At 39.5% G+C, this 574,155-nt stretch overlaps 6 protein-coding genes, 1 non-coding gene and 2 pseudogenes across 18 annotated transcripts; 5 read left to right on the top strand and 4 right to left on the bottom strand.

Moving 5' to 3' along the window:
• Positions 1-1,962: 1,962 nt before the first annotated feature.
• PYGL (glycogen phosphorylase L) lies at positions 1,963-46,224 on the top strand. Its single transcript, XM_064365865.1, has 20 exons — positions 1,963-2,220; positions 8,561-8,662; positions 10,977-11,055; positions 14,105-14,208; positions 22,112-22,243; positions 26,843-26,954; positions 27,309-27,391; positions 33,492-33,635; positions 33,867-33,959; positions 34,620-34,766; positions 35,097-35,260; positions 35,769-35,883; positions 37,436-37,537; positions 37,965-38,112; positions 38,232-38,290; positions 38,395-38,536; positions 40,709-40,916; positions 42,266-42,400; positions 42,838-42,904; positions 45,886-46,224. The coding sequence occupies exons 1-20, from the start codon at positions 1,978-1,980 to the stop codon at positions 46,048-46,050; spliced, it is 2,544 nt and encodes an 847-aa protein (XP_064221935.1). The 5' UTR covers positions 1,963-1,977; the 3' UTR covers positions 46,051-46,224.
• Positions 46,225-46,468: 244 nt separating this feature from the next.
• On the bottom strand, positions 46,469-72,617 carry ABHD12B (abhydrolase domain containing 12B). The gene is made up of 13 exons (XM_012451071.3): positions 72,514-72,617; positions 65,537-65,664; positions 64,578-64,680; positions 63,433-63,552; positions 60,834-60,864; positions 56,472-56,517; positions 56,236-56,365; positions 55,446-55,483; positions 53,870-53,949; positions 49,443-49,525; positions 47,929-48,007; positions 47,231-47,349; positions 46,469-47,084 (listed from the first exon to the last, which is right to left on the bottom strand). Exons 1-13 carry the CDS (start codon positions 72,615-72,617, stop codon positions 47,057-47,059), a joined length of 1,089 nt encoding a protein of 362 aa, XP_012306494.2. The 3' UTR covers positions 46,469-47,056.
• A 28,701-nt stretch (positions 72,618-101,318) lies between these two features.
• LOC135270473 (small nucleolar RNA U83B) lies at positions 101,319-101,390 on the bottom strand. The gene has a single exon (XR_010338647.1). It is a non-coding gene; the product is annotated as a small nucleolar RNA U83B (small nucleolar RNA).
• Positions 101,391-115,292: 13,902 nt separating this feature from the next.
• Positions 115,293-231,884, top strand: NIN (ninein). 5 transcript variants are annotated; one of them, XM_064365854.1, is made up of 30 exons: positions 115,293-115,347; positions 123,771-123,974; positions 137,722-137,803; positions 151,845-152,014; positions 165,567-165,606; positions 167,546-167,736; positions 181,382-181,528; positions 181,978-182,145; positions 183,287-183,423; positions 183,787-183,927; positions 184,201-184,375; positions 188,578-188,688; positions 189,068-189,157; positions 191,422-191,560; positions 193,405-193,526; positions 194,775-195,277; positions 196,191-198,335; positions 199,940-200,065; positions 200,168-200,237; positions 202,079-202,294; positions 205,608-205,721; positions 209,451-209,573; positions 210,561-210,674; positions 212,047-212,193; positions 213,991-214,170; positions 215,174-215,320; positions 217,352-217,453; positions 221,642-221,842; positions 225,313-225,426; positions 228,004-231,884. In XM_064365854.1, exons 2-30 carry the CDS (start codon positions 123,792-123,794, stop codon positions 228,211-228,213), a joined length of 6,408 nt encoding a protein of 2,135 aa, XP_064221924.1. In that variant the 5' UTR covers positions 115,293-115,347; positions 123,771-123,791; the 3' UTR covers positions 228,214-231,884. The 5 variants fall into 5 exon arrangements, with proteins under 5 accessions (XP_064221924.1, XP_064221927.1, XP_064221925.1 ...); XM_064365857.1 differs by lacking the exon at positions 196,191-198,335; XM_064365855.1 differs by lacking the exons at positions 225,313-225,426; positions 228,004-231,884 and adding an exon at positions 223,629-224,133.
• A 1,999-nt stretch (positions 231,885-233,883) lies between these two features.
• LOC105719905 (Y-box-binding protein 1-like) lies at positions 233,884-256,857 on the top strand (annotated as a pseudogene).
• A 55,743-nt stretch (positions 256,858-312,600) lies between these two features.
• SAV1 (salvador family WW domain containing protein 1) lies at positions 312,601-359,676 on the top strand. 4 transcript variants are annotated; one of them, XM_064365864.1, is made up of 7 exons: positions 312,602-312,744; positions 315,414-315,857; positions 335,929-336,199; positions 339,908-340,051; positions 345,122-345,292; positions 353,057-353,105; positions 357,165-359,676. In XM_064365864.1, the coding sequence occupies exons 1-7, from the start codon at positions 312,651-312,653 to the stop codon at positions 357,168-357,170; spliced, it is 1,179 nt and encodes a 392-aa protein (XP_064221934.1). In that variant the 5' UTR covers positions 312,602-312,650; the 3' UTR covers positions 357,171-359,676. The 4 variants fall into 4 exon arrangements, with proteins under 4 accessions (XP_064221933.1, XP_064221934.1, XP_064221932.1 ...); XM_064365863.1 differs by lacking the exon at positions 357,165-359,676 and having other exon boundaries at positions 312,601-312,744; positions 353,057-353,150; XM_064365862.1 differs by lacking the exons at positions 353,057-353,105; positions 357,165-359,676 and adding an exon at positions 345,853-348,771.
• Positions 347,816-452,068, bottom strand: ATL1 (atlastin GTPase 1). Of its 3 annotated transcripts, XM_064365860.1 has the most exons (15): positions 452,002-452,068; positions 422,291-422,463; positions 394,453-394,700; positions 389,870-390,004; positions 388,984-389,088; positions 387,098-387,148; positions 383,306-383,362; positions 365,630-365,722; positions 364,490-364,628; positions 358,753-358,880; positions 357,618-357,674; positions 356,611-356,682; positions 351,998-352,429; positions 350,447-350,461; positions 347,816-348,258 (listed from the first exon to the last, which is right to left on the bottom strand). In XM_064365860.1, exons 2-15 carry the CDS (start codon positions 422,322-422,324, stop codon positions 348,148-348,150), a joined length of 1,677 nt encoding a protein of 558 aa, XP_064221930.1. In that variant the 5' UTR covers positions 422,325-422,463; positions 452,002-452,068; the 3' UTR covers positions 347,816-348,147. The 3 variants fall into 3 exon arrangements, with proteins under 3 accessions (XP_064221930.1, XP_064221929.1, XP_064221931.1); XM_064365859.1 differs by lacking the exon at positions 452,002-452,068 and having other exon boundaries at positions 422,291-422,563; XM_064365861.1 differs by lacking the exons at positions 350,447-350,461; positions 452,002-452,068 and having other exon boundaries at positions 422,291-422,565.
• LOC105719926 (eukaryotic translation initiation factor 3 subunit E-like) lies at positions 435,940-440,054 on the bottom strand (annotated as a pseudogene).
• A 309-nt stretch (positions 452,069-452,377) lies between the features above and the next one.
• On the top strand, positions 452,378-570,324 carry MAP4K5 (mitogen-activated protein kinase kinase kinase kinase 5). 3 transcript variants are annotated; one of them, XM_064365848.1, is made up of 32 exons: positions 452,378-452,469; positions 452,710-452,926; positions 477,777-477,834; positions 496,354-496,444; positions 496,887-496,951; positions 499,805-499,860; positions 506,515-506,562; positions 506,643-506,685; positions 507,635-507,707; positions 513,831-513,962; positions 516,225-516,287; positions 518,927-519,008; positions 520,585-520,701; positions 527,022-527,100; positions 535,704-535,762; positions 537,188-537,255; positions 538,864-538,906; positions 539,792-539,945; positions 540,947-541,044; positions 541,212-541,253; positions 542,117-542,201; positions 545,602-545,681; positions 546,274-546,334; positions 548,331-548,445; positions 548,803-548,861; positions 551,091-551,194; positions 551,581-551,758; positions 554,120-554,188; positions 554,648-554,740; positions 557,593-557,663; positions 560,707-560,762; positions 565,432-570,324. In XM_064365848.1, the coding sequence occupies exons 2-32, from the start codon at positions 452,819-452,821 to the stop codon at positions 565,496-565,498; spliced, it is 2,517 nt and encodes an 838-aa protein (XP_064221918.1). In that variant the 5' UTR covers positions 452,378-452,469; positions 452,710-452,818; the 3' UTR covers positions 565,499-570,324. The 3 variants fall into 3 exon arrangements, with proteins under 3 accessions (XP_064221918.1, XP_064221917.1, XP_064221919.1); XM_064365847.1 differs by lacking the exon at positions 565,432-570,324 and adding an exon at positions 563,675-564,240; XM_064365849.1 differs by lacking the exons at positions 452,378-452,469; positions 452,710-452,926; positions 477,777-477,834; ... (1 more) ...; positions 506,643-506,685; positions 565,432-570,324 and adding an exon at positions 563,675-564,240.
• Positions 570,325-574,155: the final 3,831 nt, after the last annotated feature.

The raw sequence follows: 574,155 nt of genomic DNA, 5'->3' as shown, positions 1-574,155 counted from the left end.
TTCATGTGTGCCACCTAATTATTCACTCCCCACTCAAGTGCCCAGAAATTATTGTGTTCTGTTGCTCAGAGAACTTTTTGGGAGGAAGATCTACTCGGACCTAGCATTCCCTCATCCCAGGCTCTACCCTATTTTTCATCCAGTTGTTAAAGCTGAGTAACTAATTTCACACCTATGTGTGAATTACTCATAACTGGCTTAATGCTGTGACCATCTTGGGGGCATTCAAAGCTGATAAACACTTTGAAAAATCATGTAATTATCAAAGGACCTTATCTTTCTGCTTTACTTCAAATTTTACCACACAGGCTTACTTATTTATTTATTTATTTAGAGACAGAGTTTCACTCTTGTTGTCCAGGCTGGAGTGCAATGGTGTGATCTCAGCTCACTGCAACCTCCACCTTCCGGATTCAAGCGATTCTCCTGACTCAGCCTTCTGAGTAGCTGTGATTACAGGTGCCTGCCACCATGCCTGGCTAATTTTGTAACTTATTTTTAAGATCAATCATTTTGATGGACCCCACTTTCCACTCTTAATTCAGGGTATTTCAGGCCCCATCCAGATCCAAATCCTCATGCTCATCTCTCCTATAAATACTTTCCTTTGCAGGTCGTTGTTGGTATTGCAGGGGTTGCATAAGGCTAAATGCAGTCTCTGCCCCAAAGGCTCAAGTTCAAACTTCAGAATGTGGGAGGACAAAGAGTCAGGAAATTTTGTCAGACCTATGAGATTTGAACTTTCACTTTTATGGTGAGGGTCACATTTGGTCCTAGCCAATTAATCCATTACGCCTCCCACAGTGTATGAATTCAAAATAATCAACTTTGGTTTATTATAAAAAGCAAAATGTATTAATATCAGTATACTAAGATTTGTCTAGAAAACTTAATTCTGGCAATGGATTGTTTCTAAAATATTAACACTACTTAAGAAGAAAAAACCTTTGACATCCTAAAATACCAAGTGTTTGCCTTTGCCAAGGTTTAAACACACATACACACGCATATTCAAACAAATACCACCCAAACTGGAAGTGCAAAGATCAGCCTGTACCGCACAGTAACACAGACTGGGTTGTTTTTTGTAAACGAGGCAACTGGTGCAATGAGTAATCCCTTCATTTTCCACACACATACCCTTCTCTTTTCTCCCCCAGCCCCAACACGCCCTCCACTTCGGTTAAAAGAAGAAGCCTAAGGTAAAAGCCCCTGCTGCATGATCAGCCCAGAGCTTGACCTCACCTACTCTGATTCTTACTAACCTTCATCTAAGGATGAGCGACAGGGTGTTATGGGCAGGGCGAATTTGGGTCCAGGAGTCAAGAAACCTGAACCCTGGAGTCCTCAAAAAAAAAAAAATGAATGAAAACGACGGAGCCGCCCTGAGGATCCAAGCTGGGGAGGTGCCAAAGCAAGGGAGGTGCCAAAGCAAGGGAGGTTGGGACAACCGAAGTCAAACGTGCTGTCCTTCCAAATCCCGTCGCTTACGGCGGAAGCCACTCCAGGTGAGAAATCCTAACAGTCATAATGGCATAATAAATACATCTGCAAAACCACAGTCTGCCAACGACGTGCTTCCCTACACAGACGTCCTCCTGTGTCTCCAGACTCTAGAGGGCAGAGGCGGGACAAATGCTGCCTCCGCAGATTTTGGAAATCCGGAAGGGAGCCTCCGAGCCCGGATCCTGGGCTGGCAGGGCTCCCCCCGGCGCTCGGACATCGGCTCCCACCCTCGACCCCACCGCGGCGCAAGAGCCCAGGGAGGGGCCAGGCACCTCCTCGGCCCTCGGGCCTGAGGCGGGAGCAAGGACGCTGGGGGAGCGCGGAGGGGGCGGCACCGCGCCGAGGGGGCGGGCCCCAAACTTTCGTGCGCCTTGAAAGCTGCAGGCGCGGCGGAGCCGACTCCACCCTTGCCCGGCAGTCTCGCGCCTCCGGCCGTACGTCCCGCTCTCTACGCAGTCCGCCGCCCCCGCCATGGCGAAGCCCCTGACAGACCAGGAGAAGCGGCGGCAGATCAGCATCCGCGGCATCGTGGGCGTGGAGAACGTGGCCGAGCTGAAGAAGGGCTTCAACCGGCACCTGCACTTCACGCTGGTCAAGGACCGCAACGTGGCCACCCCCCGCGACTACTTCTTCGCGCTGGCACACACGGTGCGCGACCACCTGGTGGGGCGCTGGATCCGCACGCAGCAGCACTACTACGACAAGTGCCCCAAGGTACCCGGGGGCGGGCGGCCGGGCCGGGCGGGGGCGAGGTGGGGAACCCCTCAGAGTTGTCCCTTGCACCCCGTCCTTGCCCCGGAGTCCAGAGGAGACGTGTCTAGGCTGTGGGCGGGCAGCCCGGGGAACAGATTCGGCCCCACCGATGTCGCACTCTCGTCTGCGAGGTGCCACCTGCCAGCGCCCTAACCAAACCACGGTGCCGTCCGCCCCTGGAAACCCCCAGGTGGGCGGAAGCCTGGGCCCCGCTCGCTTGTCCACTTCACAAACTTTTGTGGAGCTTTGACCCTCAGCGTTTAATCTAGAGGTGACGGGCGTCTCGTCCTGTGTGCCGGACACCGTTCTCTGCCCTGGACACTCAGCCCTAAGCAAAAGGGACAAACATCCCGCCTTGCTGGAGCTTGGTGTTTAGGGAGGGGAGACAAATACAGAACTGGGAAAAGGTCGTAAGTCTCAGGCCTCTCGGAGTGGCCGCCTAAGTGCGGTGCAGAGGCGGGGCGGCGTCCTGCCCCAAGCGTGGAGCTCCGCCCGCCCGTTCTCCTGAGACGGGTCGGAGCTCCTGGACTTCGTGAGTCCTGCGCAATGAAGGCCGAGAGCCAGGCAATGCCCTGGACTCCTGCTCTCCAGAAGACACACGCTCCCCTCACCCTCAGCCCCTCCACCCCTCCACCCCGGAGGCCTGCCCCGGAGCTGCTGAGGAAGGCTGGTCCGAGACCGCCTCCATCCACGGCGTGGGGGCGGGAGCAGACAGCTTCGTAGAGTGATTTTGAACCCACAGAGGGCTAGTATCTCAGCCTGACAATTTGAGAAGAGGGCGAGAGGAGGTTGGGAAGGACTGGGCAGGACGTGGCAGGAAGAGGGATTGTGTGCAGGCTGGAGGGAGGGTGGGTGTGAGTCTGTATTGGGAGAGGAACTGGAGAAGCCAGGTGGAGACATAAAAGGATAACAGATCGGGATACTTCCCGAGGGCAGTGGGAAAGATGTATAAACATTTATTAGAATTTTTTAAACATGTAAAAGTGTGAAGAAAAAAAAATGGCCTATAACCCCAGTGCCCAAGAAACCCTGAAGGAATTTTTAAGAAGGAAAATACATGTAAATTCTCACAGTAAGAAATTGCAGCTGTAACAGCTTTCCAATGAAAAGTGACTCTTCTTCACCCCAAAGACTTAGGCCTCTACCAAGGTAGCAACTGCTAAAATGTATCCTAACAATTTAAATGTACCCTTAGAAAACTCTATGTATACGTATATTTACTGTGCTTGTTGCTTTATTTGCGACAGTCTCACTCACTTGCCCAGGCTGGAGTGCAGTGGCCTGATCTTGGCTCACTGCATCCTTTGCCTCCAGGGTTCAAGCGACTCTCCTGCTTCAGCCTCCTGAGTAGCTGGTATTACAGGCCCCCACCACTACACCTGGCTAATTTTGTAGTTTTAGTAGAGAGGAGGTTTCACCATGTTGGCCGGGCTGCTCTCAAACTCCAGGCCTCAAGTGATCCTCCTGCCTTGGCCTCCCAAAGTGCTGGAATTACAGGTGTGAGCCACCACATCTGGCCAGTATCTTTTAAAAATTTATTTACACAAAGGGAATGCTCCTAAGTACACCATACTGCACGTCTCATTAAAAATTATTTTTGATAACTTTAAGCGGAAGGGTGGGACACTGAGCATATATTAGAAACACACACTTCTATAGCATTTAGCGTCATAGAGCACCAGAGTCTTGTATGTTTTTCCTTCAGTGGCTTATCCTGTACTTTATGGTTTTCCTGGTTCTCTGGCTAGTTTCCTCACTGGGCTCTCCTTCTCTACGTGAGAGCAGGTACGAGCCAGGAATTGTGACAGTGTAGAGACCAGGTATTCTGATAGCAATACACGGGAGATACAACAATGAACATGTTTCATTCCACATGTGTTCATCAAACATCTCCTCCATCACAGTTGTCTGTCTAAACGGATGGTTCCTGCCCTCGTAAAGTAGAACTGGTAGGTGTGTCCAAGCTCCTTGCCCACCTCCCTTCCTCTCTAATAACTGTGCAGGCGAATCCCAAATATGGATCCCTCGTCTGAATTCCTTTTTAAACTCCATGTCTACATTTCTAAGTGTTTAGTGAATATACCTAGATACCTTCCCATTTCCTCAAACTCAGCATATTAAAAACTCAAACCATTATTTCTCCCAATCCTGCCCCATCTTCTGCATTTTTTGTTGTTTGTGTGTATGTGTATGTGTGTGTGTGTGTGTGTGTGTGTGTGTTTTGAGATGGAGTCTTGCTCTATCGCCCAGGCTGGAGTGCAGTGGCATGATCTGGCTCACTATAACCTCTGCCTCCTGGGTTCAAGCCATTCTCCTGCCTCAGACTCTCAAGTAACTGGGATTACAGGCGCACACCACCATGCCTAGCTAATTTTTCTATTTTTAGTAGAGACGGGATGTCACCATGTTGGCCAGGCTGGTCTCGAACTCCTGACCTCATGATTCACCCGCCTTGGCCTCCCAAAATGCTGGAATTACAGGCGTGAGCCACCGCGTCTGGCCTCTGTGTTTTTTTTATTTTAATACAATTGCCATCTTGACAATCAAGACACAAACTTTAGTGTCACTCTTTGCCATTCAACTGGTTGCCAATTTCTGTGGATTTCTATAGGTTCCCCTGAATGACCTGCTCTCCTCCATTGTACTTCCTGCCTTGGTGAGGCTCTAGCCACTCATTTGTTGCAGCAGACTCCGAGTGATTATTTTGCTATCCAGAAGTGGTAAAACTGGTGGCCTAACGCTGAATAAGGATAGCAGACATATTTTGTTGGCCAAGATATTTTTCAGGAGTTTAGTTTTTAGCACCTATGGGCAGTACTTGCACACTCCATTTCTTAGCCCAGTACTCTTCTTTGTGACCTCAATTACACATTTATTTTCTCTGCGTAGATCCTGAAGGCGTTTGAGTATACAATCCCATCTTATTCTGTGCATTGTAGTCTGCTTACGCTTCCTAAAGCAACACATCTTGCCCCCTACTCAGTTATCATTGGCTCCTCTTGCTTACCGTAGTCCTTAAGCAAGCATGTAAAAGCCCTTCTCAGTCCAGATGGGGCCTGTTCTTCCCTTGTTATTTTCCATTACCTTCTGTACCCACCTCGCTCTCCCAACAAACCAATCCCCACCTGGGCCCTTGCTTCACTTGCAGTGTCCCTCCTACCACATTTCTATGCTCACCTCTCCCCTGTCCTGCAAGTTGATTGACAGGTGTTCCAGAGAGGTCTTCCCAGAAGTACCCAGGCCCTCTGACTAATGCTGGGAATAAAAATAAAACACACATTTAAAAATTATTTGTTATATCTTCTTTATTTTATTTTAAAAACCTTTTGAAAATATCCACTTTTTGCATAATACACATAAAATACTAGTAATCATAATACATGCATGTAATTTATAAGGTATATTGGAGATGCTCATATATTTTACTATTAGGTACATGTAACAAATGTTTAGAGATCATTAACTAAGAGGATGGCAAAGATCTATTTTTTGAGGTCTTATATATTCCCAAATATAAGGAGAGATTACCTCCAAAAAATTATTTATGAGAAAATAGGGAATCACCTTAAACTCCTGTCCTTATAAAGTCTGTCATGCAAGGAAGTATTTTCTCATTTACTTTATTTTGAGCAACCACATATTTCTTAAGAAAGACTTTGAAATGCTTTTAAGAAGACTTAAGTCCATGCTAATGTGGAATCATTAAAAGGGAGGCAAAGAAATTTAATACAGATGTAGTCTATTCCTGGGGGTATGCCCTCACAATTGCAAGTGTTGAATATATACTATATAAACCAACTTTTTATAGATTACTTAAAAGAAAAAGGCAAAACATCATGGTTACAGAGATAATGAAAATACAGGTAAGAAAATATTATGCAAATGGGTATTTGTGGCTTAAGATACTATTTCCTGTGACAGCAGTCATCACCCACTAGAGCACCAGCCATTCCCTATGTCTGCCCCAGAAAAGGTACTTTTATTCAATTATACGAAGGCATCTAATAGCTGGTGAGGGTTCTAGTAACAGCATTATAGACATTCAAACAACTTGAATGAAAGCGAAGATGACGCGTTCTGGAAAGCAGTGTTAGGTGGCCTGTTAGGACATGGATGTTGACTATTTCTTGTGAAATTTAGAATTCAATTGTTAATAAAAGGAGAATGGGAAAAAATGAAACTTCTAAGTTGGCATTTTCAAATCATGTTTTGTTTTAAATATTTATGTGTGACTAATATGTTAAATAGGATAATAGGCCTTTATTGTACTGAATTTTATTCACTATTTTTTTCTTATTGGCCAAATACTATTTGTTTTCTTTTTTTAATTCTTTTCTTATGGAAATGGGCAATCCCTAAAACTTCAGGTAACTATATTGGTGCATTTACAGGTTTTTGCTGTTTTGTTTTGTGTCTGTTAGGAAAGCAGAGGATAAGTGATATGAAGAGCAAGATACTGTAATAGGGGATGATGAAGTTACTCACTGGTTCTATTTTATTTTTTTAATTAGTAAACTGTGCTTGTATATAAAAAAGGTTTGTGGCAAGTCTGACCTTTATACCTCTTACCTTCAACTCTGATGATATTTACTTGACTTTTACCATGTCAAAGGCAAATAATGTCTAAGTCAATAGAGAAATTTCCAATTTCAGTAAGAACAAGTACCAATAAACCTTAGGTAATCTTCTTGTTCAGAAGGAACTTGCCAGGAAACAGACCTTATAGAAAAATTTTATTCTAAAATTTATTATAAGCCAGGCACTTGGCTCACACCTGTAATCCCAGCACTTTGGGAGGCTGAGGCGGGCAGATCACCTGAGGTCAGGAGTTCAAGACCAGCCTGGCCAACATGGAGAAACCCCATCTCTACTAAAAATACAAAAATTAGCTGGGCATAGTGGTGAGCGCCTATAGTCCCAGCTACTCAGGAGGCTGAGGCTGGGAGAATTGCTTGAGCCCAGGAGGCAGAGGTTGCAGTGAGCCGAAATCGTGTCACTGCACTCCATCCTGGGCAACAGAGGGAGGCTCCGTCTCAAAAAATAAGTAATCAATAAAATAAAATAAATTACAAATTTTCTTACAATAATCAGTCAAGGAGGAATATTTTCTAACCCCTGGGGTATGTGTGAGTTAATCTTTGTATTTCTCGAATGACTTGAGAAAGTCATAGCCAACCCACCTTACCAGCACCCACAGAGGTGCCCTATATAAATACTTTATTAATGAATGGTAAGCTATGGCAGTCTGACTTCTGTCTGTCCAAAACCTATGGTTTGTTCATGAGGTTCATGAACAGGAGGTGGAAAAACACAAAACACTGAATCTAGTTAGTTAGATTAGTTCCTTTTTTTCTCCCTGGGGGTAAAAGATACTGAATTACTTTGCCAAAAACAGTGCTTTGCCAAAGCCTGTTGTCAGTAACACTTGTATTTAGTCCTTCATACATCTCTATAGGAGTGTTACCAGAAAGGGGTCCCCATCCCAGACACCAAGAGAGGGTTCTTGAATCTTGCACAAGAATTGAGGCAAATCCATAAAGTGAAAGCAAGTTGATTAAGTAAAGGAATCAAGAATGGCTATTCCATAGGTAGGATAACCCTGAGGGCTGCTGGATGGCTATTTTTATGGTTATTTATTGATTATATGCAAAACAAGGGGTGGATTATTCATGGGTTTTTTGGGAAAGGAGTGGGCAATTCCTGGAACTGAGGGTTTCTCCCCCTTTTAGACCCACATGGGGTAACTTCTTGACATTGCCTTGGCATTTGTAAACTGTCATGGTGCTGGTAGGAGTGTTTTCTAGCATACTGATGCGTTATAATTAGTGCATAATGAGTAGTGAGGATAATCAGAGGTCACTTTCGTTGCCATCTTGGTTTCAGTGGGTTTTGGCTGGCTTCTTTGCCAAGAGAGAAGTATTTAAGACATATTTTGTAATATTTTAAAATACCTTATACCGTACTAATTTGGCATCATTAAAAAGGAGGCAAATAAAGTCTTTTATCAGCAAGGCTTTTGTGCCTGTATCTTGTGCCAACCTCCTGTTTCTTCCTGTGACTTAGAATGCCAAACCTCCTGAGAATGCAGCCCAGTAGGTCTCTGCCTTTATTTTACCCAACTCCTATTCCAGATGAAGTTGCTCTGGTTCAAACCCCTCTGACAGGAGTCTCATTTGAAGCTGTGGTAACATAGTCCTGCTTATTTGTTTCTTATTGGTGGTCTAACACATGACCTTGTATTTTTATGTTAGGTAAGGTTGACCTCTTAAAGGAAACATTATCTCCCTTTTCTTTATTTCAGAGAGTTTATTACCTCTCTTTGGAATTTTACATGGGTCGAACATTACAGAACACTATGATCAACCTCGGTCTGCAAAATGCCTGTGATGAGGCCATTTACCAGGTACATTGTTCCTAGATTTCTCTCATCCTGTCTCTTTAAATTTCATATGCACTTCAGGAAACTTGGGGACATTGTACACACACAAAAAAGTAAAATGAGAGTGAAAAATCACCTCTATAGATGTAGCTATTACAAACTTTTAGAAATATGCATTACTGGTAATCTCTTGTTTAAGAGAAACAACCAGAAAAAGAAGTTAGCGAACTCGTTATGACTCATGAGAATTTTCTTTTGCAATCAAAGTCTTTGACAGTATTCCCCACAAATTACATTTCAGAAATTAATGTCTGAACAAGTCTTTTAAAAGTACTTGAGTATTCTGCTGTCAGAATCACAAGCTTTACTTTGGGCTTCTATCACACTTTTAAGAAATGATCAAATTTTGACTGTTATTCATGTATCAAGGCAATTTGTGAAAATGATCAGCTTTAAAAATTCTGTGGTCATACTTTCTCTGTTGCTTAATGAGATGTAAGATACACTTCCTTCTTAAAGGAGGAGCTTGAAGGCTTAACCCTAATCTACTAAGTTGTTTTCATGAATATATTTAACTTTATTTTCATGAGCTTCAGGTACCTTCATACCCAAAACAAGTAGTCCTTAACTTTTTTGATGTGGTTGAAAGAAGAAATGTGTATTTGCAAAGACAAATTCTAAATGAGAGACTGTTCAGACTGTCCCTTTCCTTTACCATGGGATTGTCCCCTCATGTGTCCTTCATGTAGGTTAGGTGGAGCATTTCCCGTGAAAGAACCCCTGCAGGTCCTCACCATGTCCCTTCCCTCTCCTTCTGCTAATAGCAGCTGAAAATAACATCCCTCTCTTGGAGTAGGCTTTAGCCAGGCAGGATGGCATGATCCCGCCTGGCTATAGGCTATTCCAAGGGAGGGATGTTATGTCTACTTGCTCAAAATTTATATTATACTTTAGACTTACATTTTTAGAATTTAAAAATTCTGAGTGTTAGCACCAGCAGTTGGCTTACACAAGGACCCTAGTAAGCTCTAATCTGCGGAGAGCAAATTCGAAAGCCCCTTTAACACTGAACAGAAGCATAACCATGGTTGAACATAACATAACCATGGTTAAAGATATATAGTTGTCAAGACCTGTGTGAGAAAGCAACTTTTGGTATAAAGGTAGGGATCCTGGTTCCACGGAAACTGGGGCACACCTTCAAGCATTGGTACATCTTCCACATATGTTTTCAAATGTGTAAATTATTTTTCTATTTTAAAAAATACCCAGTTTCATGGGTTGCCTAACTTTCAGTTAAGAAGCCAGTTGTTTCACAACAGGCCGCCTTTAGCCATGCCTGGGCTAGATTAGCATCTAGTCAACATGGAACAAGTCATTTGTCTGACCAGTAATTCTCTCATTGTAAAATGAGCAATCCAGTGTGATCTCCAGGGCTGTAGAGCTCTGTCATGAGTGTACAGTGGTGCTGGTGGACTCTGCTGTGTGATCCCAAACATTTCGGGGCAGGGAGCTGGCTATCAATCAGTCCCATCCAGGCCCAAGTTCACAGATGCTGCTTGGCTTCTCACAGCCTCTTATCCACCCCACAGAAAAGCAAAGGATTTTACCCCACCCAGCTGGATTGCAGGACTGCAATTTCCCTGCCTGCTGTCAGCCCCCAGGTCTCCGGGGCAGTGACTTACTAACTGGTTTTGGCTTAGCAACTTTTGACCCTACTGAGTAAATATGCTGTGGTCATGAAAAGATGAACTTTAGTCCATTCTAGAACATCTGACCTCAGACCTTTTGGTCATTTTCAAAATCCCTCAGTCCAAGTAATATCAGCTTGGTACTGGACTGTTTCTGAGATTTTAACCCTACAGTTATACACACACAAAAAAAATTTTTTAATGACAATAGCTAACATTTATTGAGGGATATCTGCCCAAGAATAGTTCTAAATGCTTTGTTTATATAATCTCATTTAATTCATGGCAATCATCAGTGAGGTAGGTACTGTTAGCCTCCACATTTTTTAAATAGGAAAATTGTGGGATAGAATTAGTAGCTTACCCAGGGTCATATAGGAAGTAACAGAGTCAATAATGGACTTTTAGAGCCCACACTCTTCTCCATGCTGCAGCTGCACCATCTCATACAGTTTGCCTCTGCAGTTGGTATCTGTTGCTGGAACAAGCTTTAAGGGAGCTGACGCTAGATTAAGAGTAAAAGGTACAGCTCTGGGTAAAGGTACCTGGTAAATGAGTATCTTTACCCAGAGCTGTAGGGAATGGCTTCCACTCTGAATGGCCTGTGTTTGTATCTGCTTCCAATATTGTTTTCCCTTCATTACCAGCTTGGATTGGACATAGAAGAGTTAGAAGAAATTGAAGAAGATGCTGGACTTGGCAATGGTGGTCTTGGGAGGCTTGCTGGTAAGTGACATTGTGAGTGTGTTATATTGTCTGGCCGATTGAAGACATCTCAGATGCCATGCATGACCATGCTTGGAAGAATCAGGCAGTCTTCCTAGAAGAACTGCAAGATATGATCCGGTTGTAGATGTATTTGTACTTGAGTTTGCACTTCGGTTTGGTCAATTCTAGACAAATAGTAGAGAAGAGAACTTGAACAAAAGAGACAGTGCTTAAACAAACCCCAGTTAACCAGATCCTTCCTATGCACTTAAGGGTTTCCAAAGTAGCCTCTTTACTTCACTGTTATTTGTTCAGAGCTTCTCAGTTCACATCCTTGTGTGGCATGACCTAAGTTAAGTTGCTGTTGTGTTGTTTTATTTTATTTTTTCAGTGATAGACTCCAGGTCAGAGGTATGACCACAGTTGGTCAACCATTGTCTTGCCCTGTGCACTTGACTGCTTGATTTTTGATTGACTAGTGGGCAATGATACTAGTGGGCATATGATTGGTATGGTTTTGTTAATTAATATCCTTTTTGTATATGGATACAATTTGAGTTCTTTGCTTTTTTCAGGGAATGATTTTTCAGCAAATATATAGGAAAGCACTAAAAATACAACACCAGCTCTATTAATGTGTGTGTATATATATGTGTGTAAGTACATATGTATATAATGTGAATATGTAGAAAAAAGGGTCTGGAATTCTAAATACTAAACTGTTCCCTATGACCCCCTGTAGGGAGGAGTACAGAATTGGGGTTGCAATCAACAGGGATACTAGCATAATAATTTTTTTTGTCTGTAACAGTTTAATGTTTTTGAGGAAGATACATTATTATCTGTGAAATTTAAATTTAATAATAAAAGTGTACTACCACACATGTATCAGATTGTATTCTATGAAAAATAATTATCTCTTCTCTTTTAGAAATTGTTCAAAAATCTTCTGGTTTTGCATACACTCGAGTTACTAGAAAGCCATTTGCATCTGTTTCATTTTTTTCATCCTTAGTACATTAGTCACAGTGTGCTTTAACATCGCCATTAATAATGAACAAAACAAAATAAAACACGGCCTGTGGGATACTTGCCACCTTCCTGTGAAGTTAATTATCAGACAATTTAGTAGGCTTTCTGTGGGGCTGCAGGAAGGCCAGCAGCACTGATGGAGTGCACATCTAACAATAAGAATCAGCCTGCCTTCCTTTTATGTGAAGCCCCAGACCTCAATCATTGATGACTGGATTAACTCCACGCCTGACATTCATGACATGGCTCCTTGATTTGACTAATGAAGTCGGAGTGAAGTGGCTGATGAAGCTGAGAATTCTCATTAGATGATCTCATCTAAGTTGGGACCCCCTCTAAGGATAATCTGATCAGGACTCAGGAAAAGCCGAAGAGCCACAGCTCAGAGACAACAGGAATGGGAGTGAATCAGGCCCTGTGAGCACAGGGATTGGCGATGTTAGGAAAACTCAAAAGCCTAGGCCATTTGTGTTTGTGGATCTCTGTTTTAAAGGCTGTACTGCCAATCTAATTCAGTCCCTTTCTGTTTTGAGCTACAGCTTTCAATATTCTTCTCAGTTTTAATTCCTCCTGTGCACTTCCTCATTCTCTGTATATTTCTCAGCTTAAATTCCTGGGAGGGAGAATCTGATTAGTGTAACCCCTTAGTTTGCACCCAGCCACAAGGCAGATCCTTACCCAGCCTGTGGGTTGGCTGTTCTGGATCAGAGGCCCTGTCATCAAGTAACGGAAAAAGCTAGCAAAAATGGTTCAGCCAAGGATATGTGTTACCACAGAACAAGAACTCCACAGTTTAGGGCATTCCAAGACTGGTTTATTCAGCAGCAGGATTACAGCAGGACTCCAGGTCTCTGGTCCTTTGTCTTTCCCCTCATGGAAAAAAGATAGTGGCAGCAAGGAAAATCTTTCCCAGAAGTCTACTACATCCAACAGACTTTCTAGCACTTCTCATCTGATTGAATGTCATTGTATGAGCATGCCAAAACCAATCACTGGAAAAGGAAATACAATTGCTATGACTGGCTTAGCAGATCAGACCAATCAAGCAAGATTCACTTCCTGGTTCAGCCTCCCTGAAGCATATGATCACCTAATATCTGAACAACAGTGGCATTCCACTAGCCAGGAAGAAACAGAGCTGACCACAGAATATCTTGTCAGTCAGGTGCTAGAAGGAAACGAAACACATATAAGTTTTACTCTCCTGGGCCTGTCTTTTCCAGTGGGGTGAGTCTGTGGGGAAGATGGAGACAGTTTCCCTTAGAAAAGGTACTGTGGAGGCCGGGCACTGTAATCCCAGCACTTTTGGAGGCTGAGGTGGGCGGATCATGAGGTCCAGAGATCGAGACCATCCTGGCCAGCATAGTGAATCCCCATCTCTCCTAAATATACAAAAATTAGCTGGGCATGGTGGTGCACGCCTGTAGTCCAAGCTACTTGGGAGGTTGAGGCAGAAGAATCGCTTGAACCTGGGAGGCGGAGGTTACAGTGAGCCAAGATCATGCCACTGCACTCTGGCCTGGCGACAGAGCAAGACTCTGTAGAAGAAAGAAGAAAGAAGAAAGAAGAGGAGGAGGAGGAGGAGAGAAGAGGAAAAAGAATAAGAAGAAGAAGAAGGAGAAGAAGAAGAAGGAGGAGGAGGAGGAGAAGGAGAGGAAGAAGGGGAGGAATTAGAAGAAGAAGAAGAAAAAAAATGTACTGGGATAATAATTGACATATCTCATGCAGATTGGCTTCCTTATCTGTTCTCAAACAAAATGTACACAGTGGTTATTTCTAGATGGTGAGGTCATAGATGACATTTTCTTCTTTATACATTTTTGCATTTTCTAACTTTTCTGTAGTATTAATTTCATAATTAGAAATAAGTTATTTTAAAAAATCAATATCCATTGTGCAGTAGTATCTGTGCTTTAGAATACAAATTTGGTTCTTCATATAGCAATGTTTTGTGGCTGCCATGTGTTTTAGGGAAAGAGTGGAAATTTTAGCTTGGCTTAATGACTCTCTTTTGCCTGTGCTCTGTTGAATATAGCCTGCTTCTTGGATTCCATGGCAACCCTGGGACTAGCAGCCTATGGATATGGCATCCGGTATGAATATGGAATCTTCAATCAGAAAATCCGAGATGGATGGCAGGTGTGTGAGCCATCTTTTTAAATTTTGTCATTAGGGTACTTCTTTTTCATGGTTCTCTGGATGATTTATGTACTATATGGACTTTTAACATAGAGCTGTACTAATTTCTCTGGCATCTGGTTGGTATCAGTGAGTTCTGTCTATCCATCTTCCCCCTTCAGAATGTAAGTTCCCCAAGAGCAGAGAGCCTTCCAGTATCACTCATCACCAGATCCATTGCACCAAGTACAGTGCCTGACTCACAGGGAGCTCTGAAAATGTTCATCCCAGACTGCCTGAATGGGACCACTTACAATGTGTGATGTTCCATTCTCTGCAGCAGTCATAATGGAGGAACACATCTTTGACTCATGATCTCAGCCAAGAACCCTTGATGCTAGAATCACATTGCCATTTTGTAGGTGAGAACACTAAGTCTCTTAGGAAAGAAAGTTACCTCAGATCACATTGCTGGCAAATACATGTCTGTATCCCCAGATTCCCAGGACCACATTCAGTATACTGTTTTATACTCATGAGCATTGCCCTCTTTAATATGCCAAGGTTACAAGATGCAAGCCAAGTGTCCTGATTTTTTTATAAGATGAAATCAGACAGTGTTGTTAACTGTTAGAGCAAATAAATCTGGCACGTATTTAATATGTACAATTACACTGCTCCATAGAAATTTATATAAATCTATCCAAGTGACACTACTTTTACTTTATATAACCAAGCCAGATTGTTAGGTACTTATTTCTTTTCTCTCTGAAAACTGCTCAAGTCTACAATCACCCTAGTGTGGACAGTTTTTGCTGATACTAAGTGTGATTTAGGCTTTCTCTCTCCCTATTTTTGTCTCATACATGCACAATTGACAGAAATATATATCCTCAGTTTCCAAAAACCCTGGGTTCTCTGAGCCTTTCCCACACTTATGAGATGAGTCCAACAAGAGAACACTCAGGGACTGGACGCAGAGACCTGAGCTGATGCCAGGAGAAAGGAAGATGACCCGGCCAGGCACAGTGGCTCATGCCTGTAATCCCAGCACTTTGGGAGGCGGATCACGAGGTCAGGAGTTCGAGACCAGCCTGATTAACATGGTGAAACCTCGTCTCTACTAAAAATACAAAAAAAAAATTAGCCGGGCATGGTGGCAAGCGCCTGTAATCCCAGCTACTCAGGAGGCTGAGTGAGGAGAATCACTTGAACCTGGAAAGCTGTGGAGGTTGCAGTAAGCTGAGATCACGCCATTGCACTCTAGCCTGGGCAATAGAGCAAGACTCTGTTCTCAAAAAAAAAAAAAAAAGGAAGGAAGGAAGGAAGATGACCTGATGAGAATGAGTTTAGTGTTACCACTGGCCTCTTTCCCCTCCCTCAGTATTTGGATTATTTGTGAGCCAAGGAAGGGAGGAAGTAAAAAATGTAGTTTGATGAGAGAATGTGCCAAGGAAAATGGCTTAGGAGAATATTGGGTATAGTAGAAGACAAACTTCGAGATTTTGCTAAGAACCAGTGCTGTGTATCCTTAGCTACCCCCAAATAAATAAAAGCTGAAAGGCAGCATCTGGTAGAAGAGAAGCCTGGGTCCTAATTTCTAATTTGAGACCTAATGTCAACTTAGGAGACCTGATTACTTTTATGAGGTATGTTGCCTCAATTAGGTTACCAAACTTCTCTGAGCCTCAGTTTTCTCAGTGGCAAAATGGAGATACAAACTTCACAGAATTATTATAAAAACATGTAAAATATCTGGCACACAATAAAATGCTAATTTTGCCTAAGAAAGGAGGACACTTTAATAAATTGTGCTTTTCTATAATAAAATATTAGTCAAGCCATTAATATTACATTTTTGATTAATTTTAACAAGATAGGAAATCATTTAGGTTACCTATAAATAGAGGATATAGAGTTAAATGGGTGGTATAACCTCAGCTATCCAGAGGAGGCCAGAAAGATAAAGAAAAAGTGCCAGAAAAAAATATGTCAAAGCTTCAACAGAAGTTGTCTCTGGAAGACGGGCAACTTTTATTATCTTCTGTGTACTCTTCTATGTATCTCATTTTCTGCAAGAAATATGCATACTACATATTAATATGCCAGTTAATCTCCTATCTTCTATTTACTCTTCTACATGTTTTATATTCCATAAGTAATATGTATTGTTTGATTATGAAAAGTTATAAAAATGAAATAATTGGTTCCTCTCCCCAATCAAGGAACCTAGAGTTCCATGCTGAGAGCCTAGCTTAGCAGGCATTTCCAATACCCCCAACACTTGGACACAACCTAACCAAACAACACGTAGTATCTAATTGTAGCCTTTGAAAAGGATACTGCGTGCTACTCACTATACTACAGAATCTGCAAGGATTTCATTTCTTATCTCTTAACTACTGTCAGATGAAAGATTTAAAAGAAACTCAGGAGCAATTTTTTTTTTTGTCTCAGGTATATTTTCCCCTTAAATTTTATGAAGGGCCACTGTTATCACACCTACCTTTGCTCTTTTTAAATGGTCTTTATTCCAGGAAACTATCTCTTCCTCTCCTATTAGACCAAGAAAGTATGTATTTCTAGTGCTCCTTAAAAAGAAAAATAAGGAAGACCAAATAGGTTTTGCTCATTCAAAATATTGCAGAGCTGGCCAGGTGTGGTGGCTTATGCCTGTAATCCCAGCACTTCGGGAGGCTGAGGTGGGTGGATTATTTGAGGTCAGGAGTTCAAGACCAGCCTGACCAACATGGTGAAACCCCTGTCTCTTCAAAAAATACAGAAATTAGCCAGGAGGTAGTGGCATGAGCCTGTAATCCCAGCTCCTTGGGAGATCTGAGGCAGGAGAATCACTTGCGTGTGGGAGGCTGAGGTTGCAGTGAACTGAGATAGCACCACTGCATTCCAGTCTGGGTGAGTGACTGAGACCTTGTCTCAAAAAAAAAAAAAAGAAAGAAAAAAGAAAAAATTTCAAAGCTAACCTTATCAACTATCATCACTTCTTTCATTATGATTTGAAATTGAATCAAAAGGGTATATAATTTTACTTACGACCTCCATTGTTTACTGGGATGGGATTTTAACTGTCAAACATAAAATATTTTCATATTGTAAACAATAAATTATTTCCATAAAAAGCAAAAAGCATCTGTCAAGAAAGCAGCAGGCCTCTTCAGAGTATAGTGATGCCATACTCCCATGTAACACTGTTCTTACAAAGGCAGATTTGGAGAAGGCGGATAAAAATTCCACATGCTGGGAGGATTTTTAAAGGTCAATGGGCTTTTAATTTTTGAGTCTCTTTAAGGAAGATTTGCAGTCCTGGAGTGTTCATTGTGAACCCCCTGAGAAAAATAATTGTGTTGCTAAAATTCTAGATTTACCATACACTCTAACGGGGAGTACGGTAATAGTCCTCTGTGAAAATATCTGGCCCCTAGGAGGAAGTAGGGAGAAAGACAGTTGCAACAATCTCACAAAACGTTTCACAATCACACCAAAGCCCTGGGTAGAAAGGCACTCACAGTATATCTCAGAGCTGGATCCAAGTGGCTTCTGCAACACTCTGTCACTTCTTAGAACCCACACCAAGTTCATGATAGCCGGTCATGCATGGATCACCTCACCCAGCAAGCTTCTAATTATCATCATGGAATTCTCGGTGTGCCACAGAAACATTTATCAGTTATTTATAATATCAGAAAACAAAGTTCATGGACTCTCCTGTTTGTTCACTGGTTCTTTGTGGGCTCTGTATCCCATCGGTGAAGAGAAGAGCATTTCTTAGAATTCAATCGACAGAGCCCCCTGGGCTGACTTCTCCATCCCTACTGGCTGGGACAGATTCCATTGAGTCATTCCTCTAAAAAAATGCCTCGTCCAGCTGCCGCCTGCACCCAGGTTGGCTCTTTCACACCACAGATCTGCACTTGCTTTATTCAGCCCTGTGCAGCCTCTGGGATGAAACAGCTCTGACAGCTCACTTGGATGTAGATGAAAGTTCTTCTCCCATCTTGACACCCCTCCACCCCCACCTCTTCATATGATTCAGCATGTGCATTCAGGAATTGCTCTACATGGAAACCCAAATTTACAGACCAATTTGTCAATTCATTGGAAGATAGCAAGGTAGAGAGAAGATTAATCACCACCTTGCAGCTTCTGAGGATTTAGTGGAGGCAGGAAGGGATAGTTCGCTCCTTCTCCTCAGGTCTACTCAGATCAACTCATTGTTATGAAACACTTGTTTCTCAATATTCCTTAAAAACAAGCCTTATAAAATTCGTAGAATTATTCACTGGTTCTTTACTGAATCTGACAGACTCACAATAAAGAATACAAGCAAATAAAGTCTCCTACAAGTTGTTAGCCCCATGAAACTAAAACCAATCATTATTTGGCAGGAAAAAAAATTAAACAACATTTGATGGCATTAAAACTAGTCAGCTGAGTAGTCTTGTTATGTAAGTATGTTCCTTCAAAAGAGCAAATGTGGTCTAGTGTGGTGGCTCACACATGTAAGCCCAGCACTTTGGGGGGCCAAGGCAGGCTGATCACTTGAGGTCAGGAGTTCAAGATCAGCCTGGCCAACATGGTGAAACTCCATCTCTACTAAAAATACAAAAATTAGCTGTGTGTGGTACTGGCACCTGTAATCCCAGCTACTTGGGAGGCTAAGGCAGGAGAATCACTTGAACCTGGGAGGTGGAGGTTGCAGTGAGCCAAGATTGCACCACTGCACTCCAGCCTGGCTGACAGAGCAAAACTGTGTCTCAAAATAAATAAAAATTTTAAAAAGCAATTGTAACCTCTGACTTCCACAGGAGACAGGGAGTGAGCCACAGCAGGAAGTTTAGAGCCCGACCTCTCTTATCTGAGCATTTCAGGCTTCTTGGGAGCGGGACAGTATATGATCCTGCTGCATTTCTCAGCAAAAGAAAAAAAAAAGTGTCATCAGCTCTTTGATGGACATGAGTTTTCAGGGGAAAAGTGTTTCTGCCTCATCGTCCTCCTATTTCATACAATACCTCCAGATGGTTTTACAACAGCCCTGTGTGCTGAAATGAGGCAAACATGGCCTGTGGTTCTTTCCTGTTACAGGAAGCAGTGTTCACATTGCCCAGTATTTTAAAACCCAAAATTGACCCTTGCCTAAGTGCAGCATAAAGTATTTTGTAAGTCAAGATGTTTTGATCTTTTGTTGATGTCATCATTTTATTATAGAGTTTCTAATTATGAACACAAGTTAATGGACTTTTTTATTTTATTTTTGAGATGGAGTCTTGCTCTATTGCCAAGGCTGTAGTGCAATGGCACAATCTTGGTTCACTGCAACCTCTACCTCCCAGGTTCAAGTGGTTCTCCTGCTTCAGCCTCCCAAGTAGCTGAGATTACAGGTGCTTGCTACCACGCCTGACTAACTTTCGTATTTTTAGTAGAGACAGGGTTTCACCATGTTGGCCAGGCTGGTCTCGAACTCCTGACTTCAAGTGATCTATCTGCCTTGGCCTCCCAAAGTGCTGGGATTACAGATGTGAGCCACCGTGCCCAGTCAAGTTAATGGACTCTTAATAAGCTTCTTATCAACTGGCAAACTTCAACCATTTCTTTATTTTATTTTATTTTATTTTATTTCATGTATTTGTTTATTTTGAGACAGGGTCTTGCTCTGTCGCCCAGGCTGAAGTGCAGTGACGTGATCACAGCTCACTGTAGCCTTGACCTTCCGGGCTCAAGCAATCCTCCCACCTCAGCTTCCTGAGTGCCTGGGACTACAGGTGCATACCACCATACTTGGCTAATTTTTAAATTTTTTTAAGAGATAGATTCTCACTATGTTGCCCAGGCTGGTCTGAAACTCCTGGGATCAAGCAATCTTCCTGCCTCAAAAAAATTTTATCTTTTTTCTCTTATGACTGGGATAGTGGAAGTTTAGTTTTTAATTCTGAATTACAGAATTACAGTTTTGACCTTGTATTGCCTTGTAGCTCCTGGCTGCTCTTTGTGGGGTTTAGGGACCAGCAGAATCAGGAGCTCCTGGGAGCTTGTTAGAAATGCAGAATTTCAGGCCCCTCCACAGACCTACTGAGAATCTGCATTTTAAGAAGATGTGATTTTCTGACGAGCTCAAGTCTCTCTCCAGCCTCCCCTAGGCTTCATCTTATATCTGATACCTCCTCCAGCAGCTCTCTAACTCCTAGCTCTCCTAATTAAAGATGTTGTTGCTATGAGTCCCGTTTCCATTCATCATTACACTGGTAGTTAATATTACTGGGAAGCTTACTGGCTTTCTTGATAAAAAGTCACTATCAATGTCTGAATAAATGAACATGTATTCATTTATCTGGCTGTTGACAATGTTTAGTCTAAATACTCAAAAGACAGTGGCTGTGTTTATTTCTGTCTCTTCACACTGTTCCTGAGACGGGCCTTACACTCATATTTAGGTGATCATGAGATGTCCAGCATTGTGTTATAATTCTTAAGCAATATCATCTAAGACTAAAGTTGAGTTTCCTAAGAGGTGAACATGAGGAATCAAATAGGTAAAATAACCGTATTGGCGATGATCTCATTGACAAAGCTGTTTTATTTACCCACTTTTGGCCAGAGCACAATTCCATTTTTTAATGTATCGTCATGTACCACATAATGACATTTCGGTCCACAAGAGAGCACATATGCAATGGTGGTCCCTTAAGATTGTAATAGAGCTGCCCCCTACAGGTGTACCATTTCTTATGTTTCACACTATATTTTCACTGTACCATTTCTATGTTTGGATATGTTTAGATACACAAACACCTATCATCGTGTTACCACTGCCTACAGTATTCAGTCTAGTAAAGTGCTGTACAGGTTTGTAGCCTAGGAGCAGGAGACATATCATGTAGCTCAGGTGTGTAGTAGGCAACACCATCTGGGTTTGTGTAAGTGCACTCTATGATGTTGGCACAATGACAAAATTGCCTAACAACACATTTTTCAGAATGTGTCTCTGTCGTTAAGCAATGCCCAGCTGTATGTGTAATATTTTAAAGGTTTCAATAATGTACTTTAAAAATACATCCCCCTCCAATGTGTTTGGTGGTGGTAGTGTTCTTATTTTGGTATGTTTGTTTGTTGCAAACGAAAAATGTATTTGATGTCTAAGATACTCTAAATAGAAGCCACAGTTTAACATTTTATATGAGAAATATTTTGTTATAAATTGACATAAATACCTAGGAAAATACTGAAATTGTCAATAAAATAAGTTCATTACCTCTTAGTGTATGTTATTTTCAAAATAAACTATAATCTATAGTTCATTATCAAATCAAAATTATACGAGGATTAAGAAAAGCAAAGACTACATAATGCAATAATGTTCTGTACCTATAGTGTTCTGTACCTATACCAGTAAGCTTGATTAGAAGAATGTTCTGTAAGTAGCATTTTCCAACTGATTCTGTGTATTCTAGCCATGAGAATCTTGACTGAACCCATTGTGTAGAACCCAACAGGCCCAGGTATCCAATCATAAACATCCGTGGAAGGCCTCTGTCTTTAGCTGAAGCTGGACAATTGGATTCACAGATGTTAAGACATGGGCTCTGGAACACAGAGACCTAATGGCAGACCTTATCTCTACCGGTTACTGTTTGACCTTGAGCAATTACAGTTCCTCATCTTTAAAAGGGGAATCAGTTCCCTCCTATATTATTGCTATAATGTGAGGATTAAATGCAGTAATACCATATAAAATATTTAGAGCTGTATTAGCGAGTATTATAATTGTTGATTTAGGCTGTAACAATTACAAAACAGTAGTCAATATTCGTAAGTTGTTTCATTTAAAGATGTTTTAAATTTAATGCAATTGAAGGGCTAGGTTCCCATCCCCTGACGAATAAATTCTAAGTAACACTGTATCCTTTTGCAGGTAGAAGAAGCAGATGATTGGCTCAGACATGGAAACCCGTGGGAGAAGTCCCGCCCAGAATTCATGCTGCCTGTACACTTCTATGGAAAAGTAGAACACACCAAGACCGGGACCAAGTGGATTGACACTCAGGTATTCAGAGTGCTCGTATAGCCAGCATTTTGTATGGTATTTAGCACAGTAGACAATACATTGAATATGTAGCATACAGCGTGATACTGAGTATAGAGCATGTTGTGTATTGAATAATAGAATACATTTTTGTAAATAAATCTGTTACTTCTCTTACTGCAACCCACTGGTTTTGGAGACAAGGGAGCTGAGGCCAAGAGAGAAGTGACTCCCTGAAGGTTGGGTGACTTACAAGGGTCATTTTGCAAACAGCTTTATCAGAAAATTCTTAGTTTTTTTTGTTTTGTTTTGCTTTGCTTTGTTTTGTTTTGTTTTTGAGACGGAGTCTCCCACTGTCTCCTGGGCTGGAATGCAATGGCATGATCTCAGCTCACTGCACTCTCCGCCACCACACCTGGCCAGAAAGCTGTCAGTTCTATAGTAACCAGCACACTTAGCTCTTCGTTTTTATGTTAAGTTGTTGATACAAAATTGAATAATTTTAAATGTTGTTCCTGGCTGGGTGCAGTGGCTCATGCCTATAATCCCAGCATTTTGGAAGGCCGAGGCAGGCAGATTACCCAAGATCAGGAGTTCAAGACCAGCCTGGCCAACATGGTGAAACCCTATCTCTACTAAAAATAGAAAAATTAGCCAGGCGTGGTGGTGGGCACCTGTAATCCTGGCTACTCGTGGGGTTGGGGGGGCGGGGCTGATTCAGGAGAATCGCTTGAACCTGAGAGGCAGAGGTTGCAGTGAGCCGAGATCATGCCATTGCACTCCAGCCTGGGTAACAAGAGTGAAAATGTCTCAAAAAAAAAAGTCATTTCTCACCCCAGCACCAAATATTTACATTTATTTGCAACTTCAAAGGGATAAATATTTAATACTGAAGAATTTATTCAAAAGATTACCAAAGTCCTTATTTATTATGAAGTCAGAAAAATAATGCAAAATATTGCAAACAGTTATTTTGTGCCATATCACTCCTAGAGAAATAATGCTGGTGTCTATTCAAGTGTACTTATTTCATGGGCATGTATTTATCCTGCCACTAAATTTGAGTTTTGCGCTGTCACTGAAAGAAGGCACCACCAGTGGTGGTTTGAGCTTTGCTGTCTTCATGCCCACTGATAAATAATCCCTACTAACTGCTGGCCAAACAAGATGCAGCACTGGCCATTCTTTTAAAACTTGAAGAAAATGATAAAATCAAGTAAATGAGATTCTTATATGTGAAAATTGGGAGAAAAATTTAGTATTATAGTGTTAAACTTGGTTGGTTTGGTATTATTCTTCCAAAATAAATGTTTCATTTTACTTCAGAAGAGCCAAGAGCTGTGTTATAGCTGCTTTAAAAGACAAAAACAAAAAACTGATGGTTTATTTTGCTAATCCGTGTAGAGCTATTCACAGTTCAGAAAAATAACGACATTTAAAAAACTGTTTCCTCTCTGAACATACATTTATTTAGCACATTAAAAAACAGAAGTTGAAATAAGTAATTAAAGCATAATGGTATATGAAGAGTAAACTAATACTATGACTTACAGATAAGTTCCTGTTTTGGTTTTGGTGTTTGTTTGTTTTCATTTTGGTTAAACAGTAGACCACAATCTAAGTTTACAAAATCATCAGGAAAGCTGTACACAAGTCAGTCGTTAATACACCCAAAAAAATTCACATGTGTTTGATATTAAAGTAGGAAGTATTTTCTATTAGACTTTGGCACCTAAACTTAATCAGCAGCTTTTGATCTGTCTAAAAATATGCAGTTTACTGGCCAGGCATGGTGGCTCACACCTGTAATCCCAGCACTTCGGGAAGCCAAAGCAGGCAGATCATTTGAAGTCTGGAGTTCGAGAGTTCGAGACCAGCCTGACCAACATAGTGAAACCCGTCTCTACTAAAAATACACACACACACAAAAATTAGCCAGGCATGGTGGCCCATTGCCTGTAGTCCCAGCTCCTCGGGAGGCTGAGGCAGGAGAATTGCTTGAACCCAGGAGGTGGAGGTTGAAGTGAGCCGAGATTGTGCCACTGCACTCCAGTCTGGGTGACAGAGTGAGACTCCATCTCAAAAAAATAAAATTAAAATTAAAATATGCAGTTTACACAATCAATCCTGGAAGCATGTTATTTACACTGTGGGTCCCACTGCTGAGCTAACTTGTATTTACAAACATCTCTAGATATTTTCATATTGTATCCAGAAATTCAATTAGAGAGAGTGTGTGTTTCTGGGCCCACAGAGGCAAGGTTATGGGGCAACGGTAATGTAAGTGAGCTGGCCCAAGCCACGCAACTTAGCTTCATAGATTGAAGTCATCACATGAATTAACCCCAAGCTGATACCCAGTGAGGTCAGAGCATGAAGCCAGATGTGCTCTGTGTGTGCATGGGGTGGCTTCCAATAAAGTGAAATGACACAGTCATGTGTCAGTCTAGGTCCTCTAGGAAGCAGACACCAGAGAGAATGAGAAGTGTAAGTGACATATCGGGGGATGCCTATGAAAGATCAAGGGGAGAGGGAGCAGAACAAGGTAGAAAGTCTTCAAACTGTGACACAGCTGTGCCACCTGTGAAAGGAGACCACAGTGCCACTCTGAGCAAGTGGCCAGTCTGATGGAGCCTGAGACTAATGATTACCCATTTGAGAAGTCCTGGCCCTAGTGTCCCAACAACATGGAGCATCCCAGAGGGCACAGCCTTGGTGTGAGCTCTGAGGGAGCAAGTTCTCTTTGAAGTTCTCTGGAAGATCTAAGGTGTGCACTTTCTGGGTTACCTTAATTATGCTTCAAGGGTCAGAAGGCTCAAACTCTTGTTTGAACCCAGACTCAATTCCAGCCTGTAAATGACTTTCCCTGACTGATCACTTTTGTCTCTTAATGAAAGATATAAATGAGGGTGATTTATTACTTTGAGGTCACGATGATCATGAAAGCATGACTGAATATATGTGATTGATATGGACTATAATGCTTCATTCATTCATAATTCAGCAGACCGAATTAAAGAGATATGTGTTTAGGTTTCAGTCCTGCCATGACTGTGACCTTGGGCAAGTCACTTCTCTCTCAGCTTCAGCTCCCTCATGTCCAAAATGAGTGGGTTGCACTAAATGAGATCCAGCATCCTCCAGTTCAATTATTCTGTCATTCTCCTTCCTTTGAGCTTGACTCTGATACAGCAGGGAATAAACATGAATCATTTCTCACATAAATTTTTGAAACACTGTGAAACATTGTTCATCTTCCTGTTCTCCATTTCAGTTACTGTCACAAAGATCGAGCTAGATTTTCCAAAGCTTACCACTTAGACTCAACTCAGCTAATTATCAGCTGATTTGGCAGATCACTATAGGAATCACTAAAATAACTCCTTATGCAACTTTTAGAAATCTAGCACAGCATTTTAAATATCATATGTGATGTTATATCTTCATAAGTTTCCTATTCCATTGATTTTCATATTTGAAATCAGATCACTGAAAAACTTATGCAAAACGTATTCTAAGTGCTATTTTTTGGTGAGTACAGATTCACATTGTCACTTTGTTCGTATATCACATTTTATCATTATTAGAGCAATGGCTTGATCTGAAACATGAAAGATAAACTTTTTTGTTTTTTTTTTGTTTTTTTTTTTGAGACGGAGTTTCGCTTTTGTTACCCAGGCTGGAGTGCAATGGCACGATCTCGGCTCACCGCAACCTCTGCCTCCTGGGTTCAAGCAATTCTCCCATCTCAGCCTCCCGAGTAGCTGGGACTACAGGCGTGCGCCACCATGCCCAGCTAATTTTTGTATTTTTAGTAGAGATGGGGTTTCACCATGTTGACCAGGATGGTCTCGATCTCTTGACCTCATGATCCACCCGCCTCGGCCTCCCAAAGTGCTGGGATTATAGGCATGAGCCACCGCGCCCGGCCAAGATAAACTTTTTTGAATACTAATACCACATCATTGCATTCCACTGCATTTATATCAGGGAAAGGGCACATGGAGAGTCAACATAGAAATACTATAAAGGGGCTGGGCGCGGTGGCTCACGCCTGTAATCCCAGCACTTTGGGAGGCTGAGGAGGGTGGATCATGAGGTCAAGAGATCAAGACCATCCTGGCCAACATGGTGAAACCCTGTCTCTACCAAAAATCCAAAAATTATCTGGGCATGGTGGCACGGGCCTGTAGTCTCAGTTACTTAGGAGGCTGAAGCAGGAGAATCCCTGGAACCCAGGAGGTGGAGGTTGCAGAGAACCGAGATCATGCCATTACACTCCAACCTGGCAACAGAGCAAGACTCCATTAAAAAAAAAAAAAAAAAAAAATCAGAAAGAAAGAAAGAAAAAGAAATACTGTAAAAGATTTCTTTACATCATCAGTGTGGACGGTTCCAGTCACCAGATTGTACCAGGTGGGGGAGGAACCCCCTCCCTCTAATTATACGTTTCTCTAATACCCTCGTAGCCTGGGACCCTCTTCTCAGTTTAGGCTTCACACAATTTGAGTTGGTGATGGAGCCAGGAATAGAATTCCATTGCAGTCTCCTAACCCCTTGTTCAACCTATGTCATCACACTTGGGAAACAATGAGCAGCTACTTCTGTTTAATCCCACAGGTGGTCCTGGCTCTGCCATATGACACCCCAGTGCCCGGATACATGAATAACACTGTCAACACCATGCGCCTCTGGTCTGCTCGGGCACCCAATGACTTTAACCTCAGAGACTGTGAGTACAGCACAGGCCTTGGTTTCTTTATCCATGTGCTTAATCTTTTTGATTGGTAGTTAGAACCAAATTGAGCTTGAAACAAACAAAAAAGCCTTGAGTTTCTGATCTGAACGTCAGTGACTAAGCAGGCATTGTATGGAGGAAATAGGGAGGGCATTTTTGAAACAATCTTCAGTTTGACCCTCTCAGACTCTCATGTAAAGTCCAGCATGAAGATATGTTGAAATCCTTTGGGATTTTTAGGAATTTTAGGAATCCCACATGACACGCAGCAAACAGCCAGTGAGATCAAGAGGTTTCCAAAAACAATGGCTGGTTTCACTATTTATTGTTTCTCTGACTTTCCCCTAGTTAATGTTGGAGACTACATTCAGGCTGTGCTGGACCGAAACCTGGCTGAGAACATCTCCCGGGTCCTCTATCCCAATGACAATGTGAGTGATCAGGATTGCTTTCTCAGTGGCAACAGCAGCAGCTTATTCCACCAGAGCCTGTTCAGTAACCCATAAAACACATTTAATATAATGTTTTTCCATGTGCAGAACAAGCTCCACATTTCTTCCTGAATTGTCTAGATTTCCCCTCCTAACCAAGTAAGGAAAACAAATCCATATATTTCATGAAATCAGAATTGGTATTTTGCCCTTGATTCGTGACCCCATCACTAACTGGGAGTTTCTGGAGATGTATTTTAAAACAAAACCTGGATATAAGAGATGAAGTAAATCACTGGTGAAGCACTACTTCTTTTCCAGATAGAAATTTCATCTGCAAAGTCAGAATCACTGCAGATTTCCTGCCTCACCCCTTCCCTCACTGACTAGGCACTTTGTGGTTCTCTACCCTAATGTTAGGTGGAGTCAGAGACCTTGAGACAGACCCATAAACAAACATCTGTTTCTTCTGCCACTTACTTGTGTCTTTAAACTTTTTCTTATCGTTGATTATTCTGATTTTATTGTAAATATAGCTTAGTTAAAAAAGCACACACACACTTTGGACTGGATGCGATGGCTCACGCCTGTAATCCCAGCACTTTGGGAGGCTGACTGAGGTGGGCAGATCATTTCAGGTCAGGAGTTCGAGACCAGCCTGGCCAACATGGCAAAACCCTGTCTCTACTAAAAATACAAAAAATTAGCCAGGTGTGGTGGTGGGCACCTATAATCACATAAACTCGAGAGGCTGAGGCAGAACAAGTGCTTGAGCCTGGGAGACAGGTTGCAGTGAGCCGAGATTGTACCACTGCACTCCAGCCTGGATGACAGAACAGGACTCCATCTCACAACAAAACAAAACAATAACAAAAACAAAACACACTTGGAATGGATCTCAGATAACTGCTATAGATTCTTGGTTGTTTTAAATATATGTAACTCTACACTTCTCTGTGAGTAAAATCATTTTCTTGAAGCTGTAATGATTTTCTTTAAGTCATCTCAGAAGCAATAAAATTAACACTCTGCTTTATAAAGATGGCAGAAAACAAGGATCTTAGGGGCACTAGGACATAAATAGTCCTTAATACCAGATGTCCACTTGGTGTTAAAATCATAATCTCTCAGAAGGCAGTTTTGCTGCAGCATTTTTAGGAACTTAATGATATATGTTATTATTCTTTTGAGGAAAGCATTGTGACTTCAGTACATTTCAGAGAAATCTCTAACCCAAAAGCAAAAAGTTATTCTACGTCAGGGTCAAAGTAAGAATTCTCCCAAGTCTGGGACCATACTACCAACCCAGACTCAGCTTCCAGGGGCTTGAAATTCATCCTCCTGTCTTCCGTAAGGACCAAAGCTAATTTTATTAGGAAATAATCATCTGCAGTAACTGACAATACATACTAAATTAGCATGGGTAAAAAGTTGGCTAGGTTTGTTGGCTGAAAGGTAGCTCTCAGGATCATGTTTTTGCTTGTTTGTTTGTAAGAGTGAGCTGATAAACCCTTTTGGTACTGTAATTACAATAAATTCATTCTTCTCCTCAACTTAGCCATAGCCCTAGTTCAAACATTAGTCTCTCTTCCAAAAAGCCTGCACCTTTCTTCGCTTTGCAGCTTTGAGATATTTGTTCCCTGCTTAAAACTCTTGAAAGACTTTGGATTGCCTAGAAGCGAAGGACAGAATCTTAGTTATGTTACCTAAGTTCTTTATTGGCATGGTCACCAGTCCCCTGATACATCTTCCATGATTTTGCCCCAACCATAGCCCCCAGCTGTGCAGGACTGTTGACCCTGTTCCTTCCCACCTCCTTGCCTTACACAGCATCCTTTCCTTGCAGGGAATATTCTGGCCCTCTGTGTCAATTCTGACATAATCCTACTCATCTTTCAGGGCTTAGATGAAGAATTACCTGATCACCCAGGTTCTCAAAATACTGTATATTTAGCTTAACTTAATTATTTTTTTAAAAAATCATCACATTGTATTTATATCCTTCTTTACACTCCTCCTCTCCCTACTAATTTAAACTTCTTGAGGTCAAAGATTGTGTTTAACTAATCATTTTATTTCTTAAAACTTTCCTGGCTCAATAAATGTTACAGTTTATTAGAGATGAATTAAATAGTGCTATTTATTATTTTTGAGAATAATGACTTCATTATAATTTTTATAATGATATATGTCATTAGAAAAAATATTTAAGTAACATAAAATGTACCAAGAATAAAATAAAATCTCATTCCTAATTCTACCACCTATAAATTCCCAGTGGTACAGTTTGAGTATACCTTATCCAAAATGCTTGGGACCAGTAGTGTTTCAGAATTCAGATGTTTTCAGATTTTGGAATATTTGCATAAACGTAATGAGGTATCTTGAGGATAGGACCCAAGTTTAAAGACAAAATCCATTTATCTTACATATACACATTATACACACAGCCTGAAGCAATTTTATACAGTATTTTTAGTAGTTCTGTGCATGAAACAAAGTTTTGACTGTATGTTGATTATGACCTGTGACGTGAGGTCGGGGTAAAATTTTCCACTTGGCAGTGTCACATGAGTACTCAAAAAGTTTCGGATTTTGGATTTCCAAATTAGAGATGCTCAACCTGTACTATGAATCCAGACGGTTTTCTATTAATGACTTTTAATTTTTAATCCAGACTTTCAATTATCAAAGTTGTACATACACATAATTGATTTTCTGTGTACTTGCCTCCATATTTCTTTTTGTTTTTGTTTTGTGTTTTGAGATGGATTCTTGCTCTTTTGCCCAGGCTGGAATGCAATGATGGAATCTCTGCTCTCTACAACCTTCACCTCCCAGGTTCAAGTGATTCTCCTGCCTCAGCCTCCTTAGTAGCTGAGATTACAGGCGCGTGCCACCACACCTGGCTAATTTTTTGTATTTTTAGTAGAGTCAGGGTTTCACCATGTTGGTCAGGCTGGTCTCAAACTCCTGACCTTGTGATCCAGCCACCTCAGCCTCGTAAAGTGCTGGGATTATAGGCATGAGCCACCACGCCTGGCCTTACCTCCATATTTCTGAATAACATGCAGTTACTGCTATTTCTTGATTTTTTTTCATTTTTACAATTGTTTGTTGACTCCCCACCATTGAAGATGAAAATCTAGCTCACATCCTCACATATACTTCCATCCTCACCACATGAACACATATTTCCCATCCCCAATTCTCTCAACATACTTACATCATAATTTCCACTAGCTCCTTAATCAGCATTTACATTATTGTGACTATATAAATGCTACAGACAGCTGATCTGTGCATATGTGTGTCCTTATATAATGATTGCTTTTCTTTTTCTTAAAATGTTTAACGTATCCTGGAATTAATAATTGTTAATTGCTTTACTTGCTTGGTTTTCTGAGTAATTTTCCCTAATTTAGCCCATACTCTACCCAGTTATATACATTTCATCTCAGTATGTTCACATTAGGTATCCATTAACTTAATCTTTTTTTCTGATAATTACTTTTTAGTTCATTTAAATATCCACTCTCAGTAGTTAAATCCCAGAGGAAAATGCTAATTATAGGAGTGTGTTTAACTATATTTACATTTAAGTTTAGGCAATTATTCTTGACGAAGGTACACAAACTGATGTCACAATAAAGCCTCCATCAAGTATCTCATACTTAAGCAAAGACCCCCAAATCATAATTTGTAGCTTATTGCAGCTTTCATTAAAAATATGTTTTATGGCCTGGTGAGGTGGCTCATGCCTGTAATCCCAGCACTTTGGGAGGCCAAGATGGGCAGATTGCTGGAGTTCAGGACCAGCCTGGGCAATGTGGCGAAACCCTGTCTCTACAAAAAATGCAAAACTTAGCCAGGCACGGTGGTGCATGCCTGTAGTCCCAGCTACTCAGGAAGCTGAGGTGAGAGGATTGCTGGAGACTGAGAGGCAGAGGTTGCAGTGAGCCAAGATCACATCACTGCACTCCAGCTTGGGTGACAGAGCCAGACCCTGTCTCAAAAATGTAAATGTAAATAAATAAATAATATGTTATATAAATATATAATATATCATTTTAAATATAATATATATTTTATTATATATATGCATATATGTATTTGTTTGATATTATCTGTGATCCAGGAAATAACCAATATATTCCTATCAGGCTATAAAACAGGAAACCCTGACATAGGTCAGTGACATAGGATCACTGGCATAGGTCAGTGATAATACTTTTAATAATTAGGGAGTTTAGAGCCCCAGATATTCTATATGCAGACCCCTATGCTCATGTTTGTTACTTTTAATAATATTCTGGTCCAAGGCTCACATTTGGGGGCCAGGGTTCTCATCATTTAAAAAATTTTAATGCTAATACTTTTAGGAGTACAGATAGTTTTTGGTTACATAGCTAAGTTTTTTCATGGTGATTTCTGAAATTTTACGCATCTGTCAGCTAAGCAGTGTACACCCAGTAAGTCATCTTTTATCCCTCAAGTCCTCAAAGTCCACTATATCATTCTTATGCTTTTGCATCCTTATAGCTTAGCTCCCACTTACAAGTGAGAACATATGATATTCGGTTTTCTATTCCTGAATTACTTCACTTAGTAGAATAATAGCTTCCAGCTCCATCCAAGTTGCTGCAAAAGACATTATTTTGTTCCTTTCTGTGGCTGAGTAGTATTCCAGGGTGTATATATCTCACATATTTTTTATTCACTCGTTGGTTGATGGGCACCTAGATTGGTTCCATATCTTTGCAATTGCAAATTGTGCTGCTATACACGTGTGTGTGTGCATGTGTCTTTTTCATATAATAACTTCTTTTCCTTTGACTAGATACCCAGTAGTGAGATTGTTGGATCAAATGGTAGATCTACTTTTAGTTCTTTAAGGAATCACCATACCATTTTCCACAGTGGCTGTACTAATTTACATTCCTACCAGCAGTGTAAAAGTGTTCCCTTTTCACCACATCCACGCCAACACATATTGTTTTTTGACTTTTTAATTATGGCCATTCTTGCAGGAGTAAGGTGGTATCTCATTGTGATTTTAATTTACATCTCCCTGATAATTAGTAATATTGAGCATTTTTTCATGTTTGTGGGCTGTTTGTATATCTTCTTTTGAGAAGAATTTTCTATTCATGTCCTTTGCCACTTTTTGATGGGATTATTTGGGGTTTTTTCTTGCTAATTTGATGAGTTACTTATAGATTCTGGATATTAGTCAAGGCTCACATTTTTAATAGAAGTTACAGTTTTTAATTCTACAACCAGGTAAAGATAGGGCAGCTCCATGATCTATAAAATCGAAGTGTGATGGCTCAGGGTTAGGACCATTCCTTGGTGACATTTATACAGTCGAGCTGACCGACAGCAAATTTACGTGGGACGAAGTTGGAAGCTGGCCACCATCATGGCCTCTAAAGCCTCCACCCTACACAACATGGCCTGGCTGCAATCCTGTCTCACAGTCATGTAGGGCATTCTCAGCTAGTCGTGGTTCTCCACATGGTCCACGGCTGCCATTGCTTCCCAACATGTTGCCTGCCAGGCATGTGACTGCAGGGAGGAGGGCAGTCATGGACATGGTGCTGGTTGTGCTCAACTGCAGGAACTGGGGATAAGGTCTGAGGCCAAGCGTCCTTGGGCTGTCAATTAACCTTTCTCTCATCTTCTTCCCTATTTTCGAAAGCACTTGGTACTACCAATTCCTGAGCCTTGAGGGGTTCTAATGTACACACTGAGTTGCTTTTTGGCTCTTCTCTACTACCAGGTCAGGATTTGGCTGTCTTGGGTCTTCTGACTCACTCACCACTCATGCATCTGGTTTTCAGCCTCTAAAAGGTTGTTGCTATTGTCTTTCTTCCAACCTCTTTATCCTTTATCTGTATGCTTTTGGAGAATCCTTTTACTACCATTTTAATGGAATCTCAGAAAAGAGCAAAGGTTCACAGTTTGGCTTTCAAACCGCCATCCCTCAGCAGATGTCCAATAGGACTTAGCCTTAAAGTTCCCAGGGTAGGAGACACCAGTCACATTTTGGCCACACCTACAATATGAAACACTTTCATCCCATCTCTCTGGCTTGAAGTTTTTTGAAGGGAAGGAGCTCAGATTGAAGCAGGAATACTTCGTGGTGGCTGCAACCTTGCAAGATATCATCCGCCGATTCAAAGCCTCCAAGTTTGGCTCCACTAGTGGTGCAGGAACTGTGTTTGATGCCTTCCCGGATCAGGCAAGTATTCAGTCTGTGGATGTAGGTGGGGTCCACTGAGGGGCTGACTGGGATTTCCTGTCAGATTAATTCCTCTCTCTCAATGCTAAAAGAGTAGAGCAGGAATAGTGTGCATCAAGCATTTCATAGAAGGCGGGCATATCATCAGGTGCTTTCTCCAGATGTGTTAGGACAAGAAAGCCAGACCCTGGGCTATCTGTCACCTCCACGCTGATGTCTTTCCCCACCCAGGTGGCCATCCAGCTGAATGACACTCACCCTGCACTCGCCATCCCTGAGCTGATGAGGATTTTTGTGGATATTGAAAAATTGTCCTGGTCCAAGGTCTGGATAGTTTGGCTTCTTTTTCCTTTAATTAATCAGAATGCCTGCAGTTGAAAGACTTTGTCAAAAACTCCCTTTTTAGTTTTTCAAAGTAAGTTATTGTTCCTATCTTCCAACAGTTATTCCCTAATGCTGACCTTTCTCCATCCTTAGAGTTTTACAGGGAAGTAAGACTATAAATAAGTGAATACATTCCTAATGGGACACAAATCAGTAGCTGTATTAAAGCTTATATGATGTTTACCATTTTTGTGTTGAAAAGATTCAAAATTAAATTCTCTAGCCTCAGAAGACAGCTAATTGAGTGTCCCCATAGCTGTAGAAGTCAGCATTTTACATACTTTATACTTGCTGACAGCACTACTTTTTATTTCTCAGTCTTTGTATATTTGATAAATAAAAGGCATGTAAGGATAGTAGATAGATTGATCAGAATGCTGTCTTAATTTCACCAGACAGCTTTACAAATGGCTTCCCCTCACACCCAGAACATGTTTTCATTATCTGGACTATTCAAGAACTTAGTGGAATCGAGTGTGTCTGACTATGCACACTCAGAATTGTCCTGTTGCAGGAAGGGCAGGGTTGAAGAAGGGTATGTTCTGTGCAGTGGGGTGCCCCCGCTGCAGGGGAAGCAGCTGACACCTCCCCTTCCCCCAGGCATGGGAGCTCACCCAGAAGACCTTCGCTTACACCAACCACACGGTGCTCCCGGAAGCCCTGGAGCGCTGGCCCGTGGACCTGGTGGAGAAGCTGCTCCCTCGACATTTGGAAATCATTTATGAGATAAATCAGAAGCATTTAGATGTAAGTCATTTTGAGAGACTTTTTTTCCTTCATGAGAGCAAAGTCTTAAGGTGTTACATATGGCTACAGTGTTCCCTCTTACCAAACATCTTTCGATCATTAATACATCAAAAGTACTCAAGTCCGAGTGGGGTTCCAGCAAAGGCAGCTTTTTGAAAGTGCTGAAATGGAGGGATGGCACCTCCCTAGAGCTAACTCAGCCCCTCACCATGAAAGTGAAGTTTATTATATTGAGTACACCAAAGATTTTGCTTAAAACGTGAACAACATTATCCCAATGTTGCTTTAAACCTGAGTGACCAAACAAGGTCTTTCTCTTCCTTTGGCTAGAAAATTGTGGCCTTATTTCCTAAAGATGTTGACCGTCTGAGAAGGATGTCTCTGATAGAAGAGGAAGGAAGCAAAAGGATCAACATGGCCCATCTCTGCATTGTGGGCTCCCATGCTGTGAATGGCGTGGCTAAAATCCACTCAAACATCGTGAAGACTAAAGTGTGAGCCTCCATGACTCTGGCAGTGGGTCTGACACCGATCCATTAATGGAATGGTGCTACTAAATGCAGGGCACTTAAGATTGCACTTAGGGATGAGGAAAGGCCTTGTTAAAATGTTTAAAAGTATTTTCTTCTATACAAAAAACTCTTCTCTTAGAAAAAAAAAAAAGGAAAGAAAAAAATGCTTTCCTCTCTGAACTATCTTAATTTTAGATATAGGAGCCAAAACAAACAAACAAATACCAGAAAACTATTCTACCAAAAGTGGTATATATGTCAGTGTGAAAAAGTCAGATGGAGGTGATTAGATTTGGAATTTTTCTGGTAATTCTTTTGAGTGGCAAATGAATTTCTATTTAAATGATAGCCATAGCTGCTGTCAGACTGACCCTCTACTTTTATTTTCTAAGCCTGCACTTGGCTTCTTGCATATAACTCTGAACTTTATCCAGTATGCAGGACCCTGCTGTTTCAGCCAGATTCAATGATGTGTCTTCTCCATCTCCAGATTCAAGGACTTCAGTGAGCTAGAACCTGACAAGTTTCAGAATAAAACCAATGGGATCACTCCAAGGCGCTGGCTTTTACTCTGCAACCCAGGACTTGCAGAGCTCATAGCAGAGGTAACTGGGAAGTGCTGAGAGGAAAGGAGGCCTGACTAGAATGCAAGAGGCATATGGGTAGACTTAAAAGTGGTAAATCCCATCTGCAGCAGGCTGGCTTCCCCAGCATGTGACTTGTGCAGTCACACAGGGCTCTATGCTGGGTTTAAATCTCTGCTGTAGTCATCTTAAAATTATTATTATTATTATTATTATTATTATTATTGAGACAGAGTTTCACTCTGTCACCCAGGCTGGAGTGCAGTGGTGCAATATCTGCTCACTGCAGCCTCCACCTCCCAGGTTTCAAGCGATTTTCCTGCCTTAGCCTCCCGAGTAGATGGAATTATAGGCGCACATCACCATGCCCAGCTAATTTTTGTATTTTTACTAGAGATGGGGTTTTGCCATATTGGCCAGGCTGGTCTCAAACTTCCAACCCCAGGTGACCCACCGCCTCCTGCCTTGGCCTCTCAAACTGCTGGGAATACAGGCATGAGCCATCACACGCAGCTGTCATCTTGAAATTCTTAATTTTAAAACAAAAGGTCCCGCAAATTATGTAGCTGGTTGCAGCTAACATTATTCATAGGACACCCACATAGAAGACAGTTTTCTCTAGTAAAAGAGGATAACAAAGCTCATATAAATAAGTAATAGAACCTTGGTTCCTGGGACTCTTATAAGTAGATTTCCTGTTTTTAACACTTCAATACCAGTGCAGCTTGCTGAGTGCAATGGCTCATGCATATAATCCCAGTGCTTTGGGAGGCCTAGGCAGGAGTCTCACTTGAGGCCAGGAGTTGGAAACCAGCCTGGGCAACATAATGAACGCTCCACCCCTTGTCTCTGCAAAAATAAAATTTTAAAAAGTAGCCAGGTGTGGTGGCATGCACCTGTAATCCTGGCTACTGGAAGGCCAAGGCAAGTGGATTGCTTGAGCCCACGAGGTCAAGGCTGCAGTGAGCTATGATCACGACACTGCATTCCAGCCTGAGTGACAGGGTGAGATCCTGTCTCTAAAAAAATTAAATAAAAATAAAAATAGACCAGGGGGAGTGGCTCACACCTGTAATTCCAGCACTTTGGGAAGCCGAGAAAGGCAGATCATGAGGTCAGGAGTTCAAGACTAGCCTGATTAATATGGTAAAATCTCATCCCTGCTAAAAATATAAAAATTAGCCTGGCATGGTGGCACTGCCTGTAGTCCCAGTTACTCAGGAGGCTGAGGCAGGAGAATCACTTGAAGCCAGGAGGCAGAGGTTGCAGTGAGCCGAGATCCTGCCACTGCACTCCAGCCTGGGCGACAGAGCGAGACTCTGTCTCAAAAATAAATTAATTAATTAATTAAAATAATTTTTAAAATACCACTGAACCTACATTTAAGATACTAGCAAAAGTGATCTTCCCACATAAAATTTATAGCCTCTTCTTTGAGTCAAACTATCCTGTGTTCTGTGTGATATGTGAACTGTACTGTGGTAGGTGATGGAGAGAAATACTGACAGAAACTGCCCATTTGGGCTTGATTACCATTCCTAAATTGAAGTCACCTTTTCCTTTGAATTGAAAGAAAATTGGGGAAGACTATGTGAAAGACCTGAGCCAGCTGACGAAGCTCCACAGCTTCCTGGGTGATGATGTCTTCCTCCGGGAACTCTCCAATGTGAAGCAGGTGAGCCTTCCAGGTGTGGGTCTTCTCCCAGTCACTCACTTTGAGGGTTTATCCTCTAGTTTTTAAAAACAGACAACCCAGCCGGGCACAGTGGCTCACGCCTGTAATTCTAGCACTTTGGGAGGCCGAGGAGGGTGAATCACCTGAGGTCAGGAGTTCAAGACCACCCTGGCAAACACGGTGAAACTCCGTCTCTACTAAAATTACAAAAATTAGCCAGGCAGTAGTGACGTATGCCTGTGATCCATGACAGGAGAATCACTTGAACGTGGGAGGTGGAGGTTGCAGTGATCCAAGATCGTGCCACTGCACTCCAGCCTAGGCGAAAGAGTGAGACTTGGTCTCAAAAAAATAAAAATAAAAAAAAAAACGACCACCCAATGCTTCTGAGCCAAAAGAGCTCTGGCAGCATGCACTGTCTCAACAGGAGAATAAGCTGAAGTTTTCTCAGTTCCTGGAGAAGGAGTACAAAATGAAGATCAACCCATCCTCCATGTTTGACGTCCACGTGAAGAGGATACACGAGTACAAGCGACAGCTCTTGAACTGTCTGCACGTGATCACGATGTACAACCGTGAGTCAGCCCTGTAGCCAACAAGCCCGCTTCCACGTGGAAGCAGCAGCTTCAATGTAGGTCTCACCACCCTGACCTTCATCTGTCTTTCATTCCATCTGCTTCTCTATCTTTTTCAGGCATTAAGAAAGACCCTAAGAAGTTATTCGTGCCAAGGACAGTTATCATTGGTGGTAAAGTAAGTTGATTCTATTCAATGGGAACTTGGGGGCTCTAAACTCTTGCCGTTCTTCTACTTCATTATGGCTGCCTTCTGTCATGCGTTTGAACTTCTTCCCCAAGGCTGCCCCAGGATATCACATGGCCAAAATGATCATAAAGCTGATCACTTCAGTGGCAGATGTGGTGAACAATGACCCCATGGTTGGAAGCAAGTTAAAAGTCATCTTCTTGGAGAACTACAGAGTATCTCTTGCTGAAAAAGGTACTATCCTCGTTGCAAAACATGCAGGGGCCAGGGCGAACTAGAGATTACAAGGTATGAAAGATGGTGCAGCCAACCTCCAGGAGCTAGTAACTTAGGATAGAAGGTATCATTCTTGTGCAGAATAAGGGCCTAAGGTAAGAGTTTTTTTTTTTTTTTTTGAGACGGAGTTTGGCTCTTGATACCCAGGCTGGAGTGCAATGGCGCGATCTCGGCTCACCGCAACCTCCGCCTCCTGGGTTCAGGCAATTCTCCTGCCTCAGCCTCCTGAGTAGCTGGGATTACAGGCACGCGCCACCGTGCCCAGCTAATTTTTTGTATTAGTAGAGACGGGGTTTCACCATGTTGACCAGGATGGTCTCGATCTCTTGACCTCGTGATCCACCCGCCTCGGCCTCCCAAAGTGCTGGGATTACAGGCTTGAGCCACCGCGCCCGGCCCCAAGGTAAGAGTTTTTAAAGTGACCCAAGTCACAAAGAAACTGATGTCCTGGAGTCAGTAACACAGGAATATATTTGCAAGCACATTTTCTTCCAAGCCAGTGAGAGCTAGGTGCTGCGGGAGGCAGCCTTGAGGTTTGGCATCATTTGGAGCCAGCTCTACAAAAGAGAGTAAAGGTCTTCAGTTCCCAGCCCCAGTTTTGCAAGACAACACCAATTCCCCAGTCCTCAGATATTCCTTTGGTCACCCTGTGAGAGGAAGGGCTGTCATTTGCTCATGTAGCAATAATAAATGAGGGCAGACATCAGGCTGCCAAAGCACGAGGCTTAGATGTGCCTCACATGGGCACTCCAGCATCAAGCATGATGCTCCCACATGGGGACAGCCAGATGGGCAAGAAGCCAGTGTCTCTTTCTCTTCCACTGGGTTATTTGGTTATTTGGGTCACAAGCTCACAGAGCACCATCCACATGCAAATGCCCAACTGTGTATTCACCCACTTCCCAAACTGAAAAGATAGAAAGGGAGCTTTTTTTGTGTGTGTGGTGTTTTTAGGTCCTCTGATGTTACTGTTTAAGAACTGTCTGCATAAAGAGAAAAGAGCCAGGTTCCTAGGGATGCAAAAGAAGATACGTTTAAACCACAAATAAGCTCTCAGAGTAAAGCAGAGAAGTGGTCCTGATCTTTGTAGTCAAAGGAAGTGCTTCAGGCAGCTCTAATTTGTGTGCAAATCAGCCTGAACAGTCAGAGGCTTGATGTCTAGCCCCAGGCACACCTCAATTGTGTGTGGCTTATTTCCCTGCAGTGAAAGTGAAAGGATGGAGGTGAGAAGTGGAAGGAATGCAGACAATCCAATCTCCTCAGGTTGCCAAAGAGGAGTCCTGGAGAGACACTCTGAATGTTATGGATCAAGAAAGAGAAGTTCAGCATGGGCCACATAGGGAGACCCCATACCTACAAAAAACTTTAAAACTTAGCTGGACATGGCTGGGCATGGTGGCTCATGTCTGTGATCCCAGCACTTTGGGAAGCTGACGCGGGCAGAGATTGAGACCATACTGGCTAACACGGTGAAACCCCGTCTCTACTAAAAATACAAAAAATTAGCCGGGTGTGGTGGCATGTGCCTGTAGTCCCAGCTACTTGGGAGGCTGAGGCAGGAGAATCACTTGAACCGGGGAGGCAGAGATTGCAGTAAAAAAAGCTGGGCATGGTGGTGCTCGCCTGTAGTTGCAGCTACTTGGGAGGCTAGGGCAGGAAGATTGCTTGAGCCTAGGAGGTCAAGGCTGCAGTGAGCTGTAATCACGCCACTGCTCTCCAGCCTGGGTGACAGAGTGAAACCCTGTACCAAAAAGGAAAGAAAAGAAAGAAAAAAGAAAGAAAAATTACAATATATTTTATAAAGTAGAAGAAATAAAAATAAAACCATAACAAACATTGGAGGGAATAAAAGGAAGAAGAGAAATATAGTATCAATGTTTGTAGCAGTCAATAGATACTCTGCAAAGTTTAGAGCTCAAGAAAGAGAAATATAAACATATTAAATGGACAAAGTGGTTGCCTGAGTGAAGGGGAAAGAGTGTGATCTGCCTTCTAGACTATTTGAATGTTTATCTTGATGTGCATGTGTTACTTGAATGATTAAAACAGCCCAACTAAATAAATGCTCTGATTCAATACAAGCAGATCTACAGAGACAAAATTACTGATTTTAACTTGCCTGTCTTGCAGTCATTCCAGCCACAGATCTGTCAGAGCAGATTTCCACTGCAGGCACCGAAGCCTCGGGGACAGGCAATATGAAGTTCATGCTAAATGGGGCCCTAACCATCGGGACCATGGATGGGGCCAACGTGGAAATGGCAGAGGAAGCCGGGGAAGAGAACCTGTTCATCTTTGGCATGAGGGTAGATGATGTGGCTGCTTTGGACAAGAAAGGGTGAGAGAATAGCTTCTCTTTGCTAGGCAAGTCACCCCCTCCAGAAAGTATGTGACCTCAGAGGGCTTCCTGCCCACACAGATACCCCACTGGGGGTGGATCACATAAGAGGTTACAGCAGAACATCTCCCACAATGAGGCAGGAGAGCCTCCTGGCCACAGATTAATATTATTAAATCCAGCAAGTAAAAGTACATTCACATAGAGGATTTGCTCTTTGTTATCACCCATTGCAGAGCTGGCCTCAAAGAGCTATTCTTTCCTCTATATGTATGATTTTTACTTTGATCAAAAGATGAACCAGTTTCTAGTTGGAAGGGTTGCCTGTAATTTAAACCATCATCTAGTGCTCCTTTAAGATCTCAAAGAGATGGACTAAAATGTGATAGAAAATAGACATGGGTGTTCAGAAGCATTTGGGAACATTTATTTTCACTTAATATCTGGATTGATTTATTAACCTGAGTTCAAGCACAAAATAAAGAATACTGCCCAAAGAAGCAACATTTGGAGGATGTTGAATATGCTTCCTGATCCCTGGAAGTCAGTTTCACTCAGTAGCAACAACTTTTGAGAGTCAGTGGATCCGAAAAGCAACTGATAACACTTAATACAATGTTCATTTAGAGCTATAAAGTCTGCTTTGAAATGGACCTTGCTGTGTTCTACCACATTCGACTCTTGCTCTTTGACTAGAGTTTTTGTTAAGCATGCTCTGAATGAATAGACCACCTAAAAAGGCTTTGTGGGGGCAACGAGGCTGTTTATTCACTCGAGTTCGAGTGGGCTGAGTACGAAAAGAGAGTCAGCAGAAGGTGGTGGGATAGGAGCTGGTTTTATCGGTTGGGGGTAGGTAATGGAAAGTTACAGTTTAGGGCGGTTTTTTGCAAGCCAAGATGGCGGGGGGAGGGTGTCACAGGGTCCTATGTCACAAGTTGACCTAACAGTTGAGGCAGGAACAATGTTAGAATGTTGCAAGGTCAGTTAATTAGGCACTGCAAGAGCTAGCTATTCTTCTTCTTTTGCGGTTTTTCTGTTATCTTAGACTTTCTGGCTCCTGGAGGTATACCTGTGGGTCACAGGGGTCACCATGGCTTGACTATGGCGTAGTCCATGGTGCAGTCAGTTCAAAAAGCCTTGCAGTTTTCATTATCTATTGTTGTAAGGAACCAAATTTACAGGGAGAAAAACTTCTAGATCTAGTTAAAAGTTATATATACTCATGGTGAAATCTGTAATGACTTCTGTGAATGCTAGTATTTCTGAATGCATTTTTTCACAGTGAATGCAGTTAATCACACACGATAACAGAGCTTTTTTCTTATCACCCACCTACCCCTACCCTACAGGTACAAGGCAAAAGAATACTATGAGGCACTTCCAGAGCTGAAGCTGGTCATCGATCAAATTGACAATGGTTTTTTTTCTCCTAAGCAGCCCGACCTCTTCAAAGACATCGTCAACATGCTATTTTATCATGACAGGTGAGTTCTCACAAGAAGATGGTGCTATTTGGATCATGAAAGGGGGACAAGAAAATTTTAAACCAACTTAAACCCACTCATGTAGATTAGCGTGGATGTGTGATCTGCTCAGGTAATCTAGGGTTGGGAAAAAAGTTAGATATTCTCCACCAACGATGCCGATAAGGTTTAAGAATAATACACACAAATCTGGTTCTCTTTTTCTGCTTCCACTGGTATTTCCAACTTCCAAATGTATCCAAGTGATGACATTCTCCATGTGAGAAGAACCATAAGAAGGTTGAGGGCTGGTTAAAATTCTTACAAACAGAAACATGAATTTAGTAAACTAGCCATGCCTAATATTAAGCAAAAGATTATTTTACATGGAATCTTAGCATGTATCTGTTAATGAAGTTTTTGACTGTTTTTTTTCCCTTCCAATCACAAAATAAAAGATTTAAAGTCTTCGCAGACTATGAAGCCTATGTCAAGTGTCAGGATAAAGTCAGCCAGCTGTACATGGTGAGTAAATGACCAAGATTGTTAAAGAAAGCCAGTTTGCTATGATTAATTAAAATGTGGGGTTTTTTAAATTAAATCTAAATAGCAGGTCCCCATTAAGCAATCAAGAAAAAAAACCAAAAAACTTGACTTTTCCCAAGTTCAGGCCAAGGCTGAGATTTGACATTTCAGCAGCGGTTGTAATTATTATTATTATTATTTTTTTTTTTTGAGGCAGATCTTGCTGTGTCACCCAGGCAGGAATGCAGTGGTGCCATCTCCGCTTATTGCAACCTCCACCTCCTGGGTTCAAATGATTCTCCTGTCTCAGCCTCCCAAGTAGCTGGAATCACAGGCACGTGCCACCACACCCAGCTAATTTTTGTATTTTTAGTAGAGATGGGGTTTCACCGTGTTGCCTAGGCAGATCTCGAACTCCTGACTTCAGGTGATCATCCCGCCTCTGCTTCCCAAAGTGCTGGGATTACAGGCCTGAGACAACATACCCAGCCACTTGTAAATTTTTTAATATCCAAAGTTTTTAAAAGTCACAAGTAATTCAATACTTATTGAGCATCCACTCTGTAATAGGCATGCCCTAGAAGCTAAGGAAATAAAGCCTCAGAGGGGTATTGGGCATCCTTTTTATGCCAGGCACTGTGCTGGCACTGAGAACACACCATGAGCAAAGTTAAGGTCTCTCCCTCCCTGTCCTCCCGCAAGGAGCCTGTTTAAACACTGAGGTTCTTAACCAGAGGTACACATTAGAATCACCATGGTAGCTTCCTCATAGTACAGATGCTAGCCCTGCACTGAGAGATCCTTTCCTGGTAGAGGGTAGGGTAACCAACAGTATTTGAAAAACCTGACATGATGACTCTAAGGCTAGACCATGGTTTGTTAAGATAAGGACTGACCCCTATTCTTTGAAAATTGCAAAATAATACCTCTCCTGGACTTCTCATGGAGGGGGCTATATCAATAGGATATAAATGTATAGAAAGAGTAAGGGGTTCATATTTGAATTTTTTAAAAAAGAAAGAAAGGAGAAGAATATGGAAGACAATACTATACTGAGGGAAAAAAAGGGGTAGAGAGAGCCATATGAATAAGCCTCCACATGCAAATTTATATGCTTTATCAAACACCTCTCTAGCTATGTTTTGTAAATATGTAAAAAGGTTGATCATCTATGATAGGAGAGACTTTCAGTGAATTTCAGATACCCCAGAGGAATGGGTACAGGAGGAGGCTAGCTCTCTGCCAAGATTCCAGGGTGGGTTTCACTAACATTTCTTTCTATTTCTTTCCCAAGGCAGATAACAGGGTAGTTCCTACAGTCAGCCTAAATGTCCCATTGGGATTTTAAAAAGGACCATTCAAGGCCTGTGCTGCTTTACAGCCGTTATCTTCTAATAGAATAATAGCCAGTCCCCCAATGGCTACCAGAAAAAGTGCAAGTTAATGGCTACAAACAGGCAGGGTAGTGCTAAAGCTAAGCTCAGGGGCTCACTACCTGCTTCCTGTACATTAGACAGAAAAACCATATACTGGTCCTAAAAACACAAAGACACAGGGAAGAGCATGGCCACCTCAAGATATATCAATAAAACAACGCAGGAAAGAAAAATATGAACAAGGGCAAGGACAAATGTGAATGTCTCCTCTGTTGAAATTATGGCCCAAATCCAAAGGATGCTCATCTAGAAGCCCAGCATTTGCTTCAGTCTTTCTTGTTCATTAGTGCAAATTGCAGCATTTTACTCTTAACAATAATTGTATTGTTGAGACTTAGTAAACATGACCCATATGGCTGGGAAGTCTGTTCATTATCCATTTAAATAGTTAAAGAAAATGAAGAGAGGAAGCTTTTATCCTCCTTTTTTATTTGAGACAGAGTCTCGCTCTTTTACCCAGGCTGGAGTGCAGTGGTGCCATCTCAGCTCACTGCAACCTCCACCTCCTGGGCTCAAGCAATTCTCCTCCCTCAGCCTCCAAGTAGCTGGGACTACAGATGCATGCCACCACACCTGGCTCATTTTTTGTATTTTTAGTAGAGATGGGGTTTCAACATATTAGCCAGAATGGTCGATCTCCTGACCTCGTGATCTGCATGCCATGGCCTCCCAAGATGTGGGATTACAGGTGTGAGCCACTGCGCCCGACCTGTCCTCCTCTTATTACAGGAAGTTTCCAAAGTCTGAATAAACAAATCTCAGACACTGTTTTGCTGTACCTTAAGGAATGATGGTAGTTTCAGTCTTTCTTGTAAGCATTTATAATGCATCGATAACACTTTTGAATAATGTTCTGTTCATTCCAATACACTTTTAGAGTTCTTTACAAAATTAAGAGGCTATAAAACAAATTGCTTCTTATCACATTCTTTTATATAAAAATTATGAGATTTTGATTTATTTTTATTAAGGATAAAGCCTTAATTGACTCTGTTTTAAAGCCCCAGTGGAGTGTTTGGGAGTCAGTGTAAACCCAGTAGGGTGTGTACCTTGAGAAAGAACAAGAAAAGCTAAGAAGGTTAATAAAGCCCCTCATTGAATTGTTTGCCTGCATTATAGCTAACATTTTAGAGTAGTGTTTTTCAAACTCCATAAGCCACAGGTTAAGTCTTTTGACTTGGCATTTAGCAGACAATAAATTCCTTCCCTATAGTTTAAGGGGAAGTATCTTCATTCATAAGAAAGCATGGGAAATATGGCTTACGTGTCAAGACGTAACCATAGCAGGAATTACCAACTAGGCAATGTACATCCAGGGTTTCTCTTAGAGTGAAAAGTACTTTTTTTCATTCCTAAGAGAAATACACTCTATGAGAAATGTGTGTTCTATTCTACCTCTCAACAAACAAGAATATTTATAATTCGCTATAATTTATTCCTGTCATTTTCCCTCCTGAAGTGTGTTTGGATGTGCTTGGCTGATGTTTGTTATAAAGCTTACTGGGCACTGGGACGCTGGCTTGTATATGCATATGTTGTTTACAGAATCCAAAGGCCTGGAACACAATGGTACTCAAAAACATAGCTGCCTCGGGGAAATTCTCCAGTGACCGAACAATTAAAGAATATGCCCGGGACATCTGGAACGTGGAACCTTCAGATCTGAAGATTTCTCTATCCAATGAATCTAACAAAGTCAATGGAAATTGAATTCTAAAATGTCTCTCAGAAACATAGCTTCTTACTGAACTTGAACATTTTTATAACATCCAATGGTTTTTGTTTTGTTAGCTAAAAATCTATAATAGTTGAGTATCTCTGGGAATGGGAAGGGAAAGTATATATAATAGAGCTTAAAAATAAAGTATCGATTTCCAAGGGCTACATGAGTGCCAAAACTTATTTTATAGCAAATCTAGTGATGCTACTGCTACTGCTAGGATTTACCCCCAAAACGAATCATAAAATTAGAAAACTGCTTAGAACTTTTAAATATCATTTAAATGAACTAAAATACAAAAAAATTTAACTACCTGGGAGCAACTTTCTTACACTGCCATCTGAGTCCAAACCAAAGACCAATGTCTTAGTCCCTGTGGGCCGCTAAAACAAAATGGCATAAACTGGGTAGCTTATAAACAACAGAAATTTATTTCTCACAGTTGTGGGGGCTGGGAAGTCCAAGAGCAAGGCACTGGCTGGATTCAGTGTCTGATGAAGGCTTCTTTGTGGTTCATAGATGAAGCCTTCTCACTGTATCTTCAAATGGTAGGAGGGGTGAAGAGCTCTTTTGGTCATAATTTATTAGGGCACTAATCTCATTCATGAGAGCTCAGCCGCACCTCCTATAACCATCACATTGGTGGTTAGGTTTCAACATAATCTGGGGAGCAGGCCCAGATATTCGGACCATAGCAACTACCTTATTCACAAATATCCCTAGGATGTTTGATAACTACATATTTTTAGATAGGATCTAAATTTTACCAAATTGTGAGGTTTCGGCATGTTTTACAAAGTAGATTATAAGCTAAACAAGAACATTCCATACTGCCTAACATGTATGTTTTCTGTTGTTAAAATGGCAAGTGATTTGCAGGGACGTCAATGGCTTCAGCTCATCTGACCAGCCCAGTACAATTTTATATTAAAAAATGCACATCACAGGTGGTGTTTGGACCGAGTCTTCATTGAAGATTTCCACTTCTCCAAGACTTCATGACCACTGCTTGCTCAGGAAATCTCTGTAGAAAAAGGACCTGGATCAGCTCACACACTTTCCCTACCTGAGTAAGCAAAATATTATATATTTTCGTGTTGCAGCCTAAGTAAGCCAGAGCAGCCCTAATTGCCTTGAAGGGCAAGATACATTTAGCAAAGCAGCTCTTACCTTACGGCTATTAATAGTGTGGGGCTTTTACAAAGCAGGTTGTGTTGGAAGCCAGGAGGAAAGATAACCATCTTGACCCTCTCTTTGTTCCTGTATGCTTTGTGTGCAATTTCATAGAGCTGCAAGGGACAGAAAGACAGAGACTCAAAGGCTGGCCATTCAAAGCTGTGGATTTTCTAGTCCAATTACCCTAAAAGCTAACATGGGGAGTTTGTTCCATTAAGTTAGAGACATGAGAACTCTCCATGTCCACAACTGGCTGTCTCTACAGCTAAAGATCTGAATGCTGCTCAGCTAATAAAGAATACTGATAAAACCTCACCCTTCCTGCTTGAACCTCGCTGCAAAATGACAAGGAACTGCTATGGACCCACTCTAGTAGAAGTTTGTTTAAAAGGAAAAAGTCTGCATCTTCTATTTTAGACACAGAGGTTCCCACAGCAGCCTGGGATACCCCACACTTGCAGCGCCATGCAACCCAGATGAGGAGCGAGGCTCTGCCACAAACACTCCTTTGAGCTAAGTAGCCAAGACACTGATGCTCATTGTATAAACCTGTAGAGCCTATTTAGGGGTGTAGCAAATCTCCTGTAAGGTCAGAGACCCTCCTTTAGGCTCTAATCAAAGTTTGGCTGAATGAAAAAAAAATGGTGAAATAAGTAAAGTACGTTTCAGTCAGCATTGAGCTCTTAGTTTACCTTTTTTCCATACTCCAAAGGCACTGTCCTGTCGTCCTCTCCATGTAAGATGAGAAGGGGAGAAGAAAGGAATTTAACACTAGGGACAAGTAGAAGAAAAACATTCAGTTAAAGAATTATACATTGCGATTTCTCCTCTTCTAAGTTAAAGCTTTAGCAAAACATGAGGTCTGTCTAAATTACAAGAAATTTCTTTCCTTCCTTCCAAGACATAACAATGCCATACATTTAAAAAGTTCACTTAGTAGCTTTTTTTCTCCATGTAAGTTTCCCTCTCTCCCATTTACTCGTGCAATTTAATGGACTGTTTAATTTACTTCTGTGTGATTTTTGGAAATACTAAAAGAAAAAAACACCGAAACACTGATTTTGTACAATGTTAGAAGAACCTTATATTCTTCTTTATTCCACCTTATTTTGTACATCTGAAATATTTTATTAAGACTAGAAAAGAAAACAAAACTCAAAATCTCAGTAAAACAAAAACTACGACAGAATCGGAGACCTCTTTATAGAAATTTGTTTACTTTTCCCCTTAAATGTAGAAGATGGACACTCAGTGAACAGGTCTGATTAGCTTCCTGGTCAATCCTCTAGTTTGTTAATTCAAAAGGGCTATGACATGAAGAATGTCATGTCTCCCACTCCAATTACTTTCTCAAACAATGTTTCCCTGTCCCCCCAAAATTCTGATACCCATCCATCAGTAGGTATCAGTGACTCACTGACACCTCTGAGAATGTTAGATTTTCTCAAGTGTGTTGCTATAGAAGAAAGTATTCACAACAACTGCTTATTTGGAAGCATTCTTAAATTCTCTAACTGTGTGACAGGCTAACTTGATAAATTCTAGTCATTGGATTTGCTGTCATGTTAGTAAGCTGGATGGTAGCTAGACCCTAGAGGACCTTTAAAAGGTTTTTTTTTTTTTAACAGGATGTCACTCTGTCACCCAGGCTGGACTGCAATGGCACAATCACAACTGACTGCAACCCTGCAACCGCAACCTCAACCTCCCAGGCTCAAGTGATCCTCCCACTTCAGCCCTACATGTAGTTGGGATGACAGGCAAGTGCCCCCATGCCTAGCTAACTTTTAAATTTTTTGGTAGAGATGGTGTCTCCCTGTGTTGCTCAGGCTGGTTCCAAACTTCTGAGCTCAAGCTATCCTCTCACCTCAGCCTCCCAAAATGCTGGATTATAGGTACACACTGTCGCTCCCGGCCCTTTAAAACGTCTTGATAGGCCATAAATATACTACTTCCTTTATGAATTCAGAGAGAGAGTACTGAGTTGGTGAAGTCATTGAATTAGACATGAAGAAAATAGCAAATACTAAAAATTCATAAGTACTTTACCTGAATCTTAGTGCCCATCTAAGAACCACAGAACAATATTCTAAGAATAAGAATGATACTCAGATGTCTAATGTTACCATCCAGTAAGTCACATGATAGTTTCCCCTAAAATCCTTTAGATACAGTAATAATGCACATCTTTTCATCATTTACTTACTTTTCATCATTAGGAAAGACTATTTTGTCTTTTCTCAGGGCATCCATAAGTGTACGTAAAAATCCTGGAATATTCCGGTAAATCTATTTAAAAAAAAAAAATTAATATTTGCCCCATAGCTATGTCATTTGTTATATAGTCTTTCATTATGAACCAGGATAACAAAGAGAGTAGTAACTCTCTAAATATGATAAACTTATAGAAAGTTATGCACGTCAGGAATTTGGTAAAAAAGGAAGGAATGTAGAAGAAACAAGGCACTCATAATCCTGCCATCATAGATGATCACTGTTAACATTTTGCTTTTACTTCCTTTAAAAAAAAAATACAAATGGCACCACTAACTCTTATTTCTCCATATAGAAGCAGTGATATGCAAAACCTAAAAATTGCTTCTACTGTGAACATAACTGGTTTAGTTGGCAGACAGAATATTCTGATTAGTCAAAAATTCTGATGAAAATATGCAAAACATAGAAAATTAATCTTAGAGAATTTGGACATTACACACTTTTGAATATGATTTAATATGCCAATGCCTTAAAAGACATTTTAGGTTTTAACAATGACCTCAGGACTCCAGATACAACAACGCTCATTCAAGACATACTAAATTTGTTGCTTAATAGCAAATCCTAAGAAATAGAATGCTAGCTAAATCTACTTTTACAATATTTTGACTCACATAGTCAACATGTAAGTTAGTGTATAGGCTCTAGAAACATCCATTCAACTGAAAATAAGGAGTCAAGGATGGAAACCCCAAGCAATATTGCACCTTTCTCACGAACTTTGAACCCTACCTCCAAAATGTATCCCAAATCCATTCATTTCTCCCCATCCCCACTATCACTTAGCCTACGCCACCTTTCATCTCTTGCTTATACCAAGCTGCAGTCCCAAGTGGCTCCCTCTTTCCTCCTCACGCTTCCATAATCCAGTTCCCACAGGAAAGCCAGAATGATTGCTTTAATGTGCAAATCAGATCATAGCACTCTTGTTCAACACCCTCCAAAGGCAATTGGATTAAACCCAAACATGTCACCTGGGCCTCCGAGGCCCTGTGGAATCTGGCAGCTGCCTGCCTCCCTCTCCAGCCTCATCTCCTATCACTGAGCCCCTTCTCTGCCTCTGGAACATGTCAGGCCGATCCCACCTCAAGGCCCTTGTCTTTGCTTTTATCCCAGCCTGAGATTTTTAGATTTTCCCATCAGTTGGCTTTATCTCAGGCAGGTCTCAGCTCAGATGCTATTTCTTCAGAGCTGTTTTCCATAACCAGCTATCAAACCTTGCCCACACCGCCCGGTCATTCTCCATCACATTATTTTAGTGCTTTCGCAGCACTTCTCACTACTGGATTTTTTTTTATTATTATGTATTTATCTTCTATATGTTTCTCCATCAACAATATGAACTTCACAGGCAAATGGACTGCAACTTTCTTCTTATTATTCCCCGTGGTATCCTCAGAAACTAGAAAAGTTCTTGGTATTTAATAGACACTCGATAAATATTTGCTAAAGACAAAATGAGTTGATTATGCAAATATTCGTGGTGTACACTTTGTTATGATCTGTCATTTTCATCTTAGCATGACTGAATTTCAGATATTATTTGTTTGTTTATTTTGAGACGGAGTCTCACTCTGTTGCCTACACTGGAATGAGTGCCGTGGCTTAATCCTGACTCACTGCAGCCCTCGAACTCCTGGGCTCAAGCGATCCTCCCACCTCAGCCTCCATAGTAGCTGGGACTATAGGCATTACCACCACACCTTGCTAATTTTTTTTATTTTTCTCTAGTTTCACTGTTTGTCTAAGACTGGTCTTGAATGCCGTGGTGGGTGGATCACGAGGTCAGGAGATTGAGACCATCCTGGCCATCATGGTGAAACCCCGTCTCTACTAAAATACAAAAAATTAGCTGGGTGTGGTGGTGCATGCCTGTAGTCCCAGCTACTCGGGAGGCTGAGGCAGGGGAATCACTTGAACCCAGGTGGTGGAGGATGCAGTGAGCCGAGATCATGCCACTACACTCCAGACTGGCGACAGAGCAAGACTCTGTCTCAAAAAAAAAAAAAGTGAAAAGTCAAAACAAAATCATAGAATATATTTGCAATACAAATAATTTTCTAATGACTCATATCCAGCATCAACAAATAAAAAGTCATACAGGCTGGGCGTGGTGGCTCATGCTTGTAATCCCAGTGCTTTGGGAGGCTGAGGCGGGTGAATCTCAAAGTCAAGAGACTGCAACCATCCTGGCCAACATGGTGAAACCCTGTCTCTACTAAAGATACAAAAATTAGCTGGGCATGGTAGTGCACATCTGTAGTCCCAGCTACTCAGGAAGCTGAGGCAGGATAATCACTTGAACCTGGGAGATGGAGGTTGCAGTAAGTCAAGATTGCACCACTGCATTCCAGCCTGGTGACAGAGCAAGATTCTGTCTCAAAAAAAAAAAAAAAAAAAAGTAATACAATCTACCTGAAAAATGGGCAAAAGACATGAACAAGAAGTATCTCACAAGAGATGATATCCAAATGGCTAATAAACATGTTAAAAGTTACCCAACCTCGCTGGTTATCAGGGAAATGCAAATTAAAACCATATTGATATATCAATATGAGGGCAAAGATTTTAAGCAACTGGAGCTCTCATACACAATTGGTGAGAGAGTAAAGTGGTAGAGTCATTTAGGAAAACTTGCATTGTAATTATTAAAGCTGGCCATATGGATACCTTATTACTCCACAATTCCATTCCAAGGGTATACATACCCAGTGAAATTCTTGTACATGTTTACAGAATACGGGTTCAAGAACATTCATAACAACAATATTATTAATTTCCCTAAACTGAAAGTAATACAAATGTAATAACACAAAATAGATCAATAAATTATGGTATGTACATAAAATGGAATAGTATATAGCAATGAAAATAACTAACCTACAGCTATACTCTATACAACATGAATAAAATCCCAGAAATATAATGTTGGGTGAAAAAATATCGCATATAATTTTGCTTTTATATAAAGTTCACAGACAAAACAATATTGCTTAGAGATGCATATACAGGTGGTAACACTATAAAGAAATGCATAGATATGATTACCATAAAATTAATCTAAGAATTACATCTAAGGGCCAAGGATTATATCTAAAATAAGGCTTACTGGATTGGGAAGTAACATACAGACTTCTGGAGTGTGGGTGATGCTAATTTCTTGACATAGGTGATAGTTACATGGGTGTTCAGTTTATAATTGCTCATTAAATCATGTATTTTTCTTATTTTGCTAAATTTCAACATTAACACATTTTTTTAAAAACAAACTAAATAAAAAGATTGCATTTGACTTACGTTACATTCCTACAATTGAATGAATTTATTAGTAATGACTTAGAGTAATATGATAGATATGCAATTAATGGTTATATTATATTAAAATGAATATTCAATTTCTAGAACCAATTGAAAATGTCTGATTTATCATATCTTAAATTACCAGCATTCAGTATTTTACATTGTAGAGGGGATTTCTATATTTAGTTGAAGCTTAGATAGTAAAGCCATTTTCAGGAGTATGTGATTATATGAACTGGCTGTCCTAGGAAGTGGTGAGCTACTTTTTCCTGAAAATAGAAGTTCCAGAAATTCCATCTATGATGGAATTCTATCTATAATGGTTTATGGAACAAAAGATTCCTGAAATGGATAGATTACTCCAAGATATCTTACAGTATGAAACAACAATTTAGAATAATTTTAAAATTGAGGCCATGTATCCCTCTAAGGTGCTCACTCTCTCTCTATATATATCTCTCTCTCCCTCCCCACCTCTCATTTGCTAACATTTATATGAATGTACAACTATAAATAATTGAACATTAGGCGTAGAATAAGATTATAAAGTTAGGATAGTCTACACAATAGATATTTTTAAACTGCATCTTGTGACACAATTCTTTGTACTTAATTTTCTTAGAAAGTTTGTCTTCTTTATTTGGGATACTGTGTAAAAGTATTTGGCAGCTTCCTTAAATTCTCTAGAAACTTTCTTATGATAAAGGTACAAAAGATATATGGCTGACATTCATAGGGCTCAAAAATGATGTATAAAATGTTTGTTTTCATTTTTAAAAAGAAAATAAAAATAATAAACTTAAGGCAACTCTATCTACCATAAAATTATAAAAGAGGTATCATTAGAAGAAAATAAACAGAATATCAAATCCAAAAGCCATAGGTTCCCTTTTATGGTAACTGGTTAATAAACTGTCTCAGATTAGAATAACTGCAAAACATATAAAACTACTTAAGAAAAGGAAGACAGTTAATAAACATACATGTGTAGAAATAGCCTACACTGTATCAAAATAGCCTACTTTGGTACCTTGTGAAGATGAACCAGAGTCTCACCTTTAACAAGGGATAATTGATACTTGCAACCCACATGTTGGTAAATGGAGCTTCCAAGACAATAGCATCAACTGGGCATCCTTGAAAATTAAAGAAGGAAAGAAAGAAATCAGTAACCCCCCTATTCAATACCATCTTTCCTAGATAAGGGGTCTTCAAGATCTTGTACTTGAACTACCTGCATCAAAATTAATTGTGAAGGTTATTAATAATGCAAATTCCTGGACCCCACCTCATGTTTATGAGTCAGATTCCCCAGGGTGGGGGCCGAGAATGTTCATTTTAACATGCTTCTACCTTTCCAAGAGATTTCTGTGTACATGATGATAGTTGAAAACCACTACCTTCTTCTAAGAACACAACCAGCTCTTCATGGCTTGGATAACTTAAGAAAGCGAAGTACTACAGGAAGACCGTGTTCTGCAGCACATTGCTAAGAATGTGTCAGAGATTGACTAGGTTGTTTAGCTCAACACTCCCTCTGAGAACAATTGGAAAAGGTGTGGTGGGTCACAGTACATATACATATATGTTTGAATGGATATGAGGGTTACTGGTCAGTGAGAAATTACAGAAGCGATACCAAAAGAAAGAAGTCCAGAGAGTTTGAGCTGCCTTTTCCCTCAACGCTGTTGAAAGCAATAGTGGTGGCTGAGAGGATCAGAAATGAGACAAAACTTTCAGCATCCCACAAAATCCAAACGACCGAAATTAGAGTTCAGGATCTCACAAGAAAGAGGACCCTACTACATTTCTCAGGCTTTCGCTTGTGCCCTCAAAGAACTACACTCTAGGAGTAATAGGAACCGGGAATACGCCAGCCACCATAACGACTGAAGGCCAGCTTCAGATCAGCTCAATCTCTATTGAAGTAAAGTAATCAGTCCCTACCATAATTGCCTTTCAGGAGAAGAGTAAATTATAGCTGGAAGAAGATAATATCACTTCAAGTCTCAAATAATGTTTATGGTTTTCCATAAACTATGTGTAGCCCGTAATCAAAAATAACTCACAATACAAAGATGAGCAAAACACACGCACACACATAAGCAGATAATTGACTTTGGAATTTTTTAATTGTATGGCATTAGGGTAATGAATATTTGCATTTATATAGCATCTCTATACATGGAGTAAATTCTAATTTTGTTTTTTGAAAAATGAACTTGTTCACAGAAGTTCTAATTCTTCAAATCAGCTAGGATCGAAGATTCTGATACAAACAGTTCTCAGATCACTTTGAGAAACACTGACATAAATATTACTAAGAAGGGCTGCAGAAAGCCAGTTCTGCATATCATTTAATAATGCAGCATTTTTTATCCTGTAATTTAAATTAGTATTGTATTACAAAGAAGATTATTTCAAAGGTATTTATTTTTAACTGCCGAACCTAAAAAACAGCTATTATTTTATATTAAATGGAGATAAAAAAGAAAGCCTGTTGCACTGCCGGAAACCATCCAAAGTGGGGATGCTTTAGGTGTCTGGTATGTTCATAGTTTCTTGACTGTTTTTACTTTCCCATCTCAAGCCAAGAGATGGGAAATTATACCACCTAAGCATAATATATTACCTTTTTCTTCTAACACTTTTGCAGCATTCGTTGCAACCCTGTAAAGCAATGAAAATTAGTACATATGTTAAGCAATAACTTAACAGTATAAAACACAACTTCTAGTATGAGCATCTGATAAAAGCTCTGGGCTCTCTGGTTAGAAAAATGCATAAAGACACAACATTTGCACACTGTTTCAGAGGATTCCACAGGCCCTAAATTAAAGCTCCTTTTCTCTCTTTCTTTTGTTCTTTTGTTGTTGTTTTGTTGTTTGAGACAGAGTCTCTCTCTGTTACCCAGGCTGGAGTGCAGTGGCACAATCTCAGCTCAATGCAACCTCTGCCTCCCTGAGCTCAAGTGATTCTCCTGCCTCAGCTTCCTGAGTAGCTGGGGTTACAGGCATGCGCCACCAAGCCCAGCTAATTTTTGGTATTTTTAGTAGAGACGGGGTTTTGCCATGTTGGCCAGGCTGGTCTTGAACTCCTGGCCTCAAGTGATCAACCCACCTCAGCCTCCCAAAGGGCTAGAATTACAAGTGGGAGCCACCCCGCTGGGCCAAGGATCCTTTTCTTTAAAACCCTCAGAAAGACTTGGACTTCAATGTAAAAGATAACCATAGAGCTGAAGGGACCCTCTGTTGTTTTACAGACAGCATACTAAGATGACAAAGTCTTCTGGAGTGTGAAAGCGATCAGCAAAGAGTCCCTGTCTCCTGGGTCAGTGCTCCTTCCGCTACTGGCTGCTGCCTTTGATAGGGCACTAAAGCTTCAAAGACCTGCCTACAGACACATCTGCAGATCTCACTTACCCTGTACCCAGGGAGTGGCCCCAGAGACACACGGGAGTGATGCCACTTCTTGCCTTGGTCCACTCATAGACACAAATAGCATCCACAGTCAGACCCTCCTCTGTGGGCTTACCCGTCGAGTCCCCGAATCCTGGTAGCAAGAAAAGGCAAACACAGTGTCACTGCCTTCAAAATAAGGGGTCATCAGAGGTCCTCTGCTTGTTGAAAAATCTTTGTACGCCGTCCTTAACACATACCTCTGTAGTCAACAGACAAGACATGAAAGCCACCATCACTCAGCACCTAGGTAACAAAGGAGCTGTTATCACTTTAATTAGAAGAGGTAAACAGAAAAGACTTCTCCTCCCTATAGCCATTCATATCACATCGCAAGGAGGGCTATTTCAAAGTTAATTTAAACTTGTTCATTAGTATTTATTTTTAACTGTAGAACCTAGAAAAATAGCTATTATTTTATATTAAATGAATATTAAAAAGAAAGTTTGTTGCTCTGTCAGAAACTCTCTAAAGTTAGGATGCTCTAGGTATCTGTATGTTCAAAGCATACACACTCGTTTAATAGCTGGGGAAAGATGTACTTTTGAACTCTGGTGTTTGACTTCCAACTTGCGAAGTCAAGGCTCAATGGGAGAGATGGAAAGCAGGAGGCTAGGCAGGGTCACATAGCCGGGGTGTCACGCTGGCTCTGGCACTTGCCTGCTATGTGACCTTGGCCAAGTTATTTAACATTTACATATGTAAATATTATTCTGAAAAATGAGAAACAATAATAGTCACCTTTAGGTCTATGAATGTCTTTTTAAAAAAATTTCTTGAGAATAAGAACTCTGAGCACGTTGTAGAGGCAATCAAAAAGGGGGAGCTATTTATATTAAATATGAATAAAGAGTTAATTTCAATCAATAATAGGGAGATCACTCTAATATATGAGACCCCTGCCAAGCTTCTAGTAGGTAAAGAAAGACTATGAAAACATAATTTTACATGAAATGAAATACAATGATTGTTGTATTTCATGTAGGATTACAAGTGCCTGTAATCCTAGCTACTCAGGAGGCTGAGGCAGGAGAATCACTTGAACCTAGGAGGCCAAGATTGCAGTAAGAAACCAAGATCACACCACTGCAGTCCAGCCTGGGCGACAGAGACTCTGTCTCAGAAAAAAATACAATGATAGATAAAGAAAATGAGAGATTAAAAAGGACAGAATTTTACTGTACAGACACTTCTCAAACTTTATTTAATCCTCACAACTGTACTGTACAGTAGATATTAGCCCCATTCTACAGATAAACTGAGCCTTGCAGAGTTTAAGTAACTTATTTAAGATTGCCCAACTAGCTAGAACTAGAACTAAGATTCACTCCTGGGTCTGTCTCTGTCCAAATACTGTGCTTCTCCCACTGCATTTTAGACCCAGGTGGCAAAACCTCATTAGGAACTTGTAAATACAAATGGGACTAATAATGAGGAACTAAATATAACTTTTAAATATCTGTTACATTGCCTGGACAACATGCCCCAGCAAAAAAAAAAAAAAAAAAAAAAAAAAAAAATCTGTTACATTCCCCCAAAAAAATTTAGCCAAGACACATGGCGGCTAAGCATCCAGGAAAATGGGAGTATCCATGTGAGTTGCAGCATGTGTTGAAGGACTGCCTAGCAATACAACCCAAGAACAACAGCAACGGCCGAGCACAGTGGCTCACACCTGTAATCCCAGCACTTTGGGAGGCCAAGGCGGGCGGATCACAAAGTCAAGAGATTGAGACTATCCTGGCCAACATGGTAAAACCCCGTCTCTACTAAAAAATACAAAAATTAGCTGGGCGTGGTGGCGCATGCCTGTAGTCCCAGCTACTCGGGAGGCTAAGTCAGGAGAATTGCTTGAACCCGGGAGGGGAGGTTGCAGTGAGCCGAGATACCACCACTGCACTCCAGCCTGCTGCCTGGTGACAGAGCAAGACTCTGTCTCAAAAAAAAAAAAAAAAAAAAAAAAAATCCTATTCCTATAAATTCATCTCTAGGAAAAAAAAGACGTGAAAGAAGAAAAATCTAGATGCTTATAGTTTTCTGAAACAATACTATTTAAAACAAATGCAGGGAGAAAAAAAAATCTTATATCCTACAGCAGTGGAACAGTTAAGTAGACAATTGCTTATAAATACAATGAAGAATGATACAGCTTTAAACTGGTTAATTATGATGACTGAGAATATGGAAGAATGTCTGTAAAATAGTGTTAAGTAAAAAAGCACAACATAAAATTACATAGAGATACAATCATAGTAACAAAAGCTTTTTATAAGGAGAAATTAAAACTAGGTGGGAATGCAAATCAATGAAAATAGCTGTACTAGTCTGTTGCAGTGATGAATACATGAATGAATGAAAATTTAATAATGAAAATTTATTTTTTAAAAGAAATCACCTATACAGAGGAGGAAATGAAGGGCTAAGGAAGTTTGGTCCTGTTGGGTGATTATGACAGCAGCACTTGACACTTGACGCCCACAGTCTGCCTGGGGGCAAAGCCCTGCCATACCAGATGCTCTCCTTCCCCACCCATCCTAACTACCACAAGGATCACCTGGCTGCACTTCACACCTACAGCTCTTCTTTCTGGGAACATTGAGACAGCTCTGAGTGGGAGGGGAAAAGCACGCACAGTCTCATGGACATCAGCTTCCCTGTTTCACATGGGGAATGCAAAGGGCAGGGTGCAGAGGGAAAAGCAAACCTAAAAATGAATAAACATGGTCCTCCCGGGCAACACTACACACAGCTACCCCACTCCCCAACCCCACTCGCCCGGCCACCACTCCACAGGCATTGGCTCTGAGAAGGCAGTGATGAAGGGACGAGGGGAGGGGACAGTAGAGGAGCTTCCTGTCTGCACAGGGGAGGGAGGATGAAGAAAGCACTGGAGATACTGGTACTGCAAGGATTCTAGAGCAGTAATATTGTTTGATCAGGAAAGAACTATGAGGTGGGAGCCAGCAGGTGGGGGAGAGACCAAGTCCCCGTGGTCAACAGCCAGCCAGCTGCAGCAGAGATTACCTAAGCAGAGGGTGGAAGAGGACAAAAAGGCAGCTTGCTCAACCATTTCTGAGGCAGACAGGGCTAAGTGGAAACCCTGCCATCTTCTGCACACCTGGAAATACAGGGGCTGTCCCAGCAAACCAGAGTCATGCAGCAGGGAGTGACGAGAGCAAGTGTGGCCACATGCTACTCCACAAAGCCTTACATGGGGCTGAAGCCAGGGTTTCAAAGACTTTTTTTTTCTTTTCAAGTCAGGGTCTTCCCTGTCGTTCAGGTTGCAGTGTGGTGGCACAATCCGAGCTCATTGCTGCCTCAAACTCCCAGGCTCAAACAATCCTCTTGCCTCAGTCCTGAGTAGCTGGAACTGCAGGCATGTACCACCATATCCAGCTAATTTTTAAATTTTTTTGTAGAGACAGGGTCTCATTACATTGAGACCCTGGTCTCAGCCTCCCAAAGCATTCACATTACAGGCATGAGCCACTGCACTCAGACTTTTACAAGCAGATATTCTGTGTCTTTAACCTATAACCACTAGAAACAAAAAAGGTGGCTTCTTTTAAAAGAAGTGATCATTTTGCACCTTAATAATACTCTCTCGGCCAGGTGCAGTGGCTCACGCCTGTAATCCCAGCAATTTGGGAGGCTGAGGTGGGTGGGTCACGAGTTCAGGCATTCGAGACCAGCCTGGCCAACATGGTGAAAACCCAAGTGTATTAAAGATACAAAAAATTAGCCTGGCATGGTGGCAGATGCCTGTAGTCCCAGTTACTTGGGAGGCTGAGGCAGGAGAATCACTTGAACCTGGGAGGTGGAGGTTGCAGTGAGCCGAGATCACGCCATTGCACTCCAGCTGGGCAACAGGGCGCGACTCTGTCTCAGATAATAATAATAATAATAATACTGTCTCAAACCCATACCCCAGCCCTCAGAGAAAGCAAATAAAAATGTCAGCCAGGTGAGGTGGCTCTTGCCTGTAATCCCAGCACTTTGAGAGGCCGAGGCCGGTGGAATACCTGAGGTCACAAGTTCGAGATCAGCCTGGCCAACATGGTAAAACCCTGTCTCTACTAAAAAATACAAAATTAGTCGGGCGAAGTGGCGGGCTCCTGTAATCCCAGCTACTTGGGAGGCTGAGGCAGGAGAATCACTTGAGCCTTTGGAGGTTGCAGTGAGCAAAGATTGCACCACTGCACTCCAGCCTGGGGACCAAGTCTAAAAAAAAAAAAAAAAAAAAGAAGCCCTCTCAACCCATTCCCTAGTCCTCAGAGAAAGCAAATAAAAACATCTTTACCTCCATTTGGCAATGCAGTTGGTAAGTTCATGAAGGTATCTGGGGACAGAGAAACTCACTTCGCTTTTGATTCTCTAAGGTCAGTGCAGCAGCAGCAGTCCACTGGTGGGAGTTTGAGCCCCAGACACCACAACCCACCCTGACCACTACCCTGGACACCTCTCAAAAGACAACCACACTGAGGGCCTGAGGAAAATATGACTCTCAAACAGGATGGATGAGGACTTATGAAACAGGTGCTTTGCAGTGTCTTCAGACATACCTTTACCAGCCTGAGTCTGTGAGAAGCTGCCCTGTGAAGGTTTAAAAAAAACCAAGAATTAGGAATGATGATGACAGATTCAATAAAAATCACTCTTGTGCTCCTAGTGTCTGACCTCATGCCTTTCTCTTTCAGGTTGGAGGAATAAATAACTAGAAGAAGGAAATGCTTTTCGGTGTCAGAGCCCGCTCAGATGTGTCAGGGTGAGTGATCGATGGCTCCCCACTGGGCCGGTGTTCCTCTCAGTGAGGGCTGGATGCCCAGATCTTTGTATAGCTTCTCAATATAAGCATTTGATGAACTGCTGATAATCCACCTTTTTTTGCTTCTACACGATGAAACTTATTTCTAATAATACTCTTAGAAGCTAAAGGAAAAGAGGCTCCAGAAAGTGACTTTCAGAACCAGGGATGATGTCATCAAGCTGTATTAAACTAAGACTTGCCTAAATCCTGTCCACTCTGCTGTTAAGTGCAAGACAAAGTGAAGGAGAGAGGCTCACAGTCCCAGAGGCACCAAAACCATTTCTTCCCCAAAATAGTCTACTTCCTATTAACCACACTAATACAAGAGCATCAGAGATAATTCACAAGACAGAGAATTTTTTTATTATGTCACAATGCTAATGCAGCCACAAATTCAATTTTATTATGATGAAAGACAAGGTCCTTTCCAGAATTTTCAAATTTAATTTTTTTGTAGATGTTATTTTAAGTTTGTGATTAAGAAGTTAGTAGTTGTAGTCTTTATTGTGACGGAGACTTCTGCTGTAATATTTGTCAGAATAAGATTGGACCTGTATTTTCAGGAAGAAGCATGATGGTCTATTTAATGTTTCCTTTTTTTAGAAATTAATAAAATTTATTTTTTAAAAGACTTTTAGGTTCACAGCAAAACTGAGCACAAAATACAGAGTTCCCACATAGCCCCTGTCCTCACAGACAACCTTCTCTCTCTATCAACATCCCAAGCACCACAATGGTACATTTGTTACAATCATTAACCCACATGGATACATTATTACCATCCAAGTTGCCTAGTTTACATTAGGGTTTACTCTTGGTGGCGTATATTCTATGGGTTTTGACAGATGTAGAACAACATGTATTCACCATTGTCGTAGCGTCCAGAAGATTTCCACCACCCTGGAAGTCCTCTGTGCTCTGCCTATTCTTTTCTCCCTCACCCCTCAAGCCCTGGAAACTACTCATCAAAAGGCAGAGAACTCTTAAAAGCCATTTATTTGAATTTTGTCTCAGAGTCAAGTTTCTTAAACTTAAATATCATGGAGCCTTTTGACATATAGCCAACTGAACAATCTAGTTAAGGCTATGGACTCATTTCCAAAGAAAAAAAATGTATCCATACTTCAAATTTTATGTACAGTTGTGGAGAGGAGTTCATGGGCCCTCTGAGGCTTCCATGGATCTCAAGTCTAGAGCCACTGTTTTTGATGCCTCCACAGGTTCCCTGTAATCTCCTATTTGAGGAGAGTACTGTCTGGTACTCATTACTTGAAGCTCAGGACTGCGGATAGAAAGCTGACCCTTCTGGACAGACAGCAAAAGTAAGCTATATCTAACCCCAGAGCCAGGAAATCTGGGATCATTGAGCCACTTGCAGATTTACACAGAAAGACAGACACACTGTGTGGTCCACATGGTCCTTTAAATAAGTATATTGTAACATCATGCCCAAGTTTACACAATCAATACAAAGTTAAACTGTGTTGAAAATGCTGGGTTTCACAGGAAATTGCAGTAAATGTGGCTCTAAAATGGACACATCAAGAAAGCCCCTTGAGCAAAGGCAAGTCTTGAGAAAGCCATCACCTGCCAGAAAAAGACAGGGAGGAAGGGAGTCACAGGCAGGTGCTCCTCCTAAGATGGAGGAGATCTGTGGGTTTCCCAGGCACATCGCCCCTGCCCCAAGCTGAAGGGGCACAGTCACAGCTGATGATCATCACCCAATATAATTATACAGGCCCAGAAAGGCTCTGACAGCACATCAAAGGAGAGCCAGGCTCCTGGGAGATGTTCTTTGTTACAAAGCGAGTTTGGGACTACAGAGAATGGGCTGATGCCTAAATATTCTAGATTAGAATTAGTCAGAAGGTCCCCAGTACCTGTGGTCAGAATTCCATGTGACCTCTGTAAGGAGTCATATTTTCGGTTAGTAACATTAAAGCTGAACAAGGGACTCTTCTGCAGTGTTCTGAAAAGTCACTGATGTGGAAATGGCTCTTCCTTCCCCATGATGCATGCCTATTCCCTTTCCTGTCATTCATGGGTTCAACCCATCATTCCAGACACTCTTACGGAGCAAAGGAATCATCCCTTTCTTTGAAATCAACATCCAAGTTTTGGAAGATTTATTCTTTTCTCCTTCTCAGTTAGGGATCCACATTATTCTACATATAGAATAATCTTTTTAAGTGAAGCTTATTGCCAGAACACCCTCAGATTTCAACAAAGGAAAAGAAATATGTGAAGGCATGCCTACAGAGTTAAAAACAGAGCTCTGTCCTTCTTCATTCCCCCATGGGGCTGAAATGCTCTCAATCTCTTAAAAGAAAAAAAATGTAAGCAGAGCCACTGACCTGTGTTCTGCACTGCCATGAAGATAAACAATAATTGGGTTCCCATCGCGAAGGGCTGCTTCATACCAGCCACGGTCCTTACCCTTGGCATCTTCCCCCCGGCAGCTGGGGACTGTGTGCCTGAAGAGCAAGGGAGTTTTAAACAAATGTAGAGAGAGGAATTCTCCATCCTTGCCAAAGGCTGAAACTCTCCTTATGATATATATACACATATATTTTAATTCTTTATCTGAGTAATATATGCACATGGTAAAAATAAAAATCTAATACCACAAAGTGTCCTATAATGAGAACTACTACCGTCCTACCCCATGTCCCCATGCACAGAGGCAATCCCCCCGACCTTTTTTTTTCTTTTTTTGAGACAGAGTCTCACTCTATTGCCCAGACTGAAGTGCAATGGCACGATCTTAGCTCACTGCAACCTCCGCCTCCCAGGTTCAAGTGATTATCCTGCCTCAGCCTCCTGAGTAGCTGGGACTACAGGCACGGACCACTGTATCCAGCTAGTTTTTATATTTTTAGTAGTGACAGTTTCACCATGTTGGTTAGGCTGGTCTCGAACTCCTGACCTCATGATCTGCCTGCCTGGGCCTCCCAAAGTGTTGGAATTACAGGCGTGAGCCACCGTGCCTAGCCCACAGTAACATTTATTTCATAACAGTGGTAATTGTCAAAAGGAACAAGCCCAGGTGGCCACGACAGCACATAACTAAAATGGGCAGTGAGGAAAGGCGTTCCTGAAAACTACCAACTCAAGTGAGATTCAGTAGATGAGTAGGCAGTTAGAAGAGAGAAAGCAGAGAGCTGAAAAATAGAAGGAAGCCTGAGGACAGAGCATGTCCTGGGAGGGCAGTGTGTCTGGAGTTGAGGGCATGAAGGCAAGGGTGGTGTGGAATACGGCAGAAGGGGTAGGTGAGGTCAGAAGCTAAGGGCAACATCTAAGCGTCTGTATTCCAAAGCAAAATTCTTAGAAAGCAAAATCCAGCAAATCAACAGAAGAGGATACTGTGTGAATCAGCCTCCAGGTACCTCCAGGAGCACCCACCTCTCCATGGGCAGGTAACAAAGCACTGCTCCTCTGTACCCTTCTAACAGGAAAACCTGCCCCATCAAGCAACCCAGTGTCCCATCCATGCACTCACCAGATCCCTAGCATCACCCCAGGTTCAACTGTCAGGTAGAAGTTCACTGTGTGAGGAATCTTTAACTCTGGTTTCTTTAAATCCACAAGAAATGGGGCTTTGACTGGAAAGTAAAAATCATTATCAACTCCAAAAATCAAACCCCATGCCTTTTAATCACAATCAAAGAAAAGAATTAGCCCACATGGGTTAACAGGCTTCTAAGTTGCAAGCTACTGCACTAAACTCCTAGCAGAGTATTTTATTTTATCAACTAGGACTAGCCTCCAGAAGAGGGGCAGAAAACCAAAACCTAAAAGCTGGATTTTAAAATAGCATCAGTGTGGTAGCTCATAATAGAGAAACAGAGTTACCCCATCCCTATCCTCGTCTCCAGCTAAAAGCAGAGGAGATCATTCCCCTAAGAAGGTAAAAAAGCCTAAAAGAAAAGTATTCTGCTAATTCAGTGAAACCTAATCATCAGCCAAAAGGCAAGAAACCCAGATTTCACACACACCAGGAGGCAAGCAGGTAAGAACTAGAAGGACTGTGTTACATTGATGAACACATAGTTGAGTAGAGGGAAAAAAAAAAAACAGGATAAAAAGATTCCTTACATCAGTACCATTCTCTCTCTCTGTTTTTCTCTCTCTCTCTCTCCCATCTTTAAGGGATGCAGATAAGAAGAAAGGCAGAGAATACAGTAAGGAGTTAGGTCTCCATATTAACAACTAATTAATTTGCAGTCAGCTCTGGAATTGAAACCCCACCCACAAGCCCATGCATCTCTCTTTACTCCCAGCAGTTTGCAAGGATTCCTGCTAGACTTCAAAGTCAATATTAAATAAGTTTCAGACCATTTCAGTCTAGCCACAATTTTACAGCAGACATGTCTGTTCATTACATCCCAACCTTAAGGGCAGTGAGGTCTTTATTTAGGAAAAGTCATGTAGGCAAATTTATGGAAGGTCCATACTTACAAAAATTAAAATAAATTAGCATGTCTATCAGAGGAGGGAAAATGTGTTCTTTTAAGGATTTACTAGTAAAGCTGTCATACAGAGCAGCAATTTTTCTTCCAAGCGTTGAACAGGAGTGAGGAAAAGATCTGCAAGATATTAGGAAACACACGAGGTTTTCAAAATTAATCCTTTTGTCTTGGTTTGTATTTTTCTTTTTTTCTTTCTCTTCTTTTTTTTTTTTTTTTTTGAAAAGGAGTTTTGTTCTCGTTGACCAGGCTGGAGTGCTATGGCGCAATCTCAGCTCATTGCAACCTCTGCCTCCCAGGTTCAAGCAATTCTCCTGCCTCCCAAGTAGCTGGGACTACAGGCACACACCACCACGCCCAGCTAATTTTTGTATTTTTAGTAGAGACAGGGTTTCACCATATTGACCAGGTTGGTCTCGAACTCCTGATCTCAGGTGACCTGCTCCCAAATTTCAGAGACTAACACTGGGAATTCCAGGTGACTTGGCATTTAAGCAAAATCTTTTGCACAATGACGTGGAATTATCTACAGGGCAGGTCAAGACTGGCACTAAGGGGAAACCAGGTAAGGAGAGCAATAAGGCAGGGCCCCAACCAGTAGCTTAAAAAGTCAGGGCATGACAGGGACAGGAGAAGGGACAATGTTTGCACCACAGCCAGGTTTGGTCCCTTACTATAGCCCCATAGAAGGCTGAGGATGGACCCCAATGTCACCAGTAAACAGAATTAAGACAGTTTAACAGTCACCGCAGTTTTTGATTATATCACAATTCTGCATTATATGTGTTAGCTTTATTATCGTTAGTCTCAGTCAGGGAGAGAATAATCCTTAGATCCTCTCTATTGTGGAAGAAATAAGCCAGTGTGAGAAGACCCCACTTCTGAGATGAGATCCCTGAAGAGAGGGACCCATGAGGCACAGGGCTACAGCCTACTCAAGGAGTGGGATGGGCACACACACATCTTGCGTACGTTACTGTTCCCTGTGACACAAACCACCCTATCAGGAGCTGTCAGCACACAAGTGACAGTTTGTCCATAAGGGGTCACTAGGACACCTCTGTCTCAAGCTGCCTTTCTTGTTAGGGTCTTAGAGAGATCAGGATGCGGGAGGTCAAGGTCATCATCTCCTGCTTCCAGTGTGGGTAACACCCCCTCATGGGCACTGAGGAAGAACTGTCCAGACCCCGGGCATAATTAGTGCCTGAAGAATATCTTATAGTGTTATTACTCAGCTATTTCCTTTATATAATCCTTTATATATAATCATATATTAGTTTATAGAATTAGTGCCTAAAGTATAACTTACTGCTTACGTATATCTAGCCTATATAATCATACTTAATACTTATATCTAGCATACTTAGTTCTATATAGTCTTTCTATCTAATCATATAGGTATTGTAGTCAGAGTTGTACTGACACATTTAGTGCTGATTTATAGAATCCTTCCATATAACCATACAGTAGTTCGTAGTAGGAGGAATGCCTAGAGCAGTCACAGAACAGAAGCAGTACATGGGAAAATAGCCAGACTAGGACAAAAACCAAAGACCCAGGCGGTGGCGACCCTGCCTGAAAGGGCATACGCTGTATGGCAGGCTTGAAGCAAGGACCTCTCCTCCTGATAAAGGAGTTGGAGTACCTTGCATCCAGTTCCTGTGGAAATTAGGCCTCAGGCCTGAGATCCTGGAAATAATCGAGGGAGAAGAACCCCTCTGGTGTGACCAGTCATGGCGGCTGTACACCCTGTCAGTCTTTTCTCACTTCTGTGCTAGCTCAAATCATCCTCCTATAAATACCTTAAGAGAAGTGCACGAGTCTGTCAGCTCCCACTGCATTGGCTTACAGTATCCTTCTATTAGAAATCCTTTGAAGTCTCCAGCCCCAAGATAAGAAGTGCTGCACATGACACCTGTTGCACACAGCCCACCTCCTTGCCTTGGTGATCTAATGGGGGTGGACCCCTTTTCTGTACACGATCCTCTACTGCGCACAGCACAGACCCCTACTGCGCACAGCCCACCTCTCTGCCCAGGTGACATAATGGGGTGGCCCCTTCGCTTGTGACTCACATGATTATGTATGCCCTATTACTAAGCCTATAGATAATGACCTCACTCACGACCCTGCTCCCTGCTTGTACCTAATAAATACAGATGCTTCCGGGCATTTGGGACTCTCGCTGATCTCCGCTTATAGGTTGCATGGCCCCCCGAGTCCAGCTGCTCTTCACCAGTTCTTCAGGGCCCTGTCTCTTTACTTCTCAGATCCTGCACCTCAGCACAACATAAGGGACACCCCATGACCCTGTGGGGCCCAACAGCACAACATTCCAGTTTTTGCCCACATTATCCATTAAATAAGTCCCTTTCCATGTTTGAGAGGTCATTGTTAAGACAGTTTAATGTAGCCAAATGATAAGGTTGAGAGGCTAGAAAGCATTTTTGATAAATTGTTTCCCCCTGCCCTGATTCCTCTGCTAGACTGGAGGCATTTTTGGAAGATAATCATTACCTTTGCTTGGCAAATGAGTCTGGAAAGTTAACTACTCTTTCCAAGGTCACAAGCCAATGAATGGCAGAGCCACACATAACCTGCTCTGTCTGATCCCATAGTCCTGGTGACATCCAGGTGAGCAGAAATGAACCCCAGGAACCAGGCTGGCCTCTGGCAAAATTCTGCTCTTAGACAGTCTTGCTTTAAGATCCCTTTCCGCCTCTCAGCTCTCAGGGATTCATCTCAGCCCTCTCAGGGTCTTGCCCTTTCTCCTTTCCTCCTTGCTGCTCCTGTGTTCTCAGGAGCCCTCTGATAACAAAGTCATCAAAGAAAGGCCTCTTAAAAAAAAGAAACCCTAAAGTGTTAATGACTTTAAAAATCAGAGCACTTATATGTGTTTGGAAGAGGCATGAAGGGAGAAGATAATGAATTTCTGATGAATTTCCAGCAGTTCTGCAAGAAGTGGAAAAGATATGTGGGCTAAGACTAATGGCTAGCTCTTCAAATACATCATACACGGGCAATTGCCTACTCATAAAATCAGCAAGAAAGAAACGAAAATGTTTCATAATACTTTAAAATAGCACCCCACCACCCCCGCCATGAAGGCAGCAGGAAGGAGAGAACACTGTTGTTCTGATTTTAGAGATAAAAAATCAAAACCAGAGAAGCCACTTTGAGCCACAGATGAAGCCTAAATGGACAGAACTAAACACAAGGCTGAACTATGCTTCGTTCCAGCCTCTGGCTCCTGCTGGCTTCCCCCTAAGCTCCTGGCACTCACTGCCACCCTGCGGGTTAGTCTCCAGCTAAGCTGTCTTTTGAAGGTAGGCAGGGTAGTCTCCCGCTAAGTTGTGTTTTGAAGGTCTGCTTGGGAAGCAGAGGCAGTAGAGCGAAATGTGTGTCTGTTTTTAAGTAATAATTTATACAGAACCCTTCTCTCAAATAGCTCGAGGCACTTCTCTGAGATACGCTGCGGGCAGAGAACAGAGTGACCAGATCCTCAGAGCATCAATAATGCAAAGCAGCTTCTTTTAACTTGGGGGTTGTCAATTTGACTTCCCCTAGATCAGTAGGGGATCAAAAGTCACCAGTGGCTAACAGATCTTATTTGAGCGGAGGATGCAGTTTCAACCCAATCCGAGCTAACGGACAGCCACATCAAACGGCCACCTTGGTGCTTTGGTGTTCTTTCATTTGCCCTTTGATCAGCTGCAGCTGTAACCACACAGCATCCCACGGGGGCCTCAAAACCTAAGTGGATGATTCTTACTAGTGAAAGCTGGTGGAGTCTGAGCTGCTACAGGGTGAATCACTCAGGCTCAGCAGTTTCTGCAAACCAACTTCGGGAAGCCCAAATCTAACTACATTTATTATTCCAAATTGTAAGGCATGTACTTTCAACCTATGTGCCAATTCATTCAGCTGACACGTGTGGTCACCAAGCACCAGGAGGCACCCTCTCAACCTTTCACACCCATAGAAGTAGCTCTTTTTTGTCAAAGTCTCTGGAGAGATTGTTCCATGATGACCTTTCATCTCTTGCCTCCTCTCCCACAAATAATAACGGGGCCTGGGCTGGCCTTGAATTGTTCGCTGATGGCTTTCACATTATAAGCCCTGTCTTCCCAACTCTGTCAGGCCACAGAAGACAAGAACAACATGGCATAGAACACTTCCTTTACATTTCATTCTGTCTAGCCCAGGGCTGAGCTCAGTACATATGTATCGATGCATAGTTTGAAAATGGAAAGAAAGTGCATTTCTTTTGAAAGCGGGAAGGAAGCAACATTTATTGGTAGCTTTGGGGAAAAGAGGAAGGGCTTTCTTTCTTTTTTTACTTACTATTCCAAATGAATCCCTGTGAGCTCCACAGAGCAAGGGCTTGTGTCCGTTTTATTTACTGCTGTATGGCCAAGACTAGAATAGTGCCCAATAGATAATAAAGAACCAACGCTGTGGGAAGAATGAATGCATTTACCAGCCTACTCATGGACATTTTCTGAGCACTATCTAGGACCGTAATGACTTGGGAGGAAATAGAGGGAAATGAGGAGGAAAATAAAGCTTTGGTTTCCCCCAGCTTCCTTCTGGAGTATGCTTTTCATTTTTCTAATTTAAAGAAAACCAGTTGTAAGGTGGAGACTTACTCTCCTGGGCCCATACACCTTAAGCAGCAACTGGATTTGATTTTTTAAAATTGCAAAATAAATAACTAGATCCCTAAGGCATTAAAAAATAGCCACTGAAAAAAAATCATATGACGAAATGTTCTTCTTGGGTCTCACAACACATCCCATCAGTTCGAGAGCCATAATCAGGGCCAGGGGCATGGCAAGCCCTCCATGAAGGTTTGCTCATCTGAATGAGCCCGGCTCCAAGAATCAAAGAGGACTTGGGATGGTGGAAGTGGGTCTAGGCCTCAGCCTCAGCACATCTTACATTAGACCAATAATCTTCTGCTCAGATGAAGACATGCACTAGTATTTTATTATTTCAGGAAGTGTCTCTTGAGACTTTTTTCACTAATTAGTAATGCAAGTAATAGATGGTCCCCAACTCCCCATCTCCCACTCCATTATCAACAAAGTGGGTTGTTCTCTGCAAGTGAAGTGAAACTTCAATTCTCTGCCTAATAAATGCCCTTTACTGTCAAATAAATGTTAAATAATCAGCCGTCAATTCCACGGAGATCATGAAAGTGAGAGGCATTAGATGGCAACGTTCCCAGAATCACCATATCTGGGAGAGAAGTCCTGTTGATGTGCAGCTTGACAAGTGCCATCAGGACATTCTGCCGGGTGTTCAGATCCAACACAGAGCTGGAAGGCAATGACTGAGCCCCTACAGAGCTGCCAAGAATAAAAATAAGTCGAAGAGAAAAGAGGCCAGGTGCAGTGGCTCACACCTGTAATCCCAACACTTTGGGGTGCCAAGGCAGGTGGAACCTGTGAGTTCCAGGAGTTTGAGACCAGCCTGGGCAATATAGTGAAAACCCATATCTATGCAAAATTTAAAAATTAGCCCAGTGTGTTGGCAGGTGTCTGTAGTCCCAGCTTTTGAGACTGAGGTGGGAGGATCGCTTGAGCCCTGGGAATGAACCGAGATTGTACCACTGCACTCCAGCCTGGGCAACAGAGTGAGATCCTGTCAAAAGAAAAAGAAAGAAAGAAAGGCGAGAGGGAGGGAGGGAGGGAGGAAGGAAGGAAGGAAGGAAGGAAGGAAGATCCCTGTTTGTCATATCACTCTGGGCACTCCAGAGTGAGGTCTCCTGTGTCTAGATGTGATTTTTTAATTTTTTTTTTAAATGGAGTCTTTCTCCATCACCCAAGTTTGAGTGCAGTGGCGCCATCTTGGCTCACTGCAACCTCTGCCTCCCAGGTTTGAGTGATTCTCCTGCCTTAGCCTCCCGAGTAGCTGGGACTACAGGCACTTGCCACCATGGCCGGCTAGCATTTTGTATTTTTAGTAGAGATGGGGTTTCACCTTGTTAGCCAGGACAGTCTCCATCTCCTTACTTCGTGATTCGTCTGCCTCGGCCTCCCAAAGTGCTGGGATTTTTCAGGCATGAGCCCCTGCACCCGGCCCCAATTTTTGGATGTTTTATAATCAGCACAAATTAAACAAAAGGACTAGAAAGAGAGAAACAAAAACGCCAATATCTTTCCACACCAACAAAACTAAATGAAATACCCATTTGTCCTGGGTCCAGGATCTCCAACCAATACCTGGCTTCAGGGCAAACAAGACTGCCAACATGTTGCTGGTGGATTCGGGTAATTTAAGGTTACTGTTTACAACGAGGATCCATGTGAGGAAGAAAACAAACCAAAACCAAAAACACCCACTGATATACAGACTTTTCAGATTTAAACAATGTAAGAACTTGGCACAGGGAATGCCAAGTTATGGTTTCAACATACTATACACATCTTTAGCATAGTGGAGGTGTGTTCTTTAAATGCATGCCAGGGAGTTCACACTCAGGGAGCTAGGCAGGGATTTTCTGATTCTTTTCCACCTACACAGATAGATAGGCTCTTGACCTAAGAGGACATCATCGAAGATTACAACATATATTACTATTGTCACTATTACTAGTGTCATTCAGATCCATCCCGTATGTGAGCAAAATGGTCAGATAATAGAGATTGGTATAGAAATCCAACCGTCTCTCTGGCAGCTGTATTTCGGACGCCCCCCAAAGTTATAACTTCCTGAAATACCAAATCCGAGAGTCTCGAGGGTCTCGCTGGTCCAGGTTGGGATTGAGGCTGAGGATACCAAAGGCAACCAGAGTCCTAGAGTTCGCAGCGGGCCGCCAAAGTCCCCCCGGAGTCACCGGGTGTGTCCTCCGGCTCGGGTCGGCACAGCGGGTTACCGCCTCGTCCCCGTTCTCGCCCGCTGCCCCATCCCGTAGCAGCCCGAGCCGTCGGGGCCCTGCCACGGGTGGACCTGGCGCGAACTCACCGCAGGTTGCGCTCGACCATGTCCCACCAGGCGGCCACGCAGTCGCAGACAGGGGGCCCGGGCGGCGCGGGCGGCGCGGCCGCCTGACAGTCCTGCGCGTGCATCCCGCGCCGTGTCCCTAGCCGCCGCCACCGCCGCCGGAGCTGCAGCCCGGAGCCCTCGCCAGCGACCTTCCCGCCCCGGTGGCACCGCGCCCGCCCTCCTCCTCCGCGCGGTCAGGCAGGCTGGTGCGGCCGGGGCGACGCGGCCTGAGGGTGCGCTCCGCCCGGATCCGGCTGCTCGCGGCCACACACACATACACACACACGTCCTGCGCTTATAGCTAGCTATGCAACATTTTATTTTTAGTTGATTTCCTTTATACATCTGTGTGCACGCGGGCGTGAGGCACGCACAACGCAGTAAAATATGTTTTCACAATGGTACTACTAACACAAAAATTTGACAGCCACAGCTTTTGATTTTCATGAGGAATATAAGCTTTCCTCTACTTAGACCCCATTTTTTTTCTCTTTTTCTGAAGCTTCCCTATCTCCACTTCCCCACCCACCCTCAACACTCCCCCCACACTCCCCACCCTGTCACCCTTACTATAGAAAGAATTTCTTTGTCTCCCTTTGATTAATAATTACTCCATGTAGCAAAAAAATAAGACCTCTTTGGTATTTTGTTTACTTAGCGTGTAACAGAACCTCATCATTGTACCAAGGAGCTCACACCGTGAAACCTTTGACCTTTGACCTTGGTAAAGGTTTTCACGTCTGTGCAGGTTTACATTGTGTAGCTGTCTCCTAGGAGCAGGAACTATGGGTCTACCAGAGCTGCTCTAGGGAAGCCACGGCGTGCATGTGTGGGGACAAAGGAGGAAAAAAGGGAATGAGGTTTTTGTTTTGTTTTGTTTTTGAGACGGAGTTTTGCTCTTGTCGCCCAGGCTGGAGTGCAATGGCGCCATTCCGGCTCACCGCACCCTCCACCTCCCGGGTTCAAGCGATTCTCCTGCCTCAGCCTCCCTAATAGCTGGGATTTCAGACATGCACCACCATGACCAGCTAATTTTGTATTTTTAGTAGAGACGGGGTTTCTCCATGTTGTTCATGCTGGTTTCTAACTCCCGACCTCAGGTGATCCTCCCGCCTCTGCCTCCCAAAGTACAGGCGTAAGTCCCGCGCCTGGTGGGAATGAGGTTTTATTTGGATGCCTTAGGATGCCAGCATCAAGGTTCATCTTAGAGGCAAGGTGCAACATCTTAAAGGTGAAATGGGTTTTTAGTAGTATCTGTGTTCAAAGGGTACAGCGGGGGGCTGTCACTGCCAGAAAGTGCGTGAGGAGCCATCTGCTTAAATATAGTAGGACGGTCTGGGGAAACGTACCCACACTTTTCAAGAAAGGGCAGTTTTCTTTGAGGACTAGTCCATTTCATAGAACTGTCAGGGCAAAGGGGAGTTTTGTTCACTACCTATTATACTTGCTCTGGAATGTTCATTTTCTTCCTTCCTTCCTTTCTTCCTTCCTTCCCTCCTTCCCTCCTTCCTTCTTTTCTTTTCCTTTCTTTCTTTCTTTTTTCTTTCTTTCTTTCCTTCCTTCCTTCTTTCTTTCCTTCTTTCTTTCTTTTTTTGGAGTCGGGGTCTTACGCTGTCACTGAGACTGGAGTGCAGTGGTGCAATCATAGCTCACTGCACTTGAACTCACTTGAATCCTCGGCTCAAGCGATCCTTCCACCCCAGCCTCCCAAGTAGGTGGGATGACAAGTATGTATCACCATGCCTGGCTTGCGTGTGTGTGTGTGTGTATGTGTGTAGAGATGGGATCTCACTATGTTGCCCAGGATGCTATCAAACTCCTGGCCTCAAGCAATTCTCCCACTTAGACTCCCAAAGTGCTGGGATTACAGGTGCATGTCACCACACCTGGCTGGAATGTTTAGTTTCTGATGCACATACATCAAGATAGAAGAGGAATTAGCTCAAGAAGGAACAATGGGATCCAAGCCTGACTGATGAGCCAGCTGCAAGTAGGTTTTCACAGAGCCACACCCTGCATGATGAGAAAGCTTCAAGCAGATGTTGATTCTGCCCCTAGAGTTCTTCATAAACTTGGTCTGGAATCTCACAGAACCTGTTCAGAGAAGCCCTGGATGTGACTCTGGGGCCATGCCATGTGGAGATGGAGGGATCAAAGAAGAGGGCAGAGGCAGGAGGAGAGAACAGCTCCATGTGGTCCCAGAGTCTATTTCCATCTACTTGCTCAAGTTGAGAGAGGATATTTCCATCTACTTGCTAGTCAGATAAAGTTGTAAGCCCCAAGTCTGAGGATACGTTTGAAATGCTCGGCAAAATCTCTGAAGTTGGAAACCACTGTGACCCATTTTTTGAAAGGTTGTGTAAGACTCTACAAGAAGGCCTTTCCCAATATAAATAGCCCCTTTCAAAGGGTTCGTCCTGGAAATCAGAAAACAAAGTCTCCAATATGATTTGATAGAATCTGAAAAACAAAATATTCATTCATTTATTCAGCACCCATTTACTGAGCACCTTTTAGATGCGAGGTACCACACTGGGCACCGTAGGGATACAAGTCAGGATCCCAGCTGGTAGAGATTCATCTCAGGATGAACCACGAGAACACAGAACAGGAAATGAAAAGTGCCCTAAGGGCAGAGATTAGATCAGTGGATGCCAAGGGCTGGAGGTGGGGAGGGGAAGTTGACTACAAAGGTGTGAAGAGACATTTTAGAGTGATGGAAACAGTCTACATCTCAAGTGTGGTGGTGGTTACTATAAATATCCACAAAAACTCATGTAACTCACAGATGAATTTGACTGAATATGATTTGTACCTCAATAAACCTGACTTTCAGAAAAGTGACCTAAAAAATGTACTGATAAACTGTATAAATGAATATGCCCTATGTCATGTTATACAAATGTTAAAGCTGATGGTACCAATACATTAGAAACCAACAGTTGAATGTTATTTGCACTAGCAGAAAAATGCATTTTGATTGGAGATAGCTTCATCTGACCATCTAAAATTATTCTTAAAAAAACAGGGAATGGGGAATAAGACTGTCCACCTCTCAGCTGCTGCATAGCTGTGAACATAAAACTGCTGATAATAAGGCAGTTGGGTGTTGAAGAACTAGATATCTTGAAAAGAAAGAATTAATCTCCCTTATGTTTTCTTTTATTTTTAAATAAAGCTTTATTGAGACATATAATTCACACACTATAAATTCACCCTTTCAAAGTATACAACTTGTACAACTCAGGAATTTTAGTATACCCACAGAATGATGCATCTATCACTACTATTTACCATAATTTTAGAACGTTTTTGTCACCCCCCAAAGAAATCCTATATCCATTAGCATTCACCATTCTGCCCTTCACCTGCCCTAAGCAATCACTAATCTACTTTCTGGCTCTATGCATTTGCCTATTCTGGACATTTCATATAAATGAATCAAACAATATGTTGCATTTTGTGTCTGGCTTCTTTAACTCAGTATAGTGTTTTCAAGGTTCATCCATATGCTATCTCAATGAATACTTCATTCGTTTTTGTGGCTGAATAATATTCCTTTGTATGGATATACCACATTGTGTTTATCCACTCATCAGTTGATGGACATTTGGGTTGTTTCTACCTTTTATCTATTGCAAATAATGCTGCTGCAAATATTTGCATACAAGTTTTTGTGTGGACATGTTTTCCTTTCTCTTGCTTGTATAGCTAGGAGTGAAATTGCTCAGTCATATAGGTAACTCTATGTTTAATTTTTTGAGGAACTGCCAAATTGTTTTCCAGAGTGACTACACCATTATACAATCCCACCAGCATAAGCACTATGTATGTTTTTCACCCTTTCTCAGCTTTCCATGCACAGTAGAATTTTTTTTTTTTTTTTTGATATGGAGTCTTGCTCTGTCACCAGGCTGGAGTGCAGTGGCAGGATCTCGGCTTCCTACAACTCTGCCTCCCAGGTTCAAGTGATTCTCTTGCCTCAGCCTCCCTAGTAGCTGGGACTACAAGTGCGCACCACCACACCCAGCTAATTTTTGTATTTTTGGTAGAGACGTGGTTTCACCATGCTGGCCAGGATGGTCTTGAGCTCTTGACCTCATGATCTGCCTGCCTTGGCCTCCCAAAGTGCTGGGATTACAGGCACGTGCCCAGCCAGAATTTTTTTCTTAATCTAATATTGTTGAGATTGAAATAAACCATTAAAGGGAAGTTTAAGTCTAGTCCCAGATGATAGGGGAAGAATGATGTAACTAACGCAACTCAGAATATCTCTTTTTGTATGTTGTTAAAGTTTTGTATTATCTTCTACATTAGATCTAATTTAAGATGATTCATTATCGTTTCAGGAGTAGCTGTTGGATTAGTCTCATGCGCTTGGAATTGAGAGTGTTAATATGGGTTTCCTTTTAGCTAAATGGGTGATTTCTTTGAGAAGAAAAAATAATAATGTCATGGGCCCCTTTCAGTTGAAACTGGAAGTGCTTGAATACATTGAGTACAATGTTTCTTCCGAAGAGCTCTCCACATTCCCATACATGGCCCATAGAGTCTTTGCTGTTCCACAGTAAGACATGAGATTTAGTTTTCCTAATGTCTGTGGAAGAAGTGAGCTGAGATTAAACCCCAGCAGTTACAACTCCCTCCTACCTCTCTGGGTGTTCCTTTCCAAATTTCTCCAGCCATTCCTTAAAAGTTAACTGTCCTCACGGTTCCGTCCTAGCTCTGCTTCTCTTCTTACGTTGTATACACCAGGATTTCCAGAACCTTTTAGAAAAGAGACCAGGCTCAGTGGCTCAGGCCTGTAATCCCAGCACTTCAGAAAGCCGAGGCAGGCAGGTCACTTGAGGTCACAAGTTTGAGACCAGCCTGGCCAATGTGGCAAAATTCTGTCTCTACTAAAAATAAAAAAAATTAGCCGGGCACTGTGGCACATGCCTGTAATCCCAGCTACTTGAGAGGTTGAGGTGGGAGAATTACTTGAACCCAGGAAGTGGAGGTTGCAGTGAGCTGAGATTGCACCACTGCCCTCCAGCCTGGGCAACAGAGCAAGACTCTGTCTCAATAATAATAATAAAAAAAGATAAAAATGATAAAAATAAAACTATTGGGAAAGAAAGGAAACGTTTTTATCTGAGAAGTGTGAGCCCCTTTAAATTATCAGCCCCAGTGAGACATTGAAATGTGACAGTAGTCACCTCTCACTCCTCCCTTGACCTAAGTAATCTCCTCTTGTTATGTGGGCTCTACACTGAGTGACGCCAAGTATCCATAGCTTAACCTAACGTCGCTACATGCTGGAGACATAACTCATACCCTAGAGTCCAACAATGTATATGGCCAATCAATGTTACTACTGTGAACCAATGAGATTTCCCAACAAACAACTTTTGTAACTGCCCCCTCTCCTTATTTGTCCTTTGCACTCCCTAGTGTTTCCCAGGCTGCACTCCTCAACGCTGGCCCAAATAAACTTTTTACCTATATTAATTTTGCCTGAGTTTCTTTCTTTAGATCAACACTATCTTTATTCGGGAAGCTCTGGGCTAAACACAGTAATATGTTCATTTGGTCAAGATTTCATATCTCAAAATCTTTTCTTTTCTAATAATCTTTGAGAGTCTCCCAGAAAAATGTACAGAATGTGGCACTTCACTAAAGTCATCTGTTCTGCTTCCTCCTCCAAACCTGTTCCCCTTGCAGAATTCCCTATCTTGAAGAACAGAGTCATCATACACCAAGTTTCCCTAACACAAACTTGATATTTATCTTGATTCTTCTATTTCCCTGAAGCCCAGTATTCTCTCTAGAAAACATTAAGATTAAGCCTTCAGGTGACATGTCTTTATTTATATATTTTATATAGTATCTGGTTTTGGAAGCCTCCACTCTAATTGCAAGGGCAGGACCTACATATATAAAAAGCTAAATAGGCCGGGCGCGGTGGCTCAAGCCTGTAATCCCAGCACTTTGGGAGGCCGAGGTGGGTGGATCACGAGGTCGAGAGATCGAGACCATCCTGGTCAACATTGTGAAACCCCGTCTCTATTAATACAAAAAAATTAGCTGGGCACGGTGGCGCGTGCCTGTAATCCCAGCTACTCAGGAGGCTGAGGCAGGAGAATTGCCTGAACCCAGGAGGCGGAGGTTGCGGTGAGCCGAGATCGCGCCATTGCACTCCAGCCTGGGTAACAAGAGCGAGACTCCGTCTCAAAAAAAAAAAAAATAAAATAAAAAATAAAAAATAAAAAATAAAAAGCTAAATAACAACCTGAGGGGAACCACCGGATAATAACGAGGCCCAGTGAGAAACACCTGTGTGGGCTGAGGAGGTCAGGCAAGGATTCCAGGGAATTACTCTTGTGTTGCTTAGAAACAGCCTTGGAGATAGGACGTAATTTAAAATGGCTATCCAGAGAGCCCCATCGAATGTTAAAGCTGGAAGATACATAAGCACTCATTTGCTAATAATCTCATTTTACATAGAGGAAACTGAGACCCAAACAGACCAAATGATGGATGATAAGCTGCATTCATTCAGTATTTATTGAATGCCCACTGCATGCAAGCACAGCATGGGCTACATTCATACAAAAGAGCAGGCAAGGTGAGACTATCAAATAGCACCAGTACCTGGCAAGAAACTAAACCTGTCACAGCACCCCAAGGGGCAACTGGTAGTTATAAACTGGGTTACTAGTTCTTCCACTTCCCCTTGAAAATAGCAGAATTCAAATAGTTACTCACTGTTTAGGTAAGCACTAATTATTTCTGCTTCATGAGTAATCAGGATGGAAAAATTTACCACCACCTACAGTGTCCGGTCATATCATATCTGGATATACAGATATCCAGGTAGAAAATTCTGAAGCAATCTTTACAGTGGACACAAGCCTGAATGTTTGTGGTGCGGAGACACTGAGACTGCTTTTACGATCACAGAGACAGAGAGGCGGGGAGAGCCTCCCAATCAGGGGTTTATTTTATTTCCTTGATTTCTCCTTTTTTTCTTAATGCCCTCAAATAAATTCTGAGTAAGGCCATTTCCAAGGTCTTACAGTTCTTCAGCCTTAGGATAAATAATGACACTAAATTTTTAGCCCATTGAAGTTCAACAGGAAAGCTATTATAAAGATAACCAAGAATATGTAAAAAAATACTTCCTGTTAATGAAAACACACATGAAGAAATTGGGAAGACAGGAAAAAGGTCATAGCTACAGATAAAGTAAACAGGAACTGGCTTTTCATCCTGAAAGAGGACGGGTCTGTAATTCTGGGCTTTCTGAATCCCGGCCATCAGTTTGAATTAATCTGTTTCTCATTGTTTCGAGAATCTTTGAAGATGGTCCTGAAAGCAGCTTCATTTCCTCGGTTCCCCTGCCCATGCCCGAGTATGTGTGCTCCCAGCACAGCTTGAAATTAGTGTACTTTTTCATCTTGGCCTTTAGTTTTTAAACAAGCAGGCAAATACCCCAGGAGACTTGGGCAGGCTGGCCTGATGGTAGGAATGGTGTCCGGTAGCCCGAGGCGGGACTTCATTATCTTCACATGGCCTGGCTTAGCATGCAAGGAACAACCTGTCCCTAGAGAGGAGTTTAAAATAATCATATGTCATGTGAGATGAGATCATAGATATGAAAGCTCTTCTTTGAAGTTGAAAAAAATTTCAGCCTACAAATGCACAGTATTGGTATTATTTATTAATGAATATATTTGATACTCTCTTTGTCAGGCTCCTGGGCATATTTGCATGCATTCATTTGCAAAGACAATCATCAACATTATGGCTTATAGACCAACATAGAAGTTTAATTGCCAATAAACACTAATAGATACACAAATGTACCTAGGAGTCCATGCAGTTACCCTGTTCTACTTCGCCGCCTACCAAAAGCAATTAAAAATTGATACCAGCAGGAGACTCACACCCTTCCTTGCAGAGCAAAAGACAAAGGGATGTGTGAGAGTAGGGATGGATAGTGCTCTTCTTTCTCCTGCCTGCTAAGTGACAAAGAAGATAGGAACTCCCAAAGGAGTCCTCCCAACCCAGCAATCACAAATTACTTACCAAATACCAGCTCATTAATCCAGAGGTGAGTGTTGGGTAGCTTTGTGCGGTGACAAATTAAACAATTTTTCTGCAGAAGGGCTACAGTGTTTCATATGCAATTCTATAGTCTTGCACTATCTAAATCAGGAATCCTTTTTGTGTTTGGTGTTACTTGCTAAGCTTGGAACAAAATTTCACACATACAGGCTGTGTGTATCTCCAGCACCTAGCATAATGTCTGGCACTCAGCAGGTGCTCAATACGTATTTTGTAAATAATTGACAAACTTGAATCTGTACCATAGCCAGTCTACACAACTTCAATCTCCTCGTCACATACATTCTCCATAGGCCTCTCTGGAATTCTTCAGTTTGCACCTATACAACTGTGAACTGCGGGAAGATGGGAAAGAAACCAGGGCAAGTGAAAGGGCTGAAAGGTGCACTGAGCCAGCCTGATCTGGGGTCTGCTGCCCTGTTCTCACCTCCCTCACCCAGAGGCCAGTTCTATGCTTAGCATAGTCGTCACGTCATGTGTAAAGGTGCGATTCCACCCCACCCCACCTGTGTCCCATCTAGAGATTAGACAGGCAATCCTTCTCTTGTGCAATCCCACTCGACAAGCACTCATCAAATGCCAGCTGTACATACTCCGTCGTATAAAGCCTTGTAGAGGAAAGGGAAAAGATAGGTCATGCCTCCAACCTCAGGAACCAATAGTATCATTAGGAAGACTGTTCATTATTGCCCCTTTATTCTACAAACATATTGAGCACATGTGCTAAGTACTCTTCTAAGTGTTGGGGCTTCAAAGTTGACCAAGACAAATAATTTTCCTGTTCTCATTATACTGACATTTTAGAGGGGGAAGACAAAAGGCAATCATGCAAATAAATAAATAATATAAATTCAGATTAGTGCTATCAAAACCAAATCAGATAATAAACTACTTTAACTGAGGTTTTTTGTTTGTTTGTTTTTTGTTCATTTTTTTGTTTGTTTGAGATGGAGTCTCACTCTGTTGCCAGGCTGGAGTGTAGTGGCACAATTTCAGCTCACTGCAACCTCCGCCTCCCAGGTTCAAGCGATTCTTCTGCTTCAGCCTCCTGAGTAGCTGGGACTATAGGTGCACGCCACCATGCCCAACTAACTTTTGTATTTTTAGTACAGACAGGATTTCTCCATGTTGGCCAGGATGGTCTCGATCTCTTGACTTCATGATGTGCCCCCCTCGGCTTCCCAAGGTGCTGCGATTGCAGGGGTGAGCCACCACACTCAGCCTTTATCTGAGATCTTAATGACAAGACTTCAAAGTGGGGTTCCAGCCAGAAGTAATAGCAAGTTTAAGGACTCCTTGGTTGGGTACAAGCTGGAAGTAACCAAGACCCAGCAAGAAAGCTGGTATGACTGAAGCATTGGGACTGACAAGGGGAGAGGAGACGAGACTGGAGAAACACAGGCAGAAGCCAGGCCAGGGTAGATTGTGTCCCTTTCTACTCAAAGTACGGGCCATGAATCAGCTGCCTCAGCCTCACCTGACACTTTGTTTAAATGACCCCAACATTTAGTTCCCTTCTTTTACAGCCATAGGACTATCAAATTTCAGGTGGCAAACACCTGCCTCCAATAAAGAGACAGAGGCTTCTCCAACTCTCCCTTGTAAATAGTTGTAGCCATGTGACAGAAAGGAAGTGACATATATGACTTCTCAGAAGTCTTTCTAAAGGTACATCCTTTCCTCCTTCCTTCTCTCTGGAATGCACATTTAAAGGCTCCTTCTCTGGCAGCTGTCTTGTGCCAGGAGATATCTTTGAGCATGGAAGCTACTCAAGTCAAAACAATGAGACAGAGGAGCTGCATCTTGGCCCCTGTGGATGGCCATACCAGCCCTCTCAAACTTGTCAGTATGAAAAAAAGAAAAATGTCCATTTTCTTAAGCCACTGTTACTTTGGATTTTTCTGTTACTTACAGCCGAATTTAATCCCAACAAATTCACACTCTATGATATATTGTCATTTCTTTTAATAAAAGGGTACATGTTACTAAGTTTTGAGTAAAATCAAGAATCCAAGAAGATGTGCTATATTTATTCTATAGCTTCCGTAACTCCCACTAACTCCTCACTCACCTCCACTCCTCTACAGACACGCAGACAGCAATATAGTAGCATGGCCCCAACTGGATGGTGGTCAGGAGAACGATCAGTGGCAAAGGTAAAGACACAAGGTTAAGGCAGGCGTGGGCTCCAGGACTTCTGCTTCCTCCCTCCTGACAGCACTTAGAGAAGTGGACCGCTCCAGGCTGAACTGACAAGCCTGAAGACTTGCAGGCATTGCAGGCAGCTCCTCACTCTGAGATTTCCAAAACTGTCATACAACCATAGATTCCCTGGTCTGTTGAACAGACTTCCACCTAGGATGAATAAACTCTTCACACCGTGTTTCTATACTTAAAATGAGCCTATCATTTGAAAAAATGAAGGCATGACCAACTGAATTCTCTTCAATGACAGTTCCAATGGGCAGCTGCAACAGTGACCCTCAGAGCCACCTGTAATAGATACACAATTGAAAACAGTGGCTTGACGCTGGGTGCAGTGGCTCACACCTGTAGTCCCAGTACTTTGGGAGGCCAAGGCGGGTGGATCATGAGGTCAAGAGATTGAGACCATCCTGGCCAATATGATGAAACCCTGTTTCTACTAAAAATACAAAAATCAGCTGGGTGTGGTGGTGTGTGCCTGTAATCCCAGCTACTCGGGAGGCTGAGGCAGGAGAATTGAACCCAGGAGACAGAGATTGCAGTGAGCCGAGATCGTGCCACTGCAGTACAGCCTGGCAACAGAGCAAGACTCCATCTCAAAAACAAATAACAAAAAGAAAGCAGTGTGCTTGAATGCAAATGCCACCGCAAGGCATTCTCTCCAGCCCTGTTATCCAATCAGTCACCTTAGAGCTCCACCTGTGTCGAAACTCTGAAGTCCTTGCTGCCAAGGTTGTCAGCTGCCTTTCCAGACATTGATAGGGCTAAATGTCTGTAGATGTGCTGAACCTGGAATGTTACTAGAAACATAGGAAACACTTGGTCAGAGCAATTTCAATAGCCAAGAAATACTGGACTTGTATCCCATTTTGTGTTCCATAATCTCTGCCTTATGTTCCAGAGTGATAAAGCTGGTCTTAACCTAGTTCACAGGAACCTCACACAGCTGACTGAAAGAATTCCAAGTCATGATGAACATTCTACCACGTGCTCTTCTTATGTTAATATTGGCTGCCATTCAGACCATGCCCCTCACAGCTTTCCTTTGGGAGTAGACTTGGGGTTGAATCTAAGAGAATCTGCCCCCATGGGTCCAATGTGGGCACGAACTTTAACCAGTCTTGTTTGATTGCTTTGGTAAGAGTTAAAGCCTCATCCCTCTCTTCCAGAGCTATTTCTGGACTGAACAGCGAAAGATCACTAAGATCCACAAATGGCACTCAGACTTTAGTGGATGACTTCAGGAAGTGTCACTAAAGTATAGGAAGATTCTGGTGTGAGTACTGAGAACAAGTGGCCATTTCTTTCATACGGGCAATGTTGAAGAGGAGAGTGCATCCTTTCTGCATAAAGAAGCAGACCCTTTGATCTATTCAGGATGGAAGGCACTTTTCAAATTCCATCTAGAGCAGCATGATATTCTGTGTGGTCCCAGTTTTTACAAAGCAAAAAGTGACTCAGATAAATTACATAGATGAACAAGAAGTAGGAAAAATTGGTGCTCAGTAGAACTCACACAGGCAGCCTAGTTTTATAACAAAACAGGGACTCAGTCTGCTCACTACAGACAAAGGTGCCAGGTGAACAGAGGCTGCCCTTTGGTGAATGTTTGAGCCATGTGTCAGAAATTCTCTCACATCACAGACTCTTTGTGATTGAAAGCAAACTTTCAATCATCCTAAATATAGGGTTTTTATTGAAAGTTATCAAATAAAATCTAATGCAGGTCAATAAGTAACTCGTGGTTTCTCAAGAAGAGGATATCATTAGTAAGACTTATATCACTAATATAATCATAACCACTCCCCTTAAGAATTAAATTTATCCCTTCAGCAAAGGCTCAATGAACTGCCAAAAAAAAAAAATTAAGTAATCTAATGATGATCTAACGATATCTTATCTTATCTAATGATATCTTCTGGAATGAAAGACTTGTTGAAAATTCACCTGGGTTATGCAGCTGTCTCTAACAAGCTAAAACATTGCTTTTATTCTGTACCATTTTTTGTCATGGGAGCTAATAGGTTGGGGGCGGAGAGAGGGGTGGTGGTGGTGGGACTTTATTTATTTGCAAAACATAAAATTGAAAACAAGCCCTGTGTTGTGATTTTTAGATCAGACACGCGGGGGCAGCAGTGAGCTGATGAGGAGCACAAACAACGGTGACGCCTTGGAGCCCAAAGTTTCAATCTAGAGATTGAGATGCCGGCTAGTTCTGCTTTAAAATCATTTACACCAAAAAGATATACATTTTAAAAAGCTTTAAAATTAAATACTAGAGAAAATCCTTCTAGCAGATGATTTCTGCTCCCCATTAGTGCTTAATTTTCTAATTTCCCTGATTTTTTTTTTTTTTTTTTTTTTTGAGACGGAGTCTCGTTCTGTCGCCCAGGCTGGAGTGCAGTGGCGCCATCTCGCAACCTCCTCCTCCCGGGTTCAAGCGATTCTCCTGCCTCAGCCTCCCTAGTAGCTGGGATTACAGGCACACACGACCATGCCCAGCTAATTTTTTGTATTTTTAGTAGAGACGGGCGGGGGTCTCACTACGTTGGCCAGGATGGTCTCGATCTCTTGACCTAGTGATCTGCCCGCCTCGGCCTCCCAAAGTGCTGGGATTACAGGCGTGAGTCACCACGCCGGGCCTGCTTTTTTATTGACAATTTTCATTTTCAATCCGTTGAGGAATATGATCATTTTAAAGCTGAGAAACTTCCTCCTGACCGGCCTGAGTTGAAGCCCCGGGAGCACAGGCGGGATATTCCCACCCCGCAGGCACAGAAAAACCAGCTCTGTTGCGGCGCAGAGAGTAAAAGGACTGCCTTTGTGGGGAGCCCACTTTGGCCTGCAGCTGACAACATCGTGAGAGCAAATCGGTTCCAAGGGCTTCTTTTTTGTAAAATGGGGAAACACAGCGGCACTCCTCCTTCCTTCCCAAAGACGGATGTGTTTCATCGCTGCCTATCTGGAGCTGCTGTTCTAGTATGGCGCAGGCAGACCGCCCATCTCTGAAGAGCAAGCTGGGCTGGACCCGGTTTCACTTTCACTGCAGACAGTGGAGTCTGCACACAAAGGTACCACAGCTGATCATCTTTAAACATCCAACTGAGGCGGCTTGTTTACTGAGGTTAGGCGGGTCCACCTGAAGATTAGGCTTTTGGAAAATGACGCGCCAGAGGCAGAAAGGGAGGGACTCCCCACGTGGCCCCAGAACAGCCTCGCAAGGGCGGCCAGGACAGCCCCTCTTGCTGCGCCTGACAAGAGGCCCTTTGTCAGGCTGTCAGGCCGGGTTTTATTTTTAGACTCAGCCGGGGCTGCCCCCCTGCCCAGAGCTTTCCCCTCACACAGCTGTTGCCTCTGCTTTCCAAAGCCCTAGCCTACAGGTGCTGTTTCCTTTGGCCTTGATGTGCCTTGACAACTTGGAAGAGTGAGGGTGGCTTGGAAGAGAAGGGCTGGGGAGGGGTGCTGCTCCCAGGCAGGCTCCTGGGCACTTCCTGCTCAGCCCCGGGGCAGCTTGCTCCCCCATCCCAGCATGGACTTCCAGCCCAGGAATTTTATTTGTTTATTTATTTAGAGACAGAGTCTCGCTCTGTAGCTCAGGCTGGAGTGCAGTGGCGCAATCTCAGCTCACTACAACCTCCAACTCCCAGGTCCTGGTTCAAGCAACTTTGCCTCAGCTTCTCCAGTAGCAGGGACTACAGGCACACACCACCATGCCCAGCTAATTTTTGTATTTTTAGAAGAAACAGGATTTCACCATGTTGGTCAGGCTGGTCTTGAACTCCTGACCTTGTGATCTGCCTGCCATACCCTCCCTTAAACTCAGGTCAGGAGTTTAAGACCAGCCTGGCCAATATAGCGAAAAACTCTGTCTCTACTAAAAATATAAAAATTAGCTGGACATGGTGGTGCACGCCTGTAATCCCAGCTACTTGGGAGGCAGAGGTTGCAGTGAGCTGAGATCACACCACTGCACTCCAGCCTGGGTGATAGAGTGAGATGCTGTCTCTCTCTGTATATAGAGTGAGACAGAATTTACATATATATGTTTAAGTTCTTGCTCCCACCGCTGTAACACCTTTAGCTAAAAGAGTTTGAAATGGCTACGGTCTCCCTGTAGACCTCTTTTTGAGGAGCAAGCTGAGAGCTTCCTTCCTCTGCCCAGCAAAGCTCCCCCATGACTTTTGTTCCTTTTTCAGAAGCCTGATGCTATCGGGCCCAGGAATTGGCTAGGAAAGGACTCAGTACAGACAGGACCACTCAGAGAAACAGAAAGATAAGTGCACGCATTTACAATACTCTGAAAAGCAAATTGTCCAGAGTGGGGAAGAAAACTGGCTGTTCTTTATTTTCATTAGCCTTTTGTCCTTTGATTTGTATTCTCTCTTTCCATTCAGCCTCTGCTATGGTCTGAGTGTCTGTGTCTCCCCAAAATTCATATGCTGAAAGCCTATGAATAGGGTTAATGCCCTTATAAAAGAGGCAGGAGGAAGTTTGTTTGCCCCTTCCACCACGTGAGGACACAGAGAGAAGGCTCCATCTATGAGAAAGTGGGCCCTCAGGCCGGGCGCAGTGGCTCATGCCTGTAATCCCAGCACTTTGGGAGGCAGAGGCGGGCCAATCACGAGGCCAGGAGTTTGAGACCAGCCTGGCCAACATGGTGAAACCTCATCTCTACTAAAAAGCAAAAATTAGCTGGGTGTGGTGGCAGGCACCTATAATTCCAGCTACTCAGGAGGCTGAGGCAGGAGAATGGCTTGAACCAGGGAGGTGGAGGTTGCAGTGAAACAAGATCCTGCCACTGCACTACAGCCAGTGCTAAAAAAAAAAAAAAAAAAAAGCAGGCCCTCACCAGATGCCACATCTGCCAATATCTTGATCTTAGACTTCCCAGTCTCCAAAAACGTGAGAAGTAAATTTCTGGCTCTAGGTGGCTCCTGTGTTATGAATGAGGGTGCCACATTCTCTGCCTGGAGGACTGCCCATTCAATGCAGGACACAGGTAAGTGACAAGCTTGTGGTGAATTGGGCAGTGGGCAATGAAGTCCAGAGCAGCCAGCCCAGCTCAGCCCAACCCAGGACAGAGAAGGGTCTAAGGATGGGGAGTTGCCTGCATTTTAAAGGAATGATTAGGTTAGCAGAGACCAGGAGAAAGGCTATTTCTCCAGGGAAACAGGAAATCGTAGCAAAGCCCCTGTGCTCAGTTTTTCTGTACATCACAGCCTTACTCTGTGTGGTTCTCATGTGGTATATCACTGAATCCCCACAGCCCTGTGTGCCCAGTGCCCTCATCATTTCCATTCCGAATCTGAGGTCCCTGAGGCACAGAGGAGCCGAGGAATGTTACCAAGGCCATCTGGTCAGTGACTGGTGGAGCCGGGATTTGAACTGAGGCATGCTGGCTCTTGAGCCCCGCTTTTAACCCCTCGATCATCCGCAGTTTGGACAACTCAAAAAAGGAGGGGTGGCTGGAACACGGACTTGCAGGAGCTGGGTTGGAAAGGTGAACAGAAAGCCACGCCATGCTGAGGAGGCTGAATTTCATCCTGAAGACAGCCAGGAGGATGAAAACAGCTGTGCACCCTGATCCAATCTGGGTTCTAGATAGGTCTGTGCCTTTGCAAGAACGATTGCTGAGTCCGGACGAGGATAGCAGTGTGGAGGCTGTTGTAGTCATCTAACGAAGAGAGCAGGCACTGGAGGTAGGTGGAGAGGGTGGCGAATCTGAGCTCCGTGGAGGAGTCGGGGCTCTGTCCAAAGGGGATATGGAGAGGGAGGCCTGATGCTCAGCTTCTGGTGTAGGTGAGTGGGTGGGGGCAACTCCTCTCAGATATGCAGGAAACACTGGAGTAACAGCAGGCTTAGAAGAAAGGGGAGGACTTAGTTCAGGCGTCTGTGGGGAGTCCACGTGGAGATGGGACTCTAAGTAGGTCAGTGGCAGGAGGAATGGAAAAGAGGAGGTGAGTGCCAGCAATCACTTTAAAACAGGTGTTTGGGCCACGCACAGTAGCTAACGCCCGTAATCCCAACACTTTCGGAGGCCGAGGTGGGCAGATCATGAGGTTGGGAGTTTGAGACCAGTCTGACCAACATGGTGAACCCCGTCTTTACTAAAAATACAAATATTAGCCAGGCATGCACCTGTAATCCCAGCTACTCAGGAGGCTGAGGCAGGAGAATCGCTTGAACCCAGGAGGCAGAGGTTGCAGTGAGCCTAGATCACACCATTGTACTGCACTCTAGCCAGGGCAACAGAGTGAGACTTCGTCTTAAAAAAAAAAAAGAAAAGAAAAAAAGAAAAAAGAAAAGAAAAATAAAACAGGTGTTCTTCACCTGGCCAGAGCTGTCTGTACACTTATGTAGGAAAAGCATTGCATCTTTATTTTCACTTTCCTCCTACTAAAGTTTATCATCATCTTCAATTACTCATGTTAAGAAAGTGACTACAGTAAAGTCAGCAATATGTATGACTTTGACTTAGTAGAAATCACACATTTTTCACACCATGTTTTCACCTCACATTTCAGTTGATGCAGATATTTTCAAATATAATTTATGTTCATCACTACTTAAAAATGATGTTAGGCTGGTGTGGCAGCTCACACCTGTAATCCCAGCACTTTGGGAGACCAAGGCGGGATCTTGAGCCCAAGAGCTCAAGACCGACCTGGGCAACACAGCAAGATGCTGTCTCTACAAAAAAAAAAAAAAATTAAAAATTTAGCCACACATAGTAGCACACGCCTGTAGTCACAGCTTGCAACTTCACACACAGACCTTCTTGCTGCTTATAGAAATGCTATAATTCTATCTCACGTGATTCCCATTAAGAAAGAAAAAAAACTGTATGTGTGTCTCAGCTCAGGCTGCTATAGCAAAATACCATACACTAGGTGGCTTAAACAACAGATGTTTATTTCTCACAGTTCTAAAGGTGGAAAGTTCAAGTTCAGGGTGGCGTTCCGGTGAGGGCGCCCTTTCTGGCTTGTAGACAGGTACCTTCTTGCTTATATCTTTATATGGAGGGGAGAGAGAGCAGGTTCTTTGATTTCATTTCATATGAGGGTCCAACTCTCATGGAGTCACCTCCCAAAGGCCTTGTCTCCAAATACCATCACACTGGGGATTAGGGCTTCAGTGTGTGAAGTGGGGGTGGAGGAGCAGCACATTTAGCCCATAACCATGCATTTATTTATTTATGAAACAGAGTCTCGCTCTGTTGCCCAGACTGGAGTGCAGTGGCACGATTTCAACTCACTGCAACCTCCGCCTCCCAGGTTTAAGTGATTCTCCTGCCTCAGCCTCCCAAGTAGCTGGGACTACAGGCACCTGCCACCAAGCCCGGCTAATTTTTGAGTTTTTAGTAGAGACGGGGTTTCACCATATTGGCCAGGATGGCCTCGATCTCTTGACCTTGTGACCTACCCACCTCGGCCTCCCAAAATGCTGGGGTTACAGGTGTGAGCCACTATGCCCAGCTTCCCATAACCATGTACTTACAATCATAAATGCTGCATTCTCTAATATATTCCTGAGAGGGAAAGACTTCTGTTTTGACTGTGCCCTGATAACCAAATCCTCCTATTACAATTTTATTTTTGTTTTTATTTATTTATTTATTTTGGCTATAGCGTCTCACTATGTCACCTAGCCTGTAGTGCAGTGGCACAATAATGGCTCACTACATCCTCAAACTCTCAGGCTCAAGCAGTCCTCCCACATCAGCCTCCTGAATAGCTAAAGCTGTAGGTGCATGCTTGGCTAGTTTTTTAATGTTTTTGCAGAGACAGAATCTTGCTATGTTGCTCAGGCTGGTCTTGAATTCCTGGCCTCAAGCAGTCCACCTGCCTTGGCCTCCCAAAGCACTGGGATTACAGAATTGAGCCACCATACCTGGCCCACTTACAATTTTATATGCCAGAGAATTGGAGGAATTTTCCAAAGACTAAGTTCTTGCTCTGCATATTTCGAGCCTGGTTTTCCTCTCTACCCACATGCCTCTGCTGCCAGGCTCTGTGGGACACATCACCATCAGCATATCCTGCCCTGCAGCACAGTGGACACTGGAGTCCTGGGGGCTGCTTCGACACCAGCATGACCAGTAGTAACCAAAATCAACAGGGAAGTGAACAAACCACATAGACATTCCCTACGAAATCCAAGCTAAGTGCGTCCCCAACTCAACTTCCTCTTAGCTGGATCCCCAAATGCCCGTGGCCACCTCAGGGCCACTAACATAAGGAAACAGACGGCACCTTAATCAGTTGTGGTTAAAATATCTTACTTTTGCAAACTTGACCAAAGCACCGCATGAACACAGTGTGAGGGCCCCTCTCTGAGACCTGGCAGGAGCCTGGCATGCGAGGGGTGCCACCTTCACAGTGAATCCACCTGGTGAAACTGCTGCTTAAAATAAGGTAGCCGGCAGTTATATGGCACCTACCCGGGGAAATGCTTTGTATGTTATTCAGTTATTTAATCCTTATAACAACCCTAAGATGTTGGTGTTACGATAGCATCATTTCATAGATAGGGAAGGCTAGGTAACCTGCCCAGAGTCACACATGTAGTAAGTGTTGGACCTGGAATTTGAACCCAGGCAGCCTGGCTCAAGCTAGCACCTCATACACTTTCCACAGCAGCTCCACAGTCCCCTCCATCATTCCAGGGCTCCACAGACTTACCTATCACCTTCTAACATAGCACATATTTTACTGATTTGCCTATTATCTGTCTCTTGTTACTAAAATATAGACTACGAGGACAGCACTGTGTGTTTTGTTCACTGCTGAATCACCAGCACAATGACTACAACTGTGCTTGGCATATCTTAGGTATGCAGTAAATCTTTTGTGAGTCTCTCCTCCTCCCTCCTCCTCTGTCTTCTTCTCCCTCTCCTCTTCCTCCTCTACCTTCCTCCTCTGCTACCCTCTTCCTTCTCCTCCTTTTTCTTCATCTTTTTTGAGACAGGGTCTCATTCTGTCACCTAGGCTGAAATTCAGTGGTACCATCAGGGCTCACTGCAGCCTCTACCTCCCCAGGCTCTGGTGATCCTCCCACCTCAGCCTCCCAGAGAGCTAGGACTACCAAAGCAGGCCACCATGTCTGGCTATTTTAATTTTCTGTAGAGACAGGTTTTCACTGGTCTCAAACTCCTGGGCTCAATCCATCCGCCCGCCTCAGCCTCACAAAGTGCTGGGGTTAGAGGTGTGAGCCACCGCGCCCAGTTGTAATTCTTTTAAACTCTTAACTTCTTCTCCCAGAAAGGAACCTATTTACTTCCTGAAAACTGCAAGAGGAGGAAAACACACACCAAAAACTGTGAACAGTCTGGTTCACATGAAATCCAGGGAAAAAATACTTTTTTTTTTTTTTTTTCAGATGGAGTCTCTCTCTGTTACCAGGCTGGAGTGCAGTGGCGCAATCTTGGCTCACTGCAATGTCTGCCTCCGGTTCAAGCAATTCTCCTGCCTCAGCCTCCTGAATAGCTGGGATCACAGGTGCCCACCACCACACCCAGCTAATTTTTACATTTTTAGTAGAGACAGGGTTTCACCATGTTGGCCAGGATGATATGGATCTCCTGACCTTGTGATCCACCAGCCTCAGCCTCCCAAAGTGCTGAAATTACAGGCATGAGCCATGGCGCCCAGCCGAGAAAATACTTTTCAGGAAGCTAGTTACCTCTGTCCTAAGTGTTAGTGATTCATAATCCCACATATTTCAGATCAGGCAAATTGTACAGAAAGCCAACTAAAAATGATCAAAACTTTTCTGATCTTGACTGTTCAGTTCAGGTTATTAAAAATCTATATTAGCACCTGACTGAATGATTATTTAATTTTTTTTCAGTTATATAAAGAGCCAAATAAAACAGGTGGGTAGGTGGATCCAAGATTCAGGATTTGTTGATGGGTTGTGCCAGCAAATCAAAGTGTCCTTCAAGTCAAGAGCTCTGGAGGTCATTCAATGGGAGTGTTGAAGGTCAGATGCTTTGTTAAGACTGAAGCTTGGCCAGGTGCAGTGGCTCACACCTGTAATCCCAGCACTTTGGGATGCCAAGTTCAGGAGTTCGAGACTAGCCTGACCAATATGGAAAAAACCCAGTCTCTACTAAAAATACAAAAATTAGCTGAGCATGGTGGCATGCACCTGTAATCCTAGCTATTCAGGAGGCTGAGGCATGAGAATTGCTTTAACCCAGTAGGCGGAGGTTGCAGTGAGCCGAGATTACACCACTGTACTCCAGCCTGGGTGACAGAGAGAGGTTCTGTCTCAAAAAAAAAACAAAAAAAAAAAAACAGACTGAAGTTGGTAGGATGAAGCTCTAGGGGAGGGAAAGGGTATGGGGTTGAGGACAGAGTGGAATTTCCAAGTTCAGGATTTCAGAGGAGAAGCAATTATAGGTGATGACCAGGTCTTGTAACAGGATAGGTGATATTGATGACAAATGAGTAGAGCTCTAAGATGAGTCACAGGACATGAGAAAATTTGATATTATGTGGAATAGACACTAATGTGTATACTTATGAGCTGGAGCCATGATTTGTAAAACCTACAAACTGTAATGCCATCTTTAAATATCAACCTTCTCCAACAATCTGCTTTTGATTGAAAATACTCTATTTATAATAATTCTAGGCCAGGCATGTTGCTCACATCTGTAATCCCAGTACTTTGGGAGGCCAAGGCAGGTGGATCACTTGAGGTCAGGAGTTTGAGACCAGCCTGGCCAACATGATGAAACCCTGTCTCTACTAAAAAATATAAAAATTAGCTAGGCGTGGTGGTGGGTACCTGTAATCCCAGCTACTTGGGAGGCTGAGGCAGGAGAATTGCTTGAACCTGGGAGGTGGAGGTTGTAGTGAGCTGAGATTGTGCCACTGCACTCCAGCCTGGGCAACAGAGTGAAACTCAGTCTCAAAAAAAAAAAAAAAAAAAAAAAATTTCGGTGATAACAGTCCTCTAAAATTAACAAACCAGGATAGTAACATCACCTCAATGTGGTAGGTTCATAAAATTGGGGGCTGTGAGTTAGGCTTATTGAAGGTTAATTCTGTTCAAAGAATCATTTTCAATTCAACAGACACCAAAGAAGTGTCACTTTTATAGCTCCAGATTAAAGTCCCTTTTGAGATAATACCGAAGAATTCATATCTTATTCAGTGCTACATACATCATAGGTGATCTTTAGTCTCCAGAAGTTCATATTTCATGGCTACAAGACACTCAATAAATACATAAATATAATGGTAAACAATGTTAGGGTGGAAAAAAGCACTTAGATTTCCCAGACACCCGATCCATGAAATGCTGCAATTAGATGTAACCAGCTGTTTTTCAGAGGAACAAAAAACATTAGTAGTTTTTGTTCTCCAGTCACTTATAAAAAACAAAAGAAGATAATAGGAGGTTGAAATTACATGCAATGTCTAGTGAGGAAAAAATTTCCATTTTTTTCACTGTGAAGTATAGCTGGGATAGGGAGATATTCTTTTTTTTTCAGATTTTTAAAAATCCAGTACTTAGCTTGAAACATTGAAGAAAGAGATCATAAATCCCAGCTGAACTGTAGCCTGCAAGTAAATTGATTATATTCTCCTTTGAGGAAATTCATAATAAAAGAAGCAATATGTACATTTCATTAAATTCACCTGAAGTGATAAGAACCCTTACTGAAATCTTTCAAAGTAGTGGCTCAGTAAAAGGCTGTCCATCTTGTGAACTTTCCAACCAGAAAACAGCTAAGCAATATACTCTTTCCCTGCTTTGAACGGCACAAGCGCCTGGAGCCAGTGCACCTCATTTGGCAGATTGACAGGCACCTGGGTTGTGTTGTGGACCTTAGAAGTGAAGGAATAGGAATCCGTGCACTAGAGCTTACATATAAAATAATTTTCAGACATTTTATAACACAAGGGAAACAATTTTGCCCTTTCCATGTTTCCCTTACTGAGTTTTCCATCTCTCCAAGACAGATGGAGCACATGTAACAAAACCAACCCAATGCAGAGGATGCAATCTGGGATATTAAAAATAAAATCTTTTCCAAATCTTCATAAGCTCCTTTAAAAACACTTCCACCAAGTGTTAAAGCCTCCAACAGAGGTATCTAAAAATGGAAGGAAAAAGAAGAGGTGCCCCAAGGCTTCTTATTTCAAAACCAGTCAGAATTAATATTTACTTCTTTACACAATCAGCAAATATGACCATATTTAGTCATATGCGAACTAGAAAATGAGTATATCCCAGAGAACCCTCTATTAAGAATTCTAAAATATAAAAGTGCTGAATTAAATACAGAAATAAGACAAATCAGCAAAAGCAACTAATGTTCACATATAATGTTAATATATTGTTGGACTCCAAATAAATACTTCATACCTTTAAATGTTTCAAAAAATCCATATGTATGTATACAATTATATATTTATAATATATATACTTGATATATATTATATATATATAATATACCAAGTAAATATATATTTAGAATACATGATATACATCAAGTATGTATATATACCATGGCATATATACTAAATATGTGTATACATATATATATATAAAATTCTATATACATATATTGCTAGATTTTGACATTGTATTCTCTACCTTTACTATAAGTTCTTTATTATAGAAATATTGTAGCTTACATTTTCCATTTTTGTAATATTTAAATTTTATATTTTCATAATATTTTAACATAGGAACCTATCAATAGTGGCTCCTGGGTTTTAAATTTTCTATGAAAAACTAATTTATTCTGAACCATATGTAATTTCAGGTTTTCCAAGGGTAGATTAACCTCACAAAATTATGTTCAAATATCACGATTCTGTTGGCATCATCCAAAGAATGCATCAATATTCAATTAAATGTAAATAAAATTATTTTTTCTCCTTTATCGCTTTTCCACTGGGACATATAAGTAACCTGTTGAAATGTATTACTGATGGAAATTAAATGTAAATTACTTTTTTTGTGTGTGACAGAGTCTCACTCTGTTGCCCAGGCTGGAGTGCAGTCGTGGCTCACAGCAACCTCTGCCTTGAGGGTTCAAGCGATTCCCCTGCCTCAGCCTCCTGAGTAGCTGGGACTACAGGCACATGCCACCAAACACAGCTAATTTTTTGTATTTTTAGAAGAGACAGGTTTCACTGTGTTACCCAGGAAGGAGGGTCTCGATGCCCTGACCTCATGATCCGCCCACCTCAGCCTCCCAAAGTGCTGGGATTACAGATGTCAGCCACCGAGCCCAGCCTTTTTGTTTTTTTTCCAGAGTCTTGCTCTGTCACCCAGGCTGGAGCGCAGTGGTATGATTGCAGCTCCCTGCAACCTCCACCTCCTGGGTTCAAGTGATTCTCGTGCTGTAGCTTCCTGAGTAGCTAGGATTACAAGCACGTGCCACCACACCTGGTTAATTTTTATATTTTTTTAGTGGAAGCAGCATTTCACCATGTTGGCCAGGTTGGTCTTGAACTCCTGACCTCAGGTGATCCACCCACCTCGGCCTCCCAAAGTTTTGGAATTACAGGCATGAACCACCACCAGCCTAAATTACTTACTTCCTTTAAAAAAATTTTTTTTACTTTAAATTCTAGGGTACATGTGCAGAACATGCAGGTTTGTTACATAGGTATTCACATGCCATGGCGGTTTGCTGCATCCATCACCCTGTCACCTGCATTAGGTATTTCTCCTAATGCTATCCCTCCCCTAGCACCCCACTGAATTACTTATTTCTTAATTTATGGAGCCTGTATGCATTTGGGAACTGATCTAGGTGTTGGGTACAGCCATGAATCAGGCAAACAAAAGCCATCTAGTCTAATAGGGAAAACTGAAACCAAACTCATAAACAAGCAAATGAACAAACAAGACAATTTGGATAGTGATGAGTGCCATGAAGAAAACAAAATCTGCCAGTGGGATGGATGGTGGCCGAGAGAGAGTTGGGGGAGGAAGGGGACAAGGTGGTAAGGAAGCTGGAAAGGTGATATCTGGATCAAGATCAGAGGAGGGGAAGGAGCTAGCCTTGCAAAAAGCCAAGGGTGGTAGTGGGGGGTGCACAGGGGGAGTATTCCAGGCAAAGGACCAGCGAATGCAGAGCCCCCAGGCAGGAAGGAGCTTGGGACTACAGTGCAGGGAAAAGGCAGGAGTGGGGCTAGTGAGATGAGATCCAGGAGTTAGGCAGGGCCAGATTATGTAGCAAAGAATTGGGGGTTTATTCTAAGGAGAAGAAGCTGCAGGAACTGACTGTATTTTTGAAAGATCACTCTGTCTACCATGAGGCAAATGGAAGAGGCAGTGTATGTAATAAAAATGTATATTTGATCCAGGCATGGTGGCACATGCTTGTAGTGCCAGCTATTCATGAGTCTGAGAGAGAGGATCACTTGAGCCCAGAAGTCCAGCCTGAGCTGTGTAGCAAGACCTCAGCTTTACAAAAAAGAATAAATAATAATATATGTTCACATACACACACATTTTCTTCTTTCAGTTCCTGGCACAGAGCTTCTAAAACTCTTGTAATTTCCTGAAACAGAGTTCCTAATCCCTTGGAATTTCCTGGGTGACCGGACAGTCTTTTGTTCTAGTGAAGTGACTCTTGGTGGGCCCCTGCATGGGGGCTGGTCACTAGAAAGACTAAGTCATGATTAGATGCTTGCAACTTTCAGCCCTACCCTTCAGATTCTAGGAAAGGGAGAAGGGATGGAGATGGAGTTAATCATCCATCATGCCTTCGTGATGAAGTCTCCATAAAAATCCCTGAACTAGGAAGTTAGGCAAGTTTCCAGGTGGGTGAACCCATCCACTTGCTGAGAAAGTAACTCACCTCAGCTCCACAGGGACAGAAGCTCCCGCACTCAGGATGCTTCTGAACTTCGCCTATGTAAGTCTCCATCCGGCTGCTCATTTTATCCTTTAGAATGTCCTTTGTAATAAATAGGCAATAGTAAGTAAGCTGTTTTCCTGGGTTCTGTCAGCTGCTCTTGCAAATTATTGAACCCAAGAAGGGGATTGTGGGAGCCTCTGGTTTGCAGCCAAGTTGGGCAGAAGTTATGGGGAAGCTGGCAACCTATGACTTGCAATTGGCATCTGAAGTGGGGGGGGGGGCAGTCTTGTGGATTTGTGCCATTAATGTGGGGGTCTGCTCTAACTCCAGTTAATAGCAGAGTTGTATTGAATTGTAGGACACCTAGCTGGTGTTGGAGAATTGGTTGTTGGTGGGGAAAAGAATCAAATATTTTTGTGACCAGAAGTGTTCTGTGTTGAATGTAAGTAGAGAAAAAGCAGTTTGGCTTTTTGCTATAGTGGAAGGGACAAGAATGGAAGCAGGAAGACCAGTTAGGAAATTAATGAAGGAGTCTAGGGGAGACACTATGTGACCCTAAGTAAGGTGCTGACAATGCCCACAGTGGGGATGGTGAGATGTGTTCAGATTTAGAATATATTTAAGAGATACAACCTATAGGACTTGCTGGGATCGTTTCATTTTCCCTAAATATTATCTCTCTTGAGCTACATTTCCAAAGCTTTTCTGAAACAATTTTAGAAACAAGCTTCTTGCCCTCACCTCGCTACTCATATGTACACCACATACCCATCTTGTGCCTCAGAAAAATGCCCCCTACTTTTCTTTCCTTCTTTTCTTTCTTTCTTTCTTTCTTTCTTTTTTTTGAGACAGAGTCTCACTCTGTTGCCAGGCTGGAGTACAGTGGTGCCATTTTGACTTGCTGCAACCTCCACCTCCTGGGTTCAAGTGATTCTCCTGCCTCGGCCTCCCAAGTAGCTGGGACTGTAGGCACATGCCTCCACGTCAAACCAATTTCTGTATTTTCAGTAGAGACGGGGTTTCACTATGTTGGCCAGGATGGTCTCTATCTCTTCACCTCGTGATCCACCCACCTCAGCCTCCTAAAGTGCTGGGATTACAGGTATGAACCACTGTGCCCAGCCTACCCTTCTTAAATCACATTTGGTCCTATTGGCTTACCCTGCCATTTATTCCAGGGCACCAAATGCATCTCAGTCACTGCTGTATCTGCGGAGCCCAGAAGTAACTCTAAGCTAACTGTTCCCAGGCCTTACAATTCATACCCTCCTACAGACGCCTAGAGAAATTCATTTCATACTTGTGCATGACTCTTTGCATGCCCAAGACTTCTGCACCTTGGAGAGTCTACTCCATAAGCCTCCAGCAGTCCCAGTAACAGTCTGCTTGGTTATCAGGGCCCAGCTCAACTTTTGCATGATTCATTTACTCAACTCTTTGCCACTCTCAAAGAACAGAACTATTAGTAGCATCAGCCTATTGCTGAAGAAAACAGTTCATAGAAGTGTTTTGCAAATTGTGAGACAACACTCAGCTAGGATTTAAGACAGGTGGAGCTCAATGGGACTGTAACTTCTGGCCCCATGGAGAACAGCTTCTCCAAGAACTGCTGCCCCAAGAACAACCCTCTCCCCCTGCTAGTTAATCATCAGAGTTAGAACACAACTCTGGAGCCAAATTGCCTGGAATGGAATCCAAGTGTCACTACATTTTAGTTGCATTACCTGGGGCAAAGTATTTAATATCTCTGTGCCTCTGTTTCCTCATCCATAAAAGAGAACTACAGACTCCTAGAGAAATTCATTTCATACTTGTGTATGGCTCTTTGCATGCCCAAGACTTCTGCACCTCGGAGAGTCTATTCCATATCCTCCAGCAGCCCAGTAACATTCAGTTGATGGTTATGTGGGCCCAGCTAATTACAAAGACTTTTACAGGATTCATTTACTTAACTCTTTGCCACTCTCAGAGAACAGAACTATTAGTAGCACCAGCCTAAGGCTTGGGTCTAAAATTGTTTCAGAAAAGCTTTGGAAATATAGCTCAAGAGAGATAATATTTAGGGAAAATGAAACGATCTACCAGCAAGTCCTATTGATTGTATCTCTAAAATATGTTTTAAATCGGATCATCATAATGCTAGCCTCATTATATGTAAGGATTAAGTGAATTACTACATACAAGGTGTTTAGAATAAAACCTGCTATAGAACAAGTGCTATATAAGTATTAGCCATCATATCTCATCTTCATTATTCTCCTGACCCAACCACCGACACATCACCCTCATTTTATATTTGTGTGACAGAATTTCAGCTATGTGATTACTAAGCCATTACCAAAAGCCCCTGGGTAGACGTCTGTTGAGTGGGTTGTTAAGGTAATGCATAGCAAGCTCATTACAAAAAAAAAAAAGTTGGTGGGGCAAAGTGATGAGGTGATTGTCAGAGATACTAAAGAGACATTTAATAAGCTGTGATTAATTTACTCTGAATAATGCATTGAAGTGTGAAGACATTTTCAAAGCATTATTTGGATTAAATTACTTACTGTTCCAATGCTCATTTCACTAACTAGGCAGCGTATGGGGTGGGTAGAGATGAGTCTGTCCTTTCCAATATCTGTTTGGTTGTTGACATATACTGCTCCCAATCAGTTCCCTGGCAACTCAGGGTTAAGGTCCTGCACCTCAAGCTCTAGTCTTTGCTTAACTGTTTTTAGTACTACAGCTTTTAGGATATCTACTAGTCAATATGGACTGCATCTATCTGTGATAACAAGAGCAACACATTTCAGTAGCAACAATGATCAAGTTTATTTCCTGTCCATTCCACATGTTCATTGTGGGAGGAACAAGAAGGTCCTGCTTAGCATAGTCACTGAGAAACAAGGCTGATGGAGGATCCACCTCAGCATGCTTCCTTGATCACAGGGACAGGGGAAAGGAAGCGTGCATGCCAAACCACATGTTGACTCTTACAGCTTTTGCCCGGAAATGTCCCATCACAGTGCTCATGTTTAATTGGTCAGAACAAGTCACATGGCCAGAACTGGGCTTAAAAGGGAGAGTATGTGCAATCTTCCTGCAGGCAAGTGCCCCAAATATTTGAAGACAATAATATAGGCTACTGTAGGAAAGATTTGACTGAAAACAGAAAACCCATCTAAAAGTGGCTTAAATAATTGAGGGGCTATTTTCTCACATAACAAAGAGTCTGGAGGTGGATCAAGGCCCAAGGTGGTAAATGTGGCAACTCAAAGATGCCTTCAGGAATGCACTTTACTTCCATCTTCCTACTTTACCATCCATAAGATGCCGCCCATATCTCCCTTCATGGTTACAAGACGGCTGCAGCAGTGCCGGACATCATGGGTAAAGCAGAAACATCCAGAGAAGAATAGTAATGCTTCCTCCATTAGTCTCACGTTGTTTTGTTTTTAATTTAAAAATTAGGCCGGGAGTGGTGGCTCATGCCCATAATCCCAGCACTTTGGGAGGCCGAGGTGGGAGGATGGCTGGAGCCCCGGAGTTCAAGGCTGCAGTGAGTTGTGATAGTGCCACTGCACTCCAGCCTGGGCAACAGAGTAAGACCCTGTCTCTAAAGTAAATAAATAAATAAAAAGTAAAAATAAAATAAATTCGTATTTCCACAGTCTGATTCAGGCACTGTGCCCAGCACGCATTTCAGGCCTCATCCCAAAATTCATCACAGTTCATCACATGACTCATCACAAAACTACTCTTGCATTTTTGAGAAAATCCTTCTCAGACCCCCAGCTTACTTCCTCTTGGGTCCCATCAGCCACAATGAAATCATATGTCCATGACTTAGCTAGTCATTGGCAAAAGGAATAAGACTACCTCGGCTAACTTCTGGGGTAAGAAGAGGCCTATACTCCCTTTGTACGAGCAACTCTGTTTTCTATAAGAAATATGGCACTAAACTTAAGAATCAGGTCAATGTAACCTTATTTCACCATTTATGGGAAGGTCCTTTTTTTCAGAGTGTAAATAAAGAGGGACCACAACGTTCGTTAATGAAAGCCTTCATTTGTGCTTACGTAATTAATTTACAGTGGAACAACTATGGGCAAATAAAGCAGTCAAAACAGGCATTTAATAGGGAAGGATCATTTACTGAAGCGTCAGGGAAATAAGAAACTACTTTGGGTTGATATTACATCCGTCTCAAAAGAATTCACCACTCCCTTCTCTGTGCCCCCCCAACACTGTAGTCTCCATTCTTCATCATTTCACCCACCACACTTACCACGCTTTATTGCCTTTATCTGTACCTGTCTGTCGCCACCTGCAAGACTGTAAGCTCCTTGAAAATAGAATCTGTTTCATCTTTTTATTCCTGTGCATAATATAAAACAGCAGTGGCTGAAATCAACTAACTCACTGTGTTGGAGAATCCATTCTAAGTTCTAAATGATTTGACTCTTTAATATTCACAACATCCTATGAGGCATGTGTTATTATGATCTATGTTTTATAAATGAAGAGATGGCAAGTCAGCAAGTTAAGTCCTTGACCAAATGTACACAAGTATTAAATGGGAGAGTTGGGTTTCAAATGAAGGCAGCCTAATTGGGTTATGATTTGGGTGAACCCAATATGCTTTAATATATAATAGGATGGAGAAAGAGAGAACAAGGGTGAAGAAAAAGTGATATATTTTATTTACACATAGAATATAAAATCAAGTATGATAGACTTATATTCCATGAGGGTAGAGATCGTGTATGTTTCACTTGTTTAGTGTGGTAGCCCTAGCTTCTCGTCCCTGGCACACAGTACGTGTTCAGTAATTCCTGGAAGTGGGAGAGGAAAGGAGAGACGGAGGGAAGGCTGAAAGAAAGAAGGGCAGTAGGAAGGAAGAGATCAAACAAACACAACCAATGACCTCTTTCTCTTGCTTTCTATTTTTCCTCCCTTCTCTTCCTCCATTATTTACACGCATAACTTTACTTCCTAAATCTACCTCTTGTCTAGGATAGGAGGAAGTGGTAGAGGCTCTAAGTATAAAGGGTTCTCAAAGAGAATTTAAATGCAACATTGTTACAGAGTAACAAGTCCTCTCTGCTTCCCTTATTCATTTGGCTTTTGAAACAATGTGTCTTGTATAAAGTAGACTTTTCCTCAAACTAAAACATTTTTTAACAATTTGGACTTGTGCTTTTTCTTCTAATACTATGCTGCTTAAAATGTCAAGGCAATGCAGGGATGCCAATTCCCACATGGGCATATTGATTTTTTGTAAAAATTAATGCAGGCTGGTTGCGGTGGCTCATGCCTGTAATTTCAGCACTTTGGGAGTTCAAGGCACCAGATCACTTGAGGTCAGAAGTTCGAGACCAGCCTGGCCAACATGGTTAAACCCTGTCTCTACTAAAAATACAAAAATTAGCCAGGCATAGTGGTGCATGCCTATAATCCCAGCTACTCAGGAGGCTGAGGTAAGAGAATCACTTGAACCCAGGAGGCAGAGGTTGCAGTGAGCCGAGATTGTGCCACTGTACTCCAGCCTGGGTGACAGACTGTCTGAAAAAACAAACAAACAAACAAACAACTCTGTCTCAAAAAGAAAAAAAAAAAATCAATGCAGGGCTATAGCCATAGGCAAACGAACAGCAATAATTAAAGGCTAGGAAATGACCACTGTCTATTGATGGGACTCTTACTCCAAAGCTCCGCTACAAAAACTGGTTATATTACACAGATAATAGTCTGTGAACACTAAAAGCACTATTTTTTTCTTCTTGCTTTCAGCACTATTGTCATAGAACTCTGCTTTCAGAGATTGCTTCAAACAGCCGTACTGACTTAACATTTCAGATTCAATCTTTAGACCATGCAGACTCCTCGCTCTAGTTTCAATAAGCAGAGTACAATCGTGATGAAACTGAATCACTGCATTCAGAATTTTAGGTGTTCCTATTCATAATGGATGTCCAAGTTTCTGTTGTTAATTTTGTCATTTTGATTCCTGTCTAGAAAGCTAATTTTTATTTTATTTATTTATTTATTTATTTATTTATTTATTTATTTATTTTATTTATTTATTTTTGAGACGAGTTTCGCTGTTGTTACCCAGGCTGGAGTGCAATGGCGCGATCTCGGCTCACCGCAACCTCGGCTCACCGCAACCTCCACCTCCTGGGTTCAGGCAATTCTCCTGCCTCAGCCTCCTGAGTAGCTGGGATTACAGGCACGCGCCACCATGCCCAGCTAATTTTTTGTATTTTTAGTAGAGACGGGGTTTCACCATGTTGACCAGGATGGTCTCGATCTCTTGACCTCGTGATCCACCCGCCTCAGCCTCCCAAAGTGCTGGGATTACAGGCGTGAGCCACCGTGCCCGGCCTCATTGACTTTTCTTCACCCTGATTTTCTCCTCCTGGCTTCTCTTTCTTGGTCAATGGCACCATTATCCACTGTGATCCAGCCCAACACCTCAGCCACTTTTGACCTCTCATGTTATTGCCATATATATCCAGTTAGCCACCAAGTCCAATTGTTCAGTCTCTAGGTCTGTCATTTTCTTTTCATCCTCATGTCGAGAACTCTAAGTCAGTCCTTCATCATCCTCTCTTAGAATATTGCAATGACCCTCAAACTGGCTTCCACTATTTGACTCTTATTCTCCAACCCATCTTTTATATTTTTGTTCAATTGTTTTCCCAAAAGAGGTTTATCATATTTCTCCCCTGCTCAGAAACCTACAATGGCTCACTATTACCAATTTTTTTAGTCTTTAAAGGGCAAACTCTTTAATGGCATTGGAGACTCTTCTTTGGTTTATCCCAACCAACTCTAGCAACCTCATCTCCTATCACTCCCCATCATTACCTTGATATTCCTTCATAGGGTGTGTTTTCCCCAGATTTATCATGACATTTCTTAATTCTATCTGTCTGGCAAATTCCAAATTACCTTTCAATGCCTTTCTCAAATGCTCTGTCCTTTTATGGAAACTTCCTTGTTCTCCAGGCAGAATTAATCCCTCTTTTCTGTGAGCCCATAGCATTTTGTTCAGATTCTTATTATGCCCCTTATTGGGTTCCCAGAAGCAGTTCATGAGCGGAGGATTTGTCGGGAAGGGTTTTGTTAAGGAAATGCTCCCCAAAGAGTCTGGCAAGTGAATGAGGGAAGTAAAACAGGGAAGAGAAAGAGACCAAGCAAGGGTGAGAAATTTGGTGAACGTCCCAAGGCGAGTAGCCCAGCTCAATTCCGTAGGGAAACTCTGGCCATTAATTGATGTCCTTCTCTAAGACGAGGGAGCTGGGCTTGCTTTCTCCCACACTGAGCAACCACTGGCTAGGGAGTCAGTTCCCAAGCACTTCCTGCTCTCTGGACATGCATTTGTACACAGCAGCCCAAGGGCAGCCACCAAAAGAGTCACAGGTGCAGGTCAATGGCCATGAAAGCACATCAGAGCAGATGGGGGAACACACAGAAATGGGGTAGAAGAAATCCCAGAGTACCTGGGAGGAGGCTGACAATGTCAGCTATGCTTCTTAGTATAGTTTGCCTTGTATCCACCTAATCAGGCACAGTCATCCCCTGCCTCCAGCCAGTGGATGCTGAAGCACTTAAAAGCAAAGACCGCTTCTTAGCCATCCTGGTGTCCCTACAGCAGGTAGGATATCACTTTGCACCTGGAAAGTGATTAAATAACATTTATTGATTCAAATGGAATATTCCTCCTGCAACATTTTGCTTCTACTAATCATTCTGCAGAAATTTTTTTTCCTTAGCTGGTTTCAGGTCAACAAGAATAAAATGTGAATTCTGGAGTTTCAAAACCTCAAATGTTCAACTTTTCACCTCGCACTTTTATTCCTGGGGCAAAAACTTGCTCAGCACATCTCCCTAAATTCCAAGACAGGCTGCTTGTTCTGTTCAGTCAAGAATGCCAACCCAAGAAACATTTTTGAAAGATCACAGTCAATGTCATTGCCAAAAGAAGAAGCTCTTGGCACACAAAGAACCTGGTTCAATATGAGACACCAGATGGTGATTTTAACTTCAGCTAAATTCCTGCTGAAAAGTGTTTGAACTGCAGATGAGAAAAGCTTCTATGACAAATTTCCAAGTGTTAGAAGCTTCGGAGGAAAATGGCAAGTGTTGATACCCTCCCTCCCTGCAACCACCACCACCAACCACATGCACACACACCACGGAACATACTTGCATCTGGTAGCTAAGATTCCAAACAAGATGCCTTTGCCTTTTAAGAAGCCTATGGACCCTGATTTGATTTTTACTAAAAGTATATTAACTGAGTCCATTGGAAGCAAATACCATTTGATTTCAAAGGGTGTTTTCTCTTAGCATCGGAGATGACTCTTTCCTGTCTACCAATAATTCCGTTGTTAATTGGTAATTAATCAATAGTCAACTGATACTCAGTGTATCTCCCCTCCCTAAATACTTTCAAATTCCAGGAGATATCTGTGAAGTATAAACTGATGGTGCTCTGTCCAGATGCCCTTGAATACCTTTTGCTGGTTCTGTGTGCTCACGCCCCAGCTTCAGTGTGTTTGCTTTCTAATGATTAGCTTTTGCAACTGTCTTCAGAGGGCTGCCCTTGAACTACTGGAGTTTCACCTGTTTGCACAGAGAACTGGAAGTGCCTGGGCACTTACTGTGGCCCTGAGGTGCCCACAGCCAAGGACATACTGGTACAGGAGATTGAAAACCCAGTTCCCCCGACTGAAGTCTGGGAAAACTCTGAGGTGTAATATATGCTCCAGAGCTCCAGTCAGCAATAGGCTGAGACTGAGACTGCCTGAATAACACCTGCACTGACTTTTTCCCTCCTTCTTTTCCTGTGTTGTTCTTGCCTGCCCACATACTCCCTTGCAGGTCTCTCCTGTAACACATCTTTCATATAACTCACGTGCAAATCCTCATCCTAGGACCTGCTTCTGGGAAACCGACCTACGATGATTCTGGGCAATGGAAAAGTTCAAGGAGTATCTTGCTAATAAAGAAAACAGAAATTCTTTCTACAGCAAGGAACATATGCATACCTACTTTATCAATCAAAGTCTCAGAAGGAAATAGTGGATAAACTCAAAGTAGATATTTGAAGAAAGGTTAGTAATAAAGGGACTACTTACAAAGGTGTGGACTGGGTTCAGAGAAACAAAGATAAGTGCCCATCTGGAAGCTAGGATCAGAAGATGCCATTGCCAACTCTAAGCCTCACTGGCAAATGGAGAGTGTGGCTTTGCAAGCCAGTGACAGAAATGTGTGTATGTGGAGAGGCTGTGAGACAGAAGCTGTGACCTTATGGGTTGCAGCCAGCCTGCAGAGACCCTACAGGGAGTAAGCAGGGTGAATAAACATCCCAACCTCATGCTCCATCTTCCCTCCGATCTTTTGTCAGCACTTCCCCATCAGCTGAACATAATGGGAACTGGGGCTTGAGGGAGCCTGTTAATGTAGTACATCTAGGTTAGCGTTTTAGGGCATACAGCAGGTGGAGAAGGGAAAGGAGAGGATCTGAGGGGACAAACAGAAGCTTTCCAGCACACTTGCCTACCTATCTTACATACACACACACACACGCATGCACACACGCACACACAAAGTTTAGCTCGTTCTTGATCTTGACCTGTGACCAGATACACATAAATAAACACAATACACATATACAAAACACATAAATAAAGTAGTTTTCTCTCTGCTGACCTTGTTTCCTTCTGTCTTATTTGTTCGCACATTGAGGGACCCAGAGATAGGCTGCATGATGTGTGAGAAGGGAACATCAAAAATCAGGTGACAAAATACATTTTTATTAAAGTCTGAGTATGGCTTTTGGGTATCAGCATAGCCCCAGCACTTCAGCCTCTAAGATACTTAATGTAGAGTGAAATACGACTCACAGAGCCCACTGCCGTAAGATTTATCATCGCTTTCACCTCAGTATTTTAGTACAAAAAGATCCAAACTACGTCTTTACAGAATTATACCCATTTTCTCACAATTGACGACAAAATGCAAATCAAAGATCTTTATGTTGCTTTTTGTAATGCCCTATCTGATTGCTTTCTCATCGGTCCAGGTGCAAAGATGCCGTCATTATTCTGTTTACTCCCAAATGTTCTAATTATTGAAAGCAACGCTCACTTCCTAGTGGGCTCATTTTCTGTTTTGAAATGGTCACTTTTCTTGGATTTTGGCTTTGGCTTGATTCAGAATATAAGGCACTACAAAGTGTGTAGAGTGGGGAATAAAAGGTCACTCTGTTATTTTAAGGCCTTTGAGATTAATCATGGCAGACAGCGTGGGTCCTTGGGATGCTGGCAGGAACTGATGTGGGTGGGATGGAGGATGAAAGGTGGAGAGGCACCCCTCCTATGCATCCCTGGAGGACAGGCGAGGCCCAGCAGCTACTATCTTTCTGGCCTACAACCCTCTCTCTGCTGGGTACTCTGCAGATGCCAGTACAACTAAGTCAAATACAGGTGGGGTGCGCTTTAACAAATGGCCTACTGGGTTGTCATTTCTAAGTATTAAAATAGTATATATTGGGGCCCAGCACAGTAGCTCACGCCTATAATCCCAGCACTTTGGGAGGCCAAGGTGGGCAGATCACCTGAGGTCAGGAGTTCGAGACCAGCCTGGCCAACATGGTGAAACCCTGTCTCTACTAAAAATACAAAAATTAGCTGTGTGTGCTGGCCAGAACCTGTAGTCCCAGCTGCTCCGGAGGCTGAGGCAGGAGAATCAGTTGAACCTGGCAGGCTGAGGTTGCAGTGAGCTGAGATCACACCACTGCATTCCAGCTTGGACAACAGAATGAGACTCCATCTCTAAAATTGGGTTATTTTCATCAGAAATTTTATGTTTAACCATACTTTTGAGGGGCAAGTGGACTTAGAGGATGGTGATTGTTTAAAAATGTTTGTAAACACTGGGCTTCGTTCCATGGCAGCTGTCTGAGTCAGCCATAAGCCTTCTCAGGAGGCGAGTGCTGAGGTGGAGGGTCAGGCCTAGAGGTGTCACGCATCCACTGTGTGATCCTGAGCAAAGCACCCAACCTTCCTGAACACAGCTTTCATTTAACAGTAATGGAATTGGGTTGGACAGATTCCGAATCCTCTTCTTGGTCTGACACTGCATTTATGGCAGCCATTAGCCCCGTGTGGCTGGTCTGAACTGAGATGTGCTGCAAGTGCCAAGCACACACCAGGTTTCAAAGGCTTAGAACAAAAACAAATGCAAAATATCCCATTACTACTTTTTATGTTGATTACATGTTGAAATTATCATTTTTGGGGTACATTGGGTTAAATAAAATCTAAAAATTAATTTTACATGTTTTTACTCTTTTAAATGTGGCTACTAGAAAATTTGGAACTACATGTGTGCTCATATTTCTACTGGACAGAAATGTTTTAAAATGTATGTTTCTGGGTTGCCATTTCTTTTGTGCGCACATCAAATTCTAGAGAATTCAAAGTAGTCTTGCTTGGGGGAAAAATGTTTCATTTTCCATTCAAAACTCTTTTACCAAAAAAGCAAAGATTTCATGTCATATTGGTTAAGTGTTTTAGAGTGTATGAGGGAGGGGGCCAGGCATGGTGGCTCACTCCTGTAATCCCAGCACTTTGGGAGGCTGAAGCAGGCAGATCACCTGAGGTTAGGAGTTTGAGGCCAGTCTAGCCAACATGGTGAAATCCTATCTCTAGCAAAAATACAAAAATTAGCTGGGCATGGTGGCACATGCTTGTCATCCCAGCTACTCGGTAGGCTGAGGCAGGAGAATTGCTTGAACATGAGAGGCAGAGGTTGCAGTGGAGGAGCTGAGATTATGCCACCACTGTCCTCCAGCCTGGGCAACAGAGTGACACTCTGTCTCAAAAAAAAAAAAGTGTATGTGGAAGGGAACACCAATGTTTCTTAAACTAAAATTTCATTTCCCTCCTCCTTCAAATGAAGCAACAGTGGCAGTCTTTTGGCACTTACAGTCTTGAGAACAGTAGAACATTGCCAACATGCAGCCACATGAAAAGGGATAGTTTCAAAAGTAAAGCTCAATCCCCAGTCCACCCATCCCATGTAGACATATGCAACATCTCTTCTCCACATGAATGCCAAGTATATGGAAAGTACCTAAGTGCTCAGCCCATGGGATCCAAAAGACACATGTGCAATAACCACTTCCTACTATGCTTCAATTGCTGGGCTAAATAATGAACAGTGGACAGAGACAAGGCATCCAATACACATGAGGACTGATGATCTGGGCAGAAAGAGCAGCAGAGGGAAGATCTGAAGGTTCACATGAGCAGAGCGGAGGGAGGGTAGGTTCCCTGCAGACACTGATACGTACATTTGCATTGATCAGGAAGGACCTTGGATGTCAGGAAAAAGATCTAGGACCTGATGCGAAAAGCAATGGTCAGAATGATCGAATAGAAGCCAAGTTTTAGGGAAATCATTGTTCTCTTCTCTTCCATGCTATAGCGTGTGAATGTCCCCCAACTGGAGAATGTCATTAGATTCCAATGCCACCTAACATCATTCCTTTACTTTCTCATGAGTGCATATCTTTGCCTTCCCAAGGGAAAATTATACATTCCTCAAGGGCAAGAACCGGGTTGATTTTTGCTTCATTTTGTTTTGTTTGAAACAGGCTCTCACTCTGTCACCAGGCTAAAGTACAGTGGCATAATCGTCGCTCACTGCAGCCTTGACCTCCTGGGCTCAATTGATCCTCCTATGTCAGTCTCCTGCGAAGTTGGGACCAGAGGCACGTGCTACCCAGCCTGGCTCATAACAAAAGGGAAGTGGAGTAGGGGGTCTCACAGGCTGGTCTTGAACTGGGCTCAAGCCATCCACCTACCTTAGCCTCCAGAAGTGTTGGGATTACAAGTATGAGCCACCATGCCCAACCTGATGTTAATTCTGAACATCTTATGACTTTCAGAACAGTATTAGGCATAAGGTAGACACTCAATGCTTACTTAGAAAAAATAAATTGTGTAGAATCCTGGTTTCCTCTTCTTTCATTTTCTTCATAAGGAAAATGAAGAGAGAATCCAAGCTTCTAATAGGTGTCCATCAGGGGCAAAAGTGTAAATCAGTTTGTCTTCTGTCACCTTCCCTTCTCTTTTCTATACTTCTGTTTTTTCTTCCTGGGTTCTTAAGCACCAACATTTTGCTGCTGGAACTCTTAGCCCTTGACTTGCATATCTGGAACCCAAATTTCTCCCTTTTTCTTTTCCTCATTCATCTTCCTTAGAGCCTTGGGGAGATCACTGATGTCCCTTTCTTTCACCCAGTGAGTTCCTGAACCAGACTATAACTGATCATCTACTTTAACAATTTGGCTGTCCTTGACACAGCTCTGCAACTTGCCTGAAAACTCTCCTGCTGAGTTCAAATGGTCACATAAATAAGAAAGATATCAATTAAAGAAGTTTATAAGGAGCCAGGAATTGCTACATGAGTAACAGGCTGTTTGACTATGACTATTCTGTGGATGAAAAATAGTTTATACCCAACTGTGACTTGGGAGAGGGCAGATCATGTTTGTTTAGAGCGTTTTTTTGACAAAGAAAAACAAAATAACTTTTCAGGTCCCAGGAAGTTTACAAAGCCTGACTCTCTCTCTCTCTCTCTCTCTGAAATTTACAAAGCCACTCTCTCACTCTCTCTCTCGTTTGTTGTCCTGACTTTAAACTGATAATTTCAAAATTACTTCAAGAAGAAACAAAGAGTAGGCCAGGCGTGGTGGCTTACCTGTAATCCCAGCACTTTGGGAGGCTGAGGCAGTATCACTTGAAATTGGGAGTTCAAGACCAGCCTGACCAACATGGTGAAACCTTGTCTCTACTAAAAATTCAAAAATAAGCCAGGTGTAGTGGTGCACACCTGTAATCCCAGCTACTTGGGAGGATGAGTCAAGAGAATCACTTGAACCCAGAAGGTGGAGGTTGCAGTGAACCAAGATTGCACCACTGCACTCCAGCCTGGGCAACAGAGTGAGACTCTGTCAGAAAGAAGAAAGGAAGGAAGAAGGAAGGAAGGAAGGAAGGAAGGAAGGAAGGAAGGAAAACAGAGTATGTTTCTCTTCCCTGGAGTATTCTTATTTTTTTATTTTTTATTTTTTTGAGATAGTCTTGCACTGTTGCCCAGGCTGTAGTGCAGTGGTGCGATCTCAGCTCACTGCAATCCCCACCTGCTGGGTTCAAGAAATTCTCCTGCCTCAGCCTCCCAAGTAGCTGGGACTACAGGTGTGCGCCAGCATGTCCAGCTAATTTTTTGTGTGTTATTAGTAGAGATGGGGTTTCACTATGTTGGTCAGGATGGTCTCTATCTCCTGCCTTGGCCTCCCAAAGTGCTGGGATTACAGGCGTGAGCCACTGTGCCCTGCCCCCCGGATTATTCTTTAGTTAACTTTTTAGAGCTTTACCAATCTGAGATAGCCAGTTCAGTATTGTAAAATATGGCAGAAAATCATTCAAACACTTCATGTACAAATACTTCAAGGATCCTGAGTCCTTGAACAAGGCTCTTTGTAAAGTGATAGTTAAAACCAGAGGCAGATAAACTGCAACAGGTAAGAGTGAAATTTTGTTTGTAAAGAGTAATATAACTCTGAATAAACATTTACAGTTTTTTTCTCTTATATTGCTTATAATGTAGAATTGCAGCCTGGCTGCTACTTCTGCTGTTATTTTTTGTTTAATAGAAAAAAGATCAAGTGATGAGTTCTAAAGGAAGTCTCTGCTTTTTTCCCTGTGACTCCAGAGTGGACTTAATCTAACCATTTGCTCAGCGCAAGCTAAATTGCAGGCACATTATGTTAAAGAAATGATCTTTCTTGGTAGGCTTGCTTTTGCCAACCCACACCACGCAGTAACCACGCTCAATGCTTTCCCTCCTTTATAGCAAGGCTGGAGGTGATCCCAGTTCCCAGCCCCAGTGCTAACTCCACCCCATTTACTCCTGTCAAGAACGCCCATCTTGTGTTTTTAAAATTACACAACCCCCAGTAATTCTGATCTTCCTGCACAGGGAGTGAGAAGGAAGATCAATATCCCCTGACCCCCACCTTCCAATATCCCCTGACCCCCAAGAATCACTGCCTTAAACTAATGAGCAATCTCATCCTTAAGGATTCTTGCAGGTTAAAAAGCGATGCTTGGAGAGGTAACCAGTAGGATGAGGCTTCCATGGCAGAAATTAGATGAAACAAAAAAGACGCTTCTTCATTCTTACCTTCCAAGACTGTTGGCTGTTTCAGTGCCCAGTGAGCATTCTTGTCTTTCTTACAAGATGACCCCTATGTAAGTATTCTGGTAACAGGTTAGCTATCCTCTTAATGAACTGTGTGTGTGTGTGTGTGTGTGTGTGGGGGGGGGGGGGTATAATTTTTACTGGACTGACTGAACGACCATGCGTACAGTATATGTGTGTGTGTGCTTATTCAAGAGTGTTTGAAAAGGAGAGAGGAGCATGAATCTCTCTTATTCTGCAGGCACACTCATACTGTGTTGAAGCAAGAGAGCCTCGGCTTTTGAATAAGACAGATCTGTTTAACTTTTTAAATAATTTTTGAGATAACTGTAAACTCACATGAAGTTTTAAGAAATAATAGAGAGATCCCCTAGACGCTTCACTCAATTTTTCTCAATGGTAACATTTTGCATAACTGTAGAACAATATTACAATCAGGAAAAGGACATCAGTGTAGTCCAAATGCCTTATTCAAATTTGATGAGAGTTTCAAATGCTGTCATTTGCATGAGTGTATATTCAGTTATATGTAATTTTGCCACATATGTGATCTGCTTTTGAATCTCAGTTCTGTGGAGTTCTTGCTGTGTGATCCTGAGGAAGCTCTTTGACTTCTGGAAGATCCATTTTCCTCATCTGCAAAATAATGTCTGCCTCCTAAGGGTGATGTGAGAATTAGGTAAGATAATTTCTGTCGAGTTTCTAGCACATTGAACTCTCAAGGAATGCTGGTTTCCTCTTGTCTATTGCTTGTTCGTTTCTTCTCTCGGTAGTAAGGGAGCTATCACCAGTTTCTTGCTAAAAGAACCAGACCTGTGGGTTGTAATCCATCAGGCGGATCCTTCAAGGGCAACACATTTAACCCTACAGCTCAAAGAGAACCATGGCCTGGACTTGGGATCCCATTCGACTGCAAATCTCGGAAGGCCCCCGAGATCAGAAGTGTAGGGATGGGGAGTAAGAACTGGAGACTCTGGGGTAGGGGTAGGAGGTGGTAAATATCGAGCAACTGTTGGCCTGAGAACCACCATCTCCAAGGACTTCCCTTCCTGTGTGGCTTGTGGTCGAGGGTTGGCTTCACCCGGAGAAGGCTGCACAGGGGAGGGAGTCACTGAGGACGTGGTGGGCAGGTGCGGAAGCCAGTGTAGACCCGGCAGGAGGGTCGCACTTGCTCTACAGGGTCTGGAGTCATTTCTAGAGCCCTTCCGCCTCCTGAACACCCTTTCCAATGACGGCCAATGGACACTCGAGGGCTGGGAAATCAGGGCCGCCTGGGAGCAAAAGAGGCACCGGGATTTCCCCCTTAAAGTCCCGCTGGCTGAAGGCGGAGGCCCTTCCTCTGCGCGGAGACGTTGAGGCCCGAGTGTCCGCGATGCTGGTGAGTGCAGGCGTGTTGGGAAGGAGAGGGAGGCTGACAGGCAGGGTCGAGGGTGGTAGCGCCAGCCCCAGCTCGGCGGCGACCGTGGGGCGCCAGCCTCCTCCACCCGCACCCGGAGCCCCGGCGCTTCAAACTTCAGATCTCGGAGGCGGGCGCTCGGAGGGGGAGGGCGCGTCAGCGAGGGCTCGGGCTGCGCCGCCCGCTCCTCCCTCGGCAGCCGGAGCCGCGCGGGCCGCAGAGGAGGAGCCGCGCCCGGGCCGGCGTCGCCCTGACTCCTCCTCCCCGCGAGGGCCCGGCCCTTCCTCCCCGGCGACCAGAGCTCCGGGTGGCCGCGGCCGAGCCGGGAGCTGAGCGCGCTGGGCGCGGCCGTCCCGCCGCTGCCGCCGCCGCTGCCGCCAAGCCCAGAGTGCGCTAGCGGCCATGGTTCCTGCGGCGGCCCCGGGCGCCTGAGCCCCGGGACGCGGTAAGTGGCGCAACCCCGGGACCCGGACCCACGGCCTGGGGTGTGCGGAGGCCTCGCGCTGCCCCCGCGCCGTCGGCGAGGTCCTGCGCGCCCGGGGCGAAGTGGGCACCGGATCACGCGGGGGCTTCCCATTCGGGGGCCGGGGCCGGGGCCGGGGCCGGGGCCCGGGCGGGCGCAATCCCTGCGGGCTGGGAGGAAGCGGCGGCCGGGCAGAGGACGAGGCGGGGAGGGGGCGGCTTCGGAGGCGGGAGGAGGGGCCGGTCCGAAGGCTCGGGCTGCGCTGGCGGGGGGCGGGCCGGCGGGGGCGGGGAGGATGCGCGCTGCTGCCGGAGGCCCCCGAGAGCCGCGCTTTTGTAAGAGCTGGCCTCTTACATATGGAAATGACGCTCGCGCGGGTCCCCATTCGCGTCCTTTTGAAGGACGCCCTCCCGGAACCGCGGCGCCGGCTGCGAAGTATTGTCCGGCGTCTCCAGCCCTAACAAAGCGTTCTCCTTCGCTTTGCAGAGCGCCGGAGGCGGGCAGCCGGCTGTGCGGGCGCTCCGGAGAGGCCGACAGAAGGTAGGCGAGGGCGGCGGGGCCGGGGAGCGCTGTCTGCCCACACAATGGGGTGTCTGAGGTGTCTGGTGGTGGCGATGGGCAGGAGGGTTGGGGACGCATCGCAGGTGGCCAGGGACTTGGGAGGCGCCCCGGTTCTGCGGCCGCACCTCCGCTTCCCCGCCCGGCAGCACCGCCGGGTTAGGGCACCCCCAGTGCCCCCGGCGCCTGTCTGGAGCTGAAAGCCGCTACTGTGCGCAGTCCGAGACCGGACTTGAGTCCCAGAGGGAGCAGAAAGGGTGGTGGTTCCGTTGGCATGTGCTGCCCGCACAGCCTTGTGATTGAGACGCTGAAGAGGAAGCTGCGTGGGGAAACCCAAGGTGTTAGCCTGGGCTGTCTGAGTAGCGGAGAGCTGCCTGGAGCCCGGAAAGTGGAGATTTTGGAAGGTGTGTGGGGTCGATGCGCGTGGACAGTTTTCCCAGTGTTATGTCCAGGAAAGGGGAAAGAACAGAATGACATTTGGTTATTGCCTAAAAGGTGTGGCATGGAGGTGTGGAGTGTCGGGGAAGGAAGCTTCCAGCAGCTACGCTTCTGCAGCTACCGAAGCGGCCCCTGACAGAAGGACACTAGGTGATGGGAACAGTCACTGCTTACAGCTCTTGCTGCGAAGTTAAAAGAGGTAGAGTCGAAGGAGGTATTTTCGCTAACCCTAGCCCTGTCTACCTGGGGTGAAGGCATCAACAGAATGGGAGCTGGAGACTGTCCTACCACATATCATGTTTCCAGGCAACTTGGATATGATGAGATCTGCTTTCTGCACCTAACTAGGGCAGATCCTCTCCTAGTGTTGAGGATTTCGTAAGAGGGGTTTGCCATACTGCTCAACTCCTGAATTTATTACTCCAGATAGATTGCGCAGTTGTCTTCTGTGACTGACATGGTAGCTTTGTAGGATGAGAATCCTGTTAAAGTCCATCCTGACACAGGAGGGAAGCTCCTGAGACCACGAACGGTTCTCAGTTGGTTCCCCTTAAACACAGGAGGCTTGATGATCTAACAAGGAAAATTGCTTTTTTCTGTCAATTTAATTTTACTTTGAGTCTTCTCTTGTGGTGACGATATTCTATAGGTGGCTGACCTGGAATATTGGTAGCTCTTGGTCTGGAGGTGGAGGAGCTGTGAGGATTTCCGGAGTGTGTATAAGAGAAACATTACAGGCTGGCTGAAAAACGAGTTTGTGTGTGGTGGTCTCTTCGGCTGTTGTCAGTGTCCTTTGGGAGGTGATGTGAACTGCCCGGGAATTTGTTTGCAGATTTGTTTATTTTCCCTGTTCTCTGGTGATTCTTTAGAGGGAGGCATTCTGCAGAGTGAGTAAAAGGTAGGATGAATGTTCCACAGCGTTGGACATCAGCAAAGTCATTGCTTCACAGGGGACAACTGAGAGGAAGCCATCATACTCACAGTCTTTGCATTAAAATGTCAAGGAACAGTCATTTTAATAGGCACTTGCTCAGAATGGCATGGGGTTCTTCATATTTCTTTTGCATTTTAGATATGTAATGACCCTTAATACCAAAAGATGTTAACTGTCACAGAGGGAGAGAATAGGGCTCCAGTGAATTCTGAGCAGCCAATCTTGATTTAATAGGCAGTATTCTTATCATGAGTCAAGTGTTCAAATAAATTGTTTTAAATGTCACTGCAAATGACTTTCTAAACTAACGTTTTACCAATCTTGATGCTTCCATTTTGTGTTGATAATGAAAATACATTTTATCAGTCTTACATTGATGAACAGTTGGCAAGTTTAGCCAGAGCATTTTAAAAGGATTTAAAAAGCATAAAGACTTTTTAGAAGGTTTATTTTTATAGAAGCCAATTCATTTGTAAACCAATAAATTATCTAGTTTGAATTCTGGCTATTGAACTGGCATCTGTTAGGCCGGGGCTTATGGAGAGACGTAGTGAAGCTTGCAAAAAGATATTTTTTATCCTATTTATGAATAAAATAGAATTTTGAAAAGATTATGAGATTCTGAAAGTGAGCATCCTTGTTTGAAATTAGGACACTTCCTTACTGCAGTTTAAGTCAGCAATTAACCATTTATTCAAGCTTTTGGATGGAAAAGTTACAAATCATCTATCTGTATCCTAATACTTTAAAAACAAAGTTGGGAAAATATTGTTCATAGGTGTGAGAAGAGAAGGTCATCTTCACTTATACCTCAAGGTACCGTAATCATAGCCTCAGGCATCCTAAATTAATGGCTCAAGAAGTGAAAGTTGTTATAAGCTTTCTCCCCGCCGCTTTTTTTTTAAAGTAACAAACATGAAACCCTGTTTTCTCTTTCTGTAATCTACTTAGTAGTTGATTACAGGTTATTGAATGCACATTGTGCCAGGCTAATGGTTTTTTTCCTGCAGCTAACCTGAGTTAACTACTTGATTGGGTAATCTACGAGTTATTAGAACAAAAGCATGTGTTATTACATCCTTCAGGATAGTAAATAATAAAACATTTTCGAATAAACGCTAATAGGACTCCCTTAGTTAAATACTATAGTGCAGTTGGCAAAGGTTGTTATTTTTTCAAATTTATTTAATGTGACTTTTTTTCTGTGGATTTAAGCTTTTGTGTTTTATACCATGATTTCATTCACAGTGATGTTGGTGTGCTTTTGGTATCCAGTTATAAGTGAGACACTGAGCAGAGAGGAGGCATTCTGACAGTGATCAGTTTGCTGCTAAGTAGCACTAGTTTTTGGTAGAAGTGTTCTATATAAACTCATAAATGGCTGCAACTGCTTTTTCTATTCAGCTTTTACTAAACTTGAATTTATTCTTGTCACTCTTTCCTTTTTTACCGAAATTAGTCCAATATGGTGAACCTGGAAGTCTTTACAGCAGATTAAAGTATTTGCAGAAAAGAGAGAAGAAAAAGAACCTATTTAATTTGATCGTTGGCATTATTAAGCTCCAACTGCCAAAGGGTGAAAGCTAAAGGCATACATGAAGAGCTTTGCCCAAGTGGGGTTTGTCAGTGTTCATCATGTCAGCTGTACAGTAAGTAAATGAGTCGCTGGTGGTCACTGCCTGGTCTGTGGACCCCCAACAGCTATGTCTGCACACAGGTCCAAAAGCATCTATTATGATGCCCTCTCAGGGAAAGCAGCTGAGCAGAGAGGGGCATGCAGGCATTCCGCAGAGCTCTTCAGCTGCTGGACCATCTGGAGGGGAAATAAAAGGCCTGAGCTAGGGGCTCTGGCATCGTGCATATTTATTATTTGGTTTTCACTTGCCAGACTTTGTCCCCTTTTCACTCCCTCTGGCTCAGAACAGACATCCCCTTTGGCTGGGGTGTCATTCTTACCACCTCCTTTCTGAACCATGGTTGAACACTGAAAAGTTGATAAATTCACATGTCTACTCATGATTCTAGCCACACGTCTCTACCTGTTTCGCTTGCAGTCCTATTTGGCACTGTGATTTCATCAGCTGGGGTAATGAACACCACTGTCAGAGTCGGCAGTATTTTGGCAGGCTTGTTTTGAGTTATTTGGAAGGAAAATGCTCAGAATAATTCTCATTATGGGTGGTTATTGAGTGGTAAATGTTTTGATTAATGGTTCTGTGCATCTGCTTCTTATTTCACCATCCCCAGTTAGAACTCCAAAATATAACCCATACTGGTTCTTTTATTCCAAAAGAATCATAAACCCTTCTAACAATTTGATTGGAAAGGTAGCTGGTGAGGAGAGACCCAGGTTGTTATGGCAGGCTTCATAACACTGGAGCTCTTCTCTGCAATTTGAAGGAGAATTTCTCACTCAAAACACCACTTTGTTAATCTCTGAGTAAGATTCCTGCCTCTGCTGGGTACCAGTTAGGGTTTGACTCTGAAAAGCATCGGATTGCACAGATTATACACACTTAAGTATTTATTCAGGGGAAATAATTTAAGAATTATCAATTCCTGGACAATGCCCATTATTGAAGACATGGGATGCTTCATGATCATATTTATGTAAGAATTTATTTCTTTCATGCCCTAAATCTCAAAGCTGCTTTAGAAAAAAAGGGAATATGTATTCTATTTGTATATCCCTAGTGCCTTTTGGCTATAATTATTCAATAAATGGATCAAGGAAGGTAGGGAAGAAGGAACTCTGCCTCTCAATTCCAATTTGGAAAAGTTTGTGGGCATGGAGTGTTCTGTGGTGATTTCTGCTGGTTAGTACTGTTCAACTGGCTAACACATAAAGGTAGAGATAAGTGGTTTGCCAGTGGCGTCATTTCAGAGGTCTCATTCTTGTGTTCTCTGTGCATGTGTAGGATTGAGGGATAACATATTGAGTGTCTCACTAGAGTTCAAATCTTGGCTCCACCCCCATTTTGTCCAAGGATATTAGTGCTATATTTTTGGACAGTGGCTTAATTTTGCCAAGCCCCAATTTCTACATCTTGCATGGGAAAATTCGAACATCTACTTCTAAGAATTGGGAGGATTAAATGAGATAATATACATAAGGTACTTAGTTTAGGCCAGACTCAGTAAATGTTCAGAAGTAATTCCCAATTACATTTCAGCTTTCTGCTTTTATTTGACATTAAATTTATCAATAGTCTGCTTTTAAAGATAGAGGAAGCTTTGAACATGACCTGCTGCCTTTCCATGTAGTAATATAATGATGCTTATATACATAGTACATTCCCTGCCTATTCTCACTGTCTGTTCTATAGCATTTCACATCTGCTTTGCTTCTTTGGAGGTAGATCTGTAGATGATTCACTTGTTACCTCCTCTCCGGTTTACCACTCCTTTGTAGCTGCAAATGTTCTCTTGGTTATTTTAAATTCTCTCTTGTATCAGCTTTCTCTGGGATTAGCGACTCTCCCTTGCTTGCCGCCTTTAACCCTCAGAACAACCTTCCGGATGGATATTGTTATTCTCATGCTGTAATCGAGGGGACTTGAGAAAGGTTTTAGTATGGATTCTCCTCCAAAGTTTCATCCCAAAGCAAGACAATGCAGCTGAAGTTTGTGAACCATTTACCTAATTACTAGCCTATTGAATTAAACTTCAGACAGCTGTACACAGTACAGATTGGCAGGTGGTGTTGGCTTTCTACTTCTTGCTTATGTCTAAGGCTGAAAATGCCTTTGAAAAAGGGTGGGATGGGGGAAGTGGAGGTGTGTATGTAGAAGAAATAGGCATTCCAAAATCTTCATATGCCCATTTCTGGAGACTTCATTTAGGGTATGTTTCCTCTCAAGGAATGATCTATACAGGAAGTCAATGCATGATATTTACCGAATCCCTGGTGTGAAGAACAGACTGACTATACTCTGCATTTGGGGGAAGATATAAAAGAAATAGGAGCGTGGATCTTACCGTTGAAGAAATTTCTGCCAAGTGGGGAGAAAAAGGAATTCTAGTATATGAAATGACTGATGAACATTTGGGAAATAATATCAACCAGTAAAAATGCCTTCTGTGCCAGATGAGCACTGACAACTTGTCACCATGTGTAACATCTCCTGGATGTTTCAGTGTGAGCATTTGTTCCCCAGGGGTGGTACTTTTCTCCTCTTCAGTCAAGCACAGCGTTTTAAGAAGGAAGGAGATGAAATAAAGAGATAAAGAAAAGAAAGCTGCCATAAAATGAGAGGTTTGATTTAGTGAAAATCCAATGACCTCCCGAAGAGTGGGGCCTGATAGTGTATCAAATTTGACACCGTGTGTGAGATCAGGGCTTCTCAGTACATCAGTGTTTTATTCCTCTCTTTCATTGGTTTAAGATGGACAAATCCCCGCCCCTTAAAAAGAATTTTTAAAAAGGGAAGTGTTAAAATTCTTTCGCTTTTGAGTTTTTAAACATATATGCAAAATCAAGCAAAAGAAGAGTCTTGCTTTTATGAAGTCGGTCAGATTACAGCCCAGGGGACTGTAAAACTCAAGAGTGAGTCTGAGAGCTACTGCAGCACTGAAAATCCCGTAGCATCTTGGGGATTCCCAGCAGATCTTAGTTGACAATTAACTGGTGGACTCTAAGTGAATCTCGTTAGCCAAGTGTTGGCCTCCTCTACATTCTTAACTCCTGTGGCTCTGCATAACAACTTGGTGTTTCTTTTCTGAGGCTTTGATGTTTATATAGCACTCTCAACTTATTTTGAAAACATTTACATAGTGATTAGTTAACCCAACAGACCAATCCTGGGAAGACAGCCAGAGCTTGCAGCACCTTAGTAACAGAAAAACTGATAATTAGGAAAAGAGACCTGTCCAAAACCAGGAACCTGGACCAACATGTTGCTTTAATGAGTGGCCCCAGTAAAAACTGAGCTGTCCGGCAGAGCTGTGCACATTTATCCTCTGTGTCCACTCAGTTCTGCTAAAACCCCTGGCAGGATCATGACTCTGTTCTAGCTTGTCATCTTTGGAACAGCTGTCTATGGAAAGAAAGCAAACGCAACCTAGAGCACCACTGATTTGTTTTCGAAAGCTGTTTTATTGGCCGGGCGAGGTGGCTCATGCCTGTAATCCCAGCACTTCGGGAGGCCAAGGCGGGCGGATCACAAGGTCAGGAAGGAGATTGAAGACCATCCTGGCCAACATGGTGAAACCCTGTCTCTACTAAAAATACCAAAAAATTAGCTGGGCGTGGGTGGTGCACGCCTGTAGTCCTAGCTACTCAGGAAGACGAGGCAGGAGAATTGCTTGAACCCAGGAGGCGAAGATTGCGCCACTGCACTACAGCCTGGGTGACAGTGCGAGACTCCGTCTCAAAAAAAAAAAAAAAGAAAGAAAGTTCTTTTATTTTCAGTTCTGGCTGTGTTCAACAGCTTAGCTTACATTTTTCATGTTGTAATGATCTGCTGTATGGACGATCACTTCTCAGAGAGTTTTCTCTGATTTGGCTTGCATTAAAGATGCCTGGTTAGTGAAAGGTGCTGCTTTTTTATAGTCAAGGGACTGGTTCTGAGAGCCTTGTTGCAGATGGCTGAGGTCACCGCCCCAAGGGTGTATGTGGTGTTTGGCATCCATTGCGTCATGGTGAAGGCACCTTCAGATGATGTGCAGATTTCAGGCTTTCATCAGAAAATCCAGCACATTAAAAATAAATTACCATGCAAGGAAAAAAAAAACAGATTTCATTTGTAAAATACAAGCTACCTGGAATTTTGTGATGTATATTTTTAACAAAAATGACTCAGTTGTTGATGTCTCCAAGTTTTTACTGATCCTAAGAAAGGTGGTAAAATGGAAAGCCTAGAGTACAGGTAAGGTGAGAGAGATGGAAGACAGGTTAACCAGGCATAAAGAGGTGAGAGAGATGGAGGACAGGTTAACCAGGCATAAAGAGGTGAGAGAGATGGAGGACAGGTTAACCAGGCATAAAGAGGTGAGAGAGATGGAGGACAGGTTAACCAGGCATAAAGAGGTGAGAGAGATGGAGGACAGGTTAACCAGGCATAAAGAGGTGAGAGAGATGGAGGACAGGTTAACCAGGCATAAAGAGGTGAGAGAGATGGAGGACAGGTTAACCAGGCATAAAGAGGTGAGATGCTCTATTGAGTGGAGGTTCCCTGAGATGCTGTGTGACTCATAGAAATCAGTCTATGGCTCCTTTAAAACCCACTGTCTGAAAGGTTGAAATAGCATCTTCCCTTTTCTCTAGGCAACTAAGCGTTACCTAAAACTCTCTGGGACTAAAGCAAGCCTCAGGGAATATTCTTTCTGTCACACCTTATGTAATTGCACCAGTGACGTTAATTGAGCTGCTTTTTGAGGAGCTCCTGTAAAAGGCATTTGGTTTTATGTAAACAGGGAGGTGGTTTTGTAGCAGACGTTCTATTTGTCTAGTGCCTCCTGCTGTAGCCCTCCCGTCTAGCTTTGATGGGGGCCATTTAAGCTGAATGAACTAGAACGAATGCACTTGGCCACGTGGACCGATTGCAACATCTGGACAGGTTGTCTAAAGCTCGCCTACCAGCATGGAAGCTCAGACCGTATAGTCTGTTGGTGCTAACAATTAGTTCACTTGAATAGTCTTGCTGTCAAAGTGGCTTTTCACCTTCTTAAAGTCCTGGGCTAGAAGACCTGATAGAGAACTACCTTCAGCCTTGAGTTTGGCAGTCTGGCTGTCCCCTTCAGGACCAGGCAAGAGAGGAGGGTGTCTTCTACCCTACGTGACCCCCTCATTCTGGTAATGTTGCTCCCAGCATGATCCGAGCTTATGTATGCGCTCCTGGTGTGATTGCATTCGGGAGCATCATCGGCCAGGGCTGGTCCTGCAGAGACCGGGAAGTCTCGCTGTGGGGTGCACCAGAAACTGGGTGGTCCAGAGCATTCACTGGTGGGGTGCAGAGAAGGGGAATGTGCCAAGGGCGACCACAGTAGGACTGGAGAGGCTGCCACAACCTGTCCTTGTCTCTGTCCTACACAGGTGAGCGCTGTGGGCTATGGGATGGATGAGGTGGAGCAGGACCAGCATGAGGCCCGACTCAAGGAGCTGTTTGACAGTTTTGACACGACGGGCACAGGGTCCCTGGGGCAGGAGGAGCTCACCGACCTTTGCCACATGTTGAGCTTGGAGGAGGTGGCCCCAGTGCTGCAGCAGACGTTACTTCAGGACAACCTCTTGGGCAGGGTAAGGTCTGGGGAAGAACATGGGCTGTGGGAAGTGGGGTGCGGTTCCTGTTGGGGTGCCGGGGGCAGGGCAGACCACACATGTTGCAACTTGTTTCTAGCATTCTAGCTGTTATGGTAAAAAGAAGAATGTGATGGGTGTGACATTACAGTCCAGTTTGCTCTGGTGACGAGGGCCTGCTTTAATTTGTGCTCTTGAATTACAGGGCACGGTGAGCATCTTAGATAAGGAAAAAGAGGTAATGAAAGGATGTTTTCCAGCTTTTGTCTTGTTCTTTGTGGTTTATTTTATTGACTCTACATTTATCACTGGGCCAGAAAGGAGGAGGGTGAGATTTCCATTGAAGAGAAAGAAAATGCAATAAGAAAACTACTGTTATGACTTTTACCCCCAATGAAGCTATTTCTTGTGTGGATTATTTCTGGGTGAAGTATTAATTAAACCTTCTACTCAGGAAATAAGACAGAAGGGTAAGTAAATACAGTGCAGGTTCATTTAAAACCCAGCACGATTTGCTTCCAGCAGGGATGTGAATGCGCACGCCAATGTTAACTTCTGTGTTTGACAGCAAATAGTCATGTTATTACCATAGATAAGTCACAGATGTGAGTAAGGAGTGAGAGAGGGTCTTATTTTCTTTTTGCCAGTGGTGAATATTTGATCTGCCATTACCTAAGATTGCCTTCAATTCTCATAACTAATAGCTTTTATTATTTGCCTTATTTATAATGAATAGCTATTTATAATCAATAGCTTCATTTATATGGCTGAGTCAAGTTTCTTGCTGTTGGTTTTTGGAATGATGGGAGAAAAAGATGGACAACACCTTTTGCACTCTGTTGCTTCATTCTGGTTTTTATTACGTATAAATTGAAGAACCAGTCATGAGGCTTAACTTTACTCCAGTGACTGAACTTCCTTTTCTTCATTTCATTTTCGCTGTCTTTTAGCTGACAGGATAGGTAAGTTACTTCAGATATAGTACTATGTATTGGCTTTCTGTAACCTGAGACAGACAGGAGTACCAATCATCCTGAAATTAATGTGCAAAAGATGATATTCTCAGGCACTTGGCACATAAGTGTGATGTTAAATGGGGCTCACACTTGAAAAAAAATGTGAATTCTTTGCAAAAACCGGAGCCATTCTTGGCCTCTTGTGGGGACAGGATTAGCTGTCTATAAATGCATGTGGTCTCCATAAAATGCTGAAAATCTTGCTTTAATAATCTTAAAATGAAGCTTTGAAGATTGAACCGTTTGCTCCTTATCATGTCATGCACTCACATATTTTCCAGTTCTGCCTCAGTCTTAGACACTGTGGGGAGCAAAAAACCCGGCATCTCCCTGTGTGGTCCTTAGGGATCTCAAGACCTTTGGTGTCTAAAGGATAGTATCAAAGGGCTGATGTGTTTTAATGCTCATTAAAGCCTGAAAAGGCTGGATAGAACTAAGGTTTCCTTGAGCGGTGTTCTTAGAGTCTGCTGCGCCATAAACTGATGGCGCCTTGGCGGCAGGTCCACAGTTTGCTCTCCAGGTGTTGCATTTGCCCTCATTTGGTAGACTCGAACAGGGAACAGTTATAGATTGATTTGTTAACGACTTGACACTACCCTCCTGCTTTTGACACTTGCTATTTGCCTGCATGATGAATACGTAAGTGGTCTATAGCGTGATATTTGCTTTGTGAGCCAGTGATAAAAGTTAAATAGATGGATGCGTATTGATTTCATATGGGAGGTCCCTGGTGATGGTCTTGAGAGTGGGGGTTGGCATGAATTAATGCACTACTGTTAAATTTGCATTTTTTCATGAAACTGACTTATTCTCCTCAGATGATCACACAAACTTGGCCATATGTTGTTAAGATACTCTAAGTGGTCTGTAATTTTAAATTACAAGGAAAAAATTCCATAGGATTCACTGGAGTCATCCAAGTGTTACCATTTTCATGATGCATACAGTAGGGATTATAGTTGTAAAATTATAAGTGGTTTCTACTGCCAGTCATCTTTCTTCTCTTTAGAAGATATTTATAGAAAAATTTGTAAGGGTTAGCAGCTTGGCTTAATAATTAAAAAAAAAGGGTAGCTTAACGAATCTAAATATATTCACCTATTCGTTAATTCAGCAGATATGCATCGTGTGTCCTGTGTACCAGACATTCCTGCCGTCTTATGGTATAGGTCTGTATTAGTCTGTTTTCATGCTCTCATAAAGACATACCCGAGACTGGGTAATTTATAAAGAAAAAGAGGTTTAAGGGACTCCCAGTTCCATGTGGCTGGAGAGGCCTCAAAATCATGGTGGAAGGTGAGAGAGAGTGAGAAGATGAGCTACACACCTTACTCAGTGGCAGGCAAGAGAGAATGAGAGCCGAGCCAAAGGGAAACCTCTTATAAAACCATCAGATCTCATGAGACTTACTACCACAAGAACAGTATGGGGGATCCCCCCCACCAGCCCCATTCAGTTATCTCCCACCGAGTCCCTCCCATAACACGTGGGAATTATGGGAGCTACAATTTGAAACATTTGGGTGGTGACACGCCCAAACTGTATCGGGGTCCAAGTTATTTATATTTAAATTTACTATAAACTATACTTTTCCATTAAATTGGGTTTTGGATGCATTAGTTTCCATCAACTTCCTGGATGCTTCTGGCTTTAATTTTGTCTTTTAAATCTTAATGTAATTTTTAAATCAAATACAACTTCCATGTTACCTCTGTTGGACTTGGGCTGAATTAATCCTTTTTTTCTTGAAAAGGAAGTAAGATGAAACACATTGTCTCTCTCAACCAGGAATACGAACATTGTGTATTTATTTTTAAATTTTACAACCATCTTCAATAACTTGGCTAATGTTTCTTTTAGCAGGTGTTAATGACAGTAACTTAACTCAACTTGCCATTTCTATGCGTTTTACCAATAGGTCATTTCCCCCCAAATTATGTTTCCATTCATGTGTCTTGCTTTATAGCTGGAAACCATATTCACTTGAGCAAGGTGGTTACTGTGCAGGTGTTTGAAATGCCCAAGGCTTGTGGATCCCTATTTGAAGGAAAAGGGATATTGTTGATATGTGTTTACCACTAGGTTGTGAAAAGATTTCTGTCATATCTTTGTCATCAATTAAGCACCTGTCAGCTAGGTGAGGCCTCATTACAAGGGGCTCCTCAAGACACTGAAAAACTTACAATCTAGTCGGGTAATATACATGGCAAATGAGTAGCACAGGGAGCAAATACTACAAAAATCTAAGGGAACCATGAACCAAGTTTTATCCAAGCAATTATACTAATTGTAGATGCTTAAATGAAGTGTTTCTGCATACCTCTCTATCTCTTTTATTAGAAATCAGGACATGAAGATAATTTGCCTTGGTTTTGTTGAAACATTTAATTATATTCAGTTTTGAAAATGTGTTCTTGGCCAGGCACAGTGGCTCACCTCTGTAATCCCAGCACTTTGAAGGCGAGGTGGGTGGATTGCCTGAGCTCAGGAGGTAGAGACCAGCCTGGGCAACACAGTGAAATCCCATCTGTACTAAAAATACACAGAATTGCGGCGGGTGCTTGTAATCCCAGCTACTCAGGAGGCTGAGACAGGAGAATTGCTTGAACCTGGGAGGTGGAGGTTGCAGTGAGCCAAGATCACGCCACTACATTCCAGTCTGGGCAACAGAGCGAGACTCCGTCTCAAAAAAAACCATTCTTTCCTTACGCAGTATACTAACTTTGAGACAAAACAGCCCCCTGAAGTTCTGACGAGTTTCATTGTTATGTTCTTTAATATGAATTTGGATACTGAAATACCCTGTGTCACTGGGTAATAAGCCACCAGGCAGCAGAAATCACCATTGATTTCTAAAGTCCCATAGGTACATGGACTTTGGTAATCAAAGGTGTGTTGAAATTTTTAGTATTAAAATTTGATAGCTGTACAAATAATTATATAATTTAGCTCAATTTTCTGACATTTCTGAAAGGGTTTGAGGTTCTCTAAACTTCTTTATTTGATGTGGTGGGTTTGCTTCCAACTCAAAAGCTTTTTATGATTTCTTTCTCTTCTACACATTTTAATCATTTGAAGTGTAAGTTGAAAATGGAGAAGTGCTTTCCTGTAATGCTGATTTGGACTTGTTCTCTGTATGCAAAATTACATTCAATGTTAACTGCCTTTGGTTTGTAATAGTGGTGCTGCTGATGGGGTTGTCATAATATAACTAATGGAAAAGTCAGACTGGTTGTCTCTGCTTGTGGAAGGGAGCCTGGGAGACTTAAACCCACTGAGGACAATGGTCTGTGGTGTGGGAGAGAAAAGATAGCTGGGAGGAGGTTTTTTGCATATGGGGACTTGGATCTAGTCTTCAGATTTGAACTCCTCAGGGTCTGTGGTTTCCCATTTATAGAAAAGAAGACCTTATTAGGAGACCGCTAAAGTTGCCTTTACTCTGTATTAATGTTTTCTCATCAAACTCATTGCAGAATTAAGTGTGTTTTTGTGTACAGTAAATTGTTGAGTCTCTCAATGGGATTTTTAGTGTGACAGGGATCAAGAGGGGAGAGCTGTAGGGAAGGGCTGGACTCAGAACAGCAGGGAGGAACAATCACTAAATGGCCATTCTCTTCTACCGACCTGATTTCATATTGCCTTCTTTCTTTCTTTCTTTTTTTTCTTTTCTTTTTTTTTTTTTTGAGATAGAGTCTCACTCTGTAGCTCAGGCTGGAGTGCAGTAGTGTGATCTTGGCTCACTGCAACCTCTGCCTCCCAGGTTCCAGTTCAAACAATTCTCCTACATCAGCTTCCCAAGTAGCTGGGATTACAGGCATTAGCTCCATGCCCAGGTAATTTTTGTATTTTTTAGTAGAGACGGGGTTTCACCATGTTGGCCAGGATGGTCTTGAACTCCTGACCTCATGATCTGCCTGCCTTGGCCTCCCAAAGTGCTGGGATTACAGGCATGAGCCACTGCACCCAGCCGATAATGCCTTATTTCTATGGTTAGGGATACCCATTAGATTTCATCATTATTTCATGGATACTTTTATGAGTAGCTTCCTGTCTGGACAGAGGAGACGTAAAGTTCTTCAGTGTCTTTCTCAGATTTTAGACTTCAGAGTTCATCTGTCTGACAGAGAAACCTTGGCTTTTGCAAGATCAGATGAGTCATTTGAGTCAGTGCCAGGATGGTATACTGGATTTCCCAGCCCCTGCATTTGAATGTATATTTCCACAGTTTCCTCTAACTCCAAATATGCAAAAGTGACTCTCCATTCCCACACCCTGCCCCACAAACACTACCACCACTACATCGAGATAGTATACAATTAGAGCCCAGGCTTTGAAATCAGTCCTGGATTCAAGTTCCCCTTCTTGCCATTTTTTTCCCCCTTCAACTTTTATTTTAAGCTCTGGGGTACATATGCAGGATGTGCAGGTTTGTTGCATAGGTAAATGTGTGTCATGGTGGTTTGCTGCACAGATCAACCCATTCCCTAAGTGTTAAGCCCAGCATCCATGAGATATTCTTCCTGATGCTCTCCCTCCCCCAACCTCACAGGTCCAGTGTGTGTGCTGTTCCCCGCCCATCCCCTGCCTCCCTGCCAATGAGTCCACGTGTTTTCACTGTTCACCTTCCACTTTGCGAACATGTGGTGTTTGGTTTTCTGTTCTGCTTTAGTTTCCTGAGGATAACAGCTTCCAGCTCCATCCGTGTCCTGCAAAGGCCATGATTTCATTCCTTTTTTTTTTTTTTTTTTGACATGGAGTCTCCTTGTCACCCAGGCTGGAGTGCAGTGATACAATCTCAGCTCACTCACTGCAACCTCTGCATCTCAGGTTCAAGCAATTCTCCTGCCTCAGCCTCCTGAGAAGCTGGGATTAGAGGCATGCACCACCACGCCCTGCTAATTTTTTGTATCTTTAGTAGAGACAGGGTTTCACAGTGTTGGCCAGGCTGGTCTCGAACTCCTGACCTTGTGATCTGCCCACCTTGGCCTCCCAAAGTGCTGGAATTACAGGTGTGAGCCACTGCACCCGGCTGATTCCATTCCTTTTTATGACTGCATGGTATTCCATGGTATACATGTACCACATTTTCTTTATCCATTCTATCATTGATGGGCATTTGGGTTGACTCTATGTCTTTGCTATTGTGAATAATGCTGCAGTGAACATATGCGTGCATGTATCTTTATAATAGAATGATTTATTTTCTTATGGTTATATACCCAGTAGAGGGATTGCTGGATCAAATGGTATTTCTGCCTCTAGGTCTTTGAGGAATCACCACACTGTCTTCCACAATCGTTGGACTAATTTACACTCCCACCAGCAGCGTAAAAGTGTTCCTTTTTCTCCACAACCTCACCAGCATCTGTTGTTTCTGGACTATGTATTAATTGCCATTCTGACTGGCATGGCATCTCATTGTGATTTTGATTTGCTTTTCTCTAATGATCAGTGATATTGAGCTTTTTTTCATATTTGTTGGCTGCATGAATGTCCTCTTTTGAGAAATGCCTGTTCATGTCCTTTGCCCACTTTTTATGGGATTGTTTATTTTCTTGTAAATGTGTTTAAGTTCCTTGTAAACTCTGGATATTAGACCTTTGTCAGATTGATAGATTGCAAAAATTTTCTCCCATTCTGTAGGTTGTCTGTTCACTCTGACAATAGTTTCTTTTACTGTGCAGAAACTCTTTAGTTTAATTAGATCTCACTTGTCAATTTTTGCTTTAGTTGCTATTGCTTTTGGCATTTTTGTCATGAAATTTTTTGCCCATGCCTATGTCCTGAATGGTGTTGCATAGATTTTCTTCTAGGGTTTTTATAGTTTGGGGTTTTACATTTAAATCTTTAATCTATCTTGAGTTAATTTTTGTATAACATGTAAGGAAGGGATTCAGTTTCAATTTTCTGCATATAACTAGCCAGTTCTCCCAGCACCATTTATTAAATAGGGACTCGTTTCCCCACTGCTTGTTTTTGTCAGGTTTGTTGAAGATCAGATGGTTGTAGGTGTGCAGTCTTATTTCTGAGTTTTCTATTCTGTTCCATTGGTCTATGTGTCTGTTTTTCTACCAGGACCATGCTGTTTTAATTACTATAACTTTGTAGTACAGTTTGAAGTGGGTAGCATGATGCCTCCAGCTTTGTACTTTTTGCTTAGGATTGTCTCGGCTATTCAGTTCTTGCCACTTTTTAACCATATGAACATATTATCTTAAATACTCTCAGCCTCAGTTTTTTCATCAGTGTAATGGGCAGAATACTTGCCTTACAAGACTGTGATGAAGGTGGCCTGAGATTTGTGTGTATCAAAGGCTTATCACAGAGCCAAGGACACAGCTAACTTGCAGTGTCTGGCTGTATGCTCCTTTCCGCTACCCTCTACGTACCCAGAATGACTTTTGGATAAATAGTGTCTTCCTAGGAATGATTTACCAAGAAACATGGTTAGAGTGGAAAGTAAATTTGCTAGAAGTTCTCTTGTGTGGTTGTGGTTTGAATTAATTTCCATCTGTAAACAGGATTCCCTGGATCAGTCTGGAGTACAGCTTCATATAGTTGCTTTAGGTTTTATAAACCTACCTTTTAAAATAGCCTTTGCCTCTCTCTGCATTGTCTGCAGTAAATGAATATTAAGTTACAATAACCTGAATACCTTACTTAAAATAAAATATAAGTGTATCTTTCATCACAAAACTGCCTCTTTTTTAGTCTGTGTCATTTCTCTGCATAATGCCGTAAGCATTTTCCTGTGCATTGACCTTCTGATAAGTCCATATTTTTACAGCCATTTCAATTAACACAATGTTTTGAATGTTCTTTCATTAATTTCTCTTTATATTAGTAAACACCAACCTACTAAGTTTGTATTAGTTACATAGACCTTTGTCTTGTTTCATAAACTCACCTTGTTTAGCACTCGCTTGAGTTCTCCCACCTTGGGTCTATTTCAAGTAGTGCCTGTACACATATGGAAACTGCATGCGATCTCCACAATTGCACAAGATGAGTTTATGCAACATTAGCTTCCTTATTCTGCTTCCTGTTACCGGGCTTTTGTGTGTGTGTGGTTTGAATTTGTTTCTTGTGTGGTACTTAAGTTCTTTTTTTAAAAAAAGCAAATTGTGTTTCTAAAAAAGCATTCATATGAAACGTGGAGAGGAAGAGTGATGAGATAAATTTCTCCTAAGAGGTGGTGACACATGACAAAAATATCAGACTTGACTGGTCTTCCACTTAATCTAGTTTAAATGTCATGTGTGTTTTTCGTCAGTCATGTAATTTTCTCATCGCTGCAAACTGCCCTTTGAGGCATACCAGGTACAGGAATGCTTGTAAAATGAATGGCAGCAATTGTTATTCAGATGAGGAGGTACCAACCAGTGTAAGTACAACTCAGAACCTTGTTACCTTGTGGGACTTAATTGTATTGTATATTTGGGAGATTTCTAATTTTTAACAAAATGCAATAGTAAAGCTCCCTTGGAAAGGAGAAAAATGGTACTTAAACATTCCAGTCACTGAACATAGCCCACCGGTGGAGGCGCTCATCAGCATTTTGGTTTTGAGTTGTGCCCTAAGGGGCTTTTCCACCACATCACTATTCATGAGCATTGATGGAAAATAGCAGTCTCGTCCTCCACAAGAGAATTATCTCTTTAAGATGAGGCATTTACTGCTATTTAAATCCAAGGGCTCAGTGTCTACACTTGCAAGAAGGAAAATAAAGATCAATGTAAGACTTAAAGCTGCTCTAATGGTTTGAACCAGCTGCTGAGTGGTGTGTGAATTTTCGGACTTTTTGCTGGGAAAAGAGGAATTCAACCAAGTGGATGTTATTGGGCTGTGAAGAGCCTCTGAGTTAATAGTCATGTTTAATCTTTTATAGAGCCCCTTTTCATATAAAATGAGGCTGATTTACTGCATCACAAGTACATTTTGGAAACCTTTCATCTCTGTCTGTGAAGATCTTAGAGAATTCAAGCGTTTCAAAACTGTCCCTCTTTTCCTACCTATTGGCCAAGTAGGACATGCTTGTTTATCAGAGGCCCCTACCAGCTTTTGTCTCTCTGAGGCACATACCGGCTTCTATTTTGTAGTTACTAATAAACCTTCCTCTCTTTTTCCTCATTCCACCCTTCCACTTTCTGGAGGCTATGGTATAGCTGATAAACTCCTTGAGGGCAGAGGTTATGTATTTCCTGATCCTGCCTTATACCTGATGTGTGCTTTACACCTGGTGGCTTCATGTGAAGTTGAGAATTTGACTTGTAGCAGCAGCAAGGGATTTCACTGAGCGGTCAGACCAAGAGGGAAGAGGGCCAGAGCCAGGCAGGCTTGCTGGGCTCTGATGAGTCTGGTCAGAAGGCCTGGTGTATGCCTTCTTTACCTCTCTTCTTTCAGTGTTGAGGTAGGTTTTCTGCCATGACTCACATGAATATTGTGAGATTCAAATGACAAAATGGTCTAGGAAAGAATGAACCTACAATAATACCCTCGAGGATTCAGAATTTTACTTTTATCCTGTACAAGAGTGTATTAAACACAATTAGATTGTTCTTGACCATTTAAAATCTAACCCATCAGTTTTTCTTCTGTTCTTAAGAGTAATACCCTCAGAGCTGGGCGTGGTGGCTCACACCTGTAATCCTTACACTTTGGGAGACCAGGCACACGGATCACCTGAGGTCAGGAGTTTGAGACCAGCCTGCATAACATGGTAAAACCCTGTCTCTACTAAAAATACAAAAATTAGCCAGGTGTGGTGGTGGGCACCTGTAATCCCAGCTATTCAGGAGGATGAGGCAGGAGAATTGCTTGAACCCAGGAGGTAAAGGTTGCAGTGAGCTGAAATTGCACCATTGCACTCCAGCCTGGGTGACAAGAGCGAGACTCCATCTCAACAAAAAGCAACAACAAAGAAAAAGAGTAATTCCCTCAGGATTCACTGAATGAATCCTTGCCCCAACACTAAATAACCCCAGTCTATTCAGTTTTTGAATGCACCTGTTGTCTTCTTTATAGTTTATGTAGTTTTTAATAGATTTTTAAAAATATCTTTGTAAAGTATAAAAAGCATTATACTTTATTTTTGTTTGAAGGAGGATGGTTAATGTCTTTCCTCAATCTCAATAGGTCAATAATTGCTTCTTTTATTTTTTTATTTTCGAGATGGAGTCTTGCTGTGTTATCAGGCTGGTCTCAAACTCCTGTCGTCAAGCAGTTCTCCTGTTTCAGCCTCCCAAGTATCTGGGATGACAGGCGCACGTCACCACACCTGGCAAATATGTCAGTAATTACTCCTTGTACTTTTAGCTTGGAGTGCCGCTGTCTTTACTTGCTGCTTCCAATCTGTAGAGAGTTGGGAAGCAGGATCATGAGGTTTGTAATAATCAGGTAGAGTAGAAATGTAGAAATCCTGAGTTGGTCCTGTGGCATTTTCTATGGGAAGAGGGCCTGGGCTTTATGACACCTCCCGAAGCTTTTGACCCTGTGTGTTTCTTTCCTGGTTGTCTGCTGTACTCCAGATAGGTGAGGCTGTGAAATAAACAAACTCCATATAAATGAAGCTTACACTGTCTCAAAAGCTTGTGTGTTTGTCATACCATATTCAAAGGATACTTAGGCCTCACGTAAAGCCTTGGAAGTTTATTAGAATTAATTCCAGATTATAGATGTCTTTGTCTTTTGTCAGAGAAAGTAAAATTGAGGTAGATGGACTACTGAGTGACCTTTGGACTATGAATAGAACTATGTCAGGACCAAATTCAGGGAGGTTATTTCCAGTGGTCTCCATCAAAACTTACAGCTTCAGAAGACCCAGGGGAGACCCACAGAGTCAACTGTGGGTAAAGGATCTGAAATCCTCCAGACAAACACCTTACTTTTGAAAGAGAACCTTCTTTACATTCAAATTGTAACTCTTGCAATGAGAGACTTAGGTTTCATTCAGTCCCCTCCATTAATATCCTTAGGAGAGAGAAGAAACCTAGAGTTACAGGTCACTAAATACAGCAAACTGGATCAGTTTCTCTGATACCGGGCAACTCCACAGATCCTGGGGGAGAAGGCAGGCCCTTGGACCTCCCTGCTGCCACCCCCACCACTCACACTTGGCTGTCTTGGTCACTTTCATGGCAATTAGCTTTGCTTGAAAATACGACCCTGATTCTTTTTTTTTTTTTCTTTTGAGATGGAGTTTCTCTCTTGTCACCCAGGCTGGAGTGCAGTGGCTCGATCTTGGCTCACTGCAACCTTCAGCTCCTGAGTTCAAGCAATTGTCCTGCCTTAGCCTCCCAAGTAGTTGAGATTACAGGTGCACGCCAGCATGCTCAGCTTATTTTTGTATTTTTAGTAGAGGTGGGGTTTCACTATGTTGGCCAGGTTGGTCTCAAACTCCTGGCCTCAGGTAATTCACCTGCCCTGGCCTCTCAAAGTGTTGGGATCACAGGCATGAGCCACCGTGCCCAGCCGTGGCCCTGATTCTTTATAAAAGTGGTGGGAACAATCAGTCACCCCTTTACTATTCCTTGGTAGTATTAACTACCACTTGCTGGTTATCTAAGAGTCCCAGGACATTCCTCATACTTGACCTAATTCTCATTTTATCTTCCTAACACAGGGAGGTGGTATTAATAAATACCATAAAATACATGCAGTGCTCTTAGCAGCTGCCTGGACTCTCTGTGACATTTCCTGAGACTGTGAGCATCATGGCACAGAGGCTTGTCACTCTCATTCACTACTGTGTCATCAGGGCCATGTATAGTGCCTGGCAAAGAGCAACTGCTTAATAATTATTTATTGAATGAGTAATAAATATCTGTTATTAGATATCCCCAGTTTTCCAGATGAACAAACTAGAGCTTGCAGAGGCTTTGTAATGTCGCCAGTTCACATCAGGAAGTAAAGGAAGAGCTTGGGTTAGAGCCTGGACTCACCTGGCTGTAGTCCTGTGTGTGTCCTCCTAACCCTGCTCTGGCTGCCCTGAGAAGAATGAATGATTCTATGGAAATTCATAGATGCCTGTCAAGTGGCTCTGAGTGGCAGAGTTCTTGAGTGTGTGGTGCTTGTGAACTGGCTGTTGGGAAGATAGCCTTGGCCATGTCAACTGGAGACTATCTCTGACTCTGGGACAGTAGTGGGACCTGGCTGTCCTCCCTCCCCCAGGCTGTTTGACTGTGAAACCTAATTAACATAGCCTACCTTTCTACGATCTTTTACCCTTTCATGGATTGTACCACCCTGGATCTTTCACAGATGCCTGGTTTTCCTTGACAGACTTCTGCTCTGGCTCCTTAGATTATGTAGATTTTTAAAATCTGTAAAAAGGTAGCTCACTGAGGTGATATATATTTTAATTAGCTTGAATGTGGTAATTATTTCACATTGTATACATATATCAAATCATCAAGTTATACACCTTAAATATATGAAATATAATCTAATGATTTCAGTAAGAAATTCCAATCAATCAAAACTAACACGGTAGAGAAATCACACATACTTTGGGAGAGTGTGGTATATCGCAAGGAGATACAATTTTATGACATATAAATCTCAATGGATTCCTCGATTTTGTTTTGATTTTCACGGATAAGACATGATGTGATTTTTTTGTTCACTGTTTCAATAACTAATCAAATATGCTACTTTTGTAAATTTGATTTGGAAGTTTGTCTGTCACTTATATTAAACCTCTAGGCAGTGTTTTGTAATGACATCCAAAGAGACTTATCCCATAGCAGTCCAGATTACAAATTTACCAATTTTGTGTTTATATGGGGGTTCTATGTCAATAGGTGCCACATTATCAAACTAGAATTGTGATGAGAAGAAACCCATGACATACATTTAAGTTAGAGAATATCCATGGCCATAAAGAAAATGCTTTTACCTTTTCAACAAAGTAATATCCTAGTTCTGACTATTTACGTAAATGAAACTCAGGTACTTTCCAACTTCAGTCAAGATAACTCTATTTTTTAAGAATTCTGAAAAATACTTCTTAAGATTCTTTTATCCTTTGTAAATTTGCTATTGATTTTTGCTTATTTATGGAATCATAGGGGCCTTGGGAAATAAATATTATATACCTGCCCCCAAGCAAGACTATATTCAAGTCATCCTAAAAAGACAGATCACTCCCTTCTAGAATATCTCAAGGTATGAAAGGATCTGTGGGGCACCGTTCTGTTGGCTCATTTGCTTGGCAAGTCTCTTCCTTTTTTTTTTTTTTTTTTTTTTTTGAGACGGAGTTTCGCTCTTGTTACCCAGGCTGGAGTGCAATGGCGCGATCTCGGCTCACCGCAACCTCCACCTCCTGGGTTCAGGCAATTCTCCTGCCTCAGCCTCCCGAGTAGCTAGGATTACAGGCAAGTCTCTTCCAATGTGTAGCCTAACATCTTCCTCTTCTGGTCTTGTTCAGAAAAATAAAAAGAACTGAGAGCTTAAAATGTATCTTTTTCTGAGTTTATAAAGATGAATTTGCTATATAGCTTTTTTCCTAGGGGGTGAGTATTGATATGAATGTTTATGACACTGGGGATCAAAATGATGAGCCTGTTTTCCCTTCTGTCTTTAGAGAAATGAAGAAAAAAAGCAACAAATTGGATTATGACTCACTTCAAGGCTGTCAGGATGGAAAGAAAACAGTTCTGGTACTTTGTAGAAAGGTTTGCATTCTTAGAGCTGTGGAAATTACTTTAAATCTATTTTTTAATTTTTTCTAGGTACATTTTGACCAATTTAAAGAAGCATTAATACTCATTTTGTCCAGGACTCTATCAAATGAAGAACACTTTCAAGAACCAGGTAAGCACACTAACTTTTCTTCTCTGCATTCTCCTTTAAAAGTTGTCCAAGTAAGAGTCTGGGGACCTCGAAGCATGTATATGAAAGACTGGGGACATCTGTCTTTCACAGATTGAGCAGTTATTTTCAGTGACTTCTCTTCAATATTATCATAAAAGCTTTGCAGCTGTTGAACACTAAAATGAGACTGCCCTACTACAGCAACATAGTATTATGGAGAAAATAATTGGATTGTTTCTAGGCAGTATGTCAGATAGTGTGGCAATAACTCATTCTTGGGATGAGTAGAATGAAGCTGAATGGTAGCTGCATTCATTCTTATTTCCTTGTACATGGAAGGACATAATTTGGGGAAGTTTTTTTCCCAAAGGCAGAAGAGTGGCCAGTGTAGAGATAATTTTACTTAGTCGTAATGAGCAGATAATGCTTTACTGTGGACGTGATCACATTGCATTATAATTATATCTCCTCCTCTCAAGTGATAATTCCTTGAGGACCATGCTGTTCATTTTTGTATTTGCAGTGATTAAAAGAATGCTTAGCATGTCGTAAGTATTCAACGAATGTTTCGAAATAAAAGACTTAATATTGTACTTCATTGATTCTTTTAAAGCACCATAGATTGTAAGACACGTTATTTCATGTATCTCTAAAAACAAAAATTGTTGCCAATTATAATATAAAATGACATTAATTGTGAAATACATTCTCATTTCAGAGTGTTCATTTCTGGTGTGTGTTGGGTGGGTGTCTTCAAATCAGTGAAATAGGGTAGATGTGTAGAGTGGAGTCTAAACACAGTCTGGTTTTATCAAATCAGTGGTTGTTGGGCTAGGGGTAGGAGTTGACTACAAAGGGGCATGAAGGAATTGCAGGGATGATGAAACCTTTGTATCTCGATGGTGCTAGTTAGTTACGGGATTGTGTGAGTTTTTCCAACCCAGAGACTAGTGCACTAAAAGGATTAAATTTACTCTATGTAAATTATACCTCAGTAAACCCTACTTTAAAAAAGAGCACATCAAAAATATAGTCCAGCTTTGAAACTGAGGATAAATCATTAACATTTTGCCACTACAAGGAGTCATTCAGTGTGACCTATTTAGGTGAGGCACAGATGGGAGCTCATTTCCCACCCTTGCCGGGTGATCTAGTTCTTCATCCTGCCCTCTGAAGTGTTCCAGATTTGTGTTGTGTGTACGGACACTGCCTTTAGCAGTGTTTTAGATTCTGGATTGAGTCTCCCCCTTTTTCACTCATGGTAACACCCCTAGCAATGTTATTCTTAACTCTGACACCGGATAGAGGTTTTTGGAAGCCCCCTGTGAGCCTGAGAGGGAGGTCATTGCGTTCTTGAAATTTTCCAGACAAACATTAGAGTTTCCACAGGTGACCACTGTTAGAACATGGACTTTTTATGCGGTCTCATTTTATTGGTGTTTTCACTTTTTAAAGGTTGTCTGTCATCTTGATAACAATTTTGCAAGATCTGGGGACCCCAAATAGAGCTATGGTGACATCGCTGCCATGGTGGATATTAGTTAACGTGAGCATAGATAACATAAGCATACATTCAGGGTTTTGTGTGCTGATAATGTGCTTTTATGTAGATTTGGAACAGGCCATCCTGGCACTAATCCGCATGATCCTCCTGCTGCCATTTCTTCAAAACCTGTACTGTCACTGTCACCTGCCAGAAAATTATCATAATATACAGATTTGTAGTGACTACAGATGTGAAGGGTCTCTGCCCAGAGTTGTACGTTGTTGGGATCCAAGCAGTAGGCTGAGCTAGATCAAGCTTGTCCAACCCATGGCCCATGGGCCTCATGCAGCCCAGGATAGTTTTGAATGCGGCCCAACACAAATTTGTAAACTTTCTTAAAACATTATTACATTTATGCATGGACCTTTTTTTTTTTCTAGCTCATCAGCTATCATTAGTGTTAGTGTATTTTATGTGTGGTCCAAGACAATTCTTCTTCGAGTGTGGCCCAGGGAAACCAAAAGATTGAACACCCCTGAGCTAGACAATGGCTGGTTGAGCTTAGCCACAGCCAGGAAGTGAAGTTTATACATCTAGCTCCAGATAGTGGTTTCATAGTTACGTGTCTGCCTCACTGCTATGCAAGCAAAGATCGTAATTTGGATAAGTCTTTTGGGCCAACACATGGAAGGGATTTTTATAGTTTTGCTGTGTGCTCTATCCTTTGGGTAGACAGTAAGTCTTTGTCACAAAACTGCCCCCCATCAGTGTAATGCAGTAGGAAAGTACTTATTGATAGCATTTTTTGTAGCATTTATGACTTCCCTAACATTTGTCCTGGCAGAATGAAATCTAGGATTGAGCCTGTGCTTTGAGACATGAGTCAGCCTTTCCTCCCACAGCCCGTGCTTTCTTCCTGAGCATCTCTGCTTTTTCTGTCTTGCCAGTCTCTCCTAGGCCCCTCCAGTTGTTCATGGGGATTATGCAATTCTTTCCACTCAAACATTCTTCCACCCACTCAAGAATGTGACTCAGCCGGGCGCAGTGGCTCACGCCTCTAATCCCAGCACCTTGGGAGGCCAAGGTGGGCAGATCATTTGAGGTCAGGAGTTCAAGACCAGCCTGACCAACATGACGAAACCCCATCTCTACTAAAAATACAAAAAATTAGCCAGGTGTGGTGGCGGACACCTGTAGTACCAGCTACTCGGAAGGCTGAGGCAGGAGAATCACTTGAACCCAGGAGGCAGAGGTTGCAGTGAGCCAAGATTGCACCTCCACACTCCATCCTGGGCAACAGAGTGAGACTCCCATCTCAAAAATAAAAGTGACTCAACCCCCCTGCAGGCAAACTGATTTGGCTGGGCAGAGACAGAGGAAGTAGAGTCGGGATTCAAATGCAGTACATCAAGAGGCCACCTTCATTTACCTCTCCCTCTCCCTTTATGGGAGTAGTTACCCCTTAAATCATAGATCATAGCATTTTACGGCTGGAGAGAACCCTGCCATTTCATCCATGAGCAAATAGAGACCCAAAGATGGACGTAGCTTAATTGAAGTCTTACAGCTAGTGGGAGAGGAGGGTGCTTGCACTGTCTCACCAAGGGATGTGATTCAAGGAGGCTTTAGGTTTAGGATTTTAACTTTCAGATGGATGAGCCAGTCCTCAGTCAGTGCAGCCTGGCTAAAAGGGTCTGACAAGTGGCCAGAGGCAGCAAGGAGAAATGAACAAAAGCATGTTTCACCTGATCGTGAGGGACAGGGATGCCCGTGTCCTCTCCATTATTTGGCTGCTCGTGTTAGTTCATCTTATACCAGAAGGGACCAGGTCTGGGTTATTTCTGCCTTGCTTTTTTGAAATCAGTGGATGTGGTAGTCCTTGAGAGAAAAGGTTACCTTTATGCTATAGAAAGAGACTGAAAATAATAACGGAGCCATAGTGCACAGCCTTAGAAACCAAGAGGGTCATGAACTGATATTGTATAACACCAAGTATTTTTACAAATTAAAATACCAGATACTGTACCAGACCGTAATATAGAAAAGTCAGCATGATGTAATAGAACCACCCTTGAGTGAGGAGTTAGGAAACGCTGGCTCTGTCCCTCTAATCGAGTGATCTTATATATCACGACCTTAGTGGTCTTTGGTTACCTTGTATGTAAAAGTGGTTGTGCTGGAAAATACATAAAATCCTTTCCAGCTCCAAGATTTGATTGTATTGCTTCCCATTATCTAAATGACACTATCCGTATCTGTGAAAAATGCTTGCCTCGTGTTTCTGTAAGATTTTACTTAACATTCATTGAAACTATAAAGTTCTTCCTAAGGACAAATGCATAGTATATTTCATGTTTTCATAGTCTCCTAATAAAAGGCAGTTATATATAAATTCTATAAAAACAAAGCTCTAAGGGGATTTGAGAGGAGATGAAATTAAATTATTATTTCCATAGTCTTGAGCTCTGCCATTTATAACTCCTCTGAGGTACAGTTTCTTTATTTTTAGAATCAGAAGATATGGACTATTTTCAGCATCTTTTAAACTCAGATATTTATAATTGTAAGACTCTTAGAGTTTTTCCCCTAAAAAGCAATTTCTATAATAACAACAACACAATGAAAGATACTGCAATTCAGATAAAGGCAGAAAAATGGATTGGGAGGTGGGGAGTCTTTTATAAATTCTAAACTCATTAGCATTGCCAGTGGCATAATTCTCCCATATCTATGTATACAATTTAATTTTTAAATTATTTTTCTGGAATAGGAGAGGGGCAACAACTTAATTATTAGCTATTTATTCAATTTGCTGTGGCTTTGGATTATAGGATTTTTGTAATGGAAATGCTGGCACAGGCTCCAAGCTACATGGCATCAACATGCCAGCTGGATCCTCTCTCCAGAGATTCTGTCCTCGTTTGATGCATCTTGCATTAGATTTCTCTCCTTTAGCTAGATGTTAGCATAATGCAGGAAGCCCTTTCTTCCTTGATGTGATTCATTGAAAATGTCTCTTCTTTGTTTATTCGTGGGGAAAATTCAGGTTTGGAAAAGCCAACTCATTAGAAAAATAGGACCAGGCATTGTTTTGGTAAAGACATTTTATTGTAACAGACCTCCCTAATTTCAAAGACTGCCATAATTGTGCTTATTTTCTTTATATTTTGAAGAAGTGATACATACACTTAATAGATATTGTTTCATTTACTCAGCAATTGTGCCTTGAGTCAGGTTTTATGGCCTGTCACTGGGCTAGATATTGATTTCAGTGATTGAAGATTTATATTTATAAATATGTTCAGAGGCCTTGGGTTAGGCACTGAAGTCTGGCTGAAGTCCCTGTTTTAGGAGATATTACACACAGATGGCCCAAGATGCTTGTTCTGTTGTCCTCTCTTGGTTAAGATAAGTAAGAACTTAGTCTCTGTTCTGTTGGTGTCAATGAAATGCTAACAGTAAGTACCAGAAGTTTTCTCCAAGAGTTAAAAGCAAAACAGGCTGGGCACTGTAGCTCACACCTATAATCCCAGCATTTTGAGAAGCTGAGACTGTGGATCACCTATGGTTAGGAGTTTGAGACCAGCCTGACCAACACGGTGAAACCCTGTCTGTACTAAAAATACAAAATATAAAAATTACCTGGGCATTGTGGTGGGTGCCTATAATTCTAGCTACTCAGGAGGCTGAGGCAGGAGAATCACTTGAACCCGGGAGGCAGAGGTTGCAGTGAGGTGAGATTGCGTCATTGCACTCCACCCTGGGTGACAGAGCATTTTTGAGCTTTCCGTTTGTTTTTGAGACAGTCTCAAAAGCAAAGCAAACCACTACCATCAGCAGTGCCAACAACAACAACAACAAAAGAGGGTATTAGGATTGTGTTTATAATCCTGAAATTGGAAATACCCATGCCCACTGATGTTGTGTAAAATCCTTTCTAGGGTTACCTAATAGTCATCAAGAACTATAATAATGCTTTTGGCTAATTGGTGCCACTCTCAGATTTTACACTATGTAAATAATTATAGATGTGCATAAAAATGTGTGTATAAGGTTAGTCATTTAAAAAATAGTGAAAAAATATATATGTTGGGCATCCCTAATCCAAAAATATGAAATGCTCCAAAATCCAATTTTTTTTTTTTTTTGAGACAGAGTCTCGCTCTGTCGCCAGGCTGGAGTGCAGTGGCATGATCCTGGTCACTGCAACTTCCTTTTTCCACTTTTTCAAGCAATTCGCCTGCCTCAGCCTCCCAAGTAGCTGGGACTACAGGCACGCACCACCACACCTGGCTAATTTTTTTTTGTATTTTTAGTAGAGATGGGGTTTTACCATGTTGGACAGAATGGTCTTGATCTCTTGACCTCGTGATCCATCCGCCTCAGCCTCCCAAAGTGCTGGGATTACAGGCGTGAGCCAGTGTGCCCAGCCTAATCCAAAATTTTTTAAGCACCAACATGATACTCAAAAGAAATGCTCACTGGACATTTCGGAGTTTGAGATTTGAGATGTTCAACTGGCATACTCCAGATTTTCTAAAATCTTAGAAAGTCTGAAATCTGAAACACTTCTTTCTGATTTCAGGCCTTTCAGATAACGGATACTTAGCTTGTATAAAGCAAATGAAGAAATTGGACAGTATATTTGTAAGCAAATCATGCTATATCTATGTAATCAATGACTAAGCAGCTATTAAATTGTGCTATAAAAGAATACTTATTTATGGCCGGGCGCGGTGGCTCAAGCCTGTAATCCCAGCACTTTGGGAGGCCGAGGCGGGTGGATTAGGAGGTCAAGAGATCGAGACCATCCTGGTCAACATGGTGAAACCCCGTCTCTGCTAATACAAAAAATTAGCTGGGCATGGTGGTGCGTGCCTGTAATCCCAGCTACTCAGGAGGCTGAGGCAGGAGAATTGCCTGAACCTGGGAGGCGGAGGTTGCGGTGAGCCGAGATCGTGCCATTGCACTCCAGCCTGGGTAACAAGAGCAAAACTCCATCTTAAAAAAAAAAAAAAAAAAAAAAAAAGAATACTTATTTATATGGTAAATTTACTAAGGGTAAAAGGTGACAAAAATATGTATATGTACAAGAAATACCCATATCATTTAAAATTAAATAAATAAGGTTGGTGGGAATTTTGATAATGAAACAGTTTACTTGGGAGTTGTGTCCATTTTATTTATTTTATTTTATTTTTTAAGATAGAGTTCGCTCTTGTTGCCCAAGCTGAAGTGCAGTGGTGCGATCTCACTCACTTCAGCCTCTGCCTCCCAAGTTCAAGTGATTCTCCTGCCTCAGCCTCCCAAGTAGCTGAGATTACAGGTGCACACCACTATGTCCATCTAATATTTTGTATTTTTAGTAGAAACAGGGTTTCACCATGTTAACCAGGCTGGTCTCAAACTCCTGACCTCTGGTGATCCACCTGCCTCAGCCTCCCAAAGTGCTGGGATTATAGGCATGAGCCACTGTTCCTGGCCATCTCTATATTTTATGTCAACTTCAGTGGATGTATAAGAAGGTTTCCAAACAGAGGACATGAAGATGACAGTTTTCCACAGGGAGTCCTAGAGTATCAGTGTGTGCCTCTCACATCAGCTCACTGACGCAGGGAAAGGAGACTAATGAGAAAATTGGGGCAAGAACAAGATCAGAGCAGCTCCAGTTTCTGAGGTGACGAACTGGATGACGTCATTACACATTTGCCACTAATCTTACCTGTTACCAAAAACTGAGGCTGAGGGACTCTTCAGGATTGAGGGCTAAGAGACCTTGCTAACTTTGCTCCCATGGTTGCTTGATGCTGGACACCTCTCCCTGGCCCAATAGCTTTGGCCACCACTGGCTTCACAGGAGTCCCGGTAGATGGACCAGAGTGTGACTGGAGCTCCCTGGGCAGGAGCTGCTAGACTGATGTTGACCTTACTCTATGAAGCTCATATTATTTTCCCTCCCTCCAGATGGGAGGAAACTAAGTCTTCATGAGGTTCAGTGCTCCCAACCTTGATATGGACTGGGTGTCCAGGACTGTTTGATTCTAAAGCACAGCCCTTTCCCATGGAGAGTGTTACGGTCTATCTGGGTAGGAAATCCTGCCATGTAAAATGCTTTTAGAAAAATATGACCATAGTTATGATTAAATTGGGAGCTGTAGACAGTGTGCATCGCACTAAATGCAGAGGAGAAAGGGTTCCATGACAGTGGTGCCAAGGAATTACTTGAAAGAAATGGGTTTTGAGTTCCCCTTGAACAATGGGGAGGGTTCAGATAGGTAAAAAGTGAATCTCATCCTTCTTCCCAAAAATGGCTGTAGATGCAGGCATCCTAACAGGGATCCGCTGGTTGATCCTCCTGTGAAAAGGTTGGGGAAACAATTATATCATTATCAATTCAAAGATTTTTTTTCCTATTGACTGATCTTCAATTGCATTAGGACTTAGACCATCCAGTCAGACCAGTCAGCCCTGGGGCTTGCCATGCCAACTCATCCAGCAGCTTCGACACCTTATGGGGGCAGTGGGAGGGGGGTCACTTTCCCCTCGAAGCCTTCCTCCTGGGCAAGGCTAATCGAAGTTACCCCATTACCCTTTGTGTTCAGAAGCCCCTGTGTTCCAGCCAGAAGCATCATTTAGGTGGGTAGGAACTGGGGTGGAGACTGCACCTAAGATTCTGTCACTGCATACAGGGAAGAACTGAAAGACCTAATTAAACATCTGCATCTTGTGTGGAGGTTCCACGAGAGAGGAGTAGTTGGGGAGGGGGGTGCTGATGCCCTCCCAAGCAGCTGCCTTGGAAAGAGCTTAGTGCACACAGAAGTGTGATGAGGCAGCTTACCAGTGATGGCCCTGGAGGCAGGGAGTGCACTGGGAAGCAAAAGGAATGGCAGATCATGTCAGAAAGCTTTTGCTGATGGCTTTCTGTTGTTTATTCTTTCTTGGCCTCCCCTTCTCGCTTCCCATCCTTGAAACGTTCCCCTCCCCACTCCCTTCTTTCCTCCACCCCAGCTCACCTCTCCCTCCTCCTCTCAGTCTTGAACTCCCTACCTGGTAGTCCTCCCACATCTACTTCTCTCGCTCCCTTTCCCCACCCACCCTAGGCTTCTAGGCCCCTATTGTCTCTCTTTCCCCACCCACTTCCTTCCCTTTCTTGGTCTCAGTCTCTGTCTCATTCTCTCTCCGCATCTGTCTCTCTGTGTCAGTCTCCTTTGGTCTCTGTGTTTTTCTTGTTCTTAGTCTTCCCTTTGATTCTCTTCCCTTCTCTTATTTAGAGTCAGGTGTGGGTGTGCATTTTCACTGTGTAATCCCCGTGTAATGGTGCATTCAGCATAGGCGAGGAGGAGGTGGGATGTAGAATGGGGCTAGGTGGGGCTCATTTGCTGCATGACTGCCTTTTCCCAAGAAAGCTTCTTGAGGGTGCTTGCCTTGAGATTTGTGCATGCTTCATTTTTTACCTTTCCTTGTGGAAAGTTCGCATGGATTTTGGCACCCCTGTGAGCTCAGCAGCCATGTGACATGAAGGTTCTCCTGCTGGCATTACTTCTGTGCTGAGGTGCTTTGGATGTGGGTGGTGTCTCTGGGAATGATTTCCCAGGCTCACTAAATGGGTCAAGAAGGGACTTAGAAAGCAAAGTCCTAGAAAGCAAAGTCCTATACCAGGAATTCCAAAATGAGAATACCAGCATCCTAAGGGCAGGGCTTTTTCCTTAATCCTTGGAAATAGCCTCAGGTCATCTTTGGGAACAGGGAATTTTGATTTAAAAAATGCTAAAATATTCATCATATCCCTCAATAGGGCCAGCATAACATTTTGCCCATGGCAGGTGTTTGGTACATACGCTTATGCGTTAAATGAATGTGCCTAACACTGGGGAGCATCTTTGAAAAATCTCCTTTAACTTCCATAAAGCAATTATGGCTGCCACTTCATTCCAGATCCTGAGCTTGTGTTTTTGCAAAGAAAGTATTCAGTTGACTATATATTGTTTAGGCTTCCTAAGGGAAGCTGATGTTGCTTTGCCTTTGGCCATTCATGCGGTGGTTTTAGGAGAGCTGAGCATTTTAAGCGGTGACCTGTATCACATCTGTTGCAGATGCAGTAATCTGATGCAGTGGTCAGTTTTAGGGGAGAGCAAAAAGTATACTCTGTATTGCTTGAAATCTGGAGTTGGAGACTGGGTTTCTTCCCTCTACACTGCAGCTGGGAAAGGAATCGGGAGAGGAATGAGGTGGATGTTGGTTATTTCCCCTGCCTGCAACCAGCTTATTTACTTAGAGTGGTCATTTTCCCTGACAACATATTTTAATTTTCTTTTTATTTTATTCTATTTTATTTATTTATTTTTTTGAGACAGAGTTTCGCTCTTGTTACCCAGGCTGGAGTGCAATAGCGTGATCTCGGCTCACCGCAACCTCCACCTCCTGGGTTCAGGCAATTCTCCTGCCTCAGCCTCCTGAGTAGCTGGGATTACAGGCATACGCCACCATGCCCAGCTAATTTTTTTTTTTTTTTTTTTTTTTTTTTGAGACAGAGTTTCGCTCTTGTTACCCAGGCTGGAGTGCAATGGCGCGATCTCGGCTCACCGCAACCTCCGCCTCCTGGGTTCAGGCAATTCTCCTGCCTCAGCCTCCTGAGTAGCTGGGATTACAGGCACGCGCCACCGTGCCCAGCTAATTTTTTGTATTTTAGTAGAGACGGGGTTTCACCATGTTGACCAGGATGGTCTCGATCTCTCGACCTCGTGATCCACCCGCCTCGGCCTCCCAAAGTGCTGGGATTACAGGCTTGAGCCACCGCGCCCGGCCTAATTTTCTTTTTATTATGAGTGCATGACTTCTAGTCAAACATCGTACTTGTGCATGGTGGTTTATCCTGCTTTGGAAGGGGAACATTATTACAGCTCTGGAGTTTCTCTTCTTGGGACAGATGCAATGTAGAGTAACAAATGTAGTGTGTGAGCATCCAGACTGCAATTTCTAAGGCCAAAAGGAATAGTATTCATGTTTTTAACTCCTGGATCAGATGTTTTTTTCCCACTTGCTCTGTAGAGACTGTCACTCACTTCCACATTACTCCAGCAGAGGATTGAAGCAAGGTTTCTCTATTGTCCCCTGCTCATAACCAAGCATTTGGTTTATGGAATAAAACCTAGACAATTATACTAGGTCATGTTGGACTGCCTCAAAGCCACCTTCCTCTGATTGGTGTGTCTCGTAATAAGTTCTCCAGGGATGGGGTCTGAGATACCTCTGGGCAGGCCGGGCTTGTCTGCTTTCCTTTGAAGCCCATTTTAATTTTTGTAGTGATGCCAAATAGGAGAAATGGAAAATGGGAAAGAAGGAAAAATGACTCAGAAGCTTGATAATCCAGGGAGAATCATAAATACACTTCCGAGGAAATCACTGAAAGCATGGCAGTCCTTGATACTTTGATAGCATTTCTTTTTGTTTTGTTTTGTTTCTGTTTTTGAGACAGAGTCTCACCCTGTCGCCCAGGCTGGAGTTCAGTGGTGCAGTCTTGGCTCAGTGCAACCTCCACCTCCCAGGTTCAGCCGGTTCTCCTGCCTCAGCCTCCCAACTAGCTGGGACCACAGGCGCGAGCCTCCATGCCCGGCTAATTTTTGTATTTGTAGTAGAGTCGGGGTTTTGCCATATTGGCCAGGCATTTCATGTCCCTTCTTGGAGCTGGTGATTGGAACAGTTACTCTCACCTGTGTTAAAGGAAGCTCCGCGATGTCAATAATTTCGTTTCTTAATAAACCAAAACCGCCCATGTTTTCTGACATAGATAAGATGATTCCAAAATGACATCCTGAAAAAAAATAAAGGTTCCATCTGGATGTGCTCATGAAGCAAATAAACTTAGCCCCTGAGTTGCAGATTTGGATCTCTTCCATTAGGCATGGTCAGAAAGGTTCAAGGCATTCTTTAACTTGAGTGGGGAAGAGTGTCTTAAAATTCCCATGGTTCTGTGGACTGCTGCTGTTCAGTTCTAAATCTCTGGTTGAGATTGAGAAGGAGAATCATAAGAGTTTTCAGTGCTTAACCCAGCAAGGGCTGTTGACTTTGAATGTTCTCTCTGGGCGTCCTTACCTTTGCCGTCTCTGTTCCTGTCGTATCATGGTAAGTGCAGTGAGGCGGATGCTCTAAATGGGAGAGGGATGTGTGAGTGTGTCATTCTAAGAGGTGACTAGTTTTAAAAGGTGTGATTAGTTTACGTCATTATTGGTCACATGCATGGTTTGGAAAATAAAGTGATGAGAAAACTTTAAGCCATTTTTCTTTGCGTGTGCTCATGTCTTTATTCCAAAAAGGTTACACAATTTAGTAGATGTCTCTAGAAATTGACTTTATCATGTTTATACATTCTATGAAGAATATTAAAGTTTGCTCAAATTATAATAAAATAGATAATGAAATAAACGTTTTAATGCCTGGCAATGCAAAAATATATAGCTAAATAAACCATGACTCCACAAGGTCCCTGCTGGCTCACAATCTATTACCTTTTATTGCTTAGAAAAAGAGCTGTTTTGAATCCAGCACTGAGTCTACACTATGTGGGGTAGTTAGTAGTAAACAACTAGGGAACCATTTCATCCACTGGTAGGTTTGGGATTAGATCACAATAGATTTTTAAAAAATGGTTGCTTTCTCCCACTGCTTTTTTACCTCTGAAAAAGCGCAGCATGCGATAAGAGCTCCTTTGCCCTTCCATCCCCAGAGGTGACTTTGTTCTTACACTGGGAAGGTACTGTGGTCCATTATCCAAGGTTCTAAGTGTTCCTTTTAATCTTTTCCAAACACCGATAGTCACTAATGGTGTATCTTGTTGTCTGCCACCAAAATTTAATAATATGTAATAAATTAAGGATGGTTCTGCATTGCCTCTTATCTGACTAGCATCTGTGGGTGTCAGCTGCCAACACGTAGCTCGGGTGTCTGGGACGCTCCTGAATGCTCACAAGCTGACACACTGTCTTCTGATAAAAGGTACCTTCAAATATGCATGCAGTTTTCAGTATAAATTTTGTATGCTTAAACACTTCCTGTAAGAGAATCACTCGACCTAATAAAATGACTTGGCTGGGACTTTTTAAAAGCTGGATATAAATATCACTAGAAATTATATAGCTAACATAAATACTTCACTCTGAGCTTTGCTGAGCATTTTCAGCATGTGTCTGGCCACACTTGTGAATATAGCGAAACCTGAGCTTGTCCCAAAGGAAGGACACGGTGGGGAGGTGGTTAGTCACAGAGGGTCGTCAGTCCTCCCTGGGAAACTGCAAAGTAATGGCTAAACCCCAACATGGTTTCAATGGTGATAAAGGAAAAGTCGTTCTTTTAGTTCTTATCTAATCAACTGTTGTCATTTTTATTATATGTGTACATAATCTCATTTAAACGTCTACATGTCTGAGTTCAGACATCCTTGCGACAGAATACATATTTGTTCTCGAGAGAGTATGTCTGTGTGTGGACAATAAGGCAACAGAAATCAAAGCATTGCCATCTTTTGTGCTTTCATGAAACATCTTATTCTAATGCTGCACCAGGTGTTAGAAAATCTATATCTGAGATAACATTTGAAAGAGTGAAGTATTTATTTTATCGCTTTAAAGCTACCAATTGTAGAAAAAGCTTAGCCTGTGGTTGTGGCGGTGGAGGTGGAGGTAGTGGAGGTGGTGGTGGTGGTGGTGGTGGTGATGGCAGTGGTGATGGCAGCAGTGGTGGTGATGGTGATGGGGAAGGTGGTGAATGTTGAACCTGAGACATGTGATGTCAGAATGCTGAAGTCCTTCTTTAAGGTCAAGAGATGACTCTCTCCTCGTGCACATTCCTTTTTATTTTGTATATTACACTGATGCTTCCAAAGAGATAATACACTTTTTTTTTTTAACTGCGGTTTCACATTTGCTATTTTATTTTACTGCTTTTAATTTTACAATGAGATCTTGATTTCGGGTTTCATATAAATAACTAACTGTCATTAATCACTTAGAATCTGTTATGTCAGTTTCAATGTTCTGTCATCCTGCTTGTCTGATAGATCAGAGAGTGGAATGGTTAGCAAAGGAATCATTGAGGTAAGGGAGGGTGTTTCAGACTAATTGGTGTGGATACTAAGTTTACAGTAATGATTTGGTGTCTATTGTGTTACCATTTTCTAAGACTTCCTCCAAGGTGTCTCTTGGTTAATATGATGTCTCCCCACCCTGCTGGAAAACCCAGCTTAATAAACAGAAGAACAAATATGACCCCTTCCTTTTCCTGACTTTAATCCTGTATATTAAGTCAAATCCCTTGCTGCCATCATTGGATTGCTCCCGTCATGTGCAGATATATACTCAGGGTGGCATAAATCATTCAGAATTAGAAGCTGTGCTCTCCATCTGACCTGATGGCTCACATACACCCACAGCCACCACAACTGGCAAACAGTGGTGGTTTATTTTGAGGCTGGTATAAGAGGCTGGGTCGGATGGCTGTGAGTGGCAGCTCAGAACTGAGATTCTCATGTCATGTGGCCTCAACTCTTGTCTCTTCGCTCAGACTGCTCACTAGAAGCTCAGCCCAAATATGTTAGAGGTGGGAAGCGTTATGGTCGGAGGTCCTTGCCTGAGTTCCAAGAGTCCGTGGAGGAGTTTGCCGAAGTGACGGTGATTGAGCCACTGGACGAAGAAGCGCAGCCTTCACACATCCCAGCCAGTGACTGCAGTGAGGTAAGGAGTTGGGCACATTCGTCTGGATCACGAGTGTGGAGCCCCACGTCAGTGCAGCACAGAGACAGGAAAGCTGAGGGGGTTGATGGCACGATGTGGGCTTTTCTCAGTTACTAACTCCTTGCTAATCTTATCACTTGTCTTTTGGACGTATACAGTTAATGTTTCTATCTTTTTTTTTTTTTTTTTTACCTCTGTTTTTACCTCTGTTTCAGCTTTTGGAGAGTTGACAGTTCTTGTGCATGCGTCATGTGTGCATTTAGAATTCAGGTATTTCCACATCATCTGAGGTCTCCCACTTCTAGTTCTTCTTTAGGAATATCTCTCTCCTCTATAGCATGACTATTTTTAGCTATTTAAAAAGCTAACCAGCTCCTCCCTCTCCCCTGCCCCAAACTATAAGACAGCATCTATGGCAGGAAATGAAAGCCACATATTCAGGCATTTTGAGAGCCTGCCTCTTATCTTTCGTAGTGTGGTAAAGCAGCTCGAACACTTGGTTTTTGCCTCAAGATACTGAGCCAGGGGCGCTTTCCAGTGCCCGGCAGTTGCCGTGGTTCTTCCTGCTGGTTTCCTTGCACCTGAGCCTGTCTCTTTCTCCAGCATGCAGAGTTGCCAGCCTCCCTCATCTCCCATCTTTTCATTTTGCAGATTGCCATAATCTACCAATAAAGGAGGTTCAGTAACATTTTCTTTATTCTTTCTTTATGGCTCATTTACCAGCATCCCATTTATAGAACATGATTGAAAATGCCATGCTGAGCAAGCTGTAAATATTTCTTGCAAATCCTAGCTCAGTCTGGGGCTGCAGATATTTCAGATGCTAATATAAGCTGGAAAAGAGACAAAGCGCCTCAACTTTCTGAAAGTGCGTGTGCATGTGTATGTGTACCTGTGTGTTCATGGCGGTCTAACCTCCATGTTCAGCTTACTGAAATCTACAGGAAGCTTGCTCCCAATAATGGCCCCAGCAATCAGACGTCAGTGTCCTCCTCAACTTTGCAGAATCCCCCAAAACCCAAAAGTAACTAAAAAGATTCCAAGTGTTAAGCCCAAGTGTTGGCAACAAGTATGGAAATTTACAAGGGTACATGACCAGTCTGCTGATCAGAAGTGTGCCTCAGTTTTTTTAAAAAGCAAATGACTCCTGTCCTCACCACAAGTGAAGCAGCAGTGGCAGAAATGTTGTTGAGAAGAGAGGGAGAAAAGCAACTAGAAGAGAGAAGAAAGAAAAACACCCCACAAAAGTGGTATAAGAGTAGCGTGGAAGAAAAGTGACAGCTGAAAATGGAAAAAGCCAAAACCAGAAAAAGCTGAGAACAGTTTCAGGGGTCCTTCGCCTTTCTTGGGTCCCTTTGCAAATTTAGATACGGGTCTTTCCCCAGTAAAACACATATACTCCAGACACACACAAATTTTACATATATAATCTCAGGGATGCAGGTTATTTACATATTTCAGTTAGTACAGTGTTCATAATAGTTTTCTTATTGTCAGGAAGGGTATCTTAAAGTCTGTTCTATAACCCTGAGTGGTGTAGAATGTACTTGAGACACTTCTTTATGAAAAAAATGGTTCAAATGTCTCTGTACTTTAGGGGGTAAATTTTTATTATTTGGAAAACACTTTTAAGTTTAATATCTCATTTCCCCAACTATTTCAGTCCCCAAGGTATTATTATTTGGTACTAAGAAAGTAAATGGTTACTTCTTTTTTGACATGAGTTTCTAGTCCTCACCTAGAAATACCCAGAAAGCTGTTGGGCAGAGTTGACTTTGTTGCTGGCAACTTATTTCTTATATCCTTGTTATATGTTATCTAACGGTGCCCAGGGAGATTTACTATTTATAAAGTGAGACTTGTTTCATGTATAAATAAAGATAAGAGTTGAGGCTTGAGCCTGGGCAAAATCTTGTGGCTTATGTCCCAGTAAAAGGATATTTTGGGAGAATCATTTCACCCTTGATGTACTTAAAACTTTTCTGAACTCCTCCAGAAACCTCTCAGATATGACCTCTTGATGCATACACAGAAGCTGCAGCGTTCACCACCCTTCATCAATAGAACTGCAAATAGAGGCTTTCAAACCAAAGCTCATCCAACTGCTTTCTTGTCTAAAAATAAAATGTTTTGTAAGCTGAATTGAGCCTGTCAGTTTTCGAATCACTTCATCTCTTTAAAAAAATAAGTTTTAGTGCCAGGCATGGTGGCTCACACCTATAACCCCAGCACTTTGGGAGGCCAAGGCAGGAGGATCACTTGAGCCCAGGAGTTTGAGACCAGCCTGGGCAACATAATGAGACCTTGTCTCTACGAAACTTAAAAAAAATTAGGGCCAGGCAGAGTGGCTCACGCCTGTAATCCCAGCACTTTGGAAGGCCTAGGCAGGCGGTTCACGAAGTCAAGAGATCGAGATCATCCTGGCCAACATGGTGAAACCCTGTCTACTAAAAATATATAAATATGCTGGATATGGTGGTGTGCACCTGTAATCCCAGCTACTCAGGAGGCTGAGACAGGAGAATTGCTCGAACCCAGGAGGCAGGGGTTGCAGTGAACTGAGATCATGCCACTGCACTCCAGCCTGGCGACAGAACGAGACTCCATCTCAAAAAAAAAAATTAGCTGAGCATGGTGGTATGTGCCCTTTGTTCCCAGCTACTGGGGAGGCTGAGGCAGGAGAATTGCTAGAACCTGGGAAACAAAGGTTGCAGTGAGCCGAGATCAAGCCAATGCACTCTGGCCTGGGTTACAGAGTGAGACTCTGTCTCAAAATAATAATAACAATAATGGCAGCTTCACATGAAACATTTTTTATGTTCCTGTTGGCAGTTAAAAGGGCAAAGCCCTGCTTTCCACAGCAGCTGTGGTTATGGGTCACACCCACTGCCTTTGCTTCTGTGTATGCAGGAATCTTGTGGCTTAGCCTTGTCAATGCATCAGTCTTGTTACTTACTATTGTGTCAAGACAGCATTCCTGTTTCTGGCCAGTTTCCATATTAGCCTCAGCAGTTGAGGGCCAATCTGTTGGCCTACAGAAATTCATGCAATGGGCAGCATAAGCTTGCTCTAGAAACTCCCCTCCCTTCTACAGAAGCTGTGCAGGTCTCTTAGGAGACCCAAGTGATCTTCCCTGTTCTAGAGTGACCTCCAGCTATGGAGTGTAGGGAGGAAAAAATTCTCAACAACGTGTGGAATTGGTTTCTTCTTCTTATAATGAGTTTTGAATCTGACAGTTCTTTATTATACTGCTGGCTGCTTTTTTCTCCCTTTTGGTTTCCAGAAACTCTTCTGTCTCCTCTCTTTGGGGATGTTGGAAATTTATTCCTTGGGCTCATACTTAATCTTGGGGCCACCGGGCAATGTGGAAGGAGGGACTGGGCCCGAGTCTCCTCTGACATGACTGTTTCCTAAGGAGTAGTAACATGAGGAGCTGGATCCAGGCCGTCTTTGTTTTGATTGCAGTTTTCCTTTGACTTCTGGATCGGGGCTTGGGGAAGCAGGGAATCTCAGCTCACCTTTGGACTGCAGTTTCCCCTGCTCTCAGACATGCCTGATTTTTCCTGAAATGACTTTTGCTTTTTATGATGAAGACAATAAAAGGGCCCAAACTCATCATCCGAAGTTAAAGAGAGGGAAAATCTGACTGTTGCTACTCAACAGAAGACTAATTTCAGCTCTGGGTTGCATCAGAGAATAATTTTATTTTTCTGAGGATTGTGGAGGGGTGGGCAGTGGAATGGAATAGTGTCATAACTCCTATAAAAACTGTCCCCAAGGGGGTTAGCTTCTTTTTAGGAACTCATCCTATAGGGGTCAGTGAGCAGACAGTCATCTGAAAAGATAAAATAATAATTTCTCTATGTAAGCGTCTTCATCTGAATTAAAGAAACCTTTAAAAAAGAATAATAATTTCTCCTCTTTTTCCTCTGAGGTGATTTCATAGTAGGGGAGGTTTCCACAGGTCAGCCAGAATTCATTCCTAGGCTCTTGGGTTAGTGGTTCACAGTGTTTTCTCAGCATCCTTATTTGGAAGGCCTTTTCCTATTTGCCCATAAGCAAAACCCAAGTTATGGGCCATCCTCAGTGACTACTGAAAATCATTCACTGCAGTCTACTTACAACTCCACCCTTCATTTCCCATTCAAGAAAACATCTAGAAATACAGGCATGTGAGAGGGAAGCTGTTCTAGAGATTGCTTTGAAGCAACTAAATTTATATTTAATGTAAGTCCACTGTGGAGCTTCAGGCTTCCTTACTTACAAGTGACTTGGAGCTCCTGTGGTTCCTATTCAGAGTGCACATTGTGGTGTGGTGGCATGGTGGGAGAGCCCGTGTCGTTACTAGAGGGTAGCAAATATTCCGCCACCTTGGCCTCATCCCCTGAGTAGAGGGTATGAAAATAAATCTTATTACGAGTTGCTTTTGATCATGTTTTACTTTTGTTTCAGTTCATATATGTTAAAGCCGCAGCATAAATTGTGAACATCTTAGTAGTCTCCATCCCTTCCCCCACCCCATGCTTTTATCAGGCACGTTGATTTTTTCCTGCTGAACAGCAAATATATAACCAAGCTATTAAGCATGTCTCTCCTACCAAGTTTAGTTTATAAGGCAATAAAACTACTCTGTAGGGAAAGGCTACTGTAACCTAGCTAAATTTTCAGCACTAAAAGATGCACTTCAGAATTTCATTTGGAAATCCTGAAGCAGAATGTGCTAATTCACAAGTGACAGGTCTAACACGACTTCCAATTTCACGTGTTTATCTGGCAAATGGATCCCTTGGGAGTCTGACCTCTCATCTTGGGTGATATTGAAAAGAAAGTGGTGATTTCTTTTCTTTTTTTATGGGATCGTTGTCACTCAAGTCAATTCAGTTGGCCATTTCTATTCTGAATTAATCCAGACTAACAAAGAACATCTTCTTGATTCCAACTGAAGATGTGATTAATGAAAAGGTTTGGTTGTCGCTGTTTCTGCTTTACTTCCTTAAGAAACAAGTGAGATTCAGAAGAGGACATATTTTCCCTTGTATATTAATAGCTACTGAGCTGACCTTGAATTTTATGCTCATGTTTCTTCTGAGGGTAGGTGGAAGGGAAAACAAACAGAACTAAACTGAGTCTCGCTTCTGTTCTCGATGCTCAGAGCCGGGAGAAAAGCTTGTGCAATTAATACAATTGGGGCAGGGCCACTTTGCTTTCTGCCCTGGTTGAAAACAGGGTACACCTTGTTAACTGTTTTCCTCCACAGGGAATAAATCGGGTCTAGTAAGATTCTTATCAACAGCAAGGGGTGTTTAAACAATCATTTCTCCAGCTGTAGACAATAGTAGTGTAAGCCAAAACCATTGGCTTGCACAGTGTGGTTTAAGTGAGGACCTGAGAGAAAAGTTAAAGCCGATGACTACACTACAAGCAAATCCAGTCTTTGTGTTGGGACTCTGAGGGCAGGAGGATGGGAAGGTGGTTGTTAAAAAGCTTTAAAAAAGACAAACTGATTTTACTACCCTACATAAGATCAGACTTCTTCAAGAAGTGTGAAAATGACTTATCTTTTCCCTTATGTTCATTTTCATGTATGCATAACTTTGCAGTTTATGAATTATTCATTTACATCGTACAGAGTCAATATTTAATTCTGGAATAAACTTAATAACCGAGAAAAGTTCTGCTAAGATCTTTTGTAGCTGAAATGCACCTACTTTCCTATTACTCCCTTGTTAAATTTTCTATTCCAGTCTTTGACAAAGCAAGAAGTTTTATTGCTGATGCCATTTATTCCACCAAAGGCTATGATGTCTTCAGAATAGACTTCTTTTTTTTTTTTTTAATGGAATTCCAGTCTTTTCCTTTATATGCATTAAGTCTTGTCAGATCATCTGGCTATTCCCAGATATGAAACATTCATTCAAGATGCAATTGTAGATCACTTGAAAGGGATAGAAAGAAGCCCCTTCAAAGCTTATAAAATGTCTCTTTTTCTGAGACATACTTTCAGGCTTTGGTGTCCTGGTAAGCCTTCCTGACTTGATCCCAGCAGGAATTCTGTTGGAGACCAGACCCCACCCCCACCTCCTTCCATATCAGTAATTTCTGATATTTATTTTCTAACTAGAAACTGAGACAAGAAATCAAGAATTAATTTTCATTGTGACAGTAACATTTTCTGTCCTACATATCTTTAAATACCTTCCAACAGAAAAGTAGTATTTGGTATTTACTGAGCAACTCTGAGAAACAGGAGAGGTATTTTTTTAAATCTCTTTCCTTTAAGGACTTTAAAATCCAGTGGACAAAACTAGTCCCCAACCTTGGTAGGAGAGGAGGCTTGAGGCCCAAACTCATAAATTCAGCATTTTCTCCCACCAGCAATACCAAAGGCTTTTTCGCCTTCAGTGTAGTAGGACTTATCTAAATGTGCGTGCATTTAAAAATCGTATTAATTCCTGTTATTTGCATGCACTTGTAGCACTTAATTGCCTTTAACGATAAAGGCACTGATTTGCATTCTGGTCGTGACAACCCTGGACTCAGGAGCTTGTCCCAGAGTTCAGAATGGAGAGATTGGGAGCTGGGCTGTCAGGCTCTCCACTGCCTTTGCCTTCAAAGGTGGCATAGTGGAAAATGAACCGTAGTCCCAGGAAGTGTGTCCCTGCAGAAACAATAGCCAGCCCTGCTGGGTGCACTCAGATTCCACTACCCAGTTCAGAGCACAGGCTTTATAAATACTGAGGACTATTAGTGAAATATGCCATGGATGCTGTATTTTTTTTTTAAAGTCTTAAAGTTTCTTTCATGAGCACTCTCCTTAAACTGATTTCCATTTTTTTTCAGAGACTTCGTGTGCTTAGCTGAGTGTGCTGCTCTTCTAAATGCATACTACAGCTCAGTTTGTTTGGGGAGCTATGTTATTCTACTGCATTTCCTTCCTCCTCTCTCAGAGTTTACAGGGCTTTCTCCTTTCCAAAAAAAAAAAAAAAAAAATTCTACTTCAGGCTCTGAAGCTGCTGAGATCAGCTCAGCAACCTCTGCTGGGAAAGAATGGCCCGAGTCTGCCCCTGTAATGATTTTAATTAGCTGTACATTCTGTAGGGCGCAAAGGTCTTCTCTGGAGCAGATGGCTGGTGGGGGTAGCGACTGGGCTATTGTGGGCAGGGGCCACACCAGGACCGGAGGCTGCAGATGCTGGCCCGGCCTCAGGGCTGGAAGCTGGAGATCCAGGAGGCTAGGGCCATCTGCTCTGCAGTCCAACAAAGCAGGTGTTCCTCCAAAGAAAGCATTCCAGAAATTGGTGCCGCCTGTGCAGCCGACATGTGCGGTGCACCCTTGTCCAGCTGTAGGACAACCCAAGAGCTGGCTACAATGGCCAGCATGACATTGAGATGCATGGCCCACAGAGTGGATTCTAGGGGGACTCCCTTTGTCTGCCTGAGGGGGGTGGGGACGATCTTCTGAGCAATCATTTTGGGGCTGGACAACCTCATCTGACCTTCTCCTCTCTGCCTACTCTCAATGGGGCTGTTGCCAGTACACTGGCATGGTAATAAGGACAAGGTAGCCCCTGCCATTCTGTAGCTGCCTACTGGGCACTGTCTGCAGGGGACACTGTCTGCAGGGAGGGACCCAGGGGAAGCCCTGATCTTAAGTTGAATTGGAAGTTCATTGCTTCATCACAATCATCATGCTCAAAGCTGTGGTTCCTGGGGATTTCCTTAGACTTATTAAGGTATAATTATAAAAGTCATGTATGTTTACAGTGTGCAACATGATGTTTTGATATATGGATGCATTGTGAAATGATTAAATCAAGCCAGTTAACGTATCAAGGCTGTAGCTTTTAAAGAGAATCTCTTCTGGGCTTGTTCTTTAAAGCTGGCACTGGTCTGTCTGCTGTTTCTTTCTTCTCCCCTTGTCCTAGTCTTTCTTATACATCCAAGTTGTAAGAATATTAATTGTCATATTTATTTACTTAACAAATGCTTAGCACTTACCGGCACTGTCGTAAGTACTTTCCAAATATGAAGCATGCCGTCAGAGCTAGGTGTTGTCATTCATGTACTCATGAGGAAACTGAGGCACACAGAGGTTAAGTAACTTGCCCAAGGTCACACCACACGTAAGAGGTAGAGCTGAAATTGAACTTGAGTATGGCTCTGCAATTCAAACCTCTAACCACATCATTTTTCAGACTGAAATAAGAACAACAGCTAAGGTTTCCCTTTTGGGTACACTGGAGTGTCCTCCCTACTTTGTAACATACTGAGAGGTCACAGAAACTGGCAGAGCCAAACGACCCAGACAGCCTCTCTGCCAAACCCTTGTACTTACCTGTCTACAACTGTGCCTCCGGATTAGGGAGAAACTGAAGTCCCACAGAATGCTTTTTTGTGTGTGTTAATATCCATTCTTTCTCTAATGAGAGGCTACATACATTTCATGGGAAGAAATAAAAAATCTTTTCTCATGAATTCAGTCTTGTGAACACATCTCAGCAATTGTCTCTCCCTTTCCCCACTACTTTTCCAAAGATTTTGTGATAATATTCCTCCTAGTGCTCAGGGCAGATCTGTGTCTACAGGCCACCTGCCAGTCTTCCACTGTGCTGGCTAAGCCATCAGCAATTAAAGGTCTCTCTTCCAGAATGATGCCTCCCTGGACCACCACCAGCAACCGAGTGATTTAATCCCCCCAACCTTCTAACCTGCCTTCCCCTCCTTCTCTCCCTGCTTTTTAATTGGAACTACTGGCTCCAGGCAGTGAGAATGAAAATAAATGAGCTGTGAATGAATTGAATCTTCCCCCACCCACCCCCCTGAAATAGCAATTTAATACAAATGCTCAGCCACCCTGTGCTTTTCTCTCTCTTACTGAGGGAACAGACCCTTGATGGAGGCTAGGTAGGAAAAAGCACAGAATACCTCACATGAGTGTGGTAAGCCCCATCTCCAACTGAGGTGGTCTTGGAATGAAGATGTAGCCAATAGCATGAGCCCGCTTCTCCTTTTAGCAGGGTGGTCCTGGCTGGATCTGTGTTTCTTAAATAGGATCTTAGGAGGAATGCTTGGGATACCACTATTCCCAGAAGACTTCAAAGCATGTTTAAACTGGCTGGGTGTAGTGGCTCACACTTATAATACCAGCACTTTGGGAGGCTGAGGTGGGTGGATCACTTGAGCCCAGGAATTCAAGACCAGCCTAGGCAACGTGGCAAAACTCCATCTCTATTAAAAAAAAAAAAATACAAAAATTAGCTAGGTGTGGTAACAGGCACCTGTGAGTAGGTTGGTAGGGAGGGCTGGAGGATCACCTGAGCCTGGGAGGTCGAGGATGCAGAACAGAGTGAGACTGTCTTAAAAACAAACAAAAACCATGTTTAAACTGTCCTTTTCCCCCAACCCCCACTCCCACTTGCCTTAAGATTTTGTGTGAAATCATTAAAGATGAGGATGCTGCCTGGGCTTTCGAAGGCCGTGCTGTATCTGACACTGTTGGGTTGGACTGTCCCAGGAATGCCTCTTTGGGATGGTCTCAGTTCACATGGCAAGTCTCAGTTGAGTGTCTCTGATCTTGTCACAGTCTGCTAAATTCAGGAGGCTTTGGCATCCAACATCCACCTGCCTGAGCAGCACCTGGGCTTCCCACCAAACCTTCTCATCTGTCATAATACGGGGAGATGTTGCAGATGCTACAGAGCAATCTTTACCAAAAGGAGGGAACTTCCCTTTCTCCCACCCCTAAGTCACAGGAAATAAATTTAGTGAGACTTTAGTGGGCAAATAAATAGTGAAAGTTGTACCTATTTCTGTCTCATAAACAACATTTATGACAGTAAAAGAAATAAAAGGAAATTGTTTCCCGTGGTCTTTCAACCAAGATGCATCTATTTTTATCATCTCTCTTTCCTTCCGGTCTTTGTCTAATTGTATAAATATTTCTGCTGATGGTAATCATAGTATATAGATAGCGTTTTTATAATGGTCTTTCATTTAACAGCTCGTAAGATGTTTTTCCATGTTCCTGCGTGGTTTTTTAATTATCCTTTTAATGACCACATTATAATGTATCATTATACTTTGTGCTCTATTGTTGAATATTTGAATTGTTTTCAGTACTTTCTTGTTACAAAAAGTGCTATGATGTACATGTTTACACATAGAGCTTTTCTTTCTCCTTGATTTTATTGTCTTTGAATACCAAGTGAAATTATTGCATCAAAAAGTATGAACATTTTTATTGCTTTTGATACATAAAGCCATTTACGTTACTAAAAGAATAATGATCATTTACAGTGCTACCCATAACATATAAACAGGCCTATTTTAAATCATAAACTTGATGGTAGTAGGAGTCATATCTTAAATACTTTGCTGATTTAATAGAACAAAATGACTTTTTTTTTTTTTTAACAAAATGACTTCTTGGTTTTAATCTTTCTCTGATTGCTGTTGAGATGAAACTTCCCCCATGTCTTTAAAAAAAATTATGTTGCCTCAGCTGGGTGTGATGGCGTGCGTCTGTAATCCCAGCTACTTGGGAGGCTGAGACAGGAGAATCACTTGAACCCGGGAGGCAGAGGTTTTAGTGAACCAAGACCGCGCCACTGCACTCCAGCCTGGGTGACAGAGCGAGACCCCATCTCAAAAAAAAAAAAATTACGTTGCTTCTTATGTGAATTGTCTGTGTTCCTTGCTTCTCTGCTGGGGAGACTTGGCATTTTTCTTACAAATGTGTATGAATAATGGATACCTACCCAGGCCTACCCAATTGAATGCTTTAAGTTTAAACCTGGGAATTAAAAGAAAATTCTACATGAATCATATAAACATATGTCTAATAAAAATAACAAAATTGTGTAGAACTTATTATTTGCCAAGCACAATTCTAAGCACTTTACCACAACTCCATGAAATATGTACTACTCTGTTCCCATTTGATAGTCAGAGAACCTGGGGCAGAAGTCGTCAAGAAACTTGCCTAAGGCCAACGTGGTAGGGAGCCAGGATTCAGCACCAGGCACTCTGGCTCCTGAGTCCATGCAGTGGTGGACTCCATATTCAATCCCTTATTTGTTAGGAATATAAGAATCTAGGGAAGAAGGGAGCAGGAAAGTACTGTCCCAGAGAGTGAATCGGACATAGGCATCCAGTCCCAGGGACTCATAAGACGTTGGAAACAGTATATTCGAGCATCTTGCTTCTCTGAATTCTGTGCTCACTATTTTCAAATGAACTGAAAAGCAAATGAGCCAATGGTTTAGTAATGAGAAGGATTTTTTGAAGGTGCGTGTGTTGCATTTTTACAGCTGTATATTCCAACTGGGACTATCTTTATGGTTTGGGGCCAGTGATAACATATTCTGCCATTTCTCCCATTCGTTTCTGCTGTTAGAAATCATCCCCTGCTTGTGATTTGGTAGGTTTTGACCAATGGCTCTGAGACTATAAAACTGTTTTATTTGTCATAATTGGAATTAGTGGATTTAGTTCTGGGGTATTTCCAACTGGTATGCTAAATAGTGAATTTTCATAATTTTGGATGTCAAAGTAGTATGAGCATTTAAATTGTATGCTCTGTTGAATAGGGAAATAAATGTGGAGGGGCAGACAGGCAGGATGATTTTGTTGATTTAAAATTTGTGAAAACAGTTTAATTCTGACCTGAAATGAGAATGTAAGACAATTTATGAAGGACTGTTGACTTTACCACTCACTCCCTGTCCCCACCATGCCTCCTACATCCACTAGATTGGAGAGACATCTTTATGTAAAATGTAGGCTGGGTGAGCTGATGAAAGTGTTATCACAAGCAAAAATCACACCGTGTCCTAATTCAGTTTTCATTGATACCATGTTTATTAGTGACTTTCCATTGTAATCTGAATGAATTGTAGTGAACTTAAACATTTTGAGTTATGGCCTTTTGGTGTCTTCTGTTTGTTAACAATAACCCATCTCAGCATTGTCAGCTTGGTATGGCCAAATTAGATGAACTCTCTGAATTGGTACTGCCTTAAATATCTTTCTAAGTAAAATATGGACCTGTGAAACCGTGATCGGTGGTTGGCCTTCATTTAAGGGGAGATAACTACCACTGGTGAGTGTGGAGAATGAAGTAGATGAGTGTAGGCTGCCTGAAAGAAGAACTTTAACTCATATTAACTTGAACCAACTACTGAAAAACAACATTTCACCTAAACATTTTACCTGTCACACCATCTGCCATGAGGAATCCAAGTTCTAGAGACAGGTATTAATTAGGGTGACTTTCCTGTTGAATTTATTTTTGGATTCTAAGAAATCAGCTAGCTTTGTACAGTTCAGCTACCCAGAAAATGTGCTGGTTGTTTGTTACCAAAGGCACCTTCATTCATAAAGTTGGATCATTGCCATGACAACAGCCCAATTTTAAAAGGGGGATTCACCTTTTCTAGCAGGGTTTTCTTGAATGGTTGTAGTAACCCCTGATAACAGTGATTAGTTTTAGGCAGCTTGCTGGAGAGGCTAAAGCCATTTTCTGGAAGCCACAGCCATGGTGGACCTGCTTGTTGCAGCTGCTCAAAAGATGACCCGTATCTGCCTGGCCAATGGAGCGAGGGCTGGATTTTGGTCCTGACTTGTGCCCTTAGCAGGGCACTTTTGTGCAGTACACACATGTGTCAGTGCAACTGTATGCTGTGACTTTGGAGAAGAGGCAGGAATAATGAAGCATGAGAAGGGCAAAAGTAGTCCAATTCAGGTAAATTGAACTGCCTTTAATGTAATTTACTGGTAATGTACATTTTACTTAACTCATACTTTCTCTAGCCTACTTTAAGTTGCATCTGTCTCCTCACTATGCCACAGCTACACCAAGCTCATTCTTGCTTCCTTGCTTCAGCAAATAACAGCTGTCCCCTTCTTTCATTTGGCTCTCTGCAGTTTATCCTTCAGTTCTCAGTTTAGACATTGCTTCTTCCCGATCTACCAAGTCTCAAGTATCCCATTTGGGAAGCCACATGGCATCCTGAACTTTCTTGTCATAGCACTTAAAATACTACCCTGTTGTACTTCCTGTTTTCTTGTCTGCATGTCTTCATTAGCATATAAACTTCTTAAGGCAGGAAATTTGTTTGTCCTGTTTATGGTTATATTACCAAGACCTAGCACAGTACCTAGCACAAAAAGAAGCACTCAGTACACATTTATTGAAGAATAAATGCATAAATGCATATGTACAAATATTTGTTGGTTGATGGATACTGGATACTTGCTTTGGCTGGGTTTAATTGGTTGTAATAGGTTTTGCTGTTGAATAAGTGACCTAGCAAATGAGGACAAATCCTTGGTGAAATGCTGCAGAAAGCTGTGTGGTGTTTCTTAGGAGTATCGTCCTGATTGGCTGGTTAACTGAAGAGAACTGATCTAGATAGATAAACTAGAGTCCTGAAATTATGTGATTCACTTAGATGATGATTTCAGAGCCAGAGAGTGATCTCCTCTAGGAAAAGCTAGGATAGTTCTTTCTGAATACGTTCTAAAGCACACTAATCTTCTCTTGCCTTCTCTAGCCCTGGAAGACACAACGGAGTGAGGAGTATGAAGCGGAAGGTAAGAGCCGAGTGTGTCAGGAGGTGCCTGGAAGGGAAGGGCTGCCGGATTCTCTCCACAGCCCGTCTTTCTGATCTCCTATGCTGGAGGCCAGCTGGGAATTAACGTTAAGAACAACAGCAACAAAAAATTTATTCCCAATTGATAGCTCTTAGTTTTAAAATCTTAGCATTTAATATTATGCAAGAGATGGCAATTAAGATGTATAATTTCACTTCTGGGCTAATTTCTCTTTTAAATAGACTTTGAAATTAATTTGCTAACAGTCCTAAATAGTGACTTACTAAAATGCATCCCTTGGCAAGACACAGTGGCTCACACCTGTAATCCCAGCACTTTGGGAGGCCAAGACAGAGGATCGTGTGAGCCCAGGAGTTCAAGACCAGCCTGGGCAACATGGCGAAACCCCATCTCTACTAAAAATAGCCAGGTGTGGTAGCATGTGCCTGTTGTCCCAGCTACTCAGGAGGCTGAGGTGGGAGAATTCATTAAGCCTGAGAGTTGGAGGCTGCAGTGAGCCATGATTGTGCCACTGCACTCCTGCTTAGATAACAGAGACTGTGTCTCAAAAAATAAGAATAAATAATGAATTTTAAAAACACATCCCTTGACAAGTTTCACATGTATTTAAGAAGCATCGGGGCCAGGCCTGGTAGCTCACGCCTGTAATTCCACCACTTTGGGAGGCTGAGGAGGGTGGATCACGAGGTCGGGAGTTCAAGACCAGCCTGGCCAAGATGGTGACACCCTGTCTCTACTAAAAATAGAAAAATTAGCTGGGCATGGTGGTGGGCGCCTGTAATCCCAGCAACTCGGGACGCTGAGGCAGAGAATTACTTGAACCTGGGAGGTGGAAGTTGCAGTGAGCCAAGATCGTGCCATTGCACTCCAGCCTAGGTGACAGAGCAAGACTCCATCTCAAAAAGAAAAAAAAAAACACAAAAAAACAGCAGCATCAGAACACGTTGATCCTCTGGCCACCAGATGGCACTGTGGTTCAGCTAACAGATCCTCAGCCCACTTCACAGCCCTCTGTGGATTAACTTGTACTTAAGGTATAATTATAACCTGTTCTCTAGGTCGCCAGCGTGGAGCAACACAGCAGTAATGGGCTTAATTCCTGTTAGTAAAGAGTGGGAGTAGCATTAAATGTGCCTTTCAATCCTCTGAGGTTTTTCCAGGCACACAAAATTGTGCCAGTAATTAGCTCATGTTTAAGTAATGACTTTACAGAATCTCTAATGTGTAAGTGCAAAATTTAGAAGTGAGGACTTTTAATAGAGAATAAATAAGCACTTTCAATTTTTAAATAAGTAGTTTAATCCTTAAGTCTTCAAATGGAATTTACCTTAATGTAGAGATAACTGGGAACTTACAGCTTGCAACCATTGATTTTTTTTTTTTTTTTCACTTGGACTGTTGGTTTCTGTATGTCAGAATATTCATGTGTAAAGATTTGGGAACAGTCTAGTCTTGAGAATTTTATCATGAAATTATTTTCTTCTCAGCAAAAGATGCTGTAGTACTTAGACTGGAAGGAAAGTGGAGGTAATAGGTTCTGGTAGCGATAGTTAAGTTAGGGCATATAGAGTTCTCGATAATGGCCCTCAACCAGCCTTCTCCTATGATCACTGCAGCCTAAGCTTGTGATGTGCTCAGCTGACATAAAGCAAGACTAGAACTTCACGGTATTGCACAGGAAATTATTACACAGGTATGACTTGTCAGGGACCAAAACAGTGCCCATTTGCTCTACTTGCTGCCTTAGGACCAATGATTCTGTTTCATGTAAGCTTCAGGACCAAATCAAAATGGAATTGACATGTATTGTCTTTTTCTTATAATATTTATTTTCAAAAAGCACAGTTTTCTTTGAGAATAGGTACCCTCTCTTTTTGCAATTCCTTTGGAAACCGTGCCACATATGCTTCTGTCTCAGGCCAGTTAAGGTTTTGGAACCCAGATGACTTGAATGCTTCACAGAGCGGATCTTCGCCTCCCCAAGACTGGATAGAAGAGAAACTGCAAGAAGTGTGTGAAGATCTGGGGATCACCCGTGATGGTCACCTGAACCGGAAGAAGCTGGTCTCTATCTGTGAGCAGTACGGTTTACAGAATGTGGACGGAGAGGTAAATAAACCTCATAGTATAATTTACTCAGGAATAATAATGAAGGTAAAAGCGTAGCTGGCCACAGGCTAGGAACAGCTGTAGCGTGGCTCTCTGCAGTTTGTTAGACTCCATTTTCTTATTTTTCTAAGGAGTCATTCATGAAGATTCTGTCATTGAGGAGCTCTTGTTGTGCTGTTGAAAAGAAAAACTTGGCTGAGCACGGTGGCTCAAGCCTGTATCTCAGCACTTTGGGAGGCCGAGGCGGGCGGATCACGAGGTTAAGAGATCGAGACCATCCTGGCCAACATGGTGAAACCCTGTCTCTACTAAAAATACAAAAATTAGCTGGGCATGGTGGTGTGTGCCTGTAGTCCCAGCTACTCGGGAGGCTGAGGCAAGAAAATCGCTTGAACCTGGGAGGCGGAGGTTGCAGTGAGCCAAGATCATGCCACTGTACTCCAGCCTGGGCGACAGAGTGAGACTCTGTGTCAGAAAAAAGAAAAGAAAAGAAAAGAAAAAACTGACAAGAGCTGACACAAGCTTTTGTAAGCTCACTGTGCTACTCATTATCCCATGTGAAACTGTCAGGCACTAGCTCTGTGTAGTATGATGTCAGATGTACTTGTAGAGGTGCCATTCACAGAATAAAATGTGGGAAACGTGTGGAGGAAGAATTAAGCATGGATTTCAGTAGATTTGAGTTGGGGGAGTGTTTTGAAGGCCGGAATGATAAATTTAAGTTTTTGGAAAGAACATTGAGTATCATCCCTGAGTTCTTAAGCAGATTGAGCAATATATAGAAAAATCTTGCTTGCTGACGAGGAGCTAAACTGCTTTTACATATTGGCATGAAGAGCGCCTTGGGTGAGAGCAGCCAGCAGCCATTACAATATTCTGGTCGTGGGGAAATGGAAAAGGGTAGATTCGTTGTTTTGAAAATACTAAGAAGAGCGTTGAAGGGGCCCCTGAAAGACTCTTCTTTGGTGAAACTCTGAGCTTTATGTTTTCTAAAAAATAAAAGAGGACTGGTAGAACTGGGTGCATGAATAGCCATGAAAGAGAAGAATAGAAATAATTCTAAGGTATTCCCTTCAGTGAGCTGCAAATAAGGATTGGAGAGAGTTAGATTAGGGCTACAGTGGTAGCTTTGGGAATCTTTGATTATAATGATATTTTAAACCATGCTTTCTGCTTGCTCAGGGGATAAGTGGTATTATTTTTCTAAACAAATAATAGCTTTTGATTTCTCATCAAAGGCTTCCAAGTAGTCTAGCTTACAGAATTTTTTTTTTGTTTTCCCCTTCTTCCTTGTGTAGATCATTATATTCTCTCTGTTTACCTTTTTAATGGCTCAGGGGTAATTTATTTTTCATTGGTGACTATGAGTCATAAAATTAAATTTATTCTCCCGAATATAAATCAGTGCAGTATGCGGAAACTTGAGTTGTTTTTGCCAAAAAATATGGCACAAACTTGGATTATTTATCTAAAACCAGTTCTTGGAATAAACTGTACCCATTTGCAGAGAGCTGCATTTTCTTCTGTGGTGGAGTTTCCAAAGCTCAGGAAAAGAAGTAGCACATTTAGTTACTTTCCTCTGGCCTGAGGACAAGTAGAGGATTGCTTATTGAATATAGCTTTTACTTAGTGTTTTTCCTGCTAAAGAAAAATAGTAAATACTATAGTACTTAATATTACAAGCTCTAAACCACAGAGGAGCTGGAGTTCAAGATGATCTCATTAACTTGGAATCCTAAAATTTTACAACTGAAAGCCATTTTGGATTTAGACACCTCTCATTTGACAGATAGAGAGAATGAAATCATGGCTGTTCTCTGTGTTCACGAAGGGGAACTAGAGTCACTATCTTATGCCTGTAACTAGCACACCCCTTTCCAAAATCAAGAACAGTGACAGGGCAGAGATGCAAACTAGCATGCTCAATGCCAAAGCTGGCCCCAAGCCTATTTTATTTGTCAGGCCCAGTGTTGTTAAAATTGAACGTTTTGCTACATTAAGGAAAAAATCAGGAGATTTTTCTAAAAATTGAAAGATTTGGCTGCATTTTGTGGGCAGTAAGATGCAGCCTTTACAGAGGACATGTGCTCCTTTAGAGAGAAATGCACTCCTTTAGAGAGACATGCGCTCCTTTAGAAAGGACATGCGCTCCTTAAGAGAGACATGCCCTCCTTTAGAAAGACATGAGCTCCTTTAGAGAGGACATGTGCTCCTTTAGAGAGGACATGTGCTCCTTTAGAGAGATTTGTGCTCCTTTAGAGAGACATGCACTCCTTTAGAAAGGATATGCGCTCCTTTAGAGAGACATACGCTCCTTTAGAGAGGGCATGCACTCCTTTAGAGAGGCCATGCACTCCTTTAGAGAGACATGCACTCCTTTAGAAAGGCCATGCACTCCTTTAGAGAGGACATGCACTCCTTTAGAGAGACATGTGCTCCTTTAGAAAGGACATGCACTCCTTTAGAGAGACATGCACTCCTTTAGAAAGGACATGCGCTCCTTTATGCGCTCCTTTAGAGGACATGTGCTCCTTTAGAGAGACATGCGCTCCTTTAGAGAGACATGCACTCCTTTAGAAAGGACATGCACTCCTTTAGAGAGACATGCGCTCCTTTAGAAAGGACATGCGCTCCTTTAGAGAGGACATGCGCTCCTTTAGAGAGACATGCACTCCTTTAGAAAGGCCATGCACTCCTTTAGAGAGACATGTGCTCCTTTAGAAAGACATGCACTCCTTTAGAGAGACATGTGTTCCTTTAGAGAGGACATGTGCTCCTTTAGAGAGACATGCGCTCCTTGAAAAAGGACATGTGCTCCTTTAGAGAGACATGCACTCCTTTAGAAAGGCCATGTACTCCTTTAGAAAGGCCATGCGCTCCTTTAGAGAGGACATGTGCTCCTTTAGAGAGGACATGTGCTCCTTTAGAGAGACATGCGCTCCTTTAGAGAGGACATGTGCTCCTTTAGAGAGACATGCGCTCCTTTAGAAAGGACATGCGCTCCTTTAGAGAGACATGCGCTCCTTCAGAAAGGACATCCACTCCTTTAGAGATACATGCACCCCTTTAGAGAGACATGCGCTCCTTTAGAAAGGACATGCGCTCCTTAAGAGAGACATGAACTCCTTTAGAGAGACATGCGCTCCTTTAGAAAGGACATGCGCTCCTTAAGAGAGACATGAACTCCTTTAGAAAGACATGTGCTCCTTTAGAAAGGATATGCGCTCCTTTAGAGAGACGTACGCTCCTTTAGAGAGGGCATGCACTCCTTTAGAGAGGCCATGCACTCCTTTAGAGAGACATGCACTCCTTTAGAGAGACATGTGCTCCTTTAGAAAGGACATGCGCTCCTTTAGAGAGACATGCACTCCTTTAGAAAGGACATGCGCTCCTTTAGAGAGACATGCGCTCCTTTAGAAAGGATATGCGCTCCTTTAGAGAGGACATGCGCTCCTTTAGAGAGACATGCACTCCTTTAGAAAGACATGCACTCCTTTAGAAAGGCCATGCACTCCTTTAGAGAGACATGTGCTCCTTTAGAGAGACATGCACTCCTTTAGAGAGACATGTGTTCCTTTAGAGAGGACATGTGCTCCTTTAGAGAGACATGCGCTCCTTGAAAACGGACATGTGCTCCTTTAGAGAGACATGTGCTCCTTTAGAGAGGACATGTGCTCCTTTAGAGAGACATGCGCTCCTTTAGAAAGGACATGCACTCCTTTAGAGAGACATGTGTTCCTTTAGAAAGGACATGTACTCCTTTAGAGAGACATGTGTTCCTTTAGAGAGGAGATGTGCTCCTTTAGAGAGACATGCGCTCCTTGAAAAAGGACACGTGCTCCTTTAGAGAGACATGCGCTCCTTTAGAGACATTCGCTCCTTTAGAAAGGACATGCGCTCCTTTAGAGAGACATGTGTTCCTTTAGAAAGGACATGCGCTCCTTTAGAGAGACATGCACTCCTTTAGAAAGGACATGCGCTCCTTTAGAGAGACATGTGTTCCTTTAGAAAGGCCATGCACTCCTTTAGAGAGACATGTGCTCCTTTAGAGAGACATGCACTCCTTTAGAGAGACATGTGTTCCTTTAGAGAGGACATGTGCTCCTTTAGAGAGACATGCGCTCCTTGAAAAAGGACATGTGCTCCTTTAGAGAGACATGCGCTCCTTTAGAGACATTTGCTCCTTTAGAGATACATGCACTCCTTTAGAGAGATATGCACTCCTTTAGAGACATTTGCTCCTTTAGAGAGACATGCACTCCTTTAGAAAGGCCATGCACTCCTTTAGAGAGACATGTGCTCCTTTAGAGAGGACATGTGCTCCTTTAGAGAGACATGCGCTCCTTTAGAGAGGACATGTGCGCCTTTAGAGAGACATGCGCTCCTTTAGAAAGGACATCCACTCCTTTAGAGATACATGCACCCCTTTAGAGAGACATGCGCTCCTTTAGAAAGGACATGCACTCCTTAAGAGAGACATGAACTCCTTTAGAAAGACATGCGCTCCTTTAGAGAGGACATGTGCTCCTTTAGAGAGGACATGTGCTCCTTTAGAGAGATATGCGCTCCTTTAGAAAGGACATGTGCTCCTTTAGAAAGGATATACGCTCCTTTAGAGAGACATACGCTCCTTTAGAGAGGGCATGCACTCCTTTAGAGAGGCGATGCACTCCTTTAGAGAGACATGCACTCCTTTAGAGAGACATGTGCTCCTTTAGAAAGGACATGCGCTCCTTTAGAGAGGACATGCGCTCCCTTAGAGAGACATGTGCTCCTTTAGAAAGGCCATGCGCTCCTTTAGAGAGACATGCGCTCCTTTAGAAAGGACATGCGCTCCTTTAGAGAGGACATGCGCTCCTTTAGAGAGACATGCGCTCCTTTAGAAAGGACATGCGCTCCTTTAGAGAGACATGCGCTCCTTTAGAAAGGACATGCGCTCCTTTAGAGAGGACATGTGCTCCTTTAGAGAGACATGTGCTCCTTTAGAGAGACATGCGCTCCTTTAGAGAGACATGTGTTCCTTTAGAGAGGACATGTGCTCCTTTAGAGAGACATGCGCTCCTTTAGAAAGGACATGTGCTCCTTTAGAGAGACATGCGCTCCTTTAGAGACATTCGCTCCTTTAGAGATACATCCACTCCTTTAGAAAGGACATGCGCTCCTTTAGAGAGACATGCACTCCTTTGGAGACATTCGCTCCTTTAGAGAGACATGCACTCCTTTAGAAAGGCCATGCACTCCTTTAGAGAGGACATGCACTCCTTTAGAGAGACATGCGCTCCTTTAGAGAGATATGCACTCCTTTAGAGAGATATGCACACCTTTAGAGACATTCGCTCCTTTAGAGAGACATGCACTCCTTTAGAAAGGCCATGCACTCCTTTAGAGAGGACATGCACTCCTTTAGAGAGACATGCACTGCTTTAGAGAGACATGCGCTCCTTTAGAAAGGACATGCACTCCTTTAGAAAGGACATGCACTCCTTTAGAGAGACATGCACTCCTTTGGAGAGACATGCACTCCTTTAGAGAGATATGCACTCCTTTAGAGACATGCACTCCTTTAGAGACAGTCTCTCCTTTAGAGAGACATGCACTCCTTTAGAAAGGCCATGCACTCCTTTAGAGAGACATGCATTCCTTTAGAAAAGCCATGCACTCCTTTAGAGAGATATGCACTCCTTTAGAGACATGCACTCCTTTGGAGACAGTCTCTCCTTTAGAGAGACATGCACTCCTTTAGAAAGGCCATGCACTCCTTTAGAGAGACATACACTCCTTTAGAGAGACATGTGTTCCTTTAGAGAGGACATGTGCTCCTTTAGAGACATGCGCTCCTTTAGAAAGGACATGCACTCCTTTACAGAGGACATGCGCTCCTTTAGAGAGACATGCGCTCCTTTAGAGAGACATGCGCTCCTTTAGAGAGACATGCACTCCTTTAGAAAGGACATGCACTCCTTTAGAGAGACATGCGCTCCTTTAGAAAGGACATGCGCTCCTTTAGAGAGACATGCGCTCCTTTAGAGAGACATGCACTCCTTTAGAAAGGACATGCGCTCCTTTAAAGAGGACATGCGCTCCTTTAGAGAGGACATGCGCTCCTTTAGAGAGACATGCGCTCCTTTAGAGAGGACATGTGCTCCTTTAGAGAGACATGCGCTCCTTTAGAGAGAACATGCACTCCTTTAGAGAGACATGCGCTCCTTTAGAAAGGACATGCGCTCCTTTAGAGAGACATGCGCTCCTTCAGAAAGGACATCCACTCCTTTAGAGATACATGCACCCCTTTAGAGAGACATGCGCTCCTTTAGAAAGGACATGCGCTCCTTAAGAGAGACATGAACTCCTTTAGAAAGACATGCGCTCGTTTAGAAAGGACATGTGCTCCTTTAGAAAGGATATGCGCTCCTTTAGAGAGACATACGCTCCTTTAGAGAGGGCATGCACTCCTTTAGAGAGGCCATGCACTCCTTTAGAGAGACATGCACTCCTTTAGAGAGACATGTGCTCCTTTAGAAAGGACATGCGCTCCTTTAGAGAGACATGCACTCCTTTAGAAAGGACATGCGCTCCTTTAGAGAGACATGCGCTCCTTTAGAAAGGTCATGCGCTCCTTTAGAGAGGACATGCGCTCCTTTAGAGAGACATGCACTTCTTTAGAAAGACATGCACTCCTTTAGAAAGGCCATGCACTCCTTTAGAGAGACATGTGCTCCTTTAGAGAGACATGCACTCCTTTAGAGAGACATGTGTTCCTTTAGAGAGGACATGTGCTCCTTTAGAGAGACATGCACTCCTTGAAAAAGGACATGTGCTCCTTTAGAGAGGACATGTGCTCCTTTAGAGAGACATGCGCTCCTTTAGAAAGGACATGCACTCCTTTAGAGAGACATGTGTTCCTTTAGAAAGGACATGTACTCCTTTAGAGAGACATGTGTTCCTTTAGAGAGGACATGTGCTCCTTTAGAGAGACATGCGCTCCTTGAAAAAGGACATGTGCTCCTTTAGAGAGACATGCGCTCCTTTAGAGACATTCGCTCCTTTAGAGATACATGCACTCCTTTAGAAAGGCCATGCACTCCTTTAGAGAGACATGTGCTCCTTTAGAGAGGACATGTGCTCCTTTAGAGAGACATGCGCTCCTTTAGAGAGGACATGTGCGCCTTTAGAGAGACATGCGCTCCTTTAGAAAGGACATGCGCTCCTTTAGAGAGACATGCGCTCCTTTAGAGAGGACATCCACTCCTTTAGAGATACATGCACCCCTTTAGAGAGACATGCGCTCCTTTAGAAAGGACATGCACTCCTTAAGAGAGACATGAACTCCTTTAGAAAGACATGCGCTCCTTTAGAGAGGACATGTGCTCCTTTAGAGAGGACATGTGCTCCTTTAGAGAGATATGCGCTCCTTTAGAAAGGACATGTGCTCCTTTAGAAAGGATATAAGCTCCTTTAGAGAGACATACGCTCCTTTAGAGAGGGCATGCACTCCTTTAGAGAGGCCATGCACTCCTTTAGAAAGACATGCGCTCCTTTAGAGAGACATGTGCTCCTTTAGAAAGGACATGCGCTCCTTTAGAGAGGACATGCGCTCCTTTAGAGAGACATGCGCTCCTTTAGAAAGGCCATGCGCTCCTTTAGAGAGACATGCGCTCCTTTAGAAAGGACATGCACTCCTTTAGAGAGGACATGCGCTCCTTCAGAAAGGACATCCACTCCTTTAGAGATACATGCACCCCTTTAGAGAGACATGCGCTCCTTTAGGAAGGACATGCGCTCCTTAAGAGAGACATGATCTCCTTTAGAAAGACATGCACTCCTTTAGAAAGGACATGTGCTCCTTTAGAAAGGATATGCGCTCCTTTAGGGAGACATACGCTCCTTTAGAGAGGGCATGCACTCCTTTAGAGAGGCCATGCACTCCTTTAGAGAGACATGCACTCCTTTAGAGAGACATGCGCTCCTTTAGAAAGGACATGCGCTCCTTTAGAGAGACATGCACTCCTTTAGAAAGGACATGCGCTCCTTTAGAGAGACATGCGCTCCTTTAGAAAGGACATGCGCTCCTTTAGAGAGGACATGCGCTCCTTTAGAGAGACATGCACTCCTTTAGAAAGACATGCACTCCTTTAGAAAGGCCATGCACTCCTTTAGAGAGACATGTGCTGCTTTAGAGAGACATGCACTCCTTTAGAGAGACATGTGTTCCTTTAGAGAGGACATGTGCTCCTTTAGAGAGACATGCGCTCCTTGAAAAAGGACATGTGCTCCTTTAGAGAGACATGTGCTCCTTTAGAGAGGACATGTGCTCCTTTAGAGAGACATGCGCTCCTTTAGAAAGGACATGCACTCCTTTAGAGAGACATGTGTTCCTTTAGAAAGGACATGTACTCCTTTAGAGAGACATGTGTTCCTTTAGAGAGGACATGTGCTCCTTTAGAGAGACATGCGCTCCTTGAAAAAGGACATGTGCTCCTTTAGAGAGACATGCGCTCCTTTAGAGACATTCGCTCCTTTAGAGATACATGCACTCCTTTAGAAAGGCCATGCACTCCTTTAGAGAGACATGTGCTCCTTTAGAGAGGACATGTGCTCCTTTAGAGAGACATGCGCTCCTTTAGAGAGGACATGTGCGCCTTTAGAGAGACATGCGCTCCTTTAGAAAGGACATGCGCTCCTTTAGAGAGACATGCGCTCCTTTAGAAAGGACATCCACTCCTTTAGAGATACATGCACCCCTTTAGAGAGACATGCGCTCCTTTAGAAAGGACATGCACTCCTTAAGAGAGACATGAACTCCTTTAGAAAGACATGTGCTCCTTTAGAGAGGACATGTGCTCCTTTAGAAAGGACATGTGCTCCTTTAGAAAGGATATACGCTCCTTTAGAGAGACATACGCTCCTTTAGAGAGGGCATGCACTCCTTTAGAGAGGCCATGCACTCCTTTAGAGAGACATGCACTCCTTTAGAGAGACATGTGCTCCTTTAAAAAGGACATGCGCTCCTTTAGAGAGGACATGCGCTCCTTTAGAAAGGCCATGCGCTCCTTTAGAGAGACATGCGCTCCTTTAGAAAGGACATGCGCTCCTTTAGAGAGGACATGCGCTCCTTTAGAGAGACATGCGCTCCTTTAGAGAGACATGCGCTCCTTTAGAAAGGACATGCGCTCCTTTAGAGAGACATGTGCTCCTTTAGAGAGGACATGTGCTCCTTTAGAGAGGACATGTGCTCCTTTAGAGAGACATGCGCTCCTTTAGAGAGACATGCGCTCCTTTAGAGAGACATGCGCTCCTTTAGAGAGACATGCGCTCCTTTAGAGAGACATGCGCTCCTTTAGAAAGGACATGCGCTCCTTTAGAGAGACATGCGCTCCTTTAGAGAGGACATGCGCTCCTTTAGAGAGACATGTGCTCCTTTAGAGAGACATGCGCTCCTTTAGAGAGACATGCGCTCCTTTAGAAAGGCCATGCACTCCTTTAGAGAGACATGCACTCCTTTAGAAAGGACATGCGCTCCTTTACAGAGGACATGCGCTCCTTTAGAGAGACATGCGGTCCTTTAGAGAGGACATGCGCTCCTTTAGAGAGGACATGCGCTCCTTTAGAGAGACATGCGCTCCTTTAGAAAGGACATGCGCTCCTTTAGAGAGACATGCGCTCCTTTAGAGAGACTTGCCCTCCTTTAGAAAGGCCATGCACTCCTTTAGAGAGACATGAGCTCCTTTAGAAAGGACATGCGCTCCTTTAGAGAGGTCATGCGTTCCTTTAGAGAGACATGCGCTCCTCCAGAGAGACTTGCCCTCCTTTAGAAAGGCCATGCACTCCTTTAGAGAGACATGCACTCCTTTAGAAAAGCCATGCACTCCTTTAGAGAGACATGCGCTCCTTTAGAGAGGACATGCACTCCTTTAGAGAGACATGCGCTCCTTTAGAAAGGTCATGCACTCCTTTAAAGAGGACATGCACTGCTTTAGAGAGACATGCGCTCCTTTAGAAAGGCCATGCACTCCTTTAGAGAGACATGCACTCCTTTAGAAAAGCCATGCACTCCTTTAGAGAGATATGCACTCCTTTAGAGACATGCACTCCTTTAGAGACAGTCTCTCCTTTAGAGAGACATGCACTCCTTTAGAAAGGCCATGCACTCCTTTAGAAAGGCCATGCACTCCTTTAAAGAGACATACACTCCTTTAGAGAGACATGTGTTCCTTTAGAGAGGACATGTGCTCCTTTAGATAGACATGCGCTCCTTTCGAAAGGACATGTGCTCCTTTAGAGAGACATGCGCTCCTTTAGAGACATTCGCTCCTTTAGAGTTACATGCACTCCTTTAGAAAGGACATGCACTCCTTTAGAGAGACATGCACTCCTTTAGAGAGACATGCACTCCTTTAGAGAGACATGCACTCCTTCAGAGAGACATGCACTCCTTTAGAGACATTCGCTCCTTTAGAGAGACATGCGCTCCTTTAGAAAGGACATGCGCTCCTTTACAGAGGACATGCGCTCCTTTAGAGAGACATGCGCTCCTTTAGAGAGACATGCGCTCCTTTAGAGAGACATGCACTCCTTTAGAAAGGACATGCACTCCTTTAGAGAGACATGCGCTCCTTTAGAAAGGACATGCGCTCCTTTAGAAAGGACATGCGCTCCTTTAGAGAGACATGCGCTCCTTTAGAGAGACATGCGCTCCTTTAGAAAGGACATGCGCTCCTTTAAAGAGGACATGCACTCCTTTAGAGAGGACATGCGCTCCTTTAGAGAGACATGCGCTCCTTTAGAGAGGACATGCACTCCTTTAGAGAGACATGCACTCCTTTAGAGAGGACATGCACTCCTTTAGAGAGACATGCGCTCCTTTAGAGAGGACATGCGCTCCTTTAGAGAGGACATGCGCTCCTTTAGAGAGACATGCGCTCCTTTAGAAAGGCCATGCACTCCTTTAGAGAGACATGCGCTCCTTTAGAGTGACATGCGCTCCTTTAGAGAGGACATGCACTCCTGTGTCCAGTTTCCCAGAACTCAATACTTTTTTTTTTTTTTGAGACGGAGTTTCACTCTTGTTGCCCAGACTGGAGTGTAATGGCATGATCTTGGCTCACCACAACTTCCTTCTCCTGGATTCAAGTAATTCTCCTGCCTCAGCCTCCAGAGTAGCTGGGATTACAGGCATCCACCACCACGCCTGGCGAATTTTGTATTTTTAGTAGAGATGTATTTTTCCATGTTGGTCAGGCTGGTCTTGAACTCTCAACCTCAGGTGATCCCTCTGCCTCGGCCTCCCAGAGTGCAAGGATTACAGGCATGAGTCACCACGCCCTACCAGCTACTTTCTAAAGTCTTAAACTCATCTTGCGTCATTCATTGACATCACCTTCCGGGCCTCTTTGAGTGCTTGGGTTTATGATTATTTTCCAACTTACACTTCAGTAAACCAACCATCCAAAGACCTGGTCCATGTATCCTGGGGAATAAGAATGTCTTCACAGTTCCAGAGACGGCTCCTGCTTGAAGTGTAGGGTGTGCCCCAGTTGCTCATTTAACAGGCATTGTTTTCTGCCTAGCCCCCACCACATCTACTGAATCCACACTCTTTATTCATCACTTGCCCACTCCACCATCTAAAATAACTGGAAGGACTCTGCAGGTACAAGGTCTTTAGGCAGTCTGGAAGCTATGCACTGATTTGGCTGATGTCACAAGGTCAAGCAGTGTGGACCTAAGGTTAGAGACAAACTCTTAACCTTAACTTCAGTCAACACACCTGGACTGTAGTTTCTGGCATGGTGGTCCTGAAAGCCTTGTCCTCTAGGAAAGTATTATTTTGGTTGATAAGAATGGGACCAGAAAAGTTTAGGGATCTTGGCAACCCCAAATATCTTTTCATTGATTTGATCAGAGGATTGTCTTTTAGGAACTGTTGCTTTTTACCAACGTTTCCACTCTTTAGAATGGTTTTCTTGTTTCAGAGTTCCCTCCAGGGGAAGTAATATGAAAGCAAGAATGGAAACTGATGTTTCCTAGTGGATATGAATTAGGAGGGAAAAAAAAGCATTTGAGATGAAAGAATTACCTCAAGCGCTTACATGAAGAATGAAATCAACAGTAATGAGATTGTATAAATCCTAGCAGGAGTCCAGATTTATGAAATGAATTCTAAAACTTTGAGAATGTTTTGAAGAGAATTTAGGCCTGTTACAAGTGCTCCAGTTGTAGGCTCAAATGCAACAAGAGCAATTTGTTGCTTATTCTGTCTCCTTGCTGCTCAGTGGCATGGGTCTCAACTGGGAGCTTGTTAGAAATGCTGAATCTGAGTCCCCACCATTGGACTTACTATACTGGAGTCTGCATTTTAACAAGCTCCCCAAGAGATTTCCGTTTTGTATGTTGGAGGCATGTTTCTACAAAAACATTTTAGTCCCCAGAATAAAGAGGAGTCTGACTGCTAGTAGGAGGGCTTTGCCTTTCCCAGGGCCTCGCCTTTCCTCTTCGTTCTGTGGCTTCAGTCTTTCACGCTGCTCTATTCACCTTCCCATTCCTCTGTGGAACTAGGGAACAACCCATTCCCAGACAAGCCTCTAGCTGGGGCTGTAGCCCAATCTCCCCTTCCCTGTTACAGGATAAGGGCTATTTGATTACCATCAGAGGGTGTGGAATAGCCAGTCAGAACTCCCTTGGCTTTGCATCTCTTGGAACTCTTCTGTTGCACACACATAAAATCCTTCTCACCCAATCTTTGTTTCTCCTGTGCTAAAACATTAAAACAGAAAGCCAACACACGGAGTATTGTTGGAAGTATGTTCTATACCCCAGGTTATGGATTTCAGACCCCAAATCTGAGTTGTAATCGTATCATTGTAATCCATCCCAAACCAAATTCTGCTGTGCTAGCATACCAATTTCAAAAATTCAACATAAAGAAAATATCACTTAGGGTCACCACAGTATAAAGGTGTAACGGAGCTGGGCATGGTGGCTTATACCTATAATCCCAGCACTTCGGGAGGCCAAGGCAGGCAGATCACAAGGTCAAGAGATCGAGACTATCCTGGCCAACATGGTGAAACCTCATCTCTACTAAATTAGCAGGGTGTGGTGGTGCGCGCCTATAGTCCCAGCTACTCAGGAGGCTGAGGCAGGAGAATCACTTGAACCCAGGAGGCAGAGGCTGCAGTGAGCTAAGATCATGTCACTGTACTCCAGCCTGGGCGACAGAACAAGACTCTGTCCCAAAAAAAAAAAAAAAAAAGGTATAACAGATGTCCAGCCACTTTCTACTGTTATGACACTGGGAAGCTGTATCTTTATATTATTTAGGTAACTGTTTTTTAATTTGTAAAAATAATGTGTAACAACATTAAAGAGATTGCCTATTGTAGGAGTGTGAGTAAAAGAGACAAAGCGTCTTATGCTAAATTGCATAAGATGATGAAGATGTTGGAAATGGACTTTAGTTTGTGCAAAGGAGGAGGGTGTATCATTACTGGAAAGGGAAGTCAGTAAAATGAGAATAAAGGGGCATCATTATATTTCTGTAGTCCTGGAACCAACAGTGGTGCTGATTCCTATTGGCCAGAAGTATACTTTGGGCATTGTGTTGTTTTGAGTGAAGTATTTAAAATACGTGGTGACTCTCTTCTAGATGCTCGAGGAAGTATTCCATAATCTTGATCCTGATGGTACAATGAGTGTAGAAGATTTTTTCTATGGTTTGTTTAAAAATGGAAAATCCCTTACACCATCAGCATCTACTCCATACAGACAACTAAAAAGGCACCTTTCCATGCAGGTAAAAAAAATAAGCAAAAGTGCTTTCTTTGTGAATAAAAGTTAGAACCCATTTGAGTAATGTCTAATAAATTAATCTGTTGTCTGAAGCAAAATACTAAGGAGAGAGGGAAGCAAAGAAAAATTAGAAAGACTTAACCATTAGGAAGGAAAGGTTGGATTTGAGAAATGACCATAAATTACAGTGGGAAGACCACTAAGTATGCCTCATAATGTCAGCTCTGGGCCAGAAGAAATCTGGTGTTAATTAGGGACATAGCTCATCTTATGTCAGAGAACGCTCTACCAAAACAGTTGGTTTTGATAATCTCTGTAGGCTTGACTCACTTGGGAACAGAGATCAGAGAGGCTGCATGACTTTTTTCCTAGCATTGTGGTCAGGACTGACCGATATCTTGTTGAAGTGCCCGGAATCAAGCTAGGCTTACTCAAGTCTCTTCCTTCTTCCAGTCTTTCGATGAGAGTGGACGACGTACCACAACCCCATCGGCAATGACGAGTTCCATTGGCTTTCGGGTCTTCTCCTGCCTGGATGATGGGATGGGCCATGCATCTGTGGAGAGAATACTTGACACCTGGCAGGAAGAGGGCATTGAGAACAGCCAGGAGATCCTGAAGGTGTGGCAGCTAAGATGGGAGAAAAATGACAAACCGGAGAAGGGTTGAAAATTTTCAAAATTTTTTTTTTAAACTGTGATTTGATTTGATTTCTCCTTAATGGTTCTTCTGTTCACCAGGTCTCAAAAATAAGAGGTAACTTTTTTTAGCCCTTTTAACCAGGAGCCTGTTAAGTACTTTCTGTGTATTTAACCCCTAAATTATTGATATGAGAAATACTCTTACTATTGTCTTTATTTCCAGCGCCATTAGATTTGGTTGGTTGGTTGGTTGTTTTTGTTTGTTTGTTTTTGTTTTTGAGACGGAGTCTCGCTTTGTCACTCAGGCTGGAGTGTAATGGCATGTTCTCAGCTCACTGCAACCTCTACCTCCCAGGATCATGCAATTCTCTTGCCTCAGCCTCCCGAGTAGCTGGGACTGTAGGTGCTCACCACCATGTCCAGCTAATTTTTGTATTTTTTTTTTTTTTTTTTTTTTTTTTTTTTTTTTTTGAGACGGAGTTTCGCTCTTGTTACCCAGGCTGGAGTGCAATGGCGCGATCTCGGCTCACCGCAACCTCCGCCTCCTGGGTTCAGGCAATTCTCCTGCCTCAGCCTCCTGAGTAGCTGGGATTACAGGCACGCGCCACCGTGCCCAGCTAATTTTTTGTATTAGTAGAGACGGGGTTTCACCATGTTGACCAGGATGGTCTCGATCTCTTGACCTCGTGATCCACCCGCCTCGGCCTCCCAAAGTGCTGGGATTACAGGCGTGAGCCACTGCGCCCGGCCAATTTTTGTATTTTTAGTAGAGACGGGGTTTTACCATGTTGGCCAGGCTGGTCTTGAACTCCTGACCTCAAATGATACGCCCACCTCAGCCTCCCAAAATGCTGGGATTATGAGCATTAGCCACTGCACCCGGCCAAGATGGTTTTTTTTAGTTTTAATGCAAATAACCATGTTATACTTTTCTTAGAGAAAACTTAACTGTGTTCTAGATTGATGGCTGTTTCTAGGCAATCACTAAAGAAATGGAATTGTCTACTTTCTAGATCATTGTCAACTCTCAGAGTTTGTATAATCTTCATGTTTTCTGCTTTCAGAGGGTGGAATGAGTGATTTGTTTTTGAACTTATGCTTTGTTTTGTTCTGATTTGTAGGCCCTGGATTTCAGCCTTGATGGAAATATCAACTTGACAGAATTAACACTGGCTCTTGAAAATGAACTTTTGGTCACTAAGAACAGCATTCACCAGGCAGCTCTGGCCAGCTTTAAGGTTGAAATCCGGCATTTGTTGTGAGTTGAGCCGAAGGTTCGCCTGCCCCATTCCCTTTCTGACTTGTCCAGCAGGTCATTCAGATGCCTTGGATAGACGTCCTTCTATTCTGTATACAAACATTGCTCATCTTCTGTCATTCAGATGCAGGAATCACTTTGTTTCCTACAGTTTATCATTTCCTTAAACTGTAGGAAAATTACAGAGAACTTAGATGGACATGTAGGCTTTTGAAGGGAAGGGTGAAGTGCCTTTTTGTTTCGGGAGGGTTTTGGTTGTCTTGGTTTTGCTTCTGTATTGATGCAAGCCAGATGAGAGCTTTTCTGGGTCTACTTGTTGCTTAGAAACAGTTTCCCATTAACTCAGTGTATTTCTGATCCTAGGGAACGAGTTGATCAAGTGGTCAGAGAAAAAGAGAAGCTACGATCTGATCTGGACAAGGCCGAGAAGCTCAAGTCTTTAATGGCCTCAGAGGTAGATGATCACCATGCGGCCATAGAGCGGCGGAATGAGTACAACCTCAGGTGAGGCCCCTCCTCACCCACCACCCTGGCCCAGAGCAGTGGTGTCTGCAGCTGCGGGGGCAGAACAGAGCGTAGGGAACTCTGCTGGCCAGCCTGTTGACCACACCTGCTGGAGTGATTTAGGTGTGGCCAAGCCCTAAGGGGAAGCAGGACACACTAGATATTTTATTCAGGTGCTTTTCATCTCTGTGTTTCTGTGTTTCCATTTTTGGTGGATCGATACTGGGACCTCTGAAAGATGTGAAGGCAGCTTGTCGTTTTTCTTCCTTACAGGAAACTGGATGCAGAGTACAAGGAGCGAATAGGAGCCTTAAAAAATGAACTCCGAAAAGAGAGAGAGCAGATCCTGCAGCAGGCGGGCAAGCAGCGTTTAGAACTTGAACAGGAAATCGAAAAGGCAAAAACAGAAGAGAACTATATCCGGGACCGCCTTGCCCTCTCTTTAAAGGTAATCATCGTATTAGTTCTGTGGTCTGCGTCCCTGCTGGGAATACCATGTGGAAAACTACAGCTTTGGAAGGGGGCATGTTTGCACAGAGTTCAGTCCAAAAATCCTCTAAGTTTGCCCAGCTTGGTCTTCACCCAGACTTGGCAGAGCCCTGCTAGAATCTGGTTTTCAGCAGGGCTACCCAGTCTCCTGGTTTGCTCACAATATTGGTTAGCGTATCTTGTTCTTCTCTCCCGCTGTGGGTGCACTGGGTCTTCAGGACTGTTTGGCACCTACCTGACCCCTTGGTTCTTCCAGCTACTCCTCCAAACCTGCTCTCACCCTCAGAGCCCTCTCTCCTTGCCTGCCCGCTCCCCACATTCTTAGCAGATGGCCTTGCCTCCTGCTACATGGATGCGTTTCTCTCGGCCTCCAAATGTGCCCTTTCTTCTCTTTTGAGATGGGGTCTCACTCTGTCACCCAGACTGGAGTATAGTGGCGCAATCACAGCTTATTGCAGCCTCAAACTCCTAGGCCCAAGTGATCCAGCAGCCTCAGCCTGCCAAGTAGCTGGGACTATAGGCTTATGTTATTATGCTCAGCTAATTAAAAAAAATTTTTTTTTTTTTTGCAATCCCAGCGCTTTTGGAGGCCGAGGAGGGCAGATCATTTGAGGTCAGAAGTTAAAGATCAGCCTGGCCAACATGGTAAAGCCCTGTCTCTACTAAAAATACAAAAAATTAGCTGGGTGTAGTGGTGAGTGCCTGTAATCCCAGCTACTCGGGAGGCTGAGGCAGAAGAATTGCTTGGACCTGGGAGATGGAGGTTATAGTGAGTGGAGATCGTGTCACTGCACTCCAGCCTGGGTGACAGAGCAAGATTCTGTGTCTAAAAAAAAAATTGTGGAGAAACGAGGTCTTGTTATGATACCTAGGCTGGTAGCAAACCCTGGCCTCAAACGATCCTCCCATCTCGGCCTCCAAATGTACCTTGCCTCTCAAACATCCTCCCGTCTTTCCTGTGCCTCAGTGAAGGAAGTGGTCCTTCTCTTTCCTGGACTCTTACACCAGGTAATAAGGTACAAAGGCTCTGGAGTCAGGCTGCCTGGTTCACATCTGGGTACCACCACTTACTGAAAGACTTTGATCAGGTTCTTCAGTCTGTTTCCTAATGTTAAAAATGGGCACCATCATAATATAGATGTGGAACTATAGAACTGATGCGGAGACTGAATGAGATGATGCACATCCAGTGTCTGGAAAGTAATAAGTGTGTAGGAAATGTTTGCTGTTATTGCTAACTCTTCACATCAAAACCTGAGCTAGTTATCACTCCCTAGCCATCTGTTTCCTCTCGTGAATTTCTCCCTAATCAATATCAACACCATGAGGTGTAAGTCTCAGAAGCTAAAATCCTCGTCATCTTCCCTCATTGTTACTTATCAGTCTGTAAGTTATGTTGATGCTTTGAAGTGACTCTCAGATTTATCTCCTTCCTCTGCATTTCTCCAGCCTCGAATTAGGTTCAGAATTGATTATGATGTCTCAGTTAATTAATGTGTATCCTGATCAGTTCTTTCTTCCATCTCTTCCACCTCCATATGGCTACCAGTTACCTAACTAAAGATCAGTTGCAGTTGTGCAGTTACCACCCTTTGCAGAAAACAACAACAAAAACAATGTGTTAGCAGTCCAGGCTCCTGAAAGGGAGCTCATCCACATACCTTTCTTTTTTTTTTCTTTTTTTAAATTGTACTTTAGGTTCTGGGGTACATGTGCAGATCATGCAGGACTGTTGCATAGGTATACACATGGCAATGTGGTTTGCTGCCTCCATCCCCCCGTCGCCTGCATCTGTCATTTCTCCCATGTTATCCCTCCCCAACCTCCTTACCCCACACTGTCCCTCCCCTATTCCCCCCCAACAGACCCCAGTGTGTGATGCTCCCCTCCCTGTGTCCATGTGTTCTCATTGTTCAACACCCGCCTATCAGTGAGAACATGCAGTGTTTGATTTTCTGTTCTTGTGTCAGTTTGCTGAGAATGATGGTTTCCAGATTCATCCACGTTCCTACAAAGGATACAAACACATCATTTTTTATGGCTGCATAGTGTTCCATGGTGTATATATACCACATTTTCCTTGTCCAGTCTATCATTGATGGGCATTTGGGTTGGTTCCAGGTCTTTGCTATTGTAAACAGTGCTGCTATGAACATACTTGGGCATGTGTCTTTATAATAGAATGATTTATAATCCTTTGGGTATATACCCAGTAATGGGATTGCTGGGTCAAATGGAATTTCTATTTCTGGGTCCTTGAGGAATCACCACACTGTCTTCCACAATGGTTGAACTAGTGTACACTCCCACCAACAGTGTAAAAGTGTTCCTATTTCTCCTCATCCTCTCCAGCATCTGTTGTCTCCAGATTTTTTAATGATTGCCATTCTAACTGGTGTGAGATGGTATCTCAATGTTGTTTTGATTTGGATTTCTCTAATGACCAGTGACGATGAGCAATTTTTCATGTTTGTTGGCCTCATATATGTCTTCTTTTGAAAAGTGTCTGTTCATATCCTTCTCCCACTTTTGGATGGTTTTTTTTTGTTTTTTTTCTTGTAAATCTGTTTTAGTTCTTTATAGATTCTGGATATTAGCTCTTTGTCAGACAGGTAGATTGCAAAAATTTTTTCCCATTCCGTTGGTTGCCGGTTCACTCTAATGATTGTTTCTTTTGCTGTGCAGAAGCTGTGGAGTTTAATTAGGTCCTCATACCTTTCAAACTTGAGCTCCTGCCAGCAAGTCCCAATGCCATGCCCTCCCCGACCCCACTGCACCTACCTCAGCTCTCTCCATGCCCCAGAGGGCAGAGCACATTTATGCTCCTTCACTGCTTTCCCCAACACTGCAGTCCAAATTACTTTTTCATTCCCATTACATTTACTTTTTTCTTGCCAAGAGATAGCATATTTCCCATTTGGTCATATAGAGTTGTATCCACATCCACCTCCCTCCCCAAGATAATCACAGTATCTGATTTGTCAATCTCCGGAGCAGCAAGTAAACTACACTGCCTGATACAAGGAGATTACTCCATGTTGTTCTAGCCTCTACATTTAGATGTACTTTGAAAGATTAATGGTATAGAATTGGCATTTTAGGGGAAGGTAGTGTTTTTTAAATGCTCCAGGTACATTATTTTTTACTTACGTTGGTGTATGAGGGTGTGAACTAGAATATACTAAAAATATACTGGCTCTGTATTCTTTTGGCGAAATGTACTTTGAAAATGGTGTTCTTCCAATCAGCCTTTAACATTGGAAAAGAAAAATGTCAAATGGCGTGTGCGTGTGTGTGTGTGTGTGTGTGTGTGTGTGTATTTTAGCAAATGTTGTTGGAAATCTTTCTTGAGAATACTATATATACAGATCCTTTTAAATCAAGAAAACTTTTGTGGGTTTTAGTTGCTGTGTTACTTTATTATAACAAACATATACAAATCATGAGCAATTTATATGTGCAGTTTTGCCATCTTTAAACCAAAATAAATTTGTAAGTTAAATAAAAACCAAATCATATCAATAAATTTATTTTAGAGTTACTCTACTTTTTATACTTTTTCTGAGTCTTCTTTTGCTGGCAGCTGAACAAGGTATTTTGTAATAATTTTCTTTCATTTGTCAATACCGTCTATTAAGAATATTTTTATATTTTACGGCAGTGCTGTCCAATAGATATATAATGCAAGCCACACATGTAATTTCAGTTTGCAAGTAGCCACATTGAAAGGTGAAAAGAAACAGGTGAAACTAATTTCAAACCATCTTGTTTAATCCAGTATCTCAAAAAGATTATCACATTGACACATCAGTATACAAAAATTATTACTGAGCTGTTTTACATTTTGGGGCTATTCAGTCTGGTATGTATTTTACTCTTACAGTTTGTACTAGACACACTTCGGGGGCTTAGTACCCTGTGTGGCTACTGGCAGCTACCTCTTTTGGACAGTACAGTCCTATGTGATCAGAAACAAAAAGGCAAACTTTTTTTGTTACAAAATAGATATCAACCTTTTATATTTACTTTTGCCTCCTGTAGTTTACAACTTTTAAGATGGTAAACATCTTTACAGTACTGATTTATGCTATATATAACATGGTACCACAGTTTGCTAATTTCTTAATCTGTGCCGCATTAAATTTCCCCATGCTTGTTCAGGAAAACAGTCGTCTGGAAAATGAGCTTCTGGAAAATGCAGAGAAGTTGGCAGAATATGAGAATCTGACGAACAAACTTCAGCGAAATTTGGAAAATGTATTAGCAGAAAAGGTAAATCTGCTCAAATCTAATTTCCTGCTAGGCAGCCTACTTTATGTAGTTTACTCAAAAGAACAGAAACAATGCCACCAGAACACTTTTATTAGGGAATTACTGGAGTAGCTAAAGGGAGCTCTAACTTTTGCAGGGATATAATTTACTAAGTTAGTTATGAAGGAGAACATTGCCTGGCACCGAGAAATGATCCCTGCCTTCATTGAACACATCACTCAGTGTGTTCTCCCCATCACTCAGTTGGTGTCTGTGCTTAGATGTCACATGCCTATCATACTCAAGAGACTGGGTGAATACCAGAAACTGGGCCTGTGCTGTGCTGGGTCAAAGAAGGGCACTCGGGAAAAATGACGGCTTTGCCCTTTTCTCCTTCTAGTTTGGTGACCTCGATCCCAGCAGTGCTGAGTTCTTCCTGCAAGAGGAGAGATTGACACAGATGAGAAATGAGTATGAGCAGCAGTGCAGGGTAGGTAGACAGAGAACACTGAGTAAGTGCGGGAGTGCCTGGGTTCAGATCCTAGCTTCGCTGTTCCCTAGCTCTGTGACCCTAAGCAAGTCACTTAATCTGTGGGCGCTTCAATTCCTTATGCATAAAATGGTAAAAAATAAAAGCACCCACCACAAAAGGTTGTAGTGAAAATTCCGTTGAGTGAGTATATGTAAAGTGCTTAGAACAGAACCAAGGATAGAGTAAGCATTTACATAAATGTTAGCTATTAACATTATTATTCAGTATCCTGAACTATAAGAAATTATGCAAACTGCATTTAAGTCTGCTTCATCTATGTCAGAAATTGCTGGTGCTGAGAGGAAAATGTGGTTTTACTCCAAATGGAGGAATATGTGGGCATGGTGATGTGCTTATTCAAAAATTAGCCTTTTCTGATTGATTGTTGCAGACCTAATCTGATGTGATTTGGGTTTGTCCTGTGGGTTTTTTTTTTTTCTCGGAATACATTCCTTACTCCATTTATTTATAAAATGCAAATGAAGCAGAAACCACTCAAGTCTTCACTAGTAAACCATTCCCAATTTCTGCCAGGAGAGACACAAACATTTTTACAAATAACAAGAATCTTTGACTTAAAAAACATTGCCCTAAAGTTAGGAATTTGAATTTTTTTCTTAAACTAGAAACATGTGTTCATTTTAATAAGACAAATATAACTGAGTTCCAACTGCTACAATAAAAGTTTTAATTGTGCAGGGATGAGGAAAACAATCATAATATGAAGTTACTTGTAGCCCTCCTTTTCAGGAAATACACGTGCATGTTTAAGAAAAGAAACATTTCTACTGCTTTCATAATTAAGTTTTAGCTGACGGTTCCAATCAAACAAAGGTATTTTCTAAATGTCTTTAAATTTAATGAATTCATCAGTAAAATTTGTCAGCTCTACCTTCAGAAATTCCCCCAGTTCATCTACTTATTTTCTTTCTTTCTTTTGAGACAGAGTCTTGCTCTGTCACCCAGGCTGAAGTGCAGTGGCTTGATGTTGGCTCACTGCAGCCTCCCCTTCCTGGATTCAAGCGATTCTCTTGCCTCAGTCTCCTGAGTAGCTAGGATTACAGGTGCTCACCATAACACCTGGCTAATTTTTGTTGTGTTTTTTTTTTAGTAGAGACAGGGTTTCACTATGTTGGCCCGGCTGGTCTTGAACTCCTGACCTCAAGTGATTTGCCTCCCAAAGGGCTGGGAATCAGGTGTGAGCCACCGTGCCCAGCCTCATCCACTTGTTTTCTTAACAGCTTTATACACTTTATGTTTTACCCATTGAAGGTATAAATTCAATCTTTTATTGTATTGACAGAATTGTGTAAACATCACCGCATTCAATTTTAGAACATTTTCATCACCCCAGGAAGAAACCCCTACTCCACTTAGCCATAATCTCTCCCATGTCCCCAGCCCTAGGCAACTACTAATCTACTCTTTACAGATTTGCCTATTCTATGTGTTTCATATATATGGAATCTTATAATAGCCCTTTGTGACCGACTTCCTTCATTTAGCATAATGTTTTTAAAGTTCATCCATGTTGTAGCATGTATCAGTTCTTCATTTCTTGAATAACATTCCATTGTGTCGAGAGACCACATTTTGTTTTTCCATTCACCAGTTAATGGACATTTGGGGGGTTTTGGCTGTTATGAATAATGCAGCTACGAAAATTTGTGTGCAAGTTTTTGTGTGGGCATACACCTAGGTTGTATGGTAACCCTACGTTTAACCTTTTGAGGAACTGCCAAACTTCTTCCAAAGTGGTTGCACTATTTTATATTCTCACTAGTATGATAGTTCCAATTTCTCCACTTCTTCACCAACAGTCATTATTGTAAGTCTTTTTGATTCTTGCCACCCTAGTGGGTGTGAAATGCTATCTCATTGTGGCTTTGATTTGTATTTCCCTGATAGGTACTGATATTGAGTATCTTTTACATGTATTTATTAGTCATCTGTATATTTTCATTAGAGAAATATTCAAATAATTTGCCCATTTTAAAAATTGTCTTATTATTGAGTTTTAATAGCCTTTATATATTCTAGTGACAAGTCCCTTATCAGATACATAATTTGCAAAACATTTTTACTTTCCCAATGATGGTGTCCTTTTAAGCACAAAAGAGTTTGTTTTGATGATGTCCGGTTTATCCTTTTTGTTGTTGTTATTGTTGTTGCTTGTGCTTTTGGTGTCATGTCTAAGACCTGTGTTGGTTTTTAAACCCCAGGTATTACAAGACCAGGTAGATGAACTCCAGTCTGAGCTGGAAGAATATCGTGCGCAAGGCAGAGTGCCCAGGCTTCCCTTGAAGAACTCACTGTCAGAAGAACTTGATGCTAACAGCGGTGGCATTGAGCCCAACCAGGGTAAACACATTCAGACAGGTTTTAGATAAAGCCTTTACCTTTGCTTTTAGAACCATGGTTCAGTATAAAATTGCAACACTTTGGCAACCTGAAAAAAAAAAAAAAAAAGACTTTGGCCATACTCTTAAATAACTCATGGTCTGGTTTTTCATTTGTCCTTGAAGTTTTTATGAGAACATTTCCATCTGATTTTGTTATGCGTCAACAAAGGAATGGAAGAATCAAACCACAAGGGTATTTGCTTTGTTTAACAAAACAAACAAAAAACTGGCTGAAAATCTGGGAATCTAGGCCTTGGGAGTATTAGAATCCAGACACTGAGCTCTTGCTGTCCCCTTCAAAGAGCGCGCCTAACTGGCAGGAAGGTGGCTTTAGAGAGCAGGCCAGCCAGAAAGAAACTACAGAATCCATAGCTGGTTTTCTTATGTTGGCTGTGCTCAATGTTCGTATTGCCTTAGCAGAACAAAGAAGGTAAATAAGGGCTGGCCTCCTGTGCCTTGGAGGAAGATTTTGAGTGGCAAGTTTGGAAGGCAGAGTTTGGGAGCTTTCCGCATTAACTATGAGCGCCTTTCCTCTCTCCTGATAGCCTGCCTTTTTTCTTGGTGTGTTGAATTTAGATTTCAGAGAGCACTCATAATCAGTTATTCTGTTATAAATAACTTTCTTCAGTGCTACTTGGGATAGGAGTGTTGTTCTTACACAGGTGGTTTATTCCTCCTCTTACTGTAGAATAATTAACAGACTGGGGAGGGAGGAGACAAAGAGGCCTTAAGACCTCCTGATTCTTAGCTCATTCTAGTCTGAGGATCTCACAATATGATATATCTCAGCAGCTGTTAGGGACTTTTCCATAGATGGCCAAGCGTTGGGGTTGTTCCTCATAGGGACAAGAAGCTGTATGATCGTGATGTGGCTCACACCCTGGGTGTTACTTCTCAGTTGGGAATATGCCATCAAATATGAAGAGAAGGCCCAAAGCAAGACTGCCAATCTCAGCTGCTAGACCTGTACCCAAGAAAAGTCCCTTTCTCCCATCTGCCTGTGTAGCCCCACATACAAAGCTATTTTGGGTCCCCTTGCCTTAAGAGATTAGACATAATCTTTGCATCTATATATAAGCTCAGCCCCCAACTTATACTTTATATTTTCAGTGTTACTCTCAGTCATTATCATGGGCAGTTGCAGAGATGAGTTCATGCATGAGTTGAGAATTTCTGCCCACAACTAACTGCCTCTATCCTGGTTCCTAACCTATGCCCTATTTTTTTTTTTAATTTAGCTGATAATTTAAAATGGGGATCTACCCACACTCCAGGAAATTCATAGGAAATAGCCAGTCTTCTGTAATGTGGAGCGATGGGTTGTAGATAGCGTGACCCATGAAGGTAACTCCTCAAGGCACAGCAACAAGTATGCTGGCCATTTATTTTCCTGCCACATCGTCATTCAGTATTTGCTAGAGAGGTAGGAGTCTGGTTGGTTTGACCAAACTACCTCATGCTGTTACCTCAATTTGCAGCATTTTCCTTAGGAGGTAGTCACCTTTAAGCAAGAATTTCCACCACCACCGCCACCTACTGTTCAAAGGGATGGATTCTATTAAGGTTTCATCCACTGCCTGTACATGAAATAATCCGTTCACCTTCATTTCTTCTTGTTTGCCCTAATGCCTGAAAAGAGAAAAGACTTCTCTTGGTTTCTGTTATTTCCTATTAGTTCACATCTGTGGCAATTCAGGCTGGAAATTATTCCTTAGTTAAATTGGATGTCCCTCGTCAGATGCCACATTGTGTTACTGAAAGAACCTGCCACAGGATCAATGGGTCTCATGTGTTGAATTTCAGGGCTCGGTTCTGAAGAATGCAACCCATTGAATATGAGCATTGAGGCAGAGCTGGTCATTGAACAGATGAAAGAACAACATCACAGGGACATATGTTGCCTCAAACTGGAGCTCGAAGACAAAGTAAGTCCTTCCCACCAATCCACTTCTCTAATTTCTTTTGGCTCTCACAACCTTATGTGTGGAGAGCATTTCCAATTCTTTTTTCTCACAGAGCAGCATATTCTATGCTGGGAACCCACATCCTCAGGATAGTTTTGTAGGTTGATTTTTTCTGGAGAGAGAGTTTCTCCAAAATGCAGTATCTTTAGCCCTGGCAATCATGGAATGTGAAGCTTGAAAGCCATTATATTAGCTCCAGTTTATTTCTAAAAAAATCTCAGTGAAACTAACAAAAGCCCTTTCGTGTTGCATTACCTACTAAATTTGGTACAAGTTCTGAACCTTGGCCTCTAAACTCTTCACCAGAAGGCTTCAACTTATGTTTCCAGTCTTCTCCGACACCATTCTTTTGAGTGACCTTCTCCTCCAGCTACAGTTCCCAGTTGTCCATCCAACTGTGTCCTCTTTTGCTTGTGCTGTTACAAACTATGCTAATATTAGTTTCTTTCTGCCTCTTGAAAGTCTACTTACCCTTGGGGGTTTATAGCTAATGCCTTTTGCATGAAGCCATTCTTGAATTTCTCCAACAAAAATGTGATTTTTTCCCTCCTTCAAATCCCTGGGTTATATTGTAGCTCTTTTTTCTATACCTTTTATTTTCTGCCTCCTACTGTACTGATAGTTGTCATATCCATGTCTAGACTGGTTTCTCCTGGATAGCAGGGACCACGTCTTACCCAACGTTGTATTCTGAGGCCTTCAAGTACCTGATAGGTGTTCAATAAATATTTGAATTTAATTAAATATTTTAAGACCCAGCAGGGCACAGAGGCTCATGCCTGTAATCCCAACACTTTGGGAGGCTGAGGCGGGCAGATCACTTGAGCCTAGGAGTTCAGGACCAGTCTGGGCAACATGGCGAGACCCCATCTCTACCAAAAAAAAAAAAAAAAAAAAATAGCAGGGCATGGTGGTGTGTGCCTGTAGTTCTAGCTACTCAGGAGGTGGAGGTGGGAGGATTGCTCAAGCCTGGGAGATGGAGGTTGCAGTGAGCAGAGACTAATAAAATTCAATCAGTTAAAAGAGATATGTAAACCATGCTTGACTTAAATATCTTGTTTAAAGTGTTAAATTCAGTTACTTTAAAACAAGATGGGGAAACTGAGAAATGTCTTGTACGAAAAAAAAAAAGTACTTGCTGCTTCATTACTTCCCTTTCAGTTGCCCTGAGCTGAGTAATCTGGTGGTGGTGTCACTCTCTGCTTTCAGGTGCGCCATTATGAAAAGCAGCTGGATGAAACCATGGTCAGCTGCGAGAAGGCGCAGGAAAACATGAAGCAAAGGCATGAGAACGAAATGCACACCTTGGAAAAACAAATAAGTGACCTTAAAAATGAAATTGCTGAACTTCAGGGGCAGGCTGAGGTGCTCAAGGAGGCACATCATGAGGCCACCTGCAGACATGAGGAGGAGAAAAAAGAGCTGCAAGTGAAGCTTGAGGAGGAAAAGGCTCACCTGCAGGAGACTCTGAGGCTGGAACATGAGATGGAGCTCAAGGCTAGACTGGCGCAGGCTCAGGCCAGCTTTGAGCGGGAGAGGGAAGCCCTTCAGAGTAGCGCCTGGACGGAAGAGAAGGTGAGAGGCTTGACTCAGGAACTAGAGCGGTTTCACCAGGAGCAGCTAACAAGCCTGGGGGAGAGGTACACTCTTGAGAAAGAGGAGTTGAGAAAAGAGCTCTTGGAAAAGCACCAAAGGGAGCTTCAGGAGGGAAGGTAAGAAAGTGAGGGGAAATGGAGCTGCCTGGGGTGCCATCTCTTGGGGCATTAGAAGTGCCAGTTGCTTAAGAGACTTGGAGAAATTAGAAGGCATAGTAATAGCCCATTGATTGATGAGATTCTTTGAAATATTTTTGACTGCTTTTGCTACTGTTTTGATGTGAGCCTACCTTGGGTTGATTGGAACTGTTTTCGTTTCGTTATGTTTGTAAAAGAGGAAGGTATTCCTTGTATTAAGATTTATTATACCTTACAAGGCTCAAGAGGAGGATAAGATTATTCCAAAAGTGGTTCCTTCCTAGCTCAATCCTATTGCTTTCTGAGAAAAGCTATTAATAAACTGGATTCCAGGCAAGATTACATTTCCTCCTAGAGTTAAGAAACAGCACTTTGTGCCTACCTTCCTCATGTGAAATCCCAGGGCTTCGTTTCATCACACCCTGATTTACTTGGTGCTACTTGGTTAAATAAGAAGCAAAGGCAGAATGAATTTGTTAATATGTGTGGTTTATGTGATCGATATCCTATAATGCATGCTTAATTAAAATGAAGGAATGGTATATATTTCCCAAGTTAGGGATTAGATTAATGTGCATTTGGTCATTTAAGTCTTTGGTTTAAAAATCCATAAACAAATACATCCAGGAGTATGCCAGAGAAATTAGTTTCTAAGATTTTCCCCTAACTCCAGAGAGAGGTAAGTCTTTTAAGTGAATTATGGCTGCCAGTCTTAGCTTTCAGAAATGAGATCCCTTTCCAGTATAAATAAATCATATAGGAGTAAGTTAAGACCATTTTTAGGGAGTATTTCAGTTGTCTGCTTAGCAGCTTTCTCAGTGCATGGGAAAATGATTTTTGTTTGCTTCTGGAGTTGGCAGTTTCAATAATGCTGTATGTTGACTACATTTAGGGAAAAAATGGAAACAGAGTGTAATAGAAGAACCTCTCAGATAGAAGCCCAGTTTCAGTCTGATTGTCAGAAAGTTACTGAGAGGTGTGAAAGCGCTCTGCAAAGCCTGGAGGGGCGCTACCGCCAAGAGCTGAAGGACCTCCAGGAACAGCAGCGCGAGGAGAAATCCCAGTGGGAGTTTGAGAAGGACGAGCTCACCCAGGAGTGTGCAGAGGCCCGGGAGCTGCTGAAAGAGACTCTTAAGAGAGAGAAAGCAAATTCTCTGGTCCTGACCCAGGAGAGGGAGATGCTGGAGAAAACTTACAAAGAACATTTGAACAGCATGGTCATCGAGAGAGAGCAGCTACTCCAAGACCTGGAAGACCTAAGAAATGTATCTGAAACCCAGCAAAGCCTGCTGTCTGACAAGATAGTCGAGCTGAAGAGCAGTCACGAAAGAGAACCAAGGGAGCATGAGGAGGTCCTTTGCCAGGCAGGGGCCTCGGAGCAGCTGGCTAGCCAGCGGCTGGAAAGACTAGAAATGGAACATGACCAGGAAAGGCAGGAAATGATGTCCAAGCTTCTGGCCATGGAGAACATTCACAAAGCAACCTGTGAGAAAGCAGATCGAGAAAGAGCTGAGATGACCACAGAAATCTCCAGACTTCAGAGTAAAATAAAGGAAATGCAGCAGGCAGCATCTCCTCTCTCCACACTTCAGAGTGGTTGCCAGGTGATAGGAGAGGAGGAGGTAGAAGGAGATGGAGCCCTGTCCCTGCTTCAGCAAGGGGAGCAGCTGTTGGAAGAAAATGGAGATGTCCTCTTAAGCCTGCAGAGAGCTCATGAACGAGCAGTGAAGGAAAATGTGAAAATGGCTACTGAAATTTCTAGATTGCAGCAGAGGCTGCAAAAGCTGGAGCCAGGGATAGTGATGTCTTCCTGTTTAGGTGAGCCAACTACTGAGTTTTTTGGAAATACTGTGGAACAAACAGAGCCGTTTTTACAGCAAAACCAAATGAAGCAAGTAGAAGGTGTGACCAGGCGGTGTGTCCTAAGTGACCTGGGAGATGATGAGGTCCCGGACCTGGGAAGTACAGGGACAAGCTCTGCTCAGAGACAGGGAGTCAAACTAGAGGAGTCTGAAGCTTCAGTAGAAGGTTTTTCCGAGCTTGAAAACAGTGAAGAGACCAGGACCGAATCCTGGGAGCTGAAGAATCAGATTAGTCAGCTTCAGGAACAGCTGATTATGTTATGCGCGGACTGTGATCGAGCTTCTGAAAAGAAACAGGACCTACTTTTTGATGTTTCTCTGCTAAAAAAGAAACTAAAGATGCTTGAGAGAATCCCTGAGGCTTCTCCCAAGTATAAGCTGTTGTATGAAGATGCGAGCCGAGAAAATGACTGCCTTCAGGAAGAGCTGAGAGTGATAGAGACACGCTATGATGAAGCACTGGAAAATAATAAAGAACTCACTGCAGAGGTTTTCAGGTTGCAGGATGAGCTGAAGAAAATGGAGGAAGTGACTGAAACATTCCTTAGCCTGGAAAAGAGTTATGATGAGGTCAGAATAGAAAATGAGGAGCTGAATGTTCTGGTTTTGAGACTTCAAGGAAAAATTGAGAAGCTGCAGGAAAGCATGGTCCAGCAGTGTGACAGCTGCTTATGGGAAGCCAGTTTAGAGAACCTGGAAGTCGAACCTGTTGGAAATACACTTGAGCTTGATCAGACACTGGAAGAGTGTGTGCCCAGGGTTAGGAGGGTACATCATGTCATAGAAGAAAGTAAACAAGAAAACCAGTACCTTGAGCAGGGGAATAAACAGCTCTTAGAAAAAGTAGTAAAAGCACATGAAATTGACTGGTTACACAGAACAATTCAGACACATCAAGAAAGGCCAAGAGCACAGAATCGAGTTATACTGGAGGAAGATACTACTTTCCTAAGTTTTCAAGACAGACATTTTCAGCATCAGGCCACAATAGCAGAATTAGAACTGGAGAAAACAAAGCTACAGGAGCTGACTAGGAAGTTGAAGGAGAGAGTCACTACTTTAGTTAAGCGAAAAGATGTACTTTCTCAAGGAGAAAAGGAGGAAGAGCTGAAGGCAATGATGCATGACTTGCAGATCACGTGCAGTGAGATGCAGCAGAAAGTTGAACTTCTGAGGTAATGTATGTACCTTCTAGGCGTCATGAATCCCACAGCGCACCTCACCAAATCTAACTTCCGCTGCTTGCTGTGCCTAGAGAAACTAACCTATTAGTCTTCAAGAAGAGAGCAGTACTCTCTAGACGTCCTTTTGCTTCTGTGCCGTATTAACAAATAAAATAACCTTGTTTAGGAGGCATTCCCTTCCTCTGTAGCAAATAAATGTTCGTATGGGGTATGAAAGTTCACAATGGCGAGTGTTTGCTGTTTAACCACGTGCATCCTCAATGTACCTCTTTAACTTTTTTCTAGCACTTATTTCATTTGGATGAATAGGGATTTTTTTTTTCCTAAGTGTTACTTTCCTCGTTTTGAGGAAACATGTTGTATGAGAATGATTGCCTTTTCGTGTATTAGTAACTCAGTAGATAAGAACTCACTTCTTATGCTAACATAGAAAAAATGTTCTGTGTCTTATAGTTTTGTACTCATATCACTTGAAGTACATGCTCATAACCCATAACCAGTGCAGTGGCCAGGCGCCATGGCTTACGCCTGCAATCTTAACTCCTCGGGAGAGCAAGGCAAGAGGATTTCTTGAGATCAGGAGTTTCCAGATCAGCCTAGGGAATATAGCGAGACTGCCTCTACAAAGAAATTTTAAAAATGTTATCTGGACATGGTGGTGCACACCTGTGGTCCCAGCTACTAGGGAGGCTGAGGTGAGAGGGTTGCTTGAGTTTGAGTGGTTGAAGCTACAGTGAGCTGTGATCATGCCATTGCACTCCAGCCTGGGTGACAGAGTGAGACCCTGTCTTCATAAAAAAAAAAAAAAAAAAAGACAAAACAGTGGAAATGTATCTTAGAACATATAATTTAATCGAGGAACTACCAAATTCTAATAAATATGCTTGAAGAGCAAAGATAAAAGTAGAACTAATTTGAACAACTGCCCACTTGACATTATAAACTATAATTACATAGTCTTCTAGCAAATTTGGTTTTACCAAAAAAAAAAACAAAACCTTATAAACTATTACAGCATGTCTGAAATTTCTCTGAAATAATTTAATTCTGAATGTAGTCTTTCTTCTTCTTCAGACCATTTTTAGTCCTAAAAATCAGAATATAATGAGATGAATAAAATCACAAAATAAACAGTGTACATATTTCATTTTGGCCCTTTGATTTATATAGAGAATTTTCCTTCTCTAGGTACCCAGGGGCCTAAAACTAAGCTAATACAGCTTTGTAATGTGGCTTATGTGTATTCAGAACCGGTAGAACTCGAGACTGAGATAAATGAAGTCATTTGCTCAAAGCAGTATGCTTGCCATTGAGAAAAAATCAGCAACCAGAATGAGCACTGAGTCCCGATTCATTTCTCCAGGCTTAAGGTTTTTTTTAGCTACACTTCTCTAACATCTTTTAGTGAAATTCTTCCCCAAAGAAATGTGTCAATATGTCATAAACTTGATTTCCAAGTACTAAGAGACTACTAATTTAGACTTTTCTTTTTAATTGGCATGGTTTACTCATCCTTTTGGAAGTTACTAGAAACTATTTTCCAAAGATGCCAGATGACTGCCTTGTAACTATTTTTTTAAATCTCTGTGCTTCAGATATGAATCTGAAAAGCTTCAAGAGGAAAATTCTATTTTGAGAAATGAAATTACTACTTTAAGTGAAGAAGATAGCGTTTCTAACCTGAAATTAGAGAAATTAAATGGATCTCAGGAAGAAATGTGGTAAGACATATATTTTCCTAAGACATTTTTGCAAAGACTGAAATTCTTTTACATCAACTTTTAAAGCCTTGCCATTGAATTTTATTTTCATCATTCCTTTAGGCAAAAAACAGAAACTGTAAAACAAGAAAATGCTGCAGCTCAGATGATGGTTGAAAATTTAAAGAAACAGGTAAGGAAATACTTAATATTTCTCAATGTTTTTTGATTCCAAAAGTTTCCCTTTTTTTGAAATTTGTAAATTGACAGTGCACGCTAATGAATAGCATATAGCTAATGACAGTAAGGTTGTAAATTCTGAATTTGAAAATGGAAACTTACCTCATACTGACTCTAAACTAGCTTCCTATTTTATATTAAATAATGTATATATTATTCTAGACCCTAAGTACTTAATAAATCTTTATAATCAGCAGGGTTAAGGAGGTGATACCTCTAAAACCATACCTATGAAATACTAGCTCTAGCCCTTGTGCAGTTTCAGTTAATGTTAGCCCTTTTTCCTCACCATGATTGAAAGCAGAAATTTAAGGACAGAATTTCACATATACAGAATGCCAGCTAATCAGCATATCATTTCACAGAATTACAATTTATTCAGATAGCTGGTGCCATTCAGTGCTCAATTTGTATAATCTTACAACATGTAGTTGTAAAAAAGGGAAGACCGTTTAAGAATCTGTCTGAAGCAGTCAAAAGACAAGGACATATTGGGAAAGAGTATTTTCAGCACTTCAAATAGACAATGTGTTAACATCCAAAATGTATTTTGGACTCTTACAAATAAGTGGGAAAACCCAGTTGAAATATAGGCAATCTATATGAATGCTCAAGTCACAGAACAAAAGAATACAAAAAATGGTTAGCCATATTAGTGATTAGAGAAGTACAAATAAATAAGTTTCTTTTTTTAACGTATTGAATTTGCAAAAAGTAAAGACTGATATCATCTAGTATTTAAAAGGATGTGAGGAAATGAGTGTGCCCATACATTGTTATTAGGATTATAAGGTGGTAGCACTGTGAGGAAGACATATTGGAAATATCTGTTGAAACAGTAATGTGCGCGCGCGCACACACACACACACCCCTTCTAACCCGGCAATCCTACTTCTAAAACGTTCTAAATACAAAATGCTACTCTGTATAAATAGATTTTCTAAAAGATCTATTTACAAGAAATAGTGGTTTAAAAAAAAACCTTTATGTCTATCTATGTGGGAATGGATAAATGCATTACGGAATATCTTACATGGAATATCCTATAGCCAATAAAAAATAGAGCTGTGGTGTTGGCTGAACACACTGACTTGGAAAGAGTCTTTTTTTTTTTTTTAAGGCAGTTTTGCTCTTGTTGCCCAGGCTGGAGTGCAATGGCACGATACTGACTTACTGCAACCTCTGCCTCCTGGGTTCAAGTGTTTCTTTTGTCTCAGCCTCCTGAGTAGCTGGGATTACAAGTGCATGTCACCACACCTGGCTAATTTTTGTATTTTTAGTAGAGACGGGGTTTCATCATATTGGTCAGGTTGGTCTCAAACTCCTGACCTCAGGTGATCTGCTTACCTTGGCCTCCCAAAGTGCTGGGATTACAGGTGTGAGCCACCATGCCCGGCCTGGAAAGAGTCTTTAAGATACTACAAGAAGAAAAAGCAAGCCATCCAAACATAAAATTTCCAAATTTTTGCTAAAGAGAAGAAAAGAATCTGTATGTGTATGTGAGTTCTGTATATGCACAGAAAATGATCTGGAGGGATACGTATCCAGCTGTGGGCAACTGGGCTCCCCTGTGGAGTAGACTGAGTGTCTCACTTCTTCATATACTTCTGAATTGATTGGATTTGTAATAATGAGTGTGTATTATTTCTGTTATGAAATATGTATATTTTAAACTTTGCATAGAGAGGGAAAAGACAATTATGTCTCCAAATTTGTTTTTTGGTTTTTTTTTTTTTTTTTTTTTTAGCACAAGTAGGGTAATAAGTTTTAAAAACTTACTTCAATTTTAATTAGATTTCAGAATTAAAAATGAAAAACCAGCAGTTGGATTTGGAAAATACAGAACTTAGCCAAAAGAACTCTCAAAATCAGGAAAAATTGCAAGAACTTAATCAACGTCTAACAGAAATGCAATGCCAGAAGGAAAAAGAGCCAGAAAGCAGTACATTGGAGGAATGGGAACAAGAGAAGTTTAATCTGAAAGAAGAACTGGAGCGTTGTAAAGTGCAGGTATGGTCTGTAGCCGCCTGACTGCTTTTTTTGAGGAAATCCCAAGAAATAGAAGAAATCCTTGTATTAAACTTCCTTAAACATAAAATCTTAGAAATTAAAACAGTATGGTCCTGGCACATGAAAAGTAGGTAAGTGGAATAGAAAGGCTAGAATTAGACCCAAATACAAATGGAAACGTAGTATACAGCAAAGGTCCTTTTCAAACCACTGGGGTAGGGGTAGACTTTTTAATTAATGATGCCTGAACAACTGGGTAGACATTTGGAAATGGATAAAATTAGACCCATATTTCATTCCACGCACAAGAATAAACTTCAGTTGGATTAGGAGGTGAAATATAAAAAATAGAACTATACAAATACTTGAAGAAAATATGGGTGAATTTTTCTTTAACCCTGGTGTAAAGAAAGGGTATTTAACTAAAAAATCAGAGGCAATAAAAAAAATTGATTATATTTTTAAAAAATTTTACATGGCAAAAAAAATCATAAAGTCAGAAGGCAGCTGACAAACTAGGAGAAAATACTCACGACACATACCACAGTGAGAAGGCCTAATCCCTAACAGTAAAAAATTCTTAAAAATGGAGGAACATGGGACCAAAAATCTGATAGCAAAATGGGAAAAACATACCAACAAATAAATCACAGAAAAAAGATAAAAATGAAAAATGGGCCAGGCATGGAGGCTCACACCTGTAATCCCAGCACTTTGGGAGGCCAAGGCGGGAGAAAAGCTTGAGCCTAGGAGTTCAAGATCAGCCTGGACAACATAGCAATACTCCATCTCTACAAAGAGTTTAAAAATTGGCTGGGCATAGTGGCACACACCTGTGGTCCTAGCTACTCAGGAAGCTGAGGCAGGAGGATCCTTTGCGCCCAGGAGCTTGAGGTTGCACCACTATACTCCAGCCTGGGTGAGATCCTATCTCTAAATAATAAAATTATTAAAATGACCCTCAAACCTATGGAAAAATGTTCATAATCACTCAATTAGAGAAATGCAAATTAAAACAGCACTTACATGATTTCTCACCTATAAGACTCACAATTTTAAAATATGACAGCATACTCTGTTGGCAAGGCTGCGGGGAAGCAGACACTTTCATACTTTGCTGGGAGAATGCAAACTGATACTGCCTTTTTGCAGGTATATTTGACAATACCTAAAATTACGTATGTACCTAGGTTTTGCTCTGGAAATTTCACTTTTAGGAATCTGCCCAAAAGATACCACCCCAACAATATGAAAACTCATACGCAGAGGGTTACTCACTGCAGCACTGTTTATATTTGCAAAGCTGTGGAAACAACCTAGATGCTGATATGTGGGAGAGTAGGTGAATAAATGTGGTGGTATGTCCATGCCATGAAGTAGTACTGTGCAGCTGTTAAAGAAAAAGGAGAAAAAGAAATCCATAGTTATATGAAATGATTTCCAAGACAGACTGTTAAGTGAAAAAGTGCAAAAAACTATAGAATGCCTTTGTGCATGTAAGAAAGGGATATTTAAAAATACATGTCTGCTCATTTGTGCAAAAGAAACACAAGAATGATAAACCAGAAGCTAAAGAGGGAGGGTGGGAAAGGGATGGAACAGAGAAATGAGAATGTGCTAGAAGGGACAAGGAAGGCAGTGACACTTCTGAGTTTATCTTTTCATATCGCTGTGACTCTTAGAACCATAGTAATGTTTCACATACTCTTCACTTACCCCCAAAATAAATGCACAAGTAAAACCAATCAATATGGTAGTGGTGGGGGAAGAAACCCAAAGGGAACACATGTGTGAACAGATGAGCCTAACTGTATTATAAATGGATAATATAACTACACTGGGGAAGAAAACAATTAAGTAATTCAGAAATTATCATCTTGACTGGATACTATCCGGGCTAAAGACAAGATGAACTGTACCTACATGCTGTGATAATCTAGTCAGTAAACAGGATTCTCATGAGAGGTATGGGTTAGTAATTCTGAAACTACTGTATGTATTACTAAAATTGAACAAATAAGTAAATATGTTGTAAGCACTAAGAACTAGATTTCTCACTGTTGGAGAAGAAGTGGCCAGTGGGGCAATGAGAAATGCTAAGATGAACCCTCTGATGCTAGGTTGAGATCTGAGATATTTATATAAACTCATGTTTTCTAATATACATGCAAAGCTAGATAGATACAGAAACATAGATGTGTGTCCATGCATGGAGTGCCCAGATCTTGGTTACTAAGCACCATTCTCCTATAAAAGGAACCAGGATTCCTTGGAAAAATGATTGATTCTAGGGCTGGGGCAGAGAAAATATAGGATAAGCCTGGAACATCTCATGGGGCCAGAAGAAAAAATGTTGTAAAAAAAAGATAAGGCATGTCAAAATGGCGCACGCCCCTAGTCAAAGGGGCTCCTAATGGCCAAAGCTGGAACAATTTGGTCGACAAAATAAATGATAGTATAGAATAAAATAAGTATAATTATCAATTTATACTTATTATGTAGTAAATATAGACTACAATAAGTATCAGCCAGGTATAGTGGCTCATGCCTGTAGTCGTAGCACTTTGGGAGGCCAAGGCAGGCGGATCACTTGAGCCCACAAGTGCAAGACCAGCCTGGCCAACATGGTGAAACCCCATCTTTACAAAAAAATACAAAAATAAAAAATAAAAATTAGTAGGGTATGGTGGCATGCCTCTATAGTTCCAGCTATTCAGGAAGCTGAGATGGGAGAATCGCTTGAGCCCAGGAGGTCAAGGCTGCAGTGAGCCAAGATTACACCACTGCACTTCAGCCTTGGCAATAGAGTGAGACCTCGTCTCTCTCCCAAAATAACTGAATAAATAAACATGAGTCCATATTGATGTAAAAAAATTAAATAAGTGTGTGTGGGGGGAACAGTTCCTTTCTTATAGTGGAATTCCAATTAATAAATGAAGAAAAAAAGAAAATAGAAAATCATCATTAAGCAAACACCCCAGTAATAATAGTTGTAGACAACATGCATTGATAGATGTTAAAATTAATAAGCAGAAGTTTGAGGAGAAACAGGATTTGTATAGTCTCAAAGTATCTCCCCCAAGAAAAAGACAGTAATTTTACAGAGGAGAAACATGCAAAACCTACCTTAGAAATCATATTCATGCCATTTAAGTGGAAAATCTTTTACATATAAGGATAAAAAAATGGTCATAAAACAGTGTGTCACTGAGTTCATATTATTGCTTCTTTAATATGGCTTTTTGTGAACCTAGTAAGTTCCCCCAGGCTAAACGTATATGTCTATTATTTGACTTTTTGATTTTTCTCTTAGTCCTCCACTTTAGTGTCTTCTCTGGAGGCAGAACTCTCTGAAGTCAAAATACAGACACATATTGTGGAACAGGAAAACCTCCTTCTCAAAGATGAACTGGAGAAAATGAAACAGGTGAGGCTGTGTGTAGCTTACGGGGGTTCACAGAACAGTATGTACCTGGAGGGCTCCTGGTGGCGTGGCATTTCTAGCCACCAGTTGTCCTTTGTATCGAGTCCTGTCAACTAGCTTGGTAGCGGAGGACTTACTGCTTGGCAAAGTTGAGGACCTGAAGTGCAAAAACCTATTCATAAAGGCTATTGCTAATTATCCATGTGTCGTTCTAGTTAGGTAACTTATATATGTTGTACGTACTGAAGTCTTTTTTGTTTTTTTTTTTTTTTTGAGACAGTATCCTTCTTCTCTCTGTTGCCCAGGCCGGAGTCCAGTGGCGTGATCTTGGCTCACTACGACCTCCACCTCCCGGGCTCAAGCAATTCTCATGCGTCAGCCTCCTGAGCTCGAGCAGTTCTCATGCCTCAGCCTCTCACGTAGCTGGGATTACATGCGCCCACCACCACGCCCAGCTAACTTTTGTATTTTTAGTAGAGGCGGGGTTTCGCCATATTGGCCAGGCTGGTCTCAAACTTCTGGGCTCAAACAGTCCACCCACCTCAGCCCCCCAAGATGTTGGGATTTCAGGCGTGAGCCACTGCACCTGGCCCACTCTAAAACTCTGTTATCGTAAATGAATCCCAACCACTTCAGTTTAAGAAATTGTTGTTCTACTTTCACCCAGCCAGGTTATAAAGTAACATGTGTGTCTAAAAGGAGGCGGACTGTTTTGCTTATAGCTTTTCTAATTCTGTTCACATTGATTTGTGAGACATTGATGAAGCTGGTCCTTCTCCCTTTTTCTGTAGCAAGTATGAGGCATCAGTTCTAGAGCATGTGGCATGCAGTCTCACTTACGAATTTGGCCTTCAGAAGCCTATTTCAAAGTTTCAAACAAAGGCTTAAAACTTTAGGCCAGACACAGTGGCTCATGCCTTTAATCCCCCAGTACTTTGGAAGGCCAAGGTAGACAGATTACCTGTGGCCAGGAATTCGAGACCAGCCTGGGCAACAGGACAAAAGCCTAGCTCTACAAAAAAAAAATTAGCTGGCCGTGATGGCGTGCACCTGTAGTCCCACCTAGTCAGGAGGCTGAGGTGGAAGGATCACCTGAGCTCAGGAAGTCGAGCCTTCAGTGAGCTGAGATCGCACTACTGCGCCACTGCACTCCAGCCTGGGCCAGAGAACCTCTGTCTCAAAAAAAGAAAGAAACAAAAAAGGCTTAGTTTTAAATATGAAAATAGGAAAGAGGTCTCACCTTAAAAATTATGTCCTCTCATGGAGAAATGCATTGTTGGATAAAAAAATTGTGTCCTAAACATTGTCCTGTTTTAATTTTCATTATTAACAGGAATCTTTCCATTGGAACAATCCTGATTTATAGTAGGAAAATTTAGTTGTTCCATTTTATTTGTTTGCTTCAGCATCAGATTATTATGGCACTCATATCTTATAAAATTGTCTTTCTTACATCTGTCTCTTCAGCCTGTAAGCACAAAGTTGTCCCTCCCTGAATGCAGAAACATTCAGTCTGTACCACCTGGTATTACTGTTGATCTGACCCCTATTGAGTCTTGCTTTCTTAATAGCAAGACTATTAAGTCTTTCATAATGCCTAGTACAGTACTGGTACTCAACAGGTGCTTTCTAAGAACCTTTTCAAGTCAACTACTGCTATGCAGAATACATTTGTTCTGCTGTGACTTGAGAAGTTGTCTGTCCCATATAAACATAACAGAAGTTAAGACTCATAGGGCCTTTCTGTGGTGTGGTTAAGTATTCCAAGGCTATTACTACCAACTTTATCCTAATTAAGAATCCTTTTTTCCTTGACTTTTTGAAAGCCTTTAGGATGATGATGATTGGTTTCAAATTCATAGTATTGGAATGTGTGCTTTGTGGCCTTGCTAAGCTAAAGAACAGAAAGAAAAGAGCAGAGCTAGGAGAAAAATAACATGATGAGGACATCATTCAACACCTTTTTATTGCTCTAAAAAGAAAAAAAAAAACAGAGGCGGTATAAATAGTGCGATGGAGAAATAGCCTGGTCTGCCTTGGGTAGAAAGTTGTTTCATCAGGTACCTGGACCCTTTTGATCCCAAGAAGAGGGCAGTGTCAGCCCATCATTGCTGTTACACAACATGGACCCAGGATGCATGTGCCACTCTGTATGACAGCATGATTCACAGTTCACAAGCACTTTTACATGTTATTTATTGCACTCAAAGGAAACAGTCTACAGACATCCCAAGTGGTATCAAGCTTTCTGGGTGTCTGGAGGGTGGGAAGGCAAGGCAGTGGATAAAGTAGAAAGTCCTTTCTTAAACCAGTGCCCAGGTACTTGAAAATACATTTTCCTATATTCTTGACTTGTTCAGATTTGTAAGGTATGCTGGATTTGTTGCCAGTTGAAGACAAGATTCAACCCTGAAAGTCTGTTTTGTCTTACTATTCCTACAGCTAAATGTAAAAGAACTTCAGGTTCACGAAGCAGAAAAGATGGTTGTGAAATCATAATGATAATAAAGAATTGAAAAGCCGAGTGAAAACAGAAGAAAGTTACAAACTTATAAACTATGGGAAAGGGTTAAGAAGTGTAAGAAACAGCCTCTTTAAAGCATAGGTTCTCAACAGGGTGAGGGGGTGAGGAATGCTCTCCCGCCCCAGAATATTTATCAGTTTCTGGGCACATTATTTATTTTCACAACTGGGAGCTGGGGGAGTGGTTACTGGCATCTTGTGAGTAAAGCCAGAGATGCTGTGAAACATCCTACAATGTCCAGAATGCCCCCCAACCCCAACCCCCAACAAAGAATTATCCAGCCCAAAATGAGACTAGTACCAGCATTGATGTTGAAGAGGAGTAAGAACACTTTTCGGTTTCTCTTGATTTGATAAAATGGAGAGGAAAAGCCAGTGTGTCCATGCCAACAACATTTTACTGGCCAGCCAGCATAGGCATCTTCTGAAAGGAAGAGCACAGGGAACAAGCTGAAAAATACAATTTTATCTTTAAATTTGCCTTTGGGTGTTACCTTGTTTGTGGTTCAGTTCATGCCAATTACAGAGTCTTTTTTTTTTTTTTCTGAGACAGAGTTTCTGTCACCAGGCTGGAGTGCAGTCATCTCAGCTCACTGTAGCCCCAGCCTCCCAGGCTTGAGTGATTCTCCTGCCTCAGCCTCCCAAGTAGCTGGGATTACAGGCGCACATCACCACACCTGGCTAATTTTTGTATTTTTAATAGAAACAAGGTTTCACCATGTTCACCAGGCTGATCTCAAACTCCTGATGTCAAGTGATCCACCCGCCTCAGCCTCCCAAAGTGCTGGGATTATGAGTGTGAGCCACCCCAACTAGCCCAATTCTATAATCTTGACTGAGATTTTTTGAAAAATATTTTTCTAGTTAAAAATCATGAGGAAAATATAATATGCTACATGTATTAAATTGATGACAGAATGGCAGTATGTTATTTTGCCCTAAAGGTAAAATGGAGAGCTGGGATCATTATTTAACAATGTCTGTCTGGTCGAGTTTACCTAAACAGACATTTCAGCAGTCAACTGGGGAACAGAGAAGCCAGAAGGGAATATTTGAAGTTTATTATAGTCTGCTAGAGTTTATGTTTTCTGAAATATCTACAGATAGGCAAATAGCAGCAGCTGTAAAAATGCCTTATTTAGAAATACCCCTTTGTACTTACCCAGCCAGGAGATGTGATGGAAGGGCTCATTTGTTTATCTCTTACAGCTGCACAGATGTCCTGATCTCTCTGACTTCCAGCAAAAAATCTCGAGTGTTCTAAGCTACAACGAAAAACTGCTGAAAGAAAAGGAAGCTCTAAGTGAGGAATTAAATAGCTGTGTTGATAAGGTAGTAAAAATAATAGAACTTTGCCATCATCATACAGAATATGCACCGTAATGAGCCATTCTCTGTGCACAGTGGCACAGGGGCCTCCTGTGTTAGTCTGTTGTTCCAGGAGTCTCCTGGAGCAGCATTTCTGTGGCATTCCCTGACCCTAGAACTCCTGCAGCCAAGACTGTGATAAAGTCTTAATTAGTTGTTTACTAATTATATGAAACTCAATAATATAAAATTTGTCTTTTTTTTTTTTTTTTGGTGAGGCGTAGTCTCGCTCTGTAGCTCAGGCTGGAGTATGGTGGTGAGATCTTGGCTCACTGCAACCTCTGCCTCTCAGGTCCTGGTTCAAGCAATTCTCCTGCCTCAGCCTCCCGAGTAGCTGGGATTACAGATGCGCACCACCATGCCCAGCTAATTTTTGTATTTTTAGGGCAGACAGGGTTTCACCATGTTGGCCAGGATGATCTCAAGCTCTTGACCTTGTGATCCACCCATCTCAGCCTCCCAAAGTGCTGGGATTACAGGTGTGAGCCACCACACCTGGCCTGTCTCATCATCGTATCACAGTGCAACTTCATACTGCTATTTTGTTATAAATTATGGGTTTAATAATCTGAGATCAATTTCATAGTTTCTATTTTATCTTTAGCAGATCCAAAAACACTGCCTTTTTTCCCCACCTGCCTCAATAGGTATTCTGTATTTTCTTCCTATGGTATGCTCTTGAGATTTTTAATTGCCTTCCAGCTTACCATCTTCCACCCTCAAAACATGAGGCAGTAGGAAAGAAAAAAAGAAAATTTCCAAAAAGAAGCAACTCCTCAAAATTAGAAGTATAACAGAGAGCCAGGAAGACCATCTCCTTCTTTGACCTTGCCCTGGTCCCCCAGATAAATAGATGGTACTTGTTCTTGACAATGTAAGTGCAGGCATATAAATTAAGGCTAGATAATATTGCAAAAATTCCCTTTTACCTCTTTTCCCTTCCTGAAACAGTTGGCAAAATCAAGTCTTTTAGAGCAGAGAATCGCAACGATGAAGCAGGAACAGAAATCCTGGGAACATCAAAGTGCGAGCTTAAAGTCACAGCTGGTGGCTTCTCAGGAAAAGGTACGTTGACAATTCTTGTTTCACCTTCACAATTAGTATTCTCCTAGATCTTCCAACAGAAATCCCAGTAAAAAGAATGTTCCAGGTGGAAGTAGCATAAGAGGGTTCCAAATGATTCAATTTGACCAATGTTCGATGTGTATTTATAGCATGGCAAGGTGTGGTGCCTCACACCTGTAATCCCAGCACTTTGGGAGGCCAAGGTGGGCAGATGCTTGAGGTCAGGAATTCAAGACCATACCAGCCAACATGGTGAAACCCCATCTCTACTAAAAATTAAAAAAAAAAAAAAAAAAAAAAAAAAAAAAAAAACCTGGGTGTGGTAGCACATGCCTGTAGTCCCAGCTACTCAGAAGGCTGAGGAAGGAGAATAGCTTGAACCCAGGAGGCAGAGGCTGTGGTGAGCTGAGATCACACTAGTACATTCCAGCCTGGACGACAGAGCAAGACTCCATCTCAAGAAAAAAAGTAAATATAGTGTGACAAAATTATTTAAATAATATTTCCCTCGAAGTTTATTAATTATGAAGGCTCAAGAATAGTGCATAAAAATGACTGTTTCTTCCTAATTTATAAACAGGACTTCTAAGGCAGGTTTGTGCCCTGTTTTAAAGATCTATATCAACATTCCGTTTATAAATTTAAATTTTTTAAATTGGAATTTATATGAGATATTAGCATAGAATAGGATTCTTCTTTAAGAGGTGAGGTCTCCCTGTGTAGCCCAGGCTGGATCACCACTCACTGCTGCCTCAAACTCTTGGGCACAAGGGATTCTCCCACCTCAGCCTTCTAGGTAGCTGGGACTATAGGTGCACACCACCACACTTGGCTAATTTTTTATTTTTTGTAGAGATGGGGTCTTGCCATCTTGCCCAGGCTAGTTTCAAACTCCTTGGCTCAAGTGATCCTCCTGTCTTGGACTCCCAAAGTGCTGGGATTCTAGGTGTGAGCCACCATGCCTAGCCTAGAATAGGATTCTACAAATATTTATTTTATTTTCAACTAAGAGGGTCCTTTACAATCCAACACCACAGGCTAAAACATAATTTCTACAAAAGTTAGTGAAACCATCTTTTGTGATGCCAGTTGGTACCCACTGGTTCTGTAAGATACCATTTAGTAATCTACCAGATGACTCTCAGTAGTACCTTGCTCCAGGCATAGCTCAACATTGTCCTATATATAATTTCACATCCTGTAAATATACGTACTATCCTGAGTTTCCACTAAGCTACCAACAAGAAAGCTGGATTTAGTAAAGAGAAACAAAGGGACCTGAAAGTTCTCTTGTCCTTACTCATTCCTGAACATGCTAGAGGTGAGACCACAGGAGTTTGTGTAGTGGTAAAAGATCATTCTCATGATACAGGTTCAGAATTTAGAAGACACCCTGCAGAATGTAAACCTGCAAATGTCCTGGGTTAAATCTGACCTACGAGTGACTCAGCAGGAAAAGGAGGCTTTAAAACAAGAAGTGATGTCTTTGCATAAGCAACTTCAGAATGCTGGTGGCAAGGTGATTTGTTCTTTTTTTATTTAGGTATAAGTTGTTTACGGTAAAGTACATAAATCTTAAGTCTATAACTTGATTATTTTTATGTGTATATGCATGTATATATAAATATGCATATTTTATATATCTTTATGTATGTTTGTGTTTGTATAACCATCACTTAGATAAAAATACAGAACATTTCCAGCAGCCAACAGGCTCTCTTGTGTTCCCTCCAGTTGGTAACCCCAAGAAAACCACTTTTGTACCCTCTGCCACTGTAGGTTAGGGATGCTTATTTCTAAACTTCACATAAATGAACCACAGTGATATAAAACAGGTCTTTTTTTCTTTTTGTATTGAGCAAGTCAGAAGACCATGGCTGAATTGAGTTTTGTAAAGTAACAAAACTAAAATATTTTCTAAAATGGTAGATAAAAGTATTTGTGTGACCCTACAAAAATCAAGTGAAGAAAAACAGTGTAAGAAATTCATCTGGGAACATATACATAAGCTTGCAAAAAAGTACAACTTCTGCTAAAAAGGCATAAAACAATAGCACTCAATTTCAGGAGATAATTCATTGCTACAAATACGTTGTTGCTGTGGCACCAGAAAGTCCAGGCAGAGCTGGTTAAAGTGTTAGCTGGCTGACACATGATAGTGGTGTGGTGGAAAGTGTGTCTCATTTTAATAAGTCACAGTGCTGCCTAATCTGTGTGCAGATAAATTAAGAACAATGTGATAGATGTCAGTCTTGGGGTAGATGTTAAGATTTTGTCCTACAGTAAAAGTAGACACTAATTCACTTACGTCTTGGTGGAACTTTTTGTAAAAAAATATTAGATAGTTGTTTCTGGCTGGGCGTGGTGGCTCACGCCTGTAATCCCAGCACTTTGGGAGGCCAAGAGTTAAGCCTGGCCAACATGGCTAAACCCTGTCTCTACCAAAAATACAAAAATTAGCCAGGTGTGGTGGTGCACACTCCCGTAATCAAAGCTACTCGAAAGGCTGAGGCGCAAGAATTGCTTGAGTCCGGGAGGTAGAGGTTGCAGTGAGTTGGGATCGTGCCACTGCACTCCAGCCTGGGTGACAGAGCAAGACTCTGTCTCAAAAAAAAAAAAAAAAAGTTTACATTTTTAAAATTACTTCTGTTGACTTTTTCTCAAAATGAGATTGTATCTTTTTTTCATGTTTGGTTTTAAAAGGCAGGAGGCTTATATATTTGTGTTATCTTTTTCATTTTTAAAATCATTTTCAAGATCCAAAAAATCACTTTGGTAGCTGAAAGCACATTTCTGAATTCCGACGTTAATTACATGGACAGTATGTGCTTTGGATTCTAAAAAAAAGGATATGATTGCATATGTGAAAATGAAAGCAGAGTTTAGCTTGTGAAAGCTTTCAAGTTGGCAGTGCGTTTCAGCTTTCTCTTTATGTCCTTTGTGAATCAAAAGAATATCTTCTGGACTCAAAAATAACTTCATAAGAATGAGAAAACTTTTAAGCCACCAATCTCTATGCACTTGAGTCCTTTATAGAACTGGGCCTTGCCCTACAGACATATTCACTTTCGGACTTGACATGGCTGTTTTGTCAAAGACCATTTTAAACAGAGACTCTCCAAACCTTTTTTAAAAATCAAACTTCTAGAATATTGTTCATATTTATATATACAAACACATATTTTCATTTAGAAGACCAAGGGGACAATTGAAAAGTACTTACTAGGAGTCATTGGGTAACTACGATACCTGTCTCAAAACAGAAATTACCCAACAGCTTGTTTTTAAGGCTTACACTCTACAATTCTCTCTTAAGAGCTGGGCCCCAGAAATAGCTACTCATTCATCAGGGCTCCATAACCAGCAGAAAAGGCTGTCCTGGGACAAGTTGGATCATCTGATGAATGAGGAACAACAGCTGCTTTGGCAAGAGAATGAGAGGCTCCAGGCCGTGGTACAGAACACCAAAGCCGAACTCACGCACTCCCGGGAGAAGGTAACTTGAGAAGCTGCACGTTGTGGCGTATGTCTGCAAATGACGAGTTTGATATGAAAATGAATGTTGGATGTGACTGGAATGGTTCTAAGGTAGGAATTTGAGTATCCTGCTATAGCAGACTTATTTTAAGAATGTGTGGTTTATCATTTGCTCACATATAATTTTATCCTGATGTTTATAAAATAGTTTTATATTAAAATATATTTGTGATTTTAATCTTCATATCCAAAGTATAGACTCATGGAAATTATGTGAACCATATATTCTTCATTCAAACTGGCTGGCCACCAAGACTAGTAGTACAAAAGTGGCAAAACTAGACTCAGATCTTGCAGGTCTGAGTAACTCATTATGAGAGAAAAAGGCGCCTCCTTTAAAACACAACATTTCAAGGTTAGAATGATCTTCAAAGGTCTTTTCCAGCCACCACCCTGGTGCTTGAATTCCTTACCTCTGCTACATAGTCCCCCAATGATATTTAACCTATGTTTAACACCTCTTTTGAGGAGGAACTCTGAAGAGTTGCAGATACTCAGAACACCTACTCCATGCCAGAAACTCTGCTATTGCTGACAGTGGTGAGCAAGACAGACATGGTTCATGTCCTCATAGAACTGCTTTACATGTGAAAAGTCCAATACAGGGCAGATGGGACTGTTAGCCCATTCTCTCCTAAAAGTAGTGTTCATGTCAGATAAAAAGGGGCCTGGGACTGCTGTGCCCGTTTTCCTGACAGCCACATCACATACACTGTTGACTCCTGGCGCACAAGTCCCCTCTTCCCTGTCTTGTTCCTACAGTGTTGGGTTTGTAGACTCAACCAGACTTACCTAGAGGGTCTTTTGAGATCCGGAAGAGTATGCTTCAAGTATTTATAGGCTGGACTGAAAAGGAAGTTACAACAGGACCCAAGTGCTGAATTAAAACTTTCTCTGTTTGTTGTTTTTACTGGCTGGGTGATTGTATTAGCATTTCTTCCTCTTACATTTGTTCTTGTTAGGTCCGTCAGCTGGAATCCAACCTCCTTCCCAAGCACCAAAAACATCTAAATCCATCAGGTGCTGTGAAACCCACAGAGCAGGAAAAATTGAGCTTAAAGAGAGAGTGTGATCAGTTTCAGAAAGAAAGATCTCCTACTAACAGGAAGGTGAGTTTTTGAGAGTATATGGCATGCATCTATGTTTTCATTATAATGTGTTCCTAAGGGTGTTTCTTCTCAGGTGTACTTCTAAGGAAATGATTACAGTGGCATATTTTGGCTCTATCTCTTTATGCTGTTGTTATCTTGTCAAAACAGCATCATGGTTCTTTTTAATTGAATAATGGTTGAATGAAGAACAATTTAAGCTTTCTTAAAGACAGTTAATCATCTCTATTCATATTATAAACCTTTATAAGTTGGCAAAATATTTATCACCCTAATATTAGAAACATTTTAATATGGGCTGTATTTTTTATTGTTATATAACAAAACAACAAACATTTGTTGTCTTATCTACAAGTCAGAAAGTCAGAAGCAGCTTAGCTGGGTGGTCTGACTCAGGGCTCTCTTGAGGATGCAGTCTAGATGTTGACCAGGCCTGCAATTATCTGAAGGCTTCGCTGGGGCTAGCGGATTTACTTTCCAAGCTCATTCATACAACTGTTAGCAAGAGGCTTCTGTTCCTTGCCAGCTGCTTGCCTGAGACCTCAGTTCTTCACTACCTGGGCCTTTTCTCAGGGTATAGCATCTGGCTTCCGCAAGGAGTGATGAAACAGACACTGACACCAAGAGACCAAGACTGAAGCTGTGGTCCCTTGTATGATCTAATCCTGCAATTGACATACCAACATTTCTGCTGCATTCTGTTTGTCACACAGACTAACCCTAGGTTAGTGTGGGAGGGGACTGTGTGAGGGTGTGAATACCAGAGGTGGGGCTCTTTGGGGCCTCTTGGAGGCTGGCTACCCATGGTCACACCTCTGCAGTGCCACTCAGTTTGCTTTCTGTACTTTGTCCCATAAAGTTAGAGTTCAAGACCACACTTCTCAGAGTTGTTACTTTTTTCTACACTGAAACTCAGTTTTCACTATTACCTCTTTATATGAAACATGGTTTGCTTAGAAATTTGAGAAAAAATATTTCATTAGAAAATATTCATAAAATTCTTGTTTTTTGTGAAAGTTATGACCATTTGCAGTAAGAAGGTCGGTTGTGCTCTAAAGCCGAAATTTCAGGAACATTCAAGTAAACTTTGCAGAAAGAAAATGGGTTTTATCTAGCTGCTCACAAGGGGGGAAAAAAGTCTGTGATAGGCTTTTAAATAACATTGAATTTTAAAATGAACCTGGAAGACTACACTTCTGTTTCACAATTCTTGCTGTTCTCAGCTCTTAGAGCCGAAATTTCAGGAACATTCAAGTAAACTTTGCAGAAAGAAAATGGGTTTTATCTAGCTGCTCACGATGGGGGAGAAAAGTCTGTGATAGGCTTTTAAATAACACTGAATTTTAAAATGGACCTGGAATACTACACTTCTGTTTCACAATTCTTGCTGTTCTCAGCTCTTTTTGATAAAAGCAATCAGCTTTCTAAGATAATGTTGTATGTTTTTAACTGAGCAATAATGTGTCCTCTAGTTGACTAGGTTCTTCCTGTAGTAAAGAGATATAAAAATGAGTACTCAAAATCTTTAAAATGGAGAAGTTATATAAATGAGGTTTTATGTACCCTCAATTTTAAGCCTTTAACTTTGCCTTAAGACAGTATTTTTCCTACTGCAGATCCATAGTAGAGGATTATGAAATCAATTTAATGGAAACCAGCATTTTTTGTTAATAGACTACAAAATATCAGAGTACATGGCCCATGGTAAGGGTATTTCAGTGACATGTACTTACTGTACACATGTGTGGGTGTGTGTACTGTTGTAAGATAAAATGCATTTCTTACAGTGGGTGGCATCCAAGTCTAAAAGCCAGCTACCTTAAGGAATCTATTCTGTGTGAAGACAGGTGATTAAAACTAGATTACTTCAATGTAAGCAATACACTGATTGTATTATTTGTTTTCTGTCACTGAATTAACTTGGCTTTCTTCCAAGAGTTGAGATTTCTGACAAGCACAGATTTGTCAAAATAAAATAGAACAACTCAAGTGTTTTTTTGTTTAAAGGGAATATTTTGTTTTTGGAAACAGGTCAGTCAGATGAATTCCCTTGAGCAAGAATTAGAAACAATTCATTTGGAGAACGAAGGCCTGAAAAAGAAACAAGTAAAACTGGATGAGCAGCTCATGGAGGTAAGTTTCTCAGCAGATGGCCTTAGCTATGAAGAATATTTTAATCCGTGAATGAGCCATTTGTTGGTAGAGACTAGACATGGCATTGAATTCCTGTTGTGAAACTGTAAGTACACTGCCAAGTTGAATTCTTTGGTCTGTCTTACCAAGTTTAATAGACAACTTTGCTTAATTACACTGTCATAGGAAGCCATACTGCTTTTCAGAGGAAGTAATGATGGTGACCGACCTAAAATGCAAAGACCTGTACCTCTACAAAACCAGTTGGCAGGGACTCCCTGATACTAGCCAAAGTGCCCTGAGCACTCTTGCCATCACCGTGTTTATACCAGTTCCCTGATCCCTCCTATATTGCAGGATTTTATAGATATGATTGGTGTCTAGCACCTTCTTCAGTTGGGAAATCCATGCAGGAAATTTGAGAGCATTGACATTTAGGAGTTTTAATTTCAAGTGTTTCTATTCTTCATTACTACATTTAAAACTCAGCACTGCCTTGTGAGAGATATATCTGATAACTATGAAAATGTATTTGTGGTGGCATAGTGGTTCATACCGGTAATCCCAGCACTTTGGGAGGCTGAGGGAGGCAATCACCTGAGGTCAGAAGTTTGAGACCAGCCTGGCCAAAATAGTGAATCCCCGTCTCTAGTAAAAATATTAAAAAAATAGCTGGGCATGGTGGTGGGTGCCTGTAATCCCAGCTACTCAGAAGGCTGAGAATCGCTTGAACCTGGGAGTCAGAGGTTGCAGTGAGACAAGATCGTGCCATTGCACTCCAGCGTGGGCAATAAAGTGAGACTCCATCTCAAAAAAAAAAAAGAAGAAGAAATTGAAATATTTAAGTATTTTCTTTTATGAATCTGGCCACATGCAAAGGTAGCTTTAAAAACCAAGCATCGATTTTTAATGTGAAATCTTATACCTATTTATTCTAATGTAACTTTCATTAGGAAATAGAACTGAATTATTAGCCGGATACAGTGACTCATGCCTGTAATCCCAGCACTTTGGGAGGCCAAGGTGGATGGATTATGAGGTCACAAGTTCGAGACCAGCCTGACTAACATGGTAAAACACCGTCTCTACTCAATACAAAAATTAGCCAGGCATGATGGTGCACACCTGTAATCCCAGCCACTCAGTGAGCCCGGGAGGCGGAGGTTGCAGTGAGCCGAGATTGTGCCACTGCACTCCAGCCTGGGTGACAGAGCGAGACTATTTTTTAAAAAAAATGAATTATTAACGCTATATTTAGACACACTGGTTATTTTTTTGAGATTCTGTCACTCAAGCTAGAGGACAGTGGCATGATCACAGCTCACTGCAGCCTTGAATTACTGGGTTCAAGCAATCCTTCCACCTCAGACTCCCAAAGTATTGGGAGTTCCCTAATCCCTCCTACATTACTCCAGATTGGAGTTTTTAAAAACAGTGTTATTGAGGTATCATTTACATAGTATGTAGTTCACATATTTCAGATGTACAATTCAATGATTTTTTTGTATAATTTTTAACCTGTGATAAATACATACCTAACATATCATTTGCCATTTTAGCCATTTAAAAATGTACAATTCAGTGGCATTCATTAAATTCACAACATCCTACAACCATTACCACTACTTCCAAAACCTTTTCATCACTCCGAACAGAAGCTGTAACCATTAAGCATTAACCATTCCCCCTCTCCAGCCCTACAAACTGGCTTTTTATTTATATTATGATACGTATAGAGTAGGTTAATTTGGGGGATGCACAGTGGTTTTCATACCTTCTTTTGTGCCCTAGCTCACCTGAGGGATAGGTACATTGCTTCTCACTCTGGCAGGGATTCTTACCTCATTGGGGCAGCGGGTGGTAGGCTGGGCGGGGACAAGTTTCTGCATCAGAACTGGAATCAGGGAATTTAAGCAAAGCTCTCTTCATTATTCTGATTTGACATACGCACTCCCTTGTGGGAAGCAGGCTCTCCTCATCTGTATATACTAGTTTAGCAGTCATAGTTCTAATGTAATATAGCCCCTACTATAATTAAAGATTACAAATTACTCGACTAGGAAAAGGAAAAATTAGGGTTAGTATTTGACTCCTACTTCAGGGCTTTTTCCACTGTGAGCAATTCAATAAACAATTCGTTCTAAACATTCAACAAAAGGGTTACAGGCTATATCAGCAGTTCCTAGGTCTGCTCTATACCTCTGTGATAGCCAACAGTTCAGACACTTAAACAAGAAAAATGATTTATAGTTTATACTGTATTCTGCATCTCCAAGTGGCAAGAGATTTAACATCAGATCCATTCCATACTGGACCTGGAATAATCTTTATTTATTTATTTCTGAGACAGAGTCTCACTCTATCACCCAGGGTGGAGTGCAGTGGTGCAGATCTTGGCTCACTGCAACCTCTGCCTCATGGGTTCAAGCGATTCTCCTGCTCAGCTCCCAAGTAGCCAGAACTGAAGGCCCACATGCCACCGTGCCTGGATAATTTTTGTATTTTTGGTAGAGACAGGGTTTTACTACGTTGGCCGGGCCGGTCTTGAACTCCTAACCTCAAGCGATCTGCCCACCTTGGCCTCCCAAAGTGCTAGGATTACAGCTGTGAATCACCGCGCCCGGCCTGGATCTGGAATCTTCTAATTCATTACATTGAGAGGGGTACAAAAAGGATGCAGTAAGTGCAGATGCACTTGCAGAATTAGAGCTGTAGGACATTTTAGTGTCTAAAATTTATACACAAAAAAATGTAAATGTTGGTTTTTCATATGCTCTTACTCATGTATATACCTAATAATTGGTACTGTTCTTTCCTTTTAGAACTCATACTTTTCTCTTTTTATAACTCCTATAATTTTCTTTTCTTTTTGTTTTGTCTGTGGCTAACCTGTACCTAGAACTCAGTGGTTGGAAGTAGCAGAGAAGGGTGCAGTTCTCTGCCTGAGATAGTGTGTGAAGGTAGAACTTTCTCTTTCAATGAACTTTCATAGCATGGAGCCATCTCATTCAACCCCTTGCTCATGTTATCCTTTCTGTTGCTCATAACAGTTATTAAGAATTTAAGAGCCAGTATTCATTTTGTTTTAATGGTATAATATGCCTGTTTGCATCAGACTTTTCCTCAGTATTTAAAGCATTATGTATGAAGAAAATTATCCCGCTGCTATAAAATTATGGGATAATTCTCCATAATTTTTATCATGAAAATAAAGTGGTTTTCTGAATCTACAACTGGAAGTATTTTCAAAGTGGGCCATGCCCCTACCCCCACCTAGAAATTTCGCTCTAAGGAAATGGATAGTGGCTCTGCAGTTTCACGGTAACATTTCATTATAGCCAAGTCTTAGAGGTCCTTTTCCAGCTTCTCACAAGCCTGGAGGTGCCGCTCCTTGAGCTTAGTCCTTGGTCATGTTTGTTGCATGCTCCGCGAGTCTACAGGCGTGAGGTGGCCTGCCTCACCGGCCCAAATGCTGCGTATCCTCCTCCCTTTCCTCTCCCTGACTTGGACTGGCATGTTGATGCACATTTCCTCATGGTCTTGAATACTCCCATTCCATGTTCTCCAGTTCCCAGATGCTCTAGGATATTATTGCTTTATGCTCCAGAATTGTCTGTCTTGTGCTGTTTCACCTAAGGGTATAACTGCATATTGATAAACTAAATGTAGATTAAAATAATTTTAGATCCAAGATGAAGTTCTTCAAAAAACTTGCTAACTCGGGGTTGGAAAAAATGTAGTCATTGAACATTTATCTTTACGAATCTTTATGAATGGTAAGTAAAGTGGTAAAACTCTAAAGCATAACCACTTTCTCCCCCGATTTCCTTATTCCAACCCCAGTTTTAAAAAGGCGGGAGGTAATTTTTCCAGTGTAAAAAAATGAGATGGAATTCAGATGTATTATGTACATCATGCCCTTAATATAACTACAGAGTTGGGAAGTGCTTTTTTTTTTTAAGTCTAAAACTTTTAAGAAAGTCTATTTATTAAACATATTCTCTACTAAGCAGAATAGCTCCTCATTTCCATCTTCCTCAGGCCCAAGTGCTGTCCTGTTGCTAAGTTTCAGTGGGTCTGAGGTTATGAATGAATTTGTAGCCTTCATTCCTCACTGCCACACAGCATCAAGGGCAGCTGTGGGATTGAAGGCACTCAGCTGACCAGAGCTTTGCCCTTGTCCTTCAGATGCAGCACCTGAGGTCCACTGCGATGCCTAGCCCTTCCCCTCATGCTTGGGATTTGCAGCTGCTCCAGCAGCAAGCCTGTCCGATGGTGCCCAGGGAGCAGTTTCTGCAGCTTCAACACCAGCTGCTGCAGGCAGAAAGGATAAACCAGCACCTGCAGGAGGAACTTGAAAACAGGATCTCCGAAACCAACACACCACAGGTATGAAGCTCTCTCTTCTCTAGTAGTGAACTCAGATCACCTGTTAATTTTACCTGATTATTTGAAAGTTATACCAGTTCAAAGGTGGAAAGAAAGAACCTAAATCTGGTGGGACACACCTGTAGTCCCAGCTACTGGGAGACTGAGACAGGAGGATCACTTGAGGCCAGAGGTTCAAGGCTGCGGTGAGCTACGATCATGCCTGTGAATAGCCGCTGCGCTCCAGCCTGGGCATCATAGCAAAACTCCATTCTTAAATTTAAAAAAAACAAAATCATGACCCTAAATCTTCTTTCAGAGAGTTATATTTTACCTGTATGACAAATCCATAGAACTGCAGTGCGGTTTTTTGGGTTGTGCAGTGCTACTTTTGAGCTCTCAGCGTCTAAGCTGAGTCATTTAGTGTTTTGAGACTTCTTTGCCCATTTGTAATAGATGAGGAAGTATCAGGATCACTTAAACATAGTGCACAATTGGCCTAATGTTCCCATCCCATGCCGAAAATAAATATTACAAAGTTTAAATGTGGCTAGGATACGCGCTACTAACAAAGTACACTAAGCTTTCCTGTGCCAGAGCCTTGCAGCCTGCTGCATTCCGTGAAAATCGCAACTGAGGACTTTTCACAACAAATAGTGTAGTCAGTGACATCGTTCTAGTTGACATACTTCATTTAAGTTACCCAGTTCAAAAAACTAAGCAGATCAAGAGCTTCTCATTGTTTCCATCAGCATGATCCCAGCTTACCACCACATCCAATCTTGTATTAGGTTTATTTCTCTTTAGTACATTTATCATCCTTTCTCAGACGTTTAACTCTTGGGGCTTGCCCATTTTGTTAATTCAGAATTAGGAATAAAGAAATAGAAACTCCTTCTTTGTGGGATTCTACATTAATTTTTTCTGGTTTGCATGCACTTGTGTTTTCAGATACCTTTCCTCTCATTAATACTTGATAAGGAATTTCCCATCTCCTTTTAAATCCCCTCAGAGTGGCTTTGCAAAGTCATGTTAACCCTGGAAATATACATAGGAGCAGTTCTATTTCTTCTAGTTTCTATGCTTTATTATGAAGTACTCCTATCACCTGTCAGTTCTAATCAACTTTTCCCTCTACATGCATACCTATATTTCTAATCAGCTTTAGAAGGTTTTTGTCTCATGAGCTTTAAAATCCGTTTTTGAAAGCTTTATACATACCTCTTCAACTTCCCAATATTAAAGGTCTTAAATTGTGATCGTAGAGTGTTAGAGAGATGCTTTAACTCTTCATTATGTAATTGAACTACAAAACTTCGACCTCAGTTTTTAGTGGACCTTCTAACCGAATGATCCTGCCAAGATTCTACTCATTACTCTCTTACACACTATTTTCAAAGCATGCTCTTTCCAACCCACCCACCACTGTTAAAAAGGATCCTTTTATCTAATCCTGAAGGAATTGGAGGAAAAACAGTTAAGATTTTTGGAAAAAAAAAAAAAAAATCCTCCAATCAGCTGACAAGGGTAGACTGCTTGTTACTCTCACCAGAATGCTATTGTAGGCTCTCCCATTTCCTGCTGCTGAGCTGACGCTAATTTTAAGAATATAGAATATTAGAATCTGCACGTTTCTGTGTGTGGAGTGATGTGATCTCTTCTGCATTTGTGTTGCTTTGCTTGCCTATGTAGTGTTGATGTGTGTGCTTTTAAAAAGTGTTTGCATTATAAATGTGTGAATTTAGACTCCCCCTAAAAACTCATCCTGACATGAGGGTGAAGTGTACCACTTGCCTTCTTTCTCTAGGCCTTGCTACCGGAGCAGCGAGCAGTGCATGCAGATTCCTACAGAAGGATTGGGCACCTGTGAAAACTGGGCTGCTTATGGATGGCATTTCTTACCATGGCAGACAGACGCACACACCCACCCATGCACACACACCACACACAGAGACATAAGCTAAGCTATGTTGGAATCAAGTGCTCTTTTAAATTATTTATTTTTACTGTTAAACCTTTGCAGTATTATGTCTCTTATTTATGTAGAAATGACAGATCTTGTGAATCAAATTCACAATCAGCTTGTCACAAATCATTTTATTTATACCCTTTAAAGAGTGTGGATTTAAGATTCTTGAAAGGATGTAGTCTCTATATTTTCTCATTCCATATGTTGTAACTATTTTTAACAAAAGGTACTACTTTTATATATGGAATTTGAAGAAAATCGGGGGTATTTATACTGTTTTGTATAAGATGTATAAAACTTTTTGACAGGAAAATTTTGATGAAATAAAATTTTAAGTATATGACTGCCTTTGTTTTTCCTGTTTTTCCACTCTTTTGCCAACTCTCTGTTCTTGGAATTATCATCTCTTATTTTTTTTGTTTTGCTTTGTTGGGCAAGTAGTTATCAGACTTATAGCATTTATGTTTGAACTTTAAAAAGCTATTTTTTTTTTTAATGTCAGCCTTTTCAAAAGCTAGATGTTCTCCAGGCCCAATTTCTTATAATTTACTTCCTGCATTAGACCTTTGCTTACAGTTTCTATCCTCAGGATAGCTACTACACGATTTAGGGTTTGATGAAGTGTGATTAATATCCAAACAGATGGTTGTCTTTGACTTACATTTGGTCATTCTGCATGTCTTTTAAAGTATGTCTTAACTACCATCACCCATTAACACCTTTTTGAAATCTGAAATTCCTCATGGGGACATTTTGGTGGACTGCAGAGGGATGGGGGGTGGGAGGCGGTTGGCTGCATTCTGATCTCTCTAGGTCTTGCTGCTCCCCAAAACCCGCTTAACTCCTTAACCTATCACCATTGTGTGAGAAGAGGAGAAGAGGAGATTTTTAATTTTCATTCTGCTTTGGTAATAAACCCATCCTCCAATCCAGATGTGTGCTTCACATTTACAAGTGGGAAACAGATGACTAGAAAAATTGGCAGGAAGAGGCTGCTTATTATGAAGAAAGAAACACTAACACCCTCACAGTCATCAGCTGCTTCAGAGGAAAAACAGACATGCCTATTGCAAACTGATTGGAAATGTTAGAAAACCCTGAATACAGTCAGTGCTTGTTTTGTTGTTGAGAGGCCCACAACATTGTAAAGACCCAAATCACAGATGGGAGGTGATAACTATGTATCTTTCAACTTACCTTGGATGTCCATTTTACTAGAAGTACACACAGGTATTAAATTATGGGTTTTAAAGAATTTTGGTTTATATCAGGGGGACGATGGTAACAGGTAAGATTCTTTTATTTTAAATCTGATTTAAAAAAATCTGATAGGGTTACTTTTCTTATATGTGCAATCCATGCAGGGCTCAAAACTCCCATTTCATCAGAAATCCATCCTTCCTGTTACAAAGGCAAAACATTTGCTGTCCTTTCTCTAGGCATCTTGTGGGGAAAATAAACCAGTGTTTTCTTTTCAGTGTGACATGATTTTCAAATGATAATGCACTTTTCTTCCCTCCAGGGAAACCAGGAACAACTGGTAACCGTCATGGAGGAACGCATGATAGAAGTTGAACAGAAACTGAAACTAGTGAAAAGGCTTCTTCAAGAGAAAGTGAATCAGCTCAAAGAACAAGTGAGCCTCCCCGGTCATCTCTGTCCACCCACCTCACATTCCAGCTTTAACTCCAGTTTTACATCCCTCTATTGCTATTAACTCGTTAACTTATGTTGTCTAATAAAGGCAAATTCTATTCTAAGTGTCTACAAGAACTTAGGATTTGCTCTCCCTCATACCACCCCAAAAATATGAACTCTCTTTTTTCCAAAGCTCTGTTTAAGGCATGTTTTAAAAGTGTAAATATTTGCTAACAGTCACATGGACCAGATTTTAAAGAATAAAAAAAAAACCTGTTGATTCATTTGGACCTAAAGCATGTGAATGGATGTGTTTTAGGTCCATGTGAATCAATAGATATTCTTCTGCCCAAGACAGGAAATATTCTTATTTAAATTGAAAAAATGACATAGGTTTGAGGGGCTGAAGCCTGGGGAAAAAAAAAGAAAAGAAAAGAAAAATGACATAGGTTTAAAAGAAAAGCGGGGAGGGATAAATAGAACTTTAGCTTTCCTGTTCCCAAAAGCTTCTGAAAAACCTCAAAAAAGTATCTTATGCTACAGCCAGACTCCAAAAAGATGTACTTTGAATTAGAGGACCACTAATCAGTCTGTTCCTTTTATCTGCTGGTGGCAGATGTGGCCTTGGTGTTTAGAAATTAGTTGCACATCCCCTGAAGAGACATACAGAAAGTACTACCCTCTGGGAGGGTGTTACAGCCTCTCTGGAAACTGAGACTGAGACAAACAGGTGGGGGGCAGAAATTGCCCAACCTAGTTCTTTAGATACTTAAGACCTAAGAATAATCCTCCCAAGAGAGGGTGTGAATTCATTTTTAGACAGGAACTTTCTGTTGGCCTGTATCTTAATACACAGAGAAGAAAAAGTCCTGCTGAGTGAGCATTTATCCATTCAGTTCTTTACGTATTCAAGCATTCAACACATAGTTACTGTGCGCCAGGTCCTGCTGTACACACATGGGTACAGCAGTGAACAAAGTCCCTGCCCAGCTTGGCCAAATGGTAGGTTCAGAAATAAAGAGGATCCATCTGTTTTCAGTAGATGGGAACACAAGAGAAGAGATATTTGATCCTACCCAGAAGTTTAAAGAAAGCTTCCTGAAGGCCTCTTAAGCTGCGTCTTGACGGTTGAGTAAGATTTTACTGGTTAAGAAATTGTGGGAAGGGCATCCTAGGCTGTGGGAACATCATGGAGTTATGGCAACATGTGAGGTGTGGACACGTATAATCACGTCCGCATTGACAGTTCACGTTGTCCTGGGAGAGGCAGGAGGGGAGACTAGAGGGGAAGGAGGAACAGGACAGTTGGCCTCCAGTGCTGAGCCAAGGAGCTTCAGTTTTATTCGGTCAGTGATGAAGAGCCATCAAAGTGGTTTTTGTTTTATTTTTGGAAAGGAAAAGGGAGGGAGAGAGGAAGTATTCAGGAAGTTTACCAGAGAATAGGTTCTGAAATATTAGTGGTAGCTGCCAGTCATCTAGGTTCTGAGTGCTGTCATCCTTATCCTTGCCCTTTAGAAATGCTAATAAGTTGTTAAGCCACTCTTTTAGTTGCTTTTTATTCTCATAAACCTTTATAGTTTTAGATGCCCTACTTGAAATTGGGTATAAAATGAACAGTTAAAAGGTGTAACATGGGAAGGGAGACTGGAAAATATTAACCAGAATGACAATGAAAGTATCCCAAGGCGCTGCTAACAAGTTTTCCCACCTCAACCTAGACTATATATATATATATATATTTTTAAACGGAGATCTTGTTGCCCAGGCTGGAGTTCAGTGGGGCAATCTCGGCTCACCACAATCTCATCCTCCCAGGTTCATGCCATCTCCTGCCTCAGCCTCCCCAGTAGCTGGGATTACAGGCACATGCCACCACACCCAGATAATTTTTTGTATTTTTAGTAGAGATGGAGTTTCTGCACATTGGTCAGGCTGGTGTCAAACTGCCGACCTGAGGTGATCTGCCCGCCTTAGCCTCCCAAAGTGCTGGGATTACAGGTGTGAGCCACTGTGCCTGGTCTAGACTATTTATTCTAACTATAAAGATTAGACTAGACAAGGTCCCATGCAAAAAAAAAAAAAAAAAAAAAAAAAAGTTCAGGAAAAGTAACTGCCCAAATATTATCTCTGTTATAATATATGAGCTAAATTTTAAAATAATCAGTGGGTTTTAGTTATGAATGGGGGAGGTTCAAGCACCTTTGGTTACAAGTAGAGTTAAACAGTCCACACCTGACACCTCAGGAATTTAAGTTATAAAAGTATTTCATATTTTTAAAGAATGAATAAAGGAATAATGCCTATTTAGGTAGAAGAAAACTTTTGGAGCTCTCTGATATCAATCTGTTCTTTTAATTGGTAACTTACATAAACATGCAAAGAAATAGCTTGGAAAAAGTGGATTTACTCCAGTGGCATCCCTGATGCCAAGTCTGATGATAAAGCTATATTGTAAAATAAAAGAATATAATTAGAAGAAGTGATTTGCCTTTATAAAATAACTGTCCTTATGTCAGACCTTCAACTAAGAAGAGATACAGAAATGGAGTCAAGATGTTTCTGGTTCTGTTTCTAGCTCTGCAAGAACACTAAGGCAGATGCAATGGTGAAGGATTTGTATGTTGAAAATGCCCAGTTGTTGAAAGCTCTGGAAATGACTGAACAGCGACAGAAAACAGCGGAGAAGAAAAACTACCTCCTGGAAGAGAAGATTGCCAGCCTCAGTAATATAGTTAGGAATCTGACACCAGCGCCATTGACTTCTACACCTCCTTTGAGGTCATAGCCAAACCAAAGGGTACACTCATGTTTGTGCACTTTACTGAAACAGATGGGACATTTCAGTAGATTCTCAACTTTTGTAACCTTTATTGGCTTAAAGTTAAAATTAAGCCTAACCTAAACTGCCAGCAACAGAACTGGAGTTTCCATTTATCATAGTTTTTCTAAATAGACCCTTATGGGAGTTTGAAAATAAACACTCACATATTTCACTACTTAAATTATTCCCAAGATTTGAATTTATTTTAGAATTCTAATAGCCACCAAGAATGTGGACATAATTCAATCACCTTACAATCCCAGTTTTGAATGAGTTTTTGTTTTTTGGGTTTTTTTTAAATCATTATTACAAATCTATGTGTAAAGTCTAGATACTTAAAGTTTGAGATCTGTTGAGAATGGTTGTTATGGACTTTATTTTAAAACCAAATTTAGGTGTTCTTACACATTTAAATACTGGAAAGTCATTGTAATAGTTTTGGTTCTTTGAATTAATTGGTAGACTGAATTGATTGGTAAAATATAATTGTTTGCTTAGGAGGCAGGGCTTATTAAGTGATTATTAACCACTGAAGTCAGACAAGCCCAAATCTGTAGAATTCTAACCTTCTAACACCTGTGACAGTATTGCCACTCTTTGTATTATAAACTTAGAACTAATTTACTCAATTGCACTCTTAACTGATGTTAAAGCTTTACTTGCTTTAAACAGCCTTTTCTTCTTTCTCTCAGAAGTTTCATTTGGGAGCTGGTCTTCTAAGAAATGGATAAAGCCACATAATTAAAGCGTTTCAACTGTAGGGAAAGCACTGAACAAACCACTCTGGAGTAAATAGCTACTCTGAGAAAAGAGGGATAAGCAGACCGTGTAGGTTTTCTGTCTCTCAAATCTTGGAGTTCATGAACTTACTTGAGGTTGCCTCAAGAACTCAGGGAACAATATTTTAAACTGTCTTCCTGAACTACTGTAGGGCCTCTCTAAGAATTTGAAATGTATAAACCATGTGACCTCATTTATTTGTCTTATATATTCACAGCCATAGTAGAATTTTTATTTCTACATTTTTAGTAAATTTAATATTCTGGGGAAAAAAGGCCTTGATTTTAGGGTTAAAAAAACCTGATTTATGGAAGAGTTTGTTTATTTAATATAGGTCAAAATTTTCCATGTTTCTTATTCCTTCTATACCTCAAATCTGATTCTAAGAATTTCTTACTTTGATAAGCATTGGCATGCCACCTTAGGTGAAGGAGTGCCAAATAGGACTTTCCACTCATGCTCAAGATCAAAACTTTATAGAAGAGTAAACACTTTAGATTCGGTAACCTTCTTTTTCTTGCAGTTACAGTCTCTGCTTCTGTCCACTTCCGCCAGCAGTTGGTGGAAGGCTCACTAGGTGCAGGGGCACTATTCAGGCTCATCACAACCTGCTTGTTTTCATGAGACAATAATCAGAAAATTTCTCTTTCATATGTTCCTGGAGGGACAAGCCCATCTGTTTACAAAAGGTGTAACAGCAAAATCAAGCACTGCTTTTAAACGGGCAGGACACAACAGAAAGCAGACTGCCCAAGAAGTCATAATGTCAGAAACTCAATCTCAACAAAGTCATTTCCATCAGGGAACTTCAGGGTTTCTTGGGGCTTCTGAGTCTCACCAGTCAACCCAGGAGACCAAACAGTATAAGAGCCTTGACAAGGCACTGTTTTTTGGGGACCAGGAGTTCACACTGATGAAGCAGACCTTTGAATCTTTGCGCAGCTCTTGTCAGAAAGCCCTGACTTTCCTCTGGATAAAGAGGTCATTTTCATCCTTCCCTATAATTATACTTCAAAATCTTTGACATCTGCTCTCATGCCTTCTTTAGATCTTTCTTCTGCGATGCAAACATTCCTAGTAGGTGTTTAACTACTTGTATGGCATAAGCTTTCACTTAAAACTATGAATTGGCCTAGGCTAAGGACAAAAATTAACTAAGTACCTGTAGTGTATTTATGTGATAATGTGTCAAGTTACTCAAGGTTATTGCTGTTGGAACTGAACAATATTTCCCAGATAGCTGGCCTTAGCATGTGATCACGTTTGTTGTATTTTTAATTTTTGTCTTTTATACTATGAGAGGTGTAGGTTAATTTGTTTATTTCCTATAAATTTGTATTTATGTGTATATAAAATGTACAATGAATGTAAATATGACTTTCTGGAAAGTTTAGACTACATTTAGAGTCTATATTCAAAATCAAAATGCTGCTCAAATGAAAGTGAATTTAACCAACATATAGGTGCTTAATTTCTCATTTTACCTGACTTATGAGGTTGGGAAAAAGGTCAATATGAGAAATATACAGATACCTTAAATGTATACATTTATGCAACAATTTTTGAGAAGTTGAGTGGCAATTTATAATTTAGTTGGCAATTTATAATAGAACTTACAGCTTTTAAAAGACCTTTTAAAGACATTAAATGTAAACTGAAAATTATGTTTAGATGTTGTTTCAAACTACAATAGCACTCTTCAAAATACTAAGTTATATATTTTATAGGTATTTAGTTGCTTGTTTATTAAAAGCACTGATTTTTAAGCTTCTTGATTTAAGAACAGTTATTTAAGATAGTCTTAGAAGAGGAGATCTTCGTTTCAAGAAAAGGGAATCAAGTTTGCCTTTGTGATAATACATTACACGAAGAAAAAAGAAGTGTGGATAGCAAAATCCACCTCTCATCCTATTTTGCTCTCTTCTGCTTTTTAGAAGCCTGCACTTTAGCTCAGATTTGTGGAGGGAAGAGTAGAACCGACCACAGTGTTTAATTTATTTTTCTAAAATTCTTATTAAATCCAGATTTTTAAAACTGTTTTAAATGTAAATTCTTCCCACAAACTTCAATCCATTGCCTATTTAGCCTGACAGCATATTTTACATAAGTAGATCACGAAGTCATAGGCTTTCAAGGCATAGGAAGGGATCTTACGGGTCTAATATTTTAATAATGCACTAATACCCAGGGCAGATGTGACAAACTATTTCTTCTCTCAAAAATAAGGGTTTATGGCAGACTTTGTTTTTTTAACATGTGAGAAATGAATTTTTTATTTTGTGATTTATATGATTTTCTTTTTTGTTGAGTGAAGGAAGAGAGAAATTGTTGCTATTGCCAGCATCTTAAAGGTATTTACAATCAAGGCAAGGCTAAGTGCTTTGTGATAGTATTAAGCAAGTCATGTTTTGAATGGATTACCTGTAATGACTCATTGGAATGATATAATTATACAAGTAATGCCAAAACCCAAGTCAAAGCCTAATTAACCAAAGCACTCATTTAAAAATCATCATGTTTGGACCTATCTGGACCTCTCAGCATTGTAAAGTCGTTTTGGTTTTGTGGCATATGAATAGTTGTTTAACAAATCAAAGTTAGCTTTTTGCTTTTCAGCTTTTTTGGACAATACAAGTTAAGTTCTTAATGGGGAGACATTATCATGGCATGACTTAAGGGAACATTGGTTGTGTGAAGGAAAAACGGAGATTATCTAAAGCCATCTCTATATTTCTGTTCAGATAAATACTAATGAGTATGTGTTTATATCAGCTTTGTATATTTCATCTTAGCCATTCTATCCTAGAAAGATTTTAATGTGAGCTTAAAATGTAAATAAATAATTTTGCAAACAAGCCTTTTGTTTTCTATATACCTACCCTGACATTTTAATAAAGTTTCAGAGTATTTATCATTGGTCTTTAGAATGATAGCATCAAAATATTTCACTAAACACATTCTGCAAATGCAGAATCTCAGTCCACACGCCAGACCTACTAAATCAGAGTTTTCATTTTGGAGAGATTCCTCAAGCGATTTGTATAGGTTTTAGAGCACTGGAACTCCATTTCTGTTAGAGAAGGATGGCTTTCACACCAGCCAGTCTGGGGTCCCTGTACACTGGGGCAATGCATAATTAACCTGCAGAATCATCACTTAACCTTAGGCAAGGCCCTGCTTGTGATTCGGGGTTCTTGAAAGGTGGCTTTATTTCATGTTGCCGTCTTTATGGGTGGCTCAGACTTTCTTAATTGAGCAGCTCATGACAAATGAGATACATACAGTTAGAAACACAAAAAACCTAAAAGCATGTTAATATGCTGAATACTGAGATGTAGAATTGGAAATGTTGCCCAAACTAGACCCATCTCATGAGCCCTGTTTTACAATTTCAAAGCCTTTATACCAACCTCACACTGCCTTACGAGGCATGAAGTACCATTATCCCCATTTTATGGATGAGAAAAGTGAAGCTTAGCAAAGCTGTGACTTACTCGAGGCCACACTGCCAGCTAAGTAGGGGACTGGGGACTAGAGGCTCAGATTTCCCTGTGCTGCAACACTTGTATCAATTCCTACTTCTGGCAGAGCATTTTATCAGGGTTGGTTCAATGGCAACTATGTACACTGTACTCTGAAGAAAAGTACTGTTTAAAACATTCCTGCCATCTGTTTGCATTAGAGTGACAAGATTTACACAGAAAAAAAGATTCAAAAATCTACATCCATACAGAAGATAATCAAGTGTTGATGGACTCCATGCTATGAGAACCGAAATAAGTAAAATTAGTGTCAAATGGGTAAAGTCCTTAACCTAGCATTAAATATAATTCTGTACTTCATTGAGATTTGTGTAGCCTATGTGTTTTATAGTCTTACTGTGCATGCAAAAAGTAATTTTCTAATATATACTTGATGTCCATTTTCCCCATAATAATGGTGGTTATGAGACTGGAATTTTCACCTAAATGATGTGAAATGTCCCTTATATCATCTCCTGATCAAAAAGTTCAATTTCAGTGGACCCAGCACTTCGAGAGGCCAAGCCGGCTGGATCACCTGAGGTCAGGAGTTCAAGACTAGCCTGACCAGTATGATGAAACCCCATCTCTACTAAAAATACAAAAATTAGCCAGGTATAGCGGCATATGCCTGGAATCCCAGCTACTGAGGAGGCTGAGGCAGAAGAACTGCTTGAACCTGGGAGGCGGAGGTTACCGTGAGCCAAGATCATGCCATTGCACTCCAGCCTGGACAACAAACGAAACTGTCTCAAAAAAAAAAAAAAAAAAAATTCACCCAGAAGTACTTTCTATTTTTTTGTTTGGTTGCTTCATTTGTAAATCAGGAGACATGGCTAGTTTTGACAAATAGACCTTTTTTTAAATTCCAAAAAAAGTTAAAATTCCAAAGCAGAGAACTATAAAAGTAAAATAGTGAAATACTGTAATGAGTAGGCAACAATGTAAAATAGAGCTGGATACCCTTATGTTAAAATAATATTTAATTCTGAAAAATGATTACATGGGATATGCTTCACTAGCTAAGGCAAAGTAGACAGCTCTTAACAGTGATTACAGCTCAGATGAGCATTTTCCAATTATTTTTCTTTCCTGTTTGGAGGCACATCTTTCCTCGAGATCAAGCAATAAATAAGTACTAACCCTGTGCCAAGTACTAAGAGGTTATCCAGTATTAAAATACAATAAAAGGGACTCTTTAAAAAGTGTCAGTGTTTAAAAAAAAAAAAAAAAAATGTGACAATGTTCCAAATTAAAGGAGCGTAAGTTGACATGACAGGTAATGCAGTACCTAATCTTAGGCTAGATTCTATACCAGAAAGGAAAATACTCCATGAAGCAGGAGGTCCCCCACCTCCCAGGCACTAGGAACCAGGCCATACAGCAGGTGAGCAGCAAGTGAGCAAATGAAGCTTCATCTGCATTTACAGCCATTCCCTGTATCTCCCGTCACTGCCTAAGCTCTGCCTCCTATCAGATCAGCCGTGGCGTTAGGTTTTCATAGGAGTGCAAACCTTATTTCGAACTGCACATCCAAGGGATTAGGCTGCACACTCCTTAAAAGAATCAAATGCGTAATGATCTGTCACTGTCTCTTCATCATCCCTAGATGGGACTGTCTAGTTGTGGGAAGCTCAGGGCTCCCCCGGAGTCTACATTATGGTGAGTTGTATCATTATTTCATTATATATTACAACATAGAAATAAAGTGCACAGCCAGGCACGGTGGCTCACGCCTGTAATCCCAGTACTTTGGGAGGCCGAGGTGGGTGGATCACAAGGTCAAGAGATCGAGACTATCCTGGCCAACAAGGTGAAACCCAGTCTCTACTAAAAATACAAAAAAGTTAGCCAGGTGCAGTGGCGTGTGCCTGTAGTCACGGCTACTCAGGAGGCTGAGGCAGGGGAATAGCTTGAACCCAGGCGTCAGAGGATGCTGTGAGCTGAGATTGTGCCACTGTACTACAGTCTGGGCGTCAGAGCAAGACTTTGTCTCAAAAAAAAAAAAATAAAGTGTACAATAAACGTAATGCATTTGAATTACCCCAAACCATTCCCCTCCTTTCAACCCTGGCCCATGGGAAACTGTCTTCCACAAAACCAGTCCCTGATGCCAGAGAGGTTGGGGACCACTACCACAAAGAACACTGAATTAACTGACAAATTGGAATATGGATGGTAGCATAGAAAAATCAATATTAAATATACTGAAGTTAGTTACCGCATTTATGTAAAAGTATCTTCAATGGACGTGTACACTGATGTGTTTGAGAATAGAGAATACCATATACGCAACTTATTAAATGATTCAGAGACAAAATTACCCAGGCATGCACACACACCTGTAAGGGAGAGTGAAAGAGCTAGAGAAATCAGGCAATGAAGCAAAATATTTTTTTAAAAAATATTAATCCAAGTAAAAGTATGCAAGCATTATTTGTATTATCATTGTAACCTATTTGTAAGTTTGAAATGATTTCCAGTTAAAATGTTTGAAGTGTTATGGATTTAAAAATGTACTAAGTGTGGTGTCAAGCACTTTAACCTTCCTTGCCCTGGCAGCTACCCTGAAGAATTGATGGTATTCCCAGAGCCGGGAAAACTCACTAGAAACCACTTATGCCCGCCTAACCGTACACCTATAGTTTATTATGAAAAGTTCAGTACTGACATTTTTCATATTCCCTGGAAATGTAGATAATAGGAAAACATGGGGAGACTAAGGCAGTGAGCATAAGGGGTAAAAACCAAAACAAGAATCAATGGACCCCATAAGGTAAGGGTGCTATTAAGGAAATGAGTCACACATGACGGTGATAAAGCAACATAAAAGTCCATCAGGGCTCAGGACATTTCTAGTAAGCAATGCACCTCCTCTATGTCTGCCTTTCATAACACACAAGTACAATCTTTCCTGAGGTGAAAGACACATTATCCATGTCTACAGTTTCTCTCCTGCTACCTTTTGAAGAATTTGACTCAAATCTTCTCTGGCTAGTTTAAGTAAAAGAGAATTTAAGATATCATATAATATTTCATGGAAGCAAAATGCAGGAAATACAGACTTCATGAGAAATGAAAACAAGGACCTTTGGTGCTCTCTCCCCACCCCCACTCTCACCCCTCAAACTCCCCATTCCTACCTCTCTCATCACGTGATCTCTCATTTCTGCTCATCTCCCTGCACCTGCTTCTTTATGTTTGTTTGCTTTTTCTTGCTTCATATCACTTTCATGTTCAAGTACTGAAAAGGGTCCAACAATTACTTCCAAATTCCAATTCCAAATCTTTTTTTTTTTTTTTTTTTTTGAGACCAAGTCTCACTCTGTCACTCAGGCTGGAGCAACAGATCTCAGCTCACTGCAACTTCTGCTTCCCAGGTTCAAGGGATTCTCCTGCCTCAGCCTCCCAAGTTGCTGGGACTACAGGCATGGGCCACTATGCCAGGCTATATTTTGTGATTTAGTAGTGACAGGGTTTTGCCACATTGGCCAGGCTGGTCTCAAACTCCAGACCTCAGGCAATCTGCCTACCTGGACCTCCCAAAGTGTTGGAATTACAAGTGTGAGCCACCGCCTCGGGATCCAACTGCAAATTCTTAAAGAATTGGATTGACCAGGTGGGGTCTTTCTATAATCCAACCGACTCTGACCAGCAAGATTCAGGGTCTTGGAGTACAGACTGCGGAAGACCAACCAATTAAGAGAATACTATCACAGGCAAGGGGTTAGACCCCTAAAGATGTGTAGGCAATGGATTAAAATGGCTTTAAAGATCAGATTTCAAAGATGGATTTTCCTCACCAATTCACATAAGAGTGCTGCCTATTTGAGAATAAGCACTGTATTCAGTGCTGTCTAGTGACAAGTGTGGTCACTCATCTTAGCACTATTTGTCATATGATTCTTTCTTTTATCCTTGTTCTCTCCCCACCCCTTTGTCCTGATTCCTACATATTCTCCAGATAACACATGTAAAGGTTCAACCATGTCCATGCAAGTCACAGTGGGTGTAACAAATGCCACCCACCATATCTTACTTAAATGACACGACCTGGTAGCAACTTATTTAAAATATTGCCAATAAAGGCCAAAGTAAGGATATCATTTTGTACTAAGGTCATGCATACACTAAAGAAGTTCTACTGAACTTTTCCAAGTTGTCTTCCTTACCCTCAATACTGGTGTAGAAGCCCCTCTGTGCTCATGGAAGCACCCTGTGAATTCCCAGTTGAAGCAGGTACTACTCTATAAGTAACTGCCTACTCACCAATCTGACCTCCACTAGACTCTAAGATTTCTCAAGACGAGAACTGATGTCTTATTCAGCATGCTATTATTCCCAGTTCCCAACTTGATGCCTGAAACAAAATTGTTGATCAAATATTCATTATGTGGATGGAAGACTGTACATTTTTTTTTTTTTTTTTTGAGAAGCTCACTCCAGCCTCCACCTCCTGGGTTCAAGTGATTCTCCTGCCTCAGCCTCCCGAGTAGCTGGGATTACAGGCGCCTGCCACCATGCCTGGCTCATTTTGTATTTTTAGTAGAGATGGGTTTTCACCATGTTGGCCAGGCTAGTCTCAAACTCCTGACCTCGTGAGATGCCCGCCTCAGCCTCCCAAAGTGCTGGGATTACAGGTGTGAGCCACCCCGCCCAGCCAGAAGACTGTACATTTCTATTTTGAGTTTGTCTTCCTGAAGTGGCATCCATAGGAGAAAATGTATGCTAATTGTTTTCTGTATATGATTTAATAGTGTTATTCTCAGACTTTATTTATTTTGAGACAGGTCCTCAGTCTCTCACCTAGGCTGGGGTACAGTGATGCAATCGCAGCTCACTGCAGACTCAAACTCCCACTAAGCCCCACTGCAGACTCAAGCAATTCTCCCACTAAGCCCCCAGAGTAGCTGAGACTACAGGCATGCACCACTATGCCCAGCCAAGTTTTTAAATTTTTGTAATGATGAATTCTCACTGTTACCCAGGCTGGTCTTAAACTCCTGGCCTCAAGCAACCCTCCTGCCTTGGCTTCCCAAAGCACCAGGATTACAGGTACAAGACACTGTGCCTGACCTCTTTTCTTTATTCTTTATTAAAGGATCAAAGTCTTAAGAATATTTTAGCAAAGGCCTCAGGAAATTTTCTACATAAGGAAAAAAATCTTGTTTCAGCATGAGAAAAGTGCTAGATTCCAGAAGTTGAAAGAATACATTTCTATTTCAAGCCCATAATTCACAATCTAACTACTGTGACCATAACTGACACAAGTTCATGACAAAACTCTAATGAATGGTTTGTGAAGACAATGTAACAAATTAGACGTTGCTTTTCTTTCCTAAAGGACAAAATTCTAGATTTTTCTTTTTTGCTGGAGAAGTTTAGTTTATCTGACATATCACTACAATTGTTTAATTTTTGCTATTCAACAAATTGCAATATTCTTATTTTTCCAGGGGAAGCAAAAAACTTCAAACCAAGTTCATGTTCTGCCTACATGCAGTGGGAGGGGCCTCTGCACGCAGTGGGAGGGGCCTCTGCACGCAGTGGGAGGGGCCTCAGCCCTTGAGTTTGTACCTAGGTGTGGCGTGTCTTCCTACAATAGATTTTCACCTACCTGCCTGAACCTGAGAATCCCACGATACAAGAAGATTAAGTCACTTCCCAACATCCTTCTTTATTTCTATCCTTTTTAATAGACATGCAGTTTAAAGTGGAGGCAAGGTAAGAACCAGGGTTACTTGAGAACAATCCATTAAAAGTTTCCCCCAAAATGTAAAATTATTTTACATCTTCCTGAATTAAAGGATGATACCCATTTTTAAAGAATATTCAAGCTTTTTTCTAAAAAGAAAGTAAAGATTACTCAAATCCTAGGCCCTAGTGGTAATCACTGTTAACACCTGTGAACTCTTCCAGACAATTTAATGCTTACAACATATACACATTCACGCAATGTTATAGAAGTGACAGTATGCACATATATGCACACATACAAATGGTTTGCTCCACAGCTCTCATAGAAGAAACATCACATTAGTTTTTTTTATTTTGTTTTGTTTTTAGGCAGAGTCTCGCTCTGTCACCAGGCTGGGGTCCAGTGGAGTGATCTTGGTTCATTGCAACCTCCACCTTCTGGGTTCAAGGGATTCTCCAGCCTCAGCCTCCTACCACAGGCATGCGCCACTACACCCAGCTAATTTTTGTATTGTTAGTAGAGACAGGGTTTCACCATGTTGGCCATGCTAGTCTCTACCTCCCCTCCTGACCTCATGATCCACCCACCTCAGCCTCCCAAAGTGCTGGAATTACAGGCATGAGCTGCCGCACCTGGCCCACATTAGTTTTCTTAAGCAATATAAATCTGGCTTTGAGCTCCTCACTCTGGTGTCAGTGAGCTGTCCAATACTGATCCCTCCTCTTTAAGACTGTGAGGGTTTCATCTACTGATCTTTTGGCTACTACCCCATTTTACCCCTATTTATTGAAGAGTTTAGCATCTAAATCAACATCTTCAACAACTATTTTTCATTATTCTCAGTGACTTCAATTTCTACATAAATGACAAGAGTCCAGCGGAGGTAAAGACGCAGCAAAGGTTGACAATTCTTTTGAGAAGCAGGGCCGTGAAAGGGAAGAGAAAGAGTGGGAAATAGAAGGAATATGGCCTGAAGGGAAGACAGGGGTTATGTATTGGTTTGGTTTGGTTTTAGAGGTGGGGTCTCACTCTGTCACCCAGGCTGGAGTGCAGTGGCATTATCACGGCTCACTGCAGCCTCAAACTCCCAGGCTCAAGTGAGCCTCCCACCTCAGCCTCCCAAGTAGCTGGAACTACAGGCACACACCACAACATCCAAATAAGTTTTTCAGCTGGGCACAGTGGCTCACACCTGTAATTCCAGCATGTTGGGAGGTCGAGGCAGGCAGATCATTTGAGGTTAAGAGTTCAAGACCAACCTGACCATCACAGTAAAACCCTATCTCTTCTAAAATACAAAAATAAATTATCCAGACAAAGTGGTGTATGCCTGTAGTCCCAGCTACTCAGGAGGCTGAGGCAGGAGCATCACTTGAACCTAGGAGGAAGAGGCTGCAATGAGCAGAGATTGCGCTACTGCACTCCAGCCTGGGTGACAGAGTAAGACTGTCTCAAAAATACATATATAAGTTAAGTGTTTTTGTAGAAACAGGGTCTTGCTATGTTGCCCAGCCTGGTCTCAAACTCCTGGCCTCAAGTAATCCTCCCGCCCCAGCCTCCCAAAGCACTGGGATTACAGTCATGAGCTACCACACCTGGCTGACTATTGTTTAAGATAGGAGAGACGTTGGTTTAAATGCTGTGAGAAGGTGCCAGTGCAAAGGGGGAATGACACACACAATGTTCACAATAAAAGGAGAAAACGGCAGGAGGGTTGGGGGTATACTGGGTAGAAGTTTAGGGGAGGAGTACAGACTAAGCTCAGTAAAGAAGACAGCAAGAACCCGAGTTGGATGTGGGCAGGTGGTTGATGTCTATGAAAAGTGGTAGGATCAGTGTTTGGGAGTAAAGAGTTTTTGAAGTGGAGATGCTAAAGCAGGTTTGTTGGAAATATTTTTTCTTAAATGATGGTCAAAAAGCAGGATATTTTAAATAAGCATTTCTGAGGTAGTCCACATAATGGTAAAGTGGATAAAGGAAAAAATCACAAGACATTAGAAAAATCAATGATCTGAAAGTCCAAGATGTGGGACTGCCTTTCCCTGACCCCTGTCCCCATCATTTCACCAAATCTCCACTTGCCAAGGTCACCATGAGCCTCTTCAAGTTGCCCCATTCCAACCTGCTCTCCACACAGCCTCCAAATAGGATTCTTCTAAAACAAGACTGCATGTCACACTCCTGTTGACGAACACCCTATGTCCTCAAAGTCTCCATTCCTTTTTAAATTGACAGATAAAAATTGTATGCATGTATCATGTACAATATGATGTTTTGAAATACATATACATTGTGAGATGGCTAAATTGAGCTACTTAGCATAATATAATCTCACATTCTTATCACTTCTGTGGTAAGAATACTTAAGATTTTAAATTCTTAAGAATACCTTCTGATTATTCCACAAAGTAATAATTGGTGAATTTAACCATACTAAACTTTGTTTGGCTTCTCAAAGGGCAAGAATATCTCTTCTATGTTTTCTGTGTATTGAGTAGGAGGAAAAGGCAGGACAAATAGTTCCCTCCAGTTAACCATCCTCCCATTCTTCCTTAAAAAAAGAAGGCTGAAATTTGGCCATTCATGTTATTACCCAGCCACAAGACTATATTCCCTAGCCTCTTTTGCAGCTAGATGTGACATGTGACTAGGTTTTGGCCACTGATATGTAGGAGGTCTGGGAAGACTTCTTAAAAGAGGGGATAAGCTGGTGTGGTGACACAAGCCTATAGTCACAGCTACTAGGGAGACTGAGGCAGGAGTGTCACTTGATCCCAGGAGTGTGAGACCAGCCTGGGCAGTCTACTGAGACCTTGTCTCTAAAATTTTTTTTTTTCCAATTTAGCCAGGTACAGTGCCTGCAGTCCTAGCTACTCAGCAAGCTAAGATGGGAGGATCCCTTAATCTCAGGAGTTTGAGGTTGCAGTAGCTATGATCACTACACTACACTCCTGCCCAGGCAACAGAGCAAGACCCCATCTCTAAAAACAAAGGGAGGGGGATGCACCTTTTTTTGTTCCTACTGCCTAGAGTGAAGATGATTGAAGAACTAGCAACTATGCTGGACCATAAAGATGAGGGCCTCATCCTATGGATGGCAGTGTAGAGAGCTAGAAACAGCCTGTATCCCTGACAAATTCATGTAGCTACCACGTGAGGCCTGAATTAATTCCTTCTGGACTTTACAAAAAAGGAATAAACTTTAAATTGTTTAATTGTTATTTTGGATTTTCTTGTTATGTGCAGCCAAATTTTATCCCAATTGAGACACAGAATTGGTTGGATATTGGGGAAGAATAAAGCGGTCTTGATTTTCCAATCTGACGCTGGAGAAGATACAAGGTGCATGCAATTCTAGAAAGGATGAGGAAGTCCAAGAAAGGTAGCATTTAGTTCTAGTTGGTTTCCTGGAGAGAACAGGGCAACTTTTATGTTTAAAGATGATATATCTACCTGGGGAAAGAAATAGTGGTAGAATCTTGTGGGGGAGAGAAAGTAGCCTGCAGTAGTGGACGCTAATTAAACGCAACAATTTTGTTTTTATATTGATGTCCAGGGTGAAAGCCCTTGGATCCTACTTTTTGAGTAGTACTAAATTAGCTATATTTTGACCCTGAAATAAGACTGCTCTTGTTTTCACTGACTAGAGATAATTGGAGAAGCAAATGTGGTATTGGGGAAATGAAATTGACATTACTGCTCCTAAGATTTGCAGTATGTATCTGAAAATGGGGGCTTTAGAAAAGAAGCCATGAGGTTTTCGCCCACAGAACAGTATAATCTGGACAGAGGCACAAAGCGTTTTCCACAGATTTTCTCATCTACTTAGGAATAGCCATTCATAATGGAACCGATAAGTAAGAGGAGCCCGAAACAAGTGGTAGACTACAAACAAGTACACCTTTGAAGATTTCCTTTGAAAAGATTACTTAGGCTTCTTTACACTTTCTAAGAGTAAAAAGTACAAAATTAACTACAATGTTTTCATTCTGCTTCCTTCCCCTAGTTAGACATCTCTTCTCCACCCTACCCCACAGGGGTGATCACTTCATTGGCTGATAAATTGTCCATTGCAATCTATAAATGAGCCAACATTGGTGTGTGTTCTTTGCTAAGGCCATTCTTCTCCTGGCTATGATACCACAGACAGGGAGGTATTTTATATATATATATATACACACACACACACACACACACACACATTTATATATTATATTTGGTATAACTATATACATACACATTTGTGTATTATATATATTTGTATGTAATATTGAAATTCAAGTCTCATTACTACTAATTGTCCAAGAGATCAATCCCAAGCAGTAGGCTGTAATTAGAAACAGACTAGACACTCCTTGTTGCAGTCATCTACCTACTTCCTGGCCATCTCCCTCATTGATGATTTTAGAACTTGTGTCACTGTCTTTTTCTCACTACTGCCTCTATCACTATTCTTAGCACTTTCAATAGCTCACATTTGATATATTCGAATTGTGTGGCCTCATCTTTCCCTCTATTCTACCTTGTCAATAATTTCACCATCTCTGGTCTTTGTTTCAATCTCCAAGCCTTTGAACATCCCTCTTTCTTCTTCTTCACTTCTAAAATTCATTTTCTCCATCCATTGATCCCACCACTTTTCCACCATACATCACTAAGAATTACACCTACCTCATGTCCTCATGATCTCACTACTCAGCTTATGTACCATGATCCATTGCTATAGCCGCTCCCCTGAAACACAATCAATTTGCTTGCCCCTATCTACCCTCATTACATTTACTCATGACAATCCCAACCATGATTAAATTCAATTCTTTCCCAATTCTGCAATTACACAAGAGCAACTGAAAATGGCCAGAGAGAAACAGTCAGCTGCTCCGACTGGCCTCATTTTAAATTCATAAACACCGACATTAAGTGGGCTTCCAACATTGCTTAATAATTCCTTTACACTTTTTTTTTTTTTTTTACGAGACAGGATCTCATTGTCATCCATGCTGGAGAGCAGTGGAACAATTTTAGCTCACTACAGCCTCAAACTCCTGGGCTCAAGGGATTTTCTTGCCTTGGCCTCCTGAGTAGCTGGGATTACATGAGCCCAGCTTTTAGAAAGTCTCTCACTATCCAAGATAATAGTTTTATATGTTCTCTCCATTCAAATCTCCACTACCACCATTCATCATCATCAGCAACTTGATTCTCCTAAGAGAACTGCCTCATTTAACCACCACCCACTTTACCCACTTCCTGCATCTCTTAATAATTTATAATGAATAAACCTCCCTTGCTCCCTAGGCCAAATGCCTTTGTGAACTAGATCCTGTCCCTTCTCACCTTCTCAGGATGTTTTCTTGCAATTAGCATCTTACATTATTAGCTTTCCTTTCTCCATTGCTCCCAATAGTAATTCTCATTTTCTTCAAAGGTCCCTAGAAATTGCTCAGAAGTTGAGCAATTTCACTCATGACTTCTATTGTCTTGAAATTTCTCTTGGACAGGCCAGGACCAGCTATCGATTAGAATGTCTTCATTAAGTTTATTTTAGGATCCTACACAATTCTACTTTTTCCCCAGTACTAAAAAAATCATTTCTTGACAAATATGATACAAGCAAAATAGGAATAGAAGTTCTTCAGCTGTAAATATGACATCATTTACAGTATATCTATTTCTTCTCTTCAGGTGGCTATTTCTCAGAATTTTCTTTTTCCACCTGGGGTCTCGCTCTGTCGCCTAGGCTGGAATGCAGTGGCACAATCCTAGCTCACTGCATCCTCAAACTCCTGGGCTCAAGCAATCCTCCCACCTCAGCCTCCTAAGTAGTTGGAACTACAGGCATGTGCCACCATATTTGGCTAATTTTTTAATTTTTTTGTAGAGATGCAGCCTCACCATGTTGTCCAGGCTGGTCTCAAACTCCTGGCCTCAAGCATCAGATCATAAATTTAAGAAGTTTTCAACCAGCCTGACCAATACAATGAAACCCCATCTCTACTAAAAATACAAACATTAGTTGAGCATGGTGGCATGCTCATGCCTGTAATCCCAGCTACCCAGGAGGCTGAGACAGGAAAATCCCTTGAACCCCAGAGGTGGAAGTTGCAGTGAGCCAAGATCATGCTATTGCACTCCAGCCTAGGCAACAAGAGCAAAACTCCGTCTCAAAAAACAAAACAAAACAAAACAAAACAAAACAAAAAACAGAAAAAAGAAAGTTCTCTAGTTGTCTGTGGCATTTTTGCAAGTCTCAGCTTCTGTTCACCATTTCTATGTGAGAGAGTGATGAACAGACAAACCCCAGTTATTCAGACTTTGATAGTTGGATCGCATTTTCTTGAAAAGGAAAGAAATGGGTCCTTGAGCAAGATGGCCAAATAGCAACAGCTCCAGTGCACAGCTCCCAGTGAGATCAACACAGAAAGTGGGTGATTTCCACATTTCCAATCGAGGTACCTGGATCTTCTCATTGAGATTGGTTGGACAGTGGATGCAGCCCAAGGAGGGCGAGCTGAAGCAGGATGGGGCATTGCCTCACCTGGAAAGTGCAAGGGGTTGGGGAACTCCCTCTCCTAGCCAAGGGAAGCCATTGGGGACTGTTTCTTGCACTTCAGCCCAGATACTGTGCTTTTCCCACAGTCTTCACAACCTGTAGACCAGGAGATTCCCTCCGGTACCTACGCAACCACCAGGGCCCTGGGTTTCCAGTACAAAACTGGGCAGCCATTTGGGCAGACCCCGAGTTAGCTCAAGCAGTTTTTTTTTCATACCCCAGTGGCACCTGGGATGCGAGCAAGAGTTCATACCACTGGGAAGGGGGCGGAAGTCAGGGAGCCAGATGGTCTGGCTCAGCAGGTCCCACCCCCACAGAGACCAGCAAGCTAAGGTCCACTGGCTTGAAATTCTTGCAGACAGCACAGTGGTTTGAGCTCGATCTGGGTCTTTCAAGCTCGGTGGGGGAGGGGCATCCACCATTGCTGGGGCTCCAGTAGGTGGTTTTAACCCTAGAGTGTAAGCAAAGCTGCTGGGAAATCTGAACTGGGCAGAGCCCAGCACAGCTCAGCAGCTGCAGGCACTGTCTCACTACATGTCCTTGCTGGGCAGAGCACTTCTAAAAAAAGGCAGCAGCCCCAAGACTTTATAAATAAAGCCCCCACCTTCCTGGGACAGAACACCTGGGAAAAGGGACAGTTGAGAGTACAGCTTCAGCAGACCTAAATATCCCTGCCCGGCAGCTCTGAAGAGGACAATGGATTTCCCAAAACAGCATTTGAGCTCTGATAAGGGACAGAATGCTTCCTCAAGTGGCTCCCTGACTCCCATGTATCCTGACTGGGAGATACCTCTCAGTAGAGGCTGACAGACATCTCATATAGTAGAGATCTGGCTGGCACCTGGCAGGTGCCTGTCTGGGACGAAGGTACCAGAAGAAGGAACAGGCAGCAATCTTTGTTGTTCTGCAGCCTCCGCTGGTGATTCCCAGGAAAGCAGGGTCTGCAGTGGACCTTTAGCAAACTCCAGCAGACCTGTAGCAGAGACGCCAGACTGTTAGAAGGAAAACTAACAAACAGAAAGAAATAGTTTCAACATCAACAAAAAGGACATCTGCTCAGAGACCCCATCCTAAGGTCATTGACCTCAAAGACCAAAGGAGATAAACCCACAAAGATGGGAAGAAACCAGTGCAAAAGGGAAGAAAATTCCCCAAGCCAGAATGCCTCTTCTCCTTTAAGGGATCACAGCTCCTCACCAGCAAGGAAACAAAATTGGATGAATTGACAGAAGCAGGCTTCAGAAGGTGAGTATTAACAAACTCTTCTGAGCTAAAGGAGCATGTTTTAACCCAATGCAAGGAAGTTAAGAACCTTGAAAAAAGTCACATAAAATGCTAACTAGAATAACCAGCATAGAGAAGAGCATAAATGACCTGATGGAGCTAAAAAAAACACTGCACGAGAATTTTGTGAAGCATACACAAGTTTCAATAGCTGAATCAATCAAACAGAAGAAAGGATATCAGAGACTGAAAGTCAACTCAATGAAAATGAGAAGTTTAGAGAAAAAAAGAGTGTAAAGCAATGAACAAAGCCTCCAATAAATATGGGATTATATGAAAAGACCAAGTCAACATTTGATTGGTGTACCTGAATGTAATGGGGAGAATAAAACCTAGTAGGAAAATGCTCTTCAGGATACTATCCAAGAGAACTTTCCCAACCTAACAAGGCAAGCCAACATTCAAATTCAGGAAATACAGAGTACACCACAAAGATACTCCTCAAGAAGAGCAACCTCAAGACACAATCATCAGATTCACCAAGGTTGAAATGAAGAAAAAAATGCTAAGGGTAGCCAGAGTAAAAGGTTGAGTTACCCACAAAGGGAAGCCCATCAGACTAATATGGATCTCTCAGCAGAAACCCTACAAGCCAGAAGAGAGTGGGGGCCAATATGTAACATTCTTAAAGAAAATTATTTTCTATCTAGAATTTCATATCCACCCAAACTAACCTTCGTAAGTGAAAAAGAAATAAAATCCTTTGCAGACAAGCAATGCTGAGAGATTTTGTCACCACCAAGCCTGCCCTACAAGAGCTCCTAAAGGAAGCACTAAACATGGAAAGGAACAATCAGTACCACCCACTACAAAAACACCAAGTTGTAAAGACCATTGACACTATGAAGAAACTGCATCAACTAATGGGCAAAATAACCAGCTAGCATTATAATGGCAGGATCATATTCACATGTAACAATATTAACCTTAAATGTAAATGGGCTAAGTGCCCCAATTAAAAGACACAAACTGACAAAGATAAAGAATCGAGACCTGGAGGGATCGAAGATGGCCAGATAGGAAAAGCTCTGAATTGCAGCTCCTAGTGAAAATGCAGAGGTTAAGTGGTCACTGCATTTCCAAACAAATTTTTATTGCCCAAAAACCAGGAGATTCCCAGGCAGAAAAGTGCCACAAGTCTCCAGCACAGCTGTTTCAGCCAGTGCAGTGGGTTTCTGCACAAAAACTCACACAAATCCAGGCACCATTTCAACTGGTGACTGGAACGCCTGTGAGACAGTGTTGCCCGTTCAACTGATAAAAAGGGGACTGAAACAGGGAGTCAGGCCAGGAGGTTCCCAGGCAGAAAAGCATCACAAGTCTCTAGTGTGGTTGTTTTAGCTGGCGCAGTGGGTCTCCACACAAAAATTCACACAAATCTGGGCAACTTTTCAACAGGTGACTGGAAAGCCTGGGAGACAGAGTCACCCATTGAACTGATAAAAAGGAGACTGAAACAGGGAGCCAGGCCATGAGATTCCCAGGAAGGGGGAAAGCACCACAAGTCTCCAGTGTAGCTGTTTCAGCCAGTACAGCAGGTCTCAGCACAAAAACTCACATAAATCCAGGCACCTTTTCAACTGGCGACTGTAATGCCTGGGAGAAAGAGTTTCCCATTCAACTGAAAAAAACAGGACAGAAACAGGGAGCCAGGCCAGGAGATTCCCAGGTGAAAAAGTGCCATGAGTCTCCAGTGTGGCTGTTTCAGCCAGCACAGCGGGTCTCCACACAAAAACTCACACAAATCTGGGCACCATTTCAACTGGTGACTGGAACACCTGGGAGACAGAGTCACCCATTCAACTGAAAAAAATGGGGACTGAAACAGGGAGCCAGATGATCTGGCTTGACCAGTCCCACTCCCACAAAGACCAGCAATCAGAAACACCCTGGATTGAGAGTTTCACAGCAAGCACAGCTGAACGTGGGAAGGTTCAGCTCTGCGGGGAAGGGTATCTGCCACTACTGAGGCAGCCCGCCACTACAGAGATGGACTGCCATTACAGAGACGGACCGCCATTACAGAGACAGACCGCCATTACAGAGACAGACCACCATTACAGAGACAGACCGCCATTACAGAGACAGACCGCCATTACAGAGACAGACTGCCATTACAGAGACAGACTGCCATTCCCGAGGCAGTTCTAACTACACCCCTATAAACAAAACTGCAAGGAAGTTCACATAGCTGCTGGGCAGAACACACAGCAGCTAAGCAATGCCTCTGCTTGCAGACTGTGACTAGGCTACCTCCTCACAGGGCAGGGCATCCCTGAAAAAAGGCAACAGCACAATAGAAACTTATAAATAAAGCCCTACCTTCTCAGGACAAAGCACCTGGGGAAAAAAAAGGTGGTTATGAGTTGTGCTGCAGCAAACTTAAATATACTTGCCCAGCAGCTCTGAAGGGAACATTGGAGCTCACAGCCCAGCATGTGAGGTCCTATAAAGGACAGACTGTCTCCTCAAGCAGATCTCCAACCCCCATATATCCAAAGAGTCACCTAATAAAGGAGAGCTCAGACTGACATCTGGCGGGTATCCTCCTGGGACAAAGATAGCAGATGAAGAAATCAGCAGCAACCCTTACTCTTCTGCAGCTGCTGCAGGTGATCCCCAGGCAAGCAGGGTCTGGAGTGGACCTCTAGCAGTCCTACAGCAGAGAGGCCTGACTGTTAGAAGGAAAACTAAGAAACAGAAAGAAATAACTTCATCATCAACAAACTGGACATCCACTCAGACACGCCATCTGAAAGTCAACAACTACAAAAACCACAGGTAAATAAGTCCACAAAGATGGGAAGAAACCAGCAGAAAAAGGATGAAAACACCTAAAACCAGAACACTTCTCCTCCTCCAAGGGATCACAACTTCTCACCAGCAAGGGAACAAGGCTGGATGGAGAATGAGTCTGATGAATTAATAGAAACAGGCTTCAAATGGTGGGTAATAAGAAATTTCTCTGAGCTAAAATAACATGTTCTAACCCAGTGCAAAGAAACTAAGAACCTTGAAAAAAGGTTTGACAAAATGCTAATGAGAATAAACAGCTTAGAGAGGAACATAAATGAATTGATGGAGCTGAAAAACACAACACAAAACTTTGCAAAGCATACACAAGTTTCAATAGCTCAATTACCCAAGCAGAAGAAAGGATATGAGAGGTCAAAAATCAACTCAATGAAATATAATGAGAAGGCAAGATTAGAGAAAAAAAGAGTAAAAAGAAATGAACAAAGCCACCAAGAAATATGGGATTATGTGAAATGACCTAATCTACATTTGATACGTGTACCTGAATGTGACGGAGAGAATGAATCCAAACTGGGAAATACTCTTCAGGATATTATCCAGGAAAACTTCCCCAACCTAGCAAGGCAGGCTAATATTCAAGTCCAGGAAATACAGAGAACACCACATAGTCCTCAAGAAGAGCAACCTCAAGGCACATAATCATCAGATTCACCAGGGTTGAAATGAAGGAGAAAATGCTAAGGGCAGCCAGAGAGAAAGGTCAAGTTACCCACAAAGGGAAGCCCATCAGGTTCACAGTGGCTCTCAGCAGAAACCCTACAAGCCAGAAGAGAGTGGGGGCCAATAGTCAACATCCTTAAAGAAAAGAACTTTCAACCTAGAGTCACATATCCAGCCAAACTAAGCTTCATAAGTGAAGGAAAAATAAAATCCTTTGTGAACAAGCAAGTACTCAGAGATTTCATCACCACCAGGCCTGCTTTACAAGAGCTCCTGAAAGAAGCACTACACATAGAAAGGAACAACCAGTACCTGCCACTCCAAAAACATACCAAATGGTAAAGAGCATCAACACAATGAAGAAATTGCATCAACCAACATGCAAAACAACCAGCTAGCATCAAAATGGCAGTATCAAATTCACACATAACAATATTAACCCTAAATGTAAATGGGCTAAATGCCCCAAGCAAAAGACACAGACTGGCAAATTGGATAAAAAGCCAAAACCCATCAGTGTGTTGTATCCAGGAAACCCATCTCACATGCAAGCATACGCAAAGGCTCAAAATAAAGGGATGGAGGAAGATTTACCAAGCAAATGGAGAGCAAAAAAAAAGCAGGAGTTGCAATTCTCATCTCTGATAAAATAGACTTTGAAGCAACAAAGATCAAAAGAGACAAAGAAGGACATTACATAATGGTAAAAGGATCAATGCAACAAGAAGAGCTAACGATCATAAATACATATGCACCTAATACAGGAGCACCCAGATACATAAGGCAAGTTCTTAATGACTTACAAAGAGACTTAGACTCCCACACAATAATAGTAGGAGACTTTAACACACCATTCTCAATATTAGACAGATCAACGAGACAGAAAATTAACAAGGATATCCAGGACTTGAACTCAGACCTGGACCAAGCAAACCTAATAGACATTTACAGAATTCTCCACCCCAAATCCACAGAATATACATTCTTCTCAGCACCACATCACACTTACTCTAAAATTGACCACATAATTGGAAGTAAATCACTCCTCAGCAAATGCAAAAGAACGGAAACCATAACAAACAGTCTCTCAGACCACAGTGCAATCAAGTTAGAACTCAGAATTCAGAAACCAACCCAGAACCGCACAGCTTCATGGAAACTGAACAACTTTCTCTTGAATGTTGACTGGATAAACAATGAAATGAAGGCAGAAATAAAGATGTTCTTCGAAACCAATGAAAACGAAGATGCCACATACCAGAATCTCTGGGACACGTTTAAAGCAGTCTCTAGAGGAAAATATATAGCAATAAGTGTCCGCATGAGAAGCAAAGAGAGATCTAAAATTGACACCCTACATCAAAATTGAAAGAGCTAGAGGAGCAAGATCAAAAAAAACTCAAAACCTAGCAGAAGACAAGAAATAACTAAGATAAGAGCAGAACTGAAGGATATAGAGACACGAAAAACCTTCCAAAAAATCAATAAATCGAGGAGCTGGTTTTTTGAAAAGATCAACAAAATAGACAGACTGCTAGGCAGATTAATAAAAAATAAAAGAGAGAATAACAAAATAGATGCAATAAGAAATGATAAAGGGGATATCACCACATATTCCACAGAAATTCAAACCATCACCAGAGATTATTACAAACAACTTTATGCACATAAACTAGAAAACCTGGAAGAAATGGATAAATTCCTGGACACTTGCCTCCTCCCAAGCCTAAACCAGGAAGAAATCGAAACCCTGAATAGACCAATAACAAGGTCTGAAGTCGAGGCAGCAATTAAAAGCCTACCAACCAAAAAAACCCCAGGTCCAGATGGGTTCACAGCAGAACTCTACCAGACATACAAAGAGGAACTGGTACCATTCCTTCTGAAATTATTCCAAATAATTCAAAAAGAGGGAATCCTTCCCAAATTATTTTGAGACCAACATCATCCTGATACCAAAACCTGGCAGAGACTCAACAAGAAAAGAAAACTACAGGCCAATATTCATGATGAACATAGATGCAAAAATCTTCAATAAAATACTGGCAAGCCAATTGCAACAGCACATCAAAAAGTTTATCCACCATGATCAAGTAGGATTCATCCCGGGGATGCAAGGCCGGTTCAACATACACAAGTCTATAAACGTAATTCACCACATAAACAGAACCAAAGAAAAAAACCACATGATTATCTCAATTGATGCAGAGAAGGCCTTTGACAAAATTCAACAGCCCTTTATGCTAAAAACCCTCAATAAACTAGGTATTGATGGAACGTATCTCAAAATAATAAAAGCTATTTATGACAAATGAACAGCCAATATCATACTGAATGAGCAAAAACTGGAAGCACTCCCTTTGAAATCTGGCACTAGACAAGGATGCCCTCTCTCACCACTCCTATTCAATATAGTATTGGAAGTTCTAGCCAGAGCAATCAGGCAAGAAAAAGAAATAAAGGGTATTCAAATAGGAAAGGAGGAAGTCAAATTGTCTCTATTTGCAGACAACATGATTGTATATCTAGAAGACCCCATCGTCTCAGCCCAAAATCTCCTGAAACTGATAAGCAACTTCAGCAAAGTCTCAGGATACAAAATCAACATGCAAAAATCACAAGCATTCCTATACACCAATAACAGACTTAAAGAGAGCCAAATCAAGAATGAACTGCCATTCACAATTGCTACAAAGAGAATAAAATACCTAGGAATACAACTAACAAGGAACATAAAGGACCTCTTCGAGGAGAACTACAGACCACTGCTCAACGAAATAAGAGGACACAAACAGATGGAGAAACATTCCATGTTCATGGTTAGGAAGAATCAATATCGTGAAAATGGCCATACTGCCCAAAGCAATTTACAGATTCAACGCTATCTCCATCAAGCTACCAATGACCTTCTTCACAGAAGTGGAAAAAAACACCTTAAACTTCATATGGAACCAAAAGAGAGCCCGCATAGCCAAGTCAATTCTAAGCAAAAAGAACAAAGCGGGAGGCATCACACTACTGGACATCAAACTATACTACAAGGCTACAGTAATCAAAACAGCATGGTACTGGTACCAAAACAGAGATATAGACCAATGGAACGGAATAGAGGCCTCAGAGGCAACACGACATATCTACAACCATCCGATCTTTGACAAACCTGACAAAAACAAGCAATAGGGAAAGGACTCCCTGTTTAATAAGTGATGTTGGGAAAACTGGCTAGCCATGTGCAGAAAGCAGAAACTGGACCCCTTCCTGACACCTTACACTAAAATTAACTCCAGATGGATTAAAGACTTAAACATAAGACCTAACACCATACAAACCATAGAAGAAAACCTAGGCAAAACCATTCAGGACATAGGCGTAGGCAAGGACTTCATGACCAAAACACCAAAAGCATTGGCAACAAAAGCAAAAATAGACAAATGGGACCTAATCAAACTCCACAGCTTCTGCACGGCAAAAGAAACAGTCATTAGAGTGAATCGACAACCAACAGAATGGGAAAAAATTTTTGCAGCCTACCCATCTGACAAAGGGCTGATATCCAGAATTTACAATGAACTAAAACAGATATACAAGAAAAAAACAAACAAGCCCATTCAAAAGTGGGCGAAGGATATGAACAGATACTTTACAAAAGAAGACATACATGAGGCCAACAAACATATGAAAAAATGCTCATCATCACTGGTCATTAGAGAAATGTAAATCAAAACTACATTGAGATACCATCTCACGCCAGTTAGAATGGCGATCATTAAAAAATCTGGAGACAACAGATGTTGGAGAGGATGTGGAGAAATAGGAACACTTTTACACTGTTGGTGGGAGTGTAAATTAGTTCAGCCATTGTGGAAGACAGTGTGGCAATTCAGCAAGGACCTAGAAATAGAAATTCCATTTGACCCAGCAATCCCATTACTGGGTATATATCCAAAGGATTATAAACCGTTCTACTATAAGGACACACGCACACAAATGTTCATTGCAGCACGGTTTACAATAGCAAAGACCTGGAACCAACCCAAATGCCCATCGATGATAGAGTGGACAGGGAAAATGTGGCACATATACACCATGGAATATTATGCAGCCATCAAAAACGATGAGTTCATGTCCTTTGTAGGGACATGGATGAACCTGGAAACCATCATTCTCAGCAAACTGACACAAGAACACAAAATCAAACACCACATGTTCTCACTCATAGGCGGGTGTTGAACAATGAGAACACATGGACACAGGGAGGGGAGCATCAGACACTGGGGTCTGTTGGGGGTAAATAGGGGAGGGACAGCGGTGAGTGGGGAGTTGGGGAGAGATAGCATGGGAAGAAATGCCACATATAGGTGAAGGGGAGGAAGGCAGCAAATCACACTGCCACGTATGCACCTATGCAACAATCTTGCATGTTCTTCACATGTACCCCAAAACCTAAAATGTAATTAAAAAAAACTGCATTGAGATACCATCTCACACCAGTTAGAATGGATATCATTAAAAAGTCAGGAGACAACAGATACTGAAAAGGATGTGGAGAAATAGGAATGCTTTTACACTGTTAGTGGGAGAGTAAAGTAGTTCAACCATTGTGGAAGACAGTATGGTGATTTCTCAAGGATCTAGAACTAGAAATACCATTTGACCCAGCTATCCCATCACTGGATATATACCCAAGAATTATAAATAATTCTATTATAAAGATACATGCACATGTATGTTTATTGTGGCACTATTTACAATAGCAAAGACTTGGAACTAACACAAATGCCTATCAATGATAGACTGGATAAAGAAAACGTGGCACATATACACCATAGAATACTATGTGGCCCTAAAAAAAGATGCGTTCATGTCCTTTTCAGGGACATGGATGAAGCTGGAAACCATCATTCTCAGCAAACTGACACAAGAGCAGAAAACCCAACACCGCATATTCTGACTCATAAGTGGGAGTTGAAAAATGAGGACACATGGACAGAGGGAGGGGAACATCACACACCAGGGCCTGTGGGGGGTTGGGGAGCTAAGGGAAGGATAGTATTAGAGAAATAACTAATGTAGATGGCAGGGTGATGGATGTAACCAACCACCATGGCATGTGTATACCTATGTAACAAACCTGCAAGTTCTGCACATGTACCCCAGAACTTAAAGTAAAATTTAAAAAGAAACAAAATGAATGAAATGAGTCTGTAATTTTGAAGATGACTCACTACATGTTGAAATCTTTTAAGAAAAAATTAGAATTTTGAAATCATGCATCCGCTACTGTGGCCTTGACAGTTTTCTAATATTTAAAGACTTTTCAGGTTAAATCAGTGGTGATATTTATGAATACAATTTTAAAATATTGCATAATTGTAGGAAGTAATGAGAGGATCTATATAACCCAGTAAACATTTTCCGTATGACCAATGCTTGAAGTTACAAGATCATGCACGGATGAAAGATCCATTCAAAGTCCAAGATGGACTAATGGATACTAATACTAAGAGTACAAAAAGTTCCTTGATATGATTTCAGATTCTACATTTCACCTTACCTGTAAAAAAGTACTACTTGGCTGGACACAGTGGCTTACGCCTGTAATCCCAGCACTTTGGGAGGCTGAGGCGGGGATCACGAGCTCAGTAGATCAAGACCATCTGGGCCAACATGGTGAAACCCTGTCTCTACTAAAAATACAAAAGAAATAGCTGGGTGCGGCAGCGCACGCTTGTAGTCCCAGCTACTCATAAAGCTGAGGCAGAATTTTGAACCCAGGAGGCAGAGATTGCAAAGATCGCATCACTGCACTACACCCTGGGACAGTGCGAGACTCCCTCTCCAAAAAAAAAAAAAAAAAAAAAAAGAAAGGACCATTTGTGGCCCAGTGCAGTGGCTCACGCCTGTAATCCCAGCACTTTGGGTAGCCAAAGCTGTGGATCACTTCAGGTTAGGAGTTTGAAACCAGCCTGGCCAACATGGTGAAACTACATCTCTATTAAAAAGAAAAAAATACAAAAAAATTAGCTGGGCGTGGTGGTGCATACCTATAATCCCAGCTACTCTGGAGGCTGAGGCAGGAGAATCACTTGAACCCAGGAGACAGAGGTTGCAGTGAGCCAAGATCAAGCCTTTGCACTCCAGCCTGGGCAATAAGAGCAAAACTGTCTCCAAAAGAAAAAAAAGTGTTCCATTGGTAGCAGGAGGAAGAGCGGACCCCAGAGAGCCCTAAGCAGCCCCACCATCACTGCCGGCCTAGTTACCATCACACCCTGGGAGGAGCTGCGCCTGCTGCAGCCTGCCCCAGTCACCATCACCGAAACCGTGAGCAGCAAGACCGAGACCCAGCAGCCACCGCTGATCCCCCTCCACCCCCACACTCAGCGGGGCCAACACCAACTCCAGCACTATGGGGCAGCAGGCACAGGGAGAGGTGGCCCGGGCAGTCTCACGTTGGCAGTGCCTGCTGGCTGGGACAAAAAAAATCACCACAATGAAGGTTTTGGGAGCAGTAAAATGGTTCAATGTAAGGAACGGATATAATTTCAACAGGAATGACATCAAGGAAGATGTATTTGTACACCAGACTGCTATAAAGAATAACCCCAGGAAGTACCTTCGCAGTATAGGAGATGGAGAGACTGTGGAGAATGATGCTGTTGAAGGAGAAAAGGGCACAGAGGCAGCAAATGTTACAGGTCCTGGTGGCATTCCAGTTCAAGGCAGTAAAGATGCAGCAGACAGTAACCATTATAGACAATATCCACCTCATAGCGTAGGGGTCCTCCATGCAATTACCAGCAAAATTACCAGAATAGTGAGAGTGGGGACAAGAACGAGGGATCAGAGAGTGCTCCCAAAGGCCAGGCCCAACATCGCGGCCCTACCACAGGCGAAGACTCCTACCTTACTACATGCAGAGACCCTATGGGCGTCGGCCACAGTATTCAAACCCTCCCGTGCAGAGAGAAGTGATGGAGGGTGCTGACAACCACAGTGCAGGAGAACGAGATAGAGCAGTGAGGCAGAATATGTATTGGGGATACAGACCACGATTCCGCAGGGACCCTTCTTGCCAAAGACGGCCTAGAGGGGATGGCAATGAAGAGGATAAAGAAAATCAAGGGCATGAAACCCAAGGTCAGCAGCCACCTCAACATCAGTACCACAGCATCTTCAATTACCAATGCAGATGCCCAGAAAACCCTAAACCACAGGATGGCAAAGAGACAAAAGCGGCCAATCCACCAGCTGAGAATTTGTCCGCTCCTGAGACTAAGCAGGGCAGGGCTGAGTAACAGCGGGCTTACCATCTCTACCATCATCCGGTTTAGTCATCCAACAAGAAGAAATAGGAAATTCCAGCAATAAGAAATGAACAAAAGATTGCAGCTGATGGCCGGTTAGGAGCACCTCAGGATTGCAGCTCCCAGTGAAAGTGCAGAGGGTGAGTGGATGCCTTATTTCCAGATGGATTTTTATTGCCCACAGACCAGGAGATTCCCAGGCAGAGGAGCCCCACGGGTCACCAGTGAGGCTGTTTTGGCCGGCGCGGCTGTTTTGCTGGCGCCCTGGCACAGCGGTACCTGGTGCAGAGTAAATAGGACTGGGTCCCATGTTAGCCAGCAAAGGGAGCTCTGGGAAGCTCCAGGAAGGCAGAGTCACTCATTCATCTGATTAAAAAAAAAAAAGAGAGGGGGGACTGAAACAGGGAGCCAGGCTAGGAGATTCCTGGGCAAAAAAGCGCCACGAATCTCAGCGCCACTGTTTCAGCTGGCACAGTGGGTCGCTGCATGGGAAATCACACCGATCCCGGCGCCTTTTCAACAGGCGACCAGAACCCCTGGGAGAGAGCTGACCATTCAACTAAAAAAAAAAAAAGGCTCTGAGGCAGAGAGCCAGGTGATCAGGCCTGGCTGGTCCCATCCCCCCACCAAAAAAAAACAAAAAAAACCCCAGCAATTGGAAATGTTCTGGGTTGAGAGTTTCACAGCAAGCACAGCTGAACCCTGGACGGTCCAGCTCTGTGGGGGAGGGGCATTCGCCATTACCAAGGCACTCCACCACTATGGAGGCAGTCTGCCATTGCTGAGGCAGCCTGCCATTGCCGAGGCAGCCTGTCATTACAGAGAGAGTCTGTCATTATAGAAGCGGGCCACCATTGCTGAGGCAGTTCTAACTACATCCATATAAACAGGACTGCAGGGAAGTTCACACAGCAGCTGGGCGGAGCCCACAGCAGCTCAGTGAAGCCTCTGCATGCAGACAGTGACTAGGCTGCCTCCTTGCTGGGCAGGGCAGCCCTGAAAAAGAAAAGGCAGCAGCACAGTGGAAACTCATAAATAAAGCCCTAACTCCCCAGGACAGAACACCTGGGGAAAAAAAAGGGATTTATGAGTTCTGCTGCAGCAGACTTAAATGTACCTGCCCAGCAGCTCTGAATGAACAACAGAGCTCACAGCTCAGCACCTGAGCTCCTATAAAAGACAGACTGTCTCCTCAAGCAGCTCCCTGACCCCCGTATATCCAAAGAGTCAACTCATAAAGGAGAGCTCAGATTGACATTTGGTGGGTATCCTTCTGGGACAAAGCAGAAGAAACTGGTAGCAACCCTTACTGTTCTGTAGCTGCTGCAGGTGATCACCAGGCCAGCAGGGCCTGGAGTGGACCTCAGCAGTCCTACAGCAGAGAGGCCAGACTGGTAGAAGGAAAACTAAGAGACAGAAATAACATCATCATCAACAAACAGGATGTCCACTCAGAGACCCAATCAGAAAGTCAGCAATTACAAAGTTGACAGGTGGATAAATCCACAAAGATGGAAAGAAACCAGCACAAAAAGGATGAAAACACCTGAAACCAGAACACCTCTCCTCCTACAAGGGATCACAACTCCTCACCAGCAAGGGAACAAGACTGGATGGAGAATGAGTGTGATGAAATGACAGAATCAGGCTTCAGAAGGTGGGTAATAAGAAACTTCCGTGAGCTAGGAGAACATGTTCTAACCCAATGCAAAGAAACTAAGAACCTTGAAAAAAGATTTGATGAAATGCTAACGAGAATGGACAACTTAGAGAGGAATATAAGTGAATTGATGGAGCTGAAAAACACAACACGAGAACTTCGCGAAGCATGCACAAGTTTCAACAGCCGAATCAACCAAGCAGAAGAAAGGATATCAGAGGTCAAAGATCAACTCAATGAAATAAAATGAGAAGGAAAGATTAGAGAAAACAGGGTAAAAAGGAATGAACAAAGTCAACAAGAAATATGGGACTATGTGAAAAGACCTAATCTATATTTGATAGGTGTACCTGAATGTGATGAAGAGAATGAATCCAAACTGGAAAATACTCTTCAGGATATTTTCCAGGAAAACTTCCCCAACCTAGCAAGGCAGGCCAATATTCAAGTCCAGGAAATACAGAGAACACCACAAAGATATTCCTCAAGAAGAGCAACTCCAAGGCACATAATCGTCAGATTCACCAGGGTTGAAAGGAAGGAGAAAATGCTAAGGGCAGCCAGAGAGAAAGGTCAAGTTACCCACAAAGGGAAGCCCATCAGACTCACAGCAGATCTCTCAGCAGAAACCCTACAAGCCAGAAGAGAGTGGGGGCCAATAGTCAACATCCTTAAAGAAAAGAACTTTCAACCCAGAATTTCATATCCAGCCAAACTAAGCTTCATAAGTGAAGGAAAAATAAAATGCTTTGCGAACATGCAAGTACTCAGAGATTTCATCACCACCAGGCCTGCTTTACAAGAGATTCTGAAAGAGGCACTACACATAGAAAAGAATAACCAGTACCAGCCACTCCAAAAACATACCAAATGGTAAAGAGCATCAACACAATGAAGAATCTGCATCAACTAACAGGCAAAATAGCCGGCTAGCATCAAAATGACAGGATCAAATTCACACATAACAATATTAACCCTAAATGTAAATGGACTAAATGCCCCAATCAAAAGACACAGACTGGCAAATTGGATAAAAAGCCAAAACCCATCAGTGTGCTGTATCCAGGAAACCCATCTCACATGCAAGGATACACAAAGGCTCAAAATAAAGGGATAGAGGAAGATTTTACCAAGCAAATGGAGAGCAAAAAAGAGCAGGAATTGCAATTCTCATCTCTGATAAAATAGACTTTAAAGCAACAAAGATCAAAAGAGACAAAGAAGGACATTACATAATGGTAAAAGGATCAACACAACAAGAAGAGCTAACGATCATAAATATATATGCACCTAATACAGGAGCACCCAGATACATAAGGCAAGTTCTTAATGACTTATAAAGAGACTTAGACTCCCACACAATAATAGTGGGAGAATTTAACACCCCACAGTCAATATTAGACAGATCAACGGGACAGAAAATTAACAAGAATATCCAGGACTTGAACTCAGACCTGGACCAAGCAAACCTAATAGACATTTACAGAACTCTCCACCCCAAATCCACAGAATATACATTCTTCTCAGCACCACATCACACCTACTCTAAAATTGACCACATAATTGGAAGTAAATCACTCCTCAACAAATGCAAAATAACCGAAATCATAACAAACAGTCTCTCAGACCACAGTGCAATCAAGTTAGAACTCAGAATTCAGAAACCAATACAGAACTGCACAGCTTCATGGAAACTGAACAACTTTCTCTTGAATGTTGACTGGATAAACAATGAAATGAAGGCAGAAATAAAGATGTTCTTTGAAACCAACGAGAATGAAGACACAACATGCCAGAATCTCTGGGACACATTTAAAGCAGTCTCTAGAGGAAAATACATAGCAATAAGTGCCCACATGAGAAGCAAGGAGAGATCTAAAATTGACACCCTATCATCAAAATTGAAAGAGCTAGAGAAGCAAGATTAAAAAAAGTCAAAACCTAGCAGAAGACAAGAAATAACTAAGATCAGAACAGAACTGAAGGAGATAGAGACACAAAAAACCCTTCAAAAAATAATCAATAAATCCAGGAGCTGGTTTTTTGAAAAGATCAACAAAATAGACAGACCACTAGGCAGATTAATAAAAAATAAAAGAGAGAATAACCAAATAGATGCAATAAAAAATGATGAAGAGGATATCACCACAGATTCCACAGAAATTCAAACCATCATCAGAGATTATTACAAACAACTCTATGCACATAAACTAGGAAACCTGGAAGAAATGGATAAATTCCTGGACACTTGCCTCCTCCCAAGCCTAAACCAGGAAGAAGTCGAAACCCTGAATAGACCAATAACAAGGTCTGAAGTCGAGGCAGCAATTAAAAGCCTACCACCCAAAAAAACCCCAGGTCCAGATGGGTTCACAGCCGAATTCTACCAGACATACAAAGAGGAACTGGTACCATTCCTTCTGAAATTATTCCAAATAATCCAAAAAGAGGGAATCTTTCCTAAATCATTTTATGAGACCAACATCATCCTGATACCAAAACCTGGCAGAGACTCAACAAGAAAAGAAAACTACAGGCCAATATCCATGAGGAACATAGATGCAAAAATCTTCAATACTGGCAAGCCAATTGCAAGAGCACATCAAAAAGCTTATCCACCATGATCAAGTAGGATTCATCCTGGGGATGCAAGGCTGGTTCAACATACACAAGTCTATAAACGTAATTCATCACATAAACAGAACCAAAGACAAAAACCACATGATTATCTCAATTGACGCAGAGAAGGCCTTTGACAAAATTCAACAGTGCTTTATGCTAAAAATCCTCAATAATCTAGGTATTGACAGAATGTATCTCAAAATAATAAAACCTATTTATGACAAACCAACAGCCAATATCATACTGAATGAGCAAAAACTGGAAGCATTCCGTTTGAAATCTGGCACTAGACAAGGATGCCCTCTCTCACCACTCCTATTCAATATAGTATTGGAAGTTCTAGCCAGAGCAATCAGGCAAGAAAAAGAAATAAAGGGTATTCAAATGGAAAGGAGGAAGTCAAATTGTCTCTATTTGCAGACGACATGACTGTATATCTAGAAGACCCCATCGTCTCAGCCCAAAATCTCCTGAAACTGATAAGCAACTTCAGCAAAGTCTCAGGATACAAAATCAACGTGCAAAAATCACAAGCATTCCTATACACCAATAACAGACTTAAAGAGAGCCAAATCAAGAATGAACTGCCATTCACAATTGCTACAAAGAGAATAAAATACCTAGGAATACAACTAACAAGGAACATAAAGGACCTCTTCAAGGAGAACTACAAACCACTGCTCAAAGTAAGAGAGGACACAAACAGATGGAGAAACATTCCATGTTCATGGTTAGGAAGAATCAATATCGTGAAAATGGCCATACTGCCCAAAGCAATTTACAGATTCAACACTATCCCCATCAAGCTACCAAAGACCTTCTTCACAGAAGTGTGAAAAAACCACCTTAAACTTCATATGGAACCAAAAGAGAGCCCACATAGCCAAGTCAATTCTAAGCAAAAAGAACAAAGTGGGAGGCATCACACTACCGGACATCAAACTATACTACAAGGCTACAGTAATCAAAACAGCATGGTACTGGTACCAAAACAGAGATATAGACCAATGGAACAGAACAGAGGCCTCGGAGGCAACACAACATATCTACGACCATCCAATCTTTGACAAACCTGACAAAAACAAGCAATGGAGAAAGGATTCCCTGTTCAATAAATGGTGTTGGGAAAACTGGCTAGCCATGTGCAGAAAACAGAAACTGGACCCCTTCCTGACACCTTACACTAAAATTAACTCCAGATGGATTAAAGACTTAAACATAAAACCTAACACCATAAAAGCCATAGAAGAAAATCTAAGCAAAACCATTCAGGACATAGGCGTAGGCAAGGACTTCATGACCAAAACACCAAAAGCATTGGCAACAAAAGCAAAAATAGACAAATGGGACCTAATCAAACTCCACAGCTTCTGCACAGCAAAAGAAACAGTCTTTAGAGTGAATCAGCAACCAACAGAATGGGAAAAAATTTTTGCAGCTTACCCATCTGACAAAGAGCTGATATCCAGAATTTACGAAGAACTAAAACAGATTTACCAGAAAAAAACAAACAAGCCCATTCAAAAGTGGGCAAAGGATATGAACAGATACTTTAAGAAAGAAGACATACATGAGGCCAACAAACATATGAAAAAATGCTCATCATCACTGGTCATTAGAGAAATGCAAATCAAAACTACATTGAGATACCATCTCACGCCAGTTAGAATGGCGATCATTAAAAAATCTGGAGACAACAGATGCTGGAGAGGATGTGGAGAAATAGGAACACTTTTACACTGTTGGTAGGAGTGTAAATTAGTTCAACCATTGTGGAAGACAGTGTGGTAATTCCTCAAGGACCCTGAAATAGAAATTCCATTTGACCCAGCAATCCCATCACTGGATATATATCCAAAGGATTACAAATCGTTCTACTATAAGGACGCATGCACACGAATGTTCATTGCAGCACAGTTTACAATAGCAAAGACCTGGAACCAACCCAAATGCCCATCAATGATAGACTGGACAAGGAAATTGTGGCACATATACACCATGGAATATTATGCAGCCATCAAAAACGATGAGTTTGTGTCCTTTGTAGGGACATGGATGAACCTGGAAACCGTCATTCTCAGCAAACTGACACAAGAACACAAAATCAAACACTGCATGTTCTCACTCATAGTTGGGTGTTGAACAGTGAGAACACATGGACACAGGAAGGGGAGCACTACACACTGGGGTCTGTTGGGGGTAAATAGGGGAGGGACAGTGGTGGGTGGGGAGTTGGGGAGAGATAGCATGGGGAGGAAGGCAGCAAATCACACTGCCACATATGCACCTTTGCAACAATCTTGCATGTTCTTCACATGTACCCCAAAATCTAAAATGCAATAAAAGAAATTGCAGCTGAAGATCTTAAGTGTTTGCTTTTTGCCTATTGACCGGATGAATAGAACTATCTGCATTAACTATGCAAAATGGGGTTTTATTTTTACCTAAAGATGTCTCTTTTTGGTAATAACAAACATGCTTTTTAAAAAGCCTGGTTATTCTCAATACACCTTTAAAGGTTTTTTAATTTTTTCATATTTGGTCAAGTTGAGATTTTTAAGAACTTCATTTTTATTTGTTACAAAAGTTTACAACTTGATTTTTTCAAAAAAGTCAACAAACTGCAAGCATCTGTTAATAAAGGTCTTAAATAATAAAAATAAAAAATAACAAAGACAAAAGAAACTACCACTGGTTTGATTTGGTTTAGTATCATTGAAGAATATCTATATTGAAAAATATTACGATACTCTTCCCTTTTCTAACTACAGTACTTACCTCTGTGAGGCCAGGTTTTTTTCATATACTTCAACCAAAATAATAGATGACAACAGAATAAACACAAAAACAAATGGGGTAATTCAGCTATTCTCTATTAAGCTAGAGGTTAAAGAGATTTCTTCGCATCTCCTCTCAAATACTTTGTTTTGAAATATATGGTTATTTCTCACAAAAGTATGTTATGATGTTAACATGCAAGAGATTTATAAGTATTTTAAAATATGTGAATAAGCTTTTCTAACATGGTAAATATTACTAGATATAATTCACATAAGCAAAATCTCTGAGGTCCTCAAAAGTTCATAAGAGTGCAAAGTAAGCTTAAGACCAAAAATTTTGAGAACCATTATTAAATATCATATATTATATATGTTATTATATGTGATATATAGTCTATATATAGACACATCCAATTATTGGTCAACCTAGTATTAGTTGATTTATTTTTCACCAAAAATTACCTTTTGTAGTATTTTAAACCATTGTTTAAATTATAAATCTCACTCATCTTTCAGCAGCCAGAGAAACAGATCCATTATGTACAGAGAAACAAAAATAAAGATGACAAATTTTTCATAAGAATGCAAGCAGAGAGATCCAAGATGGCTGATTACTAGCAGCTCAGGATTGTAGCTCCCAGTTAAAGTGCAGAGAATGAGAGGATGCCACACTTTTAGACGAATTTTTCTTGCTCATGGACCAGGAGATTTCCAGCGGAGGAGCCCCACGGGTCGCCAGTGTCTCTTGTGGCTGGTGTGGTGGTTTTGCCAGCACCCTGGCGCAGCAGTTCTCAGTGCAGAATAAACAGGACTGAGTCCCCTTTTGGTAGATGTTTCAAGCTCCGGAAAGGCAGAGTCGCCCATTCAGCTGATTGAAAAAGGGACTCAAGAGGGAAGCCAGACCAGAGATTCCTGGGCAGAAAAGCACCAAGAATCTTAACGCCACTGTTTTAGCCAGCACAGTGGGTTGCTCAGATACCAGCGCTGGGAATTAACAAGTTGGACATCCACTCAGAGACCTAATTTGAAAGTCAGTAATTACAAAGATGACAGGTGGATAAATTTACAATGAGTGGAAGAAACCAGTATAAAAAGGCTGAGAATACCCAAAATCAGAATGCCTCTCCCTCTACAGGGGATCACAGTTCCTTATCAACAAGGGAACAAGGCCTGATGGAGAACGAGTACATTCCATTAACAGAATTAAGCTTCAAAAAGTGGATAATAAGAAACTTCTGTGAGTTAAAAGAATGTGTTCTAGCCCAATGTAAAGAAACTAAGAACCTTAAAAAAGGTTTGAAGAAATCCTAATGAGAATAGACAATTTAGAGAGGAATATAAGTGAATTAGTGGAACTGAAGAATACAATAGGAGAACTCCATGAAGAAGGCATAGGTTTTAACAGCCGAATTGATCAAGCAGAAAAAAGAATATCACAGGTCGAAGACCAACTTAATGAAATGAAACGAGAAGACAAGATTAGAGAAGAAAGAGTAAAAAGGAATGAGCAAAGTCTCCAAGAAATGTGGGACTATGTGAAAAGACCTAATTTACGTTTGATAGGTGTACCTGAATGTCATGAAGAGAATGACTCCAAGCTGGAAAATATTCTTCAGGATATTATTCAGGAAAACTTTCCTAACCTAGTAAGGCAGGACAATACTCAACTACAGGTAATACAGAGAACACCATAAAGATACTCCTCAAGTAGAGCAACCCCAAGACACATAATTGTTAGATTCACCAGAGTTGAAATAAAGGAGAAAATTCTAAGAGCAGCTAGAGAGAAAGGTCAGGTTACCCATAAAAGGAAGACTATCAGACTCACAGCAGATCTCTCAGCAGAAACCCTACAAACTAGAAGAGAGTGGGGGTCAATATTCAATATCCTCAAAGAAAAGAATTTTCAACCCAGAATCTCATATCCATCCAAACTAACCTTTTAAATGAAGGAAAAATAAAATTTTTCATGAACAAGCAAGCACTCAGAGATTTTATCACCACCAGGTCTGCTTTACAAGAGCTTCTGAAAGAAGCACTACACACAGAAAGGAATAACCAGTATCAGTCATCCCAAAAACTTACCAAAAGGTAAAGAGTATTTCCATAATGAAGAATCTACATCAATTAATGGGCAAAATAGCCAGCTAGCATTAAATGACAATATTAAACTCACAAATATCAACATTGATCCTAAATTTAAATGGATTAAATGCCTCAATCAAAGACACAGACAGGCAAATTGAATAAAAAGTCAAAACCCGTCGGTACCCTGTATCCAGCTCCATCTCACAAGCAAGGACACACAAAGACTCAAAACAAAGGGTTCAAGGAAGATTCACCAATCAAATGGAGAGCAAAAAAAAAAAACCCAACAACAACAGGAGTTGTAACTTTCATCTCTGACAAAATAGACTTTAATAGTAACAAAGATTAAAAGAAACAAAGAAGGACATTACATAATGGTAAAAGGATCAATGCAACAACAGGAGTCAATGATTATAAATATATATGCACCCAATATAGGAGCACCCAGATACATAAGACAAGTTCTTAATGACTTATAAAGAGACCTAGACTCCCGCACAATAATAATGGGAGACTTTGACACCACATTGTTAATATTCGATGGATCGACGAGATAGACAATTAACAGGGACATCTATGATCTGAACTCAGACCTGGAACAAGTAAACTCAGTGAATATTTATAGAATTCTTCACCCCAGGTCCACAGAACATACATTTTTTTCAGTATCGCATTACACCTATTTTGAAAGTGACCACATAATTGGAAGTAAATCACCTTTCAGCATATGCATAGCATTTCACAGACTTAAATGAAATATTGGTTGGCTGTTTGTTATTTTCTTCCCTTATTCATTCCTGTCTCTGCTGTTAAGCACAATTATCAGCATAAAAGAGGTTTTTAATACCTATTTTTAGTTTGCATTCCAGCCTGGGCAATAGAGCAAGACTCCTGTTCTCTCTCCCCCTTTCTCTTTCTTTCAAAAAAAAAAGAATGCAAGCAAGAAAATATCTATAGAGTACTGAAATAAATGAAACTGCTAGCCTAAAATTCTTTACCCAGGAAGGTATTTTCAAAAAATGAAGGTGAAATAGGAACTGAAATATTACATTGCTAGGAGACCTGCACTGCATTTAAAAAAATTACAGACTAATACTAATTGGAAATGTGAATCTAAAGAAACACACATGCACACACACACATACACACACACACACAAAATGCTAACTACATTGGCAAATGTATTAGTTCTCTTAGTGCTGCAACCAATTACCACAAACTTAGGCATTTAAAAATACAAATTTATTATTTTACAGTACTGTAGGTTCTAAGTTTAACATTTCACTGGGAAACACACACACACACATATACATACCCAGACATTCCAAGATGTCAGCAAGGTACATTCCTTTCTACTTCTTTGTCTTTTTCCAGCTTCTAGAGGCCACTTACACTCTTTGGCTCATTGTCCCCTTTTTCCTTCTTCAAAAGCCAACATTGTATTTCTGACCCTTTTTCCATAGTTACCTTTCCCTCTAATCACAGCTGGGAAAGGTTCCCTGCTGTTAAAAACTCATGTAATTAGACTAGATTCACCTGAACAACTTAGGCTGCATCTAAATATCCATCTAAATTTCCTTAACCTGAATCATGTCTGCAAAATCTCTTTTGCCAATTGTAATAACATACTCATAAGTTCTAAAGATTCGGACATGGAAGTCTTTGGGTGATACTTAATTTGCCTACCACAAATGTAGAATTGAACACTAACGAACTTGAATCGACACTTATAAAACATTCCACTCAACAACAGAATACACTTTTTATTATTGTACTTTAAGCTCTGGGGTGCATGTGCACATCCTGCAGGGTTGTTGCATAGGTACTCACATTCCATGGTGGTTTACAGTCTGACTTCCCACTGTTGCCTCCATCAGGCGTTTCTCCCAGTGTTTTCCCTCCCCAGCCTCCCTGCCCCTTGCTGTCCCTCCCCTAGGTCCCCACCCACCAAACTACCCCAGTGTGTGATGTTCCCCTCCCTATGCCCATGTGTTCTCATTGTTCATCACCCACCTATGAGTGAGAACATGCGGTATTTGGTTTTCTGTTCTTGTGTCAGTTTGCTGAGAATGATGGTTTCCAGATTCATCCATGTCCCGACAAAGGACATGAACTCATCGTTTATGGCTGCATAGTAGTCCATGGTGTATATGTGCCATATTTTCTTTGTCTAGTCTATCATTGATGGGCATTTGGGTTGGTTCCAGTTCTTTGCTATTGTAAATGGTGCTATAATGAACATACGTGTGCATGTGTCTTTATAGAACATTTTTTAATCCTTTGGGTGTATACCCAGTAATGAGATTGCTGGGTCAAATGGAATTTCTAGTTCTAGATCCTTGAGGAATCACCACACTGTCTTCCACAATGGTTGAACTAATTTACACTCCCACCAACAGTGTCAAAGTGTTCCTTTTCCTCCACATCTTCTCCGGCATCTGTTGTCTCCAGATTTTTTAATGATCGCCATTCTAACTGGCATGAGATTGTATCTCATTGTGGTTTTGATTTGCATTTCTCTAATGACCAGCGATGATGAGCATTTTTTCATATGTTTGTTGGCCACATAAATGTTTTCTTTTGAAAAATATCTGTTCATATCCTTTGCCCACTTTTTGATGGGGTTGTGTGTATTTTTCTTGTAAATCTGCTTTAGTTCTTTGTAGATTCTGGATAGTAGCCCTTTGTCAGATGGGTAGATTGCAAAAATTTTTTCTCATTCTGTTGGTTGCTGGTTCACTCTAATGATTGTTTCTTTTGCTGTGCAGAAGCTCTGGAGTTTAATTAGACCCCATTTGTCTATTTTGGCTTTGGTTGCCATGGCTTTTGGTGTTTTAGTCATGAAATCCTTGCCTATGCTTACGTCCTGAATGGTATTGCCTAGGTATTTGTCTAGGGTTTTTATGGTGTTAGGTCTTATGTTTAAATCTTTAATCCATTTGGAGTTAATTTTAGTGTAAGGTGTAAGTAGGAGGTCCAGTTTCAGCTTTCTGCATATGGCTAGCCAGTTTCCCCAACACCATTTATTGAACAGGGAATCCTTTCCCCATTGCTTGTTTTTGTCAGGTGTGTCAATGATCAGATGGTTGTAGATGTGTGGCATTGCTTCTGGGACCTCTGTTCTGTTCCATTGGTCTGTATCTCTGTTTTGGTACAAGTACCATGCTGTTTTGATTACTGTAGCCTTGTAATGTAATTTGAAGTCTGGTAGCATGATGCCTCCAGCTTTGTTCTTTTTGTTTAGGATTGTCTTGGCTATGCGGGCTCTCTTTTGGTTCCATATGAAGTTTAAAGTGTTCTTTTCCAGTTCTGTGAAGAAGGTCAATGGTAGCTTGATGGGGATAGCATTCAATTTGTAAATTACTTTGGGTAGTATGGCTATTTTCACCATATTGATTCTTCTTAACCATGAGCATGGGATGTTTTTTAATCTGTCTGTGTCCTCTCTTATTTCCTTGAGCAGTGGTTTGCAATTCTCCTTGAAGAGGTCCTTTGAATCCCTTGTTAGTTGTATTCCTAGGTATTTTATTCTCTTGGTAGCGATTGTGAATGGGATTTCACTCACAATTTGGCTGTTTGTTATTGGTGTATAGGAATGCTTGTGATTTCTGCACATTGATTTTTTATCCTGAGACTTTGCTGAAGTTGCTTATTAGCTTAAGGAGGTTTTGTTGCTGAGACAATGGGGTCTTCTAAATATACAATCATGTCATCTGCAAATAGAGACAATTTGACTTCTTCTTTTCCTGACTGAATACCCCTTATTTCTTTTTCTTGCCTGATTGCTCTGGCTAGAACTTCCAATACTATAATGAATAGGAGTGGTGAGAGAGGGCATCCTTGTCTAGTGCCAGTTTTCAAAAGGAATGCTTCCAGTTTTTGCCCAGTCAATAAGATATTGGCTGTGGGTTTGTCATAAGTAGCTTTTATTATTTTAAGATACATTTCATTGATACCTAGTTTACTGTGGGTTTTTAGCATAAAGGGCTGTTGAATTTTGTCAAAGACCTTCTCTGCATCTATTGAGATAATCATGTGGTTTTTGTCTTTTGTTCTGCTTATGTGATGGATTACATTTATAGATTTGTGTATGTTGAACCAGCCTTGGATCCCTGGTATGAAGCCTACTTGATCAGGATGGATAAGCTTTTTGATGTGCTGTTCCATTCGGTTTGCCAGTATTTTATTGAAGATTTTTTTCATATACGTTCATCATGGATATTGGCCTGAAGTTTTCTTTTTTAGTTGTGTCTCTGCCAGGTTTTGGTATCAGGATGATGTTGGTCTCATAAAATGAGTTAGGGAGGATTTCATCTTTTTGTATTGCTTGGAAAAATTTCAGAAGGAATAGTACCAGCTCCTCTTTGTATGTCTGGTAGAATTCAGCTCTGAACCTGTCTGGATCTAGACTTTTTTTGGTTGGTAGGCTATTAATTACTGACTCAACTTCAGACCTTGTTATTGGTCTATTCAGGTTTTCAACTTCTTCCTGGTTTAGTCTTGGGAGGGTGCAAGTGTCCAGGAATTTATCCATTTCTTCCAGATTTACTGGTTTATGTGCATAGAGCTGTTTGTAGTATTCTCTGATGGTAGTTTGCATGTCTGTGGAATCAGTGGTGATCTCTCCTTTATCATTTTTTATTGCATCTATTCCATTCTTCTCTCTTTTCTTTTTTATTAGTCTGGCTATTTTGTTGATCTAAAAATCCAGCTCCTGGATTAATTTTTTTGAAGGTTTTTTTGTGTCTCTATCTCCTTCAGTTCTGCTCTGATCATAGGTGTTTCTTGTCTTCTGCTCACTTTTGAGTTTTTTTTTGATCTTGTTCCTCTAGCTCTTTCAATTTTTATGATAGGGTGTCAATTTTAGATCTTTCCTCGCTTCTCATGTGGGCATTTATTGCTATAAATTTCCCTCTAGACACTGTTTTAAATGTGTCCCAGAGATTCTGGTATGCTGTGTCTTCATTCTCATTGGTTTCAAAGAACATTTTTATTTCTGCCTTCATTTCATTGTTTATCCATTTGTCATTCAGGAGCAAGTTTTTCAGTTTTCATGTAGTTCTATGGTTTTGAGTGTGTTTCTTAATCTTGAGTTCTAATTTGACTATGCTGGCAGAATACACATTCTTTTTAAGAACACATGGAAAATTAGCAAATATCAGCTGTGTCTGGGGCTATAAAACAAGTCTCAATATATTTTAAAAGATTATAGGTGCTGGAGGTGGCCAAGATGGTCAACTAGAAGCAGATAATGTATGTGGCTCTCATGGAGAAGAACAGAAAGGGCGAGTAAACACAGCACCTTCAACTGAAACATCCAAGTACTCACATTAGGACTAATCAAGGAAACAACTTGACCCACGAAGAATGGAGAAAAAGGGAGGCAGGATGATGGCCCACCCAGGAGCAACATGGAGCCAAGGGAACCTCCCTCACCCAGGGAAGTGGTGTGTGAATGTGCAACCCCAAAAACCCATACTTCTCCCATGGATCTTTGCAACCCTTGGGTCAGGAGATTTCCTCATGAACCCATTTCACCAGGGCCTTCAGTCTGACACACAGAGCTACATGGTCTCGACAGAAGAGCCACTCAGGCACGTGTGGAGACCTAGGAGAGCCTAGATACTCAGGCTCTCCAGAATTCTCAGCAAAAGTAGTTGCAACTCCAGCAAAGCGGGAGGTTAGATCCCTGTACATACCCCCGGGAAAGAGGCTGAATCCAGGGGGCTGAGCAGTGACAGTCTGCAGGCCCCACTTCCACAACACCTCACAAGATAAAGACCCCTGGCTTAGAACTCCAGACAGCCACTGGTAGCAGCATTCCACTTCCCTGGGATAAAACTCCTGGTGGAGAGGAGCAGGCTGCCATCTTTGCTGTTTGGACAACTTGGCTGTTCCAGCCTTTAAGCTTTAGAGTCCAAGCTGACCAGGGGTGGAAGGGATGCCCCAGCACAGCTCAGCTGCTAGATAAAATGTGGTCAGACTCCTTTTTTAAGCAGGTCCCTAATCCCTCGTCACTGGGGAGGATCACCAGAGCCTTCAGCCACCTGTGCCGGTGTTCTCCAGCTAACAGAGATTTGAAGCCTCCCTGGAATGGAGCTCCCAGCAGGAGGGGTGGGCTGCTATCTGCTGTTTGGGTGACAGCATTTCCAGTCTTCAGGCTTTGGAGAGTCCAAGCCAACCTCTGACCAGGCAGAAGTGGTACCCGGCACAGTACAGCTACCCTGTGAAACATGGCCCAACTGCTTTTTTAAGCAGGTCCCAGTACTGTTCCTCCTCACTGGGCAGGAATTCCCACCTGGGGCCTCCAGCCACCCCCACCAGTGCTCTCTGGCCAACAGAGATTTCAAAACTTCTTGGGACAGAGATCCCAGAGAGAGGCACAGGCCACCATCTTTGCTGCTTGGGTAACTCAGCTATTCTATTCTTTGGACTTTGGGGAGTCCAATATGACCAGGGGCTGAAGTAGATCCCAGCACAGCATAGCTATGCTACTGAAACACAGGCAAACTGCTTTTTCAAGGGGGTCTCTGAAACCATTTCTCATCACTAGGTGGGGTCTCCAGCTATCCTCACCAGTGTTCTTTAGCTGAGAGAAGTTTCACGCCACCCTGGGATGGATGTCCCAGAGGGAGGGGTGAGTCGCCATCTTTGCTGTTTGGGTCTCTTAGCTATTTTGGTCTCTGAGCTTTGAAGTGTCCAGGGCTGAAGCAGACCCCCAGCATAGCACAACTGCTCTACCAAAATGTAGCCAGACTGCCTCTGAAACAGGGTTTCACTCCCATTGCCCAAACTGGGGTGCAATGGTTCTATCTCAGCTCACTGCAACTTCTGCCTCTCGGGCTCCAGTGATTTCCTGTCATAGCCTCCCAAGCAGCTGAACTATAGATACAACACCATGCCTAATTTTTCTATTTTTTGTTGTAGAGGCAGAGTTTCACCATGTTGCCTAGGCTGGTCTCAAACTCCTAGGCTCAAGTGATCTGCCTGCCTCAGCCTCCCAAAGTGCTGGGATTACACGCATAAGCCGCATGGGCCGCTCAGACTGCTTTAACTGAGTTTCCAATCCGATTCCTCCTCATTGGGAGGAATGTCCCAACTGGAGTCTCCAGCCAACTCCTACAGGTCTGCTTGGGCTGGCAACAGGTCCATACCTCCCTGCAACAGAACTTTCAGAGTGAGGGGCAGGCTGCCATCTTTGCTGTATTGCAGCCTTCACTGGTGATACCCCCAGGTACTGGAAAATCCAGGACAACTAGGGATTGAGTAGGCCCCCAGCATACTACAGCAGCCCAACAGAAAAGTGGCCAGACTGTTACGTGGGTGCCCATTCAAGTACCTCTTCACTGGGCAGTACCTCCAGGCCTGGGCCTCCAACCACCCCCAACTCCCACCCACCCCACTACAGCTATCAAGCCAGTGGCAACTTGGCAACTCCCTGGACAGAGCCTCCATAGACAACTGAAAGCCTCTCTGCCACCATCTCTGTAGTGGAACTACCCTTGCTATCCTCAGACTAATGTAGGCACAAAGGCCCTAAGTGCTTCATTCACACCTCGAACAAGCTGCAGTTGACCCAAGGAGAAGAGGCCAGTCTGTCTCCCACAGGTTCCACACACACTCCCACTGCTCACTGAATAGGAAACCTCTGGCTTGGGCCCACAGCACAGACCCTACATCCTGAGCTGACTGTACTAAGTGATTGCTGACCTGCATCTCTGAGACAAGCAAAAGACCTTTGGCCATAACTACTACTAAGGTCCTTTCCTCTGCTGCCTCCATGTTGGGGAGGGAACATGAACACTGAGATTGCCCCAGAGCCACAGTAGGCAGACCAGGAGTGCCAAGCCACAATCTACACCCAGCACTCAAGGGGGAGAGGAACCCATAATTTTTTTTTTTTTTTTTGAAATGGTGTCTCACTCTGTCACCCAGGCTGGAGTGCAATAGTGTGATCTTGGCTCATTGCAACCTTTGCCCCCCAGGTTCAAGCAATTCTCCTGCCTTAGCCTCCCAAGTAGCTGGGATTACAGGCATGTGCCACCATGCCCAGCTAATTTTTTTTTTTTTTTTTTTTTTTTTTGTATTTTTAGTAGAGACTGGGTTTCACTGTGTTAGACAGGATGGTCTCAGTCTCCCGACCTCGTGATCCGCCCACCTTGGCTTCCCAAAGTGCTGGGATTACAGGTATGAGCCACTACACTCAGCCTGGAACCCACACTTTCAGAGCATTGAGAGGTGACACAGCTGCGACTATAAAGAAACATAGGGGAGCCATACAACTGAGCAAGAGTCTACCAAATGACCAGTAAGCCTAAGTGCCACCTTCTGGATCACGACCGAAAGCTTCAACACCAAAAATACCTCACTAACATACCCCCATCTCCAGAGACAAAAGGTCAGTTTCAAACAAAGACCCTGCGCAAAGCCTTGGCCCAATGAAAACATCCAGAAAAGAAGTCTACTGGCTATATTTAATCTACACTGCAGTTAAAGGAACACCCACATGAAGAGATGAGAAAGAACCAAGATAAGAACTCTGATAACTCAAATGGCCAGAGTGTTGTATGTCCTCCAAATAACCACAACAGTTCTCCAATAAGAGTTCTTAACCAGACTAAACTGGCTTTAATGACAGAAATAGAATTCAAAATATGGACAGAAACAAAAATCAAGATTCAGGAGAATGGCAAAACCTAATCCAAGGAAAATAAGAATTACAAAGTGATACAGGAGCTAAAGGACAAAATAGCCAGTATAAAAAGGAACCTAAAACAGATCTGACAGAGCTGAATAACCCAACACAAAAATTTCACAGTGCAATCACAAGTATTAACAGCAGAATAAACCAAGCTGAGGAAAGAATTTCAGAACTTGAAGACTGGTTCTCTGAACTAAGACCCACAAAAATAAAAGAATAAAAAGGAATGAACAAAACCTCCAAGAAGTATGAGATTATGTAGAGAAGTCAAATCTATGAATCACTGGCATCCCTGAAAGGGAGGAGAAAACAACTTGGAAAACATATTTCAGGTTATCATCTGTGAAAACTCCCCCAACCTTGCTAGAAAGGTCAACAAATTCAGGAAAAGCAGAGAACTGTAAGATTCTGCATAAGAAGATCATCCCCAATAAATGTATTTGTCAGATTTTACAAGGCAAAAAGGAAAGAATGTTAAAGGCAGCTAGAAAGAAATGGCAGATCACCTACAAAGGGATCCCCATCAGGCTAGTGGTGGACCTCTCAGCTGAAATCCTACAAGCCAGAAGAGACTGGGGACCTATATTCAACCTTCTTTAAAAATCTTCAACTAAGAATTTTGCATCCAGCCAAACTAAGCTTCCTAAGCAAAGGAGAAATACGATCCCTTTCAGATAAGCAAATGTTTAGGGAACTCATTACCACCAGACATGTCTTATGAGAGATCTTGAAAAGAGCACAAAATACAGAAAGAAAAGACTGCGACCGGCTAATACAAAAACACACTTTAACACACGTCAGTGTCACTATAAAGCAACTGCACAAACAAGCCAACATAATAACCAGCTAACAACACAATGACAGGATCAAATTCACACATATCAATACTAACCTTGAATGTAAATGGGCTAAATGCCCCACTTAAAAGGCACAGATGGCAAGCTAGATTTAAAAAAACAAACAAACAAACAAACAAACACCAAAACCCGGTAGTATTCTGTCTTTAAGAGACCTGTCTCACATGTAATGGCACCCATAGGCTCAAAATAAAGGGTTGGAGGAAAGTCTACCAAGAAATGCAAAACAGACAAATAAACAGGGATTGCAATCCTAATTTCAGAAAAAACAAACTTAAAACAGATCAAAAAAGACAAAGAATGGCATTACATAATGAAAAAGGCTTCAATTCAACAAGCCCCAACTATTCCAAATATACAACACAGGAGCACCCAGATTCATAAAGCAAGAGACCTATACAGAGGTCTGTAAAGAGACATAGACTCCCACACAATTATAGTGGGAGACTTCAACACTCCACTAACAGTATTAGACAGATCAAGGCAGAAAATTAGGAAAGATATTCAGTACCTAAACTCAACATTGGACCATATGGATCTGATAGACCTCTACCAAACTCTCCACCCCAAAAAAGAATACATATTGGACATAAAACAATCCTCAGCAAATGCAAAAGAACCAAAATCATACCAAACACACTTTTGTAACACAGTGCAATAAGAACACAAGACTAAGAAAACCACTCAAAACCAGGCAATTACATGGCAATTAAACAACATCCTCCTAAATGACTTTTGGGTAAATAATGAAATTAAGGCCGAAATCAAGAAGTCTTTGAAACTAATAAGAACAAAGATACAACATACCAGAATGGGTCACAGCTAAGGCAGCACTAAATGCCCACATCAAAAAGTTAGAAACATCTCAAATTAACAATCTAACATTACAATTGACAGAGTAAGAGAAGAACAAATCAACCCCAAAGCTAGCAGGAGACAAATAACCCAAATCAGAGCTGCACTGGAGGAAATCAAGACACAAAAAAAACATTCAGAAGATCAATGAATGAATCCAGGGTTGGTTTTTTAAAAAATTTGTAAGAGGGATAGGTCACTTTCTATATTAATAAAGAAGCAAAGAGAGAATATCTGAATAAACACAATTAGAAATAATGAAGGAAATGTTACCATTGACCCCATAGAAATAACCATCAGAAGCCACTATAAACACCTCTATCCACACAAACTAGAAAACCTAGAAGAGATGGGTACATTCCTGGACATATACACCCTCAAAGACTGTACCAGGAAGAAACTGATTTCCTGAACAGACAAATAATAAGCTCTGAAATGGAATCAGTAATTAATAGCTACCAACCGAAGAAAGCCCAGGACCTAAGAGATTCACAGCTGAATTCTACCAGATGTACAAAGAGCCAATACCATTCCCACAGAAACTATTTTTAAAAATTGACGGGGTGCGGGAGGGGGAGGTCTCTTCCCCAACTCATTCTATGAAGCCAGCATCATCCTGATACCAAAATCTGGCAGAGACACAATAGAAAACTTTGGGCTAATATCCTTGATAAACATTGATGCAAAAAATCCTCAATGAAATACTGGCAAACCAAAACCAGTAGCACATCAAAAAACAAATACATCATGATCAGGTAGGCTTCATCCTTGAGATGCAAGTTTGGTTCAAAACACACAAATCAATAAATGTGATTCATCACATAAACAGAACAAAAGACAAAACCCACATGATTATCTCAATAGACACCTAAAAGGCTTTTCATAAAAATTCAACACCCCTTCATGTTAAAAACCAGGCATGGTGGCCCATGCCTGTAATCCCAGCATTTTGGGAGGCCAAGGTGGGCAGATCACAAGGTCAGGAGATCAAGACCATCCTGACTAACACAGTGAAACCCCATCTCTACTAAATATACAAAAAATTAGCCAGGCACGGTGGCACACGCCTGTAGTCCCAGCTACTCGGAAGGCTGAGGCATGAGAATCGCTTGAACCCAGGAGGCGGATGTTGCCGTGAGCCAAGATCATGCCACTGCACTGCAGCCTGAGAGACAAAGTGAGACTGTCTCAAAACAAAGAACAACAACAAAAAAAAAACCCTCTCAAACCAGGTATCTCAAAATACGAGCCTTCTATGAAAAACCCACAGCCAACATTATACTGAATGGGCAAAAGCTGGAAGCATTCCTCTTGAAAACCAGCACAAGACAAGGATGCCCTTCTTGACCCCTCCTATTCAATATAATATTGGAAGTCCTAGTCAGAGAAATCAGGCAAGAGAAAGTAATAGAGGGCATCCAAATAGGAAGAGGACGTCAAACTATCTCTATTGTAGACAACATGATTCTAAACCTAGAGAACTCCATAGTTTCAGCCCAAAAGCTCCTTTAGCTGATAGTTTCACAGTTTCAGGATACAAAAAAAAAAAAAAAAAATCAATGTACAAAAATCACTAGCATTCCTATATATCAACAAAAGCCAAGCCGAGAACCAAACCAGAAAGGCAATTCCACTCAAAATTGCCACAAAAAAATGCCTAGGAATACAGCTAACCAGGGAGGTAAAAGATCCCTACAATGAGAATTATGAAATAGTGCTCATAGAAATCAAATAAATGGAAAAACATCCCATGCCCATAAATAGAAATATCAAGTAAATGGTCATACTGCACAAAGCAATTAACAAATTCAGTGCTATTCCTATCAAACTACCAACAATATTCTTCACAGAACTAGGAAAAACTATTTTAAAATTCATGAAACCAGAAGAGAGCCTAAATAACCACGGGAATCCTAAGCAAAAAGAACAATGCTGGAGGACTCACATTACCCAACTTCAAACTATACTACAGGGCTACGGTAACCAAAACATGGTACTGGTATAAAAACAGGCACATAGATCAATGGAACAGGATACAGAGCTCAGAAATAAGGCTGCACACCTATGACCACCTAATCTTTGACAAAGCTGACAAAAACAAGCAATGGGGAAAAAGACTCCCTATTCAATAAATGGTGCTGGGATAACTGGCTAGCCATAGGCAGAAGACTCAAGCTGGACCCCTTCCTTACACCACATACAAAAATTAAGATGAACTTAAAGGCTTAAATGTAAAACTCAAAACTATAAAAAAAAACAAACAAACCTAGAAGACAACCTAGGCAATACCATCCCAGACATAGGAATGGGCAAAGATTTTATGACAAGAACACCAAAAGCAATTGCAACAATAGCAAAATTTGACAAGTGGGATTAAATTTAAGAGCTTCTGCACAGAAGAAACTAATTAACAGAATAAACAGATAAAGAATAGGAGAAGCTAGAAACAAACAAACAAGAATAGGAGAAGCTATTTGCAAACTGTGCATCTTACAAAGGTCTAAATATCCAGCCTCTATAAAGAACTTAAACTTACAAGAGAAACAACCCCATTAAAAAGTGGGCAAAGGACATAAACAGACACTCTTCAAAAGAAGTCATACATGCAGCCAACATGCATATGAAAGAAAGCTCACTATCACTGATCATTACAGAAATGCAAATCAAAACAACAGTGAGATACCATCTTACATCAATCAGAATGGCTATTATTAAAAGTTGAAAAAGAGTCCATTGAGCTCCATAGAGAGAGCTCTGGGGCAATTGAGAGCCAGAGGGGCACTGGGTGACTCTGTGCCTCACTGAGGAAAAATAAACATGGGCAAAGGAAATCCTAAGAAGCCAAGAGGCAAAATGTCATCATATGCATTTTTTGTGCAAAGTTGTCAGGAGGAGCCTAAGAAGCACCCAGATGCTTCAACTTCTCAGCATTTTCTAAGAAGTGCTCAGAGACGTGGAAGACCATGCCTGCTAAAGAGAAAGGAAAATTTGAAGATATGGCAAAGGCAGACATGGCCCGTTATGAAAGAGAAAGGAAAACCTATAACCCTCCTAAAGAGGAGACAAAAAAGTTGTTCAAGGATCCCAATGCACCTAAGAGGCCTCCTTCAGCCTTTTTCCTGTTCTGCTCTGAGTATTGAACTAAAATCAAAGGAGAACATCCTGGCCTGTCCATTCGTGATGTTGGGAAGAAACTGGGAGAGATTCGGAGATACCATCTCATGCCAGTTAGAATGGCAATCATTAAAAAAATCTGGAGACAAGAGATGCTGGAGAGGATGTGGAGAAATAGTGACACTTTTACGCTGTTGGTGAGAGCATAAATTAGTTCAACCATTGTGCAAGACAGTGTGGCGATTCCTCAAGGACCTAGAAATAGAAATTCCATTTGACCCAGCAATCCCATCACTGGGTATATATCCAAAGGATTATAAATCCTTCTATTTTAAGAACACATGCACACGAATGTTCATTGCAGCACTGTTTACAACAGCAAAGACTTGGAACCAACCCAAATGCCCATCGATGATAGACTGGACAGGGAATATATGGCACATATACACCATGGAATTCTATGCAGCCATCAAAAACGATGAGTTTGTGTCCTTTGTAGGGACATGGATGAACCTGGAAACCATCATTCTCAGTAAACTGACACTAGAACAGAAAATCGAACACCACATGTTCTCACTTATAGGCGGGTGTTGAACAATGAGAACACATGGACACAGGGAGGGAGGCATCACACACTGGGGTCTGTAGGGGGGAACTAGGGGAGGGACAGCGGGGGATGGGGAGTTGGGGAAGCATAACATGGGGAGAAATGCCAGATATAGGTGATGGGGAGGAAGGCATCAAACCGCACTGCCATGTGTGTACCTATGCAATCTTACATGTTCTTCACATGCACTCCAAAACCTAAAATGCAGTAAAAAAAAAAAAAAAAAAAAGAGGAAAAAAAATCTGGAGACAACAAATGCTGGAGAGGATGTGGAGAAATAGGAACACTTTTACACTGTTGGTGGGAGTGTAAATTAGTTCAACCATTGTGGAAGACAGTGTGGCAATTCCTCAAGGACATAGAAATAGAAATTCCATTTGACCCAGCAATCCCATTACTGGGTATATATCCAAAGGATTATAAACCATTCTATTATAAGGACACATGCACATGAATGTTTACTGCAGCACTGTTTACAATAGCAAAGACTTGGAACCAACCCAAATGCCCATCGATGATAGGCTGGACAGGGAAAATGTGGCACATATACACCATGGAATACTATGCAGCCACAAAAGTCAATGAGTTAGTGTCCTTTGTAGGGACATGGATGAACCTGGAAACCATCATTCTCAGTAAACTGACACAAGAACAGAAAATCAAACACCACATGTTCTCACTCATAGGCAGATGTTGAACAATGAGAACACATGGACACAGGAAGGGGAGCATCACATACTGCGGTCTGTAGGGGGGGAACTAGCGGAGGGACAGTAGGGGGTGGGGAGTTGGGGAGGGATAACATGGGGAAATATGCCACATATAAGTGATGGGGAGGAAGGCAGCAAACCACATTGCCATGTATGTACCTATCCAACAATCTTGCATGTTCTTCACATGTACCCCAAAACCTAAAAAGCAATAAAATATATATTTTTAAAAAGATAAAGAAGGGCATTATATAATGATAAAGGGATCAAGCCAGAAAGAAGATATAATTCTAACCATATATGCACCCAACACTACAGCACCCAGATTTGTAAATATAAGTCTAAAGGGAGAGAGAGACTGTGACACAATAGTTGAGGACTTCAGCGCCCACTCTCAGTATTAGATCTAGACAAAAGATTAACAAAGAAACAGTATATTAGCCCAAATTGTAACAGACAATTAAAAACCTTTCATCTAACAGATATAGAATACAGATAGAGAATGTGGAACATTCTCCAGGATAGGTCATATGTTACAACACAAAACAAGTCAATTAATTAAAAAAAAAATTAACTGACATCAAGCCAGACACAGTGGCTCACTCCTACAATTCCATCACTTTGGGAGGCTGAGGTGGGAGGATTGCTTGAGCCTAGGAGTTTGAGGCTAGAATAAGTTATGATGGTGCTCTGTACTCCAGCCTGGGTGATAGATTGTCTCTAAGAAATAAATAAATAAAAGGGGAACTTTGGAAACCATACATACACATGAAAATTAAAACATGCTCCTGAATGACCACTGGGTCAAGAAATAAATTAAGTATGAAATAAACTTTCTTGACACAAGTGAAAGTTGAAACACAACATACCATAACCTATAGGGTACAGCAAAAGCAGTGCTAAGAGGGAAGACTATAGGAGTAAATCCCTATATCAAAGAAGTAGAAAGATGATTTCAAATAAATAATATACACCTCATGGAACTAGAAAAGCAGGAACAGACCAAACCCAAAATTAGAAAAGAAATATAAGGTCAGAGCAGAATAAAATGAATTAAAAACTTACAAACCAATATGAAAGGACAAAATGAAAAGTCAGTTTTTTGAAAAGGTAAAGTCAACCAAGCTGTTAACTAAATCAACCAAGAAAGAAACAGAAGACACAAATAAAATCAGATATGGAAAAGGAGACATCAAAACTGATACTACAGTTGTCACCAACAAAACTTAAAACACCGATTTGTTCTAAAGTAATTATCCACAGATGCTTTTGGATATTCTGTATGCATAATAATGTCAACAAACAGTATTATAGTTTTATGTTATGCTTCAATACATATAATTTAGTTGGTTTTATTTCTTTAAATCGACTAGCCAGGACCCCAAATATGTATAAAAGTAGACACTATGCTATTAAAAAGGGTTTTATAATTCTTGCAAATACAATGATCAACCTTAAATGTTTTGATAGCTTAGTTGTCATTTTCATTGCAGTTTCACTTGCTATTGAGAAATTTACAACTATACTGTTAGATTCTGTTGGCCCACATGTGCTGCAACTTTTGGGTTTCCCTTAAATACAAGTGGGATTATTTATAGTAAAATATTGTAAAACACTGCTTAAAAATAAAATACAAGCATCCAAAAGATGAATTCTAATAAGGGCCTAAAGAATGAAGACACCATGATAAGCAAAAGATTAGTGGTATGTACAGAATGATTTAATCAGATAGTTAAGTCCCCTCAAAGTCTTTGTCATATGTATAAAGTAGAACAAAAATGGTTTGACCCTTATTAATTCCTAATATAATAAGAAAATAGGTTATGGATAGAGGAGATCTAGGAAAAGCATTAGAATACCATTATTCCTGGCCAGCTGCAGTGGCTCAACACTTGCAATCCCAGCACTTTGGGGGTCTGAGACAGGCAAATCATGAAGTCAGGAGTTCGAGACCAGCCTAGCCAACATGGTGAAACCCCATCTCTACTAAAAATACAAAAAAGATTAGCTGGGCATAATGGCAGGTGCCTGTAATCCCAACTACTTGGGAAGCTGAGACAGGACAGTCACTTGAACCTGGTAGGCAAGGGTTGCAGTGAGCCCAGATTGTGCCACTGCACTCCAGCCCCGGCAACAGAGTGAGACTCTGTCTCAAAAAAAAAAAAAAAAAAATTATTCTCATCTTTCACCTAAAGGAATCATAGATCTTGCCAAGTGTTGAACTATAAATATTAATGACCTTTATATTTTTCTAATATTTTAAGTCCGACAATGATCTTTTAGGAACTAATATACCTTATGTGAGAATAATAACACCTTCATTTGTACCTGAACGCCTTTAATTTCTACTCAAATTTTTTATCTTCTGTTGGGTTCTAAGACAATAGTTTTAATTTAATCATTAAAAATATCATGCCATCCGATTTTACTACAATATTCTTACCTAGCTGTCTCTCCTTTGGCACTATTTTATTTATTTATTCTGAGAGAGATTCTGCAAATGGTGTTCTCCTAATCTTTACAATGGTTTGCTGTAATTGGATATTGTGAGATAATTTTCTTCCTGTATTTTAAGAAATTTTCTGTATTGTTTTCATAGTTAATGCAAAAATAGTTTTTAAAAATATTGTGATTTTAAAATGGATTAATTAGTTTGAAAATCTAAAATGTTTGGTATTTATAAATATGAAAGAAGTTTCAAGGAAATTTTCTGAAAAATCTCATAGGTTATCTTCATCCTTTTCTTGTCAGAAAAGTGTATTGGTGCCACCTTTTTAGACACCAAATTGACATTTGTCACAAGATAAAATTAGTATACTTCGTCCAAGTAATTCCAGTGCAAACTCTATAAATACATTGGCAAAGCATCAAACTTTATTTAAAACTATATTAATGGCAACATTATTTGATATAAAAATATCTGGTACAAATAAAATGCTCATAAGCAGAAGTAGTTAAATCATGCTACTTCTATGTAAAAATTTAATACATTAATAATTTTCAAAAAGTCGACAGATTTGTATGCAGTGATATGGAATGTGCCTCAGGAGACATGTAAGTGGGAATTAGGTTACAGGACAGTGTGTAGAGTTTAATCTATTCTCTACAAATAAATTATGTTCAAGGAGAGAGACAGAAAGGGAGAGAGAACAAGAATAAGAAGGGATATCATTTCTCATCTTGAAGGCATCACAACGAGACTTTAACAGTTAAATTTGACAGGCTAAGTAATACAGCAGATCGTTGCTTTTCTTTTTAATTTTTTATTTGTAAAATGTAGTATTCACATAGAAAAAGTACATAAAACTTAAGCACAAGGTGTAACGAATAGTATAAAGTAACTTATCACTCTGGTTTTTAAGAAGCAAAAAGTGGCCTAGGTCATGGATAGGCAGAGCAAGATGGCAGAATAGAAGGCTCCAATCATTCACCAGCAGAGACACCAACTTAACAACTATCTACACAGAAAAAAACACCTTCATAAGAACCAAAAGTCAGCTGAGCTCCTTATAATACCAGTTCTAACTTTGTATCACTGAAAGAGGCTCTAAAGAGATAGAAAAACTAGTCCTAAATAGCCGATGCCACCCCTCCTCCACCCCTGGCAGCTGAGCGTCTCTGGGCACAGGGTAGGGGTGGTGGGGGAAGAAAGAAAACACAGCATTTGTGAGGTTCTCAACTCAGTGCTGTTACAGCAGAAAGGAAAACTGGACCAAACTCAGCTGACACCAGCCCATAGAGGAAGCATTTAAACCAGCCCTAGCCAGAGGGAAATCACTTATCCCAGTGTTAGGAACTTGAGTTCCTGCCACTGAGGGTTATAGTGCTCTGTCCCCAAGTGAACTTGAAAGGCAGGTGAGGGCATAAGTACCGCAACTCTTAAGTGAGTCCTAATGATGAACTAGGCCCAGAGATAGTGGACTGGGGGGGCCATGTGACATACTGAGAGACCAGCTGGGGTGGCTAATGGAATGCTGGCATTGCCCCTCTCAAAACCCCAGGCTACACAGCTTGTGGCTCCAAAAGGGGCCCCTTCCTTCCACTTAAGGACAGGAGAGGTTAAAGTGGGGAGAACTCTGTCTTGCATCTTGGATACCAGCTCGACCACAGCAGGATAAGGTACTAGTCAGAATTGTGAGGCCCCTGTTCTGGGCCCTAACTCCTGGAGAACATTTCTAGACACAACCTGGGCAAGAAGGAAACACATTACCTTGATTAAAAGGACCCAGTCCTGACAGCATTCATCGCCTGCTGACTGAAGAGTCCTTGAGTCTGAATAACCAGCAGTGATACCCAGGGACTATGATGAGGCCTTGGGTGAGCCTCTAAGACCCTCTGACTTGAGATAGAGACTCAGCACATTCTCAGCTGTGGTGGCTATGGGACAAAACTTCTTTTGCTTGAGAAAAGCAGAGGGAAAAATAAAGGGGACTTGGTCTTGTACCTTAAATACCAGCACAGTCACAGGGAGGCAGAACACCAAGTGGGCTCTTAAGGGTCCCCGATTCCAGAACTTGACTCTTGGACAGCATTTCTGGACCTGCCCTGGGCCAGAGGGGAGCCCACTGCCCTGAAGGGTGAGTTCCAGGCCAGGCAGCTCTCACCACAAGCTAAATGAAGAATACTGACTGTAGTCTGGCAGTATTCCTCATGGGCCTGTGGTGGTGGCCATGGGGAGAGGCTCCTCTATGTTTGAAAAAGGGAGGGAAGAGTGGGAAAGACTGTTATCCAGCTAAGCCACAGTGCAACAGAATACCAAGTAGCCTTCTAAGTCTTTTGACTTCTAGTCCCCAGCTCCCACATGGCACCACTGGACCCACGCAGGGCCCAGACACCTTGCTGTCCTGAAGGGAAGGACACAGGCCTGGCTGGCTTTGCTACTGGCAGATTGTAGAGCCCCAGGGTTTTGAGCAAATGTAGGCAGTAGCCAGGGAATGGTTAGAGCAGGCCTTGGGCAAGACCCAGTGCTATCCTGGCTTCAGGACTGACCCGGCACAGTCAAAGTGGTGGTGGTCACAGGGGTGCTTGTGTCATTCTCCCTTCAGATTAAGGTGGCTCAGAACAGACAGGACTCAGTTTGGGAAAAAGTAAAGGTAGACAAGAGCCTCTGCCTGATAATCCAGAGAATTCTTCTGGATCTTGTCCAAGACCATAAAGGTGGTATTTCTGTAAGTTATCAAGAACCACAGTGTTACTGGGCTTAGGGTGTCCTTTAAAGCAGATACAGCATAAATCACAACACCCAAGTTCTTTCAAATATCTAGAAAGCCTTCCTAAGAAGAGCAGGTACATATAAGCCCAGACCATGAAGACTATAACAAACACCAAACTCTTCAATGCCTGGCCACCAAAGAACATCTACTAGACATCAATACCATCCAGGAAAACATGACTTCACCAAATGAGCTAAATAAGGCACCAGGAACCAATCCTGGACATATGTGACTTTTCAAACAGAATTCAAAATAGCTATGTTGAAGAAACAAAGAAATTCAAGACAACAGAGAAGGAATTCAGAGTTCTATCAGATAAATGTAATAAAGAGATTGAAATAATTAAAATGAAAAGCAGAAATACTGGAGCTAAAAAACACAATTGGCATACTAAAGAATACATTAGGGTGTTTTGTTTTGTTTTTTTTAGACAAAGTCTCACTCTATTGCCCAGGCTGAAATGCTGCAGTACGATCTAAGCCCACTACAACCTCTGCCTCCCAGGTTCAAGTGATTCTTCCACTTCAGCCTCCCAAGTAGCTAGGACTACAGGTGTGTACCACCATGCCTGGCTAATTTTTGTATTTTTAGTAGAGACAGGGTTTCATCATGTTAGCCAGGCTGGTCTTGAACTCCTGACTTCAGGTGATTCTCCTGCCTCAGCTTTTCAAAGTGCTGGGATTACAGGCGTGAGCCACCGTGCCCAGCCTAGAGTCTTTTACTAGAAGAAATGATTAAGCAGAAGAAAGAATTAGTGAGCTTGAAGACAGGCTATTTGAAAATATGCAGGAGACAAAATAATAAAAACAACGAAGCATGCCAACAGGATCTAGAAAACCATCTTAAAAAGGGCAAATCTAAAGTTATTGGCCTTCAAGATGTAGAGAAAAATATATGGATAGAAAATTGATTCAAAGTGATAATAACAGAGAGCTTCCCAAACCCAAAGATATCAATATCCAAGTACAAGAAAACCAAGCAGATTTAATCTAAAGACAGCTACCTCAAGGTATGTAATAATCAAACTCCCAAAGGTCAAGGATGAAGAAAGGATCCTAAAAGCAGTGAGAGAAAAGAAACAACATACAACGAAGCTCCAATACATCTGGCAGCAGACTTTTCAGTGGAAACACTGCAGGACAAGAGAGTGTGGCATGACCTCTAAAGTGCTCAAGGAGAAAATATTTTACCCTGGAATGCTATATCCAGTGAAAATATCTTTCAAACATGGAGAAAAAGACTTTTGCAGGCCAGGCGCAGTGGCTCACGCCTATAATCCCAGCACTTAGGGAGGCCAAGGTGGGTGGATCACGAGGTCAAGAGATCAAGACCATCCTGGTCAACATAGTGAAATCCAGTCTCTACTAAAAATACAAAAATTAGCTGGGCATGGTGGCATGAGCCTGTAGTCACAGCTACCTGAGAGGCTGAGGCAGAAGAATTGCTTGAACCCAGGAGGAGGAGGTTGCAGTGAGCTGAGATCGCGCCATTGCACTCCTGGGTAACAAGAGCGAAACTCCATCTCAAAAAAAAAAAAAAGACTTTTGCTGACAAACAAAAGCCAAGGCATTTCATCAACACCAAATCTTCCCTTCAAGAAATGCTAAAGGGAGTACTTCAACCAGAAAGGAAAGGATATTAATAAGTGTAAGTAATCATCGAAGGCATAAAACTCACTGGTAATAGGAAGCATCCTGAAAAAAAAAAAAAAAAAAGCACACAGAATATCATAATACTGTAACTGTGATGTGTAAACTACTCTTACCCTCAGTAGAAAGACTAAACAATTAACCAATTGAAAATAACTAGAACAACTCTTCAAGACATAATCAGTACAATAAGATACATAGAAACAAAAAGTTTAAAAGCAGAGAATGGAAGCCGGGCACGGTGGCTCACGCCTGTAATCCCAGCACTTTGGGAGGCTAAGGCAGGCAGATCACAAGGTCAAGAGATCGGGACCATCCTGGCCGACATGGTGAAACCCCATCTCTACTAAAAAAAAATACAAAAATTAGCTAGGTGTGGTGGCGTGCACCTGTAGTCTTAGCTACTCGGGAGGCTGAGGCAGGAGAATTGCTTGAACCTGGGAGGCGGAGGTTACAGTGAGCTGAGATTGTGCCACTGCACTCCAGCCTGGCACCTGGCAACAAAGTGAGACTCTGTCTCCAAAAAAAAAAAAAAAAAAAAAAAAAAACAGGGAATGGATTTAAGGTGTAAAGTTTCTATTAGCTTTCTTATGTTTGTTTATACAGAGTTAAGTTGTTACCAGGTTAAAATGATGGATTATAAGATGCTATTGCAAACCTCATGGTAATCTCAAGCCAAAAAATATATAATGAATATACAAAATGTGAAAAGCAAAAAACTACAGGTAAGGTATGTCTGACCAGAGCAAAAAGCAGTAAGTTATATATGTATTTTTAAATAAATTTAAGAAGAGGCCAGGCCTGGTTGCTCACACCTGTAATTCCAACACTTTGGGAGGCCAAAGCAGGCGGATTGCAAGGTCAAGAGACTGAGATCATCCTGGCCAACGTGGTGAAAATCTTTCTCTATGAAAAATACAAAAATTAGCTGGGTGTGGTGGCACATGCCTGTAGTCCCAGGTACTCGGGAGGCTAAGGCAAGAGAATCTCTTGAACCCAGGAGGTGGGAGTTGCAGTGAGCCAAGATCATGCCACTGCACTCCAGCCTGGTGACAGAGCAAGAGTTCATCTAAAAAAAAAAAAAAAAAAAAGAAATAAAAATAAAGCAAGAAACTAAACCATATCACCAGAGAAAATCATGTTCACTAAAGGAAGATAGGAAGGAAAAAAATAAGACCACAAAACAACCAGAAAATGAATAACAAAATGGCAGGAGTAAGTGTTTACTTAACAGTAGCGTTGAATGTAAATGGATTAAACTCTCCAATCAAAAGATGTAGAATAGCTGAATGGATGAAAAAACAAAATTCAGTGATCTGTTGCCTACAGGAAACAATTCACCTATAAAGATACACATAGACTGAAAAATAAAGGGGTGGAGAACGATCTTCCATGCTAATGGAAACTACAGAAGAACAGGCGTTGCTATACTTATCAAAGTAGATTTTAAGACCAAACTACAAGAGACAAAGAAGGTCACTGTATAATGATAGAGGTATCAATTCAACAATACAATATAATAATTTTAAATACACACACACACACACACCCAACACTGGAGCACCCAGATTTATAAAGCAAATATTATTAGAGCTAAAGAGAAAGATAGGCCTCAATGTAGTAATAGTTGGAAATCAACACCCCACTTTCAGCCGTGGACAGATCATCCAGACAGAAACAAAGAAACAGTCTTAATCTGCACTATAGACTAAATAGATCTAATAGATATTTACAGAACATTTCATCCAATGGCTGCAGAATACACAGTTTTTTTCCTCAGCCTATGGATCACTCATAGATAGACAATATATTTGTTAGGTCACAAAACTAGTCTGAAAAAATTCAAAAATGGAAATATCAAGCATCATCTCTGACCACAATGAAATAAAACTGGAACAAGAGGAATTTTGCAAAGCATACAAATATATGGAAGTTAAACAATATCATCCTAAATGACCAGTGGGTCAATGAATAAATTAAGGAAATTGAAAAATTTATTGATACAAATGATAATGGAAATACAACATACCAAAAGCTATGAGATACATCAAAAGCTTTACTAAGAGGGAAGTTTATAGCTGTATGTGCTACATCGAAGAAAAGAACTTCAAAAAAATGATCTAACTATGTATCTCAAAGAAATAGAAAAGCTAGAGCAAACCTAATGCAAACTTAGAAAAATAAAGATCAAGCAGAAATAAGATTGAAATGAAACAAAAAATAAGTACAACAAAAAGTTGATTTTTTGAAAAGTTAAACAAAATCGACAAACCTTAGCCAGACTGAAAAAAAGACAGAAGATGAAAATAAAGTCAGAAATGAGAATGGAGACATTAAGACTGACACTGTAGAAATGCAAAGGATCATCAGTGGCTGCTGTGAGCAACTAGATGCCAATAAATTGGAAAATCTAAAAGAAATGGAAAAATTCCTAGATACATACAACCTACCAAGATTGAATCATGAAGAAATCCAAAACCTGAACAGACAAATAACAAGTAACAAGATTGAAGCCATAATAAAAAGTCTCAAAAAAAAGAAAAGCCTGGGACCCGACAGCTTCACTGCTGCATTCTATTAAACATTTGAAAAATGAACTAATACCAGTCCTATTCAATTCCAAAAAAATAGAGGGAGTACTGCAAGTCCAGTACTGATACCCTGATACCAAAACCAGATGAAGACACCTCAAAAAGAGAAAACTAGAGGCCAATATCTCTGAATATTGAGGCAAAAATCTTCAATGAAATACTAGCAAACTGCAATCAATGATATATTAGAAAGATTATTAATCATGGTGTGGGATTTATCCCTGGGATGCAAGGATGGTTAACATATGCAAATCAATGTGACACATCAAAACAGAATGAAGGATAAAAACCATATATGATCATTTCGTTGATGCTGAAAGAACATTTGATAAGATTCAACATCCCTTCATGATAAAAACTGCCAAAAAGCTCAGGAAAGAAAGTACATAGCTCAACATAATAAAAGCCATATATGACAGATTCACAGCTAGTATCATATGGAATGGGAAAAAACTGAAAGCCTTTTCTTTAAGATCTGGAACATTACATGGATGGCCACTGTCACCGCCGTTACTCAATGTAGTACTGGAAGTCCTACCTAGAGCAATCAGACAAGAGAACAATCTAAAGGGCATCCAAATTAAAGAGGAAGAAATCAAAGTATCCTTGTTTGCAGATATGATCTTACATTTAGAAAAAACTATTAGAACTGATAAATTCAGTAAAGTTACAGGATACAAGAATCAGTAGCATTTCTACATGACAACAGCAAACAATGTGAAAAATCAAGAAAGAAACCTCATTTACAATAGCTACATGTAAAATCAAATGCCTGAGAACCAAAAGAAGTGAAAGATCTCTAATGAGAACTATAAAAAACATAGATGAAAGAAATTGAAGAGGACAGCAAAAAAAAAAATATTTCACATTCGTCATTGGAATAGTATTATTAAAATGTACGTACTACCCAAAGCAATCTACACATTCAATGCAATCCCTATCCTAAGGTTGGGGGAGGGGAGAACTGGAGGAACCATATTACCCAACTTCAAATTGTACTACAGAGATTAGTAACTAAAGCAATATGGTACTGGCATAAAAACAGACACATAGACCAATGGAAGAGAGTAGAGAAACCAGGAACAGATCCATACACCTACAGTGAATTCATTTTTGACAAAAGTGCTAAGAACATGCATTAGGAAAAAGGCAGTCTCTTCAATAAATGGTGCTGGAAAAACGGATTATCCATATGCAGAATAATGAAACTAGACCCTTATCTCTCACCATATACAAAAAGTTAAATCAAAATGGATCAAACACCTAAATCTAAGACCTCAAACTATGGAACTCCTACAGTAAAACAATGGGGAAAATCTCCATGACATTGATCTGGGCAAAAATTTTTTGAGACATAACCCACAGGCCAGGCAACCAAAGCAAAAATAGTCAAATGGGATCACATCAAGTTAAAAAGCTTCCGCACAGCAAAGGATACAAAGTGAAGAGACAACGCACAGAATGGGAGAAAATATTTGAAAACTACCTAGCTGACAAGCTATTAATAACCAGAATATATAAGAAGCTCAAACAACTCTATAGGAAAGAAGTCTAACAATCCAATCAAAAGATGGGCAAAAGTTTTGAATAGCCATTTCTCAAAAGATATACAAATGGTGGCCAGGGGCAGTGGCTCATGCCTGTAATCCCAGCACTATGGGAGGCCGAGACAGGTGGATCACCTGAGGTCAGGAGTTCAAGAACAGCTTGGGCAACAGGGAGAAACCCCATCTCTACTAAAAAATTTACAATAATTAGCTGAGCATGATGGTGGGCACCGGTAATCCCAGCTACCTGGGAGGCTGAGGCAGGAAAATTACTTGAACCCAGGAGCCAGAGGCTGCAGTGTGCTGAGATCGCACCGTTGCACTCCAGCATGGGCAACAAGAGCAAAACTCCGTCTCAAAAAAAAAAAAAAAAAAGTATACAAATGGCAAACAGGCATATAAAAGGTGCTCAACATCACTGATCAGAGAAATGCAAATCAAAGCTACAATCTGATATCATCTCGTCCCAGTTAAAATGGCTTATATCCAAAAGAGGCAATAATAAATGCTAACGAAGATATAAAGAAAAGGCAACCCCTGACTAAGGAGCAGCTTCTCTGCTCCTTCTGCAATCTCTGCCTGATTCAGCCTTCCTGCCTCTACCACATCTATCCGGGTGACGCAGAAGTCCTACAAGGTGTTCACCTCTGGTCCCAGGGCCTTCAGCAGCTGCTCCTACACAAGTGGGCCGGGTACCTGTATCAGGTCCTTGAGTTTCTCCTGAGTGGGCAGCAGCAGCTTCTGGGATGGCCTGGGCAGAGGCTGTGGTGGGGCCAGTGGCATGGGAGGCATCACCAGCGTCATGGCTGACCAGAGCCTGTGAAGCCCCCCTAACCTGGAGGTGGACCCCAACATCCAGGCCATGTGCACCCAGGAAAAGGAGCAGATCAAGACCCTCAAAAAGTTTGCCTCCTTCATTGACAAGATACGGTTCCTGAAGCATGAGAACAAGATGCTGGAGACCAAGTGGAGCCACTTGAAGCAGCAGAAGATGGCTTGGAGCAACATGAACAACATGTTCGAGAGCTAAATCAACAACCTTAGCAGCTAGAAACTCTGGGCCAGGAGAAGCTGAAGCTGGAGACAGAACTTGGCAACATGCAGGGGCTGGTGGAGGACTTCAAGAACAATTATAAGGATGAGATCATTAAGAGTAGAGACCGAGAATGAATTTGTCCTCATCTAGAAAGATGTGGATGAGCTTACATGAACAAGGTAGAGCTGGAGTCTTGCCTGGAAGGGCTGACTGAGGCAGCTGTATGAAGAGCAGGTCCAGGAGCTGCAGTCCCAGATCTTGGACATGTCTGTGATGCTGTCCGTGGACAACAGGCCCTCCCTGGACATAGACAGCATCATTGCTGAGGTTAAGTCGCAGGATGAGATCGCCAACCACAGCTGGGCTGAGGCTGAGAGCATGTACCAGATCAAGTATAAGGAGCTGCAGACGCTGGCTGGGAAGCACGGGGATGACCTGCAGCTAAAAAGCCTGAGATCTCTAAGATGAACCGAACATCAGCCGGCTCCAGGCTGAGATTGAGGGCCTCAAAGGCCAGAGGGCTTCCCTGGAGGCCGCCATGGGAGCAGTGTGGGGAGCTGGCCGTTAAGGATGCGAACACCAAGCTGTCCAAGCTGGAGGCCGCCCTGCAGCTGGCCAAGCAGGACCCGGTGCGGCAGCTGCGCAAGGAGCTGATCGACGTCAAGCTGGCCCTAGACATCTAGATCGCCACCTACAGCAAGCTGCTGGAAGGCAAGGAGAGCCAGCTGGAGTCTGGGATGCAGCACAAGTGTAAATCCATGCTAAGACCACCAGCGGCTATGCAGGTGGTCTGAGCTCGACCTATGGGGACCTCAGAAGCCCCGGCCTCAGCTATGGCCTGGGCTCTAGCTTTGGCTGTGGCACGGGCTCCAGCTCCTTCAACCGCACCAGCTCCACCAGGTCCGTGGTTGTGAAGAAGATCAAGACCTGCGATGGGAAGCTGGTGTCCGAGTCCTCTGACGTCCTGCCCAAGTGAACAGCTGCGGCAGCCCCTCCCAGCCTGCCCCTCTGGCAGCTGCCCCAGAGCCTAGGAGGGAGGACCCTGTACAGGTGAGCACAGGAAACAGGAGACCCACCTGAGGCTCAGCTCTAGCCCGCAGCCCACCCGTGGGTGAGTTTACTGCCTGGGGACCCCCACCCCTTGCCCATGCCTGCAGGTACAAACAATTTAATTGTTTTATTTATTTATTTATTTTGGTCCAAAATAAAACCTCAGCTAGCACTGCCAACTGTTTAAAAAAAAAAAAAAAAAAAAAAAAAGGAGGGGGGACAGTTTGAAGGTTCCTCATAAAACTACTAATATACTTACCATATGATCCAGCAATCTCACTGTTGGGTCGACACCCAAAAGAAAGGAGATCAGTATGTCAAATACTCCCATGTTTGTTGCAGCACTGTTTATAATAGCCAAGATTTAGAAGCAACCTAAGTGTCCAACAGATGAACAGATAAAGAAAATGTAGTACATATACAAAATAGAGTATTATTCAGTTTAAAAAGAATGAGATCCTGTCATCCGCAACAACATGGATGGAAATGGAAATCATTATGTTGAGAAATCAGGCACAGAAGGACAAACATTGCATGTACTCACTTATTTGTGGGTATAACAATCAAAACAACTGAACTCATGGAGATAGAGAGGAGAAAGATGGTTACCAAAGGCTGGGAGGGTTATAGGGGTCTGAGGAGAAAGGTAGGGATGGTTAATAGGTACTAAAACGTTGGATGAATAAGACCTACTATTTGATAGCACAATGGGGTGACTATAATCAATAATAATTGTACATTTTAGGAAAAAGAGTGTAGATGAATTGCTTATAACTCAAAGGATAAATGCTTGAAGGGATAGATAACCCCATTTTCCATGATATATTTATTTCACATTGCATGCCTGTATCACAATATCTTATATACCCCATAAATATATCTATGTACCCACAAAAATAAAAATAGACTTTTTTAAAATGAAAGTAATTAGCCTAGCTTTTATAATTCCTTTACTTTTCATCATGTTAGCAACTGAGAAATGCATTATTTTGTCTTGCTTCTTTTATCTAACATGATGCTTTTAAGATTAATCCATATTGTTTGCATTAAGATACTGTTTACTCATTGTAATGGCTATTCATGCATGTGTGACGATTGCACAATTTATCCTTTTTTTTTTGGACCGAGTCTCACTCTGTCACCCAGGCTGGAGAGCGATGGCATGATCTCGGCTCACTGCAACCTCTACCTCCTGGGTTCAAGTGATTCTCCTGTCTCAACCTCCCAAGTAGCTGAGATTATAGATGCCCACCACCATGCCCAGCTAATTTTTTAAATTTTCATCATGTTGGCCAGGCTGGTCTCAAACTCCTGACCTCAAGTGATTTACCTGCCTTGGTCTCCCAAAGTGCTAGGATTATAGGCATGAGCCACCATGCCTGTCCAATTTATCCTTTCTAAAACAGAAATATTTTAGTTTGTTTCAAGTTTTATCCTAAAACTAGAATAAAGCAGTCTTAAATATACTTGTAGAAAAAAACTGATACCACAGATATAAAAAAGACACTATTATGAACAACTATACACCAACAAACTAGAAAATCTACAGGAAATGAATTCCTGGACACATACAAACAACCAAGATTGCAACAGTAATAAAAAGTCTCAACATACAAATTAGATGGAGTCTAATTTTTTTCCCATAGAAATTAGCAGTAAAACACATCAGTGAAATACAATATGTGAATGTTATTACTAATTGATTTGGAAATCTCAATAGAAGTTCTAGGAATTCAGAGGCTTCTGAGTAATACATGAATCATAAGAAAGAAAATAGATTTATTTTTATGCCTTTTATTTATGCTGCCTTTCCTCCTGTTTCAATGGCTCAGTTTGTTTGTTTTCCCATATTCCATGTTTTCTAACATGAGACCTTTATGTTCCTCAACTTTCTCAAGTTGGAACAGTAATAAAAACTCCCAACATAGAAAAGTCTAGGTCCGGATAACTTCACAACCCAAACCGAAAAAGAACAAATACTAATTCTTCTCAAACTATTCCAAAAGGAGGGAATTCTCCCCAACTAATTTTACAAGGCCAACATTGCCCCAGTACAAAAAGCCAGACAAGGATACAACAACAAAAGAAAACTATAGCCTAGTATCCTTGAGGGACATAGCTTCACTGATCCTCAACAAAATACTGGCAAACCAAACCCAGCACATCAAAAGATAATACACCATGATCAAGTAGGATTTATCCCAGGAACGCAAATATGGTTCAACATACACAAATCAATAAACGTGGTACATCACATCAACAGAATGGACAAAAACTGTCTGATCATCTTAACTTGCAGAAAAAACATTTGATAAAATTCCACATCCCTTAATAAGAATTCTCAACAAATTGGCATAAAAAGAACATACTTCAACATAATAAAGGTCATATATGACTATTCAAAGCTAAAATCATACTGAACTGAGAAAAGCTGAAAGCCTTTCCTCTAAAAACTGTAATAAGAAAAGGATGCCCACTTTCACCACTCCTATTAAACATGCTACTGGAAATCCTAGCGAGAGCAACCAGGAAAGAGAAATAAACAAAAGGCATCCAAGTTGGAAAAGAGGAAATCAGCTTACTGTTCTTTGCACATGACATAATCATATTTTTAAAAAAACCTAAAGATACCTCCAAAAAGTTAGATCTGATAATCTGTTAGAACATAGGTGGAAAAAGAATGAGGAAGAATGCACAACTGTAAAAGGTTAAGCATGATCTATGTTCAGATTTCTACATATTAATCTGTATTGTGTATTTCTATTTCTTTCCTATTTTTTTCAAATTGCTTCTTTCATTTTGGTAACAAAATGGCACCACTAAGCTTGCTTTCAAAAACCTTTTTTTGACATCCTATTGAAAGAATTTTTTTTTTTAACTCTAAAACATGCAATACCATACTCAATCTAACTCGGAGGGCTTAAAGTAGAATTCATACAATTCCTTTTAAAAAACTCAGGTCAAGTTTCTTTTGAAATTTATCGATACTACTGAAATTTGTCAACATCTTTTGTGGATCTTTCAGGTTCAGGACACCTACATGAGATCAAAAAGAGAAGTACTGGACATGTTTCATACCACAGAAAAGTTTACAAGCTATTTAAATGAGGACATTAAAAAAAGGTTAAGATTAAAAACACATTCAATCATCAGGAAAATGCAAATAAAACCCAGAATGAGATATCATATCACTCCAGTTAGAATGGTTATTATCAAAAACAAAAAATAAATGCTGGTGAGGATGTAGAGGAAAGGGAACTCTTACACTCTGCAGATGGGAATGTAAATTAATATAGCCATTAGGGTGAACAGTATGAAACTTCCTCAAAAACTAAAAATAGAACTACTCTATGATCCAGCAATCTCACTGCTGGGTATTTATCCAAAGAAAAGGAAATCAGTAAATGAGAGGGATATCTGCCCCCCCAAGTTTATGGCAGTGCTATTCATGATAGGCAAAATATGGCATCAACCTAAGTGTCCACCAGCAGATGAATGGCTAAAGACAATGTGGCATATATACACAATGGAATACTATTCCACCATAAAAAGAATTAAATCATATCATTTACAACAACATTATATTAAGTGAAATAAACTAGGCACAGAAAAATAAGTAACAGCTGTTCTCACTCATGTGGACACTAAAAAGTATAGTGATTACTAGAGGGAGGGAAGGGGAGGGGAGAGGAGAAAATAGGAAGAGGATGGTTAATGAATGCAAAACTACAGTTAGGAAAAATAAACTGTGATGGTCTATGACTCTGTAGGGTGACTATAGCTAGTAACTTATTGTATATTTTCACATGGCTAGAAGAGAGGACTTTGAATGTTCCCACCAAAAGCAATGATAAATATTTGAGGTTGCAGACATACTAATTACCCTGATTTGATCATTACTCATTATACATAAGCATCAAAATATCGCTCTGTACTCCATAATATGTATAATATCTGTCAGTTCAAAACGTAAAAACAGAAGCATGCATACACTGCTGACAAAATGCGGCAATCAAAACCTTGAAAACATTTGCAAACTTTTTGTATTAGTTTCCTCTTGCTTCTGTAACAAATTATCACAAACTTACTGGCGTAAAACAACACCAACTCATTATCTTACTATTTCAGAGGTGAGAAGCCCAAAATCTGTCTCAGGAGGCCAAAGCCCACGTCCTGACAGGGTGGTTGCTTCTGGAGGCTCAGAGGGCAGAATCCGCTTCCCTGGCTTCTTCAGCCTCTGGAGGCTGGCTGCACGCTCAGCTCACCTCTTCAACCTTCTGCTTCCATCCTCATGTCTCCTAACACCAGTTTCCTGACTCCTGCTTCCATCCTCATGTCTCCTAACACCAGTTTCCTGACTCCCTTTTATAAGGACTCTTATGATTACTTTGGACATTGGGCCCACCTGGTTAATTCAAGATCATTCTCTCCACCTCAAGATCCTTAACTTCTGATCACCCACAGTTCTGTTAACTAATTACATCTGAGATCATCAGGTCCCAACATGCAAGGCTACCCAAGCTCTAAATTCACAAGAGACTATTGTGGAATCCCTGCACGTCAATTTATCTGGAGACATTAGGCCTGTAACTTCACTGTGAAATCAGCAGTGAAGCACATCAGTGAAATACAATATGAGAATATTACTAATCGATTTGGAAATCTCAATAGAAGTTTTAGGAATTCAGAGGCTTCTGAGTAATACATGAATCATAAGAAAGAAAATAGATTTATTTTTATGCCTTTTATTTATGCTGCCTTTCCTCCTGTTTCAATGGCTCAGTTTGTTTGTTTTCCCATATTCCATGTTTTCTAACATGAGACCTTTATGTTCCTCAACTTTCTCAAGTTGGAACAGTAATAAAAACTCCCAACATAGAAAAGTCTAGGTCCGGATAACTTCACAACCCAAACCGAAAAAGAACAAATACTAATTCTTCTCAAACTATTCCAAAAGGAGGGAATTCTCCCCAACTAATTTTACAAGGCCAACATTGCCCCAGTACAAAAAGCCAGACAAGGATACAACAACAAAAGAAAACTATAGCCTAGTATCCTTGAGGGACATAGCTTCACTGATCCTCAACAAAATACTGGCAAACCAAACCCAGCACATCAAAAGATAATACACCATGATCAAGTAGGATTTATCCCAGGAACGCAAATATGGTTCAACATACACAAATCAATAAACGTGGTACATCACATCAACAGAATGGACAAAAACTGTCTGATCATCTTAACTTGCAGAAAAAACATTTGATAAAATTCCACATCCCTTAATAAGAATTCTCAACAAATTGGCATAAAAAGAACATACTTCAACATAATAAAGGTCATATATGACTATTCAAAGCTAAAATCATACTGAACTGAGAAAAGCTGAAAGCCTTTCCTCTAAAAACTGTAATAAGAAAAGGATGCCCACTTTCACCACTCCTATTAAACATGCTACTGGAAATCCTAGCGAGAGCAACCAGGAAAGAGAAATAAACAAAAGGCATCCAAGTTGGAAAAGAGGAAATCAGCTTACTGTTCTTTGCACATGACATAATCATATTTTTAAAAAAACCTAAAGATACCTCCAAAAAGTTAGATCTGATAATCTGTTAGAACATAGGTGGAAAAAGAATGAGGAAGAATGCACAACTGTAAAAGGTTAAGCATGATCTATGTTCAGATTTCTACATATTAATCTGTATTGTGTATTTCTATTTCTTTCCTATTTTTTTCAAATTGCTTCTTTCATTTTGGTAACAAAATGGCACCACTAAGCTTGCTTTCAAAAACCTTTTTTTGACATCCTATTGAAAGAATTTTTTTTTTTTTAACTCTAAAACATGCAATACCATACTCAATCTAACTCGGAGGGCTTAAAGTAGAATTCATACAATTCTTTTTAAAAAACTCAGGTCAAGTTTCTTTTGAAATTTATCAATACTACTGAAATTTGTCAACACCTTTTGTGGATCTATCAGGTTCAGGACACCTACATGAGATGAAAAAGAGAAGTACTGGACATGTTTCATACCCCAGAAAAGTTTACAAGCTATTTAAATGAGGACATTAAAAAAAGGTTAAGATTAAAAACACATTCAATCATCAGGAAAATGCAAATAAAACCCAGAATGAGATATCATATCACTCCAGTTAGAATGGTTATTATCAAAAACAAAAAATAAATGCTGGTGAGGATGTAGAGGAAAGGGAACTCTTACACTCTGCAGATGGGAATGTAAATTAATATAGCCATTAGGGTAAACAGTATGAAGCTTCCTCAAAAACTAAAAATAGAACTACTCTATGATCCAGCAATCTCACTGCTGGGTATTTATCCAAAGAAAAGGAAATCAGTAAATGAGAGGGATATCTGCCCCCCCAAGTTTATGGCAGTGCTATTCATGATAGGCAAAATATGGCATCAACCTAAGAGTCCACCAGCAGATGAATGGCTAAAGACAATGTGGCATATATACACAATGGAATACTATTCCACCATAAAAAGAATTAAATCATATCATTTACAACAACATTATATTAAGTGAAATAAACTAGGCACAGAAAAATAAGTAACAGCTGTTCTCACTCATGTGGACACTAAAAAGTATAGTGATTACTAGAGGGAGGGAAGGGGAGGGGAGAGGAGAAAATAGGAAGAGGATGGTTAATGAATGCAAAACTACAGTTAGGAAAAATAAACTGTGATGGTCTATGACTCTGTAGGGTGACTATAGCTAGTAACTTATTGTATATTTTCACATGGCTAGAAGAGAGGACTTTGAATGTTCCCACCAAAAGCAATGATAAATATTTGAGGTTGCAGACATACTAATTACCCTGATTTGATCATTACTCATTATACATAAGCATCAAAATATCGCTCTGTACTCCATAATATGTATAATATCTGTCAGTTCAAAACGTAAAAACAGAAGCATGCATACACTGCTGACAAAATGCGGCAATCAAAACCTTGAAAACATTTGCAAACTTTTTGTATTAGTTTCCTCTTGCTTCTGTAACAAATTATCACAAACTTACTGGCGTAAAACAACACCAACTCATTATCTTACTATTTCAGAGGTGAGAAGCCCAAAATCTGTCTCAGGAGGCCAAAGCCCACGTCCTGACAGGGTGGTTGCTTCTGGAGGCTCAGAGGGCAGAATCCGCTTCCCTGGCTTCTTCAGCCTCTGGAGGCTGGCTGCACGCTCAGCTCACCTCTTCAACCTTCTGCTTCCATCCTCATGTCTCCTAACACCAGTTTCCTGACTCCCTTTTATAAGGACTCTTATGATTACTTTGGACATTGGGCCCACCTGGTTAATTCAAGATCATTCTCTCCACCTCAAGATCCTTAACTTCTGATCACCCACAGTTCTGTTAACTAATTACATCTGAGATCATCAGGTCCCAACATGCAAGGCTACCCAAGCTCTAAATTCACAAGAGACTATTGTGGAAGCCCTGCACGTCAATTTATCTGGAGACATTAGGCCTGTAACTTCACTGTGAAATTAGCAGTGAAGCACATCAGTGAAATACAATATGAGAATGTTATTACTAACTGATTTGGAAATCTCAATAGAAGTTTTAGGAATTCAGAGGCTTCTGAGTAATACATGAATCATAAGAAAATAGATTTATTTTTATGCCTTTTATTTATGCTGCCTTTCCTCTTCCTTCTCTACTACTTGCAGGACAGTCCCTTCCTCCTGTTTCAATGGCTCAGTTTGTTTGTTTTCCCATATTCCATGTTTTCTAACATGAGACTTTATGTTCCTCAACTTTCTCAATTTCATTACTTCCACCTCGACTCCAACCACTGGGTAATTTGGTCACACCTGATAACTATTTAAAACTCTGAAATTCCCCTCTGACCACAACCTCCTGTTCATACCCTCCCATTTCCTCACTCTACTGAATCTGCTCTTTGTCTAATTGTTATTTCTAGTTCCTCAATCCTGATCAGCGTGAGGTAAACAGCATTGCCAGCCAAAGGCACAGGATCTTGATATTCAGTGTCCTGTTTAGGCCTGTCTTGACTAACTGTATAATTTTGGTTGTTCTTAAAGATACTGAGCTCTTTAAACTGAAATTTTTAAAGAAGCAGTAACATGGGAAAATGCATGACAAAGTCTGGTTTGTTTATTTATTTATTTAAAACAAAGGCTCACTCTGTCACCTAGTCTGGAGTGTAGTGACTTGATCACAGCTCACAACCTCCTGAGTAGTTGGGACTACAGACATGTTCCACCACACTTGGCTAATTTTTGCTTTTTTTTTTTTTTTTTTGGTAGACATGGAGGGTCTCACTATGTTGCCCAGGCTGGCCTTAAACTCCTGGACTCAAGGGATCCTCCTGCCTCAGCTTCCCCAAGTGCTGGGATTTCTGGCATGAGTCACTATGCGTGGCCTGGTTTCTTTAAAAACCCTATTTCTCACCATTGTTTAGGCTTTTCGATATTTAAATGTATTCAGTGATTCCACCTGTTCAATTACAGCTACTTCTCTAATCCTGAGTTTCAAATTTTGACTAATCTCTTGGTTTGTCAAAATCAAATCTGATCTCTTTGTTCACAAGCAGATCTTTAAATAAATGCCCAAAATGCTGTAATTCCCCAAATTTTCATGTTTCATTGCTTTTCTTTTTTCCTTGAATCCTGTACCTTTATCACCTTTGTAATTTGTTCCAAATTGTACAGATTTTTTAAATCTCATCTTTTCCTAGGTAGCTTCCTTTTAGAGTCCTCTAAAGTCCAATTTCACTCTGGATTGACTGGCTTCCAGGCTTGTTATACAGCCATGATACTGAGACAAAAATTACTTTCCTGAGTTAGATTTACTATTTCTTGAGTCCCTATTTTTCTGTTTTTGTTTTGTCCTGTGTGTGAGGTTATTCTCTCGTTTTTTAAGAACTTAGCTTCTAAAGTAACTTACTAGGATATATGAGAAGTATACTTTCTGAGTCCCTTTATTTCCAAAAATGTCTTTATTCTCTCATTTTTGATGGACATTTGGATTTTGAGTCACCTTTTTTGATGGATATAAAATTATAAATTAATTTTCCCTCATTTTTTTGAGGGCATTTGCTTCATAGTCTTTACTATTATTATTATTATTATACTTTAAGTTCTGGGGTACTTGTGCAGAACCTGCAGGTTTGCTACATAGTATACACGTGCCTTGGTGATTTGCTGCAACCATCAACCCGTCATCTACATTAGGTATTTCTCCTAATGTTATCACCCCCCAATCCCCCCACCCCCTGCTATCCCTCAAGTCCCACTGTGTGATGCTCCCCTCCCTGTGTCCATGTGTTCTCATTGTTCAACACCCACTTATGAGTGAGAACATGCCATGTTTAGTTTTCTATTCCTGTGTTAGTTTGCTGAGAATGATGGTTTCTAATTTCATCCATGTCCCTGCAAAGGACATGAACTCATCCTTTTTTATGGCTGCATAGTATTCCATGGTGTATATGTACCACATTTTCCTTATCCAGTCTATCATTGATGGGCATTTGGGTTGGTTCCAAGTCTTTGCCATTATAAATAGTGTCACGATAAACATGCTCCATAGTCTTATAGCAATCCTTGTTGCTGATGAAAAATCTGACATTAGAGTGATTCTCATTTCTTCATACTTGACTTTTGTTTTCACTGAAACCTTTTCAGGGTCTTCTCTTCATCCTTGATGTTCTGAAATTTCACAACACATTGAGACATGGATCTTTTTTCATTAATTTCGAGGAGCACTTGGGATACCCTGTCAATTGGGTAATTCTTCCGTCTCTGAAAAAATATCTTGTATTCATTTTGATGATGGCATCTTGTCACCAGACTCCTACTGATTTCAGTAGGAACGATACCATGTTTGAGAGGCCAAAGAAGAAATCAGAGCCAGCAAACAAGATATAGGGCTTATTGAGGGGGCTTATATACAGGGTAGTCCAGTGGCAGTGGGCTGGATAGGAGAACCACTGCCGTTTGTAAAAAGCATGCAGTTTATACAGCGTTTTCACTTAGCACCCTCCTCCTGATGATCTCCACCTGGTAACCTTCATTTAACCCAAAACAAAGGACCTCAATCCCCCTGGACAGCCTGTCTGCCACGGGATGGGCCCGGGATTAAGATGTTCCTCATAGATAAGGAATGAATTTCTTGGTTGGCTACTCCCAAATTCCTTAGTTTGGAATTACAAACATACATTCTTCTTAGATGACAGGGCCATTCTCAGGCTGTGTTTAAGTTATTGCTGTCAAGTGAGTCTGCCATACACCTCTCCATTTTCTCTGATATCTCTTTGGGAACTCACCTTTTCAGGATATTGGACCTCTTGCAGAAAGCCTGTTTCTCTTATGTGTTCCCTCAGATCTCCCATTTCAGTCTTTTTGTTCTGTTTTCTGGGAGATTTGCTCAACTTTACCTGCCTAACTTTGTTCTGAAAATTTTATTTTGGCAACCCCTATCTTTAATTTCCAAGAGCTCTTTATTGTTCTGATTTGTTTCTTTTTCATAGCTTCCTATTGTTTTATGAATGCAATATCTTCTTGCAAATATTTCTGTTGATAGTAATAAGCACTGTTGCTTATTCATTTATGCTCTGAATTACCTGTTTTCTTTGTTGTCTTTTTTTGTTGTTTGTTTATATTGCTATCTCTCATGTTGCAAGTTTTCCTAAAATTGCTGGTGATCCTTGATTGCATACTTATATTTTAAAATGACATATTTAAAAAAAGTAAACACAGTCAGGCATAGTGGCTCATGCCTATAATAATCCCAGCACTTGGGGAAGTTGAGGTGTGCGGATCACTTGACCCCAGCATTTTGGGACCAGCCTGGGCAACATGGTGAAATCTGGTCTCTACAAAAACTGAAAAATTAGCCAGGTGTGGTGGCATGCTCCTGTAGTCCCACTACTTCGCAGGCTGAGGTAGGACAGGAAGTCAAGGTCAAGACTGCAGTGAGCCATGATTGTGCCACTGCACTCCAGGATGGGTGACAGAGTGAGACCCTGTCTCAGAAAAACAAAACAAAAAAGTAAACACTTGTGAGTCCTATTTGAGGAATCAGGGTCTACTACCCAGAAGCCCTGCTCTATGAGATGAGTTATTTTGTTTGCAGGATATACAAATGTCAGAATGCCAAGATCTTTATTATAGGGTCATTTAATTTATCCAAAAAGAGAACCTGAAGCTCCCTTTTCAAGGAAATAGGTGCCTCACACCTGAAATTCTATGTATTGGGGGGGATGGATGTCTAACTTTCAATTAATGGCTCTTCTCAGCTCCACATTAGTTTCCTATCTTCCTTAATTAAACCAGGTACATGTGACCCCAAGCCTCGCCTAGGCCTCAGGCGGCATGTGCTTCCCTAAGTATCTTAGGCTGTGAATTAAAATACTTCGTCCATCCTGCTTCATTGTCTCTTGATCTCCTCCCCACCCCACTTCAACCCTATCACTTTTCATCTTCTAGACATTTATTAACATCTGATGGCCTATCTTGTGTTCTTATAATTATGAGTTTATTCCCTCTATATTATTTCCTTGTCAATTAACTGGGGTTCCAGGAGGGAGAGGAGATATATTTATGTGGCCAGTCTCCATGTGGAATGTGATATTTCCATTTTTTCCTTAATTCTTTACATTCTGGCTCTACTGAAAAAGTTCTGTTTAAACTTCTTTCTCGTAACCATTTCAAACAGATGTATTTTTCCCTCCCTCCTTTCTCATAAATCATGTTTGCTTTGCACCCTAAGATTAAACCTGTCTCAGAGAAAAGAGTCACCAGACCCTTCAACAAAGCAGACCACAAGATAAGGAGGAGATGATACAGAGACATTTTCTACAAGACATGAAATGGAAGTAGAGCATTTTTGGCAGGGAGAAGAAAGACTGAGAAAAGAGAACAGGTAGCAGCCTGGAGTAAGAACTGGTCATGTTAAAAGGCTAGTGAAAGCTGGGTACAGTAGTTTGTGCCTATAGTCCCAGCTATTGAGAGGCTGAGGTAGGAGGATCACGTAAGCCCAGGAGTTCGAGGCTATCCTGGGCAACATATTGAGACACCTGTCTCTAAAAAACAAAAAAGAAAAAAACGGTTGGGTGCAGTGACTCATGTCTGTAATCCCAACACTATGGGAGGCCGAGGTGGGTGGATCACCTGAGGTCAGAAGTTCAAGACCAGCCTGGCCTACATGATAAAACCCTGTCTCTAGTAAAAATACAAAAATTAGCTGGGAGTTGATGGCAGGTGCCTATAATCCTAGCTACTCGGGAGGCTGAGGCAGAAGAATTGCTTGAACCCAGGAGGCAGAGGTTGTAGTGAGTCAAGATCATGCCACTGTACTCCAGCCTGGGTAACAGAGCAAGACTCCCTTAAAAAAAAAAAAAAAATGGCTAGTGAAATCCCCAACAGCTGTTGAAGATAGAAGAGTGTGCTTTGTTTCAATTTCCATTTGGGTCTCTTGGAGATCATCTTTGCAGAGAGCCTCAGCATCAGCACGAAGTGGCCACAGCACATGAGAAATAGTGGTGTGGCTTATTTAGGGGCTGCAATATTGTTTGGCTCCTACGTTATGCGGAGGGAATGCAGTAGACACCCATAATGAGAGCCTTAGTCACTTTTTACTGAGTTAAAAAAGAAGTTTTTACTTTAGCCTGTTAGATATGGGGAAAAAAACAAAAGTGCTTTTTTGTACTCGCAAAATTTCTGACACCTGATGCGTGGGGCTATTCACGCACCAAGCAATCAATTCTACAGTGGACACCAGCCAGGTGTCTTCTAAATTCAATTTTAACACGATCTACCTGAAAAGATCCCATAGGTTGAGGGCTTAGTCCCACAAGATTGACCCCACTTCAGATGCCAGTTGCAAGCCCCACATTGTGACCTGTGCTTCTGACCCATCAGTTATAAATTGGGGTTCCCACAACTCCCTCCTTGAGTTTTATTAATTTGTTAGAGCAGCTTACAGAACTCAGGGAAATACTGTGTTTACCAGTTTACTAAAAAGGATAGAATAAAGGACACTCGTGAACAGTGAGCTGGAAGGGACACATAGGGCGAGGTATGGGAGAAGGGGCATAGAGCTTCCATGCCCTCCCTAGGAATGGTGCCTTCCAGGAACCTCAGTGTGTTTAGCCATCCAAAAACTCTCAAAACCCCTGCCCTTTGTAGTTTTCATGGATTCTCCATTACGTAAACATGACTTATTACACCACTGGCTACTGGTGATCAACTTAACCTTCAGCCCCTCTCGAGTCCCAGGTTGGTGGTACAGCTGAAAGTCCCAACCTTCTAATCCCACCTTAGTCTTTATAGGATGACCAGCCCTTATTCTGAAGCTATTCAGCCACCAGTCATCTCATTAGCATACAAAAAAACACTCTTCTGGAAATTGCAAGGGTTTAAGAGCTCTATATCAGGAAACAGACATGAAGACCAAATAAATATTTCACAATATCATGAAGCCAAGTAAAAACTGACAATTGCAAAGAATAGTTTAAAAATAAAGTTGAACGTGGCTGAAGATACAGCCCAATTCTGGAAGGAAGATAAAAGTTTCTAGGGTCAGAGAAGCCAAGAGACAGGAAGAACCAGAAGGACAGACAACTGAAGTCCAAGGCCAGTGCTGCCAAGAATAAAAGACTCATTTTGGCTTTCTGTCAAGGTTTCAGAGGACCTCTAAGTCTAGGCAGTAACAGTACATAAGAGCAAAAACTAAGCTCAGAGACACTGACTCTCCCAGCTTGACTCCTTATGACTAGAATTGTAATACTAATTTTCTATGTTACTTGGGGAATGATTCATCTTACATAAGAGGAGTTTGGGAACCCAACTAAGTTGCTAATATTAAGCAATTATATAATATCTTCAGAGCTGTGTAGATATTATATACCCTTATCCTTCATAGGAAACAACCAAAGTTTCTGCCTCGAGGACACTTAGGAATTTACCCTCCCATATTTTATTTTATTGTTTAAAATGGAGTCTCACTCTGTTGCCCAGGCTGGAGTGCAGTGGCATGATCTCAGCTCACTGCAACCTCTGCCTTCTGAGTTCAAGCAATTCTCCTGCCTCAGCCTCCCAAGTAGCTGGGATTACAGGCACACATCACCACGCCTGGCTAATTTTTGTATTTTTAGTAGAGGCGGGGCTTCACCATGTTGGCCAGACTCATCTTAAACTCCTGACCTCAGGTGATCCACCCACCTCAGCCTCCCAAAGTGCTGGGATTATAGGCCCGAGCCATCGCGCCTGGACCCCTCCCATGTTTTAATAGCAAAATGTTGGAGACTTGAAGAGCTATAATTGGCATAATTTGGCATACTTGTTACTTCTTCCTGAGACAGATTAAATTTATCTTGCTATGTGAACAAGAAGAGTGAGTTGGAGAGTAGACTAGAAGTTCCTCTCTTTTTTTTTTTTTTTTTTTTTTTGAGGCTCCATATGTAGGGCTTAATTCCATTTTGGTTGTCTTTCTTGGATAATCTTTCACTGAATAGTTCACCCTTTAAAATTTTACATGCTTCTAACAAGAGGAAGTCAACATAGCATAAAGACCTTGGCTATCTTTGAAAGTAACAATCTGGCATGAAATTTTATTTTTATGTTAATGATGATTTTATATAAAGCTGACATTTTAATATTTTCTTTAATAGTTGAATTAAAACAAACTTTTTTTTTTTTTTGAGATGGAGTTTCAGTCTTGTTGCCCAGACTGGAGTGCAATGATACGATCTCAGCTCGCCACAACCTCCGCCTCCCAGGTTCAAGCAATTCACCTGCCTCAGCCTCCCGAGTAGCTGGGATTATTGGCATGCACCACCACGCCCAACTAATTTTGTATTTTTAGGAGAGATGGGGTTTCTCCATGTTGGTCAGGCTGGCCTCAAACTTCCGACCTCAGGTGATCCACCCGCCTCTGCCTCCCAAAGTGCTGGGATTATAGGCATACGCCGCTCTACCCAACCAAAAAACAAACTTTTTGAAGAAAGAAAATCACCAATGTTTCTCTTATCCTATGAATGTAAGTTTTTATTTTTGCATATTCCTTTCTGCCTACATGGCAGAAAACTCTAGGACTGAAAGACACTTTAGAAATCAAGTGGTTCACTTTCTGCATTTTCAGATGAGACAACCAAGAACTCAGAATGCTATGAGTTTAGTACAGGGTCATACCCTATAGGCTCCACTAAAATAAATGTTAATGCTAAATTAATTTAAAAAGAAGAGTTGTTAAAACATGAGAAACTACCTGCCAGTTTTCTCACAACTGGAAGGGGAAAAAAAATCTCTATTATGTAATGCAGTATTAGCATTATTGATGGCAGTGTCTGGAGAATTACAGCTCTGTAGAACTATAGCAAATCTGAATTCCTTAATAAAAATTCTCAGAAGTCAAGGAATTTCTATGAAATAGACATGAATTCAAAGCTTTTACATTTAAGGATTCATATTCAAAGTTCACATATTTGCTGTGCATTGCTATCACTAATGCTGCCTGCAGATTATTGATTCTGGAATGTACCTTCCTTGATAAAAAGGCAAATTAGGTGTCAAGTAGAGCACCTAATTAAAGCTTTCTCTCTGCTACAATTCAAAGAAATGAAATATCATTGTAAAAGGTAGTACTTTGTAAGGAACGTAGATGGCTTTCAAAACAACTATGTTAGAAACAGTCTGGACTCACATTAGCGGGATTCTGAATGTTCTGTAGCAGAAAAGAGCCCCAAATGGAAACTGAGGCTGGCACAGTGGCTCATGCCTATAATCGCAGCACTTTGGGAAGCTGAGGTGGGCAGATCACTTGAGGCCAGGATTTCCAGACTAGTCTGGCCAACATGAGGAAACCCCATCTCTACTAAAAATACAAAAAATAACCAGATGTGGTGGCATGCGCCTGTAATCCCAGCTACTCAGGAGGCTAAGGCAGGAGGATATCTTGAACCCGGGAAACAGAGGTTGCAGGTGCCACTGCACTCCAGCCTGGGCAACAGAGCGAGACTATGTCTCAGGAAAAAAAAAAAAAAAAAAAAAAAAGAAATTGAAAACTCCAGTTCTGATGCTATTCGGCCACTAACCAGGAATGTAATCTGAGGCAAAACACTTAATTTTTTAATTTATTTTCAATGTCAATGAGATGAGCCTAGGCGACCTCAGAATTCTTTTTCAACTATAAAATTTCAGGATTCTTTCTTCCATGCATGTGAAAGGTGTCCCGTATTTTAGGCTCTGGCAAAACTCCAGGTGTGAAAAGTTGCTTTTATTAACAAGGTACTAATATCCTTTTGTCCTTCTCTGAGGAAAGCCTTGGGCAGAAAGCTGGCACTTCTTTGGCTCCCCCTTCATCTCCCACCTTCATACCCTGAACGGGTAACAAAACCCCATTGTGTTTTCACTTAAGTTTCATCATTCTTTCTTCTCCCTGCACACTATCAAAATTTTAGGACTTGCCCTTTTTTCTGAACCACAGGAACAAGTAACTGTTTTTCTAATGTTTCTCTTAGAGAAATGTTTCTTCTAGTAAGTAAGCTCCAATTCTCTTTAAGATTTTTATACCCGTGGAAGTGAGTGATACTCTCACACTCCATATTCAATGTCAGCAAATTTGGTTGGCTCTCTTTAAAATATGTCCAAAATATGTCCTCTTATCTCCACCTATTATTACTGGGTCCAAGTCAGCAATAACTTCTGACTGATCTCCCTACTTTTGCCCTTATCCCCATTGTCCACTCTCAACTCAGCATCCAAAGCAGTCCTCTTAAAATATTAACTGGGATCATGTCACTCCTCTGCTCAAAGTGACATTCCTTACAATGGCCTACAAAGCCCTAGGTGCTGTGACTACTGTTGCTCTCTAGCTGCATCGCTCCCTCTTTTCCAGTACTTAAACCCTCTTACTGTTCCTCCAATCTGCCAGGAACACGGCCACTTGCAGTGACTTTGCACTTGCTGTTCTTTCTGCCTGGAATACTGTTCCTCTAGATAGCTGCATGGCCAGTTTCCTCACTTTGTCACTCAACTCCAGTGTCACCTTCTCATGAGCCTTCTCTCGTTCTTCCATCATTCTTCCTAAAAATGCGAGTCCTCTCTTATTTTCACTTCATCACTTATCTAACACAGTATGTTTTGCTTACTTTCTTCATTTTTTTCTCTTTCCCATGACAGTATTTTTGTCTGTGTTGCTTATTGCTGTATCACAAGTACCTAGCACAGTGCCTAGCCTAGTGGGTGATCAGTATTTATTGGTTAATGGATGAATTTATTGGTTAATGAATGAATGTTGGAAATCTGCACCAAGGGGACATAACAGCATATGGAGACAGACACTAGATCAAATGTCTCATTTGTTTGTTTATGGCAAAACAAAATTGGACCATTTTCTTAATCTTATGTGGTAAAAAATTCCATGTCTTTTGTTAAATGTGATATATGTCTTCTCCTGTGAGATGTTTTAGATCTCAGGAAAAGCATTCTCCATTATTAAAGCCTTAATTTGGTCACCAGGGGATGAATCTAATCTTATTTTCCAAATGCTATCCTGTACATTTGGCGGTCTTGCTAAGTTATATAGAAGGAAGTAGAGTCTATTATTTTAGATACAAAATTCCGGGTCCTGACTTGTAATGGTTAAAGTCCTCAAAATTCCAAGATCGTAACACATAATGTCAGGATGAAATATGTGGCTATTAATCATACTAATGATAATGATGATGCAATAAAATAATTGTAATATGCTAACATCAAATGTATCTTTAAAAGGTACTGGAAGTTCAATCTTGCATTCTTCCGTTTTTTCCTTTTATTAGAAAAATGCACTCCCTGATACTCAGTAGAGAATCAACTTACTTCTAGTTAATCTGCATTAACGTTTCCAACAGAAGAGATTATTTAGTGTAGCACTAGGCTGGAGAATATGGCTAGCATTCTGCATTATTTGGGGAACTGAATTCACCAGCCCAGGAAACCCTAGAGAGAACGCTCTCAGACTACAACGTCTGGAAGGAGAAGATCACCGCGTACCCTGAAATCTCAAGGGAGTGCAAAAAACAAAATTCCGTGGAGAGTAGGCTCTACCACATGCACGTGCAAAAAGCTCCCGCATTCAGCTATACAGCCGTCGTTCTTCATCTTCATGGTCAGCGGGGCCTGCTTCTCGCTGAGGATGAGTAAGGACTGCCGCGGTTCCGCGGGGCCGACGGGTTAGCCCAAAGCGCCCGCAACCGAGTTCCGGCGCCCGAGCCGCGCCCGGAGTCGCGGTGGGGGAGGGGCGGCGGCGGCCCGCGCGGCGCCGAGCTTCCCAGAATTCCCAGCGGCCGCGGGGAAAGTTTACGGGATGTAGGCGGCGGCGGCGGTAGTGGTAGCGGTTACCCGGCGGCCCGCGGTGGACCATGGCCCTGGCCCGGCGTCGCTGGGCTCTTCTCACGGCGTCCCCGGGCAGCGTCGCAGAGCGCGCCGACTTCCGGGAAGGAACTGACCAGCGACTGAGCGGCGGCCGGCGCGCTTAGCGCCCTGAACATGCGGCAGTCCCTGCGGGCAACCCCGGGCTCCGGACAGGCGGCGGCGGAGGCGGAGGCGGAGGCGGCGGCTCGGGAGGGAAGGAGTCGGCGGCGCCGGCGGAGGTGGCGGCGGAGACGGCCGGCGCCCGGCGCCGAGCCCTAGGGAGGCAGCTCAGCGCGGCCTCGGGCCTCGTAGTGAAGGATGCTGTCCCGAAAGAAAACCAAAAACGAAGTGTCCAAGCCGGCCGAGGTACAGGGGAAGTACGTGAAGAAGGAGACGTCGCCTCTGCTTCGGAGTGAGTGTCAGGCGGGGCGCGCCCATACCTGGCCAGGCGGCCACGGGCTGCGGAGACCTGGGCGGGGGCGCCGGCGGCTCCCCAGGGCTTCTCCTTCGTCCCTGGTCGCTGTGAAATACTGGTTTTGAGATTTTCTTGTGCCTAACGTGGTATTCGTTGATTGAAAGACCATAAAGAGTAAGAAACTTGGGTTCGTTCCCCCCTCCCAACCCAGCCAAATAGGCACCCCCTAAAAATAACATACTGCCCCGCCCCGCCTGGCAGAGGGTTGTTGGTTTTGAGTCCTGGAAGAGAGACTAGGAAACACGTAAATTGCTTGTCACATAATGCTATAGGAGTAAAGTGATGAGACAGGGACACCTTTTTCCTCTTTTAGATGCGTGATGATGTGCCTTACGTTTGCAAACATTGTGGGTATCTCTCGACCGTGCTGCAAGTTGTGCGAATTCTGGGGCAGAATTCCTTAGTCCTGCTGCCGGATGCAGAGTTGAGAAGGTGAAAAGCACACCATCGCTCTTGGAGCCGCCACCCAAAGGCTCATCACTCTTACATCCCACAGCAGAGACCCCAGAACCTTTCTATTTGGCTATAGTCGTGAGATTCCAAAAAGACAACTCAAAATGATTTCTATCATTAGAGAATCCCTCCACCCGAAAAGTTTTTTGTAATGGGGTGTATCCCACCCCCACCCCCCACCTCCTCTCCCCGCTGCTTTTCTTAAGTATTTGCTTTTTTGAGTTGAGTCTCTTGAATTTTTAATTCTTGTGTGTTCACGACATTTATGAGGCAAAGAGCTGATATTTTGCTGCTCACACAGTGTCCCGGGCCCTTTGCGTAAGTTTCCTTCTTGGAAGCTGGTAGTAACCTTGTGACTTAAGCGTTACCTCATATTGTAATTGGGAAGCTGGGTTTCTAGTATTTCCCCAAGATCACACAATTGGAGAGCATGCTTTTCCATTATAACCACATTGTCAGCCTTCCAGGTATATTGTAGTACTTGCAATACTATCAACAAAATATATGTCAGTTGAGTACACCAGTAACTCGAAACCTGATTTAAAAAAAAATTTTTTTTAAACGACTTGGCTTTCAGTTACACATGAGGTTAGGTTTCTCGCTGTTTTTAAGCGATAGCTTGCTGGTTTGCTACAAATAAAGTTTATCAAACATTACTTGAAATCATGAATTGTGTTTGTTACACTTAAGTAACTTCTGATATACTTTTGTTGTCGTTAGATGAAGTGTTGAGCCTTATTTATTCGGATAATTTGTTTCTGTCCAGTGTTAGTTTCTGAAGCTTATTAATATGAATATCTCCAGGGTTGTTTACTTAATGAATAGTAAGGGTATCTCCATATTCAGATTTTTTCTTGTTTTAAAGGTATTTGCTTTCTCACTAGGAATGTTTTACGCTATTTTCAAGTTTCGTATTTAAAAGTACTATGTCCTGGTCTGGCGCAGTGGCTCACGCCTGTAATCCCAGCACTTTGGGAAGCCGAGGTTGTCGGATCACGAGGTCAGGAGGTCGAGATCATCCTGGCCAACATGGTGAAACCCCGTCTCTACTAAAAATACAAAAAATAGCTAGGCATGGTGGCGCGTGCCTGTAGTCCCAGCTACTCTGGAGGCTGAGGCAGGAGAATTGCTTGAACCAGGGAGTCAGAGGTTGCAGTGAGCCAAGATCGTGCCACTGCACTCCAGCCTGGCGACAGAGTGAGACTGTCTCAAAAATAAAAGTAAAAGTACTGTATCCTAAAAGCCATTGTTCTACTATCATCTGCTATTTTGAATTATAATTACATGGTTTCCGGCTTGGTGTTTTTGAGCTGATTCAGCATTTTTGTGCCTCTTTGAAATGAGAGCTTTTTATTTTCAATTTCTTACCTAAATTTGTAGCTTTCTAGCTTTTGATTACTGCGCTGGTGCTAGGTAATTCCAAGAGAAGAAAGAGCTACTAATTTTTTTCTCTTTTTTTGAGACAGAGTTTCACTCTGTCGCCCAGGCTGGAGTGCAGTGTCACAACCTCGGCCCACTGCAATCTCTGCCTCCCGGGTTCAAGCAATTCTCCTGCCTCAGCCTCCTGAGTAGCTGAGACTACAGGCACGCGCCACCACGCCCAGCTAATTTTTGTATTTTTGGTAGAGACGGGGTTTCACCATGTTGGCCAGGATGGTCTTGGATCTCTTGATCTCGTAATCCGCCTGCCTCGGCCTCCCAAAGCACTGGGATTACAGGCGTGACCCATCACGCCTGGCCAAAATTGTGTTTCCTTGTTGTTGTTTTTTTGTTTTTTGTTTTGAAACGGAGTCTTGTGCTGTTGCCCAGGCTGTAGTGCAGTGGCGCAATCTCGGTTCACTGCAGTGTCCACCTCCTGGGTTCAAGCAGTTCTCCTGCCTCAGCCTCCTGAGTAGCTGGGACTACAGGCCTGCACCACCACGCCCAGCTTTGTTTTTTGTATTTTTAGTAGAGATGGGTTTTCACCATATTGGCCAGGATGGTCTCGATCTCCTGACCTTGTGATCCACCCGCCTTGGCCTCCCAAAGTTCTGTGGTTACAGGTGTGAGCCACCATGCCTAGCTCAAAATTGTGTTTTCTTAAATTTACTGACATTTGAAAACTGCTTTTGTTACTTATTAAAAGGGTAATTTGATCCTTTGTTTCATTATAGATCTTATGCCTTCATTCATCCGGCATGGTCCAACAATTCCCAGACGAACTGATATCTGTCTTCCAGATTCAAGCCCTAATGCCTTTTCAGCTTCTGGAGATGGGGTAGTTTCAAGAAACCAGAGTTTCCTTAGAACTCCAATTCAAAGAACACCTCATGAAATAATGAGAAGAGAAAGCAACAGATTATCTGCACCTTCTTATCTTGCCAGAAGTCTAGCAGATGTCCCTAGAGAGTATGGCTCTTCTCAGTCATTTGTAACGGAAGTTAATTTTGCTGTTGAAAATGGAGACTCTGGTTCCCGATATTATTATTCAGACAATTTTTTTGATGGTCAGAGAAAGCGGCCACTTGGAGATCGTACACATGAAGAATACAGATATTATGAATACAACCATGATCTCTTCCAAAGAATGCCTCAGAATCAGGGGAGGCATGCTTCAGGTAGCTTAACATACAAATAATATAGTAGTTTATTGACATGTCAATTGAAAAGATGTTCTTTTCTAGATTTTCTTGGAACGCAAACAAATACTCCTAGCAAAATACTTTTCTATTTTGCTAGTCTTGCTTAAGCCTGTGTGTGAATAGTTGGTAATCTACACTGAATGAAAGAGTTCTTGTGTTTATTTATTTTATTAACCTATGTTGTATAAACCTGGTACTTATCTCAAGCTGTCTAGACTCTTAATACTGTGACTCTTGAAAACCTGGAGAATTTAATGTCTCCAGTTAAGTTGAATTTATGTTCAGATTTGGTAGAATAATGGGAAGGGTACATCTTCAGAGCCATTGGACTTAAACTTGGGAAAGGAAAGAATAGGAAGAATTGGGCATGCTCAGTGATACCGTGAGCAAGTACATTACTTTGCTAGATCCTGCACTTTTTCTCTGAACAAAACTGATTTAGTAGTTCAAGAATTCTTTCCTGAGTTGATCAGAAAGACTTACTGTCATACGGTTGTGTGTTGAGCATGTCTTTTTATTCTTTTTGTAACAGGCAAAAAATATTACCATATAATTAAGGAAAGTAAGGTACTTTTTATATCTTCTGACTTGAAGATACTTCTGAAAGAAGCAGAAGAGACTGGAGAAATGTACAGTTCTACTTTATTCCTAAAGTCCTGGTTTCACTAGATAAAATGAAGCAAGAAGAAAATTAAACTTTCTTGTCTGATTATTTTTTTTACCAAGTAATAGACTTTAAATTTTGGCAGGATAAAAATAAAATGTGAGACAGATTTACTTTTTGGCCCACATAACTTCAAATAAGGTGACTTAAAAAATGTTTTAGAGCATTAGTATTTTGACTGTAGAAAAATTTATTCATTTAGTATTAATTGTTTATGTGTCTAGCGTTTTCCTTGGGCCTGTTGGTCTCTGCTTTCTGGTACCTTATTTGTCTGGTACCTTCTTTGGGGAAACAAAACCAATCTATACACAATGGTCATAGAGCAATTGTTATACTTTGTGATACCAACTGTAAGTGCAACAGGGAGTCAGAAGAGGTATTAGTGTAGGCTGGAATACTTAAAAGAGATGATTCATGGAAGAGGTTGGACTTGGACTGGGCCTCAAGATGAACAGGGGCCAGAAGAAGGACATTTTATGTGGAAAATTGGGATAACACAATGAAAACAGAGTAGGGCTGGTTTAAATCTAAAGAACAGTGTAGCTCTGCCTGATTTGAAGAAATAAGATGTAACATGGAATGGAGATTTGTGGTTCAACAATAGGCTTATAGATTTGAGTCAAGTGGTAGTTATTGCACATTTCAAAAAGACAAGTGATTCTATGAAAGCAGTGTTTAAAGATTAGTTTTGTACTAGAATTAAGGGTAGATTCCTAGAGAAAAGAGGATTGCAGGTACCACTGGGTACCGGTGGTAATAGGAAAGGCAAATCTAGGATGCTTTTGAAGGAAAAATGAGAATTAGAGTTTAGGAGAAAGCAAATCACTGAAGTTTTAAATAATGTGAAATAGTTGGTAAGAACAACTTATTTTATGAAAGCTGACTGGAGTCTCACTGGAACATTAAGAGCAGAGGTTTTCTAGGCATGTAGAAGTGCAGTAAGAGCCATGGTGAGCACCTTTTAGTTTTTAAAGAATTAGGTTAAAGGATTAAGACAGCTGCATGCTTGAGTGCTTATTTTGGTTATTTCTGATATGCACTTCTGAACCTCAGGAATAATTTGTTATCTAACTAAAATAGTTTTAAAGATAAAGCTCATTTATATTTTCTTCTAGAATAACTGCTTATTATAGGAAATCTGCAAAATGCAGAAAAGTAAAGGCAAAGTACCCATCCGCTAGAGATCTTAGTATATTATTTTCTTCATTTTTTTCCATGCCAAATTCTTTTTTTATATAATATTTTGTATAGTTTTCTGTTCTTGCTTTTTACTTGAATGATTTTCTTCATCTTGTATACTTTTTATGAGTAGTTTTAATGACTGCATAATCTTCCATTTGGTGCATATTCAGTGGTTAATGAAGCCTTGACCTGTACTTCAGAAATTTGGAAAGGGGAAGAAGTGGGTCATGCCCAAATTAATGGAACTTGGCCACTAAAGGGGTTTGAAGGACAAAGGAGAGAGAAGAGTCAGATAGGATTAGCACAGCCACATGACTGCCTAACAGATGCTCACAAAAATAAATGGCTGAATGAGTGGATGAACCCAGAGGTTTTAAATCTGGAGACTTAAGAGAGTTTTTGGTAGCTGAGGGGCAACAGAAATAACTGTGTTTACTGTTGCTATAAAATATGTGTTACTTTGCATTCGCCTTTCCCATCTATATTGCAGATCACTGAAAGCTTGTAATACTTTTCTACCTGAGCTTTAAGTATGTAAATACGAAGAATTAATAAGTTAAACTTTTGTTTTCAAAATCTAATTTGCAAAATATAGTCGAGGAACTACTATAAGAACTAAATCTCTACTGATCCTATCTTAGGAGCAATTTGACGTAATTTTTATAAGTTTAAAAACAGACTTTAAAACAACTTTCCAGTCACAACTTTACAATAAAGTAAAAGTTAATTATAAGTTTTCAAATTCAAGTATGTCATTTAAAAAAAATTAGATTTCAAAACACTGATGAAAGAAATTGAAGAGCACAAAAACAAATGGAAAGACATCCCATGCTTGTGGATCAGAAGAATTAGCATCATTAAAATGACAATATTGCCCAAAGTAATCTACATATTCTGTACAATTCCTATTAAAATAACAATCATTTTTCTTTTGTTTTCTTTTTTTTTTTTTTTTTTTAGACAGAGTCTTGCTTTGTTGCCCAGGCTAGAGTGCAGTGGCGCAATCTCGGCTCACTGCAACCTCTCCCTCCCGGGTTCAAGCAATTCTCCTGCCTCAGCCTCCTGAGTAGCTGGGATTACAGGCACCTGCTACCGCGCTCGGCTAATTTTTGTGTTTTTAGTAGAGACAGGGTTTCACCATCTTGACCAGGTGGTTTCGAACTCCTGACCTCGTGATCCACCTGCCTCGGCTTCCCAAAGTGCAGAGATTACAGGCGTGAGCCACCGTGCCCGGCCTAAAATGCCAGTCATTTTTCACAGAAATAAAACAATCCTAAAATTTCTACAGAACCAACAAGGAGCCCAAATAGCCAAAGTAATCCTGAGCAAACAGAAAAAGCTAGAAGCATCACATTACCTGTCTTCAAAGGCTGTCGTAACCAAAATAGCATGGTATTGATATAGAAAGAGGCACATAGACCCATGGAACAAAACAGATAACGCAGAAATAAATTCACATATTTGCAGCCAACTGATTTTTTTGCAAAAGCAACAAGAACGTACATTGGGGAAAGGACACCCTTTTCAATAAACGATGCTGGAAAAATTGGATCTCCATATGCAGAAGAATGAAACCTGACCCTTGTCTCTCACCATATGCAAAATTCAACTGAAGATGGATTAAAGACTTAAGACCTGAAATTATAAAACTACTAGAAGAAAATGTAGGGGAAACACTTGAGGACATCGGTCTAACAGATTTTATGGCTAATACCTCAAAAACACAGGCAACAAAAACAAGAAATAGACAAATGGGACTATATTAAAAGAAATAGACAAATGAGACTAGATTAAAAGGCTTCTGCATAGTAAAGGAAACAACAGAATGAAGAGGCAGCCTATTGGATAGGAGAAAATGTTTGCAAAAGATGCATCCAGCAAGGGACTAATATCCAGAATATGCAAGGAAGCCAACAGTAAGAAAAACAATTCCATTAAAAAGTGGGCAAAGGATGTGAATAGACATTTCTCAAAAGAAGGCATAAAAATGGCCAACGGTATGCAAAAAAATGTGCAATATCACTAATTATCAGGGAAATGTAAGTCAGAACCACAGTGAGATATCTTACCCCAGTTAGAATGGCTATTAATAAAAAGACAAAAAATATACTACTGGTGAGAGTGAAGAAAAGGCAACTGTTGTAGACTGTTGGTGGGAATGTTCTAATAATTAGTATAGGCACTATGGAAAACAGTTTGGAAATTTCTCAGAAAACTAAAAACAGAACTACCATATGATCCCGCAGTCCCTGGGTCTCTAAAAGAAAATAAATCATTGTATCAAAGGAATACCTGCACTCCCATGTTTATCATGTCATTTGCAGCAACTTGGATGGAACTGGTGGTTCCCATGTTAAGGGGAATCAGGCACAGAAAGACAAGTGTGTTGTGTTCTTACTCTTGTGGGACCAAAACACATTGATTTCATGGAGGTAGAAAGTAGAATAATAGCAGAGGCTGGGAAGGATGGAAGGGGAGATAAAGAGAGGTAGATTAATGGGTGCAAACATACAGTTAGATGGAATAAATTCTAAGGTTTGATAGCGGAGTAGGGTGACAGTTAACATTTTGAAATAGCTAGAATCCGAGAGGACTTGACATGTTACCAACACATAGAAATGACAAATACTCAAGGTGATGGATACTCTACCCTGATTTGATCATTACATACTTTGTACATGTAACAAAATATCACATGTACCTCATAAATATGTGCAAATATTATGTATCCAAAAAATGCTATAAAACAGTGTTACCACCTGACTGGGCTCTTGTCTGCTATCCAAGTAGAGCTGAACACTGAGACAGCAGATAGTATAAAGAAGAAAGAGTTTATTGCAAAGCAGCCGAGTAAGGAAGATGGGAAATGTTTCTCAGAGACGTCACCGCAAGACTTTAGAAGCCAGGGTTTTTAAAAGATGATTTGGCAGACAGGGGGCAAGTGGATGGGTGCTGCTGATTGGTCTGGGATGAAATCCTAGGGTTGTCAAAGCTGTCTTCATGCACTGAATCAGTTCCTGGGAAAGCGGGGAGTCATACCTTGGTTGAGTTCACGGACCACTGGTCCAGTTGGTGTCAGTTGTTCCACTTGTAAGCAAAGTCTAAAAAATATCTCAAAGATCAGTCTTAGGTTTTGCAATAGTGTTTGTGACTGCCAGTTACTATGGAAAGAAAGCTGGGAAAATATGGCAGGTTACTGTTTAACTAAACCTATAGTTCGGCAGAAAAGTTTGCAGGAGGTGAGATCAACAGTGACCAAAGTGGCCTGGCCTCTTCTTTGGCCAGTCCAACTTCTGGAAACCATCAAGGGGGTCTGTGTGATCTAGGATCATTGTTCTTTTGTTCTTTTTTATTTTTTTGAGACAGAATCTTGCCCTGTTGCCCAGGCTATAGTGCAGTAGCAGGATCACAGCTCACTGCAGCCTCAACCTCCTGGGCTCAAGCAATCCTCCCACCTCAGCCTCCTGAGTAGCTGGGACTACAGGCGTGCACCACCACACCTGGCTGATTTTTTGTATTTTTAGTAGAGATTGAGTTTTACCATTGTTGCCCATGCTGGTCAAACTCCCAAGCTCAAGCAATCTGCCTGCTTTGGCCTCCAAAAGAGCTGGGATTACAGGCATATGCCACAGTACCCAGTCTGGATCATTGTTCTTTAAAAAGAAACAAGTTCATTAATCTTATGGGCAGCCTGCCCAGGGGCTACCACAGAAAGATAATTATTAGTGACCGTCATTTGTTGAAATGACTGTTTGCAAGCAGTCATGCATGGAGGAGGGAAAAGAGAGAAGGAAAATATTTTACCAAAATTCAGGCCCCTACTGTAATTTTAATCTTGAGGGTGTTTTCAGTTTTATGAGGGAGGTTACAGCAGGAGTCAGCAAGCTACACCCCTGGGCCAAATAGATTTGCCTCCTGCTTTTGTAAAGTTTTATTGGAACACACATACGTAAAAATAAGATTTGATTTCATGGAATAGCCAAGACCTTGTTTTAATGAGACAGTAGACTTCTGTGTTCTAAGTCTCACCCAGGGCTCTTTAATATCAGACTGTGTTAGGCTTAAAGAAGGTTGCAGGCAGTTGAAGAATCTTTCTGGCAATAAGGTATCTCCCCCAACCAAAAAAAAAAAAAAAAAAAAGTTCTTTACAGCAGTCAATACATTGCTTGACAGACTTGATTTGATAACATTAATTTTTATCAGGGCAATACAGATTTAATGTTTTACTGTCTAGAAAAGAATAGTACTTTTTTTGAAGGAATCTCTTAAGTTGCAGGGAAAGATTAATAACCAATTACACGCCAAACAGAAAAGCCTATTAGTAACTGCCTTTTCCAGAAGGGAAAAATCTGAATGTGAGACAGCAGCTGCAAGTTTTTGAATTCACCTTGAGAAAAGTTGAAACACATTTTTGACATTTATGCTGAATAGGGCTCAAGGAATTTGAATAGAAAGGAGAAAGTTTGTAGAAGGGTAGGGATGTGCTCTAGACAGATTTATTTTCACAGTCAATTTTGATTGTCATAAGCATAAAAAGGTTGGAAAATTTGTTTTGCAGTGACTTAATGGCAGAAGTAATTTCTGCCAATTAGTTATTAGATTTTCAGGAAACACGTTATATCAATGGTTAAATTCATTTTATTGTATTTAGTAGAAGCACAAAAACAAGTTGTATAATGTCAAAGTTTTAGAGCCTAGAAAGTTCTACGTTTAGCTGTAGAACTTTCAGATTAGAAAATAATGTTCTTGGCCACATACCAGTCACGCACTTACTGTATGTGCCAAAGGAAGGAATCCTGCTGTTAACAGGAAGTCTTTAGTTGGAATACTAAAGGCAGATTGAATTCCTTTGTTTTGCATTTAAATTGTAGTTCTGTGAAGTTTTAAGTAACTTTTGAAAACATTTTTAAACATTTAAAGATGACTAAAGTAATCAGGATACAAAAATCAAACTGAAAAGTATGGGCTTTACCCAAAAATACTGGATTTACAATTATTCTGGTAATGCGTAAATATTTGTGTAACCAGAATCTTTTGTGGGGGGGGCGGTGTTGATAATCTTTAGAGACACCACCTTGTTTGTAATTATTTTGCAGAGAAAGAGAGAAAGCAGATGGCTGGGCTTAATACTTAGATCTCTTTACCAACATCTTGATTATGTGCAGTATCCATTACTATGGACCCTGTGGAACTTTATTAGAGCTCTAGATCCATTTTATTCTCTGTAGCCTCTACAAAATTTGGAAACCAGCCTATTTGAGTTTTATCCATAATGGTAGATCTCATAAATATGTCTGGTTGTCTGAGACATTTACTGAAAGCATGGTAGAGAGAGAAAATAATACTTTATGTGTCTTTGACTAAGTCATATGTTTACTGTATGAATGTTTTACTTAATAGAAGGTGTTTGTGCAGTTAATTCTTGCAAGTAGAATCTGTTTTGAGGATTAATTATGAATGCAGTTTGTTACTTTCAAGGACTAATTGAAATTATGGAAAGCTCATTTTGTTCTTGTCACTCAGAAACCAAGTTCTCATTTTTTCCCACTGATTTGGTTCATAATTGGTGGCTTGCTTTTTCTTTTACTAGTGGAAGTCATATTTTTCTTTAAAGAATAAATAACAGTTGATTTTTTGTTGCTAAGATTACATGGTTAGTAGTAGGTTTGTCATTTGACCTTATACCACTTGTGTGGCCACTGGTAAAATAATTCACATGAACCTTTTTTTCTCATCTGTAAATTGGTGATAATAGTACTACCTCCCAGAGCAGTTTTGACTATGAAATAGGTAAAGGGCTGGGGATAGAATGCACATCCATAACTGTTTGCACATTTCCTTTGTAAAAGTGAGTGTTTTGTGTTCTTTTGTACTTTTCCCACTTACTTGGTATATTGGTTTTTTGAAGTTTTCAGCTTTCTGGCTGAACTCAGACTGGAGGAATGATGTATTAGAGCTTGACATAACTAACTAACTTACCTACTTCCTTATTTATTTATTCATTTTAAATAGAGTTGCCTTTATTGCCCAGGGTGGAGTGCAATGGCACAATCTTGGCTCACTGCAACCTCTGTCTCCTGGGTTCAAGCTATTCTCCTGCCTCAGCCTCCCAGGTAGTTGGGATTACAGGCACGCACCACCACACCTGGCTAATTTTTTTTTTTTTTTTTTTTTTTTTTTTTTTTTTATTTAGTAGAGACGGGGTTTCTCCATGTTGGTCAGGCTGCTCTCGAACTCCTGACCTCAGGTGATCCACCCACCTCACCTTCCAAAGTGCTGGGATTATAGATAGATGTGTGCCACTGGGCCCAGCCCAGCTTTTTTATTTTTATGCTTTTCTTTTTTTAATCTGCTAGACCTGTTTTATTACTATTAATGCTTTATGCTTTAGACCAGTAGTTTGCATTATTTTGTACTGTACATTTATCTCAAATTTTACAAAATTATCCCAAATCATAATTTGAAAAAAGAAATTGCACTTTGAGAAAATATAGCTGGTTTATGTTTTGAAATTATTAATAGATAACTCTAAAAAGTTTAAGAATCATGCCTTTTAGAGGGCATTTGGGTTTTATTTATTTATTTTTGTGGGATAGCCTGTCATTCTGTTGCCCAGGCTGGAGTGCAGTGGGTGATCTCCATTCACTGCATCCTCTGCCTTCTGGATTCAAGCGATTGTCCTGCCTCAGCCTCCCGACTAGCTGGGACTACAGGCACGTGCTACCAGGGCATTGGGGTTTTATAATAGTGTTGTTAAAGCTGATGCGCCTATTTGCAACTTTGGGTACTTACAGCTCCCTTATCAAATTGTCAGGCTTTAAAAATAAGAGTTTTTCCTCTAATATGAATTGCAAATTTAAACTTCTAATACAGTTTTTGGTGCCTAATGTTGTTTAAATGTAAAAATACATGTGGTTCTAGATTTAGGCAAGTTCAGTACATATATGGAAATAGTGGTTTTCTAAATAGATGATATCGCCACAAACTTTAATGCTCTCTAAACCTGTAGAGTTTTTGATTGCTATAAAAGCTTTTGTTTTTAGGCCGAGTGTTGTGGCTCACACCTGTAATCCTAGCACTTTGGGAGGCCAAGGCGGGCGGATCACCTGAGGTCAAGAGTTCAATACCAGCCTTACTAACACAGTAAAACCCCCGTCTCTACTAAAAATACAAAAATTAGCCAGGCATGATGGCACACACCTATAATCCTAGCTACTCGGGAGGCAGAGGCAGGAGAATCGCTTGAACCTAGGAGGCGGAGATTGTAGTGAGCCAAGATCATACCACTGTACTCTAGCCTGGCTGACAAAGCTATACTCCATCTGAAAAAAAAAAAAAAAAAAAAGAAAAGTTTTTATTTTTAATAATGCTGTATTTAGAAATTTATTTCTATTAGGTATTTCCTAAGGGTACCTCTGTTAGCCAAAATATTATGGCTTTTATAAATAACTCAATATAAATACACTGAATTGACTGTACATTAAAAAATTGTTACATTGCTATTCATTTTGACTGTAGAGCATTTTTAAAATAATGAACATATCAGAGTATAAAGTAATTGTGTGTTTCTACATGTGATCTTAAAGTCATTTGCTGTGTACGTGTGTTTCATACATTGGCTTCTTTTTGTTTAAATATTTTTAAGTACTGAAGTTGCTTAAGCCATACATATTAAATCTTCAATTAGAGTTTAATAGCAGCTTAGGTCAGTTTCACCAAAAGCCTTGTTTTGTTCTTCTGTTCTATTGTCACTATCTTTTTAAAAATTATATATTAGCTTTCTTTGTATTTTTTATATTTTTAGTAGAGATTGAGTTTAACCACGTTGCCCAGGCTGGTCAAACTCCGAAGCTCAAGCCATCTGCCCGCCTTGGCCTCCAGAAGAGCTGGGATTACAGGCATGTGCCACAGCACCCAGTCTGGATCATTGTCACCAAAAGCCTTGTTAGTTTTGTTCTGTTCTATTGTCACTATCTTTTTAAAAATTATATGTTAGCTTTCTTTTCAAAGGGTACTGAACAAGGGTGATCTTTAGTCTGTTTTTGTTGTTGCATCCTTTTTGCCAGAATACTTCATAGATAATGTGTACATTCTATTGCATAAGTTCCAGTGACATATAATGACTGATAATGTCTTTCTGTGATGTTAAGATGCAGTCATGGGTACAGATGTCAGCTTGATTCATCCATCATGAAGTTCTTCATAAGCCTTTCACCTATTACTGGTTTTTGGCAGCCATTAATGATCATTGGCTAGCACTATTACAGGAACACCTCATTTTATTTGCTTTGCTCTATTGTGTTTCCCAGATACTGTGTTTTTTACAAATTGAAGGTTTGTGGCAGTCCTGTGTTAAGCAAGTCTGTTGCTGTCATTTTTCAGACAGCACATGCTCATTTAATGTCTTTGTGTCATATCTTGGTAATTCTTGCAATATTTTAGACTTTTTTCATTTCTGCCTGTTATGGTGATCTGTGATCAGTGATTGCTGATGTTACTATTGTAATTGTTTTGGGGCACCACAAGGAATTGCACTCATATGTGAAATTAAACTAAAATAAGAAGTGGAGCCTGATGATGTGACTGAATTGCTGCTGTCTCATGATAAAACTTGAGCAGATGAGGAGTTGCTTCTTATGGATGAGCAAAGAAAGTGGCTTTTTGAAATAGAATATACTCATGGTGAAGAAGCTGTAAATATTGTTGAAATGACTAATTTAGGATATTAAATTTAGTTGATAAAAGTAACAGGAATTTGAAAGGATTGGCGCCAGTTTGAAAGAAAGTGGGTAAAATGCTATCAAATAGCATCACATGCTACAGAAAAATCTTTCATGAAAGCAAAAGTCCATTGATGGAGCAAACTTCATTGTTGTCTTACTTTAAGAAATTGCCACAGCTACCTCAGCCTTCAAACACCACCACCCTGCAGTCAGCAGCCATCAATATGGAGACAGCACCCTCCACCAGCAACAAGATGCTGTGAACTGACTAAAGGCTCAGATAATCATCAGCATTTTTTTTTAGCAGTGAATTATTTTTTTATTAAGATCTGTACTTTTTTTTAAAAGATATAATGCTATTGTGCACTTAATAAAGTACAGTATATTGTAAAGGTAACTTACATTCACTGGGAAACAACAAAATTCATATAACTCACTTTATTGCAATATTCACTTTATTGCAGTGATCTGGAACCAAACCTGAAATATCTCCAAAGTATGTTTGTATTCCATTAAGTGTTGCAAATTGTGATACTTGAATTCTGTCATTTCTTCTGTATTAAGTTGGAATATTATAATTAAGGGCTTTATCAGTAATTTGGTTGCTGTTCATATAGGAAAGACGAGTTAAATGCTAGATCTTTTCCTTTGTTTGATGTTTGAGAATAATGAATTGATACCCTAGCTGCCTACGAAAGTAGGATTTTTTTTTTTTTAACTCCAAGCTTTATTTGGATTTTTTTTTTTTAATTAATGTTCATTTTCTGTTCTAGGATTCATTCCAGAATGTACTGCATTGCACTTAATTATATGTTTTTAGTCTTCTTTAATCAATGCTAGTTTCTCAGTTTTTTGTTTTTTATGACCCTGACATTTTTGAGGAGTACAAAATGTTTTGTAGATTATACCTCAATTTTGTTTTCTTTCAATTTTTTTTTTTTTGAGACGGAGTCTTGCTCTGTCACCGAGACTGGAGTGCAGTCGCGCTGTCTTGGCTCACTGCAACCTCCGCCACCCAAGTTCAAGCAATTCTCCTGCCTCAGCCTCCTGAGTTGCTGGAATCACAGGTGCCTGCCACCACACCCGGCTAATTTTTGTATATTTTAGTAGAGACGAGGTTTCGCTATGTTGGCCAGGCTGGCCTCAAACTCCTGACCTCAGGTGATCCACTCACCTCGGCCTCCCAAAGTGCTGGGATTACAGGTGTGAGCCACCATGCCAGGCCTTTTTTTTTTCCATTTCAAAAAAAAGTCTTGATGTTTTTCTCATGTTCCATTTTATCATGTATTTTCCCTGACCCAGAAGCCATTTCTTCAAGATGAACTGGTAGATTTTAAGATTTTTGAGTCATGTTTTAATTATTCATGTGGTGATTGCTTTTGATGTTTAAATTATTCCTTCTTTGGTGGCAGGAGCCCCTTCAAGGTTGGTTTCTTTTTGTTTCTCTTTGCATTCTAATGTGACTAGATGTTTCAGGCTCATATTTTGCATTTTCTGCCTCAGTGCTGGACTCAACCATTTATCTAAGGATCCCTGGTTCCTTTCGATGGGGTAGTAGTATTCAGGGATAGCACACCTGTACTCATTGCTGTTTGGTGGGTTAATGCATGTAGACCTTTTTGATGGCTATGTCTAGGTAATATGTTTTGTTGCTTTCTGGAAATAGAAATTCATTATGAGTTCATATTGTTTGCAGTTTAAGATTTACAAGTTTTTACTTTTTTAAAAAATGTTTAATTATAAAATACACATAACAATTTACCATCTTAACAATTGTTAAGTGTACAGTTTGGTGGCAGTAACTACATTCACATTAAGCTACCTTCTTTTTGCCTTATATTTTTATTTTTTTCTCATGCTGAAAATCTTGGTTCCTGTTGACAATTACATAACTATTCATTTGCTTTATCTATAACATAACTATTACTGAATAAAACAAGATTTCTTTATAGTTTATTTTTTTTAAATTTGAGATGGAGTCTCACTCTGTTGCCCAGGCTGGAGTGCAGTGGCACAATCTCAGTTCACTGCAACCTCTGCCTCCCAGGTTCAAGCAGTTCTCCTGCCTCAGCCTCCCAAGTAGGTAGCACTGCAGACACGTGTTGCCATGCCCAGCTAATGTTTTGTATTTTTAGTAGAGACAGTGTTTCACCATGTTAGCTAGGATGGTCTAGATCTCCTGACCTTCATACCCAGCCCGTAGTTTATTTTTTAAATTTAGGATATTTCCTGATCAGGAAGTACAATTTATTGTGTTGAAAATTCTCTTTAGACTGGACACAGGGGTGCATTCCTGTAATCCCAGCACACTGGGAGGCCATAATGGGAGGAATGCTTGAGTGTAAGAGTTTTGAGACCAGCCTGAGCAACATAGTGAGACCCTGTCTTTACAAAAAAAATTTAAAAAAGGATTAGCCAGGCTTGGTGGTGTGTGCCTGTAGTCCCACCTACTGAGGAGGCTGAAGTGGGAGGATTGCTTGAGCCCATGAGGTTGAGGCTGCAGTGAGCCATGATTATGCCACTGCACTCCAGCCTGGGTGACAGAGTGAGACCCTGTCTCAAAAATAAATAAATAAATAATAAATAATAAAATTCACTTTGAACAGTTTTTTTGTAGTATGCTTTGGCTACTTGATGCACACTTAGATTCGTTTGCTTCATTTTGTTTTTACTTTTTAGGGATTGCTTTTTCTAAATTTTGATTTAATTTTGTTTGGAAGTTACACAGAATATTTAAAAGCTTGCAAAATCAAAACTATAAAACAGAGTACATTTAGAAAATTAGCTCTATCCCTGTCCTCTTCTACCCCATTTCCTTCTTCCCCCTGTAAATGCCAATTTCATTAATTTTTGTTATATACTTCATTGCAACATTTTATGAAAATAGACGCAAATACACATATGTAATATGTATTCATATTCTTTTCTTTCATTCATATATATATAGTATTAGGTTTCTCTACCTGTAAAACACATTACTCCCAAACTCACTGGCATAAAACAATAAACATTGGTTATTTCAGTTCCTGTGGGTCAGGAATTTGACAGTGGCTTAGCCATGTCATTCTGACTCAGGATCTCTCATAAGTTGCAGTCCACATATCAGCTGGGGCTGCAGTTATCTGAAGGTTTTGCCAGGGCTGAAATATCCATATTTCTTTTTTTTTTTGCGGGGAGGCAGGGTGAGACAGAGTCTCTGTCACCCAGGCAGGAGTGCAATGGCACAATCTTGGCTCAGTGCATCCTCCATCCTCCAGGTTCAAGTGTTCTCCTGCCTCAGCCTCCCAAGTAGCTGGGACTACAGGCATGTCCTGCCACGCCCAGCTAATATTTGTAATTTTAGTAGAGACAGGGTTTTGCCGTATTGGCCAGGCTGGTCGCAAACTCCTGACCTCAGGTGATCTACCCACCTTGGCCTCCCAAAGTGTTGGGATTACAGATGTGAGCCCCTGCACCCAGCCGAAAGATCCACTTCTAAGTACAGTCACAAGGCTGTTAGCAGGAGGCTTCAGTTCCTCACTACGTGGAGGCCACAATTCCTCACTACATGGGCTTCTCACAATATGGTATCTGGTTTCCCCCAGAGTGAGTGATGAGAGAGCAAGTACACTTGACCAGGACAGAAGCTGCACGGTCTTTTATATCCTAATCTCAGAAGTCACACCCCATCCTTTCTGCCATGAACTATTGGTCACACAGACAAGGGTGTGAATACCAGGAGGATGGGGATAATTGGGACCCAGGGCCACTTTATTGGCTGGCTGCTACATACATACATACATATATATATGGTTGTATACTATCCAGACCCTGTTGTTTTTTTTTCTGAGATGAAGTTTCATTCTTGTTGCCCAGGCTGGAGTGCAAGGGTGCAATCTCGGCTCACTGCAGCTTCCACCTCCCAGGTTCAAGTGATTCTCTTGCCTCAGCTTCCTGAGTAGCTGGGACTACAGGCATGCACCACCACACCTGGCTATTTTTTGTATTTTTAGTAGAGACGGGGTTTCTTCATGTTGGTCAGACTGGTCTTGAACTCCCGTCCTCAGGTTATGTGCCCTCTTGGCCTTCCGAAGTGCTGGAATTACAGGCGTGAGCCACCGCACCCTGTCCTCATCTTGCTTTTTTTTTTCACTTAATACGTCCCAAATCTTACTCCAGGGCAATAAATAGAAATCATCTTTATTCGTGTTTACAGCTATATAGTATAGTACTCTGTTCTGTGTGTGTAATAGTGTATCATCCAGTTTGCTATTAGTGGACATTTGGTTTGTTTCTAGCCTTTTGCTACTATAGATGTTGCTGCAGTGACTAGCCTTATGCATATGCATTATATTTTGTATTTAAATACAGTTTCTTAAACCACCTGCCAGTAACTTGTATTTATCCATAAACTTATATATCCTTCTTTAGAATCTAGGTTTGAATTGACGCATTTACCTTAATTTTAAAGTTTCTTCTAAATTACCTTTTGTCACTGGGGTCTTTTTAATTTGCCTTTCCTTAAAGGTAAACTTGATGTTTTCATTTTGCCTTAGTTTCCAGCCAACTGTAATTTTAAAAGCTCTTCAGAGTCGGCTGGGAACTTTTGACTAATAGATGTTTTGCTCTGGCATGGTACTCCTTCACACTTCAGTGGTCACCCAGTCTTATTTTGACCATTCTGAGATATTCTAAGTTTGGCAGTTAGGGCTTTGGGTTGACTGGCAGTCTTCTGCTAACACACTAACTTTCCATTTAAATGCTGTATCTTTGTACCATTAAGGGACAAGGATTCAAATTTATGTTAAAATTTTGTCTGGGGTGCAACCATTACAAATAATGAGGAGTACTAATAGTATGAACCAGGTACTGTCTTCCTAGGACTGTGTTTGAACATGTACCAGCAATGATAATACATCTGTATTTGCTGCCTAGTGTGGCTAACAAATTTATTCTCTTGATTGTAAAAAACATCATCATTTCAGAACTAGTAAAATGTGGGAGAGAAAGAGGCAAAATAAGTCCAAAAATCAAGGAAGGTACTTACACAGTTTCTGTATCATTGATGTATGTGTCTCCTCCACAAATGCCACACTGAATTTATTACTGCAGCTTATTTATTGAACACTCCCTATGTGCTTTACTCTGTAGACACTGTTCTAGAGTCTGGAGATAGATCTGTGAATAAAACAAAGATTCCTGTCCTAAGAATCTTCCTTGTGGGATTCTTGTAGGATAATAAACAAACTAAAATTATATAATAAGCTAAAAGGTTAAAGTGCTTTTTTAAAAAAAGTAAAACGGTAAGTAGAATCTCAGGAGATGTAGATTGCAATAGTAAGAATAAACTTCATTGAGACATTTGAGAAGAGGCTGAAAGAGGGTGAGAGTAAGCTAAGAGGATCTGAAGGAAGAATGTTCTAGGGAGAATAAACAGCCAGTGCCTGTCATGTTTAAGAACAGCATCCAGGAGGTAAGTGTAGCTGAAATAGAGCGAACTAGGGGTAAAAAAAATAGCAGCTTAAGGCTGGGTGTGGTGGCTCACGCCTGTAGCCCCAGTACTTTGGGAGGCCAAGGCGGGCGGATCACGAGGTCAAGAGATCAAGACCAGCCTGACCAATATGGTGAAAGCCCGTCTTTACTAAAAATACAAAAATTAGTTGGGCATGGCAGCGTGTGCTTGTAATCCCAGCTGCTCAGGAGGCTAAGACAGGAGAATTGCTTGAACCCGGGAGGCAGAGGTTGCAGGGAGCCGAGATCGCATCCCTGAACTCTGACCTGGGTGACAGAGTGAGACTCTGTCTCAAAAAAAAAAGCAGCTTAAGTCAGAGAAAAAATTGAGGTCTGATCATTATTAGGGCTTCATTTTGGAAGTTACACAAGAGATAACTTTTATCAAGTAATGAGACATTAAAGATAACTTGTACTAAATATCAAGGAGAACTTACTGAGCTCAGCCATATTGAACCAAATAAATACTTCTTGTTTTAAGCCACTGAGTTTCAGGGTGATTTGTTATACATATGCCATTGGTATTCTTGTGTGAGAATAAAATTATACAGTCAGATTATTCTTTTAAAAAATATAGTAAATTTAACTTTTTTTCAAGTTACACAGTTCTGTGTAATAACATGTATAAATTCATGCAATGACTGCGTAATGAGAATATAGAACATTTCTATCACCCTCCAAAATTCCCTTATGTTGTCCTCTTATAATCAACTCCTGTCTGTCACCCCCAGTTCCTAGCAATCACTGTTTTCTGTCCTAGTAGTTTTGCCTTTGCAAGAATCTCATAAAAATGGACTCGTACAATTTGTAGCCACTTGAGACTGACTGCTTTCCGTCAGCATGATACTTCTGAGATTCATCTTTAAGATTCTTGCATATATGGATAATTAGTTCCATTTTGTTCAGATTTCACTGTACAGTTGTACCACAGTTTATCCATTCTGTGAAAAGTCATGTGTGTCATTTCCACTTTGGGGCAAATATGAATACAGTCATTGTAAATATCCACGAGTAGGATTTTGTGTGAAGATGACTTCTCATTTCTCTAGGGTAAATATTTGGGAATGTGATTGCTGTAGCATATGAATAGCATATGCTTAACTTTATAAGAAATTGCTAAGCTGTTCTCCAGAGTGACTGTAGCATTTTACATTTGCACCAGCAGTGTATGGGCATTCCAGTTGTTCTGTATCCGCATAAGAACTTGTATTGACAGGTTTCGTTTGTTTTTTTGGCCATTTTCATAGATGTGTATTGTCATTTCATTATGGTTTTAATTTGCATTTCTCTCACGGCTAATTATGATCCTGAGCATTTTTTTCATGTGCTGTTTACCATCAATATGTTGTCTTTGGTGAAGTGCCTGTTAAAAATTCTTACCCATTTTTTTTTAACTGGGTTGTTTTCTTCTGTTATTTTTTTGTTTTGAGAGAAGGAGTTTCACTCTGTTGCACAGACGGGAGTATAGTAGCTTTTCCAGGCGTGAAGATAGTGCGCCACAGCCCTGAAGTCTTGGGCTCAAGTAACCTTCCTACCTCAGGTTCCTAAGTACGTTTAACTACAGGTTTGTGTCAGTGCGCCAGGCTCAGGGTTGTTGTCTTAATGCTGAGTTTTGAGAGTTCTTCATATATTCTAGGTCAAAGTTTTTTGGCTAATGATTTGCAAATATTTGTCTCCCAGTTTACAACTTGATTTTCTTTCTCTTAGTGTCTTTCACAAACGTTAATCTTGACAGAGTTCAATTTAATCAGTAGTTTTTCTTTATGAGTTGAACTATCAGTATCATGGTAAAAAAAAGAAAAAACTCTTTATTTATTCTACTTTTTTCTTATAAAAGCTTTATAGTTTTACATTTAGATATATGATCCACTTCGAGTTAATTTGTGTAAAAGGTGGAGGTATAGGTTGTGATTAGGTTTTTTGCATATGGATGTCCAGTTGTTGCCACGTCATTTGTTGGAAAAACTAACCTTTCCCCACTATTGCCCTTTCACCTTTATAAAAATCAATTGACCATGTCTGTGTGGGTGTGCTTCTGGATTCTGGTTCCATTTATCTATTTGTCTGTTCTTTTGACAATACCACAATGTCTTGATTACGGTAGCTTTATAGTAAGCCTTAAAAATCAGGTATTGTGAGTCCTTCAACTTTATCCTTTTTTTCAAAAAATTGTTTTGGCTACTGTAGTTCTTTTGCTTTTCAGTATACATTTTAAAGTCTAACAACTGTCTGTATCTACAGAAACTTGGAGTTATTATTATTATTTTTTTTTTGAGACAGAATTTTGCTCTGTCACTTAGGCTAGAGTGCAGTGGTCCAGTCTCAGCTCACTGTAACCTCTGCCTCCAGGTTCAAGCCGTTCTCCCACCTCAGGCTCCCGAGTAGCTGGGATAACAGGCGCCTGCCACTGTGCCCAGCTACTTTTTGTATTTTTAGTAGAGACAGGGTTTCACCATCTTGGCCATGCTGGTCTTGAACTCCTTACCTCGTGATCCATCTGCCTCTGCCTTCCAAAGTGCTGGGATTACAGATGTGAGCCACTGTGCCCAGCCAGTCCTTGGAATTTTTATTGGAATGACAGTAGCCTCCCTTTATCCGTGGTTTGGCTTTCCACAGTTTCAGTTACCTCTGCAAGTGCAGTCTGAAAATAGATGAATACAGTACAATAAGATCTTTTAAGATAGAGGGAGAGAGATCACATTCACCCAATTTTTATTATTTTATAATTGTTCAATTTTATTGCTGTTAATTTCTTACTGTGCCTAATTTATAAGTTAAACTTCATCATATATATGTATGTATAGGAAAAAAGATAGCATACACAGGGTTAGGTACTATCTGCAGTTTCAGGCATCTACTGGGGATCTTGGAATGGATCCCCCTATGGATAAAGAGGGACTACTATACTTTAAACATAACGATCATTTCAGGAGATTGACATCTTAACTTTATGTTGAATCTTCCAGTCCATTAACATGGTAGGTTTTATATTTCTTTCATCAGTGTTTTGTAGTTTTTAGCATATGGATCCTGCACGTTTGGTTAGATTTGTATGTAAATATCTGACTTTTTGGAGCTATTAAAAATGGTATTATCTCAATAACTTTTTCTTTCCAGTTGTTGCTAGTTAATATATAAATATTTCATTGATTTTTGTATGTTGACCTTACACCCTGCTATCTTAAACTTACTTAATAATTCTAGGGCACAGCCAGATTACTTTTAAGTATTTATAAACTGGGAATGGTTTTACAAGTTCATTTTTGCTTTTTTTTTAGAATGAAATTTCAAATCTTGAATTGGAAAATTTTCTTTTTCCCACTTTCTTTCAGCCTTACTTACTTAAGTAGCTTTACTACTACAAGTTGATTATCCCTTATCCCAAAATGCTTAGGACCAGCAGTGTTTCAGATTTTGGATTTTTTAATTTTTATTTTGGAATATTTGTATATACATAATGAGATGTCTTGGGGAAGAGATCTCAAATCTGAACATGAAATTCATTTATGTTTCATATATACCTTTTATGCATAGCCTGAAGGTAATTTTATATAATATTTTAAATAATTTTGTGCATAAAACAAAGTTTTGACTGAATTTTCACTGTGACTCATCACATAAGGTCAAGTGTGGAATTTTTCATTTGTGGCATCATGTCGGCTGTCGAAGTTTCGTATTGGAGCATTTCAAATTTCAGATTCTTGGATTAGCGATGCTCAACCTGTAGTTTAATGTTTGTATGGCCTGTTGATGGAAGCATCAGCCAAAAAACCCTCCACTAATTTCAAAGTCTAATTCCTCCCCCTTTGTATAATTAAATGATGGTAATACTGACTAGTTTTATGAAAACCATCATAATGAACATAATCATAAATTTAAACAGAGAGTACAATCAGGATAGTTAATGTTGTGACTTTTCTAGCTGGCACATTTTTTTGCATTGAATAATTGTTCTGTTTCTTCTCTATCATTTTCTTTTTCCCCATAGGTATTGGGAGAGTTGCTGCTACATCTTTAGGAAATTTGACTAACCATGGTTCTGAAGATTTACCCCTTCCTCCTGGCTGGTCTGTGGACTGGACAATGAGAGGGAGAAAATACTATATAGATCATAACACAAATACCACTCACTGGAGCCATCCTCTTGAGCGAGAAGGCCTTCCTCCAGGATGGGAGCGAGTTGAGTCATCAGAATTTGGAACCTATTATGTAGATCACACAAATAAGAAGGCTCAGTATAGGCATCCCTGTGCTCCTAGGTAGAGTATCAACTTTATTTTCAACTTTTTGTTTCAGGATTGTCTAATCTTAGATTTTGGACTCATATTTTCATCCAAGAGAAAAGCATTCTAAAGCTTGAGATTTGAAAGCCTTATATTTCAAAATTGACATTTTTCTTTGGACTGACATTTAGTAATAAATGACTTTAATAAGTTAAAAAATACTTTTCTCTTTATCCTCAAAAATAGGATCATTGTTCTTATGATCAGATGCTGCTATAATATGCTAGAATGTTTTATTATAGGTATCCAGAAATTGAAATAATTAAAGCATCTGTCTTCTACAAATGCTTTAATTAAATTTAATTAAATTTCTACAAATAATACAGACCTACCCCTTAAGTCAGAATATACTATTGAATTGCTATTTTTATTCAATTTTAGACATGATTGTATGTTCTGTTTCTTGCTATTACTAGGCAAGAAAGTGAAAATTGGGACTGGACAGAACATTCCAGATTTGTTTAATAAATGTAGCCAGTAATTCTTTGTGCTATTTTGATTGATATTGGGCCTGTAGTCCTGCTTTGTTGCCAGGCTTTCAGCTCCGTGCTGCCTAATACTGTAGCTAGTTGTCACATGTGGCTGTTGAGCACTTGAATGTGATTAATAAAAATTGAGATGTGCTGTAAGTGTAAATACACATTGGATTTCAAAGTACATAAAAGCTAGCATTAGTTTAGTAATAATGAAGTTGCAAATATTTCAAATTAACCACATTTGAGCTTCAAAAGCTGAGCCACAAGATTAAAAATGAGTAAAATATCTGCATTTTGATAAATGTTGCTTAGTGTCATCTGACATAATACAGTTTTTTGGTTATAGTGGACATTTGTATTTTCTTAGATAAACACTAAACTATTTCACGCTAAACTAGTTATGAAAATACATTTTCATATTATCACCTGGAAAACTAAGCTTTGATATTATTGTGTTGCTTTAATTATTTTACATATTTGGATTAATTCAACTCTGAAAATCTGGGTTTTTTTCCATGATTCCATGTAGTGGTGCCCAATCAATGTTTATTCAACTGCTGAGGTTGTTGTCTTTCAAAGAATCAAACTTGTGCTTATGGTTTGTGGTCATCAGGTGGCAGAGATCATTGCGGTCCAAATAACCAGATTTGAGAGCTTCCTTTTCTTTTCATCGTTGACATGGTTTGGCTCTGTGTCTCACCTAAATCTCATCTGAAATTGTAATCCCCATGTGTTGAGGGAGGGATGTGGTAGGAGGTGATTGAATCATGGGGATAGTTTCCCCTATGTTGTTCTCCTGGTAGTGAATGAGTTCTCATGAGATCTGATGGTTTACAAACGTGGCAGTTCCCCTCTCTCTCTCTCTCCTGCCACCATGTAAGATGTGTCTTGCTTCCCCTTCACATTCTGCCATGATTGTAAGTTTCCTGAGGCCTCCTAGCCATGTGGAACTGTGGGTCAATTAAACCTCTTTTCTTTATAAATTACCCAGTCTCAGGTATTTCTTTATAGTAGTGTGAAAATAGACTAATACAATCATCATTAACCTTATGTTATTATAGAATTTTAATAGTTCCTTTAAAGCAGTTTCATAATTAATTTACTTCTCTCAGCAACTTGGTAGAAGTTGAAAAAGGGAAAATAAACGCTGCCCTTAAGCTCACATATGTAGTATTAATAGCTGTCTCGTTGTCTATCTTAGGCTAATCCTTATACAGAATTCTTGATTTACATTAGGTTGTTTAATCCTGAGAACAGCCACCTGTGGTATGAATTTATTATTCCACTCTTACAAGTATGGAAGCTGAGGGTTAGAGAGTGGAGGAGTTTTGCCTACATTTACACAGGTTGTAAGTGTTAAAGCTGAGGTTCAAATCCAGGCATATCTGACTTCAAAGTCCCAATTCTTCCTCACCCCCAGTTGTACTGTCAAATAATATTTTCCTTTGAACTTATTTAAGAAAGAAGAGTTAAAGATATAATTCAGTGCCATTTGCACATTGATCTTTTTAAATCGTTAGCCACAGCATAATCTAACCTTATTTTAATCCCAGTTTAGTGAACAGTGACCTTTTTAATTACACATGCATTGTTTTCTCCCCATTGTGTGTATGTGTGTGTATATCACATTTATATAAATTTATATATATCACATTTTCTTTTATATATATATAAATATATATATCACATTTATATTATTTTATATATATATCACATTTATATATATATCTCACATTTTCTTTTTTTTCCTCCCTTTTATTTTCAGTTCAGGGGTACATGTGAAGGTTCATAATTGCATGGCTTGGGGATTTGGTACAGATTATTTTATCACCCAGGTAATAAGCATAGTACCTGATAAGTAGTTTTTCAGTTCTCAGCTTTCTCCCATCCTCCACACACAAGTAGGCCTCAATGTTTATTGCTCCCTTCTTTGTGTCCATGTGTACTCAATGTTTAGTTCCTACCTATTAGCATGTGGTATTTGGTTTTCTCTTCCTGCATTAATTCACTTAGGATAATGGCCTCCAGTTTCATCAATGTTGCTGCAAAGGACATGATGTTCTTTTTTATGGCTGGGTAGTATTCCATGGTGTGTATGTACCACATTTTCTTTATCCTCATTTATCCAGCCCATCAGTGATGGGCATTTAGGTTGATACCATGTCTTTGCTATTGTGAATAGTGCTGCATTTAACATATGCATGCATATGTCTTTATGATAGAATGATTTCTGTTCCTTTGGGTATATACCCAGTAATGGGACTGCTAGATTGAATGGTAGTTCTCAGTTCTTTGAGAAATCTCAAAATTGCTTTCCACTGTGACTAAACTAATTTATATTCCCACCAGCAGTGTAGGCATTCACTTTTCTTTGCAACCATACCAGCATCTGTTATTTTTTGACTTTCTAATAATAGCCATTCTGACTGATATGAAGTAGTGTTTATTTCATTGTGGTTTTGATTTGCATTTCTCTAATAATTAGTGATGTTGAACATTTTTTCATATGCTTGTTGGTCACATATACACATAAATCTTATGTTTGAAGGTGCAGGGCCCTTTCAGTCTGAAATAGACCCTTTTGGCCTCCTTGAGTTTATTTATTAACCTTCAGGTGGTTCAGTGCTTTCCTTAGCACTTTCCCATATAATATCTCTGTTCGCCACAGCATACACAGACTGTTAGAACTAACTAAAACATGGTCCTTGCTTTTTTAATCTCTATGACTTAAAATAGGTCCTAATCAACTCTAACTCCCATATGTTCTTTTAAGTTGGTAAAAGTTTAAAAGCTATCTACATTTGATAGAGATATTGCAAACGCAATACTCACTGCTGCCTTACTACATATCTCAAATTTTCAGCCTACAGGAGGAAGAAAACATTCTTTCTTGGAAACTGTCAACCTTTCTAATATGAATTTCCAGCTGATGACTATTTCTTGTGGGAATTTACTATTCTAGTTTTAAGTCTCTGTATAAAGGTTAAAACTTAGTTCCAGCTTTTTTATATCCTCCTTTGAACCTGTTTTTGAAAAGACTAAATACCAGCCAAAAGAAGTACCTTAAAAATACATTATCTTTTAGGTGGCGTAAATCAGTCTGGACAGAAGGCACATTGAAAAATGCTTAAGTATTATTTGTTCTTTTATAATTTCTTGTTTAGGTTTAGGACCTTTAGCCTAAAGAATGTCACTTCTTTCTTCTTAGTGTACCTCGGTATGATCAGCCACCTCCTGTCACTTACCAGCCACAGCAAACTGAAAGAAATCAGTCCCTTCTGGTACCTGCAAATCCATATCATACTGCAGAAATTCCTGACTGGCTTCAGGTTTATGCTCGAGCCCCTGTGAAGTAAGTACATTTACAGCACAAATTTGTTTGAGGAGTTAGTGAAGAGCTGAATGGAATCTCTGGGCTGCTTAAGCCAAGTAGTGTGCCATGGTTCACGCTTAGTAATATTGGGCTTCTAAGTAATACTTCACTCGAATAAAGGATATCATAGTTTATAATGTGTGAAAATCATTAATTAGAAATATTAGTTCTGCAAACATTTATAGAATCTTCATTTCTTTGTGTGCAGATCTCTGCTATTAGGGATACAAATAAAAAGCTTACATTCTCACAGGGAAGATTAATTGGTAAATAAGTGATACAGTACTTGTGATAAAAGTAAGAACCTGGGCACAGTGTCTCACACCTGTAATCCCAGCACTTTGGGAGACTGAGGCAGGAGGATCTTTTAAGTCCAGGAGTTTGAGACCAGCCTAAGCAACATAATGAGAGCCCCATTTCCACAAAAAAAAATTTAAAAATTAGCCAGTCTTAGTGGCATGCATCTGTAGTCCCAAGTACTTCAGAGGCTGAAGTGGGAGGATAGCTTGATCTCAGGTGTTCAAGATCAGCCTGAACAACATGGCAGGACTCTTGTCTCTACAAAAAACTTAAAAATTACCAGTGTGTGTGGCATATACCTGTGATCTCAGCTACTCAGGAGGCTAAGGTGGGAGGATCACTTGAGCCCAGGAGTTTTAGGCTGCAGTCAGCTATGCTTATGCCACTGCACTCCAGCCTGGATGACAGAGCGAGACTCTGTCTGCGCCCCCTACTACTGCCAAAAAAAGGAATGATAGCAGATGGCATTTTCTTTGCTATTTTCTTTCTTCTTTCTCCCTTGATACCACTTGACCTACTACTGTATACAGCCTATGTTTGTATGCTGATTCTAAATCATACGTAGTATCTGTATGCATTTTTATTTTCTTTAAATCTGGAAGAATATGTGCCCAACTGTTAACCTTGGTATTTCTTGGGGTGGATATGGTTGAGGAGAATTATTCTTCCTGTTGTATGTTATTTCTATTTGATAGTCATGTTTAATAAGAAATAGCATAATAAGCTTTCCTTTCGCGGGTAAGAGATAGTACTTAAATGGAACTCCTGGTTTCTTACGGAAAGAAACAGATTCCTGAAGATTATAGTCTTTTTCAATTCTGTGGTTCTGTGAGCTAACTATAAAACTTAAGGAAACTAACAAATAGGTTGGAACTCTTCCAAAACAGGCCAGACTGACAAAAAGAGAGCAAGTACTATACTACTTTACTGCTTAAAAACTTAAACAAGAGGTCTAGAAGCCTGTTGCTTTCTAGTTGATTCTAATTGATGTTTCTGAAGAGGATGGAAATGTTTAATATTCTATCAGCAAAGGGTGAGCGGTTATCTATGAATTAGATAATGAAGAATCAATTACTTATCACAACAAAAAGAGACATTTTTTGCCAAAAAAATTTTTGCCTGTTTCTTCCTTTTGTTTTTTTAGACAGTTGAGACTATGAAATTCTGTAATCCTGAAATTCTTTCTTCCTATCTCTCGCAGTAATTTACCAACATAATTTTTACATATACTTCTAAAACTTGATTTAGAAACAGATTAGGTTTTAAATTTTTATTTATTTAATTTTTGTCAAGTTATGTTCCTATGTCTGCTCACAAAAGTCTATAATGCTTGGTATAACTGTACTCAAGCTGAACTATAGGATAAAATTTTTAAATTTAATCTTTGACTGGAAAAAGACTGTCAGGAACATATTTACTTTCTGTTATTTCTCACACACACACCAAAACACTAGTACTTAACAGTGTGTGGCAGGGGTATTTTTTATTCCAATGGCTTGGCAATCCTGTAGTGTCACCATTGACCCTGCTCTAAATACAGGTGGAAAAGAGGGAAGACTGGACACAGTGTTATGGTGGGTAGGTGCAAGGGAATTAGGCTACATAGTGATACCTGGAGCTGAGGATAGCAGCACTTTTGGTCTCAAAGTCAGCATCCACTGGAGTATGGACAGGTTATTTTTGGTAGCATTATAGCAACTGGTGCTTGATATGAGTTATTTATAAGAAGTATTTGAATAGAATACTGCCCTGGGATAAACACAGCAAAAGAGATGGTAGAAGCATAGACTACTGGAATGGTTTACACCCAATTTTCTTTTTTTTTTTTTTTTTTTTTGAGACGGAGTTTCGCTCTTGTTACCCAGGCTGGAGTGCAATGGCGCGATCTCGGCTCACCGCAACCTCCGCCTCCTGGGTTCAGGCAATTCTCCTGCCTCAGCCTCCTGAGTAGCTGGGATTACAGGCACGCGCCACCGTGCCCAGCTAATTTTTGTATTTTTAGTAGAGACGGGGTTTCACCATGTTGACCAGGATGGTCTTGATCTCTTGACCTCGTGATCCACCCGCCTCGGCCTCCCAAAGTGCTGGGATTACAGGCTTGAGCCACCGCGCCCGGCCTACACCCAATTTTCTGAATGATTTACCTGTGTTTATAAATGACTAAATGTTAAACTTGGGGAGGCAGACTTCTTGGCTAGTTAAGAAGCAAAGAATGGGAGTTTATCCTTTTCAGAAAAAGCAGGCACACTTAGGTGATTATAGGCAGAAGCATAATAACTATATGGAAGCAACAGAGGGAAGAAGTTGAAATGGAAATAGGATTTCCATTCCATGTTTTGCAGTTTTTTCACATCTGTGCTCTTCTTAGAGGGTACTTTCTTCCCCCAGAAGGATTTTCTCTAATCTGAGTTTGTTGCTTCTACCCATAATGATACTCTTGATGCTGAATGCTGATTGGCAAGTCAGAAACTTGGCCAGGCTTGGTGGTGCACCTGTAATCCCAGCTACTTGAGAGGCCGAGTCAGGATTGCTTGAACCTAGGAGTTCTGGGCTGTGGTGTACTATGCCAGTCGGATGTCCGTACTGTTTGGCATCAATATGGTGATCTCCCAGGAGCAGGGATCACCAGGTTGCCTAAGGAGAGGCGAACTGGCCCAGGTTGGAAATGGAGCAGGTTAATACTACTGTGCTAATAAGTAGTGGTATTGTGCCTGTGATTAGCCACTGCACTTCTGCCTGGGAAACATAGGAGATCTCCATACCTACAAAGTAAAAAAAAGAAGACAGTTTTGTGTCTGAGTGTTTCTGACAGTATCATTATAATTTATGTTCACAAGTAGTTGGAGTTTCCCACTAAAAAGAAAAGAGCTTCCTACCAAAGAAATCTGTATCTATTAATAAATTTGCAGCTCTCAAGTAACTGAGTAAAATTGAGAGTCCAGTGAAATATATTTACCTTCCAGTTTTTGCATGTTGTTACTGACATTTCTGTTACATATGCTTAAGTAGGACAGAAACATGTCAAAATGCCAAGTATAGTGGCTCACACTAACTGCTCAGTATGTTTTGTCTCCTTTTTTTTGTTTTTTTTCCTTTTTTTAAAATCAGAACTCTTGAGCCAGTGTCTCCCTTTTTTAAAAATCTCATTTAAAAATATTAGATAGTCCTTTTGAAAGAAAATGGTATAATAAATGTCAAAGAACCACTGGGTAGGAAATATTATAAATGATCATTAAAAACAATACTAGAGTCGGCCGGGTGCGGTGGCTAAAGCCTGTAATCCCAGCACTTTGGGAGGCCAAGGCGGGCAGATCACAAGGTCAAGAGATTGAGACCATCCTGGCCAACATGGTAAAACCCCGTCTGTACTAAAAATACAAAAAAAATTAGCTGGGCATGGTGGCGTGCGCCTGTAGGCTGAGGCAGGAGAATTGCTTGAACCTGGGAGGCGGAGGGTGCAGTGAGCCAAGATCATGCCACTGCATTCCAGCCTGGTGCTGGTGACAGAGCGAGACTGTCTCAAATAATAATAATAATAATAATAATAATAATAATAATAATAGTAATAATACTAGAGTTTGCAATCAAAGCTTCCTATTATATCTGCTCTGCAATATGATTTGAGAGGTATAACTTCAGATACAACATGCCTTTCCCTAATTCAAGTTCTTTAGTCTTAGTAGATATTAACATTCAAAACCACTACTCTGAAGCATGTTGGTCCAAGTTCTCTGCCTTTCTGAACTTTTATTCACTAAACACTTTTGCAAGAGGTAAAGAGCCTCTTTAGGTTTTGGTGTTTTTCATCTTTAAAATGAGAATATGAATTAGCATGCTGTCTTCATCATATACTGAAATGGGACTGTGTAGGCAACTACTAAAGGTACCATTGCTAGCAGCGATCTACTTACCACTGAAAGACTTCTAATGGTCTTCCACGATACATTTGGGAATCCTGCATCACACTGTGAAGCCTTCTACAGTCTGCTTATTCTCTCATTTTAAAAACAGTTTATTCTTTCCTTCTTGAGTTTTCCTGTTGTACTCAGCCTCAGGAGTACTTAGAGGCCACAAATGATGCTTCCTCTTCATTTCTTCTTCTGTTTTGTTCCTTGTTTGCTGTTGTGAATAGCATTCTTCAGAAAGATTCATCAACATGAATGATGCAAATGACCACCCATTTTTGTGCATTATCATTTACAAGCACAGTGTGGTCTAAAGTATTCTTAAGTTCCTGACAAATAACTTTTGATGAACTTATAAATAGCACAAAATATGTTCTTCAGAAATTACAGAAACACTGTGGTGTGAAATCTGTGTTGATGGTTGTCTAGTGTTAATGTTAGAATAATTGGTAATTTAAAGAAATAGATATTCTTTTAAGTTAAATTGAAATGAAGTAATATTAGCAGTTTTCTCCTTTCCCTAAAAAAAATTATATGTAAATAGCAGTTAATAACTCAGTTTTTTAAAAAACTGATGTATTTATTTTTAGAAATGGGGTCTTGCTGTGTTGCCCAGGCTGGCCTCAAACTCTTAGGCATAGCAATCCTCCCACGTCATCCTCCCAAGTAGCTAGGACTATAGGTGCCGCCACTGTGCCTAGCTACTCAGTTATTTTTAATTAAAGCTTATGGTTTGTTTAGTTATAAATAAAGTTGACATTTTAAAAAACAGACTAGTTTCTTGCTAGAAATACATGTTTATATATGGTGTTGTAAACATATATATGCTTGTGTTTTAAAACAGATATGACCACATTCTGAAGTGGGAACTCTTCCAGCTGGCTGACCTGGATACATACCAGGGAATGCTAAAGTTGCTCTTCATGAAAGAATTGGAGCAGATTGTTAAGATGTATGAAGCATACAGACAAGCTCTTCTTACAGAGTTGGAAAACCGAAAGCAGAGACAGCAGTGGTATGCCCAACAACATGGAAAAAATTTTTGAGCTGATTTTTTAAAAATAAAATTAAAGTTTTATAAGAGCTTTAAAATATTTTCACAGATAGAAAATAGCAAACAAGTACTTTGGTTAATAAACACAGCTTCCTTTGTGGAAATTATAAAATTCTAACTTTACATGTATTTTGTTATTAGAAATTTTCTTTTATTGAACAAGAAAAATTAGTCTATCATTTTAAGAGCCAATATGGCAAACACTTTCAAGTGCTATATATTAGGAAACTGCTTTGGCATTCTTGATGGAAAAAATGCAGCAGGAAATGTCATTATGAACAGATGTTAAATAGGAAATTATCTCTTGTTAACTTCTTATAGCAGTAGTACCTTTCTTTAAAAAAAAAAAGAATCTGCAGTATTTAAAAAAAAAAAAATGTTTACCACTGTAGTGTGAAATATTTTCTGGAAAGGGATGGTTTAAATATTACCATGAGGTAGTTTAAATATAAAATAGGATTTGAAACCTTATTGTGATAAATATTTATATATGATGTATGTTTGTCTTCCCTCCTCCAAAGTAAGGGACCCAGCTGGGGGACGTGGTGGCTCATACCTGTAATCCCAGCACTTTGGAAAGCCGAGGTGGATGGATCTCTTGAGCTCACCAGTTTGAGACCAGCCTGGGCAACATGGTAAAACCCCATCTCTACAAAAAATACAAAAAAAAATTAGCTAGGTATGATGGTGTGTTCCTGTAGTCTCAGCTACTTGGGAGGCTGAGGTCAGAGGATGGTCGAGCCGAGAGGCAGAGGTTGCAGGGTCAAGATTGTACCACTTGCACTGCAGCCTGGGTGAGAGAGCCAGACCTTGTCTCAAAAAATAAGAAATAAAGGAATAAAAACAAAGTAAGGAACCCTTTTAAAGCATGTTGAGAAAATACTTTTTATTATGAATGGGTGATGGGCTTTTTAATCTTTCAGGAGTACATATAAGCATAAGTACTTAGCCTGTTTGAGGAAGGTGTGTGAAACTCACAGTTGCTAACATCAACTTCCGTATTTTCAGCCAGGGCTGTTACTGCATTTAGCATGACTCTGATGAGACAGTGGAGAGTTCCTGACAGCAGAGCGTACTGCCTTCTGACAGACTGGGTTGAGCTACCAAAAATGACAATCAGGGATTCAAAAAAAAATGTTGGTTGTTAAATCGATTTTATATTATTACTTTTTAATCTTCTAAGTATTTGTCACAGGACTTTAAAACCATATATTTCCTTAGTAATTTTTCCTCCCCTTTTGGATTAATAGTTGTTAAAACACTTTTCATAATTAGTGCTGTACATTTGATTGCATACAAATTGGTGATACTTCTAAACTATAACTATAAATCACTAGAATTCTGTGAATTTCAACATTATTTGAAGTAGTTCTTCAGTTACATATACATGTGTTGTAAATATGTAAATACACTTTTAGCTTAGGAAGTCTTCCAGAATACAAACTACTCCGGTTATCAGTGAGTTTGAATTGTTGATGAAATGTTAACAGTGTTAAGTGTTTGCTTTTATATAACAAGTTTATTAAATATATTTTTGTGGAAACTAAATGCGTGGTTTTTGAGTCCATGTTTTAGACATAGTGCTGTATTTCATTTTTCTGTTCAAAAGGCCACAGACAAAGGAATCAATATACTTGAAAGGGGTAATGAAAAGGGGTATTGTAAAACATAAGTATGGCTAGTGGAATTTTATCATTGGGAAAAGGTAATTTGCTGAACTTGTGATCAGACTTTTCTAAGATGTAAGTAAGTTTATATATCTTATGGACTCACATACTCCTCTATCTTAATTGTTCTTTCCTGTCACTTATTAAGGTGTAGCCATTTCTGTGACAGTCTTTAGAAGTTACTCTGTTTTGGACCTCCTAGATAAATATTACTTTTTTCATTAATACTTTTTTTCTTCCCTAAGAAGTCTGTTCAGTGACTCCACTAGAGATTTTAGTCATTAAGAACTAGAAGTTACCCATAAGAATTAGCATATGTTTTGTAAAATAGAAACTTAAGTTTGTAATGATGTCAACATTAAATAAAATGCATCTTCAGTCTAAAAAGATAAACCTCATCATTCTATATCAACACCTCTCATTTTCAAATTCAGTAAGCATTTGTTTTTAATCTTAGCAACCAGGGTAAATTTTAATAATAGTTCACATATTAAAAGAATAAACCTATGAAGAATACATTCTTTGTGTACCAAATGAAAAAATATATAATGCAGTGAAACTCACACATACAAAGTGATTTTTTTGTGCATTTTTTATCAAGAGGTTTTATATTCTATTAAATCATGTAAAAGCAATATATAGTTTTTGATAAAGCAACTGAAAAACTCTTAAATGTGCTTAAAAATAAGACTGTCGTATATATAAGATGATACAGATTAAATCAAGCCTGCTGAGTTCTGATGGTATGCTTTAACAAATGGCTATGTGAAATAATTTAAATTTTTTTCTGTAGAAATTAAATGAGCATATCCAAACATGGAATATCACATAATTTAATTATAACCCAGTGGTAGAATTTAGTAAATTCAAGCAGAACACATGTACTGTTATCATAAATAGACAAATACTTTATAACAGCATTTTTGAAGAAAAATCAGGAAATCATACGTTAACAAAATAGTATAACCATGCATACACAAATCTGCTTATTAAACACTGAAGTCAAAGAACTAATCCAGTTTGCAGTCTTCAAAGGTGTTTAGTATTTTACTCTGTTCTGATGGAAGCACTTTGAATGTTTGCATGGAGACATAAAACTGAATATTTAATTGACAATTGGTCATGCACCTGTACTTCTTAAAATTTGGATTACATTTTTTTCTTTTCTGATTGTTCAGTAGATTCCGACTTTGGCGTAGGAAAAGCTTGATGATACAGATGTCTGTGGGTTGCTGCTGCACTGTAAAGCTTGTACAAAGCCTAGAATAAAAGCATCAAGATTTTAAAACATTTTATCGAATGCACAGATGTAAATTTTTTTCCTTTTTAGTTTGTACTGTATAAAATTTAGCATGTTGAATTGAAATCTTTTTTTCATCAATATATAAACTAATATCTTAAAACTTAAAAGAATTTTCAACTCCTCAATGTGTGCAGTAACACTTTTGTGTGTTGACCTTTGTGGTAAATGTTTTATTCTCAGACTCTGCTTCCTTTTACCTTGCATACCTCTTGGAGCAGAGAGCTGCTACTGTGCCCCAGGGGTGTGTTGAGAATTCAAACTGTGAATATTAGCAGTTTTAAATGAATCATAAGACCTCATAACTTCTGATTGCCAGTTAACTATTACACATATGTAGTCCACTTGCTTTCTGGGCTTCCAATGTTTTCCTGAGTGGGACCAATTTTATTCTCCATCATTTACTGATACAGTCATACAGCTAAGCACATATGGCGACCTTCCCCCAGCACACTAGGATTCTTCACTTTATATGCTCTTGCCTTGTTTCCATGATTAGCTAGTATCTTACAAACCTTATTCAAAAGCATTACCTCAGCAAGCTTTCCTCATTTAAAACAACCTCTTATTCTCTGTGGCCTTTTAATGGCATTTGAATCATAGGAATGTCTGTGTATTATATATTGCTTTATATAAGTATTCATAAATAATCTTTGTTTCCTGCCCGCCTCAGCTAGTGTCTAAGATTTCATCCCCTCCTCTGACTTTCACATACTTAATAGTCATTAAAAACAACTTGTCTGAATTAATTCTGGAGTTTATAAAGAGTCTTTGAACATTTTTAAAAGCTGGATAAAAGCTGGAGATCCATTAAATAGTAATCTGTTCCCAGGAAATTCCATTAATTTTTATCATTTGTGAATCTGTATAGCTACTTTCTTTTGATTTTCTCTTTTTTTGAATTGGAGTCTCACTCTGTCACCCAGTCTGGAGTGCAGTGGCATGATCTTGGCACACTGCAACCTCCGCCTCCCAGGTTCAAGCTGTTCTGCCTCAGCCCCTGTTAGTGGCTGGGACTACAGGCAGCTGCCACCACGCCAGGCTAATTTTTTGTATTTTTAGTAGAGATGGAAATTCACCATGTTGGCCAGGCTGGTCTTGAATACCTGACCTCAAGTGATCTCCTTGCCTCGGCTTCTCAAATTGTTGGGATTACAGGCGTAAGCCACTGTGCCTGGCCTTGATTTTCTTAAGGCATTAAGTCTGAATGGTACCATCTTCAAATCTATAAATATATATTGGTGCAACATAGTTTCATCTTCCATTATATTCTGATTCTAAGGCATTCAATTTAATTCTAATTCTCTTAACTTACATTTTTTTCTTAAGCTTTTACAAAGTTGAAATTTGCTTTTGCTTTTTTAATGAACTTGCTTACTGAATTTTACATAAAATAACTTCTTATTGACTTGTAAATATTAAATGGTATTTGGTTCAAGGACATAATCCAGTTATATGCCACAGTAGAAACTGAGGAAATAATTATGTGTGATCTCTGTAGTTCAAGATCAGCTTTGCTTCCTGAAGATAATGACCTCTAAATGATTCCAGAGTAATAATTTTTCCTAGTGTAACAGAAGATTCCTTCGTCGGTGCCTAGAGTCTTTTCTGAGATATGTAGTGTTGCACATGTGCAGGAGAAATGAATCACTAATTTACAGGTCAGGCCTGAGGTCTGCCAAGAAAGTTAGAATACGTACTGGCCTGGGCCCTGCTTGAAGTGGTATGCATTACTGTCAGTCAAAAGCCAAAGTTAAAAACGACTTCTAAAGCGACATTTAAATAACCTCCAGTAGTTATATTTCCTCAAGTTCATAACTGCTTGCTTTACTCTGCAGTAGAGCAGAGTCTACCATTTCAAAGCTTAAGAATTTTAAAATTTTCTACACACTTAGGAAACAAATGCTCATCATAATCAATTCTTACAGTTTTTTTGTGTGTGTAGATAAAATCATACATGATGTCTAAAATAAGTTAAATATTTTAAGACCATGTTAAAAATTCACAATTACAAATTTAACTGTTAGAAGTCACCAAAGATCATTCTAGTCTACATAAAGACATCTTATAATGGCTAGTCAGTTTATAAAATAAGAATATCATAATGTTTACAAATATATAGCTCTGAATTTTAAAAATTTAGCTTACCTCATTTGTACTTCCCTGTGGCAAAGGCAGATTAAAAAGAAAAAAGAAAAGTATATATCCTGCTTTATTAACAGTATTATAATATTCAACTTTGCTTACAATATTTGTGAGCATTTAAGAAGAGAACAAATACTCCTGCAGATTTTTCCGTTTAGATGACATATTTTATCAGAATCTTTTAAGAACTCAATTCTGTATTCCTCATAGCTTTTAGCATAATATATTCTAGGAGGATTTTGACATTGACCTCAAGTAACCCCTCCTAAATCTTTTGTGGTGGAGGGACTATTTGAGACAGTGGTTCAGAGGATTTTTTACTTCATTTCCCATTGTGCTACCACTAGTTTATCTCAGCTAGATCCTTCAAAGGCATGTGTTACAATTATGTTATAAAGAGTATATATAAGTATGCTTTTTTTTTTTTTTTTTTTTTTGAGATGGAGTTTCGCTCTTGTTGCCCAGGCTGGAGTGCAATGGTACAGTTTCAGCTCATCGCAACTTCCACCTCTCAGGTTCAAGTGATTCTCCTGCCTCAGCTTCCCAAATAGTTGGGACTACAGGCATGCGCCACCATGCCCGGCTAATTTTTGTATTTTTAGTAGAGACAGGGTTTCTCCATGTTAGTCAGTCTGGTCTCAAACTCCCGACCTCAGGTGATCCGCCCTCCTTGGCCTCCCAAAGTGCTGGGATTATAGGCGTGAGCCACCACTCTGTATGTTCTTAATCCGGGAAGAACTGTAGCTATTACCTGCTGCCTACAGGTACAGAGACAATCTGAAGTAATCTGATATTGCTTTCGGAAGTTTTTACTTAAAAAGAGAATGATAAATGACAACTTACAATACTGGTTCATATAGCTCCTAACAAAGCTAATGCTAATCAAATCATAGGTTGTGAATATAAGATAATGTTAACACAAGTCATAATTAGCTAAATAAAAGCTGTTTTTTCATACAACATTTAACAGATTTAACATTTTTAGAATAATAAAAAGTAAACTGGATGGCTCATGCCTGTAATCCCAGCACTTGGGCAGGCTGAGGCGGGCAGACTGCTTGAGGTCAGGAGTTCGAGACCAGCCTGGCCAACAGGGGAAACCCCATATCCACAAAGAATCCAAAATAGTAGCCGAGGATGGTGGTGTGCACATGTAGTCCCATCTACTTGAGAGGCTGAGGCACAAGAATTGCTTGAGCCTAGGAGGCGGAGGTTGCAGTGAGCTGAGATCACACAACCATCCTTGGCCAGACATCTAGCCTGGATGACAGAGCAAGATGCTCTCAAAAAAAAAAAAAAAAAAAAAAAGTAAAAGCACCACTAAATTGATGTATTTTTTAAAACACTGAAATGTTAATTTTAAAACAGTTGTGTAGGACTTTACATATTACACAGCATTATACAGTTGTTTGTATCTGGGCAGGTCATAACATTCTTGATAACAGGCCCAGTTCATGTTGTTCTGTGTTATTTCCAACATCTGATGCAGTGGCTGGCACATGAATGACATTCAAATGTGTGCTGAATTTAGTTGTGAATTAAAAGTGTTCTTACCTGGTCCCACAGAGCTGCAGCCACCTGGTCTATTACAGCTCCCAGCTCTCGGTATTCTCCAGAGTACCGGATATATGCCCAGGTGCACAGGGTGATAAGGGTCAGTCCCATTATCATATTGCATAGGCTAGCTATGATGTCCAAACCAATGAATCCAGTCACACCAGCAATCACATATGTGATAAAGATGACTACAAACAGTGTGGCTGGGGTACGAGCTGCATGGAAGATATTTTTGCTATCATTGTGCTTGATATATTGGATATAAAGTTCATCTATTTCGCTCTCCAACTGCTGCAGGTAACGCCGGCTAAATTCTTCCCCACCCATCTTCTTCACCCCTCGGAATAGCTTCACAGATTCTTCCTTAAGTTGCAGGTGTTTGGTCTGCAAATCATTTGGGGCCAGAAATGGTTTGTCACCACCACAAATCTGTATCAGATAGAGAAGTATTTGTTTATGCAGTGCAGAGTAAAATTAGCAACTGTATCAAAAATTTTCACTTAGCTAGTTGAGTTTGTTAGAATACATTAATAATCAGGAGCCGGCATATCTGTTTTGTCAGCCCACATCTTTCCACCCTCTGTATCCGTGAGGCATGACTTTAAATGGGACTGGTATTTTCTTTATAGGTGGCTTAAAGTCATTTAAAATTTTTCTGTTTTTGATGTAGAAAATAATATTCATCACTTAATCCAAGTCCTTCAAGATGAAAAGACATGAGTGACACAACATGAAGTGCAAACTGAGTTCATTTACAGAATGAATCCAAATCTAAGGAAACTACATTTATCCAGATTCTAGGAACTCTAACTACACTGAAGTCATTTTAACCAATGAAGTTTAATAAACAATGATCAATGCTATAAAGCTCTCAAAGTAAAACGGTGAAATACATTCTTTAGCAGTTTTACTGATTTTTGTTTGAATGTAGTCCATTGAGTATTCTCTTCCAGAGACTAAATAGGAGTATATTAAATGTTCTTGAGTTGCATTTTCAATTCTTTGAAAAGTTACAAGGGTAATCTCAGTTAACCATACCATTCACTTTGGTTACAGGCGTATCTCACAAGATAACGTGTGTTTGGTTCCAGACCACCCCAATAAAGTGAGTCACATGATTTTTTTTATTTCTTGATGCATATAAAAGTTATGTTTACATTATATGGCAGTCTATTAAAGTGTGCAATAGCACATCTAAAACCATGTACATAATTTAAAAATACTTTATTGCTAAAAAATGCTAAGGCTTATCTGAGGCTTCAGCACATCAATCTACGGGTCGAGGCTCTTGCCTCAATGTCGATGGCTGCTGACTGATCAGGGTGATGCTGCTGAAGGTTGAGGTGGCTGTGCAATTTCTTAAAGTAAGATAACAGTAGTTTGCCATATTGACAGACTCTCCCTTTCATCAAGATTTTTCTGTAGTCTGGGATGCTGTTTGACAGCATTTTACTCACAGTAGAACTTCTTTAAAAATTGGAGTCAATCCTTTCAAACCCTGCCAATGCTTTATCAACTAAGTTTATTTAATATTTTAAAGCCCTGGAAAAGGTAGGGGGAAGGAGATGAAAAGAAGTTGATTAATGGGTACAAATATACAGTTAGAAGAAATAAGACAGTATTCAATAGCTCTGTAGGGTGACTGTAATTAACAGTAATCTATTGTACATTTCAAAATAAAAGAATAATTCGAATGTTCCTAGCATAAGGAAATATTTAAGGGCATAAATATTGCACTTACCCTGATTTGATCTTTACACATTATATGGATGTATCAATTTATCATATGTACTCCAAAAAATAAGTACATCTATTAGGTATCAATAAAAAATATTCTAAATCCTTTGTTGTCATTTCAACAATGTTCATAGCATCTTCACTAGGAGTAGATTCCATCTCCAGAAACCACTGTCTTTGCTCATCCATAGGAAGCAACTCCTTATCCACTAAATGAGATTACACAATTTAGTGACATCTTCAGGCTCCACTTTTAAGTTCTCTTGCTGTTCCCACCACACCTGCAGTTCTTTCCTCCACTGAAGTCTTGAACCCCTCTCAGTCATCCAGGAGGGTTGGTATAAACATTTTCCACACTTTTGTCGATGTTGATATTTTTGCCTCCTTCTATAAATCACAGATTCTCTTAATGGCATCTACAATAGTGAATCTTTCCTGGAAGGTTTTCAATTTACTTTGCCTAGATCCATCAGAAGAATCACCATCTATGGCAGCTATAGTCTTACAAAATGTATTTCTTATTACCATTTGAAAGTCAAAATTACTCCCTGATCCCTTGGCTACAGAATGGATATTGTTAGCAGGCATGAAAACATTTCCTTAAATGCATCTCCATCAGTGCTCTTTGGTGAATAAGTACATTGCCAATGAGCAGTAATATTTTGAAAGGAACCTTTTTCTGAGTAGTAGTTCTCAACGGTGGGCTTAAAATATTCAGTAAACCATGCTGCAAACAGCTGTGCTGTTACCTAGGCTTTGTTGTTCCATTAATAGAGCACAAACAAGAGTAGATTTAGCATGATTCTTAAGTACCCTAGAATTTGGGGAATGGTAAATGAGCACTGGGTTCAACTAAAAGTCACCAGCTATAAGAACGTCAGCCTGTTCTTCCAAGCTTTGAAGCCAGGAACTGACTTCTCTCTAGCTGAGAAAGTCCTGGATGGCATCTTCCAATAGAAGTCTATTTTATCTACATTGAAAATCTCTGTTTAATGTAGCCATCTTCATCAATTGTCTCAAGTAGATCTTCTGGATAACTTGCTGCAGTTTCTACATCAAGACTTGCTGCTTCAGCTTGCACTTTATGTTACGGAGATGGCTTCTTAAACCTCACGAACCAAAAACCTCTGATAGCTTCCAATTTTCCTTCTGCACCTTTACTACCTCTTTCAGCCTTCACAGAATTGAACAGAGTTAGGGCCTTGCTCTGGATTAGGCTTTGGCTTAAGGGCATGTTGTGGCTGGTTTGATTTTCTATCCAAACCACTAAAGCTTTCTCCATGTCAGCAAAAAAAGCTGTTTTACTTTTTTATAATTTGTGTGTTCACTGGCGTAGCACCATTTTTTTTTTTTTTTTTTTTTTTTTTTTTTTTTTTTTTGAGACAGAGTCCTACTCTGTTGCCCTGGCTAAAGTGCAGTGGTGCAATCTTGGCTCACTGCAACCTCTGCCTCCTGGGTTTAAGCCATTCTCCAGTCTCGGCCTCCCGAGTAACTGGGACTATGGATGCGTGTCACCATGCCCGGCTGATTTTTGTATTTTTAGTAGAGACGGGTTTCACCATGTTGGCCAGGCTGGTCTCTTAACACCTGACCTCAAGTGAGCCACCCACCTCAGCCTCCCAAAGTGCTGGGATTACAGGTGTAAGCCACTATGCCTGGCCTGGAGTATCATTTTTGATTTCCTTTAAAAACTTCTTTGCATCCACAGCCTGGCTTTTTGGTGCAAAGGCCTAGCTTTTGTCCTGTCTCAGCTTTTCATATGCTTTCCTCACTAAGATTAGTCATTTCTAGCTTTTGATTTAAAGTGAGAGATGTGGCTCTTTGAACTTCAACACTTAGAGGCCATTGTAGGGTTATTAATTGGCCTAATTCCAATATTTGTTGTGCCTCAGGTAAAAGAAAGGACTACAGAGTGGGAGGGATGGGGGAACTGCTGGTTGCTGGAGCAGTCAGAAAACACATTTATCAATTAAGGTCACCATCTTATATCGGCACAGTTCATGGCACTCTGAAACAATTACAATAGTAACATCAGCAATCACTGACCACAGGTCACCATAAAGATACAATAATAATGAAAACGTTTGAAAAATTGTGAAAATTACCAAAATGTGACACAGACATGGAGTGAGCACCTGCTGCTAGAGAAAGGGCATCAACAGATTTGCTCCACACAGGGTTGCCAGCAACCTTCAATTTGTAAGAAGTATCATAAAGTGAAGCTCAATAAAAAGAGGTATGCCTGCATTTGAGATTTAACTATATCAAGAATACTTTCATTCTGATTGTCCTTATGTTATAAATAACACCACTCCATATACTACATTTGCATGGATTCTAAGACTTCAATTTTGATGCAATTTTAATTTCATAACATTTTTAAGAGGAAAAAATACCTATCACAGTTAATATGTACAATAATTATTAGATCCATCTTAATTTGGAGTGTTAAAATGAGGAAATGTAATAAATAGAAATATTGGTTCTTAAGATTTTTTTTTCCTAAAAGGGTTTATCTTTAAGAGAAATAACGAAATTGTGGAATATAAGGAGGTGTAGTGGCGAGAGTGCCACATGGTATTTTAGCTACTGGATTTTATAAATAATGGAAAGACCTGGCACCCCCCAAATATGTGAATACGGATATAGTACAGAGAGAGACAATTCATTTAAAATGCCTTTAAAATTGCACACACATAATGTTTTTAAAAATATTTCAGGAATACAACAAATAGACATGTGATTGAGGAAAACAGTCAGAGCTACCTCATTGCATGTGTGTACAGTGTAACATGGAAGAAAAACAAGAATGAATTGCATGAAGAATACTGCTTTTGTTTAAGACAGCATTTAAGATATTATTTAATTCTTACCTCTTCCATTTTTTTGTTGTACGTGTCCTTGGCAGTTGCCACGGCTGCTAAATTGTTAGCTTCTGCTGTGGCCTTTGGACAAAGTACAAAATATGATGTAAAATGCAGTTCATATTTATTAAACTTCCACAGGGAGTTCACATTTCAAAGCATCATGTGCAAGAAATGTGCAAGAAACCAAAGTCATCAAAATAATGTTACAATATTTCTACTACATTTTAAAAATTAGTAAAAAAGGTTCAAAAAGGAATAAAGCAGATTTTTACTGAATACACAATAGTCCTAAAATGAATTTTCATTTGGAAGAGTTTTCATCTCAAAAAATATTTTTTAGCCTGTAATTAAATGGTGGGAAGAAAAAAAATCTATAAACTCAAACTCATGGGGAATAATATACACTATATTTTGTAAATACTAATATACAAAAATATGTCTAAGGACTGCTGCTGATAGGAGAGTGTAACACTGATAACAAAAAGGAACTGTTAAGAACTTTAAATATGTATAAGGAAACTAGTTTCTACCTTTTTAAAATTTATTGACTTCTTTTTTAGGTATGAGATCTCACTATGTTGCCCAGGCTGGACTCAAACTCAAGCAATTCTCCTGTCTCAGCCTCCTGAGTAGCTGGGTCTACAGGCACATGCCACCGTGCCTGGCTCCTTTTAAAAAAAAATGTTTGTGGAGACCAGTTGTTTAAAACTTGGACCTGCTTTTCTACTGTGTGTTACATGTGTGAATCAAAATCATAGAGTAAGACTGTTTTCTAAACAAATTTAGTGCAAAGAGAATGAAAACCCTTTGGTAAAAAGTATTTGTATCTCAACACAAGTGAGGCTGCAATATGTTATGTGTAAACTGTTTAGATGAACACATAAATAGGTAAAGTTATTAGGCAAATAATCTTCCAATCAGTCTGTCTAATATTGTTATTTGGTAATTTCTGATAGCCAGAAATCTTAGCCTTAGTGACATGTCTTAAAACATGACCCCTGATTAATAAATACCTGTAACATGGATTTGGGATGTGGTAATTCTTCACCTTGATAGATCTTTATATAAGCCTAAAAAAGGAAAAGAAAAAGATTCATGTTCAAGCAATTCGATATTTCCTCTAATTCTATGAAATTGTATTCTAAGGTCTTGACATTTCAAAAAATATTTTCAGGAACTAGAACTATTTGATCTTTCTCAAACTTAAATTCCCTTTTTTCTTAGTTCATGTTGTTTCTGTTTCCTGAAATGCCTTTTTCAAACATCTCCATCTGCCAATCTGGCCCTTAAAGGCTCAACTCAATGACATTCCTTTAAAATGTTCTTAGACCCCTCTGCTGGGAGTAACCGCCCTTTTTCAGTTACCCGCAGGAATCTATACCCTGCTGATGTCATAAGCTTTATGGAACAGACCTGTCTGAGGGTCCTGAATCTCCTACCAAATTGTAAGCACCTCCACAGTGTTACACGCAGTAAAAATTCATATTTTAGATAAATAACATGTCACTTATTGCTGACAATCATGAAGGTAAATAGATCACACAGAAGGTATACGATTTAAATGACAAACATGAATTTTAAAAATTGATATTTTAGTCCTGGGAGCATCAGTCCACAGTTGGGTTGGTAACTGAAATCCTCTGGGATATATATGGGTTAGTAAAAAGTATTCAGTGCTATCTAAACAGGTAAATGCAAATTTAAAAGAATTCCACTTCACATTGGCCCTTGGTGCAGAGAGTAAGAAATGGGGAAGAATTTTCTTCAGTAGGAAGGCATAATCCCCTTGGGGAAAATCTTGCGAATTAGGAAGGTAAAATTTAGAATAGATCATGGACCCTGGGAAATACCCCATTCCCCCAAAAGACTTTTCCAACTCTTACATTCATATTTCAAAATACAGTTCCCTCAAGATTAAAGGGGACCATAAAGTTACCTTTATGTGGTTTCCTCAAAACAATCATTTTAGAAAGTAAGCTTTCTGAAAGGTTTTGAAAAAGCTTTTTAAAAGGGATTTTTAAAATCTTTTTTATAGATTCCTCATACCTTTGCTCCCATAGTACAGGGTCTATAATTTTTTATAGAAATTATGATCCAATATATGTCAAATCTAAGTACTCACAAATACTCTAGAAATGAGAGTGATACCTTGAAGTACTCCACCAGACCCCGGCAGGTAATTTTATTTCCATTGATCTCTTTAATATCTAGGCTCTCAGGACTAAGTAGCCAAGGAATCAATATTTTCAAGTTTTTGATGAATTCATCATCTATTTCTACAAGTAAAAGAAAATCCATTATTATTTTTGGAATCCTAAGCAGTCCTCCACGCCACAGAATAAACCATCCTTTGGTCTCCCCCGTTTCCTCCCCAGTGGGAGCAAACTCCCTTTCCCATCACTTAAGCAACTCCTAAAACCTGCTCTTCTCACAGTGAATGATTCTCCTTGCCCAAATTTCCACTCCTGATTTATCTGTATCTTGTCTTCCACCTATAAATTAGCTTTCTTGATATTATAAGTTACCTTGCTTGATTTTACATGTATGCTTTGTATGTAGCCCATTCATATAACCAGTTCATGTTTTAAGTCTTGTTTGTGGTTTTATACATATAGGCTCATAAATGGGGAAGAGACCAGATTTTTACTGGCTTATTATAAGCATTCCCTCCAGAAAATGTATCCAAAAACTGCTCGGTGCATAGCGCGCCCACATTCTAAGAAGCGTACAAAACTGGGTGAGGCTGTGGTAACTGGACTGAAGAGTTCAAAAAGATAGTGATGATGAAGCGACCCCTAGTGGTGGAACTCAGCAACACAAAATACAACGGTAAAAAAAGGCCGCTTACACAGATGAGAGGTAGCCTGAGTTATGCACCTGTCATGTTTGATATAATTGATTGCACATAACCCAAGTTGTACCAGTAGGTTAAAGCTTAACATTACAGTCTTAGCAAAGTAATATAGAAAGCAGATCACCAGAGAAGTCCTCTGAACACAGTGATAATTTCTTAAATTGTTATTTCAAATATATGGAAAAATTGGGGTCAGGTGCAGTGCTCACGCCTATAATGCCAGCACTTTGGGAGGCTGAGGCAGGTGGATCATTTGATGTCAGGAGTTTGAGACCAGCCTGGCCAACATGGTGAAATCCTGTCTCTACTAAAATACAAAAATTAGCTGGACATTGTGGCATACACCTATAGTCCCAGCTACTTGGAAGGCTGAGACAGGAGAATCACCTGAACCTGGAGCCAGAGGTTGCAGTGAGCCGAGACTGTGCCACCACATTCCAGCCTATGTACCACAGCAAAACTCTGTCTCAAAAAAAAAAAAGAAAAAAAATATATGCACACACACATGTAAAAAAGCAAGACCTGTCCAGTGACTTGCTTGGTTTCTAAGTAAATTCAATAACTGCCTGTAATTTTTAAAAATCTGGGTTTTAGCAGAGTTACTCAGTTTTCAGGCTTTTGGTTGGTGATTTTGAAGGCCTTAAAGATTCAAACCTTAAGACTGTGTTTGCATTTTCCCTGTTGTTGTAGCCCCAGTTATAATATTGGGGCTACACTGAAATACTATTTTATGTTAGAATTTGTTTTCTTTTTTCTTTTTTCTTTTTTTTTTCAGACAGAGTCTTGCTGTTGTTACCCAGGCTGGAGTGCAGTGCTATTCTCCTACCTCAGCCTCCTGAACAGCTGGGATTACAGGCACCCGCCACCATACCCGGCTAATTTTTGTACTTTTAGTAGAGATAGGATTTTGCCATGTTGTCCAGGCTGGTCTCGAACTCCTGACCTCAGGTGATCCACCCGCCTCAGCCTCTCAAAGTGCTGGGATGATAGGTGTGAGCCACTGCACCCGGCCAGAATTTATGTTGTCTTTACTTGTTTTATAACATGCACAAGCATGATGCTGGATATCTTTCAAACTTACTTTGTTTCAAGTTTTGTGTCACTTTGAAATTCTAGTGACCATGATTTATGGGTACTTGTAGTGGAGTTTATTCAAACTTATTTTGTTGTTTGCATTGTACCAATTTTCACTGATAATTTTGCTTTGTACTATATATAGATTTATTATTGTGGTTTGCTTTTTAGTTACCAGTATTCACTGGAATACAATACTGATATTTGTATTTATGTTACCACGTTCCTGTTTTGTGTTTTATTGCCTGCAATGTATCTGTATTCACTGATACTAATTGGTTTCTTTTATGCTATATGATTTTATGTTTGTTTAGCTTCAGTAGAACATTACTGTATATCTAGAATGTATGAATCCTTGAGTTACTGAATAAAACAAAGTTTTCTTCTTATAAAACCACTTTAAAATCACTTTCAAAACGTGTATAAATTTCTCCCCCCCAAATATTCCTTTTACAATTGGAATAAGATACAACAGCGTGTTAATGCACCAGCAAGTATGGTAATTGTCATTAAAGTAACCAGCATATAAGCACACATGTGGATTAAAAATGTGTCTGAAGATGACATTAGCCATCTTTGTTCTCACTGGGACCAATGCTAGGTATTCCAATTTGGGATTCAGAAAATAAGAATATATTCATAACATACATAGGTGGTAAGCTCTTGCTAATATTAGTTGAACACAGTAAATACATGACCCAGAAAATCTGCAAACCAGTTCAAATCAATTTGCAGAGGTGTATTAATAAGCTTTGGCACTATAAGTGTTCAATTAATATATATGAATAGCTGATTCTGAATTATGTTCAGTAATTTTCTTCAGTAAGTTTTGCCACAAGGGTAAAATCTTGCAAGGACTTTAGGGGCTGGGTCAAACAATAATTGAGAATATGATGCATGCTTTATAAGATCTCCACAGGGCAGATGCACTAGTATAACGTTGCTGTATAAATTAACAAAGGAAGATATTTTCTCAGGATTTCCTGATTCTGTTACGTGATTAGAAACAAGCATTTGGCTATACATTCTGAAGTCTAACTGCAGCTGCTAAGGAAGCAGCTCCACATCTTACAATGTGGCTACCTGCCCATTCTACATATGGTACTATAATGCAAAGCAACCTCAAAAAAAAAGAAAGAAAGAAAGAACTCCTTGTTATTTAAAAAATTGTATTTGCTATGCTTGGGGAGATATTCAGTAAGCACCCAATAAGAGCTGGTTGAGTGTAGCATAAATGAATGTGATTCAGTGCCTTTAATATTTTTCATTTCCTTTGTAGGAAGCTCTTAAATTAATAGTGATTAAATATAATCATAGTATTATCATTTTTTAATAACACTAGAAATAGGTAAGATAATAATAATTGCAATTCTTTGAGGGACCATGAACAAATAGTTATTACAACAATGATTACTACTGACAATGAGCTAGGAAGTTATTTCTGTGTGTGAAAGAGTATATAAGAAACTATTATCAAAGAACAACTTTTGCACATTTGTTTGTTCAGAGACCTTTCTTCCCCAGAGGCAACCCCTGAGATGCCAGCCCTCTGGAGAACATCACAGTCAGCTGACAAGACATCCTCGATAGACATCACAGCTAATTATAAGATTCAGGGTGGGACAGAAAAATAATGCAGATAGCCGACTTTCAAAACTGCCTAAAGAACCACGGAGGCAAAGTACATTTCTGCATACAAGAGAGCTTTAGCAACAGTCTTGTAAGATATAAAAGTCTCATTAAAATGGAACTTTTATGGAAATTGAAGCTGCCTTTCACTTCTTTTTCTCCCAGGCAAGCCACTTTGGTAAACTCATAATTTATAGGTAGCTGTAAACCAATTGTGTAGGTCAAACAGTATATGCATAGAAGTGAATAAAATTTGATGGAGAACACATGTCTTAAAAAGTGAAATTCTGGCCAAGCATGGTGGCTCATGCCTGTAATTCAGTGTTTGAGGCCAGGAGTTCAAGACCAGCATGGCAACATAGTGAAATCCCCTATCTCTGCAAAAAATAAAAAAATAATAACTGTGCGTGGTGGCACCCTCCTTAGATCTAACTATTTGGGAGGCTGAAGCAGGAGGATTGTGTGAGCTCAATAGTTCAAGGCTGCAGTGAGCTATGATTGCACCACTGCACTCTAGCCTGAGAGACAGAGTGAGACCCCTTCTCTAAACAGATAAGAACTGGCTGAGTGTGGTGGCTCACACCTGTAATCCCAACACTTTGGGAGGTCAAGATAGGAGGACTGATTGAACCCAGAAGTTTGAGACCAGCTCTGGAGGCATAGCAAGACCTCACCTCTACAAAAAATTTAAAAAATAAATTAGCTGCACATGGTGGCATGTGCCTTTAGTCCTAGATACTTGAGAGACAGAGGCAAAAGGATCTCTGGAGCCCAGGGGTTCAAGGTTGCAGTGAGCTAGGATCACACCACTTCACTCCAGCCTAGGCCACAGAGTGAGACCCTGTCTCTAAAAATAAAAATAATAAGATTCTGCATTTGCATGATTTGTCTTAAACCTCTCTCCCTGAGCTTTCATTACAAAACATACCAGCTAATCTAAGAGCTGTAGCTGTATACTGCAGTAATGAAACAAGCCACAGTAATTTTTAGTTCCAATAAAAGATTGTTGTTGAAGGCCCACCCCTCTTCTGCCTGTGTATATCTCCCAACTCCAGAGAAGAAAGAGAAGCTTTCTCTTTATGTAAGAAGCCTTTCTTTATGTAATTTATTCAAAACACACTGAAGCCATTAGGTAATTGCACAATACTGAGGTCTGTGCATCCACTAGTGGGTTGGAATTCATAAGTGTGACAGTAAAATTATAGGAGCCTGTCATCCATATGTACTATGTGCTTACTGCTATCTATTCTGTTGTATAAAAGTAAGATAAAATGTGTATAAGCACCATGCTGATTAATGAGTGAGAAATTTGGTATTCTACTTATGGTACTAACTGCCAAAGTTAAATATAAGTATCTGAGAGTAAATGTCATGGGTACAGAGACAAAAATGATTTTTTTGCTTTTCAAATCTGCCAGTTTCATAAAACTGGATGCAAGTTACATTGTCCTTTCTTTAAAGTAATTTTAAATCCCCCTGACAACAGTTGTGCTGAAAAGCTTGTAATGTCACTGTCTCACTCCTGGCATGATTCAGAAAGGCCACAGTAAATTAAACAAATGTCTGGATTTAGTGGTGTATTCAACACTAGGCTTTCAAGTTAAAAAGTCGTGTCTTTGTACTATGTTGTATTAAGTACAAAGCATATCTCTACAGACCTGGTGGACATCTTTTGGGAAAGATTAACTTCCATTTCCCCAGACTCCTACATCTACTCCTGCTCTTGTTTGTTTGTTTAACAAGTCAAGCTGCTTTGGAATCATGTAACAATCAATCCTCTATTAAAGATATAACTATATCCTGTAAGTATACGCTATTTGAAAAACACTCTAGTACTTTTTTTTTTCCAAGACTGGTCCTCTTCCACATAAGATTTCATTTTTAGTGAAGTTTATAATAATTTAATTAAATTCTTTAGTAGCAGTTTTAAAGAGCATTTCTTTTGATTTCCGATTATATAATGTAATACAGATTTCCAATATGATAGACATCTGTTTTCCATTTTCATGTAGATAAGGAAAATGAAGCATAAAAACATTAAGGAGCACTTTTCAGTGCACAGAAATGAGAAGGTGAGGGTTACTGCCTCCTAGGTGAACTCAGGATCTGGCCTATTTTTGCAGGCAGCTATACATTCAGCACCCATAGAATCCCACCAAGTTCACCAAGGAGGAGCACCAGCTCAGGATGCCCATTCTCCTGACAATTTCTAATCATCAGCCTCCTATCAGAGGATAAACTAAATTATCAGCCATAAGCCCAGTAGATAAAATGACATTTTAAAAATCAGACTAAGTGATGCAAACATATTTATTAAAAGATACAAACCTTTCAGTTTTCCATCAAAGTTTGGATTGGTAGCTACTTTTAAGCCAGGATGAGGTAGCAGAAAACAGGAAATATTGGTGAAACAGGAATGGATGTGTTTTCTGACATTCTGTAGTTCTTCATGCTGGTTCCCTGAGACCTGCAGTAAATCATTCTGAAGTTTAAACTCCTTTCATCATGAATTATGCAAAGGAATTTGGTAGCATCTCATATTTGCTATGTCTATTTGGTCCCACAATGATAAAAATGACATGACAGGGCAGCTACCAAAGAAAGAAGAAAGTCTTGGGTGGGTTTGCCCACACAGATCCATGTCTAAGTATAGAAAACACACGCTGTCGTTATACTTAACAAGTGTCTACCCTGATGCTAACTCAAATGGCCCTTCCCATTTTTTAATACAAATTAGTGGGGTTTTACTCTGGCTAGTTCCCACAAATTCAAATTTTAATTCAAAGTACTCACAGGAGGCACAAAGAGATGATAGATATTCCTGCCTTCTTTTTAGTAGATACTCAAGACAGCATCCTATCACCTAGTAAGTATACATTTAAATTCTAGAATGGCATCTGAATAGTTGAGTGTTTACTTACAAGCTAAATCACCCTCACCTCCCCCTTTTTGTAAATACATATTTGATAGTTTTTAATATAGACAAACTATTATGACTGTAAACCTAATAAGAAGTTCAGAGATCCCAATTTTCAAGTAACTTTTTTGTAGATTTTGATCTGTCTCCCTAATTTCCCAGTAGCCATTTTCGGTGATAACTGCTCAGTGTAACATTTTGTACAGTATTGAACTAGCATGATGCAGAAAGTGGAAGGGCTTCTAATTTTACATTCTGTGTTCTAAGATTGACTCCAGGGATTTCGAAATTAGATATTTGTTACATTGGCTTTTAAAGTCCTATTAAAACCTGAATCTTGATATTTGCACTGTCAGTCTTGAAGTGACTTAATTCTTCAAAGTAAAAGCTTTATCTTTAGGAGTAAATTATTGTTTTATAGATGTAGATGAAGAATCTTCATCTGTGTCACTAATATTGATAACAAATGAAATTGTGGCTACTATCTATTCACCAAATGATCCAACAAAAATAATTCTAGATTATTATCAGTGAAATTTCATGCACCTAACCTTGAGGCGTTTTTCCAAGAATTTGGCGCCACCATCAGCTCCATATGAAAATTCGTATGGGAAACTCCAGTCTCGAACAAGAAATATCAGACTCTAAAAAATGATAAGAAAGAATTGATATGGGGACTTTAAGGTGCCTCCCTTTGCTTTTTCAGAAACCAGTTATAATATCATTGTCATTTGAATATCGTTCTTTTCCACATTGCTGAATTAAAAAGCAAACATAAAACCTTTGAAAGTATCTGAACAGCCTATCCACTATGAGATCATCCTACCTGCTTCCATTAAATGTGAACAGAAAGCTGCCTACAAAAAGCCAAGATGAATGCACCCCACTGAGAGATGACAGAGATGACTTCCAAACTGTCTGAATGGAGCTATGTCGCTATAATCAGATTTTGTGTAGAATATGTTCCTAGCAATCTTCCTTTCTGATGGTTATGGCTGAATATAGGCATAAGATATAATATCAGCTTTTCTTTTATAAAGAAATTGTTTTAATGTTTTTATAGAGATTATACATATGTAGGATCATCATAAAACGTTCAAACTAGATAGCAAAGTCCAAAGAGAAAATTTAAAAATGCACCCCAAATTCCATCTCCTGGATTTAACCATAGTTAATATTTGGTGAGCAGCATCGGTACATACACAAATGGAAGAGGGTTAAAAGGAAGAAAAAGGAGAAAAACAGTTTTATAAAAAGTGGAACTGTTTTGTATGTGGCATTTTAAATAATAAGTATTAAAATGTACTTGAAATTAACTGACTTAAAGGACATTTAAAATACTGCTGAATTTCAAGCAAATGATTTTTTACCACTAGACATTCTAATAAATTCACTTGAAGTTAAGGACAAAGATTTTAGAAAACATTGAGCTGGGAGTCATGTGTTTAACTTTTTATACCTTTGTTTGGAATATAGTCCACATATAGAAAACTGCACATTAAGCATAGAACTTAATGAATTTTCACAAACTGAACACATTGTTCACCCAGCACCTAGATCAAGAAACGGAGAATGTCCAGCACTCCACAAGCCCCTGCTCCTGCCACCCTCCAGTCATTACTCCTTGCTCAGGGGTAACCACGAGCCTGACTTCTAACAGCATCAGTTCATTTTGCCTGTTTTTATAATTTGCCTAAGTGGAATCATACATGATGTATTCTTTTGGTCTAGCTTCTGTCACTCAACATTATATTTGTGAGATTAATAATATTATTGCATAATTATTTATTATTCATAGTCATTACTGTACAATTTCCCATTATGTGAATAATTATTAATTCATTCTGTAGATGGGCATTTCAGTGTCTCTAGTTTTGGGCTGGCATGAATAGTGCTGCTATGAACATTCATGTGTCTTCTGGTCTTCTTTCTGTTTCTTCTTTCTTTTGCATTTATAAATAAAGCAGAATTACTGGGTAGAGAGTGTGCACATGTTCAGGATTGTCCATTTTCCAAAGTACCAATTTATAACCTTACCAGCAGTCTTACGGGGTTCCTGATGCTACACGTCCTTACCAATGCTTGCTATTCTCTGTCTTTTTCATTTTAAACCTTCTGGAGGGTGTGGTTTAGTAGCCCATTGTGTTTAATATGCATTTCCCTGAAGATTAGTGAAATTAAGTACTTTGTCCTATGTTTCTTGGCCTTTTGTGTTTATTGTCTTTTGTGAGAAGGCTGATCAGGTCTTTTGCCAATGCTTCCACTAGTTGTCTGTCTTTACTTATTAGTTTGGAGTCATGCTTTTTAAATATATGTTTCACCTTTAACTCCCTGCCGTGAGAAAATCAGCATTCTCAGACTTCCTTTTACCACTCCTCCCTTCCATCTACTTTTTACATTGAAAAAAAACCAAAAGCAGTTTATAAATGTTTAAGATATAATAAGCATTGAAAGACACCACAAATGCATATGGAAACTGTAAGACAATTTATATATGTACTATTGCTATATGCTCCCATATCATCCTAAACTTACCCTATTACACACTTCTACTAAAATTTGATGGACTTCTTTCAGTTGCAACTAATGAAATCCAATTCTAACAAGTTTAAGCAAAAAAGCAGAGAACTGGTTCCGTAATTGGAAAGGTCAGTGATGTAGGTGATTTCAGAACAATCTGGGACACTTAAATGACATCAAGGCTCTTTTTCTCTCTGAACAGTCCTCTACACGATTGCCAAGATGACCACGGAGATCCAGATTCGCATCCTGCTAGCTTAGCAACACCAGTGTGAGTCAGTTTTTCATGACAGCTATGTCAGGAAACTTCCAGGAATGGGCCCAATTTAATCATTTACCTAGTCCAGAAATAATCACTATGGTCAGAGGGATGGGATGGTCTGAATTGGCACCTGTATGTAACGGGTGAATGTCATCAGCTTCACCTGAACCAAAGGGAATTGGAAAGAGAAGTTCTATTGCTAGAAGGGGAACTAGATATAAAAAGAAATAGATTAACTCCAAACCATAATGTTATGGTGCATTATTTATAGGCTGTAAGGCTTCTGAAGGCAAAAACTGAATCTCTTTCTTGCTCATTATAGTATCCTTAGCATCTAGTACAGTGCTTGGCTGTACACGAGTCAGTGCTTAATACAGATTTGCTGAATAAATCATTTGCTCAGTTTTTAATTATCAGTTTCAAAATGTCCGGGTTTAAAATATTTACACTTTGCTCTGTACTTAAAATATTCAAAGTTGTTTGGCTTTAGTGTTATATTTAATTGGATTCACTGCATCAAAAATCCTTTCACTGTCAACTTCTCCATACCTGAGCTCTTATTTTGAATAAAATAAAAGTGGGCCAAATTTTGCCATATGGTTTTCCAAGAAGCACTATTAGGGATGCTGTATTTCCTGAGTACTCACATTCTTGACAATATCTTCCGTTGCTTTCATAGTTAATGAACAAGTTGGCAGAATATAAAAATTCTTGGAGTGACTTTCAAAACTTTGTCAATTATCATTCATCTGTCTTTTTCCATGGAATATTGCTATGAAAACTGTGTGGATCCTTTGTCCTTAAAAGTTCAATAACTTTACTAAGTGTATTCTCATATTGACTGGAATATATCACTTTTCCCTAGGGTAACAGTATGAAGAGTCAAGTTTTATTCAAGATAAGTTTTCTTCTACCATCTCTTTAAATATTTTTCCTCTATTACATCTATTGTTTCCTCATTTGTTTCATTTTCTATTTCAGGGGCTCTCATTATGCATATGTGGTAGAGATGCGGGTGGGAATCCAGGTTTTATGGGGCCTGAAGTTTACATAATCTGTGGGGCAGAGCGGGGCAGAGGAAAGCCTCTGTAAGAAAAAGAAAGCACAATTATGCTTGAAAGTTAATACTTACTTAGAATGCGGAATATAAATCACAAATTCAAAAAACTGGCAAGTATCACAAACAAAAAATTCCTTACTTAGAATGAGGAATATAAATTACAAATTCAAAAAACTGGCAAGTATCACAAACAAAAAAAATCCAGAAAAATAACTAACATAACTTTATAACAGTTTTTTTTCCCCAAAGGTGTTCCAAGTTCATTTCCTGCCTTAGACCTAAAATTGGGCATTTCTCTAAGAAGCACTGGTCTCTTTCAGTAGAATATAGTACTTCAAGATTATAATGCTGAAAGTGCTGCTGCATTGGTCAGTGTTTCTAGACCTTTACAAATGTGAGCACAGCTAGAATAAAATCATGTGTGTGTGTGTGGTGTGTATGATAAAATATCTCATAAATTCATACTGACACTTCCAATTCAAATTCAGGACTATAGAGTTTTCATTGAATGTCTATATGATATCTATATCTCCTTGTGCAAGAATCTTGAACCAAGAATCTGATTCTTTATGTATCATGGATGATTGAATTATGATATCCCATAATTACTCATTTTTTCAATGCTATAATACATACACAACAGCCACAGAGTAGCAGTACCAACATCACCATCAACTACTATGAATATTTAATGAATTTTTAAAAACAATTTGGCACATGCTCTCCTCATTCTCCTATTTTTTTAGTTTATCTATTTAAAGAAAATATACATTATATTCCCATATGATGTTCTCTCCCTTTCGTCCCTCATTTAGTCTAAGTTCCACAACTAAATACACATTTAATGATCATTCCCAGTCCTTATGTCATCTTTGCTGATCTGAAATTCATTCTTTAGTAGATTTTGCATTAAGGGTCATGGGAACAATATTCCTTAGATTGTTACATGTTGAGAATAGTTGTGGCCCTTTATACCTGGAAGTCAATTTTGCTGGATGTAAAAATCCTTGAATCACATCTTTTTTCCTTAAACAGGGTCACTTCTTACTGTGTGATTATGGGTCTTTCTTGTTTCACTAAGATGGAGCCTCTCCTCCCTCTTATTTTGTTTTGTAGATTCTTGTGGGGAGAGGAGAGATTCTTATAGAGAAAAGAATTAAAAATACCATATCCACCCTCTTGAAGTAGTCTGCTAACTTTAAATAGATGTCCATTTTTGCCACAAGTTTTGTCAAAATATAATAATTTGTACTTCGAACATTTCTTCCTAAAACATGTATTTTGAAAATAGACATTATCTGGGAAGTAGCTTTTGCAAAATAGAGGTTCATGAACTAGGATAAATGAAACCAAGTTTGTGGATTTGGCTGTATTTTGCATTTTTCTTAGGAGTTTTTAGTCTCATTTCTTGGTCTATTTCACTGGGCATCTTCCCAATTCAAAATGATGAGGACCATGTGTGGTACAGAAACAAATATAAAGTTTTTTTTTTTTTAATTAGCAATATATGAAGTAATCATGAAATTAATGGCAATGTTCCAACTCCCAGGTTTCCTGCCTGATATTCTCTCATCTAGTGATATGCTGGTAAACTGGCTCTCTGACAAAATGAAAGACAAAAGCCTTGATTTGTAGCATTTGCCAATTTCTGTGGTATTAAGTACACCCGTCATGGCTGATTTCAAGCTACCAAGGGTTTAATAACTGGTTTATATAATTCCTGAATATTTAATAATTGGTTCTCACGAATGGGGATAAGTACACCTACTGCCCCCGTCCCCTCCTTGGATAATTTATATGCTTTCCATTCATCATGTATGGATTTCTATGAAACTCAGTCTTATGTCAAAAGCCATGTTTTTCTGCACTGCAGAATCTTGATTTGCTCATGTATGCATACAGGTAGAGACAAAAACCAAGAATACAAATTAGCCTAATTTGTTTAGATAAAAACATATGAAACCACAAATGCTTTTTTAAATAAATTAAATTCAGTCAGGCAACTGAGTCAAATGATGGACCTATACTATACTCAGCCTACAAATGAAATAATCATCTATCTTTTGAAAATCATGATAAATTTTATTAGCTTCCCTTTGGAGACTATATCTTTCAGGAAATTATTCAAAAGGAGTATTATAGCATGACTAGGTAACAGTGAAAAACTGAAATAAATCAAAATGTTCAACAACTGGGAAATAGCTATACAAACTATGGCACATTAATGTAAAATATAGCTATTAATAAGTATGTGGAATATGAGCACATGCGTTGATTATGTCACTATAAAAAGCTTATATGAAATAAATGTTATTTGAAAAATAACAGTAAATTTATGTGCACATCCATTATTCCATGAAATTATTCCTACACTCACAGAAAAAGACTACATGTTCTAAAACCATATAGCCAGTAAACACCTGAACTGGTTTTTAATGTGTTTAATCAGTTTCTAATTTCAGTTTCAGTAAAAGTGAACACCAGAACTGGTTTTAAACCCAAAGTAAAAATTACTTCAATCAACAGCCCACACAAAAAGCCAACAGAGAGCCTCATTAGTTTAAAAGTCAGTTAAGTTGTCAAAGACTCACTTCGGAAAACTCACTGTGGCTGATTTCAATCCATTTTTCACCTCTATACCCAACACATTTAACAAAAGACGTATTCTCAGACTGATGTCGACCCATCTTGCTTCCATAACCCACAAAACTGCAAAACAAGTCCCGGAAGCTTGCTCAGTAAGACTATGGCTCACCAGCAGAGCTCTACTTCATTAAGCAATAAATGTAACTTTTTTAAAAAATCATATTTTGAGTGATGGTCTTATTCTTTGACAATTCTGGAAGTCTCATTGAACCTTTTTTTTTTTTTGAGACGAAGTCTCATTCTGTCTGTCGCCCAGGCTGGAGTGCAGTGGCGCAGTCTCGGCTCACTGCAACCTCCACCTCCCTGTCATTGAACCATTTTTTAACGCCCTCACTTGGCAGCATTCTCTGTGACTCTTAGACTAATAGGTGCATTCTCTTTCTGCCTTGTTCCCAAATTCCATTTGTTCTCCAATGTGCTTCCAGGTGAATCTGTCTCAACAACTATCTGAGTTCTGATTTGCTTCATTGAGCTCTTGTTGCTAAATTCATTTGTTATCCTAGGATTTTGTAACCATATAGGTCTTTATATAAGGTCATTAGTCCTAAGTCTTTGCATAGAGTAATTCAAGTTTTATTTTTGGAAGTGCATTCACTTGATAAATAACAAGACTTAGTTTTTGTATAACGTAATTAGACCTTTTGGTTTGAGGGCACACCATTCAGTGAATATTTTTGCCAGTAGCCTGCTTATTCTTTTGCTGCTTGCTTTACTTACTTTTATTTGACAATTTCTACAAAGTCTTGTCTCATGTGTTTTTGTTTTGTCTTGAATTGTTTTGTGTCACTGAATGAATATGAAAGTGCTCTATAAAGAACAGATGAAAGCATAGGCCTAAGAAGTCTTCAGTCCTATTCACGCTGCCCTAACGACTAATGGTTGGAAGTCTGGTAGGCTGGCAACCAATTTATGCAAAGTTAATTAATCAAATTTTGCCTCGGGCTCCCTACAAAACCTTCAAGAGGACACTCTCTGTCTTGTCAATACGTGAGTCACTTTGTATAGCACATAATACAAAATCAATAATTGCCAGATTATTGATCATACAATTCTGTCCCAGTCTCTGCCTGCTTAACTTCTCATATAACAGGTTTCTCTATATCAAAACTGCAACTTCCTCCTGGAAGAATTTCTGCTTCCTATTTGTATTAAACTGCAATCCTAATTTTTGTATCAATAATGTAAACATACTTTTAAAAAATGAGAATAACTGTGGCCATTATGGTGAACCTTGGACATGTAACAATAAGCAATACAGTTAAGAGGAGTTCTTTAAATATTGAGACAAAATACCAAACACTCATTAGTTAGCTTCTTTAAACAGTAAACTGAGGCCTCAAAACAAAATGCTCACTCCAAAATGCAGTCTCTCCATTTGACACTGTAACCTTCTGAAACCTGCCCTCCTTGCATCTCTTTCCACTCAGTTTTATTTTTACCACTCAATAGATCCCTTTAATTCCTTCTGCTCCTTCCCCTGACCTCCTAAACAAGCTGCTCTTTCCTCAGGAATTTTCACAGGAATGGAGGGGCACATTGCCCAAATCTACTTAAAACTGCTATATCAGAAGACTATTCTGCAGAAGTTGAATTAAACTCTGGTCTTGAGCTGAGTGTTAAGAAATTTCTTTTAGCCCAGAAAAACAAAAATTTGTTGCAGACTTGTTAGATATTTACTGTCTTGAACTATCAGCTCTGTTCCAACTAGTTCACTTAATTTTTAGACCCTCAGGTGGGAAAAAAATGGTTAAAAACAGTAGGATAAGAAAGAACAGGAGAATATTTAAATAACCTAGCTGTTCATTAAAACATAATGATAATATATTTTAACAATTTAGTGGCCTTTATGGGCAAGAAAAACAGAAATAACATTACGGAAGGCTATTTCATAAGACTTTCTCTTAAATATGAATTGGACGAAGATTCTAAATTATAAGTAAAATAAAGATAGGTCAATAGGAAACTTTAAATATTGGCTTCAGGAAACTTTCAGACATAAAATATGAATATGGAAGAAAAAACATGGAGCTCGGATATAAAATAATAGAAGAAAAAACACTGAATGAGAAATTGTCAATTTAGAAGTCTCTAGTGTAACACTGACTTTTCATAGGGCTTGGATAGTAGTGAAATAGAAATCAAAACAAATTTGTGGCCCTTCAGATAAAAACAAGACTGAAATATCCTCTGTTCTCTACCAATCAGGAACCTATAGATAGGGAAGTCTATAGATATTGCAGGCAGAAAATCCACTAGAATAACCAGTGTCCCAAAGCAGCTAAGAATATCTATAACATGTATGATTTTTTAAAAAATGAAGAATCTCTTTGCACAAACTCTCCAAGGATATAGGTGGAAAAATTAGAGACAAGCCAATAGGAGGCCAGATCAATTCCTTCCAAATTATCATAAACCTTTTTTTTTTTTTTGGTCTTAAAAAGAAAAGCCATGGCAAGTATTAAATCAAAACATCAAAGACTCAGTGCCTTTCATGGTCCATTGCTTGATCCAGTAACTAAGGCTTATCTTCCTTGCTAATTATTCAAATAAAACTTGCACAGTTATTACATACAGTCATGTTTAAATTAATGGGAAAATATTGTCATTCTCAATAAAAACTACAAGTCCTAAAGTAAAGAAGCTAATATAAAGAACCTAGTTATTTTATAGATAGATATGTTGATAAAGTAGCTCCTGCCAGATTTTTATACTTTAAATTCAAATGCTCATAGTGAGAAAAACAGGTAAGAAAATAACTGATGTCACTTAGAGAACTCTATACTATGTCTTAATATGAATTATACTTTCTCGGTGTGCTATATAGTTTAGAGCTGGCTGATTAGAGCTTGCAAAAAAACAGTTGTTAACTTTTGAGGAATTTTTGCAAGTTGGTTGACATCATGGTAGCTTGAAATTGGCCATGGTAAAAGTATTTACACCATAAAAATTAGCAAATAATGTGTATCAGGCTCACCTCCTTCCTCCTCCCCAGCTAGTTTTAAACATTTTACCAGCATACCACTGGTTAGGCTTGCACTTCAATATTGCTTTTAAACTGAATTCATTTAGCTTTTAATTCTCTCTTTTAAAGCATGGTTTTAAAATACACTAACACATTTTTGTTTGCTTGATTACAGCTTGATATAAATTTGTTTTTTAAATAATCAAGTTAATCTGTTAATTCAACTATTCATTTCCCCGGCTAACTGGCTTCACATTTGTTGTTTATTATAGGTCTTGTTTATTATTTATAATTGTACTCTATTTCAGAGTTAAGAATTCTTCTATTTTAAATTCGTTTAAATTAATTTTATCTATCTATTTATTTTTTTGAAACATGGTCTGACTCTGTTGCCAGGCTGGAGTACAGTGCTGCAATCATAGCTCACTGTCCAGCCTCAAACGCCCAGGCTCAAGTGATCCTCCCACATCAGTCCCCTGCAAATAGTTGGGACAACAGGCACGTAGTTCTTTGTGTGTGTGTGTGTTTCACTTTTTGTAGAGATAAGAGTCTCACTATGTTGCTTAGGCTCATCTCAAACTTCTGGGCTCCAAGCAATTTTCCTGCCTCTGCCTCCCAAAGTGCTGGAATTGCAGGCATGAGCCACCGCACCTGACCTTAGTTTAATTTTAATATAAAATTATTTTTAAATTTTCATTATCTCTCACCTTACTTTCTCAGGCAATGTTTAAAGTTTCCCCACAATTTTATCCAAATGAATAAAGCTGTTAACTTCTCAGAGATAAGAAGACAGAAGCGGTGACCTGCTAAAAAAAATTTGAAATTTCATTTAAAAATTATTTTACTTTGCAATTTTTCTCTATGCTTTTTCTAATTGAAATGTGTATTATTTAACTAATATATGTTTTGAGATTTGGATATATTTGCATTTTATCTTTTGTTTTTGTTTTGAATTTGGTTGCTTTAATCTGAAATAGTATAAAATGGCTTTGGATGCCACTTTTGCTACTTAATGAGCTTCTCATTTCAATTTTAGATAATTAGAGTTACAAATCCAAACATGTTTAGGAGTCATTGTTGACTCAGTCAGCGAAAACTTTTTTCTTTACACTGACATTTCATAATGCCAAGAGTTTACTAACTAGGGTAATCTCTTAAAGTTTCTTTCCATTGTTTGTTTTCAACTCATTAAGTTTTTTTGTTTGTTTGTTTGTTTTTGATGTTGTTTTACCAAAAGCAGTAACTTTATCAATCTTTATCTATCTGACATCTATTTTATCAGAGCATTGATTGGTCTTTTCCAGTTTTAGTGTGTCTGGCAAAGTGTAAGGAGCAGAGACATCTGCTGGTAAGACCTAAAGTCCCTTTCTATAATTTACAATGGAGTTCCCTGCTCTAGTTTGCCAATGGTTCTGAGTAACAAGTTAGAAAAGAAGAAAATCAAATAATAGCCTAATTACCATACAACACTTCAACTATCAACCTAACAAATGATTTTTTTTTAAAAAAAGACAACAGAATCTAGTAATACTGTAAATCATATAGAAGACTGCAAGACTGGTTTTATTCTACCTCACCTCCTCCCTGCACCAGGTTCCTGAGCCCTCAGGGGAGAATTCATATTCTTCATCACAGTACACATTATCTCTCCATGTTAAGAACCCTTACTTGCTTTATTTCATCATATTTTTCCCGGATCCTCACTCCTGTTTCCCAACTATTCATTCCCACTCACACTCACTTTAATATATATTGTGTATATACAGTATTTTAAATATTCATAAAACATATCATGTTATAAATCTTATACTTTTTTTCTGCTTACTTCAGTACAAATTTTAATACTCTATTCATGCTACTCTATGAACTTTTGGCTCACTGCCTTTAGATGTTGCAAAGTATTATAGATTATGCTTTTCCCCGTATTTTTATGCATCCATTCTTCTAGTGATGGACACCTAAGTTGTCTCCAACTTCCTACTACTATTACTCTATCAATAAATATCCTTATATATTTCCTGTGCTCCATGGAATGGCTGCTCCAATCTGCACTTTCAACAACAGGGCCTGAGTGTTCACATTTACCCAAATCCTAGCTTTCATTGGGTATCAACTCCATGTTCTATTTGTTGCCTATTTAATGAGCGTAAAGTGGCATTTCATTGTTGTTTTAATATTTGCCTTGTTATCAATGAAACTTGACATCCCTTCAAAAATGTATTAGCCATTCAGGTTTGCTTTCTATGAGTTGTCTATTAATATCCTTTGCCTGTTTTCTATATGGGAATCTGGTCTTAGTTATTTGTAAAAGTTTCCTGTATGTTCTGCATAGTAATCTTTTGTTGACTTTGACATTGTCAATATTTTCTACCAAGCTGTTCGCTTTGATTATAAAGTCTTTTGATAAATAGAATACTTAATTTTGATGTAATATGCATCAATTTTTTACTACATGGTTTATTTTGGAGTGTCCAATAAATGTTTCTTCACCTCAGTTCAGAAAAATGTTCTCCAGCACTTTCTTCTATTAGCTTTATAGTTTTAACTTTCATATTTAATTCTTTGATCCATCTGGAGATGACTTCTATTATGGCATTTAGTAAAAATCCAGCTCTTTCTTTGAATAGTGAACTCGTTTTTCCAAATCCCACTATTAACCCATTTATTTCTCACCAGTTTATGATGCCACCTCTATTGACTATCAGGCTCCCATATATACATGAGTGTATTTAAACTGTTTAGTTCCACTGAGCTTTGCTCTTGCATCTGTGCAGGACCTCACCATTTTCATTGCTATGACTTTTTAGTGTGTATTGAGCCCTCTAATTTAGATCTTCTTCTTAAAAACTGACTTAAGACTGGGTGTGGTGGCTCACGTCTATAATCCCAGAACTTTGGGAGGCTGAGGCAGGTGGATCACCTGAGGTCAGGAGTTTCAGACCAGCCTGGCCAACATGGTGAAACCCTGTCTCTACTAAAAATACAAAAAAATTAGCTGGGTGTGGTGGCGCATACCTGTAATCCCAGCTACTCAGGAGGCTGAGGCAGGAGAATCACTTGAACCTGGGAGGCAGAGGTTGCAGTGAGACAAGATTGTGCCATTGCATTCCAGCCTGGGCAACAAGAGTGAGGCTCCATCTCAAAAATAAAAACAAAAACAAAAACTGACTTAAATCAAAAAGAGACTTAATTCTTCCATATGAGTTGTAGAAAATATACAAAAAAAATCCTGTTGTAATTTCAATTATAATTGCACTGAGTTTGACTAATTTGTTGAGAATTCTCTACAACATTAAATCATACTATCTGTGATAATATTACATCTCTTGCTTTATACAACATTTTCTTTACAGTTTTTCATAGACCTTTGAATTTTTCTCCAGAAAGGTCTTTGTATTTTGGTGGCTAATTATGGAAGATTTTTGTTGTTTTGCTATTGTGAATGGCATATATATTTTAAAACATATTTGCTAGTTGTAATTGCTGGTTTTAAGAAATGCTATTGATTTTTTAAGATTTAAAAATGTTGTTATATAATATGATACCTACAAAAGAAGGTATACTATGATACCTCCTTTCCTAATTGAATACCCTTTATTTCTTTCTGTTGCCTGATTGCCCTGGCCAGAACTTCCAATACTGTGTTGAATAGGAGTGGTGAGAGAGGGTATCCTTGTCTTGTGCTGGTTTTCAAAGGTAATGCTTCCAGTTTTTGCCCATTCAGTATGATATTGGCTGTGGGTTTGTCATAAATAGCACTTATTATTTTGAGATACATTCCATCGATACCTAGTTTATTGAGAATTTTTAGCATGAAAGGCTGCTGAATTTTGTCGAAGGCCTTTTCTGCATCTATTGAGATAATCAGGTTGTTTTTGTCATTGGTTCTGTTTATGTAATGGATTACATTTATTGATTTGCATATGTTGAACCAGTCTTGCATCCCAGGTTGACCTGCTAATGGTGGATTAGCTTTTTGATGTGCTGCTGGATTCTGTTTGCCAGTATTTTATTGAGGATTTTCACATTGATGTTCATCAGGGATACTGGCCTGAAATTTTCTTTTTTAGTTGTGTTTCTGCCAGCTTTTGGTATCAGGATGATGCTGGCCTCATAAAATGAGTTAGGAAGGATTCCCTCTTTTTCTATTGTTTGGAATAGTTTCAGAAGGAATGGTACCAGCTCCTCTTTGTACCTCTGGTAGAATTTGGCTGTAAATCCATCTGGTCCTAGACTTTTTTGGTTGGTAGGCTATTAACTGCTGCCTGAATTTCAGAACTTGTTATTGGTCTATTTGGGGATTTGACTTCTTCCTGGTTTAGTCTTGGGAGGGTGTATGTGTCTAGGAATTTATCCGTTTCTTCTAAATTTTCTAGCTTATTTGCATAGGGGTGTTTATAGTATTCTCTGATGGTAGTTTGTATTTCTGTGGGATCAGTGGTGATATCCCCTTTATCATTTTTTATTGCATCTATTTGATTCTTCTCTCTTTTCTTATTAGTCTGGCTAGTGGTCTATCTATTTTGTTGATCTTTTCAAAAAACCACCTCCTGGATTCACTGATTTTTTGAAGGGTTTTTCGTGTCTCTATCTCCTTCAGTTCTGCTCTGATCTTAGTTATTTCTTATCTTCTGCTAGCTTTTTAATTTGTTTGCTCTTGCTTCTCTAGTTCTTTTAATTATGATGTTAGGTGTTGACTTTAGATATTTCCTGTTTTCTCTCTTGGACATTTAGTGCTATAAATTTCCCTCTACACACTGCCTTAAATGTGTCCCAGATATTCTGGTACATTGTGTCTTTGTTCTCATTGGTTTCAAATGACTTATTTATTTCTGCCTTAATTTAGTTATTTACCCAGTAGTCATTCAGGAGCAGGTTGTTCACTTTAGTAGTTATACGGTTCTGAGTTAGTTTCTTAATCCTGAGTTCTAATTTGATTGCACTGTGGTCTGAGAGACTGTTTGTTATTATTTCCATTCTTTTGCATTTGCTGAAGAATGTTTTACTTCCAATTATGTCGTCAATTTTAGAATAAGTGCAATGTGGTGCTGAGAAGAACGTATATTCTGTTGATTTGGGGTGGAGATTTCTGTAGATGTCTATTAAGTCCACTTAGTCCAGAGTCGAGTTCAAGTCCTGGATATCTTTGTTAATTTTCTGTCTCGTTGATCTGTCTAATATTAACAGTATGGTGTTAAAGTCTCCCACTATTATTGTGTGGGAGTCTAAATCTCTTTGTAGGTCTCTAAGAACTTACTATGAATCTGGGTGCTCCTTTATTGGGTGCATACATATTTAGGATAGTTATCTCTTCTTGTTGCATTGATTCCTTACTAGTATGTAATGCCCTTCTTTGTCTCTTTTGATCTTTATTGGTTTAAAGTCTGTTTTATCAGAGACTGGGATTGCAACCCGATTTTTTTTGCCTTCCATTTGCTTGGTAAATATTCCTCCATCCCATTATTTTGAGCCTATTTGTGTCTTTGCACATGAAATGGGCTTCCTGAATGCAGCATGCTGAAGGGTCTTGACTCTACCCAATTTGCCAGTCTGTTTCTTTTAATTGGGGCATTTAGCCCGTTTACATTTAATGTTAATATTGTTATGTGTGAATTTGATCCTGCCATTATGATGCTAGTTGGTGATTTTGCCTGTTAGTTGATGGCAGTTTCTTCATAGCAATGACAGTCTTTATAGTTTGGTATGGTATGTTTTTGCAGTGGCTGGTACGTGGAAAGTGCCCTTTCCATGTTTAGTGCTTCCTTCAGGAGCTCTTATAAGGCAGGCCTGGTGGTGAGAAAATCTCTCAGCATTTGCTTGTCTGTAAAGGATTTTTATTTCTCCTTTGCTTATGAAGCTTAGTTTGGCTGGATATGAAATTCTGGGTTGAAAATTCTCTTTTCTTTTTTTGAGACAGTCTCACTCTGTCGCCAGGTTGGAGCGCAGTGGTGAGATCTTGGCTCACTGCAACTTCTGCCTCCTAAGTTCAAGCAATTCTCCTGCCTCAGCCTCCTGAGTAGCTGGGACCACATGCACATGGCACCACACCCAGCTAATTTTTGTATTTTTAGTAGAGACAGGGTTTCACTATGTCGACCAGGATTGTCTCGATCTCTTGACCTCATGATCTGCACACCTTGGCCTCCCAAAGTACTGAGAATACAGGCTCGAGCCACCACGCCTGGCCCAATTATTTTCTTTAAGAATTTTGAATGTTGGCTCCCACTCTCTTCTGCCTTGTAGGGTTTCTGCCAAGAGATCCACTGTTAGTCTGATGGGCTTCCCTTTGTGGGTAACCTGACTTTTCTCTCTGGCTGCCCTTGATATTTTTTCCTTCATTTCAACCTTGGTTAAAAGGATGATTATGTGTCTTGGGGTTACTCTTCTCATGGAGTATCTTTGTGGTGTCCTCTGTATTTCCTGAATTTGAATGTTGGCCTGCCTTGCTAGGTTGGTGAAGTTCTCCTGGATAATATCCTGAAGTGTGTTTTCCAACTTGGTTTCATTCTCCCCATCACTATCAGGTACAACAATCAAATGTAGATTTGGTCTTTTCACACAGTCCTGTCTTTCTTGAAGGCTTTATTAGTTTCTTTTCAGTCTTTTTTCTCTAATTTTGTCTGCTCACTTTATTTCATTGAGTTGATCTTCAATTTCTGATATCCTTTCTTCCACTTGATCGAGTCAACTATTGATACTTGTGTATGCTTCATAAAGTTCTCGTGCTGTGTTTTTCAGCTCCATCGAGTCATTTATGTTCTTCTCTAAACTGATTATTCTAGTTAGCAATTTGTCTAACCTGTTTTCAAGATTCTTAGCTTCCTTGCATTGGGTTAGAACATGCTCCTTTAGTTTGAAGGAGTTTGTTATTATCCACCTTCTAAGCCTACTTCTGTCAATTCATCAAACTCATTCTCCGTCCAGTTTTGTTCCCTTCCTTGAGAGGAATTGTGATCCTTTGGAGGAGAAGAGGCATCCTGGTTTCTGGAATTTTCAGCCTTTTTGCACTGGTTTCTCCCCATCTTCATGGATTTATCTACCTTTGGTCTTTGATGTCAGGGACCTTTGGAGGGGGTCTCTGACTGGATGTCTTTTTTGTTGATGTTGATACTATTCCTTTTTGTTTGTTAGTTTTCCTTCTAAAAGTCCCTTCTGCTGCAGGTCTGCTGGAATTTGCTGGAGGTCCACTCCAGATCCTGTTTGCCTGGATATCACCGGTGGAGGCTGCAGAAGAGCAAAGATTGCTGCCTATTCTTTCCTCTGGAAGCTTTGTCCCAGAGGTGCACCCACCAGATGCCAGCCAGAGCTCTTTTGTAAGAGGTGTCTGTCAGCTCCTACTGGAAGGTGTCTCCCAGTCAGGATACACGGAGATCAGGGAGCCACCTGAGGAGGTAGTCTGTCCCTTATCAGAGCTCGAATGCTGTGTTGGGAGATCCAATACTCTCTTCAGAGCTGCTGGGCAGGGACGTTTAAGTCTGCTGAAGCTGTGCCCACAGCTGCCCCTTCCCCCAGGTTCTCTGTCCCAGGGAGGTAGGGGTCTTATCTTCAAGTCCCTGACTGGGGATGCTACCTTTTTTTCAGAGATGCCCTGCAAGAGGAGGGAATCTAGAGAGGCAGTTTGGCTGCAGTGGCCTTGCTGAGCGGAGGTGGGCTCTACCCAGTTCAAACTTCCTGGCAGCTCTGTTTACACTGTGAGGGTAAAACCACTGGCCCAAGCTTCAGCAACAGTGGATGCCCCTCCCCGCAGCAAGCTTGAGTGTCCCAGGTCAAGCTCAGACTGCTGTGCTGGCAGTGAGACTTCAGTGTATCTTAGCTTGCTGAGCTCCATGGGGGTCGGACCCACTGAGCCAGACCACTTGGCTCCCTGGCTTCAGCCCCCTTTCCAGGGGAGTGAACGGGTTCTGTCTTGCTGGTGTTCCAGGTACCACTGGGGTATGAAAAAAAACTCCTGCAGCTAGCTCAGTGTCTGCCCAAATGGCTGCCCAGTTTTGTGCAGAAACCCAGGGCCCTTGTGGTGTAGGCACTGGAGGGAATCTCCTGGTCTTTGGGTTGCAAAGACCATGGGAAAAGCACAGTATCTGGGCCTGAGTGCATGGTACAGTCCCTAATGGCTTCCCTTGGCTAGGAGAGGGAGTTCCCTGACCCCTTGTGTTTCCCAGGTGAGGCAACACCCCACCCTGCTTTGGCTCACCCTTCTTGGGCTGCACCCACTGTCCAACCAGTCCCAATGAGGTGAACCAGGTTCAACTGGAAAAGCAGAAATCACTCAGCTTCTGCATCGATCTCACTGGGAGCTGAAGACTGGAGCTGTTCCTATTCAGCCATCTTGCCAGCCCCCTATTCTAAATAATTCTTACTGACTTCAAGTCTCACAAAATTATAGACACTTGTTTTCCTTCATTTAGTATGTGCCTGATGTATCTTTTTCCATCCTTTTATTTTCAAATGAACACATTCTTATGTTTTAATACATCTCATAAGAAAGATATAGCTGGATGTTTAATTTTTGTACATAAATGAGGCTGGGCCCAGGAACCAGAATGCCTAATTCATCTTTCATTTCCACATTTCTTTTTTTAAAAATGATTCTTAAAAATTCTATTTCCCCATTTCTATCTCATTCTATCTTGCATCAAATAGCATAAAATAGGTAAAAAAATGTTTCTTCAATGAAATAAAAAATAAAAAAAGAAGGAAATATGACCCTAATTAACGTACCTGATTATAATCTTCAGGAAAATCTAGTACGAATTTACTATCATTTAACCCTCACTCACCTGAAATGGTTTCAGGAATGTTTCCTCCATTGCCAGTCTGCCATACTCAGTGAAAAGCTAGAAGGAAAATTACACACCCACACACCCCGCAACACACACACACACACACACACACACACACAGAGAGAGAGAGAGAGGGAGAGAGAGAGAACTTTAGCTTCTGCAAAGTTTTAATTCCTGCCTTTCATTCACTTTTCCCCCTAGCTATAACAGAATATTATATTATTAAGATTATAATAACCAAAATTTTCAGAAAATAAGCATTGGACAGGTAAAGCAGAGCCATGTTAATTAGGTATTTTAAGAATTTTTGTAGTTTAAGAATAAAAGACATGGCCAGGTGTGGTGGCTCACGCCTGTAATCCCAGCACTTTGGGAGGCCGAGGCAGGCGGATCATGAGGTCAAGAGATTGAAACCAGCCTGACCAACATGGTGAAACCTTGTCTCTACCAAAAATACAAAAATTAGCTGGGGGTGGTGGCACGTGCCTGTAATCCCAGCTACTCAGGAAGCTGAGACAGGAGAATCGCTGACACCTAGTAGGTGGAGGTTGCTGTGAGCCAAGATTGTGCCACTGCACTCCAGCCTGGTGACAGAGTGAGACTCCGTCTCAAAAAAAAAAAATAGTAAAAGACGTAAAGTACATTTAAAAAATAAAATTTCCATTTTATTAACACCTTTTATATTTTAAAATTAACACCTTTTATATCTAGAATGTGGGTTAATTTTTTTGTGAGGGACAAAAGGGAAGAAGGAAACATGCTAAATGACCTTTTGAAGCAGAACTTGCAGAAATTAGACTAGAGAGCCTTAAACTATGTAGGACACATTTACAAAAGTTGTTGCCTGAGGACATTTAATGGCACAATGGCTTGGATTACTACAAAAGCATTAGGCATTTAGCATAAGAAATGGAGAGTCCTCTTCTTTGTCTTTTTTCTTCTCTTTTTCTTTTTTTTTTTGAGACAGGGTTTCACTCTGTCACCCAGGCTGGAGTGCAGTGGCATGATCTCTGCTCATTGCATCTGATTAGAGTTTTATCCAGGCTGGCTGACTGGGTTTCTCCATGTGAACACAGGAAATGCCACTTCATATACAAGAACAACAAGCCATAGTCACTATTCAGTGCTGAGGAAGAATGCTGACACTCAGGAGTCCCATCCCTTACCCCTTTAGAATAGCACCTTAGCATTGGGGCATTGTGCTGCCTCTCTGGTGGGAGCTAGGGAATCTAGAAAGTAAAGGTAATTACCAGGCACCTGATTAAATTGATGAACTAAAAGTCTGGGATACCATGTTTAAAAGGTTCCTGGTACAGAGATTAGATCCTCTCATTAGAATAATTCACTAACAATTTGAATTCACAGTAACTTCTGTGGAAGGCTGAAGTGTTGTCATTTATAGGAAAAAACTTTAAATAACCTCAAAAAATAATTACTCAATATCAAAGTCCAAAATTAGCACTTTTTTAAGAAACCCATCAACTGGCATTGAACAGTGCCATGCTATTAACTTGGAAAGTAGTTGGCTAGGCTATGGTGTTAGAGTAGGCAGACAGCTAGACATGAGCAGGAGGGAGAGTTCCTGAGAAAACGGAGGTGTGGAAAATTTCACACCCCATGCTAGATATGGGCAGAGAGGAGGGAAAACACCTATGCAGAAAGGAACATCCCTTAAGATGGCCCAGTAATCAGTTACTCACAGTTAACCTGCCAGAATGTAGCTAGCTATGCAAATAAGGAGGGGAAGAGGGCAAAGGAGAAATTCCTAAGAGATCTGTGAGTGCAGTAAGTATAGATACGACTGCTATACAACCTTCCTGGTGTGGCAGTAATGAGCAATGCAGCCATTAGGTAGAATTTGTATCCAACTCCAGGTCTATGCATGCACATCAACTAATAGTAAGGGAGGGTCCCACAAGCCTGGGGTGGGAACTAGGTGGGGAAAAGTAGGGACTTAAGGCAGAAGAGGGAAAACTAGATAAAGAAAAAAAGACAGATTTAAGACAGAGGCAGGAATTTCAAGCAAAAAAAAATCCAACATCAGAAAAACCCAACACAGAACTCTCAGGGTGCTGCTGGCTCACTTTCTTTCGGCAGCCCAATCTGCCTGAGTGTGTTGGCTCTCTAAATAAACTCTGTGGTCTCTATTTTCCTTCAATAAATTATTTTTGGCTAAACTTTATCTTGGCTGAAATCCTTCTCCCAAGATGACAGAGGACCGATGATTCCCCTACTTCCTGGATTTGAGGAATTTGAGGATTACCATAATGGAACATGCCCAAAAAAGTAACTGTTCTTGGCCAGGTGTGGTGGTTCATGCTCGTAATCCCAGCACTTTGGGAGGCTGAAGCGGGTGGATCACCAGCTCATGAGATTGAGACCATCCTGGCCAACATGGTAAAACTCCGTCTCTACCAAAAAGACAAAAAAAATTAGCCAGGTGTGATGGCACATGCCTGTAGTCCCAGCTACTTGGGAGGCTGAGGCAGGAAAATTGCTTGAACCTGGGAGGCGGAGGTTGCAGTGAGCTGAGATCGCGCCACTGCACTCCAGCATAGCGACAGAGTGAGACTCCGTCTCAAAAAAAATAATTGTTCTTATTATGAAAAACATCTCACAATTATTCAGCATATTTGTTATAAATGGCCAGCACGACGTACTAAATATATATTCAGTAGCATGCTGGATGTGAACTCCAAATAATATTTTCAATGTCTTAGATTACCCTGCTCTATCACTCTTTGTTATTGTTAAGTTTGCACATTTTACCACATGGCTCTGATTGCCAAGATAAAATACTATATTGAAAGTAAAATTTTCTATAAAATATGAGAAATACCACAGATTTTGCTATGTAAATAAGAATAATGTAAATTGAAAGAGAGTATGACACAGATGTGAACCATCTTTAAGATAAATATCTAACCTCTTTGAGATTAAATACTGCTTGGAGAGAGGAAGGAGCACAGAGCACAGTCAGATGACAGATAATTTTTTTCTTTTGAGACAAGGTCTCACTCTGTCTCCCAGGCTGGAGTGCAGTGATGTGATCACGGCTCACTGCAGACTTGACCTTCAGGCTCAAGTGATCCCCCCACCTCAGTAGCTGGGAGGGCTAATTTTTTTTTTTTTAAGAGACAGGGTCTCACTATGTTGCCCAGCTTGGTCTTGAACTCCTGGGTTCAAGTGATCCTCCTGCCTCCACCTCTCAAAGTGCTGGGATTACAGCATGGGCCACTATGCCCAGCTCAGATTACTGGATTTTTATAAGTTCTATTCACATTCTACTACTAATTGGCCATGAGTTTCAGCAAGTCATTTATTTCCTTCAGCTTCATTTTACTTATAAACCATAAAGGATAAATTGAATGTCACTGAGGTCTCCTTCAGATCTAAAATAGAATTCTATGAGTTATCAAGTAGCCCCTCCTAGTTCTTAGGTATAAAGTGGTTCACAGGAAAAAATGTCGCATATAACGGATATCATACTAACAATTATTAAATCTCTTACCTTAATATTTCAACTTCACATTTTGGGTAATTTTTAACCCAAAGATTCTCTAATTTGCTGTATATTTTCACATATACAGGGATAATAGCAAGTAGCTTTACAGAAACAAAGGAATTTGAAATTTTAATTAGAGAGAATATAACCATACAGGGCCAGAACAAGATATCTAGGAATAGGATATCCCCCATCTGATTATGTTTTTAAATCATTCCCCAAAGTTTTGCTATACATGTTCCAAAGACTACCAGATATACAAGTAAGAATATAAATATTGTTACCTGGAGGTGCTGAAGATCATCCTCCTGGACATTTTGGGATAAGTTATATACCTTAATAAAGAAATAACATCACAATGATAAGATAATTAGCATCATCCTAAGCACTTACTTCATCATTTTCTACTATCAGTTATCACAAAAATGAACTCTTTTGCATACACACTTACATGATGATATTTATAAGACCTTGAGAGAGAAATAAAAGAAGCTTGAGAGACAATAAGGAATGTACAATGATCATAAAATAGTTCCAGAAATACAGTGGTCACCTGCTCTGGAGACAGACTATTACAATTATTTTATGAAGCTAATTTAGCAATTAGTCAAAAAAATCATTCTTTCAAGCAAAACAAATAATAGCAATCTAAATCTCAGCAACCCATATGGAAAATTTTGTTTTGAAAAATCATATTGACTTCTTTACAATTAATCATTTTATTTATGTCTATACAGAGTTTCATCACATGAAAGTGAGGTTCTGAATATCATGCTCACATCCTTATACATACTCATTGCTGCTTCATGAACCAATCACAGCATTAAGATGACATTTTTTGAGGGGAATAAATACCATTAACTTCAAAGAAAACTTAAGGAGGCGTATATGTTTATGTATTGATACAAAGAGAATACTTTGTATACCTATTTAAATAACAGATCATCATTTCTCACATAATAAAAAAGTCATTACTAAGGAGTTAGCAGATTTTTCTATGAAAGTATTCAATGTATTCAGGTCAAATATAAATAATGAGTAATACTGAAAAGCAAAGTCTATGTGGTTTAAATAGGGTTTACAAATATGGCTTACACTGTGAATTATGAATAAATTAGATATTAAGTCAGTATTTTAAAGGCTTATACAATGCGTATATTCTAAAAGTTATATTGTACATGATACATACATATAATTTTTACTTGTCAATTGAAAGAAAAGTCAATTTTTAAAAGTTGATTAATCATAGGTTATAACCAGGACTTTTTTAATGGCTTTTAAAATCCTTTATTTAACAAATTTAGTCTTTCCTTCCTCCTTCTGTTTATCCTGTCTTGGTTGTCCTAACCTATATGACACCCTTGTTGCTGGTTCACTAGCTCCATTCTCTATGCTTGCTTATAATTTCAGCTTTGACTCGCTCATCCTGACTACTTTGCCTTTCCTGCCTTTTTAAGTTATCGTATCTTTTTTTAATTGCTCCGTCCTGTTCTTTGGCTACTCTCTCTTTTTGCTTCTGACAGTGAATTGAAAATATCTAAAATCAGTATTAAAATATTTTATGCTATGGGTTCTATGGTTCTAATAAAGCTCTCCAAGGATTTTCAGGACAATTTAGAAAGCCCACAATAACCTCAAAAATAAGACTTTCAAAAAAGTGAAAGAAAGAAGGAAAGGAAAGAAAGATAAATTTTAAATACAAGATATTTACTTTCCTAAATATACATTAAGGTGTTTTTAAAAGCTATAAATGCATGTAAATGTTTTTACATGTAGAAATGTTTCTAAGGGCTATGTAGAACAAAATTTATTTTATAAATCCTGTTTCATTAACTTACTTATAATAGATGGTCTCAATGTATACGCATATAAGATTTATGTTACTGAGTTTATTATAGTCTTTAAACAAATTTTTAAAAACTCCAATAAGATAATATGACCTTCTCTAACTAAAGCAGTCAATTTGAAAGTTTGTCAGTAACTAGACAACAGTAACAAAAACAATTCTACTCATAGAAATCACAAGAACTGGTATGCTAATTGAGCCAAATAATATATATGATTTACAATTTCTGTTGTTTATCTCATTATGACATGTATGTAGAAACACATATGCTCATAATTTTTAGTTAAAGAAACATCATGAAAATGAGTTTATTTTATTTCATACCTGTATTGAGCTGATCATTGTGCTAAGGGCAAATACTGTGGCTGAATCTCTCAAAGTTGACTGACTATCAAAGGTTCCCTGAGTATCCATCAATAACACTGCAACCTACAAGAAAAGTACATTGTTGATATTTTATAGAACATGTACATTTTCAGGGTTACCACAATGTTAATATCATAAGAACTAAAGCAAGCCATTATCAATGAATACTATTTTAGAAAATTTCTTACATATGCCATGAATGCCACAGAACAGAAAAATATTAATTAACTGCTGATTACTGTTACAAGTAATTTTTACTAGTAATTCAACATAACAGAAACTTTTTTTTTTTTTTTTTTTTTTTTTTTGAGACGGAGTTTCGCTCTTGTTACCCAGGCTGGAGTGCAATGGCGCGATCTCGGCTTGCCGCAACCTCCGCCTCTTGGGTTCAGGCAATTCTCCTGCCTCAGCCTCCTGAGTAGCTGGGATTACAGGTACGCGCCACTGTGTCCAGCTAATTTTTGTATTTTTAGTAGAGACGGAGTTTCATCGTGTTGACCAGGATGGTCTTGATCTCTTGACCTCGTGATCCACCCGCCTCGGCCTCCCAAAGTGCTGGGATTACAGGCTTGAGCCACCGCGCCCGGCCCATAACAGAAACTTTATGTAGCATTGAAACAATATAAAGATGTTACTTGCTGATCTGCTGTTCTATCTTCCTTATAATTTTGCCTACCTTGATCACAAGAAAGGGAAACAAAGGTCATGCTATAGGATGCTATCCCACTTTAAGCTTCATGTCAAATGGCCAAAATTAATTTTCAAAAGTGCAACTTCAAGGATCCTAAAAAGTAGTAACTGCTATAAGTGAAAATCAATGCTATTTAGGAGGTTAGCATCATACCTTTTTACCATCAGGTTTATTGATAAGGAAGATTTCACTCCATATCTGGATGCCTGTGGTCTCTCGTTCAGATCCACCTCTCCATGAAAAACCAGTCAATGGTTCATTGTAATCTCCAACCCAATCAACTGATTCCTATAAAATAATAAAGTCCATGATATGGAACCAGATATATATGCATAGTTTTTTCCATTTATCCATTCTGATTCTTAACCCTCTCCAATTCTAGTTAAATGGAAACAACATATGCACATCTATTGCATTGATACAATCACTTTATTCATCCAAAAAATAATTACAGAGGAGCAACAATCTTTATATATCCTGAACATATAAAAACCACATTTTTTATATGTTCAGGTGGTTTTTATATGTTCAAGATATATGAAGATGAAAAGATATTATTGCAGACCAGAGGAAATTCACAGCCTAACAGTGAGACAGACATGTAAACAAACCATTATGATGCAATAAATGCGTGCCAAAATGGAAGTACACATAACACATAAATGGTAGCATAGAAAAGCAGTAACTAATCCTTGGTCAGGCAAGACCACATAGGAGAGCTGATGTTTGAGCTAAGACTTGAAAAATATTTAGGAATTTTCCAGGGGAGCAAATTTGGAGAAGGCATGTGGGGAGCATATTATGCTTTGGTATGCGGGGAGGAGGAAGCAAGTAACAGCAAGAGGCTGGACAGATGGCCAGATTCTGAAAGGCCTTGCAAGGTGCCTAAGGGAGTCAGATTTTATGCTGCTAGCAGTGGAAAGTTATGAAGAAGCAGAGATGAATTATAATCATAGTTCTGGTAGAAGATACCATTCTAGAAGTAGGTAGGGCTAGTTAGTAGGGAAGGGAAATTACAGCTAGGAAGGATAAAAGCAGGGGCTGTAATAAAGGTCAAAAATATGATTGAGGGCCTGACCAGGGCCAGGAGAGTGGGAAGGAATAGACAAGTACTGATACAAGTGGGGTTTGAGAAAGCCAAAGGAAGACAGAATAGTAAAAACAATCAGTTATAAAAAGGCTAAAGATCAAGTTGGATAAGAAATCGAAAATATAGTAAGTCAGCAATTGGTGACCTTGGTTCATAGCAGTTACCCCCATTTTGATATTTGTTACAGAGAATAAGTTATCAGTTTTTGGAAGATCTCATTAGATAATTCTCCAATCTAAAACCTTACATTAAGGAATGCAGAGGAATGTGGGAATGGACTACTTGGACTGTTAAAAAATCTATATAAACGAATATAAAGAAAACTTAATTATATCCTGTCTTGTTCTAAAAGCCATTTTAAACTCTTATCAAGAGCTTTGGTTCTTCTATGAATTTGTTCCATTATCTGGCTCACACCTATTCAATCTTATTCCTTCTTCATCTCCAATACTTAATTTGCACTCTAGGGAAGAAGGTGCACCCTCTGTTTAATACATGTATCATAGCTATTCCTCGTAGTCCAGAATGTCCATTCTTCCTTTTCTGATCCAGATCTGTACATCTTCAAAATCTATTCTAACTCCCAATATCTCTGTGAAGGCTTCTCCAGTTACTTTGGCCTAATATGCCCTTCCCTGAACCACACTTAGACATATATTGATCAGGCTGGGCGCAGTGGCTCATGTCTGTAATCCCAGCACTTGGGAGACTGAGGCAGGTGGATCACTTAAGGCCAGGAATTCAAGACCAGCCTGGGCCACATGGTGAAACCCTGTCCCTACTAAAAATACAACAAATTAGCCAGGCATGGTAGCACATGCTTGTAATCCCAGCTACTTTGGAGGCTAAGGCAGAAGAATCCTTCAACCTGGGAGGCAGAGTTGCAGTGAGCCAAGATTGTGCCATTGCACTCCAGTCTGGATGACAAGAGTGAAACTCCGTCTCAAAAAAAAAAAAAAAAACCAGGCTGGGCACAGTGGCTCACGCCTGTAATCCCGGGGGTATCTACTAAAAATACAAAAAAATTAGCTGGGCGTCGTGGTGCATGCCTGTAGTCCCAGGAGGGACTGAGGCAGGAGAATTGCTTGAACCCAGGAGACGGAGATTGCAGTGAGCCAAGATCGTGCCACCGCACTACAGCCTGGGTGACAGTGCGAGACTCTGTCTCAAAAAAAAAAAATAAATAAAACAAAATAAAACAAAAACAATGAAATATATTGATCACCATGTAATGATCCTCTAAATATTTCACCTATCTTAATTCTGTCTCCTTGGCCAAACCATGAGATGCCTAAGTGCAAAATTTATGGTATGTTTTATTTGGTATCCACCATAGTGTCTAGCATAATCTAGGACATTTAGCAGGTAGTCAATAAATACTTACTATTGAGGCAGAAATTGAAATTTGTCCAATAAGTTATTACCTGGAAAAATGTCTTGGGATGCATACATCAATGAATAAATTGTGATTATTATTAATTAGCATAATACATTTCTATAATGTTAGCTCTGCGTTAATAACCTACATTGAGATATTCATTAAAACCCTAAGCCTGAAAAATAACCTTGAAAGACAAGGAAAACATTCACAAATAGTTACTTTGGCAGAGCTAAAATTTAGCTTGTTTCATTAGTTCAAGTATGCACTCAAATATTTCTTCAAAAATCACATATTGATTACTATGTGGTAGGTAAAAGACAAGCTTATAAAAGATAACAGTTTTCCAGCTAAGAATAAAATAGTCACATTTAAAATTCTGCCATTCTAATATGAATGATAATTATATATGCAGAAAAGAAAGTAGAATTTTATCTTAACAAGTCAATGATACGTGCCCTTATGCAAGAAACAGCAAAACAAGTATTCATATTCTCTCTTGCTTTCTGAATGCTCTGCTAGGTGCAGAAAAAGAAAAACAAAAAACAAAACAAATTTGGCACACTTTAATCTGAGCAAATTCTATTTAACACAACCAACATGACAAGTGGTATTGACTATTCCATCCTGATATTTATTTAACAGTTAAAACTATGAATATGGTGAAAATTATATAATCCCAAAAAGAATAAAGTATATTGATTTTGTTCATTAAATTTTCCCACCTGTGTTAGGTAGCTAATGGTAAGTATGCTAGAAATAAGGATTGGTAAGACTTTTGTTTGATTTCAAAGCCTTAATTCTTTTGGTAGTTTTGTTCCTGATTTGTTTGCACTGAAGTTAGAGATAAAAGATGTTAAAGTTAACATTATAAAATCGATCAAAAATGCTCGAAGTATAAGGCTGGGTATAATGAATCGGCCTGTAACCCCAGCACTTTGGAAGGCTAAGGAGGGCAGATTGCTTAAGCCCAGCAGTTCAAGACCAGCCTAGCCAACATGGCAAAATCACATCTCTGAAAAATATACAAAAAGATTAGCCAGGTGTGGTAGTTCACGCCTGCAGTCCCAGCTACTCGAGAGGCTGGGGTGGGAGGATCACCCGAGCCTGGGGAGGCTGAGGTTGCAATGAGTCATGATTGTGCCACTGCACTCCAGCCTGAGTGATAGAGTTAGACTTTGTCTAAAAAAAAAAAAAAAAACCTCCAAGTATAAAATATTACTCTAAAATGGACAATTACGATATAAATACATAATAGAAAGTTCTTCGGGTAGTTTGTCTATTCCGCTTCAACATTCATATTTCCATCAGAATTGCCATAGGTAAAGAAAAAATATTAGAATAAGTTTTCCATTCCCAACCTTGTGTTCCTCAAGTCTAATCTCCTATTTATCCTTTGGCTTTTGGGTTGGCCTAGGTCCTTTAAAATCTCACTTCTGTGTCATGCTGTTGTCTCAAACATTATGACACTGTCAGTTGCCTCTGGGGGTGGAGTGAGGGTGACAACTGTCTGGGAAATGACAACAGGTAACTTTCTGGGGTAATGGTAATGTTCTCTATCTTGACAGGGTTGGGGGCTATACATGTATATGCATTTGTCAAAAATCAGCAAATGTACATTTAAGGTATGTGTATTTCATTGTATAGAAACTTTATCTCAAGAGAAAAAAACTAAAGTATTAATCTATGCATATAATAATGATGCATATGGAAATATTTATGGAAAAGTGTACTGACGTCAGCAATTTACTTTCAAATGCATCAAAAAATAATTTGGAGTGATGGCTGGAAAGAGGGATGAATAGATGGAGACATAAGTTATAAAGCAGGGGTAATAATGCTAATGGTAGAATCCAGGTGGTAGATAACAAGATGTCTAGTATATAATTCTTTTAACTTTGTTATATGCTTAAAATATGTCATACAAAATGTTGGAAAAAGTGATTACAATACAAAAGTTATATTAACATTTTAAACACTATAACATTTAAGTTTATAATCAGAATATTCTGTGCCTATTTTTAAAAGAATAAAAATATAAGTTATATTTTAAGGGAAATACAGTAAAGTAGCTTCAGAGAAAAATGCTCTGTGTAGTTTGGTCCCCAAAGCACTGACGTTGGAATGATTACACTGGAGGATTTCTTTAACTGGTTCATATCTAGGGTACATAATAATTGAAATGAAAATTTTGAACACCACTAAACAAAAACACGAAGTGACAGAAGCACAGAAGAAAGAAAACTTTTTAAAGTACTTCCTGCATACCTGGTTGTACATGTATCTCAACATGAAGTCCATCAGAAATGATTTTCCTTTTCTAAATGCTCCAGCAACAGATACAGCAACAACCTCCTTGTCTCTGACAGCCTCCGAGAGAAGGATCCGATTTAGTGCAGTTTCATCTAACTCAAAGGAATGGTCATCTCTGACAATGAGAACTTGGACTGGTCCTGCCTTTTTCACTGGCTCCTCCTCTTCTGAGCTCCATTCATATGTCTTTTCCGAAAATCCACCTGTTGAATAGAGCAGTGACTGGTTCAGCTAATCATCTCAAAGCGCCAAGCAATGTATATGTACCTCTCAACTCTCAAATATCTGACACAGGAGCATACTGGAATTAGATATGCTCATTTTATGCTGGGTGCAGTGGCTCATGCCTGCAATCCTAGCACCTTGGGAGGCTGAGATGGGAGGATCACTTGAGCCCAGCAGTTGAAAGCACCCTGGGCAACATAGCGAGATCCTGTCTATACAAAAAAATTAAAAAATTCGCCAGGTGTGCTAGTGCATGCCTGTGGTCCCAGCTCTCAGGAGGCAAGAGTGGGAGGCTCACTTGAGCCCAGGAGGTCAAGGCTACAGTGAGATATTATTGTGCCACTGCACTCTAGCCTGAGCAACAGAGGGAGATCCTGTCTCGAGAAAAATAAAAGAGAGAGAGAGAATGACATATTTTAATGTCATTCACACTATATCCCAAAAGGACTTACATTTATTCTTTCTGATCATATGACTGAATCAAAAAAAATTTTCAAGAAAGCTCTAAGTCAGTGCAGATGTCTCTGTGTGCTGAGTCAGAAAGAAAATCAAAGCAAAGCACTCTACTTTTGTAGGAGAGGAATAAAATGGGTTTAGTTCATACTTTCTCCATCCCCTAGAAATAGCTTATTTACATAAAGGATCCTTGCAATACTTCTTAAAGCTGAACATACATAGGAAGAAATATATAGAAGGGCTCAGAATCACAGATTCTCAAGCATGTTATTGGTATTAGTATAAATGAGGAAATTAAAGCCAAAGATGTGACTGACCTTGCCCAAGAAATGGAAATGGAATTTAGAAGGAAGGAAGTGGTAGATTTCCTCATGTAGGAATTCTCTATCTTTCACGTGTTATTTATTTAATCCTTGTAATGTTCCAGTAAGGTATTTATTATTATCTGTATTTTTGACACATGAGAAAATTAAGAATCTAATTAAATTTCCTAAGAAAACAACTATTAGAAAGCGACAGATCACAGGTCCAAGTTCCCATGGACAGTAACTGCCAAGCTGGGATTAGATTGCAAGAGTCAAAACTTTCATCCCAGATCTTTCTACTGCTATAAAAAAAATTCTGCCTCTTTGGTAGCAATCAAATAAGTTTTGGACAATACATACCTGAGCTCATTTGCTTTGTGTCATAAGAACAGAAAGTCAATATACATACCAATTAATTCCTCAAATAGATATATGACCTAGCCTCAAAGAAACCCTCAATAATTGCTATGGACTGAATGTCTATGTCTCCCTCCCAAATTCGTATGTAGAAACCCTAATCCCCAATGTGACAAAGGCCTCCTTTGGGAAGCATTAGATTAGGGTTAGATTAGGTCATGAAGGTCTCCCATAATAGAGTTAGTGCCCTTGTAAGGCAATTAAGGAACCAGAGTCTCTTTTCTCTGAATTATGAGGATACATGAAGAAAGCAGTCTATGAATCAGGAGGAAGACCCTTACAAAAAACCCAGCCCTGCTGACACTCTGATCTCACCCAGCTGCCAGAACTGTGAGAAATAAATATTTGTTGTTTAAGCCACCCAGTCTATGATTTTCTGTTACCCAAAGTGACTAAGACAATAATACTAATTTTGAAACAAACTGGACTCTTAAAAAATCTTTTATCTAAATTTTTGAAAATATCTTTAGGTAGACATTCTCCATGATGTCTATCTGAGATGAAGTTTTATAACTAGATAAAAGCAAGGCAATCATATCTCTTGGCATAATTTTAAATGAGTCTTCAGATCACATTGATATATGTATATATGTCACACTGATAACTTTATTGCTGTTCATCTATAAAATAATGCTATTGAAATACTGAAAATCTAATATATAATTTTAGTTTTGCATGAATAGAGATAAACATACACCACTACTTTCTGAACAGTCATAAAAAGCATCAGAGACAACAGATCATTGCCTATAGCCATGAATCAGAGTTGTTCTCTCTGCAAAGTTAAGAGACTTTTTATCTGAAAGATGATAGCTTCAATATTGCCATATCACAGGTGCCAGAATCAGAGAGCCTTTGTTTAAACCCCAGCTTTACAATTTACAATATAAAGTTGTGGAAATTATTTAGCCACCCAATGGCTCACTATGCTCCATTTTAAAAAGATTAATAATGGTACCTATATCAGAAAGCCTTTGTAAAGACTAAACAAAGTAGTTTTCATGAAATAAAGATTGAAGAATCTGACAAATAGTACGTTTAATAAATAGTGACTGTTATTAATACTATTATCTATTCATGTTTGATTACAGTCCTACCTACCACGTAATTTCAGCCTCAGTACAAAGGCCCTTTTTGAGAATAGCAAATACATGTTTTATTTGATGACGCTCCTTGCTGATGATTTAATTATGATCTGAGCATACAAATGTGAATCTTGGATGCTAGGTAGACATAATATTTTGGATAGAGAAAAATTTGGGGGACAGAAAATGAGATCATAACTTTCTATAGACTGAAATAATTGTAACAAACTATACATAGGCAAAAGGTACTCGAGAATGCACATAGAAATGGAATTTCTGGGTTGTAAGTTTTTCAAATATTCAACTTTAAAGCATGAAGCAAAATTGTCTTTTTCTAAGTGGTTATATAAAGGTTTCACTTCCACCAGCAATTTAACATCCTATTGATCCATATCCTTTCTAACACTTGGTTTTATCTGACTTCATTTTTGTCAACTGCAGAGGTATAAAATGGTATCTCACTGTGGTCTTGATATACATTTCTCTAATTGCTGATAAGGTAAGTATCTCCTTTTATCCATTTTTCTATTAGGTAGTTTGTCTTTTTCTTACTGATTTGTGGTTCTTTATGTATTTTTGAATGCTAGCCCTTTGTTTGTTATATGCATAGCAAAAGTCTTCTAGTTTCTAAGAGCTTGCCTTTTCATTTTCCTTGTTATAATTGATGAAAAGCCATTCTTAACTTTAATGTAATAGATTGTATTAATATTTTCTTTATGGTTGACATTTCATATGCCATGTTTAAGAAATGATTCCCTATACAAGATCTGAAAGATAGTCACATATATTCTTCTAAGTTTCTTTGTTTTTTGTTTTTTGAGAGAGGGTCTCACTCTCTTATCCAAGCTGGAGTGCAGTGGTGTGATACCAGCTCACTGCAACCTCCACCTCTTGAGCTTAATTGATCCTCCCACCTCAACCTCCCGAGTAGCTGGGACAATAAGCATGTGCTACCACTAAGTCCTGCTAATTTCTGTACTTTTTGTAGAGATGGGATCTTGCCATGTTGCTCAGGCCAGTCTCAAACTCCTGGACTCAAGTGATCCACCTGCCTTGGCCTCCTAAGGTGCAGGCATGAGCCACCGTGCCCGGCCTTTTGTATGTTTTAAAGTTTGCTTTTGATATTTAAATTCCTAGTCCATCAGAAGTTGTTATCTGTAGGGTAGAATATAGAAAGCCAATTTTTTAAAATATGAGAAACAAATTTTTTCAGAGCTCTATCAAAGCCCCTTCTTTCATCAAGTGGTCTGCCATGAGATCTTTGCCACAAGTAAAAACACACACTCATTTCTGAGCTCTCAATTCTGATCTATTCATCAATTTGTCTATATCAGTATCAATATTACACAATCCTAATCAAAATAGCTTTATAAAATATTATTGAATATAGTATGGCAAATACCTCTTATCCTTCTAAATATTAGTCTTGGCTTTTTAACCCTTTCCATAAATATATTAAAATCAATCTGTTAGTTGAACTCTTTATTGAAGTTACCTCAAATTTATAGATCAATTTGAAGGAATCAATACCTTGATGGTATTAAGTCTTCCAGTGCATAAACATGATCTATCTCTCCATCTATTTTTGGTCTTTAATCCACTTCAGTACTGTTTTTATAATTTGGGGGAGTAGGAAGAGGTTTATTACATTGAGTCCCAGGTGCACTGTGGTTTTTGTTGCCAACTATGACTGGTTTATTTGCTGTTGCTTTAATATATTTTCTAGTTGTTGTTTGGATAAAGAACTACAATTAGCTTTAATGTGTTGGCATATATTGAAGCATTTGCTAAACTTTATTATTTCCTGTAAAACTTATTAGACACTTTTGGGTTTTTTAACATAGAAACAGAAATACAATTTCCAAATAATGACAGTTTCCAACTTTTAAATCTTTATGTATGTCTTTTATTTTTCTTAAATTATTAGACATTCAGTGTAATGTTGAATAGAAGGGGTGATAATAGGCATAAGTTTTTATTTCAGTAGGCATAACTTCCTGATTTTAAAAGGAGTGTCTCCAGTATTTTCCTATTTGGGGTTATTTTTGTCACAGTTTTGTTTGGCTTGGTTTGGTAGATACATTTTATTGTATCAGATTAAGGAAACTCTATGTCTAGTTTACTAAGAGTTTCTAAAAATCACAAACAAATAATGGATTTTATCAAAGAATCTCTTCTGCATCTATTGAGGTGCTCATAGAGCTTTTCACTTATCTTATTTATACTGAAATATTAATATGTCTATGTAGCAAATAATATATAGTGAATTTTTTATATAAACCTAATAGCCTAAGGGTATAGTATAATGTTGGATTCAATTTGCTAAAATTTTGTTTAGGAATTGTGCATGTATATTCATAAGTGAGCTGTCTATGGCTTTCCTTTCTTATTTTGTCTGTGGTTGGTTTTATTATAAAAGTTATGCAGTTATGCAAGCTTTGTAAAATGAATTAGCAGCTGGGCATGGCAACTCATGCCTGTAATCCCAACAGTTTCGGAGGCCGAGGTGGGTGGATCACTTGAGGTCAGGAGTTTGAGACCAGCTGGCCAACATTGTAAAACCCCATCTCTACTTAAAAAAAAAAATACAAAAATTATCTGGGTATGGTAGTGCTCCAGCTACTCAGGAGTCTGAGGCAGGAGAATCACTTGAACCCACAAGGCAGAGGTTGCAGTGAGCCAAGATCATATCACTGCACTCCAGCCCGGGTGACAAGAGTGAGACTTCGTCTTACAAAAAAAAAAAAAAGAGTTTGTAATAAAAGGTTGGAGTGAACAGTTCTTTGAAATTTTGATAGAACTCACCTATAAAACTTTCTGGACCTGGTGTTTTCTTTGTGAGATGATTTTTAACTGTCACTTCAATTTCTTTAATAGTTATGAGTGCTATTGTTATATTAGTACCAATAAAGCTTGATAGTTCTTCTTGAGATACTTCTGGTTCATTCTATCTTTCTAAGAATTTTCTTTTCCCTATCTTAAAATTCAGACAAAAATCAGTAAATATGCAGAAGATTTGAACAGCATCATTACCCAGCCTTACTTATCTGACATCTAGTAATTACAGAACCACACATTCTTTTTAAGCTCATATAGAATATTTACTAAATAGCCTCTGTACTGGTTTATAAATCAGATCTCAATAAATGTCAAAGAATTACGATAATAAATAATACTTTATCTGATTATAAAGGAATTAAATTAGAAATCAGTAACAAGAAGATACTAAGAAAATCTTTCAATGTTTGGAAATTAAGCAATAAATCTAAATAACCTATGGAATAAAGAAGAAATTATAATGAAAATTAGAAAATATTGTGAACTAAATGAGCTGATGAAAGTTCTGATCTATTTGTCAATTTGTCTATGACAACATCAATATTATACTATATTCATCAAAATTGCTTTATTATGTTTTAATGGAACAAGTTCTCTTATCTTCTAATTACCATCAGTCTTGGCCCTTTTCATATAAATATTGAATCAATATGTTAGGGTGTAGTATCTTATTTATACTGAAATATTAAAAATAGGACATAAAAACTTGCTTAGCGGAAACTTACACCTTGAAATGCATAAAGTAGTAAGGATGTTTGAAAAAATCATAAACTAGTATCTATGTTAAGAAACAAAAACAATATCAAATTAGATTCAAAGACAAGAAAAGGTAAGAAACAATGGTCAGAAATAAATGAACTAGAAAGCGGGATCAATGAGATTACCTTAATAATCTAAGACAGATCAAAGAAAATAAGAGAAAAAATCCACATATCACTCATATTAGATATAAAAAGATATGTAACCATAGATCCTACAGATACAGATATTTTAAAAATAATATGGGGATATTATGAATAATTCTATGACACTAAATTTGATAACTCTGAAGAAATGAACAAACTAAAAGTATCACATTAAAAAACCACATAAGATGAATAAAAAATATGAATACTGTTATACCTGGAAAAAAATTAAATTCATAATTTGAAACCTTCAGCAAAAGAAACTCCAAGCTCATCTTCCCTGGTGAACTCTTCTAAACATTTAGAAAACAACTAAGAGCAATCTTACACAAACTTCTAAGAAACAGAAAATAGGGAACCATTCTCAACTTTTTTTATATCAGACTAACTCTGATACCAAGAACTGACAAGGACATTATAAAAAAGGAAAATCATAAGCCAGTATCTCTTATCAAGATAAACTCAAAAGCTCTAAACAAAATATAGCAAATCAAATCCAGACATAAAAATTTAAAATATCACATACACATGGTATCTATTATAGGAATTCAAGGTTAATTTAACAAAGACAATTAATGTAATTCACTACATTGCATAACAGACACAGACATATGATTATTTCAGTAGATGCATAAAAGTACATATGAAATGTAAAAGTCATTCCTGATTAAAGAAAAAAAGCAAAACCAAAAATCTCTCAGCAAAGTAGGAATAGAAGAAAAATGCCTTAATCTAATAAATGGTATCGACAAATATAGCTAATATTACACTTATTGTTAACATACTGAAAGCTTTCTCCTGAAGTCACTGAAAACCCATGTTCAGAAACAAATGTGCACAAATATGTTTATAGCAGTTTTATTCATATTTGCTAAAAACTGAACCATCCAAACATCCTTTAACTAGGGAATGGATAATATGTATAATGGAATGTTAATCAGCAATAAAAGGAATGAACCACTGATTCATTCCACAATACAGATGAATCGCACATGAATTATCCTAAATGGAGTAAGCCAGACCTAAATGGTAACAGAGCCTTTGTCAAGAGTTGAGTAGAGGGAAGAGTTGACTCTAAAGAGATAGAGAAAATTATCTGGGGTAATGGAACAGTTCGAAATATTGATTGTGGTAGTCATAACGTGATTGTATAAATTTATCACAGAGCAGTAGATTAAAAGGGTGAATTTTACTGTATGTAGATTATACCTCAATTATTTTTAGTGAGAAAAAATATTTACATAGCATTATAAAACCTGATAATCTAGTAATCAACCTAAGTGATGTGTTGGCAAATGTTTATCAACCAGCTTGTGGCAGTGGGTAGGTGGGGAAACCAACTTCTGTAATATAAATACTACCACCATGGCCCACTCCAATCTCACAATGTGATTTACTGAATGTAGAGCCAGGAAGAGATGTATCCGATCAGCTCTCATGAACTAGTAGGAGCTGGCTCCAACATACCACTGAAATCTAATGAAAGACATTTAAGATCTCTGCAGAAAAACAGAAAACATTACTGAAAGAGCGATATACAGTTCTCAGATTATAAAACGCTATATCGTAAATGTGTTGATGCTCCCCATTGATCGATAGATTGATTATAACCCAAACAAATTCTCAGCAATCTCTCTTATACAAATTAACAAGTTTATTTCTCTGTTGCATAAATTTTTATTATGCAAATTAATAAGCTTGTATGGAAAGGTAAGAAGCCAAGAATAACAATGACAACCTTGAAAAGCTACAAAATTGGGGAACTTACACTCACAGACACCAATAGATAATGAAAATCTGCAGTAATTAAGATAGAGTGATGTTGTCACAAGGATAAACAAACAGATCCATAGAAAAGACTACAGACCCACATAGATACAATCATCTGATTTACAACAAAGGTGCCACTGCAATAAATGAGAAATGGAGATATTTTCAATAAAGGATGCTAAATCAACTGAATATTCATATGTGGGGGAAATGAGTCATTACCCTCAGCTCTTACCATACACAAATACGAGTTCCAAATAAATCATAGACCTATGTCTGGAGGAGGAAAAGTGAACAAAAGATACAAATAAGCAATTGACAAAACCCACAATATTAAATGACTCCACACATATAAAAAGATATTTACTGTCACGCAAATAAAAATGAAAAAATATATTGATAACTTTTTCACATATTGGATTTACAAAGATCAAAAGTGTAATAATTCTTTTCATGAGTTCAGATATAAACTTGTACTCACAGATACTGCAGGTGGGAATTAAAATGGATACAGCATCTTTGGGCTGCAATTGGGCAAATAACTATGAAAAGCACAAATACATGTATTCCTGACCCAGCAATGCTATTTCAAAGAATTCATTTGCAGATATATTCATACATATACAAAATGCCAGAAGCAATGTAAATGTCTATCAATGAGAGACTGATTAATAAATTATGGTTCATCCTCTTGTGAAATATAATTGTAAAGAATGAGGAAATTCATTTGGAACAATTGCCTAATATATATCATAAGAAATAACCCAAGGTATAATACACTGTGTAAAATATAACTCTGAAAAAAAAAAGCGTGTGGGAGAGTGTGTTTGGCATGTTTAAGGAATACCCAGGAGTACAGTACGCATGGAGAAGGTTGAAAAGGTTATGAGGGGCCAGGTCAGGAAGAAGAGTAAGAGCACAAATCTGAAAGGATTTGGAACAGAGTGGATACTATGGGTGAAAGAAATGGAAAAGACTTCAGTGGATGTTGGTATCTGATTATCCTTTCCTTCTCTACCTTTGTATACTAGGTGTGTGTTAGATAGATAACTCTGGAACTTTATAGTTCAAGGCTCTTGAAGAGTTACACATGGAATTAATGAAGAGATAGGAGACTGTCTTAAGTATGACTTAAGTAGGCTGCAAAATAAAACAAATACCTGAGTTGTGATATTTGTTTATCACTCAGTGTCAGATACTGAGATGCTTTATAGAAAGAAGTCTCATTCTGTCAATGTAAGCAAAATACCATAGTAAATATTCCTTCTTGGTATGGAGACTTTAAAAATACAGAAATAATTTCTTATTAAATGAAAAACTAAATAATACAATAGAATGACTTTGTGGAATATTTCTGAATATATAATCATTGTTTGTATGCCACTGAAAGTTAAGAAAGAAACCTATCATTAACATCAGCCCACACATATAATTATAGTAATCAACATTTACATATAGAAGTATTTAGAAAAGCTACAATCTAAATGTCTATCAACTAATAAATGGACAGATAAAATGTGGTATATCCATAGAATAAAATATTATTCAGCGATAAAAAGAAATGCAATACCAATACATTCATCCAATAGGATGAATCCTGAAAACACTGTTAAGAAGCCAGTAACAAGGGCCACATATTGTATAATTCTATTTACATAGAAATGTATAGAATTAGGCAAATTTATAGAAACAGAAAGTAGATTGGTGGTTACCCAGAGCTGGGGAGTAGGAAAGGTGTGGAGGGTGATGGCCAACAGGTATAAGGTTTCTTTTGAGAGCTAATGAAAATGTTCTAAAATTATAATAATTTTATAATTATATATAGTAAATATACTCTGAATATACAAAAACCAGTTAATTGCATACTTTAAATGGGTGAATTGCATGGAATATAAATTAAATTTCAATAAAACTGTTAAAAAACTATTTAGAAAAACTTCAGTTCCTGTAAAATAACAAAACTGAAAAACTAGAGTAAAAATATTTAGAGAGCAGAGACTGTCATATTCATCTCTGCATTTCTTAAAAACTTGAAACAGAAGCTCACACATAGTAGATGCTCAATAAATATTTATTTACAAAAATTTAATATAAATAACTGAAAAATATTGGACTGTAAGTATTGGACTCCAATATTACTAAGAAAAATGTTATGCACTTGACTCATTATTCATAACTATATATTATCTACATAATAAATATCCTTGCTAATCTAAAATAGGTTGGGCATAGTAGCTCACATCTGTAATCCCAGCACTTTGAGAGGGTGAGGCGGGAGGATTGGTTGAGCTCAGGAGTTTGAGACAAGCCTAGGCAGCATAGCAAGGTGCCATCTCTACAAAAAAATTAAAATATTAGCCAAGCATGGTGGCACATGCCTGTAGTCCCAGCTCCTTGGGAGACTGAGGCAGGAGGATCACTTGGGTCCAGAAGTATCAGATTACAGTGATCTATGATCATGCCACTGCACTTCAACCTAGGCGATAGAATGAGACCCTTTTTCTCTAAAAAATTTTTTTAATTCAAAAATTCTTTGGAATGTATACCAGCTTTCCTCAGCACCAGATTTCTTTTTTCTTAAATATGTTTTGCTAAATTAAACTCATAATTCTCAGAATACTATGCAAATCCTAAAAAGAGAGGGGGCAAGAAACAGGTCAGAAGCAAACCAGATTGAAATTAGCATCTTACTATGGATAATACAAATGTGCAGTTCACAAGGAAAGAACCAACTATACAGATACTCCTCAACTTACAATAGGGTTACATCCTGATAAACCCATGGTGAGTTGAAAATATATGTTGAAAATGCATTTGATACACCTAACCTACTGAACACTATAGCTTAACCTACCCTACCTTAAACATCCTCAGAACACTTACGTTAGCCTACAATTGGGTGAGATAATCTAACACAAAGCCTATTTTATAACAAAGTGTTGAATATCTTTTGTAATTTATTGAATACTATATTAAAAGTGAAAAAAATAATGGTTATATGGGTACTTGAAGTATGATTTCTACTGAATATGTATCACTTTCACACCATTGTAAAATTGAAAACCCATAGGTCAAACCATCATAAGTTGAGGATAGTCTGTATGTCATTTCACCTTTTTATATACTTGGTCTTATATTCAATCACTATAGGGGCTTTGGGGACTTTTTCATTCTATATGGTGTTCTGAGTTACTGGAAGCTGGCATTCAGCTGCTGAATTTTGACATGTAGAAAGGGAATCATCAAAAATTTCAAATGTGGAGAATAATCATATTCATATACTAGAAATGCTGTAGAAGTGTATTTCTAATTTTCTTAATTGTAAGCTTCATAAAATAAAAAATAAAAAAAAGTCTATACTCTCTTTTCAGCGTAAACTAAGTGAGATGACAAACTCTGAGTATATTGCAGCCATTATAGAGAAAAAAACATAACACCAAAGAAACTATCTCTTGGCAACTAAAGAGCAACTATTACTTTTTCTTAAACTATTGTGTCTCTTCCTAGCAGCAGAATTTAAAGAGAATGACATAAAAAACACTGGATGAATGAAAAACTGAGAATGACTTCCAAAGTAACAGCAAAAGAGTTTATATAGAGACAAACAGAGACAAGGAAACAAAAAATACTAACTCATAAAGATGAATCTTAAGAATGTTAGAGCAACAGTAGAGATATAAGATATTATATATAATATATCTCAAAACACTTATGTACAGACTCTCAGATAGCTCTGTTGTTAATCATAGCCTTGAAGAAGAGAGTTAAAAGGATTAATGCAGATCCTGCAACATGAAGGCCTTGGAAGAAGTTAAGTCAGTCATTTATATAACAAGCTGTTTATTTATATTGGACACAAAAGAATTCCATAAACCATTCAATAGATTCTCTAGAAGAATGACGACATGACGATGAGGGCACTGTGCATGCGCGCACGAGAGAGAGAGAGTGTAGAAAAGTCACTAATAAAAAAAGAAATACAAATGGCAAATAGACATGGGGGAAGTTAAGTCTTTCTAGTAATTAAAGACAAACTGATTAAAATAAATAACCGTCCTAAATCAAGGACCAGAGAGATAACCTTTTTGGTTATCATAACTCTAAAAGCTAACATATACATACACACACACACACACACACACACACACACACACACACAGTATTGAAAACAATGGAAAACATTTAAAAATACATATACCTTTTAATAAAACAATTCCATGTGTATTTATTTACACAGAGGTTCATAACAGCATTATTTACATAGTGACAAACTGGAAACAATCTAAATGTCTAACTGTAGGATACTATAAATAAATTATGTCACAGCTCTATTATACAAAATATGCAGCCATTCGAAATCATGGTATAGAAAAAAATCTAATCATAAGAAAATATGTTCAGATGTTTTAAGAAAAAAAGCAGATGGAAAGCATAATTCCCACTAAGAAAAATAAATACATATGCATTTGTAGTCACTGAAAAAAGTCAGTTTTAGACACAATTGCTTTCTAAAGAATTACTTGGTCCTTTAATCATCTTTGAGTCATCTATATTGAAAATGGATGATTACTCTTTGTGCTGAATTTTGTCTGTGTCATGCTTAATTCTATCTCCAACATTCTAACCTGTTCTCTATGTTGCAGAGATTGGAAATATACTTCAGAGACTGTGAAACTACAGCGCTACAATTCTTACAAGCCCTTATTTGGAGAGCTCTCGTTTAGATTTTGCCAATGAAAAGAATTCATGACATTTGAAAGACAGGGTGAAGGAAAAGCCATTATTGCCTTCTAACAGAAAGAATAGATAGGTGAACTGACAGCAGCCATGAGACTTGCAGCACATGCCAAAGGCACAGAACTACACCGATTCATAGACAGTAGCTAACACTTCCATCAGATGTTCAGGCACTTGGAAGAAGTATGTGATAGAGGTGTGGAACAGGCACAGAGTATAAGGATATTCAGTCCCAGGTGAATGTTCACCAAAGGGCATTCACTGCTGAGAAGCCTCTAGGTAATCAGGTAGACAAGGTGACTCATGTTACGGATATCAGTCAGCCTCCTTCCCCAGCTACCCCAGCTCAGTAGTCCTAGAAATGAAACAGGCAAAAGAAATAAAAAGTATCTACATCAATATCAGATAAAATAGACTTTGGGGGAAAAAGTATTATGAGAGATAAAGAGGTCTGTGACATAAAAATAGAAGGTTAAACTCATTAGGAAGATATAACAAGTCCACATTTGTGTGCACTTAACATAGCTCAAAGGTCTATGAGCAAAATACACAGAACAGAAGGGGAAATGGACAAATCCACTTCACGTTTTTTTAAAAACATCTCTGAAAACTTTAAAGTATCTATCAGATATCAGTATTTGGTAGATCAAGCAGTCCAAAATCAGAGTATAGAAGATATTAACAATACATTTAGTAAGTTTGAGCTAACAGACATATATCACATACTGCATCTAAAGTCAGAAAACATGAAATGCTTTTCAAATGCACATGGAATATTTATAAAAATTAAAAATGCATTAGGACGTAAATCAAATTTTAACAAAGTTAAAAGCATGGGTGTTCTATAACCATGAACTGCTCAATATTGTAGTCAGTAGCCATATGTGATTATTTAAATCAATCAAAAATTAAATTAAGTATTTGGTCCTCATTCTCACTTGCCTTATTTTAAGTGCTCAACAGCCACATATGATTAGTGGCTACATACTGGACGGTGCAGATACAAAACATTTCCATCACTACAGAAAGTGGTGCTGTGCAACATATATTCTGACTAGAATAAAAGTAAGTATGAAATTGATAGCAAAATGTTAATTTAGAAAAATCCATACTTTTTCTACATTCATGGGTAAAAAAATATTATGGACACTGATATAGTCTGGCTCTGTGTCCTCACCCAAATGTCATCTTGAATTGTAACCCAACTCGTAATTCCCATGTGTTGTGGGAGGGATCTCGTGGGGGGTGATTAGATCATAGGGGTGGCTCCCCCATGCTGTTCCCATGATAATGAGTGAGTTCTCATGAGATCTGATGGTTTTATAAGCGGCTTTTCCCCTATTAGCTCTGCACTTCTCTCTCCTGCTGCCATGTGAAGAAGGATGTGTTTGCTTCCCCTTATGCCATGATTGTAAGTTTCCTGAGGCTTCCCCAGTCATGCAGAACTGTGAGTCAATTAAGCCTCTTTCCTTTACAAATTACCTAATCTAGGGTATGTTTTATAACAGCATGAGAATAAACGAATACGACACTTAAAATACTTAAAACTGAACAAGAATAAATCTACCACATAACAACATATATAGGATACAGCAAAATTGTTATGTAGAAAAATACTCTTAAATGTATAGATCAGAAAAAGAAGAAAAGCTGAAAATGTATGAGCTCGGTATCCAACTTCTTAAGTATTGGTATTCAACTTCTTAAGTTACAAAGAATAAAGGATAGAATAAACTAAAAGAAAGTATAAGAAAATAATAGAGATGCACAGAAATTAAATAAATAGAAAAGAAAAAGGAGAAATCACATGATAAAAAATATACTAAGAAAGATACACATAAACAAAATTAAGCAGATAAAATAACAGAAAACTGAGAACAATCTTATGCCAACTTGATGAAATAGATTTCAAGAAAAATGTAAATTACTAAAACTGACTCAAGAAGAAATAGAAAACTTTGATTATTCTATAACCAAAACAGAAATTGAATAAACGTTTCAAAATCTTATATAGCAGGTCCAGGAGGTTTAATAGACTAGTTTTCTCAAACTAGATCATCCTAATCTTACATGAATTCTTACAGAGAATTTTTTTAAAACAAGAACTGTCCCCTACTCATTTTTTTAAAAAACATTTTACTGTGTTTTAGGTTTTGGGGTACATCCACTTCACATTTTTTTAAAAACATCTCTGAAGGCCGGGCGCGGTGGCTCAAGTCTGTAATCCCAGCACTTTGGGAGGCCGAGGTGGGTGGATCACGAGGTCGAGAGATCGAGACCATCCTGGTCAACATGGTGAAACCCCGTCTCTACTAATACAAAAAATTAGCTGGGCACGGTGGCGCGTGCCTGTAATCCCAGCTACTCAGGAGGCTGAGGCAGGAGAATTGCCTGAACCCAGGAGGCGGAGATTGCGGTGAGCCGAGATCGCGCCATTGCACTCCAGCCTGGGTATCAAGAGCGAAACTCCGTCTCAAAAAAAAAAAAAAAAAAAAATCTCTGAAAACTTTAAAGTATCTATCAGATATCAATATTTGGTAGATCAAGCAGTCCAAAATCAGAGTATAGAAGATATTAACAATACATTTAGTAAGTTTGAGCTAACAGACATATATCACATACTGCATCTAAAGTCAGAAAACATGAAATGCTTTTCAAATGCACATGGAATATTTATAAAAATTAAAAATGCATTAGGACGTAAATCAAATTTTAACAAAGTTAAAAGCATGGGTGTTCTATAACCATGAACTGCTCAATATTGTAGTCAGTAGCCATATGTGATTATTTAAATCAATCAAAAATTAAATTAAGTATTTGGTCCTCATTCTCACTTGCCTTATTTTAAGTGTTCAACAGCCACATATGATTAGTGGCTGCATGTGAAGAACATGCAGGATTGTTTCACAGGTATATACATGGCAATGTGGTTTGCTGCCTTCCTCCCCATCACCTATATCTGGCAATTCTCCCCATGTTATCCCTCCCCAGCTCATTTTATAAAGTTAGTATAACCTTGATACCTTGATATCAAAGTCAGATAAAGTACAAGAAAGGCAATTTAGTGATCTGTGAGCCCATGGAGAAGACACCATGAGCAAAGCTCACCCTCTGGAGTTGAAAAAATTTATGGACAAAAAGTTATAATTGAAATTAAATGGTGGCAGACATGTCCAAGGAATATTGTGGGGATTTGATCCCTTTATGAAACTTGTGATATATGAATGTGTGGAGATGGCAACTAGTGGACAACAGAATAATATTGAAATGGTGGTAATATGAGGAAATAGTATTATTATGTTAGAAGCCTTGGATTGAGTATAAATAATTACTGTTCAGCAGAGAAATCCATGTCCCCTCTCCAAATGGCCTGTTTTACTATGATGTAAAAATAATGTCATGTACATTTTCATATTAGACTTCTGGTTTTTTAAACTTTTGTAATAGTCAAAAAAAGAAATTGAGTTGTAAACATGCTTGCAAATATTGTAATTTAAAGATTAGCAAACCTAGTAATGTATTAAAAAAGGAAATACAGTGAGACTAGCCTGGATTTATTCTAGAAATGCAAGATCACTTTAACATAAAAGATCTATTAATCTAACTAAATATAATAACAAACTAGAAAAGGAAAACCATATAATTATTTGAAAGAATGCAGGAAAGGCACTTGTTAAAATTCAATATCCAGAGATGATTTTTAAAAACTAATAATTATGAATAAAGGAGAAATCTGATGAAGTCTTAATCTGATGAAGTGAGACTGGGAAGAGTTCTGGGAAGAACTCTGGAATCTAATGTAGACTTGAAGCTTCTGGGGATAAGCTTGGATAGTAAACTGCAGTTAATTTCAGTCAATTTTAGCTCTTACCTCAGCAGCAGCTACACATCCCATATCTCCCAGTCCCATGGCAGGCAGCCATGAATGTGTTCCTGGAGCAGCTTGAATGCAGGTTGTGGGAGCCTGAGTGGGAATATGAACCCTGTCCTCCAAAATTTGGGGATCTATATTCTGATTGATAATTGCTGCTTTTGATCATGGAGGTGCAGACACAGGTGAGCTGTCCTTGTTGAATACCCCACCTCTCATTGTTGGAAGCCCCTCCCACTCTAGCTCAAGTGACTTCCAGGAGACTTAACAGGCAGGTTCCCTTATTTTTACCCCTTCATTGTTCTCTTTCCCACCTTTTGGAAACCAAACACTAAAGACTAGGACATTCAAAAGCAACTGTATACACAGGAGAAATTAGTTACTGCATATGCCCAGGAAAGGCACAGGCTCAGAAAAGACCTGTGAAGACCTTAAGTTTACATCTCAGGCTGATCCTTGATATGGAGACAGCCTACAACAATTAAAATAGAAAGAAAAAAAGAGCAAACCCTGGGAAAGAGGGAAATTCTGACTTCCAGAGTTACCATATTAGATTCAAATGTCCAGATCTCAACAAATCATAAAGTATACAAAAAAATAACAACATATTGGCCATGTAAAGGAAAAAATAAAACAGACACTGTCCTAAAGACAACATGGCAGCCCTACTAGACAATTACTTAAAAGCACTGTCTTATAAATACTCAAAGAATCAGAAGAAGATATAGAAAAAGGAAAACGACATACAAACAAAATAGAAATTTCAGCAAAAAGACAGGAAACCTAAAAATAAACCAAAAAGAAATTCCAGGCTGAGCAAGGTGGTTCATGCCCGTAATTCAAGCACTTTGGGAAGGTGAACTGGGAGGTCACTTGTGGCCAGGATTTTGAGGCTGCAGTGAGCTCATACCACTATACTCCAGCCTAGGCAACAGAGTGAGACCGTATCTTTAAAAGAAGAAAAAAAAGAAGCTTAAAAATACAATAATCGAAATGAAAAATTCACTAGAGAGAGTCAAAGACAGATTTGAGCAGACAGAAGAAAAAAATCAGCAAATTTGAAGATCAGCCAACTGAAGTTATCAAAGAATAGAAAGAACAAAGATTGAAGAAAAGTGAATAGAGCTTAAGGGACCTGTGGGACATCATCAAATGACTCAACATATACATTGCAGTAGTTCCAGAAGAAGAAGAAAAAAAGAGAAAGTGACAGAGAGATTATTTGCATAATAATAGCTGAAAACTTCCCAAGTTTGATGAAAGATAAATATAAACATCTGAGAAGATCAACAAATTCCAAGTAGGATGAACTCAAAGAGATCCACATTGAGACACATTATAATCAAACTGTCAAAGGCCAAAGACAAAAAGTTGAAAACAATGAGAGAGAAGTGACACATCACATATAAGGATTATTAGTAAGATTATCAACAAATTTCTTATCAGAAACTTTGGAAGCAAAAAGGAAGTGGGCAGACATAGTCTAAGTGCTGAAAGGAAAGAAAAAAAAAACCCTGTTAACTAACAATCCTATATCCATCAGCCCTATACCTCAAAACGAGGAAGAAATGAAGACATCCTCAGATAAACAAAAGCTGGAGTTTGTTACCACTACACCTGCCTTGCAAGAAATGCTAAAGATAGTCCTGCATGTTGAAATGAAAGGACACTACACAGTAACTTGAAGCCATATGAAGAAATAAAAATCTCAGTAAAGGTAAATACATGGGTAATTATTAAAGCTAGTATTATTTTAACAACAGTTTGTAATTTCATCTTTGGTATTCCATATGGTTTAGGAGACTCATGCTTTTGGCCCCCTCTTCTCCCTCCCCCAAGGAAAAAAAAGAGACTAATACTTTTTTTAAAATTATAAGTCTAAAAGCTAATAATTATTATAATTTTGGTCTGTAATTCCATATTTTGTTTTCTATACAATTTAAGAAACTAATGTATTCTTTTATTTATTTATTTTTTGAGACAAAGTATTTCTCTATTTCCCAGGATAGAGTGCAGTAGCATGATCATGGCTCAATGAGGCCTCAACTTCCTGGGTCCAAGTGATCTCCTACTTCAGCCTCCTGAGCAGCTGGGAATACAGGCATGCACCACCATGCCTGGCTAATTTTTGTATTTTGTGTGTGTGTGTGTGGAGACAGGGTTTTGCCATCTTAACCCAAATTCCTGGTCTTGAACTCCAGGGCTCGAGCAATCCTCCCACCTCATCCTCCCAAAGTGCAGATATATACAGGCATGAGCCACTATGCCCAGCTGAGAAACTAATGTATTTTAAAAAACAATTACTAGTTTGTGCTTTTTGGACCCATAATATGTATAATTTTATGATACCAGTAACTGAAAGGGGTGAGGACAGACATGTAAAGGAGAAGAATTTTTGTATGTTATTAAAATCAAACTGGTATAAATTCAAATTACAGTGTTACAACTTTAGAATGTTAAATGTAATCTCCATGGTAACCACAAAAAATAGATAGAAAAATGTACACAAAGGGAAATGATAAGGGAATTAAAACACTACACTATAAAAATCAACTGAACACAACAGAGAGTAACATGCAGTAATGCAGGAAATGAGAGACAAAAAAACCACAAGACACATAGAAAACAAATAGCAAAACAAACAAAAGAAGTCACACCTTATCAGTAATTACTTTAAATGTAAACAGATATAAACCCTCCAATCAAAAGACAGAGATTGACAGAATGGATTTTAAAACATAATCCAACTATATGCTATCTATAAGAGCTTTCCTTTAGATCCAAAGACACAAGCAGATTGAAAGTGGTAGGGTAGAAAAAGATATTTCGTGTAAATATAAATCAAAAGAGAGGAGCAATACTAGTATCAGAAAAGACAGCCTTTAAAAAAAAAAGGTAACAGAAAACAAAGGACTGGTTTTTTTAGAGACAATATTTTGTTATGTTTTCCAGGCTAGAGTACAGTGGCTAGTCACAGGCACAACCATAGCACATTACAGCCTCAAACTCCTGGGCTCAAGCGATCCCCCTGCCTCAGCCTCTGGAATAGCTGGGACTAGAGGCGCATACCACCATCCTTGGCTAGGACATCATATACTAATAAAAGTTTGAATACAGCATTTGAATATATAACAATGACAAAAATCTAGGTACCTAGGAACACAGTATCAAAATATATGAAGCAAAAGTTGACAGAATTGAAAGAAGAAATAGTTCTATACTAAGAGCTGGGGAATTCAATATCCTACTCTCAATAATAAATAAAACAAAGAAACAAAAAGGAAATAAAGACATGCAAAGAAATAGAGAACTTGAACAACACAATACGCCAACAGACAAATACAGACACTCTAGCCAACAACAATAGAATATGTATTTTTCTCATGTGTACCTGGGACATTCTCTAGATTGACTATAAGGGAAGCCACAGATTAAGTCTTAATGCATTTTAAAAAGAGATATAATACTAAATATTTTCTTCAACCACAACGGGATAAAGTTGGAAATCGGTAATAGAATGAAAACTGGAAAATTCACAAATTTGTGGCAATTAAAGAACACATTCTTTTTTTTTTGAGACAGAGTCTCGCTCTGTTGCCCAGGTTGGAGTGCAGTGGTGCAATCTCGGCTCACTGCAACCTCCGCCTCCCGGGTTCTTGCAATTCTCCTGCCTCAGCCTTCAGAGTAGCTGGGACTGCAGGTGCATGCCTCCATGCCCAGGTAATTTTTGGTATTTTAGTAGAGACTGGGTTTCACCATGTTTCCCAGGCTGGTCTTGAACTCCTGAGCTCAGGTAATCTGCCTGCCTCGGCCTCCCAAAGTGCTGGAATTACAGGCTGAGCCACCAAGCCCGGCCAACAACACATTCTTAAATAACAAAGGATCAAAGAAAAAAATCACAAGAGAAATCAGAATATCAATTGCAAATCAAAACTACAATGAGATATCATATCCCATCAATTAGAATGACAACTTCTTTTTTGGAGGCAAATTCTCACTCTTGTCTCCCAGGCTGGAGTGCAATGGAGTGATCTTAGCTTACTGCAACCTCCGCTTCCCAGGTTCAAGCCATTCTTCTGCCTCAGCCTCCCAAGGAGCTGTGATTACAGGTGCCTGCCACCATGTCTGGCCAATTTTTGCATTTTTAGTAGAGACAGGGTTTTACAATGTTGGCCAGGCTGGTCTCGAACTCCTGACCTCAGTTGATCTGACCTCAGTTGATCTGCCCATGTTGGCCTTCAAAAGTGCTGGGATTACAGGTGTCAGCCACCATGCATGGCTTAATGACAATTATTTTTAAAAAAACAGAACACAACAAGTGTTGGTGAGGATATGAAAAACTTTAAACCTGTGTGCACTGTTGACGAGAACATAAAATGGTACTGCCTCTGTGGAAAACAATATGGCAGTTCCTCAAAATATTAGAAATATAATCACCATATGATCCAGCAATTCCACTTCTGGGTATATACCCAAAAGAGTTGAAAGCAGTGACTCAAAGGGATACTTGCACACGCATGTTCATAGACGCATTATTCACAATAGCCAAAATATGACAGCAACCCAGTGTCTGTCAACAGACGAATAGATTTTAAAAATGTGGTGTATACGTACAATGTAATGCCATTCAGCCTTAAACAAGAAGGAAGCTGTGATATATTCTACAATATGGATAAACCTCGAGGCCATTTTGCTATGTGAAATAAGCCACCCACAAAAACAAAACTGTATAATTCCACTTACATGAGGTACACATAGTAGTCAAAATCATAGTGAAAGAAAGTAGAATGGTGGCTGCTAGTAGCTGTGAGCAGGAGGGTTGAGGAGTTACTGCTTAATGAGCACAGTTTCAGTTTTGCAAGATGAAGAGTTCTGGAGATAAATGGTGGTGATAGCTACACAAACAGTATTCTATTTGTGTACTAATATCATGGAATTGTGTACTAAAAATGGTTATGATAGTAAAATTTATGTTATGTGTATTTTACCACAAATTTTAAAAACTGGAAAAAAAAGTGTAGTAAGTGTATTTAAATCACATAATATAGAAGACTATTTTATAACTTTGAGATAAGATTTTTTTAATTTAAAAAGTACAAATCATAAAGGAAAATATTGTTTAAATTGACTACATTTAAATACATAATGTCTATTTACTAAAATATACCATAGAGATCAAAGTCATGCACAAAGAGGTAAAAGAGATCTATAAGACAATCAGTAAAGGACTTAAGTGAAAAATATGAAAAAAAAAAAACTCTTACAAAGCAAGAAGAAGGTAACCTAATTTTAAAATGGGCAAAGAGCAAACAGGTACTGAGGAGGAAATATGAATGGACAATAAATATATGCTCACGCCTCACTGGTAATCAGTAAAATGCAGATTGAAACCACATGAGATACCATTTCGTACCTATCATAATACCAAGTATGGTTAAATTAAGGATGTGGAGTGAACAAAATATCTTGTGGAAAAATGCATACTCTAGATTCCCTTTATATTAGGTTCTTTAATGTAAAACTAAATAATATATATTTTTAGGGATATATATTTATTTATAGCTAAACTGTAAAAATTATCAAGGAAATTAGAAATGTCAAATTAATGAAAGTGTTTACCTTTGGAGAGGGATAAGAACGGGTTGTCCTGGCCAGGCACAGTGGCTCATGCCTGTAATCCCAGAACTTTGAGGGGCTGAGGTGGGTGGATCACCTAAGATCAGAAGTTTGAGATCAGCCTGACCAACCTGGTGAAACCCTGTCTCTACTAAAAATACAAAAATTAGCTGGGTGTGGTGGCAGGCACCTGTAATCCCAGCTGCTTGGGAGGCTGAGTCAGGAGAATCACTTGAATCCGGGAGGCAGAGGTTGCAGTGAACCAAGATCACATCATTGCACTCCAGCCTGGGCGACTGAGCAAGACTCTATCTCATTAAAAAAACAAAACAAAACAAAACAAAAACAAAAATGAAAAAAACCAGGTTATCCTTAAGGAAAGGCATACAAGGAGTGACAAAATATTGATAATGTTCTATTTCTTCAGCTGGGGGGGCACAGGTGCTCATTATTCTTTTTTTTTTTAACTGAACACATATGTTTTATATGTTCTTTTGTATATATATATATATATATATATATGTTTCATAAGAAATTTTTATGTAAAAGAGGAAGATCCTTCAAATCTAAAATATTTTTTTATGACTGGAAGTACCACACAATGGATCATTTCCCTGGTGATCATAGGTTCTGCTTATACTATAATCACTGATTCGAAAGATAATAAAGTCTCTAAAGTCTGAAATGGAGCAAAGGTGTAACCCATGAGTCATCAAGACTCATCAAGACAGGTAAGCAGATGTTAAGTATAAAAAATACACATCTATAAGAAAAGTGTATTTGAAAAGATGCAAAGAAGGCAAATTAAGTTTAAAAAATGTACGGAAGGAAAATCTACAGTACATGTCTTATATATAGTACACATCCTACAGTACATGTATGACCAAGTAGAAATTTTTTTTTTTTTGAGATGAAGTCTCATTCTGTCACCTAGGCTGGAGTAGAGTGGCGCGATCTTGGCTCACTGCAACCTCCGCCTCTCAGGTTCAAGTGATTCTCCTGCCACAGCTTCCCTAGTAGCTGCAATTACAAGCTTGCACCACCATGGCCTTACAAGCTTGCACCACCATGGCCAGCTAATTTTTTTGTGGTTTTTTTTTTGCTTTTTGTTTTAGAGATGGGGTTTCACCATGTTGGCCAGGCTGGTCTCAAACTCCTGACCTCAAATAATCCACCCACCTAAGCCTCCCAAAGTGCTGGGATTATAGATGTGAGCCACCATGTTCAGCCAAGACCCAGCAGAAATTTTATATTATTTTAGGAGACTTAGGTATATAGAAAATGAGGTAGGTAAAAAGGGATAAACAGTTTCATTTTAAGAAAAATAGAATATAGCCAATTGGAAAAGAAAGATCATAAGGTAACTATAGTACACTCAAGATTGTTTTAAATCTTTCCTCAAAAACGGAAATCTAAAAATTAATTTTCTACAAATGCCTTTTCAAAAAATGGGCAGTTACTACACTTACTGAGAAGCTAAGATAGTTCTTTTTAAAGGCAATCAAAATTGATAGTTCAGTGTAGATACTATTTTTCTAAAGCAATTTTCACTATCTGTTTCCGTTACACTGTAGAAAACTGGTATCCCAAGTTTTTAAGCAACTTTGACAAAAACAAACAAAGTATGCATTTCTGTTTTGTTTCTGGTAATACTTAAGCTCTAGCCCAGCAGTGAAAGACTGCTTTCTGGGCTACTGTTTCCAATACTCATCTGTCCCATTTATTTTCCACACTAGCACATTCTTTGCCTACTTCTCTAGTCCAAGTGATCAAGTTTATAGAGCACTGATTTCTTATATCAGCTTAATCCTAGATAAGCTTGTCTTGGTACCTTTTGGCATACTATTCCCTGTCCTAATCACATGGACTGTAGAAGCAAACAACTCTGAATTTGAATACTAGATCTATAACCTAGAAACTATGGTACTTCTGGCAAGTCACTTATGCTCTCTGAATCTCAGATTCCTTATACATTCCAATGATTAATAATAATAATGCCTATTTGGGAAGAATTGACTATTTTTTTTTTTGAGACAGAGTCTTGCTCTGTTGCCAGACTGGAGTGCAGTGGCACAACCTCTGCTCACTGCAACCTCTACCTCCCGGGTTCAAGCAATTCCCCTGGCTCAGCCTCCTGAGTAGCTGGGACTATAGGTGCATGCCATGCCCAGCTAATTTTTTGTATTTTAGTGGAGACGGGGTTTCACCATGTTGGCCAGGATGGTCTCAATCTCCTGATCTCATCTGCCTGCCTCAGCCTCTCAAAGTGCTGGGATTACAGTTGTGAGCCACTGCACCTGGCCAAGAAATGACTTTTATATGCTTCAGTTTATTCACATGTCTTAAGGGTAGATTTAGGTACAGGTGGTAGGATGCTCAGTTCTACTCAGAGACTCACTTCCCAGTTGTTATCTCTGGGTATAGTCTTCAAACACCACCCTCAATTCTAGTAGTCAGCAGAGATGCTTTTCTGCTGTCTAGCCTTCATGGCCCCTGTAAGACCTACAGGTCTCTAGCTACCAAGATAAAAACTACCTGTAATATGGTCCTTAGGGTCCTTATCTAAATTTTAGCTCTCGTGCTGATTTTGCAAATATCTTTCTTGCCCTTTTCTTGGGAATCACTGTATGTTCCCATTCTGGATTGCTTACCTTGACGCCTTTTTCTTTCTAACTTGTCTGAAAAATACTTACTTAGCTAAATAAGGTCAGTTATCTGTCTTCTTTTTTAAGCTGTCATAAGATTTTTCTCATGAGAGACCTCTGACTACTATGAGGCTCTGTTTTCTCTATTATCCTCATACCCCACCCAATTCTCTCATAAAAACGTTCCACAATATCATGTTATAGAAAACAAATTAGGAAAAAAAAAAACCCCAGGTTCTAATTTCAGTCCTTTTACTTACCAAATACATGATTTTCATCAAATCATTTAACTTACCTCTGAGTTAGTTTTTCATCCGCAAAACAGTGATAATATGTCCTAAGACACATAATTACTTAAAAGATTGAAGATCAAATGCAATAATGGTAGATGAATATGCCTTGAAACTGTAGTTCTATAATATAATACAGAAGGTATTAACCATTCAGCAAAGAGATAGAATAGTGGTGAAGATAAAGGAATCTGAATTCAAACTGCCAGAACTGGAATCCTGGCTCAGTCATCTACTGGCTCTACCTTTTAATATGTAAAATGAGGATTATAGCACCTATTTCATATGACATTAGCTTAATGATGCTGGCTACCATTGCTGTCACTAACTGCCTACTATGTGTTAGGCATTCTACTAGATACTGGTAATACAATGGAATTAAGAATGACAGGGCTAACATCTTTGCCAAAACCTCTATCTCCTACTCCATATACTATGATTTTCTAAGTCATTTATGTCATATATACTTTACAGCAAAGAAAAATCTGAGTAGTAAAGCATTTCAGAACATCAGGATAAGATTCCAAAATTCCACTATTTCTTTTCTATAACAATTTCCAGTGATTCTAGTATTTCTTTTCCTAATCCATCACTTGAGTTGAAACTTTCCTGATGACTTCTGGGTAAACTATCTGGGATGTTTCTATCAAATGTAAATAATCTAACATAGTATTTCTCAAAGTAACATCTAAAGACCATCTGCTTCCCAATCACCTAAAATGCTAATTAAAAGCAGATTCCTAGGTCCTATTTCAGATCTATTGATTCCAAAGCTCTGGCTGGAAGATGGGAGAGTCTGCATTTCTAATAAGTCCCTGTGTGATTTTTATGAAAACCCGATGTGAGAACCATGTACCCAAGAGAAAAAAAACTTCCACTACATAAGAAGTTTTTTCCAAGAGGAAAAAAACTTCCACTTCATAACCAAAGGAAATTTTGAGCAATAATCCAAAGCTTCATGAAGAAGAAAAATTTTAATCCTCAGAATAAATATTCACATGCCTCTGTTAACAGGGTGGAGACAACAATTCATGGAGATTGAGACCAAAAGTGGCTTGAATATGTGCATTTTAACTGTATATGTTCAATAAATTTATATTCTAGAGGCTAAGAGAATGGGTGGAAAGGGGACATACTGCAAATGCTTACTTAAATTTCAGAAGAAGCAAATAAAACTATATTGCAATAGTCACATCTGTTAAAACTGGGGTTTCATGATCTCAGAAAATGGAACCACTGTCTCTTAAACTCAGCCAAGTCATGACAGACCTCCCCGCTTCACCTCTCCATGCCAACCACAAACCTTGGATAATCTCTCAAATGTAAACCTTGCCTACCAGAGGTCAAGCTGATCCTGTGACCATTACAACAATCAGAGGCAAAGAGATACACGGTCTTTTGATTAAAGTAAACCGAAATAACCAATTAAAATTTACATTTTTGCCTCTTGGTCAAACAAACCGTTATAGAAGAGAACACACTCAGACGTTTAAGAGAAACGAGCAGCTCTGAACTTTTCAAATAACAACAATTATTTGAAATAACAATTTTAAATAACAAGCTAATGAACAAAATATTTCTTTGCCCGCCAAGCCACAGTGGCCTGAGACACTTTCTGGTTCAGATAATAAAATAAATGCCTTAGAAAGCTTTTGTTCCTAAGATGCTGATGAGTTTAGCACTATGACTGCAAGAAGTCCGGAACCCACAACAAAAAGACGCCCAGCCTACCCACACTAACGGTCCAGAACTAGGTCTGGAGCAGCAAGGCGGGCGGGGCCGCGATTTCTCCCGCATCGCTGCGCCCGTTCTTCTCCGCCTGCGTGAGCACCGCCCACCCACTCGCGGTGTGAACATACTGGGTCTCGCCTCTCCTTTCCCCTCCCCTCGGCCTGGTGCTGAATCATGAGCCCAATGCCTCCAAAAGGTAAAATCAAAGAACAAAGCCACCCTTGGGGCCGATCTGAATGGGGTACCAGGTCGGGGTGGGGCAGAAGGCTGGAAACCACAACTTTGCTCCCCTTCTTCCCCAGTTCCCCCACCCAACCCCCAAATTAAGGGGAATACTGCAGTGCTCAGGAATTCCCAAGAGGGTGGCCCTTCTCCCGGTTGCTCGGGTCTGCCACGGTTCGCCTCATTGTTCCAGCGCGCCGCCCGCCGCCAGGAGCCCGCGCCTTGCAGGGCCAGAGAGTTGGCGGCTCCCTGGGAGGGGGTTGGGGCTTGGCCTGCTCTAGATCCCCAACCCCTCACCCCTCTTGGCCTGGTAACTACAACCCCCTGCCCACCCCCATAGCCTTCCTCCCAACCGATCGCTAAGGCTGGGCCCACAAGTCCCTGGAGGTGCCTGGTGGGTGCTGTCCAAATGCTGGGAGGAGGCGGGAGGGGGGTGGGGAAGAAGGAGCTGGAGGCCCGGCCTGCGCGAAGCTGCAGCCCTCGCCCGGATAGCGCGATTCGGTGACGCGGGTACCACTCGGCCATGGTTCCTCCGGCGAAACGGGGAGCAGCTCGGCTACGGCCCGTCTCCCAGCCGTGGACGCAGGCACCGAGCAGCCCTTGGCCCTCCTTGTCTCCAGAAGCAGAAAGCGGAGGGCCAGAACCCATGCAGGCTGCAGAAGTTCTCATTTGCTACTCACCCCAACTGTTTCTGTCCCTGCGGTTCTTGGCCATGGTGGTCCAGGACCTGGTGGCGGTGAGGCGCTGTCACTGCGCTCGCTGCCTTCTCCGGGGCCGCAGGTTGCTAGCAGTGGGAGGCTCCGTGCCCGCGCTGGGCGCAGTTCGCTCAGACTCTGAGGATGTTGCTGTGGCGCTGGTGGGAAGGAGTGGGGAGGAAAAGGGAGGAGAAAGCAGATGAACCAAGCTCAGCATCACAAGCCCGAGTTCACACAAATACCAGCGTCACACCCTCCCTACCTCAGCCCACTCCCAGAGCTTGAAGACAGTGATAGACCATGTACTGCAACATTTTCAACGGAAAACACACACAAATAAACAGCACCCCCCTCGCCCACACTCCCAAAGAATTTAACAGCTTTATCTAGCCACAGAAATATACAAAGCAATATACTGCATGATTCTAGATGTTCAAATACCTGTTTCAAGCAGTTATACATTAGTACAAATGAGCTGGCAACATTTATATAGCCAAAGTAGCTAAAATAATGTGCATTTATCTACCAGGCACCCATTTTGTTTTCCACTTTAAAAGCAAGGTCATGTTAGTAAAAAGGGTGTCATGCATGCATTTTTGAATATATATACTGAGTAGTCTGTCTTAAAATTAGAATAGCAAAATTTATATCAAGAAGATCATGATAAATGAAAATTGTAGATTCATTATTATCTGTAACTCAGTATCCACTGGGTAAAATTTCAAAGATAGGTTTTCAAAGATAAGGTCCAGACTTACAGTCCAATAGCAATTATTTGAGCTAAAGTCATACTACATAGTCTGGGTGGGCCCTGGCAGCCATAAAGGTCGCACACAATTTTGAAGTAAAAAGAAAAAAAAATTCTCAAAATATTCTCAATCTCTCCCTTTTCACTGCTTTCTTTCTCTCTGCTACAGACTTAGTTGTTTTCAGTAACCTGGAAACACTGCCCTTTTATACTACCTGACCCTCAAGATACCATCATCCCATTCCTTACAGTGTTCTCCTGCCATTTGGTTGTTATCCAAACTCTCTACTGATCGGTTCTCAGGAGATCACTGCCAGCCTCTTAATTACTAGATCCATGATCTCTGCTAATTCCTCATCGTAAGCAACTCCTCACGCTACATTCTCTCAATGTAATTTACCATGATGGCTTCAGACAGGACCTCCTCCATGCTGATGATTCTCAAATCTATACTTTAGTCTTCCACTCGCTATAATAGAGAACATTATAACAGAGGTGCGGCTACAACTGCCTGAGGTTATCCTCACATTGTTTTCCCACTGACATTTCAACATCAACATATCTGAAAACAAACTCCCCAACCATTGCCAAATCTTATGCATTATATTTCAGTTACTGGTTCCAGTGACCGCAGAGCTGGAACCAAGTTTATATTATGGTTTTAAAGAGGTCTGTGTTCAACACAGTTGAAACGACATTAGTGAAACAACATAGTAAGACAGACTTTATCTCAGCCCTGTACCTAAAAACCAAGTTCACAGAACAAAAAAAAGTGTGGTCTGCTTTTCTTCTTATATTCCTTTACTATCATTCTCAGCTTACATTCTAGCCTAAAAATCCCTTTCATGTGAATCCCATTTTTAAGAAAGTACAATATATTACACAAAAAAGGAAAAAGTTATATAATTCAACATCTATGCCTAATTGAAAAAGAAATTAATTTTTAAAAACCTCTTGCATTTATAATTGGTAAGTAATCTATGGGTTAATACTCTGAAACTATGTGAATCACACAAAAAAAATGCTTAAATAAATAGCTCTCTGTACATGACTTTTTGTACTGTTGGCCAACAACTTTTCATCCACTAATTTTAGTATCCATTGATCCTTGCCTGAATCAATTTCATATTAGTGATTTTTAAATGGAGACTTTAAAATAATTATGTCTTTTTCCTCCCCCGCAGACAGAGTTTCCCTGTGTCACCCAGGCTGGAGTGCAGTGGCGTGATCTCAGCTCACTAAAACCTTAGCCTCTCAGATTCAGGTGATTCTCATGCCTCAGCCTCTCGAGTAGCTGGGATTACAGACAATCGCCAGCAGGCATGGCTGTTTTTGTATTTTTAGTAGAGACGGGGTTTCTCCACTTTACCCAGGCTGGTCTCAAACTCATGAGCTCAAGTGATCTGTCCACCTCAGCCTCTCAATGTCATAGCTTTTAAATTAAGTAGCTAGCATTCCCCCTCCCACTTTTCTATGTTGAGTCCCACTATAAACTAATGGAATCTTTTTAAAAAATTGTGTTATTCATTACCATTCTTTTTTAATGCCTAAATTGCCCTAAATTTGGCCAAGGGTCAGCTTGTGTGTCCTTTTAACATTGTCCCTATTTGTCTTTGAGCAGTTCCCCGTTTTCTGGTACGAAAAATGTTTCAGGTGTCCTTTGTGTTTTCCCTGTCTTAGAACTAGAATAGCCATTTCTCCAAGATGCTCTGGCTACTTTTTATGCGAAAAGGTGTTTAGAAACCAAGACGGGGGTGCTAGTTGTGCTCATTGCTGGCTGAAGTATCGCTGTTTCTAGACCCTTTCAGTGGACGTTGCTAGAACACATTTTTTTTTAAATCATAAGTTTAATCTACTCTGAAGAAATACCTTCAATAGTATGAATATATAAGTATACATGGTTATTTACTACAGCACTTTTTGTTATTGTAAAATACTGGAAACAACCTAAATGCCTATATACAGATGAGTGGTTGACTACATTATAATACATATATACAGTGAAATGCTATGTAGGTATGAAAAAGAATACAGAAGATTTTTATAAGCTAATACAGAGTGATTTCCAGAATACAATGTTAAATGGGGAGGAAAAAGTGCAAACAGTGTACCATTCTGTAAAAAGAAAAGGATATGAAAAAAGGATCTGTTCATCTGCGAAACATAAACACAGCAAGAATAAACCAGAAACCAATGAGATTTGTTTTTTACGGGAGATGGGTGGGAATAGAGTAGAAATAATGGAAGAATGGGAACAGGGTAGTATGGATTAGGGGGACTGATACTTTTCTAAGTGTAATGTTTTTACATAACTCTGAGTCTTAGAACAGTAATGTTTCACATTCTCTGGAATAAGTTTAAAAATACTTACTATGGTGACTATAATAAAAAAGATAATAACAAGTGTTGGTGAGGATGTGGAGAAATTGGCACCCTCATACACTGCTGATGGAAATAGAAAATTGTGTAGCTACTTTGGGAAAAAGTCTGGCAGTTCCTCAAAAAGTTAAACATAGAATTGCCATATACATTAGCACTCCTAGATGTATACCCTAAAGAAATTACAATATATGTGCATACAAAAACTTGTACAGGAATATTTATAACAGCATTATTCATAATAGCCAAAAGGTAGAAACAATCCCAGTGCCAAATAACTAGTGAATGGATAAACAAAATGTAGTATATCCATATAATAGAACATTATTTGGTCATAAAAAGGAATTGAGTACTGATACATGCTACAACATAGATGGACCTTGAAAACATTATAGTAAATGAAAGATGCCAGCCACAAAGACCACACATTATATGATTCCGTTTATATGAAATTTCCAGAATAGGCAAATCTAAAGAGGCAGAAAGTAGATTAATTATTGCTTAGGGATGGAGGAAAGGAGTGGGAGGTTGGGGAGAAATTGGAGAGTGACTGCTAATGAGTATGAGGTTTCTTTTTGGGGCAATGACAATGTTTCAGAATTCATTATGAAATCAACTTTACACAACTCTTTGGGTATACTAAAAGCCACTGGATTAGGCTGGGTGCAATGGCTCATGCCTGTAATCCCAGCACTTTGGGAAGCTGAGGTGGGAGGATCACTTGAGGCCAGTAGTTTGAGACCAGGCTGTGCAACATAGCAAGACCCCATCTCTATAAAAAATACAAAAATTAGCCGGGTACAGTGATGACCAGAGGCTGAAGTGGGAGGATCCCTGGAGCCCAGGAGTTCAAGGATTCAGGCCACTGCACTCCAGCCTGGATGACAGAGCAAGAGCCTGTCTAAAAAATTAAACAAAACAAAAAACTCCACTGAATTGTACAATCTAAGTTGGTGAATTGTATGGTATGTGAATTATGTCTCAATAAAAATGTTTTAAAAAGGCAAATGTCAAGTTCATTTTAAATCAGAATAAAAGAAGAAAAGGTATTACTCCATTTGAACTTTAGTACTTTAGATCCTCTCTCTTCCTGACTTTTCTGGGATGTTACTCCACAAGCTATTCTATTCCCCCTGTATCTTCAACTACTTTTCTTCCATTGATTCTTTCACCATGCTCATTTTCCTCCATCATAAGTAAAGGGCTCCCTCAATCAGAAGTTTCTCAAAAGTTGATGCTTCAATTTGCTCCTTTCCTCTATAAATAGCAATCTTAGTTAAGTATTTATGTCAATCAGAATGCTTTTGGCTGTAACTCAAAATGTCTTAACCAAAAAAATGCCATTTACTTTCACACAACAATTTGTTTAAAAATAGATTGATTCTATGGTGATCAATTATCAGCTCAGTGGTATCATGAAGTATATTCATTAGGATATAGCTTCAGCTGCTATAAAAATTACAATGGCTGAAATAAGACAAATATTTATTTCTGTCTCATGAAATAATCTGAGCATAAGCCATCCAGGGCTGATATTGTTTCAACATATGAAGGAACTAAATTTCCTCATGCCTTTTTCCATCATTCACTTGGGAGTTCCATCATATGATCCATGATTGCTGCTCTAGTGTGGACACGCACATTTTCATTTTAGCTATACAGAAAGGTAAGGGGAAGAAGGCAATATATCCATTCTGTCTTAGGGTACAACTCAGAAGGTGCACATATCATCTCCACTCAAATACCATTGGCCTACTATGTCCCACCTCATTAATAAATATACCATGTATGCAACAAAAATTTGGGGGTCTAATACTAAACAAAGAAGAGAAATAGATGTTGGAAATAACCAGAAGACCTTGCTAAAAAGACTAAGGTTGCACTCAATCATCTTCAGTGTGCTGGTGTTATGAGAAAAAAATCCAGGATTGCGTAGAAAAAATGTTTCCCCAAGCTGGGAAGGAACCAAGAGACCAAAGAATGACTCAGATAAGTCCAGCCCAGTGAGTGGATGAATTTGTGAGGACTTATACAGGGCACTTCTGGGCAGCAGCAGGACAGCTCTAGAGATCCATGCCACCTCCCATCTCTAAACTGCTTTTAAACAGCTTTCCTGTAACTTCTTTGCCTACTGCGTTTGAGTCTGAGATGTTTGGGTTCTCAGGGACACTTGCTCCTCCAGTGGGCACCATGGTCTTGGCTCACTGCCCAGCCTCTCAGGTTCAAGCAGTGGACGTATACCCTAAGTAACCTGGTGGGGACACATCACTCTACAATCCATCCCACCTTCCAGCTCTTACATTCTTCCCACCAATCTTGCATGAGTGTCCTTGAATGGGTTATGAGAAGAACTATATAGACCTATAATGTATAGCCATGGCTTGTGCCTATAAGCCATGTCTACGGTATACAAAACAGCATTAAAAGCAGAAGCTAACTAAAATTATGATGCCTGTTAGCAAAACACAACTCCAATGAGTAGATAAGGTGTGTAACCAATTTGAGAATGAGTCAAAGAAGCCTAATTGGGTTATATCATGGATTTGAGTTGACAAATGATTTAAAACATTTGTGACATTATTCTCATCATCAGGCATATAGGCACAACAGGTAGTGCCTATAAGGGTACGTATTGGTTTTTGTGGTTTTAAAAAGACTACTTTAAAATTTCAATAGTTTCGGGGCAACAGATGGTTTTTTGTTACATGGATAAGTTCTTTAGTGGTGATTCTGAGATTTTGCTGCACCTGTCACTGGAGCAGAGTACACTGTATCAAATTGTAGTCTTTTATCGCTCATCGTCTTGACCCTTCATTTTGAGTTGCCAAAGTCCATTAAATCATTCTTATGCCTTTGCATCCTCATAGCTTAACTCTCATTTTTAAGTGAGAATATATGACATTTGGTTTTCCATTCCCGAATTACTTCACTTAGAATAATGGCCTCCAACTCCATCCAAGTTGCTGCAAAGGCCATTATTTCATTCTGTTTTATGGCTGAGTAATATTCCATGGTGTATATATACCACATTTCCTTTATCCGCTTGTTGGTTGATGGACATTTGGCTTGGTTCCGTATCTTTGTAATTGTGAATTGTGCTGCTATAAACATGCATGTGCATTTGTCTTTTTCATATAATGACTTCTTTTCCTTTAGATAGATACCCAGTAGTATAATTGCTGGGTCAAATGGTACTTCCACTTTTAGTACTTCAAGGAATATCCGTACTGTTTTCCTTAGTGGTTGTACCAGTTTACATTCCCATCAGCAGTGTAAAAATGTTCCTTTTCACCGCATCCATGCCAATATCTTTTTTTTTTTTTTTTTTAAGATTATGGCCATTTTACAGGAGTGAGGTTGTATCTCACTGTGGTTTTGATTTGCATTTCCCTTATAGTTAGTGATTTTGAGCATTTTTCATATGTTTGTTGGCTGTCTATATATATGCTTTCGAGAATTGTCTATTCATGTCATTTACCCACTTTTTTTTTTTTTGAGACAGAGTCTCACTCTGTCAATCAGGCTGGAGTGCAGTGGCATGATCTTGGCTCACTGCATTCTCCTGCTTTAGCCTCCTGAGTAGCTGTGACTACAGGCATGCACCACCATGCTCGGCTAATTTTTCATATTTTTAGTAGAGACAGGATTTCACCATGTTGGCCAGGCTGGTCTTGAACTCCTGACCTTAAGTGATCTACCCACCTAGGCCTCCCAACATGCTGGGATTACAGATGTGAGCCAACATGCCTAGCCCCATTTATTTATTTTTGTTTCTGTTGCATTTGCTTTCGGATTCTTAGTCACGAATTATTTGCCTAAGCCAATGTTTAGAAAAGTTTATTTCATGTTATCTTCTAGAATCTTTATTGTATCAGGTCTTAGATTTAAGTCTTTGATCCGCCTTGAGTAGATTTTTGTATAAGGTGAGAGATGAGGATCCAGTTTCATTCTTCTAAATGTTGCTTGACAGTTATCCCAGTACCATTTATTGAATAGGGTATCCTTTCCCTACTTTATGTTTTTGTATGCTTCGTCAAAGATCAGTTATCTGTAAGTATTTGGCTTTATTTCTGGGTTCTCTGTTCTGTTCCATTGGTCTACATGCCTATTTTATACCAGTACCCTGTTGTTTTGGTAATTATAGCCTTGTAGTAAAATCTGAAGTCAGGTAATGTGATGCCTCCAGATTTGGTCTTTTGCTTAGTATTGCTTTTGCTATGTGGGCTCTTTTTTGGTTCCATATGAATTTTAGGGTTTTTTTCTAGTTCTGTGAAGAATGATGATGGTATTTTGATGTAAATTGCATTGAATCTGTAGACTGCTTTTTTGGCAGTGTGGTCATGTTCACAATATTGATTTTACCGATCCATGAGCATGGGATGTGTTTCCATTTGGTTGTGTCATTATGATTTCTTTCAGCAGTGTTTTGTAGTTTTCCTTGTAGAGATCTTTTACCTCCTTGGTTAAGTATATTCCTAAGCATTTTATTTTATTTTATTGCAGCTGTTGTAAAAGGGATTGAGTACTTGATTTGATTCTCAGCTCCATCATTGTTGGTGTATAGCAGTTCTACTAATTTGTGTACATTGATTTTGAACCCTGAAACTTTACTGAATTCATTTATCAGATCTAGGAGCTTTTTGGATGAGTCTTTAGGGTTTCCTAGGTACACAATCATATTATCAGTGAACAGCAACAGTTTGACTTCTTCTTTTCAAATTTGGATGCTCTTTATTTCTTTCTTTTGTCTGACTGCTCTGGCTAGGACTTCCAGTACTATGTTGAGTAGAAGTGGTGAAAGTGGATATTCCTGTCTTGTTCCAGTTCTCAGAGGGAATGCTTTCAACTTTTCCTTGTTCAGTATTATGTTGTCTGTTGGTGTATCATAGATGGCTTTTATTACCTTGAAGTATGTCCCATCTATGACAATTTTGTAGAGTTTTTATCACAAAAGGATGCTAGATTTTACCAAGTACTTTTCCTTTACCTACTGAGATGATCATATAATTTTTGTTTATGTGATGTATTACATTTACTGATTTGCATATGTTAAACTATTCCTGCATCCCTGGTATGAAACCCACTTCATCATGATATATTATCTTTTTTATATGCTGTTAGATTCAGAAAGCTAGTATTTTGTTAGGATTTTTACATCTATGTTCATCAGGGATAATGGTCTGTAGTTTTCTTTTATTGTTATGGCCTTTCCTGGTTTTGGTATTAGAGTGATACTGCCTTCATAGAATGATTTAGAAAGGATTCCATCTTTCTCAATCTCTTGAAAGAGTTTCAGTAGAATTGGTACCAATTCTTCTTTGAATGTCTGATATAATTCAGCTGTGAATCTATCTGGTCCTGGACTTTTTTTCTTGGCAATTTAAAAATTATTGATTGACTCTCGCTGCTTGTTATTGGTCTGTTCAGAGTTTCTATTTCTTCCTGATTTAATCAGGACAGTTGTACATTTCCAGGAATTTATCCATCTCCTCTAGATTTTCTAGTCTGTGCACAGAAAGGTGTGAATAGTAGCCTTGAATGATCTTTTGTATTTCTGTGGTATCGGTTTAATATATTTTTGTTTCTAATTGAGCTTATTTAGATCTTCTTTCTTCTTTTCTTAGTTAATCTCACTAATGATCTATCAATTTTGTTTATCTTTTCAAAGAAATAGCTTTTTGTTTCATCTATCTTTTGTATTTTTTGTTTCTTTCAATTTCATTTAGGTTCTGCTGTGATCTTTGTTATTTCTTTACTTCTGCTGGGTTTGGGTTTGGTTTTTGTTTCTCTAGTTCTTTGAAATCTGACGTTAGGTTGTCTATTTGTGCTCTTTCAGAATTTTTGATGCAAGCATTAATGCTATGACCTTTCTTCTTAGCACTGCTTTTGCTGTATCCCAGAGGTTCTGATAAGTTGTGTCACTATTATCATTCAGTTCAAAGAATTCTTAAATTTCCATCTTGATTTCATTATTAACCCAAAGATAATTCAAGAGCAGATTATTTAATTTCTATTTATTTGTATAGTTTTGAGGGTTCCTTTTGGAGTTATTTTCCAGTTTTATTCCACTCTGGTCTGAGAAGACACTTGATATTATTTTGATTTTTAAAAATTTATTGTGACTTGTTTTGTGGCCTAAGGGCACATATCTTTGGATCTCCATTGCATTGGCTATCAGGCCTCAATGTGGAGGCAATCCCTAGTGAGCCTGGGTTGTCCTATTGGTGCTGTTGAACCAGTCACTCCAGTTGTGTCAGCAAAAAGGCAGAACATCCCAAGGCATACCATTACCACTTAACAGGGGGAGGTATCCACGTACCCCACAATAGGACTGGTTGCTGACCGTTGCTGTAGCCACAGCCCAGTTCAGGAAGACATTACCAGCTGCCATGGATAGCAAAAACAAGGCAAACACAGGTGTTTAGTAGAGACCCTCAAGGTGTATCCACTCCTTGTAACATTATTACTGCTGTATTTTCTCCCATTGGCTCTATTAGGGAAGCTGCCAAAGGCTTCAGTTCTGGCTTACAGTACCGCACATGGCTTCCCTCCCTAGGAGTGGGCATAGTAGCCAACTGGTAAGCTTCCAGCCTTGCCTATGCTATCTGCACTATGACCATTCCAGCAGGTACAGTGCTGCTGCATGTTGATATCATAAGCCTCTGGAATCAGCTGGGATCACCTATCCTCTGGCAGTCTTCATTCTCCCTCTAGCACCATAAAACTAGTCCAGTATAGGGGCACTTTTCCAGCTCAACTTCAGGTCCACATAGCCATCATCACTTGGCAGATCCGCTGGTGTTCTTAGGAGAACAGTATGGCTTCTGCTTCAGAAGCATGGCTCGGTGTCTCAGAGGTAAGCCTCTGAGATCAGCTGGGATCATCTATCCTCTGGCAGTCTTCATTCACCCTCTACCATCATAAAACCAGTCCAGTATAGGGGCACTTTCCAACTCAACTTCAGGTTCACATAGCCATCATCACTTTGCAGATCCATAGGTGTTCTTAGGAGAACAGTATGGCTTCTGCTTCAGAAGCAAGGCTCAGTGTCTCAGAGGTAAGCCTGAGAGTTTGCAGGGCCTATTTCACAGGCCTAGCCAACCATTCATAGGAAGTGATGCCATGTGTATTAGTGGGTAACTCACTTAAAATTTGTATGGCTTCAGGGAGATTCTTAGTCCAGGAACTTAGCCATTCTGGGACAGTACATGTAATTGGTTTTTTATAGGCCATTCTTGTCTTTCTAGGAGTCCTGCCCCTGTTGGGTCATATGGTAGTGGAACCTTCAGTCTGATACTCACAGTCAGAACAAAAACCTTCAGGTGTTTTGTTCTGATGCCCAGTGTTGGGTATCGTGGCCCATGAATGGGAGCCCTGATCATTATATATTCTTCTCAGCATGCCATATATAACACTAAGAGCAGAGAGATACTTAACGGTCTCCAGCTGGGTGGCATGTGTTATTGGGAAGGCTTGTAATAGCCCCATTGTTGTGTCTACACAGGTTAATGTATACCTTTCCCTACCATTCCAGGATAGAGGACCAATACAATTGACTTGCCAGTCCTGTGGAGGTTGTATGGCTTTATGTATGTGACTTGGTACAGAGAAAATCCTTCTAGGTCTCAGCTGTGAGTAGGTCTCACAGTTATGAACAGCTGCCAGAATAACTGCACAGAGGATGCGGATGCCTGCCGCCTTTGCTGTGGCCCATGCTGTGGCTGCTCTTATGATGTACCTATATGGTGATATGGTGTCAGTATCCATCTGTACCATGAACACTGACCATTGGTATCGGGAGCCTTTGCTAGACCCATCAATGTACCAGGCCCTTGTGGGTATTGACAGGGTCCCCTTATATGTGATGGTTGGCCTGGTAGGTGGTTCCATTGCCATCTTGGCTCCCTCCACTTGTTCAAAGTGAATGGGTCCAAGCGCCTCCTGTAGTAGCTGACTTAAAGTACCAGTAGACAAGACACCTTTGTTATAGACAGCATGCCATTTCTGCAGGGTGTGTAATTGTGCCACCCCAGGGGTGGGCTTGGTTAGAATGCCTTCCATCCACCTTTCATGGGGTAGACTGTTTTTATTATGTGATCTGCTTTCTGGTGGTGATGGCCTCTGCTTGTTGCAATGCCCTATACACAGCTAATAGCTGTTGCTCTAGGACTATATAGTGGGATTCTGCCCCCTTTCATAATTGCGACCAAAACTCTACAGTTAACATTCCCACTGGCTGCCTTTGCCACAAACCCCAAGTCATCCCTGTGGCATCGCTACTGACTTCTAATACAAAAGAATACTGTGGCAGTGGGACCCCTAGTGCTTGGGCTTGTTTCACCAATATTTGTGCTTTGTCAAAAGTCTCTTGCTCTATGTGTGTCCAGTCCCATTTTTTATTCTTCTTTATTGGGGTATACAATGGGCTGAGGGTTTGTGCCAAATGAGGAATGAATACCCTCCAGTAGCCCAGTTAACCTAGGAAAAACTACAGTTACTTTACTGTCTGGGGAACAAACTTCTGTACTACCTTATCAATGACAGCTCCAGGTATGTTTCATGTCTTAGTTGACCAGGTAACTCCTAGGAATTTGATGGCTATCCTGGGCCACTGTATCTTTTTAGGGTTGACTTCCCATCCCCTGTCCTTTAGGTCATCCAAGGTGGTTTGTAGGGTAGTCTCTGATCTGCAAGAGACTCTGAGGTTAGCATGATATCATTAATATAGTGAAACACGGAGACTGAGGAAGGCAAAGAGAGTCTAGATAGGTACTGTGCAACTATACTGTGACAGATGGTGCAGTTGTGCAGATATCCTTTTGGTGGTAACTGGAAAGTGACTGGCCTTCCCAAATGAAGGCAAAGTGGTCTTGTAAATCTTCTGCTAAAGGAATACTGGAAAAGGTCAATCATAGCATGGACACTTCCCAGCTTAAAGACTACTTGCTCTAGCAGTTGAGCAATACTGGATACAGCAGCAGAAATGAGTGACACCATCTTGTTTAGCTCATGATAGTCTACCATCATTCTCCAGGTGCCATTTGGCTTTTTCACAGGTCACACAGGGCTGTTATAGGGGTTCTGGCCTATTTTCACCTTATGTAACTTCTGGATTGTTTGGGTGATCTCAGAATACCACCCTGATAGGCAGTATTATTTCTTGTTCATTGCCTGACTGGGCTAGGGCAAGTGTACAGGTACCTATGTGGCCCATCCCCTTTTTGTTCCTTGATTTCTTTTCAGACTCAGTCTTTGTTTTTATTCAGCCTGTAGAGGTCCACCAATGCTACCCCCACATAATAGATTTTATTTCTCATTAACGGGCACCAAAGTGCAACCAGGCCAGGTGCAGTGGCTCATGCCTATAATCCTAGCACTTTGGGAGGCCAAGGCAGGTGGATCAGAAGGTCAGAAGATTGAGACCATCCTGGACAACATGGTGAAACCCCAGCTCTATTAAAATACAAAAAACTAGCCAGGCGTGGTGGCACATGCCTGTAGTCCCAGCTACTCAGGAGGCTGAGGCAGAAGAATCGCTTGAACCCAGGAGGTAGAGGGTGCAGTGAACCAAGATTGCGCCACTGCACTCCAGCCTGGCAACAGAGTAAGACTATGTATCAAAAAAAAAAAAAAAAAAAGGGCAACCAATGCCCTATATTATAACTGGAAGTCACTCAGACATTCACTGAAATAATAATTTTAATATTTAAAATTACACGAGTTCACCTATAAGCATTTATCTCATTCACATTTATCTAATTCATTCATTTTTAGCAGTTTATCTAGATTACTCGTGAGAACTGAGATATTAGACAAAGCTAATCACTATTCTAACTTATTCTCCTGATAACCATTTTTTTTTTTTTTTTTTTTTGGAAATGGAATCTCACTCTGTCGCCCAGGCTGGAGCGCAATGGTGCGACCTCAGCTCACTGCAACCTCCGCCTCCCGGGTTCTAGCAATTCTCCTGCCTCCACCTCCTGAGTAGCTGGGATTTCAGGTACCTGCCATCATGTCCAGCTAATTTTTTTATGTATTTTTGTAGAGACAGGGTTTCACCCTGTTGGCCAGGCTGGTCTCGAACGCCTGACCTCAGGTGATCCGCCTGCCTCGGTTTCCCAAAGTGCTGGGATTACAGGCTTCGGACACCACACCTGGCTCCTGTTAACCATTTTTATAGCCTGTAAACATAAGATGTTCGCATAAGTAAAAACCTTAAAGTTAAACACATGGACATTTTGCTGATAATTCAGATTTTGTTACTTTCATTGAACCAACAATATTAAATTAGTCTTATTTGTCAAAAAAAATCCACACAAACAAAGATCATTCTGGTTTTGGCTGGGTTTACAGTCTTATAACTTTCATGTCAAACTCTGACGTCTTAAAGTATGTAGCAGAGTCAAATATAAAACTCACCCAATCAGTAAACCCAGACAAAAATGTATGCTGACAATTCTGAAGACATTTCTATTTTACTTTACCATAATTTTAAAGCCAGCTTATTTATTAAAGATTACTAAATTTATATTAACTTAAAAAGTATTTGACCTTAATTGATGTATGAGTACACATTTACTTATAAGCCAAGTTGGTAGCATGTCAGACATGTAAACATATTTAAACATGTATACTCTCTCTCACACACACACATGCACACACCGCCCAATACCTTTTACTTCAGAACTCTAGACATGAGACAGTATCATAAACTCATCAGTCTAAAAAGATAACCAAATCCAAATTATGACCAAATCCGAATTATGATAACCAAATCAAAATTGTGAGCCCTTCACATGGCTAAACTTTATTTGCCCTAATAGGTAATCCAATGAAGACTGTGAACCAAAATTTTAGGTAAAGCAGTTTTCACAGCAGTTTCATTTTTTAAAAATCATAGTTTTATTCTAGTTCTTCAAAATTTATAGTCAATATGTTGTTTCCAAAATGTAAGTCACCCTTTATATAATAGTTTTATTATTTCATCTTTCTTTTACAGTTTTTTTTTTTATCATTTCCTTATGGTTCTTCAGTAGAATCCAGAATCTTGAGCTGCCCAGTTAGGAGCCTCAGACCTGCTATTCTGATTAAGTTTCTTCTCAATATTCACGGCCAGCATCTAGCTTCTAAAAGAAAAGCTTCTGGCCTTTTCAATCACTTGCTGATAAGGTGAGACTGCACTGCTACCCACAACTGCATGACCTAATTTAGAATCAATCTTGGCATCCAGTCTTGCATTTCTAATCAAATTTACAATCCACCTTTCAGCTTCTTTCGGAGTCATGTTCAATTTATCTGCCAACATGTTAATGCTGATACAGTGGTGGATGTGACAGAAAGTCTCAAATATGAAGACGGGCATTTTCAATGAAATCCTCAAGACAAGCCACCAAGAAGAAGTTATTCACAAGCACTGACTCAAATTCCCTCAGCTTTCTCTGAGCCCCATCAAAGTCAAAGTTAACATATAAGCATTCAACACATTCTATAATTGGGTCTTTAAATGTGTAAGACACCTGTTGAATAACTTTAACTAGATCTTTTAGTACCTGCCGATGTTTTCATTCTTGTTTGTTATGACCGTTGCAGTCAAATAGCGAAGAACACGTGGACACATTGTCTGAACTGTATTAAGATACTGTGGCTAGTAAAGGAAGAGATCAGTAATATTATCATGACCTTTGGGATGGTTGAAGAAAACAAACAGAGACCAGTGAATGAACCACATTCTCTGCTGAAAAGACTGGAGTGGAGAACTCATAGAATTATTATCTATGGTCTCTTTTCAAATGTAATGTCTTCCACGGCTGCATCCCAATTCTGCATTAAGACTTCAGAGGCCAGCTTTCCCCAGAGTGAACTTAAAGCATTTCTATCTGTTGCTGGAACCAACACTCTAAGAAAATTAAGATATTCTGCTACTTCTGAGTAATTTCTACACTCATACTGGAATTTTGCATATCTGTAGAACGCATCTAAATATTCCTGCCTAAAACCATGCTTGTCCGCCAGGTGGTCAAAGGGCATCCTACCATCCCTGGTTGACTGCATTTGCCTTGTAGTTTACAGATCTTCAAACATTTTTACAATTGGTTCTGTTTCTGCCTGAAGCTGTTTCAGTTGCGCAATGACTATGGTTCTTTGCTCTCTCAAAGCCTGAGGAATATCAGCAGAATAAAGGTTTTTGTATACATCCATAGCAAAGTCTACCATGTTGGTATCACTAAGAAGGTCCAATTAGCTTATAATGATTCCTTTTCATTATATATCTCCTTTACAGAGAGACTAGATGCCAGAAAGGAGCAGAAAGACTAGATGCCAATCCAAAAAGTGAGCAATGCGAGTAGTCAAGTTGTAACCCGCCACCTTGCCAAAGAAAAGCAGCAGTTTGATTTTTAAAAAATCTCGCTTACCCCCTTTTTTCTTCAGTTTTGAATGAGTTTCTAACATGTACAATTTAGCTAGAATTGTCTGAACTGTGTAAGAAAAACAAAATCCCCATGGAGCCTTGAATTAGCAGTACCATACTCAGTGAGTTTTATTTCAACACCAGTAGTTTCATAACAGCACATTCAAAGCAGGCAGAAAAGAAAAGAGAGAAATAGAGAGCTTCAGAAGATCTGCTTAACTATAGTTGAAGGTGAAGCATTTGAGCTCTGAATATTTCTTGCTGTAATTTGCCCATCAGTTTATAAAGGTGCACAAGGATGAGTCATAATTTGTAACCAGCTGGAGTCCTAGAAAACCTGGCAGGCCTTTGAACTTTCCTGTTTTTGGACACATAAGCTGCAGGAATTCCTACCCTTTCTCCCTTTTGTCTACTTTCTCCACCAAATCCCCAACCAGGGCCGACACGGATATTCGAATGTCTCTTTCTAATTGCAGCTCCTCTCTTAACTTTTGTATCTATTTTTCCTGCCTTAACCATTTCTCAGTAGCGAGCCTTACCACAGCAACAGCACATTTGCTATCCATATTGTACTTCAACATCTTAGGTCCTCGCACTACATGCTTTTTCCCACTGGAATTTTCTAAGTGTCCCTGTACCCATGCAGCAGCCCACAAAGGTTGAGAAGTTGGCAACTTCACCCCACATGGATGCTGTCGACCACCCTGGGATTCCCACTGCTTACCCCTTCCTGATTCTTCCTTTGGTCTCTTAGACTCCTGTGATGCCAACTATTACACAAAAAACCCAGGATTGTATAGAAAAAATGATCTCCAAAACTGGAAGGGAGCTGAGAAAACAAAAAATGACTCAGACAAGTTCAGACTGGCAAGTGGATGAGTTTATTAGGACTTACATACAGGGCATTTCCGGACAGTAGCAGGACAGCTCTAGAGATCTGTGCCACTTCCCATCTCTAAACTGCATTTAAGTTAATTTTCTGGCTCTTTGCCTTCTGTGTTTGAGCAATGAGATTGTTTTTTTGTATTTTGTTTTTTGGTTTTTTTTTTGGTAGATTCCCAGATACTCTCCATGATGTTTGGGTTCTCAGAAACAAAAACATCATAGAGAGTATCTGGTAATACTCCTTGGCTGGGCATCATGGCCTTGGCTCACAGCCTGGCCATCCAAGTTCAAGCAATGGACATACAACATTCAGTAATCTGGTGAGGGATCTGTCAAATTACAGTTGGCTTCCTTTATTTTATTTTCTTTCTTTCTTTCTTTCTTTTGAGAATAGGTCTCACTCTGTCACTCAGGCTGGATTGCAGTGGTACAATCATAGCTCATTGCAGCATTCATCTCCAGGGTCATGCAATCCTCCTGCTTCATCCTTCTGAGTACCTGCACCTATAGCCTCATGCCACTATGCCTGGCTAATTTTTCTCCCCAACTTTCAGTAGAGATGAGGTCTCACTATGTTGCCCAGGCTGGTCTCAAACTCCTGAGCTCAAGCAATCCTCCCACCTCAGCCTCCCAAAGTGCTGCAATCACAGGTGTGAGCCACAATTGCCCATCCAGCTTATTTTCTAATGCTGGCTCCTCTTATGTTTTCAAAATGACATTGGGCATTCCAGTTACATCAGAAGCAGACACTCATGCCTAGAGACAGAAAAAGTCATGTCTGTGTCTTATATATCCTGCTAATGGCAAGGAAAACCTTCCTAGAAGCACTCCAGCAGACTTTTCCTCCTGTGTCACTGTCCAGAATTGTCCAAGCCTAAACCATTCCTTTAACAAGAAAAATGAGGCTAGACAAATCAAGATTTAACAAGAAAAATGAGACTAGACCAATCAAGTGACTCAGTCTCCCCTGATGGACATAGCCACTTGGAAAAGGTCAACAAAATTGTGGTTCTGATAATAAGGACAGAGAAGAGAGTGTAGTTATTGGGCCCAAGGGCCAAAGTGATGATCATGGCTTCTATTTTACCATAACCCTGACTCATACCTTATCTGGTGGTGTCACCCAACCTTAGTCCCAGAGGATCCAAGTCCTTAGTGGTCTCATCCTCACTGGGTTGCTTCAGTTCCCCACTGTCCAGTAATATTAGAGATGTGAATACTAGGAGACAACTTAGTGAATACCTGAGATTCAAGACATAGTCTTGCTTGGTGCCTTTGTGGAGCAATAACCAATTTCCCCATGGTAGTTAGAATCAATCACCGCAACTAGTACAATTACCCCCTTTCTAACTGTTGATTTAGTTATCTGAAGACTCCAAAATAGCCAGAACATAGTTCCAGCTTCCCAGTAAATACAATTATGGCCATGTCATCTGGGGAAAGTATCAATCCCTTGGGCACTAGGGCCTCTAAACCCACCAAGTCCAATGCTGTAGGGACAATATGATAAAGACAAGGTTGTAGAGAAAAAAACTCTTCAAGAGAGTTATTAGGAATAATAGAAGAGCCATTCCTATCTCTGCTCCTTGGTTCACAGGCCCATGCATTCTGAATATTGAGTAGATGGCAACATATAATGGTGACTGGGTTGAGTCCTACACCACATCCTTACAGGAGTTTTCTCTCAGCCAGTACCACAATTGATCCTTCTGCATATTTTCCTCCATCCTATCAAACTAGCTGTTCCTGATGGGTAAGATCAGTTAATTCCATGGGCATGACTCTGCTGCCACACTTCCCTCATAAGAAAATTACTTTCTTGCTCAAAGATATTTGTGATATATGGTGATAAAATAAGGCATTCTCTAAGCCCATGAATTGTGGCACTAATAGAAGCTTTCCAAGCAGTGAAGGTAAACCTGTACCTGGAATACGCATCTATTCCCATGATGACAGATCACTCTTCTCTCTATAATGAAGGGAATCTAGTGTAATTAAACTGCCACCAGATGGCTGACTAATCTGTCAAGGGAACAGTATCATACTGGGGTCCCCGCAATGGCCTCTGCTATAAGCAGATTAATCACTCCATAGTGGCAGTAACTGAATTATCCTTGGCAAGTAGAAGCCCACGTTGTTGAATCTACTCTTAGCCTACATTTCTATTGTCACGTAGGCTCACTGAGCAAGCACTAGAGTGACTGGGTAAAGAGGCTGATTGACATCTGTAGGACAGATCTTGTATAACTATCAGGATGGATGCCCTCTGCTGGACAGTATGGTAATTCACAGATATTTTCACATTCTGGGCAATTTTAAGAAGCCATCCATATTTCTCCCACTGACTTCCTTATCTCAAATCCTCTTCCTTCCAAGTAATTGACCAACCTATTCACTACCGTGCATAAATCAGTGCAGATCCATACCTCAGGTCAATTCATCTTCCTAAAAAAGAAGACAACCAGATGTACTATTCAAAGTGATATCCACTGGGAGAATTTCTCCTCCTCACTATCTTTCAGGGCCATCCCATTATGGTGTGGGCACATAATTCTGTGGCTGTCTGCTTCAAGTTGGTGCTAGCATATCATAACAAGGCCTAAACTTTTTCTTCCTCTGCTAAATGGCATGAGCCTACAGATAACAAGTTGAAAAATAACAGGTGGCAAAGAAGTAAGGGCAGGTTCAATAAACATTTGTTTCATGTGATTTACTTGTGTCTTCCAGATCATCTCAGGCCACATCAGTGTATACTCTTCCGTTTGACAATGGAATTCTGCTGCCCATGTTCAACATATGATCCAACAAATTAGGTTAACACCCAATTTCTTTTTTTTCTTTTAAATTTTACTTTAAGTTCTGGGATACCTGTACAGAATGTGCAGGTTTGTTCCAGGTATACATGTTCCATGGTGGTTTGCTGCACCTATCAACCCATCATTTAGGTTTTAAGCCCCACATGCATTAGGTATTTGTCCTGGTGCTCTCCCTCCCCTTCCCTCCTCAACCCCTGACAGGCTCTGATGTGTGATGTTCCCCTCCCTGTGTCCATGTGTTCTCATTGTTCAACTCCCACTTACCAGTGAGAACATGAAGGGTAACACCCCATTTCTAAAGAGCAGTTCATGTCACATAGTTACTTAGTACCCTATGGTCAGGTGTCTAGCCTCTACTAAGGCCTAGTAGCAAATCAAGAGTAGCCTTTCAAATGCACAATAGCTGTCGGCAGATAAGGGCATATTCTTATACCAAAATCCTAGGAGTCTGCATTGGGATTCTCCTACTGGGCTTGCAACAGACTCCATACACTATCCTATTTACCATTGGGTCTGCTGAATCCTAAAGCCTAAGGGTCAGGGCAGCTTGCATCATAGCCTGGACTTTCTGTGGGACTTTATGTTGTTCTAAGTCATATGAACAAGGTGACAGTCATACAGGTAACATGGGTCAAAGAGTGCAAATGCAGTATATTGTCTCAAAATACAAACAGGCCAAACAAACACTGTGCATCTTTGAGGTGGATGATATAAGGTAGAGCACCAGAACTCCACTTTGTCGTTAGAAATTTCAGGTTTGTGTCAGGTTCCTGAAGTGGATTTATCTCTCATTCTCTGGTATTAAGGGTATTTTAAAAAGTATGTAGGGTGGTTGCTACTTCCTGCTCACAAGGTCCAATTTGCCTAATGTTATCAAGATAAAAGACTACCATGATATTCTATTGGATATCAAGGAAACAAAGGTCCCTCTGGAATGACACTCTATTATAGAACAAAAGTCTTTAAATATCCCTGAGGTGATACAATGACAGTGAGGTTGTAATCATATGAAAGCAAACTGCTTCTGATTATTTTTGCTTATGGGAATTGGAAAGAAAGCTACGTTCTAGTTTCAAGTCAATAGCTACCTTCTAGGTGCCAAGAGCTGTGCTGATTTGCTCTAGTAAAGATCCCATATGTGGAAACACAGTTATGATTGGCATCAACATTTGATTAAATTTTTAATAATCAAAAGACATTCTCCAAAACTAATTTGGCTATTACATGAGCCAAGATGAGTTAAAAGAAAAAGACTTGTAGCTTCATATCTTTAATGGTAGCACTAATCTCTGTAATGTCCCCAGTAATGAAGTTTGATTTTGGTATTCTACTTTGGCATGAAGAAGAAGTTAGCTAGGGAGGTTACACTTGTCCCTACCAATCATAATAGCTCCCTATAAACTTAATGTAGGAATTCTGCTACTCAATATATCTATACTCACATGTATTTTGGGACTGGAAAAATAACTCCAGAATGGAAATTTAGTCCCACTGCCCTCACTATGAAATGGACCAAAACCAAGACTACACTTGACTTTTTAAAATATCTACCATAATCACTGGAATTTTGGTGGTATTTTGAGGCTGCAGAGATTAGTATTTAGAGCTAATATCAATTAACCTCCAGAAAGTATGAGAATCTCCCATTCCTTAGTTTACAATCACCCTGGTAAAAGGCTAGAAATACCTCTGGAAATGGCATTACAGAAAAGACCATTTATACCTAACTGCTTTATGAGACTCTTCCTTAAAGACATCTGGCCTCACCCTTAATTAAGGCATTCCAGGTTTGTCAACTGGGTTTATGTCTAGGATTCAGGTAATATGCTTTGAATATCTATTACAATGATTTCAGTTAGGTTTCTACCTATCAGTCCCAGGATTTTTCCACCTACATATGTCAAATAGCACTTCAGTAGGCTGATGGTTTTATTCATTCCTAGAGACTCAGGGATCAATAGGATACTACTACCTATCCTTGCAGTCAAAACATCCCAACTTTCACTTCTTCCTGAAGGTTATTATAGTAACTGTGCTAAACATGTCTTTGACGTTGAGCCACCTGGCCTCTACCAGAATATAAAATCATGGGTCCCAGTTTCATTGTGGGCTCCCGATCATCATCTCTAATCTACCGAGGGCAGCCATAAAAGAATTTACCAAGGGCATCTGTTCTCCTTCATTCAATGTCTTGATAAGAGTAAATTCTATGGGCCCTCTGGGCATGGTATGAATAGAGTATGACTAAGCAGAATGACTATAATAGAGCAAATCCAACATTCCCATCTCCCTAAACCTTGAGATTCTTTCTTCTACAGTATGCCAGGAAAATTCTGACGTCTCAGCACATAGATTGTAAGCTATTGCTGAGGACAAGCTTCTAGTAACCCACTTAGAAAGACCTCTAGACACTCAAGTCAACACAGCAAATCTGAATCCAAGGTAAGTATTTACCAAGATCCTACAAATTCTTCAGTGTATAAGCTCTCCTCCAAGAGCACGCCATGTACTTACCCATCAGGGCTATACAGAAACTCTTTCTTCTAACTCATGTTTAAAGTTCTAAGCCTCATTCATATCTGCTCAGATGCCCCCATCCCATGTCATAAGTCCTAGGCCTTCTCCACCAGGTCCTATGCTCTTACTTTAGCATAATATAACTAGGTTTCACAGTTAATTAACATTGCAACTCCAAAGCCTTTATAGTCAGGCTCTGGACTTGATCCTCAGCCATATCTTCTCCTCAGCTAAAGAGATAATGGATTTCTTCAAAGCTGTCAAGGAAATTTTCTGATTTTCTATTCATGCCTTTTATTTGGAACTCAAGGCTATTTGTCTTTTTTTCCATGTACTCTCACAGAAGCAATCAGAAGAGCCAAATGATACAACAATTTTAGTAAACCTCACTGTCATAGCAGCTAATTGCTAGAGATTGATCTTTCAGTCTTGTGCCCTACACTGACACTCCATTTCATGACACTACTGATAGTTTGAGCAACTGTGATGCCACTTCATGCCATATAATACCACTGTTTCATTTCCCTTGGCAAGTAGTTTATATAAGTAATCATCAGATATGTGAGTAATACCATCCTAGAAAGCCATTTTTGAGAGTCTCTTTTCTGAGACTAATTCTAATCCCTATAACTTTATCAATCATGTTTCTGGGGAGAAAAAGCACAGAGAAAGAATATAATAAAAGAACCATTTACAAAAATCAAAGCTGGCACAGTGGTGCACACCTGTAGTCCCAGCTACTTGGGAGGCTGAGGTAGGTGGATTGCTTGAGGTTGTGGTACAGTATGATAGCACTTGTGAACGGCCACTGCATTCTAGCCTGGGCAACAGAGCAAGACTCCATCTCTAATAAATAAATAAATGATTAAAAATGAGTACAGGGTTAAGGGAATCACCAATAGATAGCAAGGAATCCTCAGATTGGCAACAGTGGAAAGCCATTATTATCCTTGCTTTGGAGAGACAAAGAAAAGGAGAGCTTATTGGAATCCTGCAAGAGCTATCCAGCTGTAGGATAGGATCCCAGCTAAGCATTGTGGCTTTTCCTGCTCCTAACACTAGTATACATGAGGTATGGGCAAACTTTGGGCACCCTTTTAGATATACCTATTATTGTGTGAGGAAACCAATAAGGAACAGCATAAGATTATTTGTAATCTGCTATCTTTTCTTAGCTATTCAATTTGTAGACACAATCAATTTGTGAGTTGAATACAGAAATTCTTCTACCAATTTTCACATAAAACTTAAAACCACCCCAAGAATAAAGGTTAAAAGAAACAGCTTTGTAACTATATTAGTCAGTTTTCATGCTGCTGATAAAGACATACCCAAGACTGGGCAATTTACAAAATAAAGAGGTTTAATTGGACTTACAGTTCCACGTGGCTGGGGAAGCCTCACAATCACAGTAGAAGGCAAGGAGGAACATGTCACATCTTACATGGATGGCAGCAGGCAAAGAGAGAGCTTGTACAGGGGACACCCCCTTTCTTTTTGAGACAGAGTCTCACTTTGTCTCCAGGCACCAGGATGGAGTGCAGTGGCATCATCTCGGCTCACTGCAACCTCTGCCTCCTGGGTTCAAGCAATTCTCCTGCTTCAGCCTCTCAAGCATCTGAGACTAAAGGCCCATGCCACCATGCCCAGCTAATTTTTATATTTTAGTAAAGATGAGGTTTCACCATGTTGGCCAGGATGGTCTTGATCTCTCAGCCTCATGATCCACCCATCTCAGCCTCCCAAAGTGCTGGGATTACAGGCATGAGCCACCACACACAGCTGGGAACACCCCTTTTTAAAACCATCAGATCTCGTGAGACTTATTCACTATCATGAGAACAGCATGGGAAAGATTTGCCCCCATGATTCAATTACCTTCCCCGGGGTCCCTCCCAAATCTCACGTCCTCACATTTCAAAACCAATCATGCCTTCTCAACAGTCCCCCAAAGTGTTAACTCATTTCAGTGTTAACTAAAAAGTCCACAGTCCAATGTCTCATCTGAAACAAGACAATTCCTTTCCACTTATAAGCCTGTAAAATCAAAATCAGGTTATTTAACCTCCTAGATACAGTGAGGGTACAAGCTTTGGGATAAATACAGCCCTTTCAAATGTGAGAAATTAGCCAAAACAAAGGGCTACAGCCCTATGCAAGTCTAAAATCCAGCAGGGCAGTTAAATCTTAAAGCTCCAAAATGATCTCCTTTGACTCCATGTCTCACATCCAGGTCACACTGATGCCCATGGTCTTGGGCAGCTCCACCCCTGTGGCTATGCAGGGTACAGCCTCCCTCTGGGTGCTTTTATGGGTTGGTGCTGAGTGTCTGCAGCTTTTCCAGGTACACAGTGCTAGCTGCCAGTGGATCTACCATTCTGGGGTCTGGAGGACAGTGGCCTTCTTCTCACAGCTCCACTAGGCAGTGCTCGAGTAGGGACTCTGTGTGGGGGCTCAGACCCCACATTTCCCTTCCACACTGCCCTAAAGAGGTCCTCCATGAGAGCCCTGCCCCTGCAGAGAACTTCTGCCTGGACATCCAGACATTTCCATACATCTTCTGAAATCTAGGCAGAAGTTCCCAAACCTCAATTCTCAACTTCTGTGTACTAGCAGGCTCAACGCCACATGGAAGCTGCCAAGGCTTGAGGCTTGCACCCTTTGAAGCCATGGCCCTAGCTCTATGTTGGCCCCTTTCAGCCATAGCTGGAGCAGCTGGAATGCAGGGCACCAAGTCTCTAGGCTGCATACAGCACAGGGACCCTGAGTCAATGAAACCACTTTTTCCTTCTAGGCCTCCAGGCCTGTGATGAGGGTCTGCTGTGAAGACCTCTGACGTGCCCTGGAGGCATTTTCCCCACTGTCTGGGGATAACATTCAGCTCTTCGTTACTTATGCAAATTTCTGCAGCCTGCTTGAATTTTTCCTCAGAAAATGGGATTTTCTTTTCCATTGTATTATCAGGCTGTGAAGTTTCCAAATTTTTTTTTTTTTTTGAGACAGAGTCTCCCACTGTCGCCCAGGCTGTAGTGCAGTGGCGCAATCTCAGCTTACTGTAATCCCCGCCTCCTGTGTTCAAGCAATTCTCCTGCCTCAGCCTCCCGAGTAGCTGGGACTACAGGCATGGGCCGCCATGTCCAGCTAGGTTTTTTTTTTTTTTTTTTTTTTTTTTTGTATTTTTAGTAGAGATGGGGCTTCACCATGTTGGCCCAGATGGTCTTGATCTCCTGACCTCGTGATCTGCCTGCCTTGGCCTCCCAAAATGCTGGGATTACAAGTATGAGCCACCACATCCAGCCTGGTTTCCAAACTTTTATGCTCTGCTTCTCTTATAAAACTGAATGCTTTTAACAGCACCCAAGTTACCTCTTGAATGCTTTGCTGCTTAGAAATTTTTTCTGCCAGATACCCTAAATCATCTCTCTCAAGTTCAAAGTTCCACAAATCTCTAGGGCAGGGGCAAAATGCCACCAGTGTCTTTGCTAAAACACAACAAGAGTCATCTTTGTTCCAGTTTCAACAAGTTCCTCACTTCCATCTGATACCACCTCAGCCTGGACCTTATTGTTATATCACTATCAGCATTTTTGCCAAAGCCATTCAACAAGTCTCTAGAAGTTCCAAATTTTCCCACATTTTCCTGTCTTCTTCTGAGCCCTCTAAACTGTTCCAAGCTCTGCCTGTTACCTGGTTCCAAAGTCGCTTCCACATTTTTGGGTAACTTTTCAGCAACACCTCCCTCTACTGGTACCAATTTAATGTATTAGTCTGTATTCATGCCGCTGAAAAAGATAAACCTGAGACCTGGCAATTTACAAAAGAAAGAGGTTTAACTGGACTTAGAGTTCCATGTGGCTGGGGAAGCTTCACAATCATGGCAGAAGGCAAGGAAGAGCAAGTCACATCTTACATGTATGACAGCAGGCAAACAGAGAGAACTTGTGCAGGGGAACTCCTCTTTTTAAAACCACCAGGTCTCATGAGACATATTCACTGTCATAAGAACAGCATGGGAAAGACTTGCTTTCATGATTCAATCACCTCCTACCAGGTAGCTCCCACAACATGTGGGAATTCAAGATGACATTTGGATAGGGACACAGCCAAACCATTTCAGTAACGTATCTGATGATCAATTCAAACTGGATGAAAGGGATATCCACTGCCTTCCTCACCGCTTCTTTTTTTTTTTTTTTTTTTTTTGAGATGGAGTTTTGCTCTTCTTGCCCAGGCTGGAGTGCAATGGCACGATCTCGGCTCACTGCAACCTCTGCCTCCCAGGTTCAAGCAATTCTCCTGCCTCAGGCTCCCCAGTAGCTGGGACTACAGGTGCCTGCCACCACACCTGGCTAATTTTTGTATTTTTAGTAGAGATGGGGTTTCACCATATTGGCCAGGCTGGTCTCAAACTCCTGACCTTGTGACCCACCCACCTCAGCCTCCCAAAGTGCTAGGATTACAGGTGTGAGCCACCATGCTGGGCTCTCACCTCTTCTTTTTAAAACTCTCATCATAACAACCTGATACTGATCCTGAATGAGCTACATGTTCTAATGCCTTCCAGAACAAAATATATTAGAATTGCCCTATATTTGGAAAATATGGTTTATGCCTCAACAAACAAGTGGCCCTAATTAATAACACAATGGTTTAATAATAAGTATTTAAAAATCCAAATCATAATTATGAAAATGTCTTCCAACATTTACTTCTGTTTAACAGATCTATAGAGCAGTCAACTGAATCACATAGAGAGTTACATGTTGAAACTAGCTTATGTTGGCAGATTAATCAGGAGATTACTATATTGCTTAAACCTGTATGTTCAATAGACTAAAGTCATTGTCCTTATGCTCTGTCCTATCACACTTGAAGGTTTAATTAGCCATTCTGTCTTGGATAATAAATTGTGAACCTTAACCTTATATAAGATAAAGCATTTTATGTCCCCCAATTCTTTTTTATTCTGCTTTGGCTGAAGTTAGAGCTGAAACTAGAGACCACAGATTACAGTTAGCATTTTACCGAAGAACTTTGAAAGAAGGGAAGTACATTACGAAGCATGTGGCAAACCATTATAGTTTGTTATACTGATAAGGGTAAAAGCTGAAAAATATTTATGTGTCAGATAGCATGAAGACACTAAGAATGCATGACAATTAGGTTGGAATGAAGGACCTATCAAGCCATATTTATTCTTATTCCATACTTTGTCATATGAAATTGGGTGGTTTGTAAGAAATTCTCTGGTTAGTTACCATGACATAAGTAACATATTATTACATAAACTTCAACCTTGAAATTATTTGCTTAATTGTTCAGGATGTAAAATTAAATTCACTCAGTATATATTTAAGTAAACTGAATTTGAATTTTTTTTTACAAGGCAACCTACTTCACTGATCTTGTTAAACTTAACTCAACAAGTAATTTTTTTTTTTTTTGAGACAGAGTCACACTCTTGCCCAAGTTGGAGTGCAATGGTGCAATCTCAATGCATCCTCCGCCTCCTGGGGTCAAGTGATTCTCCCACCTCAGCCTTCCTAGTAGCTGGGATTACAGGCATGCGCCACCAAGCCCAGCTAAATTTTGTATTTTTAGTAGAGACAGGGTTTCACCATGTTGGCCAGGTTGGTCTCGAACTCCTGACCTTGTGATCCACCAGCCTCGGCCTCCCAAAGTGCTGGGATTACAGGCATGAGCCACTACGCCCAGCTGACTCAACCAGTATTTTTTAAATCCTTAAGATTCTTTTGGAGTTAGTATAAAACAAATGTTTTTCCTCTTTGCATGAATTGTGGTACAAGTAAAATAATGATTATAGCAGACACATTTTTGAATCACCACATAAAATCTTGACTTTTTCCATGCTATCTGGCTCTAGGTTGATGTTCAAAGCATATGGATCTGCCATTACTTGCAACATAAAATATCTGTACTCCAGGGTCTTGTTGAAACCTATGACCTCAAACATTTTATTGCCTACTTCATTTTAAATGCTGTATTTCAAGAATAACATGCTTAAAGGTTTGTCAGGGATATTTATCCTTGTCTCAAACTGGGCATTCCGTTTCTACTTTACGAAGAAGGCTCATTAAATAAAAATTTTTGAAGTCTTCACATGAGGAAAATGCGTGCCTCTTTTTTGATCAGTTGGTTATTCTTCATTCAAAACACTATAAAATCCTCTGCTTGGGCCAGGCACATGGCTCACGCCTGTAATCCTAACACTTTGGGAGGCCAAGGTGGGGGCAGATCACCTGAGGTCAGGAGTTCGAGACCAGACTGACCAACATGGAGAAACCCTGTCTCTACTAAAAATACAAAATTAGTCAGGCATAGTGGCACATGCCTCTAATCCCGGCTACTCGGGAGGCTGAGGTAGGAGAATCACTTGAACATGTGAGGCAGAGGTTGTGGTGAACCAAGATCGGGCCATTGCACTCCAGCCTGGGCAACAAGAGCAAAACTCCGTCTCAAAGAAAAAAAAAGAAAAGAAAAGAAAAGAAAAAGAAAAAAATAAGAAAAAAATCCTCTGCTTGGCCAATTTGTTGCATTGTTCTGGTTTTGTATTTTCCTTCTCTTTAACTTCATACTGGTTTGCCCACTTATTTTTATCTTGTTTCATAGTGTTTTCTGTAGGCTGCCTGAAATTCTCTTGAGTAATCCAAGTATAAATATGTAAGAATAAATATATTTCAGACTAGATAAAGGATAAATACTTATAGGGCAAGAGGAAAAAAATCCCAAATGAATCTATGACCGTAAACAAGTACTAAGATACCAATAGAACATTTGAAGAGATTTTGAGTCATCGAAGCCAAAAGTATGTGCCCACCAAAACAAGTGCCAAGAATCTTTGAAAGAAGGAACTGTTCTTCAACAATTTTTTCAATGCAGCAAACACATAGGCTTTGTCCATGGAGCGTGTAAGTCTGGGCTTACTTATCTTCCCCAAATAAGTGCCCTTTGTGTGTGGAGCACAAGAAAATACATATATTCCCTGTCCTATTAAGGTGCAAATTTAATTTCTACATTATACAATTATCAACAATAAGGAGGATATTTCTCAAGAACAGAATTAAAAATGGGATGTTCAAAGCCACAAGCCAACATCTCCAACTTGCTCTTTTGTGATGTTTCAGTCACTAAATGCAGTGGCTGAGTGTTATCTGGCATTTCTATTCAAAATCTCTTTGAGGCTCTGGAAATAACTTAGCCAGTATAACGTAACACTGGCAACTTACTTTGTACCTTCAGAGCAAGACTGGAACTGAAACTGCAAAACAGCTTGTGAAATATCAACCAAATTACTTCCCTGAACTCCTGTTCCATATATGCTGTGCACTGTTAAGTATTTTAAAACCTCTTATATTCGATAACCCTCTTTACAAGCCTGTAAAACGCTTTATAAACACTTTCTTGGGTGTCAGAAGCAAAACCTTATCCTCTTCAAGCTGCAGATAAGGATACTGAGATGTTGCCAAACATGCTGTTTTGTCCCAGAGCACATACTGAGGAAGTGGTAGAACCAGAACCAGTCTTTGACCCCTGACTTTGTTTTACTTTTGTGGAACTCCTGATCTCATTAAAGGTGCAATACCCGCGGTGAGACTCTGCTGGTACCCAACAGGGACAAAGGCCATTGAGCAGTTTAGGAATTCAGGATTTCAGAAATGTCTCAGAAGAACTAAGTAGAAGACAGGTTGTGCAGGTGTGCAGTGCAGCCTCAAACTGGTACCACCGGGAATGGTTTGCAAAACAGGAAGGTGCAGTAGGGTGTGCCGAGACTTAGTTAACCTGGCAGTCCCCACCTCCTTCCCCGGCGCCCCGCTGCCAGGTTACTTCTGGCCCAGTGCCCTTAACGTACCTTTTCCGTGTTGAACTTGGAGGGCTGCGTTCCCATTGCCCTTTTCCTCTACCCGTCACCCTCCAGGCCTACCTGACAAACGTGCGGTCGGTTTAGCCAAGGCACGCCGGCCCACGAATGCCCAGGCGTGTTCCTTATTTCTGAGAGTGGGAGGGAGAGAGCCCAGGTCCTGGAAGGACGCGCCCGGCTAGGGGGGCGCGGTGGCGCGGTGGGAGGGTGTCGTGTCCTCAGCAGGCCTCAGGGCGGCACTCTGGTCCCGCAGCCGGAGCGCTCGGGCGGGCCGCTGGGCGCCGACCCATGCTGGCCAGGAACGTGTATCCCGGTGACGCAGCCCCGGGTGGGGAACGTGGTGCGGCGGCGGTTGCGACCGTACGCGCCTCCGCCGCCTCCGAGAGAACGCGCGGTGCAGCGGCTGAGTAGCGGCGGCGGCGTCAGGAGACCCGCAGCTGCCGGTCGGCGCGGGGGAGGGGGACGCGGGAGCGGTCTAGGAAGTAGGTCCCGGACTCCGCGCTCAACAAAGAGCTGGGCCGCCCCCATCAGGTACGGAACCGGCCCTGGGCCCCGGCAGGCGAGGAGGCCCGGCCAGGCAGTTCGCGGGCGGCCGGGGTGGGGGAAGGGCCGCAGCCCGAACAAGGATACGGGGCGCCGGGGGCCCTTTCAGGCCCGTTTCTCTTCCACGGTCCCTGGCGGAACGAAGGGAAGGGGTTGGGCCGCGGGGGCGCGGGCCGCTCGGGGCCATATCCCGCGACGCCGACCCGCCTTTGCTCGTCCTTCTTGCAGGCAGAGCTGCGAGCGGAGGCTCCATGTTGGGAAGCGGCGCCGTTCGTGCTCGTTAGCGGGAATCGGGGAGACGCGGGTCGAGCCGGCGGGGGCCGGGCCCTAAGCGAAGATGGAGGCCCCGCTGCGGCCTGCCGCTGACATCCTGAGGCGGAACCCGCAACAGGACTACGAGCTTGTCCAGCGGGTCGGCAGCGGCACCTACGGGGACGTCTACAAGGTGAGTGGGGCTGGCCGGGCCCTTTTGCTGCTGTCGACTGGGTCCCGGGAATAGAAGCCACTTTCGGGCGAAGTACTGGGTCGAGGGTAGGATGCTTTTATTGTTGCCTCTTGGGTAGAAAGCGGCCGGAATCCCTTTTACTCGGTTCTGAGCACTCTGGACTCAGCTTGTTCTAATCGCTACCAACAAGCAGAAGTGACCACACAGTTGCAAACTGTTGTACTTTTTTGTGGTTTAAAGGCTTTTTAATAAGGCCTATTTATGGTATTGAAGGGGATTTGAATCTGCTTATGGAATTACACCGAAGGATGCTCTAGTGTTAGCATGGAAAAATGAAGATAGTAGACAGGAAAGAATATTGACATTTAGATATTTGCATTAAAAAACAACAACAACAAAAAAAACTTGTTTTAATGGATGAGCTTGACCTAAAAAAGCCATATGAAACCCTGTGTCTGTCCTTTAACTGTAAGCAAACTAATATTGGTGACGTGTATGCAAATACTATCCGATATAAAAAGATGCTTTTCCTGGTGGAAGTTTCATCGTTTGTTTTTGGTTGACGATAAAAATACGATGTTAGCATGCTGGGTTTTGTTTTACTTTACCGGTTTCTTTCAGGGATTTATAACATCCCATAACCATGAGTGGATATGAGCTGCTGTCTTTGTATTGTGCTCTTTTCTATTATTTGGGACAAACGATGAGAGTGAGTTACTCCTAATTTAGAATTTTAAAAAACATTGCAGAGAAGCAAACCAATTCCCCAAATCCGCAGAGTTCTTGAATTCAGAGGAAACTGATTGATATTGCCTTATGCTTTTTGTTCTGTGTTCCAGAAAGGGAGCATTAGTGCAACCCACGAGTATTAAGGGTAAGCTCCTTTGCTTTTTTGCAGCAGCGTTGTTTATTGGATTTGATCATGATATGTATCCCATTGTGCCAAAAACAGTTCTGCATATCCCTTAAGTGGTCTTGTGCCATTTGGGTAATTAATCAGTAAATTCCTCTGGGGTTATGTTGTTCTTTTGCACAGGTGGTTCCCCTCTTTCTACTTACTTGCATTTAATTTCCTCTCTACTAATATTAGTATTTCAAGGTGGCGGTATTATAGCTCTAGCACTGTTTGATTCTCCTGCGATAAACTGTAATGGATAGGCTTTTTATTCCTTAAACAAGAATTTGAGTCTTCTGTACCAGGCACGTTATAGGTACTGGGGTGTTGAATTGTGTGTAAGGTCCCAGCTCTTTAACCCAAAATGTTCAATGATTATAACAATCCTCTTCTTCTTTATGTAAAATGAGAGGTAGTTAACTTAGTTATTTATCCAGGGATTAGCCATTTTGTGGAATGCTCTTTAGAAAATTGAAATTCCTGTTTCCTTTCTCAATTTTGGTTTTTAGTCATCTTTGTCTATGATTCATTGTGTGTTAGACCAGTTCAATTTAGTTCATGTTAATTTACAATAGTATAAATTCTACTTGTATATATTCTCTTCTCCCTACTGCAATAAAAGTTTAAGAGTGTTTTCTCTACAGAGATCTTAAGACCTCCACCCTTTTTCTTCGTAGATACAGTAACTAAAGCGACTGTCTGGATCAGGGTTTTATTCATGCTGGTGAAAACAAAGATTTTATTTAAGGGCAGCTAATGTCTGCCTTTTACCCTGGTGCCTTCCTGTCCTAGCCTCTTTCTGCAGTTCCCAAACTGAGGATCAGAAACTGAATATTCATCACACTCTACCTTCACTCCTCAACACGTGGTCCTCTATCTTCACAGTGTTGCTTCCTCACACTTACATGTATATTCATTGCACACTAGGCCGCTTCTGATTCTAAACATCCTTAAGGCAATCATAGCTCCTGGTCTTTTGTTCACCTTTGTTCTAATCACTTGGAATCACCTCTCACCCCTCCATTGCCACCAATTGCTGTAACACCTGTGCTTGAAAGCCTTACTCAGATGCTCCTGGGCAAGACCTAGCCCTTCCCCCTTATTTCCCAGCTTCATCTACCACTCTCCTTAGTCATTATGCTTTAGTGACCCTGGCTTGCTTGCTGCTTCTTAAACATAATAACCATCTCCCTATCTTTGGGTCTTTGTTCTTGCTATTTCCTCTCTTCATAATGTCTCCCCTGCCCCCTACCATATGGCTTCCTTCCTTCCTTCTTTGTTTTACACCCTCTCCATCTTTTTTCCTACTTTATATTTTGCATTGTACTTACTGCCAACATAAGGTTTTACTTATTTTTTTCTTGTTTATTATCTATCTTGATTCACTAAAATACTCCATGATGGCAGGGATTTTAACCTATTCACTGCTCTGTCTCTGATTATGCCTGGCGCAGAGTAAGTACTTCCTAAAAATCTAATAAATGAATGAATGAATATCAGACTTTGTCACCTAGTTCTCTGAGCATATGCTTTGACATCACAACACTGAGTTAGCATTTAATACTCTTAAGTATTACTGTAATGACATTTGCTTGTTTGTTTGGAGACAGGGTCTTGCTCTGTCGCCCAGGCTAGAGGGCAGTGGTGTGATCTTAGTTCATTGAAGCCTCAACCTCCTGGGCTGAAGTGATCCTTCCACCTCAGCCTTGCAAGTAACTGGCACTACAGGTGTGCGCCACCATGTCTGGCTAATTTTTGTGTTTTTTTAGGGAAGAGGGGTTCTTGCCATGTTGCCCAGGCTGGTCTCAAACTCCTGAGTTCAAATGATCTGGCTACCTCAGGCTCCCAATCGGATTACAGGCATGGGCCACCACATCTGGCCCTGTAATGCCTTTTAATGATACTCTGAGTGCGTATTTTTATTACAAATTTCAACTATTTGAGTTCTCTGGGGAAATATTTCTGAAAAACTATTTTATAGTATATCCATCATCAGCCATCTAAGTAAGTCCTATAGAATTTTGTCAGTTTACTATAAATTAATTTTGTTAATTTACTCTTTAGTATGCCTAAAAACAGGTAACCTGAGTCTATAGTGCTGATTTTTTTGAGCTCTGCGCAATTAGAGTAATTTTACTATTTATCACTGTGTTTCTGATGAGCTGAAAATCCTAGGAAGTTTTATAAGTATTTTCAATGTAGGATATAAACTAGTGAAATTACTACAGTAAAGAATAATGAAGGTAAATTAGCCACTGTTCTACTCAAATAATATCCCCATTTTTGTTTGATTTTTGTTTTGTTTTTTGTTTTTTGAGATAGGGCCACACTCGTTAGGCTAGAGTGCAGTGGCACGATCAGCTCACTGCAGCCTTGAACGCCTGGGTTTAAGAGATTCTCCCGCTTCAGCCTCCTGAGTAGCTGGGACTACAAGTGTGTGTGGCAACATGCCTGGCTAATTTTTTTTTTTTTTTTTTTTTTAATGTAAAGACAGGTTCTCCTTATGTTGCCCAAGCTGGTCTCAAACTCTTGACCTCATGTGATCCTCCTGCTTCAGGCTCCTGAAGGCCTGGGATTAATAGGTGTGAGCCACCAAGCCTGGACTTACCCGAGCTTTTTTTTTTTTTTCCACACCTACAGTATCTTTTGAAGCAGGAGCCTTAAAAGGACTATAGCTTTGAGATTCTTTGTGATCTATTTTTACGTTCATCAATACCATAGATCCTCTCTGAAGCTTCCATCTTTCCTGAGAATCCCCAAGAGGGAGAGCTCAGTCTTATATTGGCTGTTCCCTATTTGAAAGAAGAGGAGGAACATAAAGATTCTTCTAGATAAATGGGGTGAATCATTGAGGGCAAGAGTATGAAATGGTAGAGGGAAAAGAAACACAGAAGAGAAAAGGAATGTGGTGGATGGTGGATGAAGGATTAAATTTCAACTGAGCAGCGTTTATTTGTAATTACTGTAAAAATTTAGATTTGCCACCAGGAAGGATAAATCTGGAGATTTAGATTCTTGACTACCTTCTGATCACAATGAACTAGAACAACTACAGCATCATGATAGAGTTCATAATCAGTAGTACAAGCCATTTGGGCAGTCCTTGACCAAATATTTGTATCAAAATTGTTTCCAGCCTAAATTTCACAGAAGTTCTGGGAATCTGGTTTTTTATCTGTATTTATTATTATTATTATCTTACCTTTCATAGAGTTTAATTTAGAGTGGGCTATCCCATGAATTTTTTTCTAAACTTTATTGCTTTTTCTGATTGATTATAGAAGAATAACATATTTAGTTCCTGGAGGACAGAAACAGATGTCTCTTATACATCTCTATAACATAACAAACAAGTGCTCAATAAATATTTGTTGAACAAATTAGTTGTAGAAAATTACTGATAGATAAATACTGCTAATAATTTAATACAGTTTATTTCAGGCTTTTTTTCCTAAATGTTTTTAAACCAATATTTCCAGAATACCTTTTATATTTATGATTGGGATTATGATATAGCTCTTTTTACTACTTGATTGAAATGACCAGCATTTTCCCTAGTCGTTAAGTATTCTACAAAAGTACTACCTTTTTTTTTTTTTTTTTTGGTGACAGGGTCTTGCTCTGTTGCCCAGGCTAGAGTGCAGTAGTGTAATTACATGAAACTACCTTTTTTTGTTTGTTTGTTTGTTTTTGAGACAGAGTCTCCCTCTGTCACCAGGCTGGAGTGCAGTGGTGCGATCTTGGCTTACGGCAACCTCCACCTCCTGGGTTCAAGCTATTCTCCTGCCTTAGCCTCCCAAGCAGCTGGGATTACAGGCACATGCCACCACACCCAGCTAATTTTTGTATTTTAAGTAGAGATGGGGTTTCACCATGTTGGCCAGGATGGTCTTGATCTCCTGACCTCATGATCTGCCCACCTGGGCCTCCCAAAGTGCTGGGATTACAGGCATGAGCCACTGCGCCCAGCCAAAAGTACTATTTTTAAAGGATCCATTGAATGAACCTTCATTTAGTTAATCATTCTAAGTTGCATATTTGTTATTTCTAGTTTTTAAACACTTTTTTTGAAATTATAGATGATGTTATAATTTGTGTAGAAGTCTTTGTCATGTAGTCTTTTCGCTAACATGGGTTCCTCTGGATGCTAGATGAATTAGGTCTACTATAGGGAATCTCTCCTTTATGTGTGCCTTTGCTTTCTTTTGCTCCAGCCAAGAGTCACCATTCTGGAATGGCTTTAGGCACTTTGAAACATATCCCAGGATCCCACTGTATAGAGACAAAGCTTGATATATCGTCACACTTCTATAAGCATTCATTCATTAAAGAAGTATTTATTGAGTGCCGAAAATGTGTTAGGGTATGGGGATACAAACATGACATAAAGGAAGTATACTATCAATAAGGAACTTATAATTTAGTCAAGAAAACAGACATGTGGCTGGGTACGGTGGCTCACGCCTGTAATCCTAGCACTTTGGGAGGCCAAGGCGGGTGGATCACCTGAGGTCAGGAGTTCAAGACCAGCCTGGCCAACATGGCGAAACCCCATCTCTATTAAAAATACAAAAATTAGCTGGGCATGGTGGCAAGAGCCTGTAATCCCAGCTACTTAGGAAGCTGAGGCAAAAGAATCTGCTTGATCCTGGGGGCTGGAGGTTGCAGTGAGCCGAGATTATGCTACTTCACTCCAGTCTGGGCAACAAAAGTGAAACTTCGTCTCCAAAAAAAAAAGAAAACAAACATATAAGCAGTCATAATTTAGTAGAAAATTATGTTTCATAGAAGAGAAGTGGAAGAAATGCCCAACTCTGTCTTTATTGGGGATGAAGGAAGGGAGAGAGAGGAGTGTGAACCAAGGAAGATTAACAAGAAGGGGTGTTAACTGGATTTTTAAAAGAATACCGGTGATTTCTAGGTAGAGAAGATAGAAAAAGATATTCCATGCTTTGGGAATGGTATGTGCAAACACCTGGAGGCTTGAAAAACCGTAATGAGTTTTGAGAGATTTCCATCTGTATTCATTCCAGGTTCAGTGTGACATCTGGCAGCGATGTCATAGAGATGTCATTTCAATTATTTATTTATTTTATAGATGGAGAACAGAGGCTGCTTTCTGGCAGGAAAGGACCAGCTAGTGGACCCTGTGTGTCATATCAAAGAATTTGTACCTTTTCAATTATTTATTTATTTTTTTTGAGACAGGGTCTTACTCTGTCACTTAGGCTGGAGTGTAGTGGCACAATCTCATCTCATTACGCCCTCCACCTCTGAGGCTCAAGTGATCCTCCAGCTTCAGCCTCCTGAGTAGCTGGGACTGGTACACACTGACACACCCAGCTAATTTTTGTACGTATTTTTTTTGGTAGAGATGGAGTTTCGCCACGTTGCCCAGGCTGGTCTTGAACTCTGAGGCTCAAGCAATGGACTCACCTCCGCCTCCTAAAGTGCTGGAATTATAGGTGTAAGTCACTGGGCCTGGCCTAGAGAACCGCTTTTTAGGAGGAAATATTTTACAGTGTAGCGTATGGATTTTACAAAGTGGCTAGAAATGTAGAGACCAGTTGCTGAATAATCCAAATGAGAGTTTATGCAAAACTAAATTTAGATCCTGGTATAGGAGATGAAAGGAAGGGATGGATTTTAGCCATATTTAGAAGATGATCAAAATATACCTGGTAATTGCTGGGAGGAAGGAGGAGAAGGGTAATTGATGGCATTTAGAATTTCTAGTTTGGATGACTGCATTGATGCTGTTAACAGAGTTAGGAAATACCAAATGTGTGGAGTCTGGATTTTGTGTTTGGTTTCAAACATAAGGCATTGCGTAGGTGAATATGTCTGATAGGTGGTAGGAAATGCAACTCCGGCCCTGAGAGTTCTGGACTGGGGATACAGGTTTGGGAGTCATCATCACTTTATGGTGTGGTACCTGTAAAAAACGGGTAAGGTCACCCAGGAGAGTTTATAGGAGAGCTGAGAAAAGGCTGTAGTCATAGAGGGGTGGCAGAGAAAATAATACATTGAAGGTATCTGAGAAGAAACAGAGTGATATGAGGAAGTTCTTTTCATAGGAACCAAAAGTTACAAGAATTTGTCCCTATTATCTCCTGCCTCCATTCTTCTTCCTGTCTGCTCTGACTACAATGAGGAAAATGAATTTGTTATCCAAAAAAATATAAATCTGAAGTTTTGTGTTATTTCTCCATCATTTCCTTTGTCCATAAAGTCTTAGAATAATATGCCTATTAAGGCCCTGCTTATCCCAATACTGTATCCATACTGAGCTTTGAGTTATTTATAGGCACTCTCTTTCTTTGAGATTTTTGCAAGTTTTCCTTAGAATACTCTTCCTCTTCCATCTTATCACCTACTCTTTGGGTTTCTCTTTAAACATTACGTTTCCAAGGGGGCCTTTTCTGTCCCTTAGAATAGGTCACATCTAGCAGCTGTATGTTTTCAAAAGCTCTATGTTTATTTTTTTCATGATACTCATCATTTATCACTCATCATTTTTGGTTGCCTTCCTGGTACACTCAAATTGCATGAGAACAGAGATCTTATGTTCACTGTTAAAACAGCTGTGCTAGCATAGTGCCTAGTATGTAGTATGTGCTCGATAAATATGCCTTGAAGGAGTAAGCAACATAGCGGTTATGTAGGTAAGGAGTTGGAAGGTAAGGAGTTGAGGTGCGGATGATAAATGAAGTAAAGGGAATGTAGCCTGCTCCCTGAAGCAGCTTAGCTATGACAGGAAAAAGAAATGAGGCACACTAATGTTTCTTCTTGTTTCAGGATTTTCCTTTCACTGAGACTGAGTGATTACAGCATTCAGTTACCATTCTTTAAGTTTGTCCTGTCACCCAAGTGACCAAGAAGATTGCTGAGTTTAGACATGGAATTGTACAGAGAAGGAAATTAAGATAAAAGAATTTGGGAAGAATTGAGAATTCAGAAAGGAGATACAAAGAAAAAACATAGGATGGATTTTTAGGGACTAGAATGGGAGATAAATGTAAAACCTCCCTCCCTTTCTGATCTGGAGCCTCCTTCGTTTATTCCCAGTCCGAGTTGTTCTCCTATGAGCACGGTTAGAGTGAGGCACATTAATGAATGGGGAGCTGGGATGGAGAACTGGGAGGACAGGATGCAAAGGAGTATTTAACATTCAACAAATACTTATAGAAGGCCTCCTATCGGGCAGATACTGTTCTGGGGCCTTATGGTATATCTGGTGAACAAAGTGGACAAAGATTTCTGCCCTCTTGGAACTCACATTTTAGTCCGGGAGAGGGACAATAAACATAATAAACAAGTTGTATAATATGTTAGAAGGAGATTAAAGGTATGGTAAGAAAAAAACGTTGAATGGTTAAGGGGGATCAGGAATGCCTGAATGGAGTTCTTTGTTTACATAAGTTTAGCATTTTCACTTTGATCATCATTTCCGGTGGTTTTTTATGAAGACAAATGGGGTAGAATACAGATTGACTTAGATTTCCTTTTTTAAGTTTTGCTTTCAGAATTTAAAAGGGTTTCACTTGTGAACTAACATTGTGGTTTCAGACCAAAAACACGGAAGGAGAAACATAAAATCTATTAACAAGCAATACTTGTATTTTTGTGGCTTCATTGTTAATTTGAGAACTTTGACTAAGATACATGGATTCACTTGGTGGTATTGGACTATTTTGAGTGTTTGTATATGGAGAGTGTTATTAGAAGGCTGTTGCTTTCCAGTTACACGAAGTACTAATCAAGTTCGAAAGGGTTGATGATTTCCAAGAAGGACCAGATGAATCTAGTCCTAATATAATTTTATTTCTATTAAATATAATCTCTCACTGAGATTTTGAGAAGATGATCTGGGAAGCCCGGCTGATAGTCAGATCTGTCCTTGGAGGTGTTTGGGCTAGTGAGTCATATTGGCCCCCACCTTTCAACATTTTTATGAAAATGAAATAGGATTAAAATGACTAAGAATGACTAATGTTTGTGTAACCCTCTCATGATCAGTATGTGATTTGTTTCTCACGATAATCCAGTGAGGTTGGTAGGACAGATGTGTTATCATCCCTATTTTACCCATGAAGAAACTTACTGTTACCCTCAATCTAACTGTTAGTAGATGGCACTATAAGGGCTTAAATCCAGATCTTCTGATTCCACAGTCTCTGCTCTTTCCATTATTCCAAGCTATCTTAGGACTGCATCTTTAAATTCACTACTCTACACATAGTTCTTTTTTTTTTTTTTTTTTTTTTTTGAGACGGAGTTTCGCTCATTACCCAGGCTGGAGTGCAATGGCGTGATCTCGGCTCACCGCAACCTCCGCCTCCTGGGTTCAGGCAATTCTCCTGCCTCAGCCTCCTGAGTAGCTGGGATTACAGGCACACGCCACCATGCCCAGCTAATTTTTTGTATTAGTAAAGACGGGGTTTCACCATGTTGCCCAGGATGGTCTCGATCTCTTGACCTCGTGATCCGCCTGCCTCGGCCTCCCAAAGTGCTGGGATTACAGGCTTGAGCCACCGCGCCCGGCCTACACATAGTTCTTAACACATTGCCTACCACACTATAGGTGCTATGCAAATTATGGTCAGATGAGGCTTAGCAGCCTCACCCCTCTGCTGAGAAATGAAGGATTTATTCACTGATATGAATACATAAAACTTTAGATCTCAGTACCAGTTTTCAGATGCACTTCTTCCGGGTTATAACTTGGTCATTACTCTGACCCTCCTGTTTTCCATTCAGAACCCAGGCTTGATTTGCCTTTACTATGAAGATGACTTTGGCCAGGCACAGTGGCTCACCCCTATAATCACAGGACTTTGGAAGGCCAAGGGAGGGTGGATCACCTGAAGTCAGGAGTTCGAGACCAGCCTGGTCAATGTGTTGAAACCCCGTCTGTACCAAAAATACAAAAATTAGCTGGACGTGGTGGCAGACACCCATAATCCCCGCTACTCAGGAGGCTGAGGCAGGAGAATTGCTTGAACCACGAGATGGAGGTTGTAGTGGGCCAAGATCATGCCACTGCGCTCCAGCCTGGGCAACAAGAGTGAAACTCCATCTCAAAAAAAAAAAAAGATGACTTTGCCAATAACAACTTTATGATACAAATAACTAAAAACAGAAATGGTCCTGTTTTCGGTTGCTGCATATTATTCCTGCTGTGCCTTCTCTTGTCCTCATTTTGTTGGAACTTAAGATTTATGTTTATTGTTGCTTAATTAACTGAGTCCTAAAGACTAGGCTCTGTAATGCTGTTATAAATTACAAATGTGAATTATTTCAGGCAGATAGAATAACCTGCCTTAAGTAGCACTAGCTAGTTTTGTTTGCTTCTCACTGATTAGGGTAAATAGGACTGCCTGAGAAGGATTGTAACTTCTGGCTTTGTCCTTTTTGTTTTTTTTTTTTTTTTTTTTTTTTTTTTTTTTAAAGAGACGGAGTCTTGCTCTGTTGCCCAGGTTGGAGTCCAGTGGCACGATCTCGGCTTACTCCAACCTCCGCCTCCTGGGCGCAAGCAATTCTCCTGCCTCAGCCTCCCAAGTAGCTGGAACTGCAGGCACGCACCATACCTGGCTAATTTTTGTATTTTTAATAGAGATGGGATTTCACCATGCTGGCCAGGCTGGTCTTGAACTCATGATCTGCCTGCCTCGGCCTACCAGAGTACTAGGATTACAGGTATGTGCCACTGTGCCTGGCCCCAGCTTTGTCTTATGAATGAATGTGTTATTTCTCACATAAATGCATCCTCTGTGTAGGTGCCCTGTGCCTTCTTGACCCCCTTATTAACTCTTCCTTATATCAAAATCACAAAGAATCATGTATAACTTAATATATTTTTAGAGACATCTTTTAATGAATTACTAACAACTTCTGCATTTTCAGCTTTTGGCTCTTCATTGTAACATGTGCTAGAGATGTTTGGGTCTTTTACCAGTTTTTTCCAGGAATTGTTTCCTGTTATACTTTCTGTAGCAGTAAAGATCCTCAGGTAGGACTTACCTTCCTATATGTTTGCCTCTTTCTTCCTTGCCTCAGCATAGGTAGCCTTCTTTACCTACCTTTTTCTTTTCAAAATACATTTTAAGTGATATATGTTCATTTTTAATTTTAAATTTAGTTTTTATTCATTTATTTTTTGAGATGGAGTCTCGCTCTGTCACCCAGACTAGAGAGCAGTGGCACAGTCTCGACTCATTATAACCTCTACCTCCCAGGTTCAAGCAGTTCTCCTGCCTCAGTCTCCTGAGTAGCTGGGACTACAGGCACATGCCAGCAAACCCTGCTAATTTTTGTATTTTTATAGAGACGAGGTTTCACCATGTTGGCTAGGCTGGTCTTGAACTCCTGACTTCAGGTTATCTGCACTTCTTGGCCTACCAAAGTGCTGGGATTACAGGTGTGAGCCACTGTGCCTGGCGATACATGTTCATTTTAAAAACTATATAGGAACAAATGAAAAATTACTTGTGACTCCTTTACCAAGAGATAAACATTTCCAATTTTTAAAAATTCATATTAAGGACATAAATATAAATCATAGAAAATAGTATAATAATATGCAATATATATTATATAGATATATATTTGATAATGTGCTTTTAAATTTAACAATATATAACACTTTGTCAGTAAATATACATATTTAATGCTTGTATATTACTTCCTTGTATAGTTGTATAATTTTTAATTCATTATATACAAACATACAAGCAGTTGCCTCCAATATTTCCTTATTGTAAATAATGCTGGGATCAGTATCTTTGAACAAATTTTTTTCACATAATCTTAATTATTTCTTTAAATAAATTTCTAGAGTTAAATTTTTTAAATTGTCTTAGGTTTTATCAAATTTTGACCAATTATCCTCCAGAAAAATCTGCACCCATCAACAATGACTGGGAGTTCACATCTTCCCTACCCTGAAACTCAAGCCCTTTCTTCCCTTTCCTTTGCCATTAAGACCTCCAGATAATTATTTCAGTTTAAGTAATCCTCTGTAAGTAATTCTCCTTTTAATAAAATCAGTCTGTGTTAGAAAAGAGTTGGGAAAAGCCTTTTCAGAGACAGATGAGTATCCTCATAGACTGGGCAGAAGACCTGAAATAGAAGTCATGTAAACAGATTTTTGAGTCATTCTAAGGGAAGGCTTTAGGCTCTGAATCTGTCTGCCTAGTAGTGGGGAAATTGTGCAGTATAGCCTCCTTCCATGGGATACGAAGCACCTGTCCAGACCTATATAACTATGTGGAAGCCAGCTTGAAAGTAATTTGCACCACAAAAATTAGGGAGTTTTGCGCCGCATGTTCTCACTCATAAGTAGGAGTCGAACAATGAGAATACATGGACACAGAGAGGGGAACAGGACACACCGGGGCCTGTTGGTGGTGGAGGGTGAGGGTGAGGAACTTAAGAGGACAGGTCAATAGGTGCAGCAAACTGCCATGGCACACATATACCTATGTAACAAACCTGCACATTCTGCACATGTATCCTGGAGCTTAAAGTAAAAAAAAATAATAATAAGGAGTTTGGGAGCTAACAGGGAAATTTTGACTTGCACGTATTGCATATATTCCCTATCTTGTCCTTTACAAATGGTCATTTATAACTTCTTATTTAAATAATAAAGATATACTGTGTTTGGAAGTAGTTAGGGTTTTTTTGGACACTTTTAATTGCTAGAGAAAACTTTCTTATATGGATCTAAAATCTTGAAACTCAGACAGGGTAGGTACAGATATTTTTATTCATCTTACTAATTCCTTGAAGATATACTGTGTTTGGAAGTAGTTAGGGTTTTTTTGGACAGTTTTAATTGCTAGAGAAAACTTTCTTATATGGATCTAAAATCTTGAAACTCAGGCAGAGTAGGTACAGATATTTTTATTCATCTTAACTAATTCCTTGCTGTCACTCTACCAATATTATCCTTGTTCCTGAGGTACCTGATAGTTAAGAAGTGCTCCGTGAATAAATGTTAAATTGATGCATGATTAATATATGTAGCGATTAGAGCCTCTCTTTTTCCAAAAATGATATAAAAGTAAAATGAAGCACTTACTTTGCTCTTGTCATAGGATAAAATATTGCATTCTGTTTTGGATAGAACACTTTCAACATTTATTTTTTGTTTTTTGCTTTATTTTTTGAGACGGAGTCTCACTGTTGCCTATGGTGGAGTGCAGTGGCGTGATCCTGGCTCACTGCAACCTCCATCTCCCAGGTTCAAGCGATTCTCCTGCCACAGCCCCCCAAGTTGCTGCGACTACAGGCGCCCACCGGCACCCACCACCACACTGGCTAATTTTTGTATTTTTAGTAGAGACAGGATTTCACCATGTTGGCCAGGCTGGTCTTGAACTCCCGATCTCAAGAGATTTGCCCGCCTCAGCCTTCCAAAGTGCTAGGATTACAAGTGTGAGCCACTGTGCCTGTCCTCAACATGTTTTTAAAACTTAAAAGTATTGTAGGCCGGGCACGGTGGTCATGCCTATAATCCCAGCACTTTGGGAGGCCGAGGTGGGCAGATCACTTGAGGTCGGGAGTTCAAGACCAGCTTGGCCAACATGGTGAAACCCTGTCTCTACTAAAAATACAAAAACTAGCCGGGTATGGTGTGCATGCCTGTAATCCCAGCTTTTCGGGAAGCAGAAGTTGCAGTGAGCTGAGATTGTGCCACTGCACTCTAGCCTGTGTGACAGAGTGAGACGCTGTCCCCCCAAAAAAAGGCCGAGCACGGTGGCTCACCCCTGTAATTCCAGCACTTTGGGAAGTTGGGAGTTTGAGACCAGCCTGACCAACATGGAGAAACCCGTCTCTACTACAAATACAAAATATTAGCCAGGCATGGTGGCGCATATCTGTAATCCCAGCTACTCTGGAGGCTGAGACAGGAGGATCGCTTGAATCCGGGAGGCAAAGGTTGCGGTGAGCAGAGATCGTGCCATTGCACTCCAGCCTGGGCAACAAGAGTGAAACTCTCTATATAAAAAAAAAAGTGTTGTAATTTTGTAGAAACTTGAAAAAAGACATGTCACCTTTATTGTCATGAATCTAATGTTACAACTACTGTCGTTTTTTTTGGACATCAAACTTTAAGCACAGTCAAAGTAAGTAGTAACTAGACTGGTGGGAAGGATCTAGAATTTATATGGCATGGCATATTGAAAAATTAGTGTTTTGTCTGTAGGTAGAAGCGAGCTTTTATATTTTATCTGAGCAGAGTTAGAGCTTAGGCCTCCTGACTTTCATAGAGACTCAATACTTCCTGAATAAATTTATGAATTCAGAGATCTGAATTTGTCATATAGTAGAAAGACTAGGTTAAGTCAGTGTTACCTTACAAACCAAAACTGGGACCACCACTGAAGAGAAATTAAAGGAGAATATATTTGCTTGTCACAGAAAAGCCTTTATACAACTACAGTTATCCTAAAAATGAATGTATTAGGTTGACCAAATGACCATTATAGATTAGGTAGAGATTTGCTCTTTAAAAGAGAGATTGGATTGGATGACTTTTAAAAATTCCTGCAAACTGAGATTCTAGAGAATAGTATCTCTGTAATAGTTTCATTTTAACTTTGTCTATTTTCACTATTCCTTAAGTGTGGCTAATTTTTTAGGATTCTGTTCTTGATCCTCTTTTCTTCTGACTACTTACTCTAAGTAATCTCATCCACCTGCCTGCATTCAGTAGCGTTGATGGTGCCTAACTCTGTTTTCAGTCCAGGTTAGCTCTCGTTATAGGATATCACTAGATTGTTTTTTCCATAGCAAATTAAAATGTAAATATGTCCCAAACTGAGCCCTCAACTATATGCTTCTCCCTGCCACAGAATGTGTGCTTCCTCCTATGTTTGTCATCTCAGTAAATGGGACCACTGTCTACCCAGTTGTGCAATCCAGAACAGGAATTATTCCTGACTTGCTATTTCTCCATGTTTCACAAATAGTTTACAGTTCCTGATGGAGACAAGCTTGAACTACAGTATAGCACTGGAAATAGAAGAAAGTGCATGGATTTGGCTTATATGTTTAAGCTGTCAGGATTTGTTGATATATCAGATGTGAAGAGTGTGAAGGAAAGAAATGAAGAATGACCTGGGTTTTGGGCTTAAGTGAGTAAGTGGATGTAGTAAATTTGATTTAGATTGGGAAGATATGGGAATGTGAAAGTTTGTGGAGCAGATATAATTGAGTATTCTGTTAGACGTGTTAATGTTAAGATACCTGTTAAGTTTCCATGGATGTAGGAGTTTGGAGCAAAGTGAGGAGAGATGTGCCCTGGAGATAGATGATTGGCTACATAGGTGAATGTTAAATAAAGAAAAGATGCAGTTCCATGATCGGTTAGGATAGGTGAGAGAAGAGGGGGTAACAAAGAGGCTGAGGGATTATTGAAAGTTTGAAGCAAGAGGAGTGGAATAGTTCTTACGAAGAGTGGAAAATAAAACCTGTAGGAGAAGCTGTAGTTTGATATTTGTTTTATGATTTGAAAATAAGACCAGTTAGCATGATTTTGTAATTTTTTTTCCTAATAGCTCTTAGCTATTTGATACCAATGTGGAATTAGTGGATAATTGGGATTAATCAGGATTAGGATTTTGCCAGGCTAGTACAATAGAGGAAAGAGGAAGTTTAATTCTGATAGTTAAGGGAGGATATATGGAATTGAGAGAAATAATTGGTGGTCATGGAGGAATGCATTGCTGAATTGATGAGGTGAAAGAATGGCTGGAATGGGAGAACTAGAATAAGTGAGCTGAAAGAGTAGGAGGCTGTGATCAGGAAGGAAGTATAATGTTAGTTAGGTCAGAGAATAAAAAGTCAGAGTAGTTGAAAAGTCAGAGTAGTTCCAGATATTGAAGTCACTAAGAGTGGTAGCAAGAGAAGGGGTCAAGAGGAAACTGTGAGCCAAGGGTCATAAAGTCATAAAAGAATAAGGATGACCAGCTGGGCTTGGTGGCTCATGCCTGTAATCCCAGCACTTTGGGAGGCCGAGGCGGGCAGATCACTGGGTCAGGAGATCTAGACCATCCTGGCCAACATGGTGAAACCCTGTCTCTACTAAAAATACAAAAATTAGCTGGTCGTGGTGGCGTGCACCTGTCGTCCCAGCTACTTGGGAGGCCGAGGCAGGAGAATTGCATGAACGTGGGAGGGGGAGGATGCAGTGAGCCGAGATCGTGCCACTGCACTCCAGCCTGGGTGACAGCAAGACTCCATCTCAAAAAATTAATAAAAATAAAAATAAGGATGATCAAGAGGTTAGTATATGATAGCTACAGGAAGATAGGGGGTGATACATTCTGTCCTTACCATCAGAGGAATCTTAACTCTCACCATTCCCTCTTTATATTCCCTTAATACCAGATAGTTTGGCTTTTTTAAACTGCCCATGCTTTCTCTTGTCTTTACACCTTGCCTGGAATTTTGCCACCCACCACTCCTCCTAGGAAAGCCTTCCATTAGGTCTCAGTTTAAATTTACTTTCTCCTGGAAGCTGTTTCTTCAGTCTAGTTTGACTGGGCTCAGAATTCTCCAACGTTGACTTGTATCATCTTTGAGAGCATTTTTTCACACAGTGTAGTATTTACTGTTCCCTTCTCTGTCTTTTTAACTGATAAAAGCTTTCAGAATACAGGAACTGTTTTTGTTTCATTACATTCCTAGTATTAACAACAGTACCTGGCATGTAGTAAGTACTAAGTAATGTTTGTCAAATAAATGAACCAGTTAAAAACAATGTTCCTGCCTGGACTAGGGGCTCACGCCTGTAATCCCAGCACTTTGGAAGGCCGAGATGGGTAGATCACTTGAGGTCAGGAATTTGAGACCATCGTGGCCAACGTGGTGATAAAAAAAATTAGCTGGGCGTGGTGGTGCATGCCTTGGTCCCAGCTACTCAGGAGGCTGAGGCATGAGAATTGCTTGAGCCTGGGAGGCAGAGGCTGCAGTGAGCCGAGATCACACCACTGCACTCCAGCCTGGGCAACAGAGCAAGACTCCACCTCAAAAAAAACAAAAACAAAACAAAACAACAACAGAAGAAAAACAATGTTCATAAAGTATTGGGTATAGAGGTTTTACAGCCGATGACATAATTGACTCTTCACTTTTATTGTGGATGAATCAGCTACTTTGTATTTTTCAAACTTTATGGTTGCTCTATTGCTTCCTTTGTATGGTAGGTCATGTTCCTGAGTCTGGGATACATAATTATGACCGTGAGAAGCAGTCACTGGCCACTAGAGATAGCTTGTTAAATATTGGGATGTCTGGATTTTCTGATGTTATGTTATAGAGAAAGAGGGCATATTTAAAACTGAAGCCCACAGTTGGCTTAATGGAAAAGTTTTGTAACCCTAAAAATATGCGGGAAGAAAGTTATCTGGGGGTAGGATGAGAGAGACCTAACGTGAAGAACAGTGAAGTGGAATACAGGAGCTTTTTCTTTTTTTTTTTTGAGACGGAGTTTCGCTCTTGTTACCCAGGCTGGAGTGCAATGGCGCGATCTCGGCTCACCCAGGAGCTTTTTCATTTTTCTTCATGGTGGTGGTCTTGGTTGCCAGAGCTTTTAGATGGCCGTCCTTACTTGCCAATTTTTTTTTTTTAGCCTGTTTTTTAAAAATTATCTTTCAACTTCATGAATACTATGATGTATTACTATATATTGAGTCATATCTTCCCATTCTGTGTTGAAACATTGTAGGTAAAATGTTTAGATTTTTCCTCATTAATTTTTAGTTACATTAAAAATTTTACAGCATGTAGAAAAGTTCATAGTTTACAAAACTGGCAATTGCATTATATTACTGAAGTAGAAATGGCTTAGTTAACATCTTTCAATTTTTTTTTTTTGTATAAGCGGAAATCCATAGGTAACTTTTTACTATTAACAAGATGTCAAAGACTGGAGGACTTGAGTTGAAATACTTCTTTAGCAGTAAATTGACTTGGAAATATGAATTAAGAGATGAAAGGGAAATGCATTGGCAATGGGAACAGAAAATCAATTTAATTAGAATGATTCTATTGTGGATATTATGGTGATATTGATCCCATTTGTTATGAGTCTAGCTTTTCCACCTAATAATTTCAGCTCCTGATTAATAAGAGTAAAATAAGAACTGTAACTGTACTATGTTTTATTAGATGTCTAGGTGTTTAGTATACTCTTTAATCTGAGTATTAGTGTATACCAAAACCCCACTAAAACGAATAGGAATCAGAAATAGTTAGATCTTTTTTGTGTAGTTTCTGTGGTACTCCAGTTAGTTCCTTTTGTAAACATAATGCAGAATCTTTTCATTCTTGTGTGTTAAAGTTAAAAGAATTGAGAGTATCACATTTAACTTATTAGAAGGAAATGTTTGGTTTCAAAAACTGGTACTCCAAAACTCTTTAGGATTATAATGCGAATTTGTATAGTTAAATTTCTGAAAGATCTCTTTACTAAATTGAATCTGTAAGGTCTCTGTTTAGAAGATCTCTTTTTCTGAAAGCCTCTTTGCCTTTCATTATAAAAGAGCCTGGTACTGCTTTCTGTTTTAAAAATCCAGCTGGAAAATTACAGAGTACAAACATTTGCCCATAGGTTCTTCATTTGGAGAGAACAGAAATACATCTTCAAAATGGAAGCTGACATTTAAGTATTTATTTCTATCAGTGAGAGTTGTAGTTTGTATTTTTTACTTTTTACTTTTGTAACTACATATAATATATCTTGGCTTCTCCATGGTGTAACTGTAAAACACCATCTTTATTTTATGTTGTTTTGTGATTGTTGTTCAAATCCTCCGATGATGTGTTTCTTTCTGAGCCACTCAGAATCTCTTAAAAAAAAATCAAGGTGTCTTTACCTCTTCTTTTTGGCTCTATTAAATTGAAACATAATATAAATGGGTTGATTCTGATCATAAAAATTGATTCACAAATGTGTCTGAAAATGTGTATTCTTTTTAAAAATAATTGTTTATTTTTAAATTAATAGACAATATTTTAGAGCAGTTTCAGATTTACAGAATAATAGAGCATGTAGTACATAGAATTACATTTATCCACCTTCTGCACAGTTTTGTCTTTTAACATCTTGCATTAGTTTGGTACATTTGTTACAATTATTGACTCAATATTGATATATTATTAACTGTAGTTCATAATTTACATAAAGATTCACTCTTTGTGTTGTATTGTTCTTTGGGTTTTGATAATATGTAATGACGTGTCTATCATTACCATTGCATACAGAATAGTTTCACTCTCCTACCAATACCCTGCACTTCACCTGTTCATCTCTTTCCTTCCTTCCTTTAAACCCCTGACAACCATTGCTTTTTATTCTCTCTGTAGTTTTGCCTTTTTCACAATGTCATGTAGTTGGAATCAAACAGTTTGTAAGCCTTCTTAGACTGGCTTCTTTCACTTAGCAATATGCATTTAGGATTCTTCCGTATCTTTTTGTGGCTTCCATTTATTTCTTTTTTTTTTTTTTGAGATGGAGTCTTGCTCTGTCACCCAGGCTGGAGTGCAGTAGTGTGACCTCGGCTGACTGCAACCTCTGCCTCACGGGTTCAAGCGATTTTCCTGCCTTGTCCTCCTGACTAGCTGGGACTACAGGCGCATGCTACCATGCCTGGCTAATTTTTGTATTTTTAGTAGAGACAGTGTTTCACCATATTAGCCAGGATGATCTTGATCTCCTGACCTCATGATCCGCCTGCCTCAACCTCCCAAAGTGCTGGGATTACAGGCGTGAGCCACCGTGCCAGGCCTTTTTTCAAATTAAATTTTTATTGTACATATTCGTGGGTGATCATAGTGATTCATAGTGATGTTTTGATACATATAATTTGTAGTGATCAGGGTAATGAGCACATCTATAATCTCAAACATTTATCGTTTCTCTGTGTTGAGAACATTTGGTATTCTAGCTATTTGAAACTATTTAATATTTTATTGTTAACTGTAACTATCCTGTTAGTAGTGGTATAGAGCACTAAAATTTATTTTTCCTATCTAGTTACAGTTTTGTGTCCTTTAACAAATTTCTCCCTATTCCTCCCTTCCCCCTACCCTTCTCAGCCTCTGGTATTCCCTGTTCTACTTTTTACTTTTATGAGATTAACTTTTTTTTTTTTTTTTTTTTTTTTTTTTTTGAGACGGAGTTTCGCTCTTGATACCCAGGGTGGAGCGCAATGGCGCGATCTCGGCTCACCGCAATCTCCGCTTCCTGGGTTCAGGCAATTCTCCTGCCTCAGCCTCCTGAGTAGCTGGGATTACAGGCACGCGCCACTGTGCCCAGCTAATTTTTTGTATTAGTAGAGACGGGGTTTCACCATGTTGACCAGGATGGTCTCGATCTCTTGACCTAGTGATCCACCCGCCTCGGCCTCCCAAAGTGCTGGGATTACAGGCTTGAGCCACCGCGCCCGGCCGAGATTAACTTTTTTTAGCTCCCACATCTGAGCAAGAATGTGTGGTGGTTAACTTTCTATTCCTGGCTAATTTCACTTAACATAATATCCTCCAATTCCATCCATGTTTCCTCATATGACAGCATTTCATTCTTTTTTATGAGTAAATAGTATTCCATTTTGTATTTATATAATCACATTTTCTTTATTCATCATTGTTGGACACCTATGTTCATTCTGTGTCTTGGCTGTCATGAATAGTGCTGCAATAAACATTCCACTGTATGAATTTACCACAATTTGTTTATGCATTCGCCTATTGAAGGACATCTTGATTACTTCCAGTTTTGGGAGACTGTGAATAAAGACTGCTTTAAGCATTTATGTATAGATTTTTGTATGGACATAACTTTTTAGCTCAGCTACACACATGCCAAGGAGTGGGATTGCTGGCTTATATGGTAAGACTATGTTGAGCTTTGTGAGAAACTGGCAAATTACCAGGGTTTGTGTTCTGTGCATATGTGTTCTTAGGACTCAACCTAACGAAAAGTTTGGAAGGATATACTCTAAACCATTAACAATAGTTATTTTTGGAGATGAGATTGGGATGGAGGAGGACTGTCATCTTTTACTGATTTGTTTTATATTATTTTAATTTTTCCACAATAAAATCTTCATAATAAATTTTTACAAATAATTTTCTTCAAAATACTTTAATTCATCATAATATGACTCAACATAAGGAAAAAAGTAAGACTATTTAAAACAGTATATTGTCAGTTTCATAGCATTTTCTAGTTGTAGTAGATTTTAATATTTTTTAAGAGAGCAATAACCTTCCTACTATCATGATTGTCTATTCAACAAATTTGTAGAGCATCTGCCATGTGGCACAGCCTTTCAAAGGATCATGCCTAGAGCTAAGATGACAACACCCTTAATCCAGCCTTAGGATACCAGGAGAGACTCCTGGAGGAAGTGGTAACAACTGAATCCTGAAGGACAAGTCTGAGTTAACCAGGCAAAACGGGGAGGGGGACGGAGAAAGGAGAATGTGCCATAATGAGGACAGTTTTCAGACGGACACCAAGCTATTCACTTCTGATTAATCTGACTAAAATCAGAATTAATTGTTCCAAATTCTCAGAGAAGCATATTAGATCTTTTCATGTTGTTGACTCTTGTTTAATAATTGGCAACTGAGAAGAATGGAGTCATTTTCTTTTGGTTTCTGAAAGTGAGTGGCAGTGAATTGCAGAATGTATTGTCCAAATGCCCGTTTTTGCTTGGAATAATGAATTGCCTGAAGATACTTTGTTGTTGGAAATGTGTTAGCATCAGTCATTGTCATATCAGTTGAATGTTGTATTCCTTACCTGAAATGTATAATCTCGAATTTTTCAACCGTCACAGTTTGTGAGTGTACTTCTCTAACTTACTTGTGTCTTTATGGCCCTTATACTTCAATCTTTCTTCCCAATTTGTAAACTTATACTGTTATGTCCAAAAATGTTTTTCTGTTTTCTGTAGGATTCCAGTGAAAATTTTAAATGAAAAAAACAATTTAAATGATCACTTAGGTAGATAGGGAAAGAGATAAAACTAGGGTACTGATATTTAGGCACAGAAGCAGCTGTCATATTTGCTAGATTATGACATAGGTGAGTTAAAAGAAGAGTTCATTGAGTCTATTTGGTTCTTTTTGGAATTCCAGTTCTTTACAATGGATTTTAAACATGTTAGAAGGCTGCTGGCCTTCAGTAACTTTTTTCAGAAGGTTTAAAATAATACTGTTTTCTTTGGATCAAATTCAACTCTAAGATTATTTCTTTAAGACTTTAAATGTGTAAGAGTTCACGTTCTGTTACTGAAAATTATCACAGAGAAATTTAATATGAAAGGCTATTAGTATATTGCTTTGTTAATCTGTTTTCAATGGATTACTTTGTTAATCTGTTTCAACAAAAGTTACCACTGGTACTGATCTGTTAAATATTATACAATTAATACTTTTCTCTGGTGTCTATTGCATTTTAAAAAGAAAAAGAGAATTCTCGAATTCTGAAAAGGAGCAGTGAAATATTGTCATCAGAATACACTTGGATTCCAACTCTTGACTTACCCCTGCCAGCAGGATGGCCTTGGGCAAGTCAGCTTTACTAAACTAAGTCTTTCTGTGTTTAAATAAATAGAATTAAGTAATATATGTGAAAGTTCCTGCAAACTATAAAGCCTTACAAAAATAATTGCCATCATTATTATGGAATTTGTCTTCTAACACACATTTATAATCTACTGAACAAGATTCCCAGGAAGTCAGTTATCATTGCTTGTTCTGGCCATATTTTTTATACCTGAGTCCCACTGGCATGTGAATTGGCTGAGAGGTAGAGAGGCGAAATCTATGTGCATGTATCTTTTTATGACCCCAAGGAAGATTTTAGGAACTAGAAGACCTGAGGCTAACAGGCAATTCTTTTGTCCAAAGACAAGAAAGAGGAGAGGGTAGGAATGGTGTTAGGCTTCTGGCTGACTATTGCTCCCTTTTTTTGTAAAGGTATTGATAGGAGAGAAATAACTGTCAAAGGGAGGAAATGAAAGCCTGCTCTTCTTTCCTGAGGCCCCTTCTTACCCTGTTCACTAGATTTGATGAGGAAAATGTGAACTTATCACAAAGTAATTGTGACTTCTACTGTTGAAAATTATTTTTTAGCCAGGCCTGGTGGTTCATGCCTGTAATCCCACCACTTTCAGGAGGCCAAGGTGGGCGAATTACTTGAACCCAGGAGTTCAAGACCAGCCTGGGCAACATGGTGAAACCTGTCTCTACAAAAAAATACAACAATTAGCTGAGTGTAGTGGCAGGTGTCTGTAGTCTCAGCTACTTGGGAGGCTAAGGTGGAAAGATCACTTGAGCCCAGGAGGCGGAAGTTGCAGTGAGCTAAGATCCTGCTGCTGCCTTCCAGCCTGGTGACAGAGTGAGACCCTGTCTCAAAAAAAGACAAAACAAAAAGGAAAATTCTTTTATTTTTCTTTCCATTTGTGTCTTTTCCTTTGTATATCTCTCCCCCATTCTATTCTTTTTCTCCCCTTTGTATGTCATTTCTAAAAGGATCTCTTTTAAGGTACTCTTCCCTACTTTATTGTTCTTCTATTCCTTTCCCTTTTTCTCTTCTTTCCTATGCAAATTTGACTTATTTAATTTGGCAAATTACTATAACTATACTTTTCTATTTTATCATATCTTTTTTTTTTATTTTTCTTTTTTTTATCATATCTTTTTTCTTGTTTTTTTCTGCCATTTGAAAGTTGGCATTCAAATCTAATATAGTAAATGAAAAGGTCATAAATTAGTAAATTCCATTTCCACATATGATATGCCACTGGGTACAATGAAAATAAGCACTCATATTAACAAAGAGAATATAGGGTAAAATGCTTTTAGACTATTTGATGGTATGCGTTTATATTCACAACCTTTGACCTAGTGATATCATACCTTAGAATCTATTTAAAACAAATATATCTTAAATAATGAAAAGACTATATATAACATTCTTAATGTCCAGCAGTAAATGAGGATGGCTATATGGACTATGTTATAACCATTTAATTTTTACCTGCAATAAGTCTTGGCAGACATGGGTTTAACATCCAAGATCAACGACAGTATAAATTTGCACAGTATTTTAGAGCAATATGGCAATATACCCATTATAAATCCACGTAGCTTTCAATCTCACATTGTATGTCTAGGTTGCCTTCGTTATAAGCTGATCTTTGCTAAAATATTTGTAGTGATATTCATTGCAGTGCTAATTATAGTAAGTTTTTTGATATTTTGTTGAATAGTAGTTTCTCTTCTAGGCATTTAGCTGAAGGAAATAATCAAGGCTGTGGATAGAGATAAAACTAAGATATGTTTATCCCTATTTTTATATTTGAAAATAATATTAAAATTGTGAATGCCCAAGAGTAGAGGGTTGGTTAAATTATATATCCTGTCAGTGGAAAATCAGGCAGCATTGCAATCATGTTTTAGAAGACTATGATGGGCTTATCTTCTTCCATAATGCACTTGGATGTACATATGTGTACCAGGAAAGAGATGCATCTACACTGTTTTTGTCTAGGTAGTTAGATATAGATGATTTAAGAAAATGTTTTTAATGACCTGTGATGATGTTTTCTGATATAAATAAAAACCATGAGATCTTTAAAATTAAAAATATTAACCCAAGGCTGAAGAAAAGCCTTGGTGGAAGTAGACCAAATTTTAAACAGTAGCTGTTTTTGAGTGATGGGACTAATGATAATTTGTCAAACACTTTTGTGTCTTATCTATATTTTTCTTAAATGGGAAAATGAATATGCTCATTTTATTGGAAATATTTTGTTTTTTAGCTTTGATAAAATATGGTTGATAAACAACTAACGTAGTACCAAGTAATTTTGATGTAATTAACAAGCTTTTGAATTAATAAGATTTTTGTGTTTGTTTTGTTTTTAGGCCAGAAATGTACACACGGGAGAGTTGGCTGCAGTAAAAATCATTAAATTGGAGCCTGGTATGTATTAAAAGCCTCAAGACAATTTTGAACAATTTTCTTGTGCAGTTCATAAATATAGGTCTTAAAAGTATTTTCCATATTTCTTTCCTTGTTTCCCTTCTTCCCAAAAGAAGTCTTTATATGTTGTATCAGGTCAATAGAATATCTTCTATTAAATTCCACTAGAGGTGGTTAGTTAAAGGTGAGTTTGATGTGACAGTTTTGTTGCCAAATAAAATTTGACATGTACACATTCAAAATTGAAAGACAATTGACAATGTTAAAGTAATTTTCTTTTAAGATCATAGTGAAATATTTGAACTTCAGATTTAGCTTTTGTGAGAATTTGATTAGGAAAGTATTCAGTGATTTTTTGGTAGTGAATATTTGGGATAATGACATTTGCTTGTCAGCTGTTCCCTTTGATTGGTTTAGGTTTGTTAATTCTGGTCTTAGCTTAATGCTTATTTTATTAACACCTCTGTGTGTCAGAAGACTGCTTGTTTTAAAACACACTGAATAATGTACTTTGAAAACAGAACTATAATCTTGAAACGGTTTTGTGATTTTCGTATCCTAAAAGTTTCTAATGAGTGTAGTAGTAGTTTTTGACCAGGTAAGTGAATATTTGGTGGGATGTTCATTTGCTGGTTCATAAACTTAGGCATGTAGGGTAAGTATATGACCATAATTACGCCAGTTTCTTAGTTTGAGCAGTTAAAATGACTTTGCATTTCAGACACAGTATTTGAATCATTAGATATGTGATTCATTAGAGAGATAATATACTGAGGTAGCATATGCTGGAAAACTTTAAAAATAAGCTTTCAGATATGTCCTAGTGTCTTTTTTTTCTGGGCAAATAGAAATTGTTATAATGATACTCTTTCAGGATCCTCCCATTAAGTTCCACCTAATAAGTATAAAATGATGTCCAAAATGTCACTAACACAAATAGGGAATATAACACAACTATACAAGCATTTTCCTCTCCTGGAAAAGTCATTAGAGCAAATATTCAAATTATATTCAAGGATGGGTTATTCAAGTTATGTCCAGGAACTGGCCTGTGGTCTCAGAGAAAACAAAGATGTTTATCCTTTTTCTATCTTCAGTGAGTGCAGTGGGCTTGTTGCAGCACAGTTTCACTTACTTGATTTGAGGGTATGGCTTATTTTTTTCTAGGTTGATGCAAAAGTAATTGCAGTTTTTGCCAACCTAATATTACAGTTTATTATAATGAATTAATGGGTATATTTTTTAAATTCTGCAATTCTTAATTCTCAGTAAGCCTTATATTAGAACTAACATAAGAAGACAATTTAGTAAAAAAAGAAAAATATGTGTATGATTACTTAAAATGTAAGGATTAAATGCTGGGATCATAAATTAAGACCCTTTGAAAGGCTGGAATTTCTCACTGCCTTGTTTTGTAAAAGTTACTGACTATTTTATGTTAGTCGTGACCCATGTATTAAGATTGAGTAATATTTCAACTTGTTCCCCAAGAAAGAATAACATGAAAGTTCAGTAAATATTGATGATGTGATCTTAGTATTTGGCCATTTTAAAATTTTGTTTGTTGTCTATTCTTATGTTTTGCCCCAGTCCTATCAGGTTATTTGTATTTTATTCTTGATTTTTAGATCCTGTTTGCACTTTGAGGATAGTGACTCTTCATTATGTATTTTACGTTTCCCCCAATTTGTCTTCTGTCTTTGTACTCTGCTTATACTTTTCTTTTCCATGTGGAAGTCTTTTTTCTCTTAGACAAATTTGTCAGTCCTCCTTTCTCTATTCCTCGTTTCCCTGTACTTAGGCCTTTTCTCCTAATTATAAAAATTTTAAACTGTAATTTCTTCTAGTTTTTCCTTTTTTTCTTCCAAAATTTAAATATTTGCTCAATCAAGAATGAGTTTGTTCTAAGGGATGAGAGAACTCTATGTATATTCTTTTTCAAATGGCTAGTTTCCTAAAGGCGTTACTATGTATTTAGTCTCTTATCCACAGATTTGAAATGTCTTGGTTGTCATAAACTAAATTTCCATGTAAGCATAGATTTTGCGTTCTGTTTAAGTGATTTTCTGTTTTCTGTTCCTACTTTAATACTATCCTGGTTTTGATTACTGTAACTTTTCATTATATATTACAATCTAAAATTCCTTTTATTTTTCAGATTCTTTCTGTTTGTAAATTGTTTTCTTCAGGAGAACTTTTAAATCATTTTTATCAAGGAGAAAAAAGGCACTTAGATTAATGTAGGAGATTTGGCATTTTAACAGTAGTAAAGGTTTTTTCTTATTCGGGTCCTTAGGAAAGTTTTTGCAATATACATCATATTTATGGTATTTTTCACTATTGTGAATGTGTTTCTTTTTTCCTATTATGCTGTCTAATTGGTTATTGTAGATGTTTACTTCAGACACTGATTTTATTGGATATATTTTGTCTCTGGCAGTCATGGAATTCATATTTTTCTGGTAGTTTTCAAATGTTTTTAACTGTTTTTGTAACTGTACAGTCATATCGTATAGAATGTTATTTTTGGCCAGGACTTTCACATTGTAGGATAGTGCTTCCAGTATTTACGCATTGAGCATTAACCCATTTATGCTGGAGGTTGCAGTTTTTTGAATTGCAGATGTGTGAAAAATCAGACCTTGGCGATGACCTTGAGCAGTAGTATATAAATAACTCCCACATGCTTAGCATTCCAATAATGGAACAGTAGGCATAAATGGGTTCTGACAGAAGTGTTGATCATCTTCCACTATAGTGATTTTGTTGATTTCTCCTTCCATTTGTGGCACATCTGCTTAATGTATTATAAGTGTGTCAGTTGACCCATAAAATTCATTTTTACATTATATTTTCATTTCTTCATTAATTAATAAATGTTTATTGAATACCTAATTATGCCAAGCTCTGTTCTAGAGGGTAGGAATGTAGAAAAGAACAAAAAGGCAAAGACCTTGTTCTCATGGAACTTGAATTCTAGTGGGAGAGATAGAATAATGGAATAAATGTATAATGCATTAGTCACTCATATTGGTCAATGGCTTAGGTTTTTCCCTTACTATTGTGACTTGTATCCTTCATCTTTAATCATTCACTCCCTTAATGCTCTTCGATACCCTTTTTACCTTGAATATAACTTTATCCTACATTGATATTGCCAATCCTGCTCTCTTTTTCTTTATATTTATGTGGCATACAACAAATGGATGGACCTGGTGTACCTGGGCCTATTATTATACTTTAATCCTTTCTGGGTCATCGATGTTTCTCTTGTAAAAAATTATATTTGACTTTTGTTTTATAACCCAATCTGAATCTTTATTTTTTTTTAAATAGGTGAATCTCTCCACTATTATGTTGTTTAGAGAGATGTTTAATTTTAATTCTCTTGTGGTTTTTGTTTTTAATATTTTCTTAAATTAAAAAAATATGGCTTGGGGTTTCTTTTATTTTTACTGCTGATAGTTCGTAAGGTACAATTCTGTAGCTTTGTCAGAGGATGACTTGTAAGATCTTGCATAATATACTTAAATTTGTGGGTGTTTTAGGTTTTTAGTTTAAGAAATAAAACAGTCATCTGTTGAATTCTTGGGTTTACAGATTTTGAAATTTGCATATTTATACTCTTCCTGCCTCGTCATCCCCCCAATTTTCAACTGTTTGTTGGTTTATCTGGGCACTTCGGCCCAGAAACTTTCTGATTGCACTGTGGTATGAGTATGTATTAGTATATGTACCTTCTTTTAAGAAATATTGTATTTATAATTTATAAATGTCATGAGCAATTATTTAGACTTAGTTTTCTATTTAATAGATTTACTACCCACCATTGGTCTTTTTATGCCATTTCCTTTCCATTCTCATCTACTTAGAATCAACTACCAATAGACTAAATCATATTATCAAAAAGATTTTCCAGTATTAGGAATATTATTATTTTAATCCACAAATAGATTGTTGTTCTCAAACCTGCTTTTCCCTCCATCTTCCCCATTTTGCTAAGCAATTAACCAAGCCAAAAATCTAGGCATTAACCTTGATTTCTCTCTTATTTGTGTTCAAGAGTCAGTCTGTCAGCAAGTTGCCTCAACTCCACCTGCAAAACACATCTAAATTTATCTGCTTATCTTTATTGCCCATCTCCACCCTTTTAGGTCTTGTTGCCTCTCCCACATCTTCCATTCCCCACCATCTAGTTTCCAGAAAGCCTCTGGAGTGAACTTTTTATAACATGAATTATATCATCATGCTCTCCTGCTTAACACTTCCCTGAAGCTTCCATATCCACTTAGAAACATACTCAGATTTTTAGCCTCGCTTATAAAACCCTGCATGATCTGCTCTGCCCACTTTTCTGAGCTCATTGCATATGTTTCTCCCTACTCTAGTATGCCTCTGTTTTCTTTTTATTTAAACAGTCCAAGATTAAAACAGTTCTTCTCTTTCGCCTGAGGTAGCTGTTTTTCATGATCTTTGCTCTGAAGGCTCCTGGTCATTCAGACCTCAGCTTAAATAAATATCATATCCTCAGAGAGGCCAATCCCCTTGTTATTTTAGTTCACTTCATAGGACACGTGAGTGCCTGATACTTTTTCTTGTTTGTTTATATGTATACATGTGTATATTTTGTTTGTCTCCTAGAACGTAAGATTCATGAGAATAGTGATTATCTTCACTGCTATATTTCACCACTTGGGACAGTGTAAGCACGTAAATGAAACTGCAATATCCTTCCTACAAAAGAGTATTAAAGATGTCTTTCTGTTACCTTCAAATGAGAATGACGATTTGACTAGGTATAAAATGATGACATCACACGTTCTTCTCCCTCTACCTTCAAAAAAATCTGCAGACATTTTTTTCCCTTGAATATTGTTGGAAAGAACTGTAAAGTTTACCTGATATTTTTGCCCTAGTAGGTAACTTGCTGTCCTGATTGTTTGTAGCAAAAGCTGGCATTTCTTTGTCTTCAAAATTAGTAATCTCAACAGAATGTTATTTGGTCTCAATAATTATCTATAGATTTTTCTCTCTGAGACACAATGAGCTGCTTTTTTCATCTCTAGTTTTGATTTTTTCTCTATTTCAAGAAACTTTTTTTGACGATTCTTGAATTTTTTTGCTTCATCACTTTGGAAAGTAGAGAATTTTTAAAGTCTGCCGTCATATCAGTGACTAATTTGTCTCCAATACTGCTTTTGTTTTGTTTTATTGTTTTAAAATAGGGTCTCTCTCTCTCTGTTGCCAGGCTGGAATGCAGTGGCATGATCTGGGCTTATTGCAACCTCCACCAACCAGGTTCAAGCCATTATCATGCTTCAGCCTCCCGAGTAGCTGGAATTACAAATGCATGCCACCACACCCAGCTAATTTTTGTATTTTTAGCAGAGACAGGGTTTCTCCATGTTGTCTAGGCTACTCTCAGTCAGCCTCAAGTGATCTACCCATCTCAGCCTCCCAAAGTGCTGGGATTATAGTGAGAACCACCATGCCCAGCCCCCAGTACTGCTTCTATTACTTGTTGGTTCCAGTGCTTTTATTAGTTCTATACAAGTATTATTTTTATGGAGTTTCCCCGCTTAACTCTACCAGCTTCTTTCTGTTTCATTTTGTTGCCCAATTACCTATACTCTTTTTTTCCCCTTTCATATTTCTGAGAGTTTGAAGCACTGTTGTCTTCAATTTTCTTTCAAAATGAATTCTTTGTATCTTCAGCATCCTATATTTATCTTTTTTTTTTTTTTTTTTGCTGTGGAATTTTGGTGGGAAATCAATGGATTTTTAGCATTATCAGTAAAGCCAAAGTAGATGGTATTTTTCACATTTTTGGAGCAGACTTAAGGGAATGTTTAGGATAAAAAAAATATATAATGATATGCTAATGAATTTTCCCAGCTTTCAGTTCAGATACTTCAAATAATTTTGGAGACTGCTGTATTTCAAAAATGAATTCTCAACTGTATTCTCCAGCTTTCAAAAACTTGCACTAAAACCAGCATAATACAAAAATGCTTTCTTGTATTGATTTAACAGATGAACTGGTTTAAAATTGTATTTAGACATGAAAAGATAATTATTTGCCAATATGACTTAGAAAAAAACTTACGTCTGGTAAAACATAAACAAAATTTTTTTTAAATAAATGAAATTCCATCTGTATGCTTAATAGTGCTTTTCCCCACAGTGTAAAATAGGATATTAAAGTTTATAGTAATTTTAGAGTCCTAAATTGTATTTACTGACTTGCCTCTGGCAATTTAATTTTATAATGCTATATTCAAAATTTTGCTGAAACAGATTGCTTTTGAAGGTCTTCCGAATATTCGAAAAAAATGCTACAGTAAGCCTTAGAGTTAAAAATAGGTTAGCACCGAGAATCGCTTTTTTTAATTAGCCACAAAAGTATTTGTAAAAGAAAATGAAGTCAGCATCCTTCCTATGTCTGTATGTTCTTGTTACTCTTTGTATATACAGGCAAAATGATTGCTTTCAGGAATGATTTAACCATTTCTATCTCATTTTTATAGCAGATATTTATTAAATAGAGTCTGACTTACCAGTAATTAGCATTGAAAATAATGCTAGTGATACCATTGTGAGTTTTAGTTGCATTTTTCGTCTCTTTGGTTAGGCATCCAGAGTTCCCTAGAAGAGCAGGCAGATATGATGATGATTCATGCCACCATGTTTTTCTGTCTTTTGTCTGAATTTTAGCCTACCATCTAACTCATTTTACAGATGCTCAGTTTGCTCAAGTCAATAGCTAGTGGTGGCCAACAGCCAGAGCAGGAACAAAGTTTGTGGGAAAACTACCATCAGAATCCTACTTTTCCTTCCCTCTCTCCTTCTCCCATTATCCCTCTTTTATGGTGAAACTACAAAATAGTATTTTAAGCTTATGAAAATTACAGTTTGTTACATATTGGGAGCCTTGCTTACAGGGGTAGAATTTAATCCATCACTACCCAGGATGATTAATGCAATACCCTTTTGCTTTGTGCCTTTGTTTATCTTTTAAAATGCTAAATTGGAAATACTTATAAAATAGTATTTTTAATAAAATAAATGTGTTTCTTTAGACAGTTTTTGAAATAAGTAGGAATCTTTAACTATCTTTGAGTAGATGTTTAAAGCTTTCCTTGGATTTGCAGGGAATACTTTATCCTGTTTCCTGAAAGTATAAGCAGAGAAAGTTGAGTAAATCTTAAAAAGTCAAGAAGTATACGGAGGTTTAAACCAACCATTAGTTTGCCTTGTGAAAATTCTTTAAAGAAATCCCAAGGTAGGCTGTTTGGCCAAATAGGACAAGCGTCAGCTATTCTGGTTAGGTGGTGGTATGTTCTTTTCAGAATTTTTTTTTTGGAGACGGAGTCTCTCTGTCACCCAGGATGGAGTGTAGTGGCGTGATCTCAGCTCACTGCAACCTCTGCCTCCCAGGTTCAAGCAATTCTCCTGCTTCAGCCTCAAGTAGCTGGCACTACAGGTATGCACCACCACGCCTGGTTAATTCTTATATTAGTAGGAGAGACAGGGTTTCACCGTATTGGCCAAGCTGGTCTCGAACTTCTGACCTTGTGATCCACCTGCCTCAGCCTTCCAAAGTGCTGGGATTACAGGTATGAGCCACCATGCCCGGCCTTTTTCAGAATTTCTATTCAAACTCTAACAACCTTTATTTTTAAAAATATTCTGTAAAATAAAATATTTGTACCCTGTCTTCACTGTTTGGACAGTTCAAATCTGAATTAATGGAAAACGTTAATTTGAAGGCACAAATACATGCCCCAAATGTCATTTTATTAGTTTTAAATAATAGATACAGAAAATGAATGGAGATTAGTGTTGTTTACTAATGTCTTCTGTTTAACATTCTACATTCATTATGCTCATTGGAAAAAATCATATTTACTTATGAACCAAAACAGCCGTATTCACAAGATTGCCACCATTGTGTCACTGTATTTTTCATGGTTGTTTATAAATTAACTGATAGAATATTTAGCATTGGGTTAATTGATTCTGAAAATAGTACTGCTGATGTATTCACTGTACAATGAGCTACCAGTAAAATTAGTTTTCATTTTGATACCTATCTTTAACATTAAATTATTTCATAAACTTCAGAAATGTATCTGGTATTTACTAGTGTAGAAAACTTTTGTCATTGCAAATCTTAATTAAGAGATCTAATTTTTGCATTGTAATTTTGCTGTAAGTGATAAACACGTTTTTAGGTTACTGCATATTTATGTTGTTTTAAAAGTTTTTATTTTTTACTTTTTTGGTCTGGGAGCGGTGGTTCACACCTGTAGTCTCAGCACTTTGGGAGGCTGAGGTGGGAGGATCTTTTGAGCCCAGGAATTCAAGACCAGCCTTGGGAATATGGTAAGACCTCGTCTCTACAAAAATTTTTAAAGATTAGCAGAGCATGGCAGCCTGCTTCTGTAGTTCCAGCTACTCAGGACACTGAGGCTGGAGGATCTTTTGAGCTCAGGAGGTTGAGGCTTCAGTGAACCATGTTCACATCACTGCATTCCACTGTGGGCAACAGAATGAAATCCTCTCAAAAAAAGAAAGAAAGAGCCTGTAATCCCAGCACTTTGGGAGGCCGAGGCTGGTGGATCACGAGGTCAAGAGATCGAGACCATCCTGGTCAACATTGTGAAACCCCGTCTCTACTAATACAAAAAAATTAGCTGGGCATGGTGGCGCGTGCCTGTAATCCCAGCTACTCAGGAAGCTGAGGCAGGAGAATTGCCTGAACCCAGGAGGCGGAGGTTGCGGTGAGTCGAGATCGCGCCATTGCACTCCAGCCTGGGTAACGAGAGCGAAACTCCGTCTCAAAAAAAAAAAAAAAAAGAAAGAAAGAAAGAAATATGTATTATATGTATCTAGAAACTTGAACATCCAAACATCTAACTGTAGTAAAATCATTAAATTAGGCTATACTCATACCATTTTCATATTTTTTAAATTTCAGCAAAAAATGTAAACTTTACTGTCTTACCATTTTTTGGTTTTTGTTTTTGTTTTTGTGTTTGTGTTTTTTGATATGGAGTCTTGCTCTTGGCACCCAGGCTGGAGTGCAGTGGTGCGATTTTGACTTCACTGCAACTTCTGCCTCCTGGGTTCAAGCCATTCTCCTGCCTTAGCCTCCCAAGTAGCTGGGATTACACCACTAGGCCCAGCTAATTTTTTGTATTTTTAGTAGAGATGGCTTTTACCATGTTGACCAGGCTATTCTTGAACTCCTGATCACCCTCCTCGGCCTACAAAAGTGCTAGGATTACAGGCATGAGCCACTGTTCCCAGCTGTCTTAAAATCATTTTTAAGTGCATCATTTAGTAGTTTTAAGTATATTTACGTGGTTGTGAAACAGATCTCTAGAATTTTTCATACTGCAAAACTGAAACTCTATATTCATTTGATAAAACTCCTCTTTGCTGCCTCCCCACAGCCACTAGTAACCACCATTCCAACAGTTGGTATCTATGAATTTGGCTCCTTTAGATACTTCATATAAGTGGACTCATACAGTATTTGTCCTTTTCTGACTAGTCTATTTCACTTAGCATAATGTTCTCAAGTTTCATCTATGTTAGAGCATGTGACAGGATTTTAAGTTTGAGTACTTTTCATATCCTACAGTTTTTTTAATTGATCTGTCAGTAGACATTGTATATAACTAGGTTGCCTCCACCTCTTGGCTATTGTAAATAGTACTGCTATGGACATGGATTTATAAATCTCTCTTTGAGAGATTTATTTTCAGTTATTTTGGATATAAACCTAGAAGTTTGATTATTGGTCATCTGATAGTTGCACATTTAATTTTTTGAGAAATTGCCATACTGTTTTCTGTAGAGCCTCACCAGTTTGCAATGTCAATAACAGTGCATAAGGGTTCTAGCTTCTCTATATCACCTCTAAAATTTTTTTGTTGTTGTTGTTGTTTTTAATCATAGCCATCCTAATGGGTGTGAAGTGATATCTCGTTGTGATTTTATTTGTGCTTCTCTGAATTATGATGTTGAGCATGTTTTCATATGCTTATTGGCTGTTTGCAGGTCATCTTTGGATAAATGTCTATTGAAGTCCTTTCCCACTTTTAAAATCAGTTTATTTGATTTTTTTGTTGTTGAGTCGTAGGAGTTGTTTATGTATTCTGAATGTTGAACCCTTCTTAGATACAGAATTTAAAAATATTTTCTCCTATTCCATAGATTGCCCTTTCAACTATGTCCCTTGGTGGACAAAAATTTTTAAATTTCATGTGTAGTCTTAACCTGTTTTTGTTACCTGTGCTTTTGGTGTCATGTACAAGAAATCACTGCCAAATCCAGTGCCATGAAGCTTTTCATCTGTGATTTCTTCTAGGAGTTTGATAGTTTGGGGTCTTACATTTAGATCTTTAAATCATTTTGGGTTAAGTTTTGTGTATGGATTAAGGCAGGGGTCCAACTTCATTTTTTTGCATGTGGATATCCAGTTTCCCTAATACCATTTGTTGAAGAGACTGCCCTCTCCCCATCAAGTAGTCCTGATACCCTTTTTTGAAGATCATTTGACCATATACATGAGGGTTTATTTCTGGGCTCTCTCTTCTATTCCATTGGTCTTTAATATGTATCTCTTTATACCAGTACCATACTGTTTTTATTATGGTAGCTTTTACTAAGTTTTGAAATCAGGAAGCGTGAGTCTTCCAACTTTGTTCCTCTTTTTCAAAATTGTTTTGGCTATGGAGAGTCTCTAAATTTTATACAAATTTTAGAATGATTCATTCCTATTTCTGCAAAAAAAAGGTTACCGAAATTTTTCATAGGGATTGTGTAGCTCTTTATATCACTTTGGGTAGTATTGACATATTCATAATATTAACTTGGGCTGGGCATGGTGGCTCACGCCTGTAATCCCACCACTTTGGGAAGCCGAGGTGGGCAGATCACAACATCAAGAATTCGAGACCAGCCTGGCCAATATGGTGAAACCCTGTCTCTACTCTAAATACAAAATGGTGGTGCACGCCTGTAGTCCCAGCTACTCGGATGGCTAAGGCAGAAGAATCGCTTGAACCCAGGAGGCAGAGCTTACAGTCAGCCGAGACTGTGCTACTGCACTCCAGCCTGGGCGACAGAGCAAGACTCCATCTCAAAAAATTTAAAAAAATTTAAAAATAATAAACTATTTCCACATATTTGTGTCTTTAATATCTTTGAACAATGTTTTATACTTTTTAGCACACAAGTCTTTCACTTACTTAGTTGAGTTTATTCCTAATTGTTCATTTTTTTTGGGATGGAGTCTCACTCTGTCGCCCAGGCTGGAGTGCAGTGGGGTCATCTTGGCTCACTGCAACCTCTGCCTCCCAGGTTCAAGTGAGTCTTGTGTTTCAGTCTCCTCAGCAGCTGGGATTACAGGTGTGTGCCACCATGCCTAGCTAATTTTTGTATTTTTAGTAGAGACAGGGTTTCACCATGTTGGCCAGGCTGGTCTTGAACTCCTGACCTCAGGTCATCCACCCACCTTGGCCTCCCAAAGTACTGGAATTACAAGTGTGAGCCACTGCACCTGGCTAATTGTTCTTTTTGATGCTATTGTAAATAAATTGTTTTCTTAATTTCTTTTTATGATTGTTCATTGTTACTGTACAGAAACACAGTTGATTTTTCAGTTTTGATTTTGTATCTTACAATTTGCTGAATTTGTTTATTAGTTCCAATAGATTTTTTTAATGGACTTGAGGAGTTTATGTATATAAGATCATGTCATCTCTGAACAGAGATTTTTTACTTATTTCTTTCCAGTTTGGGTAACTTTTATGTGGTTTTTAATGACATGAGCAATGGTTACAATATTGATCAGTGAAAATAGTCTGTGAAACTCTGCAGTATGGTTCAAATTGTGTATATGATATGCAGAACTTCATAATTACAGTACTTACAGGACTGGAAAAAAAAATCAAAATGCTAATGGTGTCAGCCTGAGCAACATAATAGACATCCCGTCTCTACTAAAAATTTTTAAAAATATTGTCTGGGCGTGGCAGCATAAACCTGTAGTCCTAGCTACTTGGGAGGCTGAGGCAGAAGGATTCTTTGAGCCCAGGAGTTTGAAGCTACAGTGAGCAATGGCTGTGTCACTGCATTCCAGCCTGGGTGACAACAAGACCCTTTCCCTTGAACAAACAAAAAGTGAATGATGGATGTCTCTGGTACATTTGTGGGTGATTTTTATTTCATTCTCTTTTTTTGTTCCTTTCTTTTTTTTTTTACTTTTCTTTTTCGAGACAGAGTCTCAGGCTGGAATGCAGTGTTGCAGTCATAGCTCAGTGCAGCCTCAAACTCCTGGGTTCAAGCAGTCCTCCCACCTCAACCTCTCGAATAGTGGGGATTACAGGCATGAGCCACTGTACCTGGCTTATGTTCTTTATATTTTTCTACATTGGCTTACTTTTCTAAGATAGGTATATAAATGTGGATACAATAATATAGAATAAAACAATTACTTTTAGTTTAAGAAATGGTAGTTTCCATTATTGATACCTATATAGGATAGGCATATTTCTGATAGTTTTCTTTATATATTCTGGATATTAACTTCTTTACCAGATATTTCTTACCAGATACAGGATTTGTACATATTTTCTCCTATAGGTTGCATTTTCACTTTGTTGATTGTGTTCTTTCTTGAACAAAAAAATTTTTTTGTTTATTTTGAGATAGGGTCTTGCTGTGTTGCCCACACTGGAATGCAGTGGTGATCATAGCTCACTGTAGCCTTGAACTCCTGGGCTCAAGTGATCCTCTCAGCTCTGTCTCCTTAGTAGATGGGGCTACAGGCACATGCCACCACACTGGCTAACTTTTGTATTTTTTGTAGAGACAGAATCTTGCTATATTGCCCTGGTCTTGAACTGGTCTTGAACTCCTGGCATCAAACGAGCCTCCCACTTTGGCCTCCCAAAGTATTGGGATTGTGCAGGAGCCTCTGCACCCAGCCAAAATTTTGAAATTTGACTGCAGTCTCATCTCTCTCTTTTTGCTTTTGTTACCTGTGCTTTTGGTGTTATATCCAAGAAATCACTGTCAAATCCAGTGTCATGGATTTGTTAATAATTCTGTGAGATTAATTAAAATTAGAGTATTAAAATAGGAAATACAATTCAGAAGCATCATGTTAACAATTTTAACCTATGACCAATGAAGTAGAAATACTTACAGTAGACAGAAAAAGCATAAACCGGTTGATATTTGATGAAATAACAAATGGAAAATGATCAGTAATATACTTTTTGTAGAATTATTAGAATGTGGTAACTTTTTGAAAGCTCAGGCCAGGTACAGTGGATCACACCTGTAATCCTAGCACCTTGGAAGGCTGAGTCAGGCAGATTGCTTGTGCTCAGGAGTTCAAGACAAGCCTGGGCAACATGGCAAAACCCAGTCCCTATAAAGAATACAAAAAATAAGAAAAAATGCTCATCATCACTGGTCATTAGAGAAATGCAAATCAAAACTACATTGAGATACCATTTCACGCCAGTTAGAATGGCGATCATTAAAAAATCTGGAGACAACAGATGCTGGAGAGGATGTGGAGAAATAGGAACACTTTTACACTGTTGGTGGGAGTATAAATTAGTTCAACCATTGTGGAAGACAGTGTGGCGATTCCTCAAGGACCTAGAAATAGAAATTCCATTTGACCCAGCAATCCCATCACTGGGTATATATCCAAAGGATTATAAATCGTTCTACTATAAGGACACATGCACACGAATGTTCATTGCAGCACAGTTTACAATAGCAAAGACCTGGAACCAACCCAAATGCCCATCGATGATAGACTGGACAGGAAAAATGTGGCACATATACACCATGGAATATTATGCAGCCATCAAAAACGCTGAGTTTGCGTCCTTTGTAGGGACATGGATGAACCTGGAAACCATCATTCTCAGCAAACTGACACAAGAACACAAAATCAAACACCAAATGTTCCCACTCTTAGGCGGATGTTAAACAATGAGAACACATGGACACAGGGAGGGGAGCACTATACAATGGGGTCTGTTGGGGGGGAGTGGGGGGACAGCGGGGGGGTGGGGAGTTGGGGAGGGAGAGCATGGGGAGAAATACCAGATATAGGTGAAGGGGAGGAAGGCAGCAAATCACACTGCCATGTGTGCACCTATGCAACAACCTTGCATGTTTTTCACATGTACCCCAAAACCTAAAATGCAATTAAAAAAAAAAAAAAAGAATACAAAAAATTAGCTAAATGTCCTGGCACTTGCCTGTAATCTCAGTTACTTAGGAGGCTGAGGTGGGAGAATTGCTTGAGCCCAGGATGTCAAGGCTGCAATGAGCAAAGATTGTGCCACTATACTCTAGCCTGGGCAACAGAGTGAAACTTTGTCTCAAAAAAAAAAAAAAAGGTTTGGTGTATAATGTTAGAGGATAGTTTTCAATATTAGTCAAGCTTATAGCTTAGAACACAATTTTAGTAGTTTAAGAGATAAGCTGGGCTCTTTGGCTCATCCTTGTGATACCAGCACTTTGGGAGACCAAAGCTGGCAGATCACCTGAGGTTGGGAGCTTGAGACCAGCCTGGCCAACATGGTAAAACCTTGTCTCTATTAAAAATACAAAAAGTAATCCTAACTACTTGGTAAGCTGAGGCAGGAGAATCACTTGAACCCAGGAAGCAGAGGTTACGGTGAGCTGAGATCACGCCACTGCACTTTAGCCTGGGTGACAGAGCAAGACTCCATCTCAAAAAACAAGAAAAAAAGAGATTATAGACTTTGTTCCCTGGAGACATAGCTTTCCACATAATTATAGACATTGGTTGAATTAATTACCTCAGTATTAAATCTATGATCTACTATTATATCTTTGGAGGGAGGAGTGTGATGAATCTTACTGCCTTTTGTCTTGCCACAGCCAGGTTTTTAATGCCTAATACCTTTAAAAAAAAAAAAAATCTGAGGGTCTTTTGCTTTTAATCACTTCCCAGGTACTATTTGTTAGGACTTATTTGATTGCAAGTAAGTTTTAACAGGGTATTGAATCAAAATGTAACTCAGAGGACCCTTATACATGAGGGGTACAACCAACTTAACTCTAGTTCATCCCCAGAGCATGAAGGCTTAACTGCTTTATGTCAACCTGCAGATAGTATTAGGAAGCCCTAAAGTTCTAGTCTTTTGCTTTCCAAGATGCCAAGATGTCTAATCTTTTTTTTTTGATACAAACTTTTGCTCTTGTTGCTCAGGCTGGAGTGCAATGGCACGATCTGGGCTCACTGTAACTTCCGCCTCCCAGGTTCAGGAGATTCTCCTGCCTCAGCCTTCTGAATAGCTGGGATTACAGGCATGTGCCACCACACCTGGCTAATTTTGTATTTTTAGTAGGGGTGGGGTTTCTCCATGTTGGTCAGGCTGGTCTCGAACTACCAACCTTAGGTGATCCACCTACCTTGACCTCCCAAAGTTCTGAGATTACAGGCATGAGCCACCACACCTGGCCATCTACTCTTTTTTTTTTTTTTTTACTATGTTTTTACAGTGTTTTGAGTGTGGCATTAATATTATGTCTAACTTGATCCTATTTTGATGCCCTGATGGTAGCAGAAACAAGTGGTAGCTAACACTGGCATTGGATAATTGTATTCAAAGCTACAAAACTGGGAGCAAAGACCAGCCCCCCAAAGTGACCCCAGATACTAAGGCTGTATTTTTATACAGTAGCTTGTTTTAGGGGGTTAGCTGCCCACTCCAGTTAAAAATTTTAGTTTAGGGTTGCAATGTACTGCTAGACAGGAAGTGGCTTAGGAACAAGGGGCAGTAGAATTTGCCTATCAGAAAACTTGGCTTTCAGGATCTTGTACTTGCTGCACTTAATTAGCAAATATGTCTCTTAATGTCAGCCTTGAAACACTGTTGGAGGCTATGATCATTGCTCTTGTGGTCACTGCATGTGCTTAACTTAAACGGTAATACAGTGGTTTTTCAAAAAAATTTAAAACACAAATCCCCAATGTTAAACTAATATCTGCATGTTATAAATAATATCTGCATTTCTCAGTTAAAGCACAGTGGCGTGATCTCAGCTCACTGCAGCCTCTGCCTCCTGGGTTCGAGCAATTCTGCCTCAGCCTCCTGAGTAGCTGGGATTATAGGCACCCACTACCATGCCCAACCCAGCTAATTTTTGTATTTTTAGTAGAGACGGGGTTTCACTGTATTGGCCAGGCTGATATCGAACTCCTGACCTCGTGATCCACCCGCCATAGCTATCTTCCAGGGCTCAAGTCAGTTTTAGGAGCTTTTAATAATTTTATTATCATCTTAATTAGGACTGTGGGAGACCAAGGCGTGTGGATCACCCTGGCCACCATGGCAAAACCCCGTCTGTACTAGAAATACAAAAATTAGATGGACGTGGTGTCAGGTGCCTGTAGTTCCAGCTACTCAGGAGGCTGAGACAGGAGAATCACTTGAACCCAGGAGGCAGAGGTTTCAGTGAGCCAAGATCACACCACTGCACTCCAGCCTGGATGACAGAGCGAGACTCCATCTCAAAAAAAAAAAAAAAAAAAAAAAAAAACCTTCTAATGATTATAAATAAATGTGGCATATTAATAAACTAAATATATGTTTAAACCACATCAGTAGTGATAGGTTCTTTAAAAGCTGTTAACGGTGTGGCAAGGATATTTAAAACTGTATTTTGGCTTTGAATTGAAAAAGTTGAAAATATAAAGGGAAAAAATATCTCTGACTTGGGTGAAGATTTTATTTATCTAAGACCTAATTTCTGAGTTTTTCTTCTTGGCCTTGTATGTTTTCCTAAGATGACTTTGAGTTAGAGCCAGAGTCTGTCTGGACACCACTGAACTTTTTTTTAGTTGGGGGAAGAGGACCTTACTATGTCGTCCACTGATTTTAAACTTGAAGTTGCTTTTCGAGAGACTACTGTAAAACTATATCTAATGAAAAATATCTTAGGCTGGATGTGGTGGCTCATGTCTGTAATTCCAGCACTTTGGGAGGCCAAGTTGAGTAGAGCACCTGAGGTCAGGAGTTCGAAACCTGCCTGGCCAACATGGTAAAACCCCATCTCTACTAAAAATGCAAAATTAGCCAGGCATGGTGGCGCGCACCTGTAGTCACGTCTACCCGAGAGGCTGAGGCAGGAGAATTGCTGGAACCTGGGAGGCAGAGGTCACAACCAGCTAAGATCATGCCACTGTGCTCTAGCCTGGGCTACAGAGGCGAGACTCCCATCTCAAAAAAAAAAAGAAAAATATCTTATAGTGATATCCTAACAAGGAACACTATCATGTGTATCTTTCTCAATTTTCAGCATAATATTACTATTACATTTATTCTCTGTCAAACGTGCTAAATGCCCTGTGTACATTACCTCTTTCTCACGACATTCCTGATTATGCAACTGAGGGAATTGTGTAATCAGAAACATGAGGGAATAAGAATCTGTTAAAAAAAAAATGGCCAGCAACTTGATATTAATAAAATATTGGGCATGTTTGGGAAGGTGGTAGATAAGGAAGCTAAATAGGTAGAATGGATCCAGATCCCACTTATCAGATATTAACTGTGGCTCAGAAGAGTTAAGTTGCCTCAAATATTAGAAATAGGATTTGAATACAGGAATGTCTAATCCAGTGCTCAGGCTCTTAATTTCTACATTATTCTGCCTTCACATAATACACATGCAATCATTTTATAAACTCATAAACTCCTTTTACTGAAATAAACACCATTTTCATGTAAAATGGAGTTTGATGGTAACAATACCATTCTAGGAATATTCCTATATTAACCATAAAATTCCCAATACGTTATTTTAATATAGCTTTTTCTTTTTTTTTCTTCCTTTTTCTGTTTTTTTGAGTTGGAGTCTCACTCTGTCACCCAGGCTAGAATGCAGTGGCTTGATCTCGGCTCACTGCAATGTCTACCTCCTGGGTTGAAGCAGTTCTTCTGCCTCAGACTCCCAAGTAGCTGGGATTACGGTGCCCACCACCACACCCGGCTAATTTTTGTGTTTTTAGTAAAGACGGAGTTTCACCTGGTGGCCAGGCAGGTCTCAAACCTGCCTGGTGACCTCAAGTACCACCTGCCTCAGCCTCCCAAAGTGCTGGGATTATAGGCGTGAGCCACTGCTCCTAGCCTAATGTAGCTTTGTCTGATGAACTCAAATGGGTCTATGATAGACTAATTTAAAATACAGACCAAAAAGGAAGAAAGCAAAATTACTTTTGAAATACTTTTTCTATACACTAAAATAATATATATAATCTCCTTTTTCACATGATGTATTTATAAACCTATTTTCATGTCACAGCACACTCTACTGTAATATATTTAACCATCCTTGCATTATTAAACCATACTGTAATAAACATACGTCTTTTGTAAAGTTTTCCTTCCTTTTCATATGTAGAAATTTTGAGTAACATGATAAACAACTTATTTTGTTTTTCAGGAGATGATTTTTCTTTGATTCAACAAGAAATATTTATGGTTAAAGAATGTAAACATTGTAACATCGTTGCCTACTTTGGGAGTTATCTTAGGTAAGAGAAAAAAACCATGTTCTCTCTTTTATATACTCTTTGCTACTACACTCTCTCCTTTCCATGTAAGTGCTATTATATATGTATGTTTTTAAACACTGTTCAAAGTTCTAAATTTTCTAGGGTCTTCCCCTATTATATATTAATAATGACATTCCCATTTTTATAGTTATAGCTTATCTGGCAACTTTAATGAAACATTATAAGTGATTACAAGTAAGTATTTTAACTTATAAGACTGATCATATTCTAAACCACTTGAGATGGGAACAAAGCTGAAATTAATATGCTTTTCTGTATATTGAAGTGACAGTGCATGGCAATTTCCTGTTGCACTTTGCAGTCCATCCTGAACCTTGGTGTGCTAAAGAGTGAAAACCTTAGAGTATTTCAGTGATTGAGAATTACTAGCTAATATAATTTTCTTTCTTTTTTATATTAGTCGGGAAAAACTATGGATTTGTATGGAATACTGTGGTGGCGGATCGCTTCAAGATATTTACCATGGTATGTTAATTTGACCTTACATTTTAAACAGACTTTGATTTTAATGATTGTTGTTTGGTATTTCCAGTTAACCACGGAAATTAACAGGTAGATTTACTATTTTTGCATTCTTCTGTTCCCGGAGCACTGCATAACAGAAATCTGTATTTATTTTTTAATTGGTTAGTCAGTTAAACTTGCCTGAGCCTGAACTGAGAAATGCAAAAGTATTTGTATAATCCAAATTTTACTCTTTAGATATAATCTCTAAGAAAGTGTTTTATCTACAAATGAAACTTTCTTAATTTCCTTGTAAATAAAAATTGAAATGCAAAGGGTAACTCACAGAAAGGAAGTTATATGTCTGTCTTAATAACTTAACCTGCTAACAAGCAAAGCAATTTACTTGTTAATGTAATATTTTTGTATTAATATGTATTAGTTTCAAGTATTTTATTTACTATTCTATTAATTTAGGCAGTTTTCTGAGTTTAACATGATGTTACATTCTGATACTATTTAGAAAGTTTTAGTTTGGGCTCTACTGTTTAGCTTTTGTTTTGCTGCTGGCAATTTCTTGAATTTCTAGAATTTATGAGACTAAACATAGATCTTTATAATTTTTCTTCTCCTTGTTTCACATGGATATGGGATAGTAAAATTCCCATTGCAACTATTCATTATATAATTCATTATGAAGAATTATGTGAAACATTTTTAAACATTTGTATGCTTAAAAACTACAAATCTTTATATTGGAAACCTTATCAAATTTCAGTCATGCAGTTTACAAATGCAGCCACAATAGATATAAAAATAGAAGTGCTATTTCACTTCAAATGGTATTTTATAACTTACTGAGCTCAGTTTTAAAAGTCAATCAATAGACAGTGGTTAAATAAACTACTCTTCAACCTGCAATATGGAATACTGTGCGACACTTAAAAAGATGAAGTTACTTCATAATTATTGACCTGCGTATATCTCTCTAAGGCTTGTTTTTAAATGGAAAAAGTGAATCGTGAAAGAATATCTATAACATACTTGGTCATATTTAGGCTTTTAAAAATTATATTTTTATAGGTATATATAATGTAAATGTATAGCAAAATGAAAGGATGCCTATCAGTTTAATAAGTCATTACCAGAGGAGAGGGAAAGCAAAGCACAGAAGCAAAATTCTAAATTATAAAAATGTATCAACATAGTACTTAATCATCAATTTTAAAATGTAGTAATTATCTAATTTTGTCGCAACAAATAATCCATAACAAAAATTCTGACTGATGTCTAAACACTGATCACTATCTCTTTATTAACAAAAATTTTTGACATCACATAAGTGTTACAAATACACAAATTATTATGATTTAGGCTGTCTCTTATGCATATGGATTTAAAATTCTCTGTGCCACTGGATTAAATTTTTTTTCTATGATTTTATAAAGAATTGCTAACTTCTCATGCCTGTAATCTCAGCACCTGGGAGGCCCAGGCAGGTGGATCACTTGAGGTCAGGAGTTTGAGACCAGCTTTGCCAACATGGTGAAACCCTATCTTTACTAAAAATACAAAATTAGCTGGGCGTGGTGGCAGGAGCCTATAATCCCAGCTATTTGGGAGGCTGAGGCAGGAAAATTGCTTGTGTCTGGGAGGCAGAGGATGCAGTGAGCCAAGATTGTGCCACTGCACTCCAGCCTGGGCAAGAGAGGAAGACTGTTAAGTTAGTTAGTTAGTAAGTAAGTAAGTAAGTAAATAAATAAATAAATAAATGGAATTGCTATCTTTTCTGTGAAAAGTTTTTATTAAGTAATTGTAATTTTTATCCATTCACATTTTTATAAAATGAGAGAACTTTTAAGACTGTATGGATAAAATCAAGTTATATAGCTTTTTTAAGTTTAAAGAATAGCTTTGAAGCATTAATTTTAATTTTTTGTGAAATTTGGCTTTCTTTCATTAAACCTGATATTTGTTGGATTAAATTGAACCTAAGTTGTACCCATCCCAGTAGTTAGTATACTAGATAGCATAATAATCAAGAACATCTATACTTATAATTAGATGTTCTTAAGAAAGTGACTTTTCTTCTTTTACTACTATTTACCAGATTACTGAGAATCAAAATTTTGTGTTCCTGAATGGACATAGAGAGCCAGTGATTAAAATACAGAGTAGAATATTTCTCTAGGTGAAGAATACACATGACTGCCTGATTTGGTTTCACTGTCAGCAGATACCACCCCAGATTTATTCTCATGCTGTTGAAAAGCATAGTTCCAAAGCCTCTGGTTGAGTACTTGAAATAAGAATTTTATATTTCATATTAGGGAGAGATCTGGTTGCCAAAAGTGACATGGTTACTTTTTAAATTCTTAGATAAGGTACTGGATCAAGCCTCCCTGTTTTGATAGATACGGTAAACAATTATACTAAAGAAATAGTATCTTGATCTTTAAAAAAGTATATGATGCCTTTTAATATATGGGAACAGTCAGTCTCTTTATGGTTCTCTATTTCTCTATATAACTGTAATTAGTTATATATATGTTTCTTTATTTTTGAATAATTGTTCAGGATTGCTTTCTGTAGACCTTCCTATGATGCATACCACTATGCTTTACACATGAGTGCTTAATATTTTCAGGGACCAAAATTGTTATGGAGTTAAATCTTTTATTTTTAAAGTACATTTGAAAAAATTCTGTTACCCTTTCTTTTGTTTCTTGATGACAAAAATAGTATATGCTCACAGAAGAGAAGTTATCCAACTGTATATATAAAAGTTTTATAATAGTTTGTCATTTTTTAAGTAGACTGTTTTTAATCTGTTAGGTTCAAATGTGTAACAATGTGGGCTCTTTTTCTTTCTAGTTACTGGACCGCTATCAGAATTGCAAATAGCCTATGTATGCAGAGAAACTTTGCAGGTACTATATTTTCTTATGTAGTTAGAAAGGCAGTTCTAGATTGACAATTGATAACTATAACATGATAGTCTACCTTAAAGAGAAAGGGTAAAACAAAGTGATTTTTCTGTTAATCTTTTATAATTCTATAAAACTAGTTATTTTTCTTTCATGAATGAATCACAAGAATTCGTTTAAGCTGATGCTGACATATATAGTGATCACATGTGGCGTTCCACTTTGATGCTAATGCACACTATGATCATGTGAGGTAGTGTACTTTAGAGCACATGGCCCTCAGTTGTGAAAATTGGTTTTCAAGAATGAATCACCAAACCTCTCAATTGTAGCAAGTTGTCTAAGCATTCACTTCAAGTTTATGGCCATAAAAGGAAGCTCTTCCACAAGACATAAGGGCTTTTACTGTTTCTCTTGAAATAAAATAAATTAGCACAGCATTAACCCAGGGTATTATCTGAAAACCCTAGTTCTATGTGATATTAACAAGTGTCATTGATAGTAGAATCCTTTTTTTGTAAGTTTGGTTACCATTGCATTAAACAGGTTTCTTTACTTCAGGGCCTGTGAGAACTTTTAGTATGTTAAAATGGGTTATGAATATTCAATAGGATATAGAGTATGTGGTATTTCTCCCAATTTATTTTTTCAGCCCTGAAAGACTACTCATTGAGAAAATTAGGAATTAACAATTTTATACATGTACTTTAGGAGGAGGGAATAAGTAGTAGTGATTGTGGCTTTTATTTTTGTAATTTACAACTGATAATTGTTAATCAATGCTTCTATCCCTACATTTCCTAGATTGTGTAGTTTGTTTAGAAATGAAATTGATAGTCTAAATGTTGTTCTTTCATATTTTGCAAAATGGGAGATTGAGTTTATCTAGTAAAAAGTTCTATTCAGTTTTGAAGAGTTGGTTCCCACATGCTTTAAAAGACATAATCACTGCCAAATCTTACTGAGAGGTAAATGAAAGTAATTTATCTAACACACACACACACAGACATATATATACAGAGAGAGATGTATAATGTATATGTGTGTGTGTGTGTGTACTCCTGTAACGTTTACATAACATAGAAATTACTTTATTGTATCTACATAAAATACAAACTTAATCATACACTCATAGCAGAGTATTGAAAAATGCATTTCCTTTATAATTTCTAGAGTTCATTGTTTCCCTAAGTACTAAATAAAGTACTGAGTGGAGGCGAAAAACAAAAAAACAAACTTGGTTTGCTCTCTGACCCTGGTATATGACCACGACCTTTTATATAGTTCTAATTCCCAAAATACAGTCCTGTACTGCATAACATTTCCATCAGTGATGGGCTACATATACAACAGTGGTCCCATAAGATTATAATACTATATTTTTACTGTACCTTTTCTATGCTTAGATATGTTTAGATACACAGTAATTGCCATTGTGTTATACTTCCTACGATATTAGTACAGTAATGTGCTGCGCAGGTTTGTGGCCTAGGAGGAATAGGGCTATACATATACCCTAGGTGTTTAGTGGGCTATATGTATATATCAGCCATGTTTGTACAAGTACCCTTTATGATACTTGCACAACAAAACTGCCTAACAATGCATTTCTCATAATGTATCCCTGTTGTTAAGTGATGCATGACTATATAAAATGAGGCTTATTTGCAACAACATGGATAGAACTGGTGGAGATCCTTAGGTTAAGTGAAATAAGCCAGACACAGAAAGACAAACATCACATGTTCTTACTTATTTGTGGAATCTAAAAATCAAAGCAATGAACTCATGGGCATAGTAGAAGGATGGTTACCAGAGGCTGAGAAGAGTTTTGATATGGTGGGGGGGATGTGGGAATGGTTAATTGGTACCCCCCCAAAAAAAGAATGAATAAGTCCTAGTATTTGATAACACAACAGGGTGACTGTAGTCAATAGTAACAGAATTGTGTATTTTAATATAACCAAGAGTATCATTGGATTGCTTGTGACTCAAAGGATGAATGCTTGAGGGGATGAATGCCTCGTTCTCTGTGATGTGCTTATTTCACATTGCCTGCCTATACCAAGTAAATACCCCATAAATATATACCTACTATGTACCCACAAAAATTAAAAATACAGAAATTAAAAAAAGCAAAAAAACTAATACGAAGTTTAGGAACGGAATACCTCCAAGATTGTTTCCAATTTTAAAATTCTATTATGCAGATAAACTTCTACAGCTGGTTAAAATTGAGTAACAAGAAGTAGATTTACCATACTATACAAAATAATCAACGTAGGTAAAATATATGAATCAGTGATTTTCAAGAAAGTGAACATCAGGTAATGAAGGACCGTGAGGCCTGAAAAATAGGAAATAAACCAAGGAAGCCATGTTATTGCCCCAGCTTATGGCCTAGGGAAAATTTCCAGGCCATAGCTGGGGAAAAAGAACCCAGGTAGGGTCCCAAGCCAGTTAGAGTATTTAAGATAGAGTATTGGAGAGTATTTCAGAGTATTGGAGTATTTTTGAAAATTCAAAAATATACAGCAACAAAGTAAATTTACACCAACAAAGTAAAATTCACAATGTTGGGCATCTACTCAAAGATTACCAGACATGCAAAGAAGCATAATAAAATGAAAATTAGAAACAACAACCCACACTGACAGAGATGCTAAAATTAGCCAACAAGAACATTAAAACAGTTTTAATAACTATGTTTAAGATGCTTAACAAGGCCGGGCATGGTGGCTCACACCTGTAATCCCAGCACTTTGGGAGACCAAGGCTGGCATATCACGAGATCAGGAGTTCAAGACCAGCCTGGCCTATATGGTGAAACCCTGTGTCTACTGAAAACAAAACAAAACAAAAAATATATATATATATAATTTATATATGTATATATATATAATGTGTATATATAATATGTATATATATATAATGTGTATATATATAATGTATATATATAATGTGTGTATATATATATAATGTGTATATATATAATGTGTGTATATATATATAATGTATATATATAATGTGTATATATATAATATGTATATATATATAATGTGTGTATATATATATAAAATGTGTGTGTGTGTATATATATGTATATATTTATATATATATAAATTAGCCGGGCTTGGTGGCATGCGCCTGTGTAGTCCCAGCTACTCAGGAGTCTGAGGCAGGAGAATCACTTGAATGTGGGAAGCAGAGGTTGCAGTGAGCCAAGATCGCACCACTGCACTACAGCCTGGGTGACAGAGTGAGACTCTGCCTAAAAAAAAAAAAAAAAATTGCTTAACAAGTTGAGATATGGAAGGTATAAAAAAGGCCCACGTCAGACTTCTGGAGATGAAAACCCCACAATGTCTGATGGAGTTAACAAAGGATGAAATTAATGAATGATTAAATATTGCAAAAAACATATATTAGTTTGAAGTTGAGGGCATGGAAATGGGCTGGGCATGGTGGCTCATGCCTGTAATCCTAGCACTTTGAGAGGTTGAGGTGGGTGGATCACTAGATCAGGAGTTCAAGACAAAAATTAAGGTGTGATGGCATGCACCTATAATCTCAGCTACTCACAGCTACTCAGGAGGCTGAGACAGGAGAATCACTTGAACCCAGGAGGCAGTGGTTGCAGTGAGCTGAGATCACACCACTGCACTTCAGCCTGGACAACAGAGCAAGACTCTGTCTCAAAAAAAAAAAAAGAAAGAAATGGAAAATATTTAAAATGAAACATAGAAAGAAAATAATTTTTTTTTTTAATGAAGAGTATCATTAAAGCTATAGGACAATTTCAAGTGGCCTAATATGTATGTAAGTGAAGGGACAACAAAAGTAAAAGGGACAAAAATGAGAAAAAAAAAAGAACAGAGAAGAAAATTTTCCATATTTGATGATAACTATTAATATGAACCCACAGATCCAAAGTGCTCAACAAACCCTGAGCACAAAAAAAATGAAAAAAAATACACTAAGACACATGAATCAAATTGCCTATTTGATTAGAACATCTTAGAAGCATTCAGAACAGGACTTTTGATATATAAAGGAACAAAGACAAGGAAGATTTATTGTTACAGATAAATGAGAAGAGAGTGGAAAATCTTTTAAGTACTGAAAAGAAACTGTCAACCTAAAATTCTGTTCCTAAAGAAAATCTCTTTCAAAAACAAAGGCAAAAAGGAGTTTTTCAGACTTACAAACGCTAAAAGAATGAATCACCAACAGACCCATCCTACAAGAAATGTTTAAGGAAGTCCAACATTATGCTCAAAGGAAATACTCATTGGAGCAATTTGGATTTTCTGTTTTCTGATTAGGGATGCTTAACCAGTATATATTCTACAAGTACTAAAAAAATCTGAAATCTGAAACACTTCTGGTCCCAAGCATTTTGGATAAGGAATAGTCAGCCTGTACTTATAGGGAAATTTATAGCACTAAACAGAAGCTTTCAAATCAATATCCTCAGCTGCCACCTAAGAAGCTAGAAAAACATGAGCAAATATAATGCAACATAAGCAGGGAAAGGAAATAAAGATCAGAATAGAAATAAATGAAATAGAAAACAGAAAAAATAGTAGTAGAGAGTATCAGTGAAATAAAAATCTGATTCTTTGAGAAGAGCAATAAAAATGATAAACATCTCGACAGATAGATCAGGAAAAAAAGTAAAAAGAGAAGAAACAAATGATCAGCATCAGAAATGAATGTTGGGATATCATGACAGAATTTACAAATACTAGCTAACAAGACAGTATTATGAACAGCATTATGCCAATAAAGCCTACACCTTAGATAAAATGGGCAGTTTCAACAGGAGGTACAAAATACCAAAGCTCACTCTATCAGAAATAACCTGAATAATCTTATATGTGTTCTCACAAAGAAAACTCCAAGCCAGATGATGCCATGCAGTAAATTCTACCAAACATATAAGAAAGAAGTAATGCCAATTCTGTATTTACCTTTCTAGAAAATTGAAGAGCAAGGAATAAATCCTGACTCATTTTGGGTCAGCATTATTCTGACCTCAAAATCAGACAACAATCTTACAAAAGAACAAAACTGTTCTTCATAAACCTAGGTGCAAACATTAAAAGGTTTAGCAAAGGTAATCCAGTAATGTATTTTAAAAGTTAATACATCGTAAACAGGTGGAGTTTATTCTAGAATGCAGTATTGGTTTAATATCCAAAAATCATTTCATCTTAACAACTAAAAAAGAAAAACCACATTATCATCACACACAGAAAATCCAACGTTCTGTCTGATAAAAATTCTGAGCATGCTAGGAATAGAAAGGAACTTGGTCAACCTGATAAAGGGTACCTGTGAGAAACCTATGACTAAATTATACTTACTGGTGAAAGACTGGATGTTTTTTTCCTCCAAGGTCAGCCAAACAGTGATGAAGTCCGCTTTTACTACTTCTTTTCAGCATTGCCCTTCCTAGAGGTTTCAGCCAGGGCAAAAAGAGAAAACGATGAAAATAAAAGGCTTCTGGATTAGAAAGTAGGAAGTAGAACTCTCTTTATTCACAGACCACATTATCATCTATATTGAAAAAGGAATAAAATCTGCAAAGTAGCTACTAGAACTAATAAGTGAGGCTAGAAAGATTGTAAGATTCAAGATCAATATACAAAAATCAATTGGATTTCTATATACTAGCAACGGACAATCAGAAGTTAAAAGAAAATAACATACAATAACCTAAAGAATATGACATTCTTAGGGATAAATATGACAAAAGATGCGTAAATACCTGCGTATGTAAAACTACAAAATGCAGAGAGAAATTAAAAACCCAAATAAATGGAGAACTATACCATGTTTATGGACTAGAAGACTCAATACTATTAAGATGATAATTCTTCGCATATTGACCTATAGATTCAGTACAACCCCAGTCACAGTTTGAGGAGGCTTTTATTAAAGTTGTTGACATACTGATTCTAAAATTGCTGTGGAAATGGAAAATACCTAGAATAGTCAAACAACTTTGAATACCTAATCTATAGTGACAGAAAGCAGATCAGTGTTTGTGAGGGTTGTGGGGAAGAATGGGAAAATTATAAAGGAGCACCACATATGGAAACTTTTAGGGATAATGAATATGTTCAATATCTTGATTTCTGCTTCATAAAATATTTCAGATTTTTATCAGAAAATAAATTAGAAATTTTCTGGCCTTGCATGGTGGCTCACGCCTGTAATCCCAGCACTTTGGGAGGCCAAAGCGGGTGGATCACTTGAGGCTAGGAGTTCAAGACCAGTCTGTCCAACATGGTGAAACCCCATCTTTACTAAACAACACAAAAATTAGTCGGGCATAGTAGTGCATGCCTGTAATCTCAGCTACTTGGGAGGCTGAGGCAGGAGAATCGCTTGAACTCAGGAGCTGGAGGCTGCAGTGAGCCGAGATCACTGCCACTGCACTCCAGCCTGGGCAAGAGAGTGAGACTGTCTCAAAAACAAAAACAAATCTTTAAAATATAGTAAACATTTATTTACTTACCTAGGTTTTTTTCTCCCCCAAAAAGACATTCTAGTTTTCTTTATTCAATAAGAATTTAAGTAGAAAATTTAGGAGTCATGTTTACGGTTTTGCTGATACATTCTTTTTTTTTTTTTTTTTGTAACTTTTAGGGTCTTGCCTATTTGCATACTAAAGGCAAAATGCATAGAGATATCAAAGTAAGTTCATTTAATACATTTAAACTGACAATTTTGTTGGAAGAAATTTTATGATGCTAATATTTGTACTTTTGTTCTAGGGTGCTAATATTTTATTGACAGACCATGGTGATGTAAAATTAGGTATGTTATTTCAAATTCCTAAGATTTTTTCCAAAAATTTTAATGACATTTCAATAAAATTTTTATAAAGTTTTAAATGAGAATTACCATTATATAAATTTAATTTTCATATTGAGTCACAATAATGTTTAAATTTTGATCCAGTAATTTTACTCCCAAAACTTGTTTTAAGGAAATTAAACCTAAAGATGGAAAATCAGTATTCACTGAAGCATTAATCATATTACTTATGTTAGAAAAAATGCAAACATAGTCTAGCAATAAAATAACTGTTAAACTGTGATAAATCTATTCAATCATTAATATCTGTGAATGTGTAAGAGTAAAACTAGTATGTTAAATGACAAAACTGGACTGTATATTTATTATTTTTCAGCCACGGGTTTTTGCGTGTTATTTTATTTGTTTTGAAAGAGATGGTCTTACTGTGTCATCCAGGCTGGAGTGCAGTGGCTCAGTAACAGCTTACTGCATACTTGGACTCCTGTCCTCAGGTGATCCTCCCACCTAATCCTTCCAAGTAGAAGGGATTACAATACAATCCTGTTTAACTACAACACTAAGAACATTTATATTTAGAAAAAATGACTTTAAAAAAAATAGTACCAGAATGCTATCCTTGTTGTATTAGGATAAAAGGAATACAGGTGTGTGCTTTTCCCATGTATTTTATTTTTTGGGCTTTTTTTCTCTTTTCCCCAAATTCACTTTATTGTGTTTATAATAAAAATATTTTTTAACTTACATTTTCATTCTAGTAAAGTACAATAAATTGTTTTTAATAAGTATGTTATGAACTAAGCAAGAAGAGATTTAGGTGTTTAATTTATGTACATTTTTCTAACATTAATAATTGAATTATTGATAATGCCATATCTAAGGGTGAAAGTAAAAATGTTGCTTGGTGTATTATAAGGAACTAAAATTTTCTGTTTTTTTTCCTCACCAGCTGACTTTGGTGTGGCTGCAAAAATAACAGCTACTATTGCAAAACGAAAATCCTTCATTGGCACCCCTTATTGGTAAGACATTACTGTGATTGAATTTTATGCATTTTCATTTCTTCATGGTTTAGTGATCAACCTCGATACTTGGTCAGAGAAGTGATAATTAAAAGTCGGGAGATTTGCATGCTCCTTGATACTACCAGAAGTTCTGGTTGGGTTAGGGAAGTTTGATGCTTGTATTTGTGGTTCAGCCTTTTCTGTTAAAGTGCTAATAATTTTTACTGTTCTTGTGATTTTATATTGAGAGGACTCTTAGGTAAGAAATTTTCAAAAGATTTGCCCACTGTAATTTTCTTACCCTTTCTTCCAGTATTGCTTTTATTTTAATCTAGGACTTAAGTTCCAGAGTACATGTGCAGGATGTCCAGGTTTGTTACAGAGGTAAACGTGTGCCAGGGTGGTTTGCTGCACCTATTGACCCATCACTTAAATTTAATCTATGATTCTTCTTCCTGCTTGTTAAAACTCCTGCATCCTACCTACCATTAGTCTCACCAGTCACCGGACTCTTAGTGCATTCCACCAATTACTGACAAAATAATTTTTCTAAAACACTGCTTTCATTATTGACAGATGATAGAAATAAAAAGCCTCATAATAAAACCTTAGTATGTAAAATAGTGAATGTTATAAAAGGTGACATTTACAGTTTGTGTGAAAGGTTGGATTCTTTTTTTTTTCTGAGAGAGGGTTTCATTCTGTCACCCTGGCTGCAGTATGGTGGCACAATCACAGCTCACTGCAACCTTGACCTCCCAAGCCCAGATGATCCTCCCATTTCAGCCCCCTAAATAGGTGAGACTACAGGCATGCAACATAACAGCCAGCTAATTTTTTGTAATTTTTTTTTTTTTGTAGAGATAGGGTTTCATCTAAAACTCCTGGGCTGGTCTAAAACTCCTGGCCTCAAGTGATCCACCTCCCAAAGTGCTGGAATTACAGGCTTGAGCCACCACACCCATCCAATTTGGATTCTTTAATGTGCAGTGTTTGGGTAGTTTATTATTTGAAAAGAAATTTTAGTAGCTCCGTACCTCATACGTGGTGTCAAAAAATCATTTGAAAGTAAATTTAAGTAGCTCCGTACTTCATACCTGATGTCAAAAATTCATATATGGAAATAGTTAAGTATAAAAGTGAAACAAAAAAACCATCAGTAACTATCTGTTTTAAGATTTGAGGAAGGCTTTCTGAGCATAAAGTATAAAACCTTAAAAGGAAAGGTTGATAGGTTTAACTACATGAAAATTTAAAACTTGTGTATTTCCACCAGCTTAAACAAAATTAAAAGTCAAGTAAAAAAACAGGAAATATTGTCTAAAATATGGCAAACTAAGTTTAATAGTTTTAATGTGTAAGTTCGTATAAGTCGATAAAAAGAATGTCTCATTGGAAGCAGTTAGTAAAATAATACATATTAGATATCATAAAGTATGATAATGGTTCACAAGAAGTTACAGATTTCATTTTTTTTTCCTAAACCAACTCTATGAGCAAAGAAAATGGCATAGACTTATTTGTGCCTAAATAGAGTACTTTTCCATAAAAAGAAAGGAAGAATATATCTAATAGGTGAGGGGTAACCAAAATTTTTCACATGAGGCCGGTAAGAAAACCCCCAGAATTAACAAAGACTCAGTTTTCAATGACATATTAATCACGGACCAATTAAAAAGCTACATAAAAATCTTACCTACATATTAGAAGTACATTTTAATTCATCCATAAATCCAACAACCTTTTAGACATATAAAGAAAAATTTGTATTAACTGACAAGAAAAAAAACACTATGTATTGAATTCATTTACTGTCACTTAAAGGGTGTCTACAGAATTCTCACATCAATATTTTCATGGAAAATAAGTGGAAATCAATAGTCCACAGATCCTCATTAAGAATGAACCACTGATAAACATATTATGTTTATAACTTGTATAACATTTCATTCATGTGCATGTTTTGAGCATTGGGCAATGTTTAATTTGCATTGAGCTTTCCAAATTATATACGATTTCAACAGGCATTTTCAGATGACTTTTGAAATAATTATTAAAATGGAAACTTAAGTGTTATGCCAGCTACTAGGATTTAGATACAGAATACATTTTTATATTTATAAGATTAATCTCCAGTGTGCATATATCATGTGTCTTTGAATGTACCTGAGAGAAACAAAGGCATCCCTACATTCTGTATGTTTACAGGGTTTTTCAGAAGTTGACTTGTTATCACATTTTCAACTAGAACCGGAAACACTGAGGACATGACCACATTGTTTACATGCATATTTTCCCCCAGTATAAGTTTTTTATATTTTCAAAGGGAAGTGGCAAAATTACATGCCTTCCCGTATTCCTTACATTCATAGGGTTTTCTTCAGTATGAGTTTTTTTATGTGTTCAAAGAGAACTGGAACATATAAAGGCTTTACAACATTTCTCATATACATATGGTTTTTCTTCCAGTATTATTTTTTTCATGTTTTCAAAGATAACTCAGGTAATTGAATGTTTTTTCACATTCCCTACATTCCTAGGATTTCTATGAAGTATAAGTTATTTCATGTTTACATACAGAACTGGAATATCTGAAGGCTTTATTGCATTTCTTACAATCGTAGGGTTTCTCTCCAGTATGAATTTTATCATGTGTTTCAAGGTAATTGAAAGGACTGAAGGCTTTACCACATTTTTTGTTTACCTTTATAGGGTTTCTCCCCAGTATGAGTTTTTTCACGTGTTCAAAGGGAACTGATGTCTGAAGGTTTTACCACAGTTTTTACATTTATAAAGTTTATTACCAGTATGAGTTCTCTCATGTGTTTCAAGGTAACTGAAACAACTGAAGGATTTACCACATTTTTGACATTCACAGGGTTTCTCTCCAGTATGAGCTCTTTCATGTCTTCTAAGGGAACTGTATTGATTGAAGACTTTACCACATTTTTTACAGTCATAGGATTTCTCTCTAGTATGGTGTTACTCATATGTTCACATGGAGCAGAAATGACTGAAGACTTTACCACATTTTTTACGTTTATAGGGTTTCTATCTAGTATTATTTCTTTTATGTTTCTGAAGGGAACTAAAAAGAGTAACTCCCTTACCATATTTCTTATATGTAAAAGATATTTCACCAGTGTGAGCTCTTTTATGTTCTTGAAAGTAACTAAGACAACTTAATTCTTTCCCACATCCTACATTCATAGGGTTTCTCTCCAGTATGAGCACTTTTGTGATTATAAAGGTAACTGGAATATCCAAAGGCTTTATCACATTTCTTTCATTTATGAGGTTTTTCTCCACTGTGAGTTCTTTTATGTTTTTGAAGAGAACTGCAGAATCTCAAGGCTTTACCAGATTTCTTCCATTCATGGGGTTGTTCTCCATTGTGAATTACTTTATGTCTTTGAAGTAAATAGGGAAACTTAAATGTTTTCCCATGTTTCTTACATTATGTAATGGCCTGCAGGTCACGGCTTGGAGCATGCAACTCCTATGACTTCTTTGTTCCTTCTTTACTCTCACTGCTTCATTTAACTAACATAAAAATATATATTTTTTGAATAATATTTCCCTTGATGAACAAATTAAATGACTTTTTTCTATCAAATTGGGAAATGTTTGGAATTATGGTCATACTTACTGTCACTAGGTATTTGGCAGTGAAAGTAGAAATTGGTAGAATGGGGGTTAGGGAGGGAGAGCATCAGGAAGAAGAGCTAATGGATGCTGGGCTTAATATTAATACCGAGGTGATGGATTGATCTGTGCAGCAAGCCACCATGGCACACATTTATCTGTGTAAAAAAACCTGTGCATCCTGCATGCGTACCCTGGAACTTAAAAGGTGAAGGGAAAAAAAAGGAAGTTAGTAGAACAATTTTGAAGCATAATTCGATGGTAGTGTTATCAAAAACTTTAAGCAATGTTTATCTTCTTTATTCTCAGTAATTCTGCTTCTCATAATTTATTAGAGATGCATACAGAATTATACATGATAACCTTTATCACACTTTTAATGATAAAAATTGAGGGAAAATAACACACAACAGGAATTAGTTAAGGAAATTACATACATTTATTCAATTCAATGGAATAATATACTGCTATTAAAGATTATGTTGTAAAAGATTAATGGTCAACAGATAGGCTTATGATTTAAAAAGCAAGATTCCAAGTAGTATATGCAATGTATCATTTTATAAAAGGGGTGTGTGTGTGTGTGTGTGTGTGTGTGTGTGTGTGTAAAAATTGTAGATGAGAATATGTGACACAGGAACTCTCTTTGAGTGGGATCATGCTTAACTTGTTTTCTTCCGTATTTTTTTGTATACTCCAAATTCTTTTCAGTCAACATATATCACTTTAAATAACAGAAAAAAGCCTCAGTAAGTATCAGTTAAATAAAAGTTAAATGAAGATACAGGTGAGTTAGATAACCTATAGGATTTCCTTTGTCACATCAGAGTCCTTCACTGTCTATGACTGTCCTTTTTGTGAACACTCTTTTCTAATCTAAATTGTCTATTTTTTTGTACTCTGACTATATCAGGTAAAATACTACTACTTTAGCTTTCTTTACTTCTTCCCCAAGATACCCATTTTCTGTGTTTATCTTAAGTCCTCCCCATTTTTAAGAGGGCCGCAAACTACTTTCCTATACCTATAGCCAACTGATTGACTACAATTTCTCACTGAGCCAGGAAATGCAACAGTCATAGTCAACTTGACATTCCAGTTAACCACTGCTAACCGATTCCAGTGGGTAGAGGAGGTGAAACCTGTTTGATTTCTCTGGGCTCCAGCTTAGCCTCTTTCCTCTGTGAAACTTGCCTTCAGTTATCTTGCTCCATGGTGATCGTTTTCTTCTCCTTACTCCTATACCCATTATTATGTGTGTAGCACTTGCATGTAGTACACATCCATGTGTTCACATTTTTAGTATACATACTTTATTTCCTAACCACACTTAATTTGAGAGACAATGTGTTAGTATAACTTTTTGTAGCCTAAGTAAATATAAAAGCAACTTGTACATTGTAGATATTCAATTCAAATAAATTGAAGTTAAGTTAGTAAACATTTGAAACGATAAAAGAATATTTCCCTTGAACAGTATTATCAATGCTTTATAACTTCAGATGTCTTCTACAATATTGACTCCCAAACATGTAACTCCAACTTCAGTCTTCTATATATTCAACAGTTGTTCAATAATAGCTCTATTTCAATATCCACAAGTATTCCATCCTCAGATTTGTATCTTAAGTCAACCCATTTCATTCTCTTCCTTCTGCTACTGCCTATGAAAGTTTTTGGGTGTTTTTTATTCTTATATTTTTGAAAGAGACCTCTAACATACCTGCCTGACAGTTTTCACCTCATTTCACACTATCCTTCACCTTGCCATAAAGTTTTAGATTGTTTGTCCTCATAATTAAATCTCTGTCTGGGTCCACTTCATTTTCACAATAAAGTCTAACCTTTCTTGTATAATCAGTAAATCACTTATAATCTAGACTCTCTCAAACCATGTGTTTTTTCCTGTCCATTACAGACTTATTTGTAAAATAAGACAAAAACTAATTTATGCATTTGGACAAGCATAAATGTTTACTCTCCATTTCTGTATTTATCTCAGACTGGTAGCCAGCAGTGTATGGCCCCTTACCAATTTGCAGGTGATACATTGAGCACGGTCCTGTCAGCTTTCCTAGTCTCCCTGAATTCGTACTTGTTTCCTCTGACTGAAATGTCCAGGCTCCCCACCCTACTTAGAAAGTCTCACCTCCTTTGGAAACCTTTCTTTGACCTTCACAGGAATTTAGATATTCTTTTTCTTTTCCCATATTATGTAACAAGATTCGCAAAAACGGAAACTAAACTAAGACAAGATTTTTCCTTAGAGCATAAACATTCAGAGGAGGGCATTCAAGATTCTTAAATAATTAATTTTAAAAGTGTGTAAGTTCATGAAATAGAGATTTAAGCCTTTACTTAGTAAAGTTTCTTCTTTCCTGGTAAACACCTCTCAGCCTCCTTCCCTCCAACAAGTCTAGTGATTATAACAGGAAGTAACAGATTCAGATCAATATTTTTAACAATAAAACTGTTACGTTCATTGATTCCTTCTAGGATGGCCCCAGAAGTTGCAGCAGTAGAGAAGAATGGTGGCTACAACCAACTCTGTGATATCTGGGCAGTAGGAATAACAGCAATTGAACTTGGAGAACTCCAACCACCTATGTTTGATCTTCATCCAATGAGGTGTTCTCATTATTTATAATTATATAGTTATTGATGAAGCCTTTGGGGAAAGTGAAGTGCTGATAGCTCAGCATCAAGCTGATTTTTAAGAATGAAAAATAATAAAGGTGTTGTAAGGGATTTAGGGATAATTTCATCTGAAACCTATTGTGGGCTAGTCTGAAGGTATTTACCTCAGTTCATTGTTCACAATTACAGATCCTTGTTCTGTTCTTCTCCTTCTCACTACTGTACTTGACTAGTCTTTAAATAAATAAAACCTGTCTTGTACTGCTGCTCATAAAATAACATAGAGTAAGTTGTCTGTACTATTGGAAGCTTTTCAATAAAACAAATTTCCCTTAATAAGCACACTAGGATATGACAGTTAACATTATCTTAAGACTTTTTGAGTCTTCATGTTCATTCTTCTGTCAGTTGATCTTGTTGTTGTTGTCCTCTGTGAAATTACAAGTAAACAATAGAATGCAGATGAGACTTTTCTAGTTACATTTGATTTTGTTCCTTTTTATTTTGTCTAGGAATAATGAAGAGATATCTATGCTGAATATAATTATCATTTACATTCTAAGATGTATTGTCTCAGAAAATAAATTTTGAGGGCTTCTGAAAAGTTTTGATACTTTGACAGAAAAGATAAATTAGGCTAAAATTGAAACTTTTAAAGTAAATGGATTAAAGCTAAAAAAATTACAGAATGGGGAAAGTGTTCTAATATGATAGGCAACAGATTAATATATACTGTATAAGGAACTCATTCAAAGACTACAAGCATAAGGTAGATTAAGGTTTATGAGCAAGTACCAGATACGGGAAACTATTTGACCGCATAAGCAGCTAAAGATATATATATATAAAGATAGTACTTTTAGCTAGAATGCTGATAAGTACAGACCTTTTGGAAAATACTTCGATGTTATTTGTTAAGGGCAATACAAATGTTTCGGTGATTCCACTGTTTAGGGGATTACACTTCAAAAATAATCCAAGAGGGCCGGGCGCGGTGGCTCACGCCTGTAATCCCAGCACTTTGGGAGGCCGAGGCGGGTGGATCACGAGGTCAAGAGATCGAGACCATCCTGGTCAACATGGTGAAACCCCGTCTCTACTAAAAATACAAAAAATTAGCTGGGCATGGTGGCACGTGCCTGTAATCCCAGCTACTCGGGAGGCTGAGGCAGGAGAATTGCCTGAACCCAGGAGGCGGAGGTTGCGGTGAGCCGAGATCACGCCATTGCACTCCAGCCTGGGTAACAAGAGCGAAACTCCGTCTCAAAAAAGAAATAATCCAAGAAAAGAAAATTCTAAGAAGTACGCATTTCAGGATAACAAGGGAAAAAAATCTAAATATATAGTAATTGGTGAATTGTTAAGCAAATTATTTAATACTTAAGGGCAGCAATTACATATATATGACCCAAAGCAAAATGGAAAATTGATTATTAGTAAAGAAAAATGATAATTACTAATGTAAATATAATGTAATTGGTAAGCGTTTAGATAAAGACTAAAAAGATTAGAAAATTTTAAATAATAGAATGGTGGGAATATAGATTTTTTTTTTCATTTTTCCTTTGAATCACTTAATTTTTAAAAAGGAAAAATATCTTTGTTATGCTAGAAAAAGAAAGACTAAGGAATAAGCTTAGAAACCTGGGATTTTGTAGGAAATGCTGAAATAGAGCATTTTAGAACTTCCTTCTTAAATCCTCTATCCTACTACCCCCATAGTCCATAAAAAAGTGGGTCACATGTGAGTTTATAGACAAAGTCCTCTTGTAGATTGGCTTATGTATTTAATATAATGAGAGAATGTGGGAAATAATTGTCCAAAAAAGGAAAACAGTCAGGAAATTGATATAATTTGCCTATACAACCAAAATAAATATGGAGGCCAGTCTTTGGTTAAACATATATCTTAATGTTAGAGTAGCATGTCATCTCTATGTGTTAGAGAATTATATACAATTTAATATAGACACGTGCTTAAGATATAATACTAGTTACATATGTAACGGTATAGTAAGAAAACTTTTCAGGCATTGGGTAGGTTTGCTTTGTGAATAAGGGCTTATTGGAAATTTAAAGAGAAATTTTTTTGAAGGCTGTCTAAAGTATTAAAAATTTAATTTCCATATCCCAAAATAGTTTTCATCTTTGCCTACATGTGTAGTAGTCATATATAAATTCATTACAGAATTCATTCTAATTGTTAGATGTAGTAATTTTGATATTGTTCTTAAACTATAATTTTTATTTCAGGGCTCTCTTCTTAATGTCAAAAAGTAATTTTCAGCCTCCAAAACTAAAGGACAAAACAAAATGGTGAGTTAAAGAATATATAGTTTTATAGAATTTTACAGTCGAAAGGGGTATAGATTCAGTTCCCATATTTTATAGATAATTAAACAGAAGCCCATAGACATTAAGCAGTTTTCTCAAAGTTACACAGCTAAGTTGCTTGCAGACCTATGGCAAGGATCTGGATTTATTTTCCGTTATTTTTATTTATTTATTTATTTATTTGTTTGTTTATTTTTTGAGACAGGATTTTGCTGTGTTACCCAGGCTGGAGTGCAGTGGCATGATCAGAGCTTACTGCAACCTCAAATTCCTGGGCTCAAGAGGTACTCCCTCCTCAGACTCCTGAGTAACTGGGCCTACAGGCATGTGCCACCACACCTGGCTAAGTTTTGTTTGTTTGGTTGGTTTTTTTTAGAGACAGGGTCTCATCACTATGTTGCTGAGGCTGATCTCAAACTCCTAGCCTCAAGGGATCCTCCCACCTCAGCCTCCCAAAACACTGGGATTACAGGTGTGAGCTACTATGCCCAGTCCAGTGTTTTCTTTTTCCTTCCTTCCTTCTTTCCTTCCTTCCTTCTTTCCTTCCTTCCTTCCTTCCTTCCTTCCTTCCTTCCTTCCTTCCCTCCTTCCCTCCCTCCCTCCCTCCCTCCCTCCTTTTTTCCCTCCCTCCCTCCCTCCTTTTTTTTTTTTTGAGATAGAGTCTTGCTTTGTCACCAGGCTGGAGTGCAGTGGCACGATCTCAGCTCACTGCAACCTGTGCCTCCTGGGTTCAAGTGATTTTCCTGCCTCAGTCTCCCAAGTAGCTGGGACTACAGGCGCACACTACCACACCCAACTAATCTGTGTATTTTTAGTAGAGACAAGTTTTCACCATGTTAGCCAGGATGGTCTTGATCTCTTGACCTTGTGATCCCCCCACCTCAGCCTCCCAAAGTGCTAAGATTACAGGCATGAGCCACCACTCCTAGCCCGGTATTTCTTTATAATCCAGTGTTCTCATAAAACTCAATCATTTTCTTAGCTCTTTGGCAGATCGGGTAAGAAGTGTGGTGAGGAAAGAATTAGAAGTGAATATATTAAGATTTTGAAGAAACATCTATTTTTGCCCTGGATTCCTTTACTTCCATTAATTACACTTTGACTTTTGTGGAAGGTGATATGAAAAGAGCTTCCAAGATACCATGACACTTAAAAATCAGTCTCTGTTGGTTTTTTTCTCTCTCTCTCGTAATACTCAAAAAGATTATTACTTATTTTTATTCTAATTCCTTCATTCTCTTACAAAGTAAAGCAGTTCACCTATCTTTATAGTCCAAAAAAGTGTCATCAATTGGTTAATAAAAATTAAAGATTATTTTTCTGGTAATATCTTCCCCATACATTTAATAAAGGAAGCCATACAAGTAAGTTTCTAAGTTCTTAAATTCTGGAATTTGTTATCTAGATTACATGGATCTTTGAGGATCTGTGAGCCTCCCAAATTCTGTATGTATATCCATTTTTCTAAGAAGACGGTTCATAGCTTATTTCATATTCTAAGAGGCCCCTCCCCACAAACAGGTTCTAAACCACTGCTTTATGTTTCAGTAGTCTGTCTTAGCATAGTTTTATTTAGGAATCAGGCCATTCTGGGGATGATGACAGGAAAGAAAGGCAAATCACACTGTGGAAAGAAAGGAGTTTATATTCTGCTGCTAACTATATTCCTTTGTATTGACACTGGGTGCTTCCTATTCCCTGTTGCCCTAAGTTCCTAGGCATCTGGAACTGAACGGTTTTATGGCAGGAATGACTAATATTCAGTCAGCAATGAATGACTGTTAGCTATAAATGCTAAATTCACAGTCAGATTTCAGAGCAGTTACTACCATTGGAGGACCTTTGCCAGTCTCAGATACTGTCTGACTCCATGTTATCTCTGTCACAAGCCACCAAATCTGATGCAATGATTTGATTTCTCTGCAGAGAAGTGCTGTGTGGTTGTTGTCACTGCCGATAAATAGGGTTTATTGTCCCTTTAATTCTTGTTCATTCTCTCCAGTGGAATCTTGGTAATGGTAGAAATACCTTTTTGTGTCATTTATTAATAATCAAAATGTGATAACTTTATGTCTTCTCCTTTCCCCACTTTATCAATGAAGGTGACAGAAAACCTTTCTAGTTGCTAAAATTGCTCCCTCTTCTTTGCCTTCTTTCCTAAGAAATTCATTTGCCTCTTTGGGACTTAAATAGTCTCTTAAATTACCCCATGCCTACTCTCTGTGCCATCCAACTCTTTTGGTATAGCACTGCATTTATATACTAGGTAAATTACACAATGAGAAAAGGACATTTTGACTCCTAAGTATTACCTAGAAAGGAAGGTCATATATCATGTAAATGACACAGCCTATCAATTTCTGATTGTTAGTGTAATTTTTGTGGTCATATATTACTGTTCTGTTACTTAATTATATTTTATTTAAAAGACAATACTGACACAGATGTTTCCAAGGATATATTGTACTTTGGATTTAGTTTTCTTGTTTTATATACAACTAAGTGGCCCAATAAAAAATCATGGTGTTTTAGACTTACTTACTGTTCCTAAGTTAATTTTATTTAATAACACCAAAAAGTAATAATAGTGAAATATTTTTGTATGCTCTTTTTATTTGAAGGTCATCAACATTCCATAATTTTGTCAAAATAGCACTAACCAAAAGCCCAAAAAAAAGACCAACTGCTGAAAGACTTCTGACTGTAAGTCATTGAAATTGCAGAGTTTTCCTGTAGTCATGAATTAGACATATCAGTAGAACAAACATATTTAGGTTTTTAATACAAAAATGTTAGTGATCTCTTACAGCAGGGGTCAGCAAACTTTCTTTCTTTTTTTTTTTTTTGAAACAGGTTCTTACTCTGTCACCCATAGTGGAGTACAGTGGTGCGAACTCAGCTCACTGCAACCTCTGCCTCCTGGGTTCAAGTCATTCTCCTGCCTCAGACTCCTGAGCAGCTAGGATTACAGGCACATACCATTACTGCCTGGCTAATTTTTGTATTTTTAGTAGAGATAGGGTTTCACCATGTGGCCAGGCTGGCCTCAAACTCTTGACCTCTGGTGATCCTCCCGCCTTGGCCTCCCAAAGTGCTGGGATTACAGGTGTGAGCCACCGTGCCGGGCCAGCAAATTTTCTGCAGTGGGTCACACAGTAAATATTTAGACTTTGTGGGCCATACAGCCTCTACCACAACTACTGAGTTCTGCCATTATAGCACAAAAGCAGCCATAAACAGTGTGCACATGTGGGTATAGTTTTAATACTCAATAGAACTTGATTTACAAAAAGAGGCAGTCGGTGCACTAGATTTTCCCTATAGTCTGTAGTTTGCTGACCCCTGCCTTAGAGAAAACTTTAAAATGTTGCTGTCAGCTAAAATGAATTGCTTTTCTTGGCTTCTCATGTAAATTTATAGAATACTCTGTGCATATGTGTGTGTATAAAATACTTTTATATTAAAAATAGTCAGTGATGGCTGGGCATGGTTGCTTATGCCTGTTATCCCAGCACTTTGGGAGGGCCGAGGTGGGCGGATCATGAGATCTGGAGTTCAAGACCAGACTGACCAACATGGTGAAACCCCATCTCTACTAAAAAAAAAACAGAAAAATTAGCCGGGCATGATGGCTTGTGCCTGTAATCCCAGCTACTTGGGAGGCTGAGGTAAGAGAATTGCTTGAACCGGGACCCAGGAGGCAGAGGTTGCAGTGAGCCAAGATTGTGCCTCTGCACTCCAGCCTGAGCTACAGAGCGAGATTCCATCTCAAAAAAAAAAAAAAAAAAAGTCAATGATTACAACAACCTAAGAAAGCTTTACTGAAATGCCAGTATTTAATTATATATGTCTTTGTACATTAACATAATGTTATAGAATTCAATGTATGCAAATATAGGACATACATGCTTTTTTTCTTATTGTGATTATAGACCATACCACAGTATTCATTTTCATCAGCATAATAAGTAATGAATGTCATTGGTATAGCCATGTCTAATCTATATTAATTTTATAACTTAATATAGATTAGAGAACTTTACATAAAGAAATTACTTTCTAAATTTACCCTACAAAGTCTCTTTAGTTTTGTATAATATGTAATTATGGATTTTCTGATTAATATTTTTACTAATACATTCTCAGTTTATTTATATTAGTAGACTCCCATATGCTTATCTCTGTTGGTTACTGAATGAAAAAATGAAGATAGCATTTTCTGTAAGCCATAGATGTAAAGCCATACTCATGAAATTTCATTTTGTTTTCTTTTACTTAGCATACTTTTGTTGCACAGCCAGGTCTCTCTAGAGCCCTAGCAGTTGAACTGTTAGACAAAGTGAACAATCCAGATAACCATACACATTACACTGAAGGAGATGACGATGACTTTGAGGTAAGGAAGTGTTTACAGTCATATTTGAAAACAAATGTTTTATAAGGCCTTAAAGTTTCCTTTTTTTTCTTTGTCTTCTGGGTCTTTTAGCTTAGTTAAAACAGGTTTAGCTACAGAGATTAATAGTGTAAACTCTACTTTTCCTGCATATAATTATCAGTTGATACTTTTTTTATTGTAGTATAACCAGTTGATACTTTTTTTTATCCTAGACTAGGATTAGTTCTTAACATTATCTCTTTTTATGTTCTTAGTTTGGTTAGCCTGAAGTTTTGGTAGCTGAGATTGAAATCAGGTGTTCCTCTGCAGAAATGCAGAGGTGCTTTCCCTTTTAGTGATTGCCCTTCTTTTTGACATGAGCTTCTGTGTGTCTGTGTGTATGTGTGTATATATATATAAAGGACATCTGTTTCCAAGAAAATAAAAGTTTTAAGAGCCTTGCTTTTGACTAAGAAAACAAAAATTTAGCCACAGCACATATGCATATTATTTCTCACAAAAGAGACTCTTTAGAAATCTAGCTGCTTATTATTGTAGTTTCTCTAGAATTCATATTAACAGAATACAAATAATTTTAAAGAATGAAGCTGAAGTTCCCATTGGAAAATGTTACCCTTTTCAATATTTCAAAACTATTATTTCTTGTATACTTAGTTGTAGGGCTATTAACTATACTTGCCTTCTCTGAAAACATTATAGAATTATTTTTAATGTATTTTCTATAACAATACCACTTGTCAGGAAATCAGGGATGAGAGACTTCCTCTTCATTGGCAAGTATCTACTTATGGCTATATATAACACAACTGTATTTTTTTGCCAGTCTTTCTCTCCTTGTGTTCCTTCTTCTCCTTCTATGATGTCATTTTATTTTTAAGTTTTTCTGAATCTGTCTCTTGATGTCCATTTTAGCCTTTATTTCCCTTATATATCTACCTTGACTAAAGGAAATTTTCTATTTCTTGTTTTTCAGTTTTAAATTATTTCCTATATCATACTATGGGCCAGACATGATGGTTCACACCTTTAGTCCCAGCACTTTGAGAGGCCAAGGTGGGCAGGTCACTTGACTTCAGGAGTTCAAGACCTGCCTGGTCAATATGGTGAAACCCCATCTCTACTTGAAAAAAATATACAAAAATCATTTGGGTGTGGTGACGGGTGCCTGTAGTCCCAGCTACTTGGGAGGCTGAAGCAGGAGGATTGCTTGAACCCAGGAGGCAGAGATTTCAGTGAGCCAAGACTGTGCCATTGCACTCCAGCCTGGACAACAGAGTGAGACTCGGTCTCAAAATGAATAAATAAACAAATAAATACTGTAGTAACTACTGGCACTCATTGGGTACTCAGTGTGCGCCAAGTGTTAGGCCAAATAATTTCTATGTTAACTCATCTAATATCAAAACAGTACTTTGTAGTAGGTACCATTAATATCCTTGTTTTACATTTTAAAATATTTAAATTAGATCAGGCACAGTGGCTCACTCCTGTAATCCTAATACTTTGGGAGGCCTAGGTGCGTGGATCGCCTGAGGTCAGGAGTTTGAGATCAGCCTGGCCAACATGGTAAAACCTCGTCTCTACTAAAAATACAAAAATTAGAAAAATATATATATATACATATATGTGTGTGTGTGTGTGTATATATATCCTTGTTTTACAAATGAGGAAACAAGGGACAAAAAATGAAAGTAATTTGCCCAGCATCATATGGCCTATAGGAAATGGAACCAGGATTTAGATCCAGGCAAACTCCAGAGCCTACTCTCTTAGTTAATACACCATCATCTTTATGTATGTATTTAATAGAAATAGTCACTAAACAATCTTTTAACTCCAGTCTTTATTTCTTCACTGCCTGGCATATAGCATAACCCTGTCATGTCGTGAGTACCCAGTGAATATTTTATTGAATGTTAAATGAACTTGAAGTGGAATTATTAAATAAACCAGCCATACATAAAATTTTTTTCTACTTAAACCACTGTTTGCAACTTGGGATTAATATTTTAATTGTTTAAAGATTCAAAACTTAGTAAAGTTATTCTTGCATAAATATAGAATTAGGTATTACTCAGTTCTCCAGTTCACCTTTCACTGGTTATATAAATAACCAAGCACCTCTTATTTCTTACCCCATTTTGCTGGGCTTCCGAAATCCACTCTACTTTCTGAATTATCTATTTCTGTTTAATAATGTCACCATAATTTTCAGTTCTTGAAATGCAAAACCATGTGCCAGGCAGTTGAGGGCACAATGGTATATGAGACTAACACTATCCCTGCTATTATAGAGCTCTTAGTACAGTCTCAAAGGAAATTCAGAAATACCAACAAATAATTTACACATGTGATGGAGTGGGAAATATAAGGTGCTATGGAGGCATATTATAGGGGCAGGAAAAAACTCACTACTATAGAAGTGACATTTGATGAATCAGAATTAGAAGAAGACAACAAATGTACATGGCCTGAACAGAGATGTTAATAACATGTTTGAAAGCCTAGCGATAAGGTAAAAGGCAGTGTAACTAAGGAACTAAAGAAAAGTCAGTCTGGGTCAGGCGCAGTGGCTCATGTTCTTAATCTCAGCACTGTGGGAGGCTGAGGTGGGTGGATCACTTTGAACTCAGGAGTTTGAGACCAGCCAGGGCAACATAGTGAAACCCCACTTCTACAAAAAAACAATCAAGAAAAATTGGCTGGGCATGGTGACACACGCCTGTAGTCCCTGCTACTCAGGAGGCTGAGTCTGGAAAATCGTTTGAGTCTGGGAAGCAAAGGTTGCAGTGAGCCAAGGTCGCCCCACTGCACTCCAACCTGAGTGACAGAGTGAGACCCTGTCTCAGAAAAAAAGGAAGAAAGAAAAGTCAGTCTGTCTAAAGCAGAAAACAAGGAAGAAGTAAGTGGTAGAAGATAACGATACAGAGCTAGATACCATCTGTCAAACCATGTTTAAAATGTTGGGCTTTAGTCTAAGGGTAGTAGAAAGCCATTAAAGGGTAAGGGAGTGACATAATCAAAATGCGCATTTTTTTTTTAATTTGAGGCGGAGTCTTGCTCTGTTGCCCAGGCTAGAGTACAGTGGTGCGACCTCGGCTCACTGCACCTCCGCCTTCCTGGGTTCAAGCAATTCTTCTGCCTCAGCCTCCCGAGTTGCTGGGATTACAGGCTCCCTCCACTGTGCCCGGCTAATTTTTGTATTTTTAGTAGAAATGGGGTTTCACCATCTTGGCCAGGCTAGTCTCAAACTCCTGACCTCATGATCTACCCACCTCGGCCTCCCAAAGTGCTGGTATTACAGGTGTGAGCCACTATGCCCTGCCAAAATGTGCATTTTTTAAAGATCTCAGTGACTTCAGAATGGTGAATTTATTACCAAAAACCTGTTAAAAGACTGTTGAAATTATACAAGATAAAAGTAATGGTAAATTAGGCTGGTAGAGCAAGGATGGAGAAAAGTGGATTAATTTAAGAATTATATGAGGGAGTTGATGATTGGATAAAGACACAAAATTAAGGAATAAGAAAAGAATTACTACCAGATTTTGACTTGAACAGTTGGATGGATATAACCATTTACAAAGATAGGAACACTATGGTAAAATCAGGTTTAGAAGGAAAGATGAGTTAAGTTTTATACTGAAGAAGATGTTGCATAGAACTTCCAAATGGAAAAGTCTAGTAAGGAGCTAGATACGTGGTTGTAGCTTGTAGAGAGAAGTTTGGACTAAAAATACAGGTTTGAAGCTGGGTGTGTTATGTCTGTAATCCCAGCAGTTTAGGAGAGGCCAAGGTGGGAGGATCACTTGAGTCAAGGAGTTGGAGACCAGCCTGGGCAACATAGTAGACTTTATCTCTACCAAAAAAGTTTTTAAATTAGCCAGGCTTTGTGGCAGGTGCCTGTAGTCTCAGCCACCTGGGAAGCCGAGGTAGGAGGATCGCTTTGGTGCAGGAACTCGAGGCTGCAGTGAGCCATGATTGTGCCACTGCACTCCTGCCTGGATGATAGAGCAAGACTCTCTCAAAAAAAATAAATGAGAGTAAATAAAATAATAAAAATATAACTTTGAGAATCATTAGATACACATGTAGTTAATTTGTTAGGAGTAAATGTGATCACCCAAGGGAAGCATGTAGAATAAGAAGAGAGCCTAGCGCAGAACCTGAGATTTCTCCCAAAATTTAAGGATCAAGTAGGCAAAGAGCACTAACAGGAGACTGATAAGGAGCATTGAAAGAAGAAAGGAGAGGAGAGTTTCCGTGAGATCATAGAAATTAAGTTAAACTAGTTTTTGGCTTGAGGTGATAGTGTTGCATGAGTTTAACAGGGATAATTTTCTAATAGAGGAAGGGGAGCTAGATTGAGTGGTTTGAAAGATATGTATAGCCATTCATTTATGAAATTCAGTTGTGAAGGGGAGGATAGGATACAGCAGTAGCTGGAAGGGAATGAGCTAGAGAAGGATTTTTTTTTTTACATGTGTGTCAGGGGCAGTGCTTGAACAGTATTAAATGCTTATGAATACTGTCCAATAGATAGAAGATTCAAGGGAAGTAAGATGGAAAGGCAGAGTCCATGAGAAGGAAGGAGGAGAGGTGTGGATCTAGAATATGAAGGACTTGATCTTAGATAAAGCAACATTCTTCTTCCATGAATGAGAGAGGGGGATGCTTGGTAATGCAGTGTAGCTGGTGATTTCTGTTTTCTCTGTGAAGTAAGTGGTGAGGTCATCTGTACGTGTGAAGGAAAATAGGTAGATTTGAAGAATGTAAAGAAGGTACAGAATAGTAATTGAAGGAATGGAGAGTTAAATGACTAGAGAAGTGTTAGTGGGCAAAGCTGGAGCTCAGATTAGATAAATTTTCAGTGTGTTCTGCTCTGTAATTTTCCTCCAGCATGATTGATATCCCAAATGTAAACACAAAGGTAACCTGTTGAGTTTATCCAGGATTGGCTTTTGCTGTGCCAGTATACTAAAAGACAGTGGGACAAAGGGAATTTAGGACTTTTGCAAGAGATTACTTGAAATTATGTGCCACCAGACATAAACTGGATAAGAACAGATATTGATGAAGAGTGAGAAAGTCACGGATCAATGGACTTGATATTCCAGTGGGAACATTAAACAAGTGTAATGGGAGTAAGAAAGAGAGTAAACTCAAACGATCAGAGATTTGTAATATAGAGGAAATTCATGTATCAGCGCTGATGACAGGGTCCAAGATGTGATCTTCAGGAGCTGAGAGTATATTGAAATATGTGAGAATGTCATTAAAGATGGGATCAGAAAATAAGTCTAGAACAATGAATCCTGCTGGGGTTTTGAAGTTCCTTGGTGTGTTGGTGGATATTGAGGTAAGAGGGGAACAAATGAGCCACTTTCAGAGCCATCAGTGAATGAGAGAATCATCAGAAATTTGGTAAATAGGGATTGAGCTGAAGGCCAAACTTCAAAGGAGCAGAAGGTTCTGCAGGTTAGGTAGAAGTAGTTTGCTTCTCACTTGGCTTACTACAGTGTTCTTACTCAATCTCCCTGTATCCAATATTTCTCCCCTCTGTAGTCTCATACATACTTGACAGATAACTCTTAAAGCCAACACTGGCGATGCCACTTCCTTGCTGTAAAGTCTCCAGAAATTTCTTTTGCCAGGAAACTAAGGTGAAGAGCCCCAGACTAACATTTACAGCCTTTGATGATCTGGCTTACCCTCCTGCTCTGTCTTTCCATCTTTGTCATCTCATTACCTAATCTTCACTGCAACCAAATAATAACTAACCCCCACTCCTGACAAACACTCCACAATTTCCTGTTATTTCTTACATCACTTCATTCATATTCTTTCTGCTGTCTAGGATGCTTTTCCCACATTACTGCATATGCAGTGCCTACTGGTACTTAAGGCCCCAGATGAGATTACAGCTTTCATGAAGAACTATACCCCTTCAGGTCAAAGTCATTTTTCCCTTCACTGGGCTTTAATAGTAGTACTCCATTTATCCTCTTAATGATGAAAAGCACTTGCCATTTTCTTGTATGCGTATATTTGTTTGTCTTATCTTCCTGGACTATAAGCTCTTTGAGGACAAGATTTGTGTCTGTCTTTGAATCTCTTCAGTATTTTATGCAGTATAAACATGGAACAAGTGAAAAAACTTCCAAAGTATCTTAGCGTTTCATTGTATTCGTTTTATGTTTATCTTATAATTTACTAGTAGATACTCATATTTATCAATAAATGATAATTTAAGAAAGTTTGACCTTTTAACTTTATCACTGAAATTTGTTAAAGTATATATATTATGCTTATATTCACAGCCCCATGCAATCATTCGTCATACCATTAGATCTACAAACAGGAATGCCAGAGCTGAACGGACTGCTTCAGAAATAAATTGTATGTGTTTGGTTTACATTTTCCACTGGTGGTTTTGGAGGGTTGTGCTGGGTGTTCTTGTATGTTTTGTAGAATAATAAAATTGCAGACTAATTAAGACTACATACTTCAACATAACAGACTACTTCTAAAATAGGGGTTGCTTTTCTGGTTTTGATGGAATTCCCTTGGTTTGTAATTTTTGAATAATTTTTATTTTTTAATTATGGAGATAATGCCCAATGCTAAAAATCTGCAAGAAAAAAAAATACAAAATTAACATTATATACAATCACATCACCCAGAACCAACCCAATAATAGAAGTATTTTCCATATATTAGCATAAACTTTATAACCATTCTGTTTAGCGATTGCTTTCATTTTCATTAATTGATATATTGTAGTTAGCCAGTTTACTCTTACTGCGCATTTGGGTTGGTTTCAGGTTTTAAAAATCAGATTAGCGCTAAGATGAATCTTTTCTAAAGCAAATATTTCAAAAGAGAAATTTTTAAAAATTTAATAAATTAATCATTGGCAGATGAAAATTTCCTATCAGTATTTATCACCTTAGCCACATTAATTTAGAACAACGGATTTGTAAAGAAGTTTTAGTTTTTCTCTGGTTTATTGCCTTAAATGAATACTTGTTCTGAGAGATTTAAAGTAGTTTACGATAAAATAGGGTATATGACTAACAAAATCAAATAAAATTGTAAATCATACTAGAAGGAAGATAATTCATTAAATATTGGAGCTAATTAGAATTATTGCCAATGTGCATTTTGTTTAAGTCTGAGTTTTCATAAACCCAAACATTTCTAGCTTTCTGGGTACAGCTTTAAAACTCTTAGTCACTGGAGAGTTAGAATATGTTTCCCTTCTTAGTTGTTCCAATCAGCTTTTTCATAATTAAGCCAGTAATTCAAGATTTAATGTCTTTGTTAGTGCCTAGATTGATGATACCTTCTTATGCAGTTCTCTCCTTATATAGTCTGAGATGAACTCTGTGAGCCTCAAATACCAGACAGAAAAGTAGCAAAGTTGATAATCCATTGTAACATCATTTTCTTTATTTTATGCACTTCCATAGTATTTCATTACTGTGGTCTGTTTTATCTATCTTTTCTTGTATAGTTTTGGGGTTTTGTATCTTACTTAGCAAGGCTTTCTCAATTCCAAAGTTATAAAATAAATTTTCTGTTGTTTCTTCTTGTATTTTTAATGTCATTTTTTAAATATTTAAAAATCTAGTATAAATTATTTGGTAGAAGGTATGAAGTATAGATTCAACTTGAATTTCTTTCTAGATGACTACTCTTTTGTTTCATATTTATTAAAAATGCAGTCTTTCTACTCATAGATTTGATATGCCGTCTTTATTATATACCAAATTGCTGTATATATTTTAGGATTGTTTCTGGAAATTCTATTCTATTGCATAAATGTCTGCTTTTGTGCCAGTAGCATACTTTTGATTATTATATCTTTATAATATCTGTTAGAATTAATCCTACTCCTACTCTCTGCCCTTCCGCAGCACACACACATATATACCTTGTCACACTTCTTTTTCATTATGACATTAGCTATTGTGTTTCCCCCATATAAACTTAAGAATTGGCTTATGTGGTTAAAAAAAAAAAAACTTGGTGTTTTTTACAGAGATCTTATTACTTTGGGAGAGTTGACATATTTATGATATTCAGTTTTCTTAACCAAAATAGGCTTTTTCAGAGATAAGATCAAGATTTAGTTCTTTCATATTCCATGAGGATATCAGTGCCCAAAATACCAATATCCTCATAGAGTGAGCTGTATGTACTTAAAGCACCAGAAAGAAAGTGGTAGAGTAGAAGGTCACGTTATTAATGAGTTGTCTTTGAAGTTTTGGAAAACTTCGTTTGTATTTATCAGGAGTGTTTTACCACTTTGCTTTTATTTATTTGATAGATTTTATACTATTTATTTCTACTTTTTTTTTTTTTTTTTTTTTTTTGAGTTGGAGTCTCGCTCTGTTGCCCAGGCTAGAGTGCAGTGGCACGGTCTCGGCTCACTGCAACCTCCGCCTCCCAGGTTCAAGTGATTCTCCTGCCTCAGCCTCCTGAGTAACTGGGATTACACGCACCCGCTACAATACCCAGCTAATTTTTTTGTCTTTTTAGTAGAGACAGGTTTTCAACTATGTTGGCCAGGCTGTTCTCAAACTCCTGACCTCGTGATACACCCTCCTTGGCCTCCCAAAGCTCTGGGATTACAGGTGTGAGCCACCACGCCTGGCCTCTACTCTGTGTTTTGTTTCAGTTTTTAAATTGAGGTGGTAACATATACAGTAAAATGCTCAAATCTTAAGAATACTCCAGCCGGGTGTGGTGGCTCACGCCTGTAATCCCAGCACTTTGGGAGGCCGAGGCGGGCGGATCATGAGGTCAAGAGATCGAGACCATCCTTGCCAACGTGGTGAAACCCCGTCTCTACTAAAAATACAAAAAAATTAGCTGGGCGTGGTGGCATGCACCTGTAGTCCCAGCTACTCAGGAGGCTGAGGCAGGAGAATTGCTTGAACCCGGGAGGCGGAAGTTGCAGTGAGCTGAGATCGCACCATTGCACTCCAGCCTGGCGCCTGACGACAGAACAAGACTCTGTCTCAGAAAAAAAAACATGCTCCAGGATGAATTTTTAAATATATAATACTCATGTAACTACCACCCAGCTAAAAATACGAATATAGAACATTATCAGAATCTCAGGAGGCTTGCTTACGAGAACTTTTCCAATCAGTATTCTTAAATTCTATACTCCCCTGCCCTCCCTCTGCCCAGGCTAATTACTGTTCTGATCTCTGTCACATAAACTGGCTTTTACCTGATCTTGACCTTCAGGTAAATGGAATCATTCACAAAGCACCCTTTTGTTCCTGGCTTCTTTTACTCAACATTATGACTTTTAGAGTCATGTGTAGCAATAGTTCAGTTTTCACTATACTGTAATATTCCATTGTATGACCATACCACAATTTATTCTTCTGTTGATGAGCATTTGATTTATTTCTGGTTTTTGGCTGTTATAACTACTGTAAGCATTCTTACAATGTATTTTCAGTGGACATAAATGATTATTATGAACCACGCCCAATCAGTCTAAGACCACCAGGGACAAATGTGTAGTCCAGCAAAGTCAGGTTTATTGACTCCTTGCAGTGACGGAGAACACACACCAGAGAAACTGAACCATTCAGGATTTCATCAAACAGGAGAAAAGAAGTACAGGATTTTGGAAAGAATAAAGTTCAGGTGAAATTTAAGTGATGACTTAAAGCAAAGTAGGGATGTATATGAAAGGGTGAACATCAGGTCTCTGCTGTAAAAGTAAACTCAGAGTGTGTTTCCTTGGAAACTTGTTGAAGTGTTGTGTTCAGAAATGCCTTTATTTGAAGCTCTGCATCTGGATTGGAAATTGAGTCTGTTTCTCTGTGTCAGTGATTTAGGCCAGGCAAGAATAGGATGATTTATGCTAAACATGATTTTATAGAGCAATGTTTCTGGCAGTCGTTGATTTTAGAGAGAGAGATTTCTCAGTTAGAAAGCGGTATAACTCAGAGAGGGTCATTATATGAAACTTTACATGTGCAAAACGTTCTTGGGAGAAATATTATTTCTTGTTGACTCTGCATTTGGATTTGTGTCTGTCCTGTCAGCCTGGTGAATGGCAAGGCAGATTTCTTACTTTCTCAGTCTGATTCAGATATAAGCGTATTAGCTAAATTACCTTATTTTTTGCGGGGGGGGTCATCTGAAGAGTATATTAGTGGTTGAGTCCAATTACCTTGGAAACCAACTGATTACATGGAATTGGCACCAAGGAAAGATAGGAGGTATTCACAAAGAGTATAAGCCTAACAGTTAGTTTAATTGTATAATTTTAGTTGACTCATGAGTAAATTTCAGCCAGGTATTAGACTCATACTCCAGACTGACTAAGGCTGCAAAGGGCAATAGTAAGAATAGGGACTCTACAAGTACAATTAAGAAGTAACAAGCATCTGTCAGTAGTCCAAAATCTCCAGCTACCAAAAGGTAGGGAATGTGACTAAGAAAGTACTGTTGCCGCAGTTTAAAGTAAGACAACCAGTGGCTCCAGTTATCTTTCCATGGGTCTTGGGTAGACCTTCCACTTCCATCTGACTTGAGTGGAAGCTCTTTTCTTTTTGTAGTCATCTGCTTCAGAAGGATTCCTTGTCACCTCTTTTTGAGGTGTCCTGCTGGGACAGTCTTCCAGTGATTTAAGATTGGCTTACGTCTCTATATTTGAGAGACATTAATACAGGGATCAACACCCTATTTTACCATTGCATTAGTTATTAACAGTGCCTGGCAAAATTCTATTTATTGAGGTTAGAGGGCAGTTTTCCAGAAGACCGTCTCTGAATTTTAATGTAAAGGTTGCTTTAGAGGAAATACTTCCTGAACCTGTTTGAATCCAAAACTCTGTGTATTATGAGTTCCAGTTAATAACTGGAGATATAATAAACATAGAAACTTGAGTTGGTGGCAGTATTTCCAAATGTATAGGATGCTCAGATTTCGGTTCATTGAGAGAGAGTTAATGAGCTCCAGGGGAACTGCCCTCACTTGTCATTCGGGCAAAGGAGAAAAACAACAACGAAAAACCCTTTAGGCTAAGGAAGTCTCAGGATTTCTGAAAGTTTAACCAACTTCAGTTTGAGATTTCCATTTGTCCTTTTTATCTTACCTGAAGCCTAAGAGTGATAAAGGCAATAGAGATTTTGAGTAAGATGTACAGATGCCCCCCGATTTACGATGGGGTTATGTCCTAATAAACCCATTGTGAGTTGAAAATACCATAAGTCAAAAAAACATTAAACACACCTAACCTACCAGACATCATAACTTAGCCCAGCCATCTTAAACGTGCTCAGAATACTTAATGTTAGGGTAGCTGACTGGGAGCTGTGGCTTGCTGTCACTGTCCAGCATCTCAAGAGAGTATCATATCATATGTCACTAGTCTGGGAAAAGATCAAAATTCAAAGTACAGTTTCTACTGAATGTATATCACTTTTGTACCACCAGAATGTCAGAAAAATTGTAAATCAAGCCTTCGTCAGTTAGGAATCATCTGTATTGTCTTACAAATCTCCTTAGTAATAGTTGTAGAGAGGTGTTTCTATTTCCAGAGAAGTAATCAGAGATTTCCCAAGTAGGTATATTCATCCTAAAAATAGACATATAATTACCAAATAAAAGCCTATATTGACAGAATAACTATTTTGGGGGAAAAAAAACCTGAAGTATAACAATACCTGTATGTTCTTCTACATCAGTATTTTTTAAAGCTGCCAATTACAACCCAATTCATGACATCAACTCAGTTTTTTAAAAAAAGATGAGGTACTGCAATATGAAATTTTTGTGGGTTTTTTTTTTTGAGACGGAGTTTTGCTATTCTTACCCAGGCTGGAGTGCAATGGCGTGATCTCAGCTCACCGCAACCTCTGCCTCCTGGGTTCAGGCAATTCTCCTGCCTCAGCCTCCTGAGTAGCTGGGATTACAGACACGCACCACTGTGCCCAGCTAATTTTTTGTATTTTTAGTGAAGATGGGGTTTCACTATGTTGACAGGATGGTCTCGATCGCTTGACCTCGTGATCCACCCGCCTTGGCCTCCCAAAGTGCTGGGATTACAGGCGTGCGCTACTGCGCCCAGCCGGGTTTTTTGTTGGTAAGCAATTTGTGATGTATCTTAACTGAATTTTTTCTTTGTGTTCTATCTTGGGTTCATTGAGCCTCTTAGATATGTAGGTTAATATTTTTCTTCAAGTTTGGGAAATGCTTGGTCCCTGTTTATTCAAAATTTCTGCCCCAGTCTCTCTCCTCTGCTTCTGGGACTCCAGTTATATTTGTTGGAACACCAGATGTTGTCCACAGGTCATGGAGGCTTTGCTCTCCCTATCTTCTCCCTTTATCCACACATAAGTTGTTTTTTATTTGTTTGTTGTTTTTTTTCCACTGTTCTTCAGTTTTGTTTCTGTTGCCCCGACTTGAAGCTCATTGATCTTTTTTACAGTGTTGAGTCTACTGTTAAGCCTATTCAGTCAATTTTATTTCAACCAAGCTTTTTTTGGATCTAGACTTCCAGTCATATATGTAATATACCTGTATATACACACACATATATATAATTTCTGTTTTTCTACTGAGATATTCTGTCTACTCACTTACCGTGTCTATCTTTTCTCTTAAATCTTTGAACATATTTTTAATAGCTGTTTTGAAATTTTTGTCTGCTAATTTTAACACCTTTGTCACCTCTGGGTTTGTTTTTATTAATTGGTTTTCAACCGATTATGGTTTCTATTTTCTAGCTTCTTCACTTGTCTTTTTTATTGTATCTTGGACAATGTAATACAGTGTTGAGCATCTGGATTTTATCCTCTTTCTTTAAAGAGTTAATTACCTGGTATGTCTACTTAATCCTTTCGAGGCTTATGTCAGGTTTTAGTGGAGTATTCAACAAGGTCTTTCCTCTGGTAGAAAGCCAAATATTTTTCCTGGTACTGTGGGATCTCCAGAAGCTCACAGTGCTCTGTTGGCCATTTTCTGAGATACCTTGCATAGTCTTACTTTGCTCTTGGTATTCAGCCAAGGACTTAAGGAAACCTCTTTGCATATTTTTGGAGTTCCTCCTTTATACAGCTTTCTTATTTCTGATATTGTGCCCTCTTTCTAAGCAGCCCCAAATTCAAATCATTGTTCCCTTCACCTTTTGAGACTGTTACTTTATCTTTGGGCTCCATTTTCTTGTGTCCTAGTTTGGAAAGTACCCCCAGGCAGAAAATCAGGGTAAATATGGCTCTTAACACCATGTATTTTCTTCTTTTAAGAATCACAGCCCTGTGGTGTTTGTAGTGCATTGCCTCCAAACAGTTGCTTTAGTTTGTACACATACAAACATGCAGACATATATAAGTGTTACATGTAGATAGTTGTTTATACAGAAGGGTAAGCCCAATTTCTGTTATTTAAAAATGGCCAGGCATGGTAGTTAAACCTGTAATCCTGGCACCATGGGAGCCTAGGTGGGCTGATCACCTGGGGTCAGGAACTCCTGGGGTCAGGAGTTCCATACCAGCCTGGCCAACATGGTGAAACCCCATCTCTACTCAAAATACAAAAATTAGCTGGGCGTGGTGGTCCATGCCTGTAGTCCCAGCTACTCGGGAAGATGAGACAGAAGAAGCGCTTGAACCTGGGAGGTGGAGGTTGTAGTGAGCTGAGATTGTGACACTGCACTCCAGCCTGGGCGACAGAGCAAGACTCCGTCTCAAAAAAAGAAAAAGAAAGTAATATTTTCACATTTATGCCTTTTATAATGCATCTCTAGACCTGCTTGCCAGTGGTTCTGGTTGTCACAAAAACAAACTTTAGCTCATCTCTGTTTCAAAAGACTAAAGAGGTTCTTTATGAATTATGGTAGTAGTTCTTGAATTCAGATTTTTAAAGATTATGTGAAATAAGTCATTAATGACGAAGGACTATTTATTTTAGATTTTTTAAAGTAGATACTATATTTTATGTAATATCTTCCAAACTTCTGTTGAAAAATTTATGACATGCTGTTTTTGTTTAATATGATAAATTATGTCAGTGCTTTGTATTTGCTTTTTACAAGTCTTGTTTTTAGGGATAAGGACAACTGGATCATATTTGAAAGTGCTTTTTAAAAGAATTTTGTTTGCTAAGATTGTATTTAGGAATTTTGCATCTCTATGATGCAAGTATGAGTGTTTAAAAAAATTTGGGGGGCTTTTAGTGACATTGGATTTTAAAATTTTTAAATTTTAAATACTTTATAAGGAAGTAATAAACCCTCCTTTTCTCTATTTTAGAAGATTTTATTTTTTTATTTTTTATTTTTTTATTTAATAAATAAAGACGGGGTTTCACCATGTTGGTCAGGCTGGTCTTGAACTCCCGATCTCAGGTGATCCACCCGCCTTGGCCTCCAAAGTGCTTGGATTACAGGCGTGAGCCATCATGCCCGGCCAGAACATTTTATACAAAAGAAGTTAGTCTTCGAATATTTTGAATAATTCTGAAGTCAATATGACTAGACCAAATAAAATACATATTTATTATATCAGATTCCTGAATGTCATTGTGACATTTAATTTGACAGAAGTCATTTGTTCTATTTAGATAATTTATAGGTAGTTTTCTTAGTTCATCTCTGCCATGAAACTATAGCTTAAACTGTCTCAAAGTAGTCTACAGCATAGAGAAAATTCTTAAAGTTTTCACTTAGTCATTTACTTTTAATGAATTTTAAAAAAATCTCTTCTATACAAAAAGAACTGTTTGTGTAATTTCCTGATTCCAACCAACAATTAAGTAGAGATGTTAGGAAGACCCAGTTTGTTACTTACTTTTGGTACGCATAACAAAGAGGTACTCTAGTAGTAAAAAAAATAAGATATTTTTGTCTTCTCTTCTTTCCCCTCTTCTTTCTCCCTCCCCCACCCTATATACAAACTCGTCATTACATTTCTGAGATCAGCCCTTTGAGATGCTGAGCTTGTACATACCTGTTATATATTTTGCAGTTGACAAATTACAATTTGAACCTCCTCTGAGAAAAGAAACAGAAGCACGGGATGAAATGGTAAGAATTAATTTTAAAACATTATTTTTACATTAAGATTTGAGAAAACTTTTTGTTTAGTTAGTTGTACTTTGATCAGGAAACAAATTGATACACTCTTAAGCATTAATTTTGATAATTTTTCCCATATTAAAGTTTTTTAAAGTTTATAATTGTATTTTTACTAGAGCACAATGTAATATACTGTTTCAGCCATTCATTTTAACCTCCTTAGTCTTTTGAAGGTTTTACATGTTATTAAATATACAGAATTTGATTCTTAGCTTTAAGCCCTCAGGACCTTTTTTTTTTATTTTAAACTGATTATGTTTGGTTTATAGTAAATTCTACATTCTGTATTGCCTTACTTTTTAAAATGTATTTTATTTGTTAATATAGCTGCTTTTTTAACTATTACTTCTATTTTGAAGTTACTGTTTAGTTACCTCTTTCCTTATCTAAAAGGAAAAAGTGGTCAAGTGCAGTGGCTTACGCCTGTAATCTCACCACTTTGGGAGGCCAAGGTGGGCGGATCACCTGAAGTCAGGAGTTCCAGACCAGCTTGGCCAACATGGTGAAACCCCATCTCTACTAAAAATAGAAGAATTAGCCAGACGTGGTGGCATGTTCCTGTAATCCCAGCTACTCAGGAGGCTGAGGCAGGGAGAATCACTTGAACCCAGGAGGCGGAGGTTGCAGTAAGCCAAGATCAAGCCACTGCACTCCAGTCTGGGCGACAGAGCGAGACTCCATCTCAAAATAAATAAATAAAAGGAGCCAGGCGTGGTGGCTCACGCCTGTAATCCAAGTCTTTGGAGGCCAAGGTGGGCGGATCACCTGAGGTTGGGAGTTCAAGACCAGCCTGACCAACATGGTGAAACCCCGTCTTAAAAAAAAAAGAAAAAAAAAAATTAAAAAAAAATAAATAAATAAAAGGAAAAAAGTAAAAAAGCAAGATACTATTAGAGTTAGCTTAACCTAGCCTATTGAGTTCATCCTTAATGTTTAGAAGTTGTGCTCTTTGTACTGTAAATGTTGCTGCATGATAAAACCCCAGTTTCCACGCTAACAGGAAAAAGTAGCACCAATAAATTTGTGATAATTTAGTAATATGATATTTAGTTCTCCATGCTAATAGAGTAATGAGGAAGATAATTCAGTTATTTTCTTTTACTGTTTGTTTTGGAATATAGTCACATATTGATAAAGAAGATTTGTCACATTTGAAGCTACATTTAGTATGTTTATGGAATTTCTTAAGTTCAAGTCAACTGATAATGAGTCATTGACCTAAATATGTCAAATGACAAAGCAAATCTAGCTGGAGATTTAAAAATTGATTGAATGCCAAGGTAATTAATAATTATGACACTGGAATGTTTTCTTGAATCAGATAAAATGGTTAATATCTGTTACAAAGTAACATTTTAAACTGTATCTTTAAAGGGATTGTCATCAGACCCAAATTTCATGTTACAGTGGAATCCTTTTGTTGATGGTACAAATACTGGCAAGTAAGTTGTTTTCTAATTTAATAACTGTATTTTATTTGATTACATAAGAAGAGTATGGGGCATGTGATTTATTCTAATAAGCTTTGATTTGCATTCTTGAAAAAGTTACACTATGCCTGTAATCAAGGTAAAGCTTTTGACTTTTACCAAAAAGCATCATGTATTGATCATTAAGGTTTTTTGTTTTGTTTTAATCAGCATATACTACGTAATGATAGTTTACTAAAAGGTGAGTCACGTGATATCATGTGAAAAAAGTACTGTAATGGAGTTAGAAAGCCCCAGTTTTGTCTCTCCCGTATAGTTACCTCAACAATTAAGTGAGGTGACTGGCCTTCATGAGTTGTTCTTAACTTATCTGTGCACTGCAGTTGCCTACAGAGCTCTTTAGAAATACAGATTCCTAGGTTCTCACATTAGGCCTATGTATCTGGGGTTAAAAGACTATGACAGTCCACAAACTAAGAATGGTAGTTACATTTTTAATGGTTGAAATCAAAAGAATAATAATATTTTCTTACACATGAAAATTACATGAAATTCAAATTTCAGTGTCCATAAATAACTTTGTTAGAATATAACTATGCTTATTCATTTATGTATCTTATATGGCTGCTTTCATACTATAACATCAGAGTTCCATAGTTAAAACTACTGTATGCCTCACAAAGGCCTTACAATATTTACTCTCTGGCCCTTCATAGAAAAAGTTTGCCAACCTCTGGTATAGAATACAGTCTTTGGGTCTGGATCTAAGAATCCTGAAAGCCTCCTGATTTATTGCAATGACTGTGGATAAGTGTGTGGGACCAGTGGACTAGATAAGTGCTTCTCAAACTTCTGGACCTGGAGAACTTATTAAAAGGAAGATTCTTACTCAGTAGGTGTAAAGAGTACATTTGGCAAAGTTCCCAGATGATGCCAGTTCTGCTGGTTTGAGAACTATACTTTGAGTAGCAAAAGGTTTGATGATATACCCACTTGAATCTATGGGTCCCAGCTCTAAAAATCTGAATCAATTTTTTACTAAGAGGTTAATTTAGTTTTTATTACCTATGAAATATAGCAAAGCATAACCATAAAGTAAAATGAGACTTTGTGTCCACTTTTTTAAATCTTTTTTTTGAGACGGAGTCTTGCTTTGTCGCCAAGCTGGAGTGCAGTGGCGTGATCTTGGCACACTGCAACCTCTGCCTCCTGGGTTCAAGCGATTCTCCTGCCTCAACCTCCTGAGTAGCTGGGACTACAAGGCGCGTGCCACCATGCCCAGCTAATTTTTGTATTTTTAGTAGAGATGGGATTTCACTAGGTTGGCCAGGATGGTCTTGATCTCCTGATCTCATGATCTGCCCACCTCAGCCTCCCAAAATGCAAGGATTACAGGCATAAGCTACCACACCCAGCCTAAAGTATTTATTTTATAGACATACTAATACAATTTAACAATATGAGTGAGGTTTTAGGTCTTCCTAAAGATTTTATACTCTGCATTGTGATGTGTCTTTTATATCCTCTGTATAGAAACTGATTTAATACATATTTGATAGTATCTGTATTTTTGGTTATGGTCATTTATCATCATCTAAATTGCATTTCTTTTTGTATTAGATCAACCTCAAAGCGTGCAGTACCACCTCCCTTACCTCCTAAGGTGAGCTACTTAATGATTTTGAACACTAAATCTTTATTTAAATAATAGTTAAATTTTTAAAATAATTAATGAGTTTTTTTCAAAATTTTTTAAAATGTATTTTAGATGAATACAGTTTTCTTCAAAAGAGTATATGATGGTGTAAAATATATAGTAAAGAAGATTTCCTGAGAAATACAATATTTTTAATAGCTATTAGAAAAATGCGGCTGGGCGCGGTGGCTCACGTCTGTAATCCCAGCACTTTGGGAGGCCGAAGCAGGCAGATGAGTTGAGGTCAGAAGTTTGAGACCAGCCTGGCCAACATGATGACACCCTGTCTCTACAAAAAGTTCAAAAATTAGCTGGGCATGGTGGTGTGTGCCTGTAATCCCAGCTACTCGGGAGGCTGAGGCACGATAATCGCTTGAGCTCAGGAGGCAGAGGTTGCAATGAGCTAAGATCAGGCGACTGCACTCCACCCTGGGTGACAGGGCAAGGCCCCGTCTCAATTTAAAGAAAAAGGCAAAAATAGGTTATTACTTACTGAAGAAATTACTTGACTACATAGAGGGGCAACAGAATTTATCATTTATCACTCTTATTTATGATTATAGCTTGACATGTTAGTGGAGTCATTTTGCTTGATTGTTTCTAGTTACTATTTTGTGGATTGTTGATATATTAGTTATAAAAATTTTATCAGTTTTGAATTAGGGCTGATTAAAAATCACATGGCAAGTTGATAGTTGTGTTGGGGCAGTAAATCACCTCTTACTTTGCTTACTTAGCCCGGTGAATTGAACTGTATAGAAGAAAGAAAAAAGGTGCATTCCCTTTCCCTAAAGACTCTGATGCCTAATGATAACTAACTGTTAAAGTACTTTTTTGTCTTTGTACCACTAGCCAAGGATAAGCATTTACTCTGAAGACAGCTTTCCGGACGAAGAAAAATCATCAACCATAAAACATTGTCCTGATTCAGAGAACAGAGCTCCCCAAATTCTCAGAAGACAGAGTAGCCCAAGTTGTGGGCCTTTGGCAGAGACTTCCTCTATTGGTATGGCTAGCAGTATTAGCAGCCATGAAGTACATATGGCTAGATATTGTTACCTGGGTAAATAAATCAAAGTGAAAACTGAAATGAAAATCATTTGTTCCTATTAAAAAATATATTTTTTTCTTCAGTCAATCCTATTACATCTTAAAGCTTTGTAAAGGCTCTTTAATTTCACATGGATGGGCTATAAATAGATTCAGTTCACTTCAATCCAAATTTGAACCCTTACTAAATACTTATTACAAGATATAGAAGGGTGAATGCATGTTTCTGCCCTCCAGAACTTAAAGAGTCTATAGCAGAAGTTATACCTACATACACATAACATCAGGAAAAACAGCTTATGTAAGTGTGTCCTGAAATAATTACCTGATTATAATAGAAGACCAGAGATTTCTGAGGGAGATAAAGGTGGAGAATAAAGAAGGTAAGCTCTTGCAGGATTTTTTTTTTTTTCTATAGAGACAGGGTTTCGCCATGTTGCCCAGGCAGATCTCGACTCCCTAGGCTCAAGTGATCCGCCTGCCTTGGCCTCCCAAAGTTCTGGATTACAGGCCTTAACTGGTCCTTCCTGCAGGACGTTAATGGGCTTGGTGAGCCTTCAGTAGTGGATCAAATTCACTGAAGCCAGGAAATCTGAATTATGCAGTCTAATATAGTAGAAGTGTGAGCTTTTAAAGAGTATATACTGAAAGATACAACTAAAAAGGTGGATTGAAGTTCAATTATGAAAAGCTTTGCATATCTGTGTCAGTAGGTCAGATTTTTTTTCTTTATGATACGGATAAACATGGATTAAGACCACTGCTAAAGATGCAGTGCTACCTCTCTAGAATCTAGAGAAAGGCATCAAAGATAAATTAACTTACCTGAGAATAGAGAATATTCCCAGTAAATGATCATCCAAATGGGAGACAAGTAGTGAGGGAAAAGGGAAATAATTTGTCAAGGAAAGTACTTATTTGTGTGGTCATTCAACTTTTAACCATGACTTTCTTTAGGAAATGGTGATGGTATTTCAAAACTGATGAGTGAAAATACAGAAGGATCAGCACAAGCACCACAGTTACCACGAAAAAAGGACAAACGAGACTTCCCTGTAGGTATAACAGGCATTTAGCAATTAGTTGTAAATACTACTATATTTATCATGCAAGGGGCATAGGATGTTGAATTCAGTAATTCAAGTTACCAAATTTCTAAATGTCTAAAGTTTTTTTTAAGACATAGAAGATCTTACACTATTAAAATTTATTTTTCCCATAGAAACCAGCCATCAATGGCCTTCCACCCACCCCAAAAGTTCTGGTAAGGAATATTTTTATGTGAATTATTTGCCTTTTTTTTTTTCTCTTTAGAAGCAGCAGTATATTGGCTATCAAGTACTTGAGCCTTTGAAAGTTAAGATACCATGAAATACAAAGATACTGGATGCATTTAGATATCTCCTAAATTACATCATGTATTCTAATTTGAGTGGGTGAGTTAGAATTGGCAGTGTTTCACCTTTTGTAAATACTGGCAGTTGAGTCCTCAGATTAGCCTAGAAAGGCCAGTTTAATTTTAATGTGATGATATTAATAGTACTGTGTCCTCTTCATTATGTGGATTAAATATCTTTCTACCCCAAAAGTGAATTTCACATTGGAATATATACAGTGAAAAGAAACCAGGGAAGCTTATATCAATGCTTTTCTCCTGGCCAGTCAGTGGAACTTATCTGTGAATGGGAACCCCATGATCGCATGAATGGGATGGAAACCAATCATATGAATGAGATGGTTTATATATTGTCCTTTTTTATTCAATGAAAGTCTAGTGTATAATATAAACATCAGTATTTTTGTCCATTATGACTATTATGGAGTTAATATGTTACTGAATAAAATTATCCACTGTTTCACAGTAATAATTGTCGATCCTAAAAAATAGTAATAACTTAAAATTCCTAGACTATATCATTGATGTATGTAGTTCTTTTGGTAAATTTGATATTTTTGCCATAAAATAGTGGATTAATTATGTCAAAATGTGAATTTTGTTTTGGAATGAAACCAAAAGCATATGCAAGTAAGAGTGAATTTGGTATTTCATAATGATGTTAGCTATTTTCTAAGAATATATAAAATTTTCTAATCAAATAAGTCAACATTTCTTTCTTTATAAATAAGATGGGAGCATGCTTTTCGAAAGTTTTTGATGGCTGTCCTTTGAAAATTAATTGTGCAACATCCTGGATACATCCTGACACAAAAGGTAAAATGTCTGAATTCTATATACATCTCCAATAAAATATTTATTGTGGGAAAGTATCTTTGTGATCAGTGACTTGAAGTTGTTTACTTTAAAAATATAACTTTAGAGACCTGATGGTATAGGAACCTGCAACAATCTAAATAGGTTAATAGGGTTTTGGTTTAAAGGCATTAAAATTTAGGAGTCTATAGAAACTATTCTTGTCCAGGCGCGGTGGCTCACACCTGTAATCCCAGCACTTTGGGAGGCCAAGGTGGGCAGATCACGAGGTCAAGAGATTGAGACCATCCTGGGCAATATGGTGAAACCCCGTCTCTACTAAAAATACAAAAATTAGCCAGGTGTGGTGGCGTGCACCTGTAATCCCAGCTACTCAAGAGGCTGAGGAGAAAGAATGGCTTGAACCCAGGAGGCGGAGGTTGCAGTGAGCTGAGATTGCACCACTGCACTTCAGCCTGAGAGACAGAGCAAGACTCTGTCTTTAAAAAAAAAAAAAGAAAGAAACTCTTCTTGATTGAAAGACTAAAGAGAAATCACAACTGATTGCATTCTTAATTAGAATTTTCTTTTACTATAAAAGGACATTATTGGGACAATTTATAATCTCAATCAGTAAGGATTATAGATTACATTGTTTGTTGTTGAAGTATTAATGTCTTGTGGTTATATGACCTTTATTTCCTTAATGTACAGAAATAATTCAAAGTGAAGATGCATCATGTTCCTAAGTTATCTTAAACAGCTCAGAAAACAAAAAAATAATTATGTAAGGAGAAGGATCAAGCAGAAGTAGTAAATGTTCAGCATTTGTGGAATTTGTGTTACAACTATTTAGGAATTAGTTGTACTATTACAACTTTTCTGTAAGTCTGAAATGATGTTAAAATAACTCCTTTAAAATTTAGATTATGTTTCTGAAGTGAGGAAACATTTTTAGAGGCAGAAATTTGGTATCAAATAGATCTGGGTTTGGATTCCCACTCTTGTAATTACCATGTGACTTTGAAAACAAACCTAACACCTCTGATTTTCAGTGTGATCCTTTGTACCATAAATCACTCCCAATATTCACTTTGTTGCAAGAAAGAAACAAGGCTACCCCAGTGTCTCGCAACTAGCAAACAGACTAGTCAGTAGAGGATTTCAGGAAATGTTTATTTCTACTTAAACACAATAATAAAGACAGATCATAATGATCTGCTTTAAATACCACTATTAAAAAGTATAACGGAGGAAAATATACATACATATAATTTTTTTTTTAGAGAGTCTTGTTCTAACGTTTCCCAGGCTGGAATGCAGTGGTTCAGTCATAGTTCACTGCAGCTCGAACTCATGGTTTCAGGCAATTCTTCTGCCTCAGACTCCCAAATAGCTGTGACCACAGGTGTGTTCCACCTCTTCCAGCTGATTTTTTTTTAAGTTTTTTTGTAGAGATGGGGTCTCATTATGACCTGGCTGGGCTCAAGCAATCCTCCTGCCTCGGCCACCCAGAGTGCTAGGATTACAGGCATGAGCCTGTGCCTAGCCTGAAAAAAATATTTTTATTAAAGAATTTGAAGTTGTTGTTGCTGTCCTTGTTCATAACCATTTAATTGATATAATTTCAAACTTACAGAAAAATTATACAAATAGCACAAGAAACTCCTATATATTTAATCATCAGGCAAAAATCATCAAATTTTGCCCCATTTGTTTTGCCACTATGTATACTTTTTTTTTTTAATACTTGAGAATAAGTTGGAAATATGTTCCTCTCCTGTACTCTTTATGCTTCAATGTGTATTTCCTAGGAACAAGAATCATATAACTGCAGTACAATTATAAAGATCAGGAAATTTATCATTCACATAATACTGCTTTCTAATCCATAGTTGGATTATATTAGTTGTCCCAATAATATTTTTTATAGTCTCCATCCCATTTTTATTGTTCCAGTCTATCATCTGATTCAAGATCATATACTACATTTAGCTTCCATATCTCTTTAGTCTCTTTTAGTCTAAAACAATTCCTCAACTTCTGATCTCAACATTTTTGAGGCCACTTATTTTGTAGAATGTCCCTTAATTGGGGTATGATGAGTCCTCATGCTTGAATCAGGTTATGCATTTTTGATGGGAATAACACAGAAATGTTATTGTGCATCTTCTCAGTACATCATATCAGGAGATACATGATATCAGCTTGTCCAGATACTAACAATGTTAATATTGATCTGTTGGTTAAGGTAGTGTTCACTAGCTTTCTCGATTCTTAGGTTACTATTTTTCCTTTTCTGATTAGTAGGTAATTAATATGGAGATGCACTGAGATTATGTTTATAAATACCCTTTTGCTCATCAGACTTTCACCCACTCAGTTTAGCATCCATTGACATTCATTGACAGTTTCTCTTCTTTCCCACTTATTCATTTGTTTATTTATATCAGTTTAAACTTATAAATTCTTATTTTATTCCATGAGAGATTATCTATCTCTATTATTTATTTTCACACTTAAATTGTTCCAGAATTTTTGAGCAGTGGGAACATCTGTGTTCTTTTGTTTGAAATGTCTTCATCATTTTTTTAGCACTTCTTTATTTTCTGGCACAGCACAATTTCTGTGCTCAATATCTACTTTTCTTGCCCCAGAATTTGAATCAGTCTTTCTCTAAGAAGTTCTGGTTCTTTTTGTTAGAAAGTAATATTTAGAAACCAAGATCTGGATACTAGGTGTGCTCATTGTTTCTGGTGTGTCATGATTTATAATTTATATTAACTTTTTGTTTCCTTGGTCAAAAGAATATTTGAGGCATCTTGCAAAAATGTGTAACTATAATTTAAAAATCTTAAAATAGGAAAATTATGTTGAAAGGCAGGGTTATGTAGTAAGATAAAGTCAGAGTGAGTTAGTCTAACATAGAATATTTCTGCTTTTAAAAAATAAAGGAATTGCTCACGCCTGTAATCCCAGCACTTTGGGAGCCTGAGGTAGGTGGATCACGAGGTCAAGAGATCGAGACCATCCTGGCCAACACGGTGAAACCCCAACTCTACTAAAAATACAAAAAAGTTAGCCGGGCGTGATGGCATGCACCTGTGGTCCCAGCTACTCAGAAGGCTGAGGCGGAAGAATCGCTTGAACCCAGGAGGCAGAGGTTGCAGTGAGCCAAGATTGCGCCACTGCACTCCAGCCTGGTGACAGAGCAAGACTCCGTCTCAAAAAAATAAATAAAATAAAAACGTAAAAGAATTGGGGAAAGAAGTAAAGAAGGTGATACAAATTTTAGAAAATAATTTTATTTTAGATGGATAGGTGGCAAATTCTTAATGCTATTACAATGTAAAGTCATTATTTTAGTGAACGATTTCAGAAGATGATACTATATTCTGGTAATTTATCTCAACTATTTTAGATCAGTACATTATTTTTGGAACTGAAGATGGTATTTACACACTGAATCTCAATGAGCTACATGAGGCAACGATGGAACAGGTAATTAGGTGTTTTAACTCAAGTAATTAATTTATCACGCCTGTAATCCCAGCACTTTGGGAGGCTGAGGTGGGCAGATCACAAGGTCAAGAGATTGAGACCATCTTAGCCAACATAGTGAAACTCTGTCTCTACTAAAATATAAAAATTAGCTGGGCATGGTGGCGCACGTCTGTAGTCCCAGCTGCTCAGGAGACTGAGGCAGGAGAATCGCTTGAACCTAGGAGGCAGAGGTTGCAGCAAGCCGAGATTGCGCCACTGCACTCCAGCCTGGCGACAGAGCAAGACTCTGCCTCAAAAAAAAAAAAAAAAGAAGTATCTTAATTTAAATCAATCTGGTTGGCCCCAATTTTAATTTTTATGATTTAAATATTTAAGGGGGTAAAATTTTACTCTTTACATGTTCATGTTGAAAGATTTTTTTCACTAAGAATTTAGTAATTACCTGAGAGTTAGAAAACAGTTATTTTAATACTATTTTAGATAGTATACTATTTCAGATAGTATTTTATACTATTTCAGATAGTATTTTAATTTAAGAGATTAAAATAATGACAATGAGAGAATCTTAATAATCTTATTTTTCTTTTAGTTATTTCCACGGAAGTGTACTTGGCTGTATGTTATCAATAATACTTTAATGTCATTATCAGGTATGTATGCGATGATGAAAAATAAACCACAGATAAGCAGAGAAATATAATTTTAATATACACTATTTTTAAATGTTATTTGTAATTATGGATGACCAATCTAAGATAGTAACTCTGGGACTTGTGGATATTTGCTACCCACCTAGAATGGGAAGAAACTTTGGGAAGGGATCCTGTCTTCAGTTAGGGCTGCACTTTCCAAACCCACCCAGCATCTAAACACCTGAAGGGTATCACAGTGCTTAACACTAGTGGCCATTCCCTTCCACTCAGCCTCCTCCACCATCACTATTATGGCTTGTGCCCTTCTTTGGGAAGTAACAGGAAAGAAGCAGAAGATCACACTCTTCTTTCTCTGCCATCTTGAGCAAGTCACTGTCTCTCTACCTCATTTATATTAATTATAAAATGAGGATGATGGGGTAATAGTACAGCCTCATGAGGTTGTGAAAGTTAAATGAGATAATGTCCAGAGTGCTTAGTAAACTGTAGAGTCTTATACGGGTGTTTGCTGGTGACATTCATGTTTTTCTGGACACATATTAACTGCCCTGGACTGATTCTTTAATGTCTTCTAAACAAGATTCCAGAGTAACCTATTTTTGTAGGTTATGATTAGGGGTAAATGGGTGGATAGGTGGTGTTATAGGCTTTTTTTTTTTTTTTTTTGAACTCTTACCTGTGAAAAAAATATTTCCTTATATTTTAGATTTAAATGACTACCAAGAAGTTTACTGATTGCTTTCATTTTGGTAGTAGAGTACAAGATAGTTTATTATTATTTCTCTATAATAGAGATTTTTAAGAATCTGTATATTTGAGCTAATGACAATGTTTATGGAGAACATATATTTGATTGTGTGTTAAATGGCTTCTAAAACACTGGGGTCCTCAAAAGAATATTCCTCCAAGTCTTTTTTTACTTTTGTTTGGTAAAATATTAACATATTACTGTTATGAAAATAAAGCCAATTCTGTTTGAGTTAACAATTATGAATTGTATACATAGAAACTTTTCTCTAACTCTCTTACTGCTTTTATCCCTACTTATACTTGTTTTGGGAAGTAAGCTTAAAAATTACACAGGGTACATCTTAAGTAGCAAAGCTCAATAGGAGAAAACATTCACATGCATGTATGTGTGTGTCTAGCTGCCTGGCTAGCTGGGTGGCAAACTATGTAGATAGAGGAAGTAGAGAAAGGAAGGTTGGTTAGCGTCTAGGCAGAATATTTCTTTTCTAAGAAAACACATATAATTTTGTTGAAGATAAAACTGTGTATATGTGTGTGTGTATATATGTATGTTTAATAATAAAGAGATAAATATTGTTTTGTATTGTTATATATTATCATACCACATATAATGAGAATCAGAAGATACTTACCATATCCATCCCTCTTGCTTAATACAGCCGTATTTTTTATTATATAAAATAGTAGCTGTGTTACCCTTGTATCATGGCTTATAATATTGGTTGGTTTTACTTTTTAAGTATTTCAATCTGTTATGTTTAAGACTTCATTCACAATTATTTTTAATCCAACGTAATTTGCTAAGTTCTTGATAAATAGGTCTGTCTCAGAGAAATAATGATAATAGAGCTTTATAGAATTTTTCATATTGTATTAAAATAATCACATGTACATCGTTGTAACTCAATCTGTAACGTGAGATTTTGTACAACAGTGTTTAACATTTTCTTTTTCTTTGCTGGCATCATTAAGGTTTAGTCTGCCTAGATCACCCATTAGTCACAATGTACCTAATTTATATATTATGAATTAAAATTATATATTAATTTTAAAACATTTTATCTGTTGTCTTTCAAAATAGTATTAACTGAGGGTTTTTTGTATGTGTTTTTCTATTTTGCTTGGCTTTTTGAACATTACTGGACTCCTCATTTTAGAAGGTAATTATGTTTTCTTTTTCTCAAAAATTGTATTTCTCTTCTGTAAATGATCCTTAAAAAGGTAACCTGTTTTTCTTTTATAGGAAAAACCTTTCAGCTCTACTCTCACAATCTTATAGCTTTGTTTGAACATGCCAAAAAACCAGGATTAGCTGCCCATATTCAAACTCATAGGTTTCCAGACCGCATCCTACCAAGGTACAAAATATCATTTTGATTCTACTGAATGAGGGGAATTAGTGTTTATTTTAAAAATAGCCAGTATTCCTTGCCCAGTAAAACACTTTGCCTTAATTTTCAAAGGTAGTTTACACTAAAGTGTATTACATCTGGAAAAGCTCAATGTTTTCTGAACTTGACCATGAGAATCAACTGTGGAAGTTTTATAATACAGATTATCAGGCCCTTCCTCAGTCCTAGGTCAGATAGTGTGGAGTCAGGATCCAAGACACTTTTTTTAAGCTCCTTTCTGCCTGATTTTGATGCAACTGATTTACAGATCACTGTATTACAACCACTGCCATAGAGTGCATTTATATTGTCTTATGTTTTCAGAAAATTTGCTTTAACAACAAAGATTCCTGATACAAAAGGCTGCCACAAATGTTGCATAGGTGAGTAAATGGTATTTCTCAAACTGAATGGTTAAAACTTTTAACAGCTTCAAAATTACCTGAAGAGTCTTATGGAATCAAATAGAAAGGAGGAGGGTAGATTTTTAAAATTTGTTTTTAGTAAGAAGTTAAGCTGTCATTGAATTGAAATACAAGAATATAGATGGCATAGAAATGCTTAGAAATAACAACCTTTGTGTTTTCTCAGAGCATAGTTTCCTGAGACTGTATCTTTGCTAGTATTATAGCTTTCATTGATCCATCTACCAGTTACTACCCATGTTTTATGAACATGTTTACAGGAGTTGAGCCAACTATGACGTTAGAGGGAACAGTTCATGCAAAAACACCCTCACTTGTGATACCAGCTGCAAGTTGAGAGATTCCTAAAACTACCCCCAGAATAAAAAAATTCACTAGAAGGTATCACACAACTTACTGAAAGCAGTTGTACTCATAGTTATGATTACAGTTTAGAACACAGAAAGATACCAATTAAAATCAGCCAAGGGAGAAAGTACATAGGACAGAGTCCAGGAAAAGTACAAAATGTGGAGCTTCTGTTGTCATCTCCTTGGGAGTAATAGATAGCATTACTTTTCCAGCATTGATATGTGGCAGTACACAAAACCATTGCCAACCACAAGCTTATTCGAGCCTCAGTGTTCAGAGTTGTTACTGGGGCTTCATCACAAAGACATTGATAACCATCTTGCTGATCTCAGTATGCAACCCCTCTAGAGGTCATCTGATGCTGCATGACCCAAAGCCCCCACCCAAAATCACATTTTTGGTATTTCTGGCATGACCAGCCCTCACATTAAGACTATCCAGTGTGGCCACTCCCCATCCTAAATCATTAATTGTTATATTATCCAGTGACCTCCTAGACCTTCAGAGCCCCCCAGACAAAGACAGTCCTGTCAAGCGTGACATTCCAAAGACTTAGCAGTTACCCCCGAGAAGCAGGACAGAGACCAGATGTCTTTTTTGGGTGAGGTTAAATTCTTTAGTACATAATTATCTCATTTAAACCTTAAACAACTCCATAATAATGATTATGTCACTGGTAAGTAACAGAACTTAGAAATCAGATTCAGGTTCTGTGACTTCAGATCTTGGGTTCCTAATTTCCTATTTATTCTTTTGTTTGATCTTACACATTGTTTGAACTTACACATTGATCTTTGTGCCACATAATAGTTTCACAGCATAGTCCATACTCTAAAACAAAAACATTTAACCACAAATGTGCTATAAATATAAGCACAGTATATTATTATTTTTTTAGGAAGAATCATGTCAGTATCTGTTATCAGATTCCCAAGATCTGTGATGCACAAAAGGCCTAGAAGCTTACAATCTAAGATATAAACTCATAAAATACTTTAGAGTTTAATGCAAATAACTATTCTTGTAATCAGCGATTATAATTATCAGTGGAAATCAAATTGGGGAGAAGGAAAGAGTAATATGAATTTTTGTAGATTTGAGTCAAGGAAGGTCAAGGTGAATTAATACATACAAGATAAGTTATTTTCATCTTAAGTAGACATCTATACACTACTATACCAAGATGAGATGCATTTCATTTGCCTCCTAGACCTTGTCAGAACTCATTCTTTCAGTCAGTTTACTAAGAAACAGCTTTTTGGGGAGGCCAAGATGGGAGGATCATTTGAGCCCAGGAGTTCAAGACCAGCCTGGGCAACATAGTGAGACCCCTATCTCTTTAAAAAAAAAAAAAAATTGAAAAATTAGCTGGCCATGGTGGCAACAACTGTAGTCTCTGCTACTCAGGAGGCTGATGTGGGAGGATTGCTTGAGCCTGGGAGGTTTACAGTTAGCCGTTATCGTGCCACTGCATTCCAGCCTGGGTGACAGAGCAAGACCCTGTCTCTTAAAAAAAAAAAAAGAAAGAAAAGGAAAGATGGAGGAAGAGAGGGAGAGAGGAAGGGAAGAACAGGAAAAACAGCTTTTTAGGTTGTATATTAGTGCTTCTAAAAAGTTCCTGTGTTTAAGAACCTAGTATATTAAAGTTGTTTAGAAGTAAACGTATGTAATTTAAAATTGAGATAAGAAAATAAAATGGAAAAGGTAATGAAACCGAAAGAAAAGATACAATCTCTTTTATTTTCCTCCCACTCTTGTCATCCTAGTTAACAGATACAATAAAAGTATTCAGTGTTTTGAGTGTATCTGGTTTTTTGTTTGTTTCTTTCTTTCCAGTCAGAAACCCTTACACAGGACATAAATACCTCTGTGGAGCTTTACAGTCTGGAATTGTTTTACTTCAGTGGTATGAGCCAATGCAGAAATTCATGTTGATAAAGGTATTATTTTGTTCACATTTTTCTCCTTTAGAAAACGCTAGTGTGTAACTGAAACTAAAATTAGAAGATCCCAGTACTACTATCTAGGGTCAGAACATTTATAGTTATTTGTAGTTGTTTATTTGATTTAGGGGTTTTTGTGTTCTTAAAATTTACTCTTTAACTGATATTAATAAATTTCCAGAACTATCAGTCATAAAGATTAATATGACCAATTCTCTACAACACATTTTTATAGAACATTCATCCTTATCATCTTAGAGGTAGTCCTTTTCAGAATTAGATAAATGAAGAAGTTGGGAGTCTTTCTGTTGACTTTATTCAGCAATGTTATGAGTGGGGAGATTGTTTTTCTAAATTATGGCTCTATTGTTTATTTTTTTCAGCACTTTGATTTTCCTTTGCCAAGTCCTTTGAATGTTTTTGAAATGCTGGTGATACCAGAACAAGAATACCCTATGGTCTGTGTAGCTATTAGCAAAGGCACTGAATCAAATCAGGTAGTTCAGTTTGAGACAATCAATTTGAATTCTGCATCTTCATGGTTTACAGAAATCGGTGCAGGTAAGTATTTTTTACCCTATGTTAGAATATTGATACTTTTGTATATAACAGAAGCAAAACACCAGTGTGGGCTCTTGTAAATATTCAAAACATAGTTTCCCAAGTAAGCCCATAGAATCACGTACGTATATTTATGATTTCTATTTGTCAGAGGTAGTTTGATACAAATTATTTAAACAGAGGAAAATTTTAATGATTCCTGACAGGGAAAAGTCTGAGTTGTTACCAGTGAATCTTGGACTTGCTAAGTAAATACATTTTCCTTTGAGATGGAGTCTGTCGCCCACTGCAACCTCCGCCTCCTGGGTTCAAGCGATTCTCTTGCCTCAGCCTCCCAAATAGCTGGGATTACAGGTGCCTACCACCATGCCTAGCTAATTTTTTGTATTTTTAATAGCGACGGGGTTTCACCATGTAGGCCAGACTAGTCTTGAACTCCTGACCTCAAGTGATCCGCCTGCCTCAGCCTCTCCAAGTTCTAAGCAGTTCTTAAAATCTTATCAGCTTTTCAAGCAAAGAGCTTCCCTTATCATGTTTTATTCTGTCATCACCCCTTACTTTTAGAATCATTGAATGTGGTTTTCAGACTTGAAAAGGCTTCTTAGGTGTGGCTTCTGAGCCTTTCCATTTAAATCAGACATAACCTCAGTGAAAGATCTGAAAAAAAAAAATGGGAAGTTTATTCCTAGACTTGAAAATTAGAACAAATTATTTCAATAAATCATTTTTTAAAATCTGCATAATATGTGAAGTGGGTGGGGAGAGGTCTTCATTTTGCCAGTTTCCTGTTTGTTGTGCTGGTGCATTATTTGGTCATTTATAATCCAGGTTTATTAGGCCATTTTTACATATGTCAAGCAAGCTTTAGTTATGGCTATTTCATTACGCACCACTGTTGTATTCTTTACTGCCTTTTGAAGAAGTCTGTTACATGTTATAAGTTTGATGCTTAATGCTTCTTATTAAAGAACCTTTGGCTTTCGATTATTTATAGGCTAAGTTACAAGAACTCATTATAATATAGAACCTACACTAAATTCACTTTCAAAATAAGAATCAGTATGAACCAATGATAGCCTAATAAATGTCTAACAGTAGGCTCTTGGGGTACAACCATTTATTAGAGTTGCCTATTTCTGTGGTACAAATACTCCAGCCATGGGCAATTTCAAACTACCATCCTGATGTCATTTGGCTCACAAAATTCCTGAAAATTCAACAACTCAGTACAAGCCAGCTCCAGTATGCACTGGTCTATAAACATACTCCATATGAACTAAGAGGCTATGCCTTGAACTGGCAAGTTGCAACATTAAACTCCTATTCAGGACTCTTTTAGGCTTAGTCTGATTTATTACTGCAATGTGCTTATCTCCAAGAATGGTCCTTAGCATATGGTCAGCCCTTAGTAAATATTTGTTGAGTGAATGCCTGAACATAGAGTAGCTAAGAAAAACTATTTTTGAAGTGTTACCTGAGGGACAGTTTATTGATTCTGTAGATCTGGATTTTTCACTATGTATAGGCTTTTAGAAGGTTCACAAATACCCCAAAATATTATATAAAATTCTGTGTTTATGTTTGAATGTGAAGTTTTCAAGGGAGACAATGCATAGGCTTCCCAAAAAGAAAATTAAGAAGGACTGCTCTAAATAATCTAAATTTTTTTCTTAGATTCAGCTATACCATTCAAACAATCTGAGTGCTTAAAATGCATTGTTTTACCAAAAATTTTTTAATGTTATTACACCTATCAGCAGATGTTAGAAGCAGTCGTTTAAATATCAGCAAAGTGATGAGAGTTGTACCCTGCAAAGATTTTGTTACAATATTGTTCATTATGTTACTCAGTGTCCTGTTTGTAAAAGAACTCCCACCTACCTATAAACACATGCCAATACCAAGAAAATAATCATAGTTTCATTAATCCTGTGCCTTTTTTGAATCACTGGCTTATTTTTGTTTAAGATTTGCTGTGATTCCCCAATTGATCTTGTTTCTGTCTCCCATTGGCTATATAAAATGTAGAACAAAATCTAGCTATTATATGTAGCATGCATCTTTTCCTCCTCATATTTAACCTTTGCTTCATTTTATTTTTGTAACTTACCTTTCAGAGCTAGCTGAGATGTTAATTAAAGGCAGTACTGAGGTTTTTTTCAACTGAGTTAGCCATGCTTGACATAGTTGTCCTCCTAAATTGATTTACATGCATTTTTTGAAAGATAATATCACAAAATATAAATTCTGTGTTAAATTTCAAAAACCAATTTTAAATCACAGCAAAAGTCAGGATTTATGTTTATTTTTGAGGCTCTAGGTTTTAAAGTATAATTGTAACCTTGTTTTTCACTCCCTAAGGCAGCCAGCAGTTAGATTCCATTCATGTAACACAGTTGGAGAGAGATACCGTTTTAGTGTGTTTAGACAGTAAGTACTATTTTTAAGTTTATTTTGAGTATACTACTTGATAAAGCAGTTCTTTTAATGGAATTTATTCTGTTAAACCATAATTCAAGATTTTAACTTTTTTTTTTTTTACTAAAAATGTTACTTATGTGTAATTTGTAAGGGAAAAAAATCACCTCTTAGGCTAAATATTTAAGCACCAAGGTAGCCATTTTTAAAGAAGAAATGTGCTTTTTAAAAAATGAGAGTGTAAATATTTAATATACACTGTATAAAGAAGAAAATAATAAAATAATAGCGTAATTGCCATTTAACATTGGAGGCACTCTTACAGTATTTTTTGCCATTTGGCATACTTGACTTAAGTTGCACTTTATTAAGAATATTATATGATATCCATGTAAAAGCCACATATATCAAGTTACATTTATTTTAGCAGATTTGCATGTCCAGTCTTGACTTTTTTTTTTTTTTTTTAAGAATTTGTAAAAATTGTAAATCTACAAGGAAAATTAAAATCAAGTAAGAAACTGGCCTCTGAGTTAAGTTTTGATTTTCGCATTGAATCTGTAGGTAAGTCTCCTTTTTTTCATAAATCAGTTTGCAATGCTTATGATTATTAAAATTCATTCTGTACTTAGGGTTGTCTAGACCAGCACTGTCTCATAGAAATTTCTGTAAAGATAAAAATGTTCTGTATCTGTGCTCTTAAATACAGTAGTTATTAAACACATGTGGCTCTTAAGCACCTGGAACATGACTAGTGCTACATTTTAGTTTTTTTTAGATTTTAATTAATTCAAATTTTAATGTAAATAGCTACATGTGGCTGGTTGCTCCCATATTGGACAGTGCAGGTTGAGATCATAATAAATATTTTATTGTTGTTTCCTGAATATTTAAAACTTGTAATCACTTCTAAAATTTCTGTTCATTATTCCCTTTGCTGCATTAAGTGAATTATACTTCTCCCAATTCTTTCCCAATCATGAAGGTATTTGTGCGATGTAATAACAGTGTTAGATATGCTATAATTCTTTGCATATAGCAAAGATGATCTGGGTGATCTGTGTTGATATTACTGCTTTTGAATCTATTTATATATAAATAGCTAGTTCTTGTAGGACTTGTAAACTTTTATGCCATTTAATTTGCTTCCTTGTCAATTAATGTTTTGCTCTCTAATACTCATTGGTTTTATGATGAAAATTTATTACAGTTTATAATTGTTTGCATGTTCATTGATCATATGTCAGTATTTTCCCCAGCAATGACAAAACTTGTGAAAAAAATCATGAGTGGAAACATTTTTAAACAGTTCATAATATGATTCTACCTTAAATCAAAGGCATTAAAATGAAGGTGGCAATTTTTATTTGGGCCATAAAAAATAACATGTACTTTATAATTACATACTTTTTTTTTTTTTTGAGTTGGAGTTTCTATCTTGTTGTCCATGCTGGAGTGAATGGCGCAATTTTGGCTCACCGAAACCTCTGCCTCCAGGGTTCAAGCAATTCTCCTGAGTAGCTGGGATTACAGGCATGCGCTACCACACCCAGCTAATTTTGTATTGTTAGTAGAGATGGGGTTTCACCATGTTGGTCAGGTTGGTCTCGAACTCCCAACCTCAGGTGATCTGCCCGCCTCAGCCTCCCAAAGTGCTGGGATTACAGGCATGAGCCACTGCATCTGGCCTATAATTATATACTTTTAAAAACACGATTTTCATTACTTAGAAAGTTTTTTATTTTTAAAAAATATTTTAGGCCAGGCATGGTGGCTCACACCTGTAATCCCAGCACTTTGGGAGGCCAAGGTTGTTGGATCATGAGGTCAGGAGATCGAGTCAACATAGTGAAACCCCATCTCTTAAAAAAAGAAAAAAATTTAATACATATCTCTCAATTGGAGTTTTACCCTATCACAAAAAATGTTTGTGCCTCTGTGTGACATTTTACATGAAAATATTTTGCTTGTGATTGGGAAATTTACTTTATTGAAGCAGAAAACCTAAACTTTCTGTAGATGTCAGGACAAAAGGAATTTTGGAAACTAGTTTATTCTTTTACTCCTTTATGTCCTACTAGCTATTACGTGCCAGTTTGGTTCTAATATTTTTGAGAGAGATTCTGACATTGGAATCCTTAACTCCTCTTCACTTTCATTGAAACACACTGATACCTCAACTTTTTCAGATGTGCCAAATTATTTTGGTAATTTTGTTTTACAAAAATTTATTCCTCCTAGGCTACCATCTTTTCTTGCCAATAAACCTTGGAATAATTACAAGAATCCTCCTGGGGAAAAAGAATGCCTTTACAACACCTCTTAAAAATAAAATCAGTAACTGGGTTTTTTATTTGTAGTGAAATGTGTGATTTGTCTTTGTCAAATACTTTATTTTTTATTGAGCTTAATTATGTTCCCAGAACATTCTTACATTAACTTTTTACAAAAAGGCAATAGTGTAATAAAAACAAGTAACTTTCAATGGCTTTTCTCCATCACCTTTAACTATGCTTTTCTACATCTATTTATCTCTAATACTTACATTATAATGGTTAAATACTACGCATTTTATGTAAGAATTGACTCACAGATCCTAAATATTCAATGTGTGGTTAAATGTTGGATTGTGGGGCAGGTTTATTTTAGGGAGAATTTTAGTTTAGTTTGTTTTGTTTTATTTTATTTTTTTGTGATGAAGTCTCGCTCTGTTGCCCAGGCTGGAGTGAAATGGTGTGATCTCGGCTCACTGCAGCCTCCTCCTCCGGGGTTCAGGCAATTCTCCTGTCTCAGGCTCCTGAGGAGCTGGGACTACAGGCACACACCACCACGCCTGGCTAATTTTTGTATTTTTAGTAGAGATGGGGTTTCACCATATTGCTAAGGCTGGTCTCTAACTCCTGACCTCAGGTGATCCACCTGTCTGAGCCTCCCAAAGTGCGGGGATTACAGGGATGAGCCACTATGCCCAGTCAGGTTTATTTTTTAAAATTTCTTTTGTTACACAGAAATTGTGAACATAAATAAAAGATGCTTGTTTAAAACTGCTTCTGAATATGTTACAGTATTTAAACAACGTTTTAAATGCAAAAGCCCAGTTATATGTTTTTATAATTTTACTCATTTAAGACAAAAGAAATTAATGTGCCAACATCCACCTTATCAGAAGTTAGCTCATATTTAAATGAACAGCTTTGATATGTATCTTTGAAAACTTGCATCACCCTACTTCAGTAAATTACTTGAGCTTAGGCATGTTTTAGCCACAAGAATGTTGAAAAATAATGGTCTAGACATTGGAATTTTGCACTAGACACTTAAACAGTCTTATATTATCATTTATTAAAAATAGAGAAAATTAATAGTGAAATGCTCTGTGCTTTATATTAGTTTCACTTCTCCGTTATCATTTTTAGTATGTCTTCAAGACAGTGTGTTGGCTTTCTGGAAACATGGGATGCAGGGTAAAAGCTTCAAGTCAGATGAGGTAAGCCTTCTCAGATTACCTCCACTGATTCACACTAACAATTTTAAATGTTGAAACACTCATTTTATACATTTCTTCTCTGGACCTACATTACTGTGTTTAGTGCTTTTAATGCTATGAACTGGTAGAACAAAAGAGCCAGTATTTTCCCTTCAAATATATTCACTTTTGTATCATATTTAAAAATTATCATTGGCCACTAGGAATTGCAAAATATAGGTTCACACAATTTCATTTCTTTAATTTGTTATTTGTAAATATGGTTGCTAAGTTTGTAAAACTTTTCTAAATAAGGGTTTTCCATAATCTATAAATATGTAGCTTCTTTTTAAATATATTTTAATATCTAAATTAATACATACTAGACCATAGGACTAAGGGAAATTAAGAAAATTGATTCATTGGCCAGGCGCAGTGGCTCACGCCTGTGATCCCAGCACTTTGGGAGGCTGAGGCAAGGGGATCACAAGGTCAGGAATTCAAGACTGGTCTGGCCAATATAGTGAAACCCCATCTTTACTAAAAATACAAAAAATGATTGGTGGTGTGCCCCTGTAATTCCAACTACTTGGGAGGCTGAGGCAGGAAAATCGCATGAACCAAGGAGGCGGAGGTTACAGTGAGCCGAGATTGTGCCGTTGCACTCCAGACTGGGCAACAGTGCAAGACTCTGTCTCAAAAAAAAAAAAAGAAAGAAAGAAAATTGACTCATTTAATAACTACTGACTACCAACTATGTTCAAGACACTATTACTGTAAATAATATCAAACTCATATAATACCTACTGTGTTCCAGGCATTTTACAAATATTTGCTTATTTCAGGCTCAAAATAACCCAGTAGAGGTAGATACTATTCATATTGCCATTTTTACAGCCATGGAGTGGTTAAGTAACTTGCCCAGAGTTACATAACTAGTGAAGTGATAGAGTCTGGATTTGAATGGTCTCTTTAAATCACTTCTAGCTGAGATAATTAGGATATATTTCATGCAGGAGATAGGATTTGGGCTTCCAACTTGAAGGATGAATCCTACTAGCTAAGATAATACTAACAAATTTCCCACTTATGTGAGTACTTGTGTGATTCTTCTAACCATGGCCTAACAAATTTGTGAACTTACTTAAAGCGCAAAAACTTCTTCTGTTTGCATTTATCTTTAGTTTTATCTACACTCTTATTTATATGTAAATGAATATTCCCACCTCTTATGTGAATGCAGAATTAGAATGCTTCCAGGAGGAAGTGACATAAATCAGCTGTCTTTGAATATATAAGTTTATCAAGTTACTGATATATGTCACTAAATGTCACCAAGTCCCTGCACTTGATGAAACCTACAGTCCTATTTATTATCATATGGCTAATTATTCTTAAACACTATTTTCATTTTGTCACTCCTATGGTTAGAAATCTACAGAATATCCTTGTTTCTTACTATATCATGAAATACTGATTCCATATCCTAAATGTCTATTTTTAACTCAACTTTTTTTTTTTTTTTTCTTCCTGAGATGGAGTCTCACTCTGTCACCCAGGCTGAGTACAGTGGCACAATCTTGGCCCACTGCAACCTCTACCTCCCGAGTTCAAGTGACTCTCCTGCCTCAGCCTCCTGTGTAACTGGGATTACAGGCATGCGCCATCACATCCGGCTAATTTTTGTATTTTTAGTAGAGACAGGGTTTCACCACGTTGGCCAGGTTGGTCTCAAACTCCTGACCTCAGGTGATCCACCCACCTTGGCCTCCCAAAGTGCTGAATTACAGGCATGAGCCACCACACTCTGCCTATTTTTAACTCATCTTGATTACCTTTTTTTCAGTTTATGTTCTCATCCTTCAACTTGGGCCTAGCTGAAGCCTGAACCTCTTTCATAAAGTAATAATACTCAGTCACTGCAGTCCACAGTGATTAGAACATCTCTGAGCTTAATACTCTGAAAATCGCCTCCAACTAGTATAGCACCTAATTTATTTTCTGATTCAAGCTTATTAATTCTGTTTTTCCAAGTAGACTGCAAACTCCTTGATACTGGACTTTTTTTTTTAACTTATTTTATATCTACACTGTCTTTATGTGGGTGTACTCTAAAAGTAGACCCTAAGACGAGGACTTAAATACAGGTAGTTTATTTGATAATAGATTCCAGAAAATAAGTGATGGAGTGAAGAATGGAGGATGGAGAGGGGCAAAAAGCCAATAAAGAACACATTAATAAGCTAGTTCCCACTAAGAGCAACCAGGGCTTAATCCAGTGGGAACCACTGAGGAATGAGGTAAAATAACACCTCAGAATTGACTCATTTGTAAGTGAGGAGGCTGGAGGATTTATGCACCAGCTGCTATTGGTGAAGGCCTGCCCCCAGGTATACGAACTGCAGGCATTTTGGGATAGTATCTGCACATGGCTGAGCACCCTCTGCAGCTTTGTAGAAAGCAGAGCAGAGTATATAGGGTCTTGCTCTGTTGCCCGAGCTGGAATGCAGTAGTGTAATCATAGTTCACTGTAACCTTGAACTCCTGGGCTCAAGCGATTCTCCCACTTCAGCCTCCTGAGCAGCTAAGACTACAAGGCATGTGCCACTATGCCCAGCTAAAATTTTTAATATTTTTGTAGAGACAGGGTCTCACTATGCTGCCCAGGCTGGTCTCGACTCCTGACCTCAAGCCTTGGCCTCCAGAGGGGCTCTGCAGTCCAACAAACCTGTATTTAGGTCTTGAGTCAGCCCATTATATGACCTTGAACAAGTTATTTAACCTCTTTGAGTCTTAGTTTCTTCTTCAACGATATGAGAATTATAATGCATATCATAAAGAGTTCTTCTAAGTAGAGTGCTTGACCCGTCCTAGATGTTCCATAATGTGGGTTCATTTCTAATAACATACAGTCAAAAAAACTTACTGAAATTTATTTTATTTGAGGAATTAAGTCTACCAAAAACTATTTGTGTTAATAATTGCTCTATCTAAATTAATTTTAAATTATTATTAAGGTAATATGGGGACTAAGATGTTACTGATAGGTATTTTTCTTTCATAGGTTACCCAGGAGATTTCAGATGAAACAAGAGTTTTCCGCTTATTAGGATCAGACAGGTAATAGTTTGGTTGTATTAATTTAATTACCAAAGGAGTTCAAAGATCATTCTCTTATACTGTCAGTCTGCAATTGTTTCAAACAAAACTCTTAGAAGCTCTTTGACTTAGAGAAATTTCTCTGTGTCTTTACTGAGAGATTGAATAATATTTTAATAAGTTGACTAAGCAATCTTTTGTCAGTGTGAGGATTGTCATTCTAGAGACAACTGAGACAAAATGTGTTGATACGGATGTTGATGTCCCTAGTACCATGAGAACTGTTTCGGGCCCCTTTGTCTTCATCTCTTCCTGGTGTGCTGCCTTCCATTAACTATTAGGAATATGCACCTCCTGATACTTGCTTTTATATTAGGAAATGTTTGATTCCGTTTCTAAGGTCAGTCTAAGTTTAAAAGAATTATGTGGTCTCTTTATATCCCAAGTAAAAGACAAGTTGCAAACTGTCATGAAAAAAATATAGTAGCTGTAGCTTTTGATATCTAAAATCTACTGCCTACTTTTTTTTTTTTTAGACAGAGTCTCTGTTGCCCAACTGCTTACTTCTATAACTAATAAAATACCCATTCCTTCTTCTTTACCCACAAAAGTTGTTACTGCATCAAAATTGGTTAGAGTGGTATACGTTAGTCCTAAGACAAGGATTGAGAACCTCTGGTCTTCAGGTTCACATTGCTTAAGTTTGAGACACTTGAAGAAGGAGGGGGAAATGGAGTTATAACTTCATAAAAATTTTGAAGAGAGTTTTATAGGAGAACAGGTATTTTTCAAAAAATGATGACTACCTCAGTGAATAGAAGACGTAAGCCCGGCCAGGCGTGGTGGCTCACACCTGTAATCCCACCACTTTGGGAGGCCAAGGCAGGCGAATCACGAGATTAAGAGATTGAGATGATCCTGGCCAAAATGGTGAAACTCATCTCTACTAAAAATATACAAAAATTATCTGGGCATGGTGGCACATGCCTGTAGTCCCAGATACTCGGGAGGCTGAGGCAGGAGAATCACTTGAACCCGAGAGGGGGAGGTTGCATTGAGCTGAGATTGCGCCACTGCATTCCAGCCTGAGTGACAGAGCGAGACTCCATCTCAAAAAAAAAAAAAAAGAAAAGAAAAGATAAGAAAAGCCCATAGAGCATGGCAACTTAGTAACTAGTCAGGCAACAAAAAGAGAATTTGAGGATCATCTGGTAAATGACTCTGGAAGTAGAATGAGAGCCTCTTTGCTTCTCCAGGAAGAACTAACAGAAGAATTGTGGGCTGGGCATGGTGGCTCACACCTGTAATTCCAGCACTTTGGGAGGCCGAAGCAGGTGGATCACTTGAGGTCAGGAGTTCCAGAGCAGCCTGGCCAGCATGGTGAAACCTGTCTCTACTAAAAATACAAAAAGCTAGATGTGGTGGTGTGTGCCTATAATCCCAGCAGGAGAATCACTTGAACCTGGGAGGCAGAAGCTGCAGTGAGCCAAGATGCACTCCAGCCTGGGTGACAAAGCGAGACTCTGTCTCACCAAAAAAAAAATTGTGGATCATCTGTTGAATCTGGTGCAGATAATGCTTTAATGAGACTGAGTGTGAGAGAGTTCTGCTTGGTAGAGGTTTGGCATCAGAAGCCGTTTCTCTCAATTCCTTGTTTCCTTCTTCCTTCTTTGCCCAGAGCTTTCTCCTTCACTATTCCCTTCCCTGTTTGTATTCTCTCTCCACTCTATCATTATTTGCTCTAAAAAACTACTTACTTCAGTCTACTGCCTTGTTCTGCTTATCTTCTTACATGGTCATCTCCTTGATTTATTGTGTGTGTGTGTGTGTGTGTGTGTGTGTGTGTGTGTGTGTGTGTGTGTGTCTGTGTGTGTGTATATATATATATATATTTTTTTTTTAATAGAGATGAGGTTTCTCCATGTTGGTTAGGCTGGTCTCAAACTCCCGACCTCAGGTGATCCACCCACCTTGGCCTCCCGAAGTGCTGGGATTACAGGTGTGAGCCACCATGCCCAGCCCTCCAGAGACATTTTTCTCTGCATGGGTATAGTAATTTTTATTCTGTTCTCAAACTCTCTTCCCCACAATTAAAATGTTTGGAATAGCACTTGATTTTTTTTTTTTTTTCTATCAGTCTGTTGATTGGATTCTTTTATCTACTTTTGTTTCAGCAGCTAGGGAGAGGGGCCCCATTTCATACCTTTTTTAAAAAGTTATTTCAAATACCTTGAAGAACAGTTTGGACAAGTGTCTCTTAGAGCCCTGTTTTATTCTCTTGGCTTTTCTTCCATCCTCTTCCTGTTAGTGTAAATTCCTGAAGTATTATATTATACCTTTTGTTGGCATAAATGAGTAAGCAGATTTTGTTTGTTGTTTTTTGTTTGAGAAGGGGTCTCTCTCACTCAGGTTGAAGTGCAGTGGCACAATCGCAATCACAGTATACTGCATCCTCAAACTCTTCAGCTAAAGGGATTCTCCTGCCTCAGAGGGGATTCTCCCGCCTCAGCCTCCTGAGTAGCTGGGACTACAGGCGCAGGCTTCCCCACCCAGCTAATTATTTTATTTTTTTGTAGAGATGGGGTCTTGCCATCTTCTTGAGGCTGGTCTCAAACTCCTAGGTTCAAACGATCCCCCTGCCTCAACCTCCCAAAGTTCTGGGATTATAGATGTGAGCCACCACACCCAGCCTAAATTTTTTAGTTGGAATAAGATAATGAGACTATACCAAAATGTCTTCAATATTTTATTTTCATCAATTCTTATTGTGTTTTAAAGCTGTAAAATGTAAAGCTGAATTTGATTGTGCATCTGTGATCCTTATGTAATCTTACTGAAATGTGAACAGTGATATTCTTTCCTAGTTTGATTTTAGTATTTGATGTGTGAAATCTGTAGTTACTCTTAAGCCCTCTGTTTTGGTTTAATTACAGGGTTGTCGTTTTGGAAAGTAGGCCAACAGAAAATCCTACTGCACACAGCAATCTCTACATCTTGGCTGGACATGAAAATAGTTACTGAGCAAAAGAAACTGATCTCACATGACAGGAAAAAATGAATATACTCCATTGAAAGCAAAAATAAGGAAATTCAGTACAAACTGCACTATGATTTCCTTTAACTGTTTTGGGTTATATTGCAAATAATCTGTACTTTAGGGTAGAATTCAATATTTTCTGCAGCTGGAAACAGCTAGTCTATCTCTTGCCACTGTGTGGTGGTTATATCAAGTTTGCTTAATAAAAGCTATGAGACAAATAGTCCTCTACTTCCAGGAAACACAGTCTTTTTTTAAAAAAAAACAATAATGTTTGTAACAAGGGTGCCATGGTATTTTTAGATAACTCGTGATTATCTTAAGAGAGATAAATTTAGTGATCATTTTATACCATGTCTTATTCCTTCTTAATGAACATAATTTGATAAATTCTCAAGCAAAGTTTTCACTTTTATATTGGCCATTCTGTATGTTTTTGTAAAATAGAATATTTAATCCTTATTTATTAATCTCTTGCTGGAGTGGTGTAATGTATCTAACTTTTAGCAAAGGAGGGTTGCAGAGCAGCTTAATTTTTTTAATAATGTACAAGAATTTTGTTTATCTTTTAAGAGTAGTCAAGTACTTTGAGTTTTTAGGGGTTCAACACACACATTCAGTTTTGTTTAACAAAAGTATTTTATAATACAGTTTCATACAGAATTACCTTAAAAGGGAGTTTTATGTTTTCAACTACAAATAGTTGTAAGGGATCATACCGAAGATGCTGATGATGGTTGAAATATTCTTAGAAGGAGTGTATAAGTCTAGGTGTGTCTACCATGTGTATGTATTCTTGACAAGCAGTATAAAATACCTGTGATTTTTCTTTACATTAGGGATAATGCATAAGGAATTAATCTTTATATATATTATCATCCCTAATGTGGGGGGGGAGTATTTAACTGCCCATGATATGTATTTTACTTATATTATGCCAGAGAGGAAACTATAAAGTAATTACACATGTAATCTTGTGTTTTTCACATACATAGGTATTCAATTTGAGTAGGTTTAAGAAGAAAAAAAATCTTTACACGAATTGAATTCTTGATGGGATAGTATCAATAAGTATTTAAAAGCCAGTATTCTAAAAATATTAAAGGGTAGAATCATTTTTGAGTTTGTTTTTCTTTTGCTATTGTTAATACTCAAAATTAAAGTGTTACATTGGTACCAATTGTCTTAATGCATTTATTGAGAACAGTTAGCATTGAGATAATGAACAAGGAGTTAGCAATAGCAAACTATAGAATTATTTTGACTAATTAAGAGGAAAACAGTATAAGTATCTCATTCAATATTTAGCAATTCTGTAAGTATTATCTCCGTTTTTGAGATGAGGAAATAAGGGTTTAGCAAGGTTAAGAGATCTACCCAATTTGCACAGCAGGTTAGTAGCTGAGCCTGACCATGAGTCTTCTGACTCTGTTCTTTTCACTATGCAATATGCAAACAATAAAATGTTATACAAATGAAATACAAAGTTATTTATTCTTTTAAAATGCACATATGATATGATTTCAATAAGTGTGTGGCTGTTTATTTTGGATGTGTTAAGAATACTGGATACAATAGATGACAGGGGGAACATCCTCAAAACGGGACATTTACATGATGGATAAGAAGGCCAGAATCCTCCTTTTCTTACAGAATCCTGGCAGCCAGATCTTTACCATCCTTCAACAGAATATTGAAGAGTCTTCTCTGTGAAATCTGACCAATGCAAGTGAAAAGACTTAATTAAGATCTTGATGTCAGACGTGTCTTGGCTAAACTGCCCAGCTAGATAACACTTCAGTGAAAATCATAGTTGGCGTACCCAGAATCCCACATTGTATCTCGAGCTTGCAGTTAGTCTTTTAGTCCTGTGCTATTAAAAATGAGCAGACAACCAACGATTACAAATAAATGAAAGAGAAAAAGCAGTCTGGGGAAAACAGAGGAAACAGACTGTGCAAGGTAAGAAAAACGTCAAAAGAAAAAGTATCTTCAGAAGGATGTTGCAACCATGAGTCAAGGGCAGAGTACTTTTAAAGTTGACTTTCAAAAAAACAAAAAGAGCTCTTAGAAAATAATATGGTAAGGCCAGGCGTGGTGGCTCACGCCTCTAATCCCAGCACTTTGGGAGGCCGAGGCAGGTGGCTCACGAGGTCAAGAGATCGAGACCATCCTGGTCGACATGGTGAAACCCCGTCCCTACTAAAAATAGAAAAAATTAGCTGGGCATGGTGGCGCGTGCCTGTAATCCCAGCTACTCAGGAGGCTGAGGCAGGAGAATTGCCTGAACCCAGGAGGCGGAGGTTGCAGTGAGCCGAGATCGCACCATTGCACTCCAGCCTGGGTAACAAGAGTGAAACTCCGTCTCAAAAAAAAAAAGAAAATAATATGGTAGCATAACTGAATAATTCAATTAGAAGGCTTAGAATATAAAGTTGAAATTTCTCAAAAAAATTTTTAAAAATGAAAATGTTGAAGAAAAAAAGTTAAGAAAATTAACAGCCCAGGAGATTTAATATCCAATCTTCCAGAGTTCCAAAAAGAAAACAGAAGAAATCATTGGAGCGTTTCAATAATTTTTCCAATATTAAAGAATATCAGATTCTAGATCGAAAGAACACAGTGGATGAAAAAGACCTTTACCAGAGCACATCATTATGAAATTTCAAGGACACTGGAGTCAAAGAGAAGATCTACATTTCCAGAGAAAAATGTCAGGTCAGATACCAAGGAATATCAGGATACCTTTATTTTTATTTTTTGAGACAGGGTCTTGCTCTGTCACCCAGGCTGGAGTACAGTGGCACAGTCTCGACTCACTGCAGCCTCTGCCTCCCAGGCTCAAGCCATCCTCCTGCCTCAACCTCCTGAGTAGCTGGGACTATAGATGCCCACCACCATGCCCAGCTAAATGTTTTTGTAATTTTTGTAGAGAAAGGGTTTCACCATGTTGCCCAGGCTGGTCTCAAACTCCTGAGCTGAAGCAGTTGCCCCACCTCAGTCTTCCAAAGTGCTGGGATTGCAGGCATGAGCCACCACACCCAGCCCAGAACAGCTTTAAATTTGAACAGAAGAAATGCCTTCAAACTTCTGAAAGAAATTTCCAACCTAAAATTCTGTATCTGACTAAATGTAATGTAAAGGTCAAATAAAGAGTATAAAACAATTTGCATCCCATATATCCTTTCTCAAGAAGCTATTAAACGATGTGCTTCATAAAAAGGGTATTAACCAAACAAAATGACATAAGACGCAGGTAATGGGACTTAGCGCAGGAGAGAAATGAAAGAAATCCCAGATGGAATATGCAAGCATGACCACTACACCAGCTATAGAGAGTATATTGAAGCATATCAGAAGATCTTGGCAATACGTTTTTAGAAAGATTAATAAAATATCTGATGTGTCTCGGTATCTTAAGAGTGAGGCAACCAGCAAAGTAAGAGGTTCCTCCTGAAACAAAGCCTGAGTTAAGAGCATGGCTTAGTTTATTTTAGAGATCACAGAAACTAGGAGTGAGGGACTTGTGATATTGTGAAGGAGAAAGGGGAAAAGTCAATATAAGAGATGGTGTATTATTGAGGTTGTTTCTATGTAGACAATGGGAGCTTGATTCCACCAGGTCCTCAAAGACTTATCTATGTGATAGATCCCCGAATTGCCTCTTGAAAGACAAGTGATTGGAGCATTTATCTATACACTGTCATTTTTCATTCATCAAGTTGCTGCAAAGGGCATTATCTCCTTGCACATGGGGCAGTTTGAACATGGGCACAGTAGGCTCCTTAAGTGTCAAAGAAGACCCTGAGACAGAAAGCTGAAAGAATAGGAAATGGGTCTTCAGTTCCCATGGAACTGTCCACTGATACTGGGTGGAATCATAAGGTGGGTGGAGGAGATGCTTTTTAAGGCTCCAGGGTTCAATCAGTGATGACAGTGATTCTGAAGAAAGACTAATCAAACAAAAAACTGCAGTTAACTCCAGGAAAGCAAAATGGCCAGAAAAGAAAAATAATGACCAGTGGTTGATGGCATAATGTTAACAAAATATTCATCTAATCAAAATTACAGTGACTATATTGGGAGAAGACATGGTATTGTGGAGGTAAGAAAAGTTTTCAAATTCTCATTTTCCAAAGTAGGAAATCAGTGGGTAATACCTAAAAATTAAAATCAAGGGATTACATCAGACAAAAATCTGCCCAGCAAAGGAAACAGTCAGCAGAGTGGGAGAAAATATTTGCAAACCATACATCTCATAAGTGGTTAACATCCAAAATATGTGGTGAAATAATTCATAGCAAGGAAACATCCTAATTTTAAAATGGCAAGGTCAGGTGGGGTGCCCAGTAGCTGTGTCAAATGTCCAAGAAATACTCTCATGCCACCACTAGCAGAAAGGATCATTTTAGGTTTTATTGAGAATATCAGACTGCTCCAAATGAACCTCATTTAGGAGAAAAGCTAGAAAGATTTGTTAAGGATTTATTATGTTGATGTTGAGAACATGTCAAATATTCACATTCTGACCACATGTTAGTCATCATACTAAAGGTCCTAGTCAATAAAAACTTTAGAAGATCAAAGGTTCAGGAAGGAATATAAATGCCATTATTTGCAAATAAATAAATTGTTAGCAAGTAAATTTTGAAAAGCAGCTGGATGCACCATCAAAATTTAAAACCATATATACCAGCAATAAACAGAATGTAACTTTAAAAGAATACCATTTACAATATAGAAACCTATCAAATACTTAAGAATAAAATAAAGATGCAAGATCTCTACACTGAGAACTGCACAACGTTACTGAAAGAAAGTAGACCAAAATAAATGGCCGATTATGCCATATTTATGAATTAGGAGCTTTGGTATTGTAAAGATGTCTGTGTGGTCCCAGCAGCTATTTTGTGGAATTTGATAAGTTCATTCTCAAAGTATATAAAATGCAAAGGGCCAGGAGTGGTCAAGGCAGTCTTGAAGAAGAAAAACAAACTTGGGAGTCTTGGGCTACCAGATTTCAGGAGTTATTATAAAGCTACTATAACATTTAAGAGAGTATGATATTAGCACAAGATAAATGCAATACAGTCAAGAGTCCAGAAACAGCCACACTTCTTCACTTCGTGTGTGAGTAAGGTACACTGCAGTGGAGTGAAAGAAAAGCCTTTTCAGTATATTATACTGAAAATGTATTGAAAACAATAATGTAAAAATCAAATACATTTTGACTGCTACCTCACACAAAAGCAAATACCATATGGATTGTAAATAATCTCAAATATAAAACTATAGCACTTAGAAGAAAACACATCTTCATGAACTTGAGGTGTGCAAAGATTTTTTTGGACAGAACATTAAGTTTTGACTATGAAAAAGGTAAGCCTGGGTGCGGTGGCTCACACCTGTAATCCCAGCATTTTGGGAGGCTGAGGTGGGCGGATCACCTGAGGTCGGTTCGAAACCAACCTGACCAACATGGAGAAATGCCATTTCTACTAAAAATACAAAATTAGCCTGTCTTGGTGGTACATGCCTGTAATCCCAGCTACTCAAGAGGCTGAAGCAGGAGAATCATTTGAACCTGGGAGGCGGAGGCTGCAGTGAGCTAAGATCGTGTCATTGCACTCCAGCCTGGGCAACAAGAGTAAAACTCTGTCTCAAAAAAAAATAAAGTTGGTAAAATAGACTTTATTAAAATTAAGATTCTCTACCCAAGACGCCTTTTAAAAAATGACAAGCCGCAGAATGGGAAAATAGACTTGTATTGCATATAGCCATAAAAGATCTCCCAGAAGACATAAAGAACTACAATCAGTAAGAAAAAGGCAGACAACTAGGTAGAAAAAGGAGCAAAAGATTTCAAGCAGGCACTCCACAAAAGATAGCAGCCAAGTAGTCAATAAATATGTGGAAATGTATTCAACTTAATTGGTTATCAGATAAATGCTCCCTTCAAATGGATGCTGGCTTGCTAAAAGCACCAGATGTCCTCTATATCTATAAACAACCACTTGGTGAAGCTTAAAAAAAAGCAAAACCACTCACCACATTTGAGTGAAATAGTTCATTAAATCATTATGATATTCAACCACATATTCTTAGTAATTTTGCTAATTACTAAGCAAAATTACTAAGCAAAAATACTAAGATTTAGCACACTGTAAATGTGACATTTGATTTGGGTATATAACTTTATCCTGGTCGCGTTTCTTAAAGCTACGTCTTCCTGGATTAGTTACCGCACCGTGATTATCTTACAATGACTAAAAGACCTGAGAGAATCCAGAGATTTCTGTTGATCATGGAGCACCTGCCAGGATGCCAGGGCATCCTGGCCATTTGACATGTAAATGATCTACATGAAGCACTGACTCTGTCAGGCTTTCACGTCCATAATTATTTCTCAGTTTGTGGTTTCTGAAAACCAACAGTGAATAACAATGTCCATTTAAATTCCTTAAAGTCCGGTTCTCAAATCTTCCCCAGGATTTCACAACCTTGATATGGGTTGCCTTTGTCCCCAACCAAATCTCATCTTGAATTATGAATTGTGGCTTTGCATCTTCTAAAGATTAAAACTTAAGCTAAATTAATCACATGGAATTTTATGTTAGAATTATTAGGGGGGTCATAGAGCTCCTTTGAAGTTCCTAAAATTGTATTATACAGCTGCCTACACTAAAAGCCTTATGTCACATCAGGAAGTGATGCTTACATTTTACTGACAGAAAAGAGAAAGTCAACATATTGGCACCTACTCTAGGCCAGGCACTGTGTTAAACATTTTACATGAGAGATCTCATTTCATCTTCAAAATGAGTCAGTGAGGCAGCTATAATTATCCCTATTTATAAGTAGAATAGAAAAATACAGTAGATACTTCTCATGCTTTGTATTTGTCTTCGAAAACCCTTCCTATATTAATTTCCCACTTTGTGAATCTGGTGTCTCCAAAGAAGCCCAACTCCCTTTCCCAGCACCTAGCAGCTAGGGTGCAGGCTCCCCCAGCCAGACTTACACAAGTCTCAGTCTGAAAGCAGCACAAGGAAGCAGGTGCTGTCCTGGACCATTTTCCTTACTTGGATGGTGGAGAGGAGTCTGTCCTTTGGGGTAGGAATGATGCAGTCTTGTGTACGGTATCCAGCATTAGCAGACCCAGGTGCAGTGCCAACAGCAGCAGTGGCAGCACTAAAGTCTGGCCGAGACAGTCCTGCAGAACAGTTTTGTTATTGTTTCTAGCTGTGTAGGCCCCAGATCTGCCTTTCTGACCCTCCTGGAGATTCCTCAAGCTATTTAATATCCTTGAATAAAATTCCTTTCTGCTTAAACAAGCTGAAGATAATTCTGCAGTTGGCAACTAAGCGCCCATAATACAAATGAAAACCACATTGAGATACCAACTCATACCCATTCGAATGGCTACTATCAAACACAAAACAAATGCTGGTGAAGATGTGCAGGAGTTGGAACCCTTGTATACACTTTTGGTGGGAATGCAAAGTGGTACAGCTGCTGTGTAAAACAGCAGCAGTTCCTTTAAAAATTAAAAATGGAATTACCATACAATCCAGCAATTCTATTTCAGGTATCTACCCAAAAGAATTGAAAGCAGGGTCTCAAATACACTTGTACACTCATGTTTATAGCAGCATTAATCAAAATAGGTGGAAGCAACCCAAGTGCCCACTGGAAAATGAATGGATAAACAAAATGTTGTATGTACGTGAAATGGAATATTATGCACTCTTAAGAAATAAGGAGGTGGGTACGGTGACTCATGCCTGTAATCCCAGCACTTTGGGAGGTGGAGGCAGGTGGATCAGGAGTTTGAGACCAGCCTGGCCAATATGGTGAAACCCCATCTCTACCAAAAATACAAAAATTAGCCAGGCGTGGTGGTACATGACTGTAGTCTCAGCTACTTGGGAGGCTGAGGCAGAAGAATTGCCTGAACCCAAGAGGTGGAGGTTGCAGTGAGCTGAGCTCACACCACTGCACTCCAGCCTGGGTGACAGAGCGAGACTCCATCTCACACACACAAAAAAAGAAGGAAATCATGCTACATATGTATGCCGTAGATGAGGACACTATGCTAAATGAGATAAGCCAGTGACAAAAGGACAAATGCTGTATGATGCCACTTATAAGAGATACCTACAGTAGTCAAATTCATAGAAACAGAAAATAGAATGCTGGTTGCCAGGGTTCTGGAGAATGGAGAATTTTCTTTAATGGGTACAGAGACTTAGTTATGCAAGATGACAAGAGATCTGGAGATGGATGATAGCATTGGTTACTACTGAACCATACACTTAAAAATGGTAAAGATGGCAAATTCCATGTTATGTGTATTTACCATAATTTTTCTTTTTTTTAAAAAAAAAGGTTGACGGTATCAAGTGCTTGCAAGGATATGGAGCAAGTGAAACTTTCATATGTTGCTGACGGGAATGCAAAATGACACAGCAGTTTTGAAAACGCATATAGTAGTACCTTAGAAAGTTAAATTTCCATTCACCATACCATCTAGCCATTTCAATTCTTGGCATTTACCCAAGAGAAAGAAACGCATATGCCTACAGAAAGACTTCTCCAATAGCCACAAGTCAGGGAGAGGGGAAAGGGCAGCTTGATTTTATCAAGGACATCTTGATTTTATCAATGTGAATATCCAGTTATAATACTGTACTACGGTCTTGCAAGATGTTATTACTGGGGGAAACTGGGTAAATAGTATACAAGATCTTTATGTGTGATTTCTTTTTTGTGTTTGTTTTTTGAGACAGAGTCTCACAGTGTCACCCAGGTTGGAGTGTAGTGGTGCGATCTCATTCACAGCAACCTCTGTCTCCCAGGTTCAAGCGATTCTCCTGCCTCAGCCTCCTGAGTAGCTGGGACTACGAGTGCACGCCACCACATCCAGCTAATTTTTGTATCTTTAATAGAGACGGGGTTTCACCATGTTGGCCAGGTTGGTCTCAAACTCCTGACCTCAGGTGATCTGCCTGCCTTGGCCTCCCAAAGTGCTGGGATTACAGGCTGTGAGACACTGTGCCAGGCCCTCTATGTGTGATTTCTTACAACTGGATGTTTACAATTCTCTTAAAATGAAAGTTTAATTTAAAAAATTAAAAAAAAAAAAAAAACTGGGCTGGGCGTGGTGGCTGATGCCTGTAATCCTAGCACTTTGGGTGGCCGAGGTGGGTGGATCACCTGAGGTCAGGAGTTCAAGACCAGCCTGGCCATCATGGTGAAACCCCATCTTAAAATAAATAAATAAATAAATAAAACTTTAAAAGCCAGGTGTGGCAGCACACACCTGTAGTACTAGCTATTCGGGAGGCTGAGGTAGGAGGATGGTTTGAGCCCAAGGAGTGCAAGGCTGCAGTGAGCTGTGATTGTGTCGCTGTAATCTACCTTGGGCAACCAGAGCAAGATCCTATCTCAAAAAAAAAAAAAAAAAAAGAAAAACAAATTTTAGACATATTCTTGGCCAACAAACAAAGGAACTTTCCTGTTTTTTATTAAGCCAAGTAGAATTCAGATATGAACCCAGGTCTGGTGGGCTCTCAGGCCTTTGCTCCTCCACCATGTGCAGTCTCCTTTCAAAAAATTCCCCCATGAGCAGCTGCATGATGTGATGGCAAGAGTGCTGCTGTGACAGTGGGAAGCATTGGGTTTCTCCAGTAGAAACGCTGGGAGTGTGGATTACGACTCTGAATGACTAAATAGATGTTTTCCTTTGATAGCTAAGCCTGAAATGAATCCCTAAACTTTAAATTGTTTTCAGTGAAGTAGGGAATACATTTTAGTAGTAAATAAGTTTCTCACCTGAATGGAAAATAATACACAGGGATTATCACTGTCATGATGATAAACGCTAACATGGATCTAGCACTCAAGCCTCATAAGAACGTGAAGAGGTAGCTCGTTTCAGTGTTGCGGACAACACGAATGAAGCATCAGGAGGTTAAGTAACTTGCCCAAGTTCTCACAGACAGTTACTGGCAGAGCTGGATTTGATCCCAGACAGTCTGGCTCCAGAATTCACCTCTTTTTGGGGAAATCAGGTCAGATGATGTTGTAGAAAAATTAATAGGTTGTTTAAGGTGAAGGATTTCTTTTATTATTTGGGAGGAATACTGTTTAAATGCATATTTTTTACAAAGACCTACATGTGGATTCACTTTAGTTGCCTCACAATAATATCTCATTACTAATATTTGACAATGAGCCATTCCTATGAAAGCTATTTACAATAATAGAACTTTCACATGTGGTTGTAACTCTGATCTTCACACAATCCCTGGCATGCATGCAGTTTAGAGATAATCTTACGGAACTATGTAGACTTTTTTGATTAATACATGCCTA

Source organism: Aotus nancymaae, unplaced genomic scaffold (genome assembly GCF_030222135.1).
Source record: "Aotus nancymaae isolate 86718 unplaced genomic scaffold, 86718_ANA_hifiasm-v0.15.2.pri h1tg000062l, whole genome shotgun sequence".
NCBI classification, from domain to species: Eukaryota; Metazoa; Chordata; class Mammalia; order Primates; family Aotidae; genus Aotus; species Aotus nancymaae.
This window is presented reverse-complemented; position numbering and strand designations above follow the sequence as displayed.

Excerpts from the sequence above, each read along its gene's own strand:
- MAP4K5 (XM_064365847.1), top strand. The coding sequence starts at position 452,819 with ATGGAGGCCCCGCTGCGGCCTGCCGCTGACATCCTGAGGCGGAACCCG. Across the intron at positions 541,254-542,116 it reads CACCCACCCCAAAAGTTCTG|ATGGGAGCATGCTTTTCGAA; the intron begins GTAAGGAATATT and ends TTTATAAATAAG. Across the intron at positions 546,335-548,330 it reads TACTTTAATGTCATTATCAG|GAAAAACCTTTCAGCTCTAC; the intron begins GTATGTATGCGA and ends TTTCTTTTATAG.
- ABHD12B (XM_012451071.3), bottom strand. The coding sequence starts at position 72,617 with ATGCACGCGCAGGACTGTCAGGCGGCCGCGCCGCCCGCGCCGCCCGGG. Across the intron at positions 65,665-72,513 it reads ATGGTCGAGCGCAACCTGCG|ATCTTTTCCTCACTCCTGTT; the intron begins GTGAGTTCGCGC and ends AATATCTTGCAG. Across the intron at positions 64,681-65,536 it reads GCTAATTTATTTTAATTTTT|TCAAAGCCCCATTTCTTGTG; the intron begins GTAAGTATGGAC and ends TTTACTTTCCAG.
- PYGL (XM_064365865.1), top strand. The coding sequence starts at position 1,978 with ATGGCGAAGCCCCTGACAGACCAGGAGAAGCGGCGGCAGATCAGCATC. Across the intron at positions 11,056-14,104 it reads TGGTCTTGGGAGGCTTGCTG|CCTGCTTCTTGGATTCCATG; the intron begins GTAAGTGACATT and ends TGTTGAATATAG. Across the intron at positions 26,955-27,308 it reads TGACTTTAACCTCAGAGACT|TTAATGTTGGAGACTACATT; the intron begins GTGAGTACAGCA and ends ACTTTCCCCTAG.
- NIN (XM_064365854.1), top strand. The coding sequence starts at position 123,792 with ATGGATGAGGTGGAGCAGGACCAGCATGAGGCCCGACTCAAGGAGCTG. Across the intron at positions 184,376-188,577 it reads GCCTTGCCCTCTCTTTAAAG|GAAAACAGTCGTCTGGAAAA; the intron begins GTAATCATCGTA and ends ATGCTTGTTCAG. Across the intron at positions 214,171-215,173 it reads TCACGCACTCCCGGGAGAAG|GTCCGTCAGCTGGAATCCAA; the intron begins GTAACTTGAGAA and ends TGTTCTTGTTAG.
- SAV1 (XM_064365862.1), top strand. The coding sequence starts at position 312,651 with ATGCTGTCCCGAAAGAAAACCAAAAACGAAGTGTCCAAGCCGGCCGAG. Across the intron at positions 315,858-335,928 it reads TCAGGGGAGGCATGCTTCAG|GTATTGGGAGAGTTGCTGCT; the intron begins GTAGCTTAACAT and ends TTTTCCCCATAG. Across the intron at positions 340,052-345,121 it reads TATGCTCGAGCCCCTGTGAA|ATATGACCACATTCTGAAGT; the intron begins GTAAGTACATTT and ends GTTTTAAAACAG.
- ATL1 (XM_064365860.1), bottom strand. The coding sequence starts at position 422,324 with ATGGCCAAGAACCGCAGGGACAGAAACAGTTGGG. Across the intron at positions 390,005-394,452 it reads TGAGATACATGTACAACCAG|GAATCAGTTGATTGGGTTGG; the intron begins GTATGCAGGAAG and ends ATTATTTTATAG. Across the intron at positions 356,683-357,617 it reads ATCCCAAATCCATGTTACAG|GCCACAGCAGAAGCTAACAA; the intron begins GTATTTATTAAT and ends CTTTGTCCAAAG.